Source organism: Gymnodraco acuticeps, unplaced genomic scaffold, assembly GCF_902827175.1.
Source record: "Gymnodraco acuticeps unplaced genomic scaffold, fGymAcu1.1, whole genome shotgun sequence".
NCBI classification, from domain to species: domain Eukaryota; kingdom Metazoa; phylum Chordata; class Actinopteri; order Perciformes; family Bathydraconidae; genus Gymnodraco; species Gymnodraco acuticeps.
In genome coordinates, this window is record NW_022990590.1 from 1,996,021 (window position 1) to 2,554,061 (window position 558,041).

Sequence of the window (558,041 nt, forward strand, 5' to 3'; positions counted from 1 at the left end):
AACTGTGGCGCGCTTACACTCTAGGTGCGCTGCATTTGTGCTTCAGATGAGGCTCCCTCCGGAAAATGAAGCACCCGCCGCAAAATGAAGCACCCTCCTACAGTGGCGTTTTCTCCCGGAGGCCAAGGGAAGCCAGGCTTCCCCTGTTTTTTCGGATTGTAGTTATAATTTAAATAAATAAATAAAAACACTTTGTTTTGTTTAGATAATTCTCCTGTGCTGTGTGTTGCTGCCGGCCCGTCTCTCCCCCATTCTCATTGAGTATTTTACAAAGAGTGAAACAAACAGCGCCCCTCTAGATGTTATGGTGAAACAGTAGATTGCACTCACTATTGCGAGAGGAGGCCAGCCGAATCTGGCTTCCTTTGGTGAAATAAAATGGAGGGATTGACCAATCAGATGAGGCCCACGTGATGCCCCTGCCAACCTGTGATTGGTCAGGGCCATGCCAAGGGAAGCCAGCCGCCTCTTGCTTCCCTTCAGAGGCGGCTGGCGATTTGATTGGACCAAGCGGCAAACTCTGGGGAACAGCCGGGAAGCCAATACGGAAGTGCCACACACTGCAGTTCATACATGGGCCGCTAGGGACTGGCTGCAGAAAGGAGCAATTTCCATAGACCCCCATGTTAAAATGCCCAACTTTACAGCAGAAAAAAACATGTTTCTACCCATGGATGCAATACATATTATTATCGATATAGTTAGATTCCACCTTCATGATTATGAATCTGTGAGTGAATTGTTTTCTAACACGACCCTTTTATTTATATTAGGTCTTAACGTTTTTGCATAAATTAGGGCGTGGTCACGTTGATGGACACGTACATTCCTCACTGTCAGCTAACAGCAACTTGTCCACTCTGCTAGGCTACAACCATAGAGGCTACAACGTTAGTTAGTCATAGTACTGTACTTGACCCTTTAGCTTTAGCCGTGTTCGTGGTGATTGTGCCTTTTAGGGAATATTGTTACAAATACCAGACAATTAAAATGTCGTGCTGTGCGCTTGAATGTACTAACAGAACTTCCAAGAAGTCTAAAATGATAATATTATACATGTTAACCCCGTTCGCAGGTGTTTGTGTGCTTGGTACTTAGCTTGTTACTTATTAGCCAGCTAAGGACGTAACCCTTTATGCATACATATACATTTTAGTTTATGATTCAGCCTTGGGTAAGACTTTTATAGTCTATGGCTATGACGCCCATAATGCTAAACGGGAGCAAATGTTAATAGGTGACCCAATTATCCCAGTGGTGGCCGCCGGAGCTAACGGAGCCGCAGGGGGCTAGCTCCAGCCGGCGTCCCGGAGCTAGCCCACTGCGGCTCCGTTAGATCCGGGCGGTGGAGTCCGTCTTTTCTCAACGTGTGAATGACAAGCATTAAGAATAACAAAATATAGCTAATTCTCTTGCAGATTGTCTCATTTGATTATGAATGTAACGTTTATATAGGGGAACTACACTGTTTGCAGTAACTTGGTATGCATGTATTTCATGTTAGCTTAGCTTCTTAGCCTGAGCTAGCTCTGTTTACTTCCAGTTCGGAGGCTGCAGGTCCCGCCTCGGCTCCGCCTCTTTGCCCTTATTTGGAGCAGGCGGGATTAGACTCTGACGTCACAGTCGAGCCGTTAGTGGCCGACTCCGCCTACTAAGGGCTTCACGGCAACTCTGCAGAATCCTATGGGTGACGTCACGGACACTACGTCCATTTATATATACAGTCTATGGATTGGACACTGCCATCCAATCAAATCACATCAACATCAGTTTTAATACTGTAACTGTCATCACCGCTGTTAGAAATTATCAAGCAAATGAAGCATTATGGAGGGTGGAGATTTGGCATACTTAATCAAACATAACTTTACTAAAGTTCCGCTACAGCAGCAACTAAAAATTAAATCAGATGACAGGCCAATGACCGCACTCCAGCTGTGTGTACACCAGTCTATGGTGTACACAGAGGAAAAAGGGAGAGAATCGGACGTTCAATGAGGACAATTATGTCCGCACGGAGTGGCTAACTGGAAGCGCTAAACTTCAGCGTCTATTTTGCTGGCCATGTCTTCTTTTTGACAAGGATTCGTGCTCCCTGAACAATCCTTGGGCAACTTCAGGATTCATCGACCTTGTCAACCTGTCACGGGCAATTGAGAGGCACGGTAAATCCAAAAATCACAGATTGTGTGATTGTCTGCATACATTAATAAGTAAAATGCTTAAATTAATAAGGAGAGAGTTTCAGCTGGAGAGTGCGTGCGGACCTGTCAGTTAGATAACAGGCGTGTGCAAGTCCTGCATCTGTGTGATACAAATGTGTGTCAAATTATACCGGGCACTGTAATCACTCATCTGGTTACGTTATTGAACACCCCCCCGACCCAAAAAATGGGCTTCCCCTACATTTTTCCCCACGCCACGCTACTGCCCTCCTATGCAGAGCCGGCCAGACCCATTAAGCGACATAAGCGGCCGCTTAGGGCCCCGCAGCCACTAAGAGGCCCCCTAGCAAAATGAAGAAAACAAATAAGAAAATAAAAAATTCTCAGTACACCGTCGCCGTGATAAGTATGTTTAATTAATTGTGTTAATACACACTTTGTCATACAATCTAAATGTAATGTTTTTAGCGTTACCTGGTGATTTCAAAGAAAGCTCTCTGGGAAATGTTGACTTACTGTTCGACATGAAGCTAGAAGCTACAGTACACAGTTGATCCGGAGTCCTGTCAGTTAAAGTGTTTCATAGTTAGCTTAGCTAAGCATCAATCTAGCACTGAAATATATGGATGTTATGTGACAGTATTTCTGAGAAAAAGTCAGCTGAAATGGTTGCATAGTTGCCACTGCCTGTCAACAGCATGTTTGACCGTATTTGCAGCAGTAAATGTGGCTGTTTGACGTTGCCATAACAACACCTGAATTACATTACATTACATTACATTACATTGCATTTAGCTGACGCTTTTGTCCAAAGCGACTTACAATAAGTACATTCGACCAGGAAGACACAACCTTGAAGAAAACAGAATCATATAAGTATATCAGGTTTCATAGAGCCAAACATTTCAAGTGCTACTCAACTGGCTTTAGGTAATCCAGTCCTTTATTAGTATAAAAGTGCTTCGTTAATCGTTCTAACGCTCGAAGTGGAATTGCCATAACAACACCTGAATTTAAATGTACAACCTCTTTTTGTGACAGATTTCTGCAATAAATTATAATTCTTCTGAATGATATTCCTATTGACAGCTAGTTTCTATGTGAACATTATGAGATGGACAGCCAGAGAGAATAAATGAAAAAACAGTTATGAAATACTATATGACAAAACAAGAATACAGTTTAAGTGATTTGTAAAATATCCATAAAGAAAAATCTGTTTACAGTTCTGTTTCATATGGGTGTTGAGAGATGTATCCATAGATCTCTTCCTTTTGCTCTCAAAGTGCACCAGATTGATGCTTTTAACTTCAATATTTAAAAAAAAATCTTCCCGGGGGAGCATGCCCCCGGACCCCCCTAGAGGAGGCTAGGTCCACGGTGTTTACATGGTTATTTATACAATATGTGTGCTTATTCTAACATCATAAGACAAAAGTTGATTCCGTGTTGTGTGTAGTGAGAACGCGCGGGGGGGGGGCCCCAAGCCAAAGCTCGCTTAGGGCCCCCATAAGTCTAGGGCCGGCCCTGCTCCTATGTATCCATAGATCTCTAAATTTTGCTCTCAAAGTGCACCAGATTGATGCTTTTAACTTCAACATTTAAAAACAAATCTTCCCGGGGGAGCATGCCCCCCCCCCCCCCCCCCCCCCACTTAAAATCATGTTCACATGGATAGGAAACTAAATACATTTGCACACATCTTGTGTCCATATCTTTCTGTTTTGGTGGTCATGCCACAACCGTGCACGTGCATGCATACGCAAGTCATGGTAAGATATCTGGATTAAGAGATTGCTTTTTCTTTGCACAGCATGAAAGAAAGGCCAAATGAATGGGCTGTGATCTTAGCATTTTTAAGTAGAGGTCAATAATTTGAACGGCCCTCGGAGGATGTTGAAAAAATTAAAATGGCCCTTGAGAGTAAAAAGGTTCCCCACCCCTGGATTAGACCGACAATTGATTACCTACGCCAGGGCTTCTCAAACTCTGGACCAAGATCTGGATCCGGACCAAACTGCAAATCAATCCGGATCGAACCCTGTGTCCCATTATAAAATAAAAAATACTTTACTGGCATTGATCCGGACCAGTGACCTTGTATAAAATTCACAAGTGGACCTTTAACAAAAAACTTTGAGTACCCCTGACCTACACCAAGGAGGTCATGATTTCTGTTTAGTTTGTTCGTCAGCAGGATTACGGAAAAAACTAATGGCCTGCCTTCAATTTAACTTGAGGCAAGGATATGGGACACGGATTACATTTTGGAGCGAATCCGAATCACAGGGCAAACTCACATTATTTTTCACTCTAATTAACATTGCGAGGTAGGCCATGGTGTTGGTGGAGGTCAGCCCCTATGAGTGCCCTTTAAGTTTAGTCTTGTAGCATCACTAGTGGAAAGTAATTAAGTATGTTTACTAAAATAATGTTATTCAGTACAGTTTTGAGGTACTTAATTTCAAATTGTATGTTCCCCTTCCTGCCTTAAAATGTGACTTGACTGAATACGCTGAAACTAAAGTGAGTTTGATTAATACATTCAAAGTTGTCTCATACGTTTTGAAAGTCTAAGTGATTTAAATTCGCAGAACATCATAAAACAAGAAGTTGATTCAGCAATGTTTCACGGAAACATTAATATCTAAAGTGGCCTGACTGTCAGAACGGTAACAACTAATATCCCTAATTATATATGTGAAATAGTAAAGCACTGCATTATACAGTCAGTATAACAGTATATTAGTTTACTAATCACTCACATTGTCTATTTTCTCCAGATATAGATGTTTTGATTGATTTCCTTATTTGTGTGTGTCCAAGCCTCATGGGTTTACAAGCAGCAAACATTTTCTATCACTTGATCTTAAATATTCTGCTCCTAAGTTTGGAGGAAAAAAGGTTACCTGCCTTAAAGGCCCGGACACACCAAGCTGACACCAAAGAACTGATACCTCATTCACACCAACGGTGTTTCAGGGCCGGTTCGGAGCTGGAGCTTGAAAAGCACCGGGTTTTCCTGTTCACACCGCAGCGGAGCAGCCTCTTAGCTCCGGAATCCGGTTTGTTTCAAGAACCAAAAAATTGTCCGGCCAGAGCAAAATTACCACATACGTCACGCTTACGTCGAGGCGGGGGCAGGGGCGGGATCAACTCCTGAACAACAACAAAAAGCCCGCGTTTTATCCAGTTTGTACACAACGATGGAGAAACTTAACAAGCAGCAGTGGTCCACTGAAGAGACCAGCTACCTACTGGGAATCTGGTCTTCCGAAGAGGTACAGAGGAAGCTGGAGCACAATCGGCCATTGTTGTTGTTGTCGGTGTGAGCTGTGAGGGGTTTCCGCACGGTTTGGCTTTATGAAGCAGACACGCAAAGGGTTACGTCATGATGCAAACGATGACGCAATGACGCAGCACCAGTCGAACTCTGGGCGGTGTGAAAAGAGCCGGAGCTAAACCGAAGAACCGGTTCTGAACCTGAAAAGCTCTAGCACGGAGCTTGAACCGGAGTTGCGTTGGTGTGAATGAGGTAACAGACGGACCCCCGACTGTTGTGTCGCCTCGCATCTCTGCGTCTTGGCCATGTGTCGCACTGGAACACACCGCAAAGACTTCAGCCGACAGCCAAGAAGCACGTACGAACTGCGCATGCGTGAGTGGCAATAACTCTCCTTACCAGCAGGCGGCGGTAGTGTGTATTCGTCATTCAAAAGAGACAACAACCGGAAGACAGACTGTGTGATAACCATGGATGTATAATAAGAACTGGATACAGCGTGGGAGGCGGGGCCTCATTCATTCCTACATATGAGAGTTGCTCATTGGCGCATGATGATAAAATGGGCCAACTTTTGAGAGAGCGAAACGTCACAGATTACCCGTCATGCCTGAGAAGTACCCGTATGTGCGCTCATAGAGCATGCGCAACTTTAACCACACCCCCCCAAAAGGCTTGTTCACATTAAGCACGTCAATTTGCGTACACGTACAGCACCGCGCGTTCATGACAGCATGGTACTGGATTTGTTTTGATGGATTTGATATTAACGAGGCGGCCGCGGCAGTTAGCAGCTAGCTAGTAATTATGCTAAGTTGACATCAATCGTTATGTACTTTTATATTACGCTGATAACAGGATCTAGTGATATCCAAGCAACAGAGCTTAATTTAGCATGATACTTGTGTGGGTTGTACATGAAACCACTTGATAATATATACAAATGTATGTATTTTGAAGCCCGTTATGATCAATTGTGAGTTAAATCTTATCTAAAAAGTAAAGCTGATGATGGATCACTGTGGTGGAGTTAAAATAACAATAGTCTATTTCTCTTTGAAACGTGATAGAGTAAAAGGATAGTAACTGTGACTATTCATGTTAAGTACCCCACAAGTAACAAACACGTATATAATACTTGAAGGAAAGGTGTAAAATGTTTCCATAAATACCAATATCACACACTACAACACCCCTTTTTGTTAAATACCAACCATATGTATATATATGCCGCTAAAACTGTGTAATATACCAGGCTGCTAAATCCTCCAAACTGTTAGTCAGAACACGTAAAAAATGTTATGGATTTTTAATGCACTTAAGATATTCATTGCTATCGGGATGTCTCCACCTTTAATTTCCTGGGGGTTCACATCTCGGAGAGCCTCAGCTGGACAGCACACACCACTGCAGCAGTTAAGAAGGCCCAGCAGCGACTTCACTTCCTGAGGGTGCTTCGGAGGAACCGACTGAACAAGAAGCTGCTGGTGTCCTTCTACCGGGCGACCATCGAGAGCGTGCTGTCATACTCCATCTCGGGGTGGTATGCAGGATGCTCAGCTGCGGACAAGAAAGCCCTGCAGAGAGTGATCAGGATGGCAGAGAAAACCATCAGCTGCCCCCTGCCCTCTCTAGAACACATCTCCACCTTCCGCTGCCTCAGCAGAGCTAACAAAATTATAAAGGACAGCTCTCACCCAGGTCACAGACTGTTCTCTCTCCTGCCTTCTGGGAGGAGATACAGGAGCTTCAAGTCACGGACAAACAGACTCAAAAACAGTTTCTACCCCTGGGCCGTCAAGCTGCTCAACCACCACACATAATGCAATAACTGTAACCATTCTCACACATACACACACACTTTTAAATGCACTTTATATACTATTTTTTATATCAATATTTTTAACTATTTATTCCCCCGTATGATTGTATGTTGTCTGTCCTATTGCCGTCTTTTTTAGTGTTATGTATTTGTTTATATTTTTTGCACACCGGGACAGAGTTGCACTCTGAATCTCGTTATACTCTGTGTATAATGACAATAAAAGGCTCTCTCTAAATTAAGAGCATTCCATGGAATATAACAAAAAGTGTATCTTGAGCCGGTTTCTCAAACTTACCTACCCCACCTTTAACTTACAGATCGCAATACCAGTACTGATCAAATATTTAAATATGGCTGATTCACTATCTCAATATTAAAAGTGCATGATTTGCAAGTATTAACATGCGATGCATAGCTATTATAACCAACAAAGCGAGTTCAAATGAAGGGTAACATTCAAAGCGTAGGATAGGGAATTAAAAAATCATGAGGTTTAAACAGATTCCAGTTAAAATCTAGACAAAAAAGTAAAATGACACCACACAGAAACTCCAGTATATCCTGATTGGATGTCTAATCTAGTGTAACATGATAAAATATTTACACAAAACTGATGTAGCCTACAGACCATGTACAATTGCAATATTCTCCAGGAACAACTTCACTCAAGGAAGCCCTTCCTTATCCACTTTCCCTTCACACACATCTGTCAACAGTGCATGTCCTGAAGATCATCCACTGTCAACCCACGCCTCAGGGGGTTTATCCATGATGTCATAACAGCATCATCCGTTGTGAGCTCATTGCCTTTATGACCTAATTGGCAAACGGTGATGTGGGGTAATTGCTTTGGCATTTATGATGCCTCCTCATTTACCTGAGCAGAGCGGTACAACACTGACTGTTAACCCTCAGTTCGAAGTGGCATATTTGTTTACTCCCACTAAAGTAGCCGGTTTAAGGCCCAATATGAGTGAAATACAACCCCCACGAAATGCCTCATGGCTCATGTGCCCTAAAGTTTGTAACCCCTCGTGAGCGCGCGGACACCAACACAGGGGGGTTGATGTCCAGGTGAGCATTAATCCAACCAATTATAATATTAGTGAGCTCGTGTGCTACTGTGTCCCTATAATTGACCTTGTTCCCGTCCAGTGAGCACACAAAGCACTATTATCGCTTTGACATTACACTGTGGTTGCTGCTGCTGGTGGTGTTGTTGGAGGTGACTGGGGGAGGGAGGGGATATGATAACACAAACACACATTGAACGGCCAGTCCGACTGAGAGTACCACTCCCTGGGAATCTCCTTCATCACCATGGCCATTATCTGCCTCGGCAACGTCCTCCAGACATGACTTTAAAAACATACACAAAAGGAGGAAAGCTGGCCATGCGACCCCTGCTCTGCCTGAATTCAAAAAAGAGAATTAACGAGGAAAGATAACGTAGAGCAGCCGCTACTTACCGTAACGTAGCTCTGCGTGGCGGGCACTATCTCGTCTAATTTTCCAATGGTGCGAGGAGCCAGTCAGGGCACCTTGTTTTCCGAATGGCTGGGTAAGGCAAGTCCGCCTGGTCCGACTGGTTCACCGATGCAGCTCAACTAGAAATACACCCGCCACGAATGTTCGCCACTTCAAAAATATCGACGAGAGAAGAGACGGAGCCAACAACTCTGATCTCGTAAGAAGAGGTAACACTCCTTTCCGAGGCAAGCGGGGTCTGCTCAGGATGTTTGTTTTCATATATCCCATCCACTCCAACTGCCAATACGGCTGAGGAAGCGTGAGTGTTGCTGCTGGAGATAGTAGAGAGTCCGTCGCCCGCACACACGTCGCTTATATCCCGTCAGTTGGCATTACCAGTGCACGCAGCGCTCAGTTTGTACACCAGTCTGTGTGTGTTGCTACTGAACAACAACTAGCAGCAGATCATGACTGACTGCAGCGCTGACACGCGGTGTGGGCTGGGCCCCCTCCTGCCATTTAAAGTGTAGCAAAAATCACCAAAAGTCCAGTCCAGTTCCGTATATGACTACAATAAACAAATGTGTTTTATATAACAACAACATGAACATCCTCATCCTACTTCTGTGCTGAAGCATGTGATGGCAACATGGTGAGTCTTTTAAAGGGGTATCCACGCGTATCTGCAACTCTTGGTCCCACCCGTGGTAACTTTCTTGGAGGGATGTTGCTGTGGCATTAACAGGACAGGGGGATGACTGTCAGACAGCCTGGAAACACCTGTTAACAAACCAGTGTATCCCAAAATGGGATTCAGGCCAGGAAAACCTCAGCTGTGGCACTTGCAAGGGCTCCATGCCAAAAGTTGCAGATATGGGTCAAATTCTAATTAAATTCCCAATAAAACTGTGCCCAATTTAGTATTTCTTCATATAATTTCCATGACACTTAAACCATCAACCAGAGATGTATTCAGACTAAGTTCAGAGCCCCAAAACCCCCACGTTTACTGTATGTCAATTGGTTGTGTGTAGGTGATATGACTTTTAAGAATATGCATTATAAAATGTTATTTTAAAAAAAAATAGATTGACAAAATGATGGTCCTGCATTATTTAATATTATCCGCCTGGCTTTTACAGAAGCTCTGTAATAAAGATACTTTGGTTGAATTCCCAAGTCACCTTGAATTATATAGGAAACCTTTGTTTTCTCAGGCATGAGGAGGATGAATCCAAAAACAAAGTAAAGGCTTGATGAATTTAAGTGAATTGGGGCTGCGTCTGACTAAAGAAAACATCTGTTAAAAAACTGTCACACCAGTTGTGCAATATAATAGTTTTATTTATCTTATGCTCACTACTTCTCAAACACATGAATTTTACTAAAACGTTTATTAATCTCACGGACAAGTGATTGTTCAACAGCTAACAGTTCAGCGCAGGTGTCAAACACATTTTAATTTGGTGAACTGTTAATTAAATGTAATTATTTCACCAAGCAATATAACTCAGCAGCTTAAAACAGTGATTGGCAAGTGATTCATGTTGATTGCCGCAGCACATTAACATTTAGATGAAAATGTATGCTGGCGACGTGCCATGGCTCAAGTCCAAGTTTAGTAGTCCCAGTTTCTCAGGTTTGATTTCAAATCATGAAGATCATGTGCAATGTATGTTTTGAGTCCCTAAAGGCGAAGTCCATGTTAGCACTTTGAATCATTAAAACAAGAAGTTGATAAAAAGTCGATTTCTTGCATATAATTATGGCCTCTTTAACAAGCATTTTAACTTGTCTTAGTAAGAAAAGCACACATTGAATAGATGATGGCTATGTTCTATTTCAGATGCAACAGTAAACAGATATAGATTTCTAATTTAAGTCAAAATGTCTTCACTTAGAATATTTGACAACACGTGTGTCTTGGTAGCAAGAAGTCAAACACACGCTATCCACAGCCATAAAGCATTCCCTGCTTTATCCTCTACATAAGGAACATCATGATGTACTAAAAAATAGTACAGCTAAGATCATAAACTTTAACCCTCCTGTTGTCTTCGGGTCAAATCTGATCGATTTACTACTTTCATCAATCATAACTTTTTTGTTTTACATTCGATTGCATTAAGGCTTTATGATCACCACTTTCATTGAATTTTGGATGATTTAGTCAACTTTGTAACACCCATGGTGTTCCCGGTCAAAAATGACCGCCATAAAGAAAAGGAATTAGTAACCATCCGGATCAGATAAAACACACACACAAACACACACACACACACACACACACACACACACACACACACACACACACACACACACACACACACACACACACACACACTCTAGATGTGTGTGTGTCCCCCTTATGTGCCCAATCCCCCCATGTGAATCACACCTGGCTGGCCTGGCACACACAAACACACAGAACAATTTGACACATTTCCCGCTCTTATGTGCCCATCCCCCCACATGGATCACACCTTGCACACACAATACATGTTCAGTGTCTATTCTTTGTATATTTACTGCAGTTTTTCATGTTTACCAGTAGTGTGATACAATATTTACAGTTTGAAAGGGTGTTAAATGAAATTTGGTGATGATGAATGGTTTTTGTGTTAATGTAATAGCAGTTAAAACAGGACCGGTCCAATTTGAACGCGAACTCCAAAGTAAGGAGGGGGAAATGAAGACAATAGAAGGGTTAAAGAAAAATCAAGTGAGATATAGGGTAATTTTCTCATAGACTTCTTTAAAACTTGACATTTTTTGTACGCCCCCAGCTGGCCTTTCAAAAGTGTGCAGGAACTTCAGCATTGGCTACACTTCTCAGACCTACAGGTGGCCATGGCTAAACATTAGCATGTTACCAGCAAGTTAGCATGCTGGTTAGCATTTGGCTCGAAACACTGCTGTGGCTATGAGTCAAGCGTTAAGTGGGGCTATCAACTTGTTTTTGTGCTTACCACTAAATAAATGTTTTGTGGTAACCTCCCAAAGCAAAACTCTATGTTATTTCCTTCTAACATGAGTGTATTATGTTTGGGATTTTGTGTGTTCAAAATAAGAAAGACAAAAAATATGATTATTGGAAAAACCCAAATTCAACATCACTAACAACAGTGATTTGTGCATTATAGGTTGGAGTTATAGTAAAATAAAGAGAAGAACAACAAATTAAAAAAGTGCTTTAAAGCAATCAATTAACTTTGTTTCACGTAATAGAATGAAACAATTTAACCACTAAATCACATTTGATCAGGTCTCTGATTGATAATTATTGAATGGTGAAAAGTAATACTAATCTGTCCAGGCTCATTACATCACACTTAGTTTCCCAATGTACTGCCAATGTAGGGCTTATCTTGAATTACACACACACACACACACACACACACACACACACACACACACACACACACACACACACACACACACACACACACACACACACACACACACACACACACACACACACACACACACAGGGATCCACAATTAAGCTGAATCAGGATGCAGGGCTTGATTGAAGAGAGCGTCTGCTAACTAGACAGCGCAGTCAACGAGGAAAAGAAACAAGCTGGAACATGAACTGATCCTGTGTGAACAACAGGGGCCAAAAGCCTTTGTCCTATTATGCCTTTCACTCTGTTTGCTCACCACACAATCACGTGAACGGACGGATATTTCAGTTGTTTACAGCAGAAGTCCTAACCCTAATTAAGTGATAGAGATATTCCTCCAAAATGTACTATATTGGTTTTCCAAAGACTTACCCCCTCATTCTTTTCACACACCTCTAATAATGAATAGATAAAACGTACTCAAGTTAACTGCCTGATTGGTAATATTGGACATGTTAAGCAAGATGTCATCAAAAAGATGTTTGTAGTATGTCACAGTAGTGCTGTCAGATAAAATATAGCATGCTAATTAAACCACAAAATGACAAAAACAAGTGTCGGTGGATGTAAATGAGCTCTTGCAGGAATTGAGGGTGATGTCAGCCAGTGGAAAAACCTGTCACTGCTTTAAATCAGACAATGTGCTGGTCTCAAGATGAAGCTTTGAAATGCTCTGAGGTAAAGCTATAATGACTCCCAGCATTCAATGTTTCCAGGGTCCTCCTTTCTCTATAATGAGCGCAGCCAATCACCAATCTAGGTTCTTGTCACCTTTGAGAACTTGATAACAAGGGTTACATGCTACACATTTGCTTTAAAACTCCCACCTCTGCTTTTCTTCTGGGGAAAGAACAACTACTGAAAGATTTTTGAAAGATTTCGCTTCTTTCAACAATGATTTATTTCTCTGTCAACCTCCTGAGTTTAAGAGTGTTCATTTCTTGCATAGGACTTGTGGGTAATGTATTTCTCATCCTTGCCATCATTCAGACTAAGCTTTCCCGGGTCAAATCCTTCGAGTTCTTCCTCTTGGGACTGTCCGCTGCCAACTTGGAGGAAATTGTCACCGTGAACATCTACGATATTATCATCCTCAAGACCTCCACCATCGACAATTGGTTGTGCGACATGCTCCAGTTCCTGACAATGTTCGGAGAAATCACCAGCATCTTCTTCACCGTCCTCATCTGCATCTTTCGTGGACAGAAGCTGAGAGACGTCGACAAGAGGGTCAACCCGATCTACCTGGACAATGCCAGGTCGGCCTGGATGGTGAGCGGGCTTTTTGTGATGGTCGCTATGCTGCTTTGTCTCCCAGTTTTTGCAATCAAGCCTCAAGGCCTTCAGGGAAACACAACAAGGAATAGCAGCAGCTGCTCTCCCAACTTCTTTCAGTGTAGTGGAAACGATTGCCCCATACTCAACCGTGTTTACAAGTACACGTTCATCGTGGTGTGCTACCTGCTGCCTCTGATCATCGTCACAGTCACCAGCTGCCTCATCATCGTGGTGCTGCTGAACCGGAGGAATACGGTCACACCTGGGGCGAGCGAGACTGGGTCGAGCCAGTTCAGTACGAAGAACAAGGACCAGAAGCTCAAGAGGAGCACCATAGCTGTGCTGGCAGCGATGGGGTTGTTCCAGGTCGACTGGAGTCTCTACCTGATCTTCCAGCTGACCGTCAGCCACTCTGACTATGCGTTTTGGGCTGAGACTGAGTTCTTTCTCACAACTTCCTACACATCTATCAGTCCCTATGTGTACGGGATCGGGAATAACCTGTTTTTATGCAAGAACTTTATGAAGAAGTAACTTGAAGATTTTCTTCTGTATTTAAAATTGGGACACACATCTTTTGACATTTTTAGAAACCTCACCTTGCTCAGACCTTTTTCTGTAACTGTCATTGGTAAACAGATTAAAGCATTGTGTTCCAATTAAATATATTTGTTTAGATCTTGAAATTTTTTATTAGATGTTATGCAACTTATCTTTTTGCATTGTTTTGCTATTAAAAATCGTTTTCAGTCCCACCGTTTTATATCTAAAAAAAAAAAAAGGGTTTTAATCAGCAATACCTTTAATTGTTGGCAAAAAGCATTAAAGGATTGCTATTTTCTAAGCTGAAAAATAAAATGTTTTTTGTTCCTAAAGAAGCTCTCTTTCTGCCTGGCAGTTGGAGGAGGGCAAGCACATCTTATGTGATGCAGTGTAACCCAAAATAAATACTAAAGACATTGCAAGTTCCTGTTTCGCTGCAGACTCACTCTTTATCTTCACTTCAATTCTTCACATAACAGTTGTATATAAACTCTATATAAATAAACACAGAGTTGACTTGTGTTCATGGTCAAATAATATATTGTATTATATATATTTTGCAGAAGAGTGAAGTCAAGTGCAGGATAAATCTTGAGTTTAAGCTTTGTAACATAATTGAAGAGATGCACTGGCTCTGTTGAAATTGATTATGTATGGGTCACATATAATTGAGTCTTGTTGTGACCAATTTATTTTGTTGGATTAAGGTGATGTAGGTTTATGCCAAATGTCTGCTTAAATAGTGTCAATTTATAAAAACGTGTGTGGGTGTGTAAAATGATTTAGCCTTAATCATCACAATTTAAACATTAACTCGTAAAATACTTTAGTGTCAATAACATGAGATATGAGTGCCTTTAATTGACAAAGCTACGCCTGACTGCTTTTGGAAAAGTTTCTCATTATGTGTTACCTTCTGCCATGACATCTAAATCTGTTCTTTAAATGTAATCCCTTCTCATTAAAAAAAAAAAATATATGCATTATGTCTACACTTTTAACTCAAAAACAATCCCGTATTTACACGGTGATGATACAATAAATATTGTGCCTGTTCACGGTAATTTTAAATTAGGTTTGACAGAGGCTCACAAAGGCTATACAAAGTCTGTGCACTTTCCTTTGTCTGTGCTGCCACTGCTGATTTTACCTTAGTGCCATCACAATCTGGTAGCTGTCACTCCACACTGTATTGTTGTTAAGGAAGTAAAATCAAAAACACACCCTTATTAAGGAGTTCTTAAAGTGGCTTCTTTTTATTTTCTGCAGATATTTAAAAAAGTCTCACTATGTATGCAGTGTGACATGATGTGAGCAATAACCTTATGTGTCATCATTAAACAGTAATGATATTACTGTTGTATTATTATAAATGATCTGATCCAATATACAATTGTAGCCTACAGTGAATACATACAATAAGTGGTCTGATGTGTGAAAAAACATTTAAACTTCCTGTAGCTTAACTGGATGTATTATGAATATTATTTTAATAGTTTTATGGGAGATTTTGCCCTGAGGAAAATAATTTTGTATTGTCTTAATGTGAAACTTGGGGGTGTATTTAAAAGGGCTTTTTGGGAGTATACCTCTCAGTACCAAAGATAAGCTTTAAATGTTTTTGCAATAATGGATCGGGATAGTAGGCAATAGAATAAAGGTCTACAGCAGGAACATGGCTGCAGCATAACGCCACGAGATCCCCACGTGGAATACAGGAGAGACGGGTAGGTTCATGCTGGCTTCGCTCCGACTTCCTAGTCCTGTTTAGACCCCGCCCTGCTCGCCCGATAGCTTACCACGTTACTCTTGATGTTGCCATAATTCTCCCTTAATATATGTGTGAGTTTACACATAAACCTACCTTGGAACCTTTGACGGGAAGTCCTTTATTATGTAGGGAAACACAAACGATTTTACACTTAATTTGGCGTTAACCCATGTCTACACTCATGCACGTGACAGCTGTGATGCATGCTTGCTTGCCATTTTTTCCTCTGGTTTATTTATTGAATTGGCTCTAGCCCACCCTTCTCTGGCCACCAATTGAGAAACGAACCATTTGTTCTATCCGCTGCGTTTGTGTTTTCAAATGAATAAAAATGACAATGTATTTCTCAGTCATTTTAAGGCACTAATGCATTTCAGCCGACTTTAGTAAACTGCAGTGCTGACTTGTTTTGTTTAGCAATTGTGTCGTCAGCAGGTTTGGTGGCTCAGTAAAATAATTCACGTTAGGACATTATTTTCTGTGGATTATTTTGGGAAATAAATGATAGGCCTATTTTAAAAACTCGTAACCTTCTTATCAGGGTACTTTTGATTTTTCGGAACCTAACAGACGCCATCTTTTTGGAGAACAAGCCAGTTGACGTTGTTTTGCGGTCCGGTTTCAGCAGTTTAAAAAAAGTAAACCATGAGTTATTTATTAAGTTTGTGTAGGTCCATTTTGATACTTTGCTGCAGGGGCGTATTGACAAGGAACCTGCACTGTTTGTCACCTGCTCTAAAATAACTTTTCTCAAAGGGGGTTTGTTAAGCTGAAATTCAGGCATTAAAGAAGTGTCCGATAAAGTCCTGCGGAGGGAGCCTGCGCAGTGGCTATTGAATCTACACCGCCATGGTGAACGTGTTACGTCACAGGACGAGAGCACGGATGTGTGTGTGTGTATGTGTGAGCGAGAGGGGCAGAGGAGAGTGTGTGTGCTCTTTAGACAGGGTGAGAATGGAAATGTGATCGAAAAGGTAGAAGAAGTGAAGGAAATACAAAGGAATGAAGGTAAAGTCTCGGGTATTTGCTCTCAGCTTGGGAATCACACGCACGAAACATTCTCGCGCAAACTTGCTGAGAGTTGTCCTTACAGGCGCGCGGACTGAGCTCGAGGTGGGAACAAGCAAGAAAAAAAATCTCCGGGATGGTGGACTCCCGCTTCCCTCGCGGCCCGGGAATCACGCGCCATTGAAGGGGGGTGATATCGTGCATGCGCTTTGGCTCCTCTGCGTGCACGCTCGGGTCGGTCGATGCGAGCACAGTGGCGTGGCTTTCGGCCTCCATTTGTGTTTATGTTCGAGGGACACACCGAGGCCCTTTCGACAGTCGACGTGCAACAGTTGAAGTTTTACCGGGAACGTTATCGTTATGTTGCCTCGGTAAACATTTAGGCGTCGTTCAAAGGTGAGGCGTCAGAGAAACCTGCAACTTTTCTAACTTGGTGAGTGCTGGAGCAGGCGGCCTTCCTCTCTGTTGTGTGTGAGGAAGACATGGCTGTTGCTAAACAACTTAAATTATCCATGTGACTAATAATTTTAAGAGGAAAAGTTTTTACAGGAGGAAGGATTCGGAGTTTGTGTGGTAAACATGCCGGTAAAAACGCATTTTGCGCACTCGTTTGGCCGGTTAACACCTTTACACTACAGCATCTGTGTTGTTGGTGTGATTAATACATTGACCTAGAGAGGGCAAGGCAGAAATGAAGCCAACATTGATAGCGTGTCCTCTGTCGTCGACGTTGGGAATTTTATTACGGTTGCTACCGAATAAATACTTAAAGAAACGTTAGTTTGTGTTTTGGATACTTAAAACGAGGCCTGTCCGAGCCCTTCAGCCATGTCCTCCGCTGTGTGATACCAGGCTCGCAGGCTATTGGTCAGTCACACCGAGGTGGTCTCGCAGCACACTTGAGGAAATACAAAGTCCAATTTTTCAGACTGTCAATAAATTATATATTAAACTTTAAAAAAAATACTGAAACATTTCTACCTTCGTGCCATTTGATTAAGTTAGTATAATAAGTCACATGTTTGTTATTTTTAACGATTGCAGGTCAAATATATGGGGTGTATTTGTTTTGGTGTTTTAATGCTGTGTTCACCAAAATGGTGTCTCAGTTTTTGTGGTTTTGAACTCTCTGAAGTTCATTTCATTTATGAATTGTATTCTGTTGCCTGATGTTGCAAGACAGGGTCTGAAAAAATATCATCACAACAAATCATGCTTTCATGATGTGTAGCCACACATGCATACACATATTGACAAAGCAGGCTTTTTTTGAAAGCCTTGCATGTAAGATAAGGTTTATAAATATGTCCTTACACAGTAGAACAACTCATCACTAGCTCATAGAAGGATATGGCCAATGGTTGTAAATAAATTATATTTTGTCCATTAGTAGCTAATTTATTTTTCAGGAGCATATCCTAAAATTGCTCTGGTTGGATTCTATTGGGATACAATGTGCTGTTGTATGAATCTTACAAACCATGGACATCTTGATATTAGGTTGGGTGTTTTATGCATTACAAAATATGAATTAAACACCATATATTAATAATACTTACGTGTCATATGAAACCAATACTTTGATGTAGCCTGCAGTCATTTAATTTCTTGATTTTAAAGTAAATGTGTATGCACTATACATTAAGACATGTTTATGAGCAGCCAAAATATCCAACATATTTCCATAACTGTCATTTCTACAGCTAGCACACTGTTGTAACACCACTAATGCTACAACTAGCTTGAAACATGTCAGCACTCGATAGCTCTCTGAAGTATTGTTGCTATCTGAAAAGGGTTGGAGATATAGTTAAAGGATGTTGTAAAGTGAGTTTGTGGCTTATTTTTTCAATTTGATAATAGTAGATCTATCGACACTCTTTTAGGTGTATTGAATGCGAACATTGTTATTTCTTGCTTTTACATTTACCACTTTTGGTTATTTTCTGTTAGTGTTTGCTCTACTTGGATGACCAGTAAAATACTTTTGTAAAATGTTTTTTAAATGTGGTTTTTATTTAGTTGTCACATTTATCTTCTCTCTTTTTTTATGTTTTGTGTGATTTTAGCAATTATGTTTAATAAGGTAGGAAATGTAAATCACCACGCTATACATATAACTCTGTTATTATTTTGTCATTAGGTATCAAATGAATTGTGACCGCCACATCTATTGGTGATGCCTGCCACAGACTCTGAACTCGCATCAATGGAGGACCCCCACCCTATGGAGCATGAGGAGGGGAGCTCCAGTGACATTCCCTCCTCAGTTCCTCCTCCTCCTGTTGTCCCTTCTTCAACTCCTCTTGATCCAACCACTATGAGAGCTAACGTACCTAGTGAGACAACGATTGAGGAAAAAGCTGTCTACATGGCAAGTAATGATTTTAGCTCCGCTCTCTCTTCGCCTGCTGAAGCCAGCCCAGCAAAGCCTACTGCAACATCACCCACTACCTTTGAAGGAACTGTTAAAACAAGCCCAGCTACTTCACATATTGCATCAGCATCAGACTCCCTGACATGTACAGAAACAAGCAATGTCCCCGCATCACAATCCCCACCACTACCGTTTTCTGTGTCGTCATCTAACACATTTGGCAGTACGGACCCTGAACAGGTCTTTCCTACTTTGCTCACCTTCAAAGGCGTCAGCGTCACTCTGGAGAATAACAGCGTGTGGAAGCAGTTCAACAGCTGCGGAACTGAGATGATTCTCACTAAACAGGGCCGCCGCATGTTCCCGTACTGCCGGTATCGCCTGTCTGGCCTGGATCCTGATCAGCGATACAGTCTGGTCCTTTCCATAGCTCCATCGGACCAGTACAGGTACCGCTGGAACTCGTTTAAATGGGAGGCCTCTGGACCAGCAGAGCACCAGTCCCAGACGATGATCCGGGCCTTTGCCCACCATTACTCACCCAGTCTAGGCTCGGAGTGGATGGGTAGCTTGGTGTCTTTCTACAAACTCAAGCTGACCAATTGTTCCCATGACCAGGAAGGCCATATAATCCTACACTCCATGCATCGCTACATTCCGAGGCTCCACGTCATACCGTTACCAGATGGGAACGCACCCTCACCAGACCAGCCTGTGGTTATGGGACCAGAGAGCATGACCTTTACGTTTCCACAAACCGAATTCATGGCTGTCACGACCTATCAGAACTTCCGGATCACCCAGCTGAAAATCAATCACAATCCGTTTGCAAAAGGCTTTAGGGAAGAAGGAAACAACCCCCGCCTAAACCGGATTACTACAGATGCTCAACATGTAATAAAGATGAACACTCACCTGGTAAACACAGAGGCTCAACCCGTGGAAAAGACAGACACTCACCTGGTAAACACAGAGGCTCAACCCGTGGAAAAGACAGACACTCACCTGGTAAACACAGAGGCTCAACTCGTGGAAAAGAAGGACACTCACCTGGTAAACACAGAGGCTCAACCCGTGGAAAAGAAGGACACTCACCTGGTAAACACAGAGACTCAACCCGTGGAAAAGAAGGACACTCCTCTGCTTTCTACTGTCGCTCAACCTTTAGAGGATATGGACACTCACCTGGTTACTACTGAGGCTTCACCTGTGGTTAAGATGGAGCCTCAGCCGATTCTAAAACCTGCTGCTGGACTTAACGAGAACAAGGAGGAGGTCGTCAATCTGAGGTAAGATTTTTTTAAGTTATTACATTTTTGTTCGGTATGAAACACACACACTTATTGGCAGTTTTCTTATGTGCAACTGTAGAATCTAAGGCAATTCTTTACCATTTATTTTAAGATGAAAATGGCCAGGTTTGTTTTATCTTGTCAAGGAGGTATTCAGTTAATTATATGTTTATTATCGGGGTTGTAATTTTCAGCTTCATTTAATTATGTTTTCAAATAATATAAGACAAGTTAACAACAAATGGCACATACCTTTTGATTGTAGACTGTGTTTTTTATACACAGATTCTGGCCAGTCTGTGTTTTGCGCACAGTAAAGGTCAAGATGGGACATAGTTGCTGTACTGGATTGCATTGTGGCCAGGGGATATATCTACATATGGCATTAGATTATGTTCAACTTTTTGAAAAGCTCTTTGTCATTTACAACATTATCATATATAAATAAATGCTTTGGTTGTATTTCATATGTGAATAATGTAATGGTTTGTGTTTTCATGTATTCACATCCTTCCACTGCTGTGTCCAGCTCGTCAAAGGAACCTCAATTCAATCATTCACCTAAAATGTCTTTAAGATAAATTAATTCTGACATGTAATTTTAAGGAACGGCTATATTTACGGTTTATAGATAGAATAATAGGATCACCTTAGACTCAACACAAGATGAACAGGGATCACAGAAAGACCTTGTAACCAAATTGAAGAGAGGAAACTGAAACGGGACATTTGCTTAACAACACACAAAAGAAACCATTCATTTGAATTGACACTAGGGATGCACGATAATTATCGGCACGATAATTATCGGACCGATAATTATGACGTCATCCCGATAAACCCGATACCAGTATTAATAGCCCCGATAATATACAATGTATTTTTTGGGTAAAAAAAAAGAAAGAAATACTGCGGTGTGGGTGGATTGGGATGAGGGGCGCTTGTTTTTCACTCTGCTCCTCCCGTTTTGCCAGTACTGTGGTATTAGTGGTTTAGGAAGAGTTGAGTTCTTCACAAATCCAGCGCTCCCTAACTCGTGAAGCCAGGACAGTAAACAAACATGTCGTCGGTGGTATGGGCGTTGGAGCTATGTGCAACTCAAGGCATATGCTCGAACCGGAGCTGCCTGGACGCTGCAATCATGTTGCGCACTATCCGTGCTGCTGAGTGTGCTGACTTCTCGTACAATGTCCCACTGTCTGGCTTCCTGCATAAAGTCAAGTGCTCGGCGCAGTTGTGGCGAAATGTCGCTCCTCTGTTTTCATTTAAACAGCTCCGTATATCCGTTAGCGCAGCTAGCTAGCACCAGATGCTAACAACAACAATGCACGTAAGGTCTCTCTCTCGCTCGCTCGGGCCACACATACACACACCCTCCCGGTCCTCCAGATGGCCAGTCGGTGCCTGCCGGTGAGCGTGGAAGTGTGGTCTGCCACAAGCGGGCGGCAGGAGCGGGGCTGTCAGCATCAGCTTGTAGATGGTATTTTAAACTCGATGCGCTCTGAAACTACGGGGCGGCCGAGGACAAAAAATACACATGCGTTAATCGCGTTAAAATAATTAGTGGCGTAACATTTTTTTTTATTACCGGTCTTGAGAAGCAGGAAGTTATCGGTATCGGTTTCAAAAAACCAATATCTTGCATCCCTAATTGACACCCATTTTACGTTTTCAACCACAATTAAGGATTATACAGACTTAATACTTGCAATTCATTTATAAATCATTGTTTATTGCCGAGTCTTTGGATAGCAATCCACTGTTTTCTTTTTGGTGTCTTCGTCTCACACTTTCTATTTTGGAGGTTTTGCTGCAAACAGGAGTCTTTCTATCTGCCCTTGTTATCCATGACGGCATCATCAGGTGTAGGAGATTGTTATTGTCACACTGGTTATAATAGTCAAATGTAGTGAAATACCGTTGCTGGTATTAAAGAAAAATAGTATAAAATCATTGTGTTTCTGGTTGTGGAGGTGGTATTTCATCATCACCTTAAACTGCTGGAATTACCCAATGTACCACACACATGTTACTGTGCCATCACAATAGGTTTTATAAATATCATTTTGTATTTCTTAGTTGTTTAGTGTCTTTAAACAGTGCTTCTTTTTACTTTCTTGCAGCTCAAAGGATCCCACTGTCTCAAACGAGCATATGTTCACCAGGCTGGTCCTGAAGCCCATAATGTCCTACCCTTCCAAGAAGGATTTGGCATATGTCCCCTGTATAAGAGGCAAACATGCCCTCGGTGAGCTTGTGCTTTTTCAACAACGACGACTTGTGAAACCCAAGGAAGAAACCCTCGCTGTCGATATATCACCCAAGATGCATCAACTAAAGCCTAGACCAATGGCGATGACACCCACTTCCTTAACACCTAGCCCGAGTTCTTCCACCGGGGACCGCAAGAGGAAGAAAAGGATGAACAAACGTTGGGCAAATTCGCGGGGAAGAGAATGGAAAGCTGTGGCTGCACCCCCCACGGTATTGCTCAGCCCATCATTGACTGTCGCTATGCAACCAGAGCTGGATGATGTGGAGGGCCTGCTGTTTGTGTCATTTACCTCAAAGGTAAAACACTGTATGCTCTGTACTCTACTTATCTCCATGTCTCCTAAGGATTTATGTTTGATTGTGTGTGTAGTCTCTGCAATCTTAAGAGAGGGTTTGTTGTTGAAAGAGTGATTTTTGGTGCACATTTGTAAAAATTCTGCAAAGTATATAAGCGTTAACTTTTGTTCTGTGCGACAGGAAGCTCTTGACGTTCACATCAGGGACATGCCGGGCAATAGCACACCATCAGCATCTCCAGTTTCCCTAACGACACCAATGCAGTGGGAGGAAAAAGGTTAGCATTTCAAAGATTTCTTTCATTTGGCTGACGTCTGTAACAAATGCTTTTATGCACTTCTGCTGTACTGTAAATGTTATACTTATATTGATTGTTGTGAAAATCCTGCATTCACCTCTTGTCACCACTTTCTATTTATTCAAATGTAATGTGCACAATCTTTGACTACATTTCTGTGTTGTTTCAGTCGAGGTGATTCTAGAGACAGATGAGGAGCAGATATCCCGCTCGGAGGCCATCCTGCTGCGGGACCTCGCGATCCTCAAACACAGACAGGTCATCCATCCGGTTCTGCAGGAGGGTGAGTTCATACACATCGGGATAAACATCCTAGTGTTTGAGTAGGTCATAGAAAGTAAGGAAGTGTAGATATTTGTCTGTTGTTTAATTACTTTTTTTTAAATCTGTTTTTAGTGGGTATGAAACTGAGCTCCCTAGACACAATGAGGTCCATCGACCTGCAGTATCTGGGGGTTCGTCTGCCGCTACCTCCCCCAAATCTAAAAGATCAAGGCAACGCCACGGCTCTGTCTCAAGGTGGTGAGTTGGATTCATCTTTGAAAGTTTGTGCAGGTTTTTTGAAGAAAATGCTTTTTTTGGGGGCATTTAATTAGCTCTGTTTGGACAGTTTATCTCCGGACTATATGATCACTTTATTATATTTGTAACAGTCTTAACGTATCTTTTGTTGGCAGAGTGATCTTTTTAATGCAGGAATAATTTGTCAATGTTTTAGATGTGTGTTTCGACCAAGGTCATGTTCAATTAGGAATACGTTTTATAATTGAACATAATTATAAATGAAATAGCACTACTGCTAAATAACTACTGCTTTTTAAATGATACGGTTAATTGTTTTACTCAATGCAAGGATAATGACTCAGTTTATACCCAGTATTAGAGCATTGAAGATTTAAGGTCAAGAATGATTGAACACATTTATATTACAACGTTTTTTTTTTTACGGTACAATTACCTATCTCTCTCTTTCTGCTTCTCTCTCAATTTAGACCGCACATTCATAACATAGCCTAATGTATTTAGAAGGATAAATTACGATAGTCTGAGTGATAATGACCTCTTCCTGCATCATCTGTAGTTTGTCCGTCAGGTCAGATTAAAGCCTTAAAGGATCTTTGAGAACATGGCCTGGTAAAGCTTCTAAAAGTTGTCTGTGTTTCCATTTATTGCCAGATATCAACATAAAACAGGAAAACAGGGGTCTGGCAATATGCAGTTTTTAGAACACCTACTTTTGAAAAGACAAGCCTGTGAATATTATTCTCAGAGAGGTGTCTAAACTAAGGGCAATGACTGAGATTTGCTTCCCACTAATAAAAACTTGATTGAACCCAGGGAGTCGCAGCTTACTGTGAACAGGAAGTGCTTTACTACTATAGGCGCTTTCACACCACAGTACTTTTCCCACAAAGGTTCATCAGAACTCTTTAGTTCTCATGAACTAAGTACAGATCGTACAGCAGCTTCTACTGAAGCCTTCCGAGTAAATCGCCAGAACCCCGACACCTCCTCATCTCCACCGCTCCCATGTTTTCTTTTGTGTTGCCATAAGTTAGTCTCTCTGCTTTTGTGCGCTGGGCTAATGCTAATAATGCTAATGCGAGGATAATAAAATGGCGGCTTCAGAAAACGTTTTTGGAGTTTTACGGGCCGTGGTTTTGCAATCCGCCCAGCCAATCAGACATAGGAACCTTTTTCTCCCACGAAAGTCCCTGCTCTCTAGCAAAGGGGGTAAAAAGGTTCTCATGGACTCATTTAGTTCCGGCTCTTTTTGGTGTGAACGCGACATTTCGGTACTATATCGGAACTAAAGTGGGAAAAGTACTGCGGTGTGAACGCGCCTATTGATATATATTGTTGGCCAGCTGATTTTCTATCAATGAACATACCGTTTACTTAAATACATGTAGTTCTCTATTCCACTTTAGCACTTAAACATTGTGAAACATCCCATATTAACACACTGTGTCTTTAATGGAAGTGTAACGCATTATGTTTCCTTCACAGAGGAGGGATTATCCTTCATCTCACGGACGGGAAAGACAAGCGACGTGACAAAAATAAAGGGATGGAGAAACAAGTTCATAAGAAGCAAAGACACGTCTCCTCCTAAATGTGAAGGTAAGGTTCTCTTGTTTTATTATAGTTCCCTTTTATCATGCAACGGGATTAATAGTAGTCAGTTTGATAACCAAATGATAAACTGCACTATAACCAGCCACATGTAAGGATCTGATTGAACAACCCTCCTTGATAGTATATGACATAATTGTCTCCATTCCTTCTCTCCTGAAGGACCAAAGAAGAACCTGTCTGCGTTCTGCAGCAACATGTTGGATGAGTACTTGGAAAGCGAGGCGCAGTATATCAGCGAACGCTCTGCAGCCTTCACCACAAACTCTGACTCGGTGGCCTATCAGCTGCCCGTCAAAAGCTCCAGCTATGTGAAGACCCTGGACAGCGTACTCAAGCATCAACGACATGCTTCCAAGCTTCCCGTAGGGGCCAACAGACCCTGCCCTCTTTCCCGCAAACCCCTTCTCTACTCCGCCCTGGCAGCACCGCCTCCTCCTCTGGGCAAACCGGCCACCCCCGTTCCATCAGTATCCCCGTCCATACAGCCCTCCGCTTCTTCACCCACACCGCCTGCAGGCCCAAGGTGAGCATTTGCTTACTTTGTTTGGGTTGTAATTTGTCTATTTTATTTGGTGTAGAACAATTCAGTCCATCTGTGTTCTGAGAGGACATTTTCAAGCCTAAGGCTACATTTCACATCTTGTAAAACGAACGGTCCAAATACAAAGAATTTCTGTTTTCATTGAATCCCTCGGGTCCTTTAAAAACTAATTTCTTAAATGAATCAGCTACTGTTGTTAAAATATTACAGTTCCTTAACCGATAACATGCAAAAGCTAGATCCCTACAAAATGTGTGTCCTACAATAAGTCTCAATTTGTTATTTTGCTCTCGTTATTCATATACGAGACCATTACCATTTTACAGCTCTTACTAGCAATATTTATTTACAAAGATGCAGGTTAATTTCTTTAATCCTAGAAACTTGGTTACTCTTGAGTTATGTCTTACTTTATTTTATGTGGACTTTATTCACTGATTGGAGGAAAATGTGAACACGTATAGTCATTAGGGCTGTCAGTCGATTAAAATATTTAATCGCATGATTGTCCATAGTTAATCGCAAATTAATCGCACATTTTTTATCTGTTCTAAATGTACCTTAGAGCGATATTTTTCAAGTTTTTAATACTCTTATCAACATATGAGTGGACAAATATGCTTTATGCAAATGTTTGTTTATTATCATTTGAACAATGACAAATATTGTGTGTGTGTGTGTGTGTGTGTGTGTGTGTGTGTGTGTGTGTGTGTGTGTGTGTGTGTGTGTGTGTGATGGATCGTTGGAGCTATGTGCAACTCAAGGCATATGCTCGAACCGGAGCTGCCTGGACGCTGCAATCATGTTGCGCACTATCCGTGCTGAGTGTGCTGACTTTTTGTACAATGTCCCACTGTCTGGCTTCCTGCATAAAGTCAAGTGCTCGGAGCAGTTGTGGCGAAATGTCGCTCCTCTGTTTTCATTGAAACAGCTCCTTATATCCGTTAGCGCCGCTAGCTAGCACCAGATGCTAACAACAACAATACACGTAAGGTGTGCACGTTCTCGCTCGCTCGGGCCACACATACACACACCCTCCCGGTCCTCCCAACAGCCAGTCGGTGCCTGCCGGTGAGCATGGAAGTGTGGTCTGCCACAAGCGGACGGCATCAGCGGGGCTGTCAGCATCAGCTTGTAGATGGTATTTTAAAAACTCGATGCGCTCTGAAACTACGGGGCGGCCGAGGACAACAAATACACATGCGTTAATCGCGTTAAAATAATTATGGCGTTAATTTTTGTTTGCGTTAACGCGTTATTAACGTTAACTTGACAGCCCTAATAGTCATACATATTTTCCCCTGCGTAAAAAAAAGAGTACATTGTAATCAGCTCATTTCCTCCTGCCTCTTCAGATTCCCTACACATCAGACAGGGGTCAGCCAGAAAGCAGCAGTGAGCTTCCTGCAGAGTCACATGATGCACAAACCCATCTTTACCAAGTTCCAGCTCAAACTGTGGCACATGGAGCTCGATGCGCAGAACCAGGGTTTGAGCAGAACCCAGCTGACTCCAGACAGGCTGTCAGTGGCTCTGTCTGTCATCCTGTCTAAACAGGTATGCAACACACTTTATATTGTTCTTTTACAGTGTCATTCTTGTCATATTTAAAATAGTTTTGATGAGTTTTGTTTACTTTGAATCAGATGCAGTCCAAGCAGATGGTGAAAGTGCACCATTGTCCAAATATCCAAAGTGTCGGACCCGAATGTGGTAAGGAGTTCTGCACTCTGGGCTGCGTGTGCTCCAGCCTGGAGCGCCTCAACAGAGGACCCTTCCACTGCCGGAGGACTGACTGCATGTTGGGCTGCACATGCTTCAAACGCAAGATCACCAAGCACCTGGCAGAGGGGGAGCGCGAAGAACTCATCCAACCGGTTTACTGTAAGATCACGTTGTATTTACACTGAACAAAAATATAAACGCAACACTTTTGTTTTTGCTCCCATTTTTCACGAGATGAACTCAAAGATCTAAAACATTTTCTATATACACAAAATAACCATTTCTCTCAAATATTGTTCACAAATCTGAACAAATCTGTGATAGTGAGCACTTCTCCTTTGCCGAGATAATCCATCCCACCTCACAGGTGTGGCATATCAAGATGCTGATTAGACAGCATGATTATTGCACAGGTGTGCCTTAGGCTGGCCACAATAAAAGGCCACTCTGAAACGTGCATTTTTGCTTTATTGGGGGGGTCTGGGGGGGTCCGAAAACCAGTCAGTATCTGGTGTGAGGGGTAGGATTAGGGTAATGTTGTGAATCGAGTGGCCTGTGTTCGTCGTCCATAACATACGCCTGCCCATACCATAACCCCACCACCACCATGGGCCACTCGATTCACAACATTACCCTAACCCTACCCCTACCCCTCACACCAGATACTGACTGGTTTTCGGACCCCCCCAGACCCCCCCAATAAAGCAAAACTGCACGTTTCAGAGTGGCCTTTTATTGTGGCCAGCCTAAGGCACACCTGTGCAATAATCATGCTGTCTAATCAGCATCTTGATATGCCACACCTGTGAGGTGGGATGGATTATCTCGGCAAAGGAGAAGTGCTCACTATCACAGATTTTTTCAGATTTGTGAACAATATTTGAGAGAAATGGTTATTTTGTGTATATAGAAAATGTTTTAGATCTTTGAGTTCATCTCATGAAAAATGGGAGCAAAAACGAAAGTGTTGCGTTTATATTTTTGTTCAGTGTATATCATTTCTCCATGTTGTTCTTTGTTCTATATCTATAAAATGTTTGTTTTCAAATCGATTGTAAGTGAATAGATTGGATCTTTGACTATTTTTGATATCATTTTAAGCAATTGGATCACTGCATCGTTTCATTCATAACATAATTTAAAAAGAATGCAACGGTTTTACCTTTTTATTACAGAACGCAAACCTTTTTAGCCTTTCTAAGTTTGGTCACAACCTTCAATATCTCCAAAGTTGTAATGATGGTTTTATCCCCCCTTTCCCCAGCTGTGACTAATATTGAACATGTGGTCCAGCCTCGCCCGGGCTCGCACTCTAAGAAACTGTGGAACTACAACATTCACAGTGAGGATCCAGATCCAATCTTCACCCCCAAGTGTGCTCCACCGGGGCTTTCCCCTGTGAAGTTCCTAAAACGTGGCGTCGTATCTCGGACTAACCAACCGGTAAAACTACATTTCTCTCTTATTAGGTTTAATACATGCTTTACCAAAACATTTCAGCTTATTGTAGTGAAATAGCTGTTATTTTCTAAGTGTAAGAATCTTAAGCTTTTATCCCTTTTTTTTGTCATTCAAAATTGAAATATAAATCATGATTGCAGATACGAGAAGAGGATAAGGATCCAGTGTATAAATACTTGGAGAGCATGATGACATGCGCACGTGTAAGAGCGTTCAACTCCAAGCCTCCCCCTGTGCTCTCCCTCGAGCCCATGCTCATTGATACTTCTACAGCAAACCCTGCAGCTAAACCCCAGGAGAACACCACTGATGACCAGCCGACAAACTGCCTCAAAAATCTACCGAGTGTTGAGAAAGAAGGTGAGGAAGCAAAGAAAATATATAATACATAATTTGATGTCTAAAATTAACCAGCAACTGAAATCCTCAAATATTTTACTCCCAAGTATTCTTTTGCACTTGTTATGCTTTCCTTCTATTGCCTGGATGGCATATCTGACAGGCCTGACTGTGTGATATTGAAGATACTCTGCTATTTGTTGCTTAACACAACCATAATGCATTTTTCCCCCAGTGGAAAAGGCTTCTCAGAAGATTGCATCCAATGAAAGCGAGGCAAAAAAGCAAATCGAAGTCTCCTCGGCGTGTAAATGGACCAAAGACCGTAAAATGGTCCTGAAAGCTTTATTTCGGCGCATGAATCAGAATAGGCTCTCCCAGCGCTTCTGGGTAGGACCTTACCACATCCGCCCCGTCGCCAAGATCTTCATACGGAAGCCCAGCGGCTCCATCTTCACTTATAGGGTAGGTCTATGACGAGTGATGCATCTGTGGGCAGTAACAAGTGTTTCAAGTCCAGGATCTATTTAATAAATACATATTAGAATCCAGAGAAATAACTGTTTTGTCAGTACAAGTATTGTCTTTATCTCCTAAATCGATTTTTTTGTTTACAACATCTTAATGTGTTATTGCTTTTGCCTTGACTGAAGATATATTTCAATGATTATGAAAAACGGCTGACCCAAAACCAGCCTCTGAATATTATTTAGTTTTTAGATCAAATATGGCGTTAGGCCTCGTTGCACAATTTGACATTTATCTCATTTGATTTAAATCTCCTTCTGCTCCACCTTTCCCCAGGTACACATTAGTAAACCATCAAAAGTCAGTGATGTTGAGGAAGACGAACATGCGAGCAGCGAGGAGGATGAGCATGAGGGGAGCATTGACGAAGAGGAAAACGATGGGCAAAATGAAGAGTCGGAAGTGCAGTATGGAGTCACACCCTTTTTGAGCGGAGTGTTACCTGCGGGCAGACTGAGAGCCAAGACCAAACCTGTTGGCTGCCAAGCATCTGGACTTATACAGGTCAGAGAAAAAATGCCTATTATACATAACATTTATTGGATGGAACCACATTTGGTAATACATGAACAAAGTGTATAGTGAGTCATATCTGAAGTCATATTTTTCTTCCTTTTACAGGTAAATGGAAAATCCTACAACCAGGCCAGGCTGTTGCTGGGGAACATGGGATCTCTGCATCCAGCCAACCGCCTTGCAGCATTTGTCACAGGCCGACTGCCCCCTCCCGGCGGCACTTCTCTTAAAAACTCCCAGAAGTCCAACCCTACAACCAAAAGCAACACTCCTGGAGCTCTGCACATAAAGGCTGCAGGCACAGTCGTCCCTCCAATTATTACTGCAAGGAAAACCACTGATCTGAAGACAGCAGCACAACCACCAGGTACACATCTCCTCTCTGTTCCAGCACAAGCACTACCTTTTCCACTGATTGCAAGATTCCTCAAGTGCAAGGAGGAAATGCATGTATACACTCAAGCTGCTGTCTATGTGTTAAACATTGCTATTAGACTTGTACATATTTGTGAAGGCTGACATGGAAGTTAGCATCAGATGGCACCCATGAGAAAAAGCAACAGGATCTCAGAATATTGCAGAAAGTAAAATCTGTGGGAAAACATGTTTTATGATATTTATGTTTGTTCTGCAGGATAATCTCCACATAGTAACACCACTTAAGTGATTTTTGAAGAATAAAGTCAATCACCAGAAGTAAAAAGCTAACGTTAGGCTATTAACAAACTACATCACAGTCGACTGACTACCCTTCAACACCACAAAGCTAAAAATTCCTGCATCGCTCTAAAGCCCTAAGGGTTACCCAGGGTTTAGCTTTATAGATTAAATTATTTAAAGGTCTAGAGATATAAGAATGGTATGTTGGAATTGGATAACTGTTTCTTTGTCTCACCATTCTGCCCTCTATTGTTTGTTTATTCAGCTCAGGAATTCCCTCCATGCTTTTGGAAAAAGGGATTTGTCAACATGCCGCAGTATGCACACAGCATCCCCTTTACCACTCCTTTCATCACTGGAGCACGTGGCTCTATAAAACCCTTCAAGAACACCTCCTCATCTTCCCCTGTATCTCTCACCGTCTCACCATCACTGAAGACCCCCAGCTTCTTAGGAGAGAGCGGGACCTATTCATTCAGGATCTGCCCTCCAGATAACCAGAGCACCTCAGGCCCCAACCTGCCAGGAGTCGAGCTGCCCGGGGGCTTCACCCTCATTCAGCTCCCAAAGCCTTCATCAGAATCTGAGAACACCACAAACAGTGGAGTGAATAAAGCCCTTTCGCAAAAAGAGATTTTGTTAAATTTGATCAAAGGTCGGGGTTCACATGCACCATTGTCTTGTTTGGACGCCGTTACTGGATCTAGGGATCTATTAAGGAGCAAATTGGTGGAGCCTGAACCCCCATATGAGGTTCATGCTCCACTAATGGTGGAGAAAGATGGTGCTGAGAAGATTCCAAAAGAGGAGAGAGAGGAAAGCAACATCAGTCAGGTGGATAATGCTTCAGAGGACTCGGACAGCTCCGACACCTCAGACTACTGTGGGGAGGATGTAAGTGTGAGGAATACCAAATGTCTTCATATTCAGGCAAACATTTGTTTCTCCAATTGAAATATTGTTTTTGATTAGGGCTGCACTATTTGGAAAGAAATGACTAATTATGATTATTAAGATAGATATAGATATTAAGATCATCTGTAACAAACAAAGACATTTTACTAAGTCCTAAAATAATTGTTGTAGACGGGGATAATGATGCAGCACCACAACAGTTTGATAGAGATCAAATGTGAATAACAATGAATTTTATATACAAAAAATCTGCAAATAAATCCCTGTGATTGTTTTACTTTGAGTTATTGTTATATCTCTTAAAACGGCATGCTTAATGTTGTATCCTTCAGGACGCGGAAGTGGACATTGAGACGGTAGAAGAAGCAGGACAAGGAAAGGCCATCGCTGAAATGAAAAAAGCTGTCCGCAAAGCCCTTAAGGAATCAGGGTGATTATATGAATAAAGGGCAATGTGATATGTGGACCTGTGCATATGTCCTGCTTTTGTTTGAATGTTGGCTCTCAAAGTGGTTTTAATTTCTTCTCTACCTTCAGAGATTCCATGAATCATTTTGGACTAACGGGGAAACCCCCTGCTCAGGTACGGCTTGTTTATTATCCAGCAGCAATACAGGGTTATGGACCGATGTTAGTATTCAGAAGTACAGTTATCTTATTTAGTACCAAGTAGTGTCAGTATCACTTGTACTAATTTCCAATGTCTGTCTCTATTCCAGGATAAAGCAGACGAGGAAGAAGAAGATGAGAGTAAGGATAAAAAGAGGCGAACTAACCACACAGTGCTAGAAAGACAAAGACGCTGTGAGCAGCGCGTCCTGTTCGACAAACTGTCGGCCATCATGAAGTGCGACCCCAGGGTCCCCAGGCTCCGCCTCCTCTCAATGGTCAGTTCCTTATCCTCGCTTAGCCTCGTATTCCTCCAGCACACGTACAACCAGTAAAAGACGTTTAGACAAAAACATCTCCTTTGTGAAATAACAATTTGAACAGGAAATAGTGTTTTTATGCAGGACCCTATCCCAAGTTTTTAACGGCTTTTAGATAAATAATACAGTGGGGAACATTTACAGAACATTTGTATTTCTACTCCTGTAAGTTCATTAGTTTAATTTGCACATCAAACCAAAACTTGCCAATCTTACTTAAAGAAAACGTGTGGTTATGTAGAGGGGATAAATCAAATACTTCTTACTTCACATAGCTGTGAAAATTCAAATGAATTGTGATTGACAATAGAAACAGCTTAATGAAATGCCTTCTAATGTCCACATCAAGTGTTGTACTAAAATATATTCAATGAAGTGTGCCACTCATTAGCATTAAAGAAGAACAAAGAATGACAAAAAGAGCCTATTTCAAATAAATGTATGGCTGAGAGTATGCGTGTATAGCTGCCCTCATGGTCTTTACTCAATGTGTTTGTTTTGTTGTATCCTGTTTGCAGGCCCAACAAGAGATCAATCATCTGGTTGAGGAGTCTAGAAGTCTGCAGGAGAAGAAGATGATGCTGAGTCGGATGCAGTCTCTTTATATAAAGGAGCTTTCGGTGTTGTCTGGTAGGTTCCATTTTTGTGGCTGCATGTCATTTTTTTTTACTATTTCTCACTTTGTTCTGATTGATGTACTGTTTAATTGAAAATCCATTGTAGAAAATAAGTTGAAGAGTGTTATGTCCACAAAGGTAATCCTGTGAAACGACTGAACTGGTTAGCGTGGTTCATTCCACCAAGTAGCATGTTTCCCCTCGTTTTCTGACCCACACCACTTCACCGTGTTCTGGCTGTGTCTGCTCAGACAGATATCATACCAACATTTTATACATTTCCTCATTGACATCAGTTTCCATAATCCCATTGGGTTTAAATTCAAAGTACTTGGGAAACGATTCCTGTCATCGCCTTATGGCTCGACTCTTCTCACACTTGAGTGAAGTCCAACCCCTGCGACTTTGCGGCACTTTCAGTTAATTGCCTTGCCTACGTGAAAATTAATCAGAAAAAGTCAAATAAAAATGATGTCGGGGTCTCTATCTAAAATGCATAGATAATGAGGAGCGTAGCACAGTTGTTGCTATGGCTAACAGCATTTACAAAATGGGTGATAGCACTGGGTCTCTTTACTGAAACTTGTGTGTGTTCTTCTTTAGGGAAGCCGGACATGCTGATCAAACAAAAGCTGAATGAGATCTGCGAGAGGCAAAAGATTAGAGATAAGATGAAGGAATTGCCTTACTTTTCCAATCTCCTTCAGTCCAAAGCTGTCGATCTGAGAACCTCTGCTCTAAACGCGGAGCTCCAGCCCAGACGCCGGGCACACCCTGACTTCCAGAAGCTTCTGTCTCAGACTAACCTTCCGTCTCAGGCTAACCCTCTTCAGATTGCAGCGCACAGGAAGATTATGTCCCTGCTTAAGCCCGACCTACAAAGCACTCCTGCTCAACCCAGTGAACTGAAAGTCATACCTCAACAGGTACACTCACTACCAGCCGCTCCTCAGAAAAGTGAGGACCCTCTGCAGGTACTTGAGTCCCTGGCCCAGGTCTGTAACACTAATCTCAAGTCCGAGTCCGAGCCCAAGTCCACACACGTGCCTACATTTAGACCAAAAGAAAAACCTGCAGAGCCTCCAAAGCCCATTGCTCTTCCTCTGATTCGCTCCAAGACTGGCAGAATCATACTTCCCTCATCTCTGAAACCACGTAAGTGAAAACATCTGGCTTTAGCCATCATTTAATGCCAGAGTCAAATCATCTTTATTTATATTCACACGTGTATATTTAACCTCTTTTCTCACAGTTGGACATGGCTTCTACACACTCACGGTCATGCAACCCAGGCAGAAAGGAGAGGAAGATGGAGTCAGCCCTTCAGCTGATGTCCACCCTCCTAAAGTGGAGTCATCAGAGAACCAAGACAAGAGCATGTCTGATCATGAGCTCTTTATAGATGTCGAAAACTGTTGTGATTTTGAGGACGACCAAGCTGCACAACCCTCCAACTCTAAACCAAAGTCTTCAGGTCCAACGCCCGCCCCGGTGGAGCTCACCCTGCTTAAATCAGTCTCTGTGCCTTCGGGGACTCCGCAAGCTGTGGAGAAAAGCCAGGAGGGGGGCCCGGCTGAGCGTGTGGACAAAACGCTGCCGACTGCTTGTTTGAGTTTTCAGCCAGTAAACATCATTCCCTCCCCTGTCATTCCTCCCGTAGTACGCCGAGGCAGAGGCAGGCCTCGAAAGAACTCCCTTCCCCCTTGCGGTGCTTTTTTACAAAATGGTTTGCTAGAGGACGCTGGCGTAAATCTGAGTAAAAGTGAAACATCTACTGGAGTTGAAGAGACACTAAGTGAAAAAAGGACTGTGGCATCGAGCGAGATGCAAGCTGATGACTCTCCAGGAGTTGTTAGCGACAACCCCCTACTGGTGAAGCGAGGCAGAGGAAGGCCTCCGAAGAAAAAGACAATACAGCTATGGAGTCCTCCGGGTGTGAAAGCAGGAAGTAGTCCATCTAGTTCCAACCAGCACAGCCCGGTCAGACAAACCTATTGTTTTAAAAGCCCAGAGGAAAGTCCTGCAACCACCACCAGGCACGGAGAAGTCAGCGATTATCGGCCGCTAACCCGAGGCTCTTTAGGAAAGGATTTCCCGAGTGCAAAGAAACGCTCGTGGATAGACGTAGAAAAGGAACTGGAACCTGAGCTTGAATCCGAATAGTCCTGTCTTGCTGTAGCTAAAGAAAGCCAATGGTTTGACCTCAGTTAGTCACATAGCTGGATGCTGCTCTTTTTTTGTATGTTGTCATAAAACTCAGAGGACTTTTTTACATACTATAGAGAGAAGTACACAGGTGCTTCGGTATGAAGAAACACAAGAGAAAGCATTATTTGACCTGCTGAATGTATGAACCAAATGAACTCCCACATTCAGTTTTGACATTATGTTTTCGAAGAAGAATTTCCATCAACTACATTCCTCCTTGTCCGAAACAGGATGTTGAGATTTAATCAAATAATGTGCTTTTGTTGAAGTCATTTATTACTGATCTGTTTTATGCAAATATAAATAAAAAACTCAGCAGATTATGTAATTCCAAAACGTTAAACCATTCAGTGTATGTTTAATATTTTTCCTAAATAGGATCAGACAAGACACTGCTTCATTAACTGTAAAATGTATGTGTTAACTTATGTCTTTACACTTTTAAAAAGAGCTAGTTGGATGAATGTATCCCTTTTTTGAAATTCCTGTTTTCCGTTAGGAACTGAGTGAATAATGTGTAGTTGCACTTTATGTTGTTGGTAGATACCACCATGTCTGATGTCTTTGCTGTAGTGTTCTGTGTGTTTGGTAGTTCACTCACTAATATGCAGATAAAGCTGATGAGTCACAAGCAATCAAGAGAAAAGCTATTAGCCATATATTGTATCTATGAAAAATAACCTCTGTAAATATGGCCACTTTTAAAAAAAAATAACAATACTTTGACTTTGTGGAAGATTTTGAAACACTGGTTGTCCTGTTTAACTTCGATTGGAATTGTGGAAAATAATGTGGCCTTTAAAATCAATAAAAACGACATGCATTTATTACGGCACTCTTCAGTCACTGAAACACAAAGCGTTTAAGAAGACAGCATTTCTCTTCTTTCATAATGCACTTGTTGAACACAGCAGAAATGGGGCCTCTCCTGTGGGTAGATCAATGCAACATATCAGTAGCTGTTTGTCACCAAGTTGTCATTACATCAAATCACAGTAACTGGTACTAACTGACAGCTGTTACATGTGTGATATGAGAGATCACCTTTAGTTTTACAAATGTAAAGTATTTCCTTACATATGGAAATGAGGGTGTGTGAACGTGATGCACAACAGTAATGAACTTTATCATAAGCTTTATTTCAATGTCATTTGAGTGTTCTTACTAATTACTAAAACAACATGGTTGCTCAATTACATCTTATACATTTCATTTATTATAACAAAAGAGTTAGTAATGGTGTGTAATATGTATGCAAAGGTGTCCTTTCTTTTTACATTTCTTTATTGTAGTAGTCATCACTGCATGAGACAAAAAAATAAAACAACAAATTAGGGATAACATCAGGCATCGCTTGACTCTTACGAGTAAAATAGGGTAGATGTATTTTAGTAAAACCCAAGAAAATCAAAAGTGAAGTATTTAAAAAAAAAACTTAAATCCCTATAGCATATCAACGGCTACATTTCTTAATATGTCTTATTACCGCATATTACATGTAATAATCATAGACTGTATGGTCAGCTACATATCTCTACAATGATTTTGATTGGTCAGGCGTCATCGGGGGGCGTCTATTTTTTCCCGGAAGAGCACTCATTCAGAATTTTGATAACGTTTTAAAATTAGGACAGCGCGAGAAAGTATGACTTGTATTGTTTTAGATAAAACATTTCAGGTTAACATAATTATCAGCAACATGCTTTGAGCCTTTACATCTTATTAAATAACTCAATTAATAACTAGCCGAGCGCTACGTTTTGAATATCACTGTGAAGAAAAGTTAAGATTACTTTAACGTAGGTACATTTGCATATTAAACAACAGATTGTGCATTATGCATAAAAGGGTATGTGTTATCGTCCAATCAGCATACAAACTGAGCTACTCAAGAAACATCCGCCATGCGGTTTAAATCTGCAGGTGGCCTCTCTGTAATCCTATTAAATCAATTACAACAGCAACAAAAGCCATCATTGATGTAATCATGAGACTGAGATTAATCCAGTGATGCAATGGATGCAAACAGCTGAGCAACGGATTGTTCCCCCTCCCCTTGTCAGGGCAAACCTTAGCGTTGAGGCAACATCAGTCCAGAAGTGTTGGGAGATGAGAAGCTGTTGACGTGAAGCGACAAACTGCAGAAGACAGCAGAGACCAGTAAACCCACTCAAGAGATTATCGTGTACAAGTCCCGGCAGCAGGAACACTGTCCGACTCTGTGAACATCTACAGTTTGCCTGGTGGGAGGCTTGTTGGTGGGAGGTTTTGACAGGCTTTTCATTCCCTTCTCCAGCCCTGCTGCATTCACTTGTCCAGTGGATTGTTGTCAGAGTTGTCAGAAGTGCCACAAAATGCCAGGCGATGGGTTCACGATTAAAAGTCGCATCAGGAATTTGCTGCGTTCTCCATCAATCAGGCACAAGAAGAACAGGAAAAAAAGTCTCACCAGCAAGGTAATTATTAATTCTTAGAACGTACTTTTTAAAAGTTTCTGAGCAAAAGCAGCAATCAGTAATACTCTATGATAGCCTTCTATTTGCAGCGTAGTACAAATCAATGTTATATCTTGCAGTGATTATTGATTTATAAGTTAAATGCTACCTGAGCAACATTTTTGGCACTTGAAACTGCAACTATAGAGAATAGGGTATTTGGGCATCATTTAGAAAGGGGTTATAGTTGTAAATAATTGTTCTATTAATAATAACACATTGTTGACTAATGCTTCATAGATAAGTTATTAGGGTACAATATTAGCACAGTTTACAAGCCAAATACTGATAAAATATACTTGGCTGGTCGATTTGCCTGACTCACTATTAAAAAAACAATAGTTATCTATTGAGTGGCTAGTTTATTTTTGTAAAATTGTGAAATTCACTGGCCATTTTGGTGGTGGGCAAAAATTGTAATGTTGCAACTTGATAATAATCCAATGATAAAATCGTTTAGGCAATGATAACATCGTTTAGGTTACCAATTTGCACCAAAGTCTCTTATTTTAGTTGTATTACTTCTAGATAGAACATCTAACTATACGCATACATAGGAGTATATACCATTAGTTTTAACCTAAATAAAAGGGGCCTGATTAGACAGTGACACTCAGAAAAATATATAACTTGTATTGACAAGAATAAATAGAAACCTTAAGCTCACAGTAGTTTAGGATAGCAAGCCTGCGATTGCCTGATCATGCTTTTTATTATTCACTCTTAATATTTAGTGTACTGTAGATTCAGGTATACCTTCATCTTACTCCAAAGTAATCAATGACACTTAGGGCTGCTTTATAATTACCCAGACAGATAGACAGACAGACAGACAGACAGACGGACAGAGTGGACATTAGTCAGACATCGACCTCCCATGTTGCATTCAAACCAATCTATTTCTCTCTTTGAATTATTGACAAAGGTGCTTAGTTCAATCACTGCTGCTTTGAGTTCAGTATTTATCCCACTGTCAACTCAAATGTTACTTCTCCCTGTGATTGAATCCTCCCGCTGTGTGTCTCTACAGGTGACCTTAGAGAAGGTGTTAGGAATCACAGCATCAGGAAACAGCGGTCTGGCCTGTGACCCCCGATCTGGTCTGGTTGCCTATCCTGCAGGGTAAGAAGAGAGACCATTTCTGCATCCTTTTCCAGATATCTGACCTTTGACCTAGCAGCACTCCAAGCTTCCTTATCATATCTACCTAACACAGACGTTTAGTGTGCAAATCCCTCTGTCTAAAGTGTCTATGTGTTATCTCAGAGGAACTGAAGAGGAGAGCTCTGTGGAGTACCTGATCAGAGTAACTCCAAAGCTTCTTTATCCTATCCTTGGGGAAGCTTCCTTTGATTCTCTCACTGATGTGAAGAGTGTTGTGTAGTATTATTAATTTGGGCAAACGGTGACACCCTGTGTTAACTTTCAATGCAGAATACAAATAATTGTGAGATGCAGGTTGCAGGATTTTGATATAACTAAACAGTGGCAATGCTTTAGGCCTGAAAGCAGACTGCTAAATAACAAGCACACTAGGGCATCCTAGGCTGTAATAGAAACAGTGCACTGAGCCTCTTTTGTTGTCCTCAAACATTCTGACAAAGCTGTGTTAATAATACTACTAAGAAAGTCAATGGCTGCTGTGCACACTATTGTTGTGGCCAAGAGTGTATGTTTGTGATTGTGTTTCTGAGAGAAACTACTGCTGTGTGTGTGTGTGGTGGCATTTCTGTTTACATGTGTGTTTTTTTCCTGTTCTGGATGTCACTTTAGCGAGCTTTATCGCATACTTCCCAAATTTGAGAGTCTGGCAATGTTCATGCCGCCTCACTTCAAATCTGCGCAAGTAATGCAGCTCAACCCAGTCTCATGGCATTTCGTGTTCACCAACACGATTTTTAATCTATTGATTCGTGTTCACCAACACGATTTTCCCCTTTTTTTTTCGTGTTGCACAGCACGATTTTAAAAGCAATGTATTTCTACTGGTAATGTGTTTCGTGCCTGCAGCACGTCTTTTTCTCCGGTCGGGTCGTGGAAGACTGGAAGCTGTGTGGTTCATAAAAACATGTTCTTACTCAATATCAAGCCACAATTATTGCTTTTATTTTTAAATCGTATAATTTCGGACTTTTGTTGCCGTCTGTGAGGAAAATAAATGGGGCTCAGAGCCTCAGAATACTGAAATCTGTATTTTTAAATCTTTCTGTCCTTCTAATTTGTTATTATTTTCAAAATAACACTGTTATTTACTCACCAATAACACACAATTATCCTTGCTTTTATTTATTGGTTTAATTCCATAATCTCGGGCTTTTTTGGCGTCCGTCAGGAACTGAATTTCAAAATAAAAATAACCGGAAACAGACGTAGGCATTTCGAGCGATTACCCAAGATCCTCAGCTATGGTTTAAGCTCGCTGATTGGATGTTTTAGCCGCAATGCATGCTGGGATTTGGTGTTTATATTATATGAAATCCGGAAAACATTTTAAAAGAATAAAAGAATACTTAATTCCGAGTGCTCTTGCTTTTCTCTTTGAAAGTCATCACATAACGGCATTGTAAGACACGGTTCGGCTGCATTACATATTACAGATCTGCCGTAGTTCTTTATTTATAGAGCCCTGATGAGAAGACCTTTGGAAAAACTGAAGAAATGCCGCCGAAACTGAATACTTGACGTGGATCATAAATATATCAACAATTAAACAACATCTTAAATTTCTCTTCACACAATACGTCTCCTTGCAGTATCAACACTAATTCGGCTGACTTTTATATTTGATCTAATTCATAGATAGGTTATATTTACACCATAACGGTGCACAGCTGATATAAAAGGACTTGTAGTTTTAAAAGATATTTCTGATTTTCTTTGAATATAAGAATGTAAATACTGAGTCTGAAATAGTATAGCAATATGCTGTAAAATTATGTGAAAACATGAATAAAACTACACATCTTCAGATGTTGCATACATAAGTGTCCTACACTAATAATACAAAGTTATTATGGCTGTGTGTACCTTGTGTGCACCGCCTAGTGGTTAAATCACGTTATTGAATTATTGTTTTTATGTGTTATATTTGATTAAAAAAATATTAAGAGTACATACTTTCATAGGGGGAAAGTAGAAGGTTTGTGATAGAAATATAGAATATAAAAAATCAAGAAGATACTGTAAGTGATCTCTACAATAAAACAGTTTAGTGCAGGATGTACAAATATATTAATAAGAGGAGGTGCAAAACAGAAAAACGAATTAATCTTTATTTAAACATTAAATAACAGATTACGGTCTTCTTTTAAATAAGAAAAAAACATTGGGGGTATCTATCTACAGATACATATTAAGCCTGACAAAGTACTTAACGTCTAATATTTGCTTTCCTGCAATGTTAACTATGTTGAAGCACTTATTTTAACTGATATTATACATGTGAATTATACTCTTATGTATGTAGATAGAATAAGAAATGTGCAGAATATGACAGTTTAATGGTGGAGGTACACACATATTGATAGATGTCTTGTAATGCACTGTTGAGGAACCTGTGACCCAAGTTTTTCATTCATTGCATAACTACACCGTAGTTGTGTATATGATATGTCAATAAACCTTTGAAAATCTTGAAATCTTGAAAGAGATGTGCAAAATAGCCATAATATACAGTCTTTAATTAACTATAGAGAATAACGAGTAATGAATATACTTTATTACTCGTTTCCATTCATGTCAATTGCAGATACATGTTTAGTCTTCTCAAGCACCAACTATCAAATATCTCTCCTGATTGTTGGCACTTGACAATCACCTTCCCTGAATTTTACTCAGGTGTAACTAAAGTCTGATTTAAGGGTTGTTTATATTTCACATCATTAATCAGAATCTGCAAAGTAACTCAAATAAGTGTAGTGGAGTAAAACTACCAGGTTAACCTCTGAATTGTAGTGGAGTAGAATTACAAAGTAACAATGAGCTGTCATGTGTGTATTAATGCTGCGCATTATGGACACAAGCGATTTTCACCCATTTATTAATTATATGTTTTACATTTGATAACACCAATGTGTTTAATACTGGCAACTTCTAATTGTGGGAAAAACGAAAACGTTCAGTAGAGACGTCCCATAGAACATTTTGCAAAACACAATATTCAGCATGTGTAGTTCTGGGGGGGCGTTCGATTCTAGTTTTGGATAGTCTGGCGTGGTTTCGTTCCATTTCAAACAGCTGTTTGACGCTCGGCGTAACCTTGGCGCACTGCCACTCCAACATCCAATCCCAAAGTTTGAAGATTAATCACGGGGACTGTAGTCCTAAACGATAGCTGGGGATTATGGGTAGTGTAGTGTCTTCGGCCATCCTAAACTCAGAAATGTTGACAATCGCAATGATGCTCGAAATGTCCCTTATAGGCCTACTTCTGTTTCCGGTTATTTTATTTTGAAATTCAGTTCCTGACGGACGCCAAAAAAGCCCGAGATTATGGAATTAAACCAATAAATAAAAGCAAGGATAATTGTGTGTTATTGGTGAGTAAATAACAGTGTGTTATTTTGAAAAGAATAACAAATTAGAAGGAAAAAAAGATTTAAAAATACAGATTTCAGTATTCTGAGGCTCTGAGCCCCATTTATTTTCCTCACAGACGGCAACAAAGTCCGAAATTATACGATTTAAAATAAAAGCAATAATTGTGGCTTGATATTGAGTAAGAACATGTTTTTATGAACCACACAGCTTTCGGTCTTCCACGACCCGACCGGAGAAAAAGACGTGCTGCAGGCACGAAACACATTACCAGTAGAAATACATTGCTTTTAAAATCGTGCTGTGCAACACGAAAAAAAGGGGAAAATCGTGTTGGTGACCACGAAGCAATAGATTAAAAATCGTGTTGGTGAACACGAAATGCCATGAGACTGGGTTGTGCAGCAGGGGCGGTTCTATGGGGGGGGGCAGGGGGGGACCAGTGCCCCCTAACACTGACCTCTGATCCCCCTGTGGCCCCCCTAACGATGAACTTTTTTTTTTTTTATGTATATTTTCTGCTACTCGGTTTGCCAAAAACCGCAGGATTTTGTTGCTGTAATGAAGTGGTTCTCAAAGTGGGGGGCGCAGAGGCATGACAGGGGGGGCGCGAGAGACCAGGAGGAAAAATGGTTATTAAAAAAAAAAAAAAGATTTAAAAAAAAAAAAAAAAATCATATTTTGAAAAATTATTGATTCGAAAATAATATGATACAGTACTAATACGCCTGGGTCTCTGTGTTTCATTAAAGCTCGGCTCTGTGTGTGTGTGTGTGGAACAAGCCATGTTGTGTACGTGCGCAAGCGAGAGAGAGAGATAGCGCACCGGTACCGGAGATCGTTGATGTTAGCTTCTGGTGCTAGCGAGCTACGCTAACGGATATAAGGAGTTTTTTTAACAACAAAGTGGAGGAGAGTCCTCTCCTGTCAGACTGAGAGACTCAGTGAGCTAAAGGACTCTCTCAGTGTTATCTCAGTGGGTCTCAAACGTTTTGGTCACCATTAATGTAAACAATTATTTCCGAGGCACACGTTTATATGATCATTATAGTTCTAAAAAAATAAGAGAATAAATTAAAAACAGGTATGAAATACTATATGACATTAAAAAATGAATAAAGTTTAAAAGGGGAGTGATTTGTAAAATATCCATAAAGAAATAGTAAATCTGTTTACAGTTCTGTGTTGAGAGATGTATCCATATATCTCTTCATTTTGCTCTCAAAGTGCACCAGATTGATGCTTTTAACTTAAATATTTAAAAATCTTCCCGGGGGAGCTTGCCCCCGGACCCCCCTATGTGAGGTCCACACACCACCTATAAAAATAGCACTTTACCCCTGCTGATTAACGAGCCTTCATTGTAACAGTCGCGGGTACATTGTGTGTGTGGGGAGTGTTGCAGTAGAAAGTTCCACTGTAGCGCCCGGTACATTAATGGGAAACTCTAAATGTTTCAGCACCCACTATGAAATGTCAAGCTACCCCACAGCACCCCCAAAATAAATCTCTGGCGCCGCCACTGAGCCTGACTATTTGTGTTGGGGGGGCCCCGACTTTTTTTTTTCTCCAAAGGGGGGGCCTGACAGAAAAAGTTTGAGAACCACTGCTGTAATGTGAGATTGTGCAGACACCCTTATTATAAAGTAGAAATGTAACTGTTCATTGCCTTTATTTTTATATAAATATGGTGTTAGTGCAAACATTGCACTATAACTTAAGCTGAAGCTAACAGTAATAACTATAAGATCTATCTGAAATAAATAAGTGTACTGAAACAAATACCAATAACTGTATTGCATTGTTTTCTTATGCGCAATTACTTCATACTGTCTAGTTCTCTTTTTCGTCCTGCATTTATTGTGCCCCCCTCAAAAAATAACTGGCCCCCCAGTGGCCCCCCCAGTCAAATTGGTCTAGAACCGCCACTGTTGTGCAGCTACCTGTTATGGCACTATAGAACTGACAGCTTCAAACAGGTGCTTTTGGAAGAGGTTGTGAAGAGGAAGTTATCTTACCAGGAAACATTATATTAACATCTGAACTTGGAAAAATGTTAAAGAGGATGAATCACACTCTAGATAGCAGGAACAAAACACTTGAATCAATCAAGACAGGACCTTTTGATTTAAAGCTTTCAGAAAATCAATGCAAACACTTTACACACATGTACAAAAGTGGGTTTATGTTACGTTTAGTACCATTGTTTATTTACTCCCCTCAAAGGAGTTATATATTTTCATGATTTCATTATTAATAACTTAATTAGAAGATACAGTAGTCTTACCTCATGATAAAGTGGAAGCTAGCACCAGGAGCCGATTAGCTTAGCTAGGTTTACAAGGATAAAACAGCCATTCTGTCTTTGTTGAAAAGTAAAAAACCCTTTTCTACCAACAACTTAAAAAAGCTCAAGTTAAAATGAACATGGTATATCTCTTCGAATTGTGTAACATTGGTGTTACGAGAATTGTGTTACCTTATACGTAAGCTAACCTAACTAAGCTAACCTAACTAAGCTAACCGGCTTCATATTATAACTGACATTAGATTAGGGTGGTGTATGTCAATCTTCCCATCCCACGTTGTGTTAACTGTTGGCAAGAAAGACTTAGCAGTGTATTCCTTTGAAATATTAAATAATATTCACCTAAATACATGAAGTGTGGTCGAACACCTTTCAGCATATTTGAAACTAGCTCAGTAACCTCATACCAATCTGTTTTACAGTTCAGAAATTCTTCATGCATTCAACCTTGTATCGTATGACCCACAAAATAGTAGATTTATGAAAAAGTACAGGGTTTTTGTGTTTCTTGTTGTTTTCTTAAATAGTTCACAAAATAAGGTTTAATTACGGATCGACCGAGATTAGTAGCCTACACTTTGGCTTACTTCTGTAGATTAATACTATTTCGATTCCTGTGTTACTTACATCAGAGTTCAAATGTTTATTATGTCATGGTGTATTATCAGTAAGCCTCTGTATGTTAAAACTGCCACAAGTATGCACTGTGAAAAGAGAATAAAATGATCCGAGCTGAAAATATTTATTTTCCATTGAACTTTCACTAAATATCTTCAATGCCACTTGAAGGTTGGCACCGGAAATTAAACCGTTCCTTCAGTGCAAGGAATAGATACCAAACATCAGTTCCAAGACAAATGCATTATTGGTTAAAACATATCTCATATTGTGAATTATGATTGTATTTTTTCATTCTGTAGGTGTGTGGTAGTTCTGCTCAACGCCAAAAAGAACAGACAGCACCACATTGTCAACACGTCACGGTGAGTTGAACCCAAATACAATCTGCCTAGCAGGTTAATGTTGGGACTATTTTCTATCTATCAACTACATCCAGCAACAAGCACATGTGTAGATGCCCTCTTCTTTCTGCATGGTGGTATGGTGTATTTGGGTAGAAAGAATATTTACTTAAAAATCCCACTGAGCTGTTTTTCTGTCTTTATCTCACAGGAAGACCATTACAGCTCTTTCCTTCTCCCCCAATGGCAAGCACTTGGTCACTGGAGAGGTTAGTATTTTTTACTGTCAATCTGGCCTTGCATTAATGTGCTTTTCCAGAATTTCCACATCTTGAAGGCTTCAGTTTCCCATAGCATAAATAGTTGAGAACATCCCAGCAGGATGTAGGCCTACAGTCATTTATGAATGGTGATCATGCATGTCTTATTGGGGAAGTGCTTAAGAGTGAGTTCCCCACATGTATCACTGTCATTTGTCTGTAAAAAAATTGCAGTTATGTTGTAGTAACAGTTTGTGCCTCAACACAACACACTATCTTAATCCGCCGCAGCCAATCAAAGCCGATTAAAGACTTCTGCATGTAAGTGGATGAGCGTGCAGTAGTTGCCATGACTGCAGAGACCAAAGTCCAACAGACCAAATGCAACAAGGATAGGCCGCTTTTCTGCTGATGTTAAAACACGATTTTTCTTTACACTATATATACTCGAAAGTCATTACAGAACAGGTTTTTTTTATAAAACTGCTCAATGTACAAGTTTAATCTTCCAGGCAAAATGTTTATATAATACTCTGCAACCAACTGAGAGCATCACAGCTCTGAGAGAATTTCCATGAAAAAGGAGAAGATGCTCCTGAGTGATTGATCGGATAAGAAACGTCCCTCATTCATTCACCACACAGGAGCTAATTTACATCAAGGACAGGCAGGCGTGCATATTTTTTTCATACGTCTTTTTCTTTCTGTCTCTTCAGCATGCAGCTCAGACTTTAGCTGAATGTCATTCATTTCAGTGTTCTTCAGGTTGCATTTCCTCTCACCTGTTAACTTTTTGAAAGGTAATTCTATCAAAGCGAGAGGCCACACAAATAGACTGCTAACCTTTAAACCCTTGAGAGAAAATAAAAAGGATCAGGCCCAGGGACAAGTAACTGTATACGATGAGCAGAGGTCAGAGACAGAGTGGATAATCTATCTTAACTGACAGGTGACTGCTCTATGTTGTTCCAGTGGATTTAAAGACTGGGGACAACAAATAAAACATAGTGTTGACCTATTTCCTCTATATCCCTCTGTTATTTCCCCAGAGCGGTCACCTTCCAGCGGTGAGACTTTGGGATGTGGCAGAACGGAGACAGGTGGCGGAGCTCCAGAGGCACCAATATGGCGTCTCCTGTGTGGCTTTCTCCCCCAACAGCAAATATATTGTCAGTGTGGGAAACCAGCATGACATGATGGTCAACGTCTGGGCATGGAAGGTACGTCTGTCATATTGGTGCAAGCTACAAAGCAGTTGGGTTTTACCTACACACTCCTAGTTATGATTTTGGAGTATTTTGACAATTTGGGAAATTATGCTTACTGTATGTATTATCAGCAAGCTCAGCATAAAGACTGGAAGTGTGTTTTGTATCAAATCAAAAAGTGTTTAACCCTTATGCCACATTTTCTTTTAACCAATATCAGTCCTGATCATGACTATCAACTATTCATTCATTTTCACACTTTAAACCCTTTGTGTGTTTACATATTGCCTTTGTTGTTTTGATATGATTTTTTAAAATGATTTTCCGTATAATAAATGTTATTTAGAATTTTATGTTTTTCACAGTTTGGGAAATGTCAATAAGCAATATTGAATAGGAAATTCTAAATTAGAAAGCCAAAAATGTCCTTAGTGAAGTACAATGGTTCCCAGAATGCTCTGTTTTGAACATGTTTTGTTGTATTATTGTCCTGCAGAAGGATGTAGTTGTGGCGGCCAACAAGGTGTCCAGTCAGGTGACGGGTGTGTCTTTCTCTGAGGACAGCTCCTACTTTGTAACTGTGGGGAACAGACATGTCAAGTTCTGGTATCTGGACCACTGCAAGGCCAATAAGGTAATGTATCATGGAGGTTTGTAGTAAGTTTATATACCGTATGACTAACACTCATTGCTTTGACAACTGCCCAAGCTAAAATCAAAGTTGAGTGGGAGTTTGGTTTTGTCCCAGTTCCTTTTTTATTGATACCTCATTGTTCTAAAGCTTTGTTTCTTCACATCATTAAACTTTACAAAGTGGTGTTCACAGCTTTACTGCAGCTTATTGCATAATCAAACATGGAAACACTCAGATAAAGAAATGGCAAAAGATTTGGTAACACCTGTGAAATTCTTTGTCATCTCTTTTGGCATTCCTTTGTTAGTTTTCACACCAAGCAATTTTATTTTTAAAATGAAAAAATCTTACTACACACATTTCATAATGACTGGATGCTGATGTAATGGCAACAAACACAGAAGTAACTTTGTGATTAGTGTAAATGTTGCCAGTATTCTGCTTAAACCCTCATCCCCTGACCCTCACCCCTCTGTGGTGTTCAGGCCAGCGCCCCTGTCCCTCTGCTGGGCCGCTCGGGGCTGCTGGGGGATCTGAGGAACAACTTCTTCTGTGATGTGGCCTGTGGGCGGGGCTCTGCATCCGACTCCACCTTCTGCATCACCTCCTCCGGCCTGCTGTGCGAGTTTAACAGCAAGAGGACGCTGGACAATTGGGTGGACCTGCGGGTGAGTGACAGTTACAGGAAGAATCCAACAGTGACAATGTTGGGCTCTAGTCACCACTACTTGTATTTATGATATTTACACAGAGGTGGGAGTGATGCGGGGGATATTGGTTGGTTGGTTTAATATGTAGGTGCTGATATGCACTGCCCTGTATTTACCAAAAAGGTGATATCTCAGAAGTATTCCTCTGCCTTAATAAAAAAAAGTCTGTCAACCAGCAACTTTAAAGCTCACTTTATATATAAAAATGTATTAAATACTTTCAAAAACTTAATATCAGAGCAAAGCTATAGCTGTTACCCCTGTTTCTAGTTTTTGTGCTAAGCTAAGCTAACAATCTCCTGGCTGTAGTGTTATATTTAAGGCACAGATGTGACAGAATGACATTCAATCACAGTTAATTCTTCATATATCGCCCAATATAACACATTTTACATTTGATCACAGAATTTATTAACCTTCACATCGGCTTTGACAAAAAAAAAAGCATCTTTCTAATACATGTTATGTATTATTGCTTCAGTGGTGTCCGGGATATTAATGGGAAGTTAATGCTCCAGTATATTTATGCATCCATTACTGCGTGCTGTACAACCTATCGTGCTCGGTGTCCAGCTGTGGTGTTTAATAAAGAAGATGAAAGTGTGTGAGTCCTGCGCCTGCTTACTGTCAGAGGATCAGGGAGGGATTAGCAGCAGGGACCGAGTACAGAAGGTGTTTGGAAGCGTTCCAATAAGGACGCATTGATGTCCCTCTGCAACCTTCTGTAACCTTTATCATTACTGACACGCAGGGCTGGGGCTCTCCTCTACACTTAATCATGAAACTGCACTTGATTTCTCTTGATACATGGGATTTTACAAGAGGTCCCCTTTTTATATTGGAGCAAGCAGTGTTTCAGTCTGTAGAGGCTTGGCTTGGAAACCAGATGGTCACCGGTTAATGTCCCCGCACGGACCAACAAAAAAAAAGATTGTGTTGACTGGTGGCGAAGTCGATAGGGACTTGGCTTGGCAACTGGAAGGTCACCAGTTCAAGTCCCGGCAAGACCAAGTGCTACCGAGGTGTCCCTGAGCAAGGCACCATTCCCCACACTGCTCCCCGGGCGCCGTTCAAAATGGCAGCACACTGCTCCTAACACTAGGATGGGTCAAATCCAGAGAAACAATTTCCCCACAAGGGATTAATAAAAGTCCATCTTATCTTATCTTATGGTACCTGGAAATGTGGCGCCAAACAAGGCAGCTCCTTCACTCTAACTCCTCTCCTTTCATGTGTATTTTGGGCCTAATCTCTCCAGGGTTTTTTTGTGTGCATGTGCCTATTTGAATGTATCAGCAACAGAGTCAACTGAATTTTCCATAGGGGATTTTTCAATTATGCCTTTCTTCTTATTATCCATGGACAGAATAATTTTTAAATAATTTTTGTATTTCTTTATATAGTCACAAAATATTGATAATAGTTTGATCATTTTTGAGCCTCGTCCATGCTCAGCTCTCTGAATATATTTTGCACGTTTTTGCACGTCTGCACAGCCCTCCACTTTAAAATATAATAAATTGTAGTTTGCCATATATTTTCATATATAAATTGTCCTAAGTGTTTTAGTTCTTTGGCTTTTAAGGTTATTTGTATATTTAAATGTGGTGTAAATACTTGTCTTTATTCTTTGTTAATGCTAAATAGTTTCTCAAGACACCAAAGCAAATTCCTTGTTTGTGTAAATGTACCTGGCAATAAACTTGATTGTGATTCGAAACAAACAATAAGTGAAACAAATAATAATAACCATAATCATATATAAAATAGAAAGAAAACAGCAACTGAGAAGAAAACCAAAATAATACACAGGGGTTGCTTTCCGTTTTAAGAAAAATATCAGATAAAAACAATTCTGGTCGTGTACCGGAGCACAGGAGCTTCAAAGAAAATTGAAAAGGGCTCAAACCGGACATCCCATCGCTTGACAACTGGTCTGATACACTCCTTTAAATATTTTTTATGGAAATAATCACTTTTTCCATGAGGCTTCAGGAAAATCAATTTGAGGAAACATGGAAAAGGAGGCAACAATGCTGTACATTTTACACGGACAGATTTCCCTGCTACAGTAGGGTCTTCTATGAAATGCTGACGCCTGTTGCCTCTTGTCCTTCCTTCCAGACGGGCGTGGCTCAGTCCCTGTCTCTCTCTGAGGATCTGGTCTTCTGTGGCTGCTCTGATGGAACGGTGCGAGCCTTCAGCCCCGTCGACCTCTGCTTCATCTGCACGCTGCCGCGGCCGCACCGCCTCGGCTCTGACGCCTCAGCCCTCAGGGAGGCCAGGTGAGGAAGAGATCAGGAGGAAACACAGCCTTTTGTTGGCAGGGATCCACTGCAGGAACAAACGCTCTGAATTTATAGCACCTCCTGTCTCAAGTGACTCTGTTTCACAGCTTAAAAAACACCTAAATGTTTCCAGCTAGAGCCAAAATCAATAGTGGGTTTTTACTTGAAATAGCTCACTTTTAGTTATTTAACTGTACCACATATTTTACAAACCCTGACAGAGTTATGATGGGTTTTAAAGAGAAGTGGGGTTACATTTGTCCAATTTCTTACCTCTTTTTCTTTTTATACACGAAACAGTTTTTCAAACATTTCTACAAAAATGTAATATTGTGAAAATTACTATCCTAGAGTAGTATCATCTTATAGCTTTGTAATATAATACAAATAAATACATTTTATGCACTCAATATTGAAGAGAAACTCCCTTGTAGCATCGAAAATTGTATATTATAAACATTTCTCAGGATAGTGTATCGTTGTTTAGAAAATAACCCTCCCATGACAACACTAATCTATAACAATCACTTTCCCATCAGCCACCTGTTTCCTACCATGACGGACGCCCGTTACCCAGACACCATTGCTGTGACCTTTGACCCCGTCAGCCAGTGGCTCAGCTGTGTGTACAGCGACCACAGTGTGTATGTGTGGGATGTGACGGACATCAGCAGGGTGGAGAAGGTGCACTCCGCCCTCTACCATGCTGCCTGTGTCGGGGACCTGGAAGTAAACAAGTGAACAATAAACACCTCTTTCACCACGGCGATACGTGTAGTGTGTTTCAAACCAGCTCCTGATTCAGGGGAAACTGCTGAGGGGAAACTTGGGGGATTAAATGCCACATAGCGCCAACACTTGGCCTCTTTTGGGCACTTATTTAGTTACTAAAGTCCAAATATCTAATTTAGTACACAATTGGATCTTATTTTTATATTTCTCAATTGCTAATTAAATGAATAGGCTATATACTAATATTATTCTCTTACCAATGTAGGAAATGTTTGTACTTTCTGATGATAGCCACTAAAAGGCAATCCATAATGCATTTATTTCTTGTTATGAGAAACTGTACTTTCACAAAAATAATTTTTACCTCATCGCAATATATATTTGATGATTATCATGACATATTTTCCCTTGCCACAGTAAATGATTGAGTTATTACAAGCAAGTTTTCTTGTAACATATCAACACGTCACTATATCTTGTACATTACAAAACATTGTATTGGTCATTTCACAAAACCAAGTTTTATCCGTGGTAGCTGTTTATTGTGGATACAAATACTTGTCTAAACTGGCCTTATTAATTCAAAGCTTACATTTTCACAACCAACAACCACCATTGGATTAAAGTCCCACAGCTTATCATAACACCCTCCATAATGAATGTAAATCTATGACTCTGCATTGAATTTCTGCATAATTAATATTCCCTGCAGTTCCACCTAATTAAAACCCTTCTCTCCTCCTTCCCCAGATGTTCCCAGATGTTCGTGGTGAATTTGCTGCTGGTTTGTCATCAGGTGTATTCCTTAGTTGCTCAGCTGATAACACCATCAGACTGTGGCGCACGTCAGACTGGACACACACTCGTGATCACTCTCAGAATATCCTCAGCAAAGTGAGTTTGGCGTCAATATCTGTATTTCTTCATCTCCTACAAAATAAAAAATGGTGATTATTTCAGAAGCACACATTCTCCCTTTGACGCGTTATTTCTCTTTCCATCATCGCCTTGTAGGATCTCCTGAATATAATCTACATAGACGGAAACACCAGTACCTTGCTGGATCCGGAGTGTTTGACCAACATGAACGCAGACAGACCCGGAGACGGACAGACAGCAGAAAGCAGGACGGGCATCAGGACCATCTGTGTGAGTCCAGACGGAAAACATCTGGCATCTGGAGATCGCAGCGGGGTGCTGAGGTAGGACAGGGAGGATTCAACTGAGACTGATGTCTGGCTGAGGTGACCTCCATCTTAAAAAAAACATGTATTTAAATACCCTCTCCACCTACTGCTGCCAACAGCAATAACTCTGACTAGCAGAAAACTCCCAGCTTCATATTTTATTATTTTCTTGAACCAGATTCCATTATTTTCCCCCTTTTTATATAACGGCCCGTCCACACAGCGGCGTGCGTTGAAGCTTCCAACGCTTCTGCCCATTCACTTTGAATAGGGTGACGTCACTTTTAGCCGAACTGCATTTTGGGAAGCGACGTGGAGCGTTGCTGGCGTTGCTCGCTTCAAAAGTTGAGCAATGTTCAACTTTTGACGCCTCGATGGAGGCGTCAGCCAATCGAATCATATGCCAGTACAAGCTCTAGCCAATCAAACCGCGTGCTTGTGTGTCTGGGGCGGGAGATTCATGTGATTGGTTGTTGGTCAAGTGTCAGACACGCCCGCCGGCAAGCGTCAACGCACGCCGCTGTGTGGACGACCTATGATATATATTAAAAAAATTAAACACAGAATAAAAAAACAGAACAATATATAAAATCGATTGCAGGTAGTTATCGACACTGACAGAATGTTGTTATATGATTTCTGTAAAAAAAACAATTTCCCAATTTAGGATGAATCAGATATATCGAATGTAATCTAATACTCTCCAGGGTTCACGACCTCAGCAGCATGGAGGAGATCCTGAAAGTAGAGGCCCATGACGCTGAGATCCTCTGCCTGGAATACAGCAAACCAGAAACAGGTCAGTGTGTGTTTTTCTTGACGATTATAGTCACAACACTCTTGAAAAATCTTTGTGCATTGGCTGTGTGTACGATTATGTGATTTATTTGCCTTATCACTGTCAGGCCTGAAGCTGCTGGCCTCCTCTAGCAGGGACCGTCTGATCCACGTCTTGGATGCGGAGGACGACTACAGTCTTCTGCAGACTCTCGACGAGCACTCTTCATCCATAACAGCCGTCCGCTTTGCTGGTGAGCCACTCGAGACTGTCAACATCTGACGGCTAATCTTTGCCTAATCCTCGCTCTCATCTCCTTTCAGTCCCATTCTTTTATTTCACTTGCAGCTCTGCCTGTTTAGATAATAGATTACAGCAGGGGTCTGCAACCTTTTTGACCAAAAGAGCCATTTTGCTCCTTTTTCCAAAACATTTTTTTGTCTGGAGCCGCAACATATTTCATAGTTTTTTATTGTTATATCAGACAAAAACTACAGTTTTTTTGCATTTATTAGGCTATTTATTACATGATATAAAACTGTTAACCTCTAATAAGAAACAAAGAACTCTTATAAGGAGAATTAAAAATAATACACAGGCCTACTTTAAAATAAATTAAACACAGCACTTGGGGAGTCCTCTGCACATTTGAAGGAAAAAAAATATATTATTAAAATGGGCCCACTTTGAAATAAATAAAACATATAGCTGCACCATAAAAAAGAGTTAAAGGTAGGGTAGGTAAGAATGGAGAAACCAGCTCGAGTGCGCTAGAATTTGAAAGTACACAACCGGAAAAAATATGCCTCTTCCTTCAGACTTTCTTACAGAGTCCCTCCTCCAACACACACGAACGCGCACATGACCAATGAGGGCACGAGATAAGTTTGTGCACAGATGGAAGGCTGACAGGCAGGTAGGCCATCCAGTTATTTTAGCCGGGCCGGCTCAGATGATTGGTCGTGCTTTTTACAGCGCTACGGCTTCCAGAGATTAATTTTTGTATGTATTTATTGTGAAAGCACTTAAGATATTCATTGCTATCGGGACGTTAAGAGCATTCCATGGAATATAACAAAAAGTGTTTTCTGAAATAAATTACATACCCCATTGAATTATGACTGAAGATCGTCAGCTGTCTTCCTCTGATTGATTGATTGATTGAAAAGTTTATTAACAGCTTGTATATTGGGTACAGTACAGTACAGCTCAAAACATACAATTGTTAAGGGGATGCAGACCAGAGAAAGACTTTCGTCTTGTTTACATCAGGGTCCCCCATTTCCAATTCATCATGTAATTTAAGACATATAAGACATATTTGACATACAGATGGCTTATTTACAATTTACATACAGGTGTTTTTTTACATACAGATGGCTTATTTACAATTTACATACAGGTGTTTTTTTTTTTTACATACAGATTGCTTGTTTACAATTTTCATTTTAGATTTCGTTCTAATACATCCTAACCGGACATTTAAGACATACCAAGTCTACAGATATACAGTTAGTAACAGAATCTAAAATGCGAGTATATACATAGATGGGGGGGGGGAAGCTGTCACGACAGATTGAGATTTGTACCATTACCGGGGCCAGTTTTGCAATGCTCTCCCCCGAAGGTGCTCTTTAAGAGAGGTTTTGAAGGTAAGTATAGTTTTACTTTCCTTTACAGTTGTGGGAAGCGCGTTCCACCTTGATGTGGCATAATTGCGAAACGTGTATTCCCCCTTTTTTGAGCCAAATCTGGGTTTCACATGATTTGTGGAGCTCCCTCTGGTGTTATGATCATGGTATTCCTTGACCTTTGGGAAGAATTTTGACATGTACATGGGTACCATAGAGGTGTAGTGGATCTTGTAGATTAGGCCCATTGCAAGTAGCTGTACTCTGTCGTCTACTCTAAGCCATCCTAGGTTGTCAAAGTGGGCAGAGGTGAGGTGGGTTCTAGATGAAAGGTCAAGCAGTAGTCTGACCAGTTTATTTTGCGATGTTTGAAGTTTTATTTTTAGCGCCTTGGAGGTGCTATGGTACCATGACGTGCAAGCATAGTCATAGTACCCTTGAATGAGTGCTCCTGCCAGAGTTTTCAGGGTGTTTTTGTTTACCAGAGAGGAGATCCGGTATAGGAATCTAGTTCTTTGATTGACTTTTTTTATTACATTGGATGCCATTTTGTCACAGGAGAGGTTTGCCTCAAGAATAGATCCTAGGTATGTAATTTCCTTCTTACTTGTGACAATAATGTCGCCCACTGCAACTGAGAAGTCGTCGGATTTGCTGAGATTATGTTTCGAACCGAAGAGAATGGACTCTGTTTTACCCAGGTGTAATGATAATTTATTATCGGCGAGCCAGGTGCAGATTCTGCCGAGCTCGGAGCTGAAGGTTTTTTCAACCTGCAACCTGTTCCTGTCAGAGACCAGCAGGGCTGAGTCGTCCGCGAACAGGAACATGTTGCAGTCACATGCTGATGACATGTCATTTACATAAATTAGGAACAGTAACGGACCTAATATGCTTCCTTGTGGAACACCACAGCTCACTGGGAGGGGGGGGGACAGAGTACCGTTTACCTCCACCATCTGTTCTCTCCCCTCCAGGTAGGATTGCATCCAGCTCACCGATAGTTTATCAAAACCAATTGCTTTTAGCTTGTCAATCAGAATGGGGTGATTGACAGTGTCGAAAGCCTTTTGTAGGTCCAGCATCACCATGCCGCAGTACTTGCCCTCGTCCACCTCTTGTTTGATGTGGTCGCTCAAATAAAGAAGGCATGTGTCAGTGGAGTGGGATGTTCTAAAGCCAGATTGAAATTCATAGATTAGTTTCTTTTCCGCGAGGTACTTTTCGACCTGTTCATATACTATTTTTTCCATGACTTTCGAGATGGAGGTAAGTATAGAAACAGGGCGGTAGTTGCCTGGGTCCAATTTGCTGCCCTTTTTGTGCAGGGGGGTTACTCTTGCAATTTTGAAGTCTTTGGGTACTTTTCCCTGTTTTATGGAGAGGTTAATTATGTGAGCTATGACTGGTGAGATGGCGGTTGCTGTGTCTCTGAGGAATTTGGAGGGGATATTGTCGTGGCCAGTGGCCTTGTTAGGTTGGAGGGCGCTCAGTTTAATGAGTACCTCTGCTGTTGTTACCCTTGCTAGACTGAAATCATCTTTGCGTACCCCTAGGTTTTTGTAGTAGGTCATGATGTGATCTACTCCAAAAAGCCCTGAGTGGGAGGGTAATTTATTTACAAGAGTTGTGGCTATGTTTGTGAAAAAAATGTTCAAGTACTTGGCCACATCCAGTTTGTCTGTGATGAGCCTGTTATCTGTCTTTATGTTTAAGTTAGAATAAATCTCGTTTTGAGTTTTTTACTGCAGCCAAGCTGGTTATTGAGTAATTTCCAAAGTTCACGGGGTTTATTTTTGTTTTCCTCAGTTTTGACATTGATGAAATTCTTTTTGGCAGTTTTGATCATGGAGCTTACGTCATTTCTTAGTCTGTTTCTTTCAATTTTGAGTTCAGTCACGTGGGCTTGGAGTTCACTGCTCGTGCTTTTGGAAAGCATTGACTGACTTTTATGAAACTCAGAGCATTTTTTGTCTCTGGTTTTCATGGCGGTCAGTATGCCGGAGTGCATCCACGGCTCAGCGCGATTTTTTTCTCTCCCGTGTTGTTCCTCGATACGTAAAGGCTGCACCACCGTTGACAACTTCTCTCTACATATCAGACATACCGTTAAACCAGCATCGTTTGCTGTGAAAGCATATAACTCTGTCCACACAGAATTAAATCCTGTGTTCCTCCGATACTTTTCTTTGATTTATCCATTGTTCGCTCATCGAGCCGGGGTCAGGTTATTCGCCTCCAAGAAAAGGCGCTCGCGCGGGACCGTAGCAGGATGTGACCATAGACTGTGACGCATATTTTAGTTGACCTAATTAAAACCGTTTTGTTTTTTATTTATGTGTCACAGTATCACCTCAAAATACAAGATACGAAACATTTTCAACCATGCAACAAAATATAAATAGTCCTACAAATACTTTTATTTCCTTCTTATTTTTGTCTAAGCTCAAGGGAGCCAGAGCAGAGGGCTTAAAGTGCCGCATGCGGCCCGTGGGCCGCGGGTTGCCGACCCCTGGATTACAGCTATGCATTTGCTAAGTGGAGCTTTGTTTGTTGTAAGCAGAGAGCTCTTTATGTTCTGCGCTTTGTTTAAATGTTCTCTCAATTTGCCTACTAGCACCCTGGTTTTTGAATTTAGATTGACTAAGTCTATGAATGTCAAGATGTTCTTTATCTCTAGATTGAAGAAAATGACTAACTATGAACTGGTACACTTTTTGTACTATGGGCGTTAATAACTTGAAATGTTGTGTCGTTGTTCTTCAGCCGATAAGAATAAGGTGAAGATGATCAGCTGTGGGGCCGACAAGAGCATCTATTTCCGCACTGCACATCAGGTAAAAACGCTTTTCAGCAAGATGCTAACCCACCGTTAAACGTGTCTTTCCTCAGGTGGATTCTGATGTACAATAGCCAATAAACATGCATACAGTATGTCAATAAACCAACTAAACTATGAGTAGTGTAAGAAAAAATATTATTTATTTAATATTCAACCAAATGTCAAGTCTTCCATATATTTGATAATATAAATCGATACTCAGACCAGACTTATAACAAAATATAACTTCCTCCTAACGTTTTCTTTTAATATGACATTGTTTTTGTAATTGTTTTGATCATAATCTCATGAAATCAGAACATTTTACTAAAGGAATACAAATTGATGCTAGCTTATGCTGCAGCTATTTTAACATCACTTAAAACAAATGTTTCTCTCGACTTACTGCTTATTTTTGCAATACAGAGGACACTTCAGCAAAAATGAATTTCCTTAAATTCTCCTAATTATATCCAGCCATTAAAGACACAGTGGTGCTCTGATCTGGGTTCAGCATTGCTTGCTGCTTCATTGATTTTGACTACAATTATTTATTAATGTATTTGCTATGAATTGCTGCACAGCACAACAGAAACACAATACATTTAGCCTCTGTTTGTGAATACAACTCTACAGCATATACTAGAAAAGGAGTATATGGGTGTTCAGGTTGTATAACTAAATGCTAAAAATGACATCCTGCTGGATCCTTTCCTCTACTCTTGATTCTGGGTCACTGTGACCATTTTTCCGACATCATTCTGTGATTCAGGCCTCTGCAGTGACTCATTAGGTTTTGTAGAGCAAGAAAACCCATGGCTTGTTGGTCTCCAGCGAAACCTCTCCTCAGCATCCTGACATTTACAGAGTGTTCTTTCAGGAACGTGTTGTGACAGGCCCAAGCTCAGCAGAATGTAACGAGCATCTTTTGAAGCTGCCTGTTATTGTGCTCACTGTTTTCAAAGACTGATTTTCTATGGCCTTCATTCAAAAAGTACATGTTCTGCCAAACTTCAACCAACGCAAATACTTAATGTTCTGCCTTTCATCCATTCCACACACATCAACTATGTGTATATACTGCCTTGCTATGTGAAATAAGATGCATTTTTGAAGAAGTCTTTGTTGTTGTTTGAGCTAGGTGAAATGAAGATGAGCTTCACCTTTTAATGTCCTGTCTATGAGCTCATAAGGGATGGGCTATTTCAGTAAAAATACCTCCATTCATGATTATTATTTGTGTCTGTATGACTATAAAAAGGTACATGATCCTTAATGTTAAAGAAGTTTGGGAAAGAAAGTAGGGATTAAACCGTTTTAAATTGTTTTGGTGTTTGCACCTGTGGGTTAGAACACAATTGTAGAAATCAATCAACCAAATATTGATTGCATGTAATTAGTATTTCTTGGGATGATTGGGAACGTTTTTCTTTACTCACTGCTTATATCTTCATTTTGGTTTTGAAAGTATCAGCTCTAGGTAAAAGTGATGTCAACTAAATCATTAGTTCAACTAAATCATCATTTTGAATAACTCACACTGTGCCATTATTATGTATATATTGATCATTTGAACTGATCTGTGCACATTTGAGATATCTATAAGCGTAGGTCAAATTCCCACTGTATTTTCAGTGTTATTCATTTAGCTACCCTCCTTAAACAAAATGACACACTGTATACTACAAACTGTATGCCAATTTGAATATGAAGTCTTATGCTGTATTATGTATTAAATGTACCCCTTATGCTAAAACAACAGTAGCCATCCTCTTCAGAACAAACCTCACAGTTTCTATTTGTTTCCCAGACGGACAGAGGAACAGAGTTCAGGCGTTCTCACCACATGGTGATGAAGACCACTCTGTACGACATGGGGGTGGACCCCACCTGCCACGCTGCTGTCGGCTGCCAAGACCGATCCATCAGGTGAGAGGCTGGGGGGGGGGGTTTCTTGAATTTCCATGAGGTTAGCAATAAGGAAACAAGGGCAGCAGCTCAGTCAGTAGGCTGGGGAACCAGAGGGTCACTGGTGCAAGTTTACAAGTGACAAACTTTTGCCTTGGTGTCCTTGAGCAAAGCACTCCACTCTGACTCCCCAGCGTTGTAAACAATAGCTGCCCACTGAGCCTAATAAATAGATAGATAGATATACTTTATAAATTCCAAATTGGGAAATTATTTGTTTACAGGACCAGTGTGCTCAACATTAAAATACAAATACTTAAAAGTGGAAAAGATTTTATAAATAAAATGAATGTGAAAAATAGTATAAACAATAATTAAAAAAATAATAATAATAGCTTAGATTTAAATAGCGCCTTTCATGGGACCCAAGGTCGCTTTACAAAGAAAAACAGGAGTAAAACAAACAAACAAAAACAAAAGGCAGTCAGACAAAACAACAAATAAATTAGGGGCCGAAGGCCTTGGCAAACAGATGGGACTTGAGGGCGTCAAGCGTGGGGATGTTAAACAAAATACAACATTCTGGATAATCAAAATGTTCTAAGGTCAAAAATACTGCAGTAGCAGGAATATAGGCTCATAATATACTGTATATACATATGATAGTATATAATTTACAGATATAGAGAAGAATTGCAAATTTACTAGGATTGGTTAAATTCAGAGTCATTTTGTGTGGCAGTAGCGACTCTGTAGGGATTGATTTGGAACCGGAGGGTCGCTGGTTCAATCCTCAGAATAGACCAATATGGATGGAGAGTGGACTGGTACTTTAGAGGTGCTAGTTTGACTCCTGGGCAAGGTGCTATTGAGCAAGGCACCACATCCCCAAACTGCTCACTGGGCGCTGTATAACAACTGCCCCCAACACTAGAATGGGTTAAATAAATAGTCTTAATTTCAGTGTGTGTGGTGTAAGATGTACGTGTGAGACGATTAAAGAGGATTTTTTTCTTTTCCTCCTGTCTGCAGGATTTTCAACATCAGCAACGGCAAGCAGGAGAAACTCTACAAGGGCTCCCTGAGCGAGGACGGCAGTGTGCTCAGGGTAACGTGCTTCTCAACACTCCTAATGTCTTACCCTTCCTATATATATATATATACACAACATATTGACCCTTTATGTCCTGTTTCCGGGCAGGTCCAGCTCGATCCGTCTGGTCAATACGTGGCCACCAGCAGCTCCGATAAAAACATCAGCATCTTTGACTTTGACAGCGGGGAGTGTGTGGCCACGATGGATGGACACTCTGGTAATAAAACACACACCTGTGCCCCACACACACACATTTTATGTTGTCAACATGAGTTGCGAGTGAATCACACTCTTATAGCATCGGGGTATATATCACCTACACCTGCCAGGAAACACAATATAACTCCCTCCGACATATTGTTGTGTTTTGCAGAGATTGTCACCGGGCTGAAGTTTACCAACGATTGCAGGCATTTGATTTCTGTGTCAGGCGACAGGTGAGAAACAATCCTTTTATACTTGTGTACAAATATAAACATTAGTGACTTAACAGGGACAACAGTGATAGGAACAGGGGGAAAAGGCACAGGGACACATTCTAATGAAAGTAATACATACTCTTTAGAAATTAAGCTTTTAGACTACTATAATTCAGTTGCATTTTTTAATGATAAAACACATTAATTCTATATTTGAATATGGATTGGGCACTAGAATAAAACTACTGTGGAAAACCAAATTGATATCCTCTTCTGCCTCAGAGGTAATGAGCGGAGAAACGTATTTGCAGACAGTTCCCTCAACAGTGGAGCTGAAATGAAATTTTTAATGCGTGAATGCTTTTATCTCCCAGCTGTATCTTTGTGTGGCGACTGGCTCCAGAGCTGACGATCAGCATGAGAGAGCGGCTGCGCCAGCTCCGGCAAAGCCCAAACACACCACCCTGCAACTCCTCCAGTCTCAGGTGAACACACACACACACATACCATGTATACATCACTTCAGGGGACATTACATTGACTTACATGCATTTCCTGGAGACTTATCCTAACCTTAAAGAGCCTGTGACAGCCTCCCAACAACTGTTGTGCAATGAAATATTGGGCTACTAGTAATCTCGAACCGTCAGCTTAAAAAAGAAGATGCGATACCGTTCCGATAAATATCAATAATTTCGAATATCGCGGGGAAATTCCTTCGACTCATTTTGAAGTTTTGGGGGAAGCCGGAAGTGACGTCAATGCGGGAACGCTTCACTCTGCGGCGAGAGAGCCAAACACGGACAAAGTGTGTTGTCATGCGTAGAAATTGTGAACTACTGAGTTTAGGCACGTTAATAACGTTTTAATGAAGTTGACTACAGTATATTCATATTTGTCAGTGCTTTCATGTCAATTCGGCGAACATAAACATACATGATCGTGGTGAAGATGATTAAATTAGGATTCAAAATCGGTAGTGAGAGCTGCTGAATTTCCTCCCGTCGGATGTGATATAAAAACAAATCGATTATTTTTGTAGTTGTAAACTCAAGTGGATGAAACTACATTTATTAGTGCTTTCATGTCAATTCGGCGAACATATGATACATTAAATGATCGTGAGGATGATGATTAAAAATCGTTTGTTTGAGCCGGTCTGCATTTCCTGATGAAAAAACAAACCGATGCTTTTTGTAGTTGTAGTACACCAACATGGATTAAACGTGTGTTTTTTTCACCACAATGTTGGGGAAATTAATGGATAAAATGCACGGATTATGATTATTATTATTAGTCCCACTCCGATCGGGACACTAGGTCCACCGTTTCCCCGCAGCGAGGCTCCCCCCGTTGACAGTTTACGTGGGCTGGGCTGGGTGCAGTGGCGGACTGGCCATCGGGACGAATCCCGATGGGCCGGTACCGAAGTGAGCCGGTCGGATAAATCACTAGCACATCCCCCACTCCCCCCGTTGACAATTTACTAGCGGTACCGAAGTGGGCCGGTCGAGAGTCCCGGGTTGATATTTAGTCCCAGTCCACCACTGGCTACATGACCGTATGATCGCCCATATTGACGCACCTAATTCCTAAACTTCTAAAAGATACAACATAAACCGATCCTTCAGCCTCACGGCCCGTCCACACAGCGGCGTGCGTTGAAGCTTCCAACGCTTCTGCCCATTCACTTTGAATGGGGTGACGTCACTTTTAGCCGAACTGCATTTTGGGAAGCGACGTGGAGCGTTGCTGGCGTTGCTGGCGTTGCTGGCGTTGCTGGCGTTGCTGGCGTTGCTGGCGTTGCTGGCGTTGCTGGCGTTGCTGGCGTTGCTGGCGTTGCTGGCGTTGCTGGCGTTGCTGGCTTCAAAAGTTGAGCAATGTTCAACTTTTGACGCCTCGACGGAGGCGTCAGCCAATGAAATCCCGTTTATGCAAATCTGCCAGTACAAGCGCTAGCCAATCAAACCGCGTGTATGCTGGGAGAGACTACGCAGGTCATTTCCTCATATTCCAAAAAATTGAGGGAAAATTCATTATAGCGGTAGTGAATCACCCGGTGCTGTATGATCAGTCTCTGTTCATCTACCGGGATACAAACCGGAGAAGCGAGGCATGGAGGGAGGTGGGAGAGACAGTGGATGAAACTGGTAGGTTTTCGCCTGTTTGGGGATTTTATATCCAGTTTACTTCGTTTTAACATTGCTATTGCTTTGTATGTCGGGGGCGGGAGATTCATGTGATTGGTTGTTGGTCGCGTTGCTCGCAAAAAATCCCCAAGCTTCAGATACGCCCACCTCCAAGCGTCAACGCACGCCGCTGTGTGGACGGGCCGTCATATGAGCTCTCAGATACGTTCAAAATTAAACTGTCATCGCTGTCTGAGCTTGCTGCTGTGTGCGCCATCGTGCGTTTACATGCAGATGCTGGGATCCGGAACGGTGCAGCTGGAGCTCTTGGCCCGCAATGACGTCACAGATAATTTGGAAGAAGATCCAGAATATGGTCAACATTGAAGGGGAGATGAATGGTTATCAAAGTACAAATATCCCAAATCAGTTCAGTAACGGTTTCAAGGGGACAATATTTACTAAAATTGATGGGTTTGGATGATGGGTGAAACCCATGTCACAGGCTCTTTAAGCATAACCAACACATGCCTAACCCTTACCCTAACCCAGGGCAGTTGGGCCAGATTTTATAACTAAAAAATTCAGCTGGGCCAGACATTCAGCGGCCTGTAAAAAGCGGTTAATGACTGTAAGGGAAACTTCTGCAGCAATGGAGAGTCAGGACTCAGAGAGACACAAGAGTTGGAGCTTTGATGTCAAACAATGATAGTTTATTACAAGTCAACAGCCGGAGAATTCATATCACAAGTCACAGCAGCAAAATGTTCTGACTGCACGGGTGGGTTGTCATGTCAATTCTGATCAGCCTCGCATTTTGGTAGACCTTATAACTAGTTTACAGAGAGTCAAATCCACATATTGGGGATGGGCGTAAACATCTGCAGACACAGTAGATGTCTCTCACATCTGTGGAGCTTAGAAAGCCAGCGTTCTCACACTCGCAAAACCCCCTATGTCCGCTAGGTCAAGCCATAAAACTTATAGTATCAACATACGACTGCATTATCACATTCCTTACGGAAGATAAGGAGCAGGGCTGATCTTAAATGTCAACACACAGAAAATGTTTAAATATTTAGGAGTAAAGTTTAAACCAACACATATTACTGCGATGAAAAACATACAATTTGTATTCATTGTTCATCTAACAAAGGTACGTCAAAAAGTGCATAAAAACACAACAAATTTGCATTAATTTAACAGAATCTGAGGCATCTCAAAGTGCATTAAAAAAAAAAGTGCACAGTTGTAGCATTACATTTGTTTGCTTTAGAAGTCAAATATTCAGGTTATTTTTTTTTAACCAGGCACATCACAAAGTGCATTTAACTGAATACAATAATAGCAGTCTTAATAAATGTCCTCACTTACAAAATAAAATTGGATACATATGACACATGCACATCAAAAAGTGCATTAACAAACAGTTAAAGAGCTCCAATGTAACAAAAAGAGGTAGTACTCTAGCAATAGGCCTACTATTTTTTCACTTCAAGTAAAAACAAAAATCACATTGTTTTGGTCACATTTGACCCAGACACATTACAAAGTGCATTTAAATGAATACAAAAAGAACTGTCAAACCCTTCAGTGCACAAACCCCTAACAAGGGATAAGGGTAACTAACATATAAATGAATACTACACTACAGTGACTACACGTCTAAGTATAGTAAACTAGGTGCTTACTATCACCTCATTTGTGATTTTTCATCGCTGACTTTCTCAATGGGAGAAGTGAAATGTTTTGTTTTGAACAAGAGCAGTGATTTTTGGCTCATAGGATGCCAATGCAATCCTAAGACATTGGTGAAAAGTGCCGTCAGTCAGGGAGCAGCGAGTGCTACTTTTTATTGAGTTCATGTGTGAAAAGCTTGATTCACATGTGTATGTTGATCCAAACATACTGAGCACACAGATCGCTACTTTCTGAACGTTAGGGAACTGCTGTTTTTTGACATCACTCCAAAACTTCGCGCTGCTCTTGTGCCATGGTTACGGATGAATGCATAAGTTCCAGGGTAAATTTCCCCTCGTCGGTGGAGGGGACCACTTCCTTTGCTCTGGTTGATACGTCCCCCTCTATTGCAACAGTGAAGGGGTCTCTGGCAAAGCCCATCACCTGTGGGCAGAGCAAGTCCATCCAATCGACCGGCAAAAGTTCTCTTTCAACCTCGCAATGAAATCTGTCATCACATCCGTGATCTGTGCCGGGGATGTGATGTGTTTGAGGAGCGTCGGAAAATGCAGCATCCGACCCGTACTCAAGTCGGTCGCGAAAAGGTCCAGCTTGACTTGGAATGCGCGCATCTGCTCCACAAGATCAATGACGGTTTTGTCTCTGTTTACGCTTCAGAGTTGAGAGAGACATGTTTTGGAGTTACCATCATAGGACCACCGTTACTAGCACCACTAGATGCACGTTAAAAAAACGTGTTGCGTTGTGGTTTGGTGGATTCTATGCAACGCGGAGTGTTGCGTTCATGGTCTGTACTAGTGTAGGAATTTGGCTACGGGAGGCTGGGCCACTCGGGAGTTGGTTCTGGGCCGCATCTGGCCTGCGGGCCGCCATTTGAATAGGCCTGGGGCCTAACTCTTACCATAACCCTTACCCTAACCAAGTCTTCACCCTAAAATTAATGATTCCCCTCATGGGGACCTCCATTATGTCCCCATAAGGGAGGCGAGTCCCCACACGTGACTGTGTAAACAGATTTAGGTCCCCACAAGGATGGTAATGCTAGGCCACACACACACACACACACACACACACACACACACACACACACACACACACACACACACACACACACACACACACACACACACACACACACACACACACACCACCTTTATCTATTCATTCCATACACTTCATGATAGTGTTAAGAGAGTTTACTCAGGATGTTCATAATCTTCTCTTATTTCGGTTTTAATTCAGGCAGGAGATGTACAGTTCCTCTGACAGTGAGCATGAGGAGGAGAAGGAGGACGAAGCAGGAAACGACGACCCAGAATTCAGTGCAGACATTACTTCCTCTGAAGAGAAGGACTCGGGTACTGTCAGATTTAAAACTGAATGAGAATACTTATGTCTAATCCACATGACTACATGTTGTCCATTTAGGGGTAACCCCTTGTGTTTGAGGGTATCTGCTCTCTGTAGTAATCCTGACCTTTATTCACTCTATGGAGGGCAGCGTTTGATAAAAAAGACAATCCAGACATCAAACGAATAGTATTTTGTTATTGGAAGCTTATGATTATTGTTCTCTTTCATACAACAGGTGGCTCAGATGAAGGTCAGGACTGGGAGCTGATGAAGGTTTGTGATTTATTCATGTGATAAGAGTTTTATTAGATTCAAAACAATAGCAAACATTACAAAATACCTTTTTAGTGCTTTTGAATTATTATCAAGACTATTATTATTTCACTGGCCCACTAATGATTAAATGACACAGTGGGAAAAGTGCAATGATTGTATTTTATCATATATGGGTATATACAGTAATGTAATTGTGTGTGTATTCCAAATTGTTGTTATTGTTATTTCTACATCTTATTCATGTACAGCACCAAACACCTAACAATACACAATATTTCCCTTTTTATTCCTTCTTGATAAATACTTCCTAGTTCACTTGAGTGTAGTGTAACTAGAATTTAGGAGTGCCAATCTGGACAGGAACAATTAATAATCCCTACCAGAAACAAGATTCCTAACTGAAGCAGGTGTTCATACACTGAACAAAAATATAAATGCAACACTTTTTTTTTGCTCCCATTTTTCATGAGATGAACTAAAAGATCTAAAACATTTTCTATATACACAAAATAACCATTTCTCTCAAATATTGTTCACAAATCTGAAAAAATCTGTGATAGTGAGCAATTCTCCTTTGCCGAGATAATCCATCCCACCTCACAGGTGTGGCATATCAAGATGCTGATTAGACAGCATGATTATTGCACAGGTGTGCCTTAGGCTGGCCAAAATAAAAGGCCACTCTGAAACGTGCAGTTTTGCTTTATTGGGGGGGTCTGGGGGGGTCCGAAAACCAGTCAGTATCTGGTGTGACCACCATTTGCCTCACGCAGTGCAACACATCTCCTTCGCATAGAGTTGATCAGGTTGTTGATTGTGGCCTGTGGAATGTTGGTCCACTCCTCTATGGCTGTGCGAGGTTGCTGGATATTGGCAGGAACTGGAACACGCTGTCGTATACGCCGATCCAGAGCATCCCAAACATGCTCAATGGGTGACATGTCCGGTGAGTATGCTGGCCATGCAAGAACTGGGATGTTTTCAGCCTCCAGGAATTGTGTACAGATCCTTGCAACATGGGGCCGTGCATTATCATGCTGCAACATGAGGTGATGGTCGTGGATGAATGGCACAACAATGGGCCTCAGGATCTCGTCACGGTATCTCTGTGCATTCACAATGCCATCAATAAAATGCACCTGTGTTCGTCGTCCATAACATACGCCTGCCCATACCATAACCCCACCACTACCATGGGCCACTCGATTCACAACATTGACATCAGAAAACCGCTCACCCACACGACGCCACACACGCTGTCTGCCATCTGCCCTGAACAGTGAAAACCGGGATTCATCCGTGAAGAGAACACCTCTCCAACGTGCCAGACGCCATCGAATGTGAGCATTTGCCCACTCAAGTCAGTTACGACGACGAACCGGAGTCAGATCGAGATCCCGATGAGGATGAAGAGCATACAGATGAGCTTCCCTGAGACAGTTTCTGACAGTTTGTGCAGAAATTATTTGGTTATGCAAACCGATTGTTGCAGCAGCTGTCCGAGTGGCTGGTCTCAGACGATCTTGGAGGTGAACATGCTGGATGTGGAGGTCCTGGGCTGGTGTGGTTACACGTGGTCTGCGGTTGTGAGGCCGGTTGGATGTACTGCCAAATTCTCTGAAACGCCTTTGGAGACGGCTTATGGTAGAGAAATGAACATTCAATTCACGGGCAACAGCTCTGGTGGACATTCCTGCTGTCAGCATGCCAATTGCACGCTCCCTCAAAACTTGCGACATCTGTGGCATTGTGCTGTGTGATAAAACTGAACATTTCAGAGTGGCCTTTTATTGTGGCCAGCCTAAGGCACACCTGTGCAATAATCATGCTGTCTAATCAGCATCTTGATATGCCACACCTGTGAGGTGGGATGGATTATCTCGGCAAAGGAGAAGTGCTCACTATCACGGATTCTTTCAGATTTGTGAACAATATTTGAGAGAAATGTTATTTTGTGTATAGAAAATGTTTTAGATCTTTGAGTTCATCTCATGAAAAATGGGAGCAAAAACAAAAGTGTTGCATTTATATTTTTGTTCAGTGTAACTTGCTACTCCTACTGGCTGTTTAGGAGGAGTCAGTAAATGATAAAATAAAAACATTGTTTCGTTATTGTAAATAACAGCAACAATGAGAGTTTCTGGAGAATAGTTATAACGTTCTTTTCTCCAACTAGAGAATGGATCTTCTAGTTTTACGTCATTTTGGGCTAATTTTGAACTTAACTTAACCCTCTTTGTGCATTTCAAAACAAACTATTGAAACATGGTTGGTATCAGTAGATTTGTGTTTCTAGTTTAATATGGTATCAGGACCTTTACTGTACTTAAGAACAGAGTTCGTTACATCATTTTGAAAAGAGTAAAGTCGATGGGGCTGCGCGCAATCCCGTGTTTCTCTCAGAAAATGTATTTTAAAGGACTTCTAGACAAGCTAGAGAGACAGAAATAGGCTAATGGGTCAAGTAGTATTCATGATTAGCCTTGGAATGACACACACACAAAACCCAACGATCCTACCAAGGCTTCCTCCTGGCGGAGATGATAATCAGTACAAGCTTTAAGAATTTAGAAGGGACAGTTGATGAACAGTTCAGCTGCTGCGCCGCTCTGCTGTCTCTTTTAGTTTCCTGTCAGTACTTCAGAAGGACTGAATTGGTTTAAGGATCTCAGGGTTCACTCCACCACACATGAGATTAAATCCTCTGTGATGCGCCCGGGGGAGGAAATACCCCGCTGAGCCTGAAAAATGATAAAAAGCAATGTGAAATCCAAAGTGTGCGCACTCAAAACTAGATCACACAACCTCATCTAAGCAGTGTAAATCTGCAGAGAAATTCACACTTTTAGTACTAGTCACGTTTAATTTCCTAGAACTGCTCCATGGCCTTTTACTTCAATGAGAATGTGTGCTTCACTGTATCAACGTGTACTTCCTCTGTGTGCCTCCTCTCTAGCAGGAAGTGGTCAGCCAGGTCACGCCTGAGCCCTCTAAACGTCCCCGGAGGCGCTGGTCTCAGCGTATATGCGCTCTGGAGCTGAAGGTGAAATCCATGCTGGACCTGAGACACCTAGAGAGCTTTTCCCATAAGAAGAACCCCAACTGCTCACCAGACAGAGAGAGAGGGAACACGTTCAGCCTGCAGGAGCCCATGGTATGCATGGATCTGTGTGTGTGTGTGTGTGTGTGTGTGTTTGCAGCAGTGGGGAAAGTACTCAGATCTTGTACTTAAAAGTACCAGAGTGTATGAATACTCTGTCACAAGTAAAAGTCCTGCAATCAAATTGTTACTAAAGTAAAAGTACAAAAGTATGAGCATCAAAATATACTCAAAGTACCAAAAGTAAAAGTACTCATTATGCATTTCCATTTCATAATAATATATATTATATGTTTCGATCATAATTACTTATGCAGCAAAGTGTTATCAAAGCTGGTAAAGGTGCAGCTAGTTTTAATTACTTGTTATACTGCATGGTAGCTTGTGAATTTAGTCCAGGTGTAACTAAAGTCTTATAAGTGTTGATTATATTTCACATCATTCATCCAAATAGCTAAAGGTACTAAATAAATGTAGTGGAGTAGAAGTACAAAGTAGCAAAACATGGAAATACTCAAGTAAAGTCCAAGTATCTAAAAATGTTACTTAAGTACAGTACTTGAGTAAATGTAATTAGTTACTTCCCACCTCTGTGTGTGTTTTTATCTTGCATAGAGCTTGTGTCCACATGTTGCCGCCATGCTTAAAGCAATGCACCTAGCCTCTTTTTTCTGAGTGTTCCCCAGTTTTTTCGCAAGTGGTTTGATTTTAAAATTCTTACTTAAAAATGAACTGGAACGTCACTGTATACATTGGTGGCAAAGCTTGTTTTTGACAGTTTCCGTCTAAAAGAAACAATCATAACAAAGATGGAAAGCCCTTTAGTTTTAGCAAATTGGCACAGAATACACTGGGTGTCGCCGCTGGTAGGTGTGTAATCGCCGTACGTGGATGGTCTTCCTCGCTTTACAGCTGTCTGACTGAGTGATGACAAGCTCGTTTGTACAAAGTGTGAGAGCTGGCATCTTTCCGTTGGTGTTCTAGGTGAAAAAACGGCGTCAAACTAATATAAATGAGCCTTTATAGGTAGGTAAAAGGCAAGGGTTCCAAGCTAGTCCGTCTTATCAAATCGATGATACATTTTTACGATATAGATGTCAAATAATCATTAAAAGAAGTGGGAGGGTTTATGTTTAATGAAATGCTGGAATGAGGCTCTGCCCGGCACCCTGTCTGCCAGAAAAAAGACGCTATGTGGACACAAGGTCTTAATCACCTCATTTTCTGCAGCTGCAGTTGGAGGAGAGAGCCAAGAGGCATCGGCCCTGGCCTCACGCTGCCTGGCTGCCCTCACATCCATCCAAGGGCACCGGGGGGGCTGACGGGGGGGCACCGTACTGTGAGGGGAGCGAGGGTGATGCTCGTCTGCAGGCCAGGTAAATCCCTCAATCCCTATAGATGCTTTCAGACCTCAATGACACTGAAAAAGAACAAAAGTGCCTTTCTCTTCCTGGTTTCAATGTGTCCCCTCTGTTCCTCATTGTTTCCACCTCTCTCTGTTTTCGTACATCAGTGATTACACGGTGAAGGAGCAGTGCTGCAGGACGCAAGGACGAGGGGTCCGCAGTGGGAGCAAGGAGAGCCGCAGCCCGGACAGTGCCTGCTCTCTGGGGTACAACAGCAGGGACTCCAGCCAGAACAGTGTCCTGGACGGTGAGGCCTTAAAACGCATCAAAACAAAACAAGCAATACTAAATAATGAGTGTAATTTATTTTCTTTAATACTTCATGCTATATAGAGGGGAGGCACACAAGGGCACAACAAGTGAACATTAGCAGTTAAAGCTACTTCTGTAGGAGAACATTTTCGACTTTAGCAACCCCCAGTGGTACTACCGGAAAAGACAGTGGGGCACATATACATTTGATTTTATTAGTTGTACTTTATTCGTCCCAACTTGGTAAATTATTTTGTTCAGCAGCATTTTAAAACACATTACACATAACAATGTAAACAAATAATAATATAATAAACAGTAATATTACAGTTGAACAGTTGAAAGATTTATAAGAAATAATTTACTACTAAAAACAAAAGCATGTAAATATAGGATACATCATTAAAGTTAAAAAGTAGTTTAAATGAACATTTTAATGAATGTGTCTCTTATAAAGACAGCTCGAATCTTTACCAGAATTGTACCATTGCTGAATTCAACTCATAGCTGCATGCAGTGGAAGTGTATTTGTTTACTTCAATGGAGAGAGCATGAATAAAGCAGACGAGTGTCTGAGGAATTTTAAATATATTTATCAAAGTCACACTTTGCTATATTTCAGTATTTCTTTTTATCCGTCTACATTTCTCTTTCAAGTTGGAAATGCCTGCTCTTAGTGTGTCAAGTGCTGGATTTAAAATGAAAAGCTTAAATGTAAATTAATGCCATGATCTCTCTTCAACATACAGTAAAGCTGATATCCGCTGAGAGGGATTTGATTTTTCAGTTTCAGACCTGATAGAAATATGTCAGATAGTACAAACGCATAAGCCTCTGTTTGTTGTCTGGCCATTTGTAATGGTTTATCTTGTGCCCACATGCTGTATGTATGGAGAAGATGTACCAAGGTCAAGGAGGGCTTGAAAAGGGATGTTTTCTCTCCTTTTGCTTTTTCAGATTCCGCAGACGTTGAGTCTCTGAGCCAAGACAGCTCTGATGAAGAGAATGAAGAGAGGGAGGAAGAGGATCAGAAGGCAGAAGAGACAAGTATGGAGGAGGCTTTGAGGAAAGTGACCGAGACTTCTGACCACGGCAGAGAAGAACCCCACAAGCAGAACATTGAGATTCTGGAAGAGAGTCGCCGCTTGAGTAAGAGACACCTAAAACTCACATGCCTAAGATACACGAGAAGATTAAAAAGAAATAGTTCAACACTTAACGACCCGTTAATACACAACTTGATGTTTTGACATTTACTTTTTTGCACAGATGTGATATCTTATTAAAGGGAAATGGTAGTTGGATTTTTAGACATCATACAGACTCAAAATAGCTGTTTCATCTTGTTTCCATACTTTATGCTAGGCTAAGCTACGTCTCCTGGCTGTGGCTTCATATAACTGACAAATATAAGACTGATATCTATCTGTTTATCTTATTCTGGGCCAGAAAAACAAACAAACATGCTTATTTCCAAAATGTTGAATTATAAATGACCTTGCATGCTGATTAGCCTTTCGGTTTCTCCATCTTGCTCCCTCTGTATCAATGTCTGTTTTACCTTTCTCTCTGCCACTGTCTCTATTATCTGTTTTGTTTTCTGACGCTTGACGTGTGTCCACAGTGGAGCAGAGCAGAGTCCCCCGGCTCAGTATGTCTTCACGCTTCCTGACCAGAGGACATAATAACAGGTACTGTTGACCACTTCAGCCCAGTGTGGATTCACAGCTATAATTACAAAACCCATGTGGAATCACGCACACTGCTCTGCTAAACCATGTGTTGACCCTCCTGATCCAGCCAGGCTGTCAGTTTAAATCACATTGTTATCTACTGTATCTTCCGGCTATTACATTTGGGTAGGAAAATAGTTTTTTGTTCCTAAATGTGTCTACTTTTTATTTGTATTACAAATGATTGTACAACAAGACATTTAACTGTGAACGACTTTGCAATTTATTATAGTTGAACATATTTGAAATACTTATTTGCTTTCTTGCAGGGAGTTACATCACTAGATATGTCATATGTGGTATGCCATTCTCATGTCTGTATTTTAATTATACAGCTACTATCAGCAGCCAGTTAGCTTAGTTTAGCACAACCAGTGGAAACAAGGAAAGCGCTCAGAATCTAAACATTTTAATTGTATATTTAGTTTGTTAAATCCGTACAAAAACAAAGTGTAAAGATTTCATGTGGGGTCTGTGGCAGAGTATCCTTAACTAGTACCTTAATGGAATTAGTCCGGTTGCCTGGCAACTAGTCCTGCCGATGAAATAATCCAGCACATAACCCTCCCTAAAATTATATATAAATATTATTTTCTTTGCTTTTGTACAGTTAAACAAATGAGATCAAACGTGGTAGAAAGTGAGCTTTAGAGGTGCTGGTAGGCAGATTCTGTTATTCATTGGCAGAGCCAGGCTAGCTGTTTCCTGTCTTTCCGCTAAGCCATTTAGCCTCTGGTTGTTGCTCATATTATATTCCCATTTAACTTTTTGCTAATTTCCTAAAATGTTCAACTGTTACTTAATAATGAAGGATTTATTATCTTTTTTTGTATTTTGTCAATATTTTTTAAATGCCACTCATGACAATAGGTACCGTTACAGTACTACACAAAGTCATGGTTCGGGCACATTTAGTACAGCAGAGAACAAAAACATTTTGCTTTTATTTTTCATTTATTTCACAAAGACAGTTGAGAAAGAATCACAGACGAACAGAATCCTCTAGTTGGGGACGGAGGTAGCATTTTGTCCTATGACTTTCCCCCCTGTAGCAACCTAAGCTAAACTAGGAAGTCTTCACCTCTCTGTGTTTCTGCTGATGTACTGTGGAGTAATACCTTGTGTTTTTACCTCACTCACCTCCCTAACCCTGTAATACTTTCTCTCTATGTAGGAGCATGCCTCTCTTTGCCAATGTGCACGATAAGGAACAATGCAGTCGCTTTGCCAAGCCCCCAGTGTCAAAAGTGCGACCCTTGATGGAAGATAGCCAGAGCAGAAACATGGAATACAAAACCCCTGGCAGGATCGAAGGGCAAAAGTAAGAAGAAAACACGGACCAGGAGCTCCATGGGGTTTATTTTTAGACAAATGCTACTTTGGCAGACTTAGATTAATGAATCATAAATGTGAAAGGAAAAAAAAAAAAGCACAAAATGTTCTCTGCGAATAATAATAATTTTAAACATTAATAAGTGGAGGTCACACTAGGCTTATATGTTACCATCAGTACATTTTCTGAAACTCATGCTATTACTAAGAGATACATCATTGATAAAGATAAACAACAGCAGGGGGAAACTCATAATCGAACACTTATTATTTACTACAGTGCAGTTACAGACACAAAAGGATAACAACATTTTATTTTTCTTTAGTGATCTTACCGCTGCTGTGGCAGATTCTCCTGTCCTCAGACCCATGAAGAGGAGAAAGACTTCATTGTCCAACCTGTGGAGGATGTCCAACCAACCCTCTAAAGCTCCTCTGATGCCAAACTCAGCCACATGTTTACAGAAATCACACTCTGTCCAGAACCTCGCCTCCGACCGTGAGTTTCATCAACAATGTTTAAATGTATTGTTATGCATTTTCTGCCATTTCTGTAATTTTCCAGTTAGATTTACAACCAGCTCCATTGTCTCCATTAGTTGTACATTGTGAGACAGCTAAACATGCCGCGAGAGTCTACAATCTACATTAGTTGAATGGGGATTTTCTGTAAAGAAGTTCCTCTGATTTTGCATTATAACCTGGAATTGCCAATAATACATTTGTGATGTTAAAATATTTTTCATTTGATAACATTTTGTACAATTTAATTAAATGTACCTCTAATTCTCAAAACAAATCTTCACTCTTTTTTTTTCTAGCTCCTCGCTCCCCTGTGCCCCCTAGCGACCCCAGTGAGTTGTGCAAGAGACTTCAGTTTGTCCTGGATCAAGACAATCCCCAGCTTTCCTCTCACCATTCCTCCCCCTCCTCTGGGTCCCCTCGGTCTCTCGACTCCCCCCTGCCCTGGGATAGCCCTAAACTCAAGTCCCCAAACTCCTACATGAAGCCCACCGCCAGCTCCAAGGCCAAAGGTAGCCGCTCCAACTCGCTGGGGGACGTCAGGCAGACGGGCTCTCCGCCTTGCTCTCCGTCCCCGCTCGGGGTCAGGAGGTCGCGTGGGGAGATGGAAACCGGATCCCCTTGGCCATCTCGTCCCCCGTCACCAGTTTCTCCTTTAATATCTCATCAACATCATCCGTTGCAGCCTTTCCTCTATCAAACAGTCCCTCCCCAACTCCCACAGAGGCAGTTTCACCCTCTCCTTTTACTCAGAACTTACCACCAACACGCATCCCGCTTCCCAGACAGCCTCTCAGCCCTCGCCGCAGCCTCTGCTTCGATGGGACTCAAGTGAGGGCTTTTACACCTTCCGTACACCCAGAAGGGGACATCACACCTACTCCAGGAAACAGAGGTTAGTCAGCCAGCCAAATGCTGTACATATGACGCATACATTCCAAAGTAAGGCACTTAAAAATAGATTAAACCGGGTATTTTGTCTTTCTCTTCAGGACTGGGCAAGAGACTCTCTAAGTGTCTAAGTTCGGATCCTTCTTTGCAAAGTTTACTACCAGTGAGGCAGAAGAGAGACTCAGTTTCAGAGAGGTATGTTTGTTCACACCTCTTCTAAACATTTTGCTGCATTTTCATTGAGATTTTTTCTTAAACGGACAACTTTTGACATTTTTCTTCACAGTGCTAAAGAGCCATCGCAGGTGGCCGTAGCCAGAGAGTGCACTCTGGTGCCCGAACAGGTCCACACATCCAGCGCTGATCCCAAGCCAGGTCTTTCTTCACAGAACTCTTTTATCAACCTGTCCGTCGCTACCGTCCCTCCTCTTCATCACTGCGTCTCTTCACACTGCTCGCCCTCTGCCTTCAGGCCTGTCTGTCTGTCTCACGTTCCTCTGCCTGTCTCTGTCTCCTCCTGCTGTCAGCACTGTGAATACTCTGGTGAGTCCGCAGAGGAAAGGTCGTTGAAGTAGTGTTCATTTTGTTTTCCATGAGTAAGACAAGACAAGGCGTTCCAGGTTGTGCGGATTGGCTCTCATATCGATTCAGAAAAGCAAAGCTGCAGTCTTCATTAGGCAACTTGTGTTTTTCTTCAGATGCTGATAATATTGTATGTAAATTAAGTTTAATTAATTAATAAAACAGGATAAGTTGACTAAATATAATAACAAGGACATTTGACAAAGGACTTAAATCAACGCTGGTAGGAAATGTTGAATTCCACTCTTTTGTTTGAATTAAAAACGTCACCTGCTATGTTATGTTATCATGAAACCCGTTAGTTAAGACTTTTTGCAGCAGGCGTGATAATCCCATTGAACACTATCACACTGAATCAACATCAAAACAGCTGACTGCATAAACATATTCATACTTCATCATAGGACAGACCTTTTTTCTTTTACTCCTCATGACCTCCTCTACTTGAAACATTTATTTTGATGACAATACAGTAATTGCCCATTATCTAACTTTCTGCTCTGATATTTAGAGCCTCAGTTATCTGAAGCACTACTGCTGATAGCTTTGCCTCATATTGTTCACCTCACCAGTTAAAAAAGTATCTTGAGACGGATCTTAAAATAACTCCTCCATCCTGTGCCTGCTGTTCTGTGGATGATAACTGCCTCACAAAGGCAACAGATTTCATAACACAGAAACCATAAATGCCATTTAGCGATATCCAGTCCACATTTCATACCTACAACTGTGTTTTGCCGAAGGATATAAACTGTGAAAATCCTTTTTCTCGGTTCCACCGCTCACAAAGCTCCCCTCTCTTCCTTTGTACAGCTGCCTCCTCGAGTGTTTCTTTTTATCTGTAGCTTTTTTTCTGAAACCAACTTTTCCTTGCTTCTTCTACCTTGTTCTCAACACTTACTGTGTGCCTACTTCGCTCGATAACTGTGTGTTTGTGTGCGTACGCTGTACAGCATGTCTCTGTGAACTCTCAGATTTACCTCCTGCTGCTCTCTCCTCAGATCACTCCATCACCTTGGAAACCTGTAGGCAGGCTGTTACAGAGCTTCACAACAGTCTGAAGAAAACCGCCATGCTCTACACTACGGTCAGTCAGTGTGTGTGTGTATGAGAGCGTGTGAAAATTAGAACGAGAGCCTGATATCATTTATATATTTGTAAGAGATAGAGGATAAAAGGGGAATTCATGGAGATAATTTCTTGCATACTTCATGCCTGTTAAAGCTGCCACTTTCAAATTCCTCTTATAGTCATGAATTGCATATTTGAATAGATATTACTGTTGATATGTGTGTTATTTCAAAGAATCCGTTATCTCGTTTTGATGCACCATTTTGTCTCCGTCAATTTGTCTTTATAGATGCTGTTCTTTTTACATTTAATCTGGTGGTTGAATCCATTCATTATTTATTATAGAGGGGAAAAGTCCATTTAAAAAAAAAAAGTCCATTAATGCATCGGATATCAACAGATACTGCAAAACCTATTTTCTTTTAATGCACAAAATTAAATGTTCTGTCTTTTAACGTGTGAGAATGTAGAATGCTAATTAGTCTAATATGATAGGAATCTAAATATTCAAAGATTTGGGTCGAAACAAGCAACTTCGGTTTCGTAATGCACATACAGTATTTAAGGCTTCAGCTTTAAAAAAAAATCACTATATATAATAATAATTATAATTTCCTGTATTTATGGTTTAATAAAAAATTACCCATGTATGAGAAGTCGAAGATGGCGTTTTCAAGTGTCTTTTTTCAGTCCTAAAAGTCCTACCACAAACAAATGAGTCCAACTCGTAGTTATATTTAAATCATGACACTTTTGAGAAGCAGGAACCAGAACATGTCATATTAATTAAAGGAACATTTATTTAAAAAATCAAACAATGTACATGTATAGTCATCCCTCTCAATCATCACTTATGACTCACTAAAAGTGCTTGGTAGTGTGTGTAGCTGCAGAGACCCTGCAGCCTTCTGCCTGTTTATTTTTTTCCTGTGTTCAGGACATTCCTGGCCATCAAACTATAATGAGTGACCAGGTGCCAGATCATAAGCATTCATCCACGATGAAGCTATACAAATGTTGTACGCAGCACCAGAAAAATACAAATATAGCTAGGAAAACCTGTTCCTAGGAGAAAATGCGTTCCAACCGATGGAGAGCATCTTAACCAGCTTTCAGTCCGTGTGTGCTTTTTGAGTTGTGCTTGTTATGTCTTACAAACTGTGACCCACATAGTAATCAACTGATAATCAAATTGTCTGTTTTTCATCACCAGATGCTACAATGCGACCAGCAGCCCGGTGAAGATCAGACAGAGATGAGGGGCATCCTGTCTAAGGCCCTGTTCAAGGTCAAGGCTGAGCTGGACTCTTTATCTCCCCCCTCCTCTCAGAGTGAAGGGCCCCCTGTGGACCAGGGGGTCAAAGGCGAAGGAGACAGAACCCTGGCCCTGCTGGAGCAGTACGCTGAGCTGCTGCTGAAGTCTGTGGAGAGGAGACTGGACACTAAGACGTGAGGACTGGAAATGATGCCAGGTGTATGTACTCAGGTGTATGTACTGTACGCTCATATAGCATACTGTGAACCGCACACTTGTTTTTTGCACAGAGATCTTTTTAAAACTTTATTTATTGGCTGAATGCAGATAGGATGTGATTATATATTTGGAGAAACTGAGTTAATGAATGCTGAATGAGTATTATACACTGAGTAATAAAAAGTTGCCTTATTCATATAAATTCCAAGTTTCAATTACTCTTCTTTTTCATCAAAGTGTAATGAATCATATTTGTTACAAAGGGAGACACAAAAGGACAAATATGATGGAGTAACATGGAAAGCACAGGTAGTTTATGGATGTTAAATGCATTTGGGCCACATAATTCATCGGGGCTTTTTAAATTATTCTTTTTTAAATCGTTATGTATTGGTACAGAATTAAAAAGTCCCATTAGCACCCCCTAGAGGCTGCACGGTTCAATATTTCATGCCAAAACAAACAAACATTAAACAAACAATAACCAACAATTAACTAATTAGGCTCTAATAATGAAATATAACATTTGTTTTAGGGTGGCTTACAGTGAGTAACAATCAAATCAAAAATATTAAAGTGCACCTATCATGCTATTTTTAGGCAATAGCATAGGTCTCAAATATATAAAAAACATGTCTATGAAGTGTTTTGCTCAAAATACCAAACAGATCACCCATTCTAGCCATGCCTCATATCCCTCTATTTCACTTCCTGTTTCAAAAGTGCTGATTTTGGGTATAAAGCTTTAAAAAGAAAAAATAATTGATAAATAAAAAAGGAGGGGGCTGAGCTCATATGGGACCCGGCAGCTACTGTCTAAACTAAATACTGCGGTGATGAAACGCCATATCATGGATTATCAAGGATTATTTCTGAAACAGTATGGAGCTCAAAGGCTTTCTCTCTTGCCGGTTATACCACAAGGTGAGTTCCTTTTTATTTCCTGCTTCTTCACACACATGCTCTATCCAGTACAGGTTAGCTCTGAGTGTTAGCGATGCTAATGTAAACACCGACCATATTACGTCCAAAACAGTCGGGCATTGTTTCTGATAGCAACGTTTCTGATAGTGCCGTGGGTCCACATTTCCGATATTATGTCATATCGGATGCAAATCTGGATCAGCTCCATTGTAGCCCCGTTTTTAGAGATTTGGGTACGGAGGAAAAGAGAGGGTTTTATTTTCTGACGCTGCGCGAGTTCCCTGACACACCGGGGACACATATTTATGTATAAAAGACATCAAAAAGTGCATTTTGCATGATAGGTCCACTTTAAAGTTCCAGGTGGTTCTCAGAAATGTTCATGGAATAATTGGATTAGGAGATACGGTTTCATGCCTGCAACATTCGGCTAACTGAGTACACAAGTTCATAAAGTTTCCAAAATATAAAGGGTTCATCCTCTGGGGAACAGGAACATGGTCCTTTCTTTACTCTTTTACTAAAAGCTTTGCACAATTTGATACCTGGCTGGAGACATTTTGGGAGATAGTTGTGATGGATGATGTTTAAGTAGGAGGTTATAGGAAGATAAGGTGTGAGGAGTGAGATGGTTATATATTAAGGAATAAGGTAAGTGTTAGATAAAACACCTGGGAAGATATTTTGTAAGGTTGTGTAAATCGTTTGCTATTGGTGTCTCCCTAAGATCAGGGTACTTTAGCCATAACTCATTCCTTTATATATACCATGAGTAGTCTATGATAAGTCTGAGAGTTTTGCAAGTTTTATTATGGCTGATTTTAATGTTGGACTAATAAATACATTTCTCTGAAAGAGGTTTTCTCATCAAACCTTTGGACTGTTCTTTATCCTCTCGTCAAAAATGAACAATGAAAACACTGAACTAGACTTCGTAATAATCATTTTATATCTAAATATTAACACAGATCATTTATATTATATTAAAACATATTACTCAGTTAGTAGAAATATCATTTTATAAAAGTATTGTAAACAATAAAACAGTTTCATTTACAAAGAGAAAAAGTAAGCTTTGTGTATCAAATGGTTATCTTTTAAGAAAGTAGCATACTATAGAAAAAATTCATGTCATTATTAATAAAACACAATATAATCAAACACTTATTTCAAGCTTAATGATAAATAATTTAGCTCCAAGATGTAGATAAAGATGAAGCCTACACACCACACATGTTGAGTAATAGTGTGCTGCCTCCTATGGAAGCGTCTCCACGTTGACATAGGTGAGGACCACATCGTGCAGGATGTTGATCCTGTTGATCTGGTTGAGTTCGAGGACTCTGTGTCGAAACTCAAACAGAGGGATGTTGTTCACCGCCACCCTGAACACCTCGGGGGTGCACAGGATCTTCATCTGGAACAGAGCACAACAAGAGATATCTACTCCATAAAGTGGATTACGTGTGGTGCACATTTAGAAAAAAGTGTATTTAAATCATGGAAAACCTTAACTTGAACCCCCTGAAAAAAATATGTTAGGATGAATTAATATGCAAAATGTAAATGTTCTAATTGAAAAATGAAAACTGACTATAGTTGTTATTGCTGTGAGTACACATTGCCCGTATTGCAGAACTGTTATTGATGTTATAGAGCAACATGAGACCCACACTGACCTCCAGGAGTCTTCCGGTCCCTTATCTAGGAACCGCTTGCACACATGTCTTTCCAACCTTTTCCAAACGTTAGCCTGATGTTAACCATGAGAAAGTGACCTAGAGTCAGTTACCATGTGTAGCATTTTGGAACATCAACATGTCATTGTAAAAGTCTTACCACAAACAAATGGTTAAAAGGATTAGTAATCTTTTATGATAAATAGCAGCACACTGACAGTTCAGTTTCCTCAAACCAATGTGGGGATGATCTATTCACGTTAACATGCTACACATAGTAGCTTTAAAGGGACAGTTCACCCCAAAATCTAGTGTTTTTTTATCAATGAAGATTGTTTTGATGTGAGTATTGCAGGTATTGATTGTAAAGATGTCTGCTTTTCCTCGGATATTTGAACCAGTAGGATCTCCGCTTGTGATATAGCACCACAGGTAAGAGACAAATATAAAAAAAATTGGTGAAACTGTCTCTTTAAGCACAACTTTTCAAATCTAATTCCTGGACTCATTCCTCTTTGTAACACTCACCTCGAATGGGCTCCCCAAAGCGAAGGGAAAGGGCCCCTTCAGCTCCCTCTCCTCGGGGCCCCAGCGCTCACCCAGTTTGTGGTTACGGACCAACACCTGTTTGCCCCCCTCACTGAAGCGGGGGTTGATGTGGAAGGCAATGTCGTTGCCCTTCAGAAAGTTCACTGTGAACCTGTAGTAGAGCAGAGTCATTGATAGTGTGTCATTTGTATGTCATTCACTAACTGGTCAGATCTGTAGATTTTGTAAGGATTGTTTTTTTTCGGTCAATTGAGGCTATTTCGATTCCATAAAGCCTCTAAAGCCTCTTACACACCAAACTGACACCAAAGAACACGTCTCCTGCATCTTGGCAGGGCCGTCCCTGGCCAACTTGAGGCCCCACGCAAAGTTAGATGATGAGGCCCTCTGTTTCACGGTGCCGCGCCACACTAATTACGATACGATACGATATACTTTATTGTCCCCGTAAGGAAATTCGTTCTGGGCTCCGTCCAGCAGTTCCGCATACATGTACATAATATACAAACATAGTGGACATTTAAGAGACATACACATATCATCAATCATACACCGTTTGAACAAACACAATACACGCAGACGCACATACTGACAATGGCGACCTATTGCACAACCATCATGGCCAACATTTAAAAAAAGTACATTTCATTACATTTGACTTCGACTACATTTCATTTCCTGTCAATGTTAAGAAGTTTAACGGACATTGGTAGGAATGAGTGCTTATAGCGGTTCAGCCTGCTCTTGGGAACCCTGAATCTTCTACCAGAAGGTAGGAGCTGGAATTCTGGGTGGAGTATGTGGGTGGGATCAGACACTATTTTGTTTGCCTGTCTGATAATGGACTGCTCATATATGTTTTGGAGAGATGGGTGTTTTTTAACCCTCATAATTTTCATAGCCGTCTGTACCAGGCGAGCGATCTGTGACTTTGACTGCACTGTCAAGTTACCGTACCAGGCAGTGATACCATACCTAATGATGCTCTCCAACACTGCATGATAAAACAGTAACATGAACTTCTGGTCGACTCCGAAAGCCCGGAGTCGACGCAGAAAGTACAATCGCTGTTGAAGTCTAGAGCACAGACCTTGAACATGCGCCTTCCAGCTGAGTGTATTATCTAGATGGACACCAAGGTACTTATAGGAGCTGACCTGAGTTATGGGTTCATTGTGGATAACCACCGGGCTAAGGTCACCCACTGCCTTTGGGTCCCACACCATCTCCTCAGTCTTCTTCACATTCAGCACTAGATGGCTAGAATCACACCACTGCACAAATCTCTCTATTTCAGAGTGATAAGCCGATGAACTGCTGCCCTTGTGCATTAAGCCAAGGATAGCTGTATCATCAGAGAATTTGATGATATAATTCTCCGGGTGGGCTCTTGTACAGTCGTTTGTGTACAGTGTGAAGAGGACCGGGGAGCTCACACAACCCTGGGGGGCTCCTGTACTGATGGTCCGGGGCTCTGAGAGGGCATTGTTGACCCTGACTTGCTGAGTGCGATTGGTTAAAAACGAAAAATACCATTTCAAGATGAAAGGATTTATATTGATCTTCATCAGTTTTTGAAGCAAGATGTGAGGCTGCAGTGTGTTAAAAGCCGAGCTGAAATCCACAAACAGTAGGCGTACATATGCCTTAGGGTCTTCCAGGTGTTTAGTGACCAGGTGTGTGATGCTATTTAGAGCATCGTCTGTGCCACGCCCTTGCTTGTAGGCAAACTGAAAAGGGTCTAAATGTACATCAACCTCCATTTTTAGCAGCGGCACCATGATCCTCTCAAAACATTTCATGACAATGGATGTCAATGCAACAGGCCTAAAATCATTGTTTACCTTTGGACAAGGTTTTTTGGGGACAGGTTTTATTATTGATTTTTTCCAGAGGGTGGGGATGGTGTGAAGATCAACAGATTTTTGAAATATGGGACACCATGCTGGTGTCAGTTCTTCTGCAAATGTCTTGAGGAGGAATGCAGAGATGCCATCTGGCCCTGTGGCCTTCTTAGTACAGGTGTGTTTGAAAAGTGATTGGACCTTTAAAGGGTCAATCACCACCCTTTCATCCTGGTCACTAGCAGGGATTGTCTCTACGATGTCTGTACATTCGGAGGAGAAGTCCTGGGTTTCAAATCTCATGTAAAAGTCATTCAGTTCATTTGCTTTTTGCAGGTCATCAGAGGTACAGAGAGTTTTTTTAGCTGGGGTCATATTTGTGATTGCCTTCATAGTGTCCCAAAGTTCCTTGGAGTTCATTGTAGAAAAGTTTTGTTCTATAATGTCCTTATGTCTCCTTCTAGCTTCTCTGAGCATGTGGTTGAGCTCCTTTTGCACACATTTCAGTTGCGTTTTATCCCGGTTTTTAAAAGTTATATTTTTACGATTTATGCAGTCCTTAACCTCTTTAGTTATGTATGGTTTGTTGTTGGGGTACACAGTTATTTCTTTCTGAGGTATCACATTGTCATCACAGAATTGTATATAGTCAGTTACCGTCTCAGTAGCATTATCCACGTCCATCTCATGAAAGATACTCCACTCAGTAGAGAGAAAACATCCTTTAAGAGACTCTATGCTGTCACTAGTCCAAACCTTTACAGTCTTGGTCTGTGGTTTACTTCGCTTGAGAACCGTTTTGTAGGTAGGTATTAGATGAACAGTGTTATGTAATTGCGCCACATAGACGCATAGGTGCGCCGCATTTGCGGCTCAGTTGCGGCTCCCTCCGCAAGATGAGGCCCCCTCCGCGAGGTGAGGCCCCACGCAGTCTACGTGATCTTCCTGTAGGGAGGGACGGCCCTGCGTCTTGGCCATGTGTCGCACTGGAACACACCGCAAAGACTTCAGCCGACGGCCAACAACCGGAAGACAGACTGCGTGATACACCGAGAGAAGAAGAACAGACTGCGTGATGTAAACAAATAAGAAATAGCGTGTGCGCAGTGGCGGTTCTAGAACATTTTACATGGGGTGGCAAAGGGGGGGCAAGAGGTCATGCCAGGGTGGCATGGGAGGGCGGACAGTACGTGATATTTTACACTGTATATAACCTATTTATTGTTAATTCATGCCCTAACACAAGTGTTCTTAATGCACAAGAGAAACAAGGTGTTCAGACAAACAATCGGGTGCCCTTTGAGTCCCCCAAGCTTACCTCAACCATTTTAAATGAAAGGAAACTACAAAATGTATTTTAAAGCAATTAATTAATGGAACAGGTTGTTTTGCATTACAAAAAATGTGTTGTCTTAGTATTAGACAGACATATTTGCATGTGCTCACTAAGCATTATTACATATTAATTTAATATTAAACAAATCACCAATTATTCCAAAATGTTGCTGCTAATATAATCATATGCTTGTCAACTTTAACTGATCAAAAATAAATTCTGAAAAAAGACTTGAATTATCTATGAAATTGCAATATTGTCCCTCAGTTTGTTTCAACTCCGTCACGCCATACCATTTACCCTCCTATTAAAATAATGGATCAGTCCATGTGTGATCTGCATTGAGGGAATTACATCACAAAAGTGTCAGTTTCTTCTCTTACCTATATTTCAGTTTTTGTATTTTCATATTAAGATTGACAAGCTCAAAATGTCAACTCTGTTATATGAATTAATAATAGTAAATAATTGTTTATTACAAAATAAACAATAGTTTTGCAAAATATTACAATTGTGTAATGTCCTTGACTTCCATGTGGTGCCATATCTTAGCTAAACAAGGTCTCATGCCTACTTTTTGTCAAAAACTTCAACCCTGTTAAATGTTTTCAAGTAAATTCCTAGTAATTATTTATGTTTTGTGCCTGGGGTGGGAAAATGTAAGTAGTCCACTACCAGATGTTATGACCAAACATTTTGGTTTCATTTTTCAAAGATATAAAGACCCAAAAGGCACCCGATTCAGAGAATACTCTAATTCTGCATACTGTAAGTACTTGGTTATAATTAAGTACACAAATGACATGACCCATCTCTTCAGAGAGCTAAAGGTGACCTGTGCAGCAACACATTTCAATCAATAATTGTCAATACTAAGAGCTGCTAGATTGTGCTGCTGTAATGGAACATGTAAGGAGAATAAGAACATACCATGTGGTCCAGCTGGAGTTTCATCTGCCTCCTGATCCCTGCCTCTGGCCCTCTTTCTGATACTTCATCTTTATTCCTCACATATATTTCTTCTTCTTCACTAATGTCTTCATCTCCTCCTCTTCCTCCTGCTCTGACCCTCCTGGTCTCTTCATCTCCTCCTCTTCCTCCTGCTCTGACCCTCCTGGTCTCTTCAGTGAACTCTCTTTTCCTTTTCCTCTTTCTGTTCGTCCTGATCTCTTCTCAGATATGTCTTTTTGTTGTTGTTGAATCACTCCTATACTCTGGCCTGCAAGAGTCTACTTGTGAAAAGCACTGGTACAAATGCTTGTATAACTTTACACGTTAGGGCCATGTAGCCTAGCTAATAAGTAGCATATCATCAGAAAGTATTTATCAAACGCACAACGGCAGCTGTGTTTAGATCCAGTTTTTACGGTAAAGGATGTATCCTGGTTTAATTGATCATCCTCATTGCTGTGATGTGTAGTTTACGTGGATTTAATAGTAGGCTACCGCATAGTTTAGCAAAGTGATCGATCTCCCAGCTAAGGCTGTCTGCGTAGTATTTTGTAACGTAGCGCCCATCTGTCTATCGATTCAAACGGAAGCGTTTTATTAATATTTAGTTTCAAGCTCTCGTCCTTAGTAAAAACTAAACTAGTGGAAGGGGAAATGCTCCCAGGGGAAGCTGATCCATAGGTACTGGGACAGCTCGCTCCCTCTCTGCAGCTCTGTGAGCCGTGGTCTGTGTGAACGCCGCTCCGCAGTTTAATGCAGGGCCGTAGCTGCGTTTTTAACGGGCCTAAAATGATATTTAAAATGATTCACTTTTAACTAATGTAATGCTTGTTTCGTTGCTTGAGAAGCTTGTGGAAATAGTGTAGGTTTGTTTTAGTACAGTTTTAGGGAAACAAAAGTTAGGGGGTCAGCTGGGGGGGCAAGGCTCTACAGTGGGGGGGCAAGGGGGGGCAGCGAGAAGCTCATGGGGCTTTCCCGAACCTGTGTCGAGAGCTGGAGTTAAATTAAATCTCAGATTTGCCTTCTTAATAATTTGTTTGGGTCCCTCACTTCCGTTTCGCTTCTCATGCACTGATTCGCTAAGCTGAACAGCCAATCATGTCGAATCGGCGGCGGAAGGTGTCGGCACGGCCGAAAAGACACGACGGTGCAGTCCCACCAATCTGAGTAGGGGGACACGACGCTCATCGACGGCCTGACATCTATCGACGCCAAAAATCGGCTTGGTGTGTAAGGAGCTTAATGTTCTTCAATCAGACTAATATACAGAATACACCCACAATCTGCAATTAGGTGTTTGGTATCTTTTTTTTATAACTTAAAATAGTCATGGTGAAGTTTGTGAGTTGAAAATACCTATTCACTTAAAGTGTCTCTCGAGAGAATCTGGAAATATATTTGTCCACGAAGAACAATGGTTTAAAAGTCAGTAAAGCACTTTTGAGTAAGCTTACATTTTAGCATCAGGTTTTACATGGCCCAAGATGGTCATCATCATCTTGTCATAGACTCCTCTGGCCAGGTTCAAGTTGAATGGCACGCTCTGGAACAGCAAGGAGGGAGAATAACATCAAAACAACCGGAATTATGAAGCAGCCAGGGATCACTGTATCTACAGTATTAATTACTAAGTATTTCCTGTACATTATCAGGGGAAATTGAAAGTCAGATTGTTAGCATTTGGCTCACCAGAGGTCCAGAAGTGGGTGGAAGCCATTGTGGAGGCATGTTGGATGGAGTCTGTCCAGGCCATCCTGACTGTCCCGGGTTATAGGGCCAGCCAGGGTGGGCAGGCCATCTCGGAATAATTGGGCGGAGGCTGGGAGCAGGTGCTGGTGCTAGGACTGGGACCGGGACCGAAGCTGGAACAGGAACTGGAACAGGAACTGGAACTTGAGCAGGTACTTGAGCTTGAATTGGAGCTGGTGGCTGAGGAGGCTGATACTGGGTTGGCTGATACTGGGTTGGCTGGTATTGGGGTGGCTGGTTCTGGGGAGGCTGGTACTGGACAGGCTGGTACTGGGGAGGCTGGTATTGGGGAGGCTGGTTCTGGGGAAGCTGGTATTGGGGTGTCTGGTACTGGCAAGGGTTGCAGGGCTGCCCTTGCCCTGGAGCTGGGATGATGGATGTTGTAGCTGCAGGGGCTGGTGTCATGACTTGACCAGGAAACACATTTTGTGCAGGGACAGAGACCGGAGCTTGTTGTGTCCCATTCCAGCAGGGAGTGTTGGGCTGGCCAGTCCAGCAGGGCGCAGGCTGGGGGGGCTGTCCTGTATACCCAGGGAACCCGGCTCCAGACTGGGGAAGACTCGGCCAGAGACTGTTAGCCTGCGGGGAAGAACCAGAGGAGGGGCAGCTGCTACACAGAGCGTCAAAATGCTGAGAGGGGGGAGGAGAGGGGGGAGGAGAGGGGGCAGAGGGGTCAGGGGCCAGGATGGAGATGCGAGGAAGAGACAGGGTGGAAAGGATGGAGGACAACACCTTGCAGTTGCAAACATGGCCGTTTGACACAAGCAAAGGTTGAATCATTTAAAAATGGAAAAAAAGTTCAATAACTTCTGTAAATCTTACCAGTGTAGAATTTGATGAGGTACTTACATCCATGCTGCCTGCCAAAACAAGATCAAACAAATGCACTTTTATTTTATTTGTTAAGTTTCAGAGGATTTACCAAACACAGAAAATTAAGAGAAAACACAATAGATCTGTAATCACAAATGGAAATAAAATGCTATGTAAACTCACAGCCAACCAAACTAGAATAAAAAGTAAATGATTTATTTTTTACTTTTCAAGTTTAAGATCATGCGCTGCAGTCACAGTGAAAACTATTTAGCTGTAGAGAGAGGACATTATTCTCTAGGTGACCACCAGAGGACTCTAGAGCTTTTCAAGATGTCAAAGCATCAACAAATATTGGACTATGAGAGACAATAGGTATACATTGTTAACTGAAACTCAATGGATGCCATGGGATGTGCTTATTGAATGATGACCATAGGAAACATGCAGACACATAACGGCGTATTGATTCAGGGTTATGTCATCACTTAGAGAGAGGAATGTGCAGTAACAATGATCTGATGGTGTCCAGGCCCTACCACTGATATATAGATGTTCATGTGACTGCAAATTCAATGACTGTTATAAACTAAATACCTGGCCTTTCTACTGCTCAATAATAGTTTTTACCTAAGAAATAAAACTAAATGCAGAAAACATGTTAAATATTAGGCATTTTGACTTCTGATCAAATATTTACTAACAATTTAAAGCAAATCATGTTTTAGTTATACATATATTATCAGAATCAGTATAAAATGTGCAAAAATAATAATGAAAAAAAATAAAGATAATTATTTAAAAGGTAAGAATTTAAAGTTAAATAGATCAAATTAAAAAAAGCATTTATATAAACATGTTAAAGTGAAAATCTTCAAATTGTACAACATTAAATAACGTATATTATTGTTAGAAAAATATCACTCGACACCAGGTTGAGAATCAATGATCAGGTAACTAATTTCTCCAAGAATTATATATGCATATAAATGATATTCTCATGTATAATAATCATATATATATGTAAAACGAAATTATATTCTCATATTTAGCCTGGCACTAGACCAGAACCCAGACTGGCAATGCATTAATTTCCTGAAAAATAAAATCTAGTATCGAACGCAAACTAAATGTTTCTGATCCATAGAAATATGAAGCATTTGATATAAGCTGACACGGATAACATTAAGATGAAGTTACCTTTTCTTTATCTTCAGGTGCAGCAGGAGCAGGCCGTGGTGAGGTCGAGGTGAATCAGTTGGTTTGTACCCCAGCACGTCGAAAAAACATTTTTATAGTCAAACGCCCTGTCACTAGGCCACTCCTCACGTCATCTCCACTGGGAGAAAAATAATACCACACCCTCATACATTACATACATGAAGAAAATTGTAGGCTTTTTTTCCTCTCTATTGTCTTTTTCTTGAATTGCGTTGCATTTCCAGACCTCAGTTGTAATTTAGAGTTAGAATGGTTAAATAAAATAAAAATGACAGAGAGAAAATGCTTAATTGGAAACAATATCAGAACATTTAAATGTATGTGAAACGTTTTATCTCCACCACAACGTGTTTTACTTATGCATCAGCTGCTTGGTTCCTCCTGATATTTAGTCACTGCACGTGAGTAATGAATGGCGTTTATATTTCTGATTGATTACTCCTCTGGACGATTGTTGAATACATTTATAATGGCAGAGCTGAGGGTCTCACCTCATGTAATGTTAAAACATTAATTCTTCTGGCATTTTTGATAACTTTAAACGAGAGATGTCAGGTTCCAACTCAACTGTCTAAATCATCCAATAAATCTCCGAGGCAACAGCTTCAACAATGAAAACATATGACGCTCACATTTTGTGGATACACACAGTCACACTGGTTCGCCTCACACCTTTATTAGATTAGCAATTAACTGAGCTGAAAAATGTCAGAAATCGCAAAACTTCCCAAAATGCTCAGACTTAATCCTCTGAGAATTCAGCGCTTGACATTTAACCAACTGGGTCTTACATTTTAATCTCTATCTGGAGACAGATAATTAATAGAATATTTTATGTAGTGAACTGTGTATAATTCACTGTCATTACGATTCGGGAAAAGGTAGGACCCAAATGCAGTTTAAAAAGGGAAGCGGGTTTCAAAATGTAACAAAAAGAGAGCTTTATTTACAAAAAAGCTGTTTGACAATGAAAAATACTTAAAGAAAACCATGAATCCAAAAAGTAGGTAACACGAGGTAGCATCCAGACAAAACTAACCGTGACAAACATGAAGGGTGACAGGAAAGACAATGAACCCGACAAGGAGCACAGGGGAAGACAAGACTAAATACAAAGAAGGGTAATCACAGGACAAGACACAGCTGGGCGGGGGAGGCAGAAACACAAGGGCAACAGGTGAACACAATCAGACAATCAGACACAGGAGGAAAAACACAGGAAGGAAGACAAGACAGAGGGAGAACAGAATTTCAACATAAAATCATGACAAGACATTGTGAAAGAAAATTAGGATTGTGACAACTGTAGCTCTTGCTGCCAAGCTTAACCCTTTTGTTTTATGTAAGCCACCTAGGGCAAATGGTAAGCATTTCAGTAATTCCAATTTATTTATACCCAAGAAACATTTGAGGGGCAGACCCTCATGGATATCCAAACAACTACAACAATTAAGAAAAGTAAGAAAAAAGTAATCAACAAGAAAAATATTCACCAACAGAAAATAGGCTGTACTATTAATACAAAAATAAAAGCCATTACAATTGCTATCGTGGAAAAATGTTTGATGGATACATAAACTTAATTACAATGTCAAATAAAATCCAGTGGGGTAAAAAGCACTAGCATTTGCAATAAGGATATAATTCAATACATAAACTGAAATGCTTAAAAACCCTTGGATGCACGAGTGACTAGACCCTACACTCTTCCATAAGTGGGTCTAAAATGACCCGTATTAGAATAATATGTTTTTATGCGATTTTTGTCATTTTGGTTAAGAAAAATCACTTGTATAATATTTAGTATTATATTTTGGTTCACATTAGAAATATATTATATTTAATTTTTCACAATTTATAATTTTAGACTTTTTTTTACATTTTGAAAAAAAACGTTTTGAACATATTGTCCCAAAGATATCCGCTATTCTGAGACCCTCACAGTATTCCAGTCCCTTTTCAAAACTCTCTGTGTGGTCTACAGTGAATGTATTCCTGACAGCAACAGATGATAAGAATCAAAGGTTCCCATAGGATTCCATAGAAAATGCAATGCATTTTTTACCCACTTATGGAAGCTTTGGGTAGTAATACAAAAACTACAATTTCTTAAAATGTAAATTTAAAATGTGAATGGCATGATATCCAAAACATGTTTTTTGAGGAATAGCTGGAATATGAAATGATAAAAAAATGTAATTACAAAGAAACTTCAAGAAAACCACCTCACCGGGTCCAAAAAGACCCACTTATGCATCTAAGGGTTACAATGTAAAATAATGTAATTACAAGTAGAGGTACAAGTAGAAGTTGTGGGGTTAAAGATCCAATTGGTCAACTTTGAGGAACTGCTATGCTGTATCAGGATGCCACCAACAAGTACAACTTATTTCAGTAACACAGGCAGCCAGTAGAAGATGTATAGTTAAACAACTTTTACATACTCTTACTCACAGTTGACTTCCATTCAATTGAGTCCACCCATCAATTTGTTGCATTAAGTCGAGCTTGGGCCCATTTCATTCCTCCCAAAGTGCTTTCTTTGTCCACTGCATTTCTCATGGCCAGTAGTTAGACAGCTTTCTATTAGCAGGTATGGACCGTTAGAGTTTATTGATTCCAACAGTACAAGTACACATATAGTATAGTTGTTTGTCACACACACACACACACACACACACACACACACACACACACACACACACACACACACACACACACACACACACACACACACACACACACACACACACACACACACACACACACACACACACACACACACACACACACACACACACACACACACACACATACCATGTATACATCACTTCAGGGGACATTACATTGACTTACATGCATTTCCTGGAGACTTATCCTAACCTTAACCATAACCAACACATGCCTAACCCTAACCCTTACCCTTAACCTTACCCTTACCCTAACCCTAAACATAACCAAGTCTTCACCCTAAAATTAATGATTCCCCTCATGGGGACCTCCAATTTGTCCCTATAAGGGAAGCCAGTCCCCACACGTGACTATGCAAACAGATTTAGGTCCCCACAAGTATAGTAATGCTAGACCACACACACACACACACACACTCATTCTTCATGAGTATATGAGAGCACCCTGCAGTCTGTCCTCAGGAGGCCAGCTGTGTCTCACACATTAGGCAAGTGAAGGGTGCGGCCACATTGGACAATTTAGGACATCGTAGCTTCTGGCTGTGTGTGTGTGTGTGTGTGTGTGTGTGTGTGTGTGTGTGTGTGTGTGTGTGTGTGTGTGTGTGTGTGTGTGTGTGTGTGTGTGTGTGTGTGTGTGTGGCTGTGGCTGCACTCAAAATCTGTTAAACTGAGCATCTGCGCTGATTAGATCCTAATGTCTCATTATCTCTATAAGCCGTTAAGAAGCAAATTGTGCCTTTTTCATTATAAAAAAAAAAGAAGGAATTTCAAGTGTTCCAGAATAATGATAAACAGACAATTGGCTTCTGCACAACAGGGAACGATGTAACAGCAAATAGAGATGTATAGAAAATGTATAGAAAAACAGATTGGAGCTGGGGAATGAAATTCATTGCTACGCATCTTTACCGATTGACAGGTTTATGTGGAGGAAACGTTTCAATCGAAATTGTGCTTCATTGTCTATTCAACACCAGATGGGACAATACATGACAAGATTAACATCATGTATCGAAGAAGACAATAAACTAGCGACTGAGAAAATGTTTTAACTGATGAAATAAATCAAGTGAGAAGTAGGGTTATTTTCTCATAGACTTCTATACATCTGAATTCTGAACCAGTGGAGTTTAAGTCATTTTTGCATTGGCTCCAATTTGATCTTTTATACATTATGGCAGATTCGAAGCAACATGTAGGCAATACTTTAAATATTTTAAAGGTAGCTCACATGAAGCTCAGCGCAAGTTCTTTCAGGAAGACTGGGTATATACATTCTCTCCACAGCTGCATACAATCAGCTCATCACAGGCGTTGTCTATAACCTATTACATTCACCTCATTCTCCAGCAGCCAATCACTGTGCTGCAGCCAAACTTTAAAATGGTTCTCCTCTCTCCTGCAGTCAGCTATGATTTCAGGTTTTCATGCTGCCGCCCGCCTCCTCCCCATCCACCTCCTTTCATCACATCCAGTGCCAGGAGAGCTCATCCAAAGACCTCATCACACCTCCTCTTCATCCCATCTCCTCATCAAATCCAGATCTTCAGCATCATCACCAGTGTCTAGACCCCGGGGGGGTTCCCTATATGCTCACGGCTGCATTTCCCCCTTTAGATATACGATTTCAGGATCGGGGTCTAATCCCCAAAGACTTAACATTTATCATATGGCATGTGTCCAATAAATGTTCTTTAAACAAAATGAAGTCTCTCCTGATTGAAATGCAATATTGCCTTTCATAGATCTGAACGTAACACTCTATTGGCGAAATGTGTCTTGCTGCTTGCAGGCAGAAATTCAGCTATATCCACCCTGGATATGATAATAAAACAGGTTTTCAAGGACTCTTTAGCAGTGTAAACAGTTATTGTTAAAACTGATGCTCAAACGCAGGCCTTGTGGTTTAAGGGTATGCCACTTACATTTCCTCGATTGCTGTTGTTTTAATGCATTACATTCAACATTGGATCTTCCAGCACATTGACATCGCTTTGGACAACCACACATTGTATAGCTTCATTTGAGGACAGTATTGTTTAGCTTGGGCTGCATATTGTCAGAAGAGGTTTGTGCCAAGATATAATCCAGAACATTTGGTCCATGGTTAGTCTCCTGTTTGGCCCGTCAGCCTGTCAAGAGCTGGAACTGGCAACACTTGGTTCCTCAACCCTTCTCAGCACTTAACCCAATCTGTTCCTTTTGGATAATGTCGCAATTAAAACACAATATATAACAAATATAGCAAATCAAGTGTTGATTACATTGGGGGGGAAATTATAAGTGCTTTGTTAGAGTGGATATGTGGCCATGTGGCCATGACATATGCTGATGGGAGAGGGAGTAATTATGTCACTTCTAAGAGATCTCCTTTTGTGGTTCAACCAATTGGGAGCTGAGGAAAAAGGAGGCAACTGCGAGGCATGCTGCTGTTAGGCAGAAGAGAGGATTTCCAAAGTGACGCCGATGGCATTAGCCTCTGATAAGCTCTGGGTCTTGTTCCAACACTCGTAAACTGCCTCCTCCTCCTCCTCCTTTCCCCTCCTCTTTACCACCTCTTCCCCATTAAAAGGTCAATTGGAGTACAAAATAGACGGTACACAAGGTAATCCCCATATATAGTCGGCTACAATTTTTGGAGTTTTCTGGACAAAAATAATGGTTTCCATGATTTTTTATAACCTGAGGCTGTGCGTCTAAAGATGTTTTTGTGCCTTCAAAGAACAAATGAGATCAAATCAAAGAGAGTGTGTTAAAGTGAGTGAAACTATTTAAAAGAAAACTATAGGTTATTTACGTAACCCCAGTTCTCAGAGTAACATGAAGTGAGATGTCTCACTATGGGATGCGCCTCATCGCGGAGCAAACAGAAGCATCAATCTCATTACGCCAATCCTGATTGGCTGGTGATCTTGACGTCAGCGTCAGGGAATTCACCCCCTATAAGTAGCTTGCGCCACGACGCATGCGTCATTCAAAATAAGCACCTCTTCTCGCTTCACCATAGCAAGGAGGGCCGTCTGGTGAGACATCTCACTTCATGTTACTCTGAGAACTGGGGTTACGTAAGTAACCTATAGTTCTCATTCATAACACTCCGTTCGATGTCTCACTATGGGAAATTGTAGCTCCCGTATTGTCAGACGAGCTTATCTCGAAAATCACCAAACCAACCAGAACTTAACAGGTAGAGCTCTGACTCAACCAGGTGCCCAGCACTGCTTGAGTCACACTGGGAGCAGAACGTCCAGCCTGTTAAGAGGCGGACAAAAGTGAGCGGCGAGGACCAGCTCGCCGCTGCACCAATGTCTTGGATGGGAGACATCCTGGACAGAGCCCAGGATGCAGCCAGACCCTTAGTCGAAAGAGCTCGCGGACCCGAGGGTGCCTGCGAACTCTGACTCGTATGAGCCCCAAAGCAATTGCTTCCACAAACCAGTGGGAGAGCCGTTGCTTAGTAACAGGCTTGCCCTTATAAGGGTTAGCCCAGGACACAAGGGGTTGGTCATTATGACGAAGCACTCTTGATCTGTCCCTGTACGTGCGTAAAGCACGGGCTGGACACGGCAAATCCGGCCGCTGTTCCCCGGAGGAATACAGTGGCGGGGAAGATGCCTCAATGTCAAATGTGGTACCTGAACCAACCGCCTTAAGATAAAGGTAGGGTTGGGCTTCAACCACACTCTGTTTGCCCTGGGGCGAACTGAGTGCATGAAGACTGTACAGATAGTGCATGAGTGCCACTGGCTCGCTTGGCAGCTGCCAGGGTCAGCTTCATGTCACACTGTATTCAGATTGTACCACTCACGGGCCAGGCCCATAGAGCCAAGCGCTCTGGGTGTGGGTGAAAGATCGCCCCCCCCGCTTGGGACAGTATGTCCCTGCGTAGTGGGAGCTGCCATGGCTGCCCGCACAGCAGCTGATATATCTCCGCTAGTCAGTACATAGCTGGCCAGTGCGGAGCTATCAGGATAAGTGTGTGGCGTTGCTCTCTCACTCTGGCCAGAGTTGGGGGTATCAGAGCCAGGGGTGGGAACGCGTACAGAAGGCCCGGGGGCCAATCGTGCGCGAGTGCATCCACGCCTAACGGTGCATTTAGATCGCGCATCGAAAAGAACAGCTGACACTGAGCGTTGTCTTTCGATGCGAACAGATCCACCGCGGCTCTGCCGTAACGCACCCACAGCTGGCTCACAATCCTTGGATGTAGAGTCCAGTCTGCATAAAGTGGTATACCTCTGGACAGTAGATCTGCTCACTCTCCGCGCGCCATGTTTAGTTTTAGGGCGGCCACCCAGCGCTGAAACTCCCTCATGTGTAAGCGTCCCAGTCGTACGACCAGGATGGCTGACGCCATGAGCCCCAGCAATCGCAGGCATGATCTGAAGAGAACATGTTTGCGCAGCTGGAAAAGAGCGAGACAAGCTCTGAAAGCTTTCACTCTTTCTGCTGACAAGCGAGCTGAAAAGGGCACCGAGTTCAGGCGTAAACCCAGGAAGAGTATAGTCTGCGCGGGGCACAACATGCTCTTCTCTGTGTTTATTATGAAACCCAGGTTGAACAGGTGCTTTACGAGGACATTTGTCTGCGTAACAGCCTCCTGCTCCGACTGTGCGAGAAGCAGCCAGTCGTCCAGGTAGGTCGCCAGGCGAATACCCTGTTGTCTTAACGGGGCTATCGCGGCTTCCGTACATCGTACAAACACCCTTGGACTGAGAGACAGACCGAAGGGGAGTACTCTGTATTCATAACAGATCCCCTGAGATGCGAATCTCAGATATTTCCTGTGTGGGTAATATACTGGGATGTGAAAATACGCATCTTTCAGGTCGACTGATGTAAACCAGTCGTCTTGACGCACGAGCCGCAGCAGAGATGTGTGAGTGAGCATTCTGAACTTATATCTTTTTAGATATTTGTTCAGAGCCCTCAAATCAAGTATTGGCCGAATTCCGTTCCCTCCCCGTTTGGGAACGAGGAAGTACTTGGAATAGAAGCCGCCCTGACTCTGCTCGGCGGGTACAATAGATATAGCCCTCTTTTCTAGGAGTGAGAGAATCTCTCTCTCCAGAATATGGGCTGACTCTCCTCGGGCCTGCGAATGCAGAATGCCCGAGAAGCGAGGGGGGGTGACGGTGACTTGGAGTCTGTAGCTCCGTGTAACTGTCTTGAGAAACCCAAGCAGATGTCGTGAGCATCTCCCGCTGTATGCTCCTTAGAGCCAGCTGAGATGTCACGTCTCTTCCCCTCTGAGTCTCTATTTGTTGTGTTATGGGGCCCTCCAGTGTCTGAGCACTGTGGTGCCCCATTTCGACAATCTCCACCGGCACTGCGCATGCATGTGACGGTGGTGCCTTCACAACACCAGCCGGCACTGCGCATGCGCGTGACGGTGGTGCCTTCACAGCTCCAGCCGGCACTGCGCATGCGCGTGACGGTGGTGCCTTTACAGCTCCAGCCGGCACTGCGCATGCGCGTGACGGTGGTGCCTTTACAGCTCCAGCCGGCACTGGGCATGTGCGTGACGGTGGTGCCTTCACGACCCCAGCCGGCACTGCGCATGCGCGTGACGGTGGTGCCTTTACAGCTCCAGCCGGCACTGCGCATGTGCGTGACGGTGGTGCCTTCACGACCCCAGCCGGCACTGCGCATGCGCGTGACGGTGGTGCCTTTACAGCTCCAGCCGGCACTGCGCATGTGCGTGACGGTGGTGCCTTTACAGCCCCAGCCGGCACTGCGCATGCGCGTGACGGTGGTGCCTTCACAGACCCGTCAATTGTCCGCCCTTTGAGAGAGGCCGTAGCTGCTCTCAGAAGGGGAACAGTTGACGGACTGTTTATTGTTTTTATTGTTTTTCTTTTCATTTTTTCGAGCTGCGCCCTTGGCTCGAAGCCTGGATGCGTCAGCGGAAAATGTTTTATGACAGAAAAATCAATAAGTGTGTGACATGTGTTTACGCCATAGACTGTATATATAAATGGATGTAGGGTCCGTGACGTCACCCATAGGATTCTGCAGAGTTGCCGTGAAGCCCTTAGTAGGCGGAGTCGGCCACTAACGGCTCGACAGTGACTTCAGAGTTCAACTCCCGCCTTCTCCAGGCTGATCCAAATAAGGGCAAAGAGGCGGAGCCGAGGTGGGACCTGCTGCCACCGAGCTGGAAGTTCCAGAGCTAGCTGAAGCTACCAAGCTAAGCTAACATGCTGATGTTCCCCATCTACACACTGCCGTGGCATTTTACGTTTCTAAGGTAAGCGGACATGAAACTATTCAGCAAAACTATAAATGATAACCTAAGTTATTGAGTTTTTAGCATAATACTTCAGAATCTTAAAATCCCTTAACGTTTGTATGCAATTGTGCTAAATTCAACACTGGAATCAAGCAAATATTAATATGTTTGCATGACATTAGTTATTTATATTTTGATATCACTTAATTATACGTTTAATACATTTAAGTCAAGCTAAGGTACATGTGATGGTAGCTAGTTAGTGCTCTTACCTGTGAGGCCTCCTCCAAACAGCATAATAACCAGACTGTATCATTAAAACTAAGTACCAGTTCGAGATCCTTGACTTTAGACAAACAATTCAAAAGACAAAATGTATTTAAAGACCAATCTTTATTTGAATGTGCCTCTTAACCTGAGATATTAGTTATACAGTAATAGTATTGACAATCTAAAAAAACTGAGCAACTCAACAGTCAACTTTATATTTCTTATTGTCTAAAGCATTTATTATTTTCATTTTTCCCCTCTCATATTCAGTGTGGACGGATTGAGACAGCCTGGTGTCCAGAGAGCTGCAGAGACTTCAGGGAGAAACCTCCGTGTGATGGACGTCCTGTCTGTTGGTTTGGAGAGGACTGAGGGTCTTTCCTCAGCGAGGAGGACCAGGCCTGATGGAGGAGCCCATGCTGGGCAAAGCTGATACCAACAGCACAGGCCTAGTCTGTCATTTTATTTGACTAAATGTGTTTACTTATATATTTAATAGGTTTACACCTTCTGTCCATATGTGCTTTTTATTTAAAACATGTTTGATTAAGTTTTGGTTCACATTTCAATCAATTGTATTTGTATTTGCACTCCTTTTGTCCATTATTCTTACTGAAAATGTTAAGATTACACATTCACATCTGACTGAAGATTGGCCCCATTTATTTGTGACATTGCAAACTCTGCGGTACAAGGTACAAGTAAGCTCATAAAGCGAGGCAAATAGAAATAATCAGCTGATGGAGTGTAGATGTGGAAATAGCTGCATTCGATCAGCTGACTGTGTTTTAACAATAAAAGTAGTTTCTTAGTGAATGTCCTGTACTGGTCTTAAAATCTCATAACATCAGCTTTTAATGTTCCTCTTGGATGTTCTTCTTGACCCTCAGAGTAGGAGAAAATGTCGTGTCTTTCAGGCATGTCCTTTCCTAACAAAAATGACAGGAAACATAAAACATTTTATTACAGAACAAGTGTGTTATTTATGAAAGCGGTGTGTTTGTGTGTTTAGGGGCTGTAGATATAATTATTTTGTAATTGTAATGTTTTTTTTTTATTTCAACAGTGAGCTACAAAGACAATCAGATTATGAATGAACAGTATGAAGTTCATCAACATTGAAATATATGTTATTATCAAAATAATATTTAACTGTTATCAAAACGTAGTGCAACTGTAGAAGCTTGCTCTGTTGTCTCACTGAAAGAATCACTTTTACCACATTTTTACAGACAATATTGAGAGATAAATAGTAGCAGTTCTCACTATGTGTTAAATATCTTTGCCTTCAATACATTAAATTAGAAAGCTGACAAAATCATATTGCTAAACATCTAAATGTAACCTTTTGCATGGAAAAAACCCTCAACTTAACTGATGTGTAGGTGATCTAGTATTTAGTATTGTTTAATGGAATACATATCAGTGTATTAAAGTCAATACTTCATTCATTTAAACCAATATCTTTCTTGATTATTTGTACAGTATGAAAAAAAGAGTCTTTGTACCTGTGCTGAAGTTCACTGCTGTGAGGAGTCCAGTTCTGTCTCTCACTCTCTGGTCCAGCCTGTCTGCATCACCTGGACACCTTAAACAAACAGATATATATGAAAAGTACCATGTGTACAAACAATATAACTGATTACCTTCTGTTGAACATGTTGGATTGTGTATTGTCCGAGTCTGGGTCCTTTTTATTTTACTGTAACTTTGGAAATTGTGTTACCAATGCTTACTGTTTATTTCATACCTATTTGGTAATGCAATTAATAAAAATAACAAGGTTTGGGTTCGTTCTTCAGATGACTGTGACGTTAACGTGTAAGCTCAATAATGAACTCCAGCTCAACCAACCATATTGCAATATCTAAGTAATCATCTTGAAATATGACATTAATAATTGTAATATACACACATCTTATTGTGAGGTTGATTTCACATACACTACTACGACGTTAGCTTGTCTACATACTTGAGCATAGCCAATTTAAATTAACCTTAGCGATGCATACAGTTCCTATACCTACATAATAAAATATCTCTCTAAGTTACAAGGATGACCTTATTTTATAACCTCAAACGGAAGCCGTTTGTTCTACAGTATTATCCCACTTAACGCTTAACACTTGTCTATTTCGTTTTAACCTTTATATATAGGCCTACAGTCTATTATTTTAACTTGTAGGCTACGATTAGCATCGTTAGCACCGATGTAGCTACCACTCGCTTACACACTAAACCAAGCCTTAACATTCATTACGTAGCCGATTAAAATCATTAACACATAAATAAGTACTCGATTTTCACTTACCGCAAAACCACATGCATGCACCATCTGTTTTAACCGCAGAGCGAGTCACAATAATCCGATATATAAGCATGAAGAACAAACAACCACGGCCGGCTTCAAGTTGTGTTCCCTGGATGAGCTGAGCAGGCAGAGTCCCAGTAGCTAGCTTCACGGAGCAAGTAGCAGAGAGACAAGAAGCTAGCAGCAGCAGTCACTTGACAGAGCCGTCACTCAATGTGACCACGCCCTAATTTATGCAAAAACTTTAAGACCTAATATAAATAAACGGGTCGTGTTAGAAAACAATTCACTTCACAGACCCATAATCATGAAGGTGGAACTTAACTATATTCATAATAATATGTATTGCATCCATGGGTAGAAACATGTTTTTTTCTGCTGTAAAGTTGGGCATTTTAACATGGGGGTCTATGGAAATTGCTCCTTTCTGCAGCCAGTCCCTATCGGCGAATATATGAACTGCAGTGTGTGGCACTTCCGTATTGGCGTCCCGGCTCTTCCCCAGAGTTTGCCGCTTGGTTTACGCGGACTTGAGGATGGTGTTGAGGCATCTCTCGAGACGGCGGGAACACATTTAGAGCTGGGGAACCGTAGACTTCCAGCTCTGTCACAGAGGGGAGAAGGAGGGGCTGTCACGCCGCTCGCTTCTTCTTCCTCGACTGCTGGCCGAAATTCTGGGTTGGCTGCGCCTGGGCTGCAGCCGGAACCGGAGATTTTCTAGGCCAGCTCGCCCTCGTCCCCTGCCTGGGCTGGGGACTCGGGGCGGACTGCGACCTCTGCGTTTTCGGTATTTTGAACCGAGCAGGGTTCGGAGCAGCTTGGACGAAGGGCTGCCGCTGCGAAGGCAGCGGCTGGGCCCTTCGAGGGAGGCAGAGGTGGAGGGCCTCGTCCTCCTTCTTTTTCGACTTGCATCTCCTCTGCATGGAGGCAAGAGCGGAGCCGAAAATCCCCTCGGGAACGATGGGCATGTCAAGCACATCCTCCTTTTCCCGGTCTGGGAGGTTGGTGAGGTTGAGCCATCTAGCTCTTTCCTGCACCACCATGATCCCCATTGTTTTGCCCGTGGCCTGGACGGCGCAGCGTTGGACACGGAGACAAATGTCTGTGACCGCGGCCAACTCGTCCAGAACGGCCGGTTCAGGATTACTCAACATATCCTCACAGAGCTCCGCTTGGTATGCGGTTAGCAGTGAGGAAACGTTCAGAGCCCTGGCGGACAACGCTGCGGCTCTGTAGGACCGTTCAGTCATGGTCGACTGGAAACGGTCCACCTTCGCTGGGAGCGTGGAGTTCCTGCTTGGTGACGGGCCCATCCTCGGTAGGAGGTGGGCTGCCACCAGCAGTTCCATGGGCGGTATGCGGAGCAGGCCGAGCCTCTGCGGGCGAGACCATGGTGAGGTCTCGCCGGGAGCTCCCGCCTGGTGAGGCGTGGGGCTCCGTTCCCGCGTCTCTTGCCGCCACCGGGTCCCGGCCTTACACGGCGTGGGATCCCGGTTCCGCAGCTGCCGCTGTTAGTGAGCCCCAGACCGACACAGTGAGGGGCTCAGTCTCTGCGGCGGACGCCCCCGTGTCTTGATTGCCAAACGGCGAATCAGTGGACATGAGGGAGTCCTGTTCCAACAAGCTAGCTTGGTGTGCTAGCCGTCGGTGGAGGCTCTTTCGGGTGAAGCGGGCACAATGCCCGCACGAGCCGGGGTTGTCGATAGCCTCCTGGGCGTGTTCCAGCCCGAGGCAGGACGAGCAGACCTGGTGTGAGTCTGTGCCTGCTATCTTCAACCCGCAGCCGCATGACCGAGCCTCCGAGTCCCTGACTCCTCTGGTGTGAGGGGGAGAGGCGTCCATCTTGTTCGCCTCGTGGCGTGGAGAGGACCCGCTCGTAACAGGTACGTCGTTGAGAGAAAAAGTGTTACCAACCCGTCCTTAATCCGGAGAAAAAGGGACGGTGTGGGTCCTTTGTTCTCAAAGAATATTGACTGGTGTGTCAATATACTTCTAATCTTTTTCTCCTCCGTGAGAGAGAAAAATAAAAGCGTCCTCGCTACCGTGGTGTCGGTAGTAAGGGGAAGCTAGCTAGCAACAGGTGCGTAGCTAGCTTGAGAAAAAATCAAAACCTTACCTTACTTTCCGGGGAAAGAAACGGCGAGGTCGATTTTAATACTAACTGGCGTTAGTATTACCGTCTTCTTGCGAAGCAGAAGGAGTAGCCGGCGAGCGCCCGTCGACCGAAATGGTTATATTTGGGTTCAGTCTGTGGACCGTTAAGCTTGTCCGGCTACTATAGAGATGTGCTCTGAAGCGAGAAGAGGTGTTTGAATGACGCATGCGTCGTGGCGCAAGCTACTTATAGGGGGTGAATTCCCTGATGCTGACGTCAAGATCACCAGCCAATCAGGATTGGCATAATGAGATTGATGCTTCTGTTTGCTCCGCGATGAGGCGCATCCCATAGTGAGACATCGAACGGAGTGTTATGAATGAGAACTACAGTTGCTATGGGGACAGCAACACGTTTTTGCTGGGTTTATATTTACGTGTGTATCTTTGTGATAAGAAAAATCATTATCCTATCTGGACTGCTATCAGATCAATTTAATATCCTAAAGGATTTCATTTTTCACTGTTGGGCTTTATGTTTCAGACACAGCCAGCAGCATCTGCAACTTACATCCAGATGCACTGGAGGAAACTGTGTGCTCCCACAATCCACCACTAGATGGAGGTGTCAAATTCTCACAAGGGGGGTAGCAGTCATGTTGTGAGAGCTGTTTTCTCCATGAAAGGCAACATTACTGTAAATCTGTAATCTTTGGATATATCTGGTCAGCTGACTCCTTAACAGACAGCATAATAAACCATAGTGCATGACATGACCAGGCCAAAATAAGTTAAATCTTTAAGCAAAATCCACTTCAACACTGATTTAAATAAAAAATGATATATTTAATGATTTCCTTAAAGAAAAACATAAAAGCAACAAAATAAATAAATAACGTAAAACATAAAAGCAACAAAATAAATAAATAACGCAACAGACTAGGTCAATGCACTATCCTGAACTTTACATTTTTTTCTCACTATCAGAAATTGCCTAAATTATTTTTTATCCCATGTCTGCTCATGTTTCAGATTGAAATGCCCAAACATTTTCTGGTAATAAAATAACATTCTCAGACAATCTATCTTACCTTGGTCGGCATCCACTCTCTTGCTGAATTATGGTGGTAATAACATTTTATTTCTTATTTATTTAATTCATTTTTTAAATGGAGGCCTTGGCAACTGAGGGGACTTCTTAATGACACCTTTAATGTCACCAAGAGGGTAACTATTTTATTTCTCAAGGATTAATTTTGGGTGAAGTATCCCTTTACAGCTCTTCATAATGGCAATGTATGAAGTATATTGAGCCCACTTACTAAATCGAATCACTATGCCTCTACTTCCCCCCATGTGGCTATATGAGAGAGATAGATGTGGCTGTCCATTACGCCCATAATAAGTGTAGCACTGCCTGGAATAGTCCTGAGCTGAAGGGTTGTTCCCACCGTTCCCACTGAGTACAGTCTTGGCTCACATTTCCCAAGGGGATTTATGGGTGGTAGGGAGGCATCATGGGAGACGGAGCAGGCAAGGGCAGTATCATCACTGAGTACAAACCACTGGAGCAAGGAAAAGCTCTAGTGAGAAAGACTGTGTCAGTTTGCACAGTGCATGCCTTCTTTTGCATGCATTAAACTATTGTGGTTAGTCATGTAGCACATTATGTGCAATGAAATGCATTCCTGAGTCATTCTGAAGGTGAGACACCTGCATGACCAATTGGTCAAACAGAAGGGAAGTGTATCCTTACAAGCAAGTCAGCTGGTGAGATTTACCGAGCTAATGTAGCTAAGGGAAGATGGTGAAAGGGAAGGACATGTGTTGTGGTATACAGCTCCCTCATTGATCTCTATGTTTAACTACATCACAAAGAGCTAGACCTTGGCATAATAATGGATACTCCTCTCCTATTCTCCTAGACAGACAGTGAGACATAAGGACTTTCCTGTCACAGCAGGAGAAATTGACTCGTGCACCCTTACACATTCACTTACAGTAGTCTGGGGAAGAGCCCTGTGCTACAAATGGCCCGTCAGAAACAGACATGGGAGATCAATGAGGGCTGTGACACTGTCAGAGCCGGCAGAGGCTGTCACACTTTGAGTATCCCTGACGCTCAGGGGCTACAGCCGGAGTCTGGCTGCACTTGACAAACACTTACATGTGCACTCATGCCTAACACAGTCTTCACAAGCACAGGAACGATACAACTTGATACAGAAACACACAAATATGTAAATGTAACAGATAAGTCTCAAGCCATAGCAACCAAAATATACCAAAAATATTTACAATATTATTGTGCTTTATCAGATCATCTTGAGACCTTGCCTTAAGAAACTGTCTGTGTGGAAATTTTTTTGTATGATGCCTTTGCTTAAATGTTGATCATTCTATAAATCGATGTATTTAATCAAATTTGCACAAAGGTAAGTTGGTGTTTGATAATATTATTGTCTTAAAAAACTGTAAAGAGACTGGTAAAAAATCAGGGCCGCCCTGCTGATTTACTCCAGGGCCACTGAGAAGAACATTTGGCAAGGTTAAAATAAAAATAAATAATACTTATATGCCCAGCCTTTTCTTTTTATCTATTTTAGATAAATGCAAGTCAACCTCCTACAACACATATACAAATTGATGTTCTTCAATGCTATCTAATGCAAAAGAGGTTTGACTCAATATTTAATTTCAGACAATAACCTTTCAATATTTACCTCAAAGTTTGTCCTATAGGCTACATCTACACCCTGGGGTGGCAGAAACGGGACTAGGCCTACAAACTATTTAAATGATTTATTCATTTTTTAGCTTTGACACAATATATCTTTACGTTTGGCTAACTATTTTATCTAGCTATCTAGGTTAGCTCCTTCAACAACTCCAACAAATTCACGCTATGCTATTTATCCAATAAGCTACTTTTACCTCTTCTATGGAAGACTACATCTATTTTTGTATGCGTATATATTGTAACCATTTATTCAATCCTTTTATCTATCTATATTCAAACCATTTAGCTATGCATTACGTGAAACTTTGCAAAGCTAAATGTTTAGACTTCTCAGCTCGCTTGCTAACTAGCACCGTTACCACAGACTCACATATTGCATTTGCACACTATTTTGTGAACAAGACTGTATTTTCTATTTTTCATTAGTTAAAACCCTAGTCAGTTATACGATGTACAGTGAGTAAAACTCCTTTAGATGGGAGTTTCCCTATGAAAACGTGTTAATAGTAAGCGTAGGAGTGGGTCTCGTTGAGGTAACGTGACAGAGTTGTCCCTGCTGCACAGGTGCTCTACTTTTCCACAGCTCCTCCGCCCTCCGCTTCACAAACTGCGCTCATTCGCTCTCCTCAACAGCCCGGATGTAGCGCACAGGACCGCACAGTCCTCCTCTCAGTGATAATAACATGGCGCTGGCAGACACATAGCAGTGCCCACTATAATAACAATATCCACAATAATAGACCAAAATAAGCGACGGGACATGTGAGCTCTTCGACCCCACGACAAGCAGGTAGGCGCGGAGCATTTTGTTCGACAAACGCGCTTTGACGATGCAATTTGGTTCAAATGTGGCTGCAGCTTCTTCTTGCAGGGGGCAGAAAAGCCGCTCTGGAAAGGCGAAATGATTGTCAAACGGTTTAGTTTTTGTCCCTGTCTCTATGTCTGCGGGTTTATTGCCTCTCGCTGAAACAGCAGTGTCATTCTGGGGCAGGTTTGTGTCGCTGCTTACAATGCATCCGTGTAGAAATAAATCTGTCATTTTGTAGAGCATGTGTTGTCATGGCTGTCAGGCTCGCCGTGCGTCGACCGCTGTCCTTGGTATTGAACTGGGTGGGCATCACACCTTAGCATGTTGCAAATACATTTTTGAATTAAATGCTTTCATTGTTATTCAAACGTGCAGGAATTGTGGTCGATGGGAAAAAAACACGAGTGAAATGCACCTATTGCCTTATAATGTAGCTGGGGCTCAGTATGTATGCTGCTCAATTGTGAGCTTATAGCCTTAATGGACGTTTAGCTCTCATGTAATAATATCTTTATTCTATCCTACTCTTTTATTTAAGCACTACTCATGTATCGATCTACTGTATAACAGTGATGATGACAGTGCAAGACATTCATTTGTACTGGCCATGTATTTGCCAGCCAGAGTTTGAGTGTAGCTCAGGCTAATGTAGGCCAGGTAAGGAACAGATGGCTTGTTTTCAAGTTCAATATGGATTAGAATGTGCAAACAAAAAATAAAAGTTGTAGCAAGGCCCTCTGTGCTAGGGTTCCCCTCCTAAACTCATAATCACCCTAACAACAACAACAACAACACTATTAATAGTGGTAGTAGAAACGTGTAGCACACAAAACCTGTGAGGCCTATATTTTAAAGATCAAACACCAATATTGCTTGATGTTAATATTGTGTGCCCTTGAGATACAGCACATGCACCTTGCACTATTAACCTGTCTGGAAGGATTGTTAGCTTATGAAGGTATAACTGTGACCTCAAGGTCTACAACCATCCTGGAGCACTACTGGGGCTAAACAGTTCGTTTTTTGGTCAATTTCTGGAAAATGAATCAACTATTTAGATTAATGATCAATTGTTGAAGTCATTTTTAAAGCAATTATGCAATATCTCTTAGATCTTGCATTATTAGTGTTGATTGGAGGAATTGCAACTGCTGCTCTTTTTCCTTATGTGATAGTAGCTGAGTGTTTTTAGATTTGGGTTAAAACATGATGCTTGAGGTTGTCGCCTTGTAGTGGAGGAAATTGTGATGGGCATCTGGGAAATAATTAATCCCTTTTTAGGCTTCCTAACCATAGTGGGGTTTTCTGCAATAAGAAAATAGGCAAGGACTTTCACCACATAACGACAAAGTAGGCTGTCCACATCATCCTATCTGTACGTGAAATATTTCCATTTACTGACATCCAAATCTTCTTCTTGGATTTTATCTCCTGTTCTGCTGATTTGCAGGTTCTGATTGGCCACCAGCACCTGTTTTGTAGTTAGTTAAATGGATCAGGAAACTATTGTTACATTGCAATGTCCATGCTGAAACCATATATGACGCAGCCACACTTTACAGTTTACTGATCTCCATGTGTAAAATTGATGTAGAGACCCTTTAAATATCCTTGATGGCGGGGTACAATCTCTCAAACCATCTGCCTCTCCATATCGCACGTCAAGGCAAAGTGAGATAAAATGTTCTCTATGTTCGTCCTTTAGAGGTGATGGGATGTGTGTTATCTTAAATTGGGATGAAACTTAGAAGCTGAGTCAATGTGTCGGTCTGTGTTTGCTTGCACACTCCCTGGTTATCCACTCTAATGTATTCAGTGCCGGCAACGAGCACAACAGCTTTACATAATGATCAAAGCTTGAGGGATGCCAGAGCATGGCTTCAGCCTGCAGTAATAATAATAATAATAACCTTTGAAGTTATCACAATCCCACAACCTCATTGCCTTCCTATTCTGTTTCTCATTCTCTCTCAACCTTGCGCACCCTCACGCATGCACATACCCACTTGAAGGTCCTCTCCTGTTTAATGTTTCTGGATACGGGGTGAGTGCTTAAAAAGAGGAGAGTGATAATGAACACATGACTAACTATTTTAGTCCCTATGGCTCTGCACTAGACTGCTCTTGCTGTCTATGAGGAGGCAGCCTTCCACGCTCTCGCAAATTCACAATTACATAAGAGTTAGAGGGAGTCGTACATTGTGTAATTTGACCAGAAGGAGAAACTCTCACACCTCTTTGCTGTATTACGTCTCTTTTATTGGTGCTACTTCCTCAACCTTCACGACTGACCTCATGGACAACATCTCTCTCGCTCTATCTGTGGGTGAATAGTGTTTGAAATGCAAGGGAATGTGTTATCTGTAATTAAAGCGTCTGATTCAGCCCTCTATTTCTATATATATATATAAGAGCCTCTCACAAGACTTATTGGGCATTTTCTCCAAGTGTCTGGCGGACTTGCGCCGGTCGATCTCGCTAATCAAGGAGCAGTGCAAGGGAGCATGCAAACAAGGTTTTCTGATAGAGAGAAGTGCAGAGGCGGAGGAAGACGGCAGAAAAGTTGGAGACGTGAGGAGAAAGGTTATGAGAGAGGAGGAAGAGCAGGGCAGGTGACCCTATAGGAGAGAGGGGGGATGAGGATAGATGAATAAGCCGCAGCCCAGATGTGCTGGTGGGTAAAGTATTGGGATGAAAAGGAGGGCTAAATGGGGGTGTGGAGAATAGAGATGTGGGAAAAAGAAGGGGGAGAATAAGAGGATCAGAAGGCCAGAGATGAGTACAAAGAGAGGAAGTAGTGGCTGTCTATCTATCTATCCCTGTGTGTGTTGGGGGTCTTGCTTCCGCTCAGTCTGTCGCTTCTGCTCATTTCAGCTGCGAGCGAGCAGCCCGTCTGAATGCCAGACTCGTCTTCACATGTCAGCACTTTTGTCCCAGGTTATTGCATTTTGCAGTTTTTTGTTAGCGGATTAAAAAAGAAAAAGCTTCCCTTGGCATGTCAGTGACAAAATGAAGTGTGTATGTGTGTCAGAGACAGAGATAGGGGGAAGACAGCGAGAGATTGAGCATATGAAGGAGACATTATGACAAAGGATGAGGGCTGAACAAGAAGCAATTTAAAGAAATGGAGGAAGAGGTGCGTCTGCATACGCTTCCTGTTCATGTCTTCAGCTGTAAAATCATGGATACCTTTCGCCTTATGCATTTTGTTTCATATATAAGGAAATGGTACAGGTGTAGTGTTATGTCGTTTAGTGTAACTGGTGGTGAAATTACAATTTAAGCGTGACAAATGAAAGTAAATCCGACATGGAGACAGCAACCCAATTAATATGCGGTTTGTCATGGATCTAAAATATTCTGTCTGTCTTCGAGCTGTGTCATGTCTGTGTCCTTTCTCTGGCAGAGAGCACACACACACACGATCATAGAAAGTGTTTTACCTAGATCCTCCAATAGCATCAGAATTAGAAGAGGAGACACAGTCCACCATAACCTACATCCTACACTGTGTTCCACTTCCCTTCTTGGACTAAAGGCAGGAAAGGCCTGACTGGGTCTGTGCTACTAGTGTGTGTGTGTGTGTGTGTGTGTGTGTGTGTGTGTGTGTGTGTGTGTGTGTGTGTGTGTGTGTGTGTGTGTGTGTGTGTGTGTGTGTGTGTGTGTGTGTGTGTGTGTGTGTGTGTGTGTGTGTGTGTGTGTGTGTGTGTGTGTGTGTGTGTGTGTGTGTGTGTGTGTGTGTGTGTGTGTGTGTGTGTGTGTGTGTGTGTGTGTGTGTGTGTGTGTGTGTGTGTGTGTGTGTGTGTGTGTGTGTGTGTGTGTGTGTGTGTGTGTGTGTGTGTGTGTGTGTGTGTGTGTGTGTGTGTGTGTGTGTGTGTGTGTGTGTGTGTGTGTGTGTGTGTGTGTGTGTGTGTGTGTGTGTGTGTGTGTGTGTGTGTGGTGTGTGTGTGTGTGGTGTGTGTTTGTCGATGTGTGTGTGGTGTGTGTGTGTGTGTGTGTGTGTGTGTGTGTGTGTGTGTGTGTGTGTGTGTGTGTGTGGCTAAGGCATCAGAGGGCCCAGTGAAGCTTGAATACGCAGCGATGCCCTCAGGCTACTGAGTGCTGCATCTGCCCAACTCAGCGCTGGCCCTTACAGCTCTGTCACCCACCCTCCGGGCTGAGGGTGCTATGCTATTTCTGTGTTAGCGTGGTGGTGGTGAACGTTTGTGTTTGTGAGATTTTAACATGCCTCAGCTTCCCTGTATGTTGGGAAAAATCAGGGTTAATCTGCATGTTTACAAATGTGCAATATAGAGGCCTAAATCTGTTGATAATGTGTGTGTTTTCTAGCATTTCCTGTGTGTTTGGGCATGTGTTGTACTAGTAAACTGCTGTAGTAGCCACTTGGAGCTTAATTCCGGTTTAATCACTATTAAAGTGATACCTGTTTGGAATGGGCACATCCTTGGAAAGCCAATTGCTGTGTCTGCACCCTTCCCCCAGAGGGCTTTAGAAGCTGTGCTCTAGGATCATGAATGGGCAAAGTTCAGTTCATCTGACACTCTCAATTGTTTTTATTTTTGACATATTACAGAGGAATGGAGGAGAAGAACAGGAGAGTCCATAAAGAAATGAAGAGACAGACTGAGATCAATTTAGTTCCGAAAAAAAAAAAAAAAACGTTAAAATATATGCTAGCGTTTCAGAATATCTTAATCTTAGAATAAAAGTTATCTTGTTATATCCCTTTTTCACAACTTAATTTGACCTATTTGATTATTCTTTTGGTTGGATTTAATGCCTCGTTTCCACAGCATAGAATAGCTCGACTTGTATACTCCATTCACTTTTGCTACGTTTTTCAGATTTATTTCTCACTGCAGTCTGTCAATTGTCAATAGGTGTGATTTAAAAGCCCATGGTTTTAGTGGCCTCCTGTGAAACTGGCGTGACATGACACGGATCCACGGTGTGGTTTTGTGTGCTGCTATTTTAGAAAATCTTGGTCAAGTGAATAAAATAAAATGGAGGACTCTCTTACCAATCAGTGGTCTGCAGTGTCTTAACTCCACCTTCTAGTGATGGCTCAGTTTGCTTCCAACCTTGACGGCGCAGGTGTTACCAAAAATAAGTACCGCAAACTATATAGAACTTTTGTCACTGGAAAAAGAGAAGATTAGGGAATCGTACCATGTAGGGGAAAAGAGACAGGTGATCCTAACACAGATCTGTTTTTCACTATTGTTTAAAACACTTTTTAGTGCGGTGTTACAACTTTATCTAAACACCACAAGTTGCAAAGTAAACCGACATAAAAACAACTCATAACCTGAAGTAACGGCAGTGGTCTGTGCTATGCACAGCTAAATACTGCTGACAGTGTATTTCTCGCTTTGTCTATGAAATCCCTCTATATAATTACTCACTTCTTTTGTTACTCCTGGCAGTCTTTTCTACCTATCTTGAATACCACAGGCCTCCAGATGGGCCCCAGACTTCCACAAAGCATGTCCACAGTGCAGTCGCACCTCATCTCATATATGTGAAAAAAGCCATTTTGCTCATATCTATGGCCTATTGTATTGAAGCACTTTGACAGTGATTTTCGAATGAATTGTGAGATTGCAGTTGTAATGTGATCATTATGTCATCTTTGTTACCAGTATTATTGTTTTAAAGTGAAGATCAGTTCAGTGTTTTTATGATGACTTCATGTCTTTGAAGTATTTATACAATGAACTGTTGAATGGCCCAGGCTCACACTGTGTAAATCACTCTATAGAGCTCATGAACATTTTTTATTGCTGCACATGTGCATATTTGTAACATCACGTTCCAGTTCATGATTACAACCATAAATGATGTCCCACTTGTTTACATTTTCTCCTGGGTGTATACTCTTCTGATAGATGCAAAGAGCTGTATTATAGATGTATGACAACCATCCAAGAGTGAAAACTTGGATGTAAATGTTGTAAACACTCATCAGATTTCCTCCTTCTCAGTGATCACAGAGGAATTAGGGAGGAAAGGAAGAAACCCAGTAAAGTATCCTGAAGGGATCCTTGAAGTAGCTCAATGCTCTCCATCGTATTACCAGCCAATGTAGCTTTCATAACAGTTGTCAGCAAGCTCTCGCTGTTTTGTTCTGTGATTTGAGATCAGTCAGGTGGAATTTCATCAAAGCAAACCTGAATAAGGACATTCATCATGGCTCAGTGTGATTCATTACCAAGTCCCAGCTCCCACACCCCAATGGGGAGACTTCAAAGGCAACTGGGAGGTTGAAGATGCAGGCTGCTATTGCACTTACATCATAGCATCCTATCCACCATCCGCGCTGTAGCCCCCATCTGAGAGGCAATTATGAGTCAATGTGTAACAGTGGCTGAAACCTGAATGTTATTTGAACCATCATCATCTCTCAGCCTGACCTTTAGACCAGTGGTTCTCAACTGGTGGGTCGCGACCCACTTTACCGTTTTGAGTGGCTCGCAGATGTGTGAGTGAAGAAATGTTTTTCTTTTTTTGTTTTGGGGGAAAAAAGTCAAACTTTTATTTTGAAGGCCCAATTTTTCCAACACTGTGCATGCAGTAGGCGTTAGACTGGAAGTACCGGAGACCATAAACGGTTTTGAAAACTTCTGTCATGTAGTGATCATCTTCTCAATAAAACATCTTTGCTGATGTTTTTTCGAGTCTTCTGGCCAATCAGAATCAAGATTGTTGCCGGAAGTCCCCACGGAGAATAACTTTGCGGTAGAACTACTCTTTATACATCCATGGGTACAACTTCAGATCAAAATGAACACATAATGAAATATGACCCCCGATTTGATGATTGACAGGTCACAGAACAATGAGGGCTATCTACCCACAGTTTAAAGTAATTCACACAGACTATCTCCTCTTTACTCTTCTCTCTGTGTGGAGCAGCAAGTTCAGTTGTCAGAACAAAGTGAAACACAAACAATGGCATAAAATTAGTGCTGTCAAAATTATCGCGTTAACGGCGGTAATTAATTTTTTGAATTAATTGCATTAAAATATTTAACGCATTTAACGCATGTGCAGAATGGCCCGCCCCATACATCCCACCAGTGGCAGCGCCAGGGTATGGCTGGGGTAGGCTACACCCATACCAAGAAATGGCTTAGCCCCACCATGAAAAATGATGTTAAAGTAAGCAAAATAAAGTCCGCCAACTCGCGCCGAGTAAATTGCACAGACAGCAGTTAGTAAGATTGATTGCAGTAGCCACTTATCTGGAAATACCGAAGACCAGAAACGGTTTTGAAAACTTTCGTCACACTGATCGTCTTCTCAATAGAACATCTTTGATAAGGTCTTCTGGCCAATCAGAATCAAGATAACGGCGTGGTGTTGTTGCAGGAAGTCCCGACGGAGAATACTTTTGTTGTAGTACAGGGGTGCACATAACTGGTACGCAGGTTATGTGCGTAATCTGAAATGCGTACCGTCACTTGTGTCACAAAGCGCATTTGCGTACCGACGTACTTGTGAAGCTTTTCCAGAAGGCGGTTAGATCACCGGACGACAGAGTCGGTCTCGGTGTGCACTCGGGTTGCCAGAAACTGACCATGATCAAAATCGATTATTCGGCAGCCCTGGCGAATAATAATCGATTATTCGACCGACACCCCCCCCCTGAAGTACTCCCCCGTTGATAGAAATCAACACGTAATGAATTAAGACCCCACGGTTTGATGATTGATAGGTGCTCTCTTTCATTTTGACACACAGAGTAATAAACATGTTAAATGGATATATCCGCCTTCTTTCATTTATCTTTCCATTCCCACAACAATATACATAAAGAAATGACATATTTTGGACATAGTTCGAATGGTGATTAATCATGATTAATTAATTTTTAAACTGTGATTAATCTGATTAAAAATTGTAATCGTTTGACAGCCCTACATAAAATATTATTAATATGTCTGGTAGCAATAGATTTATTTATTTTCTTCTCAGAGTGTACCAGAATGCATAGTTTATATGTTTGTATTTCTAAAAATCTCCTGGGGAAGACTCCCCCCAGACCCCCCCTTCTGGGGTTGGGTTTTCAGCATGTGTGCCTTTTAATGTTATACAGTTTAGCTTTGATTCCATCATCTCATTAAACCTTTTTTAACCTGTTAGGGCTGCACGATTTTGGGAAAAAATCTAATTGCGATTTTTCTGACAAATATTGCGATTGCGATTCGAATTGCGATATTTATTTTTAAGCGACCCAACGGAAGTTTATTGTAAAATGCGGCCATAACTCCGGCTCGGAAGGTCGTATCAACATACTCCCGTCTCTAGCACCCCCGCAGCCCGAGCTACGAGTGAAAGAACTAACGGTACGTCCACACAGCAGCTTTAAACAAATCTTCCAACGCTTCCAACGCTTCTCTGCCCATTGACTTTGAATGGGGATGACGTCACTTTGCCTCGCTTTTCGCCGAACTGCATTGTGGGGGAGCGAAGCGAAGATTTCCAGGATTTCCAGGATTCAAAAGTTGAGCAATGTTCAACTTTTGAAGCTGAGCTGGAAGCGTCAGCCAATCAAATCCCGTTTATGCAAATCTGACAGTAGAAGCGCTAGCCAATCAAACCGCGTGTAAGCAGGGAGAACCAGACCGCAGTTAATTTCCTCATATTCCAAACGAGAAATTACGGTAGCAAATCACCCGGTTCTTTACGACCAGAACTATTAACGGGATACAAACCGGAGGAACCAGGCATGGAGGGAGGTGGCAGAGACAGTGGGTGAAACTGGTAGGTTTTCGCCTGTTTGGGGAGTTTATATATACACTGAACAAAAATATAAACGCAACACTTTTGTTTTTGCTCCCATTTTTCATGAGATGAACTCAAAGATCTAAAACATTTTCTATATACACAAAATAACCATTTCTCTCAAATATTGTTCACAAATCTGAAAAAATCTGTGATAGTGAGCACTTCTCCTTTGCCGAGATAATCCATCCCACCTCACAGGTGTGGCATATCAAGATGCTGATTAGACAGCATGATTATTGCACAGGTGTGCCTAACCCCCTGATCCCACTGGAAGCGTCTGCGCTGCGGCTGCGCCGCGCTGCGACCTCCTCCTGCGTCCTAACCAACCAGGCGCGTTTCAAAACGTTGTGGAAGCGGAGCGTCGTGTGTGCAGCCTTGCAGTTGTTGGATGAACATTCCACTTCCTGCCTGCGCCGCGCTGCGCCGCGTCAAAAATAGGATTCATCCTATATTTTAGAAATTCCTTGCGGCGAGGAGCTTCTGGGACGCTTCGAGCCGCGGCGCAGCGTGTCTGGTGGAATAGCACCCATTGACTAGAGTGGCCGCGATCGCTAAAAACGCCGCAGCGCAACGCAGCGCAGACGCTCCTGGTGGGATTAGGGGGTTAGGCTGGCCACAATAAAAGGCCACTCTGAAACGTGCAGTTTTGCTTTATTGGGGGGGTCTGGGGGGGTCCGAAAACCAGTCAGTATGAGGGGTAGGGTTAGGGTTAGGGTAATGTTGTGAATCGAGTGGCCCATGGTGGTGGTGGGGTTATAGTATGGGCAGGCGTATGTTATGGACGACGAACACAGGCCACTCGATTCACAACATTACCCTAACCCTACCCCTCACACCAGATACTGACTGGTTTTCGGACCCCCCCAATAAAGCAAAACTGCACGTTTCAGAGTGGCCTTTTATTGTGGCCATTCTAAGGCACACCTGTGCAATAATCATGCTGTCTAATCAGCATCTTGATATGCCACACCTGTGAGGTGGGATGGATTATCTCGGCAAAGGAGAAGTGCTAACTATCACAGATTTTTTCAGATTTGTGAACAATATTTGAGAGAAATGGTTATTTTGTGTATATAGAAAAGGTTTTAGATCTTTGAGTTCATCTCATGAAAAATGGGAGCAAAAACAAAAGTGTTGCGTTTATATTTTTGTTCAGTGTATATATATTGCTCGAATGAAATCTCCGGGGTTTTTTGCTTTGTATGTCGGGGGCGGGAGATTCATGTGATTGGTTGTTGGTCGCGTTGCCCGCAAAAAATCCCCAAGCTTTCAGACACGCCCAGCTCCAAGATTTTCAAGATTTTTGAAAAGCTGCTGTGTGGACGTACCGTAAACTTACATAAAACTTCCGTTGGGTTGCTTTAAAGTCAAGCTTCAGTTAAAGATTCACCCTTTTAGATGTAGAACATGTGATGGAGCATTACTAACCTGACTCAGATGGTTTGTTTCACCAAACTATCTAGGAAAGCTCCATTGGAAGCCATTTGGAAAGGGCAGGCACTTTCAAAAGCACTTGGCAGGTGATTGGATCAATCTGTCTATCACCTTCTATCATGGGCCACTTCTGATTGATTAACAATGGCTGGTACATGTGGAGCACAGCACTTCTGATTGGTGTGGATGAGTGACACACAAGAAGAAAAAAAAAATTGTAAAAAAAAATCGCAGGCTTTGCGATTTGATAATCGCATCATCTCGAATCGCGATTTCGATTTAAAATCGATTAATCGTTCAGCCCTATGTTACATTACATTGCATTTAGCTGACGCTTTTATCCAAAGCGACTTACAATAAGTGCGTTTGACCAACAAAATACAAACTACCAAAAAAATACAAACTTGAACCCCATCGACCCGCCCCCGGGGGGGAAAACGCGTCATCTGCAGGAAACAGCGTTTGAGGGCTTCTCAATATTTAATAAACTATGAATGTTTTATATCCATGTAACGGGAAGAAACTCAGCTAACTGATCTTTTTTTTTTTTAAACCCACAAAGCTAGCGCTGAGCCTATGAATTAGCCACGAGCGAAAAATTCTAACGGCGTTTTGCACAGAAACTCACTCATAACACCCTTATTATTTATCGTAGCTGCACGTCCAACCCATCGATCTGATCGTGAGAAGACACAGAACCGATCGGTACATACATCATCACTCCATGATAAGAACTTGCGAAGATATTAACAAGGACAGACATCAAAACATGTGGCGCTAGGTAGCTAGAAACGGCAAAATGGCTCACCTTTGTCGTTGTCTGGTCAAAAGTGGTCTTCAATGGCATTAAAACGATAAAAATGCTGCTGAAGTTAATCCATAGGTTAATCCAATGTGTCTGTGTCCCTTTGAAATGATTTCTGATAATCCATAAGCAATAAACCTGCTTTTCCGTTTCCAGATGTCAGAGCGAGAGATAGGTTCGCTCTGATGCAAACCTGCATGCGCAAAGCCCCCACCTTTTTTTGTTAACATGTGTGTATATGTGGAAATTCCCCTTCGATTCTATTGGCTCTAACGGTCAAAAAGAGATGTCAATCACCAAAATCGACCAATGGGTTCCAGAGAAACGGTAAAAACGCCCATTTCCACCCAAATCACCTCAGAGTGACATCGACACCTCGTTTGGACGACCACTCCACGCCTTTACTTGAAAAGTTTACCAACTTCCAGTGTCACAGCTCTCTGTCAATCAGTTTTTTTTGCTAAACCTCTCTAAAAAGGTCAAATGTCACTTGTTTTGCATCAATCTTGATACAGGGTACTTATTATATGTTGTACTTTGGATTCCTAAAATCTGAATTTTCTTTAAAATAAAAACATCTATATTGATTCTGACTTTTCTACATTCAACTCACAGGTTTATCATTACTTTGAGAAAAAAGATTATTCATTTTCCCCATTTAGAAGTGTAGTTATGGTTATTTGTTCTGGAAATGTCATTTTCGAGCCTGAGACATGAAAAACAGGGATGGGGTTCAACAGGTTAAAAGCATACTGTAGTTCTGTGTAGGGATATAAGGGATGCACTGTACTTCACTTTAATTATAATGTATGCTGAAAAGCGGACATTACAGCACGATTTTTTGTTAAATAGATTTGAGTGGTTCAAAATGTCAGGTCGCGATTTATTGACAAAGGAAAAAGTGGGTCCCGAGGCCTGACCAGAGAACCACTGCTTTAGACCTTCTCACTCCAACCTACAGTTTCATCCAAGAAGGCTAATCTGCCTGTGTTACTATTTTGTTATCCCAGTCAAATAATCTCAAAACCACTGCAATTTACAGCAGTGATTTTCGAATAAAATGTGGCTTCTTATTTCTAGCCACCAACTGTTGATTTTGTCACCTGCAATGAAAACTGTAGCTGTGAGATTATATCTGCTGCAACTAGATAGCTAGCTAGCAAAATAGGCTAACATTAGCTTCATTAGTAGGTAGAAAATGCTTTCACTGTCCTATTAGGTCCAGTGTACTCTTTTTAAAACAGTGGATTTGAATTTGATGGCTATACTTGAAATTATGATTAAAAAGTGCAACTAAAGCCAGTAATTAGACACAAAATATATAGCATTGTCCACGTATGGCAGTCAAGCAATAGTCAGTGCTAGTGTTGTAAAAAACAAAACATGAAGAAACATAACCCTGTGTAGCTGCTTAGCTTAAATACTTTATGATTGTTTCATTATGTTTGTATGTTAGACGAGAAAAAGCTGCTGAGCTATGAATGGATAGTAACTGTTCAGGGTAGGGATTATCAATAAGTCAATAGGACTAAAGCCCACTAATGTTAACGTCTGATATAATAAATATCTCTCCATTATAAGTCTTACGAACTGAGTTTAAGATTCTCCTATTGACCAGCAAGTGCTTGGATCCTCATTTGTTCTGTCCAAATGAGTGAAATTCATTCAATCAGCATTTCAGAAGACAAATAGCATCTTGTTTATAAGCTAATTACACACAATAGATGACTTTCTGATTGGATGCAGTCAGTTGACAATGATTTATATGAGCTAAGACAATCCAATCTATCCTAACGTTTGGTTTGTGGCTCTATAAAAATGGACTCCATTCAGTTCCCAGTCAATTTTGCAATCAAGATTCCTGCCATGCTTTTGGTCAACACAGGGGATGTGTTCATGTGTCAGCCGACGTGGCGTTGTAAACACAGACGTGTGTTACTGAACAACAGTGTCGAAACGGTATTAGTTCATGGGATAAGGATGTAGTGGCTTGGGGGGATCTTCTGTTGAGCTCTTTCCTCCTTCTCCCTTCCCCTTTTCTATGACTGATTTGGAATCCCTTGTCAGTCAACAGCAGTGATTCAGTCTTAATTTAGCCTGCTTAGAAACTTGACCATCACATAGATTAGCATCTGTGATGTTTCGCTTAACATGGCCATACACCGTGAACCTAACTCAACTTCGGGCATAAAAAAGTCTGTCATTATCCTCTCATGTCATCTTCCGTGTGTGTGTTCTATTGCATTATTACTCTGATTCATGCATGAGAGCACCCACAGACATGCAAGAACACATATGCAGCCAGACTACATACTGTATGTGTGCATGACTGAATGCAGATGAATCCTCACATAACCAGCCACGCACACAAACTCACATATTACGGAAGGCGGCAAATGACGTAGCGCAACACGGAGCTCACAGATGCGCTGGCTGAATAGATTAAAGCATTCATCCAATGAACCAGCTGTGCTTTCTTTCTTTGATGCCCGGGCATGAAACTGCAGGAAATTACAACAAAAGAGGGATGCAGAGACTTAGCTGATATAAAAAAAAGAGATCCACTCTGACGTGTATGGCATGTTAACGCTGTGTAACTTGTCAGAGCGGCAGCTGCAGGCTATGCTCACCGAGTGCACCCCATTAGATTGATTGATATACCTCTCTATTTGTGGAGTACTTGTAAAACTATAAAACCATGAAATCTAACTATTTGTTATAATGTGATTAAAGGCAAACTATTTTGTTTCTACCCTTTACATCATACACCTATTGTTTGCAGTCTAATAAGCGAGATAAACTGAGGTCTATACTGTATGTACAGTAAGCAGCATCTACATACTGTGTTTGGACTGACTTGCTAATTTGTAGCTGGGTTAAATGTAGCGATCCATTAGTGTAAGGAGAGGCTAAACGTACAGCATATACTGTTGGCTTGTTAGCTGTATGTACTCCATGGGGGCTTGTTGTGCGCCTGCTTGCCGGGCTGTTTTTTTTCGGAGGCGCTCCTGTAGCCTTGCAGGGTTCTGGTTGTGCAGCGTTCAGTGCACTGCCTGTGTAGCTCTAATTAAGCCAGGCACAAGTCTCCTTTAAACCCCCTGTGTGTTTATAGAAAAAAAAGACAACCGTGAGATGCAGAAAGAGTAAAAGGAAGAGGAAGCTGCATGCTGCTGAAATATACATTGACTGCAAATCGTTGTTTGTTGTGAATTTTACTGCAACAAAATGGTGGACTCCTGTAATGGCAACAGTAAAGCCAAGATTTCTAATTGGTAAACAAAGGGACTGTGTAATTCTAAAGTGATTATCCCTGAATTTAAATTGGTAGATTAGGTACTTGTCTTGTCATTCACTTCTCATTTAGCAATATAAACTGTGTTCAGTTGCTTCCGTTTACAGTATCTGGTTAAAAATAGCATGACCCCCCTCACCTAAAAATCCCACAGCAGAAACTAGGTCCTTCACCTCTTTCAGCCCTGTAAGCAGCTGCCTCGTCTCTTTTGTAATGCTCCAGGAAAAAGCAGTTATCCTGATTGTGCAGTTATGCAGCATGCTACAATGCATTATGAATTATTTGGCTTTGTTTCCCCTGTCGTTCTATTATCCTTCTAGCTAAGCCTCTTCATTTCCTCTGCCTCAGACGGCTGTGCCACTGTGCATTTCCCTCCCTGTAATTTAGCCATCTGCATAAATGGAGCATGAGTGCATGTGTATTTGTGTGTGTGTGTGCGCTGAGTAATAGGAAACGTTGTGTTTAAAGGGTGATGATTGCTCTGCCCTCGTGGTTTACAAGATAACAAGGTAATGATGACTGCTAATTTCTAAGCTAGCTGCAGTCAATCCCTCCTGAAGTGTGTGAGTGTGTTTGCTAGTACAGTAGTATATGAAATGGATCTAACCACTGTCATAGTTTACACTCAGCTCTGGATAGTGCTGGATATATTTCTGAGTAATACAGTTTCTGAAGGTTTTATTTCTGCTGACTGAAAATCAAGTCTCTAGCTAATTTCATTAGCTGTAGCTTCCTAGCTAATTACTGTGAGCTACTGTTAGCTACATGACTTGATTAGAAACGTCTGCGGCTAACTTATTTATTAGGGATGCTCCGATCGATACTCACTCTCTCTGCCGATCGATCGGTGCTCTCTAAACATGCCGATCGCGAGAGCCGATCGCATAACGTAACATTATAACGTAAAAATACATGACACTTTTCTCTGTGCGCGGCAAAACAAGCTCGCCAAAATGGCTTCACCGGTCTGGCAGTATTTTAAGTGTCCGAAAAATGACAATAAAATAGCGGTATGCAACGTGTGTGAAGCAGAAATCCTGCAGCTCCACCCGCTGTGACGAAACACACACTAAGAGTTAGACCTAACACACTTAACTAGTTTATCTACCTCTGGTCTGGAACAAGCTAAACTAGTTATAAATATATTTATTCTTCACTGTCGGGTCACTCATTACTGGATCAGTGAGCTGCATGAGATACTGACAGGCTGTCAGGAGAGAGAGAGGGGTCACATGCTGACGCTGTGGTATTCTTCATCTTAACCACTACACCACCAAAGATGCAATGCATTTCAGGTGGCATTACTGCAGTTTGTCATAACCACGGTAGCCGTAGAAGGTCCTATCTGTGTTTCGTTTGCATCATAGTAGACTTTGATCCGTCATATTATAATGGATTTTAAGGTATTGTAGAACTACCAGGGGTAGACATTAAGGGTCAAATTCCACTGGCCCTCCGGGCATAGAGTCCAGCGATTTATAAACACTTTTCAGGATGGTTTTATTTTTTATTTGAGCTGATCCAAAAAAAGACTGAATTTGTTTCAAACTGTGAGTTTTATGATCCATTGTAGCTCTAACACACACACACACACACACACACACACACACACACACACACACACACACACACACACACACACACACACACACACACACACACACACACACACACACACACACACACACACACACACACACACACACACACACACACACACACACACACACACACACACACATGCATATCTAGATACAGTGACCCTAATCCCTTCACGTTATCAGTGAGCATCAGTGTGTGAAGTCATGTGGACTGGTATGAGTCGGGGGGCTGAGATCCGCTGATGTCTCCACTAGACGCATATCATCCTTTCACACCCGACCCACCACTGCTTCGCAGCCCGCATTAGCTCAGAAGCTGTTTAGTGGAGAGAGAAGGCCGACTATAATTAGCATTTAATGTAGACAAAGCACTGTTTTGTCAAGATAGATACCAGTCAGAAGTAATATCTAGTCACACTTTTCTGCCTTTACAGTTATGATTGCTGCCAAACTTCTACTAGAGGTTTCATAGAACAACATTTTCAAATGGCATTTGTTTTATCTTTCAGAAGACAGAGAGATGCTGTGTTTCATACTCTGGATATAGAGAACAGATTTTGTTAATCCAAAATGTTTGTTCCAGCTTTTTACTATTGAATGTTATTTCAGTATGTGTTGGCACAAACCAGGAATTGAGCCTGATACACACTGATATTGATACTGATCAAGCTGCATCAGTACAGTCTATAATAAAGGAATTATTTCATGCTCAACAATGGTTATCAATTACAAAGTCACTGTTTTTCTCATGTCTGTCTTTATTTGTTTGACTTTCTGTAACATGACTTCTGATTGTGCGCGCTTAAACCTCAAAAGTATTGATTGGGGACGTCAAATTCAAAACATAATCAAAGGAGTATCTCAAAGACAAAAGTCAAGTGAACAGGAGCATTATGTTTTCAAGATGAAAGGGGGTCGTGGAGTGATTGAATTGGGGGCTGTTTTGGAACTGGTTGCTCCTTAGTTTCAATGAGTAACGGCCCACACTACAGCTTCGACAGCTTCAAAAACGGTTTCCAACACGTCTGCCCATTCACTTTGAATGGGGTGACGTCACTTTTCGCCAAACTGCATTGTGAGAAGCAGAGCGAAGCTTTCCTGGCGTTTCAGGCTGCAAAAGTTGAGCAATGTTCAACTTTTGAAGCTTCTGAAGCTTTCGGTGGAAGCGTCAGCCAATCAAATCATATGCCAGTACAAGCTCTAGCCAATCAAACCGCTGCTTATGTGTCAGGGGCGGGATATTCATGTGATTGGTTGTTGGTCGAGCTTCAGACACGCCCAGCTCCAAGCTTTTTTTGAAGCTGTAGTGTGGACGGGCCGTAACTGTATGATTATCTTGAGTTGGAACTTTAAACCACTGTCTGTCTTTTCTAAATGTCCATATTAATGTTTTTCTTTGTCCCTTTTAGTATTTGCTTGACCTAAATCCACTGAAATATATGACACAGTGTGTTTGACATATGGAATCTATCTAATGTGGATTTCACAGTCTCTGTAGACATTTATTATTTCTTTACACTGTATTTGGACTGTGGCAGGCAGCACTGAAATGCCTTGCAGATCCCGAAGTCATTCTGATCTTTCTCATGAAAGTCATTGAGGTGTAGGTCAGACTTTGTTGGCTGAATATTTGTCTTTTTTCATGTTACCATTAAACCTCCTCCTCACTGTTATCCTGACTGGCTCTCAATAGATTCATTCAACTTCTGCAATTTACAATGCAGCTTTTTCTCTTTTCTTGTTGTGCGGGTATACAACAGTTTATATACACATAGCTAATTGTATAGTCTTAGCACACATGCAACACATATAATTAAAATGGATTTTGAACAAAGTGATTGAATATATCCCACAGTCAGTTTTTGGCAACATTGCACATATAGAAGCATCTTGTTAGCTTGAGTGTGTGCGGTTTCTGTTACTTTGAAAATTGCAACAGAAAGAAGTGTAGACGGAACTTGAGCATCATGGAAATTGGGCTATAGTCTTTAAAGAACATTATTCACCATTGTCTGTGGTTGAACACAATCGACTTGTGTGCCTTTTCTGGAATGTTTTACCTTCACACGGACACAGTGACTAACTGTTGGACGGTGTCAGTGTGTTAATTTAGAAACTCAGAATGTTGAGAGAAATGTTTTCCAACAGCTTTCTTTTTGAGCTTTTAGCTGTGTTAATAAAAGACAAGTTGTTTGTATCTGTTTAGTCACAACGTCTACTCTACACTATTCGTGTTTCCGTAATCCTGCCTACAAACAGACAAACAAACCAACTAACTACTGGAAACATAGCCCCGCGGCATAGTAGGGTTGGGTATCGTTTGAATTTCCACGATTCTGATTCCGATTGATACTAAATGATACATGCTTCTTCCACCCAAAAAATTACATTTATTCGTGAAACTTTTACACAAGTTAGTTTACAGTAATATTCACATTAATCAGTCTGTTTATATTCACTGCTATGTAACTGTAACCTGAGAACCACTGAAGCTACAGCAGTGCAACAGTCCAACTTTTAAAGTAACCCCCCCCCCATTTAATAACAGTTCTTGTTGAGAAAAACAAGCATATCTGCCTTCTCAGGCATACCGGGAAGAAATGTTTGAACATTTTAAAGTAAAATGCTTAAATCTGGTGCACTTTAAGCAGAATTACTAGAGACTAGATCTAGGGGGTACAACTCTAAACACCCATATGAAAAAGATCGGTTTACATTTTAATAATTAAATAAGTATGTGAACATAACCAATAACCTACCATAGCCAATAACAAATACATGTAACGTATTTTATTTTTGTTGTTCATTCATATCTTATTTGACTATTTTATTTATGCATATTTTTTTATCTCTCCAGTTTAAAACGATATGTCTAGTTTACTGTCCTATAGTATACATTGGAATGATTTCAAACCTGTTTTATCCCAATAATTATAAAGGAGTGCCTTGGAAATAATGTGTTTTACATAAGTTGTGATCAAAACGTTTGAGACCCACTGAGATAACTTAGACTAAAGTGAACTATCTAAACACTCAGAGTCCTTTACCTCACTGAGCTGTAGTCATCAGCCTCTCAGTCTGACTGGAGAGGACTCTCCCTTCCACATCATTGTAGAAACATCTTCTTCTAATATCCGTTAGAGCAGCTAGCACCAGATGCTAATAACAACAGCGCTGGTACCGGTGCACCCTCCCTTTCTCCCTCGCTCGCTCCCACGCTCACTCGCACGGAGGCTACGGAGAGCGGAACCGAAATTCACATGTCTAAATGATGCCGTTGGAATCGAAATGTTGGAACCGGTTCCGAACCGGAACCGGTTCTCGGTACCCAACCCTACGGCAGAGGTTACTAGAATGCAGCAAGCGACCATTAGTAAGCTTATCCTAATGTACTCATCGTTCTTTTTGGCATCTTAAATTCATCTGTTCTTTTCTTTAAAGGTGTTTTTTTTTTTTTTTTTTTTTCATGCTTTTCCGGTTATTACCCGTCCCCTTGTGTGTTATGAAGGTCTTTATGCATGTAAACGGTCTGCAGAGTCAAAAACCCTCAAAGTACACCCTGTAGCGAGTAAAACTCTAACACAGAAAATACCTGTCTATGCTGCCCCAGAACGCCTCGTTGGAGATTTCTCATTTTCCATTTGTTCCCGGAACCAAAATGGACCAATCCGCGGAGCTCCTCACACACCAGGATCCCTTGGCGTCACTATCAAACGCAGTGGGGGGACCTTTAACGTACATTTTCAACTAACAGGGAGTCCCATTGACTCGCATAGAGCTCCCTGGTTGGTAATAGACGAGTTGGGATCGCCAGACCCATTATCACAGCGTTTATAAACCTTTTTCTTACTCAATATCAAGCCACACTTATTGTTTTTACTTCGGCTGTGAGTGTTTGTGTGTGCTCAGGATGAGTTTTGCTGTGTCTCGCTGCATCGCGGACCCGGAAACCACACCAGTAAGCCAGCTCACTGAGCAGCGAGCCTCGCAACGTCCCGACCAATCAGAGCACACTGGGCTCACAGGGAGGGGGGGGGGGCAGGAGCTCCAACAAGCCGTTTAGGACAGAGAGTGAATACCTGGTGAATACACACTATACAGAGATGCTGTATGAGAAACCAATGTGAGTTTGGAAAATTGCACAATTTAAGTCTATTTTAGTAGACCTCAACAATGGAATTATGATCAGTAGAAATGGCCAGAACATGGGACCTTTTTAAAGTTGCTTATTGCCTCATAAAACAAAATTCATGACTCTTCACTTGCTGTCTTCCAGTTTGTGCTTAATTGAACCCAGGTGGTCAAAGGATAGCCTGCTTCCAACACATTACTGTGCTCTCAACAGTGTTGTGCTAGTTACTGAAAACCAGTAACTAGTTACCATTACTAGTTACTTCATTTAAAAAGTAACTCAGTTATTTTACTAGTTACTTAAACCAAAAAGTAATGCGTTACTGTGAAAAGTAACGTTTTCGTTACTTTAAAAAAGGTCTCCCATTAATGCCCTTATAGCCTTCATTTCAGTACTGTCATTGCATTGGAGAATAATACAATCTGTTGATCAACTTGACATGCATTATATGCAATCTGGATTGCATCGATATTAGCTGGCTTTCCATTTTTGTATATTCTTTCTCCAGGTAGTTGGAAAAAGTTTTCCGTCCCATATGCCGTGTGCCGCCCGGACATGGTATCATGCTAACTAGCTCCCTGAAAGCGGGTGACTCCACTGTAGCAATAGCCTGCATGTGTTCTACAACATACCGTGCAATGGCTTTATCGACTTTTCCCTGGCTAGCAGTCCCTTGGTTAAAATCCAGCCGCTGTTGCTTAGGTGGAGGTGGAGTGGCGTCGGCTGAGTCTCTGTGGTCTTAGCTACTAGCTTCGTCCCAGCATGTTGTTTTTGCAGATGTTTTAAGAGATTAGAATTACTGGTTTGGGCAGTAGATAGGATCTTTGACCCGCCAAGACACAACTTACATTTAACAGAAACGTTCTTTTCTTTGTGTTCGACAAAAGTGAAATAGTGAGAATATCTCCAGGTGGAGAAACTAGACTTGAGCTCCGCCGCCGCCATGATAGTCTTGTTAGTAAACAACACAAACACGCCCACAGCCCGTCTCCGCATGTGACACAGGAAGTATCTAAGTACATTTACTCAAGTACTGTACTTAAGTACAATTCTCATCTCTGTTCGCCTGGCTGTTGACTATATAAAAAAAACTAACGCAGTAACGGAGTAACGCACCATGTAGTAACGGTAACTGAGTTACTGCATTTAAAAAGTAATGCGTTAGAGTATTAGTTACTGCCAAAAATAACGGCGTTACAGTAACGCGTTACTTGTAACGTGTTAGTCCCAACCCTGGCTCTCAATAATATAGAAATAGCTTCCTGTGTTTAAGCCTGGCAAGACAGCAGTCATGTAGGTCAACAGGTATAAGCTTGCATTTACCATTTGCAGTTAAAGGCAAGTGGGGTGGAAGAAAAGGCAGTGGGATGTAAGCATCATACAGAGAGAAAGGATATTGGAGGGGGAAGTGATAGAGAGGGAAGAAAGGCCAACGATTGGTCCACGCAGACTGTAGTGGTGGTCTGATGAATGTTTTATAAGTATCACTCCTGGGTTTGTAGGTTAGACTTATCTTTCCTCTCACATGTGTGGGATAATGGTGGAGATGTGAGTCACACTGGGCTGTGTTGTCGAGATAACTCCCTGCATTGTGTGCGTGTTATTATTCCAATACAATTAACAAGCATTACGTTTAATTTAGAGAGAATGAAAGCATTTCATTTATGAAATCTGAGGCTGCAATCTTGCCTGATTTGTTTACGTTTCCATGGTTGCAGTTGTGCAGTGGTGTAAGCAGATAAAGATGTGTGTTCAAATGTCTTCCTGCAGAAACACTTTTGAAAGGTATTAGCAAAAGGTTGCAAATGACTTTTATATTAACTTACCATTTCAAGCGGTATAATTATTGCTATGGAGCAGAGATCATTTCGATACTGTTGCAAAATCAAGATCAAGATGTCCCTTGTTTGCACATGTCCTTTATCTTGTCCACAAGTACATGGTCACATTAACTTTTGCTCTTTAAAACGAGGTCATAATAGTGCCTCTCCGTTGCAAGTGTGTGGCTTTCAAAGGATTAATAGTCATACTAGAAGGGGCTGGAAGCCGCGGTGTAAACTGGATAGACCTCTAGTGTAATGTTGAAATTCAGAGGCCGCATCATCTGTCCAAGCTGACATTTTTCTTGGTGTCCTTGGCTGAAAAGTGAGGGATTGATACGCTGTCAGAGCCGTGTTATCCAGCTCATAAACAGCAGGCTTTGCCACAGCTTTTAAGAGGCATGACCCCCAATATAGCAGTACCACACACAGAACCTGTCCCACTTTTTTCGACAAAAAAGCTGTCAAATGGCTGATGAATGAAGAGAGGTCAAAATTGACTATTTAACCCACTCCTAGAGTATTCATTTTTATAGACAAGCAACCATACCTTTGCAAAACAGGCCTGTCGAGCTTTGAATTCTTCCTGAATTCACCGGCCGAGTATGGAGGGTAGTGTCTATGTAATCAAATGGTTTGTTTGGCAGCTCTAATGTAAACTGCAAATTACAATTATGATCTATATGGTTCATGGGGAGGATGCTGACTTTTTGTCTAGAGAATGTAGTTAGCCTCAGTATTTCAGCATGTCATCATGTATGTACTGTAGCCATCATGTGCACATTTAAGATCCCTTTACAGGAAACGTTATCTCATTAAGTTCTTCAGGTCTAGAATGTGGAGAGTTATTAAACACATGTAGCTGGTGTTAGCTTAAATAGCTAGCGTGCTTTAGCTAGTTAAACTCATACGATATCTAGCCGATCAAATATTTATATATTCCTCAGCGCTTATATACACACACATACACATACAGCAGTCATACTGGGTTTTTGACTAATGCACACCTTTTCCTAGCAGTTTTCACCTGGAGAACATTGTTACTCAACAAATAGTCCCATGGATGAACACGGCTCAAGCAGCTCTTCCCAGTAAAAGGCTGCCACGCCGTGCCCTGGCTGCCTCCAGAACTCCTTAACCTACATCCTTCACATCTCAGCCTTAACCATTTCCCCATAACACCAGGAGGGAAGGCTTCTTGCCGAGCTATCAATAATAAACGATTAAGTCGAGGGTTTAACATGGTTGTGTAGATAATGGGGTCGAAAGGGGGATGCTTTCAAAGAACAGAGTGCTTTCAGCCCAGAAACCACGGGCAGGAAGAACAGAGGTTTTAATGGTCGGGCAGGCTCTGGGTCACTTTTACGGCATTGTTCGTCACATAATGGCTAATGACTTGTTTAAAATAATAGTCAGTGCTAATGTGCAGTTTTCTTTAAAAAAATCTAATCAAGTAAAAATGTATGAATAAAAGTGGTTAAAACAAGAGTACATTTGTATAGTGGCTGACCAGTGCAAACAGGCTACAACGGCCCAAAACACTTTCATTCATGCAAAGATGGCCAACTTTATAGTCCCGAACTTCACCAAGCGCTCCGGTTCCGGCTGTGTGCATCATTTTCTTGTGTTCTCTCTTTCTGTTGTGTTTTGAGCTTCTTGCAGCTTTTTTTTTTAATAGCAGTGTTTCTTTTAGGCAGTGCTTTTTAGTTAACGCTGCCTATGTTTCGTGAAGTTGGTGATTGCTGTCTAATGCTGCACATGTGTTGTCAAGTTGGTAAAGACGTTTCTTCATTTGAATGTGTTTTTGCACAATAGCGTTTTCTTTTATTTGCATTCTTTTTGAAACTGCAGTGCATTTCTCCTAATGGAAGTGTTTTTTGCTGTCGGCCACCGTATATTTGCTTTGAACGTAGTTTTTAAGCGTAAAACATTATTTCAACATTATCTGAATCCTTCACTGAGTTATGTTCAATCTTTTTCAATCATATTTATAACCTGTCTTGTCCTTCAAATCGTCAAATCCTTGGTACCTGTTGAATAGAGAATTTGGTTAAATGTGTTAAATGTGTTTCGAACAATGATATAAGAAAGGGACCTAATCCCTGCAGTTCCAATGAAGTATTGTCTTGAGAGACCTGGTGCTCATCCCCATGGTGTGTTTCATAGGTTTGTGACTTTTCTTTCACCCCTCACATAGCCAGACCGTTGAACTCAGGAGTATAGCAAGCTGTAGTGTATTGCTCTTAGCACCGTTTGAACACTTGATAACAGTGTGCACTGGAGCAAATCAGTGAGAGTGATAAACCCAACAGAGGGAGCTGGATACTTTTGCTCCCTGATAAGTATGAACAGTGCAGACACAGGTAATAACAGGGACGGTTCTATCAGCATCAACACGTATTAATAGGTTTTATAGATATTTATACACTTTGGCTATAGCTCACTGGGCATCAATAACTGACCATCTCACAAATACACACAAACACACACACACAGTTTTGTGCCAGTCATTCCCTTTATGTCTGACTGCATCTCATTGACATGGCCCGTCTATGAAAATACTTTGAGACTTTGAGATTTGAAAAAAAAGAAACATGTGTCTATGCAGTCTGGACGTGGATGCTGTCTACATACAGATGTTAGCCCTGGGGCTCTGAAACTAATCACATATGGCACGATCTTCTTTTCACGTGCTTGATAGTGTTGATAGCAGGATTGCAAAATGGTTATTCTCCCTTCATCAGTGTAAAAGTAATGAATGAAGTACAGAATAGAAACATTATTATATCTACTTTTACACAACCACAAGAAACATTAAGTCTCACAACAGGTTGCATTGACTTGTTTGACAATCTTTCTTGCTGTTTCAATTATTTATTTTGTCACATTTTGATCCTCTGTGCAGGGTATCTTTTATGATGTGTTGTTGTGTTCCTATTCCACCTCTCTACCTTGACAATTCAGTCTGATTTGGCCTTAAAAACACGTCAGCTGTTGGAGCTGCACCAGTGGATGTGGCACACAGCTCAAGGAGGTAAATAAGGTACCTTGCCATATCTGCATCTAAAATGATCTTCCTTCTTTGAGTATTCACTTGAAGGGGCCCTATTATGCTCACTTTCAGGTTCAGGTGTGTATTTGGTGCCTCTACTGTGACATGTTTTAATGTTTGAAAAGTGCTTTGTTTTTCTCATACTGTCTGTGCAGCAGCACCTCTTTTCACCCTCTGTCTGAAACCAGAGCCCAGTCTGCTCTGATTGGTTAGCTGGCTGGCTCTGTTGTGATTGGTCAACCGCTTAGAGATGTCCCGGCCCTTAGCATATCACACACAATTTGTTGGAGTGCTAACCAATAGTAACGCATGCGTTACATAGTGATGTCACTATGTAGAGAAGTAAACAAAGGAGTCCAATTGAGGCGTTTCGGGCAGGGGGGGGGGAGTGTGAGGGAGAGAAAAATCCCTCTGGAGGGAACTTTGGTATTCAAGCCTCTGCAGACCATTTACATGCACAAAAAACCTATATGACGTACTACAGGAAAGGGAAAACCCCAAAAAGCATTATAGTGCCCCTTTAATCAAATCTGAACACATACATGAATATCCATTAAGCTGCTAAGAAACAAAACCATTTCATCTAAGTTTTTCATGCATTGCAAACAGAAACCGCTGATAGATAATTCGGTAAATTTAAAAGTTTTGAATTCCCCGAAATGTAAATCAATATAGCTAATGAAATAGAAATGTTGTGTGCAGTTGTCTAAACTGATCCTTGCTTTCCACTGAAGTAATTTGAAGTTCATTCCACTTTACAGTTAAACTCCTAATAAATAATTAAATGGAAATGAATTCTTGATGTTTGACTCGAAGCAGGGAAACCTGATGTTTTTCTACTTGCTCAATGCTCAGTGGTAAGCGGAAGCAGGCTAACATCCAAAGGTGGGGTTATTGACTTGTCAATCTATATTGTGACCTTAACTTATGGTCATGAACTTAATGTAGTAGCCAATTAATAATATTGATCCTCAGGAAGCAGTAATGTGATGGTGTCTGGTCTTACCTATAGTGAAAGGGTTAGAAGCATGTAGATCTTGGAGTGAATTGTTTCTCCTTTGAATTCAGACAGGGAGGCGTGTTGGTATTTCAGGCACTGATAACTCAAAGCAGACGCAGAACAAGCTGAATGGATAACATATTCCATCTAGCCTGGTTACGCCTCAGGAGGAGCTGGAGGATGTAGTCTGGGGAAACGATGTCTGGGGTAATTTAGTAAGTGTCCAGCAGAAGACCAGGAGCAGGATAAGTAGCGGAAAATGGATGGACAACATTGGTCAGCCATTCCCCATTTAACAACATCCTGGTCTCTTAAATCATACGGGAAAGCACTGTCTCTCCTTTGTGTCTTTCATGGTTCATAGTAAGGCCAAAACTCTGAATCCTCCAGTGAGATTTCATCTTAGATTCACGTGAAACCCATTGTACAGAAGAGACACTATCAGAGACTTAGTTTCAGTACGTTTGGTTTGCCTTTAATGTGCTTCTAAAGTCGGGATGCACAGCTGCACACATACCCACGCTCACACATGTGCACACTCTCTTTCTCCGACAGTGACACACGCTTTTCTGTCCTCAGAACGGCAGAGATCTCATTTAGATAACTCTCCTGATCTCTCAGTACCTCCCAGAGTTGCCCTTCACTGCTATATTCATCCATTATGTTACCACATGAAGAGATAACAACAACTTTAGCTGATCCTTTCAAATTGATAGTTAAAGATCAGCGGGGGACTTGAAGACAGCGTCTGAACTGGATATCTTAAATTATTTTTGCTGTGATTCTAATGCTGTTAAACATAACACTGGTGAAGAATATCAGCCTGTACTTTGCACTAAAATACTTTGCAGGAATTACCATTTATCTCACTAACAAGCATTCGTCTCGTGACAGTTATGATGTTGGCACCCATTAGCCATGTGGAGTAGTGTTGCTTTTAAAGAGCGGGGTACTTAGCATAGCCAAATCAGCCTCAACTGCCATAATTCTAGCTGTCTCTTCCTCTATTTAGTGTGCAGCTGCCCACCTCCAGAGCACTTACATTACCCCTCTGCATGTGTGTTTGCGTTCTGCAGGGGGAGACTTACTGCCTGCATAAGACCCTTGAAGGTGGCGTGTGTATTTATATCCAGCAGTGCTTGTAGAGGGGTGTGTCTGCTGCTGGAGACTTTCAACCATCAAACACATTCTCTCTTCCCATAATGCTAGAGCAGTTTTGTGGGCAAGTGATATCAAAACTACTTAAGATACAGTAAGGTCTGCCACAGCCAAACTCCAGATTGGTGTAATACAAATAATTGTTAGTTGCGCACCTAGCCCTGGGACTTCTGTGTAAAAGGATGTCACAATTCCTGGATTGAAAAACACATTGTCAATACATGTAATCCACGCTGGAAAAGACACCATGCTGGTACTTCAGATATATATTTATATGAAGTGAATATATTTATAACATATATTCACTTTACTACAGCACAGTCTCTGTTATGAATAACATAATGTGTTTGGCTGGAAGGTCATTCATGAACGTGATGAAAATACTAAGACTTTCTTATTTGTTCTGAACAGATAATCTCCACTGAAACATTCAGCACTTTCTGTTAAAAGAGACTTCCTTCATTCTGTTCTGTATGCCAGATCCAGAGTTTTAAGGTGGTTTGATATAAGAAATCGTTTTCCACTTCCTAAGAGAAGCTAATTTGTGCTGCATTTGTAGGTGAAACCTAACCGTTTGTTTAAACCTTTTTAAGAGGTTCATTATAAAACGTATGTTACAACCCGGCTCGTGGGCTGCGAATAAAATAGTTTATTGTTTGAACAGAACAAACTAAACAGACACCAGCATCAGGTCCCCGAAACTGCCGCAGAGAAAGTGCCTAGAGGAGTGAGAGAGACGTATCCGGCTGGGCTCCTCCTATACCCTTTTCCCCAGGTGTAGCTCATCAGGCAGGTCTCCTCCCCGACAGGTGCGGCTCATCACCACCGGAACCTGTGAACACCCACAAAGCGTGGAGGGGTCGTCACACGTATAAGAGCCTAATAATTGAAATTCTGTTCATCATATTGTCCTATTTCCTATAAAGATAATCATGCAGATATATCCAAAGACCATTTAGAAACTCTCCTGATTGGCTGAAATGAGGGTCAAAAATGACTTTCTCACAAAATACATGTTTTTATTAAATTGCTATATTGCAACTTGGTCCACATCATTGCAGAGGAGGTGCACCGTGTCATTTCCCATGCGCCCTCTTCTCACCTAGCACCCTCTCCCTCTGTGACAGCCTCCCGCTGCTTGTGTGTACGTTTGTGTTTGCCCTCAGCGCAGGCCCGTCCCTGGCTGCCACAGCTGAAAGTCCCCTCAGCGTCGGCAAATGGCCAGACTCTGTCACAGCCTCTGACTAGACCAGCTGTTTCTTTCTCTTCCTTTCGTCTTATCTCCTCCGTCACACTATCTGTCTTCTTCTCTGTGAAAAAGGCAGTGATAGGGCGCATGGTGGTGCAGCACTTGACACCAAAGTTGATATCCACACATGCTGGCAGATAGTTGTGAGTGTGTAACACAAACACTGTCCTGTGGATTGTGGGAACATAAAAGACACTTACCCTCTATGTTGTTTTTGTGGTGGCACTCTGACCAGGGGGAGGACAGTGGATGTCACAGGGTGCTCAGTTTGGGAGGCGGCCGGTCGAACCCAGTTACACAAACAATGAAAGTGAAATGGGATGGGTCCGGGCTTAAGCTGTCTGGCCCAGCCTTGCCCCAGGCTGCTGGCGTAGGCACTTTTTCGTGCCCTGTGCATCTCACATCGGGAGTTATCAGAGCGTGCAGGCAGGGAGAGTCACACTGTAGCAGCAGCAGCAGCAGTATTAGCACCTCGCTGGGGGCTGCAGAGTCCTGGATGTGACATGATTTGTCAATTCGATAACTTCACTCAAGTGTCGCTACTCCAGGGAATCATTGGCTTTCTAATTCAGCAATCATGGCTTGGATAGGAGACTTTCTGTTTCATATTTCGTTGAAAGAAAATTGAGGTGCATAATGGATTTATCCCAATTTGACATCAAAGTGCAACATCTGAGGAGGCTCTGATTGTCCTGGACTGTCTCGCCATGGCTTACCCAGGGCACTGTGATTGGTTAAAAAACACCGTGAGTTTTTTGCCAGGTAAGAGCAGACATTCAATGGGTTTGACATACAAATATCTAACATGAGATATTAATCATCAGAGACATGATTTAACATGCCGCAGCTTTTCCGATTGTCCCAAGTCTTTAATCATGATTTGATCGAGGGATGTTACAAGCTTCCTGCTGTGTTGTAAACACTGCGAATGATAAAAAGCCTCTTCTTCCACTGAAGTTGTTTACTGCTCTACAGATTCATCTACGGGGAATGGGAGGTGAAATGCATGTCTGTGTAAACAGTTTTTGAGCCAATTAAATCATCTGAAGGAACAAGGTCTGGAACAAGTGAATGCAAATGCGACAGAATAGAAAAGCACACACAACAAAAGGCGCGTTCACACCGCAGTACTTTTCCCACTTTAGTTCCGATATAGTTCCGAAATGTTGCGTTCACACCAAAAAGAGCCGGAACTAAAATTAGTTCATGAGAACTTTTTCACCCCCTTTTCCGTCCCTGCCAGAGCCATATAATAGAAGAGTTATGAGTTCACTCCAATGGACCACTTTTTTACAGCAATGGCGGATCGTGGAGCCTCTCAATCGTTCCCCGGAAGTTAGCGCCAAGGCTAGCAGAGCTGTGGAGTTGCAGCATAATAGACCGTTCGTGACGGACTTTTAAAGGTAAGAAGAAGTTTAAAGATTTATATTGCGGATATTATCAGTACATCTGATTCAATTGAACATGTGTATTAAAGGATGTCAGTGGATTATCCCTAAATTAGTAGATTTAGGGAACGTTTACAGATAACAGATCAAGCTAGGATACCGAAGCAAGTTAGCAACAGACGTTGAACAGCCTTTTAATTGTAAATTCCGTTCTCTTAATGTCATTTGGTCCAACGTTGTTGAATTAGAGAAGAGGGGCTTCTAAACGGGATTGTATGCGGGGGTGGAGGGAGTTAAATATTAGATAAATATAACTTTGGTGCGTGTAAGAGTGAGTGTTTTTAGCAGAGCCATATTGTGTCCTTGTGATTATGTTGATTATTACCTGCCTGTATAATGTTGCAGCTCAGCTGATTTTGGATTGATGGCAAAGGGAGAGGAACTTAAGTGAGAGTGAAAACACAAGGTAAGTTTAATACTACTGTTTTATATAAGTAAGCATACTAAACATGTATTATATCACTGTATTATATAAGTAATCTTGTTAGTAACCTACTGTATGGCAGGTGGAGGGGCAGTGATGTTACAGGTGGAGGAGCAAAACTGCAAGACTGCAAACTCACAAGACAGAGAAATCGAAGTTTGTTCTCCAGAGATGAGGTTGATTTCACTTCAATTTTTTCATATTTTCTAAAGATGTGGAAATGGCACAAAAAAAAACTTGAGAGCTGTAACCAAGACAACTGTAACAACATGAGTAGACAGCCACCAAGGTTTTTCAAGTCCCTCTCTTACTCCATTTTGCCAACCCAAACTTCCAGGTACATGACGGGACACCTTGCTTGTTTTTGTTGTTTGCACTCCTCTGGCAGGTGGAGGGCAGTGATCCCTTCCCTTCTTCCCTCAATCTTTGAGACTAATGTAAGTAGAAGACATGGCACTGTAAATGTTTGAACATTTAAAATATTATACCACTTAAAAATAAGAAATATTACTTTTGTTACTAAGAGTTCATACTTATTATACCTGTGTCACCTTTCACACTATCGCTGTGATCATGAGCTATGGGCTTTGTAGATACAGGTCCCGGGGTGAATCGTGGTACAGGGGCCCTTCTCTTTTTGACCACAGGGCGATGCACGAAGATGGTGGGTATAGCCTCTGCTCTCAGCCTAGTCTTGCCCTTTTTTGTCTTGACAAACTGGTCTGCATCAAAATGTGCCTGCGGAGTGACTTGAGGTTACTTCACACACAGAACAACTCAGTTTTGTCTGCCCACATACATATTCCATAGTGGTTGAATACACAGTATTAGGAAACACTTTATACTTACTGGACATGTTATACTCATTACATACTGTATATACAATATGACCAAGAATGTGAGACAACTTTATAGAAATTCATATCACATCTGTTACTGATGCCATTTGTCATACTTTGTTAAACTCACAAATAATAAAGTTCCATAACTTCAGTTGGGAACAAAGACCACACCTTATCTCCCCAAGGCAATTTCCCATCCAATAGGTGTGCTATATAGGTGTATATAACCCTTTCTCCTGTCTGTTACTCCCTCTTTCAGCACAAGAACCAGAGGGAGATTCAATGGAGCCTGAATACCTGCACTGAGACCCTCACCCTGCACCCTGAGTCTCAACTCTCAGTGTTTTTCAAGCCTTTCCCTGTTTTTTGTATTAAACAAAACATTAAGCTTTCCCAATGGTGTGGTTTTCGTTTTGTGAAAAAGTGCAAATGCAGTGTTTGTATATAAATCACATATTTGTTTGCTGTTGGTTGTGAAATTGCTCCTGCTTCCTCCGCTCTGTGTCAGTGGGGAAGCTGTACATTCGTACTCCTTTCTCTGAGCGATTGGAGCATCCCCAGGCAGCACAGCAAACCATGGTGGCGACTAGGAGGCAGCACAGCAAACCAGGACAACACGGAGGAAAAGGCACAGACAAACTGCATGATATGCTATTCAATGTTTATTGAATTCCATGTATTTGCAATGGATGTTCCTAAAACAACACATTTAACATCATCATCATCATGCTGCAGCTGCTGCTGCTAGTCCTTTGATAGTCACCTGTCGGTCTCCTGTCCTTTCTGAAAGCCATAAAGATGACATTAGTCATTTAGATAACTTGTGTCCTCAATTACCATGGGATTACTGAAACTACCATGAATTTAAGAAAATGGTAGACATTAATCTAATCTGAATTTGAAAGCATTACTTTAGATCCCCTCCCTCTAAATATATCAATAAACATTAGAAAGTGATGCTCCTGACTACCATACAAGTTTAAGAAGATAATATTGGTTTTAAAGAATTTAAAGCTATAAATAAACAGCAACAGGCTCTTTAACCAAGGCACTGTTAGCCTAGCATGTAAACTAGTTGTTCACACTAATCCTAATATTATCACTTAATATTAGCAAATTCTATTTTATTTTTTAAAACATATTGATGTAAATACATACACATATCGATTTGTTGTATAAATATTGCAAATCAAAACCTTTATTCACTAATAATTACCAAAAATCGTAGTTCTATCTCCTGTTATCAATGCATTCACATTGCCCGCCATGAACTTCCGGGGAACGATCCTCTTCTACATGAACCATGTGACGATAACCGTTTTTGGACTTCCGTTGTCGTAACTCTTCTATTATATGGCTCTGGTCCCTGCTAGAGAGCAGGGACTTTCGTGGGAGAAAAAGGTTCCTATGTCTGATTGGCTGGGCGGAATGCAAACCACGCCCCGTAAAACTCCCAAAAAGTTTTGTGAAGCCGCCATTTTATTATCCTCGCATTAGCATTAGCATTAGCCCAGCGCAGAAACGCAGAGAGACTAACTTATGGCAACACAAAATAAAACATGGGAGCGGTGGAGATGAGGAGGTGTCGGCGTTCTGGCGATTTACTCGGAAGGCTTGAGTAGAAGCTGCTGGGAGTCCCAGCAGCTTCTACTGAAGCCAGTCCCCAACTCCGGGGACTTCCGGCCGGGGACTTTGGGCGGCAGTATACGCGGTGAAGTGGTTTGCGGCCTGCCAGTAAACCCAAAGCAGAAGAAGAAGAATAAGTGACGTCAGCGGCTTCATTTGCCTAATCCTCCCCCAGGGATTTATTCCGGTGTGAACGCGATCTGTACTTAGTTCATGAGAACTAAACAGTTCTCATGAACTAAGTTCTCATGAACCTTTGTGGGAAAAGTACTGCGGTGTGAATGCGCCTAAAGTAATTCGGGACAAAAGAGACGAGGGATAACAAACCAGATACACTATTGATGAAGAACACATTTTGCCTCACTTTGTGCATTTTTCTGTCACTCAAACCCAGTAAAGCCAGGGTTGCCAACTCTCACGCATCTGGCGTGTGACACACGCTTTCACTCTCAATCTCACGCTCTCACGCTGCGCAAACTATTGTCACGCCAAAGACAAGATGAACCGGTGTTCGTTTTTGGTTGGTTATTTACAATGTTGAGTTGACAGCTGCTCAAGCTGTCGACCCGCTCCTTCCCCGCCCCCACCACTCTTAACAACGTTAACAGACAGCAGAGCAGTGGGAGCCGGTTGGTCAATCCCCGACCCGTATTGCGAAGATCTAAGATCCAGTAGAAATGATAAAAAGAGTGTGTTAATTAATATATTTGGCAGTTTGGAGTAAGGCTGTAGATTTGTTTGTGTGTGTGTTTCATGTATAGGACTCTCACGGTAATTAATTTTGTTGGATACATTTTCCCGGAAATTATTGCGATAAACGATAATATTGTCGGCACCGTTGTATGACCATTTTAGACCACTGACATAATGATAATATATTCAAGTACATCCTTTCAAACTGCTAGTCACATCCTCATGTACATGGAAATGTATCAAGTTCATTTTTATTTATCATACGATAAGTCAATTATTTGCTTATCGCGACAGGCACACAATAAAACAGTGGGAACAAACATGTGTTTGACTTTCATTAGTGAATGAAACTTTGTGCCGTTTATAGTCTGTGTCCAATATTGTGTATTTGTATATATTGTATATCCTATATATGCTAAGGTCCCGCTACTGACATGATAGCAGTCATTTAGTGTGCATATGTGTAATTAAACGCATGATATCAAAATCTCACTCCAGCCAGGTACCCAAAGTTGGCAACCCTGGTAAAGCTGCTTTTAAGTACTCTAGGAAAAAGGGCAATACCTTGAGCAAAAATGTGCCATCAGGTTTTGATTTCATGAATCTTTTGACCTTTTTAATCACATTAGAAATTCCTCCTCTTCCCTGTCGAGACGAATAAAGCAGAGAACGTTGCCCCTCCCTCAGCTTGTTTATCAGAATACACTTCATGTTGCATTTTTAATTATGTATGAACTGTATTTACATATTTGTGCATGACTGAGCGCTCTGCATCTCACTACCAAATGAAGCTTAAAAATTACAAACTAAAGGATACAAAATGAATGTGGTGTTTGGTAGGGCTGCTAAATGAATCGTATTTTAATCGCAATTACGATTTTGGCTTGCAACGATTATGAAAACAACATAATCGAAATAAAACGATTATTATTATTATTCTTTTTTTTTATTATTGGTTTTTCAGTTGAATTATACTTCAGGGCAATCAACAGTTTTTTTCAATAAATGGATGTTTTCAAAGTAAATGGATAATCGTTTTTAATAATCGTGATATCAATTATTGACCCAAATAATCGAGATTATGATTTTTGCCATAATCGAGCAGCCCTAGTGTTTGGAGAACACATGATTACGTCATGCTTCCGCAGAGCGTTAGCTTGGGAACCAACAATAGATATATACACACACACACACACACACACACACACACATACCATGTATACATCACTTCAGGGGACATTACATTGACTTACATGCATTTTCTGGAGACTTATCCTAACCTTAACCATAACCAACACATGCCTAACCCTTACCCTTAACCTTACCCTTACCCTAACCCTAAACCTAACCAAGTCTTCATCCTAAAATTAATGATTCCCCTTATGGGGACCTCCAATTTGTCCCCATAAGGGAAGCCAGTCCCCACACGTGACTATGTAAACAGATTTAGGTCCCCACAAGTATAGTAATGCTAGACCACACACACACACACACACACACACACACACACACACACACACACACACACACACACACACACACACGTACTGTATGAGTTTAGCTGTAGTGTGATGCAGGTTCCAGTGAAAGTGTGTGTGTGTGTTAAGGTGTTGTTGTACATAAGGGGAAATGCCTGTGGAGGATCAGATGGTGACAGATGGTTTGAAGACAAATCAGCCTGGGAGTCAGGATCTCTGCCCTGGGACTAGTAGCCCATTTAAGTATGTGTGTGTGTGTGTGTGTGTGTGTGTGTGTGTGTGTGTGTGTGTGTGTGTGGAGCATGTGTGGAGCGTGTGTTCTTACGCACGTGTGTGTACGCTTGGCTGAGTATCTCTGTGTTTTGTGTGTAAAGTTTGTTAAAGGCTTGGTTATGTAATGCATCTTGTAAGAGCACTGACAATTTAATCAAAATATATTACTTTTACATATATATTAAGGCCAGAACTATATACAGTACACTTTAAGTTAAGAGCCCTCAGAGTTGGTGTGTACGAGTGAATACTTACAACACACTTATAGATGGACACACACACAGCCACAACTCACTCCAGTCTCACGTACCTAGAATAATGGAGTGTTATAATCTCTGCCGTATATTACCAGGTGCTATTTCTCATCCGAGTGACATTGTTACTCTTTGGCAGGAAGTAACCTTGCAGGCACTAGTTTGAAACTTCACAAAGTGCTTTACATCTGCCTATAAATTGCAGCTCAGGAGGAGGTGCCTATGTGGCAGTCAGGAGGAGTGGTACAGTAAGTCGTTCCTCCATTTCCCAGAGGCCTTTACACTTAAAGATCATCTCAGTCCAACCCCGTTTCCACCGTTGTGAGAGGACGGCTGATAAAAGCGCTGCAGGACTACATTTGTACCTGAACAAGCACCTCCATCTGCCGCCTTACATGTGTTTGGTGTTGTTTTGTCTCTTAGCAGTTGAGCCTCGCCTAGACGACTTAAGCCCTGCTAGCCTTTAATAATCTTATTCCCAAGAAGTACCATCTAGGTCAGGGGCTTCTATCTTCACCCTGCTCACAGACCACAGACAGGGTCCAGCACGGTGAAAATAAAATGAAAGATCAAAGGAACAGCTAACCCTGTGATAACCCATAGAGGTTTTGTCCTCTTACCTGTAGTTTATCATTTTTAAATGAAGACTGTCTTGGTGTTAGTAGCTGGGGTTGGAGGTATTGGCTGTGGAGCTCTTGAATTTAATGGAACTAGACTTGGCTTATGCTCAAAAACATTTGGAAAACTCCTACTTCATTGCCTGGTTACTCAAGATAATCCAAAGACATGTGAAGGAACTATTTTCTTTCTACCAAACGACACCCGGATGAGCTTCTCTTTTACTCTCAGATCCCCTTTTGCGCAGTGATACGGTTGTCAAGTAGTTCCATAGTAAGGAAATCCTTTTTACAAGGAAAAACTCACAAAGAAAGATACATGGCTGTTACGTTTTTTAATATTTCATAAAATCTGAGTGCTATCTAGCTCCATTATATTTTATGAAGGCAGATATCTCTTTGGTAGATATCTATGAATAGGATTACAGGTAAGAGGAAACAAATATATTTGAGTTCTTGAGGTTCACTCTCAATAATAATAACATCTCTCTTGGAGGGCTGGAACTAATTGACAAGAAGCAGGCCTCCCTTAGTTACTGTTGCTATTCCAGCATGGCACTAAAGCAGTGTACTGTGACACCAGTGGCAGATTTACTACCCGAAATGTTTAGACCTCTAATTATCACTTTCACTCCACTTCAAATCCGGTTCCCAGTAGCATGTGGCATTATGGGATGTGTTTTTGTTTGTATATTGCTCTCGGGTAACAAGGGCTTCAGCTACTGAATGTGTCAGCTGATGATTCAGTGCAAGGCTGCGATCAGACCCTGTTTAGTCACCGTGTGTTTCTGACTGCAGACGGAAACTCTGTAGCCGTTATTTACAAAACATTTGAGCGTTGCCTTCTGTCTGAGCTGTTGTTCAGCTTCATCCTTGACGTCGTCTTTAGTGACATTGTTTTGGGAATGTCATATCTAATCAGCATAATGTGTACATGTCAGTGTTTCATCTTGCAGCATCCACTTTTTGTACACGCTCTCAAAATAGTAACAAGGTCGGAAACCTTGGGTCGATTTCTGGAGCTTTAGGTGGACATCAGCCAAAAGGGGAAATAGTTGCTGACATGTTTGCTTTTCAAAAGAGATTCAGCACATTATAGACAAGATGAGAGCTAAGGATTGTTAGGCTTTTGTTTTTGCTGGCCAATTAGAGAGGATACCTGTGTGGAAGTCATTGTTTATCGTGTGAATTAGACAATGTGATATACCAGGAAAAAGAGCCATTATGTGTTTGTCATTATCAAGCTCTCTTCCCAATGTTTGCCAATAGAGCCATTTTTAAAAGCATGCAGCCATATTTAACTTTTCATTTGTCATTTGTACCTTTCAACATTTAGATCACTCAAATAAACAATCCTTTAACATGGGACTGATTTCTATATCGGACATAGATAAGACTTTTTACAGCCTATCAATCTGACAGGTTTTTACAGCTTTACAGCAATTATGTATGATCATTATTTGTACGTTTCCAAACCTCATTGCTTTTGAATGACAGCTGAATGATGAAGCTCCGTTCTCAGAACTTCAACGCACCACCAAGAAGGATTCACAAATTACCTTTCGCATAAATGTCAGTAATTTAAGTTGTAAGATCAAGGCTGTTATGGTCCTTTTTTAAATATGGAATTTCATTTTAATATTATACTCAATAACATGTTTTTGCACACTTACATTTAGATCACATCATGGTGATTTTTAATGGTTTCCTTTGAATAATACATGTTTATCTGTTGTTTCAACAACAGAGAATGATTTGATGACAAAGATATTCTTCCTTACATGGGTGCAATACATCCTCGAGTCTTGAGTCAGTGTAAACCAGGGCTTACAATAAATGCAGCGTAGAAAGCAGAGCTGTGTAAACATGCCCGTGGCACAAGGTTTCTATCTATGACTTAACACCTTTTTGATCCAATATTGAACTTTCTGTGCTGTGTGTGCTTCTGTATGCACCTCGAAGCCTTAAGCCTTCTCAGCCTCCATCCTTTCTCCTCTCTTTACTCTTTAGTATTCATTTGTCTATCCCTCCTTACTTTCCAACTTAACTTCTGTTTTCATCTTCTGCTTCAGCCCATTCCCCCTCCTCTCCCTCTCCCTCTCCCATCAATCTATCTCTCCATCTTTCCCGTTTGAGACCACTCATTTAGTCTGTCTGCTGGCTCTCCTGCAGGACAGCAAGGGAAATGATTGAAAGAGATTACCATGATTACATTTTTGCTTTGTCTGTTTGAAGTTACATTTAGAAATGGACTCTTTGGTGACTTCTGTCTTTGCAAAGACTCAGCACTGCCTGGCGATTTAAAACAGTTAATCATTTACACGACTAAAACTGAGCCCACTGACTTCATTGACACCTTTTACCAACCGACCAACATGTTTGTAATGTCTTTGTAACAATCGGCTAATTGCTAAATCGTCTGCTAATTCTCATGAAGATGCGTTAATGTTTCTGGGATTAATCTGTATGTTAAAATACTTGAGAGAGTTTCCTTTTCAAGCCGTTTCAAATCAAAGCTACAGGAACAAAAAGTGTAAGGAATGGAATAAACTGCGTTTAAATTTGCTCTAGCATAAGATGAAAATGTTCATTCCTGGCTAGATTAATTAGACTATGGCCTACCACATGTACTGTAGTCTAGTAGTAGTAGAAGTACTATTAATAGTAGTAGCAGTAGAGGTAGTAGTGTTACTCTGAAAGACAAGGGGAGTAGGCCTACTTGTGGCTCACTATATTATCATGTCTTTGTTTTTGTTTTTTTCTGCCTTTTTGTATTGTTAGCAACAATGCAAGGGTTGTGGTCAAACATATACATTACATTTCCATTTAAAATAATCTAGCCTTCTGTAATACAAATGTTCACAAGCGTTACACTGAAATACACAAACAATGCTTCCTTAATTCATCCTTAGATAATCAGTTGGTGAGTATATTCTACTCTCTTCTGGAACTGTAAGATAACTGATGTAGTCATATATATGTATGAGTCATTATGTGTGTATTTAATACACCATTAAAGGGTTTTAAAAACATATGGGCATGAAACCAACTTACTGGTCTTAGCGTTAGCATTCGCGCACGCAAACTAGCTAACTTCATCTGTTAGTGTGTTAATGCTACTACCTATATTGGTGTCATTCCAACCAACAACAGACACTATTGTCTGCTTAACTATTATCCTGCTTTAGTTGTCTTGAACTGTATTTTGTTGTACAATAACAGCCAGTCTAAATACAATAAAACATTTCATATTCAAGGCTGCCATGCTTTTGAATCTTGATTGTAATTCTTCAAGTGGCTTAACTGAGACCTTCAAATGTGTTTTCTTCAGTGAATATGTAAATAAATGAATGTTTGAGATGGACTAGCACAGCAAGCATTATCTGTGCAAATGCCAAACAGAAGGGGAGAGAGAGAAAAGGAAGGAGGGGAGGGCGAAGGATGACTGTTTTTCTCTGAGCACAATGCCTCGTAGATAGAAACAACACAATAGTCTCCATTCACATCCACACCAACAACATCATGACATTTTGTTCCTATGACTGGACATGGTGCATCCGCCACAACATCCAATACCACGATGGGACTTAAAAGCAGCCTCTTGGGGGTGGAGTAGAAGAACATGTCATGGCTACACACTATCTAAATCACTATCAAACCTGACATAAAAAAAACAATCCTAATGTGGCACTCTTTTTTTTCTTCACTTCAGTTCATCCGTGTTTCTGATGTTTATGTTCCATAAACAAAGACAAATGTTTGCACCTTGTTTATATCCTGCATTATTAGAAGGCTAAACTGTATATGGCACTGAACAGCAAAGTATATAACAGCACAGCAAAAGATAATCAGTTTAAAACTGGTTATAACAGCCTGTCAGTCGGACTTATGTGGGAGACCTCATCTGTGCACCTCAGAAGGATAGGAAGCTAAATCGATTACTTCCAACTTTTTGATAACCAGGATGATTATCAGTTCAGTTATCCTTATGTTTTCTTGCTTTACAATGTGATGTCTTTCTTTTATGTTAGAAAGTCTGTAAATATGAGCATTAGATTGAAAGGCTGGGGAGACGTTTAAATATCCTGAGCCATATTTAGACAACTATATACTAATATACAAAGTATTCTTTACTTTTAAACAAAATGAACACTTTCATCTAGCTATTTCAGGTTTGTTTGTTGAGGCAGGTTTTAAATATCAAATTATCATTGTGTGTGTGTGTGTGTGACAATATATATAATGCATGCCTTGTAAAAGTGTAAAAAGGCACATTTGATAGTGCTGTGATGCAAACTAAATGAATAACACACTCATCCTGAAGTAGTGTCACACCTTCCATATAGAGTTAGATTTAAATGAATGATTTCAAAGTGCTAAAGGCAAAATCTTGTACAAATGACAACATTGCAGGCAAGGCCATGGGTTTCATCTATGTATTTATTTCATTACGGACAATACTTTAGTCAGAATTGTAATCTACAGCTATCTTCTGTATGTTCCAGGTTTGCCAGGGTTTTCCAGCATGTTTGGGAAGAAGAAGAAACGGCTGGAGATCTCAGCTCCGTCTAACTTTGAGCACCGGGTCCACACGGGCTTCGACCCGCGGGAACAGAAGTTCACCGGTCTGCCGCAGCAATGGCAGAGCCTCCTGGCAGACACTGCAAACCGCCCTAAGCCCATGGTGGACCCCTCCTACATCACCCCCATCCAGCTGGCTCCCATGAAGGTAGAGTGTGAAAGGACAGAGGGCATCAAGCCTGAGCACTGTCCTTAGCGTTTCCTGTCTACTAGCTTACTTCCCTCCTTTTCGTTTTACACCCCTCTCGCCCACACCCCTGTGCTCTCTGTTTTTATGAAATGTACCACTGTTCTTTTCTGTCTTTGCTACTCCCTTTGTATAGCTATGTTTCACATCAATGTCGCTGTTTCTCACCCCTCCATCCTCCACCTGATACACTCAGTTGTGTTTCCTCTGAGGCAGAATAGATTATTCTCCAGTGCCATCTGGCCACTTTATGCAGTATATAAACAGTTATGCTTTAAACCTGCATTAAGCCATTTTGTGATTTTAAATTCACAGTTCACCCCAAAATAATAAAAATGACTATAATATTTTCCCCTCACCTGTATTTATCAGTCTAAATTGTTCAGCGTAGTTTGTGAGTTTTGGAGGTCATTGTTGTACGAAAACGGTGGGGGCTCACGTGACTGATTTGCATTAATTCTGTAAATCTTTTATCCTAAAAAGCACTTTTTGTTTAGGCTTAAAAGTAAAACAAGTAGGAGCAAATGTTAAACTGAATATCCACATTCTATTATCCCACTGAATGGGTTTAGCGGTTTTCTATGTTGTCACTACCTTACTATTCTAACTATCAACACAAAGACAAAAAGATGTGCATGTCATAAATACCTGCATATTTTTTAAATCATTAGAGATGAAACAATAGGCCAGAGAACATGACCTAGATTTTTTTCGAGGGACTTATGACGTTCTCCATTCTCCAGGTAGACAGAAACATGAATTCAATATAATTATCATATCATATTTTCTTTTGTTTGCTGTATACAACATGTTTACAACCACATTAGCCTTACACATTAGATATACCCATACACGTCCTGCCCCCTGCTGGGCATCCGTTGCATAATGCAGCTTTAAAGACAATAACTCATTGGACTTTTCCATTACACAATGTCACAGTCTCAGAAACCCTAATGCAGACTGATGTTTATTTCCACTTGGCTGTGTGATGTCTTCCCCTGACCTCCCCCCCCCCCCCCTACACACTGTGACCGTGCTTGCGTGTCTCCCCTTGTCTCTGAACCTTCTGAGTGTCTCCTCTGATGTGTTGTTGTTCATTGGTTCTTCTTAACATATCACATCGACACATTTGACCCACTGAAAAAAGGGGCTTTTTCTAATGACATTCATTTACACACCAAAGTGTTTGATATAAATGCTCCTAAGGTTCTCTACAACTCTCACTGGGTTGCAGCAGAACATATGAAGCCCTTCTCTTGCATATGAGGTTGTTTTATGCCTCATGGGTCTTCACACTGCTCAAATTGTGGTGTTTTATATCCTCCATTGTGCTGTCTGTGGTCCCATCATACTGCATGTGTGACCCACTGCTTTCAAATCTGCAAACCTTTTCGGGGTGTATTACAACACCTGCTACACCTTTTTTGTTTCACTTAGCTCCCACTTTTACACACAATGTTAAACTAATTTCTATGTTGAAAGTTGACACAAAGCACTGCAGAACTTGCTTGCATTTTACTAAATATAATGACTAAAAGCACCATTGCGAGCATATTAATCATCACTTATTAATAAATCTCTGAGGAACCACTTACAGGTGCTGCTGACAGGAAAACACATGATCAGACATCCATATAAGTCCTGTAAGAGCGAACAGCAATATGCCACAGGAGATATCTCTGAAGAGGGGGAAACAAGAAAATAATTCTCTTGCTCTCTTCACAGATATCTCCCAAGAATGTCCGGTCATCCGAAACGCCGTTGCCCAAAGTATGACTTCCTCTTCCCTTCTGTTTTAAACCCCCCTCCCTGTTTTTAATTTTTTTGGTCGCTCTCACACAGTCTCCACTGTTTTGTTTCCACATCTCTCCTCCGCTGCCTGCTGCCATGCATTCAGGTGGAGGTGGTGTGTCAGCAGGAGCAGGAGAATGACTCCACACATGACATAACTACATCGCTCTGCCAGTCTTTTCTTAGGCCTCATCGCTCCACTCCCTGTGTTCCATGTGCATGAGCCTCCCACAAATGACTAGATCAACTGTAACGGCATGTTCCTTTGTTTCTCCCCTTGACATAGAGCGCCATTAATAATGATGATGATGATAATCATGATGATGATGATTCGTGCTGAGATGTGAAGTGCATGTTGCCATGACAGCTGATTCTGCTACGCTGTAGGCCATCAGTCTTTAGGAAGTAGGTCAAAAAGGGTTTGCATGTGTTAGGAGAACCCTTTCTACAATCCACCCGTTGGAGCCAAACCTCCTCTCCTCTTCCCTCCTTTTCTCTCCTTTTCTCTTCCCTTGTGTCCTCTCCTTTCTTCCTCTCCTCCCTTCCTCTATTTTCCTGTTTCTCTTCTCCTCTCCTTTCCTTTCTATACTCATCAATCAGATAAATGAAACATGATGTAGTCTCTAAAAACATGACTTGGTAAGAATGATTTAAAAGCTTTACATTTGTTCTGATAAAAAAGAGCATTTACCAATTTCAGATATACAGTACGTCTGCATTGGAATCTTTGTAGGTGGAAAACATGATTTCATAATTGCCAAATCATTGACTACGCACAAAACAGGTCACTTAAGTCATGTTTTGAGAGTGCATGGTCTTTCTTGCAATCTTGCAGTTTCTGAGTACTTGAGAAAGTTACAAGGTGCTTGCCAACAGTTTTTAATCAACAGTTTTTAATCAACAGTTCTAAACGGGACATGCCAATATCTGTTTTATGTTTTTATAGCTCAATATAAAAAGAACTAATAGCTGAGGAGGTGGATGATAAAATGGTTTTCATGCTGTTCAACCAAGGTCATCATTACTCCAGAACCACATTTCAGGAGTTAATAGTATTAAACTGGGTATTTTGAAGGGGGGGGGGGAGGGGGAAGAATGAAACCAGGAAACAGAAGTAGGTATACGCTTTAAAACTCAGTGATAATCTTTAAAACACAAGAAAAACCAACAGTTGTGCTAAAAAACCCGACAGACATGAGATCTCCAGACCGGATTGAAATCACTGATCAGCACATTTACATTAGAAATGACCCAGCCTCCCCCATAGGAAAGAAAGAGGTCCCATCTGAATGGAGCTTGAAGTCTGTGAGAATAATGAAAAGGCTGATCACAGACCACTGTAGAAACAAGTTTGATGTTACTTAGACGTCAGGGTCACACCACTCTCACTGGTGTGCATTTGTGTGTGCGTGTGTATGTCACTCTGACTTCCAAGGTGGGCCCGGGTATTTATAGTCTCACCCATGACCTGATATCCTTCTCCTCTGGTTGCCCTGACACTTGATTGACACCTGGTTTCCTCTGTTTGGCAGACTCCCCTAGCTCTGTCTAGTGTGTGTGTGTGTGTGTGTGTGTGTGTGTGTGTGTGTGTGTGTGTGTGTGTGTGTGTGTGTGTGTGTGTGTGTGTGTGTGTGTGTGTGTGTGTGTGTGTGTGTGTGTGTGTGTGTGTGTGTGTGTGTGTGTGTGTGTGTGTGTGTGTGTGTGTGTGTGTGTGTGTGTGTGTGTGTGTGTGTGTGTGCTGTCTCCACAGCGCAGAGGGACAGTGAAAAGTTCAACATGGCGTGCACATGCTTCTTTGTCTTTCTGCGTGCGTGAACATATACATATATTATATAGTGCGTGCACGTAGAGCTGTTAGAGGGGTTGACGCGGTCATGATGCCGAAATAAGTACTACCCCTGCCCTGTGGCTTGCACGCTCATCGTTTATTCACAAGGCTCGTAGCCTTGTTGTCCGACTGCTCATCTCAGCTGAGCATTAGTATTGCTTAAAGCCTTGGCTCTCATCTCTTCTCTCCCCTCCTCCTCCTCCCCCCATCAGCCCTCAGCACACATGCTAATCCAGAAGTATAGGCTAACCCTAACAGAGTTTCCATGTTTTAAACATCGTGCTCTTAAAGCTTCTGCAGTCTGACAATTTGAAGTGTGTAGTGGTGCATGAGTAAGCACGTTTTAAATACATTTTTATGTTGCATTCTTGTTTTGATGTTGACTTGGATGGCTCAAGTGTTCATGGGAAAGGGTGTTGATTGACTCAAGGCTGCATGTGTGCTAATGTGTTGCCATCATTAGCAGCAGGGGCAGTGCTGAGGCTATTATTAATGGCAGTCTCATGTTACACCTTGACTTTGACACCCTCAAATTGCCGGCTCCTAGGGAGGTGAGGAGGTAATCCACCATGATGCTGTGTGTTTGTTGTGCGAGTGCTTGGCCCTGCTAATGCAATCTCCCTGTTCCTATTCTCTCCACCATGGGTTAGAATTAGATGAATGAAGAAACAGAATGACCTGTTTGTTGGGGGCACATTCTTCTGTTAGTGGTTGTTTTTTCTTATGCCTCAGTTACACACTTTGCTACCTCAGTTTACAGAATACAGCTTTCATCTGCTTCAGTCATTTGCATTACTTTGCTTCTGTGGGTGGCTTTTGAAAGTGCAGAGAAACGTACAGTGTGTTAAACAAAAGAATAACATTAGTTCGTACAGAGGGAAAGGCAAGGTTGTTTTTATTTATGAAGCACGTTCCATAAACGGAGATGGGAACCAGGTGCTGCTCGGAGGATTAAATAAAACACAATACAAAGTAAAAACAGAGTGCAAAAATAAAAGAGAAAGATCTTTATAGCAATAAAATAAAAATAAATGTGAAAATTAAAGAGTAAGTAAAAAATAAATGATACAGATATAATAATACTAAAAGTCACAAATAAAATAATAAGGCATTTGTTTCTGAATGCATTTAATTCACCACTAGTTAGTACAATAAGGTTTTCAATTTGGATTTGAAATCTGAAATGTTTTCGGCCATACCTCGTAGGCAGGTTAGTTCCAGCACTGACTAACAAATGCTTCTCCTGTTTAGATGTAGCCCTGGGCTCCACTGAAAGGTCTCGTAGGGTTTTTCTGCTCGAGCATGTCAGTCATATATTTACGGCCAACTCCCTGTCGACATTTATAAATAAGTAATAGAACTATAAAATCAATTCTGTGAGTTACTGGCAACCAGTGTGGAGAACATTTTTGATTTTGTTATCATGATTGTGTAGCTATACAAATCTGACAATCAAATCGTGAAAACTAAAGTAGTAGGAAGATGTGCCTGCAGTAAATGTATAACATCATTGGTTATAACTTGATTCTATTAGGTTTATATCTACACAAGGTCAGGGTTATGTCAGACAGTGGCAGTTTTTGACAATTCACTCAACTGAAACATATTGAGTTAAGACTATGGTTAAGACGTAACAAGTAGCTAATTGAGTAATAGCCGACATGCAGCTTAACACATGTATCATGTTTTTGTCAGTGTCCTGCAGAAAGAGTAAAAAAAGCGAAATGACAAATGCTCATTGACTTTTCCCCCCTACTGTAGCATGTTTTATTCCAAAGCAATTTAAATTCTTTGTCTTGATTCTGGGGTTATGAAACAGTCCTAAGGGCATGGACATCAACACCAGTAAGCCAGTTAGAGGGAAAATGGAAGAAACGTATAACAGAAAAAGCCCATTATGATTCGTGAGACAAACTTAAATCTTACTCCTCTTAATTCTACATAGTTGTAGAAGAGAGATGTTCACGCTCAAAGATACCAAGTGCACCTGGAGGATCACAGGATTAATGTATGCGCATCATTCTTTAAAGGTGGATATTTCTCTTTGATACTTAGCTGTCTACTTTAAATATCATGCTTCCCCACCTTCCTGATATCTGAATTCCTCTTCTTATTCGTCATCTATTTGACATAAAATACAGCAGGAGAACTGACTTCTACTTTGCTAAGTAAAATGAACATTCAAGAGCTCTGTATTGCCACCTTACGTAGTTGAATTGTGTGTCGTCTGCCACTTGCAGTGTAGCTTTGTAATAATATCAATTTCCGTCTCAGGCCATGTGGGTGGGAAGTTAATGTGATAGTATTGTAGTTTAATGGTTTGAGCTGATCCACAGGTTTTTTCATAAATGAATCAGATAAGGGCAGTGAGGAACGGAGACATTCAAAGGCAGCTATGCCTGAGACAAACTCAGACATATAAGATTCATATTATGATACAGGATATAGATGAAAGCTGCATATAGATTACATCTTTAGAGTAACATCTTAGACAGTTCTCTGATATCTATTGAAGATCGGGAGAGAGGCATTCAGTTAAATAAATAAATCCATCTTTGTTAAGTGTTGCTGCTGCACGAGGGGGCCATGTACTTTGGTTAAAGCCAGTGGAAGTGCATATAAATCATAAATGGCACGATGTAATTTACTGTGAAACGGATCAGAATCCTCCCTTGGACTAATTTAGAAACATAAATCGTGATGAGGAGCACGTTTCAGGAGTTATTATGCAATGAAGATGTACTTCCTCCCTCCAGCCTAACTTGTCCTACTCTTCTCTTGTTTGTGATTTCATGCATTTCCCAAAATGACTGCTGACAACCTCCAGAGTACAGTACACACCTACAACTTCTTGCATTCTGCTGTGGGTTATATGTGCTGTACTGTAGGTAATGTAGGTGGAGAGCACGCGCTGATATTTTTATATTATATAATATAATATATATTTATCTCTTTGCTGTCAAACCATTATAGCTGCACTGGAAATATCCCATCCTTACATCACATTGGAAGAAATAATGTAACAAAATGTGCCCTGAAATGTGAGACACACTGCCAGTAGCTGCTATTTAAGAATGCAGATTTAGAGTTGTCTGAAGAACAGTACACAATGGCAGATTTACAATGTTAGTGTTGCGTCTTTGTTGGAACCAAATTCTGACAGTTTTATGTCAGTTAATATGAATCTGTTTCCAATTAGTAATGTAGTAATGCTCTGCAATCCTTTTCCTGAGGGGATAACTAATAGACATGGTCAGTTTCGGTCGGTGAGCCTTTACGGATATGTACAGTTACCTACAGTACAGCTGTGTCGCTGTTTCTGTGCCTTGTTTTGAGTTGTTTTGTATTCCTCACACGCCCTGTGTATATATATTGACTTGCCTCTGTGCACTCCAGCCAAGTTTATTATTCCATATGGAAAATAGATTTTAGTTAGTGTGTTTAAGGTAGATGTCTCCATTCTTTCAGGGTATGTTAACAAATATTTTCTTTTGCTTTTTTTGTTTGTTTTTGTTTTGTTTACTTTGAAGTATGGGGAAGGAGGGAATGAATAAAAAGAGGATCAAATCAAATCAAGTTTTATTTATATAGCACATTTATAAACGATTTTTGGTCGAGCCAAAGTGCTGTACATAAAATAAAAATAGCCTACAGTAGAGACATAACAAAAGTTTTATTTCAGTGACTTAGAGGACACACCTTTCTCACATTTTGTCATTGAACTTTTATTCCAGGTCAGGTACAGCTGTCATAGAGTGTGGGTGTGTGTGTGTGTGTGTGTGTGAGCGCGAGACAAAAGAATGGAGGGCACCGTGAGAGAGTGAAAGGCTTGCGACAATGGGCATGACACGCAGGGTGATAACTTGTAAAGAGCCCATGTGAATGTCAGTGGGTCAGTGATAGCAGCCGCCCGCCTCCCCCACCGGTCCTGTGGCAGGAGGAAACTCGATCATTGGGTCTCTCAGAGGGTCGCCGCAGTGGGAGCAGAGGGTCCACACTTTTCCGGACACGAAGGGGCTGAATGCAGCAGCTGCCGGACAGATCGACTTGTTATGGCGGGAGGGCGAGGAGCAGTGGAGATCGGGTCCGGGGAGAACAGGAGAAAGACGGGGAACCTGAGGCAGCTGAGGCCGGAGCAGAGGCAGCTGCTGGGAGTGGAGCAGACTGAGGAGGCGGTTGTGTTTAAACCCCAGACACAGACGATTCATAAACAGTCACAGGTGGGGTATTTGACTGTTTCTGTTTCTGGTTGACCAAGACTGCATGCTGGAATGCTGGCTATGCAGATTTGTCTGTGCAACAGGTCTCCGCTCTCACTGCCAGCAGTTTCCCAGCACTAAGTGTATACATATTCCAAAAAGTGATGGTGCAGGTAGAACGGTAGCTGCTCCATTCAGCATTTATTCCATATTTTTTGTGCTGACATTACAGAGATCTAGTGTTTAAAGGGTCACATATTTGACTGTTTCTATTTGTGTTACATTCTCAACACTTAAGTGTGACAAGCCATAAATTATAGCATTGCAGAGTGGAGGTTGTTTTCTCATGTTTCTGGAGAGAGGGCAGGTTTGTGCTCTAAGCATGAGCATGGGTTATTTTGGTAGCTTTGCTGGGTTTGCTGTATGTATTTGTATGGAAGCAGAGAGATAGTGTTTCTGATTAAACAGGGTCACCCAGTCCTTGCTTCAGGGGCAGAAATGCAAACCTGTGTCTTTATTGGATAGGGAGAAGCTGGCTATTGCGGTTCTTACATTTGCGAGCAGCTAGCTGCTAATTTGAGGAGGTGTTTTATTGCAGTGTGTATTAACGATACTGGGAGAGCTCCAAGGCAGAAGAGTGTCCGGACTGAGAATGAAGAGGTCTAGACAAGAGATTGGATTTGGAGCAGGTCCAGAATCTCTAACTTTGTGTTACCAGTTAACCCAAGGTATTGCCAGGCTTTTTTTTTTTAGAGAATTAGAGAATTGATTTCCTCCAAAACTGCCCCTTGCGCACTGGCCTGTCTTCCTCAATGACCATTGCATTAATTCATCTTCTTAATGGACAGAGAAGAATGTTGAAAGCTGGTGATCGATACGCCTTTAATTTCAAGTTTGATTTGAGTTTGACTCGATATGTATTACACTCCATCTTACATCGATTTAGGGTTCATTTGGTCAAAGCAGCATGAAGGAAAAATAACTCCTGATGTATGTTTGTCTGCGCAGGCAGTGCACCCTCATGCACACACAAACAGATAGAGAGAGAGCATCTGTCTTTCTTGGCACTGAGCTGAAGTGGATGGCATTGATTTAGACCTCTCATTCCTTCCTCCACTCTGCTCCTCCTCCCTCCTCGCTTTCTTACTTTGTCTTCTGTCGCGGATGCCATTCACAGTCACACTCTGCAAATCACGTCTCACGGAGGCTCCGGAGCCACAGTCAGCGGGGGAATTTTGGCTTTCAGTAACGCGCGTCGTACTTTGCCAGGGCAGCTCAAAATGTCCTGGCTAACAACCATCCTTCAGTGTCTGAATGTGGGTTTTGTGGAAGGACATTTAGGCTGTGAATTTTAAATAGGGAACGATTGTTGCAGGAAAAACTGATTTGAGATGTCTGTGTGTCAGACTTTAAAAGGCTGCGGGTTTGTAATGGATTAGAAGTGTTTTCCAATGTCTTGATGAGAAACTGTAGGGTGACTTTTCAAAATCCTGATCTTCTTGAACACTTTAATACTTTGTGTCCTGTGGAGTTTGTATAAATGTGCTTCTTCTTCTGATGTGGATATTCAAATTGTATTAAAGCAAAAACACATACTTTGAAAATAAGTTTTCACAGCCGACAAGCTAGTCTCCTTTTAAATTACACAACACAGGGACTTTAGAAATTATTTCTGTTCTTTGTTTTTCAATCAGTAGATAATATTTCACTCTTGGTTGGAGGGGTTTTAATGGTTTGACCTGCAGTATCCTCGTGTGGTGACAAAGACAACTACAACTCACAGTCCAATCATTTTCTTCCCTTATCTCTGTGGAAGAATATTGAATGCAAATCACTTTCTGATCCATCAATCAGCATTTCAGGGCAAGATAAAGGTCACCATCATTTTTTATTTCCTCAACCCTAAGCCTCATCTCTCCTGTTATATATCTAATTTGAACTGCTTTACCAGAAATATAAACCTTCTAACAAAAACATACGTATCTGATATGTTTCTCATGCTTAAGCAATTAATAGGATTGATTTGTTTCTTATTATTTTAATAAAAATGACAGTAATGAAAGCTATATTGTAGTCTGTAGCTAAACACATACTTTTGTATTGTCATGATTAAACATGCTGTAGAAATGTAAGCCAACTCTAAACACCTAGGTAATATTTCGATGCTTGTATTGCAGGACCTTTACTCTTCTGTTCGTCTTACATACAGTACAACATTAAGCTGTGATATAGCATTACAGAGTTTACAGCCATGCTAGCAGCTCTGTAAGGCTGTTGTCAGAAGGGTGGTGCTTTGAGCTGAATGCTAACGTTAGCATGCTAACATGCTCACAATGATAATTCTAACATGCTGATGTTTTGCAGCTAAAATGTTTACCATGTTTTAGTTTGGCTTGTTTTCAGCACATACAGTAGTAACCTTCACATTCATAATATACAATGTTTTCAATAGCAATGTTTTCATTGCTATTGCCTTGACTGTTGCAAATCGTGTAACATATCGGGAAAAGGCCTGTATGTGTTTGTGAGAGGGATTAAAGTAGCAGTATAGGAAAATAACTGAGGGGGGGAAATCTATCAGGAGAGTGATCCAATGACTGAAAAAAGGAGTGGAAAGTGAGGGGGGATAAGGATGAAAGGGGTGGAGATGTGATGTAGAGGCCTACAACTGACTGATGGGCTAGTATTAATGAGCGCCGGTGTGTAATTAATCTAAAGCGGGCAGCTGTCTGTTTATCCGTCTCAGAGTTGACAAGAAGATAACTGAGGGACATCTAATTGATCCCTCCTCCTCCTCTTCTTCTTCTTGCTCTCTGTCTCCGCTCCTCCTTTAGATCACAAAGTTTCCTTCACAGTGACAGACTCACTTGGAAACTCCCAGAGAAGGAAATCACTTAATTGATCACACTGGAAAAGACACAGTAGCCTACTGCTTTTATTGATTCATACAGTGCTTCTCAAAGTGTGGTCCGCGGACCACTGGTGGTCCGTGAGCGCCCCCTAGTGGTCCGTGAGTATATTGGTCAAATTTCACATTTGAAATAAATAAATACATTTGAGTTTTCCGCACTCTCGCGGGAATATCTCCGCAATGGAGCGAGCTTAAGTTTCACTTTCATGGGCAACACCTTGTCACACATGTTGCCACCTGTTTGTACCATTTTCAGGCGATTTGTAATCTGTTCTATAAAAACGATGTGTTTTGGGATATTTGTGGAGTTAAGTGGTCCGCGAGTGTTTTTTTATTGGTTATGGTCCTTGCTTAGTATGAAAAAGTTTGAGAAACACTCTAAATATGATTATATTTTCTAGAAATGTGTTGCCAGCTATGTATCTTGACCAGCTTAAATATGCCAGTGCATGGAGGGATGGAAAAATGAATGGTGTCCAGGCTTTGCTGGACTAATATACTTAAGGTCGGGGATTTGGTCCAACTGTATGTTTGTAATTCATTATGCTCCGCCACTAATCCATTTTGCTGGAAATCATCCCTCATTTCATGCGTTGCACCCTCTGTGACTTCTGGAGCTTGTAGCTGAGGCTCTCCCGAGCTGAGGTCAGAGGTCACTGGGTCACTCCGGTCTGAGCTGCCGGCTGGGGAGCTGTGGGGGTTGGAGGCACATCGTCTGAGGAGGAGAACATAACCTCAGATACTCACCAGCTCATGGAAGGGGCTCCCTTGTCTGCCTTTAGCAGCATAATAAACTAAACACTCATCCACACTGTTACATTAATCCCATAAACACCACCAGAGGCTGCCTTTAGCTCTATGTGGGGAAAAGTGTAAACAAATCCACAAAAAGGGAATATTTACCCTGTAGAAATATGCTACTGAGATATAGGATGTTTAGGTACTTTAGTTACAGCATTCATTTGGTTCTGACCACTTTACAATAAGACTACCCTTATAAAGGATTCATAAAGGGTTTATAATTAGGTTGTAAACACTTTATTAATCATTAAGAACCATTTATAACACACATAACAAACAAGGGGACGGGTAATAACCGGAAAAGCATGTCATGGGACCTTTAATAAAGCTTAAACAAATTATAAATGGTAGTAACTCATTAATAAATGGGAATGTGTTTTACACTTTACAATAAGGCTCCCTTTTGCCAGTTATAAATGTTAGTAACTCATTCATAGATGGTCATAAGAGATGCCAAGAAACATCAAGATGGATGGGGGGGAATCAACTCAGTGAACAACAGATACCAAGGATGCTGGCTGATGAAGAAGACGAAGTAAGCTAAGTAGCCAATATAAGACTTAGCAGTACAGATACATGTGGGCTCACTATTTGGCAAGCAACCGGTCACAGTTGCCCTGTTTATCTCATGTCTTATAAAAGCTTATTAATGATTTATAAAGTGTTCACAACCTAATTAATAAATGAATTACAAACTATTCGTAAACCCTTTATAAGGGTAGTCTTATTGTAAAGTGGTACCAAATACTCTAATGTTTGGAGTTAGAGACTCTTCAGACTAATTTCAATAGTTTTCACTAGCCTGAAAAGGTCATTTACCTAGCTGACATGCCAGCTAGGAGGCCTGCTATGCTGGAGGAAGAATTATAAGATAAATTATCCAGCGGCACTTTTCACAAAGAGCAGGTCTAGATTGTACTTTTTCATTTACATTGCAAGGAATAACTGTCCTTTAACAGGATGCTCAGGGTGGACGGCAATAGGCTTCAGTCAGAGGGAGGACGAGACTGCACACTACTTTGTCTATACTGTATCAATGACATTTATGTCCAGATGAAACACTCAAAAAACAGAGTTGTATAAGTGGTGTGTAAGAACATACTAAAAGTTACTCCTATCAATCAGTTATTTTAAGGATAAGTTCATAATTCTACTTGTTTTGTCAGACAAAGGGCCGTATACTTCCCTTTCCCCTTTCCCCTATTATTCTATACAGTCATGTAAGACATTTCCTTGACAATCAGATTGAGCATAATCATTCACAAGTCAACTATCCTTTCATTGTTATGTATCGTATAATGTTTTCAAACTATTTATTGAACCCTTGGATGAGCTCCGCATGTTGAGACGATGGTTATTAACTACTGTAACTAACAGGCAGCAGGATGGCCTGAGGAAACAGGTCAGCTCACAGCCCATTAATCATGGGAATGCTCAAAAATCCTCTCCCTGAATAATCCTGTTCATGTTTGCTGGGACCTCATCCATAGCTCCGCTAATAACATGTCAAGAAAACAGCGTCGCTGTTCCGTGAAATCCTCAGCTAAGTAATACAGGTGGGTCAACCTGTCAGCTTGCGTACTGATCTGAGGTCACATACGATTGGGTTTTGCGGTCGGGATTAGTCCTTCTAATTATTAACGTAGATCCTAGATATGTGCCTCAGGGAATCCTATTACCAGAAGCCTCACTAAACTTTGATCCTTAATGGGTGAAATTAACATCCACATCACTTTAATTCATGGTTATTTAATTCACAATAAATGTGCCGGTTTAGATGTGAAATACTTTGTCTGAACAGCAGAGAGCAGCAGAGCACAGGACACTTCCTGCTTCTCCCTCATGACTGCACAACACACTGCTGTAGAGGGAATACTGGTCTGCCTCATTTTTTGACATTGCTTTAAAGAGTTTAATTATTACTTGATGTGAAGTAAAATTTCACCTGGATTTATGATGATCTTTCTTCCTATCAAAGAATCTGGTTTTAATTGGCTTTCTTGGTATTAAATTGGGAATACTAAATACACCTCAGGAATTGAGTCCTTCTCACTTTCAAAATAGTTTAGACCAAAATGATATATTGATACTTGTTGTGTTATGTGTCGCCAAAGCCTTACATATCCTACTAGCCAATTTGATAATATGCTATATGTTTAAGAGCTAATTCCTCTGTGCCTTAGAACTCTAAATTATTATAAACAAATTATTTCACTATACTTTAACACTGGCCAACATTTTCATTAAATTCCGTCAACAAGGCAACTGTCGTTTATTTAAAGTCAATTTGACATACACCATTCCGTGGCATTAAAACCAGCACACCCAATCTGTTTGATTCCACAGCAAAAGATAGTCCCCGACATATTAACCATTTACTCACGTTTAATTGTTTTGGTTTTATACTCCAGTGCCCAGCTGTTTTAGGAATATAATAACATATATGTATTCCTCAGCTAAATGTTAAGATTTCCTGTAGCAACCAATGGGTGCAGGAATGTCAGAAAACACATTGTTGGTTTTGGTCTTTTTGTGTGATTTGATGACAATGAGAAACTTGACAAATGACATCAGCATTAACCTTATTATTTGAATGTCTTCACTATGTTACTTAGTATGTAGTGAGAATCTCGGCGAGGTATTTCTCTGTGTTCGTGTAGAAACATTCTTGATAACTCAAGAATAACAAGCATTTTTTTTTACCATGCTTCATGCAGTACAAAATCCTCCTAACACCTGATTAGATTGACAATTATAACCCCGCTGATATTAACATACAAACAAAAAAAACAATTTTCTTTTTTTGAAAAAGTTCCTTGCAAAACTTGTTAACATATCAAGGGTTGGCATGAGGTCATTAAGCTTCTTATTTGTAGTATTGTAGACTTACCCTAAAATAAACATAAGACAAAAAGTAAGGACATTTGTTGTGTTTGTGTTGCAACCATGAACCTTTTTTAAAAGTGTGTTAGCGTGCTTTAAAAAAAAAAAGTAATTGTTAAATTGCTAATATGTCTTGTTTCATCAGACTTCAATCATCCAATTTGTCATGGGTGCAACCCACCTACTCAGCTATGCTGCTCATCCCATACATGCATGTTCCTCACAAATGAGGCACCATTTTAAAAGGGAAATAAATAGGCTTTCCAACGGTATCATATTTAAAGGTCTCCTATTATCCTGTTTTTCATCCATATAGGTCTCTGAAGTGTTTCCATCGAAATACCAAACAGATCGTGCTTTGTAGCATCCCATAATCCCCTCTGTTTCAGCCCTGTTTCAAAAGTGCTGATTCTGTGTCTGTTACGTTTAGATGAAAATAAGGAGCCACTCCCCACGCCCCTTGAGAGATATTACAGGGGTTACCTTGGTTGGTTATTGGCTAATGGTTACACAAGCCAAAATCTGATCAGCTCATGTTCAGACAGGTTTTTATATAAATGGATCGGGACAAAAAGTGAGAGAATCTTTGTTCCTGAAACGTTCAGAGTCTCTTTACACAGAGTCCCTTTACACAGAGTCACTTTACACAGAGTCCCACATGTTTATGTAGAAAAGACATGAAAAAGTGGATTTTGCCCAATAGGTGTTACAACAAATAAAATAATCTACCAAACACACATTTCCTTGCTTAGTGTATTTTGTTGAATACAAGCAGTAGTGAAAAGAGCATAATTGAATCTTTAGCCGTTTGATGCTTTTACCACTTCTTTCCACAAGAGCGAGCTAGAGGATAAAACAACGTCATCTTGCCTTGCTGCTTACCTGAATCTGTGAGATCATCTTTTTAAATCCACACACTGTTTTAAGCCATTGTCTAATATAGTATGACCATTAAAGTGGAGCATGATTCAAGTTGCTACACACCTTTTTGACACCATGGATGTTTTTTTATATCGATATCGTCCCTCTTTGCGCATAAGCATGCAGTAGATTAATCAGCACTGCAGGTCATGTTTTGGCCCTCAGTGAGACACTCGAGTCTTCACTCAGTCGCCCCTTTGTCTGATGTCTCAAGGTCTCTTGGATATTATCTTTCTCAGACGGCCTTGAATAAGCTTCTGTGCAGAAACTGGTCAGTGATGCAGGAGGATGCTGCACTCCAGGAGCAGCGGTGGTAGTAGCAGAAGAAGAGTGTGACCATGTTCGGGTGTGCAAAACATCCCACGGCGTGCTTTTATCTGCAGTGTAAGTCGTGACAGAAATATTCACCGGGTAGAGATGGTGCCAGGGATTTTATACACAGAGAGGGAGAGAGAATGATGCGATGTGATTGGAGGAATACACATATTTCTGTTGTGAGACATGCACAATAGTATAGCACAACATGACAGCTTACAAAAAAAACATTGTTTCTATCTGGTCGTGTTCTGGCAGGACTGGGAGTAGAGAGTGGGTGTGTTGAGTAGGCGGTATTCTGGGGTGTGTGTGTGTGTGTGTGTGTGTGTGTGTGTGTGTGTGTGTGTGTGTGTGTGTGTGTGTGTGTGTCGCACAGAGAGAGGGGATGTGGTAGTTGATGACTGTGACTAAAGACTCACGACTGGGAGGAGTTACACATCTGCCTCTGATGTCGTGCATGTGTGTATTTCTTTCAATCTGTCAGGCTACGTACTGTATGTATCTCTCTGTGTCTAACATATACATGCATATTTAAACACCAACAATTACTGGAGTAAACATTAGACCAGGGTTGATTTATTTTTATGATGAAAAAAACCACAAAAGTTGTAGTTTGAAGCACAGTTCTGATTTGTTTTATTTAAGCTAAATAATGGATTGTATAATAGATTAATAAACAAATGAATCAATAATGAAAATATGTGTTAGTTGCAGCCTCAGTTTTGACCCTCATCTTTAGACAAATAGGTATTAGGACAATAGGTGATGTCAACATTATAATGCATTATTACATCATGTTGACATCATGGTCAACAGACTATTATTAATATCTATTTCATACTTTTTAAAACTATAATAGTAATAAACATTTAAGATGCCTTTTAAAAGGTACTTGTTGAACATTTATAAATATGAAAACAACACACCTAAAATATAAAACACAGTAATTACAAATTGAATGAAATGCAAAGTAACTTTTGCGTGCGGCAATCAGGAGGGTGTTTTTTTTACCGCAGTGAAAATGTTGTTTTTAAAAGTAAAAATGCAGAGAAATATGTTTTTAAGTGGAATCTTTTTCTGGACACAATCATGTTTAGAATGTTCATGTTTTAATACATTTTGTGTATTACTGATGACATTAATGTAGCCTGTTAATGTGACTCTTTATCTGCAACTGATGTGCACAAATACTGGCTTCTAAATTAAGTTTTGTATCAAAGCATATGGCTGTCGAAAATCTGAAAACGTTTAAATAGAAAAGTATTTAGCTTCTTTAACAGGGTAGCCAGAGAAAACGTTTAAAACGCTGAATTAAGGGATTTCATTCAAACTGGGGTTAGTTGTTTCGTTTCTGGCAGATTCCTCACCAAAGAGCAGTTTCAGCTTCATGCTCAAATGAAACAGCAGTATAGAAGAGCCATGCAGCAGAGAAGCAGACCTCCCCCTCCCCCCTCCTCCCCCCCAGCCTCTCAGCCGTCCCGGGACCCCGCTGTCCAGTGAAGCGCAGCCTCCATTCCAGGGTTCTAGCTAGGAGTCACTGGAAGGGCAAGCTCATTAATGATCTCTCCCTCTGTTCCTCCCTCCGTCCTCCCATCACACCCTCCCTTCATTACCAGCAAGGTTAATCCCCCCTTATCTCCCAATGAGCCTCATTTTTCATGGCTCCCTTTCGACGACACTTCCTCCCTCCCTTCCCTCGTCAACCCTTCTCCCTCCCTTGCTATCTATGATTCCTCCTTCTCTTCTACTGCAGCTGCTGAGTTTCTTCTTCTGCTGTCCTTTTGCTACTCTTGCATTTATTCTTTGTCTTACCAGAGGATCTTCCCATTTCCGTCTTTCCTTTTCTCCTCTCCTCTCCTTTCCTCTCCTCTCCTCTCCTCTCCTCTCTTCTTCTTACCTTTCCTGTCAAGTCCTCTCTTCTCTCCTCTCCTCTCTTCTTCTTATCTTTCCTGTCCCATCCTCTCTTCTCCTCTCCTCTCCTCTCCTCTCCTCTCTTCTTCTTACCTTTCCTGTCCCGTCCTCTCTTCTCCTCTCCTCTCCTCTCCTCTATTCTCCTCTCTTCTTCTTACCTTTCCTTTCCTGTCCTCTCCTCTTCTTTCCTTTCCTGTCCCATCCTTTCCTTTCATTTCCTTTTTGTTCCTCTCCTCTCCTCCCTTCCCTTCTCATCTCCTCTCCTCCCTTCCCCTCTCCTCCCCTCTCTTTCCCTTTCCCTCTCCTCTCCTCTCCTCCCTTCTCCTCTCTTCTCCTCTCCTCTCTTCTCCTCTCCTCTCCTCCCTTCCCCTCTCCTCCCCTCTCTTCCCTTTCCCTCTCCTCTCCTCTACTCCCTTCTCCTCTCTTCTCCTCTCCTCTCTTCTCCTCTCCTCTCCTCCCTTCCCCTCTCCTCCCCTCTCTTCCCCTCTCCTCTCTTCTCCTCTCCTCTCCTCTCTTCCCCTCTCCTCCCCTCTCTTCCCTTTCCTCCCCTCTCCTCTCCTCTCTTCTCCTCTCTTCTCCTCTCTTCTCCTCTCCTCCCTTCCCCTCTCCTCTCCTCCCTTCCCCTCTCTTCCCTTCCCCTCTCCTCCCTTCCCCTCTCCTCCCTTCTCCTCTCCTCCCTTCCCTTCCCTTCCCCTCTCCTCTCCTCTCCTCTCCTCTCCTCTCCTCTCCTCTCCTCTCCTCTCCTCTCCTCCTGCTCCTCTCCTCTCCTCTCCTCATCCTCCCTTCTCCTCTCTTCTCCTCTCTCCTCTCCTCTCCTCTCCTCCTCTCCTCTCCTCTCCTCTCTCCTCTCCTCTCCTCTCCTCTCCTCTCCTCTCTCCTCCCTTCCCCTCTCCTCTCCCCTCCTCTCTCCTGTGCTTACCTTTAACAGGCCGTAGTGAGTGTAGAGAGTAGATCTATTACAGCTTATCACTAAAGGACAGGCCTACGCGGAACGCCGGTGAAATATAGCTCCTGTCACCGCCGCGCTGAACACGACCCGTGCACAGGGCTCGAAGAGCTGTGAGCACAGGGGAGAGAAGGGAGGGTGGGGGGTACGGGGGCCAGTATCAGCCCCCTAATTCAAATTAATGGAAAGATTTTCAGGCTTGATGCTGAACGTTTGACAGTGATTTGGCACACAATTAACCTTCTCTCCCTCTCGCCTCTGCACTCTCATCCCCTCTTCGGTTTCATTTGCTGCCTTCTCTTTCCCACTCTCCCCCCCTTTTACCTGTCACGCTCCTTGACACAGTCTTATTGATTATGAACTAAATGGAGAAGATGATGTTTTATTAGATACCTGACACTCCCGACTGTTGTGGGCCAATTGAATTAGCTAGGAATCACTGACATCCACGTATCGTAACATGATGTGACTAAGCATCATTTGAGGCAAAGCATTCACAAGTTCATATCACCGTTCAGAGGACGTGTGAGGATCGTTCCCATGACAATATCAGCACCGATGATTGTTTGTAGCAGTTTTGTACCCATTAGTTAAGAACATTATTGTGACATGAGCATTATTTTGTAAGAAAAATGTGCTTTTGTCATGAATGTGTGACTTGCGAGCTTGCTCTATGCACTGCGACATCCGTCCAAGGAATGATAGATTTCCACTCACCGACCTGTTTAAAAGACCATCCGTCCTGCAGCCACCGCCTCTCAGCTAGACTTTACTCACAGCTTTTATAGGCCATTTCACCTTGGGTTCCAGGTCACGGAACCAAACCGCCTATAGCTCTCAAACAGGGGACAGGAACGGGAGTGGTAGAGAGGGAGAAAGGAGAGGTAATATATGAAACAGTGTTATTTGGATAGAGCGGTTAGTCCAATTCATGTTGTGTTGAACCAGAATTTTGGCTAGCCAAGAATGAATGTTTCACTTTGTATCAAACTGCTACCAAACCATAACATAACGAAATTAGCAAATGTAGGTAGTTTATGTAGTTTGACTCCAATGTTAGCAGTGTGGCTCACAAACTTGGAATAATGCAGGAACATTCCCAAGTTGGAATAAGGGGTGTTTTTCTTGTTTTTCCCTGTCTGCTGAAATGGCTGTGAATGCAGCATTAGTGCCGCATCTTTGGTTCAAACGAGTGTCAGTGTCATGACAGCAAGCAGACGACGTGTGAGGCTGTTCTTCCGCTAAGCTATGCTACATGCTACGATTGAAGCACTTTGCTAGCATGCTGATTTGTAGCATGTTATATTTTACACCATGTTCAGCCAGTCAATGTTAGCATGCGAATATTTAAAAATTAGCACCAAAAATAGAGTACAGTAAAGGCTGAGAAGGGCATTAGTCTAGCAGTAATTTGGTCTACAGTATAAAGCAAAGCATTTGGGAAAATGATTGTGCTTTATGGCAAGTCAGTGATCTACCAAAGAGTTGAGACACTTCAATCTTGACTTAAAGAGGCCCTAATATGCTTTATGTTTACCTTTCCTGTATTTTGTTATATAGGTTTCTGTAGATGTAAATCGATTGAACTTATTTGACATTACTATTAACACTCATGGTTATATTGTCTAGTGTTCCAACACATTGTGCGTGATTTGCTACGGGGTGGGACATCTCTGAGCGGTTGACGAATCACAACACCAATCAGAGCAGACTGGGTTTCATACAGAGGGTGACAAGAAGTGCTGCAGTACAGGCAGTATGAGAGGGAAACAAAGAAAATGGTCAACATTAAAGCATGTAAACATGTCACAGTATAGGCACAAAATACAAACATGAAGCTGAAAATGTGCATGATTTGTCCTCTTTAGGAGGTGGGCCATCATTGCCGTCATGACAGCAATCTTAAACATTCGAAACGATATGAAACCATCATGCAGAAAGTGATTAGTCCCCTTTGTCAGAAATGAGTGTCTTGTGTAGAGGAAAAGGAAAACAAGCATTAATACTGCTTTTAATAACTGTAGTAGCCTGGTTGAGTCATAATCTAAAAGATGAGAGGGATGAAAGGAAGGGAGTGTGTAGGCGTCTACATGTGTCCTTGTGTCAGCACAATGTTGCTGAGAGTTGATGATTATCCGACTTTTCTGAGTCCCTGCCTCAGCACATGTGACATGGACAAACTACAGCGGTGACACGTATGACAGTTATGTGACAGAAAGCGAGGCATTGTGGAAGGGCGTCAAAGAACTCGCTGATGTGACATTTATCATGTCTAAGAATAAGGTTCAGCAAACACCTTCAAAGAAAAGACTAAGAAGTACACGTGCCAGGTCAGCCCTCTCAATATTAACACGAAGGGTTTTATCTCTTAGGTGAACATTGAAAAGAATCACACGAGTTGTGGTTAGTTCAAGTCACCACATTCCACATTATCCTATATATCCAAAGTGCTACAAATTGTAATAAGTGTGTCAGGTACATGTCTAGCAATGGATGGGATTATACAGCTGTACCTGTGACAGCTACTTGATTTCAGCTTCTTGTAGTCCGTGGTTGCTCTGTTTAAAAAAAAAAAAAAAACCCAACCCATTCATCCTTATAATATTCTAGAGAATGTCTTATTTTAAATTTCAAAGGATTTCCTTGAGGCTTGGGAAAAGCCTCATGAGTTAGCATTGAAAGGTGGGCGGGTAATTTGTGTGGATAGCGAGCTTAAAACTGACATGAGACCATAAAAACATTTAGGTGCAAAAACAGAAATAGCCTAAAGCTTGACGGGCACTTTCATGAAGCCCACCAAGGATGTAAATCCAGAATGAAAAGTAGTGAGGTAAAGGCATACACAGATTTGTAAAACTGAAATTGCAGATAGTGCAACATAAACCAAACTGGATAGATACACATAATGCTTGAGGCTGTACTACAAGGACATCATCGAAACAGTCATATATTCAAAAATAAAATTGTGTTAGATCATCACAAAAAGCTCTCCAATAGATTATGTAAGAGCTTAAAATGCAAACAATAATCCCTATAGCTCAGCCTCCTCTCAGCACTCAGCTGACAGGCAACGTTTCTATTGTTCTAATGCAGCGTTTCCAGTAATGTCCAAGGTAGAGAGACGAGAAGATAACAAAATAAATAAACCTGTGTCAGGATTTCTATTGTATGGAGGTGGTGATCCTCATTATCCACACCACAAAAACAGCATACTTGCACGCACATCATGCATGCCAGAAGTTGTAGTTCGGAGAGTTCCCCTTTAGCACCAGTCCCCATGACTCACGACACATCCGTGTAAAGGGCTTAGCACAAGGTAGGAGGGGATAAGCAGCACCCCTGATGATCAAGCTGCCTTTGCTTTGAAGCAGACGTGAGCATGTGTGTTCACTCTCTCTTCCATCTCTCTTCCTCACTGGCTAGTGTGCGGGCGCACGCTGGTGTGTTCGTGCACCTCACGAGCGTCAGGACACATTAACAGTCGTGACGACTGTTAATGTGTCCTGATCAGCCCACTGAAAATGAAGCTAATCTGTTGCGAGGGAAATGGGGCAGGAATTAGCTCATTCAATCCACCACTGGTTTCCTTTTAGCATCTGAGGTATCCCGCCATTTATCTCCATGCATTTCCTAGCTGCATCCCAACTCACAACAACTAGTGGTTGTGTAGAGCGATGCCTGCTGTGTTTTCAGGTGACAAAGACCGACATTTATTGCAAGTAATGATTGATTTCATACTTGTCAAAAAGCCCTGATACACATGAATTGAAATTCCAGCCTGAACATTAGTTCTTAGTCTCAAGTTGAATCAACAGGAATTTCAATTCATCTCATTCAGTTTTCAGCTATGAATGATTTCACTGAAATTGAATGAACGGCAAGCCATGTATTAGGGCTACCTGCATCAAAGTCTTAGGCAGCAGACTGTTTAGTATGTTAAGTATAAATGTGTTTGTTCTTCTTGTAGACCATTGTTCGAGGGAACCGGCCCCCCAAAGATGCTTCCATCAACGGCCTGCTGGAGGATTTCGACAACATCTCAGTAACACGATCCAACTCCCTGCGTAAAGAGAGCCCACCGGGCCCCCACCAGGCTGGAGGCACCTCCAAACCCTCCGGCAGTGGTCACCCCAACGCCCCCGAGGAGAACGGATTCAACCATTACTACTCCCGCTACTCCTGTGACCTGGATACTTCCAGCAGGGACTTCTCTCTTGACCCCGGCAAGCCAAGCTTCTCTATAGATGGGGACTGGGCCGCTGGGAGGCACTATCGATTCACCAAGCAGAATGGTCACTCGTACCCCATACGCAGCCCCTTCTACCCGGACGCCATGCCCCAAAAATCAGACTATGGCAAGCTTCCCCCAGACTACCACACCTACTTGGAGAGTAAAGGGCGCTCAGCTGATGAGGTGGCCTCCACGGTGGGGAGTGGTGTGGGCTCCAGTGGGTACTATCGGGCGTCTGTGGGGGGCTCTTCTAGCCAGGACTACCGGGACACTTCAGTGGGCACGCCATCTCGTGCCTCACTACACAGCGAGCAGATCAATTACCCAGACAGTGAGTGGAGCTACGGCGGCCTAAGGGACGAATACGAGAAGCGGCCTAAGAGTTCCTATGTGGCGCAGACTAGCCCCACGCCTGCTATACGGCAGCGGTCTAGGTCAGGATCTGGGCTGCAGGAGCCAAATGTCCCCTATGCTGCCAGTGGGGCTTTCAAGAACCCTGCACAATCACATCCTTACAGCTCCTACACCTACCCCCGCCTTTCAGAGAGTCTCGCTAACTCACAGACCTTAACCAAGGTAACTACACCAACAACAAAGTATGCATTTGAGTAAGGAAATATACATTTCCCCATGAATAAATGTGTCAGGGCTTTGACAGTTTACTTTAAACAGCTGGTATGGTATAAGCTAAAACATGGTTACAGTGTCTGTCCTCCTGCACTCTCTTTCAAGTAGTCAGTCCTTTTCCTCGTTCTCTCTTCCTCTGTTTCTGGTTGTCTCTCATTTTTGCTCAATGATTGATGGTGGTAGCTCTACTCTTCAGGCTCTGCCACATACAGAATTATCGCCCTTCAGTAGTCACTGTCTCTGCACAAAGATCAATTAATGCTCCTGCTAATCATCGACCAGAAAGCTCTGAACTACAGAGAGTTTCAGGGACTCGACAAATAGAGGCACAAAGGAACATAGAGAACAAAGAAAGGACTCACATGGCAGGGGGAAAGTGAAAAGGAGTATGAGAAAGTTAAAAAAACGAAATCAAATAAAAATAATGATTGAAATCAAATAGAAAAAGCCTCAAACATTGAACAAAAAACAAGTTAATTATAAAACGTTATAAAATTATTTATTTTGGTAAAACTTTATAATCGAATAAGGTTTTAGGTAGTCACCATATCGTCTTTTCATGGTGTAATTAGCCCAAAAGAATACCAATGATAATATCATTATATCTAACAATTGGAGTTATGTATAATATTAGCTTGGTGGTCAAAAGAATGATAGTATGCAATTTAATATCTAGCAACTTAAGAAAGGTACATTCAGAACGATGAAATGTACATAGCTGTGTGTCGTCTGCATAGAAGTGATATGTTGTGTTTTCTTTAGTGATACAGAAAGTGTATTAACACTATTCTGTGTGAAGTTAATAAAGATAGACATGTGTTACTGTTCCATACATCGTGTAGGGGTTACTTCTAACCAAAATAAATTACCAAACTGACATGACATTTCTATTATGTCATGTTTCATAGCTTAGAACTTCCCATTGTGTATGATCACCTGCACTGTAAGTATATCTGCAGTGGGGGGGGGGCGTGCTGCAGCCTGTGATGTGCTCCAGTGGAGCCGTGGGACAGACTCAGATACCCAGGAGACCCCACACACACGAGTAAATAAACCTTCCACGCATTAGTGATTGTGTTATGAAACCATATGTGTTCTGTATAATTTACTCGTGATGATCGTTCATACCAATATTGTTTTCTGAACCTTGTTTGAAAAGACGTTAGGTAAGTTAAAAAGTAGTAAGAGGCCAACAGTAGAGGGGAACAGCAGGGGAAATGGTCACTGAGGTTTTATTTATGTAAGTTCTTTATATATTCTTTAAAAAAGCGTTCAGTGTTCCATCAGGCCTATTTTAGAGGTGTGTGTACCGCTATCACAACACCCCACCATTCCTCCTTCCCACATGGTGAGAGCAGTAGCTGAGAGGAAAACTGGGTTTGCTGATGTAGATCCCAGGGTGCCTTGATGAAAAACCATTTAACCTGCATGCTTCAGTAAATAGCCCCTCGTAGAAAAAAACAGCCACGGAGAATGCAAGAGTAGCAGGATTTGAAGTGATGAGGGGAAGGTCATTTTCCTTACATATGGTTTATTATTACCACTTTCGTAGTCGCCGTGCTCGAGGAAACACATTTTCTTTGCTGAATGTACCGTGTGTGAAGGGAATGTAAAGATTTAACAGGCTGCAGTCTCATGCTGTGAATGTTGATGCAAAAGAAGGCAGCACTGCTAAAGGATAAGAACTCCTCCAGACTATATTAGGTGTATTGTTAATATCTGATTGGTTGTTCTATTAAGTGTTTTGTCAAATCAAATTAAATATAAGCCACAGTAGAGAGTGGGCGGAAAAATCAATGCACCTTAATTTGCCTTATGATTTTGCAGCAGTGAGTGAACTAAGAAAAACAAGGAGTCATCTGACAGCTTAAGAATCACTATTCTTCCCAGCTCATGGACCTTGTAACAAACCCACCCCTCTCTCTCTCTCCTCTCTCATTCTCTGCCTTTTCTTCTCTTCCCCTCATTCAGCCCACTCACACCACTGAAGTAAATCCCTCTTTCTCCCTGCTGTTGTTGGGAGCCGGTGGGGATGTTACAGTAGACAGCACGGAGACTTGGCCACACACACACACACACACACACACACACACACACACACACACACACACACACACACACACACACACACACACACACACACACACACACACACACACACAACACACACACACACACACACACACACACACACACACACCCCCCCCCTTTATCTTCCTTCCTCTCTCTTTCCTCTCTCTCTGTGTTATGTGGCGGGCTCAGTGCCGCAGCTCTCGGTGACAAATTGATGTTGCGGCACTTTCCCTTTCTGCAGCCTTAGCATAAAACTGGCCGAACGATGTTCCACCGCGGAATTCAATTTCACAGTTGAGTTAGGTTGTTGATTACCCTGCCAAACTCAGATTAATGCGCGTTTAACCAACATGGATCAGGAGACCCCTGGCTGACAGCCAGCCAGCGGTGCCGGCCAACGACAGGGGGGCGCGGGCCTGGGCCGTCCCAGCAGCACCCCTCCCCCCTCCCTACACCTGCCTCAGAGTGATTGATTAAAAGAGTTCACACCATGTAATTATACACCATCCCAACACATCAGGACTCCTCCTCCTGCCCTGTCTCTGCACATGTGTGTGTCAGTGTGTATGTCTCTGTGTGTAATGGCAAAAGGAGAGAGTTACCGGCACAGAGATCTTTTTAAGAGAAAAAGAGGGAGTTTTTTTATTATCCTCTCAGTCTCCTGAGAATTTATGAGAAACATTATTCTGAGGCGTCCCAGGAAATGTAATTTAATTTAATCTATACAAGGCGGCGGCAGCTTGATCCACTTCTGTCTGTTTATTCTTTATGGTCCACCTTGGACTATTGATGTCTGGCTCATCATACTGTCATCATTTATTGTCTTTGAAAGATAAATGTCAACAAAACAACAAAGTTATAAATATTCTGCCAGTGTTATTGTGACAGACCATTTCTATAGCTGCTGAACATGTAAAATGTAGTTTATCATTTCCTCTAAGCCAGTCAAATATCAATTTTGTATATATTACTTTTCTCCAGTTCTCCATTTACTTATACCTTAGACATGTCAAATAGGATTGAGTTGGAGCATGTTGCCACAATAAATGTGCACACAGCCTTATATATTAACATCGTGTCCCATAATACATATATAAAATGCTGACTTTCGAAATAACCTCTGGTGTGGTCATCATAGTTTGAGATTCTGCTGAATGTTGTGTAAATGTGTGTGCACACAATTATGTGTGTACGTCAGGCCTATTATGAGTCAGAGCAGCTGAGTCAACTGAGCTTTTAATAGTTAATCGCTGCATTCTTACTTTGTGTGTGTTTGTGTATATGTGTGTACTTAGTCTTCAGCACTGCTTTAAAGAACACTCAGGTGCTTCTTTGATCATAAGGAAGAGGTGTGTCCCAGATCTGAATCTTCCCTGGGCTCCTGGTTGATGAATGGTGTAGTTGTGAAAAAATAGATGGGGGGTGATAAAGTATGGGGCCTGTCCTGTGGACTAAATGTCCTCTGTTAGGTCTGTCAAGGGCTAATGTACCCGCACACATACCTAGAATTAGAGCTGGCATTTGTAGGCAGTCACGCATTTACATCACAGAGCGTGTGTAGCTGTACAGTGTTGTTTTATTTAAATGTTGATCCACAGTCCAAATAACTTGTTCCTGCTTCTCCTCCAGGGTGAATACGAGCGTCCTGCACGTGCCGGCAGTCCCCAGGTTACGGGTGGTGACACGTACCCCAGAGGGCCCCTAAAACAACCTCAGAGCCACATGAAGCCGCCTGGCTACCCTCCAGCACACCTGCCATATCCTCCTGTCTTTCACCATTACAAACCTTCACCCTACCATCACCCCCCCTCCCAGCCCAGCCCACCATACACCCCTCAGGTACAGTATGTTCACGATGCTCACTCATACAGACAATTACACACATTTATAGAGATTTAGGCCAGATGTCATTTTAATTATTGTGATATATTATTTCATTTGAATGGGAGAAGTACATAATAATATAAAAAGTATAAAAAAAGAGTATTGACACTATCCAGTGAAAACCATGTGTCTTCAGATGTGGGCTCTTTGAAAGATGAACCTTAATATTACAGAAGGTTTTGAAAATGACTCTGCTTCTTAAACCATATAAAGAGTTAAATGTTAAATGTTCATTGTAGGAAAAGCTGAACACAAACCGGAAAACTCAGAATAACACATGTTATGTTGTTTTGGAATTCACTGACTGCACCAATACAAGTCAAGATTTGTTGTAGTGTTTGTACTATAGTCAGCCCAAAAATACAGTACGAACATTTCACAAATCTGGCTTTATACATTTTCTGTATAAAAATATAAATACTATTTTATAGCCACTCTCTGTTTCTCTTTGACTCTAGTTTCCTGTGTGTGTCTTAACACAGGGTGCGTACTCACAGCCTTCATCACCCTACATCCCCCCGGGGGCCTACCCGCCTCCTTCCTGGGGGTCCAGCTCCGACACACAGCCCTCCAGAGTCTCCCATGAGCAGTTCAGGGCTGCTCTTCAGCTGGTGGTCAACCCAGGTCAGAAACGGACAGTAAATAAGTGACACTGAAATGCCATTCAGAAACATTCCTTCTTTATTCCTGCTGTTGCATTGCATTCATGTTGAGTATGCCTTTGCCCACAGGTGACCCTCGGGAATACCTGGACAGCTTTATCAAAATCGGAGAGGGCTCCACGGGTATTGTGTGCATAGCCAGCGAGAAACACAGCGGCAAGCAGGTGGCTGTGAAGAAGATGGACCTCAGGAAACAGCAGAGGAGAGAGCTGCTCTTTAATGAGGTGTGAAACACTGACCGAGATGGGGCGTAACTGCAGAACACTTATCTCGTGCATGCTCAAACCTAAAAATAGTACATTTAACATTAGCACTTACTACTGGGTGTTATTACTGTACCACATTGAATGTAGGTTTGCTTTTTAATGTGTATTCATTTTGCAGCTTGATGTTGGATGTTATTCTGCAACTGTAGGTCACAACTAAACTGTGACATCCACATACCGTGTGAAATCAAAGCGAACATTTTTTATTGCTGATAGCTCAAACAAACAGAAACACATATACAACTGCTTAATTATATTCATTAAACATAAATGTGTTCCTTATTGACAAAACATACACATATCACTATTCTACAGCAAAAAATAGCTTTTAACATTTATTTCTTACAACATAAGATCCATAGTAATCTAGCCACCTGCACATTACAACATCTGTAATTGAAATAATTTGCTCAGAAAAAAAAGAAAGAGAAAACCTTGACTAGGAAATTATTCATAGCTGTTCATGCTATGTAAACTGTAGGACAATTAGCTCCAAAAAATCCTTAGCTCACTTGCGCTCGCACCGAAAATATTTGACATTCATTTAATTATTGCTTTTTTTGCGGATAAATGCACACTCGGACCTTGGACTTCCTTTATAACGCATTATTGCACCAATCCTGTGTGTGTGTGTGTGTGTGTGTGTGTGTGTGTGTGTGTGTTAGCATGTACAGTGAACACACACGTGAGCAGTGGGTGTTCAGTTGGGGACTAATTTGCTTTTTGTAATCCTATTTATATTCTGAATGTAATCCTTTTATAGTTAAGCTCCCTGAACATGTTCACATTGGATTAATACGAGTAAAATTAATAAATAATTAAATTTACATGACTACATTTTATAAATGTTTTGAAATAGTATGTGGTGTCTTTGTCACATATTGGATTTAGATACAAATAATATTAATTGTGTAACATGAATATAGTATATTTAAACATTTATTTATATAATTTACAGGCCAAGGATGGTGATAGCTCTGCATATTGTGAAATTCTAATAACAACACTTCATGTCAATAGAAATTGAGCAAGAACATTTTTATTTTCCTTCTCTTTCAATGTTTTATATTTCTGTTTCTGCATTTTAGGTTGTGATCATGAGGGACTACCATCACGAGAACGTGGTGGACATGTACAACAGCTACCTGGTGGGGGACGAGCTGTGGGTCGTCATGGAGTTCCTCGAGGGAGGGGCACTCACTGACATTGTGACTCACACCAGGTAACCCTTTCTCTGATAACAATAACAGAAGTTAAAGAGTTTCAGACAAGGAGACAGCGGGCAGTTCAACACAACTCCAACCAGAACCAATCAAAATACATTTTACAAAGGATAAGGATTTTGTTTACTAAAACTTAAAACATCCAAATGAACACTATGATATCTGAGGGTTTCATGGTGCATTGTCACATATTGTATGGCATTAAAAGTTGTTTAATTTAATTTAATTAATCATTTTTTGTGCAGATTAAATAAACGGGATATATCATGTTAATAAAGGAGCTTCAGAGGTGCTCATCGTGTTAGCTTCTGTTAGCTTGGCACAAAGCTAGGCTAACTTGCTGCTCGCTTTTCAACCAAGAGCAGTATCGATCTTCTCATCTAACTCGGCAAGAAACTATTCCTTTAAATACCTAAGAGCTATGCTTTGGGCAGACGGTTTTCAGTGGGAAAGAGTGATAAAAGCTTTAGAATGAAAATAAACTGCTATGATATATTTATGTTGCCAAGAAACAAGGCCACAGCCTTATATGTTTTGTGTGTGTAAGTGTCATCTGTGTTGAATGACGTGGCCTTGAGTGTGTATTTAAATGCTGAGATGGACAGAGCAATCTTATACGGCATGTCACTTATCACTCTATTTTTAGTCACACTGTATACAGTAGATAGATATTTAATTGTTGACACTATCCAATGTTAACTTGTGTTTATGAAGTGTTTTTCATTGTTAGTTGTATATCTGCCAAGAGACAGTAATGAGATGCAGAGATGCTAATGAGCTAATAGCTAAATCTGGCATAAATCATCCCCTCTCTTTTTGAGATTAATGTTTTTTATGTATTGGTCCTTGTTAAACAAAGACAAATACATAAAAACATTTAAAATGTATGAACAATGTAATGTTCTGGGGCCTCATTTATAACACCGTGCGTAGGATTCACGTGGGAAGGTTGCTTACGTAGAAGAAATCCAAAAAAATAGGTACAGACATTTTCAAATTCACCAAACATTGCGTAAGGTTTCCCTTTATAAATCACAATCGACTCGAAATGCGGTGCAGCTTTTCACGTAACGCCCATATTTGCCTATAAATAGTCAAAGAAACGCCCATTAATTCATTTTGACTGACTTTATGAAGAAGATCGCAGGAAATGACGACAGAACAGCTAAAAAAGACATCTCACACCGTGTCAGATTTTTGATATTTTGGGGAGGTCGAGATAAATCATATTGTTTGGTGGATGCCGTTTGAACCAGAGTAGCAGCATGGAGGTCGGATCGTCACCAAAATAAATAAATAAGTGGTCCGAAAAAGGTTCATGACAAAATAAATACACATAGCCTTCCTCAGGCAGTGTGTTTGTACCGGGGACAGGAGACCCCCCCTTGATGAGAGACTGTAAGAAATGATCGGGGAATCCCTCCGGAGTGGAGTCATGACGACTGGATCTGAATTATGTTTTTGTATTTGGTGGTTTGTGTCCCAGCTGTCGATCAGCTGTGCGCAGCGTCTCCACTGCAGCCTGTGCGTCTCACCCCCCCCCCGCAGCAACTCTATATCCACCAGTTAAAGGAAATACAACTAATGTGTTGTGTTATATCAGCTGTACAATTTACCACATATAGTGTTCTTAGCTTCCATACCTCCTGTGTTTTAAGAGCGACTTATCAAGTCTTGGCAAACGGCATAAAACACGATTAAACATGATAGTATATAAAACCATGCTCGGATCTACAACCTATAGAAATGCAACACGGCGTCAGTTTAAAGTAATGCTGTCCTCCTGCTTACCGCATCATTTATGAGAAAACATTTCATAACATTAACACAACATATTCGAGGTGGTTTTCAATAACATATCCGTATTTATTTATTTCTCCAAGTTATGTTTTTGTGTGCACTGAGGAGTCGCAAACAAGCGTTTGTTTAATCATTTTAAGATTGGCTTTAATCAATGTTTGAAAATGAATTCTTCATATATGATAAATGAGAGGTAACATTTTGTTTATGGTATTATTTCCACATATTTCTCTCCATTCTTCCTTCCGCCAACGGTGTCGCAGTTTCTCGTCTCTCCCGTTTTTGTGCTTAGTGCGTACGCATGGGTTAGAGTTTGCATGAGGACCGCACGTTTTCCCGTCAAGTTAGTATTTTATAAATCGCAAACATTGCGTAGAAACTGGCGTACGCCATCTTTTGAGCGTATACCTTTATAACTGAGGCCCCTGGTGTTGTTGGCAATATTAGATTGGCTTTAAAGCAAGCTAGCAAGCAAAAACAGTTTTGTTAAAAATCTTGTTCCTACATTTTTTTCTAAACATAAGAAACTTCATAAAGATGAATTGTACACAGGGAACAAGCAGCTGGGCTGTAATCCAGTCGTGCGTCTGATAGTTTTAGCATTATTGTTCTCCAACTTTTCCGTAATTGCCTCTCTGTGTTTGAGTCGTGTTTCTGAGCCGCCGCCGCCGCCTCATTGTTTTAAGCTTACTTTGTGTTTAATTACAGTCATTTGTGTGGGGTGTCAGCATTAGCGCTTTGCAGTGTCGGATGCTAATAACACGCTTTGGTGAGGCTGAGCACCGCTGCTACCGTGAAGTATTTTGTACAGTCTCCCACACAGATGTTAGCCTTCTTTTGTGTTCAGTATGTGTGTAACAGAGAGTTTTAGTATACACATGAGCGCTCTTAGAAGTACTAATGCTAATCTCAGTAAAGAGGATATTATTGGGCACACATGTTCTATCTTTAACTCTGCCATTTTTATTTCAATTAACTAATTAATTAAAGGGGCCTATTATGCTAATTTTCAGGTTCTTATTTGTATTTTATGCCTATACAGGGACATGTTTTCATGTCTTAATGTTCAAAAAGCTCTTTATTTTTCTCATACTGCCTGTGCTGCAGAGCCTCTTTTCACCCTCTGTCTGAAACCAGAGCCCAGTCTGCACGCACAATGTGTTGGAGCACTAGCCAATAGAAGGGCGAGTGCGAGGGGAGTGTGTGGGAAAGAAACTTATAACACACACACTACAGGAATGTAAAACCCGAAACAGCATAATAGGGTCCCTTTAAATATTCCAATTGATATTCTTGCAGGTATTATCAATCAGAACAAATACAAAAAAAGGAAGAAAAAACTCTAGTTGCTACATGTCCTATCTAAAAACCTACATATGTATCTGAAATCTATAATTGAAACAAACCACTCCATTGAATTATCATGCATTATACTGTATATCCAAGATGGTAATAGAAGGAAGATTATTATACAGTGTATTTTTCCTCTGTAATTACAGCCATAGTTGTCCAGGTGAAAGCTTTGTGCTATTTCTGTTAAGCCTTTTGTTGTGGAAATAACTGCTGCCTGCTTCGCATCGTGCAAGCCTCATCAGCTCTCTGGGTTATTGGCAGCGGACACACACCGAGACACATGAACACACACACCGAGATACATGAACACACACACACCGAGATACATGAACACACACACCGAGATACATGAACACACACACCGAGATACATGAACACACACACACCGAGATACATGAACACACACACCGAGATACATGAACACACACACACCGAGATACATGAACACACACACCGAGATACATGAACACACACACCGAGATACATGAACACACACACCTTGATACATGAACACACACACCGAGATACATGAACACACACACCGAGATACATGAACACACACACCGAGACACATGAACACACACACAGCGAGATACATGAACACACACACCGAGATACATGAACACACACACACCGAGATACATGAACACACACACCGAGATACATGAACACACACACACCGAGATACATGAACACACACATGCAGGCACGTCAGCAGTGGCAGAATGGACGTCTGTCTTACTGAACAATTTCAATCACGTTCATATTTCAATTATTATTTTAGAGTTTGTTAATGAGCTGCACTTCACTGGGATTTCACCCGATATAAGTGCAAAAGCAAACGTGTGTATGGCACGATGCCTGTGCGTTTGTGTGTGCATAGGTGCGTGTGTAATTCTCCTCCCCTCAACAACCTTTTCAGGCTCATTAAAACTGTTTCTCACTTTGTGTTTTAAACAATTTTCTGTTTCAGCGATCCTGTTTGCATCTGTGTGCGTGTGTATGCGTGCAGGGGGTGGTTGAAAGAGGTGAATTAGTTTTTGCGTATACGTCTCCATCCCATTCACTTTGAGTTAGCCAGTTGTTTTTCCATTAGCAGCAGGCTCATTTATCTCTTGTGATTGTAAATGCATACATGTGTGACAGTAAAATCTGCTGCAATCTGCACGGTGATGTGTGTGTGTGTGTGTGTGTGTGTGTGTGTGTGTGTGTGTGTGTGTGTGTGTGTGTGTGTGTGTGTGTGTGTGTGTGTGTGTGTGTGTGTGTGTGTGTGTGTGTGGCCTAGCATTACTATACTTGTGGGGACCTAAATCTGTTTACACAGTCACGTGTGGGGACTGGTTTCCCTGGCTCATTTTCGGGTGAAGACTTGGTTAGGTTTAGGATTAGGGTAAGGTTAAGGCTTAGGGTAAGGCATGTGTTGGTTATGGTTAAGGTTAGGATAAGTCTCCAGGAAATGCATGTAAGTCAATGTAATGTCCCCTGAAGTGATGTATACATGGTGTGTGTGTGTGGCCTGGGGGTTGTTTCCAATAATGCAAGTTTATAAGTGACTACTCAAAATGTGGCATCTTTTAGACTGAGCATTGACAGGAAAAGAGAAATGTGTGTGAGTGTTAAGAAAGTTCAAGGTGTGTGTGTGGGGTCTACATACGTATGAAAATGCACTACGAATATGTTATATGTTATGCCTGCAAATGAGCGTGCCTCTATTTCTGTACATGTATGTGACGGCAGCTCGGTGCAAACACACTCATAAACACGCGGCATGGCCTGGCCAGCTGGGTCTGGATGTTAATGTGCAGTTGAGCTGTGAGTGTGTGTGTGTGAGTGTGTGTGTGAGCTCAGTCAGACGCACTGCATCGCCCTGGCTCTCCATATGGGACCCTCTTGCTGCGCTGCACACCCCGGCCGCTGCAGGCTACAGGGTTTTTTTTTCAAACTGGATTTCTGCTCCATCTTAGTTGTTTCACTGTAATCTCTTTCAAATGACAGCAAAGTCTGAAACAGTAGTCATTGCTACCACTCAAAGTGTAGTATGTTATTACTTGAAATATTACATTTGAGGTATTGGCTATATGTTGTGTGTTGTAGTTTATTTCTACACATTCAGAAACAATTACTTAATTGAAGCGATTTAAGACATTCACTTTTGTCTTTGCTTTTTTTTATTATCTTGTCATCCTCCCTCAAACCCACTATCTTATTTTCCACCTTCCCACAATGCACAGCAAAGAAAGAGGTGGATTAAAGAGATCAACTAATAAATAAAAGAAAATGATATAATAGAATTGATTCTATCTGAAGTAGGGGTGTAACGGTTCACAGAAGTCACGGTTCGGTTCATACCTCGGTTTGGGGGTCACGGTTCGGTACGGGTTCAGTACAACAAGGAAAAGCAAAAAAAAGTCCCAAATGCATAATTTTTTTGCTGTTATTTATTTTTAACAGTAGTGCAAGTTTTGGTATGAAAATAAGGAACTCTAACATTTGGAATCATTAACTGTATTACACAGTTAAAAACAAACCACAAACAGTAACACACACTCAGATGGCCATATTATTTATATTGGCTGATGTCAAACAAAAAGGTTAAATAAGCTGTACAACTAAAAAGAATGTCTTGAAAATATTAAAATAAATAATAAGAAAGTGTTTCAATCACAATTAATAAAAGGCAATACAGAACTGTATAACATCTCCTGATGTCAACATATAAAATAAATACAATGATAAATATAAAACAAAATAAAATCTGTACCTTTAGGAGCAATGTCTAACATGTGTAATTAACGTGTGAGTGTGTGAGGCCATTATGCCTAAATAAAGGTACTCAAGCTATTTTCATTTCATTTCAAACCTTTATTTATACAGATAAATCCCATTGAGATCATTGATCTCTTTTTCAAGGGAGACCTGCTCAAGTAGTTCCACATGAAACATAACAACATAAATAGAACAACAAAAGGACATCATACAGCATGATTTACATAATTATCCACATAAACAGGTACCAATAGCTTCCGATTGACTAGCATCCAACCGAGCTTTAAAAACATTTAGTGGCACCAGATTGTTCAGTTTCCATTTCATTTGCAGACTATTCCAAGACAGAGGAGCTGCACATCTAAAAGCTGTCTTCCCTAAGACAGTCCTAGCAGTTGGCACATTTAATAAAACCACAGCATTCGATCTCAGGCAGTAGCCACTTACAATTCGCCGTGAGATCAGGGAGCAGATATAGGATGGAAGTTTCCCTAACATGGCTTTGTAAATAAAAATGTACCAGTGACTGAGCCTCCGTACAGTTAGTGAAAGCAAACCAGCCCTTGCATACAGGGTACAGTGATGGGTTAATGCTTTACAGTTTGTCACAAATCTCAGTGCGCTGTGATACGCAGCATCTAACTTGACCAGGCAATTGGCAGATGCATTCATATCAGTGACGTGCGGTGAGGTTCATGGCTGGTGAGGCACTGACTCTTTCAGAGTCAGATTTACAAATATTATATTTTGACCTTAATCGAAATGTTCGGTTATTTTCAAAAGCTTTTTTAGTCTGATGCTTCGATTCATTTTAAACAGACTGTTCAACAAAAGGATACCCAAAATCTAAATATTGGATTGTTCTTTCTTAGTAAGATCCCATGTTCATTACAATTGTGGTCTTACCTTGACTTGAAGATGAAGTCCATGCTATCCTTCTGGACAACAATCTCCATTACATTTTTGTAAAAGTCCTCCTTATCTTCCTCTAGTTTCAAAAGTCTAGCTTGTTGTTTGCGTCTGCGTAGAATAACAGTAGCAACAAGAACCTGTGGGCTCACGTGCGCCCCCTTCAGTGCGGCAGAGGTTATGGCTGCCTCTCCTGGTGCTTTTTTCATTGATGAGACCAGCGGGCCTAAATATCATATATACGTGAAATAAGTTATTTAGAGACTATGGATGGCGAGGATAAATGTAATAAAGGGATCTACAAACATTACATTGGTGACATACAGTAAGATGGTGCAGGCATACGCGTACCCCCTGATCCCACCGGAAGCGTCTGCGCTGCGGCTGCGCCGCGCTGCGACCTCCTCCTGCGTCATAACCCACCAGGCGCGTTTCAAAACGTTGCGGAAGCGGAGCGTCGTGTGTGCAGTTGTTGGATGAACGTTCCACTTCCTGCCTGCGCCGCGCTGCGCCGCGTCAAAAATAGGATTCATCCTATATTTTAGAAATTCCTTGCGGCAAGGAGCTTCTGGGACGCTTCGAGCCGCGGCGCAGCGCGGCGCAGCGGGTCTGGTGGAATACCCGTTGACTAGAGTGGCCGCGATCGCTAAAAACGCCGCAGCGCAACGCAGCGCAGACGCTCCTGGTGGGATTAGGGGGTTACCCCCAAAACACACCAGGAGCGTCTGCGAGTTTACCTTACGGCCGCGCCGCGGCGGTCGTAAGGATCGCGGCCACTCTAGTCAATGGGTGCTATTACACCACAAGCGCCGCGTTACGGCTCAGACGCGTCCCAGAAGCGGCTCGGCGCAGCGCTTCTCTAAAATTAGGATTAATTCTATTTTTGCCGCGGCGCAGCCGTAAGGTAAACTCCTCCCCCCGTCCCCCGTAGTCTTTCAAGTAGGAGAATACATGCCAGCGTTCTCCTCCGGTTTACAGGCACTGTAAATTATATATATATAGAATAATTATGATGATGAATGCATATTTTTTTACCACTAAAATACAGCAACACATCTTTGATTCATGTCGTTTATAACTGGAATATTACAATTATTATTAACTGTGTCTGTAGTCTACAACACAACAAAATAGGAAATAACAACAATAAACACAATTTAAACAGACACAAACATAAACCATTTAACTACGTATAGCCTACTTACTTGTAGAAGTACAAATGTCCAGGAAATATTCCAAAATCAACAACAACTGCGAGGCTGCACACACGACGCTCCGCTTCCGCAACGTTTTGAAACGCGTCTGGTGTGTGTTGTCGCAGGAGGAGGTCGCAGCGTGGCGCAGCCGCAACGTAACGTGGCGCAGACGCTCCTGGTGTGTTTTAGGGGTTAGGGTCCGCTTTCCAGCCAGTTTCTGTGGGGTGACGCATCTGAGGTGAGGCAGAGCTCATCTGTGCCTCACCTCACCACACAGTAACTGGCTTGAGTGCGCTCACAAAATAAGTGCCCGCGCTACATTAGTGCCCGCGTTCCAGCCAGTTACTGTGGGTTTACGTGAGGCAGAGCTCGTCCCTGCCTCACTCCTCATCGCTCCCATGTAGTTGTAGCGGAGCTCGGCCAATTTGCTGATTTTGACTATACAAAGCGATTGGAATCATACAGAAATCACACTTACAACACAGATCAGTGGAGACATTTTATTATTATTACTATTTAGTTTTTCTTTAGTTGTTTTTCTGTTAGTTCCCATCGGCGAAAAGACGTGGGTTTGCTATCCTGGCTCCAAGATGGTGGAATGAGCTCCCCATTGACATCAGGACGGCAGATAGCTTGCACATCTTCCGGCGCAAACTGAAAACTCATCTCTTTCGACTCCACTTCGAGCGTTAGAACGATTAACGAAGCACTTTTATACCAATAAAGGACTGGATTACCTAAAGCCAGTTGAGTAGCACTTGAAATGTTTGGCTCTATGAAACCTGATATACTTATATGATTCTGTTTTCTTCAAGGTTGTGTCTTCCTGGTCGAATGTACTTATTGTAAGTCGCTTTGGACAAAAGCGTCAGCTAAATGCAATGTAATGTAATGTTACATTGGAGTATGACAGGTGAGGCTCTGCCTCCACGTCGCTGATTCATATACATCAAATCACCATAGTCTAGCACAGGTAAAAAGGTCACAGTGACTAGCCTTTTCCTGGCCTCAAGCGAGAAACAGGACTTGTTCCTGTAGAATAAACCTAGCCTAACCCTCAGCTTTTTAAGCAGGTTATTGATATGAAGTTTAAAAGTGAGACTATACTCTATTTTCAAGACTTTATCTACGTTGTCAGTAGTGAGGGCAGATCTGTTGGCGGTAACTATGTCACCTGCCGTCGAGAAAACCCTCTCGCTGGGGACTGAGACTGACTCGGATGTGATTGAGCATGTTTGACGTGTTACCACTAGCATACCGCACCGCTGTCGAACAACGCCGACACACCGTCCTCGTCCGATCCACAACTCGCACCCCATCATTGTTGTAGTCCACAGGGAACCCAAAATGTTCCCACACACCTGATTTAAAAGAAGCAGGTGGGTCTTCTAGCTCCTGTGTGTTGTGTGTGAACTCGCCATAGCTACTAACTGTTCTTCTTCATGTATTGTGTTCGTTTTGTTGTGTTTTGGTCTTGTTCTTCATTTGTTATTTACGGGCGGCTGGCTTTTAGGCGCAATACCGCCCCCTGGATTATATATAGTGTAATACTGCCCTGAGTGACAGACTTTTTTCCCACTCGTAAAAAAAGGCGTATTCGCCGTGTGACTGCATGTGCCGAACCGTGACGTCCGAACCGTGACGGTACGGGACGAATACGGATACCGTTACACCCCTAATCTGAAGCTATGAAAATAAATATAATTCAAAATGATATATGATAATAATTGAACGTTTGCAATGTCTTTAATCAGGAGGACATGATATATTACATTTAACCATTAACACATAAATAAATAAGAATATCTTCAACTCAGCCAAACGAACAATTATAAATCCCTGCTTCTTTGTGACGTTCCACTGTCCCTAAATGTCTTTGCATTCAATGTGTAGGTTTTGAAACACATGAAATAAATTGAAAGTAATAAAGGAAATCAAGCTTAATTTGCTGACAGGTATGTGTGTGTGTGTGTCTGTCTTCTTACAGGATGAACGAGGAGCAGATTGCTACAGTGTGTCTGTCGGTGCTGAGGGCTCTGTCCTACCTACACACACAGGGCGTCATCCACCGAGACATCAAGAGCGACTCCATTCTCCTGACCAGCGATGGCAGAGTAAGTGCACATGATGAGTTTATTCATTTGTGGTCATTAACATGACTCCCTTTGGGGGGCTAATAAACCCTGGAGATGCCCCTTTTAAACTGGGATCTTACCCAGGTATTGAAAACTGTTACCCTCGTTCTTCTCACCGGTGATTTCACACACACTCCCTGACCTTCTCCATGGGTTCCACTACTGCCACTTGTCAACAGTCAGTGCCAGCAACTCATCATCATAAATTACAACACGTGGCCCTGTAATTAAATCCTGCCTAATGCGTCCTAACGAGCTGATAAGACATGATTAATTGAAGGCTAATTAAGCACTAATACAGGAGATTAGTGTCTTATATGAACGCGCTTCATCACAATGGGTCAGTGCTCTTCCTGACATCAAACACAGAGGTTCTGAACTCATGTAATCTACACAACTACAAGCTGAAGAGGGGAACCTGAAGGCAGCACTGTTTGTGTGTTTTTTGCAGATCAAGCTATCAGACTTCGGCTTTTGTGCCCAAGTTTCCAAAGAGGTGCCCAAGAGGAAGTCCCTGGTGGGCACGCCCTACTGGATGGCCCCCGAGGTCATCTCTAGACTGCCTTACGGGACTGAGGTGAGGATTACACACACAAAGATTTACATTGAGATGTATGATGCTGTATGTGCTAGCTCCAGTCCAGAGAATGAAGGATTTTGTGTGTGTATCCAGGTGGACATCTGGTCTTTAGGCATCATGGTTATCGAGATGGTGGACGGAGAGCCCCCCTACTTTAACGAACCCCCTCTGCAGGCCATGAGGAGGATACGAGACAACCTGCCCCCCCGGCTAAAAGAGTCCCACAAGGTAAGAAAGACTTCACAGCAAATTTGTTGGACAGTAAGCACAGGGAAAGGACATTCTAAAGGAAAACATGCAAGACATAATTAATGGATCCTTCCAGAAAGAAGTATATGATTGCTCTCAATGACCAACAATCAGAATACATTTATTCGTCCCACAGAGGGGACATTTACATTTGTTACAGCAGAAAAGACAGCTTAATGTTAACTAAGAAGCATGCATAAAAAAAATATTAAAGATAAAGAAAAGAAAAACATTACACAATTTACAAAATACACATCCTGTAACAGTTCTGAAGATCTAGCAGCCAGATATATTTTACACAGTTATTAACGGCATATATATATTGCACATATTGCCCATTGTATTTATCAACAAGGGGTGTTATAGTCTGTGTTGTTGTGTGTGGGGGGGTCTACTAGGGGCCATAGTGGTTATATATATTCATGTTGATCACCATGTTGGACAGAGACACAAACTTATAAATAAAAACCTTCACCATATTTTATAATACATTTATCTTGGATCTTCCTTCCTGGCTGCATTTCTGGTCATTTCGGATGCGGGATACACTACACTGAAATATTTAGTGATTTGTGTCCTGACTTTTTGTAGAAGGTCATGCTACAAAGGACCTACTTTATTATTGGATACTTACTAGTTTTCTTCTGTGTTTAGGTTTTCTCTTATGTAGAAGGCCTGGTACCGTTTCACTCTTTGTGTGTGAACCAGAAATAACAGCCAGTGTCAGTAAATCTTTGCCCCTCTGATTAGTATGCTGTTTGGCAGGGTGTCTTTAAACCAGACAAAGAGTTTACAGCCATGCTTTCAGCTCTCTGAGGCTGCCATTCAAACAAGCAGTGCTTTGAATTAAGGCTATGTCAGCATGCTTACAATGACAATTATAACACCCTGATGACATTTTAGCAAACATTGCAATATAGAAAGGTGCAATATACAAATCGTAGGAGGTGTAATAGGCAGAACATTATGGAATCTGGTGCTGACGAGAAGTCATGATCATTCCAATATTGTAAATAATATAGTAATTGTAATACCAGCCAAAATAATAGCAATTACATATTTGTCTAAACCATTCAGCCTTATCATATAAACCAGGGATTTCAAACTCACTTTCATCACGGGCCACATCAGCATTATGGCTGCACTCAAAGGGCCGGTTGTAACTTTAAGACTATATAAATATACATATATAAATATTTAATATATATACAATTATATATTATATTACATTATTGCCTCTGCTTTGGATTATTATTATTGGATAGGGTAATAACTTCATAATTAACTACGTCTGAAAGCAGAAATCCAGGGCGAAGAATTGCAAATAACTGCAAGTCTCTTTTGTGGCATGTCACAAAATGAGATGCATTGTGGGAAATGTAGTTTATGGGCAACATGCTTCTGTAAAGCGGGCCACACAAAATGAAGTTACGGGCAGGATTTGTCCCGCGGGCCTTGAGTTTGACACCCCTGATGTAAACCATGATTCAAATAGCCGGTTCTTAATCTAATTAGTTTCTTGTGTAATAAACCTCCCTTTACAATCAAAGCCAAATTCAGGACTAGATTACACCCTCTATTGTGTCCTCAGGTGTCCTCGGTGCTGCGCTCCTTCCTGGACCTGATGCTGGTGCGGGAGCCTTCGCAGAGAGCCACGGCCCAGGAGCTCCTCCAGCACCCCTTCCTCAAGATGTCCGGACCCCCTTCCTGCATCGTGCCCCTCATGAGACACTATCGCCACCGCTGAACTGCTGCTGGCCCCAAAACCTGCCCTATTCTACACTAAAAAACACACACATACACACACTAGCAGGGTGGCACTCACCCAGCTATCCACCCCCAGCGCTCGGTGGCGCGTCACTAACACTCACACCTGTTACCGTGAAGTAGATTAGCTAGAGGAATATTTGAGAAATTACATTTAAAAACAGACAATGGAGAAAAGAAGTCTTGTTGAAACTGAACTGGAGTAGAAGAGTAACTCGCTGGACGTCCAGTAGACACGTGTGGGCTCACTCGCCCTGCTGCAGTCTTCTCTCTTCCTTCACTTTGAAGTCTGCAGCTCCATGTAGAGTTGTAGAAGCCATCAGCAAGAGCTTCAGAGGGCTGTGCTGATCTGCTGACGTAGTGGAGGTCTCCGCTCCAGACCAGAGCAGTGGAGGGCAGAACAATCATCTGTGCCAGAGTGGGCTCTGACTGGTAATGACTGTTGTACGGCTGCTGCTCAAACAGAGACCACCTCTCTCGTATCGCTCCTCATACACTAACAGTGAAAATGTATTTTAGAGAAACTTGTAAGTTTTTCTGTACAGTTTTGATAATTTGCAGTATTTTATCGTGTCGTAACCATTGTGATATGAGCAGTATTAAATAGAGTTTCTGCAGAGATCTTTCCTACTGTTTATAATCCAGTTTTTGCTTAAAGATATAAGAGAAACCCAAATAAACCCACCTTAACTGTTACTAAAAATACTAAATATATTTATTATCTTACATTTGTAGACAGAACTTCCATTAAATGTTGGAAAAAAGGGTAATGACAGAATTTTGTATGACGTTTTGAAGTATTTATTTATTATTGGAATTGAAGGTTTATTTTTTTGGTAGTGTGGCCTTTTTGTTTGTTTTGTTATGTTTCCTTGTTGGCTTTTTGATTTACATTTCTAAAAGTGCATCGCAGACAGTGCTGTCAGTTGTTATATCATCCAAGCAATACCCCAAATTTATTTATGAACCATGATGCCCTGTATTTATGATACTGTAATTACGCCATGCATTTAAATGTAGCACAGATGGAGTGGATTTGACAAAAAAAAGAAGATTTACTCCACGCAGACCTGTTTTCTTTTATATTAGGAGTCTCATCCTGTTTCTGTAAATGCTAAGAGGCGCCCATCCAAGACGCCCGCCTCCCGCGCAGATTTTCGGATGCTGATAAAAGGTCTCGTTTTCTACTCACATCCTCACTGTCATCATCTCACTCCTTATCCCACCTCAGTCAGACACACTACTCGCTATCACTGGAACTGTGCTGCCATTCTCATCTCTGGTCAGGAGAACAGTGTAATCCTCCTCCCGCATCGTTTTTACCCATCATTCACTGTGATATGTAAATATGACTGTGTATACGTGTGTGTGTGTGTGTGTATCTCTGTATGTATGTCAAAGAGCAAAAGAGGTAGAGCGTGTTTATCTCTGTACAACATCTGAAAGTGTGTGCGTGTGTGTGCTGCTGGCTAATCCTTGACAAAGTGTCAGGACTTGAATGAGTAACACTTATCTGTGGTGTTGGCTTGTACAGTGATATTGCATGTTTGTTATCAGTGAAGCTGGTTTCAATTAAAAAAAACGCCCATAAAAACATTGAGATGTGTTGCATGGATTTTTCCTTCATTACCCTCTACAGTCTCCTCTTCTTCTCTGTATCTCATACCAAGCAGAGATTTTTTTTTTTACAGTCAGATTATTCAAGGGAGTTCCTCTCAGTCATCAACAGTTTATTTTCTCTTTGTTGTTTGGGTCTTCCATATTCTCTTAACTCAACAGTTCTCATTTCCAACGATTTCACCCTAACTTCACCTCCTAACAGAAGGCAGGAAGACACATCCATGGATCGCCGTTGCCATAATATATGAGGTTATTTCTCTTTCTTTCCTCTAAGCCATTTCCCCCTGAAACACTGTAATGGGATATTGATTTAACTTGGACAGAGAATGGAGCTTCTTTCTCAGAGAAAGATACCTCTGCTGACAGGCCCAGTAAATAAAGCACAAGTACCTGAGGCCAGTGGGACTGCAGGGCATCAAACTCATGACTGTAGAGCCACTGAGTTACTATTAAGGTCAATAGTATACATCCACATATCAAAAGACCACACTCAACTGCTCAACACAGAACCAGCATCACTTTATTGGTATAGGAGACTCGAGATTATCAATTGTTACCTAAAAAGGTTTGTTGGCAATCTTGCACAAGCTTAAAATTGCCAGCATTGTTGTTTTTAAATTATTTTCACAGCAGACATGTTGACACCTTACTAAAGTAAAAGCACACTTGATCAATGAATAGCTTAATTCAAGGCCAAAGCTACCATTTATAACAGTAAGGTCATTTATTTTAACAACCTGAGGTGTTTTGTGAGAGGCAGTGTAACTTTTATAGGCAAAACTAACACTAATAGCCTACATCTGAATACAATTAAGAGATTTAGTATATTGTTGAAAGTTATATTGTTGGCAAGTCTTTTGGATGTTGACATTATATAGGCTAGGCAATGTCAAATAAATAAAACTGAACAAATAAATAAAAAGTATAACATTTGTATACTGTAGGTAAAGACGTAAGTTACCGTAACACTTGAATGCAGCAGAGCCGTCATTAATGATGTGTGTTCCCTTTCATGTCAAGTATGACATATTTTAAACACTTTTCACGACGAGTATCATGATAGACAGTTAAAGGTCTAAATATGGATTGGTTTTTTTGAACACTTTGACATTGTTTGTCTATTTTAGCCCATTAAGCTAGTTAGCATATGGAAAACATCAATTTACCGACTATTCACCGGGTCAAGGACTAAGGTCATGTTCATGTTGCTGAGTTTTTAGAAGAAAGGATAAAGAAAAATTAAAAATGTTGTCCAGGCGGGAAGATATAAATGAAGCTCAACAACAGGTAAGTCTTCAGAATGAGACAGTAGGTTCATCTCAATGTCCCTCCTCGACTCCTCTCTCCCCCTCCTCCGGGACTTGACCCGGAAATCGATCAAGACACGCCATGTTGAAGGACGTCCCAATCGCTGAAATGCACACGGAGGAGTCAACGAGGAGGGGTGAGGGAGGAGGCTTCCAGAGGAGACGAAAGGGAGGATACACGAGAGCAGACTCGCGCATCAGAGCTCCGCCCCCAGCTGCACAGCCTCTGCTCACTGCAGCTGATCTTACCGAGGATCAGAGTCAGTAAATGTTTAAAGTGCTTCATTAAGAGTAAAATATATTACATCTCCTGTTAAGCCCCAATGACCCCACCGGCGGGGCTTTTTTTCTTTGCTTTTTTTCACGACACTGTGTCTCAGGGCTTCTTAATATTTAAAAAACTATGAATGTGTCATACCAATACATCCTAACGGGAAGAAACTCAGCTAACTGACAATACGAACCATTTTTACCGAAACAAAACACAAGTCTCACAAGAAGGGTCTAAATGAGCCCTGAGCGAAAACATGCTAACGGACTTAGCACAGAACTCTAGGTATAAATCGATCGATATACTATATATATATATCAGATCTGCACAAACAAGCTTAGCTAACAAGCTGAGATTCCACGGATTCTAGAAATATAAGTATCATCACGGAGCGAGTAGAACTCGCAACAGGGGAAGCAAATACAGACAACACACGACGTAGCTTTAGGTAGCAAAACACGGAGATATGCTCGCCTTTTGCTGTTATTCTGATCAAAAGTTGTGTTCAATGGCATTAAAACGAGAAAAACACGGCTGAAGGTTAATCCATAGGTTAATTGAATGTGTCTGTCACTTTGAAAAAATTATGATAATCCATCATTTTATTTTTATGTCAAAAACGGAGTTTTCATATTAGCTGCTAATGATAGCTTCCAGAGTGTATGACAGCTTCCTGTTTTGGCTACGTGGCACTCTCACTCCTTATTTGGTAACGTGTGTGTATGTGGAACTTCCCCTCGATTCTATTGGCTCTAGGTTAAAAATAGATGTCAATCATCAAAATCGACCAAGGGGGGCCAGAGATGCACCCAAATGACCCCAGAAGTGGGTTTTTTGCTAAATCTCTCTAAAAAGGTCAACTTGCACTTGTTTTGCATCAATCTTGATACAGGGTACTTATTATATGTTATAGTTTGGATTCCTAAAGCTTTTATTCTCCGATCCCATCATTCAAGGGTGGTTTTCACTATAAGTAATGTTGTTTTTTTGGACGGACACTATCATTTACATTTTTTTACTATGTTCAATCTGAATTTACTTTAAAAATAAAAAAAGATCTATATTGACTCTGACTCTTCTACATCCAACTCACAGGTTTATCATTGCTTTGAGAAAAAAGAATATTAATTGTCCCCTTTTAGAAGTGAAGTCATGGTCATTTGTTCTGGGACTGTCATTTTCGAGCCTGAAACCTGGAAAACAGGCTCGGGGCTTAACAGGTACGAATGAGGAAATCATACTCTATAAAAACATTAAAGTGTGTGAAATATACTTACAAATTCAATAATAATGTTTTGATTATAAAATAATAACTTACAGTTCTTACTTGTGGTTTGTGATGCATGTTTGGTAGACCCACAACACGTCAGACATTTAGGATATATACAAATACGGGTAATAACTAATACATATTTTAGCGATTTGTGTCTCTCTTCTGTAGGACAAATTAAATAACAACATCCAATTATTATTATTGTTATGATTATAATTATAACTTAAAGGTGGGGTAGGTACGTTTCAGAAACCGGCTCGAGATACACTTTGTGTTATATTCCATGGAATGCTCTTAACATCCCAATAGCAATGAATATCTTAAGTGCTTTGACAAAAAATCCATTAAAAAAATGTCATCTGTGGAAGCCGTAATACTGTAAAAAGTACAACCAATTGGATTGGATTGCCGCCCTGTCTGTCAGCCTTCCATCTCGTGCACGCACAAATGTATCTCGTGCCCTCATTGGGCATACATTTGCATTACTCGCCAGCAACAGGCGGCCACTTTCACCAGTCTGCTGACGTCACGTGCGCGTTCATGTGTGTTGGAGGAGGTGCTCTGTAAGGAAGTCTGAAGGAAGGGGCGGATTCTTTTCGGCTGTGTACTTTCAAATGTTAGTGCACTCGAGCCGGTTTCTGAAACTTACCTACCCCACCTTTAAATGAAATGTTATACCTGGAAAAACAAATACAGGACCAAAAATAATACATAGAAAACTATAATAAAAGAGATGAATGGAAGAGATGGACGAAATCATTTCAATGTGAAACTAAATCCCAGGTTTGAAGGGATTTATGTGGAGGGAAGTCCAGTGACAGGTGATAAAACTGTGCGCAAGCCAGAAGTAAAGGGTGTTGTTTATGGTGACGCTGGAGTGAACGAGGACATCCCAATTAATACCTGAGGACTCCTCTGTCCTCACGTCTCTCGCTCGCGTCTTACGGAGGCGGAGCTAAGACGCAAGGAAGGGACGCGAGTGAGGGAAAGGAGGAGGTGAAATATTCAATGGAGATGAGCCTACTGTATTTCCTGTTTGTACTTTTGGCTAACGTACTTGGTACTTGGCATACCCTATATAGCTTCCCTCTGTGCTGCCTTTGCCCATCAGAACTAGCCTGCTGACAACTGTGTTTCTGACTGTTTTAGGCCCAGTTATAATGTGTTGGGTTTATGAGCTGTTTCATTACACATTTTGGTCCAGGTTGTTGACAGCTGGCCTAAACTTATTTCCCCTGTTGCCTTAACCATGGCCACCATTGTTCGTAATTGCCATATCCACCTCAGCCGTGAATAATTAATTCTGTTCAGGTCAGCTGCATTTGTAATTTCTCTGGTCTTTCTGGATGTATTAACATTTAATTATTTGGTGGTTTTATGATACGGTCAAAACGATAGTTGATGTGCTTTTCTATACACCTGTAGATACAGTATCATGAGAAGTTCTCCTTTGTTTGGTTGTAATGTGGCCTTTGGGGCCTTCCATCAGAAATCAATCACTTTGAACTCACCCACCTATGATTTGATTTGATTATGTTGTTCCCCGTACATGTTTATCTATACAAAAGAGTGTTATAACATAGTTTGAATTCTCAAGAAATCAAGAAATAAGAGAAAAACATAGTTTGATTAACCAGAAGTACCAACCATCCAGGAGCAGCCCTCAAAGTTAACCCTTATCCGATGATCACCCTCCTTTAACATTTCACTATGAACCAAGAGTAAAATGCTTTTGTTTGTGTAAACTAGAGTGTAATAACAGTGATTTTGGTGAGACCACCCAGGCCAAAGTTACAGAGGGTGAAATCCAGTAGGCATAACACTAGCATACTATAATATGTGTTTTTTATCTGATCATTTGGACATATGTTTTTTTTAATGATATTTTTTCATCATACGGTACTATTTTATATTTTTGGACACTGTCCTATGTTGGTTTTTCTGTTATTTGCCACATACTGTAATTTCTCATGATATTTTTGATATACTATACTATGTCGTTTCTTGAAACATACTAGCCTACTCTATGTCGTTTTATTAAAAATATTTTGGGCATACTATACCATGTAATTTGTATGATATTTTCGACATACTATACTAAGTATTTTTGATATACTATCCTATGCAGTTTTTTAAAATTATATTTTCAAAATACTATAATATGATACTTACTCCCTTAATGTATATTAAAATATATATTATATAATACTATACTATTCTGACTTTGTCTTTCTGGCATAGCTTTTTTGTAAACAAACATGTAGTATAGAATGACTTCCTAAAATATTCTATGATTTACTATCGTTTGACTTTCTTACATTTATACGACGTATACCTTCCCATGATGTTTTCATGATACTTTTATGACATACTAGCCTGTGACTTTTTTAAGACACACTATACATTGATTCTTGTTATTGATTGATTTCCTAACGAAAAGACAATTTCTGCTATATCATTTCTGTGTGAGTGAAAAACTGGAAGAAGGTCTTTGACTTTACTGACTTGACTGAGGGTGATGTGTGACGACGGCTATACTTCTGAAACAAACAGGTGTAGCTGACAGAAATGCTCTGATCAATTACACTTAATCATATCACATTACCTACAAAAGTCCAGTATCAGATGACAAAATCGATGCCTCATTTCTACTGCATCTTCTTTGACGGGAGTATCCACCAGCTTTTTCAAGCAGCTGTGTTCTATTAAAACTCTGTAGTCTTGATAGATTGTTTTCCAACAACAAATAAAATGGTGTTACACTTGAAAGATGGAAGAGATTGTGCTAATGTGATAGATAACAGTAATACATTCACATGTTTGTAGAGATGATTCCATTTATTTCAATGAACAGAAGAATACTGCACAAGATTGCATCAGCAGAGGTTTATGCATAGACTTTGATTCTGAAAAATATTATACACATATTACTTTTTTCTTTTTTTTTACAATAACCTCTCTTTTCATAAACACTTTCGTATAGCATTCTTTAAAATTCTCCACTATTTAGGACAGAATCTTTTCAGATGTTTTTTATATGTCTTCCCTTTTTTTGATATGTTCCATACATTAGTGTTGAGAAGTCAAACACATTGCAACTCTGAATGCCACTGTACTGCACACACACTACAAGGATTTCAAAACACTATGGCTGCATTCAAAAAGAACTAAAAGGAAATCTTGAAGAAAGACTAGCAAATACAGAACCACCAATAGGTCATGAATTATTTAGCAGCAGTTCCAGAGAGAGAACGAGAGGAAAAGACAACAGAGAGTTGGAAAATGACAGCTGAAGCTCTGGCCATTTCTGACATTTCTTTTAAAGAGAAATCAGATCAAAATATAATAACTGTCTCAGACAAACAACCACAGACCTGAACAGAAGTCAATTATATTTTCCGCATACATTCAGAAAATAATGTATGGTATACTTTCATTGAAATCTAATTACACAAGTACAGACTATGATTTGATGGCCTTAAGATTCAATTCTGCCAGGTAAATTAGGTTTTGGTGAGTTTACCCTGCAACTATATCCATGCTAGGCCCCAAGCTGTCCCATTAACTTGTGTCTTAGCTGTTCAAAAGTTCCAGTAGGCCTTCAGTACAGGCGACACACACTTCTCCGTCAGGGTTTCAGTCCATCGTGTTAGGCCGGGGACTTCAAAGAGACAAGTCTTTCATCATTAGCTTCGGAGAGAGCTGGCTACATGTTCTTGTACATGGAGCGATCTCTGGGCAGCACGGGCTGGACCGCTGTCAGCTTCAGGTGGAAGTGGTAGACCACGACTGTGATGACGATTATAAGGGCCAAAATGAAACTCAGAATGAGGGGGAGGGTCTCCTCCAGGCGCTCCCGCTGGTCAGTGATGCACTTGTAGGCTGCAGAAAGGGGAAACACAATTAGTATGCTGAGGGGACAGAACATTCGTGACAAGGGTCCCAGAGGGAGTGGGTACATTTATTCAGATTTCATATGTACCCCTTTTCAGGCTGGGTGATATTAAATATTGTTTTCTTTTTAATTGAATAATATTGGGATGATCATGTCATACTCACATTTTGTCTGAACAAGTCAAATAATAAAGAAAATATGATGTTATAATATTAATATTTAATAGATTTTATTATTTAATATAAATTGAAGCTGAAACTAGAGGATTTGGACTTAGATAATTAATTTATTGACAAAATGGCTGACGAGTCAATTAATCAAGAATGCCTTTCACTTATATATTTAATATAATGATTTTTAAATTAAATGACTAAGTAACCAAAGGAGTTGGAACGTTTTTGTTGCGCATGTAAAGAGTTTTGTCAGATGCATGGCATACCATCAGACGCACTTTATTGCATTAAACATCCGATGCGACGTGGCAGTGCATTATGAAAACACATTTCATGCAAACTCGTTAAAAAACAACCAGGCGTGCGCAAGTCAATGGCCAAACCCTGGCAGATTGTAGTGTGAACCACACACCCATCATGTTGCCCTTTCATAGGGTAAGTCAGGCAGCATCAGTATTGGTTGAAAGAGGTTTGACAACACAACGTGCAGTTGTGTTGTGCACTGACGCAATATTCACACAGATGCTTCTTCTCTCATTTCTCCTATTTAGATGTTGTGCTTAGTTTAAGGGCATGTTGGCATGCACGCATCTGTGTATGTCTGTAAAGGGGACAGCTAAACACAGCTGCGTGGTTTGAAGTTGAATGTGTTCCTCCCTGCGGACAGCAGTAATGCACACAAGGAGGGAGGCAGTGAAGCAAAGCACAGCCTAGTTTACAGCAGCTCAGAGCAAATGATTCTTCCAAGGTGATTGGTTTCAGAGGACAGCAAGGTCTATAAAAGCTGCACTGAGGTAAAGGATATGACTGCACTCATAAAGTCCTGAGGTCTCCCCACCCTTTATCTCTTTGTCTCTTTGCGTCTCCTTTGTCTCCCTTGCATTACCACCTTCTTTTTTTCTCTTGTCCCCCTGAAGCCATGCGCTCCTCAAACTGCAGCAATACCCACCAGAGAGAGAGATATGTGTTTCTCGTCTTCATCACAGTGTGTGCAGCGTTTCTCATAGAGATGCTGTGGTGTATATTCTTACCTTCGCTGAACATGAAGTCAGAGGCGATGTCGAAGGGCTGGATTTGGACGTCATACATAGAGACGGTGATGCCCTTCTGGTGGTCGCTTGAGATGAGGGTGAGGGTCTGCTGAGCTGCACACACATATGACTGCCCTGCGGGGGTCACCAGGGCCGACAGGTGGTGGGTGCTGGCTGTGTGCTTTCCCGCTGGAGAGAAAAGATGGGTCAAGAACTCAAGTGAATTAAGAACGAAGGCACTGTAATGTAAATGCACCTGTGGACGGTTTTAAAGTCTGTCATTTGCTTCCAGGTAGGGGCCTATGTGAAAATGATATCCCATAATTGTCCATGAATTAAAAAGAAGATAAAAACCAAACAGTTGGCAATGACATTTTTTAAATAAAATAATCAATTTTAATTGATTTAGAAAGTTGTGTAATAATACATGTACATGCGCTCGGCGGGGGACTCACGGTTGTACGCGTTGATGAAATGCGATGTCTCAGAGGAGTCATAGACGAACTGGACCTTGCTTATCTTCCAGACCTCAATGTCTTTCTCACGGAGCTCCTGTAACACACACACACACACACACACACACACACACACACACACACACACACACACACACACACACACACACACACACACACACACACACACACACACACACACACACACACACACACACACACACACACACACACACACACACACACACACACACACACACACACACACACACACACACACACACACACACACACACACACACACACACACACACACACACACACACACATGCGCGTGTCAAACTCGGCTTCCCCCCTGCATGAAGAGGCCGCGTTGGCTTTCAATCAGAAGAACAATCCATCATGACGAGGCTTTTCATTTATTTTATTTGACTTAATTCAGGAAACAGGCGATTCTTGCATCATGATTAATTTCCCAACCAAAATAGGACATCACATGTCTGAAAGCGTATATTATTTAGTGTGGGTTGGCGTTTTGCTATGTTTCCAGGAGATGCTTTCATTTGTTTTAAATTGCACAGCATCATTGTCGTTGACTCGCCCACCTTAGAGAAGTAGATGCGGAGGGTGTAGGCGTTGTTCTTCCAGGATATTTGGATCTCTGACTCCGTGCTCCCACATGTCCCCTCGATTTCTGCACCTCGGGGCAGAGTGAACGCCGCCTGCTCCGTGATCAGCTGCAACACACACAGAAAGCACGTGCAAAGAGTTGGGGACACATTACGGATTCATGTCGCTGGTTTTAAGCATTCCATTTTTACGCACGACTGAATAGTGTAACCCAATATGCAAAAAGCAGCAAATAATTAGTAGTTTTTATAAGCAGAAACAATAACAAGTCCAAATATATATAATGATAAGTTTGATATTTAAAACAATATTTTATTTTCTTGATGATGGGTTTGACGTGGTCAGCACAACTACACACTATACGAAAGCAGTTTCCCATTATAATTCTAACGTGCATTTTTCTTATAAGCGCAAAAAAACCCGCAATTGAAATAAACGGCAAAAATATTTTGCATGTAAAAAAATATGTTTACCTTTACGCACGACAAGCAAACCTTGTCATGTATTCAGCATACAGCAATATTTTACGCAAGATTGCTTGAAACAACCATTGCGTTTATTATTTTGACTAAATCATGCACATCCACATGTATTAATATTCTCGGGGGATTCCTTACGTCTATCCCATTGAGCGCGAGCACGTCATATGGCACGAGGAATCTCACGGCGAACTCCACCATCAGGCATGTCGTGCCGTTCTCCCGGACGGCGAAGATGGCTTTGTCCGGGTTGTTGGAGAGACCGGAAAGGTTCTCCCCTTCCTGCTCCGCCAGCACCACGGACAGCGCCAGCACACCTGGCAACAGAGCCGCACAGAATATTAAGAAGTCGCAGGTGGGGCTAATGTATGTCTGCGGGGTATCAGAAGGGGCACACACATCCCAACACATGCACAACCAGCAGATACAGCGGCATAATGGTCATATTTTAGATTCAGCTCACATCTTTAGATCACCACTGTTTCCTTATACGGCAAAGTCAGGTAAAAACCCCGGAGAGGGAAATCTGCAGTATCAGGGGAGCAACAGCACGCCACTGGCTGCAGTCTCAACAACGTCAGAAAGTGCTGAACACGTTGAACGACTTTTATATTCATTTAAGGAGGAAATAACATGTGAAATATTCCACACACATCGACTCTGTCATGCCTAAACACGCGCATAATGTGAATACGCATACACGTACACACACTCACTGCAGTGAAGAGTCACGACAGCTGCACACACACTAAACACACTCCCTTACCGAATACAGCGAGCAGCAGAAGCCGGGCGCTCTCCGTGGTGCTGAAATCGAGTCGTCCCATCGCTACCAGCTTTCCCAGCGCTGAAAAAAAGGGGCTAAACTACTGGGCAGCCCGTGCTGAACCCACGACAAGAAGAGAAAGAAAGACAGAGAGGGGAGGCGGGAGAGGAAGGAAGGAAAAGAGAGAGAGAGGGGGGGATGCCTCCACTCAGCACCCAGCAGTCACGCTCAGATCATCCTGAATGCAGCAAAAATTGTCTCCAGGTTGGACGTGAGATCCGGTTTGCTCTGCAGGAGCAGCCGGCTCTGAGGAGTTTTGGCCGGCCAAACAGAGTGCCTTCTCCAAGGTTGAAGGGGTTTAACCCAGTGACAGCTGCAGGACTGAGCCCCTTCTGCACATCATTAGCATCAGGATTAATGATCGTTCTTGAAGAAAAAGTTGGAAACCTGAATTACTCTCTTGTAAAGAAGGACTCGGCATGCAGTCTCGCTTATCCCCGCAATGCTGTAGTGTCCATCTCTGTGCAGCAGCTGTAGGTTGGGCTGAAATGATGTATGTCTAGAGGGTAATGCCGACAACACCCCCTCCCTCCTGCAAACTCCACTTCTGCAAGGTTGCAGCTGAGTTATGCTGCACAAATCTAATATGGAGACTTTAAATATTATAATGAATATATGTTATAAGTATTATTCAACAGAGTGAGATTTTATACAATTTTACAAATACACTTACACATTTTAAAATTCTCAGAAGTTATACAAGTTAAAAACTGGCACTGGAACCACATTTGTTGTCTTGCTGCACCAATGTTGATTTGATAATGCATTTGTGTTCTCTCTGTCACACTCAGGACACAGTTCATTTCAGAAAGTGACATTTTATTTACTGTTAGCCACCAATACAATCATGAAAGATGATATAACATCTTACATAATTCAAGAATAATATGATAACAGAAACATATGAAATATTGTAGCACAACATGAGTAAATGCTGAATTGACTAATTGTGTATTTATTATCACCCTTCCACCTTCGATGGAAGCCCCGCCCATTCTGTAAGGGCTGAACCATACACACTGAAACTGCAAGTTTTACATCGCGTTTCACTCTGTGGCTGCAATATCCTCCTGGCAGGAGCTGGCATCTACGCACGTTTGGGCAAAGTGTTTAAAGTTGTATGTAACTAGGTCTAAAAGTAACGTTAGAATCTTGACATAAGTGGCAAAACACTTTCTACGCACAGTGGCATTTTTATTTAAAAATGCCAAACTCGCACTTGACCGAGCTGATGCTGTCAATGCTGGGTTTACTGTCCACTTGGGGGTGTTTTCTGCACTGAGGAGAAGTTTCTGATCGCGGAATCCGCCCTGAAGCCAACATGGGACTCTCCTCCAACTCTTTTGGGTTCTTTTTAATCTCCGGGGAGGTGAACCGGCGCAAGAGTTTGTTGCTCAGCACCGAGAAGGTCGTGTTTGAAGTAGTGGAAGTTAGTGCGGTGAACGGAGGAGGTTCAGCCCTACAGGGAGACGCCTCGCGCCTCCTCACGGTTCTGGATTTACGCACAGGCACTAGTGTTCGGTCCGGAGGTGTGGGTCTGAGGATACTAGTTGGCAGACTACACCTTTTCTCATAGTAGCTGTCACAAAATCTGCGCACACCAAACTCTAATGTTTTAGATGTGTCTGTCACTGAGTCAGCCTCGCTTTTGTTGGAAGGAATGGGAGACAGTAGGATGCCCAGGGCGGAGGGCGCGCTGGGTCTGTGGATGTTTCCGCTGGGAAAATATGATGTTTGAGCCTCACAGCTCAGTTTAGGTAGGGGGAGGTGGTCATCGCCAGTTTTAGGGTGCGTAAAGTTGTTGTGGTGGTCTGAAGTGCGCGGAGGAGGTTTAGGGGTTAGGACTCCGGAGAAGACCAGCTGTGGAGGCGAGGAGGAAGCGTCCTGCTCTCTTTCAAACTCCTCTATAGAGTCCATCGACGGCAGCCGACTCTGCTTTACCCTCGGTCTTGTTGGCCAACTCCAATTTGGAACCAATAAACAATCAGCATGATCACACGTTTGGAAATCCTCAAGTTTATTCACTACACTTCCAACTCTCCTTCCAAACGTGTCATTAACATCAACACTTCCCAAACTAAGTCGCGGCTGCGCATTTCCCTGAGCTTCCCGGTTCTTCTTGAAACTGTTTGTGAGCGCAAAGACGCACTCTGTGTGACCGAGAAACTTCGCTACTTCAATTGCAGAGTTTCCAACTTTATTCTGCCTGTCTATCCGAAGACCCAGCCTCTTGAACGATCTCACCAGAAACTCTACCACATGGGAGTGCCCTGAAACTGTGGCATACATTAGCGCAGTGTTCCCCCACACGTCCACAACCTCAGGGTCTGCATTGTGTCGGACCAGGATCTTCACAGCGTCTAGGGAGCCTTGCTCACATGCGTAACTGAGCGCGGTGCGCCCGGTTCCGTCTGGACAGTTCACACTGGCGCCTTTCTGCAGCAGAAGCTCTACAAACTTACACCGAGTGTGGCCATCAGGCAGCAGGATGGAGGAGATAAGGGGGGTCTGTGCGTCCTCTGTTTTGCAGTCCACAATCTCCCCATCCAGCGCGTCCAGAACGAACCTGGCCAGGTGGACTTTATCCTTGGACATCGCCTCCAGGAGGATCTTAGTGCCTGTTTGCTCATTGGACTTTCCCTGAGCCTTGAGCATGATTCTGAAATGGGCTTCTCATCAGATCAAGTTCAGCTATAAAGGATATGGAGCAGGTTTGGAACCCTCTCCTAAAAACGGGACGAGTGCTGAGAAAAACAACACATCACCTCTGTTATATAGTGAAGAGGGCAGCCACGGAGTTGCCAGGCAACGCAAACATAAACCCCACGCTTTGTTCGTCTTTCAAATGGAAATACTTTGCTTATAATGACAATCAACAGCCTCACGAGTGGATCTGCGATGTTGAATGATCCTGCACTTGTTGAATGTGATTAGACCGCAGTATTCATTGTCTGGAAAATAAGTGCGCGGGCGTTGCACGCTAATACAGTATGACACCACTTAAAACATGTTCCATTCAAAATGATTCTGAAGGGAGTAAGAGCTTAAACAATCTTGGATCTGAATAATGTTTTAATGATGGGTCAAAGACAAATATGAAATATCAAGTGTTAAGCACTACTGTGTTCAACACACCAGTAGGACTATATACAACCTATATAAACAGGAGGATCATATTCTGACACAACAACAAAATATACTTGGATGAAACAAAAATGAGCCTCTTCATCATGTCCCGTTTTACACCTGGATTTATTGGTACACATACTATAAAACAGTATTAAAGGAGCTGGATAACAACAGTATTTTCATTGCTTTAAGTTCAACAATACAATATAAATACAAAAACACGCACAGAATGGTTTATTGACAAGCTACAGTTCAAATAGAAAACAAAGAGGAGATACAGTAGAAACTGAGGAAATGAAATCGGTGACTTGCTCTGCAAAAATAATCGGCTTTTTGACAAACTAGAGAGCCAAAGGTTACATGTAATCACACAACAAAAACATTCCACTATAGTGCAACAAAGCCTCTAACAAACATAATATTCTTAAACTACACATTATATCTAATATATATAATATATATATATATTCATTTATTTATATATATCTTCATATAAATAACCCCTTAATTTGGCATTTTATCATTCACAAAATAATTGTACCATCCTAGCAGACACCGAGTGGCACAATTGAAAGCGATGGAATACAATTTAAAAGCACTTTTTGACTTGTTTATCTCTGCAGTAGATATGTGGTGTGAGCTTTACACTGTGTTGTGCGGTGCAGTCAGGGCAGACTGGGAGACGGAGACAACAAAGAAAACCCAGTGGTTGATACATGTCTTTCCCAACATCCCACAGACCCACTCTGTCCCAAGCCCTTGTATGACAGAACACAATTGGTCAAACAGTAAATGAAACTACATACATTCCAGTATATACAAGAACATCCCATCTACCCTATATGTGTGTTACAGCAGGAAATATATTTGAAACAGGGCTTAACACCTCGAGGTGCTTTTATCCTCATGTTTTTTGTGTCATCATTATAACGACTTTTGGTCATCTTTGTTAGTGGTATGCCCTGCAATGTGACTGCCAGGCATCGTCATATGTGCACAAATACTACAGTACTACCCACAGTATTACTGTATAATCGTACCTCACATTCCATTCCCTGTAGGGGCTTTTTGTCCAGCAGTGTCACCAAGACTGCAGACAATAGTGCTTCCTCAAGTGCTCTGTAGTGCCATAAACAGTAAGGGAACGTGTGGGGGACACAGGCCTGCTCTGAAGTCCCTGGTGTGGAAAGTGTGTGGCAGCCATGTCACAGGCTTTGTTACAAATCTCTTTTAATGACTCAGTCTGACATCTGACTGAAGGCGAGCAGGGAAACGTTGAGGATTACAAGCTGAGGTTGCTAACGTGCAGTCAAGAAGCTATTAAGGGAGCACTTCACTTAAACAGCGCTTTAATGAGGACTAGGCCAGATGGCTTTGACTTCGCTCTGCAAAAGTTCTTGTCCGATGGTGATGGGCTGCTCAATTAACACAATGCATCACAGCAGAATGAATGTGCTGCCACGCATTGACACATGTTGCTACATGTGTGTTAAGAGTTTGGCACAATTTCACAAGAGTTTCGAGTGCAAAACTCTCCACAACTTTGCCCACATGTGCACGTTTTTAATCTGCTTGTTCATATTGTAAGCAACATGGCCAGGTGTTGTTAGTTACTCATCTGGCTTAGAAGAAATAACAGTTTTAAACCTTCCTTCTTTTATTTGCCTACTTTGTCAACGGGCCTCTTTTTCTGGGTAGTTTCCACAGTTAACAGTTCTCCGGTTGTTCCAGATGTATATGCTACTGTAGATACTCTCTGGTATACAGTGGTGCAGTGTTTATGTCTAGGGCTCTTAGGCCTTGACAAAGTGGGTGCTATAGAGCTGGATGTCTTGTTTTAGACTATGGAGCCTCTGCTTTCAATGTATTACCTTCATGTTGTTTAGTCATCCATCATTAAAGGCAAAACAAATAAAACATTTGGGTAACTATTACTGTATAATTTTCCTCTATTTCTTTTGGTCACGGTCATAATTGATTTTCTGTATTTTTGACACCTTAAGCTTGAAGGGAATCATGTTTTGTATAGTTTGCATAGTATAGAGGTGATTTTGAGCCCAACATTAGGAGCATAACACTTTGAGATTTGCAGGTATAAACTTGGGATGATTGAGGGCAATTGTAAAAATAAATAAAAATGACTTTAGCATGTTATTTTCAAGTAAAACACAAAAGGTACACAATCTCTAGGGTATAGCATTTAAACACAGAACTTGACTGGGGAAATGGGCCATAATCAAAGTGAACATCTCTCCATTGTGATCCCTTTATAGTCTTTTGACGCAGCGAAGATAATAAGCCTTTTTATAGTCGGCTGTAACATTGTCGGACAACAAAAACGTCAGTAACACATCTTTGTGAAGCCACACAACTTGCATTGTAGGTATAGGTGACACGTGGTGTTTGCTACTCCTTCATAAAGTGATTTTCTTTTTTAAAAATACATTCTTACTGAAATACAGAAAACCTACAGTAGTGCACTGCTACATTTTCCACATTGTTATAATGGCCTACACATACAAAGTGCTCAGGACAGGACTGGTGTGTAGCGTACAGTGTATTTCACAACCTTTTTTCATTTGTGCTGAAATGACATTAAATCTTAAACATATTCTTTTCACCTCTTCGCGCCCTTTCCGGAGCAGTTCATCGGGTACCATTTTCAAAGAAAGAAAGAAGGAACAAAGTATAAAAGGGAATGGTTATCCACCTCCCGTGAGTGAGTGTTTGTGCATGTGTGTGTGTGTGAGTGAGTGTGTGTCCACCCATAGCTGCAGCTTGTGTTGCCCGTAGGATTCAGAGAGCATTGAAGGTGAACATTTCAAACTACAAACAGTGGAGGAGGGGATACGTCTGATTCTGTGTTTTGCTTCCGAGGTAACATTGGAGCACCAATGGCTCAGTGTTGTAGAGTTGGTGGGTGAGGTAAGGGTGCAGAAACTGAGTGGTGGGAGGGCTACTGTGTTTGTTTGTGTGTGAAAGATGACAGAAAGTAGAGACAGTGATGTAACCAGGGTTAATGTCTCTGGGTTGTAGAGGGCTATCAGCGGTGCAGTGTTTCTGCACCTGCATGCATGTGTGTGTGTGTGTGTGTGCGTGCATGCATGTGCCTCTGTCTCATTCGCTCACACCACCGTGGCAGGTCTGCGGTCCATCTCCTCCTCCAACTTCACCATCTGTTGCATGTCCTTGGCCTTCGAGGAGAGAAAACACCGTTAGACACATAGCTACAGAAAATGACAAATCATTTCCTCACATACTTTTGCACGCAATATAAACCACACACTTCGTAGGAGTGAAGTTAAATGGATGCCACAACATGTCTGCAGTGGGACAATGTGCGTTCACTTCCACTCATCATTTGCTTTCGTAGTATGTGACAGAAGGGCAGGCTGGGAGCTGGCTGTTTTTGCTTAGTAATAGCTGGTGAGTCACAGTGATAAATGACTCAAGCTGCTCGTTGGCACTGCCAACACCCTGAGAGCTGCAGAATACAAATGGGGGGGAAAAGGAGGATCTCAAAATACTAAGTCATTCTTTCTCTCTTAATCTTGCAATCTCTTCCAAGGCAGACCTGCCGTGCAACCTGCTTTAGTCAGAAGGGATTTCATTCGTAACATAACATAGGTAGAAGGAAAGCTGATCTCTTAAGGATGGAATGACAGTAAGGTGGTGTCAGAGGGAGAGTTGAGTGAGATGGAGATGCCTACCTTGAACCTGTTTGTTTGCATGGTGTGATTTCAAAAGCTGTGCCGGAAGAAGCAAATCATATTAAAAACAAATGAATTTGTGCAGACATGTAAGACATGTACAGGTGAAGACAGTGCGGCAGATGGACACATACAATGGAAAGATGCATTTATGATACCTTCATGAGCAAAGTGACCTTTACTTTTTTAGAGGTTATACTCTTTTAAGTGTAACCTTTAAGCAACATTATCCAACAAATACATCAAATAACAGCTTGAAGAAATTGGTTGGTGAGCAGGTTGTATAATCCCTCGGTAGAAATGTGTAACGCTTTACTACCACCTAGTTGATGTTGGTGAGACTGGATCCTAGTTGATTGACTGGTCCTGATGTCCTCTGTCTGCCCTGCCTTGCTTTATTTTTAGAACAAATGATAGCATAACTTGTTGCTTAAGTAATGCTAACCGCTAACTCCTGTTAAGCTAGCCGTTAGCTCAGTTAGTCGTGTTGCCAGGACTGGGAGCTCTGACCATTGGTTAGTTTAGCACAGGAGCTTTGGATCGCTAGGTTTGATCATTACTAATGTTATCATAACAACTTTTTGATCATAACAAATGCATGCGTATACACGAGTATACACGAGTATACATGACTTGCACTCCAATTAATCAAAAATACCAATTATTCCTACATAATGTTGCTTTAAAGCATGTATGGCAGATAGATACAGTGCAGTCAAGTGTTATGCAGAATAAACTCTCAATGTAGGAATAATATTGTGCGTTGAGACTTTGATTCTTGAAAGTTGACGATGTATTCTTTGACAGCAACATTGTTCTTTCTCGGTAGAGTCTGGGGAATTTCTGAGGCCAGTCATATGGAAAACGTCCTACAAAACCTATTAAGGTTACATCACAGGAGACAGAAACTGCCTCCATCATATAGTGAAGAAATCAGCCAGGTACTGCGCTAGTCCCCAGCCTCGAATGTTATTTACACTCTGCCTGTGGGGTCTGTACCTGCTCATTGAACTTCTCCAGTTTCTCCAACTGTTCTCTCTGGTTTTTCTGTAGCTGCTCCATCTCTTTCTGTAGCTTCATGGCCAGCTGCAGACATACAGGGACACAACACAATCACATCCCAGTTACTGATGAGAACTTTCAATAATAACACAGTCTCAAGCCATGACTTGTAGACAAAAATCGCTGTACACAAAATGAAGATTACAAAATAAATCTACCCAACAAAGTTGATTTAAATGAATCTTCTATTTGTTGTAGTGATCAACACACAGGTTGTCACATAGTGTTAGTTAATTATGCAACATCAAATCAAGAGGTTTAACACTTAGTAAGCAAAACAAAAGTCATGAAATATTTTCAGTAGCAGTCTTTCATTTAAGACCAGCCCATCTTTCTTTTTTTTTTTAAGTGGGAATGTTTCCTTAGAAATGTAACAATACTGAAGTAGTAACAGACACCCAAACAGTTCAATGGAATTCATATATTCATTATGACTTAAAATGTGAGATTTACTGGTATATTTCTTAGCTTAGTGTTCAAAGAAGGAAAGGGTAAAAACAACCTACCCTCTTCCTCTCATCCAGGAACTTCTTGGTGTTGCTGCTGTTTAACTCTCGCACTCTCCTGAATAGCAATAAGAACAGGATCATGGCATAACAATTGGCTAAAAACAATCACAACAAACCACTTCTCCAAATGAATTACTAATCATTATAGATGGATACAGTATATATGTGTGTGTGTGTGTGACCCACCTCTCTCTCTCTGCCTTGTTTTTGATGGACTTGTCCTGGCTGATGGCTTTACTGTTTTCCATGGACATCTTGGCCTGGTTGGCACGCATCTCTTTGCTCTGCCTGAAATTGTAGAACAAGCAGCCACATGTAGTTGAAGACCCTGCATTTACAGCGACAGTAAGGTGACTGGGACTTTGAGTTAGCCTCTTGGAATCAGGTCACCTGCAGTAAATGGGTGTGTACACATGGTGTGTGTGTGTGTGAGCCTCTCACCGTTCGTGGATGAGTTTGAGCTGCACGGTCTGCTGCTCCTGCACGGTGGTCAGGAGTTTCTTGAGGTGTTCGCACTGCTGTGTGACGTGGCCGTCCTTCATCACCTGCTCCTCGCTGCTGTGGCTGCTGATCAGCTCGGACCACTCTTTAGTGTGCTGTGCTGTGATGTCTTTTACCTGCATATACACACAGTTCCAGATACACACCTCAGTCAATGTAACTCCAGGCTCTTTACATCACAGCGAGGGTTGGGTCCTATCCCGGTTTCGTCACTCACAGCTCAAAACAATACGAACCCTGTTAACTCTGAGAGTAAATCACATTATGGTGCAGGCTACTGCTCCCAAAGCAACAATGGACACATTCGTTTCTTGTTCATCTTTTTTAAGATGAATAATAAATTGCCAATAGAGTGCAAAAAGGTAAAAACATGTTTAGAGAGTATCCTTATTCATTTTGTAAAATCATGATATAATTGACTTTCCAATACTGGAAAAAAGGAGGCTTGTCTCGGGGTCAAAAGTTACCTTGACTTTGTGATCAGCGGTCAGTGTTTGGATCTTATCCTCCGTCTCCTTCTTCAGCTCTTGGCAGTTGTTTTCCCTGTGAGGAAACCACCATAAGATCATGCAGGGAAAATGTGATTGTAGAACTTTTAAAGAGACCTTTACTTTTTGTCACAAACAAAATCTGCTTTAGATTTCCAAAAGGTTGTCTAAAAGTTGTGTCCTCCTTAATATTTAGGTTTTCAAGACATTGTGGTCAAGAATACAGGATTTATTATGAATAAAATAAGGTAGCAGACACATGTATACATGATTGATTATTTTCACGTCTGTTGCTTTTCTTGCGTTTACCCTCGTTTTTTAATGGCTTTCTCTAGTAGTTTCTCCAGGGAGGTCTTCTCCTTCTCATTCTGTGACACCATCTTGTCCACCTGGGTGCAGTGGGCTTTCTGCATTGTACTTTGATCCTATTGAAACAACAACATGTTAATCACCAAGTATTTATTTCTACTTTTGAATTGCAGTTGTACCCAACAACTTCCTCCATGAGCATATTTGAGAATAATTTAGAAGCAGATATCATAGAAAAGCAGGCAGCTACAATGCAAATCTTTGATGAAAATAATAATAATAATATGTTGTTGTTGTTGTCTACATCTAGTTATGAGCCAACAGTTGTCTTCAAACAGTCAACAGATGGGTCTGGATGGCACTTGTATACATGGGTTATGCAATAGTACCTAATACTATGATAATTAATGAGCCACTATGAATGAGCGAACACTCACCACGGTCGCTATGGTACGCTCTGGTCAAAGGAAAAGCACCTTAGCAAGTATAATTTCTTACTGAACATTGATGATGTGTCCTCATGTGTGTGTGTGTGTGTTTGTTGTGGACAGACTGTGTGTGTGTGTGTGTGTGCAGGCGAACACAGGGATGAAGCAGTGAGAGATGAAAGGCGGAGCATCAATGACGGTCCGGAATAAGCAGCGGCCTCTTTGCACTACCAACAGGTCGGCTCTCACACAATCACCCACCTTTGCCTGCTTCTTCTTTAAAGTGTTGAGCTCCTTCTGTTGCTTTTTAATCAATTTAAGGTACGTCTGCAGAGGGGGAGAGGTGCTGTTATTAATCTGGTTGCAGGGAGTAGCCAGATGTTGAGAGTAGCCTTTGAGTACACATTATACATCAGACTTAAACATATTACTCTTTATCATTCTCCTTTTATGAAACCTGTACGATTACCTACGTCAGGAATGTGACCGTAACTTTTCACTTTTACTTTACAACATGATTGTTTAGCAATAACTTTAATAAAGCACACCTCTGTTGGTTGTTATTTTGAAAATAATAACATTTGAACCAACATGATTACACATTCTGTAACTCTTCTACCTTTTCTGTCCTACAGACTGAGCCCTGTGTTTAGAGTAAGTTGTTCAGTTACCCACCTTCATTAGTTTTAAGTCCTCAATGCTGACATTAGGCACGAGTGCAGTATCTGAAACAGCAGAGAAAAGTCATGTTTTAACAACAAACATTCATATGCATGCCTTTAATGTGTTTAAGAGTCAGTGGATACCCTTTTTGTTTTCTGCGTTGTTATTGTGAGCCAAGTTGGAGCTCTGGGCCATGTCCGAGCTGGCCTGCGGTGTGACGTTGGCCTTCACCGTGTCTCCTTTCCCTTTCCCCTTCTTGTCATTCTTTGAGCTTCCACTGGGAACGTCTGCTATGTCATTCTACAAAAAGAAATAATTCAATTAGATGGTAAGGCACACTGTTATTTGGATGCAGGTATACAGAGTTTAAAACTTAGCTATAACAACATATAACATGTAACATAAGTGTTGCCCAGTCAATCAGGTACAGTTCTGCAAATGGAGCTGAGCATTTTCTATTAACTCAAACCGAAGGATCAGGTGTGTGTGTGTGTACCGTGTCAATCCCCAGCGCCTTCATCTGGTCAGCTCTTTTCTCTGCTATGGTCAAGAATTTCTTTGGGTCCGATAGGGCATCCACAATTGCTAAAACACACAAAACAATGTATGAGTATAGTACAGGAGAAAGAAAAGATGAATTAATAAAAAGGTGGGTTAAAGGATTGTTGGATGTCATGTTGAACCACATTTCCACATAACACCTAAAGTATGACAAAACTCTAAACTATTGTTTATTTAAAGCCTATCAAAATGAGGGTCAATATATCAATCTGCTTTCTTAGATTCTGTTGTATAGGTTTATGTGCATGTAAATGGTCCGCAGAGGCTAAACTCCAAAAGTTCCCTCTAGACGGAGTTTCTCTCCCCCACTCGCCTTATGATTATGAATGGCAGTAGGATGTATTGCCTTGCTCACACAGATGTTGGGAAACTATCACAAAAGCGATCCTCCTCTTGCATGATCACCTTGACTACTACAGCAATGTACTGAGAAATGATACCAGTGAAGACTGCAGTAGGCTCTAGCTTTATTTTGAGCCCGAGTAGAGCGCAGTGTGTCTGGCAGGGAAGTGGTTCTGGCAGCAGATCTTCTAATGGTTACAGTAATGGTTCCTCAGTGCAAGCCCCTTGGCTTTATTTAATGACGATGCCAATATCCTGCTCATTTGTATGCTTCTGCCTGTTTTAAACTGTCTATTACTGCAGATTCACTGTCATCATCATTTGCGCCATGCCATTACTCTGAATGCTCAAACCAAGCCAAGGCAGAGAGTAAGTGAGCGTGAGAGCAGAAGAGAGTTGCCTTGCTTTCCTTTTTTTCTCTTCTCACCACAGGCTACAGAAACAACTTTATTATCAGTAATGAATCAACGGAGCAGTAATACAAAGTATGTCGGTGGAAAACTTTAAATACCTTTTTTTGTTTGATCCAAACACTCCCATGCCCAAAACATAGTACGTACCTAGAGCTCCTGGCCTACACAAGCAGGGTCACAGTTAAGTCTTAGAAAGGTGGAGGCCATGGACCATTTGAAATAGTATGTGGATGATTTGTTCAAATGTTTGAGTCATATCTCCTGTATCCTCAGTGAAAGGGTTGCATTAAGTTACATTGTCAAATGGTTGCTTGTTCAAATGATTGATTAAAGAGTATATCAGAGCAGAAGGACATAAGCTCATCTACAGTAGATGGTGGTTTATTGGGGACAGAGGTGGAGCACTTTTATCACAAAGTACCTGATCAGCAAATAGGGAGAAAGTAAGGAGGGGGCAGTAAGCGCAAATGCATGATCATTAAATGAGGCAAACACTCCTCAGTAAAACTAATTTCAATTGAATGCCAAAATAGGAAAGCCAGTTTGAGTCTAGCTAGAGTAAAGGCATGTATTCATCTTGTGCAGGTAACGCCAAATGTATTCAGAATCTGTGACCTTGTTTTGAAAGTATAGATATGAGAACCTCTGAATATTACCTGCCCAGTATTGTAAGTATAATTGAAGACCAATCCCTTGCATTGTTTGGGACTTCGCGTGAAAGTTTTACGAGTAAGAGATAGCTTACCATTCCAAATAAACCTAGAAAGACTTACATCTGCATTTACTGAACACCTCTGAGAATAAAGCAATATACATTAAGATTTTGTATGCGTGTTTTCCTCACCTCCAAAGCCGTCGGGCACGTATGTCTTGAGGATGATTTGGCAGAAGATGGTGGGCAACGACAGGGGCTTGTTGCCCTCGTTCCTCAGCGAGATGTGACGGTAGCCAGCCTGCAGGCCGTCCAGAGGCAGGATGCGCTGACCAATCAGCTTGTTGTTGTCGTCGTAAACGGCGATGCGCAGGACCGCCAGATCGGGTAAGATCACCTAGGAGGGAGGGATTTAGGGAAATGGAGGTTGGGAGGAAGAAGATGGGGAGGTGAAGAGATGTGAGGACAAAAAGTGTTACAGAAAATAAAAGTCACAGTTAGGGTTGTACATTATCCATGTGGAACCGTAGGAAGTCTCCTAAATACATTCTGGTGTAAAAATAAGTTAACAAAAAACTATTCTGAGCCATTGGAGTTAAACAGTCTCTGTTTTAAGCTAAAGCAGAAATGGCATCATTAAGGGGGGGGGTCAAGGAGGACACTGCAGGGGACGGTCACAGTGTGAAATGGGGAAAAAGGCATGAATGCAGCGACACAGCATATCTGACTACTGACAAGACCATCTCCACAGCTAGTACACACGCAGGGAGTACATCTTGTGTGCATGTGTTTGTATGTGTGTGTACATTGTGTCTGGGATGAGCCTGACTGGCCTTGTTTGTGGAGATAAGTGAAAGGAGGATGATTAATACCCAGACGGAGAGGGAGCTAAGAGATAAGATGGAAGAATACTCACTATCGATGAATGGGTAGAAGCACCTGCTTGTGTTTACGTGTGTATTACGCAAATGTGGCCTTGCTGATGTACAGTATGCGAGTGCTGCTGGTGTGTGTTGTTGAGTCATCCCGACAGTGATGTGTTTAGGTGCATGAGGAAGGTATGGCAGTATTTGAGGGCATTTGTAGATGTGAGAAACGAGTCCTGCCAGCACCTCTGCTTGTGATGCCCCTCTGATAGCACTGTGTAAGTGTGTGTGTGTGAGCAGAGCAGCACTGCGGCAGGCTGTGATTGATGGTGTGTGTTAGGAAGCTGGAGTCACAGTCATGGCTGAGAGACTCCTCATTCTGCTGAGAGCAGCACTATTACCAACACTCTTTCGCTCACTATCCCTGGTCCTTCTCCTTTGTCCTCCCCTTTTTTCTTCTTTCCACCTAAATTGTTTTATTTCCGTTAGTTTTTCCTTTATTCTTGAATCACTCCCTCCGTCTTGCCTTCCTCCTCTCATCTTTACTCTTGCTAGAACTGACATCTTACTGTATATTTGTCTTCATCCCCTATTTCCTTGTGACGACACGGTGTTGGAAATAGTGCAGCACATTTGTTTTACCTCACTGTGTCTGTTATCTCTCCCTCTCTGCTCCCTCATTGGCCAGCAAGCCCTTTCCCCTTCTCACTACCTTTCTGAAGACGAAGGGCTCCTCGTTGTAGAGAGGGTTCAGTCCGTTGTTCATCACCATGCGGGTGCGGAACTCCTTCCGGATGGTGTCCGTCGGCAGTCCGTACATGTCCACCTCAACGTACGTGCCAATTTTCTTGTCTGACAGGAACTGTCCAGAGAACACCTTAAGTAAACATTTTAAAAGAGGACATCATTAGGAATATTTATTTGGCAGACATGGATTTCACAAGATCACTAGAAGTAGTAACTATTGACTTATTTAACATTATGTGGTACATTCTAGTACCATCTACTAATGTTTAAAATGTGTAAGTTGTGTTTTAAACAAACTACTCCGCCCCCCTAGATTTTAATCCTACAACAAAACCAAGCCTCAAATGGACCCTTGTATAAATACGAGTATTTTATATGGATACGTTTTATAAAAAAGTACTGTAGTTTTCCTTATTATTTATAGGGTTGAACAGTTCTCCTAGACGAGTACAGGGTCCCATGGACTGACCTGAACACTGCAGGTTGCTGCGATGACTCCGTCCACAGGCGTCTCTGAGAAAGGGTCAAACATCCTGTCTGACCGCCGCATGAAGTCAGGCTTCAGCAGGTACCTGATGACACAACATCAATCCACCTTTTAGATCACATGTTGAAACACATGTTAAAACACTGGAATGAAACAACATCCTAATAACAATATACTCTTGATGACACAACATCAATCCACCTTTTAGATCACATGTTGAAACACTGGAATGAAACACAACATCCTAATAACAATATACTCTTGATGACACAACATCAATCCACCTTTTAGATCACATGTTGAAACACTGGAATGAAACACAACATCCTAATAACAATATACTCTTAATAGTTTCTACAATTATTTAAATGTTAATTTACGCCCTAAAACAATGTATTGGGAATAAGGAGGTACTTAAGGTGTGTGCGCGCGTGTGTGTGTGTGTTATCCCGGGGCCAGCTGAGTAGCATTAGTAATGATGGGTGTCTGCAGAAGCCCTGATCTTCCCACATATGAGATTCCAGCATTAGCAGTGAGCGCTGCGCCTCAGGGACAGTATTAGAGCCGAGGGACGAGACAGGAAGAGATAGATGACTGCAGAGAGCCTCAGAAGCGGGTTTACGTGGAGCCCGCTTCCCCGAAGCACTCATTGGCTCTCAGGGCAGACAGTAACTATGGTAGCCGCTGGCAACCACTAATGAGATGTGACAAGCTTTAATTGATGAGCTTCGGATAGGGGCGGAGGAGGGAGGGATGCGACGGATAAGAACGAGCTAAGGACAGGAGTGAGGAGCTGTTCTCACCCGCAGGAGCCGTTGTACTCGTACTTTCCTTGGTTGAGCTGCATGGCCAGATCTGAGAGCGGATGAGAGAAGTGTTGATGACAGATATTACTCACAAACAACAACATTTGAAAGCAATTCATATAATTTGCATTGTTTTCTGTTGAACTTGTTTTTTCCACTTAAAGACTTTGTGTCCTTTATATTTTCTCTGACATTTCTCTTCTTTTTCTTCCCTCTAACCATGTATTACTCCATCACAGAAACCCCCCCCCCCCCCCCCTCCAGGCTAGCACATGCTCAGCTCCCAGCAGGCCATATGGTCCGACCCCTTTTGCCTCTGGCCATGGGGCAGCAGCTGTTTTCCAACAGGCATCACTGGTACATAGGTATGCATGTGTGTGTGTTTTTATCAGTTGTTCAGAGGGAAAACAGATGAAGTGTGTGTTTGTGTGTACTGTAGGTTCACGCATGCATAACCTAATGCTGTAAAATGACGTGCAAACCATTTGCAGAGCCTGTAAACTAAAATCTGTTGTTCCCACAAGTGTGTATGGTTCACAAGTGTGTATGGTTAGGGAAGACAGTTAATTGCAAAGGGGGTGCATGATTTAGATTTATGTCACAGTATGCTGACATACTTTATTTGCCTGATCTTGTATTTAGTCGGTTGTTTTTATAAAGCAACAAATACAGCAAGAAATAGCACTATGGTTTTCCTAAACAAAAAGCTTATGAAGGTATTTGTGACTAAGCACAGACTCGAGGAGGTTGGTCAGTGTCTGGAATAACATGGTGCCGCGTAAATGTGGTATGCATTGTATTGGAAGTAGAAAGTTCCAGGACAGATCTCTAAAAGACCTTGGCCTATACTTAAAAGTCATCAGAAAATAAATGCTTATTTTGTAATGTAGGACTGAACATTTTAAACAATGTAATCCAAACGGATTCAGCTTTGTAAAGTCCAAATGTTCTAATTGTTCTTGGCATGTACATTTGGATGTATGCTATGACTGGGGCAGTGAGGCTTGTTTATCAGTGACTCCATGTTTATCCTGACAACACAAAGAAGATGCTTTCTGTGTGCTGTAAGAATATGAAAGGTCAGAAGTTCACTGCATGCTGCGCTTTCTCTTGGATCAGAAGGTCAAATGAGTGCTTGCATTTGGTTACACATGTGTGCTTGGAGGATGTTTGTGCTGTATGTGGATTACTTGATATGGGGGTGTGTGTGAGGTCAGAGGTCACATGTTGTGTGCTGTGGTACCTGGGGTCTGGAAGTTGAGTGAGACCATCTGGCAGCCTGCGTTCCAGAAGATCTGTGGCATGTAATTACTGGAGTCCACCCGGCCCCCTTTGGGGTAGATACGGCTCATCTGACGCTTGTTGTAGCTGCATGGACGCTCAGGAATTTATTTTTTATATTTTTAAAGAGAGAGCATGTGTGTTCCTGCACATGTGTGGGTATGCATCGGAGTGTGTGTGTGTGCGTCAAACAGACTGCAGGACTATTTTTAGTGTGAACAGCTTGGGTCAAGCCGTCCCATTGGAGCGAGAGAGAGAGAGAGAGAGAGAGAGAGAAAGAGAGAGAGAGAGAGAGAGAGAGAGAGAGAGAGAGAGAGAGAGAGAGAGAGAGAGAGAGAGAGAGAGAGAGAGAGAGGAGAGAGAGAGAGAGAGAGCGATTATGTGTGTACGTTTGTGTCAAGCCAAGTCACACTGGCCTCTGGAGGCCTGCGGTTCTTTTCCAAGAGCAGAGTGGAAACTCATTTGGCTAAAAAACATCCATTCTGACCTGCCTTTCAGCTCTCATTTAGGTGACCTCAATCTATCATTTAAAAACTGTAGATTTATCAGAAAGCTACATACTGCTTAGCACACATAGCAGATAGACACAGGTAGCAGCTAAAGAACCACATTTTCCCCATAGGATTTGCTAGAGACCTCAAAACGATGATTTATTCACAAGGCGTGCAGACAAATGAATAATCATGTTGCTTAAAAATTGGAAGATGTTTAAATAAGCTAATGTTAGCAAGCAGTTTGATATCATTACATTTTAAGCTGATAAGATAATGTCACATGTTGTTTCTGCTGCCCCTAAGTGACCAAAAACATCAGCCATGTTTAAAGCATTTTGTTCAGATTTTGGTGAAGTAGCCATAGTAGGGATGCCTTCACTTTCAGTCACCTTGGATATTCACTATGGTAAACAAAGATTTCCTTAATTGAATAAGATGAGTGCTGTAACAATTTGACAATACCACTTCTTATGTCTTAAGGCAATTATAATGCTCAGATAAATGCAGCACAGCTAAGGCCAAAGGATACTTGACAAACTCGATGGCGTTGGTCTTCAGATAGCCCAAACCCACAGACTCGTTGAATGACGACATGTTATGGTGAATGTTCCTTTCTGAAAGACACAACAAAGGGGATAGAAAGTGCTTTTGACATTTTGCTTTTACCAGAGCAGCACATAGAAATAAACCACACAAATATACTGAAATTAATCCATATTTGAATGTACAAGAAGCAGGACTGCAGTAGAAACACCAATAGAGGAAGTCGAAGCTCACCCTCCGCCACGTCAAAACTCTGGAACTTGACGGGCTGTGCGTAGTTGACCATGGCTGAGAGCCACGGGTGGATGTTAGTGGTGGCTCCTACATAGGTGTACTGAGCTATCAGAGCCTCCTCAGAGTCTTCCGCTTCTTCTGCAACCTGCGCAGGACAGAGACACACAAACACCCGTTACACACACAATCACATACACACACTTAAAAATGGATTGGTTTGATATATGAGAGTGTGACAAAGTGTAGCAGCAGTCATGCTCACCTTTTTGTTATTGTCTTGGTCAGATGCTTCCGAGATATCTGTGGCGTCTGTTGCTTCTGTGGCTTCAGACATCTCCGTCACTTCATCGTCCGGCACCTGGAAACACAGACAGCGCTCCATAATATGTTTCTTTATAATATCAATGTCCATTCTTAATTAAGACTTATTTAATGGATATTACCCAATTATATAAAACACAATAAGTTGTAGTTGCTTCTGTCAAGTTTCTGATAGAAGCAACCCTTTAGATTTCTGGCAGTGTAAATAGTTAATGTGAGCAATTCAGTTGTTAACAAAGTTAAGAGTGACATCCCACCTTCTTGGTACTGTTGCTGAGGTTGTTCTCCTTCTTGGAGCTGACAGCGTTGCTCTGGGAAACACTGTTGGCCTCTGACAGACTGCTGGGGGCCTCAGAATTTAACTCAACCTCCTTTTCTCCTACACACAAACAAACAATGAGACTCAGACATTTATCCTATGATAAGGTTTCCTGTTGTGTACTGTACATGTAAGCTTAAACCCTTTTTTAACACACACACACACACACACACACACACACACACACACACACACACACACACACACACACACACACACACACACACACACACACACACACACACACACACACACCACACACACACACACACACACACACACACACACACACACACACACACACACACACACACACACACACACACACACCATTCTCTGTTTCCTCTTCAATCTCCTCTCCCATAATGATGGCAGGTGTGTTGGTCTCTCCTGCCTCCATGTGTTTCTTAAAGGCCTCTAGCTGTTCTGTATGACAAACAAACACACATGCGTTTATTAAACAAAGCACTGATAAACAGACGTTAGAAAAGTCAGCAGGCTAAGTTGTGTACGTACTCTGTTCCACTTCAGGTTTCAAGCGTTTGTTTTTGATGAGGATTTTACGTTTGAGTTCACCTGGAGAGGGTAAGGGGCGCCCAGATTCAATCTGCCCAAGATAACATAACAAACATAAACATTAAAACATAGATAACCATCATCCCAATGGATTTGACTGATTTGGTGAGACTTTTTGAATCAAAGAGAGTATCTACCGGATAGTTTTCCAGAGGCTGTTTGAGGAGGAACTCGCCAAAGGTGTCATCGCAATACTTGGCCATCTTGTACTGCTGTGGTTTACTGCAGAGACACACAGAAGAGCATCGGGTCAACCTACTGTATCTATAAAAAATGACATAATTGTTGTGTAATAACACCTTTGCTTACGGTAGACATACCTGCAATGGTTTTCAAAGGACAAAATAACAGGGTAGTCTGAGGTCACAAATGCTGTTTCCTTGATGGCTTGGATAACATCCTGTTGGAAGAGGAAGAAGGATAAAAACAATAAAGGGGAGAAGGAGAAGAGAACAACGCTGTGATATATGTAATATCATAGGCTCAGCACAAGAGGGCAGGCAAGCCCAATGCAATAACATAGAAGCAGCCAGAAAAAGACTGGGGAAGGGAACGATGGTGTGCGTATGTGTGTACCTTGAAAAGGATGTCTGTGCACATGGCCTTCCCATGAGTGATGATGGGCTCCTGGTCCTCTCCTTTACCGTCCCAGCAGTCCAGCTCCACACATCTGAAAGAGGGAGAGCAACAGGAACTGCATGAACCCACTGATGATGTACATTTCATGTAATATACATATATAAGAAGTTTAAACTGTGTGTGTTTGCATTAATTGAATAAGACTGCACACCTGCATCCAGACAGCAGGACTTGGCGGTACATCTCCACAGAGGACTTCCCTCCAAACTGTCGCCCCGTCAGGTAGGTGTTGTGGGACGAGCTGATGAAGTAGTGGGCCAGCGGCTGATCCATTTCCTGATACAGCTGCAGCCGGTCCAAGAAAACAGGAGCGTTTTCGTCTGACATCAGGTACCGGCAGAATCCATCACTGGACATTTGACCTACGGGATAGGGAACCAGGAAGTTGACCAAAAATCGTTTTAAAAATGTGCTATATAAATAAAACTTGATTTGATTTGAAGTGTAAGGTAGTACGAATGAAATGTAACCGTCATTTTTTCTTAATACAATTTGAACAATTAGTGGTCGTTACAATGAACTTTAAATTTGTTTTACTTAGACTTAAAGTAACATTATTACTATGATAGACAGGATTAAAATCAAAAGTATTTGAGAATTATAGATTAAAGAAATTCTGGATATGCATACATTTTCCTTTTAATTTTGTGTTTGCCAAGGAGGAGCACTATCAGTTCATTTTATGTTTGTAGACATTTTGACAGAACTATGCCAATAGTCTCATATAATATGCTGTAGTTTCAAAGGTACACAGGCAGATGGCAGCATAGCCTAAAAGATGTCCCCCTCCTGCTTCCCTTTGTCGCTCTCTACCTTTCTTCTTCAACTCGTCATCTCTCTCGTATTTCTCGACGATCTGCATGGCTCTCTTGGGGTCGTAGAACGGGAACAGGATCTCATTTAATCTAGGGTCACGCTGGTTCTGAGGAGCAACACGCACACACAGGGATTAAATCACTGGCATATTATCTGTAGGATCTTTCCACACAAAGTGGATATAGCGCAAGAAACATCTTCCATTGACAAACAGGACAGGGGCCAACCAAATGCAACATGGGAAACGTACCATCGGTGCTCATTTCCTTATTTTGATTTAATAATATAAGTAAATCAAAATAGTTTATTTTAGTCACTTTTCTGGTCTTAAATGGAGAGCACTTAGGTATAAATAGGAGGAAACAAACACAATGTCATTTCTAAGATGTCCTAAAACAAACTGTGAGCAGTTAAGTGTTTGCTTAAAAGGAAGGAAGTGGTATGTGATGCGGAGGTTGAAGGCAGCTTTACTTTAAAAAAACAACAGCATCAAAACATTGTTATAATGTCAGTGCCCACACACACAGCCAGATGGGAATGAATCCAAACAAAGCACTGGCTCTGTTGCTCATCGATGCGCAGGACTGGGCATGAAGCAGCAACACACAGCGGGGGGCCGGGCAGGTAGGCATCCAAACACAAGAGCACAGCCACAGAAAACAGACACAGACAGCAGGAAACGAGACGAGCCGAGCAGGAAGCAACAGGACGGGAACCTCTACCCTCCCGTTGCCGTGGCAACACCAATCAGACACAAGGAGGAGAGCCGCGGTAGCCAGCACATGGGGGATTGGGATGAGGGCGGGAATGCAGAAAAGGGGAGCTGGTGGAAGTTGCCCTTGCAGGTTGACTGGAGGTTAAATACTTTGTGCACCTCATTAAAAAGGACTTTTCATTTAAGGGCTTTTAATGAGGGTCAGGGTCCGTGCAGCCGGGCAACTTCTACCCAGAGTGGGACGGGGCAGAGCAGGATGGGGTTGCAGCAAGCAAAACACAGAGAAGTTAATGAATGATAAAGAGCTTACTTCATTCAGAAAGCTGACTAACTGGTCTACAGTTAAATAATCAGTTTCTTTCCCATTGCTGCAAAGGAATTCATTAGAGAAACAAAATGTTATGCTTCTTAAAAATAGACACCCTCACAGTCATTCACACATTCAGTCAGTTACAATTAGAAAGCAGTCTTTATAAAAAGGGGGTCATACTTAAATGTTACACGTTTAGTAATAACATGTTAATAATCACTCGTATTTAACTGTGGAAGCAGTTAGTGCAGCAGGCGGAGAAACATTTGTCCTGATTATTTCAAAAAAGATGCAGTAGCTCACACTTGGGGAATATATCATTGTTCTGTTTCTGCACAGGGTAACATGAGTATAAACAATGCTGGGGGGCTACAGTTAAGTTGCTTATTTGGACGATTGGTCGTCTTCTAGTATTAATTGTGAGGTAAAAAAATCAGTAAACATGATTACCAAGAAAACAGTGGGCAGGTTTAAAAAATAATAAAAAGCAGACTCACATTTTCTTGAAGAGTTCCTCTATGTCTGTGCGAGGGCAGATCTTCTGTGTGAGCGCGTAGAAAATGTCAAAGGTGAAATCTGAAGGTTCAATCTCATCGTTCTGTGGGAGATAAACAAACCGTGAGAGATCTACACCTCCAGATTAAAGTGTCACATATCATCCGTCTGACCACTGCGGCCTTCAGTCAGTGTCTGACCTTTCCACTCGGAAGGCCGAGGTCCTTCAGAGCCTGAAAGATCCCCTTCTCGGTCTTTCCTGATGCAAATGTTCGAGTAATGCTGTGAAAGAATCAGAGAGAAACACAGTGTGAGACAGATGAGAGTCACTGGGATGGCCAAATAATTGTACCAAATATCTAATTTATTCTTACCCTCTCACAGGAATTTTACCATTCACATTGGTCAGGAAGCACATTCTCATCCAACTAAATGAGACATGAAAAAAAAACAATTAGGATATTTCTCATACCAGAGTTGTACTTCGTAAAGTTTAGTGAAATCAAAAAACTAAAGTGCTAGAAGTGTTCTAATGTAAAATGCACTCACTGTTTCTTGAGGCAGGTCATTGGACAGACGTTGTTTGCCTTAAAGTTGTGAATCACTGACCTGAGACCCTCGATCCATTTCTGCAAAATAAACAAGCACCAGTGTTCAGGACACACACTGTCAACACACTGACCAACCAGCGCCTGCACACACTCCCAGAGTGTGCATTGTGTTTAGAAGTGAGTGGCATGGGGGAAATAAACACAAGCAAATCAATTGCCTTCACACGCACACACGGTTGATCACACACACACACACACACGGTTGATCACACACACACACACACACACACACACACACACACACACACACACACACACACACACACACACACACACACACACACACACACACACACACACACACACACACACACACCACACACACCACACACACACACACACACACACACACACACACACACACACACCACAACACACACACACACACACACACACACACACACACACACACCAACACACACACACCACACACACACACACACACACACACACACACACACACACACACACACACACACACACACACACACACACACACACACACACAGATAGAACAAGGGATTCATTGTTTTCTGCCATTTCCTTGATTTTATGAAATGTAGTTTGTTTCTTTTCTCTTAATATGCTTATTATTACTTGGCATTCTTGAAAGATTGTCCGTTTTATATCCGTGCAAATAAAGCATAATAAATGAATCAGACAATCTCATCTGTTCCAAACTAAAATGAATTAATGAGTGAGAACAAGATGGATGGAGTGGCAGTCAGATTTCTCAAAGAGCTTTTTTTGTAGATGAGTGGGAAGAAAATCAGAGGTAGAGTGAGATAGTAGACAAAGAGCGAGACAAAAAGGATGAGAAAATAACAGCATAAGCAGGAGCGCGGAGGTCTCAAAGGGAGATCGAGATGAGGTGAGACAGGGAGAAATGACTCATTCCAAATGTGTCTGTTTATCAGAGAGAACCAAGGCCGCGTAGGAGTTAGCATGTGAACCATTCACCTAGCAATTTGCTTTCTGAAGTAATCATTTGCTGTGTAAGGGTTCCATATGATGTGGAAGTGTTAAAGGAAAGTGTGGGTGAACTCAATGTGGTAGGCAGAGTTGATACCAGCTTTATTCCCAGAACATGTTTTTCTAAACAACAAAACAACCTGAAAAAAAGACGGATTTGTCAAAGCAGCACTGACTTTTGATATGAGGAACATCAAACTAATCCTCCAGTTCTGCAGGTCATACATATTGTATCATTTCACTTCTCCATTCATAAGAAGTATTTACCCGGGCTGTGTCCGGGCTCTCGGCCACCATGAACACGAAGTTGAGGTTGACCAGGTCTGTGCCGCTGCAGATGCAGATGATGCAGCCCTCTAAGTCCGACTCTGTCTTTCCAAGGGCCTCGAATGATGCCAAGATCTTGGGTTCCTGAGAAAAAGCAAAATCAAGAAGGGCGTCAAACAGATGGACAAATACATGCCTCAAAAGATGACAGCAAGAAACAGAAGCATCCCGAGAAAGAAACGGGGATGGAAACAGAAGTGGTCTACAGTGATGTGTCTTCATTTGGACTAAGTGAGGTCCCTTAGTAGTGCACTGCCATATTGTGCACTGAAAACATTAGTGCAGTGTGTGAATGTCTCAAAAACAGATGGTGTGCACTCACAGGAAGTGACGATCGCCGCTGTTAGCTAGCTAGCTACGATCCTTTGCAGAACTAAATCAATACAGACGGCTCAATTAACCCTATAAATGTATCAATGGCCCCTTTTTAACCCCATGATAGTGGTAGGTTCCTTAAATTGTGAAAAAAAACCATCACTTTTATTTGTACAGTGCTATGTTTACTGGAGCAACCGCAACAGCTACAGTATATTTTACTTCCTGTATGTAGCCAATATGGCAGCTGTTGGGTGGGAGAAGTATCCACTATCCACACTCAACTTTTAGACCGTTATGATTACTCATACAGTAGTGCACTGCCTTTTGCCATACTTTGCACACTTATGAACAAAAAATATCAAACATAAGTACTTGAGTTTTTTAATTGAGAAACAGTTCAGGTGTCACATAACCTCAGAAATGTAGAGAGGTATTACATACAAATTAAAGAAATCTAAGGGGATCTCTTATTCCGGTATCTTTGCAGTAAATAGTCACAAATGACAGAACACAATGGGGAAGAAGCTTAGAGAGAAGGCAGTTGAAATGTTTACTGCTGTTGTAGAAAAGCCTCAGGAATATGAGGATCATGTCTGAGAGACATAAAGCTCTGTGTCAGCCAAAAATGGATACAATGGACATTCATCATGGAGGACCAGATTACAATAATACATTCAAAAAACAACTCAGCGGCTCGATGATTTGGATGTGTTTCACAGTGGTGGAAAGCAACACTTCAGACGCCACTTTACTTGAGTAGGTAGGAGAAGGTGAGCAGACGAGTGGTGAGCAACATGATGGAACTTACAGGAAGTAGCCAAGTATATTTGAGTGTAGTTTGGTTTAATTTCAGCCAAAGCCAAATACCAATCAACAATCAAGACAGATTGATAATTATCTTGTTTTTTTTAGCAATACAGTTGACAAATGTAGGGTAATGCAATGGTGGCTTCTGAGTAGGTTTCTATTTGTTGGAAAAACAAATACAATCCTATGACACCTAAACATGACTTTCTGTCTTCTATGTCAGTGAGTCTTAATTTCTCTAAAGCAGTCAAATGTGTTTGTTTATGGCCGAAATCCAGATAATAACAAAAACCAGGGGAAATAAAGTGATTTGTAATGTGATTGAGCACACTTCATAAAAGTGGGGAAGCTCATTTGAATGCACAACAAAAGAACAATAACGATAGGGAACAGCACTATTATTGGTCCTAACTACACAAGTGTTGGCCTTTGTTTCTTATTTTCCTCACTCCACCAATAATCTCTCACAACAAAAAATATAGAAAACAACCACTGTACATAAAGGCTGAAGATATCAACCATCTATATTTAATGCTGAAAAGTAAATGGACATATTACACTAGATACCATAATATATAGCTATGTATACATTCTGACATTTAAAGACCGGAAGAAGAAGTTATTTCTCCAATAAAAAATCTCAACCAGGAAACCCACGAAAATATGATCTCACTATCAATGAAACAGCACGACTCCTTCCTCTCATCTTTTCTGATTTCCACCATCATCGTCACCATGGCAGAGCGTAATGTATTTTTGTTAAATAATTGAATTAGCTGCAACAGGCAACAGGCTCTGCTGTTTGAAAACCCCAGCCAGCCATTACCCTGTGCCATTCATCTTCTGGCTCTCATTGGATTATCTGAAACAGCTCTCGGGGGCTCGTGTCCCCGCGTCAGCCTCCGAGGAGAAGCCCTGCTCTCGCTTGTGTGCGACTGACAGAACGGTATACGATGTTTTGAGCAAACAGGAGGAGCAGCCTGCAGGCTGTACAGTCTGTATACGTGCCCTTACACATGTACACACGCACACATGTACACACATCCACACGGGAGGGCCGGGCAAACAGACCCCCTCCTGCTGTCAACAATGCGTACACAACCCGGTAATGCTTGTGTACACACCAGTGTCTCCTGTCAGCTGTTTGACTTTCAGTGGCTTGACAGGTTTGCATCCTAATTATCGGCAGGCACATGGGGATTCTCCTAACAGCTTTCATAATTCATCTATTCCGTATGATGCCAAACGCTACGACATAATGATTCACTGTCGAGGATTAACGGCATGAATCAATATTGAACATACAGGGAAACCATACAGGATTCTGTTTGTGGATCTATATTGGCTAAATAAATAACTGAATGGTGCCAGCTGCTCTGAAAATACAGAACAAAGCAGCGTGTCGGTTCATAATGGCTATTTCGAGATCAGTTTCTGATTACAAGGTAAGGGAAGGTAAGGGATCCCACAGTTTATATTGTGTTCGCAATCAAAAAGCACCATTTCTAATAATTCCTCTAAAGTAAACACAAACATTCTGATACTGTACATACATCCTGGAGCTAAACCCAGCAAGGGTTGTATAAATATTGAGTTGAATATTTCATGTTTCTGCCTCTGGAGAATCTGGTAGAGAGAAGAGGTTTAACACACAGTCCCAGATCAGTCAGTGGATCGATAGACTTCTCTAATTAAAGCAGGGATAACATGACAGACATGGGACTCCCCCTGGATTTGACCAGGAATGCCACTGCGAGCGAGCAGGAGACCGGACGCTGGGTGTGGTGGGCGGAGAGCGTGAATGTTGTACAAAACGGAAGCGAGGAAATTGTCTCTTCTCGAGGTCTCACCTTTGGGACGCCGCCGACGCGAATGCTGTTGATGAGCGAACACTCGAGAACCTGGCCTTCCTGCAGGAGAGAGACACGGGAAGATGAAAAGGAAATAGGTAGAGGGAGACAGAGAGGGGTGAGAGGGGGGAAATATTTAGAAAACAAGATGGATGGGTCACAGTGCTTTTTATTTGTTTGGCAATCATTTCTAATACACAGCGACAACACCACAAGATGTGGGTTATTATGAGAAACATCTCCACATCTCCCCCTTAATCAAGTTTCCAATACTGATAAAATGTTCTCCTTTGTTTACTGCTTTCAAGATGATTACACATGGTTCAATTTTGGAAATAATTTGCGGTGAGACAGACTCCTGCATCACAACACAGGATAAGCAGGGGTAAAGAATGCATGAAAAGAGAAGCGGACGTTGACTATGATTGATATCCTATAATCTCCATTGGGTGATTGTAAAAGCGAACGGGCATGCAGTGAAAGCAACCGGCCAGATAGAGGAAAGGCAATCAATGTAACAGAATGCATTGGAAAATAGTTATGACAAAAAAGAAACTTATAAGTATGGCCCAAATCTCTGATAGATGCAAATACAATTACATTAGAGTTTTGGGGCCTTGATAGGAACACATTATATTTGCCAAGGCGACAGTTTTAAATAACGTTTTCTTATTCAAATGGGCTTGTTAAACAAAGAATAAAGTGAAATTCCTCGTGACAAACGTGTCTCTAGACGTCCGTAAAATCACATGTTGTACTACAATACCAGAATATACCAGTATGCACTGTCCCTGTTAAATAAACTAATACAATAAATGCAGCTTACTCTGTTTATGAGTGGCAGAATTATGATTATGCTGATGTATGTGTTATGATTTTTTTTGTACATGGTCTGGAGTTTTCCAAGGACCAAGAAAGGTTTGTGTCAGGAGAAAAACGATTTCAATACGATAATAAACAAGACTAAATCGAAATACTTTGAAGAGAATACACTTTCATGAGTCGTTGAGTTTACCTTCCCCTCACTCTTCCAGCAGATGAAAAAGCCAAACTCGTCCACCGTCATCTGACAGTTGGGCTCAAAGACGTACGGGTCCTGCAGAGGAAAAAAACAACATGTTTTATAAGAGACGAGGGCTTCATCAGTCACAGGGTTTTATTTGACATGGGGAGACATTAAACAGCCGACCTTTTAAAAACACACAGGGGTTACGCAACCAGACAAACAGATGAAGCTAATCCTTCTTTTAAAAGAGGTACCTGACTGACCACACACACACACACACACACACACACACACACACACACACACACACACACACACACACACACACACACACACACACACACACACACACACACACACACACACACACACACACACACACACACACACACCACACACACACACACACACACACACACACACACACACACACACACACACACACACACACACACACACACACACACACACACACACACACACACACACACACACACACACACACACACACACACACACACACACACACACACACACACACACACACACACACACACACACACACACACACACACACACACACACACACACACACACACACACAAAATCAAACCAAGTATGTGCAAATACATTCAGTATGTATACACACACACACACACATGTTGCGTGAGGAGAGGAAACCTATTGCCAGGGCAAACACAAATGTGTCGGCTATGAACTGTTCAATGCAAACATCATCTGTCTGGAACACAGAGTGGTGCTTTAGAGGAGACAGTGAGGTGCATGTGTGTTTCTGCATGTGTGTGAGGGAGATTTAAAGTGTGTGCGCCCATCTATCAGCTCCTGTGCAACATGCAGCAGTCCTATTCTTTTCAACAGGAGTGTGAATGAATGGCCGTGTCAAAAAGCACTCAAACCACAGTTATAAAATATAAGAAAAGAATAGGAGATGGCTGCTGGGTCACTCCGACTGATATTAGTGGTAAGGAACAATGTGTCGTACTTGTAAATAATGTCTTATTTATTATGTTGCTTCAATGAGATACAATGCTGCAAAATGGATTAAGTTTGCTTTATTTGGCTACATCTTGTTATCGAAAACCACCATCGAACCATCTTCTTTCCATTAAGGAAATGGTGAGCCTGCTGTGAGTGCAGCTAAAAGCTCGCCTCTCTTAATTCTGAAATGGGACTGAAAGAGGTTTGTGAAAGATACTGTCACAGACTGTTTAGAACATACGGCTGCTGTTACACTATCAGACAACTGGTTCTTGTAAAACTATACGGTTTATGGGAACACTCAGTGCTTCCTCACAAATAGGAGCAATGGGTGGACGTGGATGGATACGAGTTAGGGTAGTCCAGCTCCCTTTTAATAAAACTACATTCTTTTCTAAGTGCCTTGGTGAGTGCAGCAAAACCAGGTTATTTGGTTTTAGAAGAAAGAAAGCAACTAGATGTGATACACACAATCTTGGAATGTGAAACACTCACTCAACACGCACATCCTATCTGTGTCACACATTATTGTACATATAAACATTACCATTAGCATTTCATAAACTGTATTAATATGAGCCATTGGATGGGTGATGAAACAGGAAGTGCTGCATATATACTCTGACCAAATGGAGCAGCAGTAAATGACTTACAGAATGGATTATTAATTATAATGTAAAAACACAAGGTAATTACTCTCATTATATCTGGTCTTTCCTTATTTTGTTATATATCCTCATTTTGGTTTAAAAGCTTTATTTCGTTTTAAGTGAATTATATTTTATTTCTGATACATTTCGAGCAATCATCATGAAGCAAAGAGAGAAAAAGTACCCTGATGCTGTCGGTATATTATATTTTCAGTGCCTCACGATTCTGACCTGTTTTTCTCTGCCTTCATTAACGACCTGTCTGGCCGTTCTGTCTCCATGGAGGCAAAACAACAGCCAGATCTTAAATAATGATTTCCAATCATGGAGACAATGACATACACATGCACACCCTACACACACACACGAGAAATCCTCTCGGCTATCAGCATGACTGATCACTAAAGATCTCTTTGACCTCTGACCTTGCTGCCTCTGGTCATGTTAATGAGGGAAACCCCTCATCACTAATTAACTGTTGGAAATCTATAGCTTATCCATAAGCCTCCTCCAATGCTTTCTCCAGGTTAGCTTGACGCAACACAACAAGAACATGTAAGGAAAATATGAAAAAGGACACAGGCTCAGTTCAAAGAGGGACACAATATCACTACATGATCTTATAATGAGTCCTTGTAAGATATGTTTTTATTAACAGGACAGAAATAACTATGTGTAGCACTGAGAGAGCTTTTGCAATGATAGGGATCCCCAATAAAGCTTTACAATGGATTGAAAAATATGTAGGAACACATACACAGACACACATTGCCTGTCTCTACAATCTGTCACTCAGTAGAAAAAGGTTTTGTGGAAAATATCTATGCTGTTCAGCATATTTGTGCCCGTGTGTGTGTGTGTATGTATGTATGTATGTATGTATGTATGTATGTATGTGTGTGTGTGTGTCCTTATGAGAGTGACTGATAAAGAGCACGTCTATGTCAGTGGGAGGACTTGGCGTACGTAATTTCAATCGAAGCAGATGTCCCCTGCAGGCTTTGTATTTGCCTGGCAACAGAGCAACAGCTATTCACTCACACACTCACACAGAAAGAAAGACAGTTCATAACATGGGCTAACATTAGTTACTGGTTTACAAATAAAACACCTATTTTGTGACTAAATAAAGGACTGTACAATTTTCTGCTTCCACACACTAAACTGGGGGGACAGGCAAGAGTTGACGTCAATGTGATTTTAACCTTTAAAGGTCTCCTATCATGCAAAATGCACCTTTGATGTCTTGTATGCATACATATGTGTCCCCGGTGTGTCAGAAAACAAAGCCCTCTCCCTTTTCCTCCGTACCCAAATCTATAAAACAACGGGAGTAGAACGGAGCTGATCCAGATTTGCGTCCGATATGACGTAATATCGGAAATGTGTGCTGGCTTTACACCCACGGCCCTATCAAGAAACGTCGCTATCAGAAACAATGCGCAACGTGTTTTGGAAGTAATATGATCTTTGTTTACATTAGCGAGCATCGCGAACACTCAGAGCTATCCTGTACTGCAGAGAGTATGTGTAAAAAATCAGGATATAAAAAGAAACTCTCCTTGTAGTAAACCCGCAAGAGAAAAAGCATTTGAGCTCCATACGGTTTCAGAAATAATCCTTGATGTGGTTTTGAACATGATATGGCTTTTAATCACGGCAGCATTTAGCTGTATCTGGGTAGAATTCTCCTGATCAGATACTCAGCATAAGCACCCCCACTTATGTATATATATTTAAACACATTTTTTTTTTTTTTAAAGCTTTAGACCCAGAATCAGCACTTCTCTAACAGGGCTGAAACAGAGGGATATGAGGGATGTGGCTGAGTGCTGGACTTGGAATCAGGGGGTACCAAGTTCGAGTCCCACTGCAGTCAGCATGTCGTTGTGTCCCTGGGCAAGACACTTCACCCCAAATTGCTCCTGTGGGGATTGTCCACAATATTGAATGTATGTAATGGCGCGTTTCCACTGCAGGCCTCGCTCGGTTTGGTTAGGCCTTATTAGGCCCGGCTCACTTTATGCTGCGCTGTGCAGTCAGCATGTCGTTGTGTCCCTGGGCAAGACACTTCACCCCAAATTGCTCCTGTGGGGATTGTCCACAGTTTTGAATGTATGTAATGGCGCGTTTCCACTGCAGGCCTCGCTCGGCCTCGCTCGGCCTCGCTCGGTTTGGTTAGGCCTTATTAGGCCCGGCTCACTTTATGCTGCGCTTCCATTACAGTTTAGGAACTGGGGTAGTTACTATAGTAACGCAGTGTAGGCGGAGCCGTGACGTCATCTTCAATGAGAGCCCCAGAAAAACAACACAGCCGTTAGCTCTTAGCACTCAGAGCTCACAGCTCTTCATATCTGTTCAGAAACTAGACAAAAGTTAAACAAGTACAAACCACAGACTGCCTGTGTCATGGCGAATACAGTCGCTGGTTTATTTATGTCTGTATAGGCCGTTGTTGTGAGTGTGGACGGTCGGAGCATATATAATGTTAGCTTAGCCAAGCTCCATTTAGAAAACACGCATTTTAAAAGGGTTTTTCGCCTGCCGTCTGTCTGCAGACTTGTCAAAGCATTAATTCATGGTTTTTACTAACCGGTATCAGTATGTTGTTACTTCGGCATCATTTAGAAATGTGTATTACAATTAAATCACGGTCAAATATGTTCATCTTGTTGTAGTTGTAGCCCCCTTGCCAGCGATTCTCTCTCTAGTTTAGCATACTCAGCCCGACTCAGCCTGGTTGTTCCTGGCCCTAGAACCACGATTTAGTCGGGCCAGAAAAAAGGTGAAAAAGTAGCCCCGGGCCAAAACTAGGCCAAGTGGAAACGCAACCAAAAACGGGCACTGCACGGCACGGCACGCTTAAAGCGAGCTACCCGCTGAAGTGGAAACGCGCCATAAGTCGCTTTGGATAAAAGCGTCTAACAAGTAATGTAATGTAATGGATGTCTAAAATGCATGATCTCTGATCTCTCTGGTATTTTGAGCAAAACACATGATCATAGACATGTTTTTTATATATTTTTAAATATCTGAGACCCATAATATATGCCTAAAAATAGCATGATAGGAGATCTTTAATGTGAATGGCAGGAGTCAACCCTATTACCATTTAGGCCAGTCCTAACCCTGTCCTTCCTAAGCCTGGCTCGTATTCACGGCAGAAACACACCGAGGACTCTTCAGAAGCGCCCCAGCCTAGTTATATCTCTCACAGGCTCCGCCCTCTACTGGACTCTAGGGGTACTACCTTACCCTGCGAGCATTCTCCCACTGAGACTTCTACAGACGTAGCCGGCCTTGGGCGGGCCTACCTGAATGCGCGCGCATTACACCGTATAAAACGGAGGCCTCGCCTCCTGACTATCATCCTTTTCTCTTCATCAGCGGAAGTGATTCCACGAGAGACTGAGACGTTTGAAAGAAGAAGAAAGAGTTATCATACCTCCAGGGAGTCGCCACTGCTAGAGACCCGGGCCTGTCCTTCGTGCCCTGGCTGAAATAGCGGGCGCCGATCCCCACCACCTTTGCTTCGAGTGTTTGGGGGACCAGGATATGGCCGAGGCGGTGCCATTCACGTTCGCCATTCCTTCCGGGTCTGGCGTCCATGGAAGTTCACCGCCCAGGGCTGTATTCTCCCTGGATGATGATCATGGCGGCGGGTGTGTGGGCTACTCACTCATTGCTAGACCTAACCAGGTCAGAGCGATTATTGGGCCGTAAGGCCGAATAAGTAGCTTGGTCCACGGGCCTTGCCCCAGGCCCAGTTCCCCCGGGGACCGGTGCTCCACATGATATAGGGTTGACCCTACTTCCTCACAGGCCGCCGCCGCTGCCCGCCGTGTGATGTCCCTGGGATATCACGCCGCGTGGCACTTTTCAAAGAGGATCGTGTTGATCTCCTGGGAGCCCCCGTGTTTACGGAAGGGCTCTTTGGATCGATCTCCTTGCTCACGGGATGAGGAGCAGAGTCCTGCATCGGGTCGGGTACCCGCGAAAAAAAGGTGATTCGCGGGTGGTATTTTTTCAAACGCTTTTTTCCGGGTTCGGTTCTGGGTAAAACAAAGATGATGCGGGTCGGGTCGCGGGTATTGCATAATAAATATATTAAAATAATAATAATTTAATTTAATGTTTAAATCCTCAGACCTCTCCCCCGCATAATCATAACCTCTGCAGCGCATCAATCTGCTGCTGTGCGCGCCACATTCGAAATGGAGGTGAAGCTCTCTAGCGGAGAATACAGCATTTTCAATAACACTTCCTCAAGAGCGAAATCCAACGTCTGGGAGGCTTTTGGTGTCATCCTAGATCAGTGTTTCTCAAACTTTTTCATACCAAGGACCACTTAACCAATAAAAAAACACTCGCGGACCACCTAACTCCACAAATATCCAAAAACACATCGTTTTTTACAAATCGCCTGAAAATGGTACAAACAAATGGCCACATGTGTGATGAAGGTGTTTATCTGGGCTATATCATGCAATCAAAAGTGAAACTTAAGCTCGGTCCATTGCGGAGATATTCCCGAGAGAGTGCGGAAAACTTAAATGTATTTATTTATTTCAAATGTGAAATTTTACCAATATATTCACGGACCACTAGGGGGCGCTCACGGACCAACCGTGGTCCGCGGACCACACTTTGAGAAGCACTGTACCTAGATGGAGAAAATAACCAACATCCCACGCCTTTTGAGACAAATATGCAACTGCGTGTGTTAATAATTGCACGTTTTCACTGCTCATATAGGCTATACGGGTTCGGGTCGGGTTCGGGTCGGGTTGCGGATCTTGTGCCGACAGGTCGGGTCGGGTTGCGGAACTAATTGGCAATATGTGCGGGTAGCGGGGCGGGTTCGGTATTGCACGTCGCGGGTGCGGGTCTTGAAAATCAGACCCGTGCAGGACTCTGATGAGGAGTAGTCGCAGTGTGGCTGCTTCTTGCCCATTCCCAGAGGAAGAAACACTGTCCTACACTCCCCGCCCCTGCTGTAAACCCCAGTATAGGGAGCCAGTAGGTGGGCGTGTGCACGTGAGTGGAATAAACCGAGTGCTGTCAAAGCACTGTGCGGGTTCAAGAGACGCTATTGCCGGCGTGCTGTCAGAAAACACACCTTGCCTGGTATAATAGCTCCGATTAATGCATTTCACCGTTGCAATGGGAAATACAGCGTTAATACGTGGGCGCGCGGCCCTCGTGAGAGTGGCCGCGGTGCGTTCAGGGACCCCCGCAGGAGAACGGTGGTTTACGTTTGTAAACTCTAGTTCTGGAGTGAGGTGTGTGTGGGAAAAATGCATTCAGTAAAGACTATTGCATTTATCCCAGAGTAAGAGTCATTTCTCTCCACAATTCCACTTTTCCCCATAATGTCCGTTTCAAAGAGACGGCATTGTGACGGCGCACACGGCCCCCCTCCCCCGAGGGCGGGCCACGATGCGTTCACAGACCTCAGTAGAGAGGTGAGACGAAGGGAGAGGTGCCGGCACGGAGATCCTGTGCCCGCGGCGCCCTCCACCTCTTCGGCTCACCCCGTGGAACCGGCGTTCCGGCACTCACGGGGACGGGCTTTCCGTCTTTACGGATCTGGCTGGCGGGGGGAGAAAATCTCTCCGCCCGGGACGAGGGGGCGAATCCCTCCTCCTCCCTTTATAATGCACAGATCACTACGTTTTCTAATAAGAATTAGGTTGATCTGTATCCAAATCTAATGCGGCTTTCACACCAGCGCTTTTCCCTTTCTAGCTCCGAGCGGGAGCTTTTCTGGTTCAGCTCCGGTTTACCTTTTCTGCTCCCGCTCTGTTCACACCGCCCAAGCTGCCGCTGCTGCGTCATGACGTCACCGTTTACGTGCCTGCTTCATAAAATCCAAACCGCGCGGAAATCCCTCACATCGACAACAACAACAATGGCCGATTGTATTGAAGCGCTGTTCGCTTTGGATATCCTCTTACGAAGCGAAATGGAAGGCATCGGACGACTTTACTTGGAACTTTACAAACATCACATGCGAAATGCAAGACTTCTTTGTGGTCTTCAGCATCTACTTCAACCCGCCTCGACGTAAGAGAGACGTAAGCGACGCCGCCTCTTAGCTCCGAAGCTCTTGCCTCTAGACCAGGGGTGCCCAACCAGTCGATCGCGATCGACCGGTCGATCGCGGGGAGATTCCCAGTCGATCGCGAGATGTGTCTAAAAATAGAACAACAACATTCTGTTTTATCGTTAATGTCCTATAACATAATCTTCCCGTGCCAGAATAATGCACTTGAACGCATCAAAGCTTTGTGATTGGCCGGCGTGACTCCATGTGTCGGGGCGTGGCTGGTGAGCAGTGGGCACTATTTCGCTGACGTTGTCCGTGTCAACAGGAGTGACAGTCCGCACACACACAAGACCGCAATTATGGCAGAAGCAAAAAAGCCCAACATATATAATTTTCACTCCGAGTGGGAGGATGATTATTTGTGTATCTATTCCAATTCAAAGTCCATCTGTCTCATCTGCAATGCGAACGTGGCTTTATCGAAGAAGGGTAATTTAGGAGCGGCATTTCAAAACAGTGCACAAACGCTACGAGACGGAATTCCCTCCTAATTCTGCCCAACGCTCCCAAAAGGGGAGGGGCCTGAAAGGACAGCTAAATGCACAGCAGTCAATTTCCACCAGGCCCAACAACAAGAGCAAGGCTGCTACCATAGCATCTTATCGTGTCAGGCACGTTCTTGCGAAACACATGGAAGTCTTTCAAAGACGGCGAAGTTGTGAAAGAAGCATTCCTGGAGGCTGCTGACGCGCTTTTGGGGGACAGTAAAAATAACAGTAGCATTTCAACAGGTTTTTGATATAATAAAAACTCAAGTTAGATACCGTTATTAATCAGCTGTAAGTTTTTGTTTGTTTGAACTTATTCATTACAATTATTGTACACAATGGTATAAGAATGCAAACATTAAGATCTGTTCTGTTTAAATTGATTATAGTCTATTATCAATTCAGGTTAAGAAACTAGTGTTGCTTGCATCCTATTTTAAAAGGCATTTATTTTTATACTCTACTAAAATGCAACAAAAAAAGGATTTGATTCTATTAATTTTGTCTTTTTTATTGCACTTTGGCAGCAGATTCCTGTGTAGCTTCAGATCTGAGTTGTCTTATTAGTAAGCCTCATTTATACTTTTGAAGCAACACTATTTTTATATAATGGCAAAGAAAGGGTTCAGAGTATTTTCTTTTTTCCCTGTGTCATATGTGGCAGCACTGTTCAATGTTTCTTGAAAACATTACCCACTGTAGTATGTGACGTGTGAATAAACTCCAACTCCGTATCAACAACACTGTTGTGTAACTTCAGTTGAATACTTGTATGTGTGTAGATTAGAAAGAGGTAAGATAAAGGATCTGCAGTATTTTATGAAGTATTCATCATACAAAGGTCAGTTTTATACAAGTAGAAGTGTGTATTTACCTGGTTGTCAGTAACTACGCCTCTTTATTTGGACTGGTAGATCTCGGCAGACCGGCAACTTTAAAAGTAGCTCTCGGTTAAAAAAAGGTTGGGCACCCCTGCTCTAGACCGACAATTTTTTGGAGCTGGAAGTGAACCGGATTCCGGAGCTAAGAGGCGGCGCCTCTGCGGTGTGAACAGGAAAAACCGGTACTTTTCAGGCTTGAGCTCCGAGCCGGAGTTGAAAACTCGTTGGTGTGAAAGGGGCATAAGTGTTTTTTGTTTTCCACAAAGGCTACACTTAGGCCTACACACAATTATTCCCCATTCGCTGCCCCAGCTGTAGCTCCTGTAAAGGAGGTGGCTAGTGGGCATGCGCAGATGAGAGGGATGAACCGCAGGGAGTGCTATCTAAAGGAGAGCGCTATGCGGGTACAGGGACATTATGGCCGGCGTATTGCTGTCAGAGAACACACTACGCCTAGAGCAAAGACTCCAATGCAGTTTACCCGTAGTGGTAGGTAAAGGCTGCATTATGGCGGAGCCCGTACTCACACAAGAGCGCGTGGCGGTGCGTTCAGGGACCTTAGTAAAACACACTACGCCTATAAAGACTCCGATTAATGCTGTTTACCGTAGTGGTGAGAACAGCATTCGGGTGGAGCGCGCGCTCAGACGAGCGTGCGGCGGTGCGTTCAGGGTCCTCAGTAAATAATCGGCCCTTTCTGTGTCAACCCTCCAGGGGCAAATCTTCCCTTCGCGGGGAGTTTTTGCGGCAGAACGGGTCACCAGAGAGTATCACAGCTTTATAGCTGCGGCCCCACGGCTGAGGGCTTGTCCATTAACACAATGTTCTGGGGAATGGAAACTCAGCTGTGTGCTAACAAGGTGGAGGGACAGGAAGACGCTGAAACGGGGCTATTCACTCCAGTTTTGCAGCGTCCCACTGTACCACATGTCTATACACTGTATCACATGGACCACTGTCTTGTGGGTGGTACATCTGTTTCCTCTCAGCAGAGATTCAGGCTCTGGTGCAGAAACAGGCTGTATCTGTTGTGCACCCTCAGCACAGAGAAAAGGGTCTTTATTCCATGTACTTCCTGGTTCTCAGGAGGACAGGGGAATTCAGACCTATTCTAGATCTCCGCGGCCTGAATCGCCACATTTCCTGCAGGAAATTCCGCATGTTAACTATGAAACAGTTACTGGGGCTTGTGCAGCCAGGCGATTGGTTCACCACCATCGACCTGAAAGACGCGTACTTTCATGTAGAAATTGCTCCAGAGCACAGAAAGTGTCTGCGTTTTGCCTTCCAGGGGATAGCCTACGAGTACAACAGGCTGCCGTTCGGCTATTCCCTATCCCCATGCACATTCAGCAAATGTGTGGCCACAGCGCTTCAACCGCTGCGCGCCCACGGCATGAGTTTTATTTTACTAGACAACCTCATGGCTGGGTCCCGGGAACAGGCAATGTTTTGCACAGCACAATTGATCACACACCTAACCAAATTAGGCTTTGCAATCAATTGAGAAAAGAGCACCCCCATACCTCACCAACAGGCGTTGTATAGTTGGGAGTGGTGCTCCATGCAGGCGCGCTACGTGCCACCCTGTCAGAAAGCAGAAGTGCGTCCCTTCTCCGGGCGGTTCACAGGCTGCGACAGGGGCGACAGTGACAGCTTTAACTGTCATGCAGACTTTGAGTCTCATGGCGGCTGCTCACATTGTGGTCCCGCTGGGGTTACTGCATATGCGCCGCCTGCAGAGGTGGTTCTCCAGCCTGCGTTTGGATCCCAAGAGGCACAAACGGCGGCTGATGACCATCCCCCCCCTCAGTGGAGGGCAACCTCCGGTTTTGGGGGTCCCCGGATCACCTCCGGAGGGGGTCTCCACTGGGACGGATGACCTCCTACATCACAGTGTTCACGGATGCATCCAGAACAGGATGGGGAGGGACCTGCCTGAAGAGGGCTATAGGTGGGCGCTGGGCTCTAACAGAGTCTCGACACAGCAACCTCCTAGAGCTACGGGCGGTAGTGTTAGTTCTCCAGCATTTCATGCCCCTAATTCAAGGGAGACATGTAATGGTCAGGAGCACCACAGTGGCTTATATCAACAGGCAGGGCGGAGTCCGCTCCGCCGCCTTGTTGGCCACAGCGGAGAGGCTGTGGTTATGGGCTTCAGAGGTGGTGGTATCTCTGAGAGCCCTCCATATCCCGGGACTGGAGAACAGGGGGGTCGACCTCATGTCGAGGGGCGGCCCCCTGCCAGGCGAATGGACGCTTCACCCGGAGGTGGTGAAGCAGATCTGGGCCCAGTTCGGGAGGGCGGAAGTGGATCTGTTCGCCAGCCGGCGCAACAACCACTGTGCCCTGTGGTTCTCCATGGCCCTGAGCGACGACCCGCCCTTGGGGGTGGACACGTTTGCACACGAGCCATGGCCAAGGAAGCTGCTATACGCCTTTCCACCGCTGCGTCTCATTCTCCCTCTCCTGGGGAGAGTGAGGCGAGAACGTCTGTCAGTCATCCTAGTGGCTCCGAACCGCGTCGGGGCGCCGTGGTACTCAGAGATGACACAGATGAAGGTGGGCCAGCCCTGGGCGGTTCCCCAGTTCTGGGGGGCGATGTCTCAAGAGGCAGGTGCAATCGGGGCGTTACCCACTCTCGGCAAACCTCTCCAGTGGCTCCTGAGAGGGACAGGCTGAGACAGGGTGGATTGTCTGACAGTGTTATTCAGTCTATCCAGGCAGCTAGAGCTGGATCCACCACAGCCTGTTACAGGCCAAAGTGGCTAGGATTCCAGCGATGGTGTGAGGAGCGGAGAATAGAGCCCCTATCTTGTGAGTTAGGCTCTATTTTTCCCTCTTACAGTTACTGGTGGACAGAGGGCTTGCGCATTACACAGTGAAAGTGTATGCAGCAGCCATCTCGTCCTGCCATGAGGGATTTGGCGGCAGGTCAGCCTTTAGTCAACCACTGATGTCGCGGTTTTTACAGGGGGTCAGGAGGCTGCGCCCAGTAGTGCACGCCTCCACCCCGCAGTGGGACCTGCCCCTAGTGCTCGAAGCTCTGGTCTTAGAACCATGTGAGCCTCTGGAGCTCTCCTCCCTAAAAGCACTGTCGTGGAAGACAGCTTTGCTTCTTGCCTTAACGTCAGCCCAAAAAAAAAAAAAAAAAAGTGTCCGAGTTAACCGCTCTGGCGGTGCACCCGAGCTGTTTACTGATTCGGGGTGACCGGAGCAGCGCGACACTCAGACCGAACCCCTCCTTTGTGCCCAAGAGCCTAAGGAGTGCGTTCAGGTCGAGGGGTATTCAGTTAGGGGGTTTTAGTCTTCCCCCCCAGGGTGGGAACAGGGAAGCTATTCTGCACCTCCTCTGCCCGGTGCGTGCGCTAGCATGTTATGCAGCGGCGCCGGATTCATTTCAGAAGTGGGGGGGCCAAAAAGTGCGTGTGTATGTGACATAGCCTACTTGCCAACCCTCACGATTTTCGCGGGAGACTCCCGTTTTCCTCCTGGGGACATATTTATCCCGCATTTCTCCCGATTTCTGACTAAATCTGATTTGTTTCATTCTAACATAACGCACCAAATGTTACTGTTTCCACTCGGACTTCAATACAGCTACACCATTGTTTGGTTTTCATGGTAACGTGTCATTTTAGTAGCGCGAGCAAATGAAAGTCTGAGAGGGTCTTCAGGAGGAAGATAGTCAGAGAAAACAGAACAAGAATGGACAACTCAACCCTCTGCTCACTCCTTTCCTGTAAATTAAACTATACAGACCAGCCCACACATATGACAGCGCAGTTGCTCATTCCATCTCTTCTTTTTTCCTGCTACGCTCTTGTTTGACAAGCTGAATGTTGACTGGTGTTTGACTGAAGTAAGCTCTGTGAAAAGTTCCAGTTATTAACTCGGTATTTACAAAGCTGTCATCTCCACATTTGGAGAAAGTTACAAGCCGTTTGACAGCATCACATCTGCATATTTCACAGAAGGCTCGTTTAGTGGTTTTGCAAATAATTAACCACTCTCTGTTTTTGTACCATTCTGCATTGAAGTACCTTCTCTTTGCCCAAATAAGCTTTTATTGTCCCGTCACAATGTCCCGACAACAAACCTCCATGCAGTCGGAACCAGCCTGTTTCGGTTCAACGATGCCGGCGGCGGCAGAGCTGCTGCTGGGGTTCATCTGGCTGCGCTGGTTCTATGGTTGAAGGACCAGGCTCCGGAGTTGCGGATGTCAGGGATGTGACATTCAAGTTGTTGAATTTCAGCTTAGTTTGACTGTATTTTGTTTTCTTATGCGCCGGTTCTTCTGACATGTTTGCAAGTTTATCTATCTAGGTTAACGGCTGACACACACTGAACAACGTAACACATAACGTAAACAACGTAACAAATAAACACATCTAAGCTTTGTTATTGGTTGTAATGTACATGGATACATTTTAATGGTGTGACAATGTCCTATTTGATTGGATTAAAATGTACATATTCTTCCTGTTATGTCTGCCTGCTGTATTTTACCTAATGCAAAGTGACCTGCTCCATCGAAATCAGTCATATTGATCCGAAGACACATTTTGAGTTGTATACACTGTTGGAAAGAGGAGATTCCTAGCTTTCTAATGATATCAGGATTGTTTTTGTACTATATTAAGCAAAATATGTCACATTATATAATGACTGTCACCGAGTCATCATTTTGAGAAAAAGGCCTTAAAGTTTCCTCTTCTCTGGATCGATCTGATTGATTATTAGCGGAGCAAATGATCAAAGTAGTACGGAGGGAAGATATTTTCGTTTGGATTACTGGTCTGGGGGGAGCTCGTGTGCGTGTATTCCACGTGTGTGTGTTTGTGTATTTTTGCGTTTGTTTCCCGGGGAAAACTTTCAGGAGAAACACCGGCTGTTGTTATGCTTGCTGTGACGTCAAATTACTCCGTTCTCCGCTTGTAATTATGCCGTTAAAAGCTTCAAAACTGTATTTATCATCTGAATTTGCCGAAACAAGTTTAATATTCTGAAAGCCAAGACTTTGTTTATTTGAAATCAGATGAAAACAAACTGTAACGGACCCTGCGGTGTTATCTATGATTACTATGCCTTACATTCATAATGTCAGCGGAGGGAGGGGAAGCGGCGCTGTAGAAGAGCAGAGTGGCGAGTGAGAGGCGAGCTGTGTTCTTCCCTTTACAAGCTTCAAAAATGCCTGTAGCTAATGAGATTGAATATAACAATCAACAATAACAAAAATATACACAGCTAGATCAGATGGCGTTCTTTTTAGATGCGACTTTAGAGTAGAGGGGAATTATTGAAACGGGATGTGTACAGGGTTCCGCGGCATCCGCTGCTGCGAAAATGTGGGGCAGGGCCGTAAAGTGGGGGGGCCAATGCCCCCCCCGCTTCCGGCGCCCTTGATGTTATGTGGAGCGCACTGCTGCCCTTAGACGCACCGAACAGCTGTTCGTATGCTTCGGGGGCGGGGTGATCGGGAAAGTTCTGTCCAAGAAACGCCTGGCAGGCTGGCTTTGCGAGCGCATTGCACATGCCTATGGACAGGCAGGGAGAGCCTGCCTGTGGCTGTGTCGACAGCCTTTTTCAAGGCGTGGAGTAGGGCTGAACGATATACCGTGTCATGGCGATAACCGCGGTATGCGCATGCGCGGTATTCACACCGCAGGGACGTGCGGTTTTATTCTTCTTTTTTTTTTAAAATGCTAACGCACTTTAGCACAGAATTCAAAATAAAGATACCCTTATTACTTATCGAAACTGCACATACAATATATCCGATTAAAGCTGAGACTCCACAGATTATTTAAGTATAGTATCTAAGCGATCCGATCTCGCAACAGGGGAAGCAAACACAGACATCACAACATGTACCTTTTACGGAGCTTTTACGGGAGATCGTCTCACCGTAGCTGTCAATCTGATCAAAAGACGTGTTCAATGGCATTAAAACGAGAAAGAAAAAACGCGGCTGAATCGGTTGATCCATAGGTTGATAATGTATCTGTGGATTTGAAGCAATTGTTTATAATCCATAATTCCATTTTTATGTAAAAATCGTGTATGCAGCTTTCGGTTTTGGCTACGCGTCACTCTCACTCCTTATTTGTTCACGTGTTGGTGTGTGTAGAATGTCCCCTGCATGCACAGCAAACCACCAATCACAATCATTCTTGATCAGATCACAGCAGGCCCCGCCCCGCTAGTTTGCAGACCATCAAAACACTGGTAAAAAATGAGCGAGGCACAGGAGGACAATACCGGAGAAAATGGAATTATGGATTATAAATTAAATCATTTTTTTATACAGAGACGTTAAAAACCTATGGATTAACCGATTCAGCCGCGTTTTTTCTTTCTCGGTTTAATGCCATTGAACACGTCTTTTGATCAGATTGACAGCTACGGTGAGACATCTCCCCTAGAAGCTACGTAAAGGTACGTGTTGTGATGTCTGTGTTTGTTTCCCCTGTCCGAGTTCAGATCACTCAGTGATGATACTATATACCTAAATAATCTGTGGAACCTCAGCTTTAATCGGATATCTTGTAAATACAGCTACGATAAGTAATAATAAGGGTACTTTTATCTTGAGTTCTGTGCCAAAGTGCGTTAGCATTTTTGGCTCAGGGGTCATTTAGATGCTTCTTATGAGACTTGTGTTTTGTTTTGGTAAAAATGGTTTGTATCGTCAATTAGCTGAGATTATTTCCGTTAATCTGGTATAACACATTAATAGGTTCTTAAATATTACGATCCCCTGAGACACTGTCGTGAAAAAAAAGTAAAGTACCCGCCGGGACTTTGGGGTTTAACAGGTTAAAAAAAACGCAATATATACCGCAGGGGGGTTGGGGAAATCGCGATGTCAGTTTTTTTCAATACCGTGCAGCCCTAGCGTGGAGGATATATGCACAGCGGTGTCTTGGTCGACGCCAGGCCCCTTCATAAGGTTTTATCTCTTGGACATGTTTGGCTCTTTCTCCTCATCTGTGCTTGCTGTGGCAACACAGGATTTGTGGGGGAGGGGGGTTGTGGGTCAGTTGGCATCTGAACCCCTCCCCGGACGTGATGCGCCGTTGCCTTTCCCGGGCCCTCTGGGAGTCCCGGGATGGGCGAGGGGTGCGCTGGGCCCTTACAGGGCTGGAGGGCTCCTCTCCTCCTGGGGGGGGTAGCCCTCCACACTTTAGTCCACACACACTCTGCACAGGGTCGGTGTCTGAGTGTGGGGCATGGGCACTGGCGCTCTCCCTGCAATCCTTAGGGATTCAGGGAGGCAGGTGTGTAGTAAGCCCATTCAGGGACGAGGGGGCTCTCCCCATCCGTCTATGGGTGGGGGGGGGGTCCCCCGGCACTGTTTTTTGAGCACACTTTCTGCGAGGTAAGCGCAGCAGGGTGTGCTCTGTCAGCCACAGCCCAGATTTCTCCTCGGTCACAACCGGGTTAAAGGAGAATGTGGGGCAGCAGCTGCTGACCAGAAAAGCCGGTCAGGGGCAGTAGGGTGGAATGTTGTTGTTGGACGACAGTGCGCGTATACATCGGGGCTCCACCCACTGTACCCATAGAGTCCAGTAGAAGGCGGAGCCTGTGAGAGATATAACTTTGGGTTACGTATTGTAACCCTTGTTATATTAGCACAGGCGGAGCCCTCTACTCAGGGCACTGTCTGTCCTATTCCGCTCGCTGAAGAGAGGTGTAGGATGATAGTCAGGAGGCGAGGCCTCCTTTTATACTGTGTGATGCGCGCGCATTCAGGTAGGCCCGCCCAAGGCCGGCTACGTCTATAGAAGTCTCAGTGGGAGAATGCTCGCAGGGTAAGGTAGTACCCCTATAGTCCAGTAGAGGGCTCCGCCTGTGCTAATATAACAAGGGTTACAATACGTAACCCAACGTTTCATGACTCACTTTGACACGGCTGTGGATATTATTCTCTTTACCCTACGTTCGTTACAGTTTTTTCCTCAGCATAAGAGGGATCCTCTTCCCCTGACTGACGGCCAGATACACGGAGAGGACTGGGGGGATTTCCTGCTGTGTGCAGAGGCTGCGCGCGCGTGTGTGTGTGTGACACAATTTGCCTTTGCTCGGCAAATGTCCTAGCTTAGTGTCCTGATTAAGTTAGTCAGAGGAAACGTGGGTAATAAGACAGGAAGATATACACAGTGTCGTATACACACAGACACAAAGAGCATGATGGGTAATTGCTGAGACTAATGTTATTGGTAAAGATTTGTCTAAACCTTTTTATAATTCAATTAAATTCAATAGCCTTTATTGGCATGACATTTGATATGCGTTGACGAGGCACATTCCGATTATGAAAGACAATGATTGACAATAACAGGGAAATAAAAGATTACATGTATTACTTAATCAAATTAAATTCATAATGAAAGAATAAATGATTATTATCATTATTAATAATTATATAAGTAATCAATATCTGACAGGGATGGATGGATGGATGGATGGTATTGGCTAAAGAAGCAAGTTTGAGAAATAATTCTATATTATTAGGTTTGAAAAATCAGCTTGGATTGATTGATTTATATTTGATGAGCTCAGTTTTCATTCTGTTGATGTTCATTATGTCTTTTAGATTTGTAATCTTTGGTAAAGCACTTTGTCATTGTATCATAGTTTATATGTATACAGCTCACATTTTACACAACAGTAACATAGCTAGCACTTCAGATCCCTGCAGAAATCCCAGAAGCAAGCAATATTTCTTCCTGTACTCAAAAGCTGTTGTTACATTTTCTCATGAGTCAAAATTATATTTCTAAATTCCAATTAGACTTCAATTAAGTTAAAATAAACATATAGAACATATTCAGTCACTGTGATCCAACAAATATAATATTTCCAGAGAGATGGTTGGGACTCGGGGGACATGTTGCAGACCAGCAGTCTCCACACAGAAGCTTCTTAATGAGGCTGATCAATGTGTCCTGCCTGCAGCCAGAGCCTGGACCACCACAATGATGTCTCAGGTAATAAAGAGATGCCTTTGCCACAATGCGTGTGTGTGTGCGTGTGTGTGTATGTGTGTGTATTTGTGTTTGCACACTAATGACTGACCGGGGGACGGTCATCAAGGATGAAGGATAATAATAAGACAAAGCAAACAACCCCCAACAACAAGGTTATTGACAAACTCGTATACCTCCCATTGCAGGCCTCATACGAGACGTACAGGACATTTAACTTCTTCACTACATCAGACCGGGTGATAATATGCTTCAGTTCAGGAAGCTGTTTATTTTACATTCTTTTCACCAATGTAGCGACCGCAAACTGCATCATGCTTACCTCATCAAACCTGTCGAAGGAGGCACCTTCCTGCATGAACTCAGGCAGGTGCTTCTGCCAGTTGAAAATGTAAGACTTCGTCATGGCTGCTCAGATTCCTGAGACACAAAGAGAGGAGGAATATTTAATAAAACACATTTAACAATCAGATTCAAAGCCCATAGGTGCTTTCAAGACCAGAACACATGCAGGATAAACCCACACAACACTCTTCTTTTCAATTCTTCTAGGCACAAAAAGAGGCTGCAAAAGTCACTACAGTACTCAGCCCTACACCCACAAATATCTTCTCCTGTGGAGGAGAGAAACTCCCTCTGGAGGGAACTTTGGGATTTTAACCTTTGCCGACATTGAAATGCACAAAAACCTATACAACACAACTGATCTCTAAATCCACAGCAATGTTATAAGCTAATATTTGAGGTAAAAATGACAAACTTTACTTGCAACAAAGTGTTATCAACTGAAATGCAGTTTTGCTTTGACAAAACACTATAGTAGGCCACACAAAAAAAAGAGCTTAGCCGTTAAATGATGAACAGAAAAAGAGCAATGTTGTTTCATAATTATACATAATGTAATTATAAGACGTAATGTCATTTTAAAGGTCATGATCAATTAAGTGATACGATTAGTCTAGCTAAAGAACAGTGAACACACACATAATTAGACATTTGTAGAAACAAATCCATCAGTGCAATCATAAAATCTGATTTATCTTGGCTCATAATTGCCATCACTTGTTGATGTTGTAACAGCACCACTCTCATCTAACCTCATCACATTCCTTATATAGCCTCACAGTATTGCAGTGCAATGTTCTAAACAACAGGGCAGAAATGGCTGAGTTGCAATCGAGAATTGAAGTAATACAAACCCTAAAAATGGTCAACAAGCAGAGCCGTACATTATGAACATGTTTATGAAATGTTTATCTTGGCTTTTCTCCTGACAGGCAAACACAATGTTGTTAATGTGACATTTAGTAATATATTCTTCATATTTACTAAAGGAGCATCAATTTAAGTTTACTTATAGCAAGTCGGGCATGATTCATGTGACACACCTGCACGTGTCGCATCACGAAAGACATCCAGCTCAGAGAGGGGAGGTGCTCCTGACAGGAAGCTGTAATATTGTAGATGACACCAGCCAAATATAGGCTCTCCTTACGTCAGCCTCAAATGTGTCAGGCAAAAGTGAGAAGGAGAGAACGTGACACACTATGTATAGTCTTAAAGCTCCGCCGGTATTTAGTCATTATGGGAATACTCTGAGGTGAGATTTCATTTTGATAGGGAGGTGTTCCGAGGCTAAAACCTTTGTTATAATAACTAATATAGTCAGTACATTGTCTAATATACAGGAAATCACTTTACTATTGCCATGGTTATAATTTAGTCTCTAAAATTACCTCAAAGTTCTACCGAAGGGGACATTTATTTTAATGTTTTCTCACCGCAAGTGTTATTCTAATGTGTATCCAGAGATTGAAGTCCTTGCTGTAAAATCCCATGCTAGTCATAAAGAGAAAAACTGGATGTTGAGGGGTACAGAGGAGGGGTGACTCAGAAAGAGAAAAACATATTGACAAACAGAGTAAGTGCTAGAGAGAGGAGGAGAAGAAAAAGAGATAGAGTCACAGATGAGAGAGGCAAGAGAGAATAAAAGCAGTGAACTGGAAGTAAGATTTAAAGCCGCTGAGAGGTAATAAGAGGTGAGAGACAGAAAGGCGGTGAGGAGAAGGTGAGAGATGCATCAGAGAGAGATGCATGAGGGAAACAGCTGTGTGTGACAGAGTCTGGGTGGAGAGGATGGGGGACAGGGGGGGTGAGTTCAGCGGGGGATGTCTGCTTTTGATGTGGGGAACACAGATCAGAGACAGCATCAACAGAAAGCTACCAGCTGGGTGGGATACGGCCCCCCCTCGGCATGACAAATGCAGATGATGTCATTATGAGGAGTGCTGCACAATTATACAGCAGATAATAGGAGCTAATCCCCATGTGAACGTTTAATAAAAGACACAATTCCTCTTGACACAGACGTTGGACCCACTCGAATATGAAACAGATAATGTTTTGTATTTTGTCGTCCTGATCTAAAAGCAGAGTCTGCTTAATGTCACGGCGCTGCAGGAGCCGGGTCAATACACCTAGTGATGAACAAATGAGGAACCAACTTTGTCAGAGCCAGCCCTTCGCCATCTGTGGTGTCCTACCAGGGGACCATAACACAGACACGCACATCCTGTCAGGGGAATGAGAACACAGATGCAAACTTCCTGTGGAGATTAAGAACTGAGGCCAGGCAGGGCGCCAACAACACGGACCACAGAGAGAAGGCTGGTGTAAATAGGCTGCAATGTGCCTAGATATTTAACAATCATAAACCAAATCAGGAGGGATGTGTTATACAGTTCTAATCGGGGACTCAAATAACTTAAGATAGGACAAATCACACATCTAATGTTGTCTGATGTAGATCCTGCTACTCTCAAAAGTATGCATTAGATCAGGGGTTCCCAACCCCCGGTCCGTGGACCGGTACCGGGCCGCGGAGGTGTTACTGCCGGGCCGCGAAATAGCTGTGAGTTTATCGTAATATTTGCAGAATTATAAATATATAAACATATTTTATCATAATATTTTTTTTAAAAAGTGTTTAATGTTCGCACCTATACCAGTGATATTATTTCATCCAGTAGCCTAGTTAATCTTTCACCAGATAACCGTTGAAAATGGCTTTTATGATGTTCAGAGGGATTCAGCGGCTCAGCCTAAGGTCTCAGCCTCTTGTGCGCACGAGAAAGTTACCGGTGCGCCAAGTAGGAAGAGGAGCGTACAGGGACAACCATTTGATTGCAGACTGTTATGTTTATGTGGGGAAATGGCAGTGCATACATTATTTGAGATATATTTCAAACTCGGACTTCATTTTAAGGACATGTCGGCCAGGGGTGTAGAGCTATATGTTTATTTTATTAGCTTTTCTTTTTAATGAATGATTTTAAATGCCATTTTCTTAATGTCTTTCATTTTTTTGTAAAGCACTTTGAATTGCCTTGTGTTGAAAAGTGCTATATAAATAAACTTGCCTTGCCTTGCCTTGCCTTTGTTTAAGCACCGGATTGGCAAAACAGGAGAGTAAACCAGTCTGACTTGATCTATGAATTCATGTCCGGGACTCTTACGGTATCTGCTGCCTGCCCGCAGCTGTTTTATAGAAGGAAAACCTCCTTCACTTCATGAAATGGCTGCAGGCAGCACCAGGAGGCAGCGGGACGTGTAACTCCGCTTCTGAGAAGTGCAGCACCAGCGCGCTGTGCCTTTTTACGCACCGCCTTCGCTGTGTTTACCTTCATCAGAACAGCGAGTGACTGCAGGCTGCTACGTGTTAACCACACACACCTCTACACACATCGAACTGCCCGATTACTCCCTCTTTTATTAGTTTTATGAAGGAGATGTCCAGTCTGCTCTGCTCAGCTCAGTGTTTGTGTCTGTCCGACACCGGCATTTGTTTTCAAATGACCATGAACAGTAATTTACACACATCTGGCTAACTCCATAGGTAGCCTATATGTGGGTGTTCCCAAAATAAATTAGTTTAATCTTAATCTCGATGTAGTGCTAAATGCTGTCGGACATGCACCGGAACGAACGTCACTATCATAATATCTCCTGAAAACAAATGCCACACACACACGCGATGCATATTGTTCTAGTATTTGTTCAGGCTGTTACATACAATTAGCCTCTGTTGCTACCTGCTGGTGAGTAAATATTAAAATCAGTTAAAATTGACAACCGGTCCGCGATCTTTTTAATGTATCTGCCGGTCCTTGGCACAATAAAGGTTGGGAACCCCTGCATTAGATAACATATTCCTCAGTGGCATAGAAATCTGTCCAATAGCAGCGCGGCACGCTGAGGTTCTGTAAGGCCATGCCGGCACCCGCTTCAGGCCCCTGAGCTCCTGGACGTGTGCACGTGAGGAGCCGAGGGAAGCTCAAGGAGACGAGCGAGGTCCGAGCCCCCTGTCCAACCCCTGGCGTTGAGATAATTACGATAGATAGGAGCCCCCGCGAGGCACTTCGTTCCCAGCATCCTCGTCTAAAATGGCAGCTAGGGTAACACCCAGCGGTCCCTCACCTCATAAACTAAAATTAGGCTACAGCTACATCAGTCAAGGGTTGTGTGGGGACACACTCAAACAAACACAACACAACACACACATACGGAGGCACATTGACGCGGGTGGCACAATAACCAAAGCTCTAGTTTGACATAACCACGACAGGCATTAAGGAAAGGGCTGACACATTTCAGGGCTCTGTCCGACAAAGTGACAAACAGGAGACTGAGGGATAAACAGGCTTTGTTATTCGCACCGGCTTTCATGCCTCACTAAATCTCACAGCACAAATCATCACCTGATGCCTTTTGGGGTCATCATGCATTCATTCAAAATGTGATGTTATCTAACCATCTCAGTCAACGTTTTTCATTAATTTTTTTGTAATATTCAGTTATAGAAAAAGGGTCTCAGACTGCTTATAAAAGCACTGCTCCTCTGCAAAAGCACAAAAGAATCACAGGAGATTCATTTTCAAAATCTGAGAAACACGAGCTGAGATTTATGGGCTTCTAGACACAGTACCAACATTACAATAAAACTTCAGATAATGCCATATAATAATAAATCAGGACCATATCTTGGTTATTGTTGATTTGTCTCTTACCCTGACTAGGATAATAGCCAGTACAACACAGCATGTATTTGCAATATAACAATTAAATACATTAAAAATGAAATGCGCTCATTTTGTTCAAAGGGCACCACTGAACACTGTTTCTATAAGAGTTGGAACAGGATTGGCGTAAAATAAAATCTGAACATTAAAGAAAAAGTCCTATAAGTATTTGTATTCCAGCTAAGCATAATTTCCCAGCATTCTCCACCTTTTGTAGCCTCAGACATGTTTTCTTTGCTCAGTGCTTATCTGGAACAGCAGGTCAGAGTTAGAGCACAAGATAAATGTTACATTATGATGGTTTTCATCATGCAACTTTACAATCAATGCCTGGATGCTACTTTTGACGTTTGACCATGTATGGCCTGACACAAATCCTAAAGTTACAGTCTCAGAATTAGATATAGATCGGAGCAGGAATTACTTGCATAGCACATACACAGCATATTGTGTATTAGCTATCTTTCAAGACCAAAAACTGCATAGCTTGGCTATTCGACAACACACAAAAACTACTTTAGATGGTGTAATTATTTTCCACTTTTGATGGAATTTTCTCTAGCAGAGAAATTACATTAAAAACACATTTCCTGTTCTGATTATGTGTATGAAACATTTTTTTTCCCCAAAACATCAAATATTTGATAAACAAATGCATCATTCTGTTTCGCATCCCATGATTCCAGACCACAAGCTAGCATGTTTTTCGGTTTGCAAATCCCAGGAGTCCATTATTTGTCAAACATAGCCTTTTTTTTCTGTCCGTGGCTGTAAAGAATTGAGGTATGAAATATATTATTAGGTAGTCAGCTTGCTTGTGTGTACCTAATCATTGTTTTCCAGAAATCTGTGTTTCCATTACTTCCTAATTTTTGTTATGTTGCACAACAACAGTTTCTGGTTTACCAAACTCTGGCCCACCTGCTGTTCCGTGATGTTAACGAGCAGGTGAAGTCAGGTGAAAATCATCTCTAATTGCTTCCAGATTGTCCTCTGATTGTAATCTACTTCAGTAATAAAGGGGGATTAGACGAAAGGAGATGCATTTAAATGCCCTTTGGATGAATACAAATACATTTTAAGTCTCTCTGGCTGGTTGAAAACAGGTGGACCCGTGCAACTGAAAAGAACATAAGTAAGTTCTTCAGCTTAGCTGTCAATCAAGATCAACATATAGATAGACACAAAGTTCTGAATAAATAACCAATCATCTTGAAGTTTAAAACTGTCAGGCCTACCTGTAGGAAACTTCAACATCATGCAGAGTACATGGAATGGGAGCGTCTAATGGCTTCCCAGCATGCAATGGGGCCATAGAATTATCATTAACATAATGTTTATGTGTTGCTGCACTATACTTGTGATAATAAATTCTTCACATTTCTACATTGGTGTACAACTATTAAAGTATAATTGACTGCAATTACACAGTATGTATGCACGATTACTTAGATGTCACCATCAGCTGTGATCTGACAACTTGATATATATTGTTTCGTACATTTCAATCAAATATTCTTTATTCAGAGGTAATTTGCTTTGTTTCTTTTCAGTCTGCTGCAAAATAATTAATCTGTCAAATACTAATACCCACACTAACAGTGGGGGGGGGGAATTGGTCTGAAAACACATCCATGATATTTTGTTTCTGCACTACATTACTAGAAAACGTACTACATGTCCTCTTGATAATTGTATTCTTGTTCCTTGCATCAAAGCTGAATCGATGAAAGCAAGCATGAGACCATTAATTGTAATTTCTCAATTAGTTTGATTATAATTTTAGCTACATGGTATTTGTTAACTTCATAAAATGTCCCGTCCACCCTCTCTACAGAAGGTTAAAGTTAATCTGCACAGAGTTGCCTACATGAGTTTATATTTTAGTTTATGGGCGACACAGATTTAATCCCGTCCTAATTCAGATATATATATATATATATATATGTATGCTTATGGCGGGGTGAATGTGATGAATATTCATGAAACAAAGGCAACAAACAAAGCCTAGGAGGTTTAACAACAACATCTTAAAATGAAGGAGAACGTGCTGCTTGACAGTAAGCTGACACCTACTCTCTCCTGCTGGCATTTTACCTTCACAGACGCCTCAAATTACAACCTACAGTACCACCTGCTCCGGTAAGTAGTATGGCACCAGCTAGATACATACCAGGTTTTCAAAGAACACTACCAAAAATAACTGTAACCAGGGTGTCAGGTGTGTGTAAACTGGACCAGTATTCCAGGTTCTTAAAGGATGGGTAATAAATGAAGTCGAACAACAGAGTGAATGAAGTGAATACTGAGATTTTATAAAGATAAAATTATATATATTGGCACAGGAATAAACAACATTCTTCCAAATAATTCCAACTGTTTTAAAGCGCTTGACACTTGGGTGCACCCCAAATAAAAATAAAAATAAAAATAAAACCCAAAAGAAAATTGTCCTTTGTTCAGTTCCTGTAAGTTCTTCTCAAAATCCTACCACTGGTAGCGGAAAGATGAGGTGTTCAGGTTATCAATGGTAGCTCGCCATCCCCCTCGTCAGGGAGAAAATCCAGAGTCCACAATCCAGAATCCAGAAAATCCGGAATCTCTTTATCCAAGGGTATCATAAAAACCCAGCCGAGGAAAACAAAATAGCAATCAAAACTCCCGCTTTTCAAAGCAGCTCCAACCTCCAACAACAGCCCCAGAGATTGGTCCACCGCCGTCCCGGTAAAACTATTAATTTGCCTGTTTTGTGCATATAATGCTCACAAGTGTCTCTGTTCTTCCAGCTTGACGCTGCTCCCTCACACACACGTCTTCAACGTGCTCTCACTAACCTGAGTGAGGAGGCGGGACTTGGCGGATTTTTGTCCAACAGCAATCAATGAGCTTAGTTCTTAAAAGTTGACCATTGAACTAAAATATACTATAAAATAACTAGATAAATAATAAATAATTATTAACAATAAAATACAAGAACCTTGTAACCTTGGTTTATCCAGTGGGTTACACCCTCCCCCCTTAAATATATGCACGCCCCTGTGCATGCTTAAAGGGCTGCTGGGTAACTGGTTCTGTAACCGTATTAGGAATGTCTGTAAACCAATCTGTACTGTTACGATCATTAAGAGAGTTAACAATGGCAGTACTCAATCCTTGAAACAAGGAAGTAACAACAGAAACTAGTGGATTTCCAAGCTCAGGATAATGGAACCGACGTGACGGCTCACGTTGTCTGAGTGATCTCCTGACAGTATTTGCTTCTGTCTGTTCCTCTGTCTTTCCTTGACTTGACTCCATTTCCTCATGAACAGTTGCCTCGTCTGGGTTTGTTACATCTTCCACTGAAGGAAAATCCGCAGCTTCCAGTTCAGCAGGAATGACTTCTACAGGTTCTGAACTGGCTCCAACTGAAGGAACATCAAGTAGGTCTTCAGGAAAGTTTTGAATTTCCATTTCAGGAATGATTTGTGGATCCAAGTTTTCTGTTTCATTGAGTGTTGGTGTCTTTGGGTGCTAATCTGTTCGTATGACAGATGTTTCATCACAGATGTTACCCTCTTCATCCTCCCTTTCTGGTGAGTCATACACACTCAAACAACTTTCTCTTTCAAAGTGATGACCCTCATTTTGTATCAATGCTTCTGGAACTGAACTCGCATCGACACAGAATGGGTGAGAGTTCGCAGGTCTATTCATGTGTTCGCCTGTGACAGGTACTCGGTTGCGTTTTGGTACTTGATACACTTTGACAAACCTCCTGTCAAGGACATCTGGTATAGTGTACCAGCTGTCATCATTGTCGGTGTCTGAAGAAAATGGTTCCTCATCCTGTTGGATGGCATTTTGCTGTCATGTTCTGGGTTTCTTGGAACTACTTTTGGTCTTTTCTTCCTCTTTTTCAGTTTCAGGAAGAAATCCACAAGGTAGTAGAAGGTCTCGGTGTAATGTCCGGTTTGCTCCTTCCCCCCTTTCAGGTTTCACAGAGTAAACCGGTAAGTCTCCCATCCGTCTGTTAACTACATAAACTGTAGGCTCCCAACGATCTGCCAATTTATGTTTGTTCCGAAGCCGGAGATTACGAACCAGAACTCTATCTCCAACATCCAGTGTAGATTCTCTGACAGTTTTATCAAATCGCTTCTTGTTTTTCTCTGCAACCTTGTGAGAGTTTTCTTTCGCAACTTGATAGCTTTCTTCAAGGTTAGATTTAAGGTTACTCACATATTGAGAGTGTGAGCGGGACTCTTTGTCTTTTACTGGCAATCCAAAAGCTATGTCTATGGGTAGTCTTGGCTGTCTCCCAAACATTAGCTCATATGGGGAAAAACCAGTGACGTCATTTCTGGTACAGTTGTAAGCATGAGTGAGAGGTTTGACATGTTCTCTCCACTGTGCTTTCTCTTTGTCCTTCAGAGTACCCAACATGCTGAGTAGTGTTCGATTGTAGCGTTCAACAGGGTTTCCCCTGGGATGGTAAGGACTTGTTCTCACCTTCCGTATGCCTGCTAATGCACATAGCTCTTTAATGGTATGAGACTCAAAGTCTCGACCCTGATCGCTATGTAGGCGTTCAGGAAAACTATAATGGACCAGGAAGTGTTCCCACAAGGTTTTGGCAACGGTGCTGGCTTTCTGGTCTCTGGTAGGAATAGCGACAGCATATTTGGTAAAGTGATCTGTAATGACAAGTATATCTTTTGTATTTCGACTGTCTGGTTCTAATGATAGAAAATCCATACAGACCAACTCCATTGGTCTGGTGGTCTGGATGTTCACTAATGGAGCAGCCTTTTCCGGCTGGGTCTTCCTTCGAAAACATCGCTCACATGTTTTCACTTTTCTCTCAACATCAGCAGCCATCTTCGGCCAGTAGAATCGTGATCGGGTAAGTTCCAGGGTACGTTCGATCCCTAAATGTCCCATGTTGTCATGGAGATTTTTGAAAACTGTAGTTCTTAGAACTTCGGGAAGTACAAGCTGAAATCGTGTTTCTCTCTCAGATTCACGTGTCCGATACAAAAGGCCTGATTTCATTTGAAACCTTTTCCACTCCCTGAGAATCAGACGCATTTCAGGGAATTCTGCTGTGTAATTTGCAGGTAAGATGTTGCTGCATTCCATCAAGCTTAGGACCTTACTGATGACAGGGTCTTCTCTTTGAAGTTTTGTAAGATCAGACTCACTGTATTTTGGCACTGTAAAGATTCCCTCATTTGACTCATTCTCATCAAAGATAGCAATAATTTCTTCAGCATTAATGGCAAGTGATTCTACATAGCCAAAGGAGGTGGAGTGCTCCTGACTGAGTCCAACAGTGTGCCTTTGGCAAGTAGCTTTAACAATGTCTGGGGTCAAGGGCTCAAATTCTTTCTTAGATGCCAACATCTGGGAGGTGAACCTGTCAATCCTTTGGCTTTCCTCTTCTGAAATGGCATCATTTTCCAGCGCACCATGGGGTCGTCTAGACAGACCATCCGCATCCATATTCTGCTTACCAGCCCGATATTTGATATCAAAGGTGAATGTGGATAGTGCAGCTAGCCAACGGTAGCTTGCAGCATCAAGCTTGGCTGTGGTAAGTAGGTAAGTCAACGGATTGTTGTCTGTAACAACAGTAAAAGAGTTGCCATACAGATAGTCGTGAAACTTTACTGTGACTGCCCACTTAAGGGCTAAGAACTCGAGCTTGTGCGCTGGATACCTCGCCTCACTGCGAGAGAGTCCTCTACTAGCATAAGCAATCGCACGCATTTCTCCGTTCTGCTCTTGATACAAGGCAGCTCCCAATCCTGTTGTGCTGGCATCGGTGTGGAGCACATAAGGACGTTTTGGGTCTGCATAGCCAAGGACAGGAGACGATGTTAGTTTGTGTACTATGTCCTCAAAGGCCTGCTGACACTCTTCATTCCAGCGATCACCAAAGGATTCTTTCGGGTTGAGGTATTTACCATCACCAAAGCTGACTTTGACCCCTTTTCGTCGAGGTGGGTAACCTGTAGTGAGGTCGGTTAAGGGTTTGACTATCTTTGAATAATTTTCAACGAACCTTCGGTAATAACCGGTAAATCCAAGGAAGATTGGAGTTCTTTCAAGTTCTGCGTTCTCGGCCAGGTTTTTAAGGCTTCAGCCTTTTCAGGATCAGTTTTAACTCCATCGCTGGAAACAATATGCCCCAGATAACAGACGGAATTCTGGAAGAACTTACATTTATCAGGGGAAAGCTTCAAACCATACTCCCTGAGACGGTTGAGTACATGAGTGAGCCTTCTCTCATGCTCTTCCAATGTGTCTGAAAAGACGATTATGTCATCCAGGAAAACCAGAACTTCCTTAAGGTTGATGTCACTCATGCACTTCTCCATTAGCCGTTGGAACGTGCTTGGAGCATTGGTGATCCCTTGGGGCATCCGGTTAAACTCCCAGAAACCAAACGGACACACAAAGGCAGTGTTTTGCTTGTCACTTTCGCTCATCTCGATCTGATAATATCCAGCCTTCAAGTCCATTACTGAGAACCACTTGGAACCTGTGAGAGCAGAAAATGACTCCTCAAGGTTTGGCAATGCGTATGCGTCTTTGATCATCTGCAGGTTCAGTTTCCTATAGTCAATACATAAACGTATATCACCATTTTTCTTTCTTACCACAACTATTGGTGATGAAAATGGGGATTCAGATTCTCGGATTACACCTGCATCAAGGAGAGTTTTGAGATGTTTTTTTACTGCCTCATAATCATGTGGATGAATTGGGCGGGCTCTCTGTTTGAATGTTGTCTCATCGTTCAGTTTGATGTGGTGTTGAACTTTGTTTGTATGGCCAAAATCAAGATCGTGCTGAGCGAAGACATCAGAGAATGTGCTCAGCTTCTGAGTGACTGTTTCTTTCCACTCCTCAGGAAGAGAAGGGCCAAAGGAAAATGCCTCTTTTGAGATGTTCTCTTGTGTCTGATGACTAGAGCTGTCAACATGAGTCTTCTGATCATCTTTCTCAACTGATTGCTGACCCTCCAGGACAGAATCTACAACTGTTAATTCTGCAATAACACAGTTGGTGAGTAGAATTATGTCATGTTTAGTGTCATTTCTCAAGAGAACAGGTAACTTCTTTGCTCCATGCTTTGGTAAAGACATTAAAGCACATTCCACAAAAATGCCACCTGGCAAGGTTGATTTGGAGGGTTTTTCTACCAGTGCGTACTTTTCTGTGCTGATTGAATTGACACACATGTGACCTTCAAGAAGAACTTTTTGCTTTGCAGGAAGGACTACTTGCTTTCCTCCCTTGAGTTTCACAAAACCAAGTTCTCCACTTGTTGTATGGATTCTCCTGAGTCGCAGTGTGTGAAGAACCTGTTGGTAGCCATAGCAAGGTGAGGTAAGTGAATGATCTGTGCAATACCTTTCATACAGTGGGTCCAAAATGTTGGTGCCAATTAGCAATGGAACACCTTGGTTTGACCGCCTATCAAGGACAACTAAAGCCAAGGTTGACATTTCAGGCTCTGATTCAAGAAAGGCTTTAGGGAACTTCAAGTTGATTTCTACATAGCCCAAGTAAGGAACTTGTTGTCCATTAGCTCCCTCTACCTCAAGTACGTCACTTATTGGTTTGACGGGATGCTCAGATAAATGAGCTTGATAAAAGGACTTGGTTATGGTGGTGACCTGTGATCCTGTGTCTAGTAAACAACTATAGTCCACCCCACCCACATTAACTTCGCCTGTACATTTGCTTCCTACTAGACGTTTTGGCAATTTACTGTTCTTTGTGACTCCGTGGTTGTGAATCACTATTTTTCCTGTAGATGGGGAACATGTTGTTTTCTTGGCTTCCATTTGCCCCTCAACAGAAGCCTGTTCTAGTTTAAAGGAGTTGTGGCAGGACGGTTTTGGCTGTCCCAGGCACGCTGCTTCTCTCGAAGTACTGTTTTCTTGGTTTCTACAAGTGTGGGATTTGGCGAGTTACTGCACACGGATAGTATGTGGCCATCCTCACCACATTTGAAGCAATACCATGGCCTCGGCCTCAACCTTGTAGTAACTTGCTGCATTTGATTTTCTGCTTGTTTGTCTTTATCATTGCATTTCTCTTTTGCACTCACCATTTTTTTCTTCACAGGCTTCTCTGAACTGCATGCCCTGAGTGTCGCCATCTGAACCTGAAGTTCTGCAATTTGCTTCTTTAAGTCTTTGGTTATGTCTAAGAATACGTCATCAGTTTCATTCGACACGCTTTCAACATCATCCATCCAGGGCAAGTTTACAGCTTGCATGTTCGAGATGGCTTTAGACTTTGTGAAGCCAAAATGTTGTTTCATTCTACTGGCTTTGTTAGCCTGTCTTCCTCAGTACGCAGTATGAGAAGAATCTCTGCAAATGGGGGTGGATTACTCTTGCGCTGTTCAAGCTGAAGACTAGTGATCAGTGTGCTGTCCCAACACCCACGGCAGAACTGCTTGAGAAGCTGCTTGTCAGAATCGTTTGCAGTGATACCTCCTCTGCTGACCACGTGACTCAATGCTGTATGCAGGCGCTGCAAATAATCCGATGCTTTCTCTCCAGAATTCTGATTGTTGTTCAAGAATTTAGCGAAAAGCTCGTCTCCATCCTCTACAGTTGCATAGGCAGAATCAAGTAAATTCAAGTACTCTTTTGGTGAGGCATGTGGGCCTAAACATTTTACTATGTTTGCAGCTGGAGCTGAAAGGCTTTCCATGATTTTCCACACCATCTGGGAGTTAGAGATTGATGGATAGTTCAAGTAAAATTGCACATTGCTGCGCCATGTGTCATAGTCGACCTCGAAGTTGGGATGTGGAATTCTCCCAGAGAATGGTTTCAGTCTGTAAGGAGAATGGACTTGTGATGCAGCTTCACTCTTGACAATGTGCTCAACTACAACACGCTGCACTTCAGGCGTGCTGAGTTGATCTGAAGGTAAGTGAAAAGAGCTGATTCTACTTCCTCTCAGAGGGGAAAAACCTCTGCCCTTTGCTCCATTAAGGGGCTCAGAAGGGGCTTGATTTGCCTCAATGTGAATAGCGTCAGAGCTATGCTCCGAGAGGTTGATATCAGTTTTTGCAATGTGTGGCTCATGATCTCCATGTTCATTGTTCTCAAGTGGAGTTTCGTGTGCAACAGATTCACTGATCCTGGCCAACTCATCACGTAGGATATCTTCAAACTGTCTGCCGCTCAGCTTAGCTAAGTTTTTCAAACCAGAGAGATAGGTATCTGTTGCAGTGGCACCTGCATCACTTGTGTAAACACTGGAAAGACTCTGAATGAAGTGAGAGACTTGAGAATTGGCAGAACATGATCTTCTGTAAGGTAAGAAGTTTTCTTCTAGTGCTTTCACAGCAGCACCAGACATATATTCTACAATTACCTGGGTTACAGGATCTGTGGTTGGTACTTCAATTACTCTAGAGAAAGACCCATACTGCTTGAGAAAAATAAAAACCTCCTCATCTACGTCAGTGTTGGTAAAGCCACTGACTAACACAGAATTTAAGATTTTCACATTTTCTTTCACAATAATATCCATTTTTGTGGTGCAAACACTGTAAATCCTCTTCTCACTGAAGGAATGCAATACAAATTATCACTGAAATCTCACATACAAATTATGTCACACTTCAGTCACTCAAGGTGTCCCTTTAACTATGTCTAAAACCCATCCTGGCTAACTCGCCACTTTGTGTAACCAGGGTGTCAGGTGTGTGTAAACTGGACCAGTATTCCAGGTTCTTAAAGGATGGGTAATAAATGAAGTCGAACACCAGAGTGAATGAAGTGAATACTGAGATTTTATAAAGATAAAATTATATATATTGGCACAGGAATAAACAACATTCTTCCAAATAATTCCAACTGTTTTAAAGCGCTTGACACTTGGGTGCACCCCAAATAAAAATAAAAATAAAACCCAAAAGAAAATTGTCCTTTGTTCAGTTCCTGTAAGTTCTTCTCAAAATCCTACCACTGGTAGCGGAAAGATGAGGTGTTCAGGTTATCAATGGTAGCTCGCCATCCCCCTCGTCAGGGAGAAAATCCAGAGTCCACAATCCAGAATCCAGAAAATCCGGAATCTCTTTATCCAAGGGTATCATAAAAACCCAGCCGAGGAAAACAAAATAGCAATCAAAACTCCCACTTTCCAAAGCAGCTCCAACCTCCAACAACAGCCCCAGAGCTTGGTCCACCGCCGTCCCGGGAAAACTATTAATTTGCCTGTTTTGTGCATATAATGCTCACACGTGTCTCTGTTCTTCCAGCTTGACGCTGCTCCCTCACACACACGTCTTCAACGTGCTCTCACTAACCTGAGTGAGGAGGCGGGACTTGGTGGATTTTTGTCCAACAGCAATCAATGAGCTTAGTTCTTAAAAGTTGACCATTGAACTAAAATATACTATAAAATAACTAGATAAATAATAAATAATTATTAACAAACAAAATACAAGAACCTTGTAACCTTGGTTTATCCAGTGGGTTACATAACCATTAATTACATTTTTCTCAGTAAACTGCTGAGATAATTCATTCAATGCTCAGAAATCAAATGCACAACCGCCTTAAGTATTAGAGATTGAGCAGATGATCTACACAACATAAAACTTAAATCAAAAATAAATCTTGTTTTCTCTGTTTTGGCATGCACTGAAAAGAATGATTTGACACAAAATAATTTTTAAGATGGCCTAAGGAAGAATTTATTTTCAAAGTAAGAATAAAACAGCATTCTGATAATCCACAATGATTTATATTTGTTTTCCTGACAAATGGTTAAAATCATACTTTTTCCATCCAATATGTTGGAGCAAACTGGAGCAACAAAGTGTAAGTGTGCAAATCAAACAGGCTGCTTCACCAATATCTAGCCTGCTTGGGATTACCCTTGCTTGGTCTGTTTTATTGCATATGTATGTACTGTAAGATACAATGGCATTACTGTCTCAGAGCAGCATCCGGGTCTCTAATCTAAACTGTCCATATGACATATGATAGGTGTCACATGTCCTCTTGACTGTTTGTCTCTGATATTTGTCTTGTCTAGTTGCTGAAAGATGAAACACACCCCTGTTAGCTTTCCACTGTACACACAGAGTACTACTGACAATGAAGACATCACATGAGTCTAGATAGAAGTATCCCAATACAGAGATGTGACTGCAGATTACCCACTTCATTCCTGATTGAGAGAGACAGAGTGTTTTCTGTTTGTTCACCCCTACACTGCTTCTTAATGTGCACAGACTATCAATCTCTCACTATTACACTCAGATCAGCTGTTGAGGCAGAAGACATCTTAGGACGAACACATCTACAATCTCCCCTACACTCACTCTGCTACAAATTCACTAACACTGGAGCAGGCATGAGACCATTTTCCATCACAAATGTTAATCAAACACATAATAACACACACTACATAGTGCATGAAAAGTCATAACATGAATTCTAACGTATTCTGTCAGATGCTCTCCAATGCATCTGGAGATCACATTGAGCTCCTGACAGATAACACAAATCATTACTCCATTCTACCAGCCGTGATAGTCGACACAAACAGCGTGTTTACTACAAAGCACCTATACTACAACGGTTATGGGTAAAATCCCACTGGGGCCACTCTGCCTAACGACGTTTCCATGGCACTTGATAGGTCCAACAAATTGCATTTGTATGGATTATGAATCTACTCAGAAAGCTTTTTAAAACAAATATTTAAAGTAAAAGGCATGTCACTCATGTTGTTAGGCTATCTTTTTATTACAAAAATACCATTATAAGTTTCATATCCTCCTCAAGCAAAGTTATTTTCCAGCTGTTTTTGACCCATCTGCATCTAAGATTGGAACAAGATATAAACAAATTATACTGCATCCACCACAAACTAACTCAAAATGTACTGTTTTGCAAAATTAACACAATTCTGACATGATTAAGAAACATTACATTTCAACTTTAGAAATGGTACGGTAGGGCTTTTGGATTGAATTATATTGAACAGGGTTTAGTTATTAGTTTTCAAACAGAAAAGCAAAAGAAAGAATAATACCGCTCCCTTCACTGGCTTCCAGTAACTGCTAGAATCCACTTTAAGACACTGGTACTAGCATACCATGCTGCGAATGGATCGGACCCTTCTTACATCCAGGACATGGTTAAACCGTACACCCCAGCATGTGCACTCCGCTCTGCATCAGCCAAACGGCTCGCTGCACCCGCACTGCGAGGGGGACCCAAGTTCCCATCAGCAAAAACATGTGGGTTTGCTATCCTGGCTCCAAAATGGTGGAATGAGCTCCCCATTGACATCAGGACAGCAGATAGCTTGCACATCTTCCGGCGCAGACTGAAAACTCATCTCTTTCAACTCCACTTCGAGCAATACAATTACTAACAAAGCACTTATATACTAACAAAGGACTGGCTTATCTAAAGCTAGTTGAAATGTTTTGGCTCTATGAAACCTGATGTACTTATATGATTTTGTTTTCTTCAAGGTTGTGTCTTCTTGGTCGAATGTACTTATTGTAAGTCGCTTTGGATAAAAGTGTCAGCTAAATGCAATGTAATAAATCACCACTGGTATAGTTGAACACTTTTTGGCCCAATTCCAAATCACACCCAACCCACTCCCACACCGTGATGGAGTGAACTCCGTGGCTGAGTGACACTCGCAGCTCAACGAGGCTCCCTCCTGTCAGATGGAGGGAGTAAATACAGCGGCAAGCTTTGGGACAAACTCTCCTCTCTCCGCCAGAAACAGGAAATGCCGTAACTGTATGTAACAACGGTTATCATGAGGTTGTTAACATCGCAATTTATCAGTGAATGTTTGCAGGAACTACTTGTAAACAGCGTGTTTCCTGACGGACACACACAGCGTTGAGTCCCGTCATGTAGGGGAGCAGGTGAAGTCAGCACCGATGCAAACTCGCTGTTTGAGGGCTTGATAGCCCACTCCCCCTCCACACTTGTTGGTTTGGAACAGCACTTAATGTGGCGGACCCTCCGTGCGAACGCGCAAACGGAGGGGTAGTGTGTAGGGCTAGGGTGTAGGGGGTGGATTGGAATTGGGTCTTTGTCTTGACCTTCGGCAAGGCAACAAGCAACCAGGATACACAGAAAAAGTTGCCCTTCTGAGGCAACATCGATTCAAGATCATAGACAGATTGACAGAGTAAAACATTCTGCTGGTAGCAGGTTTGGTCAATCGGATTACCGTGAATTTGATTACACTCTGCCCTATCAGACAGAATCCAGTTAGCTCAAGGGTTCATGTATGAGCATACTGTGCTGCACTCGTCAGTCATACACAGAGACATACCATAAACCTGCTACTGTTGACAATGCATAAAAGCAGTCTTTAAATCGATGAAAGCCCTTAGCAATGAAACTGTGTTTTTATCACACCAAGAAGACTTCTGTTGTCCGAGCAAACAGCACATATGGCAGTGAAATCAATGTTACTACTGCCTGCATCTGTTTTTACATTTGCATTAAATAGCAGGGTGGGACAGAGAGAGCAGTGTAAGCAGCTAAGTCAACATGTACTTACCTTGACAAGGATGGAGATCCTGTGTAATATCTCTGAATTCACAAAACGCCTCAATCGCAGCCAAATGTAGCGAGCCAACTTGTGGGCTACGTGTTACTACACAAAACCTGGCAAGCTATTTCAGTAAAAAGAGCCGAGTAGAGGCGAGAGTGGAAAAGCTGAATGGTGAGAGCAACCGCCAATCACAACAGAAATTCCCTATTTGCTTGTATAAATTGATCACAATTTGAGCTCCACGCTGCTAACTGATGGTGGAGAGTTTTTTTTTTTTTAAACCAGACGCAGAATGTAATAAGTGCAGAGTATTTGTATATTAGTATACCAGCTCGGCAGTGGCCTTGGAGGTGAACTGGCACCTCTCCAGCTACCAGCTCACTCCATCTTTTTTGTTTTGGTCCGATCGGGACGTGAACCGGCGACCCTTTGGTTTGAAGTCCAAGTCCCTACAGACTGAGCCACTGCCACAGTCTAGAATAGAATAGTGTCAGACTGCAGGTCAGAGGAATAGGGTTGTTAGAAGATTGCACATTTTAATATTCCACGTTGTGTAGTGGGGCATTCAAAAGCAAAAGCAATTGCTTTGTCTTGCTTCTACGACTCCTGTAAGACACGGTGGCCTTCCTTTAACTTCATACAGAAATCTTTTAATGAGAGGACTTTACGTTTTTATTGTAAACTATCCAAGGAGAGACTTGTTCACAATGAAGAGGTCTCTGCATGACAGTTTTCTTTCCAAATGGCTCATGGTGAAGATAAGAACTGTTAGGACCCATTACATTTCTGTAGAAAATAAACTTTTGAGATGCTTTTGGGAGCAGGAAACAACTTGAGTTATAAAGATGCTTCAGTGGAGCTCGAAGTTGGCTAATGGTAGATTATATCAGTGTACGTGGCAGGTCTCAGGCTGGAGCCACACGAGGACGATAACGCAAACGGACCGCAATCGTTATCAAAAAGGTCTTCCGTCGACACGCAACAGGCACCAGAAACGTGTCCGTTCACACGAGACCGCTGGAGACACTGTAGTACATATGCCAGGCCTGTAAGTGGCGCTGTAGTCCTGCCACAAAAGCAGCGAAGAAGACTTCCATGTTTGCCATGGTTGCCCTTCTGTTTATTCTCCGCTGTGGACGCTCTGGCTCTTTTTCTCCCTCCCCGAGGCAAGCGTTTGCTCCTGCTGTAATTCTCTCCGGTTAGTCCACCAGCAGATGAAAAACACCCACCTCTCCGCCTCTTCCAAGGGACGAGGGGACCGTGCAGCAGAGTTTCAGTTAGATTTTTTTTCGCCGGTCAACATGCCGTTAAAGTTTAAATCTTCCGGACAAAATTAGAAAAGTGCCGGTCAGAGGTCTTCTTTGTTATTTATTGAGCTTTAAAACAAATGAATAACGACTCTATATAATCATAAAAAACGGAGCCTCTCTTTTCCTCCCCCTCTTCTGACAGCCCAGCAGCTGATCTCTGAGCAGGAGAGGTGGGGAGAGGCGGGGCTATTGCTTCAACGTTATCAGGAAATGATCGTACTGTAGAGGCGTAAACACGGAGCCGTTTGCCCCCCCAGAGCGTTTCGTTTGACGATCTACCCACCTATGGACCCGTTATCGTTATCGTTTTCTGCATTTCCATGTCGGCCTCGTGTGGCCGAACAGTCTATCTCAGGGGTCACCAACCTTTTTTAGGATGAGGGCTACTTTCTAAAAATAAAACAAGTCGGGGGCTACTTTTACTCCTCTTTTTTTTTTTTTTTTGCAGTGTATATATTTAGCACATTTTAACATTATTATATGCTGTAGGAGCAAACACAATAGTGGTGGCTTAAAGCCCACCTCTGCTCCGCGCCGTCCTTTAGATGAGCCTGGTCAGATTGATAAAAGAGGGAGTTCAACACACCGGCATAAAAGTTATAACAATAATCTGATTTTAATGGTAAAAAACACCAATACAAGTTTACAGAGTACTCCGGACTCCCAGTTCTACTGCTGTGCGATACAGGTATCGGGACCAGCCAGTCAGAAACAGGGGGCATTTTGCATGACTACACAACAGTATATATGGATATATTTTTGAGGTGGACAGCCACTTCTTATCTTCCACCGGACCCAACTCCTTTAATTTCCCAGGGAAGGTTTCACACAAACTATTCTTTTAAAACAATCAAACATTGTACACAGATATATTGGTGCTTGGGATTATTCCCAGCAAGGACCTTGAAAAAAGAACATGTGTGTGTATTAGTGAGGGAAAGTGTATGTGTGTGTGTGCATGCTGATAAGCAGAGGCGTATGTGTGTGTGTGTGTTGCTGATATCTGGGTTAAGGAGTTTATGTGTGTGTGCTGCATGGAGACAGGAGGTGTATGTGTGTGTCAGGGTCTCTGGGTCATGGAGTGTAAGTAAGAAGGTTTAGATATATAGGATTACTTTAAACAGTCCCAAATAATACATGTTCACTTCAATACAGTTCAAGATAATACCTGTTTACTTTAATACAGTTTAAAACAATATCTGGGTGCTTTAATGCTTACCTTTAACCTTTGTGTGCTGTTTGGGTCTGTGGGACCCGTTTTCAGTGTTTACTAAAAGAAAATGTATGCAATTTAATTATTTTAACCTGCTTTATTTGGGGGTGGGCCTCACATCCACTAGGGGGGTCCTCACCTCCTCTAGGCGGGTCCGGGGGCATGCAGCCCCGGGAAGATTTTTTAAATGTTGAAGTGAAATGCATCAATCTGGAGCATTTTGAGCACAACATGAATTTATGGATACAGCTCTCAACACTCAGATGAAAGGGAGCTGTATACTTTTCAATAATCCAAACATCTTTATCACAACCAAAAACAAATAATTTAAACTTGTTTATTCTTATCTTGTGTTACCTAGTTAGCATTCTTTCTTTTTATTTATGCATATTTTACTAATCACTCCCCTTTTAAACTGTTTTTTGTACCGTCCTATAGTACACATTGGAATGATTTCTTACTTTATCTATATTAAATAGATAAAGGGACACACACACACACACGCACGCACGCACGCACGCACGCACGCACACGCTGCTCCTCCGTGGCGATGACGGCTTGCGTTAAAAAATAATAATAAACATATTTGTAAAGTGGGGGGACACAAACGGGATTTCGAAAAGTGTTGGGGACATGTCCCCCTTGGAGATTACGCCATGCGTGTGTGTGTGTGTGCGTCAAGTGGAATAAATATATATGCAAGTTACAACACACACAGTAATCTCTGGCCCTCGTGTGTTGTATAGGCTGGCATGATAGGCTGTTCAATGGGGCTGATGTGTAGAAGCTTTTCTTCCCGACTACAACGCTGGTCCCGCAAATCAAGCAAGAACGTGATTGGTCGATATTCATTGTGGGGGTGGGGGGAGGAGGGGTTTTAGATAGATAGAGTTGTAGTAAGTATATAGAGTTCGCTATGATTTAGGTTTTGTTTATGCATGGCGTCGATTCTTTAAATTACATTTCCTTTTTTGTTTTGTGTATTTTATACATTTTGGATTTTCTTGGCGAGCTATTTTTAGAACGTGCCCAGCGGGCGCCTCACGTTGCCCCTGCGGGCGACTGATTGCCCGGGCACCGTGTTGGCTACCCCTGGTCTATCTGATAGTGAACTGTAGCAGATACAACCGTTATCGTCCTCGTGTGGCTGGGGCTTCAGATGCAAGGTGTCAAACTAGAGCAAACAACAAGTGAGCACCGGGGGATATCACACACAATCCACAAACTCACACAATGGATTATGAGAAAATTGCAGGTACATAAGTAGTGATCAGTGACCAATGACCATACTATTAAATGGATTCCAGCTCAGTACCACCCTCCATAATCCTCTTCTTAAAATCAAAGTGGAAAATCATTGGTCATAACAACTGATTTGTAATGTTGATATACCAATTATTTCAATTAAAATAGTCTTAAATGACCCTATTGGGTGTTATATATCTTCAAAGGTCACATCTGATTCTCCAGAAAATGCAAATAAAAATATCTACTTTTACTCTTCTGTCAATTATGTCTAACATTTGATGAATACTTTTTGAAACTTTAGCACTGCACTCTTTTCTTTTTTGATTACACACTGATATAAAATATTTGACAGCTACGAAAAAACATTTTTGGTGGCCAGATGGCTGATGGAAGGTTTGTTTTGTATTGTATTTTGTACTGTTGAAGGGAAGAATGTATTTCTCCAAGCCAAATGACTCTCTCCTACCCTCTACTTTGCCTTTTATAGTGGAGATCACCCTGCTCACTCATGGGTTACATAATTGACTCGAGCCTGGGATATTGGAACCTGGCTGTCTTTCAGTCACACACACTGACTTCAGTGCCCAGCTGGGCTCGATCAGAACCCATGTCCACATGTGAGCACTTGCCACAAAATATCAAACATACAGCATGGACGTCAATAAGACTCTCCCTGTGTTAGAATGCAGCAGTAGGATCTCCCTCACTTTCAAACACTGGACCTTTGTTGGGTCAGTTTGCAGAGTCACTCCTACAGATCCACAGATGAAGATATAAATGAGATCATAAAAACACACCCATACTGGGACACACATGCTCAAAGAGTTCTATATATAGTCATCCAAGTACACCCTCTGCCAAATTGAGTTACACAAAGAATTTAACACATGGCCTAATGGACCGAGTAGCCACCTAATAAATGATGCCCTGAAGCCTCTGCCAAATGTGGACGTGTGTGTGTATTTCTCTTGTGACCCGGGGGCCAATGACTACCATCGCTGGGGGAATACTGAGGCCCCTTGGAGGGAACACGAGAGAAGGAGGTGAGAGAGGGGTAAGGGCTGTCCCCGGGTTATCAGCATCTTAATCAGAAGTATTTAGAGCACTGCGTGTTTAACTGTGTGTGCACGCATGTGTGATTGTGTGTCTGTTTAAAAAGGCACTTAGTGAGGGAGTTCCCTGAATGTAATGAGGTAGAGGCACTTAACCCGGGAACTTATATTTGCAAGTATAATGGATGCAAAAAGAAATCAAGTTATTTGGAAAGATGGGAACAGAACAAACTTACCTTTCTAGGAAGATAATTAACTGTATAATTTCTGCAAAACTATGGGGACTTTAGAGTGGACTATTAGAGTGAGCGTTTAAGCTGCTTTGTAAGTGGAATAGGAGACTTAAATATAACTAGAAATCCTCAGTCTATGCTCAGTGATGAATATGTGAAACTGAAGCCAGCAAATGGAACATGGAAAAGACTATTTTTCATGAGGAGCTTGTGAGGAGACGGTATCCGTGTCTGGTTAATAATAGAAACATCCCACCGGAACAGTGGTATTAGAAAGACTCAAAAGTCTAGCAAGTGTTGGACATACCATGGGTACAATATTTTGAGTGATGTGGATGTGACACATTTCCTTTCTTTAACTTATTATGTCAAAAGCCCTTGCTCAGGAAGTAACATTCTTTTCCGAACACAAAATTAGGTTCTTTGCAGAAATTATTTCTTGATAGAGTAGTTTACATATTCATTCACTGTATCTTTGACGGTCATGTTATATTCATGGAGGTATGAGAGGACACAGCAAGTATCTAACCCAAGGCTTAGTCTAAATCTCGGCATACATAGATTGATGTTCCACTTGGAGGTGAGGAATGTAGGAGCAGGGCAACCTGTGAAAGCCTGTTAATTTAGGCATGAACGTTAGGTAACTGGCCTTTGCAGTGCGAAGCCTGGTTAAATAAAGGCTACAAACAGAGTGAAAATACAAAATTATCCCCAAATGACTGTTACATCACAGACCCTGTGCTGCACTGTCCTGTGTGTGACCGTCTACTTCAGACCAGATTAGGAGGTTGAAGGTTTGGTTTGCCCAGCTACATATACCCTGCTGAGGGCTCTATGGGGCCAGGTCTTTACCCAAACATGGTCAGAAATACTGCAGATACACATAAAACATATTCCGGTTGACCTATGCGAGGTGAGAAGCCTCTACGTTTCATTTGCAAAAGATTAAATTCTCCTCAGATGAACTTCAATGCACTTAGAGTTCACGGTCTGCTCTGGCTACTGCACAATTGCACCACAGGGTAAGACACTGTACCTAAAGGGGATTAACATGTTCCAAATGAATGAATACTCAATAATACAAACAAACTCCATTATGGAAGTCTGAAATTCTAGCCAAAGATGCAGCCGTTTCGCACATTCTCCTTAAAGTTGCAATCCCAGAGGGGGACACGGGGGAACCCAGAAAAGACAGAACAACTCAAAATGAGTAATACCAATATGATGGAGTGTTTGAGAGAAGGGGAAGTGGGCAGGGTGAGGACAGTGGAGGGAGGAGGGGTTGCTGAATTTGCAAATTATTGCCCAAATAAGTACCTATTCAATAAGAATGTATGCCCTGCTGAGCTACTGATAAGGCAGCCAGAAGAAAGGAGCTGTGGAAATAGAACATGTCCATATAGAGAGGGGAGCTTTGGAGAGAGGGAGCAGGAAGGAGCAGGAAGGGGGCAGGAGGTTAAATGCTTCCCCAGAATGTGTGCTTTCCACTGGTGAAGAGTCTCCGAGTGGATCCCCGCTGACTGACACAGCCTGAGGGCCCACTGTGAGCCTGATTAAGCGTAGGCAGCTGAACTATTAGCCAAGAAATTACCGCTCTTAAAAATCAGTTCCACTCTTAAGGGCCATGTTTACCAATGTTTGAAAACACTAATGATGCGACACTGGAACATTTTCATAATTCTGCTCAGCGTTCCCAGGCAGAGAGTTTTTAGACTACAGGACTGATGGGTGAAAAAGGAGGGAAGACAGTAAGAGGAAAACCTGTCTGACTAACAACCCCACAGATGTTGCTCTTCTCTGACACCACTGGTCTCCATAGCAACCCGGCTGGCCAGTAATAGCCTCAGGCTCGCCTGGCTGCAGCGGTGTCATAAACACACACAGACCATACACACAAACTGGAGAGTTTCAGCCACTGAACGGGATCCCAGTGTGTATTTATAGACACAAACACAGGGACCACCCCTTAGGCCTAACCAGAGAACATACATATCTAAACAGAGACTTTCTACTCCCATCATTAAAAACCCGACCCACAAACACACAGCCACACAAAACAGACCCACCAAGTCCCTGCATTCGAGTAAACAAGCCCTGTAATTGGTGATAACAGATAGCTGGGCCTTCAACATTAGAGCTGGCTTGTGTTTAGGCTTCCTGGGTACGTGCAAAAAGCACTTGCTGAATTGTCCGCTTAATATTAGGAGGTATAATCCTTTGACCATGGTCACAAATTATGGAGGTCAAAGCTTGGCAATAAACTGGATTCTGAGTGGCACGTGAATACAGAAGATGACTTCATGTAATCAATGCTAGTCTGTTCCCGCATTCAGATTCTGCACAACACAGTTGTCATTCAGAAATAGCAAAAGGAGACATCCTGTTTGAGTAAGCATACATAAATATAAAGGTGATTATTACCCCAAAGATCGGACATATCACCGTTAAAACTTGAATTATGCTTGGGAAACCTACCACAGTTGGTTGCAGTCGACTCCAACCCATTCATAATCAGTATACTCATCAGCTGTATGTATGCCTATCATGTGCTATAAACCCTGCCGACTTGGCACAATGCCTCTCCGTGTACATTACCAGTGAATGATGCTCTGTTTTGTAAAGGCGACCGCTATTGTGCAGCTCAAGGCAGGCCAGAGGTGCTGATTATGTAAAGGATGAAAAAACACTGAAAGCCTCTAAACTGTATATATATGTGGGAGGTAAGTGTGAACAGTGAACTTACCAGGTGACAGACACAGCGACAGAAAATTGAAGGGGAGGGGAAACACCGGAGGACAGCACTGGACCACTCTAAAGAAACAAGAGATAAATAGAAGGAAAAGAGGAGACGTTGTTATTTAAGCATCATCTTGTACTTGCACTTACAGTTATATTACAGATGCTTGTGATGCCTTCAGGGGAGACACCACCGACACAAAACAACCCTGTTAAAACATACGCATGCACAACACACACTGTGGTGTAATCATTCGCCCTCCCTGGTGGGCTTCATTCTACTTCGCTTGTTCAGATTTGTAATCAGTCCTCTGGCTTCTGCTTAATAAACCTGTAATGGGAAACTGCTTCCCTCAAGAAAAGGCTGCTTTCGTCAGATATGAGCTGGGAAATTAGAATGAACTGACACCACCTCCACATCTGCTCTGCTGTGGCTGGTGAGTGGTAGGTATGTCACTGAGCAGGAGGATGGTTTACTAAAAGCTTTAAATGTAAAGTACAGATGGGTAATAGGGATGAAAGAAAGACAGAGAGAAGGAGTGAAAAATGAACACAGCTATAGATGGAAAAGAGGATAATCCTCCACTTGGAAAGCCATCTTTTATCCGTACAGTATGTCCGCACTAGGGACAAGACAAATTCCTGAACATTTCCTGTACTTAGACTCTGCCGGTGTCCTTCGTCACCTCTTCATCACAGCTCCATCTTGCTCTGCCCAGAGGAGGACAGGAACTGTGGCGCATGGTAATGGTTTCTTTACACAGTCACTTTGCAAGATACACTTAGCCAGATAAGCGAAGACACGGCAGGATAGCTTTCAAGTGCGGTAAAGTTGCTGTTCTGCAGATTGTACTAACATCCGGGATTATTAATGTTGATTTTTGTAAACTTAGTAAAACTAAATGTGTCCTGTGAGTGACCCCTTTGCTCCGTTTTGCAGAGGGCTTATCATCCAGTATGTCTTTTCTATAACATTTTGGTAAAGGAGGAAACCTTTATCATTCAAGATGGCATTTAATGTTGTCATAATTACCAAATGACTGTATGTTGTTATCCTGGAAACAATCACATAATCACTTCATTCTTTTGTTATGATTTACACAAGCCCTCTGCTTATTACTTTCTGAGTAGCCATTTCCTGGAGGATGGGACTTTCCTATTAGAACCATCTCTGTTACTATCTGGATCACATGTAAACCCATAATAAAGAAGATCTCAAGGCTGTCCTTTACATAATGTGCACCAAGGACATACCATGCTAAACAAACATGTATTATTGAGGCTAGGTACTGAAAGGACATACTGACAAAACAAAGATGTTCTTTTTTAGATTGCCCATAATAGCAAAGTTCGTAATAGTATACTGTATACTGCTTTAGTTACCTTATGGCATTATATCTTTTAACGGTCAACACAAAGCAACCATTTTCATCTCTGAGAGACAGCTTTGGTCCAATGGGCACATATTATTTTTGAAGGGTTCAATAGATTTGTGTTATCAACTAACAATGGTGTAAATTGAACAAAACATGCCGCTCAGCCCCTTTGAATAGAAGACACCTGACTAGGGCTGCTCAATTAATCGTATTTTAATCGCAATTACGATTTTGGCTTGCAACGATTATGAAAACAACATAATCGAAATAAAACGATTATTTATTTATGTATTTCAAAAAATAAAAAAAATGTATTGGTTTTTCAGTTGAATTATACTTAAAGTTCAGGGTAATCAACTGTTAAAAACATACTGTTCACATTTTTATTTTCTTCAATAAATGGATGTTTTCAAAGTAAATGGATAATCGTTTTTAATAATCGTGATATCAATTATTTACCCAAATAATCGAGATTATGATTTTTGCCATAATCGAGCAGCCCTACACCTGACCTCATCCAAGACTATTATGGCATGATTGAGCTAGCTGCATACAACCATATATAAAGCATAATCAAATATTGTATGTATGACAGATTTTCACCTAAAAGTATTTATTTCACGAGGGAATTAAATTCAAAAAAATCAATGGAGTAATCAGGAGCTGATTCAAGGTGTTAATATGTTTGCAACATGTAATCTCCCATTGATCTGCTCATTATTAACCCATCCATCCTGTCCTTTGAGTCATCTGCTTCCATATGTTTCCCCTCCATCTTTCTCTCCTCTCCTCTTCATGTGGATGGGCCTCTCTCCCAGTGGCAGCTTATGTGGATCAAATATTCCAGAGGTCAAGTGGCCTCACGGGCCGAGAGCTGTTCACAGGCCTCTTCAGGCAGGGAGAGGATCAGTGGGTATACACTTTGCTCCAAAAAAGGGAAGCGGTGTCACACGAGACCAGGATTTATGTTCCGCTGAATATTTTGGTGAGAACACAGAAGTAGGGTTCAGAAAGAGAAGTACACAGACAGCTATAATAAAAAACAGATAACAGATAGATAGCCAATCCATCAACTGTCGACTAATCCAGCTACCAAGCAAACTGACTAAACATTCAAATACAGAGTACTGACATGAGTCTGATAAAAACAGCTTCCCAATAAAATATAATAAATAAAACCAAGCAAACAAGAGCGCTGAGCAACCATGGAAACTCCCAGAAAACACCACTTCCTGGATAGTCCAATTACAGATACACAAAATCAAACAAAGAATGATGTACTTTGCTACCTGATAGGCTCTCTCGCTCTCTCTACCCTTTCACTTTGTGTGTTTAGAGAATGTGTGTATTTTTAGAGGTTGTGCTATTCTTAGTAACATCCAGCGGGGCAGTAATAATTCCTTTGATTAGGGCAACAGGTGAGGGCTGGTATAATCTCACCCCTGCCTGGCAGATTTAAATGTTATGAACAGTGGCAGCTCCACCATCATCACTCAACCAATGACAGCTCTACAGGGGGAACACACAGGGGGGCTGATTAAAAGGACAGCACTGTTACACAGCCAACCACACACACACACACACACTCCCTCAGGTATCACACGCTGGGCTTATGGCAGGGGAAGTGACATTATCCACGTTACCTAGAATAGCCATGTTTAAAAATAACACGCATTTTTACTTTTACACACGCATTCAGGCAAAAAGTGGTAACAAAACAAGAACGAGCCTGCTTGTAACACCTAGAATAGTGTCATTTAGAAATAAAGTTGCATACGGTTTATCTTCATGTGATATATTTAAAGGTCACCTATTGTGCAAAATCCACTTTTTCATCTCTTTTATACATAAATATGTTTCCCCTCTGCGTTAAGAGATTCTGAAATGTTCAGGAAAAAATATTTTCTCTCTTTGTGCTTTTGTGAAAAACCTGTCTGAAAATGTACGGTTTTTGGCTTGTGTAACCATTAGCCAATAACCAACCAAGGTAACACCCGCCCACCTTATCACCTGAATCTCCTCCTAGAGCACCATTGTGTTATTTTTAACCAAATCTCTCTCAGAGGGCCGTGGGGAGTGGCTCCTTATTTTCATCTAAAGTAACAGACAGAGAATCAGCACTTTTGAAACAGGGCTGAAACAGAGAGGTTTATGGGATGCTACAATGCATGACCTGTTGGGTATTTCGAGCCAAACACTTCAGAGACATGTTTTGTATATGTCAGAGACCTATACTATATTGATCAAAAAGAGTATAATAGGGGACCTTTAAGTAAATAACTGATAAATGGAAGGGTTACAGCTACCCCTTTTATAAGCCAGTCCAGAAGTGACTGGGTGGATCAAGAGCTAAAAGCATATGTCCGCGCCTCAGGGAATCGACCCAGCTCTCTACAGGACTCACTGTGGGCTGCTTTGCCGCCATGAACAGCACCTGTCAGGGTATTAAGAGGATAACTCTCATGTCAACCCTGATGTCATCTTAATCTTCTATATTGCTCTTTTCAGAGTCACTGTGGAGGGGACATCAAACACCAATCCTCCCACCACAGGAGCACTCTGAAAGACCAGGCTTTCTTTTATACCATGCAGGTATCCCGTAGGGCAGTGGGTTTCTGAGAGGGTCAGGTAGATACACCAGATTGGATAGTGCTGATTCTGTGGCCAGAGATATGAAGGGTGAGTTCCAAACATTGGGAGGTTGATTCTTACACCATATCTTCTTTAAAAGCATGATTATGTGATGGAAAACCAACATTATCACTGAATTTGACTAAAGATGAGAACATTTAGACCCCTCTGGTGTCATTATGTTTCATAAGAAGCAGCCACAATCAGCCAGTTATCATGACATAGCATAAAGACTGAAACAGCTAGATAGCTCACTCTCTGCAAAATGAAAAAATGTAACCTCCTGACCTATACCCTCAAAAACACACTAATTACCACAATATGTGTTGTTTAATCCTCAAACAAACACATATGTAAAAACAACATGCTCTGGTAGACGATGGGTTATATCATGTCTTGTCAATAATGTAAAATTGCCAAAAGCCTTCAGGAAGGTGTTCTCTCATGCAACTTTTAGCAAGAAATTAAGTTGCAAAATGTCAACTTACTTAAAATAAAAGATGTTTTACTGCGTGATATTCTGTGTCTGTCGCTATCTTGTGGTAATCAGCTTGGTTTTTTCAAACCTTTTCTTTACTTGGCATGACATTGGTTGAATACATAGACTATGCGCCCTATTTTGTAGAAATATTGCATAATGTAATTCTGCAGCTGGTCCCATTTTCTGCAGTGAACTGCTGACTTATTGAAAGCTCTTCAAATATAAAAAACGTTTAGTTATTTTTAATATTCAATTAATATGAACATTCATCAACATCGAAAGACTGAATCGTAAAGATACAAAAAGAAAACGAGAAACCAACCAAAAGACTAGCACCAGCTTGAAAGGATTGAATGAAACGATGCAACAAGCCTCAGTAAAATACTGAGAGAAAGGTATGTAAAAACAAAAGGAAAACTGTCCTGAAAGAAGCAGAGAATGATGGAGGAGAGCAATGCAGTAACACAGAGAGAGAGAGAGAGAACTGCACATACACCAAGACATATCAAATACACTTTGACTTTTCATTTATTTCTATTCTCTGTGATGCTGTCAGGAGGAGAACCCCTGAGGGCCAAAGAGAGGCAGCCAGAGAGAATTAAATCCAGGCAGAGAGAAAAAGTGAGAGGCAGTATTTCTACTCAGTGAGTCAGTGAAAACAGAGAAAATGTCACTCTTTTCGGTGGCAGAAAGATTGACAAAGGACAACATTAAGACCACGTACACTGGGAGAGCACTTCCTCCCGTCAAACAATGTGCTGGCTAATTGGCTTATTATATTACATTAGCATTGGTGGAGTCCGGGATCTAGCACTTTCCATGTTCTTTATTACCAACGGGAAGAAAACCACTTGACCTCAGCCACTGACAGCCATTATAGAGCTAAATGTGCGCTGGATGTCCTGGAACATGGTATGATGAACACTTCAGAGTTACTATAGCCCTTTTCAGACATGTAATGTGTAATATATATATATATTAATATTAATATTGCATTATGACTCTACTGAAATATGACAGTATCAAGAGAGTGGTGCAGGAACAAGTTCTAAACCTGGAGATGAGTTAGCATTTTAGCACTTATGGGCTCCCTTGTCTTAATCAATGTTTTTGGATTCCCTAGACAAGGTCAGGGGTTAAAACAAGCTCATGAGATTTTCACATTTTGTTCGACGACATAGAAGTCTTTAAAACAAAACAGTTGCTAAGAAGTAGCTAAATGAAACTAAACATCATCACGCCAAACAGGAGTCACTTTCAGCGTTGTTGTAGTGAGTCATGGGAGTGTCGTGAAGTTCCTTTACAGCATTACGTTTCACTTCTGCTAATTGCATTGCACATCAACTATCATACAAGTGGTGTTTATATGTAGGCATTATCTTGCCAAACAAAACGAGTCAGTATCAAAAACATGTGTTTACCACAGATCTTGTTTTCTGTATTATTCAAAATCCAATGGAAAAATCCCATTGCTTTCAATCAAGTAAAACATTGCAATGCTAACATCCCGGTTGGCCTACCCAAAAAACATCATCACTGTACCATGTTATTCATATGATGCTGTCATTTCACACTATGGAATCTGGTACATGACAGGGAGGGTGGGACTGACAGAGTCTAGTGGGGGTTTGCAAAATGGCGACAGAGACAGTCATATACTTTATATTTGAGCCAGAAAGATTTTCATTAAGAGCAAGCAATTGTTTGATACCATTTATGGTTGGCATTGTTTTTAGGAAATAGCCATTCAAATAGATTCTTTAAAAGCTTCTTTCTAGTGTGATTTTGTGTTGTTAGCGAGTCTGCCATTTTGGAGGCGGTTCTATAAATCCTACACACAAATGCTTCAAAGAAAATGAGGCATGTAAGCTTTTTATCTGTTGAATTTCTGACCAACAGCTGCTCAAAGAGACTTTGCTGCCCCCAGAATTCTGGGACAAAATCTACCAGGACGAGTGAAGTGTTGAATATTCATTGAAAAGATTCAATAAAGACTGATTTAAGACTTGACCTTTTGCCGTCTTGACTCTACAGAAACCTGGTCATATAAGATAACAGTGCTTTTACTTAATGAAGTGCATGTCTGAGAGGGGCTTTATTTCAAGGCATTATGAACAAATTATAATTGATTTTACTGCCAAAAAAACCAACAGTCATATAATTGTACTTCTCCTCAATGATTCCATCTTTGCCAACTTGTATAAATGATCCCCATCAGCAGGGGTTGCATACACAACATAATGAGTTGAGACCCAAGACTAGTACACTCAACCTCCTCTTTGTTGCCTGGCCACTTTACACCTTTCCTTCATATTTATTTTAGGCATTATTACCTGTTCTTTATCTCAGCTGCTTTGTACAAGACATGACTCACTTGCTAATGGTGTACGGAGACAATGAAGGCAGCTAGAGAGGATTTCACTGAGTAATTGCCTTCAGGATTAAGAAAGTGCAGCTCGGAAAAACTGTATATATAATATGTGATATATACAGTAAATATAATGTCCTGTTCTATCTCTTGTGGTATAACTGTCAAATGTGTCATTTTCCATAAGAAATGTCTTCCAGCACTCGCCAAATAAGATTTACAACAATCCTCTTATGATGTGCTTTGATTGGGACACTTTTATAAACTTTACATTACTTCCACAGTTTGTTATGATAGCCCTCTAATGGATTCATGTGCTAAGCCCTGACGTTTGTTTAAATGACATGCGAGAAGTGTCTCATGAAAAATGTCTGCAGGCGCTTGACAAATATCTGGCGCTGGTCGGAAATCCCTGAGAGGGAACTGTTTTTCTTTTATACTCTGTGTTTATACTCTGCTTCAAAATTGTTTGTTTTGTCTCCGAAAAATTATCAACAATAAATGCTATTAAAAGCCACTTAAAGGTGGGGTATGTAATTTATTTCAGAAACACTTTTTGTTATATTCCATGGAATGCTCTCAACATCCCGATGGCAATGAATATATTAAATGCTTTTGACATCTGTGGAAGCCGTGGCGCTGTAAAAAGCACGACCAATCATCTGAGCCGGCCCGGCTAAAATAACTGGATGGCCTACCTGCCTGTCAGCCTTCCATCTGGGCACAAACTTACCTCGTGCCCTCATTGGTCATGTGCGCGTTCCTGTGTGTTGGAGGAGGGGCTCTGGAAGGAAGTCTGAAGGAAGGGGCAGATTTTTTTCGGCTGTGTACTTTCAAATTCTAGCGCACTCGAGCTGGTTTCTCCATTCTTACCTACCCTACCTTTAAGTCTTTCAAAACACAAGACAAATAAAGACGTAAATTAGGCCCATATTAAAAACGTTATAGTGTTCCACTCTGGCATAGTAGCATAAGCATTCTCTCATAGATTATGCAAGTCAATAACAAAATATATTCAATTGGCCCGTGCTCTGTACTCTGAATTTCAACTAAACTGAGCAGGATAAGGGATAAGATCAGCTGCTAAATGTTACATCATCGTGTTGGCATGTTATCTGGTTAAATATGGTCTTATTGCACATACAACACACACGCATCATCTTTCTCTGGAATAGATAAGCGCAGCGCTGTAAGAAAACAAGATAAGTCAAATTCCTGTTGTTTATCTAGTCATCTGATCTGGTCAGTGAGTCATGTGTTAGAGGCACAGCAGCATGCTTTAGGCTAACACTAGCCTAATGTATTATGCTATGATTTGTTCTCATGCTGCTCTATCTTAATGTGAATAAGCTGAACCCATTTTAACAAATACAAGTGGCAGTTGCTATATTTTCGATTTTGACACATTTGTAGCTTATTGGTTTTATAAGTATGGCTTAAAACAGCATTGATTTTCCGATTATTTTAACTCTTTTTGTAGCCAAACCTACCACCTGCTATATATATTTATAATAGGTTTAAAATGTGTTCTCTTTAGGTCATACAGTCAAATAACTCAATAATTAGAAGACACAAAAAGTAATGAATAGTTAAGTGTCTCTGAAGGTTTCTTAGTTTCTCTAAATAAATACTTCCAGTGTAATAAATATACTAAATATTTTTGCTGACTTCAATGATCTTCAGTGTATCGCGTAGCCCTTATTCCATCCATTACTGGGCTGACTGGGTAATAATAGCTATCCAGGAGAGGATGTTACAAAATCAAGTTTTGCATTCTGGAGCAGAGGTCGACAGTTTAATTGGAAGTGCAAATTGCGTTCACTTGTATCCCCACAGTGGATTGAGCCATGGGTAAAGCGAGTGTGCACACTGCGAGCGTGTGTGCATTTAAAAAAGGAGAAGGAGAAGAATCCAAGAGTGTAGGGGTGGCTGAAAGCTCTCTGCGATGTACTTTGAGAGCCACACGTGCAACAGAGCAACAATTAGTACCACTGAAGTGTTGCTTTTACTCTTCCAAGAGTCTTTCACACAAACCAGGAATCTCTCCTGCTGCCTGCTACTGAATCACCCCAACTAATGCTGCCAATTCTTTGTTAGAAAACTGTAAATATTGACTTGGTGATGGCGGATACCATCTGTTGGTGTGAAAGTAAGCGGCTCCCTCTCGTTCTGTCTGCTTTGCTTTTTGCTCTCCATCTCTCTGCTGGCTCAGAGTCTGCAGAGAATATCCCGTCATTATAGTTCCCCTACAGCCACACTTACCCTTGCTGTGAAGACACTCTCATCTCTGATCTCTCTCTTTCTTTAAGCAGCAAACAGTCAAATTAATATTACATCATCTGGAGCGGTTAGGGTTGAGGTCAGGTTAGGATCAGCTGTGTTTGATTTGAAGCCGATAATGAGAGGGTTTAAGATGATTAAGGGTTTCAAGTAGAATGCATAACAATTAATGTATTTTTTGACTACAAAACATTAAGTTACTCCTAGATCAGACCCACTGGAGTTATCTAGGCGTAGGGAGACATTTTGAAGTTTGGAATATTCTTCTTTGGATTGTTCCAAAACCCAAATCAAAAATGGTACAATGTTTCAAAACGTTCCCTTCTTCCTCTGACTTTTTATATTTTAAAACAAGCTGTTCCGCACATTTAAATGAACATGAAAGTGCTCTGGTTTTTCCATTTTCGAAGGTTCAATATTCTCTAACATTGTAATACATGTAAAGACGCAGTTCCTTTGAAAGGGACACCTCCTCTGCCTGGATGCTGCCTCGAGTGACTGTCACTTCTATATTTTCAATGAATGTCAAGGTCTGAAACTGCCGCTGAGGTTAGGACAGTGTTTCAGGGCGCTGGATCCATGCAAACAGTCGCAACAGGGAATAATGTCGGTATGTTGACTCTGTTGCTGTTACTGGCAGGGTTCATGCATGACTGCTGCTGCCACTAATAGCACATGTTTTCATCGATTGAAAATCTGATTAAGGTGATTCATTTGTGGTACCATTGAATCTATAACTGGATGAGCCTGCTGTTCTTAAGTATTTATGCATGTCGGGATAAACGGAACCGTGACCAAAAGGCTCAGAAACATGAACCGTGTCTGTTGCGAGCCATGTTATCCCTCATTGACTACGAAGAGGGGAACTCTGTTTCCGTTGGTCATATATTTGCTAACATGCAGCCACCTTAGGACCACATGGAAAACAACACTGCCTCTTGTACTTGGTCCTGGGCCTAGAACCACTACAAAACTGTGCCAAGTTATATAATGTTTTACAAATCCCAAAGGGAGAAGAGCTGATGATCAAAGGCTCGTCATGACCAATGACCTATTAATGTGGAAAGGCATATACAAATATCTGATATTTACAAACAGATGTGAGCTACGTGTCCTGTGGCATGTGGGAATTAAGAGAAGGCAGTGAAAGACAAAAATAAGCACAAATAAATAAAATTACGGAGAGAAGAGAAAGACGTTGTACTAAAAATATATTAGGGGAATAACTTGTGATATTGACTACAATGAATTGAACTGATGATAGGCATAAATACTACTGGATTTTTCTTAAAGAGCTGTTGAGTTATCTATGTGGCCATGTATCTATGGAAGTAGCAAGGAAATAACCGTGCTCTTCAGCAGGATAATCTCAGTTGAATACTGTATTTACGACAATGTGTGAAATCTGTCTCTACACAGTGCTTTGTTTTATATATAGGTTTATTTATATATATATATATATATATATATTAGGGATGCACGATATTGGTTTTTTGAAACCGATACCGATACCGATAACTTCCTGCTTCTCAAGACCGATACCGATAATAAAAAAATGTTTACGCCACTAATTATTTTAACGCATTTAACGCATGTGTATTTTTTTTCCTCGGCCGCCCCGTAGTTTCAGAGCGCATCGAGTTTAAAATACCATCTACAAGCTGATGCTGACAGCCCCGCTCCTGCCGCCCGCTTGTGGCAGACCACACTTCCACGCTCACCGGCAGGCACCGACTGGCCATCTGGAGGACTGGGAGGGTGTGTGTATGTGTGGCCCGAGCGAGCGAGAGAGAGACCTTACGTGCATTGTTGTTGTTAGCATCTGGTGCTAGCTAGCTGCGCTAACGGATATACGGAGCTGTTTAAATGAAAACAGAGGAGCGACATTTCGCCACAACTGCGCCGAGCACTTGACTTTATGCAGGAAGCCAGACAGTGGGACATTGTACGAAAAGTCAGCACACTCAGCAGCACGGATAGTGCGCAACATGATTGCAGCGTCCAGGCAGCTCCGGTTCGAGCATATGCCTTGAGTTGCACATAGCTCCAACGCCCATACCACCGACGACATGTTTGTTTACTGTCCTGGCTTCACGAGTTAGGGAGCGCTGGATTTGTGAAGAACTCCCCTCTTCCTAAACCACTAATACCACAGTACTGGCAAAACGGGAGGAGCAGAGTGAAAAACAAGCGCCGCTCATCCCAATCCACCCACACCGCAGTATTTTTTTCTTTTTTTTTACCCAAAAAATATATTGTATATTATCGGGGCTATTAATACTGGTATCGAGTTTATCGGGATGACGTCATAATTCCTAATATCGGACCGATAATTATCGTGCATCCCTAATATATATATATATTTGCAAAGGCTTAAATCCCAATGTTCCTTCCAGAGGGAGTTTCTCTCCAACATACACACACAACCTGAAACGTTTCAATTCGACTCCTTTGTTTGCTTCTGTAACACAGTGACGACGCTATGTATTACCCACTCTTCTATTGGCTAGTTCTCCAACACATTGTATGTGATAGGCTAAGGGGCGGGTCATCTCCAAGTGGTTGACCAAGCACAGCAGAGCCAGCCAGCTAACCAATCAGAGCAGACTGGGCTCTGGTTTCAGACAGAGGGGGAAAAGAGGTGCTGCACCACAGGCAGTATGAGAAAAATAAAGAGCTGTTTGAACATTAAGGCATCTAAAGATGACACAGTAAAGGCACAATACTAGATACTACATAATAGGGCCCTTATAAAGCTTCTTAAGTGCTTTATTTTTGCCATCGATGTTCTCCCTGATATAGAAATAGTGTCATGTTACTGTTTAAAAATGGAAAGTTGGTCACTTGTTGGATTCAAGCCATCTTCTGTTTTTTAGAACAATATCTTCCCTACAACAGTATTTTTAAAGAATGTTCTATTCATCGTTGTATGTCATATATTAAAGTACTTACGGCATACTTGCAATGAAGCAAATAGAATTTGGGATAATGAGAGAGTAAACTTCTCTCTTCCTATAAAAGTGAAGCTTAAAGCATTTGAAAATGAATTGGACCCAGCCAACAGACAGCTACACATGTGCTACACATTACATTATTAATACACATCATTTTATCGAGAGCAATCACCTCTCAGTCCCATTACAGTTTGTAGCTTGGCATTAGGCAGCAGCAGCCGCCATGCTTATGCAGGCCTGCTTATCAATGAGTGATGTCTGGCTGTGGATCGGAGAACGCTGCACATCAGTCTTGTGTGAAAGATACGGTGAACAATTGCTCCTCTTGCTTTCATCATTCAGTACGAATCCAATAAAGTGTCAGTCGTTTCCAGCTCTCGATGCAACTTGTTTGCAGTGTTGAACACTTTGAAGGAAAAGGCAACCTATATTCACTGATGAGACCTCAGCGACGAGAGGCAAAATAAGAGCTGGAGAGCTAAAAATATAAGATGGAAGGGAAATCCTAGATATGTGTTGTTTTTTGGTTTCCCCTTGTTATTTTGTGTATCCAGAAACACATCAGATTACACCCTGAGATATCATTACATAATGTATCAGGTAGAGCTACAGGCAGACGGAAGCCATATGTTTTGTACAGCATACAATATATTACCTTAAAGTAATTAATATGCAATCATGAACCGGATGCAGCGGAATAAAAAACTCATATCGAAGAGGTATCCTGTTCTATACTTAATTCTGGGAACATATTTTTTTATCAAATCGCTACCAGATGGTAGCCAGCGGTGCTATGAGACAGTAACTGGGATTGAATAAAAGTAACCCATAACAAATGTAAAAGTGTTGTTATTTGCTGGAGTGACAGGCAGTTAACCCCAACAACTCACCAGTTCAGCATCAATAACGCTCAGTGGGAGAAGCTCATGTCTTGGCCTACAGAGACAAAAAAGGACATACAGTAAGAAGGGGAGAACATTTCATGAATCACAGAGGCTTGAATCTGGACTTATTTGGCTGGAGGTCTGAACCTCTGCTGTACAGTAGGAACCACACAGAGAGGCGAGCACATACCACATCCCGCTGCTCCCCTGCCAAGGAAAACATCAAGTAAATCACAATATCGACTAACAGCTTAACAACAGCCCTAGATTTCAGACTTTAACAATAGGACAGACATGGGCAGGGCTGTGGTTCAACATGTTTTTGACATACTTCGCAACACTAGGCCTGTCAATCCGTGTCTGTCTGGACGTCTACATTAATATATCTCTCTGTGAGGCCTTCAGACATCCACAAGTGACTGTCGAGCTTTGTACATGTAAAGAATAATCTGCTCTGTGATCCCTGATAACCTCCTCTAAACAAAGGGATAGATTTATTATGCCATTAAAACCATTTTTTTAAAAAAGTATTTTAATTTTTTTTTTTTTTTTTTAAATTCCATAACGGAGCAAACGCCACGAAACCCAATCCCCCGAGAAAAATAAAAGTATGCTTACTAGAACTGCATGATATATTTTTTTCCGATTATGGCTGCACAATTTGGGGAACTAATCTAATTGCGATTCTTTTTGACGGATATTGCGATTCGATTTGCGATATTTGTTTTTAAGCGACCCAACGGAAGTTTATTGTAGAATGCGGCCATATCTCCGGCTAGGAAGGTCGTATCAACGTGCTCCCGTCTCTAGCACCCCCGCAGCCCGAGCTACGAGTGAAAGAACTAAACTTACATGAAACTTCCGTTGGGTTGCTTTAAAGTCAAGCTTCAGTTTAAGATTCACCCTGTAATAGATGTAAAACATGTGTTGGAGCATCACTAACCTGACTCAGATGGTTTGATTCACCAAACCATCTAAGAAAGCTCCATTGGAAGACATTTGGAAAAGTATTTCAAAAATACTTGGCAGGTGATTGGATCAATCTGTCTATCACCTACTATCATGGGCCACGTCTGATTGGTTAACAATGACTGGCACATGTGGAGCACAGCACTTCTGATTGGTGTGGATGACTGACACACACGGGGAAAAAAAGCAGGTTTTGCGATTTAATAATTGCATAATTTAAAATCGCGATTTTGATTTAAAATTGATTAATCGTTCAGCCCTACTTACGATATTGGAGGAATTGTTAATGTTCCTATTATTATTCTCAATACCAATAAAATATATATATTTATATATGATCATGGTCTATTTTTTTTTAAGAGGATCCAAACAAACAAATATCTTCAGTGAAGTCTGTAGAATACTTTTTGTAGGCTTGGATATTTCTACAGCTCTACAATACTGCATCAATATGGTAATTTATCACATAGTTAGCCAAACAATGATTGTGCTTCCTTTGAATATTGCACCAGTTCATTTTGCAATTCTGAAAAAAAAAAATGTCTATTCATGGTGGAGGCCTACCATGCTACCAAACTGGAGACACTCGAGCTAATCAAGAACAAATCCTCCTAATTATAAGAATTAAAAAGTGCTAAATGTTTTTTAAATAAGGAAACGAGCAAGAGAGCAAACTAGCCCTCAGAACAAAATCAAGCAGTTGAGGTGTACAGTAAAATTGCAGGTAAGGGGATGGATTGCAGACATACCCTCTCTAGAATAAACCTACAACTTTTTATAGTTTAATCCGAAGCTGGCTAATGCTCAACTGTGTAATAAACACAAATAAAAACCTTAAACTCTAAGAGACACAAAGATCGAAAAGATAAGATTCGTCAATGCTATATCTATAGTCACATTTTTAAACCCTAAATCTGTAATAAATGCTAGGCTTGCATGTGTGTGCCAAACAGGATGTTGTTGTACCTTCCTCCTTCTCCATAACAGTGTCATTTAATCCAAACGTGACTCAAAGAAAAAAAAAAGATATGTCTTGCCAAATACACAGAGACGTTGGACAAGATACAGCAATTTTCTTTCAATTTATCCAATTCTGAACAGTAAATTCAATCTCATCCTCACTGCCCGCATTACACAGAGTACACGTACATGCTATTCACTTGAGGCCTGACAAGAACAGGTTATTTCATTAGGCTAAGAGCAAAATGGCAAACAAGCCCACAGAGTATGCAACTGACATATTGGGACCGGCAAGATTGAGGGTAATATTTAGCTTCCTCACACAGGTATATATATATATATATATATATATATATATAAAAAAAGCCATGACAACTCTCAAAAGCGTGCCAGTCATACTGTAGCTTGCAAAATCTAGCAGTTATTTATTTCCCTTAAAATCATCTAAACTAATAGCTTGATAATCATGATTATAGTATGCCATTTTTGACGAGTAGCAGGGATTATAATTAAGGCCCTTATAATTGTAGCCCTCTTATTACCAAATAAACATACAGAAGGATAGCACTGACTGTTCTGCAGCCCGTTATTATTCCATCAAAGGCACTGAACACTGAGAGCACCGAAGATACAGCATTTACAATGTCATCTGCCCTGAAAAAAGAAAACAATAAAAACACCTGTGTACACCTCAGTTAGCCTTTAAGCTTCTTAAGCCAGCGCTATTCATCAAAATGCTTCAGGGTCCGGGTTTAAACCACAGGTGAGGTAAGGGATTGTTACTGTATGTGGGAGGGCACTGTTTGCCTCGGTAATCACCAGTGAAGCATTTAAACAGCAATGTCAATAAGTCAGAGCAGAATTGGTTTTTCCTTTGCATAATAGTTGTGATCTTTCACGGGCAGCAGAGGACACACTTTGGAGGCAGGGGTGTGGGACAAGATTCTGTATTTTTACATGTATAAACAATAACACACTGCCGGTCCCTGACAAAAAGCCTGTTGAGATTAGATATGGTGGCCAAACAACATTAAGATAAACTGGAAAACACCTGTGCTGCTTTTACAGGAAGGAAATAGGGTTCCTTTGCAAATACGTCTCTCAATGTATTTGGGAACAGGTGGAACAAGCGTGTTAAGGCAACACAAGTTGATCAATTCCTTTTGAAAGCTGCCAAGACAAACAAAACCTGTAACATAATCATACACCATGGGCTATTTGCTCTGCAAATAAGCTAACCGAGTTACTCATAGTTTATTCCTGAACAAATAATACCTTCTGGGTGTGTGTGATAAAACAGGTTTTGAAAATAGAAACCTGTCATCTACGTTCCAAAGAATTCTTCACCAATGAAAAGAAAATGGATGTGAAGTTTCAAAGAAATAACATTGGTGTAATCAGCAAAATCTAACATATTTTTCACTCATTTACTTTAGGCAAATAGACTGCATTCACTGAAAACTGTTTTTTTTGGTAGACTTAACACCAACAAAAAAAATATTGTTATAACTTCTTGGCTGAAGATTGATGATTGAAGAAAGGCTCAAATAGACACAAAATAGAGGTTTCTGTAAGAACTAGGACTTTCTGGTTCTGACAGTGAAGCATTGACACCTTGCTGTCTGGGATGTACAGTATGGCAGCTGCAGCTCACAGATTCACTTGGCTGCCTACACGACTGGGAATAGCAGTCTTTGAATGTACCACTTAAACAGATTTAATTAACATTTTATCGAGATTATTTGACAGGTAATAATATGCTAATACTACAGTGCAGCACGCCAAAGTGTACAAACACTTATAAAGACATAAAAGCCAGGCTGTGTCAGTTAGACCGTTGACTTTTATGGCCCCTGTGCAGTGTGCCTGTTATCGGCCGGTTGTTTCTGATGTGTCCCGCTAGAGCTAGCTGCACTGGCTAGCCTCCCAGCCGTCGGAAACATCAATAACCCTGCCGTCACAAAGTTACCAAGCCGCGCCGGCTCTCTGCTGTATCGTATTTATCTGCAAGAGAAACCACAGTGCCGGGCAAAGCAACAGTAAATTCGATATCAAATTGCTAAAAGGTCCATTTAATGCGTCTGGCTAGCTAGCTAACGAAAAAAGCTACTGTCTCCAGCTGTGTGTGTGACAGAGACAGCGAGCATGGAGAGGATGTCTGAATGATGAGAGCAGGACTTGCAGCGAGCCTATGAAAGCTAGCGTGATGGAGTTCAAATGAAAAAAAGGTCCTGCATCCGTCAAGCACCTAAACAGTATGGCCAGTGTATAACAGTACGGTTACTCTATATATTTCGTTATGAGAGACAACTGACTGTTTGTTTCTTACGTGATTCGGTGTTGGGGACGGGTTTAATCCGACGGTGGAAAGAAAAGATGATTTGCAGTCCGGGTCGGGATGTTCTGTGTGTGTGGCTGCCTGTCTGTGTCTTCCAGCTGCTGCTCTATCCCGTCTCCCTTCGCCTGTCAGCTCTGTCCGTGCCGCCGGAGTGTCCCGGTGTTCTTGTACCACTCGCCCTCCAGTGGAGAATGAACGGCCCTGGTGCGGTTTGATTAGGAACCCCTTTTCAACTGCTGCAGCACGCCCCCCGCCAAACGTGTCAGCGCGTTAATGTGTGTGCGAATGTGCGCAAACGAGTGAGCTCTGGTTGACAGAGTGAGTCATCCAGCAGAACAAGTCCCTGCCAGCTCCTCCCTGCTTTTGCTATTCTAACAGCTGACAACTGTAGCCGCCATGCGCTGATAAAAAGACAAACACTGCTTCCCCCTCCTCCCTTTGTAGAGTCATAATGCTCCTCTGTTTCTCACACAGAGGCTAGCCGCTACTCTGTGTCTGACTCTGAGGCACAGTACTGAGTTCATTGCACATTATTCTATTTCTATCCATGGCATCACGTCGTGTAATATCATACAGTCTATGTGTAATATCAGACTTATTGTAGTGATGTTCCAGAAGGGCTTTCAATGACATATAGCTATTCAGCCTCGAGTTAGGCTCTAAGGTTGAAGTTGTTTTTTTTAAACAAATATTCTGTGACCTATTTGCCCCATTCTTATTTAAATATAACTTTTGCTTTGCTGTCAGGATGGACAGAGTAAATATTAAAAACTGCAGATTGGATGTGAATAAAGTGGCATATTTGAAACTCAACACTCCTAATTAGTTAATAAGCAGTTGTTATGCCAACCCAAAATAACCCTGATGACCTCGGTTAATTTTTCTGACAAATAAACTACCTCTGGAGCCATAAAAGAAATTATACAACCGTTTTCTTAGGCTAAATGGAAACCCCAATGACTAATAGATGTTAATTATACTCCTGCTTGATTAATGCATTGTTTCCCAATCCCTGCGCCACAGAATACACAAGTAGACTTAACCTGCTGAAACATTCGAAAGAAAATCCCTCAAATAATGTGCAAGCTCTTTCCTCTTTTGTCCTCATTAAGACTAAATTGTCTAGTAACAATTGGGACAATAGTCATAGAAAGAAAGAACACTGCTTTTCCTCATCCATCTACAATATAGGGTTTTCTGACATGGTTTAATGATAATGCTGTAATAACAATCAACATTTGACCCAGAATAGATTAGGTAAGGTTTAATGTTAGCATTACTTCTGGGTTATGTCTCGGGTTTAGGATTAGGACAGGATTAGGTTTACATTCGAATATTTAGGGCAAAGTGGAGAAGGAATGAAATTAATGAAAGTAGTCAGTGAAGATCCTTTCAGGAAGTACTACATCAAATCTGATAATATGTCTTTGTGCATGTACATGTCTGTCTGTGTGTGTATGTGTTTGCTTAATGTACCTTTCAGGCAGCACCCTGTGGTCCTCTCCTCTTCTGCTGTCCTGGTGTACCTCATTAAAGCACAGCTCCTCCTCCTCCTCTTCCCTGCAGCAGATGGACAGACGCGGGGTGATAATATTCCTTGGAGTTTGTTTATATAACCAGGAGAATCTTATTAAAAAGTCGCTCTCCTTCCGCCTTGAACTCCGGGTTAATTAGCTCACTTCCTAGTTGCGGTTATGCACGGAGGTCTCTGAGTGGTCACAGTGGTTGTTATGGGCGACATGGCTTGTCTTATCTCCTGTTGCCTGTTGGGATTCAGCTGGGGAGCAGAGACTGAGAAAGTGTTTATGTTGTCTGGAAAATACAAACACACACCAGCAGCAGATGCATATACGTATTTTACACAATCTAAGGCACATAGAGGCAAGCTATGAGGACAGATGATGCTTTTACAAAGAAAATACAATGTGATAAAAGAACACAACAAGAACATGTTGACTATTCACATTAAAAACCATTGATCGAAGCAAACTAATGGCAGCAGACGTGTGTGTGTGTGTGTGTGTGTGTGTGTGTGTGTGTGTGTGTGTGTGTGTGTATGTGTGTGTGTGTGTGTGTGTGTGCGCACGCACAACAGAGCTGGCCAGCTAACCAATCAGAGCAGACTGGGCTCTGGTTTCAGACAGAGGGTGGAAAGAGCACAGGCAGTATGAGAAAAATAAAGACATTTTGAACATTAAAACATGAAAACATGTGAACCTGAAAATGGCCAATATAGCTCAAGCTCTTGTGGATTTTTTCTAAATGACTTTGACTTTTTACGGACAGGATGCATAACACATTCATGTCCCCCCCACCCCCCCTGTGATGTCACTGTAGCATAGTGACATCACTGTGTAACACGTGTGCTTCTATTGGCTAGTTCTCCAACACATTGCACCTGATAGGCTGGAGGGGGTGGGGAAATCTACTGACAATGTCAAAGTAGAGGCACACAATACAAATATGATCCTGAAAGTGAGCTTAATAGGGCCCCTTTAAGGACTGAATGGATGAGATAATTGCCCTTCTGAGGTACTGTTTGATAATTGAATACAACAAGGTAATGGAAAAGCTAAGAAAATAAAGACAATACAATGATGTATGAATGACAGTGACAACATATATCACATTAGGGAAAAATATTTAGGGGTCAAGGACAAATCAAAAGACACAACTCCAGTAGAGTACAATAATAGCCACATTTATTTTAATGACAGGCAAATTCCCTTTACACTATATATTTTTTTATCAACTTCATGATTGATCCTTAATGTCATACATACATTTACATTTCCAGAGTGCATACACTGATGGGGGGGGGGCTGTTAAATAAAGTGGTTCAAGACTAGAAGGAAGTACGTCTCGCGTTTCTTATGAGACACATGTCAAATACTGCTCATCACAAGCATTACTCAGTAGTGGTACTGTACACATAAGTGCACACGGTCTATTCAATATTAGACAGCTCCATATAATATCATATCATATAATACAATGGCAATTTAAACAATGTAGCATTTCACACATTCAACATCAAACAAGGCAAACCTATTCAAAGGCACAGGACTCTCACATCAATATCGTCTTTTTAGAAAGTAGTTTGTACTTACATGTCAAGTTATCCTTCACATTCAACTTTTTTTTTTTCCAGCTGAAATATGATCTGATATTAAATGACCCGTGAGTTAAATGGTACTTGACAGTAAGGAAGTCAGTACAAAACACTTCCTCATGGTTACTGAATGGGCACAGTTTGTTACATAAAGAGGAAATAGTCCAGTAACTCGTTGGATTAGTAAACACTGGTGTTTCACAGATATTAACTGAGCGTTTTGAAGTTTGTTCACATGTAACTGGACTATTTCCCCACTTCTAACTAGAGCTACCAATTGTGGGTTAACATTAAGCATAATGCCTGTGGGCAGCGTACTTCCTGTGGTCACGGGCATCTGCTCTTTGTGCGGGAGAACTGCACACACATTCCTCTGTAGGTACACAGAGAACCAGTACCAGGAACCAGGAGGGCCACTTCTATAAAACTACAGCAGCTACCTGTTCTCCGGGTTTAATATCCTGGTTTGACTGTTTTAGGACAAAGCTAAAGAATACAATGCACAACCTGTTGACTTCAGCCATCTAACAAAAGGGTGTGTTGTTACTTATTTTAGTCCAGCTCATGCCACAGTGACGCATCAAGCCACAGTGCACCATTTTGCAGGTTTTAGTTTAAATGTTTTCCGAGAAAATAGATTTACATTTATTAAACATCTCTGCTACGAAGCTACTGTAACATTTACAGTTGTTCAATGACATGCAGATACTGTACAACACACTTTCTCTTCACTTCCTTTCTCTTCACAAACTTGTTAAAAAACTAGCCAAAGAAAAACAAGAATGACACTGCATTATATCGCCATGCCAAATATCAGACAAGCTATATAAGTGAACATTTTAACAAGTGATGGGTTTTAAAACGAAATAGCAGCAACACATAGGCTAAGTTCTGTGAGAACAAAATGGAGAACCAGCAAGCCACCAGTGCCTCTGGGTTAAAGTAAAAGGAGTTACAAAGTTACGTAGGGAGCCTTCAGTGCAAATAAGTAAGAGTGAATCTAAATCGTATAAAGATGGAAGCTTCAAAGGCTGACTATGCAGTGGTTTTATGTACAGTACAAGGTGACTCTATTTAAATGACATTTCCACTGTACTGTAAGTCAATTCAGAACCATGGCACAACACCTCACTAACTACCACTACTGTCAATATCATGATAATACAAAATAATAAAAAGAAACTACTCTCTCTGTGCAATAGTTCAAGTAAGTTATTTCCTGCAAATAGTTAGTGCTTTGTTACACATCCTGTGGCCGTACCGAAAGAGACGACAACATAAAGGGGACATATAAATACACAAAAAGGGACTATTTACACAAACCATCTTCTTTCCGGACAAGACTGCATTACAGCAGAGAAGACCTCTACTCACCAATTCAGGCTCAGATTTGATCTAATCCTCCCATTGGTTAAAATTAGGACAAGTCTCATCCTAGATCTGTGGTCACAAACACATCCACCAATCAGTGTCCCAGTGTGAAGCAAAGCGCCGAGGTTGAATCTCTAAAGGGGCGTGTCGTAAACTCGTTCCGACGAGCATTCCTCCGTGTCGTCCTCTGACTGCGACGCCTTGTGGTTCAGCTTCTCTGTCGTTGAGGACGCAACAAGGTTTCCATGGACACTGTCGCCGTCGCTAAGCTTGGCCTTGCTGCTGTCCTGAACAAACTCTTGGATCTCCACAGGTAGCCTGCGGAACTTGTCCTGGTACTCCTGGTCCAGATCGCTCTGCAGCTGTGGAGGAAGAACAAACAAGATATAAGATACAACTAGAAGATCAGAGCTGTCATTTGGAATGTGTTGTTATGGATATATGTATTTGAAGATGTTCACAAAGACAGAAAACAGAACACATTCTGCCAATATTTTCACACAATTAACGTTTTAGAACATCAAATCCCTGCGGAGGTTTTGAAAAATGTACAAGTTATTCTTTCACCCGTTTAAAAAGCTACAGTACTGCCAAAGTTCCCCAGCTCTGATTGTTCACGAAGCATGGTCACTTCTTCAGAGTACATCATGTTTATAGATTTGTACTGCTTAATTTATTTATTTGAATCAACAAGCAGTTCTCAGAAGAGAATAACGTGAACAATCCGTCATCGAAAACACTCAGTAACAACCACATGAAATGGACCTGTTGAGTCCAGGAACATCGTGAACAAAGTACATTTTAAATAACACATCATATTTTCTATCTATTAGAAGTATTGTAATACCCCGCTTTTCTTGACACTTTTTAACAATTTGTGCATTATCCTAATGTATCCTTGGAAATAGCTTTAAGCATTGCTTCATCCTGCTATCAGTTATGTTTCACACAGTGTTTACTTTCATTTAAGTTATTTTTGGTTTCTACCCCCACCTGAGGGAAATATCTGATTCTTTACCTGCTTAAAATGGAGATTCATTGTTTCTCTGTCAGTGGGATAATGGAAAATGTACTGGACGGACTTTAATGAGAACTGGTGGAAGGATCTAGTATGGACCAAGGAAGAACCAATACATTTTGGAGTGATTCCATATAACCAGGTGGATAGGTGAATCATGATTTTAAAATATTGCATTCGTGCTACTTTTGTGCTTTCAGAAAAGTCTGAAAAATGTATTCCGAACTTGGAAATTCCTTGAAAATGTCGGAGAAACTACTCGGGACATTGGACTATCCCAGGAGCATGTGAATGCACCATTGGCGTTTTTCTGGTACCATTCTAGTTTTGCTAGGGCAGAGTAAAGCCTGTCATATTTTCCTATGACTGTTTTACAATGATTAGGAATATTTATTTTTGGATAACTAACATCTGAGACTACAAATAAACTGTAGATAAAACCGACAGGTACCACGACCCCCCTCCCATCACGTATAACTAGAAAAGAGAAGCTATTTTTCTCCCAGGCATAGAGGCCCCAAATGATTACAGATGACAAGATTGTATTCATTTCATTGTGAGCCAATAATTGCTGTAATGCTGATTTCTCAGTTTAACTACCCGGCTGGCTCCCATGGGAGAGCAGTAATTAAAAGAAAAGCCGGTAAGATGAATGGTGTCAGAGTCTCGGAGCTCAATACAGTCAGCGTTATGAGAGATCGAAAATACCTGCGAGTTCTGATAGGATTTATTTTGGATCCATTTTATGTCTGAGGGGTCTTTGTTCAACGAATAGATTTCAGACTCACACCAAACTTCAAACAAAAGTAAACACGTAACAATCTTAATAGAAAATGCATCGCTGACTTACAGAGGAAAAAGCCAAGGCTGCATCTATTGATACGCACTTCTGCAACAACTTCAGATAGAGAAAGCTGAATTATTTTTGATGAACTCATCTAAATCTATCCTCCAATCAATACAGCGGCCATGAAATTCAAAGCTTGCATAGAGAAGCCCTGAAGGGCTCAAGACCTATTCACAAAAGAATATCAAATTCGATGAGCCGAGAAGAGGAAGAATGAAGGTCAACGAGCGCCATCCTGCTCTCTATACTTTCTAATGTTCTGCCCTCCCCACTCCAGATTTTGAGATGGTACATCCTTTTCATTTACGAGTACTGCAGAGCAAGATGAGAGAACCTGATTGGTACAAAGGTCTTGCCTTCACAACACTTTGATGCATTGCTAGGATGGGATTAATATTAAATTCTGAGTGTTTTTATTGTATGACTATGACCTCTACCACAAATTAACACCGAACAAAAGACAAAGCTATGTTTTTGATGATGTTGAAATGAGCAGTTGGGCACATCTCGTTAAATAAATAATAAATGTAATGAAAAAAAAACACGACAAAGATATTGGGAAGGAGTTGTTATCGTATCATACTTAGCCTCTAGTAATATGCTTGAAAAATAACCGGTATACAGTCCTTTAATACCTCAGCTTTACAGAGTGTTTCCAAGTGTTCTTCTTTTAATACATTTTCCCCTTGCAGAAAGCGTATCTCAATCCAATTTGACACATATAACATTGGATTGAAACCTTGAAAGTGAAATGTAAAGCTGGCAGAGTAGGACAAATAGTGTTGAGGCTTAATATTTAAAAGAAAAGTTTAAAAGGGATAAACAAAAAAGCCCTCAATGTCCTGAAAAAGCTGAATAATTGAATAGTTGGATGGTTTCTATAGCTGACAGTAGCCTGAGGAGTTAGATGTACACCGTGTGCAGCGTACATGTGTGTGTGCAGCGTACGTGTGTGTGTGTGCAGCGTACATGTGCAGCTTGCCTTTACCCTGCCTGCTGAGGCCCTAACACCCTCTGATTAAAGCTGTCATCTTTCTCCCATCTGACGACACCCGGGAACATGTGAAGGAGGTGGGAGCAGAGATGCAGTTCTCTGACAGACGTGTGCGTGTGTCAATCTGCGGGCATGTCTGTGCGTGTTGTGCGTGTGATCAACAGGTCAGAGGCGAACACCAACGGCCGTCTGTTAGAGTCGGGGGGCTGGATGATGAAGGGACAGCTTGAAAAATCCCAAGGAGTGATACAAACATGGAGGATTATAGAACAGATAGATAGAGCCACAATCTTTCAAGAGCTTCCCCCAATCTATGGCTTTTTGATCGGTAAATACCATCTGAACTCTTATGAGTTTGGCAGCAAGAAGATGATTAATTATGAAAGGTGTCCACAGGGGAATTTTTAGATGTGAGGGGTTGAGCCGCTTTCCATTATTAGACACTTGATTGGCGTGCAATGAGGCACTTCCTGCTGGAGGATTTCAAAACTTTTGAGATTATATAATGAAAATCAGTTTTTGGTGATTGTTTTTGGGGAGATTGGAGACGTGGCGGGTTACACTGGACATCCCTACTTGGCATCAAGTAGCCTAGACTTATTGAGGAGTGGCCAAAGTGACACCGCGTCTCTTTAAACGCAGCGTGGTGCTACCAGAAGTTGCCTACATACAGTATGCAAAGACTGGGAGGGTGGAAATGAATGATCCTGTGGACACATACCATTACTTCTGATGTTTGATTGCTTGTGTGGGAGATCAAAAACGTCTGTACAAGTTGTAAAGAGGTCAACTGTGAGGCTTTAAAACTCAACTGGTTGAAAAGAAATTGTCATTTTGAAACTGGAAGACACCTAAGGCAAACAAAGTGTGTGTGTGTGTGTGTGTGTGTGTGTGTGTGTGTGTGTGTGTGTGTGTGTGTGTGTGTGTGTGTGTGTGTGTGTGTGTGTGTGGTCCAGTTTCAGTTTGGACACCAACCAGCAGCAGTTATCCAGCCATCTTTTCAATATGTCCCTTATATCTGAAGACCTGTCATCTGCACACACATACACACATGCACATATACATGCCAACCCACACCCACACACACTTCTGCCTTTCTTAAAATACAGCACTCTGTGACCTTCTTCACCAGCTGTCCTCGTTTTGAGAAGCTATCAAGGGAAGCAGAGGAGGCCTCCAAAGAGCCAAATTAATTCTTTGCTTTGAGCCGTGACATAACTCCGGCTGCAGCGCCATAAAAAAAGCCTTGGACCGGCAACAAACCGCACAGTCTTTACCGCATTCAGTATGCAGCTATGTAAACTCTGCCTTTTCGTACAGCCACAATAAGGAGGTCTGAGGTCAATATTTCTGCTTCCCTATCTTGCCTTTGAAAGAGAGGTTTAGCTATATGCTGCTCCTATTCCTGACCTTGAGATACGCTGCATATCCAAACACAGCCCAATTAGGATGTACCCAAGATCCCATGTCCAACCATGAGACAGGGTCAACACCCTGTCAGCACCAAAGGCTTTTGAAGAAGAAGGAGTACGTTGTGTGTGTGTGTGTGTGTGTGTGTGTGTGTGTGTGTGTGTGTGTGTGTGTGTGTGTGTGTGTGTGTGTGTGTGTGTGTGTGTGTGTGTATGTGTAAGAGTGAGGGAGAGCAGGAAAGAAAAAAACACCATTCCTTTCAGTTCGTCTGCACTGGTCATAACTATGACAGAGAAAAAAGGACACAGGTAATGAAAGAAAGAGACAGGAGCACTGGAGGCTGCGTTTTATCCACTATCTGCGTGTCAGTGCCCTTTCACGACTCAAATAAATAATGTTGTTTGCTTTGCAGGAGTACTTCTTAGATTCCACCTTCAGCTCCAGAAATTGTAAAAACATTCCTGCATAGCTCCCTTTGGTGTGTACAGTAATGAGTGTTTCCCCTAAAAGGATTGGTTCAGAAGGAAAGGCCAGCTGTGAAATGAGTTGATATCTTTGAATCAGATGTGGATGCTTACTAAAAGATGCTGCATGTGTACAGTAAATCCTTGTAAAATGAAATGACATTTATGTAATTATTAGAGTTGAGTATATATCCATTGTTTCTTAGGTCACGACAAGTCTCTAGGGGAACGCCAATGAAGAACTGACAAGCTTCTTCAACAGTGAAACAGTCCTTGAACCTCACTGATCATCGTTAACACACTTCCTTCCACCGAAATACAATTCAAACCATCAAACCAGTCTTGGTTAGTATTTCCACTGTTCCAAAAGACATTGAATCCTTAAATAACAGAATTAAATGTGAAAAAATGCAACACACGGTTTCACGCTTGCAAGATGTGATGTGTTTGCAACCAACGTTACCTACAGTAGCTAACTAGCATTCATTGTTGCTTTGACAAACAGCATTATTGATCCATCCAGATCTATGGAGTTCCTAGTAGTGTTCATTGTTTTGCCCTCAAGGTCTTCGTGCCGATCGAGAGCTTTGGAGAACGGCTTAACAACAACAACGTTAGACTTCTGTTTCAAAATCACAAGTTATGAGAAGGTAATGATTGTGTGTCGAAATCAGTTTGATAGTGATATCCTCGGCTCTGTTTCAGTACTACGGACAGCGCCGCTCCTACACGAGACAAACAGCCCTGACCATTACTCTGAAACAGCTAGCGATAATAACGTGTATCTCCGGCCATCATTTTCAGGTTTTTGATATGAATACTCATGAGGAGGATGAATCAGCAAAAAAAATGTTGATTTCTACTAACTTAAAATGCCTATCATCTTAAAGCTAGAATATGATCACCAGCCTTGTCTGCCATTTGGTGTCTGGAAAGAAGCCTTTTTACTTAAAATAACTACATTTCCGGGACAATGAAAGACACTACGTAGAACTGAGGAGAACTGTGGTTGGATTATAATTATCGCTGGGTTCATGAAAACGAGCAACCCTTTCCGATTGATTTGATCCATTGTCAATTGATTAATATTGATTAGTGCAGCTTTAAACCCCCATGCGTACTCATAATGAGGATGTCAACGTTTCTTTTCTCTTTCATTTCCGTGAAAATCACATCCCTTAAGCTGTAAGCAGTGCAGTTTTTCTCTTCTATAATGAATTAGTGGCACACAATCTAACATCTCATTTAGAGAGCAGGCTGTAAGACTACTTTAACAGTCTTATTTACTAATGCCAATAGGCTTATCTTACAAACACAATAGGCTTTTTTGTCATTTCCTCACACAAAATCGCCAGCCATCATACTTCACTTTCCACCTCAAAACATCTTCCAATTCCTCCATCCTCTCTCTCACAGGACCAACAGTCTTCCTGCGGTTCTCACCTCGCTCCTGCAGGAACCACACTTTCCATGAGCATGAGTTCAGGAGTGAATTTTCCTTAGACAGAGCACAACCCTGGAGAGCTTCATTAGCACAAGTGGGCATACATAATGAACCCTCGTGCACTGATCTAAAATAGCAGCTAGCATAATGGAGCAGAAGAGTAACCAAGCATGGAGCACATACGCGCACTCATTCACAATGGATTTTACTTCTACCTCTAGTTTGCACTCAGTGTTCCCTGTGGGGATCTTGTGTGTGTGTGTGTGTGGTCACAAATGCATTATTGATGTAAACCCCGTAGGCAGGGATGATACAGATCAAAGCTTGTGATGAGGGAACATAGTGGCCACCCCTACAGTACATCACCCATAGAGAGGCAGAGAGAGTGTGGCCACATATTTTTCTCCCTTCCTCCTCAAATCCAGCCTTCCCTGTCTCCTCCAACCTGTTTGCCTGCACCCCCCCCCGCTTCATCCCTCCCCCCACCTCCGTTAACCATCCCTGGGATATTGCGTCATGAGCACTCAGTTCCAAATTAACAGATTGCAGAGAGTCATGAAGGATAGCAGAGGATATGAGCGGCGAGGAAGGGGGGGGGAGAGGGAGAGAGAGCGGGGGACCGGAGTTTCCATGACGACCGCACAGGATTCCTGCGTGTCGAAACGGATGTGTGCGTCTGCGTGTTGGTTCAAGGCTTGCACGGTGGGGAGACACCGTCCGAGACTCTTTTTTTTTGTTCTCCCTTTCCTCTAAACAAGAAAGAATGAGCATGCCTCCCACGTAATACAGTGCATTCACACACCATTCACACTGTGGGGAAACATATGGCGTTATCACCATGTCATACTCTCTTTCACAGCCAGATAAGGTGTTTGTGAGGGGATGGCAAGTACAGAGGAATTACAACATGGCCTGGTGAGCCTTCAGTGTGGAGGCTGAGAGGGAATGCTTGTTGCTAGACATCTGTACTATCTGTCCTTTTTTGGTGCAAAGAGAGGGGAATCGGAGCACATTTTAGATGGTGGAAGAAAGAGCCTTAAAGGGGCCATATTATGCTCCTTTTCAGGTTCATATTTGTATTCTGTGCCTCTACATTAACATGTTTCCATGCTTTAATGTTCAAACAGCTCTTTATTTTTCTCATACTGCCTGTGCTGCAGCACCTCTTTTCACCCTCTGTCTGAGACCAGAGCCCAGTCTGCTCTGATTGGTTAGCTGGCCGGCTCTGTTTTGATTGGTCAACCGCTTAGAGATAACTCGACCCTTAGCCTATTACGTCCAATGTTTTGGAGTGCTAGCCAATAGAAGTGATGTCATTATGGTACAGAAGTAGACAAAGGATTCCAATTGAGGCTAAGAAGAGAAAAAGGTGACCAATCAAGAGGCTGTCAGACAAGAGTGCATTTCTGACTTGTTTGGCTGTGTAGGCAAAGTTGTTGAATCACTAGTTTTAGATCATTAGTAATGTAAACATAACAAATGCATGTTTAAAGCTGTATCGATGACAGCAGTGTATAACTGAGCAGAACTCATTATAGTGTTCTTTCAGAAAAGGTTTCAATCAACTGCAGAGATTTCCACTTGGCTCAATTACCCTGAGTAGTTTACATTTGATTTGAAAATTGATAAAAAAAGATAATAACAATAAACATTGTAGTGAGCAACTTAAGGTGGACATATGCTAACTTGAAAAGGTGGCCCCGAGTAACGAGAGAAGTTGCTAAGAAGTGAAATGGAGGATATGGGGGCTCTAGGGTGCTGGAACAGCAGCAGTCATCCTGCTGGGCCGGCTGACTCCAGCTGAGCGTTCTGATTGGATTATTAGCAGGACAGTGACACCTCCGTGATCATGGCGAGTGACGACGGACCTCGCCACGTCTCTTTTTCTCTATCTACTTTCTTATTCAATATGTGATCCTCAAATTTTCTAAAAATTTGAAATCTTACGAACTAAAGTGGAACATTTGTAAGAATGCTCGGGTCTTTTAAGTAACAGCTACAATTGTATGGAGATAATATAACAAGGATTGTCAAAACTATGGAAGATGATAAGGGTCAGGCGAATCAGAGTAGGAGCAGAACTTTTTGATTTTAATCTACATTTATTCGAGAATAAATAAAACATGTAGAGAATAAGGTCAAATGTTCTGGTAATGCTCAAGGTTTAAACTTGACTTTATTCTTAATTCATATTATTTCTAACTCTTTTTCATCAATAAAAACATGATTTATATTTTCTTTTTACTTGCCATGAATACTAAATGTTAAATGTAAAATGTTGTTCTCATCATTTGTAATTTATTCTTGACATTTCAAAATAATTCAACAATATAACGTAATTCTAGAAATACAGAACAAAAAAATGTTCTGCCTCTGATTTATATTTTCTTGTCATGTGTGGCACAAAGAAAGTTCACCTTTATTCTCGAGAAGACCAACACATCTTTCTCAAATGTTTTCTCCTTATGATTGTCTCTAATTTTCTAAACAGCAGTTAGTATCCAACTTTAGTAACGGAGATATTGTACAACAGCTAGTTTAAAGTTTGGTATATCACATTCATTTGTCCACACACACACACACACACACACACACTAGCGTTACAGCGAGCCGCTGGGCTCTCAGGGTCTCCACCAAGGATCGTTATAGCTGTCCATTAGTGGCTGCTGAGCCCAATGGAGAAAGTGGGTCAGAACTGTGTGAGAGAGAAAGTATGTTGTATCTTCCTCCCTCTGAACACACACGCGCGCCATGACACACAACATAAGTATTTCTATATTAGCCCTGTCCTGATTTTGAATACCCATCAGCAACCAGAGGAACTTTCTACATCCTGTTTTCCAGTCCATCACGATTTCAATGTTTTGTATCCGTCTGCTGTTGTTTACACCCATCCATGGACAAAATGACTAATATGGGGTATTCATGTGAGATTATTCAACAACACTTTGCCTCAAATATAATTTTGGGTGAATGCTGAATGGACTCCATTCAGCATAGAGAATGAATTACGAAAGACGAGAGCTTTTACAATGGTTTATATTCATTACACAGAAAAAGATGGTATCAGAGCTGCCACGCAAGGCCAATGACCCGGGTTCAATGTTTTGCTCAAGGACATTTCCAAAGGCTATTAGACCTTTATTGGATACAATAAGATGTCACAAGAGCGTCTGATTATCAAATGATAATGTTGTTTTGTCATATTAGTTAAAAAAGCACATCCTCCCACACAATGTATCCTTAACTTTGGTTAGTGTTGCAGCACTGTGTTACAAACATAACCCTGGGCTCTTTCTGCTAACTTCCTCCAGAGATGTGTCCTCTGACAGCCCTTTGCATATTTTGCATATTAATGAGTGTCGCTGCAGGAGACGGTTGATTACTATGTAATAGCCTTTCCTCGGGAGGGAATTCAATCTGCCAATGCCCGGATGTCGATTAAGGGGAGTGATTGCGACAGCGGGAGAGGTGATGGATAATCAGTTCCATTTTTGTGGGAAGCTACGGTTGCTAACATCCATTTTTTTCCATGCTGCACTTTAAGAGTGGGCGTTTATGGGTTTGTTTCCAACAGAACATTTCTGATTTATGCAAGTCTTTCTAAAAAACATGACCTCATTTATGGTAAATGTGCACTATACTCTTCATTTGACAACAAGATGAAAAACATGACAGGAGGATAACACCGGAGTCTCATTGGCAAGCAGAGAGCAATTTATATTAAAGGGTTTTGTAAATATTATTATGATAAATGTCTATTGCCTTTTTTCTCTTCTTAAATACTTTTCCTTGTTGATTTTGCAAATGGAGCTGTTGGGATGCGAGAAACATTTCATACTTTTAATAAAGTATCCCATTGTTCTGCACCGTATCATATCGTAGTAGTAACAGACATTTATGCTTTTAATAGAACATGCTATCAAGTTGATTTGATGTACCTTATTGGTAACCCAAAATGGTGATGTTCTTTCCCTCCGGTTGGTTTCTAGGATCTTCCTCAAGGACACATCGGGATCAAATAGGGGAACTCCGACTGGGTGAGATCTCACTACACACCGGTCAATCTGCTCTCCCTGTTATATTATTCTGCTGCCATGCTATGCAGATAACACCTCCATTGACAGCAATACAGCCACGCTGTATTTGTCATTCTTGCAGAAGAGTACATTACATATTTGCAATTATTCATACTGTATTCTGCATTGAAGTAATGCTTGCCAGGTCTCAGCCATTACAGAGATGCAATGCGCAGAAGCCCATTTCTGCTGGTAAAATACATGTGATTAATAATTAATTAAAGAAAGTTTATCATTATTTTGAGATATTTTGTCATTATTTCCATCACATTGGCGGACATGGGCTTCCATAGACAGCAGTCAGTGGCTCAGGTGTGTAAAGCTTGCGTATTAATACTGCCACACTAGTGCTATATTAATGATGAACACTGGGATGCAAAGATATTCTTACCATGCTCTCCAGCTGCACAAGCGTCCTACAATGACAGTCACAATGACAATGTTGGGAACTGTGCTGCTAAAATAGGAAAAGCCCTCATGCTCCTGAATGCATCCACTTCACAGTAAACCCACTTATGTATATGCAGTATAGCAGAGTTGCATTAGTGTAATTACATCCTGACTGTTCTACAAGGCCACTATTTAATTATATACAGCCAAATAACTAGCATACTGTATGCAACCACAAAGAGTAGGGCATGTATTGGTATTCAAACACAGTCTGATAACAGCATTAATATTGAATAACACAACTATTTGTTTTGCATTTGAAGGTCATCCAAAAAGTGCTAGAGCCATATCTCAGTAAACCTGGGCCACATCGCCGCCTAGTGGTGTTTACATGAACAACTACAGGACAATTCAGTCACATTAAACCAAAATGATGTTTCCTGTAACTGCTTATGAAACAAATCTATATAAAGGTCAACACTCTAATGAAGTTAAATACTGACCTAAGTGTAAAATCCATAAATTCATTCTAAGTAGCCGGACCAACAAACCAAATAAAGGTCTTATGATATGCATTTAAATTCTTTAAAAAAGCAAGACGTTTGTTGCTGGTCACCATGTGTCGCCACAGCAGTTCATACTAAGGGGAACAGTCTTATTTAGAATTGTTTTTGCACATGCAATGCATGAAAGACATGCTGAGCCGAGCACCCTGACAGTGAACCTGCCATGCAACAGCCCAGGAACTTAAAAAGAGCGCTATGGTGAGAATGTGATGGAGTTCATGAAAAACATCAGAGTGTACAGTGATCAACAAACACTTCACACGACAAGAGATATTTCACATTGAAGTTTTCCTAAATAAGCGCCTTACCTTCGGCCTTTCATCCAAGATTTGCTGGCGGTTATCCTTTTGCTTCTCCAGTAGTCTCTCGTGTCTCTTACTCTGCGCGTCTTCCAGCTACACACACACACATACCATCAGGGCTTTGCATGTCATCATTAAAACATATAACTGTAGACACACATGTTTACTTTTGTAGGTAGTGGTGAATCATAGAAACACATATTAATGTTTTTTTTGAGTAAATCACATGACTTTTAACTGTAATTTCTTTCAGAATAATTGCAGGGGATGATTATCAAATACAAATTCTCTATCATATTAGAGCCGCTCTTACCCGTTTAATATACTGCACCACCTCATTGACAAATGATCTGTTGATCTCCAGCTTCTCTCTGTGGGGAACATTATAATGACAGTCAAACCAAGCACAGTCCCAACAGAGCTAAATCTCAAGTATGTAGTGACATCTAGTGGTCATACACATATAACAATGTATGAGGAATAGTTATTCATGTTTAACAACAGATCACTTACTCTTCTGTCACGTTCTTGTCTTTAGATTTGGCTTCGTTGATCTTCTCTTGTCTTTTCTTGTCCATTTTCTTCTTGAGATCCTTCTTTTCTCTGCAGATGGTGAGAAGGACAAAGAGAAAGATGTAATGAAACATGTGAGGTGCCTCTGTGTTACTGTGAATGTGTGAGCATGCTTTATGTTGAATGCAGTCTTACTTCTCACAGATGTCTCTGAGCTTTCTGAGCTGCGCACTCTGGCACTCCTCTGCTATGGTGGTCAGCTTCTCCACCAGCTAGAGTGAGACACACAAAGAGAGATTTATAATTCCACACCCAGAAAAGCCAAATGTGACACAAAACAGTAAGACACACTTGCTTTTCTGGAATTAAGCATACTTTGTTAATTAAAAACAATTATAGTTTTAATAATGTTAATTAATGTTAATGTTAATAATGTTTATAATATACAAGTTATATCCCCTTAATATTTATTATCAGTTCATAATGAAACCACATTTAGATCAGGGAAACGAAACAGATCTCTTGTGCTTGCTGTCTCTTGCTTGAATGAATCTACCTGGCGCCTCAGCTGTACTGTGCAGGTGTACTGGAGCAGAAGACATTTATTTTTCCACACCGTACACCAGCACATGTGCACAGGCAGCAGAATGATGACTGTAATCATCTAAAGGGGGGTGACTGGGAGTTTACTGCAGCATCCACTCATTTATTTGTTTATTCATTAGTTTGTGTTAGCCTCGCTGAGATTTATTGAGAGACATTCAGCACTTTATCAAGTCCAACACGAGCCTGGACAAGCTCCTACATGAGTGTGGTACATGTGTGTTTGTTTATCCAACTGATACATACAGTACATGCTTGTTTATATGATGTATGGAAACACTAAATAGATGTACTGTTATAATAAACTTTAGCATAGTGTGTAAGGAATGAAATAGCATCAATGTAACTATATTCAATCTATCATTTCAAAAGAATGAATGTAGCTCGTGTGGTGGCCATACATGGGCAGTTAAACGGAGGTACAGCGATGGCAGGAAATATGACATGTGGGATTTTAACTCTCTCATCCTAAACAAGTAGGATTTTACAACAGGCCATTGTAGGAAAGAAACACAAAAATGAAAGATATGGAAAGTTGGGTCATTTTTGGAGAGAAAGCTACATTTCAGAGATGAAAGTTATACATTCCTTAGAATTTATTTTCAACATTTCTCAGAATAAAGTGGTACATTTATGAGAAAGCATAATGTAAAACAGTATGAGAGAAAACATCTCTGAAAATATGAAGTCTTTTTATTTGAATTAGCGCATACAGCATGTTGTCAGTAGTGCCAGTAAAGCGGTAAATCAGGTGTTGCCAATAAAGCTGTACGTCTTAAAAGTGAGTAACAGACAGTATGAGAAAGATTTGTTGCAACCCTGCTACGTACTTTACCCTGAACCACTAGCCAACCCAGCTGCCGTCACATCTACTGTGTGCCTGTGTGTGTATTTGTTGTTTGTTGAGTACCTGCTTGATGTGCTCTTTTTTCTGGTACTTCTCGCTGTAGTACTGCTCCTGGCGCAGTGTGAGGAGCTGCTGCTGCTGCTGCTCCTTCAGCTCTGAGAGCCTCTGGCTGCACTCCTGATCCAGGTCGCACAGCTCCTGGTCCAGGGTGGACAGGGAGTGTTCCGACCGACTGAACACACATACGCAAACAGAACATCTGGAAATTAAGATGACTTAGTAAAGAAGTCAGTAACGAAGTCCTAAAACATTCTATAATGTTGCTATGAATTTTAACTAAAAAGGGAAAATGCACTCTAAAATAAACATGTTTTTTGTTAGTTGTAGTGCTATTCATTCATCTAGTAAGAGTTTGATGTTGTTTGTGCTGTGGTTAGTCTGCTTTCTTTTCAATATAATATATAATTCAAAATAATGTAGTACAATGTCAATACTTAAACTCATATTTCATCTATTATATTTTTTATTGGACATTTTAATTTAGCCTCTTATGTTTATATACGTATACTTATTTAATTTCTTTATTGCACAGTCTTACTTCAACTTGCTATGTTTATATAACTATTGATATTCTATTTTATTTTATCTTGTACTTTTTTATCTTATTTCATTATAAAATGGGTGAACCGTCACAAAACACCCAATTTCCCCTGGGATGCACAAAGTATTTAGATTCTGATTGTGATACGTTCTGAAAATGGAACTAGATTGCACTCAACTTGCTGAAAGTCGAAATACATTTTAAAAACTCAACAGCAGTGTTTCATTCTGGAAATCATGACCTCAGATAATCCACAGTCCTTGTTTTGAAAGTTTCATGTAGGAACTATTTTCTTTTTGTGCTAAGAAAAGGTAGACGTTTCTATGGCCAAAACTAGGGAACTTACATCTTGTAGTAAACGAATGATGAATACTTTTTGAATTCAGGATAAACAATGCTTTTAATTTATTACATTATTTCAAACATTCGGAGGAGCACTTATCTTCTACCACAAAGTAAAGTGTTGAAATGTGTCTGCCTCAGCGGCCCTCTGCTCTCCACACTGTCTGAGAGGACTGTAATCTTCGCTGCGTGCTGAGTACTGACTCTTCAGCGGGTGATGAACTCTTGAGGGCCCTGAACGACTCCCTGAGGCTCGGAGGAAGCCTTATCTCCTCATTTTTATTCTACACGTAGCTCAAAGTTTCTTTGATCTGACATACACTGTTTGCTTTGGAGCAATACAATCAACAATGTGATTTAAAGTGCATAATGTATTGTGTATTTATGTAGAAGGAGGACAGAACGAAGGAAAGGGGAAAGAACAATTCATACACAATTATATTAAGTGTTAACAAAAATAAGTACGAGTTATTTTGTGATGTCGTTTTTCCCACTTTCCTGGAACTTAACTAATTTATCATTGCTTCAGATAGTAATTTACTAAACTTCCCAGAATTATCCCAAGAGAAAAAGGGGGGTAGCTTGAAGAATTGTAAGCTACACAATAATATTGTAAGTTTATACATGTAAACATAGCAACAACAGAGTGAAAATGAAGGTTCCTTAACACAAGTGAGAGCCATGAATGTATTCAAAGTGTAACGTGTTGTGGTCGCATTCAATTCTGGCTTAAAGGAAAGATAGAATGTATTTCGGTTGTAAGTGCTTGTAAAGAAAACCTTGCTTTTAAGTGGGAGAAACTGATGACGTTATCTTTTAGTTTTTATCACGTACTTAAAATGTGATTTGCTAGCTTTTACTTTGTTGACATTTGGCCGGTAAGTCATGGGAATAAAAAAAGCCAATAGACAATTTTTTTGTGGTTGTAATGATGTTTTTCTTTGTGATTTCTTAGTGATTTCTTAGGAGATTGACAGAGTAAAAGGGAGACAAAAAATCCAACAGTTTGAAGAGGCGAAGAGGAGGGCCACCTACCTTTTCTTACCATCTCGTTTGTGGCTCTTCTGCAGGGCCAAGCGCCGCCGCTGGTACTGACCCTGCAGCTCGGACACGCGGGCCGTGTGCTCCTTGATCATCTCGCTGGTCTTGCGGTGGTGTTTCCGCACCAGCTCCTTCATCTCCTTGTACTGCTTCCTCTGCTCTCGAACGAAACCCTTCTGCTGCTTCAACTCCTCCACTGTCTGAGCCTCTAATTCTAAAGGCAGGGATGGAGGACCCGCAGGAAAAGGTGACAAAAGGGAGCGAGAGAAAGGGTGATGACTGGATATACTGTCAATGCCAGTGGGAAAGAGTTTATACTGCTTTTAGCAACTGTTTGGAGGCGGAAATGATCGGCAGTTATAGAATTTGCATCAGAGTAATAATTATAACAGCAATTATACCAGAATCATGAGCATTGACTCATATGAGAGCATTTTCTTATTTTGAATACATATATAGAATAGATTTACTAATGTCTGTCGGAAAAAAGCATTGTCAATTTTGGTTAAAAAAATCCATACATTTACAATTTTTTCACACAGTATCAATTTATTAAATGATAACGATAGCCCTTTATTATAGGTCTTTCTTTTGTGGGCTTAAAATCAATTAAATGACCAAATCATTAACACATAAACAAAGTAAATCAAACTCATTTGAATAATAGCCACAAAGTAAGTACTCAAGGATGAAGAATGAAGCATAGGCTTACCAGTGAGGACACTCTGAATGATGTCTTCAGTCTTAACTGATGGTTTCGATGAGCCTGTGTACAACATGTTAGTTTAGTTGCACAGTTACAATATGCATGGTAAAATATTGACAACAAAATGGACCAATCACACAGCTTAGTGAAATACTTGACTCTGAGTGATAAGTAGTTGTAACTTTAAACCTTACAGTGAATATCAACATATTATAAAAACACATTTCAGTCCATTTACAGACAACTTCATGTAACATTTTAGCTTTTTTATTGGAAGTATGTGATGAGTGGATCAAAGGCTTGTTATCTACACGGTACCCTGCTGACTGCGGCTGGTGTCCGACCAGCGACGGGGGTTTGGGGGCGATGATGGGCGTGTGGCTCAGTCCGTTCTCTGCTGGCATCGCCACCCTCTGATCCACCTTAGATTCTGAGGGGGCATCACTTCCTGCCTCCACCTGTCCACCACATCAAAGATCCACAATCCAGTCAACACATCTGTGAACACTCACCACTGACTCTTCTTCATAAATAGTTGTCGTTCATATAAGTCCCTAAAATGTGACCCACAATATATTTCTCTGCTGTCATCAGGTAAAAAAGTGTCAAAACATACATTTACTTTCTCTATGTTTTAGCTCTAACACAAAGTTAACTTTCCGCACAGAGCCTCCAAAAACGTTCACAAAATACTTTTTTAGAGGAAGAAAACCGCCCTTGAGTGCTGCTATCTGTTTTCAGGAGTCTCTAGTTGTACCTGAGTCCTGTAGTAGAGTTTGTAGACATAGCTTTGGTAACCCACTCTCCACATTGCTTCCTGTTTTGCCGCTCAGCCGATCTTAATTTCCCCTTAGGCCTCGCTGAATCTCACACTATTCGCTCTTATCTCAGAAAAGTGAACGCAATTTTCAGTTATCCTTGTTCGAGTCGAAGCAGATCTTCTCCTTTCTTTCTCTACATCTGCTCACCGTGCTCTGCCTTCCTCGGTGACTGTTTCCATGGTCACAGTATGAAACAGCACTCTGTCAGCCGGCCTCGTGGGTAATCATATCAGCGGGCAAATCAGATAAAAGACACCCCCTTAGGAACTGCCTTCTCTCCAGGCCCCTCTGGCTATAAACTGAGATAACCCTGTGTTATCTCAGGTTATAGCCTCTCGTACCACGCCTGTGTCTGCTCCCTGCGCCCACATGAAACCTCGTGGATTCAAAGGGACACCATTACCACATATTACTGCTTACCCTTGATGCATCACTTACAAGGTTACCAATTCTCCTGCTTGTGTGGTTATAATGATGGCTCATTAGTAGGAGATGTTCGCATTGTAATCTCTCCGTAGATTTGTTACTTGGACTGAAACAAAAGGTCACATTTTCTCAGCAGCCATGACTCAAAACTTTTCTGAGGAGCTTGGCCTTTAAGTTTCTTGACGACTGTTCTAAAGATAAAGGTCACTGCTAAGTCTAGTTGGAGTTCATACATCTGACAAATGGACTGTGTAGAGAGAATCACACCTCAAAGTTCAGTTGGTAATAAGTTCAACTTACTTCTTGAAAACAGTTAGTTATACAATCACGTTTGCTCATCAGATCGTTTCCTTGAGGACTGATAAATGTGTAAAATACATGTCTTACATTTCAGAAGCGATTTTTAGAATCGTTTGAATACTGCATTGATCATGCCAGGAGACTTCTTCTTGTCTTATGTTACTTTTAATGCTTGTCTGCACTGTCCATTTGCTGTAACATTGTTAATGTCCCCACTGTGGGAGAAATAAAGGGCGTAGGATTCTGATTCTTTCTTGCCTATTGTATATTGGCGTTTTGCTACAGTATATTTTCCGGCACATTAACATCATTGTTACATTTTTGGGTTTTTTATTGTATTCACTTAGCAACATCAAAGACACAGTAGTGACAATATGAAGGTATAGAAGGGGATAACAACAACACCATGCTGAGTATTGACATGGTGAGATATCCTTTATATTTGGATGGGAACAAAATTCAAACAGCAGTACCTCTTTTAAAATCTGCACAGCCCTCCACTTTTAAATGTAATATACGTCATTTTTTCACTGTACTTAGTTTTTACTTTTTAGTATTTTTCCAACCTGTATGCTATTTCTCTTTATTTTTGTATGTCAAATAGTTTCTAAAAATATTTTCTTTTTACAATCGTTTTTTTTTTTTATCCTTCTCTACGACTTATTTCCTTATACTGTGTTTATATTTGCACCACTATGCACCACAACAAATTCCTTGTATGTGTAAACCTACTTTTAAAAATCTGATTCTGATTTCAGCCTGACAAAATTAAGTAATCAGATTTGTAAAAAAGTGTAATGGATTCTTGAAATCCAGCATCATAACTGCTCACTCCTGACAAGCAAAGACCCTAAAGCACAGCCTGTAGGTACACACATCCTCAGTGACAGACCCCCCCCTCAGAGCAGACCTAGAACCAGAGGCTGCGGAGGGTTGATGAAATGCAGCAACAACACTGCTACAGCTTTTATCAACCAGCAAGAGGGAATGAAAAATGGCCCAAAACAAGACTATGCTGATACCATCTATCTGTGGATCTGTGCTGAGGGAAAATGACTGTTTCAAAGTGTGGTGATGATAAAAATCTCCTCTTGAATCGTCTTTCTTAAATTGCATTTTTAATAAGGTTTCGCTGAAGAAAAGGACCTTCACTTGTCTGTGTGTTCTCATTTCCCTCCATCTGGTTTAATCTCCAAACCAGTTAGATCCTGATGGTGGGGCGAGCAGCCAGCTGGCTGAGGGAGCGCTCCTCACAATCAGCGACTGATTAGTGGCTCAAAGCTCCACACACACAAACACTAACATTTATCAGCTCACACATGGTGGAGAGAAGAGCACACACACACCTCTTTGTCTCCCTCCTCCTCTCCCCCTTCCTCCAGAGTGAGTGCTGCCAGCTGATTGGCTCTCTGCTCCATCAGGTTGACGTAGCGGATGGGATTGGACAAGGCTTCAATGACATCTGATGAACAAGAAGGAAACAGAGCAGCCTTTTTGTAAAAACAGAGCATGGTTGCGGTGGAATAGTAAAATAGAAAAATTAGGTAGTATATATTTTTCAATCACTTTTCCTTAACTTAAGTGAAAAAAAGTGACGGGGTTAAGGAAATATGTGAAGGAAAATTCCTTAGGACATACATTTTCCATTTGGGTTTACAATATTGTGACTTACTTTTACCAAAAGTATGAGCTTTATCAATATGTATCATCAGATTAACTAATAATAAAATAATAACTTGAATTTATATAGCGCCTTTCATAACCTCAAGGTCGCTTTACAAAGCTTATTAAACTAAGCTTATTAAGCACTGGCTACTTGCATGATCAGCATTTTTAAGTCATGATGATCGGCATCTTTTGTGAGTGTCTCAAATGTGTGTGACTCCAAATGTTGTCGCAGCAAGAAATTGTGAAACAGCATTATCTCCTTTCCTTTTGAAAAGGATGGTCAGTGATTCCTTTGCTTAAGGACATAATAAAGGAAGCGAGGAGCTCCTTTCCTTATCATGTAAAGAATTCAAAAAAGCTCTTTTATCATGGCTGCCTTGAAGGTACTGTACTGTACTTTCGGCTTATTTCACTCAGTTAAGAATCTTCCTAAACTCGACAACATTTTGTATTTTGGTTTTAAAATGTTTTTGTACGACTTACCTGCAAATGTGTCTGGGACATAGTCCTTTACTTCTACGTAAACGAACAGAGCCGGTAAAGTCAGGGACTGGTTCTTCTCGTTCCTTAGACTGATGTAGTGATAGCCTGCAGAGACAGATTGAGGATTGGTCAGTTCAGAAATAACAGAGAGAGATCAACCTGCTTCTTTGGTGACACTTCAGGAAACACCCACAGCTTTTCAAACTACATGCATCTCATATGTAATTATCTTTGCCCTTTGTTTTATTATCTGATGTTTTCTGATGGTATATTTAAAAGATGTGTTGCTTGTTAACCTTTTCTCTTTCTCTATTCTTTCCCAGTCTAGAAAAATAATATTCTCTGGAACAACAAGAGATGAGATGAACAAAACGTAATCACCTGGACGGATGGCTGACACAGGGATGATACGGTGGCCGATGAACTTCCCACCTTCCTCAAACACGGCTATCCTTAATGAGGCGAGTGTGGGCAGAACAACCTGAAAATGTAGAGAAATATCTCATTATCAAATCGAAATGACAACACACAGCTGCTGTTATGCTACAATGTCTTTAGGAAATATTTCATCAATATGGTTATTTTATGTTATAGTAATTGGGGTTGAAATGAAATTGATACTCATCCTTCAAAACAGCCATTTTTGTGAAGGTATATTGAATGCTATTAAGAACATAGTCTGACCTTCTTGAAGACAATGGCCTCCTCTTCCCAGACAGGGTTGATGGCGTTGCCTTGAGACGTCTTGGTCTTGAACGCTTTCCTCTTGGTGTCCACCGGCAACCCAAACATGTCAATCTCTACGTACGTGCCCACTTTCTTATCAGACAAGAACTGGCCTGAGATGATCTAGAAGAAAGGAGTAGGAAATAAAGCAAGAAATAACTAAAGATTAAAAACACACACACAGACGTAAAAGAGACATTTCCCCCGACACAAAAAGACAAACACACACCTTCACAGACAGTGTGTTGGCTACTATCCCGTCCACTGTGCTCTCAGTGAAAGGGTCAAAGTGTTTGTCCGGCCGCCTCATAAACTCCGGTTTGAGCCGGTAGCCACATTTCCCATTGTACTCATACATGCCCAGGTTTAACTGCATGGACAAATCTGTGGAGTGAGGACAAAATAACAACATTTGGATGAGTCAACAACAATAACACTTTAAAATGGCATCGTGCATTGAAAAAGATTTGTTATGGAGATGTTTTCATGATCTATGCTCACCGATGGTTTGGAAGTTGAGAGCCACCAGCTGACAGCCGGCGTTCCAGAACAGCTGAGGGTTGTAGTTGGATGAATCCACGCGGGTGCCTTTAGGGTAGATCCTGCTCAGCTGCAGCTTGTTGTATCTGGAAACAGCTGGTTGAGGACAATACTGCATGGACTGCACTACTAAGCACAACTGGTATGACTACTCCTTCTTCTTCCTATACTTACTTTACTTTGATTACAATTAGAAAAACTAAAATAACTGATTTGAAATGAGATACAGTTCTATGTATATCATCAACAAAATTAGCTGCATGAGCTGTACACAATAAGACACTCACTGTGATTGGACCTTGGACGGCTACAGCACACAGGGAAATGCTCCACAAGAAACCCCAAGATTAACGTGGAAAAAAAGGAAAAAACCTCTGTGAGAACAACAGAGGAGGGATCTCTGTCCCAGGACTGGAAGACATGCAATTCATGTCATGTCTTTAGGAAAAGAAAAGATAATAAGATTACAACATCCAAAATCAAAATGACAAAGATTATATTGTGATTGTAAAAACAAAAGAATATGGACATAGGAGAATGTCAAAAACCTTCCAGTTGGTGCCAACAAAGACCATTGATCATAGTAAATATGTGTGCACTGCAGACGGAGCTAAAAAAACTGAATAGAACAGAAGTTGCAATTACATGATTAAGTATGACTGAGAAGGATACTCCACAAACTCGACAGGACACTTCGTCAGTTGTTCCAAAGCTTTAGTCTCAACAAAGGAGGACATCTGGAAGCTGCGATTGATCTCTGTGGGCAGGAAGTTTCCATATTATTTACAGTGTTTTATTCCCATATTGCTAATAAAGATATTAAAGTTGTTCTTTTAGCAAGAACATGTCTCCATCTATGTCCTAATGTACATACTTTTGGAAGCCTCAAAACTGTTAAACTTGACTGGCTGGATGTAGATGACCAGGTTGGACATTTCCTCCGTGGCAAGTGCCTCGCTGCCTGCTGTACCCTGTATATGAAAACACACACAAACAAACAAATCATGTAATTGATATTTTAAAAAGAAAGGTCTACTGACATTTATTTTTTAAGAACTAAAATGCAATATCCAATGTGTACAGCAGAGGGCAGCGTCATCACATGGCATGCAAACAGTACCATGAGCTGTAAATCATTATTATTACAAGCCTTTGAATAAAATGCTGAGTATTTACAAACCTCATCCATTGAGCCCTTTTTACAGTCGTCATCATCATCATCTTCATCCTCACTTTCTGCTTCAACCTCGCCTGAAACATGAGGGACAAATATGTTTACAGTTAAACAAATCTTAAAGGTTTGAAAGGCTTTTAAATATCTTGGATAAATTCCCTTCATTAATTCATCTACAGCTGTGACACAAATACAGCTTACACTGAGCTATGGCTGAGGAAATGAATTTGAATATTGTTTTGGTCGTCTTATGCGTGCATAATGAGAGATCTACTAAAGATTTCCCAGTGAATTGGAGGTCACTCTGACGGAGGAAATTAACTTTAGCAGCTTAATGGTCGGACTGACCTACAGAGTCTGCAGCCGTCTAATGAGAGCTAAAGCTTTTTCCCGCAGAATCTGAGGTCATGTACTAAGTATGACTCACCGATAGACTTTCTGCCCTGCGGCCTCAGGCTGAGCTCGGCTCCCTCCGGAGGCTGCGAGGAGTCCGCCGTCTCCTCTTTGGTCGAACCTGGTGGGGAAAAAACAAACTTATCAGCAAAAAAACCTGCATCCGAATAAACTGCAAGGTGAAACTACTGTATGAGTGTATACAAGGAAACATTCTGCAGATGTGTTTTGATGAATTCGAATATTAAGCCTTTTACAAACATATATACATCATCAAGTAACATCACACGGTAAATAAAAAGCCATGTGCTGCTTCAAATAATAACAGCCAGCTGATCTAAGGGTATGTCTTCCTTCCTTTTCAAAATGCTATTTGTTTTTTACTCAATGAAAGCTGCCTATGATGCTCATTTTCAGGTTCACATTAGTATTTGGCCTCTATTGTGATATGTTCACTCGCTCTTTGTTTTTCTCATACTGCCTGTGCTGCAGCACCTCTTTTCACCCTCTGTCTGAAACCAGAGCCCAGTCTGCTCTGATTGGTTAGCTGGCCGGCTCTGTTGTGATTGGTCAACCGCTAAGAGATGTCCCGCCGCTTAGCCTATCACGTACAATATGTTGGAGCTAATAGAAACGTAGTGTTGTCACTATGTTGTGGAAGTAACTAGTGTGTGGGAGAGAAACTCCCTTCTTCTCTTGAAACATTGTTCTTTTACCTTTAAGTATAGCTTACTGTCTTTTGTGGTTTGTCCTTAAAACCTCATTATCTCACATCATCCATTTTAAGACCATGGTTTTATATCTTCAAAGCATCTTTACATTGATGGAACATTTGCATCTTGCAGAACCTACTTGTTCTAGATCCTTAGAAATTGGTGACTTTATTCTAAACCACTTTCTTGGTTTCCCTGCTTTTCCTCCTTCTCTGGCTTGACACCGTTTTTAATATCAATCCTTACCTCTAGGGTACCTTTTCAAAGCTATTCAACACTCCCATCGCATGCCAACCTACGGTCACTAATAATCTACGCACTACTTGGTCCAAGAATCTCAAAAGAGAGATGGAGACTTCGAAAGAGAGATTTGGCAGTCTTGGCTATAGTTCACATTTATCCTGGCACCGATCTACATTTTGATAATGTCACCTTGAACCACATCATCTCCCACACGTGTTTTGGACCAGCTCCACCCTATTTCTATTTTAGACGTTTCTCTTTGACTCCCTCTCAGCCGTCACATCTGCTTACTCCCAGGCCTCACCCACAGATGGCCTGTTTGGTGTCCAACCCACTGACACTTCAATGTCGTCCTTTTGCGTATTTGTTTTTTTTTAACATTGCTTGCGAGGCATATAATTTGGATGTAGTGGAATCCCACTACTGTCATACAAATTGGATAAAGGATGCCCTATACTTTGTGAAGTTAGTGAACAAAATTCATTATTATGAGGCTCTAACAAACATGTTCCAAAATACAGTATGGTCCCTTTAACTGGATGCTGCCCAACTGTACTCTACCAACAGTATATCTAGTATAGTATGGTCTTGAAGAGTTTTGGTAAATTGGATGTATATTTATATTCTGATTTACTTATTTGTTGTTCTTTTTAATTTAGAAGTTTATTAATTATTTGTTATTGAAGTTGTCTTTGATCCTAGCATCTTGTCTTAATTTATCATTACCTACTCTGAAAATGTTAACCTCTACAGAATATGTTTCTTCTTTTTTTTATTGATTAGATTACATTTATTTATCCTAATTCAGGATTATGTTATTGGACAGTAGCATGTAATTTAGGTATTGCACATGTAGAAAATGAAGATAAAAAGTAAATATATACATATCAACAGTAGAAGATTAACGATAACACAGTCATACATAGAAGGTTGATGTTTTTACATGTTGACATTTCTACAAATAAATCAAGAATGTATATATATCTCATGTTTTTGAAGAGCCGCAAAGTGCGCCTTCAGTCTAAAACCAAACCAAGCCTCTGATTTGCAGATTTCTTAATGCACAGCAATTCAAAAGATTTGTGCATGTCAGTGCTTTAGCTTCTTATTCTCAAACACCAGGGGGCAGTGTAAGAATGAAGCCTAATTATAATGAAGTTTTGAACCAACTGAATCATATATTTTATGTGCGGACAACACACACACACACACACACACACACACACACACACACACACACACACACACACACACACACACACACACACACACACACACACACACACACACACACACACACACACCACACACACACACACACACACACACACACACACACACACAACACACACACACACACACACACACACCCACACACACACACACACACACACACACACACTAAGTGTAGCCAACTCCAATGCACATATGAACGATTTGAGAGAACTAAAACCAGAGAACAGCTGTGAAAACATAAAAGTCCATAAATTCAGTTATATAAAATTTGACCCGACAGTTATGGTGTAATGTAGACACACACCCGCGTACACACACACCATACAGTAAAGGCCACAACTGGCCGGTGTTAACGATGCCCCAGTGACAAGCCCTAGTGCATGCAACAGCCAATACCACCTTCAGCTGATGGAGAGCGCCATGAAAATGATGAATGATAAACAATGGCTCTGTTTCGCTCCAGTGACTTTGACAGCAGAGGAGTGTTGGTCCATATTACAGATGGTCAGGCTACATTTTACATCTGGAACATCGCAATTAAACGGCCCCTGTGTGATTCGACGGCTCTGTTTCTAGGGTGCAAGCGTGTGTTTGTACCTGCGCTCGGGGAGGAGGGCTCACACACACTGGAGGAGTCGCTGTAGGTGTTGGAAACCTGCTCCGACAGTTTCTTCTTGGTGCTCCCGTTCGTCTTGTGGTGTTTCTTCTTGTTCTTCACCAAGATCTTCCCCATCAGCTCCATTGGGCTCGGGAGCGGCACACCAGACTCCAGCTGAAGAAAGCAATAAGCACAGAGAGGCTATAACATGTGTAATAAGGTCACACAGGATCAGAGGTAGCTCATGAGGAAAAAGGGAAACTGTATGTTTGTATGATCTGGATGGAAGGATAGAGACATCTTTTTATGACAAGGACACAAGAAATGATATTCAATAAATGTTATTAAGTTAAAGAGTTTAGCTGGATGGCTAGAAATGGCTCCATTGGGGCCATAATTAACAACAGCTTGGAGACATATTAGCAAATTAGAGGAAGAAAATACTAAACTTGTTGTGAGTCATTCAAAATGTAAATTCATAGCGGTTTACATTGTTGTTTGTATTCTGCTCAGTCGCTAGGGAACATTTAAGTGAGCGGGGCTTGTTAGCAGTCTGACTAACAGGATATAGAATGTGGGAATGAGCCTGTGTTATCATTTTCAAAATCCAAGCTGCTTTGATGAAGATTGCTATCATGCAATAAGGCAGGCTTGCTTTGTTCTTTTGGGGAATGGATGTACAGATATTTAAAAAATGTGTTTAAACACAGGGATGTTCCTGCATGTTTGCCAAACTTAAATGAAAAAGGTTCACGTCTCATTGTCAGCTAGTGAGGGTAAACACAGATTCCTTGGTCGCCATAATGGAGGAATAACTTTATTTTAACGACAAATAGTTCACAATAACAAGTTCCTAACCGATAATAATTTACATCTATGCTGCATCCTGGGATTAGGGCAACTGTGATTGGTAAAAAAACAACTGGATTTGTTCCTTTCCTTAGAATGGAATTATTATTATACAGAGTTTCTCCAAAATGTGGACATAGGTCTGCCCATGCTACCCTATGACTTTGAGGATCAGCAAAGTGCTTCACAAACTGTTGATGTAACAGCTCAAAAGTTGACACTTTCAACACTAAAATCAGCTTCCTGGGGGGAATCTGAGCTTTAAACACAAACATTCGCCCTCTCAAGGGAGCTGGCTAGAAGTACGAAGATCCTCTGAGTTATTCATAGGGTACACTGCTTTTGGATCACAGTGTTTAGGGATATCAATAATTCATTGGAGAAAGTCAGCAGTGATGTTGAATACACACATGCATTCACAACTCTTGGAATTTCAAACTTATCAGCCACAAACATGACCTAACTTTAAAAATGTCTTACTTTTACTGACTTTAAGGACATTTTAAAGGGCCGGTTCACCTCAAAATATGAAAATAAAATATATGTGTTCTACTAAACAGTAATGCTATTGGATGGATATATGGGGCGTAGAGATGCAGGCATCTGTAGAGTATAACGGAACTAGAAAATCAGAAAATGTAATGGAAAAAATCAACAACGTCTCTTTCCAGAACTCATGACCTGATTACTCAAGATCATCCAGAGGTGGATTGTTAGAAGTTTGATGTAGGAACTTTTTAATTTGGTATGTATATTGTATAAAAGTAGATAAAGGCATTCATCCAATCATGGACGCTTGGTTGGTGCTTGAAACAGCGTAAGATGTAAACATGACTTTAATTACCGGGTCCCTTTAAGTCAAGGTCCTTCAGCCAATAACCTACTTTCCCAGCTGTCACACACGTCCATTTCCCGTCCTACAGTTGTAGAAGGGAAGTGATCAAATAAAGACGTTTGCCTTGACCTCATTCTATCAACAGATCCATTGAAATGGAATCAGTACAATATTGAAAGTGGCACATAATCTTGACTGCACTCAAATGCACAGCACTAAACCGGTTTTCTACATTTTACCTGGATAGACTCAATAAAGATGTTGTCCCCTAATTGCCCTCACATGTTAGTTTTGCTCAGTTGCATAGAGGAAGTTCAAAGAGAGCATCTACTGTAAATAGGTGTACAGGGTGGAATGGGCAGCGTCGGGTGGAAGGACTGTGAAAGAGTAACGCTGCCTTTGATTAAAGGTGTCACATCCTACATTTGAGGAAAGTCATTATTTTCCTGCTTGCTACGCTACTTCCAAGATGTCCAAGTATTGTGAATGCTGCCTGCTGTTCCAATTATGGTTGGTCTGCAGCCTAAATCTAAGCTTCTACGGAACTGAACAAACTGCAAAAAGAATATCAATTTCTTCCAAATTCAATATGTATTCAGCACATTATGAAACAGTTTTGGCAATACAGCCTTCATCAGCATAATGAATGCAGCGATAAGACCCATACAACAGATATGAAAAGATGGCTAATTCTTCTGGAAAGCAGACTGTTGTTTTTTGCACAAAAAAAACCAACAACTTTGTCAGCAGCCGCTCCTTCTCGCCACTGTTTGGTGGAGTGCAGATGCAGCTGTAATCCTCTTTATTCTCACCTTAGGCTCAGCTGAAACCAATCCAGCCATATGACCTTATCTGCCCCTATGGAGTAACGTAGGCAATATCCCATTTGATATGCTGTATACACGCTGTCTCAAAGCCAGAGGGGAGTGGTTGTCATTGCACTCACCTTTCCCAGTTATTACACGCTCAGTATTCGAAATCTGATTCCTCAACGACACTTTCTCTTTCTGTCTCGCTGCTTAAATTCTCCCTTGGTGTCTGTCTCCTGATATCTTCCCTCAGCTACTCTATTCCAAAAGGCTTTCCCCAGATAATACTTCAATGTCAATTACAGTCAGGGGGGCTTCAGCTGCTCTACAGTGTTATATCACCAGGGACAAGACATCCCGGATGAATAACATGCAAGGAGGTATGTTAAATTACACATGTGTGCACCAGACACTATGAGAGTCAGAGAGTTTGTGCGACAAGTGTACAGTATTTGCCTCACGTAAATGCCTGCGTCATTAAACACAAAGATGCCTGTGGGAAGAAAGAAAAAAAGAGTTTGGCCACAAAGAGACGAAGCAAGCTTTTGACTGGTAGCCATGGCAACAGAGGAGAGACAGATAAAGGACTGCCAAGGAAAGCTACGTTAAGATTATAGTATAAACATTTCCATTTAATCTTACGTCACACCATAGTTTGCAGTCTCTCCCATGCAGGGGAATGTGGGATGATTTATAAAAAGTTGGCTTTAATGGAGCATAAATAGCCACAGGTGTGTGTGCGTGTGTGTGTGTGTGTGTGTGTGTGTGTGTGTGTGTGTGTGTGTGTGTGTGTGTGTGTGTGTGTGTGTGTGTGTGTGTGTGTGTGTGTGTGTGTGTGTGTGTGTGTGTGTGTGTGTGTGTGTGTGTGTGTGTTCAGAATAAGAAGTTGAGAGAGAATGAGACTGGGAGGTGTTCAGGAGCGTGCCAGGAGTGACAGAAAGAGGAAAGACAGCAACAGATTTTGCCAGATGCTGGAGGACATGTCAATGTGTTGCTGTTTTTGAGACAGATGGAGAAACACAGACAAAACCGTGTACTGGATGTGGACATTTAATGAATATGTATAAGAGTGGATTCTGGAAAATATGTAGAAGATAATATTTTTGTTATTTTTTAAATAAGCTACTTATCTTACCACTTGGAAAAACACTTTAATAAATCAAAAAGAATGATTCATACTTTATATTAAGACAAATTACCTAGGAATTGGTTAAAAGATGACAACTGTATGAAATCAAAATGAAAGGATATTGTTAAAGAAAATGTATGAAAGGGAAAAATAACCATGAGCATAAGAAATAAGATAAATATCTTTGAAAAAGAATAATGTATCTGTTATCTGTTAACTGCATACTATAACATGTTGTGGGTATTTTACTATTTAATTATATAAGGTATCTTAGTTTTAACTAATTTCCTTGTGTTATGCATGCCCTGAAACCATAACATTCCTTAAAAGGAAAACATAAAAGAATATATAAATATGTGTGTAAATAATTGTTTTATAAAGTGGTGTCCTGAATGTATACATGTCTGGATCACTGGCTGGCCAAGGACACGTCTTTGGTGCACTCGTGTGTGATGATCTGCTAAATCCCTCGTGCTTGCCTTGTCGTATGCATCCATGTTAAAAAGAGACAGACCGCGTGTGTGTGTGTGTGTGTGTGTGTGTGTGTGTGTGTGTGTGTGTGTGTGTGTGTGTGTGTGTGTGTGTGTGTGTGTGTGTGTGTGTGTGTGTGTGTGTGTGTGTGTGTGGGATCCTCTTATGTACTCACAAGATATTTCTCCAGAGGATCTGTCAGTAATGCGTCCCCAAATATTGACCGGCAGTACTCTGCCATCTTAGCCTGCTGCTTCGGCCTGTAAGTCACCACACACACAACATCATGATTTCTCTACCAAATATCAACACACTGAAAATATATGTTACTCCTAGCAAACCCCTATAGGAGCCGAGAACTTCTCCTTAACGCTGCGTAGACGTTAACACTGCTGATACACACTGCAGAGAATGGCTGATTGGGCCTATTGATGCCAAACAAACCAATGACAGACAGCTCTGATCAATAATGTTGACTCTCGTTGTGTAGACTATGCATCTCTGGTTTTTAAATGAGCTGCTGACTTACGAGTCCACGTGATTCTCAAAAGACAGGATGATGGGGAAGGGCGAGGTCTTGAAGGCACACTCTGCTATAGCCTCGATCACCTCCTGAAAGCACAAACAGAAAAGAAAAACGATGCTGATTGCACATACTTGGGAACAAATGTTGTTATTGCTATTAAAGTAACAAAGTGCACAATAAAAATAATGGATGTCAGTGTTGGTAAAGGAGCCAACAGTGACATCTGTCTTGGCTCCAATGTTTTCCGATTGACCGTCAGAAAATGATTGCGTGTAGTATTTTCCTTAATAACATCGGGAAACAACAACAATTTAAGCAAAGCCTCTTTTAAAACATGTCAAAGTTATGACCGTAATTTAGCCTCTTAGCAACACTTTTATTGCAAGATGAGTCAATACATTTGGTTTATCCGATAATGTGCTGTAGAGTCAAGACAGAACAAAGCATTAAAAAAAACACTTAAAAGCCAGTATCATAAATGTTTTTTTCGTTTCCTTGGAGAATATGCCCAAACCTCTTAAGATCAATACATGTAGAAGAGAGAGTGAAAGATACAAGTAGAAATCTACTATGTTTACTAGATACATGGCTGTATTGAGGCTACTGAAAACTATATGTGTATACAAAGCTTGTATGTATGTGCAGGATTTCAACATGATGAACACTTTCTGATTAATAAAGTGAAATAAAATCATGGTAAAGTATATCACAAATTGCAGAATGCTCATTCATTCATGCCCTAACTACCACACTAAAGAGTGGATATGTTTCTGGAAATGGGAGCTCTTAGGTGGTGTCACTTCTCAACTCCAGCAAAGACAGCTCAACATCTGATTGTCTAAGTCAATTACACCATCGTTAACAATGGTGTCAGTTATTGCCTCATTTCCATTTGCTCCATCTATCCATCCATCCATCCATCTTCTCCCGCTTATCCATGGTCGGGTCGCGGGGGTAGCAGTTCCAGCAGAGAGCCCCAAACTTTCTTTTCCCTGGCCACATCAACCAGCTCTGACTGGGGGATCCCAAGGCGCTCCCAGGCCAGCGAAGAGATATAATCCCTCCACCTGGTCCTAGGTCTACCCCTTGGTCTCTTCCCAGCTGGACGTGCCTGGAACACCTCCCTAGGGAGGCGCCCAGGTGGCATCCTAACTAGGTGCCCGAACCACCTCAACTGGCTCCTTTCGACGCGAAGGAGGAGCGGCTCAACTCCGAGTCCCTCCCTGATGACCGAACTTCTCACCTTATCCCTAAGGGAGACACCAGCCACCCTGCGGAGAAAACCCATCTCGGCCGCTTGTATCCGCGATCTCGTTCTTTCGGTCATGACCCATCCTTCATGACCATAGGTGAGGGTAGGAACGAAAATGGCCCGGTAGACAGAGAGCTTTGCCTTCTGGCTCAGCTCCCTTTTCGTCACAACGGTGCGGTAAAGCGACTGCAGTACCGCTCCCGCTGCTCCGATTCTCCGGCCCATCTCACGCTCCATTGTTCCCTCACTCGAGAACAAGACCCCGAGATACTTGAACTCCTTCACTTGGGGTAAGGACTCATTCCCTACTCCAATATATTTCTTTGTCTGTAACTCAACCCTCTCCATCTGTAAGCTCCATCCTCTGCCTCTCAAAACTCTTCTCTTTGTGCATTTCACTCTCCGGGTAATTCCATTAGGCGTGTTCTACTTCTTTTGTTACTCTCATTAGAACAAATGTTCTTCTATCAATCAATCAATCCACCCACTTTCCATTTCCTTATTCTCCTCACACCTACTCTGCCCTTAGATGTTCACACCCCCACCCCATCTCTTCCTCCTCCTAGTTATGTGTTTTTTCTTTTTGTCTTCTCATCTTCAATTAAGCGCCCCTCTGCACCTCGGTTTAGGGCTATTTGGTGTTTCCCTGTTATTTACAATTTTCTGCTGAACACATTCCCCTATTTGTTTATCCCACTTCTTATCCAGCTCTGCTTCCTCTGTATTTATTTTTATTTTCTGTCTCCGAAAATGTATCTATCTGCATTTCTGTGTTTACATATTTCCATGTTATTATCGCTAACATTTGCATGAAATCTCAAGTTTATGATTCTATTATCATTTACTGTATTTAGATTGACAGGAACACGATACAAATATGTTATCCATTTCTATGTCATTTCTTTGCTCTTTCTCAATACAGTGCACACTTGTATAGCCTGAAGCAAGCTACAACTAGTACTACTTATATATTACTACTATTATGGCTGGCCATTTCCTTATTTTATTTATATCCTTGATATCAGATGGCAGATCCCTGCACTAGTTGGTTCTTTGTCAGCACTACAGTAGCTGGACATCTGGTCACACTAGTTTGGCTTTCTCTTTTACCAGTTGAACAAAGACTAGTAACTCTTTTACAGCAACTAGTGGCACTTTTGTCTTACTAGTTCCATCTTAAACACACCACAGAGGCAGACTGCCTTTGTACACTCTGCTATTTCCTTTACGGCCATTGGAAGCATCCAGATTCAATTCAATCTTTTGGTGTAACACATTTATATTTAGCAACCAAACATGCCAACATTGATTTGCATTTGAGACTTTAGTTTAAATGAATTGTAATATGGAATATGTTTTAGCTATAATCTGGCATATAGCATATTTTCTCTCTTTGAGATTAATGTATTTATGCATGGTCCTTGTTCAATAAAGACATAATAATAAACCCTACTAGTGACACCAGGCAAAAGCTCAACATATTAACTAGTCAAACATGGATTGGGCTCCCTAATGAACAAAGAATATCCAATTTGCTCACTAGTTAACTAGTAAAGGTAAAAATATAAATAGACCTATTTTGACCTTCCAAGTTAACTAGTGAGGCTCAAAAGGTTTACTTGTTAACTAGTAATGTGGGAAATGTCACTATCAACAGAAGTGAGAGACATTCCGACAGGTCGGATAGTGAGGTTTAAAATATTTAGTAGTCAACTAGTTAAGCCGCATTCTGTTATGGAAGACTTTGCTAGTGGAGCCTCGCAGATGCGGGTGCTGCAGCCCCCTCAGCATCCCCCCTTCCCACGTCCATGTTGTTCAGGCTGAGTTCAGGCTGAGTTTCACGGTGTCTCGCAGACCCCACGCAGCAACCAGGAAACGACACCAGTAACCCGGCTCACACTGTCCGCTCCTCACAGCAGCGAGCCGCGCAACGTCCCACCAACACGGCACCCATACCCCACGCAGCATTCTCATCTGTTTGTCATTACTGGTGTCATTTTCTGGTTGCTAACGCCATTGTAACACATAAACACTGATGTTCCGCTGCAACGGTGATGGACTCATCAGAACAGAGTGGGCGAGCTGACCAATCAGAGCACACTGGGCTCACAGGGAGGGGGGGGGGGGGGCAGGAGCTCCAACAAGCCGTTTAGGACAGAGAGTGAATACACATACTATACAGAGATGCTGTATGAGAAACCAATGTGAGTTTGGAACATTGAACAATGTAAATCTATTCTAGTAGACCTCAACCATGGAATTATGATCAGTAGAAATGGCCATGTCATGGGACCTTTAAGTGAGTATTTAAAATCATGTTCTTGTAAATGATGCCTAGAAGCCTGTTTGAACTCTAGACTATCTAAAATAACTAAAACATAAAAGGCTGTGGGTGCAAACAAAACACCAATCAGTATTTGATGAAGTAAGTGGATCATATGTGGATTATATCATCTGTCTGTGAGGTCTGTTTACCCAGAATCCCCCTCTGTGTGTGTGTAGACAGAGACATTAAAATGCATCTTCAAAATAAAAAATAACAGGTTCCTGCCCGTCCCGTCCCGTCCCCCCTCCCTCTGCACTCCAACCCTTCGCCCTAATCGCTGTCACTCCGCTCTCCTTGTGTTACCTTGAAGGAGATTTCAGTTGTCATGGTGAAGCCGTGAGTGATGACGGGCTCTTCTTCTGTGGTGCGACCCTTCCAGCAGTCCAGTTCGATGCAGCGGCATCCGGACAGGAGGACCTGCTTATACATCTCCACAGAAGAGTTCCCCGCGAGCTGGCCGGCTGCACACACACACACACAAAAACAAACCACTTTAGGTAACTGTCATTTGATCCTGAAAGAACCGAAAAGCCTACAAAATCATGTCCTCCCACCTTTCAAGAGCTCATTATCCGCTTTATTTGCTAGCATGCAGTAAAAACAATACAACTGTCGTTATCTGGAGCAGGTAAATCTCATCAGCCTTTCACCATTAGCGAAGCAATTACCTCTTCACATTAGCAACACACTTTCCTACAACACGGTGGGGACTGTGTCAAGGTGAGAGGCAGTTCTGTTCTCACCTCGGCTGACATCAAGTATACTTTTTTATCTGTTTGTGTTCCCTTTTTTCTCTTCGTTTGACAGTCATGCTTTTCCAAACTCATTAGAGCAACACCTTCTTTTCTAAATGAGCTCTTGTGTTGTGCGCTGCATAAAACATTGCTTTAATCTACCACGGATCAATAGAATGGAAATACATCAGCGTGAATGAATAACTGTCAGTCGGATTATCGTGTGTGGATCTTTATTATAAAGTTGTAAATACCTCTCTGTTACCTATAATAACGCGTCACTGTTAAAATACATAACAGTATTGTGAGGAGAGAATTAAACACACTTGTTTGTTTTTCCTAATTTCTTCATTTTCGCAGGCCACGAGTCTGGCCTATTACAGATATTCCATTATTTCCATCGCTGGAGAAATTTGATCCACTTGAAAGATTCAATGCTCTCCAGTTCCCCCCAGAATAGATTTGAATAGATGAATTCTAATATCTATTGGAGAGAACATGGCCCCTGTATTGAGCCCCGCCATGCTCGTGCACCGCTGAGAGCCAGTTACTGTGACTACCAGTCAAAAGAAATATTTAACTCATGAATATCAATGAATTGAGTCTCAGTGTATGACTTGATTGGATAACCTCTGGCACAACGGCCTGTTTGAGTGACTGACCTGCGAGGCATCGAGTCTGCTGGATTCACGTGCGCAAAAAGATTGTGTTTCTAAATGAAAGAGTGATCTGTTCAAGTGTGGGAAAATAAATGAGCAATCAGTAAGTTCAATCAAGTTGAGAGTTTGTATGTGAGAGAGACAGAGCTTACACACACAACTCATTTAGATTTGTTGAGATGTCTGTGCATACCTGCTAAGCGTCTAATATCAGAGGTGGGAAGTAACTAAGTACATTTATTCAAGTACTGTACTTTTTTGAGATACATGTACTTTACTTGAGTATTTCCATTTTATTTTAGCCTGTACTTTAATCCACTAATTCAGAGGTAAATTGTGTACTTTTATTTAATGCCTTTAGTTACTTTACAGATTTGGATTAATGAAATGAAATATAACTAACCCTTAAATAAGACTTTAGTTACACCTGGGGTAAATTCAGAAGCTACCATGCAGTACAAAGTCATTAAAACTAGCTGCACCTTTACCAGCTTTGAGAACACTTTGCTGAATAGTTATCAAAACACATATTATATATAATTCTGAAATGGACCAATCTGCAGAATGACTACTTTTACTTGTGGTACTTTAAGTATATTTTGATGCTTATACTTTTACATGAGTAACATTTTGAATGCAGAACCTTTACCAAAGTATTCCTACACTCTGGTACTTCTACTCAAGTATAGAATCTGAGTACGTCTCCCACCCCTGTCTAATATGAATAACTTTATATATCACTACAGGATATCTTAACCTACAATTAAATGTAAATGTTTATTTATTAGTTGACTTAACATTTGCATTAGCTATCATCTTAATATGTTAAGTAACTAAAGCTGTCAGATAAATGTCATGGAGTAACAAGTACAACATTGGCTTTCCAAATGTAGTGGAGTAGAAGTATAAAGAAGCATAACATAAGTACCTAAACATTTGTACTTAAGTGCAGTACTTGAGTAAATGTACTTTATCAAATTCCAGCGCGGCGTACCTGTGAGGTATGTGTTGTGCGAGGAGTTGATGAAGTAGTGGGGGAGGGGCAGGGTCATGTCTTCGCTCTGATCCAGCTTCTCGGGGGGGATGATGCTGTTCTCCTCTCCGCTCAGATACCGGGCAAAGCCTTCCACCGAGATCTGACCTGCACAAACACAACACAGCGCACAGACATGTCGGTCAAGATGAAAAGACTAAAGGTTGAGTCTGATACTATTCTTTGGGTTTTTTACCATCAACAAATCCAATGAAAAATCCACAAATAAATACATACTGCTGTCTCTGTAGTAAAGCCTATTAAAGCATAAATGTTAAAGCCATAGATCTCCACTGTTGTTCAAACTCATTGTTGTAGTTTTTATTTTGACATACCTACTGCTGACACAAATACCCACTCGAATACTAAGAGGTTGTCAATCTACGCCAAGAAGTAGTCCCAAATAAATGTGTTATTTAATCTTGTCTGAGTTACTTCAGCTACGTGTGCGATTGTTTCAGATAAGTATCTAGCCTTCTTTAAAAAATAAAAAAGGGTAGATATGGGCTACCTTTTTTTCTTTATGTCTTCAGTGCGCCATATACAAGGTAGGAACACATTATTCACACTAACACTTTTTAATCTATTTTTAAAGTAGGATTTCATGACAACAACAAACATAACATACTGCCAGCCTTATCCTTTACACTACATGCATCAATACATGCTGCATGACATATGGTATGGCATGATTGTGTGCCATTTAGCAAAGATAGAAAGAAGATGTTCCCCTCGCATGTCTTGAATAAGAATAACAATCCTGAACAAATATCATTTGTAATGTTTGTGTTCACACTATACTGTGTACCCCTACTGCTTGTATATCCAAATTAGCAATTGGATGACTGCGTTAAAATATTTGTAATGGTTATATGTGAACATGTTCAGTATCACTAATTTCAATTAAGATAACGTTGTATTGAAACAGAACCCTAATTTACTGTTTGGTGAGCCTTCGTGGTTAGTTTCTAACATTTGCAGTGGGTGTATATTGCCAGTCATAAGCATTCATTAGAAATATTAAAGCTGTCTAGGTGGAGAAATGCAAAAACATGATGAAGAAACCTGATGTACTACATTTCATGCTCCACTACCTTCTACGCCACTGCCCATAATAAGTCATACAGTGATGTGCAGAAGCTAAACTACCCTTGACGTTGTTATTTTTTGTTTTGATTGTTTGTCAAGGTCGCTCATGTTAAGCTGTACCTTTTCTCTGTCATCACTGAGCTCATGTCCTCAGCAGACATGCTTGAGAAAGTGAATCACGCTGAATCGCTGAATAAATAAGTAATAAGCAGCAGATGAAAAGCTCAAGACACAAGATTAACATTTCCATACACATTACCATACGCATCATGCACCGCACCTGCATGGATTACATTTTGTACAACATATAGCAAGCGCCCGAGGCAAAACCAAAACACTCCTCCACCCACACACCCACACACACGCTTGACGTCATGCTAAATATGATAAGTGATACAAGCTCTACGGGTGCAGCAGGTCCCTCCGGCCACTTTATGCTAATTAATGCGGAGCAGCCCTCTGCAGAGTTGCTGGACTAATTATGGCTGGCTGTTGTATGTGACATGTGAGCTCAATGAACGTCTCACTCCCCGCTGACTGCCAGGACGTCCCCAGGTATAACCTCCTGCCACTGCGCTCAAACAGACAGAGTGTCCCCAGTCCCCGGGACATTTGTAAGTCAAACAGGGAAAAATAGTGTTAACATTGCTTGGATTAGAGGTGTACTTAACTGAGAACCTACTGTACAGGTGTTATGCCAAAGGTGATGCTTGAAAGGTGGAGTTTGTTCTGAAAGGAGTATAAAAGGCTACGTTTGTGGCCTTGGCAAAACGGAAAGAAAGAACCCAGAGGAATCTGCAGTGTGAATATATTTTAAATAATAACCTGTAGGCAAGAGTGGAAGAAAAACTGTTAAGATAAATAGCTTCCTCTCTGCAATCAACGAAGATGAATGTGTGATAAGGCATTCAACCCATTAGCTCCGATTAAAACGTATATGATGATGCATGGTACTTTTTAATGCAATCAACAAGCAAATGTTTAGAATGCATTAAATTACCCTGGTACTGTACATCTCTATACGCATGCGATTGCGTGAGTGTCCTTGAGAGAGCAAAACGTGTGTGCCTGTGTGTGTGTGAAGGGAGCATGTGGAGCCCTGGACCCCTCTGTAGAGCAGATGGCAGCACTTCTTCCGGCTAGATAAATACTTCACGTTGGGAAATCTGTCACTGGGACAGAGAAGGGCACGCTGCCAGAGAGCAGGGACAGGCCAAACACACCACAGCACAGCACGAGCACACGACTGCGATCACAGCCAAACACAGGGCGGTCAAATGTGTTTATCAATGTGATTCAGAAACAATTATTTGATCTCATTGAAGTACCAGTGATTAATTGTGTCGCACATTTAAAAAAAGTAAAGTAGGTACTTCAGGAGGAGAGATGATTGAAGAGTCACTACTGGAGTCAGTTCAGGTCAATTGTCTTTCAGTATAATGAGTATTAAAACGTGCAAATGTGATGGTAATGATATACTAAACAGGTTTTTAGATAACCAGCCTCTCCTGGCACCAAAGATTAGTATTTTTTTATTTGAAAAACAGAAACTCTGTTTAATAATTGCCTCTAGCGTGTTTGTTTGTTCTTGAAGTATTTCTTAAGTTTATTCAATTAGACGTTGGATCTGCAGGGCAGTTATAAAGGTTTTTCGTGAGCAGCGTTATGCAGGTTTATAATCTAATGATCTGTGAAGATTGTGCAGTGCTCACTGTCGCTGCTTGGAAAACACACCCGAGGTAGGGATATTTTACAAATCATTGGGAATGCTGTAGTACAACTCACATGTAGGGCAATGTCTAGAAGTGTTTGCCTGTTCCTCTTCTACAGAACCAGCTTACAAAGTGTTTCCCGGAGGCAGACACCTTCTCCACATCTAAGAGGAGGCTTAAGACTTTCTTTTTGATAAAGCTAGGGCTGGCTCAGGCTTGCCTTGAACCAGCCCCTAGTTACGCTGCTTTAGGCTTAGACTTTCTTCTCTCTTATCTTTCTCTTTATCTGTTTGAACTCATGTCCTCTCTATCTTCATCCACCCATGTCCCATAAATGCACGTTACTACCTCAGCATCTGCAGCATCATCCAGAGTTTGTGTGTCTCCCACCTGGCAGGTTGCCAGTATTAAAAGTAACTTCTGGATCATGAGTTGTTGCTGCGCCTGTTTCCGTGATCCTGCCTGCTCACATAATAATTATATATGTTTTGTATGTGGTTTGTCTACGTTGCAAATGTGTTATCATTCTTATTTATTCACATTCATTGTTGAAGGTGTTATCTTTAATCGTTAGATAGGAACAATATTTATAGGGGTGACCAGTGGCGGTTCTACGGGGTGGCACAGGGTGGCAGCTGCCACCTCAGAAAAATGCCTTGCCACCCTAGTTGCCACACTAAATGTAGGCAATTAATGTATTAATAATGTTTTTTTAAATGTTGATTATAAATGTTGGTGACATTTCTCCATAGTTCGTGTAAAATGTTTTACTCAACCGTTTAGAATTAACTCCCCCCCTTTGTTTTGAAAGAAAAGTTGTGGCTCATCCAACATTTATGAGAGAAAATATATAATGTCCGAGTGCAAGTGAACACAAGAGGCGAGTCTTATAACCCCTCCCCGGCCCTGGCGCGAGCGTGGAAATATGATAGGCGGCAATTTCATTTGAACGGGACGGCGGAAAACGAGAAGCATTCGGACCCAAGTAGATGGAAGGAATGAGGTATTTGCAGTCTACAATGACAGAGAAGAGACTGTCAAGTTTGGCTGTACTCAGCATTGAATCAAAACGCACTAAAGCTTTAGATCCTAATAAGTTCGTGAGGCCTTTTGCTGAACAAGATGGTAATCGCCGCATTCAGCTGTTATAGGCATGCCAACTTGATGCTCTGCTCACGGATGAGCATAACATTTAACGAAGCACTTTTATACTAATAAAGGACTGGCTTTTCTAAAGCCAGTTGAGTAGCACTTGAAATGTTTTTGCTCTATGAAACCTGATGTACTTTGATGATTCTGTTTTCTTCAAGTTGTATTTTGTTGGACGAACGCACTTATTGTAAGTCGCTTTGGATAAAAGCGTCAGCTAAATGCAATGTAATGTAATGTAATGTAATAAACAACTGTTAAGATGATGACCTTGTATGTGTGTATATATACAGTATATATATTTTTTTTTTTTGTGGGGGTCTGCCCCAAAAAACTGTTTTAAGTCCTGAGAAAGTCAAATAAGACGGTGTAAAACTACACTGCCCAGCCAACAGAAAGTAAACACTTTGATTTAACTAGGCCAGTAGATAAGGACTTTCCACTGGATAATAACTGCAGCGATGTATATGTTTTAGCTGAATACACGTTTTTTTAACACTAATTGATGCAGTTAGTCACTTCTTTAATGTTTGTTCTTTCTGATGTAAAGTCAAGGTTTTAACTGTTTGCAATAAAGTCGTGGGGCGCTGAACTGTTCCTTTGAATCTTTAGAATATGATAGTAATTACTTCAAATTTGAAGGAGGGTGAGCAAGCATCTTGAGTAACATCATTAAATCCTCCAAAAAATATAGTTTATTCAATAATAAATGAATATATGAATCATAACAGTGATTGACAGCTGATAGGAATAATATGATTGTTAATATTATCATATTCATACAGACAAACATCGATGAGACGGTTAATTAATGTACTTATTGCAGCAGTCTGCATAGATTTGGTACCCCTGCTGGTCTAAGAGTGAAACAAACTCATTCAGTTCAAATTAAAATCCACCTTATATATTTCTATTTAAGGCTTTACTGATGTGCCACAATAATGTCACCTATGTTATTGGCTTAAAATATTAATATTGTGGCTTTCCAAGTTAACATTGATTGATATGACTGCGATTAAATCAGCATATACTTCTGCCAGGGGATGCCACCCCTCAAAATCTCCTGCCACCCTCTTGCCACCCCATGAATATTTGTCTAGATCCACCCCTGGGGGTGATCCTGACTTTAACTCTTTCAAGTGGACCTATTATGCTATATTGGAAAAATATATTGTGGGGCCATAACTATAAAAAACATGTCTGCGAAGTTTTTTGCTTAAAATACCAAACAGTTCACCCATTGTAGCCATGCCTCATACTGCTCATACCCCTCTTTTGCAGCCCTGTTAGAGAAACGTGGATTTTGGGTCCTTAGCTTGAAAAAAAAAAAAAAAGAAGAGGAGTAGGCAGAGCTGCCTGATCAGAATTCTACCGGAGATAAAGTTAAATTCTGCTGTGATAAAACGCCATCCTGTTCTAAACCACATCAAGGATTATTTCTGAAACTGTATGGAGCTCAAATGCTTTTTCTCTTGCGGGTTTATCACAAGGTGAGTTCTTTTTTTATTTCCTGCTTTTTAAAAACACATGTGCTCTACAGTACAGGTTAGCTCTGAGTGTTAGCGAGGCTCTCTAATGTAAACAAAGACGAGATTACGTCCAAAACAGTCAGGCATTGTTTCTGATAGAAACTTTAGTGGGTCCGCTGCCGAGTTGATGTCATATCGGCAGCAAATCTGTATCCGCGCGTTGTAGCCCCGTTTTTAAAAGATTTGGGTATGGAGGAAAAGAGAGAGGGTTTTATTTTCTGACGCTGCGTGAGTTCCCCGATGCACAGGGGACACATACAAACACCGTGACGACCTCCTAACCTATCAGGCTCTCCTCTCCTCTTTCTCTGCTTCGATCTCTCAGGCAAAAAGCACTTTCTTTCAAGATAAGATCCAATCTTCCTATTCCAATCCCAAACAACTATTTTCCATCTTCTCCTCCCTCCTGGACCCCCCCCAAAGCCCCTTCCCCCTCCTCCCTTCTGTCAAGCGACTTTGTTAACCACTTTGAAAAAAAGGTTGATGATATTCGCTCTTCTCTTTCTGACTCACCTCTACTCACCGCTGGGTCACCAGACCCTCCTTTCACCCACACACTGACCTCCTTTTCCCCTCTCTCTCCAAGTGAGGTTCTTACCCTCATTACCTCTGCCCGCCCTACCACCTGTCCTCTGGACTCTATCCCTTCAAACCTCCTTCAGACTATCGCTCCTGATATTCTACCGTTTCTCACCCATTTCATCAACACTTCTCTAACTTCTGGTCACTTTCCAAACAGTCTCAAGGAGGCAAGAGTAAACCCTCTCCTAAAGAAACCCACTCTCAACCCGTCAGATGTTATAAACTACAGGCCTGTCTCTCTCCTCCCGTTCCTGTCTAAAACACTTGAACGCGCTGTCTTTAGACAACTCTCCTGCTATCTCCATCAGAACAACCTTCTGGATCCGCACCAGTCTGGTTTCAAGGCAGGTCACTCCACAGAAACTGCCCTCCTTGCTGTCACTGAGGAACTGCACACTGCTAAAGCAGCCTCCCTCTCCTCTGTCATCATCCTTTTGGACCTGTCTGCTGCATTCAACACGGTGAATCATCAGATCCTCCTTCGCACTCTCCAAGCACTTGGAGTTTCAGGCTCTGCACTTTCCCTCCTCACCTCATACCTCAAAGACCGCACCTACAGGGTTACTTGGAGAGGGTCCGAGTCCGACCCTTGTCAATTAACTACAGGGGTCCCTCAGGGCTCTGTTCTTGGTCCCCTCCTTTTCTACTTGTACACAAACTCGCTCGGATCAGTCATTAGCCCGCATGGTTTTTCATACCACTGCTACGCTGACGACACCCAATTAATTCTGTCCTTTCCCCGCTCAGAGACCCAGGTCGTCGCACGCATCTCTGCTTGTCTAGCTGACATCTCTCAGTGGATGTCTGATCATCACCTCAAGCTCAACCTTGACAAGACTGAACTGCTTTTCCTTCCGGGAAAAGATTGTCCCACTCTTGACCTAACAATCAACATTGGCACCTCTGTTGTTTCCCCGACTCAGACTGCAAGGAATCTGGGTGTGACCCTAGATAACAACCTGTCCTTCACTGCAAACATAGCTGCTACAACCCGCTGCTGCAGATACACGCTTTACAACATCAGGAGGATGCGTCCCCAGCTGACTCAGAAAGCGACGCAGGTTCTGGTCCAGGCTCTCGTCATCTCACGCCTAGACTACTGTAACTCCCTCCTGGCTGGTCTACCTGCATGTGCCATCCGACCTCTGCAGCTCATCCAGAATGTAGCTGGTCGTCTGGTCTTCAACCTTCCTAAATTCTCCCACACCACGCCGCTCCTCCGCTGCCTTCACTGGCTTCCGATAACTGCTAGAATCCACTTCAAGACAATGGTACTTGCGTACCATGCTGCGAATGGATCTGGCCCTTCCTACATCCAGGACATGGTTAAACCGTACACCCCAGCACGTGCACTCCGCTCTGCATCAACCAAACGGCTCGCTGCACCCTCGCTGCGAAGGGGACCCAAGTTCCCATCAGCAAAAACACGTGGGTTTGCTATCCTGGCTCCTAAATGGTGGAATGAGCTCCCCATTGACATCAGGACAGCAGATAGCTTACACACCTTCCGGCGCAGACTGAAAACTCATCTCTTTCGACTCCACTTCGAGCGATAGAACTATTAACAAAGCACTTATATACTAATAAAGGGCTGGCTTATCTAAAGCCAGTTGAGTAGCACTTGAAATGTTTTTGCTCTATGAGGCCTGATGTAGCCTACTTATATGATTCTGTTTTCTTCAAGTTTGTATTTTGTTGGTCGAACGCACTTATTGTAAGTCGCTTTGGATAAAAGCGTCAGCTAAATGCAATGTAATGTAATGTAATTTATGTATAAAAGACATCAAAAAGTGCATTTTGCATGATAGTTCCCCTTTAATACAGTTGTTGGTGCTTTCTAGGCCATAAAGAGGAAATAAAGTGATTCTTAGTAACTACAAAGAAAAACGAATGTGTACACATATTCATCAATTTAACGCATACTAATATAGAAACATAGTGCAAAGACAGACAATTTAGAAACAAAATAAATTGCCTAACTAATACTAGTTGCCTGGCAACTGTTCCAACGCCCCATGAAACAGCAGATTCAATTACAGATTAAACAAATGTGTTAGAGATATTAGGAGATGCTGCTGGGCAGGTTTTGTTTGCTTTTGAGAGAGTCAGGCAAGCTGTTTCCCAAAGTCTTCAGACTTTTTTCTAAGCTGAGCAAACAGGCTGTAGCCTTATTTTGGACACACGGATTTACAATTTAAATAACTGACCTCCTTATGGCCCCTCCAGTAAAATTGGTCAAAACAGCCGTACTGGCCACACAGATGTGTTGAAGATGTACTACGAATTAATTATTTAGTCATCGATTTTATCTTTTTTACAAACAATGACAATCTGCAAAGTCACTGCTTACTTAAGTTGTCAAATACATTTAGTCGATTTAACAATAAATGCCTCTAAAATCTACTGGAGTAGAGGTTAAAAGTATTATAAAATGGAAATACGTCAAGTAAAGAACAACTACAGAGAAATTCAAGTGCAGTACCTGAGTAAATGTGGATTAATATTCCATCACTGCTTCCTTACATCCAGGTGTGTCCTTGTTAACATACCTAAATGTGCATTTGTGTTCAACAGAGCAATACAAGTTTTCTGCTGCACTACGTTGGCTACTTGGTTTTTGTTCAAGCTCTCGTAAAGCACCAACACACACCAGCTGAAACCCCCCTTTCTCTATGTTTTCACTCTCTCTCTTTTACACACTTTCTTTCTACTGAAGGATTCTACTCGTAATCCCATTCTTGTAAATAAAATGGCAGGGAATATCCTCAGATAAACCTGAGAAGTGTTTGGAGAGGGTGAACATTTTGGTGTGTGTGTGTGTGTGTTTTTTTTACAGACTTCTAGCATTCCATTCCCTGGCACCCCGTTGCGTCCAGTCACTTTCAGAGTTTTTGGACACCACTCAGCAGTGTTGCTATGGCAACACCCCTTCTAAATGTATTGGTGGTGGGGGCTGGAGTACAGAATTAGGGGTAGGGTTGGACAAGTTTGGGGATATCTAGGTCAAATATGGTAACTTGCTTGTGCTCGTGCTATCTAAAATGTTTAACTACGAAACACAATTGCACTTTGGTTACCTAAACATGAAACGTCCTAATTGAGAAAGATCCTTTACTAGAACCTGATAATTAAATAATTTCCCTAAATGTAATAACACCTGAAAATGTAGTATAATCTGCACTTAACCTGATCAAAAAGGGGAGAAAGCCCAATAGTGTATACTGTATGTTCTAACTTTGTTCTATATGGTAATTGCTTATAACATTATACAATCGTTTTTTTTTTTTGCTAATTAAATTTGAAACCCTTTTTTAATGCAGAAATGTTACCAGATCAAACAAGGAAAAAGAGACACTATGCTAGCTTGTGCAAAATGAGTCATCTCCTGCAGAACTCATCCTCTTTTAATGATGTCTTATTAAAGATCCACTCTTGTCTAATGGAGCCAATTAATAGAGCGTTAAATGTGTTGCATTTTCTAGATAACCCTGTACCTCCTGCCATCTGTAGCACAATTTCACATTCCATTTCCAATTTCTAAACATAAAATCAGTCAAATATTGCACCCTTTGCAAATATAAAAATAAAACTTTTCATTTTACATTTTACTTCAAAATAATAACATCATATTTTTAAAGGAAAGAAAGACTCACCTGAAGTATGAACATATAACATCATTGGTAAAACTGTCATAGAAATATCCTTAAAATGATTTACATTGTATTTGTATTTGTACATATATTGTATGGTTTTATGATGTTTCCGTCTCGTTACAGTAGGTACAAGTTTTATAACAATCTCAGCAGTTATTAATTTCTTAAGAAAAAGCACTTAATTGATTGGGTGTTACACACCTTATTACAAGTAGGTATACAAGTAGTTGTTGACAGTTCCCTTTGTGTGTCTGTGTGTACATGTAAGCATTACAGTGTGCTTTTGTTTGTACTGACAGACATTTGATCCACTGACCTTTCTGTGCCAGAGATGCGTTAGGTTCATATTTGTCCACCAGCACCTGGACCTGCTCTTGTTTGAGAGGAGGGTAGAGGATCTCGTTCAGACGAGGGTCTCGCTGTTTATTGTTGATAAACTCTGTCATCTGCTCCACATTGAGGTACGGACGACTTTTAGCCCCCCTGTGAGAAGGGAAAAGGAATACATGAGTTGTGGGTCCACACAAATTGAGACGGCAAATAAAAATGGCGATACGAGAAACTTTAAAAGGGTAAGATGATGGAGGGAGGAGCGGTAATTAAAGCAGAAAGGAGATCTGGAAATGTAGAGCAACACAAGTGCAAAGGAGAAGAGAGGATTCAATCTTGTGTTGAGTAAATTATGAGATTTGATTAAAACGCCTTTCATATCTAAGCCTGTTCCATTAAATTATCATCTCCATATCCTCCCGGCTCTTATGCCATCTCCCTTAACTATGATTAAAACCTAGATTTATGTTTTGGAGTGGCCCCGGTCGTGCTGCCATGCTGCCTCGGCTGATGGTCTGAGTCCCTGGGAACAGGGCAACTCAGCACGAGTGGGCCCCCCCACCAGGGCCATCCTGGGCCATTACAACATACATTTCTGTGCTAATTAACATCTTATGAAGACTCTAATGGGTAAAAGCAGGTGTCCTAAATATGCAAAGCCATATTGCTTTTCAAGGATGGCAGCCATTGCTGTCAGTCTGAAACGAGAAACAGTTGACTTGGGAAAAATAAATGAAATGAATGAATCACTCACATTGTTTTAAGTTTACTTTTCTTTCTAACCTGGGATTAGTGTATTCTTTGGGGGTTGAAGAGATGATTGCTTCCTAAGAGACTTTTAAAAGGCAAATACACCAGAGGGAAACAATGTTCTTACACGTCAGAGAAGATGTGGTCCAGCTCGGTCCGTGGGCAGATGTTGCTCAGGAACATGTTGTAGACCTCTGGAGTGAAATCCTCCTGGGGGATGGAGTCATTTTGCTGCAGACAAGCAAAATTGGTTATTTTTTATATAAATATGTAGCATCTCTTGGTTCTATAATGATCTACTAGTACGGCTGCAATTCTATTTTCACTGGCTTCTAAGTAAAGGCAACAAAAATATGCACCCAATGGGGACCCGTAGAGTACGTAACAAATCATACTCTGAAACCAGGCACAGTAAAATGATCAGTGCCACAATAAGAAACCAAGAACTGATAGGCTATCAAATTGCCTTGAGCTAGCTACAAATGTTAGCTTGCAGAAGGTTGTCTACGAGCGGCGCATTTGATAACTAAATGGTGATGGGACAAGCTAATGTTAGCTACGGTAAGTGTTAGCAAGCTAATGTAGTTAACTTAGGCACTTGTAAACATAATACTGCACAGCTTTCTGATTTATCCACATTCCATTATGAAATATAGAGTTAGCATAAAACTGACATTTAGACAAAACTCCCTGCACCCTGAGTTTCTGAATCCCACAGTTGTCTCCTTCTACAGCTGATACCTCAACTCCTATAAGTTATAACCCCCATATGTATGGTCTTTCGTCTTCTTAAAGGCTTAGTTGTTCGCTTCAGCAGCTTGTAATGCCTTATTTCTGGGTTCTTTACCCCGTTGATAGTGCACCAGACCAAGCAGCAGCTAAAAGGCATTTTTTCTATTGCTAGCATACAAAAGTGACAAGAATGAATCTTCATGCAATAAAATGTCAAGGGCTGAATTGTTTCCCTCTTCAGTGTGGGCGGGACCTAATTGCACTTCTTCTCTATGCAATTTAATGATTCATTTTCAAAATCTCAGTTGATTTAGGGAGCTATTGTTAAAATGTTGCAAGTCAGTTTCACAACATTCGTCCCTGAACAAGATTAATCGTTCAAGTCAAATCCTGTGTTTAATCCTATGGGTTGCTTTATCGCTGACCTCTGTTCTCCCTGTGGAAGCCATTACACGCATATTAATTACAAATGCAAATCATTAACCGAAAAGGTCTGCCTGCAATTTGAACCGAGACTTTAACAAAAAAAGCTGTGGCCACAGGGTTAATTATAGAACTATCAGAGCCAAACGGGTCTGCTAAAGACACAGGGCAGGCACTAGCATTGTGCCGGTGAGAAACAGAGCAGAACTGAATACTGGGAGAAAAGAAGATGAGGGAGGATGCCGGGGAGGGGAGGGTGGGGGATGCAGGTCAAGCCTTCCCGAAACTCAATGAGTCATTCTAAAGACCTTGGTGTGCATGCGCTTGTGTATGTTAGTGTGTGTTCTAGGGATTAACAGCACCACCGTTTAGCTGTAATTACTCACGCGTTGGAACAACAGCAAATCCCAAAAGACCTTCATACGGCAACACGTTGGTCCCTCCTGCTCTGCTAATTATGTATAGCTTGTTCTGAGTGTGTGTGTCTGTGTTTGTATTTCTTGTGTGTGTATGCTTTCTGTTTGTATTCTGAAGCCATTCATTGCAGGTTGATATATGCACGTGCCCAAACATGTAAACAGAGGGTTTAAAGGGTTCCATGCTGCCGGTCCCCACAGTAATAGTGTACAATAACCAGTACAATTGCACTGTACTTAATTTTACATTCTGTCAAATTTGTGTCATATTGTGGCACAAATATTATTATTTTCCTCTTCTTGCACGGTTTTCCCTTGTTTTTACATCTTAATTATATTGTGTGTTATTCTGAGAATCCTGAGACTTCAGACTTTCATTGACAAACTACTCTGTACCTATTGCGCATACAATAAACACCTTACATATTGAATCTATTGCTTGAATACCGTGTTTGTGTGCCGTTTTGGGGACTGTTTTACACCCCTTTCTCTCCATTGATATCTGAGAGCGGTAAAGCTAAAACAGCTTTTGTCATCTCGATTGCTCCCAATGGGTTGTTTAATTACAACCAAGGCTAAATGAGTTGGGAAGTCATGCAGACATCCAGAAAATAACACTCCAAACAAATGAGCAAAGCAGCAATCAGCCGCTGTTTCAGGAGAATAGAGATGGAGCTGAGGAGAGAGGACACACTAATGGATGGATGGAGAAGATGAGAGAGCTTGGAGACTAAGATAAAACGGAGCGACACACAGCTTTGAGGGGATTCAGTATTTTGGTGCCTTACTCTGCCAGAAGGGAGGTTACAGTTTTCCAGGGCTGTCTCCACTCGCTTCCTGTCTGCTGAGAACATCCTGAAGATACTGTGGGACACACAAATACACCAGTATGAGTAATCGCAGAAAAGGCCACACAGAAAGGAGTTTTCGCTCTGATCCTCAGTGTCAAACGGATGAATTCATCACAGCTTTTATTGGATGCTTATTAAGGACATCCTGTAAAAAAGCTCTAGTGTGGCAGGAACATACAAAAGAAAAATAGGAGGATAAAAAACAGGAAATAAAAAGGCGAGAATATAACCACATAATTGCAAGGAGAGCTGACAAAAGTGAGACAAAGAGAATGCCAAGAGGGAAAATGGAACTGTAAATTATGCAGAAAGAGAACATCTGAATAGAGACAATGAGGGAAAAAATACAACGTATTCAGTCTAATGAAACAACCCTGAAAGAAAAGGCTATGTTAGTTTATGTTTTTAGATAGCTTCCTTTGCATTTAAGAGGCAGTAGTCTCTGGTTCTGCTGGGTTAGACCGTATTAGGGTGGCTGTGGCTGCGAGGAAGTGCGGTCGTCTTTCAACCAGAAGGTTGCGGGTTCGATCCCAGCCCGTGCAGCCAACATGTCGATGTATCCTTGGGCAAGATACTTAACCCTGAGTTGCTCCCGATGGCATGGCCAACGATGTGTGAATGTGTGTGAATGTAAGGTACACTGCTCTGTATGAATGGGTGAATGAGTATGTAAAGTGCTTTGAGGGGTCTTAAAGACTGGATAAAGCGCTATATAAATAAGTACAGTCCATTTACCATTTATTACACCAAGAGGTGATTTTAATATTTACAAAAGGTTAAACATGTTTACACATAAACTTTGAAAAGTACAGTAGTATTCCCTAAATTAACTCTTCCTATTCAAATGTAGACAGCACAATACAGAACACACGGATGTGGATGTTCCACTGTTTCAGCACCATATGTACATAAAGCGTGATATTGGTTGTGATCCTTTGTAAAACCATGAAACCACAGACATGTTTACAGAGATGAGCAGTTAAAATGATTGTGATTGTTGTTATAAAGTGACATTGCCATTTATTAAATAACATTACCATTTTCATCATCATTATCGTTATCATGCTACAGTTTCTTAGACAGTACTTGTGACTCCACACACAGATATGTTAACAGCTGGAAACAAGGCTTGCAGGTTCCACAGATTTTCCTTGACCAGTCTCATCAGTCATTTTGAGTGCAAAGAGACTTCTGTGCTTCTGAATGATTGGGCTAATCTGCTGTTTATTCTGTCATCCTTGTGAATACAGACAACAAATTAGATTTACTGCGAGGCTCTCCAGTGTCGTTAGAGCTACCGCTAGCTGTTGGGTCCTGTTTCCTTTGTCTGCCTGTTTTAATTACATGCAGAGTAGGGATGTGCTGTATATCTCCATCACTGAGGCGATGCGATGTGCATCTCGATATGTTGCCAACGATACATTAACGATACATTTGAAACACCAGGCGATACGCTTCACCCCTGTTGCGATACAGTTCGATACGATTCAGCATTATGCGATTCGGGGCGATACGATGTGATGCAAAATAATGATACTTCAATATGGTACGACAGAGGATTTTTGTTTTATTCCTTATATGCAGCAAATCATACATTAACAAAAAAGTGCTTTACATATTTGGTTCTCTCTACTAGTACTGCACATCCCATCATGCCGTTTCTTTTTTACCTTAAAAAACTCTCCAGAGGCTACAGTACAATTGTATAACACCTCACAGTTAAACAATTTAAGGATGCATTGCTCATGATTAACAATGTGCAAATAACAACTACCATAGTGCAATGCCCATACAGCCAGGGCCGCCTTAATGCACGGGCTGACCTGGGCTGAAGCCCAGGGGCCTACGGAGATCGGGGGCCTATCATGAGCCAATAAAAAAATAAAAAGATTTAAATTTAAAAAATATTTTTTTTATTTCGGATGTTTTTTTTACATTTTAAATAAACAAAGTTTTGGCTTTCAGAATATGACACTTTTATTTACAAAATCCCACGATAAATACATTTTTGAAGCTTGTAAAGGGAAGAAGACAGCTCTCCCTCGCCACTTTGCTGTTCCAAAGCGCCGCTTCCCCTCCCTCCGCTGAAATTATTAATGTAAGGTGTATAGTAATCATAGATAACACGGCAGGGTCAGTTACAGTTTGTTTTCATCTGATTTCAAATAAACAAAGTCTTGGCTTTCAGAATGTTAAACTTGTTTCGGCAAATTCAGATGATAAATACAACTTTGTAGCTTGTAACGGCATAATTACAAGCGGAGAACGGAGTAACTTGACATCATAGCAGGCATAACAACAGCCGGTGTTTCTCGTGAGGGTTTTCCCTGGGAAACAAACACAATACACACAAATGCAAAAATAGTATACACAAACACACACACTCGTGAGCTTCCAGTAATCCAAACGAAAATATCTTCCCTCCGTAGTATTTTGATCATTTGCTCCGCTAATCAATCAGATCGATGGATTCCAGAGATGTTTCTCAAAGATGATGACTCCGAAACAGTCAGCACCACTTAACAGCCAATCAGAATGAGAATATGTTTCACATGTGACTTATTCAAATTGCGAGTGATTGAGTGACAGATGAAGGTTGTTTAGGAGAAAAAGTTTGAGAAGAAAAAGTTTGAGAGTGGCGCTCGGAAAAGGAAATTGTTGAGGGAAAAGGAGTTTCGAGACAAGCAGCTATTACAAAACATGCCGAAGCTTACAGGTTATTTTAAACCTGTAGGCCAGGATGAGGAGGAAGGACAGATGAGTTCTGTACCGAGCGGCAGCGGTGCCGGCCGCGGGGCCTCGGAGCCAAGTAGGCCGTCTGGTTCTGATAGCGATGGGGTAGCGGGAGAGGAAAAACAGACAGGAGGGACATTATCTGTTGGAGGAGATGGAGAGGACGACCAGGACTTGCTACGTGAAGGGGAGCCAACGGCAACCGGACAAATACATGAGGGAGGCCCGATACGTCACTCATCTGGAGGAGAGGACCAGGCGCGCGTAGAGCAGAGTGGAGAAGTGCGATCACAGAGCCTGCCGAGGCTATAAATGACTTTGATTTGTTGTTTAAATAGGGGGCCTACAGGGCCTGATGGCAGGTTAAGGCGGGCTTGCATACAGCTGCTGCCTGATGTGCTTAACACTCATTCATAGGCTAACTCACCATTGAGCAGAAAGCAGTGGTTTCTATATGAACAATAACAAATACAAATAACCTTTCACAAACAGGTATTTCATAACTGCTTACAGTAAGGAAGACATGTAAACTATTATTGGCAGTCACAGGCTGCTGTAAACTAAACACCACTCTCTGACATAACACCTCACTGTACCTCATTCACACCAACGCAACTCCGGTTCAAGCTCCGTGCTAGAGCTTTTCAGGTTCAGAACCGGTTCTTCGGTTTAGCGGAGGCTCTTTTCACACCGCCCAGAGTCCGACTGGTGCTGCGTCATTGCGTCATCGTTTGCGTCATGACGTAACCGTTTGCGTGCCTGTTTCATAAAGCCAAACCGCGGGAAACCCCTCACAGCTGACACCGACAACAACAACAATGGCCGATTGTGCTCCAGCTTCCTCTGTACCTCTTCGGAGGACCAGATTCCCAGTAGGTAGCTGGTCTCTTCAGTGGACCACTGCTGCTTGTTAAGTTTCTCCATCGTTGTGTACAAGCTGGATAAAACGCGGGCTTCTTGTTGTTGTTCAGGAGTTGATCCCGCCCCTGCCTCGACGTAAGCGTGACGTATGTGGTGCTTTTGCTCTGGCCGGACAATTTTTTGGTGCTTGAAACGAACCGGATTCCGGAGCTAAGAGGCTGCTCCGCGGTGTGAACAGGAAAACCCGGTGCTTTTCAAGCTGCAGCTCCGAACTGGCCCCGAAACACCGTTGGTGTGAATGAGGTATGATGAGTGAGTTAACTCATATGTCTAACTTTCAGGTTTCTCTTTTCAGCCGCAGACCCCATGTCGCCTCTTTATGTGCGTCGATAAGTTCCGCGTACTACTTGTGTACTTTAAAGCGGCTCGGCATCGTTTACAATTTGCGAGCGATTTTTCAAGTTGTCCATATTTCTTGAAAAATCCGAAGTGTTGCTAAACGTTTGATTTGTAGATATTTTTCGGTGCGCTGTGCTTCTCTTTCCCCTCGAAGCATGTGTGTTGATAACTGAGGCTCTCGGCCTCCGTAGTGCGAAGCAAAGATCAAAGATGGTCTCTGCTGAGAGCTGACAGGATGAGGGGATATTATATGAATGAATCGGTTTTTGTACCGATGCAAAGACGCTACAATCGATGCATCGCGAGTTCAACCCAAACTGTAGCCGATGTGCACTCTTTCAACCGGTGCACTTGCATCTTGAACGTTTATGCCGGTGCACCGATGCGAATCGGTGAATCTTAACATCCCTAATGCAGAAGCAGTGGCGGCGCCAGAGATTTTCTCTAGGGGGTGCTGTGGGGTAGCTTGACGTTTCATAGAGGGTGCTCAAACATTAAGGGTTTTCCATTAATGCACCAGCGCTACAGTTGAATTTTCTACTACAACACTCCCCACACGCACACACAGTGTACCCGCGACTGTTACAATGAAGGCTCGATAATCAGCCTAGGTGTAAGCAGGGGTAAAGTGCTATTTTTACAAGTGGGGAGTGGGCCTCACCTCCTCTAGGAGGGTCCTCACCCCCTCTAGTGGGGTCCCCCGGGAAGATTTTTTTTAAATATTGAAGTTAAAAGCATCAATCTGGTGCACTTTGAAAGCAACATTAAGAGATCTATGGATACATCTCTCAACACCCATATGAAACAGAACTGTAAACAGATTTTCTATTTCTTTATAGATATTTTACAAATCACTCCCCTTTTAAAACAAACCGTTTTAGACCCACTGAGATAACTAGACTAAAGTTAACTATCTAAACACTGAGAGTCCTTTACTTCACCTGAGCTGAGGTTATCTGAGACTCTCAGTCTGACAGGAGAGAGTTCTCCCTCCACCTTGTTGTTGAAAAAGCTCCTTATATCCGTTAGCTTGGCTAGCTGGCACCAGATGCTAACCACAACGATCTCCGGTAGATACCCACCGGTGCGCGAGCTCTCTCTCGCTCGCTTGCGCACGCACACAAAATGGCTCGTGCCACACACACATAGAGCAGAGCTTGAATGAAACAGACCCAGAAGTAAGCTACTTGTACTCACGAGGCCTATTATGTGCAGAATCCCTCTCGCTTTCAGGTGGTTTTGATTGAGTGTCCACATGTGGACGTTTAAGGACTAAAAAACGATCCATTTGTCACTTTGCTGTTAGCAAATAATTTGGGGCTCCAGCTAACAGGAAGTCACTCAAGTGTCACAAAGTAATTTAGCCTATGGGTAGGTCAAAAATCTAATGGGTGCTGGCCATTGGCCTAATCATATCACCTGTGTTGGCTTTATGTTTTTGGTCAAATATTTGTTTGTTTCACATTTGCATTAAAAAAGAAAGTTTGGGGCTCTCTGCTGGAACTGCAACCCCCGCGACCCGACCACGGATAAGTGGGAGAAGATGGATGGATGGACATTTGCATTGATGTAATCAATAATCTTTCTGATTTAATTTAATAAAAATAATAATAATTTTCGAAAAAGAAAAAAAAAAAAAAACACATATTTCTTGGGGGTGCTTTGGCTCCCCCTGGGGCCGCCCCTGTGCAGAGGTATTCCAGCGCAGATCCACGGGTACGTATTTGTACGCCCAGTGGGAGAGCAGAGTCAAGCTGACATTAGTCAAGCTGACATGTCCTCCCAGCTAGGAGGTTAATTCCCAAAACGGCAGGCAGTGTCTCTGTGTTGACACCCACTGCTCTCCTCCGCGGCTCTGAGGGAGGTTATCGCAGTGGTACCCTGGTGCCTGCCTGCACGCTGAACTCGGCTAATGGAGATGCAGCAAGTCCTCACTTCCAATGAGGTGATGACAAACTCCCAGATAATTCATGAAAGGGAAATTCTCACACACATCACACATTTGTCAGATTTTGAGCTGGAGATAGTGAAAAGTATAAATGGCGCTTTCCCGAGGCATGCTACCTCATACTCACGAACATGAAAAAAAAGAAAATCTCACAATTGCAGCAAATGCAGTGGCACTTACAATGGTTTGACTAATTGCTAGCTAATGTAATCTAGTAATTACATTGTAATCCCTGTAATGATGCTGTATGATGTCCTTTTTGTTGTTCTGTTGTTTTATGTTTGTAAGTTTCATGTGGAACCTACTTGAGCAGGTCTCTCTTGAAAAAGAGATCAATGATCTCAAGGGATACACCTAGGTAAATAAAGGCTTGAAATGAATGTGCTTGCAGGATTATTTAGTTTAGTTTGTATCCTCAAGGTTGAATGCATATCAGATAAAACTGCTAAATGAAATGTCACATAAACAAATGAATGAAACATAATGCACATCCTAATAAGGTTGGCTCTTTACAGATAGAGAGAGAAACAGTGATAGTAATAGACTGATAACTTTTGAAAGAACATCCATAACATTCATCGGTTTGCAATTTACACTGAACAAAAATATAAACGCAACACTTTTGTTTTTGCTCCCATTTTTCATGAGATGAACTCAAAGATCTAAAACATTTTCTATATACACAAAATAACCATTTCTCTCAAATATTGTTCACAAATCTGAAAAAATCTGTGATAGTGAGCACTTCTCCTTTGCCGAGATAATCCATCCCACCTCACAGGTGTGGCATATCAAGATGCTGATTAGACATTAGATACTAAACCAGTGTGAATCTGGTGTGAGGGGTAGGATTAGTGTTAGGGGTAGGGTTAGGGTAATGTTGTGAATTGAGTGGCCTGTGTTCGTCGTCCATAACATACGCCTGCCCATACCATAACCCCACCACCACCATGGGCCACTCAATTCACAACATTACCCTAACCCTAACCCTACCACTCACACCAGATACTGACTGGTTTTCGGACCCCCCCAGACCCCCCCAATAAAGCAAAACTGCACGTTTCAGAGTGGCCTTTTATTGTGGCCAGCCTAAGGCACACCTGTGCAATAATCATGCTGTCTAATCAGCATCTTGATATGCCACACCTGTGAGGTGGGATGGATTATCTCGGCAAAGGAGAAGTGCTCACTATCACAGATTTTTTCAGATTTGTGAACAATATTTGAGAGAAATGGTTATTTTGTGTATATAGAAAATGTTTTAGATCTTTGAGTTCATCTCATGAAAAATGGGAGCAAAAACAAAAGTGTTGCGTTTATATTTTTGTTCAGTGTATATATATCAATATTCCAATTACTTGTATATAGACTATTCTTGCACTATTTCTATTATATTCTTTTTTATTTGTATTTTTTTACTTGCACTATTTTATTGTTTTGCACCATTTTATTGTGTTGCACTGTTGGAGGAGCCTGTGACCTAAGATTGTCATTGTCATAACTACACTGTAGCTACTGTATATGTACAAATGACGATAAAAGCCTTGAATCTTGATTAGAAATATTGTACACAATTTTACCGCAGAGCTAAAGTCATGGGGAGAACAATGGAGTATTGTGATGACAAATGGTATTGTATTGTAATAAATGCACACCGGGAATGTGTGTATACTAAGGCGTATACATGCTGCTAGTAACAAGAGAAGGCAGAGGAAGCTACACATTGATCAAAAGAGTGGAGAGGTGGCAGGGGAGAGGAGGATGAGTCAGAGAGACTTACTTCTTGACGGGGATGCGCCCCTCAGGGTTCAGCTGCAGCTTCATCCGAGTGTATCTGCATTGGACAGAACACAAACCTTACACAACATGAAATCAGCAGTCTGTCTGTATGAGTAATGTACATTTTTTCTGAGTGTGTGCTTTCTTGGGATGCATTTTTGTATATAATTGCCTGCCTATAAGGGATTATGCAAATGTACAGTACATGCAGAATTGTGTCTCTATAATGCTGAGCAAGCGGTTGATTGATGTGAAGAGTTCTTAGTGCACACCATGAATATTTTGCCATGTGTACACAACTTGTGGATAATCCCTGGAAGTCTTGCAAAGAGCCATGCAGCAGCAACACAGGCAGCGCAGCCCGGGCTATAAATAGCTGCGCTCCAACAGGAGCCATCATTCCAGGCTGGGCATTAAGTGGCTGCTGGCTAATAATTAATATCCATTACAGTGTCCAATTCACAGGGTGCCAAAGGCAAAGTCACAGATGACTGTAATGGTTAACGTGGCTAACATGGAATTTCTTCTCTAAAGTAAAGGGGGAAAAAAGGAAAATGTTTGCTTGTTGACAGGGGATGGCACTAAAGGTTCAGGATTAAGGAAAGAAGGAGGGAGCAGCTAGGTGCTTCTCTTACAACTGCCTCTATTATTTATCAAGACGGAACAACAGATAACTGTCTCAGTTTTTGGTTTTACACACCACTTTCTCTTCTCTCTCTGTCTGCTTTCAGACTCCATACTATCCCATTCCAGGTAATGCTGACAAATGAGATAATGAGCACCAGGGAACAGACGTGGAAAATGCCCAACCAATCGGCATACACAAGAGCAAGACACAGACTTTTTAGATGTTTAGCCCCTCAATTTGATTTGTGTCTCTTTGTAGTTGCTCTCTATTTCTGTATGTATTCAATTTGTGTTTTCTCCTTTTTAATAATCATACGTGTCTCTTTGTTTGTCTATGCAGATGTTTCATATCAGATTGTATCTGTTTCTGTCTCATTGTATTCTTTTGCTGTCACTTTGTCTTTGTAGTCCTTTTGTGACTTTTTGTAGTCTTTTTGTGTTTTCTTTGTAGTTGTTTCTGTGTCTTTGTAGTCTTTTGTGTCTCTTTGGTATTGTTACTGTCATATTGTTGTCTTTTTGGGTCTCTTGTACTTTGTCTATATTTCTTTGTTACCATTTTAAGTCTTTACCTGGTTGGTAAGTGTCCTTTGATTGACATGTTGTAAAGGAAAGGCATGGGGGACCTGACACATGCCAAGTAGGCCTGTTTAGTAAACTAAAACTAACCAAGCATATACTGGTTATACATGTTATCCCATTGCAAAACATGCAATTCTAACACTAACCATGGTCCAAACTGAAATAATCCAGGTTTATTGTAGATCTCAATAGACCATCTTGAAGAAGTCAATCAAAAACACTTGCTGGGAACATTACCCGTATATGCTGGCCTCTCAAAAAATGTATCGCAGCTTAAAGAGCTATAAAATAGAATTGACCACATGCAAAGGAACATCAACGTGGCCTCATGCAGTAGTAATACGAAAGAGAATTGTCTTATTTGTAGAGAAGCAGAGCACGACAAATGCTGCTGCAAGCAAACCAGCGTGACTGTGAAACCCGCTCTATTCAATTCTATTCAGCAATCTCTGTATACTATGTGGTCGATGACCACTTTTATTGTCTCATAAGTCAATTACACTCCTCGGGGGTGAGAGTTAATGGGTTCTGTTTACTGATAAACATCAGACAGCTGGGAGTTGTCACCTAGCAGAGCCAGGCATACTCTCTCAATACAACGCAGCAGATTCATAGTTTAGCTTCACTACGTCACTCACTGCACACATTAATCAGCTGTGAACCATAGATCAGTGTGTGTGTGTGTGTGTGTGTGTGTGTGTGTGTGTGTGTGTGTGTGTGTGTGTGTGTGTGTGTGTGTGTGTGTGTGTGTGTGTGTGTGTGTGTTCCAATCTGATCAATAGTGTGGTGCTATTAGCCGTAAGACACCATTATTACACAGGATCTGAGGATATTCGAGGGCGATTGACGATAACTGTCTCCCCAGACTAAGAGCCAACGATGAGGTCTTGGGCTGATTTATGCAACCAGCTTTACCCAAAACAATGGTGACTCCTTCTTAGCATTTTGACCCCACCTTAATTTCAGGTCAACAATTCTCTTGTTGAAGGATCTACTGAGACGTCATTGTCAAAAATGCAACAGGAATATAGGCTACAGCACCATATAAAGTCACGCACTTACATGCTGTCACACATTGACACACTGAGAGGCACATAAGCCGCCGGAGATGCACAGAGTCGGGTTCATGAACCGAAACATATTTCCAGCTGTTTTATTTATCCTCCTTCTTCCTTCCTGTCTGTTTTCTCTCTGCAACGATGTGAGGTGAAATGACCTTTACAAACTCAAACCCTCGAGCTGCCTTGTGGAGCTGTGAAAAGCTACCTCCTGTGTGTGTATGTGTGTGTGTGTGTATGTATGTATGTGTGTGTGTGTGTGTGTGTGTGTGTGTGTGTAGTACAGCCCCATATGTACCTCAGTGTATGCATAAAGCTTCCTGTGTGTGTGCTTCTGGATTTTATGAGGCGGTTATGTGAACGCAAGAAACATCTTTTTGCATGCATTTCAAAGTAAACACTTATTGTGTATAGTGTGGGAGCATGTGTCTTGAATAACAGTCAATCATATGTTTTATTTTACATAAGAGGCCTCATTTGCTTCCTCCTGTTCTTTCTGTTTATGTAAAACACAGTACATACCTGGTGTGGCGCTTGGGATAACTGGCATTTTTCTGTTTCCAGCAGACCTGATTTTCATATTTATCTTGGGGATTTACATTTTTTGTATGACTGCTTGGTGTGTTTGTGTGTGTGTCGTTTGCATGTTTGTGTGGATGACATACACTTTCTCAAGGCAGTCCTCCCTGGACATATTCTGTACAAAGAGGTTGGATGCCAGGTTGAACAGCTCTTCCGCCCATTCCTGAAGTGAATAACAAATACGGATACAGAGTCAGGCACAAACCATAGTGCTGAGGGTTGAAATCATAGACTGTAGAAAAAAGTGGACCCCTGGAAGTCTGATTGTATAGAAGGCTATAAGAACATGTCCTTACTTCTCACTTGATATTTCACCTCAGTTAAGATTTGCCTAATGAGTTTATGGTCTCAATCATTTGTTTAAAGTGTTCTCCAATACAGGATGATGGTTCATTTTGTAAATCATGATCCTTTTTACAACCAAATAGACAATAAAGCAGATCTCAGCGTAGCTGCATTGTGATTGACAAGCGGGCTTGTAGCAATGTGTTTCACCAACCAATGGGTGAAGTGTCACGCTGACTGCTTTAACTTATTTTATATGATATGGTCAAAATTAATACAAACATGAGTTTGAACAGGGGAATATGCTGTTAATGTTTGTTTAAATTCCAAAAATAAACTTAATATATATTTGTTGTTTAATTTACTGAGAGATCTCAACCCTGAAGATACACTCCATGTAGTTAACCCAACAGAGAAATGGTTCCATTATTAAAACACCTCAGAACTGAAAGTGAAATAATGTTGTTTAATGCAATATATCCTAAACATTGATCCCACATACAGTAATGGGACAGTTATCATTATAATTGTATCGTTGTTCTTTATTTACCTTGGCCGTATCCTCCGTGAAGGCCATGAAGTTCAGGTAGGTGATGTTGACCATGTCAGGGCCGCTCACCACCGTCAGCATCCTGTTCTCCATCTTCCCCGCCAGTGTGCTGACATCCAGTAGCTCACGCAGCTTGGTTTCCTGAACAATGACACACAAATGATACAAAAAATGAGTCATGGCTTTTACAGAATGGAGTAAACTAATCAAAGGCATCAAGTGAAAGGTGCATTTACTTTTCTAAATCTTTCCCAGTCATGTCATGCCAGCTTCTAACCACAGCTTCATACACACTGAAAACCACCTCAAATGGACTACAGTTGAACCAAATCTATATCTAAAGCCTAGCAGCACAAACAAAACCTCCATCGATTGAAAGGAAATCAAATTAAACAGGCCACAGGTGGAACAAAATACAAGGTATACCTTTTCCAAAGAAGTGAGAGACAGAACTACTCTGTGTCACGATTTAATAAAACTAAAATTGCCCCTCCAAAAGCACTGAACTGAAACAAGACCTTTCAGTATTTGGGAGTTTGCACCATGTCTTGGCAGCTGATTTATGTGACTAATGAGAGGTCAGTTGTGAGAGGCGTGTGGGGAGCGAGGTGAGACACCGCAGCCCCAGTAGATCTCAAAGTGACTCTCATATCACAGGCAAACAAGGTGGGTTAAGCAGAGCTATGATGTGGCACATTTCAAGTGTAAACTAATTAAAAGGAGCTGAAAGTATTGAACTGATATTGAAAGAATGACACTGGTGAACTTGCCGGTACCATGTGTAGAGGTATAATGTTTTAAAGCAGAATTTATTAGACGCTTTTCATGTTTTTGCAAGGGCTAATAACGCTTTTACATAGGGACTAACATTCAACCACAATCATACCGAGGCAGATGCTCAAGAGAACTAACATTCACAAACATTCATAAACAATTGGCCATGGCATTGGGATGAATTTAGGTTAAAGTATCTTGCCCAAGAACACATGGGCCCAATTCCAATCCACCCCCTACACACTACCCCTCCGTTTGCACATTAGCGCGGAGGGTCCGCCACATTAAGTGCTGTTTCAAACCAACAAGTGTGGAGGGGGAGTGGGTTATCAAGCCCTCAAACAGCGAGTCTGCATTGGTGCTGACTTCACCTGCTGCCCTACCTGACCGGACTCAAGAGCTTAACAAAAAGCTTAATGTGACGGGGTTCAATTCGTCCATTCGATACATGGCTTAGTCGGTTGTTTAAGCTCCAAACAAACTTTATTTATATCAGCAACAACAATAAAATAGCGAACCAGCACAAGTTAGACAACAAAATAAAATCCACAAACAGGCCGTCCATCACTCATTAGAGTAAACATGCTCTGGTTTGCCTTCTCTGCAACCAACTCCCAAACATGTCCCAACTGTTACCTTCATTGCAACATTCTTCCGAGTGACACAGTCCGAAAAAAAACCGTCCCTTATGAGCCCATAGCCCCTCCCACAGGCTTACCGTCAACAGGTGACACAATTAGCTCAAAACCACATTTCAACATAAAAATCCGACCCAAACATAAAACAGGTTAACCACCTCTTAATACAATCATTCCCCATAATTAACAAAAGTAAAAATAAATAAGAAATTGCATGGTTCATTTGACGGAAGAGAGCAGGAAATGTTTGGTGTGTCGGCTGTCAGTGGCGGAGTCAGTCACTCTGTGACCCGCTCCGTCACACTTAACAATTAAAGATGTTTGGAGTTTTATTTTAGTTATTAATTTAAATTTTTTGTCCAAGGGATGCTGATTTGAAAGCATTGTTACATACAGTTACGGGAGAGAGGGGGAGTTTGTCCCAAAGCTTGCCGCTGTATTTACACCCTCCATCTGACAGGAGGGAGCCTCGTTTAGCTGCGAGTGTCACTCCGTCACGGAGGGGTAGGTTGTAGGGCGTGGTTTGGAATTGGGCCATGGACATGTTGACTGCCTGCGCTGGATATTGAACTACAAACCTTCCTATTGGTGGACCATCAATCTGCCGCCCGTATGATGTTATTTTCTATCAACGACCCCATGATAACTCTCCAAATTCAGAGTGCTTAATGGTATTCAAACTTTGATAACCCTAACCCTTGTTTCAGGGCTTAACAAAACCTCCTCTTGTTTATCTTACTTTCAATCAGACAGTGGAAGATGGTAAGAACAGCAGCCAATGCTCAGCACAGCCTCGTGACCAAGAATAATCTGTATTCACTTAGCTGAAGAGATCCCATGAGGACGCTGTATTTGTTCAGATAAGTTTTAGTGCTAATTCATGGAGGAAATCATCTCAACCTCGAGCGCTGCAATTTTCAGATTTAATACAACTTTAATTCCCTGCGACCTTCATCATCCAGCAAACAGCAGCAGGTTAAATGAGCCTGTTGAAAAACGTCTGTTGTCTGTTGTAACACAACATTGGGTGCTGGCAACAGTTCAGTACTCAGAGAAAAACTCTGAAGGATTTGTATTCCGCAGAGGCAACTGTCTGAGAAAAACTAAACTAATTTCAGCAAATATACATTTAAGCAGCTCATCTTTAGTGTGAATCATATAAAAACAAAACAACAATGCCTCTGAGGTACAAGAGAGGAATAGCAATGATCTTTTTCTCTCTTTCGCAGCACAGTGCACAAGATACAAAATGGAGGCTCTGGCTTAATTAACACAACAAAAAAGCTCTGTAAAGGATTTTGCAGTGAAAGCAAATGAGCTCCCACACATTTAACAAATCAAACAAAGAGTATTGTGTCACGCTGATAAATGTCCTCTACACGTCCCCCAATCAAATTGTGCGGCTTAGTGGCACCCATTATTATCATGCTGAACTTTTCTGACGTAATACATTTTCTTTATTTAAGAAAGTCTCCCCTCAAACTTTGTCTGACTGCATCTCATAGAATAATTGTTGGTTGTATATGGCTGCATGGAGAGCTACATTACTGCACACTCTAAACAAGTCTACTACTCTGACAGACGTTTAATAAATGTTCTTCACTTTTAATGTGTCTGTGTTTATCATGTCTTACCTAATTTAAACCAATGTTTAGACTTATGAAGTTATTGTTTTTGGGACCTTTTAGAAGTTAGGGTTGGATACATTTGGTAAGTGTTAAGCTTGGGATGAATCTCTATAATACATGAAGTCTCTCCAATTTTATACATTTGTCAAATCAATATTGGATTACTTCAATTGAATTAGCTCAAAAAACTGTTTCCGAGTGTTTTCTGATTAGCAGACATTTAGAGTTACATGACTCCATCCATGACCACTAATCAATGGAAGACAAAGTGCCGATTTAAACTTGCATCCATCACTGTCCACTTATGAAATCTGAAAGCCACCAGCCCATCAATCAAAGCATAAAAAGCCACTTTCAATTTCCTAAAACACACAATGCAATGCAACCCTTTGAGGGATGCTTTGGCAGACTGCCACAGATCAAAGGCTTCTGAGAACAGTCAAGACGACAGTAAGATGCATATTTCATATTTTACAGCGCTTGAATGTCAATACAATTTGATATTGTTTTGACGCTACTTGTAGCCATTAGCTCAACATGCAGCTCATCTCCTTGTACGTCGCAGTCAGCAGAAGACTGATCTGGGAGCTGCAGGCACTCACAACACATCAACTGGAGATTCATCAGCAGTTATGTTGGGGAAGGACTCAGTGGGAGAAAAACGAGCTGATGTCGGGGGAAGGAGGGGGGGCGTAGGAGGAGGAAGAAAAATGAAGAGAAAGAGGGACAAAGCCAAGAGGAGAGAAGAACGGATGAGGGGGCCCAGCCATGTGAGTGAAATGTAATTTGTGCTGGTGCATTGTGGGAGCCATTGGGGGCATGCCTGAGGACCCTGTCACCACAAAGGTGGAAGATTTACAGCCAAACAGGCTATGGGTGGGAGTTGGATGGGTTTTTGGATGAAGCAAGAGGACACTTCACAGTCTTTGACCACTGATGTGAATGCCTTCTCCATTTAGAGTGTATGCGTGTGAATATGTGTGTGTTTATTCAGGCATACATGGTGCATGTTAGCAGATGCGGTGCCAGCACTGGAGCTCTTCTCAGTCACTTACGTAACGTCCACACGGTTCCGTTGCATGCTTCAACGGAGACACTTCCCATTCCCTTTGAATGGGGTGAACTGCATTGTGGTTCCATCGCGTCGCTTTGCCTCTGTTGCTCGCTTCGAAAGTTGAGAAAAGTTCAACTTTTCAAGCGTCGACGGAAGCGCCAGCCAATCAAATCATATGCCAGTACAAGCGCTAACCAATCAAACGCGACAGAACCGTGTGGATGTACCATTAGTATTCAGGTGGAGTGGCAGCCTGAGGAAATAACAACACTTCTTCTTCCTACCTTAGTTTGTCACAAGGCCCTAACTGTCACCAGCCATGCATTAAACCGTGTCACACTCGCGCCGGGGGAATAGATCCACATCGGCAGAGGGAAGCCAACCTCACCTCAAGCCATTAAACCTGCAGCATGGCACCTGTCCAAACACACACACTAACATAAAGTAGAGCTCACATGCATTCAACTCGAGTTGTAATAAATCCAGACACACAAATGCACACACTTTCAACTCATGATATTAGAGAATTGATCATCTCTGCATCATATTTATCGTTATCATTGAAAAATATATTAAATGATTATGGTTTTATCTTTTCAAGAGGATCTGTACCAAAGATATTTGTTGCTTAGTCTGTAGAATTTGATTTGTAGGCCGAGATATCCCTGCAACATCATATCAAAGGAAATGTCGATATGAATGATTGATGATGGCCTATCCACCTACACACATGCCACTCAATACTTGCCTTCAATGTGTGAAGTGCGCCACAGATGTGATGCCAAATGTTAAAAACTTAAGTCAGCCCCACAGAGATTCACTTCAAAATTATGCTTGAGGAACAGATGCGCTTGTAGGGCAACTTTTTTTTTTCTTTTTTGAAGTGTTTGCCGTAAAGAAAAAATGCCGGGGCTGTTTGAAATAATTGATTAGACGTCGAGGACAGCTGCTTTAAACAGTGCCTTGTTCAAAGAAGGTGCTGCTGGTGTACAAATTGATCTTACAGTATCTTCAGAGCTACTTCATGTACCAACTCTCACTATACATAAACTTCACAAAGCAAATAAATTGCCATTTTACTTGGCATCTTAAGGATGAGTGCACTTTATCTGACCCCGCCAGGCTGCAGAGTTTGCATCACTTCAGACTACATTTTTGAAGCATCTGCACTTGTGAAATGAAAGGACGTTTAAGAAGCAGGGAGCTTAAGACTTGATGTCAGGGGTTTACGATTTTGGTGGACAGAAATACTAAATATTACATTATTTATAGAAGCTGCATGTTGCATTGGGAACCTGGTGTAAACAGATCATTATCTTCTGTGTTTCACCTCATGTGACCTCGCACCTTTTACACACCTCATGAATTGCTAATCCCTTCATCAAACAAAATACCCAATTATGGCTTCATCGACCCCAGAGTTGAGATAAACATGACCTCTCCTGAGCCTAAGGGCTTTAAAGTAATAAAGACTGTATATTTGTATTCAGAGGATTCTAAACGTATGAAGCTGTGATAGTGCAGAGCAGAGCTGCAGGTTACAAGCAGGCGCTCTCCTGCTGCTGGCTAGCCTTACTAACCAACAGAGCGGCAAGACGCAGCTGGTGGAGGCAGTGAAGAGCCTCGGCATTTGGAAAGAAATGATGGGATATCAAGCCGGGGGTTATGTGCTGATTCTGCCACACAAATACTGTGCAGACGCTCATTTTTACGTACCAATATGTGGGAATGGATGTGAAGTGGTGGCTGGATGATGATCTCCCTTAAGTCAATTACCTTAAAGACATTTTGATGTCATCTGAAGTGCCTGTTCAAGTGCTTTGTGTGTGTCCAAACCGAGTGTGCATGCATTTGTATTGGTTATTTAACATTTCGGTTGATCTGCCAGTATGAGTCACAGAGTCTACAGAGGTTTTCATCCACAGCAAAGCTAATCCTAAAACATCTCCCTCTCCTGAAGTCATTTATTTAAGAGGGTCACGCTGCATCTGCAGAGCATGTTTAAAACATTAGCTACATCATAACTTACAGACAGAAAGCATCAAGACATTGATCCCATTAGAAGAAAGAGCCCCGTCTTGCTCGCTAAGCTAAAGCTGCTTCCTGCAAATGACCTTCCTTGTCACGTACACACTGACACGCAGTCGCACACATGAAGACATCACATTCTTTAAGCATACAGATATCTTACATTTCACTCTAAGTAAACATATACTGTAAAAGTTAATGTATTGCAAATGTAAATGTTGTGATGGATGTGCTGCATGTACCCTTACAGCTAAATGTTCAAAATGTCAGCACAGAGTGACCTTATGCATTGCATTAGATTTTCTTTCAAAAAACAAAGGTCAATAAGCACACTTCAAGGACGGGTGGCGCAGTGGTCTGTGCATCCGATCATCAGATCAAGGGGGAGTGCTGGGGAACTCCAGTTCAGGCCGTTGTGTCCTTGGGCAAGACACTTCACCCAGATTTGCTCCTGTGGGTAATGTCCACAGTACATGTATAATACCAATGTGTACTTGTAAAAGCGCCTCGATGACCTCGACGCGTGAAGATGGACGGTGTGGCGCAGTGCGCTGTGCAATGATCATCAGATCAAGGGGTGAAACCCGCCGCTGCTGCGTCTGTAAAGCCGGTGTGTCCTTGGGCAAGACACTTCACCTGAACTTGCTCTTGTGGGTACAGTATCTGACCATTGCATGTATGATATATGTGTAATGTGTGTATATGTAAAAGCGCTTTGAGTCATTGAAAAAGCGCTATAATAAATGTAAGGAATTATTATTATTAATAAGCTGGTAAATAATGGAAGCCATAAAAAAAAAAATGCCACATACAACACCTCCTTAAAAGCAACAAAAAACACCTTCAAAGTGAGGAACTACTGTATGGAGCATTTGTGTTACAAGGGAAATCATGTATTTCAGCTTTAAAGCTTTTCTGCTGATCAAACGGCGCGTTTGATTCAGCTTCAATAGAGCAGCCTTTCATATGAAGATGGGAGAGTGTGCTCCATCACAGCTCTGCAGTTTCATATTCTTAAACTGCCTCAGCTTGGGGTGAAACTCGGCCACCATAGGGTGCAGCGCGTACACACTGAGAATAAGCTGAAGATAAACCTCCGACAAACAGCCGCATTGTAAACATGATCAGAGAGCGGGAACAGAAGATGGAAGGGGCGAGGTAATCAGAGAGGGATCAGGAAGGAGTCTTTGATCCCTCACCCCTCCTTCCTACAGTACTCCCATCCCCTCATCTCTGAGGCTCTCAGTCACTGCTTCTTTTTATTATTCTCCCACATGATCATAATTCATTTGAGCACTCAAGTGTCAGAGGATGCAGCCTGCCACAGTTTCATGAGGCGGAGAATTGCCCACAAGGCCAGGAGTAAAAGGTCAGTGCTTCATCAGTCAGCTGTCAGGTTGTGCATCACTGGCTATGGAACCAAACCCAGTGTGCACGCATTCGTGTGTGTGTGAAGTCCCGAAGTCGGAAGCCAACGAAGAACCTTCTCAAGAGTGGGAAAAGGGTTCGCCACGGGTTGAATGTGCCAAAATGATGATAAGTTGACTTTAAGCCATCTGGCTCTGTTGCCTGTAATGCAGCTGGGTTGGCTACTGTCCATCAATAAGGCGTCAGCAAACACAGGTCAAGGATGCATATCATAGGCAGGAAAACGGATAATAATATAAACTCCAAACTAGGGCTGCACGAACTAGAAAACATAAATAGGTGTGATAAACGACATTATCTTTTTTGCATCATTATCATTGAAAAACATATATACAATTGTGTGATTTTTTTTAAATAGGAGACATCTATTTGTATGGCTCTTCAAAGCTTCATTTACATTTTAATTTGTACACACCTTCTCAGCACAACGATTTGAATGTTGTTCTAGTCCATTTTGTGATGGCGAAAAAAAACACAATTAATTCTGCAGCCCTACTCTAAACCCTCCTCGTTTAATGTGTTGGATCCAGGGGTTTAATGGTCAAGAAGTGATAGAACTGATTAGAGCAAAGCTTCAGATCATCATTAGCTCTCCACTGGAAACAGGTTGACGATGCGTCGTTGGCACTCATGCGTCACATTGAGGTTGAGAAAAAGCGTGGGAGGAGGTTGGAAAGTTCATAGGACTTAACAACCCCTTTATGGAGCCTTTCCACAGGGGCATCTCATTAACCCCGAAAGCAGTGAGACTTGAAGCGAGAGATGGAGGGGTTTGACAGAGGGGAGACGGAGAGCACATATCAGACTGTTTCCAAAAGGCCAGCCCATCAGCCATAACTTGTGCTGACAGGTACCCAATTTCATGTCTTGGGGAACATTCACACCCAATGCTAATCATGTAAGGAAGCACAGTGGAACTTAGCACTACAAATCTTCGTTGAAAGTTAAAAAAATAGATTTTATTAGCTTTATTTCTCATTTTACCATAACGGACCGCATACACTTATTACAGCAATTCATTCTACCGATCAGACTTAAATTGTACTGCACAGCTAGACTTCTGTCAGAATGTCATGACGCCTGCTGGGCAGCTGGACTCCAGGCAACAATTTAGAAAAAGAAATGTAGGAAGTTGAGGTATCTTCATTAAGCTTTTATAAATTCATAATTCTACTCCTAAATCCACTCAGTGAAACTCAAATAATATATTGGAGTAGAAAATCTGCAGATATTCTAAGCAGTGTATTTATTTAAAAATTGTAACGATTCTTGGGTTGAAAATACTAAAAACATCCAGCTACAGAAGATTACATTTAGATGAAGTTTGAAAAGCACCTGCATATTTTTTTACAGTGTTTAGAGTTAAATAAAACTGCAGATGTCAGACAGAAGTTGACAGCTATAACTTCAAATGGTTCAAACTCCCACCTGAGTCTGCCAAACCCACATATGAAAACTCTTGATGTTTTATTTGGGCTGCAGTGGCATCGTGGAGAAACGCATTCTTCTTTAGAGAACAAATAAATTATCGAATTTAACTGTCATCCGACAAACACTTGGAATCAGCCCCAGAGGAACTTTCCCCGCCTCAATAACATATCTCCTTTGCTGGATGTGTGTGTATTGTGTCTGCTTTTGTGTGCACATCCTAAAGAAAATATCTCATCTATTACCACAACATAATTGCGCTTCATAATTGCTGTAATACCATTTCATACCACTTCCTTCTTCAAAGAACATCTGATAATTCAGGGTGCTAAACTCTACATCCGATCCTTTTCAAACCAAAATATGAAATGATTTGCTATCGACTGCACATGATGACCGCAGAGCTTTTAAGAGAACAATGGTTCAGAAATGGGGAGGAAATTGGAACATTTCTGAGAAATCTGCTCTGCTGTGGCACCAATGTAACATGAGAAGAATAGAGTAGTGACCACTTCAGTTATATTATTGGGCTTCAAACATTACAGCTGAAATAATGGTTTACAGTAAAGGACACATTTAGTACATTTTCACTTTCACTACAGAAGTGCAAAATGCAGATGCAGACGGACAATACATCTTATATTTAGTTTACAAATATGATTTCAAACTAAACCAAATGGTGGTGGAAAACATCCATCCACAAACTTTGAATAAAGCTCTTACTGTACAGAATGTAAATGTTATTACTGCGCCTTTGAGCATCTATGTGCCACCAAATCCCATTTTGACTTTATCTGTCTAAAGATACAAGGAATGTTCAAGGACTTCTCATATTTTCAATTGGATAAATAAAGGAACGCTGTCTTTTTGTATATAGGTCTTTACATAAAGTATATGAAGATTTTTAAATATGCAGAAAATAAGTAGAACTGCCTATTTTAAATGTTTTATTTATTTTACACAAACAAAGAAAGGCTGATATTAATGGGGTCTTCCTTGGCACATGCTACACCCTTTCCCCATGTTTCATTCATTCGGGCCAGTTTTTCTATGATCCTGATAAACAAACAAACAAACACCTTATTGTTGAAAGAATGGTAACACACTACGTCAACAGACAATCATTTCCCAACTATATTAATAAGATATATAATAAATAAATATTCAAAATGGTGTATCTTAATTGATCGTATATATAACTCATGCATAAAACACTACTTGTTGATTATGGGGAAAAATGGTGTGCTTACATTTGTGTCGTTGGCCCACACTTAAAACGTAAAATATGGTCTTGGAGATAAATGTGTTGTTTAGTTTTCAAGCCGTCTGTTCTGTACAGATAAAAAGTGGGAAGCCATAAAGCAAGTAGATGTTTTTCACTCAATTTCAAGAATAATGTCTGTCACTATAAACACTAAAGAAAGACTTCATTGTGAAAAGGTTCTTCAACAGCTGTTTGAGTCTTTACATGCACATTCTAAGCAACCCACTCCCAACAACACCTTGACGAGACTCCGGAGAATACAAGATTATACTGCCATTAATGGCCCAAAGCAGGCTTTTGTAGCAGATGCCGGGGTAACACGGGGAACAAGAGACCTGCAGGGAAGCACACAGCCAGCATGGATTAAGAGGGAACATAAAAGCTCGGAGGGTAGGACATAAGGATAATTATAGAGGAGACTAGCCATATCACTGAGTCCCTTTGCACTTCAAATCCTGGGAACATAACCTGCATTACAATCTGTTTCAAGTGCACATATTCTGTAAATGCAATGGAAAATGAGGTCCTGAATTTGACATGTGTTCATACATTTGCGTGTGAGCCTCTAAGAGCAGGCTGGTGTCTGAGGGAGAGATGTTAGAAGGAGATTGAAGAAAAGAGTCAACGGGACGATTCACGCTGAGTGTGACTCATTGTGAAGGAAAGACGGAGAGACAGAGGGGTCAAGGGGCAGGTTTGATGAGGTGGAAGCAGTCTATTTGGCATGCTCTCTTCCTCTCCCTGGCTGAGCTCACATTGGGCAGACAGGAAGGCAGAGGCACAGACAGGAGGGAGCTCACCTCGGTAACACCGCATGAACCGCTGCGAATCACCAGCTCAACACTTCTCATTAGAGCGGGGCACCGGACAACACTGGGAAAGTTAGTGGGACACAAGTCCAACAACTGAGCATGGCGACTCAAACACACAGCTCACTTGGACAACTTCTATAGAAAAGCATGAGAAGTGTGTGGTATGACAAGTCTGACAGAGAGGAGCATTTTAATTATAGGGAAATGTCAAAAAGAGAAGAGAGGCTGATAGATTTTGGAGAGCATTTGAGTTCTGGCATCTCAGAAAAATGTCAATTTGCTAAATTACTAAAATAGAATTGGAAGTAAAATATTGGTCAAATTATTTGCTTATAGGTTCAACATTTAATGAATGGTGACGACGTTAAGATAGTGATTGTGTTTGTATACCGATATTTATAAAGTGCCTATCTAGTGTTTCAAACCACTCAAGCATTACATGGCAACAATAACCCATCATAACAAAACCATATAAGGTGAATTATCACCTACTTAAAATGCTAATTTACACAGCATTAGCAGGAGCCATTTGGGGTTCAGTATATTGAGTTATGACTAAACGTTAAGACGTTAAGTAGACAACCCCCTCTACCACAGCCAACCAAAACATTATTCAATAAATTACTTTAAATGTAAAAATAAGGCGGGATGAACTACCAATAAAATGCTCCTTTGGTATCATTTCATTCAAAGTAAGTGGTCAAAGTTTTAAAAATTGGCAGGAGTTTATAAAGTTGCTTGCTTTTGTTCTCCTTGTTACTTGTACTTCTTCCATCTCAGCATGCACCAGGTATTCTGGTCATTACTCCCACCCACACACTCATCCACATCAATTTGTGAGGTGGATGAACCACATTAAAGCTGTCCATCAAATGGCAGTCTTTCAGGGGGGGCACTAAAAACAGCTCCTGGGCAATGGAAACTGGCAGGTTCATAAGTACAGTAATTATCCTGCAGCTCTAATTCAGTGCGGGCAGACTTCTGAAGATGCAGAGAAAATACTGACTGTATTCAGAACATACACATGTACATGCGTATGTACATGCACACCTTGAAGCGGCACAGGCATGTGCAGTGGCATTTAGGAAGGCACAGATACTTGAACACCCACACAAAGACTAATAGACACAGCGAGTGCAAAAATAGAAAAAGAACAGCAACATTCAAGAGATTCGAAGTGTCCATGTCTTTGAAGCTGTATTTCCACCTGCTGTTTTCTCAAAGTGAGCCTGAACTGTTCATTCCCTTTGGATGGGGATACTAAGAGTGGATCGATAATAAAGAATGATTACATCCGCCAGGGAGGTTAAGTTTTCACCTCGGTTTGGCTGTTAGCAAGATGACAGGAAATCTACAGGCCTGATCTTTATGAAACATAGTAGAAGCATGTCCGAAATATCATACACAACTTCTCACAGCAATGTCACAAACATGACAAAGCTCCAAAATACAAAACACAAGTTTGGACACATAAGCCCATTCATTAAGTGCTCTATTATATTAATATATGTTTTTATTCATATTTCACCTTCCGGTCTTCTTTCAAAATCAACCTTGTTTCCTCAAATCAGGCTGTTTGTTTGAAAGAGAGGGCCGTTTCCAGCCTTCAGTCCTCACTCTGGCACCCTCCAAGAGCCAGGGAGAGAGACCCATGGAGAGAGGCCCCGCAGGGGGAATGTCCACAAAGGGGTCCAGGAGTAAATAATTTATACGAGTCCCTGTTGGCACAGTGCAGGCTTCAGGCTGTGGATGCTCTGCCACTGCTGTAAGGCGGCAGCATATGTCCTCTCCCTCTAGCGGTTTCCTCTTTTGCCATCTTTTACTTAGACCCCCTTCCTTCTGCCTTTCCAGAAAAAAACAATTGTTTTCTACCCTCTTTGTTGCATAGAGGACACTAAACACTAAACAGACTGCAGCCCCAATGACATCTTTAATAATTCTGACCAGAACTAATTTGGTTTATTGGGGACATTCCAGCAGGACAGAAAGGGTAGGGGGGGGGGGGGGGGGGGGGGGGGGGGTTAGGCTGTGTAGCATCAGAAGTAGTCGACATGCTGTGTGAAGTAATAGCGAAGCTGAAGAGAAGGGCCTGTGCTTCGTCTTTCCGCTGATGGAGACGTACACAGAGACCTGGCTTTATTCATCCCAGAGAGGTGACTATGTTGATTTGTAGGCTCATATGAATGACGCACAGGAGTGCTGCTTGCCATGGCCTACAATTCATGGGAAGTGCTCAGAAATAATGCTGAATAGTAGAGAGACATTGAATATAGTGCAGTGTTTCCCCTACCATTGTCTTGGAGGGGAGCTGCGCCCCGCCAACGGAGCCCCGCCAACGGAGCCCCGCCAACGGAGCCCCGCCAACGGAGCCCCGCGGCCCCCCCCCCCCTGAAATTGAAGGTGTTTAAAAAAAAATATATATATTTGTTTTAAATATATATATAGCACCAAATTGCAACTAATCTATATCTACTGTCACATTGAACAAGTGCTCTTTTATTAAATAAACTAAACGCTTTCATTTTAATTTGTGAGTTTAGTGTTTTTGACCCTAAGAAACAGATGCATTAATCAATAACAATAATCCACAGCTCCTCTCTCTGCTCCAGAGGATTTAAAAAAGATATATCCCAATACATATATATAATTTGAATTTGTAAAAGGTTTTTTCTATTTCACTGTGTCTTTAGAGCAAGGGGTTTCAAAGTGTGGGAAGGTGAGCCTCCCCTCCGAGAACATAAGAACAGCCGCGTCCCCCCTCCCAATTATTATTGCTATTATTATTGTTGTTGTTGTTGCTATAATGCAGGGGCATTCAATTGCATTTCAAAGAGGTCCAGTAAGAGTAAATGTCATTAAATGCTCTGTTTTCGCTGTCTACCTTTCTCTTTTTTAAGCATGCCATTTGAATTTACTCCGACTGTTTCTCTCTTCTTGTCTCGTCTCTGTGTGTGTGTGTGTGTGTTTGAATCTATCGTACTGACTGATATCACCTCCTTAAAACATTAAACAACAACTTTTTAAAACCTTTTTATCTTTATGTTTTTACATTTTCAACATCTTGGATAAATCCTTATATGCTCCCAGCAACACACTGAATGTCAACTTTGCCTCCTTATTACTCACCCCTACTTTAGTGGGAACAATGAGTCTGCATCTTTGATGCACACAGATGATGCCGGGATGCAATGTAGACAGGAATAAACGCAGATCATCCTCTGGCTGCAGCCTTGACCGGTACTTGCTTTTGATCAAAGTAAGTATTATTACAATTAAAATAAAGGGCGGTGCCGGCCGTCAACGGCCCGCTGACGACCGGCCGTTCTGTGATTCTCCAGAACACACAGTTGGCCAGTCCACCCCTGTCAGGACCGGTCCATGAAAATCCTAGCTTCAAATAATCGTTTTCTGCCAGACGCTGTCTCCTCTCTCACTTTAGGTAACTTCACAAAAAATCGATCCATGTTCCCGCTCGCATAAAGTTAGCTGAAGTTAACTAGCTAGATTTCACTGTGTCTCGTTATTTTTTTCTCACGCTGCGCCTCCCCGGGTAAATCTACAAGGGAAGAGAGAGTGAAACAGAATGAACCTAACTTCAAAGCTCATTATTTCCTGGCCAATGACGGAGGAACTTTTTCATGAGACCATCTTATGCCAGCAAGGAGGTCAGAAGGGGCTTCAAACAGCAAGGCCTTCACAAAGAAACAAATCTGAGAAAACAGTTGTTTAGCACCACGCTGTGGAGCCAGTTCAAACACTGTTCCTCCATGGAGAGCAACATTTACTATGTGACATAAATCCATGCATAATCAGCCCTAATTTGTCTGCCAAATCCCTCTGAAAACATTTGAGGCTCCTTAGTAAGCATGGTGCAGTGATTATTGTGATTTATCCTCTTTGTGTAGTCATCATTTAGCCTTTTGCCTTCATTAGCTTGGTTGTGACACAGAGAGCCTGCTGTCCCGACATCCCATGACCATCTGCCGGGCCACGCCATGCCAGCCACCAACAAACCCGCCACCATCCACCCTCGCTGTGTGTTCCACTGATCTGCCAACACAGGATTACTGACTGTTTAAACAAGCAGTTGGATATTTAACAATATTTGAATGGACATTTAAAGCTATATATGCAGGAGCTAATGCACTGAGCTGAGTGAGATCAGGGGGACATCCCATTTCAAGATGCCACGGTGATAATGGCAATCATGATGGGAGAAATCAAAACCCCAGGCAGGGCTCGCCTCCATATCTGTTTGGCTTTGATTCTGTGTGACCGATCTCTGATAAAAGATGATTATTAGTCACACAGTTGTTCAGCAGACACCTATGGCACCTCAAAGCTTAATTAGCCTGTCTCGGTTTCTAATGGCGGTCCAGGAGATGTGTCTAGACCAAAGGCCTGCCGTCTGTTAACAAGACACACAATCCAAATCAAAAGAGACTTTTGAAATCCGCTGCTAACAGTCCTTCAAAATGTTGGTATTTTTCTGTATTATACAGAAAGAGATAGAAACATCAAATCAGCTCAGACCACAGTCTGCTTCTTTTGTTCCTTGGATGTCATTTAAGGGTGGAAAGAAAGATCGTAAAAAGTGTAGCCCTCCACCAAGGTAATAATTATGTGTTAGAACCCTTGATTCACCTGGGTATTTCTTTGGCCCATGCCTTCCCTTTCAACAAAGTTTCATGAATATATGGCCAGTTTTTTTCTGCAAGCTGCTGACCAAGAAATCGAAAAAAACAACCTCCTAGTGGATGTCATTCTTGAAGCAGGCTAAAATGGTTTTGTATAAACAGTATGGTTGTCAATCCTCTTATTCACTCCATCAAATTCATATTAACAGCCACCTCAAACTATAGGGCACAGTTTCTTAACCATATAATGTAAAAGACACATGAAACAAACCACATGGTCCAATGGGCAAGTGTTTACTGCCATAACCGATGTTCGTACAACAGGCAGGCCATATATAATCTCATTGCCTTTTTTCTAACATGCTGAGCCAAAACATTTTTGGACAAATCTAGACAGACATGTTATTCTCTTCTACACTCCTTTCCACTCTGAAGTAGAGCATAAGAAAACACAAGGGTGTCACACAAGCTGGACATAATAACACCCGTCTCAAATTACATTACATGTCATGTCATGATAATACTGTTTAAATAGTGTCAATACACAAAAGGACCAGAGACTGTACTCGTGACTTCGCTGGCAGATAACCTTATAGCCTATTCAGGTTCAATGCCTTCCAGTTGCTTTATAAAGCAGTGTTTTTTTCAGTGTACTATGTTACAAAATACCTTTGGGCAGAAACGCATGGTTTGGAAGAATTTAATTTCAATACAGGAATACATTATTTCAGTAAATATCATTATTCCGAATGTTTTAAAAAATGTGGTTTTCCCAAAGGAATGGCCTGCTCTAATACAGAAATGTAACAAGAATATAAGACTGGTATGACGTGTGAATTAAAAAGTTGGCTTATTATACTGATATAATTTCCCCTTGCTGTTACTTCAAAACTGCACATGAGGCTGCAATCCTACTTGTTAAGTGGACATGTTTTTTTCCAGAGAGTATTTTCAGCTTCTCTGTTAAGTGTTACACTTGCGAAACAGAACCTGCAGTCTGTCAGCTACCAAACCATGCGTTGTCCAGAATTGAAGTTGCCAAACAAATGGCTGCAACAAATGTCATACAACTTCCTGTGGAAACAAAAGTACAAAAAGTGAAATCAATCAAGAAGTAGAAAGACCAAGTATCCAAGATCTCGGTCTCATCATTCAATGGAGAAGTCCGGGGGAAGAAAAAGGTGAATGTGCCTTCCATCTCCATTTTCTCTGGTTCTGAGGAAAGGAAATAGTTTGAGAGAGCTCAGCGGTCTCTGGAGCAGCAGCATTAAGAGTCAGACATTTTCTCTACCAACCCTCCTGAGATTTACTATCGAAAACCAATTAAGTCCTTGGCTTGCTACTGTGCTTGCAATGGATCGTTGTAGGGAGTGAGAAAGGTCAGCTGTCTCTTTATGTCTCAGCAGATGAAAGGTTCCTTAAATACAGATACACACATATAACACACAAAAAAATCACACAAGCATACCAATATGTGCCCCGTCCCCCAACCTCTCCTATGTGATTAATGGTATTAAGGCTGAGAAGGTGTGACCAAGGCATCAATCAACAGAATTCCCAAGTGCTGTTTTCTAATTTCATCCATCCTACACAATTCTTTCACCTCATATATCTGATATGATGATCTGGATGATAACAGTATGGTGGGAGACTTGCCGTAAATATTGATCACGCCGATTCAATCTGAAGAAATTAGAGAGGAAAGGGGAGAAACTCTCTTCGGCCTGGAGGCGTGTCTGGATGTTTATTTAACTATGTAATTTCTGAATGTGCCTCAAAAAGAAGATATATACAGTTCAATGAACAATAAATGATCATTACCATTGCCCCATTAGCTCTGCTTCATGTGCATTTGAGACTATGAGCTAAGGAAGAGTGAGTTTAGTTTTCAATTAAGATTAAAGGTCCCATGACATGGCCATTTCTACTGATCATAATTCCATTGTTGAGGTCTACTAGAATATATTTACATTGTTCAATGTTCCAAAATCACATTGGTTTCTCATACAGCATCTCTGTATAGTATGTGTATTCACTCTGCACACTACATTCCTAACTTTGAAAGTTAATGTAACAAAATCAAGTGTTCAGTCAAGCAGAAGAACGTGTACCTTTTAAACTCTCAATCACTTTGAGAATCACAAGTCTGGAACAGATGACAGATCTCAGCAAATTTTTCTCCAATTACTGCATTAAACAGACTCCATAGATTGACAGAGACATATGCTTTTCAGCCAAATCACACTGGATGGAAGAGAAGAGGTGTGATGTTTCTCGGTGAGAGCAGACTTAATTAGTGGTTCATGCGTTCGGTCCCATGCGCTCCTGTCAAACGTAAAGTTATCATGTGTCAGAGAGCCTTTCCTGCTCTTGTTAGCTCTACCTTCGTCCTCTCCTTCGTATGGTTTCCATGGCAACAGACCAATCAGACCGGTCACAACCTCCTCATATAGCTTATACTCATCTGCAGGTGGGCAGTGGATATTGGTGTTCATATCATGTGTGTGATCAGACCTAAGGAAACGTGTCCACTGAGATGATCTACTATTGATTGTTTGGTCAGTTTCATTGCACTGGGTATTAATACACAGGAATGGTTTTCTGTAATAATTGCATTGATTTACAGAGACTATTTGAGATAGCAATATCACTATCTACATTTTGATTTGTTCTTTACAAATAAAGGGGAAATTGCAGTAAAACATTTGCATGCAGTGATTAGGATCCCAACCTGATGGCTGAAAAGGGAGAAATAGTTCAATACATTGACACTGAGTGATTGTCCCAATGGAAGAACAGTTACATTGGACAGAAATGCATCGATAGTGCTGCTTAGAACCACAGACTGTAGACTTTAGTCACCTGGCTGTTGCAGGTTAAATGAGCTACTGTTAAGGTTCATGGCTGCTGCACATCTGATAGATCTTTACTAAAAGTATAGTCTGACTGTACGGATTTACAATAAATAGCCTAAAGTAAAAGCTAAACTGATGCAAAAATATCATTATAGTATTATGTAGGTGCAATTAGCTGGAGAAATATTACTAAAAGTAAAGGATAAACATTTAAATAATTAGCTGAAAGTAATGGATAAATAGTCCAGCTTGTTTCCAGTCCAAGTGGTAGCAGTAGGAGTGCTAACTTCACCAAACCAACCAACAACTTTTTGTCACAAAACAAGTTACATTTTTGTGTTACTTGGGTCGCCAGATAGCTCAATGATTAGAGCTGGCCGCCCACTCCGGAGCTGGCTCAACATTTCAGGAAATGTCATCCCCTCTATCTCCCCCTTTCAACTCTGCATCTCCAATAAGGCACTCTATGGCCCAAAAAATATTAAAAAAAATAAAGAAGAGAATGTTGACCTCCGCCAAGTGAAAAATTAAGTGCATCCGCCCCACATTGGGATTTGCCCCAAATTTAAATGGTTATTTACTTGGCCTATGCTACACGCTTGCACCAGGTTTCATAAAAAAAACAGCCGTTTGAAAGCAATTTGACCAAAATACATGTTCCTGGCTGAGGTTATTATGATGTGTGGTGTGGATAAAGGGGTGCTGGAGCTCAGCTTACCGGGAGGTAGGTTTTCATCTATCTGACTGTAAGTGTGGCCTTCCCCAACCTTAAGGAACTAAAATGAAAGACGAATGGGTTCCTGTGTTAACACCGATTTGTCTTCACCAAGCGAAAGCCGACTTTCTGCTGGCAGCATCTATGCTCTGTAGTCTAAGAGCTCTCGCCTCGATCTTATTTGATCTGGTCCAGTTTCACGGAGACGACCTTTGCCGGGTTACCAAAATGTCACATCTGATTTCACTGGCAGCATCAAGTGACTTGAAGGCGTGTGCCAAGTTCTACTGAAATAGACTGACACTAGCTCAGTGACTTAAAAGAAGCCATGGGCCCACAATCCAGCATTAATTTGTTTCCACGGTGATGTTTTTCAGTACTTTTGTTCATTTAGGACCTTCTAACTGCCAGTCAAGCTGCTAGCTGCTCAATCGTGATATAACTTAGAATTGTTCCTCACAGTGATACAGATCAAACAACGATCAATGCAACCTTTATGTTAGTAATCTGTAAACGTAGAATATTGTTGCTTTTTATGTTTTGCCATACTTCCTCTCTATACTGATGCTTTTGTTTTTCTGTTCCTCTCCTGTTGCCATGTGTCTGAACTGCTTTGTAATTTAATGAGACTTTGTGATTGTATCTAACCAATGTTCTATTTGAATTTATTTGATACAATGTGCAGCACACAGAGTTGACTTAACTGAATTTAAAAGCAGGGACAACTGAGAAACAGATACAACACGGTGAATGTCTTGTATCATTGGAGGTAGCAGCGTGTTTGTCAAGCTTAGGGTGACGAATGATTCTTATTTGTTTTGGCAAATCCAAATCACACATCCAAACTCCAATGTACTCCTTTTCGTCCTTCACACACCAACATAACACAAAGAAGATGAAGAATTCCCTTTCCCTGAGAAAATAGTTTGAGACGTTCCAGCTGGGGTTCTGCTAAAGCTGGGATTTCCCCCCCACAGGTGCACCATTGTGCTTCTTCTTGCCTTTTCACCAAGATAGTCATCTCTGAACCTTCTTGGGTAACTCTCCTTCTGCGCCCAACACAGGCTGCTCTGTTTATGATCCCAGTCTCTGTTTCATCTGTTCTTTCATTCAGTCAGTCGTTTTCTCATTCATCTTGGTCCAGGAGCTCAGGTCTCATGTGTACTGGGAACAGGAGCAGCTTCTGCGGTAGTCATAAGAGAGTGAGCATCATTTTCGATTTCTCCATACACGATAATGAGATGGCCAGCTTCACACCGGGGGAATTTATCTGTGTGCAGGGATCAGCTAAGTAATTGACTGAAGAATCAAACCTAGGGTCCATCATGCTAACCTTTTGTTTTTCTCTCTGAACCTTTCCCATTCCCTGCTCAAGGTTACATTGACGCGTGACACTGATCAATTTCTTATCTTTGACTTATGACAAATAGTTTTCTTTAATGAAAGAAAGAGCAACACATGGGAGGGGGTGATACATGCTTGGTTAGCATGATTGGCTGGCATGTTTATTTCAGTGACTATACAAAAAGTGTCATGGTAATGATTCCGTGCGTGCTTGCATGTTGTGTGTATGTGTGCGTGTCTGAAATGTCTGAAGTGAGAGTGTGTGGGAGTTCTCCCTCCAGGCCCAGCCAACTGGCAGACATGCCTTTTTCATGCTTCATGTTTCATGCCTCTGTGAACTAAAATGTCTCAGAGCCTGCTAAGGGAGGGAGGACGAGCCACACTTCATTCACATTCATTCACATTTAACACATACAAATATTTTCCTTATGAAAAGCAAAGCGTCACATTTTTTAAAACTCGTGTTTTAGTGGAAAGAATGGCAACCACCTGATTTTTGACAATGGTTCATAAAAACTGTCAAATAGTGCTGAAATAAATCAGGGACAGATAACTTAAAGGGGCCCTATTATGCTCACTTTCAGGTTTCATATTTGTACAGTATGTTGTGCCTCTACTGTGACATGTTTCCATGCTTAAACTTACAAAAAGCTCTTAATTTTTCTCATACTGCCTGTACTGCATCACCTCTTTCACCCTCTGCCTGAAACCAGAGCCCAGTCTGCTCTGATTGGTTAGCTGGCCGGCTCTGTTGTGACTGGTCAACCGCTTGGAGATGTCCCACCCCTAAGCCTATGACGTGCCATGTGTTAGCCAATAGAAGCTCAAATGTTACGTAGTGACGTCACTTTTTTACAAAGGTAAACAAAGGAGTCCAATCAAATAAAAATAAAATCAAGTTTATTTATATAGCACATTTAAAAGTGATGTAAATCAGACTTTAGTTACACCCGAGTCAAATTCAGGGAAGGTGATTGTCAAGTGCCAAAATAAACTATGCAATATATTGGACGTTAAGTACTTTGTCAGACTTCATATTTATCTGTGGATAACCCCAACGTTTTTTTCTTATTCAAAAGAAGACCTTAACTTAAAGTATTCTTTAATGTTTAAATAAAGCCTTATTAGTTTGTCCGTTTTGCACATCATCCTGTTAATATCTTTGGACGTCCTGCACTAAACTGTTTTATTGTAGAGATCACTACAGTATCTTGTGATTTGTGATGTGATTACACATCTTCTTTCGGAATAAAGTATTATTTTATTTAAAAAAAATGTTTTTCCGATTTCAGATCATATAAACACCATATCCCGACATGCATTGCGGCTAAAACAATCGAAAAAAAATCGATCAAAACCTCTGAAAAAAGAAAGGTGTCTCTCAGAATCGAAAGAGAAAAACCTATGGGAAAAACACAAAAGCATTGTACACAATTTAAACCAATAAATGTCGTATAATTAACAAGGATAAACTGATGTTTTTTAGTTGATGAGTACTGCAGATATCACTGTTAAATCATTTGATCATTGGTTTTATTATGAAAACGTTGAGACCGGAAATATTGTTTTCAACCCGTAACTTTACATGGAGGCTTTCGCATACCTCAAATCATCTTCGTAATATCTATCAAACTATAGATCCTACATATCGACTGGACGTGGATTCTAAAAGTACAATATACACCTCTCGCTAGAAATCTAATCAAAAAGCATTTTAATGGCCAAACTATACTACAATTTAGGATTTTACAGAGAGGGTTATTTGTGAATAAACGACCCTCTGTAACGTTTACATTCAACGGGAGCACTAGAGGGCGAAAACTTTAAAACGTAATTATAGGACGCATTAAGCGCTTGAATAAACGACAGATTTGGTCCTAATAAGGGCCTGAACAATCGGCCCATTTGGTCGTATGAGTTGGAGGACTTGTTGGAATTCACAGAGGGCCCGCTATAGTAACTGAACGAGAGAGTAATGTCAAATGACAGTACAATTGACCAATCATATCTTCCCTCTAAATGGGTGGGTTTTATTATCGCAGACTTTATGACAAGTTCCGCCCGCTGTGAAGCTTTTCTTGTTTCCACAGCAACAACAACTTCCTGTCAACAGCGTAAACTCGCCTTCAAAATAAAAGCATGCCAAATTACACTAGGTATACAAGTCACGGCTCGCCACTGCTCCTTAATAAAATAAAGAATTCCAGAAGATATTTGTCCTTTTTTATGATATCATATAAGAATAATTGTATGTTATAAAAAGGAAATATTTACTCGACTGACGACTCAAACATTTTTTAACTACCAATTGTTTCAGCTCTAGCTTTATCTGTAAATCAGATAGGGAACTTCAGCTTTGTAGTAAGTGCAAAAGCCAGAGATACATAGTTCCTTCAGTCTCTTTATTTCTCTCCTGAACAAACACACACTCTCTCGCTCTCTCTATCTATTTTGGTCTTTCAGTCTTTCAGACAAAAGCCTTCGCACAGACTCAATATCATTGATTGTCCCTCTAAAGTTTCCTCGTACATTAAGCTCCTCACCTCTCAAAGCATCAGTGCTCATTTGCACAATTGCCATTCTTAAGGACTTGATCATTCATACGCTGCAAAACACTGATGGTCTCAAGTCCTCGATTGCAACACACTCACTACGCTAATCTACAGACTATCAGTTAAAGCAACATGTGCTTCCAACATCCATCTAGACTTAATCTCATAGGTTAGCACTGATCCCTGCATGTCAGCCTGTAAGCAGGGATCAACTATTATTTCTCTCCGACTGCAGGGGACTGTGTAGTTGTGCAGCAGGTGAGACCAGGTTTGAATTACAATTTGCCTCTGGGAGACAATGTTGTTTGCATATATATTAGTGTGTTACGTGGGCAACACAGGCCCTTGCTCACATCATTGAAACCTACTGAAAATAACACCTTTAAAAAACGTGAATAATATCATACAAACAAATACATCATTGACTCAGTACGACAATGCACCATCACAAGCCTTAATATTCATCAATTCTGTTTTCTGATTGTATTGCTTCTAAAAAATGTCCCCTGCTGTGGACTGTTGAAAAACGTGTTCATATATTAGCCTACGTAGGTACATCTTGTCCGCATGTCACTCATTTTGTAACTGCTCTCGACACTTCCCTTATCAATCAATCAATGTTTATTTATATAGCCCAATATCACAAATGTTACATTTGTCTCAGTGGACTTCACAGTTTGTACAAAATATCAGTATGACAATACGACACACTCTGTCCTTAGACCCTCACATCGTATAAGGAAAAACTTCCACAGTTTAAAGGTCACATGTCATGGCCATTTCCACTGATCAAAATTCCATTGTTGAGGTCTACTAGATTAGATTTATACTGTGCAATTTTCCAAACTCACATTGGTTTCGCATACAGCATCTCTGTAAACTACGTGTATTCACTCTCTCCACTAAACGGCTCGTTGCAGCTCGTTGCAGCTCTTGCCCCCCCCCCCCCCCTCCCTGTGAGCCCAGTGTGCTCCGATTGGTCGGGACCAGTCGGGACGTTGTGAATCGCGCTAAGCTCCGTGGAGGTGTGATTTCCTTGTTTAGCGATACACAGCGAAACACAGCCAAACTCACCCTGAGCACACACAAAGTCACAGCCGAAGTAAAAACAAAAAGTGTGGCTTGATATTGAGTAAGAAAAGGGTTGATAAACGCTGTGAGAATGGGTCTGCAGAAAGAATTTCGCCGCGATCCCAACTGTCTTTTATCAGCCTGCAGCCAGAGAGGAGAGATCAGCAGAGTGTGTGAGGAAGTCCGTGGATTGGTCAATTTGGACCAATCAGCGGGGGCTTAACGTAACGGCTCCGCGGACGTAACGTAACGGCTCCACGGATTGGTCCATTTCGTTCCGGGGACGACATGACATCATGATATCCCCGGAAGAATCAAATGGACAGTGACGTATCTCCAACGAGGCGTTTTGGGGAGGTATTTTCTGTTTTAGAGTTTTACTCCCTACATGGTGTACTTTGAGGGTTTTGACTCTGCACACCGTTTACATGCATAAAAACCTTCATAACACACAAGGGGACGGGTACTAACCGGAAAAGCATGACATGTCACCTTTAAAGGGGAAAATGGGAGAAACCTCAGGGAGAGCAACAGAGGAGGGATCCCTCTCCCAGGACGGACAGACGTGCAATAGATGCCGTGTGTAAATCAAAAAGATAATACATTTACAACATAGGTAGACCAAATGTTTGAGAATGCATATGTCTATAATAAGAAGATGAATCAGGGAAGTACTATGATGAGAGTCAGGCAGGACCACAGTGATAGGTTCAGCCACGACTCGAAGTCCAGGACTCAAATACAGGACTCAGGATTGAGGATCCAGGACACAGGACCGCAGCAACAGGATCAGCCACGACTCAGGATCCGTAGATAGACAACAGGATTCCTTACAGTCTCACTGGAGGCCAAATTAATGCCATCCATAGTTAATATATCTTTAGATAGTTTGTTTCGTAGAGTTTTTGGGCAGAGTACAATAACTTCAGATTTGGCCGTGTTTCACATACAAATGTTTAAGGTCATCCACGTTTGTAAGTCCTTGAGGCAGTCTTGAATTGTATTTAGATGATTGGTTTCATCAGGCTTGATGGATAAATATAGTTGAGTATCATCTGCCTAACAATGTAAATGTACAGAGTGATTCCTTATAAAATTGCCTAACGGAGGCATATATAATGTGAACAAAATAGGTCCAAGCACTGAGCCCTGTGGCACTCCATGGATAACTTTGGTTTGCATGGAAGATTCATCGTTGACACACACAAACTGAGAGCGTTCAGATAGATAAGACCTAAACCAGCCTAAAGCAGTTCCCTTTATGCCAACTAAGTGCTCTAGTCTTTGCAATAGGATATCATGGTCGATAGTATCAAATGCAGCACTGAGATCGAGCAAAACAAGAATAGAGACAAGTCCCTTGTCTGAGGCTATTAGAAGGTCATTCGTGACTTTAACCAGAGCTGTCTCTGTGCTATGATGTGTTCGAAAGCCAGACTGGAAATCTTCAAATAAATCGTTGTTCTTTAAGTAATCACACAACTGTTTTGCGACTGCTTTCTCAAGAATCTTTTAGAGGAACGGAAGATTAGAAATAGGTCTAGAGTTGGCTAGAACCTCTGGATCGAGGTTGTGCTTTTTAAGAATAGGTTTTGTCACTGATACTTTGAATGATTGTGGAACATAGCCTGATAATAAAGACATATTGTTAGGATCTGTCTGTGTTGTAGTTTTGTATGTCTGGTTATGGGTATTTTCATCCTTGTATATTGTCTGGTCCTTCTTCCTGTGTTTTTCCTCCCGTCGTTAGTTTCCCTGGTGTGTCTAGTTGTCTGATTGTTTTCACCGGTGGCCCTTGTGTTTCTCCTCCCCTGCCCGGCTGTGTCTCGTCTTGTGATTACCCCTTCCTGTATTTAGTCTCTTCCTGTGTTCAGTGTCGGTTCGTCTTGTGTGTTGACGTGGTCTTCGGTGAGTGTCCTGTTCTGTCTTTGTGTAGATCTAGCCTTGAAATAAAGGAATTATTTTTACTCTAATCTGCATTTGGGTCCTGCTTCCTGCACACCGTAACACATATTCATAATATTTAATAAAGAAGTGTTAATTAATGGAAAAACTTCCTTTAACAGCTTAGTTGGAATCGGGTCTAAGATACACGTTGATGGTTTAACTTTAGAGGAAAGAATCATTGAATTAGATTGTTCACGGTTTATAGCTGAAAAGCATTCTAATTTACTATCTAGTGTAATATTATAACTTATGTTTCCGGGAGCTGTTGATAACACTATACTGGTCAAAGGCAAGAGGTCATTCATTTTGTTTCTAAGAGTAACAATTTATCATTAAAAAAGCACATAAAATCATTACTACTGAGTGCTATGGGAATTGAAGGGTCAATCGAGCTGTGGCTCTCTGTCAGCCTGGCTACAGTGCTGAAAAGAAATCTTGAATTATTCTTATTCTCATATAATGAAGAGTATAGCTGCTCTCGCTTTACGCAGTGCTTTCTTATATTCAATGAGAGTAATCTGCCAAATTACACGCGATTCTTCAAGTTTAGTGGAACGCCATATTCTTATCAGTATACTCTATTCATTGCACTGTCACTGAACTAATATTTCCCTGCTTCCTCAGTCATTCATCTTGTCATGCAGAGGTGATGCTGAGTCCAGGGTCAGACAAAGGCCTTGGCCACTGCAACATCGATGGATTTGACTGGCTGTGATTGTTGCAGCTGGAGCTCATACTGTGACCCTGTCCTTCATCGATACACAGCAGAGAGCACGGATGATGGAAATAAACACTCTCACAGCAAGAGCCTTCGAGAACATAAAAAAAGAGAATGCTCTCCTTGAGGAGATTTTTAAAAAAAAAACACTATGCCACTTAAATAGCCTATACCTTTCTGAGGTATCTAGAGTGCCTTACAACTCTTGAATTGTGAAATACCCAGTTAGTTTTTAAGGGGATTCCTCCATCTGAAAATATAGGATTCAATGTCACATACAGCCTCATTAAATAGACATACCACCACCAATCATGCCTACAGTACGTACAAGACCTGCTTTTTTAAAATACGACTATTGGCTAAGACCAAGTCGTTTTTATCTTTTAAAGACCTAGAAAGGGTTATTGACGCCTTTGTTACCTCGAGACTGGATTACTGCAATGCTCTGTATGTGGGTATGGATCAGGCCTCAATTAGACGCTTGCAGCTAGTGCAGAACGCAGCTACACGTCTTCTAACTGGCCATAAAAAGTGTGACCACATCACCCCAATTCTGGCCTCATTGCACTGGCTTCCAGTTCGGTTCAGAATAGATTTTAAAATCCTTTTATTTGTTTTCAAAGCCCTAAATGGGCTGGCTCCGGCCTATGTAGCCAAACTCCTCCATCGCTACACCCCAGGCAGAGCCTTAAGGTCGGCTGATCAGCTGCTGCTGATAGTGCCTAAAACCAGGCTCAAAACCAGAGGGTACCGAGCATTCGCAGCAACGGGCCCCAGGCTCTGGAACATTTTGCCCCTCCATGTGAGGTCGGCCCAGACCCTGGGGGTTTTTAAATCAATACTTAAAACTCACTTTTTCTCTCTGGCCTTCTAGGCTTCTCTTATCAAGAATAACTTTTATCCAAGACCTTTTCCCTCTCTAACCTCTCGAGGTTTTATTAGAGGGAAACGGTTTGTAGAGTGGCTCAGGCCGGGGAGTGTTACGATTTGTAGACACAGCGTACCTCCCTATCTCTCATCAATTTCCAACTAAGGCTCCAGTGGGGACCTTGTTCCCTGAGTGTGCCTCTCCACCTATGTTTCTTACTCTCTTACTTGCTACCCTTTAGCCTCAACCTATTCTAAGGGAGTGCTTGTTCTTCCGTCTGTCTGTCTGTGTCTGTGTATTCTCTTGTTCCGATTAACCCAGCCACATTTTTTCTTGTTTTGTGTCTATATCTACGCTGGGATCCGGAGTCGAGGCTGATCTTCTTGCTGTGGTCCTGTGTCCTGGATCCTCTATCCTGAGTTCTGGATTAAGTCGTGGACTTCGAGTCGTGGCTAAACCTGTCTCTGCGGTCCTGCCTGGGTCTCGTCATGCTACTTCCCTGAAGGCTCCTACAGGATTGTAGTTGACATCTTCGTAGATTCATCTTCTTATTACAGACACATGTATTTCCTAACATTTGGACTACCTATGCTGTAATTTGTAATTTGTATTATCTCTTCGATTTACACACGGCATCTATTGCACGTCTGTCCGTCCTGGGAGAGGGATCCCTCCTCTGTTGCTCTCCCTGAGGTTTCCCCCATTTTTTCCCTTTTTTTCTCCGGAAGTTTTTCCTTGTACGATGTGAGGGTCTAAGGATAGAGGGCGTCGTTTTTTCTCATACTGATATTCTGAACAATCTGTGCTATTGTATTAGCTGTAAAGTGTCTCTACTGTAGGCTATTTTTATTATATGTACAGCACTTTGGCTCGACCAAAAATCGTTTATAAATGTGCTATATAAATAAAACTTGATTTGATTTGATTACGTTTAAGGTGTGCCACATTTTCCTGAAAGCAAATCAGAGCTGACTGGGCTTTTTTAAGTTTAGGGCTTAAACATTTGTTTTAACATTAAAGCATATAAACAAGTTCTTTGAAAAATGCCAAAATACAAGTATGAACCTGAAAAAGGGTATAATATTTTCCCTTTAAAGGATAGGGCATCAAACATTATTTTCAAAGTGCGGTCCATTGAAGAGCTGGGAACTGGTTCTCCACACGTCCAAAAATAAATGCCAGGACACTAATGATGTATGAACAGCTACATGTTTACTGTCTAAACAATGTAATCACTGCCTTGAACACTGTCATAACACAGCAGTGTTGGATGTGCATTGGATAAGGGCACATCCACACTCGACAGTAGCTTGCTGTGTACTTCGATGAGCTGTTTAGCACTTACTGCTGTGGGAGACGGAGCTTTAGCCGACTTTATTGGCCAGACAGAGCGGTGGTGATAATGGCCTGCTGGCCTCTCCCAGATCCTGTTACACTGCTGGGGACACACAACCTGCTCTGTATTTAGCAGCAGTCCTCTCCGCTCCGAGCCTAGACTGTAACAGAGCCTGCCGTCACTTCCTCTGGCATCACAATATATATAGAATTTTTTATTGATTGGGATAAACCCCTTGAGATGCACCATCTCGTTTTCAAGGGGGTCCCGACAATAGCAACAACTTACAGACATACATAAACAAAAAGACAAAATGCAAAACATGACACACAAGACAAACCACATACAGTCTGTTAAGTAAAATTCAAGCAATGCATACAATCATTACAATTTGAGACAGTCGAGCAAATCAGTTTCATCAATATCAGTTTCATTAATAACAAGTACAGACCAGTTGAAAGTGAGATGATAATGCATGTTTAAACATACCCAATGATGCAAAAGATCTAATAGCAGCAGGTAAAGTATTCCAGTCAGTTGGGGCTTTGAACATGAACGCTCTTCTGCCAATCAGTTTTTTTGCAGAGGGGACAGAGAAATAAATCTGAACAGAATGTCTAACTTCATGATTTGGTGAGTAGGGTACAAAATACTGCTTTAAATAAGGGGGATAGTTAAGATAAATGCATTTAAATATCAGCTGAAGCCAATGCGTGTGTCTTCTTACATTTAAAGAAGGCCATTTAAGTTGGTTATACATTGTGCAGTGATGTGTACGAAAAGGACAACCAAGAACAAATCTGCATAGTCTATTGTAGGCTATGTTGAGTGGAGCAAGATCTGATTTATGTGCATTTTGGTAGACAACATCACAATAGTCCATAATCGGAAGAATAAGTTGAGAAGCAATTCTCTTTCGGACACTGAGCATAAAACAATTGCGAGAGCGGTGTAAAACACTGATTCCGTAATTGACTTTTTGTATTACATGCTTTATATGTAGTTTAAATGAAAGTTCAGAGTCTAGCCATACACCAAGATATTTAAAGCTATCAACTTTATGCAGAGAAGTGCCATCCTTACATGTTATTACTACATTAGGTTTGGATTTGAGCTTCTGCCTGGTACCAAAGACCATGGTATAAGATTTTGTTTTGTTAAGCAGTAGTTTATTGTGTGCCAGTCCTGTAAGATATTAAAATCCGATTGGAGAGAGATCTGAATTTGTGAAAAATCTGATTTGGATGTATATATGACAGTGTCATCAGCATAAAGGTGAGTACAACAATTAATGAGACAAGAAGATAAATAATTTATGTAAATAAAGAACAGAAGTGGGCCCAGAGTTGATCCTTGGGGTACACCCTTTTGTTGGATCAACAGGTCAGACTGTTTTCCATTAACAACCACACATTGCTTTCTACTGTGAAGGTACGAGTTAAACCATAACACTGTATTATTAGAAAAGCCAATGCCGTGAAGTTTATCCAAGAGCAGATATCGATCAACGAAATGAAAGGCTTTTGTCAAGTCAATAAAAATGGCACCTGTGAGTTCACCATCATCTGCAGCAGAGTACAAGTCATTCGTAAATTTAAGTAGGGCAGTTGTTGTGGAGTGATTAGGCCTGAAACCAGATTGAACCGGAGATAAAATATTATAAGTATTGAGATAATGTGACAGTTGATTATAAATTAAAACAATAAAAGCTGCAGCTGCTCTCTCCAACTACCCTCTGTTTGTTTAATTACTGGCTACTTAATTAAAGTAACCAATTTGACCCTTTTCAGAGACTCCATTGTCTTTTATTCTTTAAACTTCTTCCTGGATGCGAGAGAAACGAATACTTCTAATAGGGTACAGACAGCCATCTGCTACACTCAGTCAGTCAGCAGTACCTCAGCCTGATGATGTGTATCATGGGCTTGTTTAACAGGCACAATAATTCCCAATAATTCAGGCAGCACAATAATTCACCTAACACATAGAGGACTCAGGCTTGGGCAAAAAAATAATATCCACATTTTTTGACCACATTCTTTTGTTTCTTACCTCAAAAATGGAAAGTTCTGTGAATGAAGTCTGTGGTACAGATCATAAAACCATTGAAGTTTTCAATTCCCAAGATGAATGCTACAACCTTGAACAACACAAGCCCTGTGAATAAGCTAGGCATTTCTCAGACATATATATATTTTTGGTTGTCAAAGAGACAGCATGTAATTTTGTCTGTCAGACACCTACTGTAAGCAGCATGGTGAGATGCTTATTACATTTTCCTCTCGCCAGTTCTGCTGAGAAAGAACAATTGAGAGAGAAGAACACTTCCAGAGAACAGAGTGACAAAGGCCTGACAATATGCCTCTCTCAGCATGAGAGGAGGCTGGGTGGAACTTATCTGAACACAGTAATGTAGAAGTTAGTTGCACGGTAAAGTGTACAAGAGATTAGATTGGCTTTCGTTGTTTGGTTGGTGCTGAGGAGAGGGAACAAGCTGTGCAGGAACAAGCTAATCTGCTGATTTAATAAAGAGGGAATATGAAGGGATACTTTGGAACAGTGGATTACACTAGCTAGGGGCTTTAACACATCATGTATTTCCCCAAATGTATATGAATAAATAAATGTCATACGCAATCAATAAATCAAGAATCTGGAAGGTAAATAATGATTCTATTTCCTACTGTTGGTTTTGTCTTTTTGTGTAGTTCGTCCAGTGGAGGGATTTTCGATATGGAATTGCTGCATGTTATTTCCAATAGTCAAGGTTTCTAGTAATAGACTCTTATATATATATATATATATATATATATATATTTATATATATATATATTTAAAGTCCTTTAGAAATAAAATAATGCATTGTAGTCTTATACATATAAAGGTGATTAACAAATACCAATGCAAGGTCGAATTCAATGAAATGTCAGGTGGTTTTATAATGTATAACTTCGGCCACTTGTTTCTCTACAAATCAGCTGTTTACTTCTTGAGACCATGTCAATTAATTATACATTTTTCATATTTAATACTGTAAAATATATAAGGATGTTGGTGCTCCATTCTTTACCCAACACATTACAATCCAAAAGCCAATATTAGATCTTTAAAACTAACAATTTGCAGGGTTCTTTCGGTCATTACAAACCAGGAAAAGTCATGGAAATTCAAAATGCTAATTCCAGGCCCTGAAAAAGTTATGGAAAACAATATTTTTCCCAAAGTTTTGGGAAAGTCATGGAAATGTAACTAAAGTTGCATCAAATATAATTTATATTTTATCTAATCGCCGAAATAGTAATACTATAATGATAATAAATACTGTATCGTATAGTAATGAAACGTAAAATGGCATTTAACTGTCGAGGTATTTTGCTGGTGAGAGATTTTAGTTGCTTTATCCTGTAAAAGCTAGTAAGCCTATTTGATTTATTTTAGATAGGCACATCATATTTCAGACCTTATTTTCCTGTTCCATGCTCAAATAAACCATTTTAATTGTAATTGTTTTGGTCATGGAAAATTAGGTAAAGGTCATGGAGAAGTCATGGAAAAGTCATTGAAAATTATTGTTGAAAAAGTTTATGAACCCTGAATTTGAGAACAAAGAAATACTAAATAATACTAAATGCTTGATGCGTTCAAAGTTAACGAACACTTGCATGTGTCTCTTCCAAAACTTAACAGATACTTACTTCCTTGCCACCATGGTAATAATCATAAATGTAAAAATAAATATACAGATTCTAAGGCAACAGAAAGTGCTCCTGCTAGCCTTCAATTCTCTGCGTTGGATATGGAAATCTGCCAGCTATTTGTGGGTATAATGAAGTGGATGATTATAAGCGCTGTGCTTTGCTCACCAGCAGACCTCAGGGTGTGTGATTTATTTCTAGAGCTACCCGCCAAACAAAGGTTGCCTCTCATCATTCTGACAAGCGGCCAAACTAATCAGCCTGAATTATGACGGGGTGGACACATGCTAATTAGCATCATCATTGTTAGCGTGGTGGAACAAAGGACACTGTTTTTATCATGCTCCGTTGTTCTCCTCAGCTGTACGCAAGATACAAGGGATTGGGAGCGTTGCTGTCTCACAAATGTGTTTTTGTGTGTGTGTGTGTGTTCAAAGTGAAAACGTATGAATAGTAAGTGAGTAGCTGGAGCCCGTGGGCAGGGTGGCATAAGTTCATCAGAGGGCAGACATGCCGCCCACACACTGCGACGAGCCGATGAACACAGTAGCGGTGCTCCAAATCTTAATGCTGTCCAGACAGACATTTCCGATGGTGCTTCAAGACAATATGAAGTCACTTACTGGTAGAAACAAGGGTTTACAGGAGGCAAGCCGAAACAGACTTTCCATCTGGCCATTTCCAGCCAGCCTGTAGAGCATGATTGCATCGGGGTTGGACAATATTGTACTCCGACGCAGGACTCTTGAGTGGCACAATAAAAGCACATCTGAAGCTTTTTACCGACATGTCATCACGAGTTCAACATCTCATCTCGTCTTGGCAAGTGTGTTGGTTTCCAGCAATCTGCATGAATTGATCAAATGAATGCAGCGAAGGGAGCTCTTGAGCGCGAGCAGAAGAGGCTTACGAGAGTAGATAGTATATAATATGAAACCAACAGACACAACAACAAGACAGTAAAAAAATACGTTTCATGTATTACGTTTGACTTGAAATGTTGATGCTAAAAATGAATTATTCTTTCAAGCATTTTACGTAATGTACTTAGATTTAACAATAGACAAAAAGTATTAATCAGTTTAAATGGTTTTCATTGGAAGGGATCCATTTAACCAGGGATGATTCAGCTTTGTTTCACATGTTTTAAAGTCATAATAGTTTATATTTGAGCACATATACAGTTTGGACTCTGTGTCACATGTGTCTTCTAATGCCAACTTATACAGATATCTGAAATGGTGTAAATCATATTATTGTGTTCTCCACACCCAACACTATCACTTTCAAAAAGGTTTTTGTTTGAATGGGAAAAAATCCTTACAGTTTTTGCATTCTTCTGGAGTTAACAATGCAGTGATCCTTGAAAAAAACCTTCACCGCTCTGTCAAGATCCTTAAAACGTGTCAAAGAGAAATGCTTTAGAAGCAAGCCATGAAAAGTGCAGTCCACTTACAGCAACTGCTGCCTGGTATTATCCGTACTTCTCGACTGACATCTTCCTCTGACCTCACATTATCTGTGTCCTTCCCCTCATCCTTTGCCTCGCTTCCTCCTGCAGACCTCACATACAAATCTCCACTTGCTTCTCTCTCTGCTTTCCTTCCTCGCATCCCTACAGTCTCTTCATAACTCCCCCTTCCTTTCCTCTTCCCTTTCCTCCTCATCCCATCAAGTCTTCAGACACTGTGTCTCACTGGTGCTCCCATTACAATGCCCTGGGTGCAGCCCCGCTCCATCACCCAGTAATGGATTTCCAATGCTTCGACCATCTTACCTGTCACGTGGTTATGTCTCCTCTCTGGGAAGCATCACTCTGTAAGCTGTTTAGAAATGCATGAATCCTCTCTGTGTTATTGTACTCATTCCATCATTACTCACTCTCCAGACAGAGCAGCGGTGAGCGACCCCCACTCGCTTCTCCTGCTGCACTATGTCAAAACCATGAAGAGTGCCGCTGTTATGTAACAGCAGCACATCACAAGACTAAACAGATCTGACAGATATATGAAATTGAGTCATTAAGCAGGGATATATAATAAGAAAGTGGAAAAGAATGGAGGTGATTGTTCTCATCATGGCTCTAGCCCTCTTGGTAAGTTGGAAATGAACAGTGAGGAATACTTTGGCTTTGTAAAAATGTGCCAAATTCACAGACAGCTGCAGGTTGCTAGATTAGAAAAATATGTGTTTAAATTCTTCCATAGTCGCTCACAATTAAAAAAAACGTATAATTAGCTGAGATGAAGCAATGTGGGTAATCCTGGAAATTAGAAAGCTGCAGCTAATTCAGAACGCTGCTGCTCGAGTCCTCACTAACACTAAGAAAGTGGATCACATCACTCCAGTTCTGAAGTCTTTACACTGGCTTCCTGTGTGTCAAATAATTGATTTCAAAATACTGCTGCTGGTTTATAAAGCTTTGAATGGTTTAGGCCCAAAATACATTTCTGACCTCCTGCTAAATTATGAACCATCCAGATCTCTCAGGTCTTCAGGGACTGGTCAGCTTTCTGTCCCCAGAGTCAGAACTAAACATGGTAAAGCAGCGTTCAGTTATTATGCTCCAAATATCTGGAACAAACTCCCAGAAACCTGCAGGTCCGCTGCAACTCTTACTATTTTTAAATCCAGGCTGAAGACTTTTCTTTTTGCCGCTGCTTTTAATTGAACTATTCATATCTTAGACAGCACTGTAACTTGTATCCATGTATTTTTTCTTTTAATATCTATTTTATTAGCTTTTCTTTTTAATGACTGTTTTTAAATGCCATTTTCTTAATGTCTTTCATTTTTGTAAAGCACTTTGAATTGCCTTGTGTTGAAAGGTGCTATATAAATAAACTTGCCTTGCCTCGGAAACCATCCACGTGCATTGTGGTGTGTGGGATGTGTGTCAATCTTCAGTCATTTGATCTTCACTTCCACGCTTTTATCTTCACATCACTTTCTAAAGACTGTACTAAATATGTGAACACCATCCATAAAGCTGCACACAAAACACATCAATCACAAGTCACAGCAAGGCAAAAGTGTTTGATGTAAAGGTCACAGGAAATACAATCACGTCAACCACACCTCCCACACAAATAATAACAACACATTTTTGTACGTAGTGTCTTGGGTAAATGTCAATCATTAAAACCAGCTTAACTAATTGCAATCCTATCAGTAACACAATTCACAGCTGAAAGGATGGGGACAGTGTCTGATTCATGATTGGGCTCACACCCACTCATGGCTTTCATTTATGTGCAAAAATAAACACTTACAAAGCATATCATCACCCAAAAAAAGCCCTCCTGTCCTTTCAGTACACAGCACATTGTGTTCCCACAGACTAGACAGACAATAACAAGGACAACATTACAATTATGATTCAACATGTAATATTGAAGAGACAAGGAACCCATAGGAATCTAAATGAATATATTTTCATATCTATATTATACTAGAATAAGGGGTGGGAAAGCAACTTAACTAATGAGTATTCTGCGGGCTTACCTTTGGCGTTTTGGTGCACTTTCCATTTCTGGCATCTTTTATGTACGCTATATCCAGTAGGTCAGTATCCTGTAAACAAGAAGAAGAATAGCCAAGTGTTAATTCAAAGGTTTCAGAGACAATTTGGATAGTCTATGCCCATGGGGTAGGGAAACATTTTCAGCAATCCTTTCCAGTTCCAAACCTGCCACCTGGAGCTGGAGGCCTTGTGTGTTTAGACTTTTTAACACTCATGAGGGATGCATATTAGCCTGCATACCGGATAACATGTGGGAGTTGTTCAGTGTTTTAGATGCTGAACTCATAACAAATTGCCCTACAGAAGTTTCTTTGTTCACAAAATGAGGACAAACGTGTTGAGTTCCCATGTTGGCTGTTTACCTGTCCTAATGACCATGTGCCCTTTAAAAGAACATATTAAAATAGGTTTTTGGATTTGAAAACCTGAAAGATGTGACATGCCAGAAACCACAGAAAAAGGCACAGATTGTGTTTCATGTCAGACAATATCCTCAACTGTAACAAAACACAGGAATCACTGCTGGCAAGGAAACATACAGGGTTGGACGCAAAATGCATACACAATGTTCTGCTGCTCAAAATACCTTCTCTCCATGGCTGGAGTCAGATATGTAAGTGGTGGTCAACTCGCAATTGCATATATCAGGACCCTCTAATGAATACACCATGAATTTCAACATTAGGATTGAACAAACATATTTAAGGAAGGATTTCTGTAAGAGCATTTTCAATGGAAACCTCGGCTCAACTGTAAATTCAATATTAACAGTGTGGGAGGCCATATACTAGCTTATTGTTCTGTCTTACAGCAACATTTCACATCATGCAAAAACAGAAATATTGACACCATGAAGAAAGGTGCTTTTGGAAAGCTTCCTGCAGCTTAGAGCAAAGCATTGAACTTTCCTTCATTCCTTTTGAACGCATGTACCTCAAAGAGACACGCACCAACAAGGAAGAGACTCCAAATTGATTACAAAGAGACCAGAGGTGGAGAAAGTACTAAGATCATTTTCATTTTTTTTTCATATTAATGATCTAAATCTGCAATATACCTAATAACTAAAGCTACACATTGTAAGTAGTGGAGTAAAATATGTAGTGGAGTGAGGGTAACACATTATGAAACTACTCAAGTAAAAGTATCTCAAAATTGTACTTAAGTGAGGCAGTCGAGTAAATGTACTTAGTTACATTGCATCATTGAAACAGATACAAATCAACTACTGTACAAAGGGATTCAAAATGACTACAAAAGGGGCAAAACAACTGTGGACAAAATGTACTTTAAAAAGACCAATAAAACTACAAAGGGACACAAAGCAACTACAAAGGGACCGACATTGACTACAAAGGGACACAAATCAACTACAAAGGGACCTACATTGACTACAAAGGGACACAAAGCAACTACAAAGGGACCTACATTGACTACAAAGGGACACAAAGCAACTACAAAGGGGATCAAAGTGAATACAAATTGGCCAACAGAAAAACGGACAAAAAACGACTTCAAAAAGGCTATGACAAATACCAATTGACACAAAACAACAACAAAGAGAGCAACCACAAAAAGAGGCTAAATAGCAATAAAAGTAGGTGTCTTGCTCCCATAATCACATGCTTAAATGACAGATTTTATTTAAATGCCAACATGTGTCTATCTATAAGTAAACACACATCACAGCAAAGCATCCATCAACTCATCTATGTGTCCATTCGTTGATCCATCCATACATTGACGAACTGTTTAATTCGTATTTTCCAGCCTCTTGTCCCTTTAAGAGCCTGTAATGTGGTTGGCAGTAAAGACTCACAAAATGCAATCCCACAGTTGGCCCCTGCTACCTTCCTTCAGTCGCCACATCCCCTTATCAGTGTGGATTATCGTTCCTTCCATCTCTCTGAGCGGGAGCCAGGACATGAGGTGGAAAATTAACTGTGGAGTGAACTGTGGTTCCACTCTGCATTATCTTGGAACACAAGAAGGAGCGACGGGGGCTTGACTCAATCTTCAGCCGCCACGCCGCTATCAGCCCATCTCCAGGCCAGGAGGATTGTGGAAATTGCACCCTGCCATTCTTCCTTATCTACAAATCCATACCTACCCCAGTGGTCTTATATGTTGGTTGTGCGTTTGTTTAAGCCACCTGGAACAGTTGGAATGATGATACATGAACTTGGACCAGAAAAAGTTGAATAAATGCAAACTGTTTGTTACTGGAGGTCATGAAAATAAATTTGCTATCGGAGACACACAGCCTCCTTACTGTGCAGAGGGGGAAATTAAAGCACTCTATTCTATGGCTGAAATCCACAAGGACAAGTTATTCCTTTTCTACAGCGCATAGCATCAATTAGACTGTCCCTGTTTTTACAGAGAGAGCCTCTGAGTCAAAGGTTAACGCCTACATCGGCTCAGAAAATGCCTGCCTTTGAAGTCTCTTTAGAGAGACGGAGCTCGGCATGGGAGCCTGGTGGAACAGCGGGGCTTCAGGAAGCCGCTCACTGATGAGGTCCCTTTTTGTGCCCTCCGGCGCTGCACTTTTTAAGCAGCTCCGAGCTGGTTTAGCATCACCGTTTGAGTGTTAACCTATAGAGCCGAGACAAGCCATTAAAGGTAAAGAAACTACACGTATGGGTGACAAGCTGCTCACACAGTGTGTGACTAAGATCATACACGTGTAGTTATTACCGCTAAACATGGGTCAGCATTTGTGTGCAGAGGCTGGCTCATTATGTTGATTCCAATGACGTCTATTAATTAATACTGACTTGGATTTATAATTGCAGACAGTGCACAGTTAGTTAATTAAAGCTTGCTCTTTCGGTCTGGCAGTCCGGTCATTATTTCTCCAGTTCAACTCCCATCATTTATTTCCTGTGACATGTGTTCTTTATCGTTCATTTTTGTCATCTGTCTTTATTTATCACCCTGCATCTCGCTCTGCCTCTCTCTTGTTTCCCTTCCTCTCTCAGGGCCTTTTCTGTGTACCTCAAAACAGTGAAGCAGGGATCCAAAGCCTATTAAGATCCAAGGCACGTCCAGGAAGCAAGCAGGGCTAACGGGAGAGAAACTACAGAAATGAATGAACATACTTAACATACGCTGGCTCTAGGCTCTGTTTTCTGTGCCTGATTGTCTATCTCTGCTGTTCACGCAACATCTGCAACATGCCGTTTTCTTCTTTTAAATTAAACCCATTTCTTGTATGGCTAGTAAACAAGGAGGGTGGTGTTTATTTGCAGAAAAAGCATTGATCTATGAGTTATTGTGTTGTCAAATGTGTCTCCGCTTCAGGCAGTTTGTACATCCAATATACCAAGTTGCTTTGTTAGACTACTTTTGCTTTCATTTCATTTAAAGACAGTGAGCTCACTATGAAATGTGAAATACATAACTTGACTTGAGGCTAACCGGGAAGACATTATTTACAATGTGCTTTGAATATAACTGAGTACAAACCATGCATGGGGCTTGCAAATGATAGAGGGTGTGGGGAAAAAGGGCCAGGGTTAAAGAAACATGTGATGGGAGGTAGAGATGAGGAAAATGATAAGTAGAATGGAGAGACCGACAGCCACAGTTTAGCTTGCTCATTTACTGTACCAGCAGCATGCTTGACAGCCTCCGGGTTTAAAATGGATGTGCGCTCCACAGGGCTCGAGGCCTCTGCTGGGCAACAAAGACAAGAAGCACACAAAGTGAAGGAAGGAGAGGTGAATAAGCACAGAACAAATGAGGAGATAGACGTCTGAGAAAGGACTTTTTTTGTCTGTTGCAGCAGCTGGTTAAAATGTACAGAGGAGTCACACTTGCTGCTGTTTGGAAGGGAACACAAGTGTATTTGAATAATGTGAAAGCAGAGGGAAGGATATAAAACAGATCATCAATCCACTAACAGGCATTTAATGCTTCATCCCATTGTGTCATGTTTTATCTACAGCAATGCATGTCATTGTGTTGAATCACTGCTGGCCAGTCACATGTGCTTTGCTTACAGGATTACTGACAGGCTGCTGGTTTGTGTCATGAGGTCATACAGAGTATACTGGTATAACATGTCAGTCGCCCCTCACCCCTTCCAGCCATCGCATGGACCAAAATAAGCTCTCATAAATACAGTGTGTATGCTTGGACTCTCTGGAAGCCTGGGGAGGGTCTTGGCTCCGGCGACGGCTGCACGATATCAGATTCAACCATGCAGGTCGTGCACGCACAATAGTGACATCACAGGACGTGGAATGTCAAGAAAGGCTGATTGAATTTAAACACGTAATGATAAAACTTTTTTGGCTGCTTGATACAAAAGGAAAACGTACACGGTTCATTTCCCATGACTAAGCTTTACGTTTATCTGTCTGATGCAACGTCATTTAATACGATTTTAAGGATTTTTGGATACACAGAGTTTGTTGAGAGTGAGTGACATGCAAGGCTCTATGCTGAGCGAATCAGCAATCATAAGCATTCTGAATGACATTTTTACACAACCAGTTCAGGACACTAGTTGCTGATCAAACCTAAACATTTATGAGGAACGGGAGAAAAACCATGAAAAGAATATTTGGTTGCAAAAAAATGTGTTGTTTTATAAGAAAGAGGGTTCACATTCAGCTTTTAAAATAATTACTTTTATTTGTAATGCAGAAGTACCCATCAAAATCACTCAAATGATTTTCAAATGATCCATTATTTTTTTAGATATGGCTATTCAACTGATCTGGGAAAAAATCCTCAGTTTTATCGCAATAAATAAACATATATTCCAAAAATATATATCCAAATGTTGTACACTCTCTCTATACAAACACAGAATACATGACTTAAAAAGCAAGAGAAATGATAGACAAAATCTGGTTTTATGTGAAGCCGAGCTACATGAGACTATTGCATAACAACTCACACTGCTGCATTCTCTATGTATAAGAGTTCTCAAAGGCCCACTGACTCAGGGTCAGAGGACTCTGGATGTGTTTCCCTAATTATAAACAGAGCTAATGCTTATGTGGAACAAAACAGAGCGAAGCCGGGCAGCCAGTCCCAGAGCTGTGCCCGGCCCTGTAAGTGGCCCTCCAGTGACACTCAGCTGCCAGGAAACATGTACCGTCACAAGGGGAAATAGTTTGTGGAGAGCTGTGCTTGAACTTGGTTGAGAGTCACATCCACTCTGCTGCTCCACTCCTGAGCTGCCATAGAGCAACTCTAACAGCCCCACTGGGATTAAGTCACAAACACCCTTACCTGAAGAGAATGACAAAGCTGCAAACAGTCGGATAAGGAGCGTGTGGGAGGGAAATGACTTTGTGGATATTATGCATACAGATTTCTTCACAAGTCTACAGTAAATACCTTGCACAGAGGTTCTTAGGGCTGGCTTATGTCAAAGAAGTAGTAGAGATGGTTTAGTATCTGACAGGAGGCCTTATTTCATTTTAAACCATCTCCATCTTCCACAGTTTTAATGTTTTATTAGGCGGTATGATGTGGAGAGTGATAGAAAAGGAGGGGGAGAAATGAGGTACGGCATACGACAAGAGGCCTTGAGCCAAATTGGAGAGTCTGGCATCGCCATGAGGCTGCCCGAGGCTCGGCCTATTAAAAGTGAGCAACATGTTCACTCTGTTTTTCATCCATCCATTTAGTTGCATCTCTCCAGTGTCTCAACATGTTTTATAAAAGCTTCCAAATCAAAGGACCAAAAAGGACGGTTTCCTCTTTCCAGTGTGAAAAGAAAACCTTAAAACAGCATTTACCTCATCACAATTGTGTGTTTTCCCTCAAACTCTCAATGGGTGAGGGTTGTACAAATGTAAAGGTCTCTTAAGAGAAAATCAATCCTGCACTGTAGATCTTTAAAAGGATTTTGAACTTGCATAAGCTCAAGCTAAGCCTTTCGAATCATTGGGAATTTATCCCTAACCTTCTCTGCTGCCAAATGAGGTTTTTTTGGGGGCTGAAGAGAGAGCCATTATCCTTTTTAGCATCTGAAAGCTTCAATGTGCGCCCTCCGGTTTTATTTGTCCCCAATTTCACTCTGACATTTAAAAGAAGTGAAGGCAGTTGGAGATTTGTCCTAAGGTGTAAGAAATGGGTTGGAGCTGCAACTGCCAATTATTTTTCGTCATTGATTCTTATGCCTAAAATATTTTGTGATTTTTCCTAAATTCTGTGAGTTTGTGAAATGACTATGAATATTGCAAAACAAAGATATTCAGTTAAAAATGATATACTGTATGAAAAAAAGCTGAAATTCCTCATAATAGAGGTCTTAACCAGATCCTTTTTGGCATTATTTAGTGATTCGTAACTGAAATTCGTGACTGAAACGACGATTCGATAATGGTTACCCTTGGAATACTCTTTTTCTTGGTCAACTAATCGATTACTTTACCACTCCTTTCAGATCGAGAGTATTTCAACCTTTTGTGAGTAACTTGCAGTGACCCCTGGTCCACAAACAGGCTCAGATTCTTTCTTTATTTGCAATTATTCTTTGCATGTTTGAAGACAAACTATTGGTTATTTCCCCATTCAAATTATGGAATTCCTAAAGTGAAGATTGATGCTACCTCTTTTGGACATCTAGAGTAATTTCTACTCAAATCAAGTAGAGTAATATTTTTGTAAATCAAACTAATCCTGCCATGCAGTCCCATAGCTTTACTATAACATCAAATGTCTACCCTCCAATACGCCAAGTCAGACTGCTGAGCAACCAACTTTATACAGGTTTTTAAAATGCAGGTACATACTCTCCTAAATACAAGCAGGTAATTTAGTGAGGATTATATGTAAGCAAGCCTGAGGGATTGTTGATGGATCTGCTTTCAGAATGTAGGATTTAATCGCATCTTAAGGGATATCTAAATGATCTGGCTAGACACAGAATCAGGGAAACATTCAAAACACGTTATTTCACCAGGCACACAATAAGAATGTATCCATATTCATTTAAAAGTTCTCAGATTCCATCTTGTTGTCTAGTAACATAAACATGCATCTCAATGTGCTTTTTCAGGGGGTTGAATGAGGACAGCTAGAAATTCGCATTAAGAGTTGAGTCATAAAAACGAGCTTATTTGTACGTAATCACTTTAAGTCAGGTTCATAGTCAGACAGATGGAGAGAGAGGACACATAGATTACAGGTCAGAAAGTAGAAAAAGGCTGTGTGAGGGAAGAATGGCTTTGTGGGGAAAGACAGAGGCCGAGCAATGGAGGAGCGTGGCGTTGGCTGATAGTGGCTATCAGCAGCCGCCACGCTCCACAACACAACCAATGCTGAGATAAAGGCCGCAGGAGTCTTTGTTCTATACTTCAGCTCAACGCATTCATGCTTGCACACACTAGGTAATACAAACGGTCGCAAACACAACTCTATAGGCGACTGCAAACACACGCACAAAAATTATCCTCTCTCATCGATCTGCAGTGGCTGCCATAAAAAAAACTCTTAGATCGTTGGTGTGAGCGGCTAACACTGGTCACCTTTTCCAATCAGATCTTGGACGCGTGTGCACATGGACAGTGAGGGATGGAGAGTAGTGAGGGAGACTGGGGGAGGGTGCTGATAGATAGCAGAACCGAGTGGGATGACAGAGAAAGCAAAGCTGCTTCCCTCATCTGTCCATCATCCCTGATGTTATGCTTTTGGCAGGATTCTTCCCCCCCCCCCCCCTTTCCTCACTTACTCTGTACTTTCTTGTCCATCTCTGCCTCCACTGTCTTGGACACTTGCCTTGCTATCTCCTCTCTGCCTCTTCTGTTCCACCACATCCTGCCTCCCCCAATGCCTCCCTGCCGTCTTCTTAAATCTTGACATGCAGCTCTCATGTGGCCGGATGACACTTCACATCTTGTCTTGTCTGATCTTCCCGCCGACACACGCCCGCCGCGCATGCTAACGCACCACCCCCCTCCCTATCCAACATTTTCTTCTGTCCTCACAACATTTCTAAGTCTGCGTTTCTATCTGAGCCGCTTCCTTCAGGCACACATTGGACAGCCTTTATCTGCTGCACAAGAACATCTGAGCTCAAAGTCCTGGTGCAAGCGACACACACTTGCACACATGCAAGACTGCATAAACACATCCATAGAAACCCAGAAAAGATTCATTCAAGTCATTGAAGGCCAGAAAAAATCCAATCACACACACTACAGTACCTCGACATATCAACACATCCCTATATTCTACTTTGTGAATATTAAACTCACCATGTCTTTGTATGTAAAACAAATTGAATTCTTGGCTTTCAAGCAATAGCTGAAAAGTACCTTCAGGCGCAGCGCGTCTGTATTGCGGGTTGAAAGTGATCAGTGTGTCTGTGTGTGCTCCTCACTGAAGTCCTTTGAGAATCACTGCCAGTGACAGAGACAGCGCAGCTCTGGCTCTCATCTTTCACATCACCTCATTTAGACACCTCCTAAGTGCAATTCTTGGCCGCTTTGAAGTCAGGACAAAGCGGACGGCTGAGAGAAATGCATTTTTCTCTTTCTGCAGGCAAGGCTCTCTGTGTCGCTTCTTCTTGAGCCGAGTTCCTACCTCAGACTCTCTGTGGTTATCCTTTCCTACTTTCCTTCAATACACACTTATTTTCTTTCTCTAACTAGAGCCGTTTGATCAGTAAACAGTGAATACATTGGGAGGAGGAGAAGGGGGAGTAGAGGATAGGCCACAGATGGAAGGGCAAAAGTAATAACTTTACAGATATGATTTGCACAAATGCAAGTAAAAAAAGAGTAAACTGCACTTGTGACTAGATTTGACTAGACAGCTAGATAATGTTTTTTTTTTAAATGTTATATTACAACATTTATCAACATTTTACAGTTAAAGAATAGATGTACAAGTCCAGTTTGATTTGCAACATTTCTATACTGCAACCTTTTGATACTGTTCAACATATATACTGATATCAATACATCTCTGAGGAACTTGTATTAGCCTAAATACTTCCAGGATAGAGATCTGGGTTTAAGGCAGAAATAAAAAATACATTTTGGGCAGCTTTGGCTCAGGGGGTAAATCAACAAGTGGAATTGTCCATGGGCAATATATTCAACTCTAAATTGCTCCATTGGCTTGTTTAACTATTGAAGTCGTTTGCATTAAAGCTCCAGCTATCTGACATGAAATGTTGAAAATATAGTAATTGCAATTAAGACAAAAATAATATCCTAATATCTTTCCATTTTCCTTTTAATCTTTTTTGAAGGCTTTGTTTCTCCTCCAAACTCATGCCCGTGCTGCATACCAACCTATAGGGCAGATAATGAGCTCTCTTGCATGCTTGATACTTTCCCTTTGACACTTGTTTTCATGTTTCAGATTTATTTTTAATGATGCATTTCATATGCTTAAAATGCACAAAAATATGGATAGCTTGTGGCATGGTCGCAGGTGTTCATTTGTTATTTCTGATTGGTCACCAACCTCAATAGGAAGGGTTAGTGTAGTGCGAGGGGGTAGAGGAGCAGATAGATCCGGACACCTGAGAGTTGCGCTGGGATGGACAGTGACTGATAACTCTCTTCCCCTAGTAGTTTGTTTCTGTCTATTTGTCAACCTAATGAATAGAAACAAACACCAAGCTCAGTGCACGGTTGTCCAGATATGGCCTGCATCTATTTTTGTGTAGGCAAAGGCACAGTGCTAATTAAATCCTGTCCACAAAGAAACATTTCACAAATACTACCTGTGCCGTGTCATGTCCTCCACATGAACACAAGCTAGGTTGATCTGTCAGAGGAGATCATTTTCAACTGGTTAACTCAAGCCTCTCTGCTTTGACTGTCAGTCAAACTGCGTTCATTAATGGCAGCATCACAGCAGAACCAAACACACATATCAGTCAGCACCATTAGCCATGCCGATGCGTCGCGCAGGCTCTGCTCACGAGCCACCGCTACTCAGAAGCCAAGTGCTTTTTTATCCCCTTTCGCGTCAAAGAAACCACAGGCAGTTAGGTATGTTTGTCAACAGGTCCTAAAAGCTTTTGATTCAAATCAAGGAGCCAAAGCCACAGACATTGTGAGCGTCAGCAGAGCACAATGGGGAAAATCTGTGTAAAAGGTTTCACTGCCACCGTGGTTACAGCTTTTCTGCTAATGTACTGATGGGGCTCATTCTCCATGTCCCTTTCCTTCTCTCCTCTAATGGGCGAGGTGTTGTTCCTCTCCCTCACGTAACTTAACCCTCTCAAGGAAGGATCTCAGAGAGGAGCTGGTGTTTGATGTCTTGCCATAGTGCACCTGTTTAAATTTGATATCTTCCACCAAAATTGAATTTACTCTAGCAGGAAAGAAAGACCACTGACCCACATTTGTGATAAACTTATTTGCTCAAGCGGAAATGGAAACGCGAGAGTAAAGACGGAAATTCGTGACGGACAATGGAATGATTGCTTAGCAGAAAACTTTCTAAAATAACCACGGCTCTCTATCTGCCAGTCTAAGTGAATTGAGTTGACAGGTCATGTCTGCAATGTAAGATACACATAATACTGTGATGAAGGACCAGTAAAGCATTTAAAAGGTCTGCCATAGGGTTGTGGTTCCAAATGTAATGCCTGTCATTGTGCCCTTTCTTTGTTTTTGACAGGATTTCTTTAAAAATGTATTCAGTTTTTACGTGTGTCTATATAGAGATGTTGATAATCTATAATAAGAAAAATGAGTGTGTTGAAAATAATCTTTCTAAAGTGAATATTGAGATGGAGAGAGAGCAGCTACAAAATAATTAAGCTTAAAATGAAAAGTAGCATGATAGCATTAGAACCGTAAACCGCCTAGCTGTGAAAGAAATGACGGCCATTAAGAATACACGAGCTGATCCAATGTAATTGAGACGATTATATTGTATCAGAGCAATCAATACAACTGAGAGTGAAAACAAGAGATGCAGCTCGTCTAACATGCCTTTCGTCTTTGCTCTCTCTGATTATCTACATTTCCTATTGACCTCTCTACGTCTGTCTCTTTGAAAATGGAGTTAAAAACCTCTTCATACCAAACGTCCATTTCAGCGTTTGGTCATCTACTTATGCGCAGGAAGCCCTGGGAATTGCTTAAAAGCTGTAATTGCTTTATTAGCAAATGGGACTCGAGTGAAAGCCATCCACTGCGCTGAGTCCTCGAGCAAAATGAATTAAATACAAGTTATTATTGTATATGGAAAAAAACTGCTTGAGAGATGGGGGAATAGAGAGAAAGAAGACAGAGAGGAAAGAAAGACAAATGACAGGTCTTTCTATATTAATAGGGTTAATACATTCATGCAGAGTGCCTCAGTAAAGTGTTATGAGAATGAATGAGCGTACACATTTATTAAATGGGATGTGGGAAAGAAACGCTAGGCTTAAAGAGGCTCATCAAGTTGATCTGCACTCTAACCCTGAGACATTAAAAGCTTTTTGTGGTTTTTCTATTAAAATGCTGAAAACTCCCAGGCTCCTTGAAGTCTCTTTCAGCCTTTTTCAACAGGAAACTGATAATCTTGTTGAGAGTTCAACAATCTAAACACTGATAAAGTGTACTATATTTCCTGTGTTTGGCAAGAAAGCACCATGACGAAAGAAAAGGCTCCTGATAACATCTATTGCCTGTAAGACTGTAAATATGGTGCATTTGTGTCCATGTGTACTATACAAGCCTTTTATTGAATTTGGCTTTTAATATCTTATATTAGTAGATTTTGCATAAATAGCTAAAAATGTTTCTCTTTTTTTTTAACTGCACGCATCACATTGTATTTAGAACTAATTTAAGAGACCAAACAAAGTATGCTACATTTTAAACAATATATACATTTTTCATGGTTGTTGGTAACACATTTAACAAAATTGCATCCATCTTTGTCAGGACTATCGGTTGGTTACAAATGACATGTTATATGTGGTGTAAGATTAGTTTAGTGTAATGCAAAGACTTTGCGACTGTACGTCACTTACTTTAGGTGCTCTATACAGATTTTAAAGTCAACATATTATGCTCTTTTTCCGGTTCATATTTCTATTTTGTGACAAGTTTGCATGCATTCATGTTCAAAAAGTGTTTTATTTTCCTCATACGTGTCAGCAACACATCTGTCTGACACTAGAGCCCAGTCTGCTCTGATTGGTTAGTTAGCTGGCTCTGTTGTGATTAGTAAAACGCTTAAATAAGCAAATGGTCCGCCCCTTAGCCTATATCACGTACAATGTGTTGGTGCACTAGTGTTACATAGAGATGTTGTTATGTCACCAAAGTATGTAAAGGAGTCCAATCGAGGCGTTCAGGTGGGGGGGGGGGGGGGGGTGTGGGAGAGAAACTCCCTCTGGAGGGACCTTTGGGATTTTAGCCTTTGCAGACCATTTACATGCACACAAATGGATATAACACATTACAGGAAAGGAAAAACACCAAAAAGCATAGTAGGGCTCTTCAATGTGAAATTCTACCTCTTTGTGTTTTATGTTAATTACGTTAATTTAAACATATTGCTTTGTGTGACTTTTAACTGGATGTTTAATTCAACTTTTAACATCAACGTTCACACTGTGAGCAGATGGAAATGTTAATGTTGAAAAGCATGAAAGAGCACTTAGTATTCTCTCTCTGCATCATGAATTTGCCATCAAAGCTAACTTTACCTTTAGTCAACGTTACATCATCCCCTCAGAGGAGGAAGAAATTATTGAAGACGCGCAATTGTGTCTTCCATATTCTTTTCATTTTTGGTTTCATCGCTCTGTTTCTCAGCGAGATGAAAGAGAGGAGAAAGAGAATGTCATCGCTGGGTGAACTTCTGACACTGAACAGTTCAAACTAAAACGCTTAGCAAAAGAGAAGTGCATTCTCTCTGAATCAAGGTCTTTGTCATAGGTAATATATGTTGATATGAGTGTTTGTCTCTTTCTGTCTTTAAACCTGTGAGCTAACAGGATTTCAGTAACACAATTTGGTTGGTTGAACATTTAATTCTAGTCCCTCCATTTGACAACAAAGACTCTTTGGCATCTTGTATTTGGAGAGCAAATGAGAAGGAGGATTATACAGTAAGTCAAATGTTGTTCTTTTTTTTTAGCTACGTATGAGGTTGTGCTCTTTCTAAGCCTCCCCGTCAAAGCGGGGGATGAAACAGGAAGGAAGTGTGTTCTTTTATTGAGAGCTTGTCTACAGTGGGACTTCAAAGTCTTTTGGCTGAATGCCTTTATTTGAAAGGGCTCCCCGAGGAAAGCAGCCACCTGGCTTGGTACAGCGATGCCAGGCAAATCACAGCAGCAGGGGGGTTTTGAGTACTTTGCAGCATCAAAAAATAAGCGGCATGGATTGGAATTGTCATGGCAACAGGGCTGGGTTAGCATTTGAAGTGGAAAGAAGGGAGCGGAAGAAGAAAGACGAGAGAGAGAGAGTCAGTCTCTTTGTGTGACTCATAACACAGTCCTCACAAATCTGAAATGTCAGCTCACTACAAGTGTAGGTGTTTAAATGTCTAACCCATATATTCTCTACTGTAATCGATTTAGCGTAATTAAAACTTACAGCGCAAATCAATACCTGAGCGATCTAACTCATCCCTTCTGACCTGTGATGGTAGCACTTTGTCTTGCTCAGAGAAACCGTTATCAGAGATCTATAAATTACCGTCACCAACTGTAATTTCTCATTTCTGCCCCCCCCCTCCCCCCATCCAAATGTCAGGTCATCCCATTGCAACATAGAAACTGTGGTTCTCCACTGATCTACTTTATTGACTGACCATAGCAGCCAATGTCCAGCCAACATCTCATTAGGAAACACTCACGAAAAAGTCAAACTCAACGTAAAATAGAAGAAATAAAAGATTGATCTACAAATATTCATATTCTGTACATACTGTAAAGTCCACTGAGAATTGTTTTCAAATTTGTGATAATGGGCTTTATAAATAAAATGTGATTGATTGAAATAACAGTTATCACGCAGTAAATCTGAAACCTTATATATCGCTATATTATATTCACCTCGATAAATGAGATAAAAGGCCTTCAACGTTTCAAATTGTTCCGTCTGATTATTGCTGTAACTCAATTCAACAGTGCGACTCACTTTACATATTATAACTCCTAAATTGTTTGCAGTTGGTGCAATCGTGTCATGGGGAAGTCAAAATATCCTCCATGTTGAGAAATGTAAATCAAGGACGGAGGTATTTAATGGTCGTAGTGGTTTGTATTAAGGCCTTTCGACCCAAGCACTTTTTGCTGTTCGATTAATTTGCATGTTGATTTTGTTTTTCATACTTTAGTTTTTGTCATGAATACTTTTACACAAAATGTTACGTTACACGGCAAAAAGTGACATTATTGGTTGATTTTTTTTATGGCCGTTTGAAACGCAATAAAGTCATACAAAAATAAAGTTTTGCAGAACGGCCGTCATGTCAAAGCGCACGCCACAGTAGTGTAGCTAAGGTTTTGTTGTGCCTATACTAACGAAGACTATAAAACAACAACACGTTTTTGGACAAGTCTGCAATCTTTATTGCTCCTTTGCAGCGCACCTGTTTGTACCATTCACATTAAGCGCTTTTTGATAAATAATGTTTTTATTCATCTCAAAACAGTAGCTATGTGTTGTTATTTAGCACGACTAAAGGCTTTTGCATGGTAAAATCAGTAAAACAAAAATGTAATTGTCCCCTTTTAAACCCAAGACATATACACCGTATTACTACTGTTAGGGATTAATTTTGTCTTACTCCTAGGAGTCTAACCTTTTCTGTGTGTTGACGTTTACGACTGAGTCTGTTATCTGTCTTAAGGAATGGGAAGTCTCAGCTATTGTTGACATTACCAGTTTTATGGCCTGACCTATCGGTCACAGAGGGTTTTAGGACTGTGAGAACGCTGGCTTCTAAGCACCACAGACAAGTGATTCAGTATTTACAGATGTTGGCGATATCTCCAGTGTTCCAGGTGTTTACGCACCATCCCCCAATATGTGGATTAACTCTCTGTAAACTAGTTAAAAGCTCTATCTAGAGAGAGGCTGGGGAGATTTGACATGGCAACCCACCAGTGCAGTCAGAATCTCTGGCTGCTGTGACTTGTGACGTGAATTCTCCGGCCGATACTTGTAATAAACACCAGTGTTTGACATCAAAGCTCCAACTCTCCTCGTGTCTCTCTGAGTCCTGACTCTCCATTGCTGCAGAAGTTTCCCTTACAACTACCACAGAAATTAACTTCAATCGCTAAGAGGGATCTCAATTAAGCTCAATTAAAGCTGGGGGAAAGTTATCCACACCTGTTTTGAAAAAGTGTTGCACATTTACGTCGTTTGCAGGTGAGCATTTTCTGGTCTGTGCGTATTAAGGACTTAACGCCGACACTGGGTTTTTTTTACACTCGTGTGCACTTCATAGATAGCCTTTACTGGTCATGCTTGATGGCACTGCCAACCCGGTGCAGAGGATACAAAAAAAACAAGCTTCAACAAGCTGACACTGACTGATTCAGCTGTGTTGTGATGCAGAACTCGACCAACAGCTCAGCTCTGTTGCAGACATGCAAATATCTAACTGACAGCTACAACAGCAGCCTGGCCTCCGCTGCACATTTAAATCTATTCAAATCATGGCGATGACAGAATGACAAGTCCAAAGTCCAGAAGTCACTGCCTGGGGGCCTATGAGCTACAGAGGGTTGCATCTGACATATTATGGTAAAGCCTTAAAGAGCCTGTGACACGAGTTTCCCCCATCATCCAAACCCATACATTTGAGTAAATATTGTCCCCTTGAAAACCGTTACTGAACTGATTTTGGATATTTGTACTTTGATAACCATTAATCTGCCCTTCAATGTTGACCATTTTCTGGATCTTCTCGGGGATTCTTCAAGTCCCGCCAAATTATGTGTGACGTCATTGCGGGCACAGCGCTCCAGCTGCACCGTTCAGGATCCCAGCATCTGCATGTAAACGCACGATGGTGCACACAGCAGCAAGCTCAGACAGCGATGACAGTTTAATTTTGAACGTGTCTGAGAGCTCATATGAGGCTGAAGGATCGGTTTATGTTGTATCTGTTAGAAGTTTATTAGGTGCGTCAATATGGGCGATCATACGGTCATGTAGCCAGTGGTGGAATGGGACTAAAAATCATCCCGGGACTCTCGACCGGCCCACTTCGGTACCGCTAGTAAATTGTCAACGGGGGGAGTGGGGGATGTCAGGGGCGGCGGGTGCTGTAGATAGTAAATGTAAATATTTGTGTCACTGCATCCTGGTAAAATACAAATATAATGCAATGTCTGTGTCTTTGACATTAGCGCTGCTATCCTGTGCCCTGTACTACGAAGCCTTTTCAACATACCCTGGATATGTTTGAGTAACAAACTAACTAACAACAACAAACTAACAAACGAGATCTCGCGAAGCGGTCCTACGACGCTGGTTATCAACTCGGTAAATCAAGCCAGGGTTTCTCTCACCAGCTGAGAGCGCGTTCACGTCTAACACACGAGTGGATCTGACTTTAATTACATTTGACTCGAGTGTTTCGTCAACATAATGTGTTGCTTAAAATAATACTTCTGCATACAGTATGTGACACAGTAAGTGTTGCACGGCCAGATACGGCTGGAGAAGCTGACTCAGATAAGGAAATATATGATATATTATGATATTATATGATCGATGATCTGATTGATGATGTAATATGAATGATAAGTGCGACACGTCGGCGTCTTCTCTGCATACGGCAGTTTAAACTGTATTTCCTTTATCCTGTAATATGACTTGAGAGATTTAAACTCCGCACACTGAGTTGATCTCTTTTCTATAGACGCCGGAGGCGGGCAGCGTCAGGTAAAAAAAGTTATTTAGCCTTCCCAAACCTGAGCCTCACGCGCCGCCTATGGGGGATGTGACTTATCCGACCGGCCCACTTCGGTACCGGCCCATCGGAATTGGTCCCGATGGCCAGTCCGCCACTGCACCCAGCCCACGTAAACTGTCAACCCCCAGTTGACAGTTGACAGCCTCGCTGCGAGGAAACGGTGGACCTAGTGTCCCGATCGGAGTGGGAATAATAATAATAATAATCCGTGCATTTTATCCATTAATTTCCCCAACATTGTGGTGAAAAAACCACACGTTTAAATCCATGTTGGTGTACTACAACTACAAAAAGCATCGGTTTGTTTTCTCATCAGGAAATGCAGACCGGCACAAACAAACGATTTTTCTCACTATCATTTAATGTATCATATTGTAGCGATTCTGATAGGCTACTCAGGGTGTCACTTAGGCATCCCCCGTCTCTCTGCCAATCATAGAGCTGCATCGTGATGGTGGCTGAGGTGCGGGCCTGTGGTTGGTGGAGCGGACGGGGGAGGGTGGGGAGTTGTGACGTAGACAGTGCTATATATATGGGTATGTGTAGAAGTTAGTGTGAGTGTGAGTGGAGTGTGCGGTAGAACCCACGAAGTGTACTTGACCTGTTATCATCTGTCTTCAAATACTAGTTATTAAAGCCTAATAACTACAAGCCTGTCTCCGACTCATCTTGGGAACGTTACATTGGTGTCAGAAGTGAACTTTTCGAACAAGGGACGTCTATCCGGACGAGAGTCGTAACTGCGTCACGGAGCTAGCCGATAAGCTAGCGGGGATGGATAAGTTCAGCAAGATGGGAGTGAAGCAGGAACACAGTAGTGATGAAGAGGAAGATGGAGCATGCGGGTGGTCGAAGGACATGAGAGAGGAGTTCATGAGTGCACGGGAGGTGAGAGAGCGCCTGAGAGAGTCGGCGGTGAGGATGGCTAGAGACGCGGGAATGTCTCCGTCTTCTGCGGCAGTTCGCGCCATTGCCAAGCTGGAGGTAAGCAACAATGGCGGCGCCCATCAACCCGCAGCAGCCGCCGCCGGGTCAGTGAAAACACCCAAATTCTCGGGTAAGGCAGACTGGGAGGCTTTCCATGCCCAATTTGAACTGCTTGCTCATGCCGGGGGGTGGTCAGTAGAGACTAAAGCACTTCAGCTAGCTTTGTGCCTCACAGAAGAGGCTCTTTCATGTCTGCTACTACTTAGCCTTGAGGACCGACACAGCTATGAAGCGTTAGCGGGGGCTTTGAAGAGGCGGTTTGGACAGTGTTTCCTGCCAGAGCTGCTCCGGAACGAATTGAGTAACCGCTGTAGGAAGTCTGGAGAGACGCTGCGTGCGTTGGCTAACGACTTGGAGAGCCTGACGCGGCGGGCATATGCACACATGCCACCCGGAGTGCAGAGTGAGCTGGCACGTGATCAATTCATCAGGGCTCTCCTCCCTGCGGACTTGAGGGTTGGGGTTCAGCTGCAGCATCCACAGTCCTTGCAGGCGGCCTTGGAGATGGCTGTGGAGAGAGAGATTGTGTGGAGTGTAGCGGCGAGGAGCAACGGAAGGCCGGTACCACCGGCTGTGAGGAGCTGCAGAGTGGAGGAGAAGCCTGTATGGGTTACCGAAATGACTGAAAGTGTTAAAGTTTTATTAGAGGAGAAAATGAGGGAGATGGAAGCAGCTGTCAATGCAGAGAGGGAACTGCGGCAGCAACAGGAGGCTAGACTCAAAGCGGAGCTGGCCTCTCTTGAGCGAGATCTCCAGGAGAGTAAAGAGAAGGAGAGCCTTGTGGCCTCTCTGGAGAAGTGCCTCCAAGAGGGCAAAGAGAGAGAAAGGAGCCTGGTGGAGGAGGGTGCCAAGAGGGAGGCGCAGTTCAAAGAGCTGCTCAGGAGCCTGGAAGCCGAGAAGGACAACCTGGAGGAGCGTCTGACGAACCAGCTGTCCCAGCTCAATGGCAGCATCGCAGACTACCAGCAGGAGGCGGCGGACAACCGGGAGCACTTGGCCGAGCTGCAGCGGGAGGTGGAGCGGTTGGCGAGGGAGCGGGCCGAGTTGGAGGCTGAGGCGCAGAGCGAGAGCGACCGGGCCGCCAGGCTGGAGGAGGACATGAGGCAAGCACAGAGAGAGAGAGCAGAAGCAGAGTCTGGTAAGCAGGAGGAGCTGCTGAGGGAGAAGCAGCTGCAGAGGGACTGCATCAAGTACCAGGAGAGGATCAGCGAGATGGGTAGAGACGCTAAGGCGCTGCAGCAAGGTTACAACGAGCTCCAGAATAAGCTAGGACAATCCCAGCTGGAGACTTTGAAAACTCTAGAAGACCTGAAAAGGACAGAAGCAGAGTTGGATACCTGTAAACCTCAGCTGGATGAGTCCCAGAAGCAGGCAAGCGTAGCTATAGCGGAGAGGAGTATCATGGAGCAGAACGCCCAACACAGAGAGGCCTCGATGAAGGCAGAGGTGGAGCAGACCCTGGACTCTGTGAGGTTCAGACTCGGAGGCGAACTGAAGGAGATGGAGCTGAGACTGGACGAGGTGGACAGAAGCGGAACTATGACACCGGGACAAGAGGGCAGCATTTCCGGGCCGGGGAGCTGTTCTGGGTCTACAGCCCACAACGGAAGAAAGGCCGGTGCCCAAAACTGGACAGTCAGTGGGTTCGTCCCTGCAGAGTACTGGAGAGGGTGGGGGTAGTGTTTGTGCTGAGTTTGATTTGTTCCTCGTGGGCGAGGAACTTTGTAGTGGGGGGGTAGTGTAGCGATCCTGATAGGCTACTCAGGGTGTCACTTAGGCATCCCCCGTCTCTCTGCCAATCATAGAGCTGCACCGTGATGGTGGCTGAGGTGCGGGCCTGTGGTTGGTGGGGAGGGCGGGGAGTTGTGACGTAGACAGTGCTATATATATGGGTATGTGTAGAAGTTAGTGTGAGTGGAGTGTGCGGTAGAACCCACGAAGTGTACTTGACCTGTTATCATCTGTCTTCAAATACTAGTTATTAAAGCCTAATAACTACAAGCCTGTCTCCGACTCATCTTGGGAACGTTACAATATGTTCGCCGAATTGACATGAAAGCACTAATAAATGTAGTTTCATCCACTTGAGTTTACAACTACAAAAATAATCGATTTGTTTTTATATCACATCCTACGGGAGGAAATTCAGTAGCTCTCACTACCGATTTTTAATCCTAATGTAATCATCATCTTCACCACGATCATTTATGTTTATGTTCGCCGAATTGACATGAAAGCACTGACAAATATGAATATACTGTAGTCAACTTCATTAAAACGTTATTAACGTGCCTAAACTCAGTAATTCACCATTTCTACGCATGACAACACACTTTGTCCGTGTTTGGCTCTCTCGCCGCACAGTGAAGCGTTCCCGCATTGACGTCACTTCCGGCTTCCCCCAAAACTTCAAAATGAGTCGAAGGAATTTCCCTGCGATGTTCGAAATTATTGATATTTAACGGAACGGTATCGCTTTTTCTTTTTTAAACTGACGGTTCGAGATTACTAGTAGCCCAATATTTCATTGCACAACAGTTATTGGGATGCTGTCACAGGCTCTTTAACGTTTGACTCAGCCTATTCACTGCTTTGATTGATTGATTGATTGAAAAGTTTATTAACAGCTTGTATATTGGGTACAGTACAGTACAGCTCAAAACATACAATTGTTAAGGGGATGCAGACCAGGGTCCCCCATTTCCAATTCATCATATCATTTAAGACATATAAGACATATTTGACATACAGATGGCTTATTTACAATTTACATACAGGTGGTTTTTTTACATACAGATTGCTTGTTTACAATTTTCATTTTAGATTTCGTTCTAATACATCCTAACCGGACATTTAAGACATACCAAGTCTACAGATATACAGTTAGTAACAGAGTCTAAAATGCGAGTATATACATAGATGGGGGGGGGGGAGAAGCTGTCCATTGAACGACAGGTTGAGATTTGTACCATTATCGGGGCCAGTTTTGCAATGCTCTCCCCCGAAGGTGCTCTTTAAGAGAGGTTTTGAAGATAAGTATAGTTTTACTTTCCTTTACAGTTGTGGGAAGAGCGTTCCACCTTGATGTGGCATAATTGCAAAACGTGTATTCCCCCTTTTTTGTGCCAAATCTGGGTTTCACATAATTTGTGGAGCTCCCTCTGGTGTTATGATCATGGTATTCCTTGACCTTTGGGAAGAATTTTGACATGTACATGGGTACCATAGAGGTGTAGTGGATCTTGTAGACCAGTCCCATTGCAAGTAGCTGTACTCTGTCGTCTACTCTAAGCCATCCTAGGTTGTCAAAGTGGGCAGAGGTGAGGTGGGTTCTAGATGAAAGGTCAAGCAGTAGTCTGACCAGTTTATTTTGCGATGTTTGAAGTTTTATTTTTAGCGCCTTGGAGGTGCTATGGTACCATGACGTGCAAGCATAGTCATAGTACCCTTGAATGAGTGCTCCTGCCAGAGTTTTCAGGGTGTTTTTGTTTACCAGAGAGGAGATCCGGTATAGGAATCTAGTTCTTTCTTTGACTTGTTTTATTACATTGGATGCCATTTTGTCACAGGAGAGGTTTGAATAGATCCTAGGTATGTAATTTCCTTCTTTCTTGTGACAATAATGTCGCCCACTGCAACTGAGAAGTTGTCGGATTTGCTGAGATTATGTTTCGAACCGAAGAGAATGGACTCTGTTTTACCCAGGTGTAATGATAATTCATTATCGGCGAGCCAGGTGCAGATTCTGCCGAGCTCGGAGCTGAGGGTTTTTTGAACCTGCAATCTGCTCCTGTCAGAGACCAGCAGGGCTGAGTCGTCCGCGAACAGGAACAAGTTGCAGTCACATGCTGATGACATGTCATTTACATAAATTAGGAACAGTAACGGACCTAATATGCTTCCTTGTGGAACACCACAGCTCACTGGGAGGGGGGGGACAGAGTACCGTTTACCTCCACCATCTGTTCTCTCCCCTCCAGGTAGGATTGCATCCAGCTCACCGATAGTTTATCAAAACCAATTGCTTTTAGCTTGTCAATCAGAATGGGGTGATTGACAGTGTCGAAAGCCTTTTGTAGGTCCAGCATCACCATGCCGCAGTACTTGCCCTCGTCCACCTCTTGTTTGATGTGGTCGCTCAAACAAAGAAGGCATGTGTCAGTGGAGTGGGATGTTCTAAAGCCAGATTGAAATTCATAGATTAGTTTCTTTTCCGCGAGGTACTTTTCGACCTGTTCATATACTATTTTTTCCATGACTTTCGAGATGGAGGTAAGTATAGAAACAGGGCGGTAGTTGCCTGGGTCCAATTTGCTGCCCTTTTTGTGCAGGGGGGTTACTCTTGCAATTTGGAAGTCTTTGGGTACTTTTCCCTGTTTTATGGAGAGGTTAATTATGTGAGCTATGACTGGTGAGATGGCGGTTGCTGTGTCTCTGAGGAATTTGGAGGGGATATTGTCGTGGCCAGTGGCCTTGTTAGGTTGGAGAGCGCTCAGTTTAATGAGTACCTCTGCTGTTGTTACCCTTGCTAGACTGAAATCATCTTTGCGTACCCCTAGGTTTTTGTAGTAGGTCATGATGTGATCTACTCCAAAAAGCCCTGAGTGGGAGGGTAATTTATTTACAAGAGTTGTGGCTATGTTTGTGAAAAAAATGTTCAAGTACTTGGCCACATCCAGTTTGTCTGTGATGAGCCTGTTATCTGTCTTTATGTTTAAGTTAGAAAATCTCGTTTTGAGTTTTTTACTGCAGCCAAGCTGGTTATTGAGTAATTTCCAAAGTTCACGGGGTTTATTTTTGTTTTCCTCAGTTTTGACATTGATGAAATTCTTTTTGGCAGTTTTGATCATGGAGCTTACGTCATTTCTTAGTCTGTTTCTTTCAATTTTGAGTTCAGTCACGTGGGCCTGGAGTTCACTGCTCGTGCTTTTGGAAAGCATTGACTGACTTTTATGCCTGGGAGGAAAGGACTCCCAGTTGTCGAGGAGAGTTCTGCATCTTAGTGTATGGAATATATGAATATAATTTGATTTCTTGTTATCTGAAAGAGCAATCTTGAGGGCACTGGCAAAGAAAACCTTTTAATCAGCATTCAACAACCGTTTTTAATACAAAACACTGTCATAGAGAAAATAAAATTACTGGCGTGAAATGGGGTGGCTATACCCTTAGAGGACGGTTTCTTATTATTGCACCAAAACCAATAAATGAACCGGCAGGTAATAATTACGAGATAATCGGCACGTCCATGAGAGTAATGACAGAGTGCACTAAGAGAGGGAGAGACGCACAGAGGTAGACGGAGACAGAATAAAACAAAAACATAGAGTGAGAGTGAAGCAGACCTGACAGCTGACTGCAGTCTATTGAGCAGAGATAAAGTCAATTTACTGGCATCACTGTTAACCATACGTCTCAGTGCTCCACATCAAAATGTCATTAAGCTCTTTCTTTGGCTCCGGCAAGAAACCATCAAAAATGTTACGCTTGAAATACAAGTTTTTATGAAAGGCGAGTGGAACAAGGCAGCGTAATTATCCAAGGTTTCTCTTCCTTTATTCACACTTTCCTATGTGACTGTGTGCAACACCTCTGTCACACAAATCCTGAGCATCCAATGTCAAACTGCATTCTGTGTCAGATAAAATGAATCAGCATAATAGATATCACTTTGGAATAAGTGGCCCAGAAATAAGCCTGCATAAATGTTGTTATACCTGGACCCAGGCTATGTTGAGAAGCTTAAAGGGGCCTTTGGGATAGTTCCCTTTGCTGTAGTGTGATGTATAGATTTTAGTGCAAAAGTCTAAAATCCCCTCAAGACGGAGTTTCTCTCCAACGCACTCCCCCCTGCCTGAAATGCATCCATTGGACTCCTTTGTTAACTTTCGTAACATAGTGAGATCACTATGCAACCAACACTCATGCTTTAATGGCTAGTGCTCCAACAAAGTGGATACAAAAAAAACTCTTCTTTTCTCATATATTATAGACAAAAACTAAGAATTGATTAATGAGGAATAGGAATTGGCTGATTAATCTGTAACGAAAATAATTGTTGGTCCTTCATGTGTATTCCAATAAAAAAAAATGTTTCCCTTCCCCAATTTTTTAAAGAGTCCCTCTACAAATACACAAAGTGAGGGGCAAATGCACAATGATCTCTTCATTTTGTACCCAAGAATGGCAACATTAGCATAACATTGGAGGAAAATCTCCTAATTGCTATGTTATTAGAGTCATATTTTAAATAATGTTGTATAATTATGAAGCATAATGACTGTGCAAGCTGTTCATAATGGGTATACAAAAAATAAATTACAGTGTATGACAGTAGGTAATACCAACAGACAGCAGTAGCTTCTGGCTATTACAAGAACACAACAGGCTTATTCTTCATGGGCAATAATAACAGTGCTAGAAGAATACTACAATTACACCGGTGTCATCCTTTAAATATCAAACATTTGTAGGCGTTGGTTGCTATAGTGATAAGTACAGAGGGTGAACACATTGAGAGAAATGTCTTAGCATAGAATGAACCACATTAAAGCTAAATGTACCTTCTCCTAACTCAAAATACCTATTTATTGCAGGATATCATTACATTTAAAGGTATTATTGTTTTGTCCACCTCCCTCGGTTGAAGCTGTTATCCTTTGGTCGCTGCTCAACATCCCTTTCGAGCCATGTGGTTGGGTAATCTTATCACTTGAATCCAGGGTGGCTAAGCTGCCCAGTCAGAGCTGCTGCCAGCGCTAAGTCACCTCCGTTACTCTGGCCGACTCAGCAGAGGCGCTGGGATTCACACACTTAAAGTGTTGGCACTAACAGAGCCGTTAATCAGCCAAAAGAGCTCGAAACGGACAAAAAGCCCTCTTTCCGGATCTATGGCTCCAAGTTTTGTGAAAGCACTCAAGTCGTTCAGGAGAGGAAATGAACAGAACCATGTCTCTCTTCCTTCTCAGAGTGTCTGTGTGCTTGAGCATGTCCTTTTCTACCAGTAAACCAGCGCAGTGGAAAATAAGTCCTAATCGGAATTCTAAGAGAAAAACAAGACCAACTCAAGCGCAAATAAAGCCTTCCGAAGTCACCAAGGAATTGCCAATCCAAAAGAGTTGGCAACGCTTTTCTTCTTTTTTTAACACTTTTTGTTTTCTTCTTTTGACTCCCGGCTCTGACAAAGAGTTATTCACGCGTCAGCTTCAAGTACACATCAATACAATTCTACATTTGAGTTCTGCCCTGTTAAGCAGATCAACAGTTTACATTCCCTCGTTTCAGGGTGGTTGCTCTGAGCCAAAAGGCTGTTCTTGCCACCTAATAAAAAGTAGAAAATGGAAAAAGATTTGCCTTGTTTTACATTTCGTTATGAGGAGTATTTGCTGTTCCCAAATAACATGGCATGGAGTGGCTGTCATAATATTTAAGTACTGCAGTGGCAACAGTGACCATACCAATGAAGACACTATAAATAACATCTATAAAAGACTCAGTGCAGAGACATACAAGGCCGATTTCAATAACCCTGCCTTGGCCTTTTACTGATAGCCATTCAGGGCTGATTGTAAAGACTTACCCTCCCTGGGTGGCTGATATCTAGCGAGGTAATGGTACTGCCTGCACCTATCCGAGCAATCTGACCCTGTGTGGAAGAATGTTCCTCATTGACAGAGAACCTAGATGTCAAATTGAAGGGAGCCACACTGTGTGAGTGTGACCATCAGTATGAATTGGTACAGCAATTATTATTTTATAATTCACTTTTTTTATTGAAAGCTGGTTTGGAGACAAACAATTTAAATTGATTTTGGTACAGATGATGAATCTGCCAAAAATGGCAATCAGTAGTGATGTGTGTGTGATTGTTACAAGTCCAATTCTTCAATTTAGCAACATTAAAATGGTGTACCCTGGCCTTGCTGTTGTTGTGACAAGCATTTCACAACAACAGAGGGTGTCATATTGTCATACTGATATTTTGTACAAACTGTAAAGTCCACTGAGACAAATGTAACATTTGTGATATTGGGCTATATAAATAAACATTGATTGATTGATTGATTGATTTAGGAACAACGCTTTTTGGCAAAAACACTAGAGAAATCATTAATGGTTACTACATGGGGGGGAAGCAACAGGACATCAATGAACTGCATACAAAATGAAACATAGTCGCAGTGACTTCCACTGTAATTAGATCAGTTAAATAACAAGAAGAAAGTCTCAAATTATGTTTGAATAGATTATTCTTTTAAATATATCTGCAAGGTTTATCCTTGACAACGCCAATTTCTTTTTCCAAACTAAGTTTTATAGCTAAATCCTACATATTGAGTAGGTTAAGCCGGCTATATTTAATGATGGTATAGCAATTATATAGGTCAAATCTCGTAATGGCCAATGAAATAAAAATGCTAATCTGTGTCGCTGAAATGCTAATGCGGCATGAAAGTGACTTGTTAAGTTAATTAACTTATACCATACCACACATGACATAAAAGGCGTCACATAAGTCATTTTGTTCTTATCGTCTTCTTGTCCTTTTTCCTCTCTGTTTTTCCCGTCTCTGTCTCGGTTTCTCTCTATTGGTTGAGATGAAATAGAGCCACTGTGTGCCAGGCTATAACTTGGCAGAGATCACAATTCACTCTTGGTAGATTGGCTGCAGATTTATGCCTCGTCTCTCGCTGCCATAGTGCTGACGGAGGTGGAGGAGCAGCAGCCCCTGTAATCACAGAAAATTGCTGTGTTGGGGGAAACAGATGTGTGTATGACAGAGCGGCGATAAGAGGCGTGTGTGTGCGTATCAAGTGTGTGATGGTTTTAATATGAAACCAAAGCAGCCTTACTCATGCTCCAGATGAGGTCAATTCAGAAATGCCCCACACACACCAGCTGCCAAGTGTGTGTCTGGTGTTGGCTCAGGGTGGACTGTCTTTCAACTCTGAACATCATTCAATGCCACAGACGGAGTGAATGTCCAGTGAATGTCCTGAATATTGGCACACGGCGAAAACATAAATCTCCAGAGAGAGAGCGTTTAACCTTTTGTTAAAACCAGTCTGCTTAGGAGGACACACAATCGAACACACACACAAGGAAACGAAGATATCAGTTTCAAAGCGGCAACAGTCTTCAGAAATTGAGCGGAGGCCGAAAAGAGAATGTGACATTTCCAAGGTGTGCGCTGTCGCATGGCAACTAAACCAAAAGGCTGTTAATTTGAATGAGTCAGTCCGCCTCTCAGTGTTCATGGCTCCTCCCCTTGAAGCAGGCTCAACCAATGGGAGTACATTTTATTTGTAACCTTCCTAAGAAGCACCTGTTCCTTGTTGGACCCTACAGGAATGTTGTGAGTGTAGGTGCATGCACATGGGATTGTGTGTGGGTGAATGGGTGTATTAATGAGGCATGTTACTTCAAATACTTGAAACAATCAAATTAGATGGGTCGAAATACCTTTGACTGATCTCTGGTTACCATGGCGCTGTAACTGGTGTATGCAAAGTATTTATACATTGTGGATGAAAAAAGGGTGACTTAGGGCGCTGTCACAAGCTACAGTCTATTATTCTAGTTCAAATCAGACTGAAATGTATGCATTTGCTTTGTCTTTTTTTAATCTGGTTCAGTCTGTGGTATTCTGCAGACAACTAGTCAACTAGAAGTGATCTTCTGAGTCTTTAATCATCTTTTGCAGAAGAGGCACACAGCTTTCAGAGCAGGAGGTCTCTACAGCAGAGCGCAACTACTCAAACTGATTGGTCGCCTTTATAGAGTTTGGATGATCTATGCTCAGTCATGAGATAGTTGACCCATGTCAAAGGTCACTCCCTGAGTGGTCACGTGGCATCTTGTGACTTTTCATCTACAAAGAGGATGATATATCAATCTCATTGAGCCACTCTCTTTTGGCTTGGAGGGCTTTCAGAATATTATCATTATTATCATATTATAGCATTATGTAATTATGTTCTCTTTATAATCATCATTTGCAATACACGTTTCAGAGTGCACAAATGAAATTACCCCATATTAAATTTATTTGTTGATGCGCGTGTGCAACAGGACCGGAAACAGACTGGCATAAGCCTTTTGTATTGGTCTAAAATTGAGGATGGAAACTGTAAACATGGAATCAACAAGCTAAGAAAAACATTAACTTACATTGAACGGAACATTCAGACAGGATTCGTAAGGCAAACATTGGACTTCTTAAGAGGTTCAAGTCAGTTTTCTTGAAAATATTCCACGAAACACCTTCTCAAGTGGTCTTGTGCCGGTTCTTTTGTTCAGCACCAGAATACAATTGACCATCAGGGCTTGAAATGCACCAGAGTTCAATTAAAACTGATCAAGCGCTGGATTGTGTCAAGTAACTCAGAGGAATGCTGCTGACGATTTTCTGGCCTATTTCTGTCTAAATTCTGAGAAAATTCTTTGCGAGTAGAACAAACAATGATTCTTTCAAAATAGAGGCCGTAAAAATCTCTCACAGACAGTTTAACAAAAGCATACTCGCACATTTCAAAGTTACTGATGCAAATCTCTTGCGTAACACCGTGAGGTATTGTTATTGAAAGACTCTTCAAAGTATGTTAGTGTAGTTCCTTGTTCTAATGTGCCTGTGTTTTTATTGAATACGGGAAAGTACCTTTCCTCAGGGTTGTTGTTTATTGCTAAAGGAAATGTTTAAACTATTTAATTGTACCGAACTTTTGCTGAGTCACAGTTCTAATGCATAAAATGAAGTAACTTTCCTCCAATATTTATGCCACTGTGGTTAATGTATTTCTAATGATGGATGGGAATGTTTTGACAAGCGATCGCAGCATGGTATTCATTTACTCTGAGTTTACACATGTTTCTGCTGTTACTGATGTTGTCATGGTCACTGTCATTATTATTGAAGATATTCTGACTGTCAGCGCTCTCCTCGCGATGCTGCTGTTGTCAAATTATTTGTATTATTTCTCTGTGTGTGTGTGTGTGTGTGTGTGTGTGTGTGTGTGTGTGTGTGTGTGTGTGTGTGTGTGAGACAGAAAGCAAAAGCATGGAGAAACATAAAAAGACGGCCAAATGGACTCTGAACCAAACACATACAAACAAGGCAGAGTAATGACTGCAGGAGTTTACATAGCAAAGCCCTGTTTAAAAAAACACTGGTGTGCAGAAATGAAGCGCACCTCACATGGGATATCACACAGTTTGCACCTGTTACAGCGGAGGGAAGGAAGAGATTCTGCAATACCCTTTGTACTGTATCAGACGATATTAACTATTCAACAAGAGCATTATTGTTCAAGTTCCTGTTCTGGCAAGCGTCCACAAGTGGAGGGAGGGAAGTGCAAAATCAAATTAATATCAGAATCCAGGGTGTCTCATACCGTCTCGCAGGCTGCACTGACAGTATCAATAATGAATCAATAAAAGTATCTTATCTCAGTTCTGAGAAGTCTTCCGCATAGAAATACTAGTTTGAAGTTGAAGCCGTACTGTCAGTCTGACTTACTGTGACTGCAACAAAGGCATCGAGATGAAACTCAAGAAATTCTCGAGTCTTGAGTCATCAAGTAAAAGTCTGGCCAGGAGGAAAAGGCAAAGAACATCAGGTCTAAACAGATTTGATGTTGAGTCTTCACTGCCGTCAACACTACATTTTGTCTATATGACCTTAAAACATGGCTGAAATCCACCGCTGGATCAGGAGTTGACAGCAGAACACATGACTGGACGAAAGAGACAAACTCGGGGATTAGCATGTCCTTCTCTGACCCTTCCCCTTTTTCTGTCTCAGGCAAATACGCCAACATACTGTATACATAGCCACTGATTTGTAAGTCACCAGTAATTCTCTATTATAAATCTAATGTCCTTGAGAAAATTGCAACGTCAAACTTGTTTTACTGTTTACCACCCGACAACGACAGGCGGCTAACTTTAGAGACATTGCCAATTCTTATTCATACTAGCAGCGTAGCTCTTAACTAATGTTAGCTTGAGTCACAGTTAGCATCAGCCTACTGTTATGTGGAGCCTTAAATTACAAACACAGTTGTCTGTCTGTTTTGAATGTCGCTGTTAGCCACAGCATGGTCTCTATATTTGAATGTGATAGTCTGATATAACATTTCTGTCTGTCTGCAGCTCTCCGTCCTGCTCCCATTAATGTGACTCTACCTTTATTCAGAAAATGAAAAGTTGGTTTAATGTCCTCTTTTTACCATCATTTTTAATCTTTGGGCTTGGGGAGGATATTAAGGGGAGGGTATTAAGTTAAAACGTCATTGGTATTAAAGTCAAGGATGAGCCGCAATTCCATTTCCATTTTGTCAAGTCAAATATATTCATACTCATGACTGACTGGAGTGCAAATCATAAGACTCAAGCCCCCCAGGCTCACACAAACAATTCATAGGCTCAGTATTTTTGAAAGCATGATCATATGTTTGTTAAATAACATAAACTTCCTAACGATGAGTCCAGACCTTGAGCAAATAGTAACACTGAAAATACAGTAAATAGAGAAAATTGTTCCCATCATTGACAATGTGTGTTTGAAAGTGAGCGCAGTAGGCACACTGAGCACAGTTCTGCTGTGCTTCTGAAGAATCTGAGGAATGCTTTTACTCTGCAGGCCATCAGGATGAGTCTCCAACAAACACACACATAACAACTGGACACAGCGTCGCAGCCTGTTTAAATTGGTCTGCTGAGCAGATGTGCAGTACCATTTGGAATAAAGGTGAGCCAAAAGACATCTTCGTAAACACATCGAGACAGTTTTGTGTCGACTATGGCACTGAGGAATATCGTGGGTGCCTGTTTCTATGCCCTAATACAGTTTTGTCTTTGCGGTGCTTGGTATCAATTTGAGTTATTACACAGCTGGGAGCCAGAACAGACACCAACACATGTAAACACACACAGGAAAGCCTCATCGGTCAAAACTCTGTCCGTATGTCTCTTTCTTCCCAGACAGGGAAGGCTTTCATCATTGATTGTTTAGTATATAGACATCCCCTCTTTTTCCACATACAGTGAGTTCATTTACAGTAGGTTACCAAAATGATTGGATCCTCTCTCTGCGAGCAGTATAATCATATATGAGGTGTGTGTGTGTGTGTGTGTGTGTGTGTGTGTGTGTGTGTGTGTGTGTGTGTGTGTGTGTGTGTGTGTGTGTGTGTGTGTGTGTGTGTGTGTGTGTGTGTGTGTGTGTGTGTGTGTGTGTGTGTGTGTGTGTGTGTGTGTGTGTGTGTGTGTGTGTGTGTGTGTGTGTGTGTGTGTGTGTGTGTGTGTGTGTGTGTGTGTGTGTGTGTGTGTGTGTGCAGGGGTAAAGTCTTGGTCAGCACTCCTGTCTGTGCTCTGCCATGGCTGCAGTGATATACTCCTTATCTTGCTAAACATAAAATCAATGGCAGCTATTAATTAGTCTACCTCTAACTGCCTTTGCTGATACAGTAATACACACAAATAGAACAGGGACACATTTATGTCAAGCTGTTTAGAGGGGGGGTGGATTTTAAAGAATTGAGGTTCTAGACAGGCAGACTTTTGAAGCACAAGCTAAAATATGACCAAACTAGATTAGAGTTATGTACACACTGTCAAGGTTAAACTATAGTTGTATGTTTGGCAAGGTTACCACGGCTGATAGTGTGTGGTATCACAACCCAGTCCCTTGATATTATAAAAGTATTTACCATAAATGGGGAGGAGGAAACAAACAATGCACTATGGAATATTCTCACAGGTGTCAAGTTTAGCACCGCAGGTGCAGCAGTTCAGATTTCTGTCCTTTTTTCCACCTCTGCTCTTTAACTGGCTTAACCTCCCTCCCTGGTGGGCTTACAACAATATGAATAAAAGATGGGTCAGTGTCAGCAAGCACGTATTCAAATATGACTACCAATGACAGGTAGAGTTGCATTTGTCTCTGAACTTAAATACATCAAACTTCTCAGAGCTTTTCCAATCCTAGGTGTATTATGACAATGTTTGCATTGGCTATACATGATAGAGTTGGACAGTTAAAAGTAACTGCCTGTGAAGAAATGAAGAAAGTTCTTCCCCAGCTCGTCAAGCATGAAGCACTGTGACATTCCATAGCAACACTTAAACACTACATGAATCAACTCAGCTGATCCACATTGAGAGGCAAGACAATGTTGTGTTACTTTGATAAACTAAATGTTTTCTTTTTTTGTATTATTCTGGTTATGCCTGCAGATGCACCCTCAATTGACTCTATCTCCTGCTGACACCTGCTTAGATTCATGCCAAACAAATGAGAAGAGTAGGCCGGGTTTTTTTTCCTTCTACTTTCACTTCTGTCAACTAAAAAACTGGTATTTTGGGGATTTCCCCTTGCCAATCATTACGTAGATAGACACCATGCTTTTTATAGCTGAATTAATTCTGGGCTTTACTTCCTTTCCAGACGAACAATGGCACTATGAAAAATCAAAAGGTTCCTCATTCATTTCAATGAGATCACTGAAATGGCACAAGGGGATGAATACCTTATATCAGGTGCTTCAAAGAATTGGGCTTATTTGGCATACAACATAAACAAATGAGAAGGAAGAAAACAGTTATTGCCTTGATTATAACTCTAAATTAGTCTGGATTTAGAGACATACTGTGGTGTGGTGTTTTTTTTGGCTTAAGCTTTACATTTGTGTACCCAGTTTTGACTTGTTATCTTTCATCTGAATGCTTTCTAAGACTTAAAAGGCCAGGAGAGCAAAAAGAGTTTCAGGTGAGCTTTACAGGGAAAGTTTTAAAGCTATGTGGGGCAAAAAGAAAAGTTTTGTATGCAATGCATGACTCACGTTGTTCTGGTCGGTCCAATACAAGAAGTAACCTTTGGGGTCGACTGTGAGAGTCACGGGGGTCACGGTGGTGGAATCCTGGAAGAAAACAAAGAAAAAGACATCTGGAGTCAATGTGTGTGTCTGCTTATGCCTGTCAGAGTCTGTGTTTTTGCATGTGTGTGTGTGTGTGTGTGTGTGTGTGTGTGTGTGTGTGTGTGTGTGTGTGTGTGTTTTTTGATATGCCCATATTTGTGAACTGCAGGTTCATTTGACAGCAGATTTTTCAATGTCTCCCTTCTCGTAACAGACAAATGCTTTCCCACAGTTGCCACATGCAGACAGCTTCAAGTCTCACACACACACATAAACACACAATTTGACCCTGAGGCATACATGGCAACACCAGATATTATTGGATGCTTCTATAAAAAGAAAGAGCCTTAGCTTTTTTTTTAACTGTGTTCACACTGGCTGTTGTTCAGCACAACAGAAGCATATTGTCCTCCTCAATCAGCCATGGCAGCTAGATCACAGAGATGGAAACGGCATTTGCTGCACAGAGCAAGAAAATCTTCAAAGTGTCTTCATGAGGCTTCTAATGATGTCCCTAACACAGCGTTGGGAGACATGGCTAATGATCTGCATCTGTTACATGCTTGTCATATTTCAGTGCGACCCTATGTGACTCGCAGTGTTGAATATCATGAAAGGGTTGAGCTAGCAGACAGCAGAGGAGTCTGTGTTGAGGTGTTGCCAACTAGTAGTTCTCTAAAATCATTTCATACAGTCTGAATGAGACAATCACAGTTAATGGAACCCGGCACACCTGCTCCATGATGGGCCCAAACTGAAAGCCAGCCCTTTATGAACCCTTGGAAGAAATTGAAAAAGAGAGAAAAAAAGGGAATAGTAAACAGGGGACTTGTTCAAGGCTGAAAATAGTGAGCTGCCGCATCAGAGACTTTTGTGACAGTGACGTTTGCTATGGCAACCCATCATTCCTGTGAAATCTATTAGCGACTCAAGAGGAATCGTTTAGGCTCCGTTCACATGATTGCACAATCTTTGCAGGCTTGATTGAACGACAAAAGATGCAGCTCATACCGCCGAGCGCATGCAGCATACTCGCACACAGGACTTACGGCCGGAGGGCAGGAAAAAAGCTGCATGTTCGCACTTCTTTGATATAGCATCTCATTCTAACTGCAGCCCCATATCTCTGATCTCCACTCGAGATACAATCCGTAATCCAATTCCTTCAACAAAGATTTTTCCCATCCACCATGTAGACATCTCTTTCCAAGAGAACACTTTACAAAACAATGAGTTGGATTACTAATGTTACAGTCAGTTGGCAAATGATTTCCATTAAGTGAAGAATTCTCTCAGTGGGGTGGATGTGGCGACTGATGGATTGTCCGTGCTGTCGAAGAGAAGGAACAGAAGTAACGAGAGAACCGGGAATCTGCCTAATGATGTGAGACAAGTCATTTTCACCAGCTTCTTTCTTAATTGTCCTGGCTCTCCATGGCCACCACCACAAACACATTAAGCCATTAAGGACTCTTAGCAAAGATCTTCTCATGGGTCTGCGCAGTTACGAAAAACACATGTACTTATAGCATTGTGGATTACAGCCGGGAAGTGATTTGCTTAGATCACTACCTCCAGAGTGGTGCTGCTCGCGCTTTTTATTGTCATTCGACTATTCAGAGGATTTGTCATTAATGGGAAGACATTCGGCGGCAAAGGCTCTGCTTTTTGCTGAATTAAGATGAGATTAGTGGCTGAGTTGCGAAAGTGCAAACACCCTGAGGGAACCGATCCTAGGCAGGAGACGCTGAATATGTATTAAGTGAAGGCTTTGTACCATTAGCTATCACCTGAGGGGGTGTGTTAGAGAGGAGCACATTTCTGTTTTGAATGCTAATGTTATATTCTATACTTTAAAAGGGAATCATTCTCCCATGTGGAGCCCAATAACATCTTATTCAATACGCACCAGACCAAAAATTGCCTGAAACTGATCTTACTTACAATCTCTGTTTACATGAAGCCAGCATCATATGCGCAGTCTCTCTCAGTTGTCTTTAAGATGCAGGGACTGTAAAATCAATCTCAATTTTATCAAAATGTGAACTAGTGAAACAAATGTTAACTAAACGTAATTCACAATTAAAGGTGGGGTAGGTCATTTTGGAGAAACCAGCTAGAATTTGAAAAAATCTGCCACTTCCTCACAGAGCCCCTCCTCCAACACACACAAATGCGCACATGACCAATGAGGGCACGAGATAAGTGTGTGCACAGATGGAAGGCTGACAGGCAGGTAGGCCATCCAGTTATTTTAGCCGGGGCCGGCAAAAATGATTGGTCGTGTTTTTTACAGTACTACGGCTTTCACAGATGAAATTTCTGTATGGATTTTTTGTCAAAGCATTTAAGATATTCATTGCTATCGGGATGTTAAGAGCATTCCATGGAATATAACAACAAGTGTATCTCGAGCCAGTTTCTCAAACTTACCTACCCCACCTTTAAGCCAATATTTGGGTAATGCAAAAATACTGTAGGCTAAGTATGAAGCATTATTCAAATGTAAGTACTGGGGAGCTGCATTTCAAAATATTTTTTAAATAAGTTTTGAATGACGATTCAAAAATCATTCCCTCTAATATCTCAAATCATAATCGCAATATCAGTCAAATTATCTCAATTAGTTTTTTTCTCCAGGTTGTTGAACCCTATTGGGTGCCTGTCTATTTTATACTTTATATAAAAACAGCCCCTTGACAACTATTGCTGCTGGATGTGCCATTTGAATGACAACCCTGGCAGTGTTTTTAAACCACCAGAAGGCATTTCCCCAGCAGCAACCAGCTGTCTGCAAGTGGCAGCAACAGAAATACGAGGTGTGTATGTGCACACATACACATGCACATCCCTGTGTGAGGGAGGCTTGGAGAGGTCTGGGACTTTGAGTATCGCACAAACTTTGTGGTTGTCTGATTGCTCTACTATTCTTTTTCAACAGTCATCGACCAGGCAGTTGGTGTGCTTAAGTGTGCAGCTTCTGTTGTTTGATACTGTACAGTATGCCATCCCTACACTGTAAACAAAACTTAACACACTATCTGCCTCCACAGAATGTTCAGCAGCGAGACTGTAAACAAATCCCTTCTGCTTATCTACATTAAAATGTTGGAATAGCTTGTACAATTTTCTGTAGAGAGTGGGAGCCCGACATTCAACGCCAGGATAAGAAAATTATTTTATTCAATCCTTTTTCCCTGACAATGTATTATAACTTTATCTCTCTTGGGCTACCTCCGTACTCTTCTGTGATTCTTTCCATGGAATGATACGTAGAGGAAAGAGGAAGGAAGGAGAGCATGGGAAATGGACCAGGGAGACTATCTGTGCATACGTCTGTGTTCCAGGGTGTGTGTTTTCACAGGAAAGGCCTGGTGGGCATTTGGTTCTGGAGATAGGCCCACATACAAGCGACAACACAAACACGGCTGTTAGGAGAAACCGACTCGCACCTCACACACACTGCTCTCTCACAAGAACTGAACGGGTGAGTGCTCATTAGTAATTTACACGTTAAGGAAAAAGTCCAGTTATCTTATCTGTGTGCAAGATTGATGATTGACAGAGCATTACGTTCGAAACAGTGCATAATGTCCTTTCTGTACTGGACACATTCACACTCTTATAACACTAACTAAGGCCATCTGTGCTGTGCTCGAATCACCTGAGATCAGTGAATATGATTATGTCACTGTTAGGATTATCTCATAAAGTCATATTTCAAAATGTCCCACAAGTGCACAGTTTATCACCAACCAACTGAATGCCAATGCTTATCTACATTTGATTTTTAATGCGGCTCAATTATTATTTTATTACTACTTTTACACAAGACAATACCTGTATAGTTAACTGACTGAGATGGAAAAAAGCAACCTGTTTCATAGAATGAAAGTAATCATGACTGTAATCATATTCAAATGCTCACACAGTAAAGATGCAGTTCGGTTTGGAGAAACCAGAGGAATGCGTGCAGCTATTCAAATTAGATGGGCTGCGCGAAACACATAACAGAAAGTGTCTTTCACAATACAGAAAGCTATTATAGTGACAGCATACAAGGTGGGAAATAACATACATAACATGTAATTGCAGTGGCTATAGGGTAGTTCTCTACAGGGGATTATTATTGTTGTTTGTGGAAGGTGCATTGCGCTAAAACAGGCAGTTAGAAGGCTACTCTTGTTTTTTCTCCAGCCACTCAACAGAAGCGTGCAATCAATTTTAATCAAGGTCATTTCACTACAGCTAAACAGACAGCAGTCCGGACAAATGACAGCAACAAACAAAACACGACCGTAATTCAACTCTTGGGTACGCTGCGATCCGCGCACTAATGAATTGTAGTTAATTGATAAAAACGTTTCCTACGAAGGGGGAGAGGCGAGCAATATTTCATTTAATGAGCAGGGCACACATTCTCACACAGCATCACTGTCATACGCGCGCCCACTCACACGCACGTACACACACAAATTGGGAAATGTAAACAAAGCGCGTGTCACTCAGCATATCTGCTAAATGTCTTTATAACCTGCAAGCCACATACGTTGCGTTGTTAGACATGCAAAGCTGTTGCATGAGTATCCTATAGATTGTGTAATACATCCCAGTGGCACATGCATGCAAATAAAGCGTGCAGTAAACATCTAGTGGAGAAAAAAAATGAACTGCCGGTGTGTCGACATTACTTACATCATCCCATTTCATAAATTTGGTGCCCCTTCTTAGGCTCTCGGGCACGGACACTGGCTTGAGCTGCAGCGCGTGGACTCCAGGCTGTGCCCCTGCCATTGACTCATCTACTCTTCTCGACGCACGGCAAGGGTTAGAAATGTGTCACTTCACTCTCTTCTACTTCTTATCTCTCTTCCTCTCCTTGTGTAATCTGCTTAAAAGCAGGCTGACGGAAGCCCACTATTCTGCCAGTATGTCATGCCCGCATTAACGGCGGCGGTGGCGCGTCTCGGCTTTGGAGAGCTGTGGAGGCGGACGCAGGCGCAGCGGACCGGGAGCCACTAACTGACTGACTGAGTGACATGCAGCTAAAGCATAGAGGAGAAGAGAGAGAGGGAGAAGGAGGGAGAAGGAGGGGGGATCTGAATGAGTTACGAGTATGGGTCTGAATCGTGCAAGTTGATGCAGGGGACAGGATCGATACGCGAAGTGATCTAGCGCCGCCGTGCGTCCAAGGCAACATGATGGGACGAAGTTAGCTTACTAAAACAGATGAGAAGCTACGAGTCTGGAATACGAGTGAAAATATACTCAAAGCAGGTGCACGTGTAGTGGCGTTTGGATATTGTTAGTTTTGGAATATTATTTCTTCATTATGTCAAATTGCACGGTACTTTTTTCCTTGGAAGATAGAACATTTTGCTTTTGGATGCTGTAAGTGAACAAAACAATGATACCCTTATGTCAATTATGATAAACACTGATGATTAGAATGAGAATTAATGAATACTTATCTTATTGGTGAAGAAGACCATTAGCCACAAGCTCCCAGTGGTAAGATTGTAAGGTACATTCTCGGACAGTTTCAGTCAAAACTGAATTGATTTAACATATAAAGATATTAAGCCAGCTCATGAGAAATTCCACATACAGTATATTAAGAGATCAAAGGTGGATGCCCACTAGAGATGGGTTGGAGCTCTGAAGAAGGCTTTGAACTTTTCAGGCTATCATGCAGGAAGTTGAAATGCGAATAAAGTATAATGTAATAAGTGAACGGTGAAAAGATACATGCAAGCTATTCAAACATGTCTTTGGTTGTGTGGACCCTTTAAGGGGCACTAAGTCAGAAACCAAACACTTTCCGACCTCCCTCAAAAATGTGATATTAACCCCTGCTGAATGGTTATTCTCAAATGATACTCTAATATTATGTACTTAAGCATAAATGTTTTCTAAGAGGTCAGAAAGTGACTTTCTCTTGGTTTAACTTTCTTATTAAATAAAACACAGAGCTCCTTTAGCTTTTATTCTGCCCACATTGTTTATTTTCTGCCATTTCCAAAAAGGAACTAGAGTGGAGTTCTCCGATTCTTTTTCCCCCCCGGTGTCTCTCTGTGGTCAATCACTGGCCAGCCCTGACTGTCAGACATGTCAAACTAGTCAAACCTGTCAAAGTCTGACTGGCACTTTTCATGTCAGTCGTAATAGTAGTTTGTTTGAGTTTGCCTCCCGTCATTAAGGATTGATTAACAGTGACAGTTTGGGGACCATGCCCTCAATGGAGTCATCGTCTGCTGACAGCTTCAAAAAGTGAAAGAGGGACACAAGAGAGTGTGTGAAAAAATATACAATGGCACAGGAAAAAAAACGTTCATATTTAAAAACAACATTTTCTGATGACAGAATTCCTAAGTAGAGTTTCAGTAAAAACAACGAAAGCACAAATGACTGTTATACTAATGCAGGAGACTCATGTTTTTATGCAGCAAATGAGTCATTGTTATTCTCCGTGCCTCAGACTTTGGTATCAGTCATCCGTCTTCTTATCAGCCCTTAACTTCAAACTAACTCTAAAATCAGTCACAGCACTCACGCATGAGACAAAAGCCTACAATGGGGACAAATAATTGGATTTTGGGTATATAAAAGTACCACAAATGTCCTTCTTTCAGAGAAACACTGAGCCTTCAAAATGAAGTTGTCCATGTTTTATTTCATGTTCCTTTTGTTGAAATAAATACAATCTAGATGTTTCCCCAGAAATTGAATCAGTGGTGAGTGTTATGAACTTGGTTACACAAGGATAAGGACTCAAATGCACGACCCGGGAGCCAAAGGTAAAGTACAATTAAGATACTTTATTTGCACAAAAAAGGTAACAAAAGAAGATCACTCTTAAGAGATGACAAAAAAGGTTTGAGCAAGGCAAAACAGAAAATCACTCACAACGTGAGGAACCAAACTTATAATAAGTTTCAGAAGCCAACATAGGCTTTGAATCAAAACGAGCTGAAGAGCATAGCTCTGTCATGGGGATAGGACAAGACGAACTGACACTGAACGCTGGGAGACTGGGGAATTTAAACACTCAACAAGACACAGGTGAACACAATCAGGGGCGGGGCTGATACTGATGAGGGCGGGAGAACACATGAAGAAAGGGAGTCAAGGGACCTGAAATGAGACTTGACAAAAACAAAACAGGAAGTGAAAAACAATACAAAATAAACATAAAACATGATTGACTAGCACTTTTGACGGTGCACAACAGTAACCCCCCCTCTAGGGCCGACTCCTGAAGGCCCAGGCCGATCATAAAAATCCTGAATCAGGGTTTTATCCACAATAAACCTCGCAGGGACCCAGCATCTTGCCTCGAGATCATAACCCACCCAATACACCAAGAATTGTTTTCCTCGACCCCTATTGCGGACCTCCAGCAACTTGCGGACCTTGTACGTTAGGCCACCTTCGAAGAACTGGGGTGGTGGAGGGGGCTTGGAGGCGGGAATAAGCGTACTCTCATGAACTGGCTTTATCTTGCTGACGTGGAATGTAGGATGTACCCAGACCATGGGTCTGGGAAGTCTTAGGCTCACAGACACCGGATTGAAGCCACCTGAAGTGGTAGGTCCTTGGTAGAAAGCCACACCTTTTGACCCGGTTTGTAGATGGGAGCAGCCCTGCGGTGGACGTCTGCTACAGCCTTCATCCGAGTCGAACTTCGAAGCAGAGATTGGCGAGCTCCAGCCCAAACTCGGCAACAGCGTCTAATCAAGGCGTGAGCTGATGGTACCGTAACTTCCCCTTCCCCTAACTTCCCCTTCGTCGGTTGAGAACAGCGGCGGTTGATAACCATTGGCACAATGGAAAGGCGAGAGACCTGTGGCCGCCGTGGGAAGAGTATTGTGGGCAAACTCCACCCAAGTGAGGTGGTCGCTCCAGTTGGTCTGGTTCTGGAAAACGAGACAGCGTAGTGTAGTCTCCAGTTCCTGATTCAGGCGCTCCGACTGTCCATTTGATTGAGGGTGGTAACCTGAAGACAAGCTGACAGTAGCGCCTATGAGTCTGCAAAACTCCTTCCAGAAGGCTGAAATGAATTGTGGACCCCTGTCGGAAACAATGTAATTTGGGAATCCGTGGATCCTGAATATCTGGTTCATCATGACCTCTGCGGTACTCTTGGCAGAGGGGATCTTGGTTAGCGGAATGAAATGAACCATCTTGGATAACCAGTCCACTACTGTCAGAACCGTAGTTTTGCCTCTGGACAAGGGGAGACCTGTCACAAAGTCCATAGATATATGTGACCAGGGACGTTGAGGAATCGGCAGTGGTTGGAGCAAACCCATCTTGACCTGGGACGAGGTTTTATTGCAGGCACACACCGGACAAGCCGCTACGTACTCCTGCACATGCTTCTTCATGGCTGGCCACCAGAAACGCTGCTTAATCCTGTACATAGTCCTTTTAACTCCAGGGTGGCACGAGATCACCGACGTGTGGGCCCAGTGGATGACCTTGGAGTGGAGAGACACAGGAACAAAGGGTGGTTTGGACACTTGCTAGGTACTGGGTTTAATGTGTTAGCCTGTTCAACGTCCAACTCTAGTTGCCAGGAAAAAGCTCCGACCATACGGTTTAATGGAAGGATGGTCTTGGGCTCTACAGAAAAGGGTTCTGGTTCGAAAAGGCGAGACAAGGCATCAGGCTTCTGATTCTGAGATCCGGGGCGGAAAGAGAGAGTGAAGTTGAACCTACTGAAAAATTGAGTCCACCTGGCCTGCCGAGAGTTGAGGCGTTTAGCCTTTCTGATATACTCCAGGTTCTTAAGGTCTGTCCAAACTAAGAACGGCTGTTCTGCCCCCTCCAACCAGTGTCTCCATTCCTCAAGAGCAGCTTTTACAGCGAACAGTTCCTTATTTCCCACATCGTCGTCAGCTTCCGCGACAGGAAGGCACATGGGTGTATCCTGTTGTCCTTCAAGGATTTTTGGGACAAAATGCCTCCAATTCCCTCATTGGAAGCATCGACCTCGACCACAAACTGGCGCTGGGGATCCGGAATGGTGAGAATCGGAGCTGTGGTGAACCTCTCCCTGAGGAGCTGGAAAGCGCAGTCAGCCTGGGGAGTCCACTTGAAGGGAACTTTGGAGGAAGTCAGAACATGCAGAGGAGCAGCTACAGAACTGAAGTTTCTTATAAACTTTCTGTAGAAGTTCGCAAACCCTAAGAACTGCTGAACCTTCTTCCTGGAGTCTGGTGTTGGCCACTTGGAAACTGCACTGACTTTAGCAGGTTCCATCTGCATCTGGTTTGGTGAGATTATATATCCTAGAAAGGCCACCTTTTCTACGTGAAACTCACACTTCTCTGCCTTGACATATAATTGATTTTCGAGTTTCTGCAGAACCTGACGGACATGGTGAACATGGGACTTAGAGTCTGGTGAGAAAATCAAAATGTCATCAAGGTACACAAACACAGAAACATTCAAAAATTCCCGCAAAACCCTGAAACACAGCCGGTGCATTACACAGTCCAAAAGGCATCACAAGGTATTCATAGTGACCGCTCTGAGTGTTAAACCCTGTTTTCCACTCATCCCCTTCCCTTATTCTAACCAAGTGATATGCATTTCTTAAGTCCAGCTTGGTAAAAATCTTGGCAGTCTGAAGTAGCTCGAAAGCAGAGGACATGAGTGGCAGAGGATAGCGGTTTTTTACCGTAATGTCATTAAGAGGGCTGTAGTCTATGCAAGGTCTCAGAGAACCATCCTTTTTTCCTACGAAGAAAAACCCCGCTCCAGCTGGGGAAGATGAAGGACGGATAATCCCTGATTTAAGAGAAGAGGAAATGTAGTCGTCCATTGCCGCTCTCTCTGGCCTTGAGATCGAATACAGTTTTCCCTTGGGAATGGGAGCCCCGGTAAGAGATTAATGGGGCAATCAAAAGGTCGGTGAGGAGGTAACGACATGGCTTTTGATTTGTTAAAGGCTTCCTTTAGATCATGATAACATGACGGTACTTTCTGTAGGTCAGGATAGTCTGGGTGATCTATGACGATCCTACTAGGGTCTGTTGGTGCTTTAACAGAGCGTGAATGTTTACACCTGTTAATGCAATCCTCTCCCCACTCCTTAACCTTTCCTGAGCGCCAGTCAATGTGTGGGTTGTGGATTTTTAACCACGGAAAGCCCAAAATAATCGGATGCTGAGCCGATTCAAAAATGTGAAACTGCATAACTTCAGTGTGGTCATTATTTACAGTGATCTGGATAGGTTCTGTGCAGTGGATGACTGTAAACAACAAACGTCCGTCTAAAGCATTGGCGTTAATGGGGGAAGATATATGAACAGTCTTTATACCAAGCTGTTTGACTATGCCCCAATCCATAAGACTTTCGTCCGCTCCTGAGTCTATTAGCACTCCTTGGGTAATGACCTGATCATTAATAAAAATGTTTACCTTGGTAACTGGACGAGGAGGAAAGTCTGTGGGAAACTTGCTCACCAGCGCCCTCCTCTTGGCTGGTAAACTTGCTCTTTTCCCGGACATGACGCGAGTTGGTGACCCGGCTGGCCACAGTAGAAACAACACCCTTCTCGTAGCCGGCGCTGTCTCTCCTCCATGGAAGGCCTGGTCCTTCCCAACTGCATGGGTTTATCTGCATCAGGCGGAGGTGCTGTCCTCCAACGGACCGAATCCGCTGGCTGGAAAACCTCCTCTGGTGGAAAGGCTCGTGGAGAAAAGCCCTGGAAACTGGGATGTCCGTCACGGCTGCGTCGACGTTCTCTCTCTCTTTCCCGAAGACGGTTGTCGATCCGGATGGAAACGGCGATGAGAGATTCCAGGTCCCGGGGTACCGCCAGGGGAGCCAGCTGGTCCTTGATTGGATCTGATAATCCAGTCAGAAAAGCGTCGCGAATATTCCACCCGCTGTCCGCTGCTGCCGTGCGAAACTCGATAGCATAATCCACCACCTGGCGCTTATGCTGCCGCATCAGGAGTAGTCTTCGGCTGGCTTCTGTTGCAGGTGATGAATGGTCAAAAATACGACTCATAGTGTCTGTGAAGTCGGGTAATGAGTAACATAGTTCCGTGTCTCTGGACCATTCTGCAGTAGCCCATGGCTGCAGCTCTTCCCGTTACATGGGACACAATGAACGCCACCATGGTCTGATGAAAAAGCGCCTGGGTTGTGTTGGAAATGCAGGTCGCACTGCACCAGGAAAGCTCTGCAATTGATGGAATCACCGGAAAACCTCTCCGGGAGAGCCAGCCGTAGTGAGGAAGACACAGCCTGGCTTGGATTGACAGCGTCAACAGGATCCGCGACATGCAGGCGGTCAGCTGTGACTGACGTCATCGGCGGAGCAGTCTGAAGGTGAGTGATGAACTGTTGCATCTGATTCGTCAGCTGTTGTATCTGTGCAGAGACGGAAACTTGAAGTTCGGCCTGGCTTCCTACCAGTGTCTGCACTCCTTGGCTGATTAATCCCAGCTGTTCCTCGTGATAAAAAATCCTCGCGCCTTGGGCTGACAGGGCGGCGTGAAGAGTTTTTGGGTCGGCTGAGTCCATTGTGGTCAGTTCGTTCTGTTAACTACTTGGTTACACAAGGATAAGGACTCAAATGCACGACCCGGGAGCCAAAGGTAAAGTACAATTAAGATACTTTATTTGCACAAAAAAGGTAACAAAAGAAGATCACTCTTAAGAGATGACAAAAAAGGTTTGAGCAAGGCAAAACAGAAAATCACTCACAACGTGAGGAACCAAACTTATAATAAGTTTCAGGAGCCAACATAGGCTTTGAATCTAAACGAGCTGAAGAGCATAGCTCTGTCATGGGGACAGGACAAGACGAACTGACACTGAACGCTGGGAGACTGGGGAATTTAAACACTCAACAACAAGACACAGGTGAACACAATCAGGGGCGGTGCTGATACTGATGAGGGCGGGAGAACACATGAGGAAAGGGAGTCAAGGGACCTGAAATGAGACGTGACAAAAACAAAACAGGAAGTGAAAAACAATACAAAATAAACATGAAACATGATTGACTAGCACTTTTGACGGTGCACAACAGTGAGTCAGGGAGGCAGAGATTAGAATTAAGCACAAATGCATAAATAAAGTGACAGTTAAACTAGTGAAAGATATCAATCTAAATGTTTTTCCTCTGGATTTTCCCTCTGGAAACTGTGCTGAAGATTGTTTTAATTTCCTAAAGAAGAGCTCCTTCTCAGACTGACTTCCTCTAGTGCACGGTCAGAAGAAATGTTTACGGGGACAAAGGGCAACAATGAGCCTCCAAATAGATTTGTGCCTCCAATGTATAATCCCAGAAATCAAACAATATTCCTTTGGCTTTTTTGTAGTTAGTGATTTACCCCACACTAATGTATATATTTATTCTAAATTAAGGTCCGTTGTCTGTTATGGAATGGGTTGGTGCTTCGCCTTTCTGGACAAATAAGTAAAGATTGGTGTTTATGTGCAATGTATTTGACTTTCTCATACAAATATTTTATTCAGGCAGATGCTGCATTGGACTGTGGCAGATCTCAAGATGATTTCTATATTCAGAAGAGAATATAGTGTGGTCCTCTTGTTCAAGGTTGAAAACGTCCACTTTGATAGAAAGAAGATGATTAGTAGGCATGTACCATATGATTATATGCTCTCATGGTTATCCTGGTCAAAATAATTGTGTTTCACAACATCATTTTGATAATTGTCGTATATAATATGCTTAAAACCCTAAAAATGGCACTAACTGGAACCACGTTACCTTAAATATTGTTAAGAAATACATAATGTTTTAAAGAATCACAGATAAGACACACCATTTTTTTTTTACAATAGCCTATTTCTGTGATTCTGATCTTTCTAAGGGTTTGTATATCTGCTTCATGTCTACAGGCAGTTTTTTTCAGCTTGGGAGCTTTTTCAAGTCACTGGTAAGAACATTCACGATCATCCTAATAATGTAAATTCAACTTGATCAACTCATTGTGAGTGTTTTATTTCAACCAAAGTCTAATAGTGTCCTACTCCTATCCCTAATCACTGGTTGGCTGGCTAGTTGCTGATGAAGCACTGTCAACTTTTTTGTATTCAGGGCTCTGTGGCATTCAAGAGCCGTTCAACATGCTGCACTGACCTTGCTGTTGACCCTCAGCCATTAAGGATTGCAGAGCCTGCCATATAAACAGTAAATACACATACGCACTAGCCCTCAACAGGCCCTTACCCTGGTATTGGTGCAGAGGTGAGATGGGTGATTTTCTTCATACGCAAGACAAGAGAGAATGAACAGCAGTGCAGCAGTGTGTCAGTGTTCCCAGGCATATGATGAGGAACAGGTGTTCTCAAATGACTGCCTGCTGGAGCTTTCATTATCGATATCAACTCAAGATCTCTCATAAGCTGCACATTCAGCATATCATTAACCGGGATCAATTATGGGCCGAAGCCCAATGCGTCGAGCCTGCCAAGCGTCACCGTTTGTTTTGCTTGTGCTATTCTGCTTTAGATGCCAAGAGCGGCCTGATGTTTACAGAATACATCAATGAAAAACCCTTTTGATTAAACGTTTGTTTATGAAATAACTAGCCCTCTATTATTTTCAATCAAAGCTCAAAATTAAAATGCACGGCATAGCTCTATGTGAGAACAATGCACTGTTGTTTTGCCAGGAATCCTGCTGGGTCTGACAGGATGCAGAAAAAATATTCTCAACCGACTACACAGTCAGACCAGTTTGAGATGATTACCACATTTTAATCATGAGTTGGAATTAGTTATCTTGCCCTTCGGATGTAACCAATAGCACAGAGGAAAAAGGCCTGGTGGCAACGGGTCTTTTAAAATTGATAATGGCATTGTTCTCTCTCACAGTACAGAGGAAGAGCATCAGCAGCATCCTGTGGAGGTCTACTGCCACTGCACTTGGGCACTTCATAGGATGAGTCAAACCACTGAATTTGGAGTTGTGAAAGAATTCCAAAGAATTCCTGCATATAGGCTTTATAGAGTATATAGGTCGTACTGTCTTTGGGCAACATATTCAACCCCAAATGGCTCCGGCAGGCATGTCTATGGTATTGAAGTGTATGTAAACCGCTTCGGATAAAAGCATCAACTAAATACCATGTAATGTCATGATTTTATAATGTGTGTATTTATTTCAAGTACTATAATAATTGTCTATCACACAGTAAACAGCCTTAAAGCATGGCATATAAACATTGGGCTTTGTTTGAAAAGAAAAATCTAAATAATTCAAATTATCTACTGGGAGCTTGTTTATTGTCATGATGGGTATTTGAAATGTAGTAGTAGGAAATACTTCCATCATGGAAAAAACTGTGAAAAAGCTTGCTTACTGATATAACTACTCACTAATAAGGGCCTGATAAAACCCCTGGTATTACTGTAAAAGTATTCCATTGCATACTGTAAATGCTATTGCCATTCACTTTTCCACTAGCAGAATTTGAAACATTATTTTATCATAGAATCAAAATGTTGTCCAACCCTATTTGAAACCTTTGTCATAATCGATAATACCCTATTTATAATTATCACTAAAGACACAATACCGAATCACATTCAAAAGATTATTTCACAGCACAGCGATAAAATATATACCTTTCCAAATTAATTCATATATTTAAGGATGAATCAAGCTTTATGTGACAGTTTTACTGTGTCAGAAAGCTTTATATACAATTTGTTTGATAAACATTGGACTTACTTTAAACGTTGTTAAATCTTTAACGTGTCAGTAGAGAATCTATAATCCCAGATGCTGCAAAATTCACATTTAAGTGGTTATAATGTCACTATAATTAAAAGGTTTTATTGGTCCAAATATAATTGTTTCCTGTGTGCCTTCTGGTGTGGTTGGAAAGACCCAACACGGAAACGGCCCACTGCAAACTCTCGTCTAACAATTACTTGGACAGGAAGTGTGTACAGCCGCTGGTTGACGTCCTGAGCTGGGAGTGTGTGGCACAATCAAAATCATGCTATGTGTTAATGTGTGAAAAATCAACAAACTAAGTCCAATAAAGACGAGCGGTTTCAACCATTTCTCTTATCCACCTGTGCAAGGGACAACACTCAGTAATTCATGGGCAACCCTGCTAATTATGTGACTATAGTCTACTTACTTCTGTATTATGAAACCATCAGCCTTGGGATTCTAAATGGGTTCAGTTCAAAGAGTTCCTCTACCACTCATACTTATAAAATAGTGAGTAAGTACTGGCAGGCCCAACTACTACTTAGTGAATACGAGCTCTTCAAAGACCCGAGGGATGTGGTTTCTGGCCTATAAAAAGACCAAAGCCATTCGGGGACTTTCAAGGTTTGCTATGGGACAATGCCTCTAGTTCACCAACAGAGAGTGCTGTGGCATAACTTTACGTTTCCCTAGTGGCTCTCCTCTGCTTACGATTAAGAATAATCCTTCTCTCAAGGTTCAGGAACTTCATTGTCCATTCAATCCAAATTCCTGGTAACTAACATAACACGGAACATGTGCAGTGAAAAACGATATGTTAAAAACTTAACAGCTTGCAGAGGGGGCCCAGGGCCTGTGGTTCAGGTCAAATTATGAGTTTAAAGCAAAATGCTGAAGCTCTTTTGCTCCCCAGGCTGACTCTACTGACACAAAAATGTGTTTTTTTGACATTATTCACACCTGGAGAGTTGCACCGACCTTGTGGGCGAGACAGCGGAGGCTTTAATATGTCTCATTCCTCGCTCTGTTTCTGTGTGTAACCAAACACTTCTACTACTTCTATTGTCTTATCTGAGATTGAGGGGAAGGAAAAAAACTGGCAGGTGTTCTTCCCCTCGGGTTACAGACTTCAGAAATGAGTAAAATAGAGGGTGGGAGTTGGAATGAAAGGGAACACACATGCATGCATGTATACAGCAACACACACACACACACACACACACACACACACACACATGCACAAGCATATACTTTGACACACATGTCTGAGTGTGTTGCAAGATCACACGGCCAGTGCTGTTACATGCAGTGTAAACATGTCTGAGGGTGTGTATTAAATACTCATTACAGAGGACTGGGTAAGCTCTGGGAGAGACTGGGAGAGAAAACAAACAAACCCCACAGGGTGGCTAAGAGGGGTGGTGAGGGGCCGAGGGAGGCCTCTCCCAGTGTAATTCAAGTTCAATAACTGACCCTTAACCTCACTCTAACTCAGGTTACACAGTTCTGGTGAGACAGATTATAGGCGTAGTTACCTCACAGCTGTAGATACTATACACCTCTACAGAAGCTTCACACACACACACTTTACATGCGGTACCAAAAACAAAAAAAGGTCAGTTGGTAATGTCAACAATCAACTAAGTATTCTTGAATATCAAATGGCAACATGGATGACAGGTTCCCGATGCGTGCACCTTTTGGTATGATGTAAAGAAACTGAGGACCACACAGAGCCCTTTCACAGCCAGGAAGTAGAAGACATCATTCACCTGCAGAGCTGCAGCTGGGCCAGTTTCACTCTGTCAGAAAGATCTCATTACCTGCATGTCAAAATGATCAGAGAAGCAAAACACAGCCACTTCGAACCAATGACAGATACTAGTGATTGTTCAGTTAACACCTATGTAGATACAGAGTATCCAGATGACACATCAGCGTTTCACTCAAATGCAAAGATTTGAGTAAACGATCCCTTGGTGACCAGAATAAAGAGTTTGGCTCAAAACATTAAAAGTTAAAAGCAATGGAGTGGTGCAGGAATGAGTCCTAAACCCGGAAAAAGTTAGCACCTCCAGGATCCCTTGTTGAAGTAAAACATTTTTGAATTCTTTTTTGGTTAGATGCCTGAAATAAGTCTGATTTTCATGTTTTCGTTCTACATCATTAAACACATCAGTAAATACCCCATTTGTGAATGTCTGAAACTTTTTCATGTCTTAAAAAAGGCAGTTGCTAACACGTGACTAAATAAGGCAACTAAACGTCTTCGCGCCGAATATGAGTCTGCCTTTTCCTTAGCAGTGCGACTGTGATTTAGTTTTTTTTACAGCATTTTGTGAGCTTTTTATTTCTGGCGATAGCAATTACACTTCAACTATTATAAAAGTGTGAATCGTATCCTGCTGAACAAAACTTTTAAGTATCATTAATGTGTGTTTGTCACATCTTATTTTCTGCAATATCCCCCAAAAATATTATATAATAATCAAATGTTTTAGACTTTTTGTCGATGGAGCACTTGCGTTGCTTACTTCCGGTTCGGCCTACAAAATGACGTCATAAGTGCACCACTCTATGGAGAGGAAATAGGAATTGCAAGTTGTCACACAATTTTGAGACGTTATTAAATTCCAGGTTTTCAAACAAAAACCCTTTTTTTCTATGTTTAAATTCATATTTACTTAGATATATCCATCCGCACACATGAATCCAGATTTTTTTTGCAACTTCCAGATGAGGCCAGTGGAAGGGTTGCAGATGCCACGGTTGTAGCCGCAACCTAAAAATGGTTCACATCCCATGCTGTGTAAGCATAACCACGGTCACATGTTTGAGAGAGAGACTGAAGTAGTGGGGGGAAAAGAAAGAGAGCTGTATCTACTGGAATCTACTTTTTCCATTGCAGTTCTGAACAATAACAACACATGAGAAACAAGTTAAAAATGTCTGGACGAAATCAATTGCCATTGAACAATTCCCTCCTGGTTGGGAATAGCTTTAAGTAGGAGAACACAAGAGACATCTGTGCCTCAAGGCATCTTTTGCTCCTATTGTGTGTGCAACAGTAGATGGGGCTACAGGTCTGTAACACTACAACAGGGGGGAAAAGCTATAAAACCCAATCTTTCTTGTCTTTTTTCAGTCTTTTTTTCTCCTTTCACTAATCCCTGTGGACTCAATATTTATGGATTGGTAAAACCAACATGGAACAGGGAGTTGACCAACATATCAAGTGTCAAGGTCCTGTCAGAAAGGCCCTACATTTGCATCATTACAGCTCATCCTCTGGGGAGATGGCTGGGATCATTCAAACCATCCAAACACAGCTGGGAGAGAGAAGTGGACTCTCTTGAGGAGAGAAATAAATGAAGAGAAACATGTCTCTTCAGCCACTTATTGTTTTCAGAGTCATAGCATGGCATTCCCCCTGATCATCTTTAAGATACACAAAGTCCAATTATCATTTCAAAACTGACATCTCTGACAAAGCAAAAGGCATCATTGTGTCAAAATGACAACCAGGATTTATCAGAGCCCTCCCACTGTGACTTTACCATTAAGTGCGTTTGTTATGAGTAGATCTGCCAATCATCAATGCACAAAGGTTCTATTGTCCGTGGCCCGCTATGGCACAGTTCCAGGGAGGGCGTAAAACTCTTGTCTGCTCTGATAGCGATCTGTAGCTAAAGCCCTTCTCCCAATCCCTACACAGACCAACTACCTGGTGCTGACTAAGCCTAGACCGCACTAAGATGCTGATCTAAGGTCAGTTGTGTGCCCCACAAATGGTTTTAAATGGAGGATTAAGAGGAGGTAAGCTGGTCATAGGTCTGTGCCTAAGGCCAGGTGTGGAGTTAGGGATCAGGCTTTGTGCTGTAGTAGAGCTTTTTGCCTTCAAGTGGGTCTAAATCCTTTCAAGAAAGAAAATGTTGATGTTTACATCCTAGCTGTGACCCCTTCTTGGCCTCTCCGCTCGAGCATTCCTGCCATAGCTGTGACATCTAGCTAAGCTTTAGGACACCAGGGGGATAGTGAAAACAACGCTTAATCACAGCCACAGGGCACCTCCATGATAACAAAGCAACCCCTTAACCCCTCTGTGTTTGTGTGTGTTCCTTAATGCATGTATGCGTATGTGTTTGGTCGTCACAGTGCTCGGATTTCTTGGTCCAAAGGTGCCCTTCCTTCTTAACACTGGGATTCAGGGGCCACAGCACATTTATTCTCAATGAGTCACTTATTTCATTTTCTCAGAATCAGTGTTGGGCTTGGGCAGGAGTCCCGTTAATCACAGGTAATTCCACACAGATCTGGCATATTTACTGTACACCTGGAGGGAGATTCCCAACACATGTTTATCCCATAGGCCCTAAATACAGCTGTCAAAAAACAGAATGCCACAAAGGTCATGCAATGGCCAGGACCACCAACCCCAACAGGTCATGACACTTTTAACATGGTATACAAAGTTAAACTGATGTACTTCCTCATTCGGATGTGCTTTTGCTATATCATTTTGCTATTTTTTTGACAGAAAAAAGTAATTCTACACTGGGAATATGTTAAACACAAGACTTACTTTAATTATAGCATTTTAATGAATAAGTATATTGCTTTCCTTTGTGTGTTATAAAGCAGTATAGTAAATGTTGTTTTGCTGGTGGATGGCTGTGGGTGCAAGGCAGGGCTCTGGCTGTGGACTGCTGAGCTTGAAGGCGATAGGTCAACACAGGTCAACCCAGTCCAGCTAAACAAACACGCGCTATCAAAGAGGACATTTCCTGTCCAATCTGAACGTTTTCTCTTCACAGTTAGTGTACATTCGCCAGATTATCCCAAGGGGACGAGACAACGGGCGTGACTGTTAGTAAAAAAAGGAACTGTGTTGATTGGTCACCCTGATGCATATGCCGTCAAAAAATGTAACCATTCAATCCAAATGTTGTCATTTTGTATGAGAATAATTTCACATAAGATTTTATTGCCCTCAAGAACATTTTGGATTTGCTTTGTCATACTGTACATAAAACTAGACTTTTTTATTTCACGCTAACTTAGACCTAGATAAAGGACTGCATGCAGGCTGTATCACACAGCAATTAACCACCAGTGAGGGTTTGGCTCTACAGCCTTGCAACGTTTCAAATTGCTTCCCAGCCATAATTCTTCCATGCTCTTTGACTCAATTACTTGTCACCTCTTCAGACAAAGGACACACTATGGAGGGCTATTTCGTATGCAGACATACAAATACTTATACGCATGCACTAACACCCCACACACAAAAACGCAAAGACTTACACACCCGAGGAACGATACAATAGTTGTTATGGTTGCTAGGCGCTGTTGTAATTTATGGTGGGATAGGGTTGCTTTAGCGCCGCATCAGTGTCTTCCAGCCAGGTGATGAGCGTTCGCTAACAGTAGTTTAGTTATTTTCCTTTTAATAGAAGGGTTATTTGACAATACACTGAGAAAACAGACTTCAGCACTTGCAGAACGTTTGGAATATATATATATATATATATATATATAAAAATGGTATTAGTAACTTAGTAGGTGGTGTTATTGTATTGAGGCTAGCACAAAATGTCTGGAACTATTGAGATTGTCAATGGAATTTAATATACATTTTAAGGAGAAACCTGCCAAACAACTAGTATTGTACTTGCCAACAATATCACATATTTTGTGAGACTGTCAAAACGTTCATCTTAGTGTGCAGATTTTTCTTTTAAATTACATAAACATTTGTACAGTCTAGAAAACTTATTTTTATAATAAAATGTGTCTTTTGTGTGCTTTCATTCGCTCCACAGACCATGTGTCTGTCAGAAATTTGGAATGAGTACAGTGCTGTTTCATCAAAATTATTTTCGGGATTACGCTGCAATTTTATGATGAACAATCCCCTTTTCTCTCTAGATAAAAATCCAACATGTCTTCCTGAGTTCATGTGTGTGTGTTTGTGTTGCTATGTCTCTGGGGTTGCTTACAAACCTTATTTAAAGTATAGGAGCATGTGCGTGTGACAGTGTGTGTCCATGTTGTATTAATGTGTGCATGTGTGTATCACTGAATGTACCTCCCCCGCCATACTGCAGAGATTTTTCATCACATGAAAGCCAACAGGGGGTGGTATGCATGCAGGGCGAGTCGCTTCCATCTGCCCTGTCCACTTAAATTAGTGGGGCCTCGCATCCAGCAGCATCTGGTTCCAATATGGAGCCAGGCGGAAGGGTGGGTGCCTCACTGTGCGGCGGAAAATACAGCCTACTGTACCTTTAAATAGCCCTCAGGAGGCTCGGGACGGATGCTGGCCCTATCGCCCTATCCCAAGATTCTTTGTATCTGGCCTAACACTTCTTCCCTTTGAAAGAGGACAAATGTACAATTAGGCAGGAATGCCTGCAATGCTGTTTTCCAAGCGTGTGTTCGCAGAGCTGGCCTGAGCAAATGGCGGATCGACTGGTGAGAGGTTATGCGTCGTCAACCTCCCTCACTGTTCCGTGGTGAGATGCACCGTCTGACCCGGGCCAGGCTGGGTTTCTCCGGTTCTCCTCGTCCGTGTTTGGGTTAGCCTCTTGTTGTTCTGGTTCTGCTGCAGTTCGCCAAGCCAGGTCTCTGTCAGCACTCCTCTATGCTGGCACAAGTCTCTTAAGATCCCTCCTCCTCCTCCTCCTCCTCTTCTTTCCCTGGACGAGAGGCACTTCAGAGCTTACCCATAATTCAAAGGTTTCCATCTCAACCATAATTCACACTGCGCTCTACCCTAACTAAAGGGGCTGTCTGTAACTACGGTGATTGCATGTTTGTCAAACTAATTGTCAGTGGAGCAGACTCAGGAGGTGGAAGAAGTAAGGCCAGAAATATGATGATGGTACGCTTACACACAGGACTGTGCACAATAGTTTCATCCTATACTCATATATCTGAAAGATGAACTTAAAAGAATGACATAGACACAACTGTCCTGTAAATATATGCAAACACTACAAAGTGTTCAGTGTAACAAAGTTAACGTCCACAGTGTTTTAGAGGTAACACACTGAGTTCATTATGTTGAGGGTGTATCTATGGCTTGACATGGCTTTTATGCTCACATGCCACCGTGTTTCACAACTGTACTGTTGGAAAATTACATTTATGTGATTAAGGCTGGATATTATGGGATACAATTAACTTGACAAACTAGTTTTACAACCCTTTTAAATGTAAAGTACCACTGTAAACAACCAAATAAAGACTAACATGAAACAGAACACACTAAGCAAATATTCAGCTCTGATGAGGTTGTGTGTGGAAAGCTCCTTTTGCTTGAAAACATGCAACGGATTAAGAAAAAGTCATAAAAAAGTAAGTGGTGCATGGGTGCAGAAGATTCATTTAAAAAACGAAACTGAAAAAAGCTTAAGAAAAAATATTGGAGAAAATATATATTATAGTACACTGAACAAAAATATAAATGCAACACTTTTGTTTTTGCTCCCATTTTTCATGAGATGAACTCAAAGATCTAAAACATTTTCTATATACACAAAATAACCATTTCTCTCAAATATTGTTCACAAATCTGAAAAAATCCGTGATAGTGAGCACTTCTCCTTTGCCGAGATAATCCATCCCACCTCACAGGTGTGGCATATCAAGATGCTGATTAGACAGCATGATTATTGCACAGGTGTGCCTTAGGCTGGCCACAATAAAAGGCCACTCTGAAATGTTCAGTTTTATCACACAGCACAATGCCACAGATGTCGCAAGTTTTGAGGGAGCGTGCAATTGGCATGCTGACAGCAGGAATGTCCACCAGAGCTGTTGCCCGTGAATTGAATGTTCATTTCTCTACCATAAGCCGTCTCCAAAGGCGTTTCAGAGAATTTGGCAGTACATCCAACCGGCCTCACAACCGCAGACCACGTGTAACCACACCAGCCCAGGACCTCCACATCCAGCATGTTCACCTCCAAGATCGTCTGAGACCAGCCACTCGGACAGCTGCTGCAACAATCGGTTTGCATAACCAAAGAATTTCTGCACAAACTGTCAGAAACCGTCTCAGGGAAGCTCATCTGCATGCTCGTCGTCCTCATCGGGGTCTCGACCTGTCTCCGGTTCGTCGTCGTAACCGACTTGAGTGGGCAAATGCTCACATTCGATGGCGTCTGGCACGTTGGAGAGGTGTTCTCTTCACGGATGAATCCCGGTTTTCACTGTTCAGGGCAGATGGCAGACAGCGTGTGTGGCGTCGTGTGGGTGAGCGGTTTTCTGATGTCAATGTTGTGAATCGAGTGGCCCATGGTGGTGGGGGGGTTATGGTATGGGCAGGCGTATGTTATGGACGACGAACACAGGTGCATTTTATTGATGGCATTGTGAATGCACAGAGATACCGTGACGAGATCCTGAGGCCCATTGTTGTGCCATTCATCCACGACCATCACCTCATGTTGCAGCATGATAATGCACGGCCCCATGTTGCAAGGATCTGTACACAATTCCTGGAGGCTGAAAACATCCCAGTTCTTGCATGGCCAGCATACTCACCGGACATGTCACCCATTGAGCATGTTTGGGATGCTCTGGATCGGCGTATACGACAGCGTGTTCCAGTTCCTGCCAATATCCAGCAACTTCGCACAGCCATTGAAGAGGAGTGGACCAACATTCCACAGGCCACAATCAACAACCTGATCAACTCTATGCGAAGGAGATGTGTTGCACTGCGTGAGGTAAATGGTGGTCACACCAGATACTGACTGGTTTTCGGACCCCCCAAGACCCCCCCAATAAAGCAAAACTGCACGTTTCAGAGTGGCCTTTTATTGTGGCCAGCCTAAGGCACACCTGTGCAATAATCATGCTGTCTAATCAGCATCTTGATATGCCACACCTGTGATGTGGGATGGATTATCTCGGCAAAGGAGAAGTGCTCACTCTCACCGATTTTTTCAGATTTGTGAACAATGTTTGAGAGAAATGGTTATTTTGTGTATATAGAAAATGTTTTAGATCTTTGAGTTCATCTCATGAAAAATGGGAGCAAAAACAAAAGTGTTTATATTTTTGTTCAGTGTAGTTATAGTTAAATAAATATATACTTTACTAAATATATACTACATATTCCTCCTTCAAAGTGACTCTGAAAGTACCGTATGATCAACAAAATGATAATATTATGTCATCCCATGTATCTATCCTACAATGTACTTCGACGGAAAATATATTAACAGCACAAATCTCATATCCTGTTCAAAGTGCATTTTAAAATGATCAAGCTTGCAAAGCAAATATGACATAACAACTAGCATACTATCTAGCATAATATCAGAGTATCACGATCATAGTGAAAGACTAAAAGAGCACATGGTTAATAAAATAGAAGCACATCTTCTATAGAGAAAGCCACAAATTGTTTAAGAGGCCCTCTGGATTTCCTGAGCACAGGGACTGTGTGTTTGCATTAGCCATGAGGGAGGAGAACATGGAGTGAGAAACACAGTGCGATCAGATAAGGCTGATGACAAGGCAGAGAGAATCGATGACAAACTTTTGACAGCTTTGGCCCATGTCTTCAGACCTAGCCCGCCTGCTGAAATATGGATTGCAGCGGGCCTCCAACACACTCACACACCATGTCAGACACTGGTGCAATGTGTGAGTGATTAGCCACGGAAACCACAGAAAAGCACTACGGTGCCCAAGAAAATTCGGAGTTGTCTGGATTTTAGTTTTATAATGTGCTAAAAAATGTCAAATATCTTCATGTATCTCAATGAAGTATTCAATCGCACTACTTTTGTTTTTACAATATCTTTGCCCTTTGACCTTACGTGTTAGGAGTGCACACATACGCAGACCAACAATCAAAGGGCATGTCCAAAAAAGCAGAAAGTTCAACTCTATCTTGTAGCTTTTCAAATGGAATATTATTGAGAGATTGTAGCTATGTAAACAGTCAAACAGCCAAAGACAACCGCCACAAGTGCTAACCACCAGGTAATTTTATTAAGTTGTGACTTCCTTTTTTCCCCTTCCTTCCATCAGGAGTTCAGAGGTCAAGAGGATCTGTCAGCGGTGACAGAGAGGATTATGGGTGTAGGCATTCCATTGGCAGTCATTACTGCCCTCCGTCAGCACCCGGTACGCTCTCTCTCCCCCTTTTTTCTCATCCTCTGTCTCTCTGTCTCTTCTCTCTCTCTTGTCCTCTGACAGGCTAAGAGGCAATTAGTGTCACATTAGCGATATCCAGGGTATAATTCTTATTCATGCCAAAGCTGCTGCTGCTCTTTTTCTTTCTTTCTTCTATAAACAGATGCTTTGTTCGATTTTTCTGTTCTTAAAAAATCGGTATCTTTGTTCGATAATCAGGATGGATAAGGGCGCACTTTGTGACTACCATCTTTGTCAACGAATATCCCCAGAACTATTGCTCTATGGTAACAGTTCCTTCTGCATTACAATATCCTATCCAAAAACAATACAGAAAGTGGAGGGAAAATGAGTTTGAGCAGCAATGTGAGGTTTGGACCCCTGCACGAGAACCCCAGCCCAGTAGGATTCCTCACATTCCAGCCCGGGCTGGAGCTGGTAATGGATCGGAGCAGGCCTGCTGGGCTCAGCGTATTGTGGCCTCAGTTTTGTTCTCTCAAACAAGACGGCGTTTTCCCTTGTAGGACACCTTCCTGAGAACAGCCTCAGGTACTGACTTTCCCTCCCTAGGTCTTCAAAAAAAGGTACCCATAAACACATTTCTTCCCTTCCCTTTCTGCCAGTTTCTCCTCATGCAGCTGTAACAAGATAGTGGGAGTCTACATCACGGCAGAGCGAGGGGCTGGGTCTCTTTGACAGTAATGCAAGGGACACTTGTTTACCTAACCTTGTGGGTCACGGTGCAGTTTAGCAGGGAATGAATGACTTCATTTTTAGGGTTTAAATTAAAGGGTTCCTCCTCTCTTGAACTTAAAACAGATTTGTGCATGCTTTGGAATGAACAAAGCACTCAGTCAGCGTGCAGAGCTTTCTACTCCGGCAGTAACTATAAAAGAAAAAGAGGTTTAAGAATTACAGTGATGGCAAGAATGTAGAAGAGAGTTCAACTCCTAGGTTTGCATTCAATTATAGCATTTTCTAAATATCCAAGATCAAGTTAATGCTTCATACATAATTAAAGAAATGCTTTCATTCGCCCTGACATGGTGTCAGTTACTTCAACAGTTATTGGGCTACGCCATATTTGAGGGAAATTGCTACCTTATGGGCCTTTTAAAAAAAACACTGGGTTTTGAATGGGACCTTTTAAAAAGGGGGTAGTGTTTCATTTAGAGTTGGTGGTCATTTTGGCAATGTGATTTTACCACCACGGAGCCTTGGAGCTATTAACACTAACACATGGCATCAAGGCCTGCTGTGGTGGTGATCAAGTGCTTTGGAGATGCCTGGACACCATGAGAACACAAATTAGAGCCCATCTCTCCCGTACTTCCCCCACAACGAAATGTTCGGGCTATAGGAGCACGCTCTTGCTCTCGCTCTTGCTTTAGCCTTTCAGGCTGTTTGCTCGTCAAAGGGGAATTGATTAAAGGCCCTTTTTAAATGACTTCCAGAGCTATTATTTCCCAATAACCAAAGGAGAGCAGATTGAGATCAGTAGTCTAATCTGTTGTTTCCCTCTCCTTCTTATTGGTGTTTTTGTTAGGGCCCTGCAAAAGAGCTCACCCCATTTTTCCTGTCAGTCATCGGGTTGTAATACTGGGTCTCATGGCTGTAACTTAAGACTGCTCAAGCACTCACGCACAGGCCTATTTCAGAGAACAGAGTGAAACAAGTCACTCTCCAAAACCCTCTGACAAATAACCCATGCCACAAAGAACCTGTAACTCTGCCGCCCAGGGAAAAATGCTTTGAAGATGCTATAGAAAGGATGGCTTCTTCTCTGCGGCCGATGCAGCGCTGGGTGCAGTGGCTGAACCTCACGAAAAGAGGAGGTAACAGCGATCTCCGTAACAATAGAAATCCTTGAACTCTTTATCCTATGAAACGGAAACACAGCTAAAAACCTTAGGACAGCTTTTCACCAGAAGGCAAACCTTCTGTTGTCACCGTAAGTTTGAAACCCAAAGCAAGAATATGTTTGGAATGATAATATGTCATATTTCTCCGTTGTGAAATTGAGTTGAAAGTCAAGCTTAACCATAAAAACACAAAGCAGATAGAAAGAAGAAATGAAAAGATACGGAGGGATGAGGACTCTTTCTTCTGTGTGTGAGCAGAAACAAAGCACTGTCCGTCTTACTCAGGGCTCTAATCCAAGGATCTCACTTCAACTTCAAACATTCCTGTAAACACCTGCTTTTATCTCACCTCCGCATCAGTGTGGGTTAAAAATACCGCCCATTCTTGTTTGCCTATGCACAGACAAGACCTCCGCTAGCTACCTCTGGACAGTTATTTCTTCTGTAGCCATGCATCACATCTCCTCTCAAGAGGAAGAGTTGGGGTAGATGAAAAGCAGACTCTCTGACTCTGTGTGGGGGAAACCCGTTGTAAAAGAAGAGACCTTCAGGTGAGAAATGTGCGGTTTTGGCAAACAAAAGTTCGATTCATCCAGGTGGTCCCAGACACCCTATCCAAACAAAGCACTCAGAATGAGCGGCATCAAGATTGTCCTAAAAACAATGCCGCAGCAGAATGCTCATATCTCTCACTTTAATGATTAATCTGATCGAGCCAACTTTTCATCTGGCGACACCAATGTTGTCTGAGCTCCTTTGAATTGTCATCTGGGACAAGTAATAACAAGAAGTGTTGTGTCTTACAGCAGTTTCAAAATCACCTTCACAAGCTGAGACGCCTGTCTCTCAGACAGTTGTGATATACAGTACGACGTGACATTAGTGGTTTATCTACTTGGAGATCTTCAGCAAGATACGCCGTCATACTTGGCACTTAAAGCTGATGCATATCAGGAAGATCAATTGAAAAGTGAGGCATACATTTTAACGGGGATTCCTCTCGGCTGCTTTGACATAATTGTTACTTTAAAGTGCTGTAAGTCAAGGCAGAGTACAGAACTGCCTCTAATACACTGCATTTGTAAACGCACACTCCTTCATTATGGCCTGGATTGGTGGCTTAGCACTCACTTTTCACTCATTCCTGTTCAGGCTCTGCGCTCACTCACCTTACATGTCTGTTTCATGCAACTCTGCCTGACATGCTCCGCTTGCTCCACAAGTCACCAATTGACCAAGTATAAACGTAAACCCTTAGCCCCCTGTGCCACTGAGGCACGAGATGTGAATTTGTTTTACCCAAAATGTTGCGTTCAGCATTGATTTCAAGCCTCAAGGCACCAGCGCTTTTCAACCAGGAACCACAGATGACTTTTCTAATAGTGAAACAAAGCTGGCTTTTGTGCCTTGGTTCTGGGAGGCCGCTCACTCATGTCATGTACATGTGAAATTAATTAGGGGGAAATACTAAAACACTTGGGTGGAAATTGCTTTTCACCAGATGGTCTATATATGAGGATCAATTTAGTATTCTTAGCATGGCAAAATGACTATATCACTTTGTTGCTTGCCTCTTTGATGAAAGCCAATCCGTCACTCAATGCACATACAAAGAAGTCCGGGTAATATGCTACTGTTTGTTCCACTTTATGGAGTCTTAGGTAATGTGATTACTTAACCAGGTTAGGAAAATAGCATGTTTCATTCTGGGGTAACATTTGACACACTGACAAGAGGCCCAGTGTTCCTCAATGACCCATGCATAAACCGAACGAGTGGTCTTTTCCTTGTCCCCTGCCCCGAACGCGGAGAGGCCAAATAATCACAGATAAATCACTGTCGGATGCGAGATAGCCAACAGAGGTGTTTAGGTAAGTCCGCAGCTGACATCTCATATGTCATGCATATGTTTTTAGTGTGTTTTGGAAAAGAACCAGACTTCACACACGTCTGTTTGTTGCACTGTGGACATGGATATAAAAAGCACAGCGTGCAATGACAAGGCAAGAGCCAAGATGAATCGGGAGATCAGAAACTCTCATTTCTTGCCTTCTGTTTACATTGCCTGCTCTGCTGCACAATGTCAAAGATGTGTGAGGAACAAGGAAACTACTTTTGATTTAGCTCACTACACTGCCAGCCTGTGAAATTTAAACATCAAGATGGAACAGCACAGGGGGAAAAAACCTCTCAATATGGTTGCAGTTGTTCAAGCTTAGTCATCTCCTTTTATTGTACCTGACAAAACACACACTGAGCCTTAATGCTTCAACCTTTCTTAATAGTTTTCCTCATTTCCTTGTTTTCAGGATATAATATAGCAGCCATTGAAAGAGAGCTGGCCTTGGCTGTCTGAGGCAAAGTGACTACATATTAAAACACAGCAGCTCTCCCCATAGCTTCTGTTGCTCTGTGTATATTTAAGAGAATCCAAGCCATCTGGAGTCTGTTTATTGTATTACAAATGACACATAATAGTAATCTGGCATGTGATGAGAGAATGTGAATTACAGACGGGGGCATGAAACGGGTATTAACCTTCATTTGATTTCCTTTAAGAGGACATTTAAATTAAGGCCACATTTGATCTACCTGATTATTCATTACAGTAGGCTCACCCATCACTGTATGAAACAGGATAAACAGAGGAAACCGCCAATTAAATCACATTCCAGGGAAGATTGGGGAGCTTACTGTATACAGAACAGTTGGTTTAGTGACATAAATATTTACACGGACTGCCACAAATTAAGACAAATGTTACCAGGAAATAGGCTACATTTTGAGGGGCCAGAGTGAGGGTTTGTCTACATTTATTTGCTTCAGTTTTAAAAAAGTGAGTACAACAAGACAACAGTCGCAGCTCTATGAGAGTCCACACACTGAATCATCCTGCTAAGCTTGTGCTCTTAACGTTATGTGCTTTTCCTTTAAATGTTGAAAGCTTAATGTGATGTGACGATTCATTTTCCATTGACATTTACAGCAAATACTAACATGGATCATGTATCACAAGCAGACAGAGAGAGAGAGATGGGCGGAGATATGAATAGTTGCATCAGACTGGCCCTAGTAGAAGTTAAAGATACATACTGCATGCCCAGGGAGTGGATGTCAGTTAAATGTTTATACAGCTGCTCTGAAGATTATTATTATCATGAAACCACACAGCTATAATGTCATTCTGTGGATGCCAGAGTACAATCAGGTCCTCCCTATAGCCTACTAGCCTTCTTTCTCTCTCTCTCCCCCTTTTCAGACAAGTCTGCTGTTCTGCTCCCTCCGGGCTGTACGGCTGGGATCAGACTCAGCACGACACCATTATAATGAAATGTGACAATGAAATGGGTTTGTTCCGGACTAACTTCTTCCATGTGAAAGACAGTGTTTGCATTTTGTTCCAGCTGTATACATTTGTAAAATATGTGGTTGTTTTTTGGCATAGTGATGGTAGTGAGCAATGCTACTTGTTAATGTGTAGGTGTTCAAATCAAGGATAAGCAAATGATTATACACAACAAAGCTTGTCAACAAATATGGATATACAATTATTCATTTATTTCTAAGGTGAATGTTTTGAGCTTTAAATAAACACCAATTGCACACTACACAAACTTGTGCTTAAACATTTGCAGCAGAACAGCGAGCATGTAATAACATGAATTGTTCTGCACTTAATGTGTAGCTTTAGCTTAGCTGTAAACAACAGCCTGCACTCACTGATTTTGTTGGCCACTTGGGGGCAGCAGACACAAACTATAAACATAAATATGACATATTATCACCATTTAAGTTCATATTGCAAGTCCACATTTCATTAGGTTTTAGCTCTTTTTTGGTCTCCACCAGCACCTTAGAGATATATCCTGCTAATTAGTCACAACATACTCAAATATGGTCACTAGCTCATTGCTAACTTTGTCTGTTGGTTGGATAGGAATGGTCAGGAAGGGGACACCAGGTTTATAACATAAACATACTATTTAAAAGAGGACATGGCCACCAATATGTCCCGCATTAGTTGTAAACTACAGTTTTGAAACCTTGAGTTTCACTTTTTTGCTGTTGACATGGTATTTTTTAACCACAACTGACATATAGGGTAGAGCTAAGTACAACCGAATGTGAAGGAGATATTTAAGATGACCCGCCTTTTTTTACAATTAATTGTAATGATCTGAAAACGTACTTTTCAATTCTTAGACAAGGACATGACAACAACCAAACTGGACAATATCATTAATTATCCATTTACTCCAAACGGGACTATATTCAAATTAATTCAATGGTACTGTTGAGGAAGACTTAAAACTATTGATTGAGACCATAAACACAATAGGAAAATGATCTGAAAGCAACTGAGATGAAGATTTATTTCCTCAGAGACTTTTATATAATAAATCCTCTATTTCAAACGGAGGTGCCCCCTGTTGGCCATTAGAAAGAGTGCATGTTCATAGGAACCTAATCATTGGCTTCACTTTACAGACCCAGAGGTTTGGTTTATAGAAGCATTTCTGCTGAAAACAGAGCGCCGTGAATATGAATAGAATTGTTTAGCCAGGATTTATTTCAGAATTATGTGTAATTGTTCTTTTATTTGTTTGGTATAAATGTTGCAGCATGTTATCAAAGTTGACAGTAGCTTTGTAACATTCACATTTCTTATTGGATGTTAAAGAAATTAAAGAAAATGTAATATTTACAATATTAGATGTGTTTTTTGCGTCTTTGCTTCATTACAGTGATGATGTGGTAATCTTTACCTAACATTATCTAGATGCAAAAAACCTCAACACATTCATCCATAAAATAGTTGCTACCTTGGCCTTGCCCTGATTGAAATGAGTTGCTCAGCTTTGTGTAACCTTCTCAGTATCTCTCAAGCGATAAAACTGGAAGATTCTAACAATGTCCTACGTCATGCAATGGTCTAATCTCATTGTGTGTATTTGAAATGTTTTTTCTGTGTAAGGAACATTTGAAGCTACAGTGCATGTTATTGCTTATGGCTTGACACCGCAGATGAAATATGTGTTGCTCTTTCATTTAATCCAGCGAGTGATTGAAAATGCTGTCAGTCTGTGTTTGCCTGTGAAGGTCACAACACTTCTATCAGGATGTTTCTATTTGTCATTTTAGTTTCCTGAACCTTTAAAAGACCTTTAAAGGAACTACATTTCACACAGCAGTTTAACTCAGCTGCCTACACACATACTAACATGTTTAAAATCCACAAGCAGTTGCAAAGAGAGCACAAAAAGCCACCCGTTATTCCAGGAAGTGTTGCATTAGATTTACATAAACAACGATTAATTGAAACCGTATTTGCTGGAGATGTGTCAGCTCCCGATCCCCTCTCATGTATAGATACTTGCAAAGTGTTTTCCTTCCTTGGCCCGTACACAGCTGCTTGTGCTTAAGCGGTAAAATGTAAATCTTGACGCTGGCTGTTTATGTAGCCCAAGCTTCTAATCATGCAGACGTATAATTGAGTGACGCATGGTGTCTTTATGAGTGGAGCTGCATTCAAAGGGCAGATCCCTGTATTTATGTGTCTCTCTCTCTCTAAAATGGAAGTAACTGCCTCTCATCCAAACTAGCTCGCTAAATGAAGCATGTGTTTATGTGAATTCCTATTGGAAGTTGTTTAAGTGTGAGGTCCGTAACAGAGCTAAATGTTTCTTACGGGTATACTGATTGTATAGCCCTGTGGTGTTATTACTGTTAGAGCATCATGCATTAAACTTCTCTTTATTTAATATGAAAGAATGAATGGGTTCAAAAGACATGTCTTAAGTGACATGACACACTTCAAATCTTAAAAGAAATTGATCCTTTTTTGGTTTTAAAAACAATATGATAATTACAATGATGTGTTAACCAAAGATACTGATAATTACAAACTGTACATCTGCATAAAGGAGCACCCCTCACTGCCTGATCAAAGCTCTGTGATCCCCTATGTAGACAGGAAATTAAAACACAAACAAATAAACAGTGTGCCAATTTGCCAAATTATGCGCATGCAGCTTCTACTCAGCGACCAACCTCAACGTGCTTCTCAATATTTGAAACATGCGAGCAAGGTTTGGACCCTGTTTTGTGATCTCTTGAGAGGCCATATAATCTGGGGGTGGACTTGTTGCTCAAATTAGTGGGTAGAGAAGTGTGCCACATGTTCAGTATCCATAAATATTGACTCTGGCTTTCTAGCTGGCCGTCTCTGACCTTGGTGGGTTTCCATTTTGGGAGCAACCTATATCAAATGTGTGCCATTTTCCCACAATCCCTTTCATGCACCATGTGCTCAGGCTCTGCATAGCCCAAAGTCGTGCTTCTGCTGTCAAACACATGTGGATTGATGAAGTTTTTATCGGTTTCCAAATTAAAAAGGCCGCCCGAGCGTAGAATTAGAGGTGAGTCGCAGTGACAAATCGTTCCCTGGTTTTTGGAGCAACATCTCTGAAGATGATCTTCTTGTAGGTATGTTACTGTGTGTTAAGACTACATCTGGCTCAAGGTGGGAGGAATGCAGGCCCTGTGTCTAGCCAAGTTTCTGTTAACAGCAGGTGAAAGGCTAATAGTTGGATCTGCAGTGTCATCTCAGTGCTTCGTCTGCCCCCTGACTCCTGGAATGTACGTGATGACAAGAGAAGGCCGCACCATCTACATCCAGAGGAACATGCGTACACACTGCACACTTACTTTGGCATGCAACGGAATGAGCATGGACAATAAACCAAGTCTTCTCGTCTTTCCCAGGATTTACGTATTAAAACAACAAAACACGTACTATCCTAATCTGCCTTAAATAACCTCAAACATTCCCCCTTGAATGGATTCATTCAACTTTTGTTATAAGTGTTATGTGTTACACATTGTTCTCCCTTAAGGGGGTTTCCATACAAGAAAAAAGATACATCTATTAGCTGAAGCAACAGTACATGATGGTGGTTTACTGTATATTATTCTTTTGGTTACTGAAGATGTTTTACCCAAAGGTGAAGGATGAATGGACATACCAGTGAAGAAATCTGTCTTTCAAATGATTAGAAAAATATATAATATGCAGGTGAGGGTCTGTTTTTCATTATACGAAAACCTAATCTGGTGTAAGAATATGAAATAACCTCATTATATATCCTAATAAATAAATGACTTGCGATTAATACAATTAGCGGCTGCCTTCAATGATTTACTGTGCAGCATTACTATGCTAACCTGAATTTTAGCCTAAAAGTGTCTTCCAATTGTCAGAGCGGGTTATTGATTGATAATGACAAGGGTCAGAATATTGAGAAATATGGAGTCAAACAGCAACCAGAGATGGAACACAAAAAGAATCCATCATGGAAGAGAGTGTCCAAATGTCTGAGAACTTTAGATGTGTTGTTCCTGAGCACAGAGGGAAGGCCTCAGGGGTCACATTAGTCCTTACCGCTCGGACAAAAGGATTTCAGATTTTTTTTTGTTTAAGCTGATAGCACCTGTCCGAAGCTAAACCCCCGTTATGAGGATGTATGATGCTTTAATGCATTGTTTTTCAACACACCTGTGGGATTATAACATATTTACTTGTCTCTATGGAAGGTTTCCTGAAGCCCAAAAAGTCAAATGTTACCGATTTATTAATTTTTTTGTTAGTTTGTACAGAAAATAACCATGTTTTTTCATCTTTGAAAATTATGCTTTTTATTTCCTCAACTAGTCAAACGGTATCTTGTATGTCCTGTGTTTGGTATAAGATGATTAATTGCAACAGGATCCATAAAACAGATTTACTGCTACTCCACCATAAATATGTACAGTATATATTTGTTAGAGAAATACTCTTGAGCTTCAAGTGTGGGAATCCCAGAATAGCATATGTGCTTGTTTTGACAAAACTGCATTTACTCTTGAATAATGTTTCCCCTTCTTATAATCTGTTGATGGAAACAGAAGAACATCTAGAAATATTGCCAGAAAATATGTTTATAAATGACTGTCTTAATGACGGATGGCTCTACAGAACAGTGGAGATCCATGTGATATCTTTCAGGGACAGTTTAATACTGCAATCACGATTAAACATAAACAAGGTAATTATGTCGCTACTGATGGTGGTGGTCGTTCCTAGTTAACGCTGTCTGGCCGAGTCACAGTTTAACCTCACAGTGCCCTCCTCAGCAGGTTGTTCATTTGTGTTTCAGATAGCATATCTCTACCTGGCTGCCAGAGTTTAGCTCTGCCATGTTGTCCTTTCAATCAGCTTGTAATTGGATCAGCCGAAGCGATTAGATAAGCCCGATGTATCTGCCTCAAAACAATGATATATACATTATCAAAGCTGCATGATCTTCTCAAAGTGCTCTGATGAAGTCTCTCGATGGCCTCGGCTGGACACATTCCTCAGAGCTGGCCAGACACAAGCTATGCCAAGACACACACATTCAATATATGAATGTATGTGCACTCAAAATACATACATACACCCTTTCATGCCTATACTCATTCAAACCACACTCTTACATAATACAGAGAGAAAAAGAGGGACAAAACATCAAATAAAGCCCTCTCTTTCTAATCCTCTCATTCGGGTAATTAAAGATACTCACAGTTTACTCTGTGAGGCCTTATCCCCCAATCTAAATGCCGAGCAGCTTTTACCTGGGTTTGGGTTTAGAGCACTAGGTCCACCAAGTGGTGTTTTGGCAACATCAGAGACCCACCTCTCGCTGTCAACAGATTAACGCCACAATAGAGAAAATCTAAGCAGTATGAATGATTTTTATGAATGAATAGAAAAATACAAGAATGATTGAACTGGATGGGAAAGATTTGACAGAAAGTATGTGTCACTGTGAGTCAACGTTAACTGATACTGGTAATTAAATAAAAGGCAAAAGGAACAAGGAAAGCAAAAGGAGCATTCAACCACCAAAAATGTGTAAAATCACAAGTGCTTGGATCAAGCGAGGGGAAGGCCGAACCGCTGTTCTCAGGTAACGGAATGCACCACGGGCCTCTCTGTATTTTAATTGCTAAATGGATGATCTGGGATTATCCCTCATAAAATGTTATTGTCCTGGAAGGAAACAAAGATATCTTGTGATCTCTGTTGGATATAATCTATTACCATCTCTTCGAAGCAAACAGGCCGGGTGCTTTGGCCAAAACACAGCCGCCTGCCCAACCATCATCCCCTAATAGAGTCACTAGAGGGAATCAATGGGGGGTTTTCTTATGGAGATGACCCAAACATTAATGCTGATGACTACCCCCCGTGGGCTAGAAACAATGCAGCAAAGTTTCTCCGGCCACTGAAAGCTGAACTGTACAAATACAGAGGGTACTTTTCTAAATGTAGAAACATTTTTCAACATTAATTAATCATGTTTGACATATGTTGAGCAAAAATAAGACATACACATTTTATATCAGGCCAAAACCACCTATTTAAGATACAATTTTGTCCAAGCAGAGGTTTAAAATGTGGAGCCTTATCTAAGCTAAATGACGTCTTCTTGGGAGGGCAATATTGTGGATATGAACATCAACATGCAGCCAAAATCTGACACTGATATATTGATAAAGTTCTGTGAAGTGGAATGACAAGATAGATCCCGAGGAAGTATGTATAAATCTGCTCTGGTGTCAGACACACATGTACAAGCCCCCCCCCCCTCCTACACCCACACAGTGAAGTTCAGTGGGAGGACGTGATAGTCCCTCTGCAGGAACTAATCCCTTAAACCACAAAAGCATCACATTGTGAAGCCATTATCTATTTGCCTTAATCCAGAAGCTAAACATGTTTGATCCAGCTATTCACACCTTTGATTAATTATCTTTGTATGAAGCAGCATGAGTTGACGTGCTTTTTTGCTCTGTGTGGTCGGATTCACAGGAATATTTCACCTAGTAGGAAGTGCAACAAGACATGTTGATGCTATTTAAAAACATGAAGCAAATAGATGTTCGCTATGTATGTATGGAAAATCACCCCAAAAAGCAAACAACTAAAAGCAACAGTACGGTTTTAACTGTTGACTCTATAACTATTTTTATGGTGTGAATTTCCAGGGTATGTTAAGATGCAAGAGATAAAGAGTTGTTTGTAATAAGGGTATTTTTTTACATGCTAATTACTCCCAAAGTATCTCGGAACATAAGGATTTATTTTTAACAAGCATTACTGAATTATGAGACTGTATACAATGTACTATTCCAACTGTTTTTTACTCTACTGACCCAATCCATTAATACACAAAAGCCCATGGGGGTTCCCGTGGCCAAATCTTATCAAAAAAGTGAAGCATGGATTTGTGTTTATTTGATAGAGGTCCACAGGAGGTGCTTTTTAGTGGACACATGATTGACAGCCCCTTGGTGACATCACTGTACGACAAAAGGAGTCGCAGGGGGAAGAGAAGGCACCAATCAATTCAACCACTACGCTGTGGCGCACAGAGCAGAGGCGACGCGCTCGAAGCAACAAGGTCCAAGGAGCGACACTCCGGTGCGCTCATCTCTCCTGAAGCCAGCTCAACTTTTGTCTCAGAGAGCTGTTCTCTTTTGAAGATGTTCAACCAAGACGCGTTATACTTAGATCGGTCCTGCCTACGCGAAGCCGCTTCCTCATAGACTTAACATAGTTTTTTGTTTCTTCTTTCCGCGCTGACCAAGACCTAACCCGAATTGCAGCTGGTGAAAATATGTGCGAGAGATCGGCGAACGGCATGGGCTGTCTTTGGTCCCTCAAGGAGAAGCAGCGTGGATTAAACACGAATTAATGTGGAATTTATCGGAGCCCCAAGGTGGAAAGACGACCGGACACAGCGCTTCCTCGTCAGGTAAAAACAAGACAAATACTCTCAGTTTAACTTTTTTTAACAAGAAACGAAATCTTATTAATGTCACCAAGTGTAACATAACTTGCTTTATGATAAAACGTTTACCAACTAGAAATCTACAGTTATCCCACTGTATAAGCTCATATGGTGTGTGTGCGTAAAAGTTAAAGCGTTTTGAAGGGGAACAGAAATACGTTTAAAAGGTGGTTTGTTTGGAGGTTTTGTTACTCAGATGATATTTTGTTTTTGATGTCTTGTCCCGGGCTACATCTGGCTCTGGTACGCACGTCAGATCTAACACCTGCGAGCCTCTTGAAGTAACTCTATCCCTTATGATTATACATGACCGTCAAAGCCTCTGCAAATAGACGCTTGTAGCACCGTCTGCCTGCCTCTCCTGCTGCTTTGTAACTCTTTCTCCAACATTCTTTCACACCTCTTGTGATCTTTGGGGCCACGCACACTTGCATTTCTTTTCATATCACTTCACTAACGAAACGTGATTTCTTATCTCTTATAATTGGAGACTTTATGTTTATGTCTCCCCCCCCACTTTCTTTGATTTGTCCTCCCCGTGTCATTCCCCCCTTTTTTCTGTTCTTCTCTTTCAAAACTTCCTCACCTTGATATTTTCATGTTTCTGTTCATGTTAAGATCAATCTTCTGGTTCAGTTAGACGCGCTATATTGCCTGCGGGCTTGTAATTTGCAGCTCCCTTTTTAGTTTCTACTTCAAAGTGAAGAGGTGTCTTCCTTTTTTAACCTGCTCTCCTTCAATCATTCTTACTGTATGGGGGGATCGCACACAGTTTGAAGAATGCCGCAGTGAAGCCCCTGCTGCGTGTACCTCATGTCAATACCTCAGCACCAGTGTATTGACATAATCCAACTTTCTCCACAGGGACTGACTGATCATGGTCGGCTTGGTCCGCTCTCTCATGGTACTGCTGCTCGCTGAAGTGTTGCTGGAAGGAGCTACGGGACTTATCCCCGAGGTCGGCCGGAGAAAATACAGCGAATCCGGGAAGCAGACCCCAGAGCGGTCGGAGAGCTTCCTCAACGAGTTTGAGCTTCGGCTTCTCAATATGTTTGGACTGAGGCGCAAGCCGACCCCGAGCAAGCAAGCAGTGGTGCCGCAGTACATGGTGGACCTTTACCGCATGCACTCAGCAAACGGAGACCACAGCACCAAACGGCCCAAGAGCATGGGGAAACACGCAGAGAGAGCCGCCAGCAAGGCCAACACGATTAGAAGCTTTCACCATGAAGGTATGTATTAGTGACATACCTTTACCTGCTGTCAGCCTGAGAGATCCTCAGACAGCCCGAACCTATATTTAAACATGACTCAATGCGCCAAGACTCAACTTCAGAGTCTTCACTGTTTTATGGAGCGTTAGTCATTTACAGGTGACACGCGTGCACGTTATTTCTAACACATTAATACGTTTAGGGTTGCTTTAACCTCAGTGACACGATTTACAAACAAGCATCTCATGCGCAATTAAATTAACTCCCATACATGTAGTGATGCAACCTTTGACCAAACATGCCCCTGGCGCAGCTGTCACGGGCTCAAAACATCAAGGGGCGGTGGTATCCCTGGGGTAATTTGTTTCTTAATAATTGATGGTGTTTGCGTGGGCTCTGAAAACAGTTTTTCCAGACACGCACCACAGGAGCAGGATAAAGGGCGGTGTGCCTTTTGCGCAGGTGATAGTCATCACCCTGTTACTTCAATAACACAAGACATGACATTATACTAACACGCGTTATGACAAAGTCATCGCGTCAGACTGAATTCTGAGTCATTTCTAACGAGACTGAAATTAGTCCTTGGTTTTAAAAAAATAAAAGTGGGAGAGGAGGGATTGCGCCTTATTCTTTCCAAATCACCCCTCTTGTGCGCCATTACGCACGGTCCAAAAACACCATAATTGCCCACTTAGTTTATAGGCTGGATACTTGCGGATTGTTGAATTCAGCGTTTCACTTCAATTCCATTTTTTGCTTCCAAGTTAACATATGCTCCATTGAATAAGGCTCACACAATGAAGGTGTATAGATTCAGGAAAAGTGCATTATTTCACCAGTCATGTCTTTACATCTTGCTGATGAAATGGTTTAATAACAACAGGTGAAATTTAAACACGACTGATGCTTTATTTATATGTTTACCACTGAGCAATAGAGTGGAATATATCGAAATGATTTATGTATGATACAAAATAACTTATACTGTCACATACATAGAAACTACCGTTGAATTTCCTATGGCCAAGCTTCCAGTTTTTATAACATACAAGTTAGTGCGTCCATAGGGGCTCTACACAAGGTCCTACAGAGTCCTAAGTGTTTGAATGGGGAAGTTTCCATCAGGGTGAGTCAGAGGGGTGGTTGAGTGGTTGCTTGGGTGCTCTCCAGAGGCCTAGTGCAATGACACCCAGTGGCTACACTGACACACTACAAACAAGCCTGGCCTGGGCAGTGAGGCTGAGTGACTGCTGGAAACCTCTGCACCTAGCCAGCACACACCTTGACACCACCGGCTATTACAAATGTTCTGACAGTGTTTACATATGTTCCTCTGGCGCTTTCATCCCATGTTAACAGAGCTGCAGGGTTGTTCGTCTTCCCATGTCAAGATACATTCGATTGACGGCCACTCTATAATATAGCATGTATACCTACAGATGTAAGCACATCAAAGCAAACACCTCGAATCCTTCATCACATCTGCCTGCTGATATTAATTTCACCGGGATAATTGCTTTCACTCCTATCAGTTTTCAAAAATAACCATTTTCTATGCCAAATAGAACATTTCCACTATTACACAGGAAGTGGCTGCCTGAGACAGGTCCGTGATGAATGACCCGGCATTAGCCTTTATCTTTTGTTTTGGCATGCAGCGCAAAAAGAAATTAGGAATGTTGATACACTCATATCTGCGGTTCACACGTTTTTGACAAGCTTCGACTTGTTCACACAGCCGTTTCTACAGAAGAGAGACAGGAGCGTAAGAGTGAGCATGCTGCTGCGGAAAAGACAGAACGAGTGATAGAGAAGGAGATGGGAAGACAAGAGGATTTGGGGCTAAGAGAACAGAGGGAGAAGGGGATTTGGGAGCTGAGGGAGGAAAGAAAGAGAGGGATTGGGGACAGAGGAGAGGGAACGAGACGCAGGGGGCTTTCCCACATCAAATAAGGAGTGATAGGCCTAATTGAGGTCTTTGTGCCTCTGGAGGGAGGTTTAGGATGAGATGGTGGAATTTCCTAAATGCCTCCTTTGAAACAGCATTGAGTTCAAAGTTTGTGTTTATTTTACCACACCAAACAGATTAAAACGTATACATCATCTATGAACTTCATAAAGTGCGAGTTCAAAGTGGAGCAGCCTCAAAGAAAATTGCAGCTTTTACTAAGATTTCTGTCATTTACGGTGGAATATAGCGGGGGTATACCAATGATCTTAAGTGTATAAATATGACTTTCATATCCTTCAGGACATTGAAATTGATGTCTTAAACACACTTCAAGGGAGTGCTCAGAACTGAAAATAATATATCAAACATGGTTCACTTAGATTTCCCTTTGTGAACTATATATTCTTTTCAGATATCAGATAATATAGTTTCCTATATTTCCTTTCACAATGCAACAATATTTCAGAGCAAAGTTCTGTAAATGCATTATTTGCCAATAATGTTACTTTTTATGCAAATCAATTCCCACATTGCTCTTTTGTTCATAACCTTTTATGACATTTCCAAAGACACTACAACTTTTTTTCATAGCGGGAATTGTGTGCAGCAACCAAAGGGTAATGTGCTATTAAAAAGCAGTCTGACAAGCATGTTAGATCTTATCAATAGATGGAAGAGCACAGCTTTCTTCTCATGACATTTAGTCAGGTACATTTATGACCATGACACTGATGATGATATTACATCACCATGAGAATATTACACTGAGTCATGCATGCAAAGTTTTGATGTGTGTGTTTTGTGACAATGGCCCACACCCAATCAATACAACCACGTGGCAGAAAGAGGGCTGCCAGGAGCCAGTCGTGTGTGAGAGTATGACAGAGAGAGAGCAAGAGAAACCATTTATCAATGTTTCCCTGCTCTCAGCCGAACCCTAACGCCAGGCTTTAATCAAGTGTTGTTTCTTGTTCTTGTACCATGCATAAACTCTTTGTTTCATCCTAAGCATGTATTTCCCAAGTATTTCCTCTTACACTGTGTTTTCTTTTTTCAATCTCTTTTAGAATCTATGGAGGCCCTGGCCAGGCTGAAAGGCAAAACGACCCAGCAGTTCTTCTTCAATCTCACTACAATCCCTGATGAGGAGCTCATCACCTCTGCAGAGCTCCGCGTCTACAGGGATCAGGTCATGGGAGCTGCATCGCCCAACAGCAACAGCTCCAGAAACAGCAGCGCGACTGCAGGTGGCCTCCATCGTATCAACATTTTTGAGCTATTCGGAGTTCCTGCCACTGAAGGTAGGGAACCTCTGGCTCGTCTGCTGGACACTCGGCTTGTGCAGGACTCTTTGAGCCGCTGGGAGAGCTTTGACGTCAGCCCCGCCGTGTCCCAGTGGACCTCTGGGAAAGGTCACAACCATGGATTCATGGTAGAGGTGCTTCACCCAGAGGAGGGGGACATGGAAGGGAAGCATAGCAGGAAGCCTAGTAGGCATGTCAGGGTGAGCCGGTCCCTGCAGCAGGACCAGGACTCGTGGCCTCAAGCCCGGCCTCTGCTGGTGACGTATGGTCATGACGGCCGCGGTGACTCTGTACTTCACACACGGGAAAAACGTCAAGCGGCAGTCCGAAAACAACGCAGGAAGCACCAGCACAAGGCCAGCTGCAAGAGGCATGCCCTGTATGTGGACTTCAGTGATGTGGGTTGGAACGAGTGGATAGTGGCGCCCCCTGGCTACGCCGCCTTTTATTGCCAAGGGGAATGTCCGTTCCCACTGGCAGACCACCTCAATTCTACCAATCACGCCATTGTTCAGACGCTGGTCAACTCAGTCAACTCGAACATCCCCAGAGCCTGTTGCGTACCCACTGACCTCAGCCCCATCTCCCTGCTCTACCTGGATGAATACGAGAAAGTCATCCTGAAAAACTACCAGGATATGGTGGTGGAGGGCTGTGGTTGCCGGTGAGAGACTGACAGTGGTATGAATAGAAAGTGGACAAAGAGACTGAAAGAGACATCAGAGGTTATTATGGACACCCGGTTTCCCAATGAAGACGTTTATTTATATGAAAGACAAACAGAGCTATTGTGGAAGAAGAAAACTATATATGAATATATTTATGTCTACGTAAAGTTGGGAAAAAAATAAATATTTTAATCAGAGGAATATTCCTTTACTGGTTTTGAAAATGTATTTCTGATGTACATTTCGAAATGGGTGCAATACCACATGAAGTATAATGCTCAGATTTTTATTTTGTATTTATTTCTATTATAACCACTTTATTTGTAAATAAATAATGTGTATTTATCGTGAAAAAACGTGGTCGCTCCAATTTTCCAAGATCATCAACAGTGAACCAGCCAGTGTTGATGTCTATATCGGGGGGGGGGGGGGGGGGGGGGCGTCTTGTGTGGCTGACATGAATAACAGAGTTTCAAATTCTGACAGAAATTAGCTGCACAAATACAACACATGACAGGTAGCTCACACTGCACTGATTGCAAACCAAGCATTGAACTCTTTTGGTAACAGTAATTGGAAACCAACAACAATAGATAGAAGTGTGGAGAGGAAAGTGACAGAGCGGGGTCAAGGTGCTGCTGGAGTAATGAACTGCAGTGGGGTGTAGGGTCACTGGATGGGAGTGACAAGTAACATGCCCTCAAATGTGATAGACTCCCATGGGAGGATTAGAAAAACACGATAGCATGTTTTCATGCATTACATGTCGCTGCAAAGATCCCTGGGAAGGTTGGACTAGAAGCTAGCTCCTATGTTGTTCCTGCTCCTTACCAATATTAACAGAGGGAAAGAATCTGCGGGGCTTCTGAGGAAGGTCTGAGAGGGCGCAGGGTTTATTTATAGTGAGATTTGACGCTGAAAGAATGCAAACTGCGGCAGACACATCAATAGGCTTGCAGCAAGAAAAGAGCCTACTGAGACAAACAAAAACACACCTGCACCTGTCCACATACTGCACATGCTCTGACAGATTTGGCTGCCTTTATTTGCCATCTCTGAATCATAGAGCGCTGATGTGTTTCGGCATTTCAGTATATTATATATATATATAGCTGGCCTTGTATATACATATCAGAAGAAATGCAGGAATGTGGCTGGCAAAAACAAAACATATCATATGTTGCAGTATGACAGTTTAAAGCATGAACACCTGAGTCAATACCTTCCTACTGCAATGTTTTTATGGAGACACCATAGTATCTAAAGCAAACTGGACGGACTAAAACTTCTCCAGAAAGACGCAGATGAAAGTTTATACTGAGCCACAATAGCAGATCAGATAATGAGAGGGAGCAGCAGAAACAGAGAGGGAGAGTTTTGCGAAGTTTGACTGACTGCCTTTTCTGCAGTGTTTGCATTAGAAAGGGTTTGGAGGGATCACAAGGCCGCTCAAAATGCTCTAAATAGAATGTTTTTTATGTGAGCGCACATTGGGACCGAGGAATGTTGGTTCTCAATCTCAGACACATGCATACGCTTGCATGGAAAACCAACGCGGTTGTTTTTTCAATCATCTATTCAAGGGTTTCCTGGTGGGCTTTTTCTCTTCAAAAAACAAATGTGCATTGAACAAAGATACGCTTGTTACTCATATAGGAAATGTAAATCAAAACATTAAGAGCTCGTGAGACTTTATTCACGGGCAGTGAAAATATTGAAATGTCAAAAAAAATTCAAGAGCCTCAGATCATATCTGTTTACCCATTCTTATCCTCTGAGGGTGTATAGCACCAGTCTACTCTAGATGATGCAACTATCCAATTATTTGATTCCCTCCCAACTCACACACACGCACCTCCTCTGCCTCCTCCTACCACATTTCAGTTTCAATCTTCTGCATGTGTTATTTTATTCTACCTTGCATCTCCACCCCCCTCGGTCCCATCTGGTGTCCATTTCTCCTCTGTGGACCCCACCATACCACAACCCCGCACATGGGCTGCACATACCTCTGCCAGTAGCAGCAGCGTTTTAATGGACTTCAGGAGGAAGTCACTTCACTGGCACACTTAATGAACATTTGATAAAAATGAACACTAAAAACCGTAACCCCAAAAGGTTTCTGGAAATCGTTGCGTTAAAAAAAAGTGTTAAGATTTAGTGGTTTGCCTTTATAGTTCAAGTCTATAAACCTTTCATTGGGTTGGGTGGAAATACTGCTCCCAGGGTGGGTGACACATGGGTAGCACTCCAGAAACTCCCCTCCAGCACCCCGTCCCTGCTGAATTGGGTTCCGGTTGTACTGTGAGTTGGCCACTGTTCCAAAGACTTCTGGGGTTTCTCCTTTTAGAGCCACGCTAGAATCAGACAGCTCCTCGGGGAGCACTCCTAAACTTCTCACTAAGAACAAGGGTCATGGGTCAAAGTAATAAGGACCTATTATCTCCACCATTACTGACTGACTCCCAGGCTCATCACGTCATCACGGACTGGCGACTTTAAGTTATCTGACTTATACACAACAATTCAAAAACCATCTATTTTAAGGCATAAAATAATTCATGATGAGCTTAAATTGTATAATTCCATGATTTAGTTACAAAAGCACAACTGTGAGATATTTGTTCTTGGCAAGATTCTCCTCACCTGCTCCACAGACCTCAGCGGAGTCACTCTCCGAAAAACAGATTTTTTTTCCCCTTCCTTCTCCAAAAACATCTGGTAAATCTGTTAAAGGTGTCCACTCTGTCTTTGTTTACGCACAAACACACAACAGAGCAGCCGCACAACTGATGAGCATAACACTGGAAGCCGGGAACGAGTAGCGTGGCAGGGCTCATTCGTTTTGTTTGGTGGGCAGCAAACCACACCAGAACTATCTGCAGCTCCAAACAACCCAAATCATAAGGGTTATAAAATCAGATTTCCAGATTTCTGGCTAGCCCAGAATTGGAAAGTATGTGGCGTGCCGTGTATCTTTGATGAGACAGAGGGCTCAGTCACTATAGGGGATCTTGCCTGGCTCTGTGCCAAAGTGAGACACGAAAATGTAGAGGAGTGAAGAGAGACAGCGGGACTTTTAGAGTATTTTCTAACTTCGGATCTCTTCTCCTTCATGTGCAACACACGCTAATTTTAGAGGTGGTGCACATGTTGTTTTTTTCGGTTTTCTGAGAACAGCCAGTGAGATGACGTCCAGCATAGCTGAGACTGTGGCATCTGTGCTGCAGCTCTGAACACATCAAACAGACGGGTGTCCACAGATTCAGGAGCAGAGCAAATCTGGAAATTACTTTTCCAGAATGACTGCACGGTGATTGTACTTTTACATATATACACTCTTAGCCTTTCATTATTCCAAATGCATGTGCAAGGACACACGAGTATCTGTGAGCACATATTTGGCTAATATGACTATTGAATGTACTTGCGCATTCCCATTACAAAACAAAGGTATGAAATGAGAGCAACCCTACAAAAGATTATCCCCAACTTGCTCCTGAAATATCTTTCTGCCACTACTATTACTGTAAGAGCTAATCATCCATGCAATCACAGTGCAGTTGGCCTGGAGTGACATGCTGAAATCATTACCTCTGGACTCAATGGAAGAGGCCATTATATAGCCTTATGCTCACAGTAGAAAAGTCTTGTAGTTAAGCCATAGTACAGTAAAAAGCCTGTCTGCCATTATGATACTCGCGAGAACAAGGCAATGAAACTTTAGAGGATGGCCAGTACCTCAAGCCAGACAATCTTTTAATGATGGACCATATAAAGCAGTGGTAACGACCCCGAAACATCAAAGTTATTGATTTCTCAGACAAGTATTTATAATATCGGGACACAGTGTTCAAATAAAAACGTTCCTTATCCTGCTATCTCTCACTATTTTGAATCAAGTCAATTATATAAAATAGGGAAACATCAAATAATGACAGATTTATTCATGAATATCAACAAGATAATATGTTTTCCTTTTTTATGTATTTATAACTGATGTTCTGTGATCAAAAAGGAATGGGCTTCAGGATGTATACCTTGCATTTTCCTCAGAGGATACAGGAAGGAGTTCCATATGGACTGCATATGGGCTTCTCGAACAGGCAGGAGGATGGATTTGCCTCTAGACACTGATCTAAGGTCAGTGTCGTGTTTACTCCTCTGATGGTTACAGTTAGGTTTGGGGGGGGAGGGTGAACCCGACTGATCCTGGAACCTTGCCGAAGGGCGTCTCCTACAACCCGAGCTTGAAAGGGGTTGTGTGGTTACGGGAGCGGCCTCCATCTTTGTAGCAGGAAGTGAAGAGATCAATCAAGGGAGCTACATGACATCCCCCAGCATGCCTGTTAAATAAATGTCAATCTCGAGCACAGTAAATCTCATGCATTACCACGCATACGGCTTCAAATCAGCCATGTTGCTGATTCGGAACTGGCAATAACAAGAAAGCTAAAAACGGATCTGTTATGTTAGATGACATATAGATGGAAGCCAATAATACTTAGTGAAAAATGCTATTAGGTATTTAACTTGAGTGAAAGTACTATGGTGTAGAAAAACACTGTTACAAGAGTCAAAAGTCAAAAGATAGTAGCTTAGAAGTAAACAGTAGCATTATCATGAATTGATTGCCACTATCTACATTATTTACTTCGCTTTTAAATATATTATTGTATATATATAAATATTTCATTATTTTAACCTTATAAAAGTATACAATGTTGATCTGTTGTTTTGTGTGTATTTTTGTAGTCTAGATAAAGTTAGATTTCAATGAGCTGATGTGATCTTTTATTTTTCGTTTACCATTAGCAACAACCCTGTGTGATACCACAAATCCTCCTATTAACCCTTGTATGCCAGTTGCAATGGAGATAAGAAAGGTTTGACTTATTTATGACCACAGTACAGGTCTCCGCAGTTTATTATTACAGAATACTAACACTAATATCAATGTCACGAGGTGCAAAGTGTGGATGTGGCACCTCGAGGAGCTCCAGACCTGGAAACAGGTCCACCAAGCATCAGTTGATCCCCAGCTATGAAAGGAGACCTGTTATGGAGATCGGGGCCTCACTTGGTGGTCTATCAGAACAAGCTGGTGCTGAACCTTTTGTACTTAGAGCAGATTACCAGGAGGCTGCTTCCAGATGCAGTGCACCAGGGAAAACAGACTCTCCTTCCCTGGGTGGTATGGGACAAATCCATTCCCCACACTTTTCTCATTAGCGTAATAAGCTTTGTATAAACCACTGGACTGACATTGTCAAGGACACACGCACCATCTCATCTGTCCACCCATCCATTCGTCTGTCTGGCCGTCCATACGGAACATCTTTGGGGGGCAATGCAGGTTGGAAAAGGTTCCGATGAAATGCTTGCAAACACCTTTTTTGAAAACTGTATACAAATAAACATCTTGCACTTCATCATGTGTTGAATTCATATAACTGTTTGAAATAATAAACCTTTTAGGAATTGTATACAACAATTCTCTATGCTCAATTAGACCCTGGGGATCAAATGATTAATGTAATGCACAAAATCATGCAAACGTTAAAAGGAAGCTGATGTATTGTTTCTGTAACACTTATTGTACAGTGGTATGTGGGAAGAAATTTCTTGCCTACCCGTCTGCTATTTTGAAAGAAGGCTTCATCAACCTGATTGCAGGGGGAGATGAGAGAAGCCTGTTTACGTAAAGATCAGTCCACAACCTAAGGGCCCCGGCCAACTCAGCTTCGCGGTGTAACTCACACTCCCTCACCCTTCAATCCTACAGCCTGTCAGTGGCATGGCAAAATCTGCCTCACCAAGCTTCCTGTGAATCACTTCCTGTCCCGGCCCTGCACCTGCACTCCCCTGGGTGATGTCATGGCAGGTTTTCCTCTTGGCGTCGCACTACTGAGCACACTCCCCGTCTGGCATGATGCGCGTATGCTTGCGTGTGTGTTTATGTGTGTACATCCATCAGCGTGCCTGGCTCCAACATCAGTCAGCGGACTTGCGGTGAATGTGGCCCTTCATGGGTTCAGTGATGACCTCTTCCTTCAGGGAAAGGCTTTGCAGAGCAGCAAGGCACATCAAACACACGGAAGGAATATTGAACATGGATTCCGTCCCAAAGCTGAATTATTGTGATTTTTTCCATCTTTGCTTCCTTCTTCTACCATACAAAACATGTCCATTTGTTGCCTCCTTGTTTCTGTGCATTCAATTACTCGTCACAATCCTTCATGTAATGAAAACTTGACCTTAGGAGTAGTTCTGTTTCTAGTTCTGTTTCTCAGTTAGGAGAAACAACCTCTAGATGTCCTCAATATCTGTAGGAATAATTACAGTAGGCCTTTCTACCATCAGTGACCGCAGTGAAAATGATAGATTGAGGGGAACACACTACTTGGACAGGCCCATGAGTAAATGGAAATATTGTACGAGAATGAGTGCATACTTTTTTCCCTTATCCTGGGCCGTCAGAGGTGATGTTTTTTAACCAAACCAACCCTTTTTTTTGCTCCGATTGAACGTGCATGTACGTGAACGTACAGGAAATGCCTTACAGCTCCCGTCAGCAGAGGAGAAACCCGTTAGAGGTCAAGGGTTGCAAGAGGAAGGCATATGTCAATATTCATTTCCTTTTCTGGTACATTCACAGACCTCTTTTTGGTTTCAGTACTTTATAGTGTGTGCTATGGATCATTAGTTCCTGCTAGCTGCCTGTTGACAACATTAGCTGCTCTAATGGTTGAATGTGGGAAACTCAGCACTGTGTTCACCCTTTTGGTGTGTACTTGTGTGTCACTTTCATCTGGCTCTGGTGATGATAGATAGTAAAGACCAGAAAGAGGCCAGTGTGAGAAAAAAAGGAAGGTTTTGGACCACTCAATTTTCATCCACATAATTTCCTCATGACTGGACATGTATAAAATATAACGTTGCATGTTTAGGACAAAGCCCCTTTGGTGACAATGCAGCTGCGATGCACTATTATTAGGTATCCACAGTTGCGAGTGCGGTAATTGATAAAGTATACTTAGAAACTTCTTCTTTTCATTAGAATGGGCAGCATTTAGACAACCACTGTTTACCAACATTCAGGGGTTGACATTGGACTAAATCTCAGTGCTGTCACTGTGAAAACAGCGGGCGCTCTGTTGACTAGGACATAAAATAGTGCTGTTGGCTTTTGGGTTTCCAGAGCGGGATCAGGACTGCAGTATATTGAGTCCATGTGGGGAGTGCGTTTTTTAATCTGAGCCTTACCCACAGTCCTTCCTGTTTCTAATTTGGCGCTGCAGCGGTTTTGTCCTGAGGCCAAGAGCCTCTCTTCCACAGAGTGTCTATTTCCTCTGAAGTGAATAGTAGCAGGTGTGCTGGCCCGAGATCCCTTGGAGAAGTCTGCTTATGAATGGCCCACATCTCACTCGTTTTTCGTCCGGCTTTGTTTTATTTTTTCTTCCTTTCTTTCTTATTTTTCATTCTGCCTAACATTCTTTCTCTCCTTTCCACATTCTTTTTGTCTTTCTTTGCTGTTATGTCTTCACCACTGTGTGGTCAATCCTTTGTTGCCCTCATCTCTTCTAATTTCTTTCATGCTTCCCCTTTGCTCTCTTTGCTTCTCTTAAGATCAAGGTGTAGCACTTTGATAAGTCATAAAGCTGCAGCTTGAGCTAATGAAAACAATAAAAGACAACAGCAAGAACAAGGGCATCACAATCTCATATCAACCGGGACAGACAGCGGACATAATAAATCACATGAAACACTGAAACTGTCAAAACATTCAAATTAGATTTAGAATTCCCTTTATTGGGATTGCATCTGCTGTGGCCGGCATATTACAACAAAAAGCATCTGGCAGTTATCATTAACTATTAAAAAATACTACCCCGAATGAACTTAACCTAAACAATCAGTAAAAATCCCATAAATTATGAAATAATTGCATTCATATATGCGGGGCGAGGAGGAGGAAAATGTGGCTGTTAGAGTGTGTGTGTGTGTGTGTGTGTGTGTGTGTGTGTGTGTGTGTGTGTGTGTGTGTGTGTGTGTGTGTGTGTGTGTGTGTGTGTGTGTGTGTGTGTGTGTGTGTGTGTGTGTGTGTGTGTGTGTGTGTGTGTGTGAGACTCAATCTTCCACACCTTCACTAAGAACTCATCCAATCTGTGAGCAGAGGAGACATGCTGTCACGCGGCTTCAAGGAGGCACTGTGATTGGAGTTAACCTCTAGTGACCTTTACTTCTCCTCCCCCCCTCCCCAAAACACACTCCCTAATGAGTTGGGCTTGAAAGGGTGCAGCTTTTAGCTGTAAGGCAAATAAATCCCATCAAGACAAAGTCATATTCTCACTTATCTCCGAGGAAAACAAGGGAAAATAAACCATGTAGGTTGCCAATGATTTGTGACTTAACAAGGGGGTGAAAAACAGCTGCAAAGCCATTAAGGAAATGAGAGTTTAAGCAAAGGGTTGTTTAACTGGAACACATGAACTCCTAATGATGTTAGTGTTTATTTAATGTTGCTTCCACATCATTTGCCAAAGTAGAATTTAGTATAAAGGTTATAAGAGGGGTTGCAGAATCTGTTCTCAGAGATTTTAAGTCAAACAAGACTTCCTATTACTTTAAATTAAAAACAATTTGTGGGGTGTTGCTTATATGTAAACAACAACAATTATAGAAATTATTTTAACACTTGTCACTATGTCACCCGTAGTCAATCTCTCCAATTTCAATGTACTCATTTGTATATTGAAGAAGTAGCCTTTGACCCTCTGATAACAAAGGAAGTTCTTCAGCCTCTGTTCAGGCCCAACTCCCCATTACGCTATTCTGATTCTCTGCCAAAGCCAACCACGGACATTTACGCTTCCAGCCGTGGTGTTTCCGGCATCTGCACACGCTTGTGTTTACACAGGATGTTCAAACTTGATGCAGATTAAACAAATCCAATTTGGAGGCTGAGTTCAATCACCTCCTTTATTTCAACATTAAGTAGATGAAGCTGGGGGCCAGATCACCCCGACCATTTCCAAGAGGATTGGGTTGGGGGAATGATCTGTACACCAGTAAGTCCAGAAAGTATTTTGAGAGTATTTATATGCGAATAGATGTCATCCGCTAGTTCCCACAGGCTTGCATGTGGTTGGATTTGCTCAGTGTGGTGTAGAGTTTTTTTTTTCAAAAATGCTACAGCTCTCCCTGGCAGAGAGTTGTGGGCCTTCGAAGCCCATTGGTATATTAGCATTGTTTCTTTTCCCACACTTATGGTGTAAACGGAGGCCTGGCTTTGTGTTCACATGCCCAGACCAGGCACACGTAGCACAATTCAATGTTATGAACATTTCTTTTTGCCAGGACTTTCTCATTTTACATCAGATAATCACTGATTATTTAAACTCAGGAAACACAGTATAGGGCAGACGTCAATCGTGCCAAGTTCATTTTCTCATAAGGGAGTGTAGACAGTTTTCAAATTTGTCTGAGGGCGGTCTACAGGCTTACTGGCCCAAGTCCTCTGTTGAAACCAAGTTTCAGCTCCATGGGTTCAGAGTTGGGATGGGAAATTCTACACAAGACTGGATGTCCCTGACCTTTTCACAAGTACAAAGGGACCTTCTTTGTGTCCAGAAGAGTCATTTGTTCAACAGGACTTTTAATTGCTGCTCACTCCAAAGAAAGCCCTGTGTTTGGCTGGTGTTTGTGTCCTCACCTGCGTCCTCTTTCAAAATTGGGAGGGTTTTTGACCTTCTGTAGCACCTGTTTGGCCAGCGTCCGGCTGCCCATCTGCTCTTAGCTAATGCACCCATCCCACTTCAATGTCGGATTTAGGATGGCTAGCTGTCCGCCTAATTGTATCACATTCTACAGGCTTTGTCCTGGTATTCCCTCGCCAGCTAAAGGTTGCCGAAATCTCATCCGCCACATCAGAGGGGCCTTATTAACCCATGACCCCTGGTTGGTGTGTGTGGACAAGGTCGCTCCTCACACCCAACTCCAGGCCCATTAACACGTCGCCCCACAGCAGAAAAACTATTTTGACGGGCTGTAATTGGCGCTAAGTGATGGTGGACAAAGGCCCCCTCTGTGCTGCCTGCTGGACTGAGCGGTACTGACCACTCTCTGAGCTTCACGCTTGACATTTCCTTTCTGAGTCCAATGTGAGAAGAGAGGAACTGGGGAAGCCCCTTCCTGCACCACCACCTCCTCCATTTCTACATCCCTTCAGCCCCTTCTGCTATTTGCCATGGCGCTCCTTTGAAAACGTGAGATAATGAGGTTCTAGTGGGGAGGGCTAGCCGGAGCAGAATTGCATGGTTCAGATCTGTGGAGGCTGATTAATCCAATGGCGGGCCATTCCATTCAGAGCCAGCCTAATTAGTTTATGTTAGCTCGGGAAGGTCAGGGGACGTGTTTGACTGAGGCCTTTTCTTTAAATGCTACAATGGTGTGATGATCTGTGGATGCAGGTGCAGCGATCGGCTGCTTTAATGTTGCCGAGCTGCTGAGGGTATTGGATGTGCGGTTGAGTTGCAAACAGCTAAAGACAATGAGGTCTTTTACTTAAGAGTATATGACATTTATAAACCAGCCTTCAGCCATCTTGTTGGCCTTCCATGTTCATTAGTCATGTTTACTTCTCAAATGTTATAACGCTCTACAAATAACCAGGGAAAAACCCTTGGTATTGTGGTAAAAAGTCTGAAAAGATGGCAAGCCAGGACTTCGAATGAACTAAAGACTACAAAGAAAAATTGTGCTGGTAGTCTTGGCCTGCATTATTGTATTTCTAACCCAGAGTCCACCCAGTGAATTACAAACCACTGAGAATGAGTCACTATGTTAGTATATGGAAGTCCCTCATCCTTCAATCTTATCACCATTTACCTTGACTAAATTCATATTGATGGCAGTCAGATGCAAATCCCTTTAATGATTGACTGTGATCCCAAATTCCCCCCATGCTGTGTACAGCTTGTGTCCTTAGCAACACTCCAAGGGAACCCAGCCAGGCTTCTCTCACACAAAGCTGTATACTTAACACAGGTCTAACTCCCTTCCCCATAGGCCATGCCATGCTCTCATCCCCGTATTTAACAGCCTTACGTCAGACAGGAGCAGAGGAGGCTGCAGAGGAGGCTGCAGAGGAGACTTTAATACTAAATCTCTCCCCCTGTCATTACCAGCCTATGTGACCGCCTATCAGAGGCCCTTGAGTGATGTGGGAAACCCTGGGCCCTGTCCTCCCAACCCCTGTAGGCCAGGCCGCCTGTTCTGTCCAAACCAAACTGAAAACTACAGGACAGGCACAGCTAGGGTTGACATCAATGAGGCGCCGGGCTCTTTATGCCCACTCTGTGGTCAGGAGGAGAGAAGCCTGGATATTAATCTCTCCCTCTCGTTTTGACTTGCATGCTTTCTTCCTCTTTCCCCTTCTCACCACACAAGCCGTATTTCTGGGCTCTCCATCCCATTAGGGCTAAATCAAACGAAGGCAGGGACTGTTCATTTTGATAGCTGTTGCAATTGCAGTTGCAGCTGGAGGAAGTATCCTCTCAAACACTGACACTGTGGATGGGAGGTAGAAAGTAATTAATGATCTGGTTTAGGCCCCTTCCGAGTGATGGATGTTACCAGCATCTTAAGCTGAGTTCTGGGTTATGTTTTATGTTAAACTCCCCATTAATAATTGCCTGGACTATTTTGCTTTAACCTGAAGAACTCAACCACACCTTCCTTGACATTTAAGACCACTGAAGCCAACCATATTCTTATTAAATCCACACGCAGTTCATTGACATGTTATGGTACCATACACAGTATTAAACAGTTTCTCTGAATGAAGACTGTCTGCTTATTTAAAGTGAAAAAAAGAAATATAAAAGAATTATAACAACTAATAATTCAACTAGACTTATACTGAAATCATGGCACTTATATAATATATTGTCTTGATTTCTCCAACACCTGTGTGGAGGAGAAAAAAAACAAACAAAGCATACAAACTCAGTCAGTCAGTCCACCAGCCCATGTGATGTGGGTCTTTATGAGAGGACACCTGCAGAACCCAGCGTCCTCAGTCAGCTTTGTTAAAGCTTCTGAACGGGGCGGGGGACAGAGGGGAGAGCCAGAGGGCCAGACCCAGGTTTGGCCCCGAAGGCCTTAACTATGACTCCAGTCCACGGGTTGCCTTTGGCCTTGCTAACTGTTCCATGAAATGGGTCCCAGGAACAGTGCAAACCTCCCAGAAACAGGCCGCTCACTGTTAGCCAACAGTGCTCCCTTTGTGTGAAAATTGTCAAAGCTGGCCCTTTTTCTGCACTGGTCCTGCCTTTCTTTTGAGCCTCAGCTGTGAGCAAACAAAGCCGGCTTAAAAGGTTTGCATGATGGTTAGCTAGCTAGCTGGCTAGCCGCGTTAGTGTTTGTGTCAATGAGAGCAATGGAGTTTGTGTTTCCTGCAGGTGGGGCTTCAATGGCTAATGAGAGAAAACAGTCAATGTTCCACTTATTAGGCCATTATAAAAACCAATAACCCTATTTTATGATGGTTAGTAGAGCATGGAGCTTAAGTATTCCTAATGGTATCCAAATAAACACTCAATGCCTTAGCAGTCTTTAGAATAATTCTTAGTTGCAATGTTCAATGCCAGCAAGTAAGGGGGATACTAGCCATCCAAAAATATTGAACTTGTCCTCTGGTTTCTAGGACAGCATCAGGCTAAAGCGTTGTTTACACACAGCATTAATGGTAAATACAGCAGTAGCGGTCTGAAGTAGCACTGAATAATATGCCTAAAATCTTTCTAAAAAGACTTGACTAACAACTCAAAATATTCCTCATATGTAAATCAATATGTATATTATACCTACTCAACAGTGCATTTACAGTTTTCTTTTCATAATGTACAGGATAATATTATAGTTGCTGTTTGATTTGCATTGCTGTGTATACTTGTGGCTTTAATTACAGTTTATTTAGCCACCTCAGACTTTGCATCCTGTCCAGAGGTTCTCTCCAAATAAAGAGGAAGAGATTTGTTTGCCTGTTGGCTGTCATTGGTGGTGACACTTTAATCTTACTTGAACACTGTCAGCAAAACACTGTCAATCTAAACATTACACAGCTACGTCAGAGTTGCCAAACCCAAAATTGTGGTAAAAACAAGCAATACTATTCTGTAAGTTGTTAAAAGCTCTTGAATAGGTGTATTGTACCAATTCCATATCAACCATAACACTGCTGGCCTTTTATTTTGTATTACTCTACTATAAATCGGATTATAGAAAAATAAATGATTACTTAAACAGATGAATAAATCACCCTTTATCTTATTTCAGAAGCAGACATAAGTACTGTTTATCTCAAATGACATTTATGTTGTCAGAGCCAAACTTGCTCTGAGGAAACAGATAGACCATTTATTAAATGCTGTTTGTTATGAGGGTTTATCCGTGGTTGAAATGGTCCATCAAGTCACCACAGCTTTGGCTTCACATGTGACTCCCTAAAAGATGTGCTCACTTTTAAGGCTGTGTGTAACACCAAAAAGCTATACAAAACTACACAAATGAGAAATAGCTCAATCTTTCACCACAAGGATAAATGCTTTCAAACATATTTAGAAAAGGAAGATAAACTTAAAGCAGATGTTTTTCCTTTTTTTCCTTTTGGATGGAAAGGAAAAACAGTAGCACTTGGTTTGACCGTGTTTGACTTTGCATAATTGTTCCCAAGGTTGCTGTTATTTATTTCTAGGCTTTCTGTGCCAATATAATTCAATTTCTGTGGCCAAGCCAAATATTTGTAGCGTGGCTTACGCTTCTAAACTGAGCTGTAGTTTTGGGCAAAAGAGGTCTGCCCCGCCAGCAGCACCGCACGGCCAAGGCAATAAACAGACTCGCTGCTCATCAACAACAACTTTGCTTCTTATCATACTCATTACATGCTCTGTTGTGCAATGAATTATTCCACCAGTGACAAGGTAAACACACAATCTTCCAGGCATTGACGCTTTATTACACTCCAATCCACACTTTGCATCGCACTGAGCTATGTGTTGAACGGTGTGATAGTAAACCGACTGTTTACTACTTCTTAGGAACAGATGACACAAACTTGGAGGCGCAGTCATTTACAGTTAGTTAAATTCCCTGCTGAGAGGCCCTTCTAAATGCTTCTTCCACAGACCTTGCTGGGAAATATTTGCAATGGTTTCCGTCCAGATCTGGGTCACTCGGTTCCACATTCACAGCACAGGTGAGCTGGAGCAGGTTTGTTTGGCATTGGTCATTGGCTGTCCTTTCCTTTCCACAGGGCTGGGAAAGCAGCACCACGTACAGCTTGCGACAACAAGAGATGCTTTTGTCCATGGCTTACCGCGGCGAAATGACACCGCTAAACCGCTTGCTGCCAATGTTGTCCAGGTCTCCCAGGACAGTCCCCGGGGACTACGAGACCTGCCGCAGGCCAGTCCAAAAAAGGCAGAAGGAGAGTGAGAGCCCTCAGGAGAATAGGTAACTGTCAGCCAGCAGCATGCAGATGAAAACAACCTCTTTCACATGGAGTGTGTTTTGGCTTCCAAGGCTGTAATCACGGATGATTAGCCTAAGAACTCAATTCCAAGCGAGGACTATTCCTTATTCCTGTCACACTGTCAGGAATTATATTTACCAAACATCATTACCACCTGTCCCAGGGCATAAAGAGAGACTTGACTGACCAATGGAAATGAGGCAGGTGTTAGATATTGATTTAAATATTCAAATGTAAAGTACACTTCATTTCCCATCCAGGCTCACGCAGGTGCCGGGTTCAGGTACAAACAGGTGCTCTCATTACAGGTTGCCATTTTCTTTTCTTTTTTTGAAAAGTCTCTGCATTAATGTATTTTTATGAACTTCATATTTCAATAAAAAAAACGACACAGAAGTTAAGATATGCTTTTATATTAAGGCATTAGTGTTTTTCTTTAAACGGAGATTGTCACCATTTGGAAATGTTTAGAAGGTGTTATAATATATATAGAAAAATATTCTTCTAGCATTTTATTACATAATATACAGCCCCTCAAACTGTCAAAACCAAACAAACAATGTTGTTTTACAGACCGACAATTCTCTCTCAACACTTAAATCACTCTGCATTAGAAATAAACTGTACAATTATTTATTTTATTGAAATGTTCAAACTACATCAAAGTGCGTACAAGGAGCCTTCCCTGGCTTGTAGTTGGTTAATGACTCAGGCAGCGGGACACGTTACGAGGACTGATGTCACCCGTGGCCAGATCATCACCCGTGGCCAGATCATCACCCCACAACAGGTGCAGGGTGCTCTCTTCCCTTTCCTCATTCTCATCTTGCTGCAGCTTGTTTTCCTTCTACATGTGGAAAACATCTGCATAGGTGGTCCCTCTATTTCCTCCTACCCCCCTCTTTTTCTCTCTCCACCCCCCTCATTTACTCCCACTCCTCTATTCTGTCTCCTTGTGTCTTTCTCTTTTGATGCCGGAAAAGGGAAGTGCTTATTGTAAATATGGAGAGGTGTCAGTGCCAGAAGAAACGGGGCCGTGTATTTCTGGCTCCAAGCTGCGAGGTTTACCGAAGCATATTTTTATCATGAAAAGCCAACATGGAATGGGACGGCCATGCGCAGCTGCTGGTCTAATTTGCTCTAAGCATGTACAAATAGGACGGCCCACATAGACCATAAAAGTGGAGTGGAGGTTTTGCTCAACGCGGCACTTTTGTCTGACCATGAGGCTCGTGGATGCCTTCCAAAGAACAAACACATCACAAAAGAAAAAGAGAAAACACAGGCACACTCTCTTGATGGTTTGCAATACAGTAGAATAACTCTGAAGAGGGCGGACTACTGCTGCTTCAGTTTTGTTCCAACACTGTTTTAAGTATGTTTACTAACACCTATTACATTTGATGAATAGCTAAATGTATGCTAATATAATGCCATTGTTCATTTTTCACGAAGTGCGTCCTAAAAACGTCCAACTTCCTATGCTTGCGAGTCAAGGTCAAAGGCTGTCAGAACATATATATCTCAAACCCTTATGTATATATTTTTTCAACAAAATGTCAAGGTTGTTTCCCACCTTCAGAGCTGCACCAATGTCCCTCCTGTTCCTTCTCCATACATTTTATTGCACCATGGAAAGTTTTATTTGCTCTTGAGCAATTTGCTCTGGAAACCCCCCTGTAGATCCTATAAGTATGTTTGTAGAAGTACACATAACATGCCTGCGCATGATACACGCACAAGCACACACACACATACACACACACTTGAATATGTCTGAACGGGGTTCCCCTTTAGACACCGGATAAATAACTAACTTCAAACAGTAAACTAGGTGCTAATGAACTGGATCCTGACAGGGTTTGCTTTCCGCGAGCATAGACCCACCCCACAATGGATCCATTCACAGGATCTCAGCCATGGAAAGTGTTGGTAAAGTAATCCCGCTAGAGTTTATGCGACCTTTTCTAACTCTCAGTACGTCTTTCTCCCCTCAAGCCTTTAAGGCCCGGCCAACAACAACACTGACCTCCATCAGCTGATACAGGCAGAGGCTACTCACATTTGCATGTTTTAAAATGGCACCCATTCACAACCGGTTGGTAAATTGATGTGAGGAGGAAAGGAACACAACGCCCCGTTTCCTCTTACGCCGTACCTGTGAGATCAGTCACGGTGACTTCAAGGCCGGGGCTAAGGGGTGTTTCTGCCGAGCCACTCTGTAGCACAGGACGTGGCTGGACGGCATCTTCCACGCACATGTGGCCACAACACCCAACATCCTGTGCGTAGAGGACTTGCAAGAAAAGGTAGTGTTTTATCTTTCAGAGAATATAGCAGTGTTGCCACTGTGTCTGTGAGTGCTCTGACAAACCCTATACAATTCTTAGCATTGCATATGGCTACATTCAACACTTTTGATACTCAAACAGGAACAAAAATCATGCACAACTGCTTAAATTGACAAAAAAGGATGAAGACAGTTAGATTTGAGGGACAGCATTTCATCAGACTAAAATGAAGGACATTGAAATCCTAATAATATCTGAAAAAACCCATCTATCTGTCTTCAATTTTGGACTTGAAGAGAATCTGCCTGAGGTGAATGATCACCCTCCATATGGCTGTGCTCATTCGAGATCTTTTATGTTTCTGGGTAGCAAAGGGATGAAATACTGCCGGTGACAGGTAAAGCGATACTCTGTAATGGAAGTTGTTTTACAGTAGCCTCTCTTCAGAAAGAAGTGCAATATTTAAACATGTGATATCCTGTTCCAAACCCACAGTTCAGAACAGCCTCTCCTCTAGATGTGAGGGTCACACTGCACTGACAACCTGTATTTATGGCTATCTGACCTGACACCATGAGAAGTTTTATTTCTATCAGATGTTTCCACTCAAGGAGAGCTGAACAGGGAGAAAAAGGAATATCAGTCTTGGCTGTGTCCAATGGAAAATGTAAATCTATTTAAAAATGCATGATCTTTATGCATGTTTACATTTCTTTTTCATTTAAAAAAACCTTTTTCTGTGTTTAGAATTTGTATAGCATTGCTCCCGGATTGGTCAAATCTTTATAGGCTTCAATGGAAACATCCACAAGCATAAGACGCCATTTACTGAAGCACCTATTGCTCCACCCTTATAAACAAACAATTAATTTTAGAAATAAAGGAGCCTTTATACCGAGCCTTCACAGCAGTGCAAGGATTACACAGGAGAGGTTTTTAATATTTAGGCAAATACAAGCACCTTTGTCAACACATACACCACGTATTTAGTCAATCACTCTGCTCTAAGTCATAGATCCTCTTTTGACCATCACACCTGTGTTGCTAGACTCTCATCACGACTGAATGTCACATTTCACTGACATTTGTAAAACAAATAACCTGCCAGGTGCAGGTTGTCCTTTCTTCAGTTTTATTTTTCTATTTAAACGGGAACCGGTATGGAATTTCATGGTAGCTATGGAGGTCAGTGGTTTAAGGATAAATCAAATCCCACTCAAAGAAGAAAATAAGAAACAAAAGAAAGGAGGGTTTGAAGGGTGAAAATGAATCAGAGCTGCAACACTTTGCAGTGTAGCATTTGCTCCCCAGAGCCCCGTGCTGTCAAGAGCCTCTCTCGCGGTGCTGTTTCTCAGGCCTCCTGACCCCTTCAGTCCTTTTCCCACAGGATAAGACCCGAGGTTTTGTTGGGTTGTGGAGGTAGGAGCGTCCAAGGGGATGAAGGGTCTGAGGTGAAGGGGATGTGGAACGTGGAGATGAGCAGTGGTGGGTTACCTTGTGAAAACACCTTTGAACAGTGTTTATCTCCGTACCCAAATTAAGTCATGGATAAGGCCTCCATTGACACGTCAAAGAAGGTGGTGAGGTAGGTTCATTACTCCCTTTCGCCTATCCTACCTCCCCACTAGATCTCTAGAAGAACAACCCCCCACCCAATCTCACCCCAAAAGCATGGGGCTCAGCAGCATGAATGGGGCATTGTGATGCGTCTCCGTCACAGCAGTGAATGTTTTCACTTCCATTTGATCCGTCGGCGAGGCTGCTAATTGGGTAAGCGTGTTCCCAGGTCACCAGGAGGTTTCTCTTTCCATAAATACAGAAAGCCGGCAAAGGCTTCTACAGATGTTGTTTCCCACCCGCTTCCAAGTAGGTTCAGACCAGCTTCAGGCAGTAGATGTAATTTATTGTGTCTAAAACCACAGTCCAAAATGTTCCCCCCTCTCTTTCTCTCTCTCTCCTCATCACTCTAAAGAAGCACTTTATCATTATCCCAGGCACTCTAGTAAAGCTTATATGATATTTGTGCTTTCCTTTAGCTTGGACAGTTTGTGCTTTTTTTGCCATTAGGGCCACAGGTGTCATGATGACATGGACATGGTGTTACTTTTGTCTGTACTCCATCCAGGCCTGACAGCTCCGAATGATGTTATTTTCCATGTGTCTCTCCACCAATGACAGAGTTTATGAGGCTCAGGGTTTATTTGTTTGTTTTTGTCATGGAATTTATATTTCCTGTCTTACACAAGGACTCAAGACAACCTTGTGTGCCAGCACTGAAGACTGAGTTGGAACAGAGAGCCGAGACAGACTTACAGGGATGTTTGCTACACTAAATCTGCAGGGTGTGGTCGAAATGATCAAGTGGTCAGAGAAACTGTCCTCCAACTGGAGAGCAGAGGCTTAAACCAAACATGCAGACCAGAAATGTCCTTACCAATTCTTAGGGTGTTCTTCTGCAGCTGACACTGGCATTGGTCCTCCCTGGATGGGACAAATAGAGAAACAAGGTTTTCACTTAATCAATAAAGTATAAAAGCGTCCAATTAAAAAGATGTCCACAAGTTGTCATGTGGCATGGTTTCATAATCGCAATCTAGAACAGCCATGAGAGCTAATGACATTATACTAATTGAGTGAATATAAAATAATGCCTATTATTATGTTATATTTGGCAATTGGTATCTCGTTTTCTGCCAGTTAGAAACAAATAATTATAGAAAATAATTTTAAAACATTTTATTAAATTCAAGACAGACCTGAATTTGTTCAATACAGCACCTGTATGGTTCTGTTCATGCCAAAGACACATGTCAAATAATAAAAAGTATAAGCAACACTGGAATGTTTCCAAGCTAAAGACAAGAAGAGCGTCTTTCTTTTAAACCTGGTTCACCAACTATATATTTCCTTCCTACAACTCTGTTGTGGTCTAATGGCGCCACTGTGTGGCAGCAATGGAACATTTTAAGGTATATTGTCTACTAATAGTTCTAAGATTTACTTCATTTATCTTTCGGTTGATTTAACAAAAAAATGTGTTCAAATGTCTTAATAATTGTCTCTCATGCAGAAAGATCTCTTGAATACAAATAGGCAGAAGCTTTTATAGCCTCCATGAATAGGACTGTGATGTGACTATTATTTTCCAATTACAGTATGACTAATAGCTTATTGCCCATTAAATGACCATAAAATGAGTAATAAACTAAAAATGTAGTTTCCACCGGGACAAAAATAACAGACCTTTTAACTGCTTGGTAAAGTAGAGGTAATAATATCATGGACATTTAAAGTACGCAGTTATTTTATATCTCTGTCACTCTCAATGTTTTCACTTCCAACAATGTTGCGCTTACGTTAGGAGTTATTGCACATCTTGTGGAGTGGTGCACAGGAAAAAAATACATTACACCTGAATAAAGTCAATGATTGAAACATTGAATTTGCGTATAAAGTTTACTAAAGTGTTGGCAGTTTTGGAATTGATGACTTTCTTTCAGAATTGGGAGTGAGTTTTCATTTAAAATACAGAGTGAGCTATCTTAAAAGCCAAAGTAACATCTGTAATCTCATGTATGTGTACCATCTGAATACATGTATGAAATCCACATCTAGTCAAAGTTTGCATTTCGCAACAGCTTAGTATCAAAGATACTGTATGATTTTACCAATGGAAACCAGAGGGTGGCAGGCTTCATACATGGGCTCCACTCATGAGTGTTTGTAACAGAAAAAAGGTCCACACTGCTGAGGAAACACACCTATGTATTAAATATACAAAATGACGCTGGCAATATAATTATGTGGAAACAGACTCAAGTGATTCAATCTGATTAACTCATTAGACAGGGTGTGGGCATTAAGGAAGTGGGCTGACTCATCTTAGGTAAACTATTACTCATCATGTTGTGGGCCTGTCTCTTTAAATCCACCTTTTGCAAAAACACAACTATTCAACTTTTAAAGTATCCAATTCCAATCCCTTTCAGGTTTGGATTTGGATACTGGAGTTGTTTTTCTTTGCTGTGTCATCAGGAGATTTGATTTTAACAGTTTTGAAAAACTTACTTGTCCATTGTATAATTTGTTATTTGTTTGTTAGTTTCTTAAAGGGGTATCCCAAAATTGCCACAGGCAGAAAAGTCACTCCCAAATATTCTGTTAAAAGTTGGTGGACTTCTACATTCATTTATAACTTTATGCATATGTATATAGCTAACATAACTCCAGTCGCTATCAATCCATCAATCAGTGGTTAGTCAGTCACATCTAGCCAGTGAAACACACAGATACAACTACATTTGTAGTTTACCATATATCATATTATTTCAGGGTTTCCCACACAGACTTTACTTGGGTGGGCCGCCCAGGTATATTAACGGCTGCCCAAAAATATTTCGCGACCCATTTTTTAAATGTTTTTTAATGTTTTTTGTATGTATTGTGAACGCAACGCTGTGCAAATGTGGGTCTGCCTCACACAGGGTGACTGGCTGTCTACATGATGTGGCCTGCCGACATGGCCACTGTCATAAAGATCATAAATCAAAGCCCTTGATTGGTCTCTGTGTATCATTCAAGCTCGGGATAACTACAGCTCAGGTGAGGTAAAGGACTCTCTGAGTGTTTAGATGTGGGTCTCAAACGGTTTGGTCACCATTTATGTAAACACATATTTCCATTTGAGGGGGTAGTGATTAGTCAAATATGCATGAATGAAAAAATAAAAAAAGGTAAGATATACTTTTAAAATGTGTTGAGGGCCAGGGTCGGCGTCATGGGGGGTCATTCGCGGGCCATGCCCCCCCCAAATGAAACACTGTGCCCCCCCAACGCAGGGTGGGCAAGCCTTATTGCCGGTTTTTTTTTTAATCATATAAGTTAAAACGTTTCCACCAAAAGTTTTTTGTGTGAAATACATCAGAAATAAAGAATACACATTTGTATTCTTTATTTATTCTTTATATGAAACACAGCCTGAGGTGTGCTCACTGCTGCTCTCTGATTGGTGTGTTGCTTGACCAATGACCCCGACTTTTGTTTTGTTATCATTACGTGGCTGTGTGTTTAGATGAAAGCCCAGTGGCGATCTGTCCATCTGTTACACTGATTATACAGTAAAGCCATCGAAAAGAATATGATATACAGTACAGTACAAGTACATGGGTCTCTGTGTTTCATTCAAGCTCGGCTCTCTGTGTGTGGCACGAGCGCATTTTGTCAGTGCGCGAGCGGTAACGTGGAATATTGTTGTTAGCATCTGGTTAGCTAGCTATGCTAACGGATATAAAGAGCTGTTTCTACACCAAGGTGGAGGAGAGTCCTCTCCTGTCAGACTGAGAGGATCTTATAACGTCAGCTCAGTGGGGTAAAGACTCTCAGTGTTTAGATAGTTCACTTTAGTGTAAGTTATCTCAGTGGGTCTCAAACGGTTTGGTGACCATTTATGTAAACAAGTATTTGCGAGGAATAGGCTACCTTTATATGATCATTATAGTTAGCCTATTAAAGAATAAGAGAATAAATGAAAAACGGGTATGAAATACTATAGGACAATAACACAAGAATACCATTTAAAAGGGGAGTGATTAGTAAAATATCCATAAAGAAAAAGTAAATCTGTTTACAGTTCTGTTTCATATGGATGTTGAGAGATGTATCCATAGATCTCTTCATTTTGCTCTCAAAGTGCACCAGATTGATGCTTTTAACTTCAATATTTTAAAAATAATCTTCCCGGGGGATCATGCCTCCAGACCCTCCTAGAGGAGGTTAGGTCCACCCCCCACCTAAAACATGTTCACATGGATAGGATACTAAATACATTTGCACACTTTTTATATGGTGGCCTATGTCCATATGTTTCTGTTTTGGTGATCGTGCCACAACCGTGCATGCACAGGTCATAGGTGCGCTATAAAATAGCACTACACCCCTGCAATGTGTGTGAGAGACAATAGCTTTACAGCATGTTTTTTTAAATTGAAGTTGCGTTGGTGTTTGTGTGTTGGTTGTTGACGGCAGTGTGTGCCCCCCCTTGGTAAATGATTGCCCCCCCCATTTGATTTGTTCTAGAGCCGACCCGGTTGAGGGCTAAGTCTTTGCTGCTGCCTCAAAGAGGAGCAGGGGGGAGAGGAGGGAGACAGGTGAGGCTGATTCAGGAGCCCAGACACACTCACAACTATAAATGAACCAAAAATAAATAAATAAACAAGTTTCAGTGTTTTTTCATATCGGATATGGTATGTTATTGGTTATGGCTATGATTTTATGATTATTGAAATGTATACAGTTCTGTTTCATATGGGTGTTCTGTTCCCATAGATCGAGTCAACGCATTTAACTCCAAAATAAAAATAAAAATCTTACCGGGGAGCATGTCCCCGGACCCCACTAGAGGATTTGAGGTCCACCCCCACTTAAAATCACATGGACAGGTTCCTAAATACATTTATAGTAACCCATTTGCCTGTTTATTTGTGGGTAGTAGATTTTAACTATAGGGCTATCACTATGGGCAGCAACGCTGTAAATATTGACAAATAAATCCAGCAAAATGGTAGTTGCCTGGCTGGGTCTATAATTTCCGGCCTGACTTATTGTCTCGGTCCGGCCCTGGCTGTACCTGTTCGCGCTGCCATCGCGTGAAGGGTCTGCTCACAAGCGACCAACAGAAAGGTTAATGTTGTTGTTGCACGTCATCTCACCTTATCGCTCCCCCCAAAATATATTTCAGATCTGTGGGAAACACTGTAGGCTATTAGATATTAGAACGAAGAAGTATGACATTGTTTTTTGACCAAACAACGTATAGGTGTTGTACACATAGGCCTACAGTACTTTTAAAAATAAAACTGCTCATTTTATTTTAGTGACGTTAAAGACATAGGTGTGCAGAAAAAAATTACTTGTGCTAACTTCCATCTGTTTGTGCATTTGTTTTACATGTTTTATTATTTAAAATATGATGGCCCTACACTGAAAGAAACTCCAAACATAATATCTAGTTCTCGTTATGCTAAATAGGCCAAGTCATTATTTATCACCATTTTACATTAGCTTGCTGCTTACTGCTAAGTTGTCATGAAGTTAAACGGCACACAATATTATCATTAGCTATGTGGAACATGTTTAGCTAGTTTCTGGGTAGTTAGCCTACTCATGGCAGAGCGCACCATAGTGAGCTCAGTCTGTCACGATTGAAGTTAATTAGCTAGGATTTTGATAAAAGTACTATATTGAAGTAGCTACGATACAACTAACACGAACTGCAGAAGTCCGTTTCATTTGTTAAACAGGCTTCAGACATTATAAATGTTGTGAACACCGGCTTGTGAACAAACCCACTTTGCTGACTTCACTTCCTCTGACCGTACCGCCTCCTCTACCTGTCTGAACGGGGCGTGTTTTACTCCTGGAGGAGCCTCATTTGGTTCATTCCACTTCACAAGGAATTTCTAGGAATAGCTCACCAGCAGAAAACGTTGAATCAAGGTAAGATTTGTTTTCAGAGACTTGACTTTGTTAATTTTTTAATGGCCAATATCATGCTGGGATTGATAAGGCAGACTTCACATGGGGAAATAATCAAACCATTTGATTGTGTATGGTAGCTTACAGTGGAGACTTGTTATCTATCGGTCTTATATAGAAGAAAGTTAATGCTTAATTTTTTTAGGACTTAATTGTACTATTATTGCTATACTAGGGCTGGGCTGACACAGTTGTTTACTCTATTCTGTACATTCTAAAACTGAACACTAGTGCTGTTTTTATATCTTTAGTTCAACAGTAAGGCCTGATACTTGATAGTTGTGGCCACAGGGTTCACTGTCATCATTTATTTTATTAATTTCAAACTCTATGACTGATTTTTACAATAACAAGAGATACCCAGTACTTTTGTCATTTAAAAGTATAGCCTATGTGTGTAGTTGTATTGTAAAGAAGGGGTTGTTCATTTTCCAGTGCTGCATTCCTGTAGTTGCTACATTATTAAAATGTGGTACACTGAATTAATGCACTTTTGGTTGGAGAGTAAACACCTGTAAATCAGAGATTGTAGATTTTCACTATTCACAATGGTTAGCTTTTTAAGGTAATGAGTACGGTAGCTCTTTAACTGTATGTCTATTTTATAGGAAAAAACAGATATTATTTTATGTTGTTTGAATATTGCTTTGGCCCGGATTTCATCACCTCTCCTTCCCTAACTTTTTGGTATTTTTTGCAGATAGTGTATTATTGTTGGGGCCAATTCATCACGCTCTAACACATCTCAACAAGCCTTCCCACACACTTGCAAGTTTAAACATTTTGAACTGTACCCTACAGCTGCATAGAGAGGGAGCAGCACAAAGAGAGCAGAATGTGTTCATTAAACCTAGCCTTGCGGCAACACATTTTCGCACAGTAGGCTATACATTACCACTGGGTTAGGACAAATGTAACAGGTATTTCTGTTGATAGCCCCAGTCGTGTATGAGTTGGGATCTTTTTATTCACAACACTTTCATAGTTCAGATGTGAATTAAAGAAAGATTGGTGCAGTGTGTGGTGATTGTTGTTTTGCCATGGTCCCTGCAGGAGATTCGTGTCCCTGCTCGTCACACATTCCACAGCTTTACCCTCCCTGCTCCTCCTCCACTCTTTTCCTCTTTCTTATAGTGTATCTGCCTGATGTCTTCCATCCATTCCCTCTTTATCAAATATATGAATCCTCCAGTATACTTCTACTTTTCTGGGCAGAGCCGTACAGCTGTGTTACAACTCTTCTGTTTACTGTGTGTTCTGCGGTCTCGTCTATATCCTGCTGGCAGCGGCTTGTACATCTGCCAGTCTGTGTGTTCCCTGATATCTTATTTATAAATGTATCGGCTGAGATGCGAGTACTTCAGGGGCCGCAGTATCATTGCAGAGATACTGCGGGGAAAGCATTAAGGAGATTTGGAAAATAAAAAGTTCATTTGGATGTTCCCACAGGATGTTGAGAAACACTTAATCCGCTGATTCATGTTTTGTTTTTACCAGATGTTTCCTATCTTCCAAACAAAAGAAAGCAAGAAAAGAGTCAACATATGTTATCGGAATTCCCCTTCTATGGGATTAATCAGAGATAGTGGGAGGTTTCTCCTTCCCATATTCCTTTTGTTGTGCTTCTTTGACGGCAATATTACACCGAGGAGCTTCCAGTCTATAATGCACTTCTTTCCTTTTAGAACAAGGCCATGATCAAAGCCGCAGAGTATGGAGAAACATCATGGGAGCTGTCCGTGCAAGTGGATCAAAAAGCTGGAGATGAGTCCATGAAATTTAAGCTGAGGGTGAAGGGAGACTTGCACATTGGAGGCCTGATGCTTAAACTGGTGGAGAAGATCAGTAAGTGCCTCAGTATAACTGTCATAATGTAATCTGTCGGATTACATTTTGGTTTGTTTACCTGGTAAAAGCATACTACATTTGACTTTGTTTTAGGCACAGTCCCTGCCCCTGCTGCCATATTAAGTCTGTTAGTCAAGCCACACCCTTGTTTGCCCTGCATTTTTCTACACTGCAGTGCCATTGTTTTTGCCACAATGCATTGGCTTGTATAGCCCGAGGGGCCAAAGTTCAGCCAGGATCTGATCTGATATCTCTTTACATAAATCCAGACGAGCTAATGTAGTGAGGGCACCAGTAAGGTGGTGTGAGGCAAAATAGATGACTAAATAGGCTGTCATCAACAGACGGATTAAAGCACAGCACCATAACATGACGTCAGGTAGACTCATAAAACCAGACTTTATTCATGCTCAACCACCCACACAACAGGTACAGGAAGTGCAATACCCTTTAAACATGTGATATGACAGTAACATGTGTTTAACTTAATGTGTCTGTCTGCAGAGGCTCCTCAGGACTGGTCAGATCATGCACTGTGGTGGGAACAGAGGAAATGTTGGCTGCTCAAAACACACTGGACCTTGGACAAGTATGGAATTCAGGTAATTAAGACTTAAGTGATTGAATCTGTTTTTAGAATTGTGCTGATCATTGATATGTTTTAATTTCATTATTTTATTTCCAAGAACAATTAAAAATGTCAAGGATATGTCTGTCTAAACATTTAGTTAAATGTCAATGGCACACTGCAGTACTCGAGTCTAAGTCATAAGTCAATTATGTGTGTGTATGTGTTAGGCCAACAGTGATTTCAATTCAAGCATATGTTGTGACAAGCATTGTTAAGGCTTAAATCTCTAAATAAATATGGTGAATAGCTCACGTTCAAAGAGTAATGACCAAATTAATATTAGGGAGAAAATGAGTGTAATAATTTCTGCTCAAAAACAGACTTACTATCTATATTTGGTGTCTATCTTTTATACTCTATACATTTCAATAACATTAGAAGATCCTTAACACCAGATAAGGTTGCAATCTAATCAGCAAAATAAAAAAGGAAAGGGAATAAATATGGATTTTGCAGGTGTGGTTGAAGAAACGTTCTTGTATTACACAGGCAGATGCTAACCTGCGCTATACACCCCAGCACAAACCCCTGTTGCTGCAGCTCCCCAATATGAAAACCATCAAATTGACCGTCAGCTTCTCCAGTGTCGTCTTTAAGGCAGTGTCAGAGATCTGTCGAATACTCAGTGAGTTTCTCTCTCCTTACTTGTCTCAGTCTCAGTGACTTTAGATGATTTATCTATAACTCTGACTCACCTTCTTTCCATATTCTCCCTGATCTCTTCACACTGTTCCCCTGTTCCTGCTCCCTCTCAGACATCAGAAGGTCAGAGGAACTGTCTCTGCTGAAGCCTCCAGAGAAGAAGAAGAAGAAAAGCAAGAACTCGGCACAGGAGGACATCTGGGACATCGATTTAGCGGGCGGGGGACCAGGAGGCACAGGTACTGATTCTTAACAAGGCTTTAAACAAAGAAGTTTCACAGTATATAAGCACAGAATCTGATTATAAAATAAATGTGCAGCATGTCAGAAAACATTTTTTGCGTAAAACTTTTATACAAAAGGGAGTAGATGCATTGGCTAGAAACAAATTGAAATGTTTCCTGAAGATTCCCTTTGTTATTAAACGTGCCTTATTCTTAGATATGTTGTCATAGTTTGGGGCTGCATTCTAATTTTCTAATTGCTAATATATCAATGAAGACAATAAATTACAGAGAAAAGTGCAGTTTAATTTGTTGCAGAAGATTTAAAGGTTTAAATCATTTGATTACATGTATTTAACACATTTGTATCTAAAGGTGAATTGATCTTTTTCACTGCAGACAAAAATAGATGTATCAACAAAGCGTAGTTGCTGCATCACAGTAATTGCTGGAAAGTAGACTAAAATTAGGTGAGAAGAAGATTCATAATGTATGTTATGCCCAGCACTTAAATGGATAGCATCTTAATTTCAATGAGTTACTTCTACTGTAGGAGGAGAAGAAATTAGAAACTTATATACAGTATAGTGCTGCGGGGATCTGTCAGGCTGCAGTTTCATCAGCGAGATCTGAGAGAATTGTTTAGTGTGTTCGTCAGGGTTTCCCCAACGCTGAGTATCCAGTTCATATTTCACATCATCCTAAAGATCCCTCTAATAAGGACCTTTGATCTCTGCCAACTTTAATGTCGACCCAGTTGGTACTTTTCGAGAATCGTGATGCCTTATTTTGTCTTTACAAGTCTCACATCTGTCCAACTTGTATCCTAACTGTTGCTACTTCTTGTAAATATTGTGCTTTTGCACCTTTGTTACGCCCTCTAGAATCTGACGATAAGTTGACCTCAACTTCAGAGAGTATGCCCACTCCTTTTGGCGAATCTGATTTGAATAGTATTTTAAAAATGTAAAAGTATCTACATTTCTCTTTGAACTAGGCCCCATGTACAGCAAGACAATGACAGCCACCTACGACCCGGAGAACGGGATGCCGGTGTCTGCCACGAGCCTCTGGTTTGGAGATAACCCTCTGGCTGAATCGCAGCCTAACCTGCCCCCTGCTGAGCTGGCCAAGATGTACCATCCGCTGGAGCTGGTGGACAAAGCAGTCAACAGTGCAGGGTAGATACAAATACAGTTCATTATTTGCTTATTTATTTAAAACTAGCAGCGTAATGTAATGTAGACGATAGGCCTTCTAATTGGTTGTTGCTAATATGATTGACAGGTGGTTGGACTCGTCTCGTTCTCTTATGGAGCAAGACATTCAAGATGAGGAAAAGCTATTGCTTCGCTTCAAGTATAACGTCTTTTTTGACCTCAATCCTAAAGTAAGACACCCCCAAATGTATCCCTTGAAAAATAAATTAACACCATTTTGAAATGAATTTGAGTGTAGGTTTTTGTGTTTTAGTACGATGCTGTCAGAATAACACAGCTGTACGAACAAGCTCGCTGGTCCATTCTGCTGGAGGAGATAGACTGCACTGAGGAGGAAATGCTGATGTTTGCTTCATTACAGGTAAACAACATGCAGTTGGAGAAGTGAAATAACGTCCGGTTTGTATAACAGAATACAGTCAAATTCTTAGTACTTACAATTATGGCTCGTCTAACTCAAAGCTACCAAACATTCAGATGCATACATGTTTTAATCTGAGAACTAAACTATCTTATAGCAATCCTGATTTAAAATGGCTTGTGATTGTCAAACCAGAGTTCTCAGAATGGTAATGTGGTCTAAGAGGCACGCTAATGTTGCCTAAATTAGCTTTAAGTACAGTATAGGGGTGTCTTGGACCTCTGAATAGTATCCCTCTAGGTCTGTGTCTAAATCCACATAAGGACGTGTCAGGGCTTGAGGCGAATCCCACTGGAGAGGGATGGTGGGAGGAGAGAAAGAGAACTATGAGTTACAGGAAAAGTAGGACTATAGTTCCCCATCAGAGAAATAATTGCTGTAAATATATATAGACTGTGGTAAAGTTTTAGCTGTGTCTAAGTATCTGGCCATCTCTGATCCGCTCAGCTGTTATTTTGCAACTGTTGGGCGAGGGATTCAGAAATCACAGTGATTCAATTAGATCATTTTTGCACTCACCTACACATGGGTGCAACGGCTGGCCCGCTCTGAGTCACGACTGCCTTGCATAACCCCTCAAGTCATAATGATCTGTACTTGATAATATATTAGTCAGTTAGTAGTTTTCATCTTATGGAGTAAAAAGCTTTCTTTTTATTTCATTTTCAGTATCATATTTGCAAACTGACCATCTCAAGTGAACCAATGGACAACTCCAACGAACCAGAAATAGATGAAGTAGAAGCTGCTCTGTCCAACTTGGAGACGACACTTGAAGGCGGACTCCCTGACAGAATTCTGGTAAACATATATTTTATAAGTCACTGGAGTGAATGTTAACTGTAATTTGAACGTTTTTTAGGTCTGTTACAGTAGAACACCTGTTTTTGAGCAGGAGTGATAGGTAGGCCTCCGATGATTGCATGTCTTAACACGGTGATGTCAGGAGAAGACTCAGGATAATTCACAGTTGTTTGTCCCGCCCCCAGGAAGACATTACAGATATTCCAGAGTTGGCAGATTCCCTCCGGCTGTTTAGGTAAACCCACCTTTGTTCCTATCACATGAAGATGTTATGTCAATTAACCGAATTAAATGTTAAATACCCCGCTGAAATTGATATTTTACTGTCTCATAAACTTCTAATTTCTTTTACTCAGAAGTATAAAGGTGACCTGTATTGCAGCCAAAAAATAGAAGTTTGTTTTTCTTTCTTTCTGTCCTAAATCAGGCCAAAAAGACTAACGCTGCGGCAGTACAAAGAGTACTGGTTTGTTTTCAAGGACACCACAATCTCCTACTACAAGAACAAGGAGACGTCCAATGGAGAACCCATAGAGCAGTTTCACCTGAGAGGTCAGTCCCTTATGTGTTTTACCGCAGTCCAAATATAAAGTTCAACATATTCTATGCTAATATTTGCAGATCTGTATCATGCTGCTCTTCTTCTGTTGTTAAATTAACTACTATCTCTTCTGTGATAGGTTGTGAGGTAGTCCCCGATGTCAACGTGACTGACAAGAAGTTCGGCATCAAGCTCCTGCTCCCAGTTGCTGACGGGATGAATGAGGTGTACATCCGATGTGACAATGTAAGACCCCCCTCTTCTTCCCAATGAGCATTTCTTCCTATTCTCCCTTCTTTTTTTTTAAATCCCTGTAAAGTGTGTGAATATAAACCCGGCCTCGTATTGTAACTGTCCAGGAAACGCAGTATGCCAAGTGGAAAGCTGCATGTATCTTGGCCTCTAAGGGCAAGACAATGGCTTACAGCTCCTACAAATCAGAAGTGAGAAACATCCAGTCATTTCTGCAAATGAAGAGCCTGGCACCCCCTCCTGGTCAGGCAGCTCCTGATATCGAATCCATGGACATGAATGCTGAATGTTTTTTCTCCCCGCGCTACACCAAGAAGCACAAGACCAAACAGGTAACGTATTCTTGACTTTGCCAAAAGCCATCAGCATTGCACAACTGTTATATCTAATATATTTCTCAATCTGCCTTTGAAAGCTAACTTCACGTATCCTGGAGGCCCATCAGAATATCGCACGGCTGTCCCTAATGGAGGCTAAGATGCGCTTCATCCAGGCCTGGCAGTCACTTCCAGAGTTTGGTATCAACTACTACATTGTCAGGTACAGTGCCTATATTTATGTTGACATATCTATTTTTATTTTATTATAATCGTTTATTTGGCAGGGACAATAAGTGATGAACACAAGCGTAACAGTGCCAGATTTAGTTTGAGCTAATTTCCATCCGCAGTCCTTCATAATAAAACATTTAAGAATATTACATTTTACAAACATAGCAAAAACAAAATACATGATATGCAAAAAGTGCAAAAGAGCAAGAGCAGCACACACGAGTATTTATGACATGGTAATACAATATAACAGCAACGACATATAAAGTGCAAGAGAAGATAAAAGAGCTAACTAAAGTGCAAGAGGAGATACCCCTGTGTTAAAGTGCATTTAGCGGTGATCGCACGTCTGTTTGTTTCTCAACCATTCTTTTAGTTGACCTTTAAAACTATGGAGAGTGGGACAATCCCATACAGTATCTCAGTTGGGAGGCTATTCCAGAAAGAGCTGCCTTTAATGGAGAGTTTCTGACCTAGTGCAGCGTCCAGTGTGTTTTTTGTGGATGAATTCCCCTAAGGGAGGGGGGGGGGCAGTCCAGGTAAACATTTATAAATAAAACACATACTTTTAAAAGACTTAATATTGTCAAAACTCAAGAAATTATGTTTATCAAGGATGGTACAGTGGTGGTATGAATAAGGCTGTCTGTCAAACACCTTAATAGCTCTCTTGTACAGCTGTTCTATTGGTTTCAGGTTTGTGGCACAAGCAAACGATCAGTTTGTCAAACAGTATTCAATGTGGGATAGAATCATGCAGTGGAGGTATGACTTTGCAGCATTGACAGTTAAGAAAGGTCTAATTTGTTTAAAATGTTGCAAGTTATGTTTCTTAAAAGTCAAGTTTGAGTCCAATATGACTACAAGACACTTGAAGTGGGAGACTAGTTCTATTTCTGCTCTGTTTAAAAACACATTGGATCCTTCGATTTTGACTGGTCGTTTACTGAACATCATGCATACTGTTTTTTTTACGTTTAACTGTAAGCAAATGTTGTTCAGCCAGTGTTGAACCTTGTCCAAAGCTTTTGAGAGACAACATGAGATCATTTCAGTGTTTTTCCCGTGTACAAAAATGACCGCATCATCAGCATACATTTGCACATTCAACTCAGGACATACATTAGGCAAGTCATTAATGTACAGTGAAAACAGTAATGGTCCAAGAATGGAACCTTGTGGAACCCCAACAGGGTTGACAAGGTAGGGGGATTTGGCACCGTTGACCAAAACAGACTGTTTTCTGTTCGATAAGTAAGACTTAAACCAATGTATTGAAACTGCCGAAAAGTTTAAATGAGTCAGCTTTGTAAGGAGAACTTGGTGGTCAACAGGGTTAAATGCCTTCCTGAGATCAAGGAAGACAGCACCTACAGGCTCATGTCCAACATACATTTAACCTTTTCCACAAAGACACAGTTAGCTGTCTCAGTGGAGAGGTGAGCACGAAAACCAAACTGCATTGGGTGGAGTGGAGCGAAACCTTTATCCAAATGTTTGGTGATTAGTTTTGACACCCATTTCTCACCTATCTTAGAGACACAGGGGAGGATGCTGATTTGTCTATAATTGAACATCATTGCCTTATCCCCAGATTTAAAGATCAGTGTCACCGAGGCCACCTTCCAGGATGATGGAACTTCACTCGTGCTGATAGATTGATTCAATAGCATAGTAATTGGTTTTATTAGACCATCGATATGTGTCTTTATGAAGTTGGTGTCGAAATCATATGCATCCCTAGCCTTAGAACCTCTTAACCCTGAGATTATATTTTTTACCTCAACCTCTGTGATTTCCTCCAGCTCAAAAACGGGGTGTGTATCCACAGTCAGGCTAGGTGAGACCTCAGATGGCGGGAAGAGCTTTGTAATGTCCAGAGCACTAGTTAAGAAATACTCATTTAGAGAGTTGGCCAATACAGCAGGGTCTTTTATCAGGGCATCATTGATTTTTTTTTGTACATTATTTTCCTGTTTGGTTTACCTAATAGTTTATTTAGGATTTGCCAAACGTTTTTACTGTTACCTTTCGCACCTTCAATTATGTTGATGAAGAAGTTCGCTTTGGCCTGTCTTATTGTTTGTGTTACCTTGTTACGAGCATGAGTGAATTTCTGTCTGTCAGTGGATAGTCCGGATTTCAAGCTCTGCTTCAATAGTTGGTCTCTAGATTTCATGAGATTCCTGCATTGTAGATTCAGCCAGGGAAGATGATGTACCTTCCTGTCCCGAAGGCACCCTCTCCTTGAGAAGGAAGACATTGTATCATTAATTTTAGATATAAACAGATTACTGTTTTCACCAATATCTTCAGAGGACAGAGTGTCCCCCCCAATCAATCATTTTCAATGCCTCCATAAAACGTTGTTGCAGGTTTTTGGGGATGAAGCGAGAACCCAAGGCAGGGGTTTTAGGTGTGGCCATGAACCTTTTTTGTGTGAGTTTCCTGGTAAAAATAATAAGGTTATGGTCAGAAAGACCATAACGAAAGTTGTAGTTCTATTTTGTCTCTACTGACCGCCAGAGGCGGTGCTTTAAGCACTGGATATGTCCATCGCGCGCATGCGCAGCTCGAGTACCAATAACAACAAAGTCACCTGTGACCCACGTGACACCGGCTATATCAGCCGGTGTCGTCAGAGGATCTGTTCCTTTCATCTTCTCGCTGCGCGAGGGTACCGTGGCTACATTTTTGTAGCCTACAACGTTCAGGTTTGAACGTTTGATCTGAGGGATTTCTCTGCAAGCAGCTGGCCGCGTGCAGCTTCGTGACTGACAGTCGGAGCTACGGGTCGTTAACGCGTCCTCCAGGAGCTGTGGCCGGCTGTGCGCTGTGCAGAGCTTCGACAGACAGGTTGGTGTCAGCTTGTTGCTGGTGATGGCTGTGTCCCCGCACCATCTCCCAGCCAAGTTGTCCTGATTGCTGTCTTATTTTTTGTTTGGCTTAGACTTTCTGGTGACGACAGTGTTCCCGCTTCCTCTCCCATAAAGTTGCCCTTATGCTCTTTTGAAAGTTCTGCTTGTGGCGTTGTGCCCGAGCTATCATTAGCATTTGAGTCCCAGCTTTGGCTGTGTCCCTCATTCAATTTAGTATGGAAAGCCCAGAGTGTCATATTTTAAACCCGTTTTTTGTTTAGATGCAGAGAGTAAGGTAAGTACTTTCTATTTCTTAGAAGCTATTATCTGGTCTTAACATTTGTGTTCTGACTTGGTCGCTTGATTGTTAGCAGCAGCCGCTTGGCTAACACCTTGCTGTTAAACTTAAGCTTGCCGTTGAGCTTAAGCTCAGCCGGTGAGGGCAGTGCTCCCGCTCCCGGTAACATAGGGTTTGATTGCAGTAGCGCTAGATCGTTGTATTACTGCTCCTAGTACTAGACTCCTAGCACTAGGATGATATGCAGAGAACATCTTCACTGCGGGTGCTGTGTGCTCCGCATGTGCGGTTACTACTGTAACCATGGCCTACGGTTCTATGCGGGCTGTTCTCTTTCTTAGAAGCTAATTATCTGGTCTTAACATTGTGTTCTGACTTGGTTGCTTGATTGTTAGCAGCAGCCGCTTGGCTAACACCTTGCATGTACTGTTAAGCTTCATTATTTAACTCAGCCGGTGAGGGCAGTGCTCTCGCTCCCGCTCCCGGTAAACGCATGGTATGGTTGCAGTAGCGCTATATCGTTGTATTTACTGCTCCTAGTACTAGACTCCTAGCACTAGGACGATATGCAGAGAACAATCTTCACTGTGTGTGCTGTGTGCTCTGCATGTGTGGCCATTAAGGAGGATTTCATCCTCCCAATATTATATTATCTAGTGGGCAGCCGTTTGGCTGACACTTTTAGGCACCGACCACAGTTACTACTGTAACTAAGGTTCTAAGCCGTAAGTACTGGCCATAATTACTACTGTAACTACGGTTCCAAGCCGTGTAAGTACTGGCCATAGTCAATACCGTAACTACGGCTCTATGCTGTCTAAGTACTGGCCATAGTTACTACTGTAACTACGGTTTTAAGCCGTAAGTACTGGCCATAGTTACTACTGTAACTACGGTTCCAAGCCGTGCAAGTACTGGCCATAGTCAATACCGTAAACGGCTCTATGCTGTGTAAGTACTGGTCATAGTTACTACTGTAACTACGGTTCCAAGCCATGTAAGTACTGGCCATAGTTACTACTGTAACTACGGCTCTATGCTGTGTAAGTTCTGACCATAGTTACGACTGTAACTACGGTTCTAAGCCGTGTAAGTACTGGCCATAGTTACTACTGTAACTACGGTTATATGCCGTGTGAGCACTGGCCATGGTTACTGCTGTAACTACGGGTCTGTGCTGTTCTCTTCTTTAGAAGCTAGTTATCTGGTCTTAAACATGTGTGTTATTTGACTTGATCTCGCTTGATCGTTAGCAGCAGCTGCTCGGCTAACGTCTTGCGTGTACTGTTAAGCTTAAGCTAGGTGAAGGCAGTGCTCTCGCTCCCGCTCCCTCTACCGGTAATGCGGATGTAGCTACATCCCTTTTTCTGTTCAGTGAGTAGTAGCACCGCTCTACTCTTCCCGTTCAGCAGGTAGCTGGTGAAGGCTGTGTTCCCGCACCCGCTCCCGGTTACGCTGCATCTGGCATTCGTCTCTAACTCAACCAGTGAAGGCAGTGTTCTCGCCCCCGCTCCTGGTAGACGCTGAACTGCCTTGTTTTTCCCTTTAGCAGGTAGCTGGTGAAGGCTTTGTTCCCGCACCCGCTCCCGGTTACGCTGAACTGCCTCGCTTTTCCGTTAAGCAGGTAGCCGGTGAAGGCTGTGTTCCCGCACCCGCTCCCGGTTACGCTGCATCTGGCATTCGTCTCTAACTAAACCAGTGAAGGCAGTGTTCTCGCTCCTGGTAGACGCTGAACTGCCTCGTTTTTCCCTTAAGCAGGTAGCTGGTGAAGGCTGTGTTCCCGCACCCGCTCCCGGTTAGGCTGCATCTGGCATTCGTGTCTAACTCAACCAGTGAAGGCAGTTCTCGCCCCCGGTCCTGGTAGACGCCAAACTGCCTCGTTTTTCCGTTAAGCAGGTAGTCGGTGAAGGCTGTGTTCCCGCACCCGCTCCCGGTTACGCTGCATCTGGCATTCGTCTCTAACTCAACCAGTGAAGGCAGTGTTCTCGCCCCCGCTCCTGGTAGATGCGGAACTGCCTTTTTCTCCGTTAAGCAGGTAGCTGGTGAAGGCTGTGTTCCCGCACCCGCTCCCGGTTACGCTGCATCTGGCATTCGTCTCTAACTCAACCAGTGAAGGCAGTGTTCTCGCCCCCGCTCCTGGTAGGCGCTGAACTGCCTTGTCTTTCCGTTAAGCAGGTAGCTGGTGAAGGCTGTGTTCCCGCACCCGCTCCCGGTTACACTGCATCTGGCATTCGTCTCTAACTCAACCAGTGAAGGTAGTGTTCTCGCCCCCGCTCCTGGTAGACGCGGAACTGCCCTGTTTTTCAGTTAAGCAGGTAGCTGGTGAAGGCTGTGTTCCCGCACCCGCTCCCGGTTATGCTGCATCTGGCATTCGTCTCTAACTCAGCCGGCAGTGTTTATTAATCCAGCCAGGTGAAGGCAGTGCTCTCGCTCCCGCTCCCTCTGCCGGTAACGTGGGTGTAATTACATCCCTCTTTCTGTTCGGCGAGTAGCAGCAACGCTCTACTCTTTCCATTAAGCAGGTAGCTGGTGAAGGCTGTGTTCCCGCACCCGCTCCCGGCTACGCTGCATCTGGCTACCTACAGAATGGCTCATTCATGTCGCGCCTGTATGGCTTCTTTTGAGCCCGAGGACGGCCACGATGGCCGAAATGGCGGTCAGTGGGGACGAAATGTGAGCATCTGAGGGAGGTTCTCACGGTAAACGCCTGCATGAGCTGTAGCTGCATGCCTCGGGCACTCAGAGTGGCTAGAATCACTGAGGTGGAACGTCTGGCAGCAGCCAACAGACACCTCTCCTTGTCACATCCTCCTCCAGATTAATTCGGCTGTTCCCGGCGACTTGAGGGAGCGATGGCTATGTGTGCTCCCCCCAATAGAAGGACTAGAAACAGGCTGTCCTCTAAAGTGGATCGGCTAGCTGCCGATAGGGGCATGATGAAGTCGCCTCTTGGCCCTTCAGCCTGGGCCCGGTGTAGGGGCTGCTAGCGGGCCGCCTGTCCCTCCCCCCCCCTTCGGTTGACGCCCCTCCTTCGGTTGGCGCCCCTCCTTCGGCTGACGCACCTCCTTCGGTTGACGCACCTCTGTATGAGGACGCCTTGTCGCTGGTACAGACTCGTCGCCAGGTTTCACTGGCCCAGTCACCACTAACGGAGGCATGTAGGAGAGTCCTCCGTAGCGTACCAGTCGAGCCAGGGGAGCTGTTTAGGTCAGCTGCCCTGGAGGCACTGGAGCGTGCCGCCCAAGCTAGGCAGACCAGGCAGCAGCTCTCGGGTCTTCGCAGACCTGTGCCCACTCCCAGCAGGCCCAGGGGCCGCTCTAGCAGCCGCACTCAGCCGCCGGATTACAGTGGTGGTCTGCAGAGGTCTTAGCGGCGCGACCCAATGACTTTCGTGCCCCAGGTCGCCCGCCTTCCAGGCGGCCTCGTGCCCCAGAGCCTTACCGGCGCCCCACAAGAGGCTCCAGGGGCCGGGGGGCTGGGCCCTGAAATCCTGGGGGCGGTCGTCGGCTGCTTTCCCAGTAGAAGCTCAGTTACTGGGCGGTCTGTACTTCCGTCCCTTGGGTGGTTTTCACCTTAACCCAGGGGTACGGACCGCAGCTCCGGCCCCTAGCCTTTGGCTGGGTCTAATTGACAGTCGTCAGCGATCCGGCAGGGGCCCTAGCTCTGGCCCAAGAGTTGTCCGTCCTTCTGTCCAAGGACGCAATCAAGCCAGTAAGACCCTCTGCTTAGCCCAGGGGGTTCTACTCTGCGTACTTTCTCGTGAGCAAGAAAGTCGGCGGATTTCGCCCGATCTTGGACCTCAGAGGAATCAACAGATTCCCGAAGGTGCTGCCATTCTATATGCTGACCACTGCATATGCACAGGTGGAGTGGTTCTCAACCGTGGACTTGAGAGATGCCTACTTCCACGTGGGCCGGGCAAGATGGTGCCTTATATTCAGTTCCTCCGGCCCTTGGGCAGACTGGCAGCTGCCTCGGCCGCTGAGCCCTTAGGCCCGCTGTCGTTGCGCCCCATGCAGATGTGGCTGAACAGCCTTCACTTGGACGCCAAGTGGCACAGGCACAGGGAAGTCAGGGTGTCGCAGCATTGCCTCCACTCTCTGTCACGCTGTAGGGGCAGGGCCTATCTCCTAGTGGGCGTGCCCATGGGCGCCATCCCATCCCGCCAGGAGACCATCACCATAGGTGCATGTCTCTCAGGGTGGGGTGCAGTGCGGCAGGGCAGGACCGTTCAGGGTCAGCGGTCTGCCCAGGAGAGTGCGCGCCAGGTCAACGTGCTAGGGCTTCGGGCTGTGCAGCTTGCACTCACGCACTTTCTACCCCAACTGGGGGGCAAGAATGTGCGTGTTCCTTGGGGACAGCAACAGCATACGTTGTTGCTTAGACAACAGTCCCTTCTAGATAGTGGACATTCTCACTCCACTCTGAATTTATGTGGCTGCGATTTCTGCCCATGTTCGGGTCGACGGCGCCACGGCGGGGTGCCACAGGTCGGTGTCCCTCTTTATGAGAGGGGCTTTACGGCAGCGTCCCCCTAGCACCCCGAGGGCTCCGGCTTGGGACCTGCCCCTGCTGCCCTATCATCTCCTCCCTTCGAGCCCCTGGCCCAGGGGGGGCTTAGGTGGCTGCCCACGAAGGCAGCATTTCTGCTTGCCATAGCCTCAGGGAAGCGAGTCGGGGAGTTGCATGTCCTCTCCATAAACAATACATGCCCGAGGTGGGACTCTCAGGCGTTGCCCTTTGGGCAAATGTGGCATTCCTGCCCGGGGTCCTTCCACAAACTCACTTCAATCAGCCTGCCCAGCTGGCACGCTTTGACATTCAGGAGTACGGCACGTCGAAGTTGCTGTGCCCTGGGGGTGCCCAAAGGGCGTATATCAAGGCTACTGCCTGTATACGGCAGTAGAAGCAACTCTTGATTTTGCCCTGGCGGCACTAAAGGAGGTTATGCCCTCTAACCAGTGGCTGCCCCACTGGGTTGTCGATACCATCTCACAGGCTTATGGGGCCAGTGGCCGCCCCCTGCCATCAGGCTGAGATGCCACTCTACAAGGAGCATCTCAACATCTTGGGCTGCCCTGAGGGTGGTGCCCCTGGAGACCATCTGCGCCGCGGCGTCGTGGGCGTCTTCTGGCACATTCTCCAGTTGTCATCAGGTCAATGTCGCCACTCCCCATTCTTTGGGCGTGGTCCTTTTGCCGAGCTCCGCTGTTTCCAGTGGTGAGCAAGGGCTTGGATTCTTCATGACATTGTTGGTATAAGTCATCCAGTGCTTAAAGCACCGCCTCTGGCGGTCAGTAGGGACGAAATAGAACGATAGTTACGGCTGTAACTACGGTTCTATGAGTCCCGGATGACCGCCAGAGTTCCCTGTCACTCAGAATTCTTGTGTGCTCGCGAGAAGATTCTGGGAACAGATCCTCTGACGACACCGGCTGATATAGCCGGTGTCACGTGGGTCACAGGTGACTTTGTTGTTATTGGTACTCGAGCTGCGCATGCGCGCGATGGACATATCCAGTGCTTAAAGCACCGCCTCTGGTGGTCATCCGGGACTCATAGAACCGTAGTTACAGCCGTAACTATCGGTTTGAACTATTCTGTCAGCTTTGTTAGTAAATAATAGATCTATCATAGTCTTAGAGGTTTTGGTTATTCTAGTCGGTTGATCCATTAGCTGTATTAAGTTGTGATTATCCGTGATCTGTTTTAAGTTATTTCTATTTTGTTTGTCAGTCCAGTTTATGTTAAAGTCTCCTAAAATGATTAGCTCTTTGTTGGAGTCACAGGAATTCAGCATGAGTTTTACCTGGTCATAGAAATGAATGAGAACATGTTGAGTATGATTGATATTTGGTTGTTCCTTTATTGGTGTTTCAGATTCAGAGGCAGTAAGAAAGAGGAGATTCTGGGGATCTCATACAACCGTATGATTCGTATCGACATGTCTTCTTGTCTGCCTGTCACCACATGGAGGTTCGCCAACATGAAGCAGTGGAATGTGAACTGGGAGATAAGACAGGTGAGCCATATGATATTACTTCACTTCTCTCTTGTTGTTTATTGGGGTATTGCAGCTTCACAGTATTACTTCGGAGACATGAATCCTTTGTTTATAATTCCAGGTTACCATAGAGTTCGACCAGAATGTGTCGATAGCCTTCTGCTGTTTGAGCTGTGACTGCAAGGTTGTCCACGAGTTCATCGGCGGCTACATCTTCCTCTCCACAAGATCTAAAGACCAGAACGAGACGCTAGACGAAGAACTGTTCCATAAACTCACCGGAGGCCAAGAATGAGGAGAGATACAAGCCTGTTTCTCTTATCTGTTGTTTATTTACGTGTGGTATAATGTGAAAGTGAAGCATTCATCTCCTGACGCAATGGTTACCCTAATTACTAAACAAACCATTGCAATAGAAAATGTAATACTGTACACTGTACATTTAACATTTTCACTTACAGAACAACAGTAGCATCATCATTTGTATCATCATACAGTCATAGAAATGTACCCTGCACTAGAAAAATAATGACGTTGATGTAAATATGTAGTCAAGATTCTCTCAAACCTGTATGCGTTGATATTTGTAAGAATTAAGCTTTTTTTTCCAGGTGAAGAGATTTCCATTTCTCAGACAGAAAAAAAACATTTTGTAAACAATCATTAAAGGGTGTGTTTTTGTATTTCACAACTTGTTTCCGATTTGTTAATTTGCTGCTACACATACAACAATTATTTTAAGGTCATTAAGTCATCTTATTTCATTGTATTGAGTTGTGTTAGTTGAAATTATTATTATGGAATGCATTTACAGTTATACCCACACAGCATTAAAAGAGAATTATGAAAATGTCTTCATCAGAAGGATTTAATTAACTATGAGTTGTATAATGTACTTCCAGAAACACTGCTGGCTTTAGATTCAACATCAAGGAAACTAAATACTGCAAATACTACAGTAATGGCCAGTTTAATACAACGTTAATTCAACTTACAGGTTTGCACTGAGCTCACAATATCACTGTGTAGATGGGACATTTGAAAATGACTTGGGAGTCAAAAAAAGTGACTCAGATTTATTTTAGTTTGACCAAATGTTGTTATTTCTTGCGCAGCGTAGGCTGCTCTCTTGCTCTTGCAGGTGGAGTTGGCACATTGTGTAAACGCAGTTGTAAAACACCAGATTGAGGCCCTGGTGGGAAATTAAACGCACCCACCCAAGCAGCGAGACGACATGGTCACACTTCTGCCTTGTTTGCACCCCAACAACCTTTTTTTAATGCAGACCAGCAGAATCACCTCCTATGTTGAGGTAGGCTATCAAGTGAATGCTTTTATTTCACTTTTCATAGTATAAAATGTAGTGTTCAGGATCTCAAAAACAATCTAACAGTAAATATTTGTTAAATGATTCAACACTGTATGGCCAGAATGATGGCATACAATACGTTTTTCAAATATTCAGATATATAAGGCAAATTGTATGTGGAGAATATATTAAAAATGTGGCAATAGTTTGTTACACTTTAGTGGTGTACAATAATTTGCATATTTTCAACAATTGCAACTCTTTGATATATTTCCACATCTTTACAGAAGCCTTTATAAAGAACATATGGGTCATTCTACAGAAAAGGTGGAAGTGCTGTCACTTGCTTTTGCAGACACCAAAATACATGACGTTGACCTAATACTCACATTCATTATTAAATAAATAGAGATTGTCTTTGCAATGGTACTAAATAAAAAATGGTTTTATATGTAAATTGCAATTGATTTAAAATGCCAAGTTCAAGGAACTGCATTGTCACTTTGATCATACATGGAAGTGGAGCCTATAGTTTTAATTTTTTTTCAATAAATAAATCTAATTTATATTTACATAACATTACATACATTAAATATAACACTGCAATGGTAAAAAAAAAACGCAAATTATTATTATTAATAATATCAAATACATGTCAGTCACCCAAAATTACGTAATTGGTGTTACTGCTACACAAAACGCTTTTATTTTTGAAATAATGTACTGTCTCTGAAGTGCCTCCTGTAACAAGAGATCATTTGAGGCAGTGCAGTGGACAAAGACATAAGGAAAGCAAATACTTCTTACTTTGTTTGTTAAAGGTGTCATTTTATCTTCAAATTGTACATGCGTCTTTCAAGTCTGTCATTAGTGTTACTCATTGCATAGCCCTAGGGGTGAACATTTGAATGGGAAAATGTATTGTATTGAAGAGTTAAACGATTTTGATATTGACTGAAGCCACATTTGGTCTGACACATTGCAGCCATTTTGTTAAAATGGTAGTGTTTTCTCCAAATTGTCACTGGTGTTACTCTTCTTCCTGGTAACGCGTAACACCAGTGACATTCCTATACAAATAAGCTTTGTATAATGTATAAAAAAACTAAAAAAACTTTAAGCTCTACTTGTTGTGGATTCATCAAGTTAAGAGTTAGTTATTGCTATTTAACAGGTTTTAGATGTTTTTAGAAGGAATATATTTCAGCAGATTTGTATCACCCAGATTCCACCTTTTCTGTAGAATGACCCATATGAGATATCCCTTGATATTACTATATTATATTATATTACAAAATTAATATGTGAGAACAGAGTTCCATTTTCACAAATAATGAAAACCTAGACTGGGAGTAATCCATGGATGTATAATAAGTATTTTACCACATCTACTCACTGTTACTGGACAACCTACTGTACCTGTCCACTTATTAATGATACATTATTGTAATAATTATCATAATTTAAAATATATACCTCAATAAATCTTAAACCACAAGTTCAATTTGTATAAAAGATTGGGAAGTTGGCAAAGGCTCAACTGTCCCCCTTCCCAGAGCCATATAATAGAAGCTCTGCCCCTTCCTATTGTATCTAATGATACATGTACATTGATCGATGATTCTGAAATCTATGTCTCAGGCTAGCAAGCTCATCGACGTCTGTCCAGCCAATCACAGTGTGCTTTGATGAAGCATGGCACGCTCAACAATCTGCAATTGTTTAGTCGTCCTGGAATGCTAGGGAAATGGTAGCTTACACGTGGAAATAGTGATTTGCCGTATTTTGCTTCTACTTCAGGGTGGTTTAGTGCCTTATTGAACCGTGCCTTGTCAGGGCTATTCCGTATTATTCTCTGAAGGTGACGGTTACTTCTTAGCTGAGTGACGAGCTGGTTTAACCGGCTTTATAATGGGGGACAACGTAGACGATGACTCTCTGTACAAAATTAAAGAGGGGGACTACGTTGTGTTGAAACGAGGAGATGTCTTCAAAGCTGTGCAAATTCAAACGAAGAAGTAAGTACAAAACTGTTATTACTGGAAAGATAAGCCCCAAATATATGGCTCTTGTCATTTTATCGTAATGAAAAGAACAAACTGGGGCTAGCTAAAGGACAGATCTGAAGTGATATATAGCAACATCTGTGTGATGGATGCTGCAAAGATGTCCTTCTGTTGATTTGTGTTGTTTTTGTCTGTTTGATCTACTCACAGGAAGGTGATTTTTGAGAAGCAGTGGTTCTTCTTGGATAATGCTGTGGGACAGTTGTACAGCACTACATTTGAACTGGCATCTGGAGGGATCCTGCAGCCAAGGAAGCCCAAGGACCCAGAGAGCTCCACCGGTGTGTAACCTGCTGGGAAACACAACAACACTCACTGCCATGATTGAGCCATACAACTGCCACTTTTAATATCTTCAGGGCATCATTATTTGTGATTAATATATTGTATTCCTAGTCTGTATGCATGAACTTGTAAAATACTATTTGAGTGATCTCCTTTTATGTGTCCATCCTCAGATACAAAGGGGGCAGGCACAGACAACAGGAACATTCAAGATGATGGAAAATCCCAGAAGCTGACCAGGGATGACATCGAGACACTCAAAGAGCAAGGTCTGAAGGGACAGGTACATAAAGAGTCTCGCAATTACAGACATACATGGAAAAGTGTGACTATACTGACAGGTGTTTGTTTAGTTGTTTAAATTGTATGTCCTCAACGTTTAATTTACTTATTATTGTCATCAAATTTCATAAAAAAACCATAAATGGAGCATGCGTATAAGTAATGTAAATCAATTGATTGAACAAAAACGATTAGGTAAACATAAGTGAGTGTTAAGGGTATGTTTTTTTATTATGATGAAAATGAACACCGTAATTAAATTGAAGGGAATAGCCATACACTGTTCATTGTAGAGACAATGTGTTTTAATACGCAGCAGAGAATAGTCCCAACAATTGCACCATTAAGTTTGATTTATGTTCAGTGCTCAGCTATTTCAAGAAATAACTCAATAACTCAACCTTTTTAATTAAAGAGAAAGTTAATTATTTGTGACCCACTGTTGATGATTTAAGACTTTGTGCTACAGGCGGAACAGGGAAGAGGAAAATGATTTAGAGATGGGTCGATGAATTCGTGTTTTTGCCTTGTCATGGGAAAATTATCGTTTAAATTATGAGATAAAATGTTGAAGTTTAACAGACGAGAGAATAGAGACAATATGTGTATGTGCTCCACAGGAAATCATTCAGCAGCTCATAGACAACAGCTCGACATTCAAAGATAAGACTGAATATGCCCAGGATAAGTACATCAAGAAGAAAAAGAAGAAGTGAGTCACTACTGATGATGCATCGACAATTGTCCTTAGACTTTCAAATGAATTAGGTTGCAGTAATTAGTTGTATCAGTTGTTCCCACTCCTGTGCTTTTCCAGGTATGAAAATATTGTGACGATTCTTAAACCTTCCTGTCGCATCCTGGCCATGATGTACCACGGCCGGGAACCAGGGAAGATCTGGTGAGTCAGCATGTGGAATAACAGCATGTGTGAATGTTTTTCACAGCAGAGACAGATGAATATATCATGTGTGTGTTTTCCTGTGATGCAGCCACCTGCGCTATGACACCCTGGCCCAGATGTTGACTCTGGCAAACATCCACGCCAACAGTAAAGTCCTGGTGTTTGAAACTTGTGCTGGCCTCGTGCTGGGATCCGTCATGGAGAGAATGGGAGGTACGTCAGTCCTGAGACATTTTCTGTGGCATTGAAATGATGAGCTTTTTCCATTCCGTCCCCTTTTTGTATAATTACCCACTCTTTCCTCCTCATCCAGGCTTCGGCTCAGTGATCCAAATGTACCCAGGAGGTGGGCCCGTTCGTGCGGGTGTGGAGAGCTTTGGCTTCCCTGCACATTTCCACGATACGCTGCATGAGTTTCCCATCTGCCATCTCAATGCTCTGATAGCAGGAACTCTGGACACCACTGCCAAAGATCCTAGCGCCGGTAGAGCCTGCCTTGTTATTTATTGAAAAATATATTCTCTAGTACTGCTAGTCCATGCAAAAGAGAACTAAATATTTCCCTGGTACAAGTTCACAAATGCTGCGTTTTGCATCATAGTTTTATCCTCATGTTTTACTGATAAACTCCACACGGACTAAGATTGTGTGACTTTTCTCTGATGCAGATTTAAAGGAGTCCGACATGGCTGCAGAGGTGAAGACTGAGGCAGAGGTCAAGACTGAGGCAGAGGTGAAGACTGAGGCAGAGGTCAAGACTGAGGCAGAGGTCAAGACTGAGGCAGAGGTGAAGACTGAGGCAGAACAGAAGGGCAGTCCAGAGGAACAGAGCATGGAGACAAACAGTGGTGCCAATGGAAGCCTTGTCCCCAAAAAAGAAGAGGAGGAGGAGAAACGCAGAGAAGCCAAAGTATGCCCACTATTTTCTAACCCCACTCACGCCTATCCAAAAAGAATAATATATGTTGGATCTGAAGGAGAGAGCCCTGACGTCATGGTGTGTGTTTTTTGTTTTAGGCTCAGGAAAAGAAGGTGAAGCAGGAGGAGAAGCGGAAGAAGCTGGCAGCCGCTGCTTCCCTGCTGGAAGGCAGGAATGCCGACGGGTCAGTCTCAGATTTATCGTGCTTTCACATTTCTGATCCACTCTTCTACTTCACTTTCACTCCCACCTCTGCTTAATTACTTCTAGATGGCGCTGTGTAGTTCACAACAGTAATTAATATAGATCTACAGAGATTCAAAAGTGATGGATGCTGATAAGTATCTCCATAAAAGTCTTCCTCCGAGCTCACGGTGCCCTCATAAGGAGCACAAAGTGATTGCTTAGCAGTTCCCTGTCATATATTAATGAAGGACTTGCTTTATTGCTGTTTATGGTTGATGGATGAAGGGTTGTGAGGGACATATGAGCCAGAGATAGTATTGATCTGGTTAGCCTATTGACTTTCCTTTTTCTATATCATAGCAGCTATACCATAAACAGTACCACAGCTTTTCTTGCATTCTATAAATCTGCCTCTTTCACCGACTCATATCCAGCCTCATAATATCTGAAATGAATGTCTACAATAGGCATTACATCGACATCCTTCACATGCAGCACAGCAGATCCAAATTCCAATTGCCTACATCCACATTTCCAACAACACAGTGTACGGTTTACAGTGTATTTCATGTTGGACAGGTTTGCCTGATCATCTGTTTTGTTCCCCACGTGCAGGTTGGTTATAGCGAGCCGATTTAACCCGTGTCCAGTCCTCATGGCCCTGCTCAAGTTCCTCTCCCCCTCCAGGCCTTTTGTGGTCTACTCCCAATACAAAGAGGTAAGATCATCACGGCTCGGGGTATTTACCTGAGCCACAAAAACAAGTTTGATGTCCCCCCTGAAGAAGGATAATTAGTTATCTTAGAAAGAGCTCTCATTAGCTGCACACATGATTTGTATTGCTTGGAGCTCCAGCGGGAAACGTCGTTATTACATTACTGCCTCCTGTCACTGCCAACAAGTTACTATCAAGTCCTTGCCATTATTACCTGTGATCCCTCTGTGTATGTTTGTTGAATGCTCTTAATTCTCCTTCTTCTCTTCTCGATCATATCTCTGCAGTGTCTTATTGAGTGCTACACAAAACTCAAGGAACAAGGCGGTACGGTCAACCTGAAGCTCACAGACTACTGGCTGAGACATTATCAGGTACATTTTAAACTCTAAGTCTACACCGAGTTAGGTTTGAGCTATATTGTTAAAGCTGGTCTACTCAAGATTTTAATATAGACAATGGATGAGACGACGGTTCAATCAACTGTGCAGTTCACCTTAGCTCAGCTAATAGTTGTAGATAAAATAGGCGGCTGTTTTCAAATAAAAAAGCTTGAGATAAAAGAAAGGGTGAATGTTGGACCTACATTTGGCTTATGGACACAAACACTTCTTCTTATGAATGTTAATGCGGTCCTATGCTTGGTTTTGTATCAGGCAGCCCTTTGCTATTTTTTTGCATACAAACTTCACAAGGGGTTTTATATAACTATCAATCTGTGTAGGTTTAATACTAAAATCTCTTTTGCATGTTTGCATGACTTTTAGTCAATAAAAAGATGATCAGAATTGTCAATCCACTACTTGATTCAGCCATAAATAAGTACCTAAATGAATGCTAAAGAAAGAATGAAATTCCTCTCCTCTCTGTTCAACTGTGTTGCTGCTGTTCCATCCTTGCTGCATCAATAATCTGCTATAAGCACCTCCTGATCCATTATTGCAGAGACTCCATTCGCTCTCACTGCCCACTTCTTTATGTCTGTGTACGATGCAGCAACTGGATGTAAACACTGTTTGCATACTCTATGTCCTCCCTCAGGACTGAAGTTATTTCCCACCAGCCCTTCCTGTAGAATCAATGTCTCCTGACTGTATACACGTGTTGTGCCCCTAGGTGTTGCCTAACAGGACACATCCTGTGCTGCTGATGAGCGGGGGTGGGGGCTACCTCCTCTCAGGAACAACGGTCGCCGCGGAGCGCTCCAAACCTGCAGCCTTGCGGCGAGATGAGGAACCAGCGCCAAAGAGACAGAAAGTGACAGAGACCGAAGGATAAACAAACAAAGGGCAAATGACCAACAGCCTGTAGGGAATTCTCCCCCAGCATTGACTTCTCTTTCTGCTGAACTGATTTGACACATGTGGAATAAGGAAGACAGAGTGTCTGGTCTGCGTTCATCAGAGCACTTTCTCCTTGTGAATTCAGATCAGTGCAGAGGAAGGCGTAATGCTGAGCAGTAAACTATGAGCCCGCTACGGGCAGTACGAGGTCAGAGTATGTGTTATGTAAGGAACTGCTGAAATCATCTTTTATTATGTCTGATACCTCTAGACCAAGTTTATAACGTTTTTGATTTTTAAAGTTTTGCAGCTCCAGGTTTTTTTAATTTAGTTATCTTTGCAGAAAGTGCCATTTGTTATATGATGCAGCTTCACTGTGGGATACATCTGTATCTGCACAGAATTAAAAAAAAAAGCACTACTAATGAGCCCGATGTGTGAACACTTTTTTTTAAATGATTCGAGAGATATTTGTTTGGTCCCAGAATAACTCCTTTTATTGAGTGCAGACTGAACAAACTCATTAGAACACAATTTAAGTAATTTGTCTCAGATATATTAGAATCTCATATTTTCTTATTACATGTATATAAACATCAAAACCATTCCCATGCGGATCATTTTCAGTACATTTCAATACATCAAAATATCACAAATACTATGATAAACAAGTTGATCAAATGCTTTTGACAAGGCTCCAGATTTGATGGATGTTTTTGTCTTTTAAACACTAAATTAGCTAACATACAGTAAGCTAGCAGCTCTTCCATCTTGGTTTATGCGCTGTTGTCATGCAACTTGGCAGCGATTTCCTGCAGCTCCGTGTCCGTTGCTGCTAGGTTGTCCAGCTCCTTCTCCTGAAAAACATCAACATGGACATATTATAGAACAGTTTCCCCACCATTTACAGAATATAAATCAGGGTTAAGTTATCATATGTTGGCTTTGTTTACCCAAGTCTGCTCAAGTATCTGCATAATGAGTCAATTTAGGCAGAGCATTCCCTCCCTATCCCGAGTCGTGATGCTGATATTACTACACCTCCTTTCCTGCTTCAAAGTGACAAAAATGGCAGGAGGTCTCTACAGGCTGTAGCTCTTTTTAATGGACATATTATCACTTTGATTTCTCTCTGAGGCTATCATTATGAGGTTCTTAGTGGGATTACTGTAGCAGTCATAAAAAGCTAGATGTGGAAAGTGCAAAATTGTTGAAGAGAAGTGCCGTGAAGAAGTGATTTTAGAGTTAAGTATTGCATAGTGGAGAAACGACTCACCGCCCATGAATATTCTGGATGCATTGCTCTTCTTTATGTGACATGCTCATGAGGGGCAGTTCTTGATGTGCACTTGCACAGATGCATAATCACTGACGCTCTGTAGTTCTGAAGGCTAAACCCTGACATCTCCATGAAGAGTAGAGATTTCCATAATGAGCATTGCTGCTTTTTCCTCCCAGTGAAACATTGGTGGAGGCAATTGATGTGCTTCACTGGGTCAGCTCAAAATATATAGGGGGTTGAGTGTTATGGAAAACCCACAGTGTTTTTTAAATGATGGATCACAGTTTGTTTTTCATGTACAAATAGTTATATTCTCAAAGATCTATCGGGGTGGATTATTGGAATTTAAGTGTTTATGATTTGCTTGCATTTTAATACCTGAATCCTGGCTTCTACGTAGTTTCATAAATAACAATATTATAAGATTGTATTTTCACTTGAGTTAAGTGGTATAGTTAGCAGTTTAGCAAAGTAAACATGACAGCAAATAAATCCTCAAAGATAATTTGTTCTCGCGGTAATTTGAAACACTTCCTACCTCCCGCGGGGTGAGTGCTCTCAGGTGCATGCTCTTCTTTGGCTCCTCTTGGTTTGATTGGTTGGCCAGCTGGTCTATCTTATAGCCCAGCAACTTGGCCAGTTCGTCCATCTGAACACAAAAAAGTAGAATCATAATAACTGCAAAATGTAGGCCAAAATAAGGATTTTCTAATCAAAACCTAATTGACAATGTACTTCATAATGGAAGAGAAAACAGAGTTGATTTAAAGATCAAATGTCCTCAATCTGCATGTTCACGCTGTTTCTAAACTACAGCAATTTGCTACTTCTGTTTCAGACTGTTTACCTACCTTGTTTGAGTTTGCTGCAGGATGGTAGAAACCTCTGTAAATCCAGGGATTGCGCTTCTCTGCCAGATACCTGAAAAATAGCCCAAATTAGATGCTGTTCCACCGACCGTTGTACCGCCAGCGCGTGTACACTGATAAATGAGCTTATCCAATTCAAATGAGACAAAGCACCCAAGGTAAAAACCTTGATTTTCAATGCAATGGTCAATTATGAAAGAAATGTTAGGCTATTCTGCGTCCATGACATGTCTTCTATCTGAATAATAGAAAGAAAACATTGTTTGTACTCTTCACATCTGTAGATATCTCATACGCTCACAGTTCACATTATAAAGCCTCATTTACATATTCTAACAAAACATATCAGAAAATGTGTAATCCAAATAAATGATTGTCCTAATATTAGTAGGGAACTAGGGAAGTTTCATGGTGATATGAATGAGTAAAATGTCTTAGCATATTCATCCTAAATCTGCAGAATTTAGGACGGTTTCTCAATATTTTTGTTCCTGCTTTTTGAGCCAGAAATCTCAACAAGCTTTCCAATCTCATTCCTTTATTCATGATTAGGGTTTTTACCTATGGGGAAAATAAAAAAAGAGTTGTCTTAGGGGAAACAAATCAACTGGGGAAGTTTCATGGTGGTTTTAGTTTAAAATCCTACCGTATTAACCTTGGGGGATTCACTGGTAGAAACACTCCAGGGTTCAGAATACATACTAGCATAAATAAAGAGTAGAAGTTTTTCAATGTGACAAAAGATAGAAGTACCTTGTTGCGTCGTCCCCGTCCTTTCCCGCCTCCTCATAATCCTCAGAGGCAGCCATCTGCTCTCCCTCTTCTTCTTCTGATCCTCCGCCACGTTTATGGTACTTCTTCTTATGGTGGTATCTATGTGTCGGTTTCCATATACGCTTTTCTATTTCTTCCTCTTCTGTTCCCTGTCTTTTGTCTAAGCCCCAGGACTCCTGGCTGCGTTCCCCATCCGAGAGCTCCTCTTCACGTTTGGGTCTCTTCTGATGGAACCTGCCGGCCTGCCACTCTCTCTTGTCTCTTCCAGTGTCAAATTCCCAGTACTCCTGGCTGCGCTCTTCCTCAGGCTCTTCTCGCGCTTCTTCTGGTTGTACCTTCCTGGTTGTACCTTGCTGGTTGTACCTTCCTAGCCTCCACTGGTTGTACCTTCCTGGCCTCCAGCCCCTCTTATCAAGACCCCATGATTCCTGGCTGCGCTCCTCATCGGGCTCTTCCCTGGCTTCTTCTGCAAGCTCTTCATCACGTTTGTGCCTCCTCTGGCTGTACCTTCCTGGCCTCCAGCCCCTCTTATCAAGACCCCATGATTCCTGGCTGCGCTCCTCATCGGGCTCTTCCCTGGCTTCTTCTGCGAGTTCTTCATCACGTCTGTGCCTCCTCTGGCTGTACCTTCCTGGCCTCCAGCCCCTCTTATCGAGACCCCAGGATTCCTGGCTGCGTTCCTCATCGGGCTCTTCCCTGGCTTCTTCTGCAAGCTCTTCATCACGTCTGTGCCTCCTCTGGCTGTACCTTCCTGGCCTCCAGCCCCTCTTATCAAGACCCCAGGATTCCTGGCTGCGCTCTTCATCGGGCTCTTCCCTGGCTTCCTCTGCGAGTTCTTCATCACGTTTGTGCCTCCTCTGGCTGTACCTTCCTGGCCTCCAGCCCCTCTTATCAAGACCCCAGGATTCCTGGCTGCGTTCCTCATCGGGCTCTTCCCTGGCTTCTTCTGCAAGCTCTTCATCACGTCTGTGCCTCCTCTGGCTGTACCTTCCTGGCCTCCAGCCCCTCTTATCAAGACCCCAGGATTCCTGGCTGCGCTCTTCATCGGGCTCTTCCCTGGCTTCCTCTGCGAGTTCTTCATCACGTTTGTGCCTCCTCTGGCTGTACCTTCCTGGCCTCCAGCCCCTCTTATCAAGACCCCAGGATTCCTGGCTGCGTTCCTCATCGGGCTCTTCCCTGGCTTCTTCTGCGAGTTCTTCATCACGTCTGTGCCTCCTCTGGTTGTACCTTCCTGGCCTCCAGCCCCTCTTATCAAGACCCCAGGATTCCTGGCTGCGTTCCTCATCGGGCTCTTCCCTGGCTTCCTCTGCGAGTTCTTCATCACGTCTGTGCCTCCTCTGGCTGTACCTTCCTGGCCTCCAGCCCCTCTTATCAAGACCCCAGGATTCCTGGCTGCGCTCGCCACCTTCTTCCTCCTCTTCACCACGTTTCAAGAAAGCTTCGATGTCTTTCACATCGGTTCCCTTCGCCTGAGGCTCCTCGGGTTGACCTATGGCCAGCTCTCCATGAGTTACTATCCCCTCTCCACTTTTCTTGTCCAGTGGGGAATGTTTAACCCCTAAGACAGAAAAGAAGATACATTTAAAGGTGTGTAAAGATTCTTTAAGTATAAGCTTTAGGTTGAATCTCGTCTTGTGATTGAAGATTTCATCAATTACTTTGTAGTTATTTTGGTTTGCATTTAAATCATTTGAAGATCTCCCGAATGTTTTATGATGTCTCTTTTCTTTTCTTTGCCTTAAAGCTTTAAGCAATGCTTTTAACTCTATTTCTGTTACAAGTTGGTTAAAAATACATACTTTTTTCAAATCTACCAGCTATTCAAAGTCTCAATCAACTGACAGTTAAAAGAGCGCTGCATCAACAAAGGTATTTAATGATTAAATATGCTCCTGCTACAAACCTGCTTGGAGAATGCCTTTGCATTCCTGGTCCAGCCTGGAGTCCGGTTTGGTGAGAGCTTTGGAGAGGACTTCAACCAAACAGCGTGTGACCTGCAATAAAACAACAACTAGTAAATAGGAAGCTCTTCAATGCCTTCTTGTCTGATTAGCTGCTGTTTTGAACTTAGTCAAATTGCCTTTGAAAAAGAACATACCACATCTTCTCTCTGCCCTTCTTTTCCCACTGGAAGCGCTAGATTTTCTGCATTAGAAAAATGTTAGAATTAGTCAACCTGTAAAAGGATTGCATGCACTGAAGTAAAGGAAAAATATGTGTGTCTGTCCATGGTCCTGAACTGCGCACACTTACTCAAAGCACTGAAGAAGAAAATAATAACCTACCTGTCAACAAAGCCGCAACCAAGACAGCAACATAAATAAGTTTCATTTTGGCGAGATGATGGTATATCCAAGAAAATGTGTGAAAAAGCAGCAACTCCCGTCGCTCTGAAGCTTCAGGAGAGAGCTGCGCTGACTGTGCGCCGGCTGCTCTGAAGACTGGAGCTGAGGAGAGCCTCTAATAAAGAGAAGAGTGGGCTGCAGGAGCGTCGGAGGAGGGCTTTGGGCTCTGTTAATGTCAGGACTCATTAGACCTGCATGGAGACTGATTGGAGTGAAATTTGATGCAAGCACAATGTCGACATTTTGCACTAAGTGAATTAGTGTCACAGTTCATTCAGGAGGTGATCATTTAACCACATTTAAAGAGCATTGGAAGACATTTCATTTGAGCGTGTTTGTTTTGAATGTCGTGAGGTGCCTGAGGACAGGTACAGGGGGGTGAACACGGCATCACCAGGATTTGTGTACTCTGCTTCTGTAAAGCCCTGGAACAATACTTTGTAAATAAGAGTGTTGTTTTTTAAGTTGGAGAGAAGTTCAGCTCAGCCTACACTGTGTTGATGCTGCTGGTGTTCTTATTCTGCCACTGAATGTTAAATACAGTTATGTTTATGGCAGTTATACAATATTGGATTCCAGATATATTCAATATATTGTGCCGTGAGGTCTATCACAAATCTTCTCTTTTTTATGAGGCTTTCCAAAGTCTCTAGCTGAAGTGATGTAGTACCTCTGTATTATCAACTGCTAACACCCTACATTTCATGCAAGTTTAAATGTTTGATAGGAGGCTAATGTACTCTACATTTAAAGAAAAAAGTTAAGTAGACATGTACAGACAAGCACAGTCTGTCAAACCTTGAGTCCGATTTTAGCCAAACTGACTGATGAATTATTCAATTATTTGTATTCATTCAGCCTTCTGCACATCCGGTCCAGTTTTCCATGGGAACATGTAACTAATTTTTGTTCCAAAATGTTACAGTGTCTCAATCTGTGACTGCTGTCGTCTTCCTACCGTTCTCTGGATTAGGATGAGCTGACATGTGCAGCGGCACAGCTCAAATTTAGTATGCTCAGCGTGGCTCGGAACATTACAACTGAAAACTGTTGGCATCCTCTTTTGGCACTTTGCATGTTTTTTTCTTGCTTGCTTGTAGTGCAATGTGTTCTTCTTCAGTGCATGTATTCCTTCACTCAGACACAAAAAGGGATTTTGGGGAATAGGGTACGAAATCCAAATGACTCAGTCTCACCCATGTACAGGGGCGGCGCCAGGGTGCTGAAGCACCCCCCAGGATTGCCAAAGCACACCCAAGAAATGTGTTGTTTGTTTGTTTTTTTCCGAAAATTATTATTATTATTTTTATTAAATTAGAACAATTATTGATTACATCAATGCAAATGTGAAACAAACAAATGTTTGACCAACAACATAAAGCCAACACAGGTGACATGATTAGGCCAATGGCCAGCACCCATTAGATTTTTGACCTACCCATAGGCTAAATTACTTTGTGACACTTGAGTGACTTCCTGTTAGCTATAGAGCGCCAAATTATTTGCTAACAGCAAAGTGAACAATTGATCGTTTTGTAGTCCTTAAACGTCCACTTGTGGACACTCAATCAAAACCACCTGAAAGCGAGAGGGATTCTGCACATAGGCCTCGTGAGTACAAGTAGCTTACTTCTGGATCTCTGTGTTTCATTTAAGCTCTGCTCTGTGTGTGGCACGACTCCCATTTTGTGTGCGTGCGTGCAAGAGAGAGAGAGAGAGAGAGAGAGAGAGAGAGAGAGAGAGAGAGGAGAGAGAGAGAGTAGAGAGAGAGAGAGAGAGAGAGAGAGAGAGAGAGAGGAGAGAGAGAGAGGAGAGAAGAGAGAGAGAGAGAGAGAAGAGAGAGAGAGAGAGAGAGGAAGGAGAGAGAGAGAGTAGATAGATGAGAGTAGAGAGATAGATAGAGAGAGAACCGGTGGGTATCTATCTACCTTATTATACATCCATGGTATCTACCGGAGATCGTTGTGGTTAGCATCTGGTGCTAGCTAGTGAAGCTAACGGATATAAGGAGCTTTTTCAACAACAAGGTGGAGGGAGAACTCTCTCCTGTCAGACTGAGAGTCTCAGACAGTGGTGTAGTGGGCGTTGGACGCGGGGGTACGCCGTACCCCCACTTATTTGGAGCATGATCTTTTTTTTAATAGTCTAATAAATATAAAATCATTGCCAGTCTTATCAGTTGCAAACTGTATTTGTTGTAATAATGACAAAAACATAATACATTTCACAGTAATGGCCTATAATAAAAAATAAAAACGATTTCCTTCAAAAATGATGATTCGTGGTGACCCCGCAGCGAGCTGGGGGTGTGTCAGTGACACACCCCCAGCTCACCGCCCGCCGATTTTGCGGCAGCTCTTTCCCTCAAGAACGCTAACGAAAAAGCTCTATAATGGAAGGTAAACGTTTTTTTACTTGACTTTTCTAAAAAGAATATAATTCACAAGAAGAAATAAGCTAGCAGCACCGAAGCTACAAGTGAAACTGCTACTAGTACTACATCATCAGAAGAGCAGCCTAAAGACGTGGATTGATTGATTGATTGATTGAAAAAGTTTATTAACAGCTTGTATATTGGGTACAGTACAGTACAGCTCAAAACATACAATTGTTAAGGGGATGCAGACCAGAGAAAGACTTTCGTCTTGTTTACATCAGGGTCCCCCATTTCCAATTCATCATATCATTTAAGACATATAAGACATATTTGACATACAGATGGCTTATTTACAATTTACATACAGGTGGTTTTTTACATACAGATTGCTTATTTACAATTTTCATTTTAGATTTCGTTCTAATACATCCTAACCGGACATTTAAGACATACCAAGTCTACAGATATACAGTTAGTAACAGAGTCTAACATGCGAGTATATACATAGATGGGGGGGGAAGCTGTCACGACAGGTTGAGATTTGTACCATTACCGGGGCCAGTTTTGCAATGCTCTCCCCCGAAGGTGCTCTTTAAGAGAGGTTTTGAAGGTAAGTATAGTTTTACTTTCCTTTACAGTTGTGGGAAGAGCGTTCCACCTTGATGTGGCATAATTGCGAAACGTGTATTCCCCCTTTTTTGTGCCAAATCTGGGTTTCACATGATTTGTGGAGCTCCCTCTGGTGTTATGATCATGGTATTCCTTGACCTTTGGGAAGAATTTTGACATGTACATGGGTACCATAGAGGTGTAGTGGATCTTGTAGACCAGGCCCATTGCAAGTAGCTGTACTCTGTCATCTACTCTAAGCCATCCTAGGTTGTCAAAGTGGGCAGAGGTGAGGTGGGTTCTAGATGAAAGGTCAAGCAGTAGTCTGACCAGTTTATTTTGCGATGTTTGAAGTTTTATTTTTAGCGCCTTGGAGGTGCTATGGTACCATGACGTGCAAGCATAGTCATAGTACCCTTGAATGAGTGCTCCTGCCAGAGTTTTCAGGGTGTTTTTGTTTACCAGAGAGGAGATCCGGTATAGGAATCTAGTTCTTTGATTGACTTTTTTATTACATTGGATGCCATTTTGTCACAGGAGAGGTTTGCCTCAAGAATAGATCCTAGGTATGTAATTTCCTTCTTACGTGTGACAATAATGTCGCCCACTGCAACTGAGAAGTCGTCGGATTTGCTGAGATTATGTTTCGAACCGAAGAGAATGGACTCTGTTTTACCCAGGTGTAATGATAATTTATTATCGGCGAGCCAGGTGCAGATTCTGCCGAGCTCGGAGCTGAGGGTTTTTTCAACCTGCAATCTGCTCCTGTCAGAGACCAGCAGGGCTGAGTCGTCCGCGAACAGGAACAAGTTGCAGTCACATGCTGATGACATGTCATTTACATAAATTAGGAACAGTAACGGACCTAATATGCTTCCTTGTGGAACACCACAGCTCACTGGGAGGGGGGGGGGGGCAGAGTACCGTTTACCTCCACCATCTGTTCTCTCCCCTCCAGGTAGGATTGCATCCAGCTCACCGATAGTTTATCAAAACCAATTGCTTTTAGCTTGTCAATCAGAATGGGGTGATTGACAGTGTCGAAAGCTTTTTGTAGGTCCAGCATCACCATGCCGCAGTACTTGCCCTCGTCCACCTCTTGTTTGATGTGGTCGCTCAAATAAAGAAGGCATGTGTCAGTGGAGTGGGATGTTCTAAAGCCAGATTGAAATTCATAGATTAGTTTCTTTTCCGCGAGGTACTTTTCGACCTGTTCATATACTATTTTTTCCATGACTTTCGAGATGGAGGTAAGTATAGAAACAGGGCGGTAGTTGCCTGGGTCCAATTTGCTGCCCTTTTTGTGCAGGGGGGTTACTCTTGCAATTTTGAAGTCTTTGGGTACTTTTCCCTGTTTTATGGAGAGGTTAATTATGTGGGCTATGACTGGTGAGATGGCGGTTGCTGTGTCTCTGAGGAATTTGGAGGGGATATTGTCGTGGCCAGTGGCCTTGTTAGGTTGGAGGGCGCTCAGTTTAATGAGTACCTCTGCTGTTGTTACCCTTGCTAGACTGAAATCATCTTTGCGTACCCCTAGGTTTTTGTAGTAGGTCATGATGTGATCTACTCCAAAAAGCCCTGAGTGGGAGGGTAATTTATTTACAAGAGTTGTGGCTATGTTTGTGAAAAACATGTTCAAGTACTTGGCCACATCCAGTTTGTCTGTGATGAGCCTGTTATCTGTCTTTATGTTTAAGTTAGAAAATCTCGTTTTGAGTTTTTTACTGCAGCCAAGCTGGTTATTGAGTAATTTCCAAAGTTCACGGGGTTTATTTTTGTTTTCCTCAGTTTTATATATATATATATATATATATTTATATATTTATCAGGATAATGCTAGCTAACGTGCACGTTAGCTGCGCTAGCAACGTTCCCCTGGCTAGCTCAAGCTCACCTTTCCCAGAGGTATGGACGGAGGACATGTGGCAGAGGAAACAAGAGGCTACCCGTGGATAGACTGCAAAGCTGGGAAACTGGGCTGCTGTTCATCCATTTCGGATTGACCAGTCTCCAAAACGCAAGGTGTGTGTGTGTGTGTGTGTGTGTGTGTGTGGTGTGTGTGTGTGTGTGTGTGTGTGTGTGTGTGTGTGTGTGTGTGTGTGGTTGTGTGTGTGTGTGTGTGTGTGTGTGTGTGTGTGTGTGTGTGTGTGTGTGTGTGTGTGGTGTGTGTGTGTGTGTGTGTGTGTGTGTGTGTGTGTGTGTGTGTGTGTGTGTGTGTGTGTGTGTGTGGCTAGGCCTAATCAGAATAATTTCAAGTCCAGATTCAATGTTGTTGGCATAAGTAGGCTATATTTTCGTTTCGTTTATTTAATAAGTTAATTTCAGGACAACTTTGGGAATTTAGTTTGTTTGTTATGAGTTTTAAATAGATTTTGAAAGTGGAGATAGAGAGAAGCAGCGCTGTCTGCTTAGTTGTAGTGTATGCAATTTAGGCCTATAAATTGTTGTAATTTATGTGCGATCCATGGTTTTGAGTCTAGGTGTGTTGAGCGCAGCGCCGTCTGCTTTTTGAAGTACAGTAACTAAAGTAGGACTAGCATACCGGTAGTTTCTGTGGACCTGTCTGCCCGTTTTGTGAGTGCACTGCGCGCGTGCGCACTTGTGTGGCATTGTTTGGGATGACCTAATTAAAATAGCGTCCCCCCAGTAAAAAAATCCCCACTACACCACTGGTCTCAGATAACATCAGCTCAGGTGAAGTAAAGGACTCTCTCAGTGTTTAGATCAGGGGTGCCCAACCTTTTTTGAACCGAGAGCTACTTTTAAAGTTGCCAGTCTGCCGAGATCTACCAGTCCAAATAGAGAGGCGTAGCCATTACTGACAGCCTACTACAAGATAAATACACACTTCTACTTGTATAAAACTGACCTTTGTACGATTAATACCTCATAAAAATACTGCAGATCCTTTATCTTACCTCGGCTCTTTCTAATCTACACACATACAAGTATTTAACTGAAGTTACACAACAGTGTTGTTGATACAGAGTTGGAGTTTATTCACACGTCAGATACTACAGTGGGTAATGTTTTCAAGAAACATTGAACAGTGCTGCCACATATGACACAGGAAAACAAGAAAAGACTGAACCCTTTCTTTGCCATTATATAAAAATAGTGTTGCTACAAAAGTATAAATTAGGCTTACTAATAAGACAACTCAGATCTGAAGCTACACAGGAATCTGCTGCCAAAGTGCAATAAAAAAGACAACATTAATAGAATCAAACACTTTTTTGTTGCATTTTAGTAGAGTATAAAAATAAATGCCTTTTAATAGGATGCAAGCAACAGTTTCTTAACCTGAATTGATAATAGACTATAATCAATTTAAGTTTGCATTCTTATACCATTTTGTACAATAATTATAATGACTAAGTTCAAACAAACTAAAACTCACAGCTGATTAATAACGGTATCCAACTTGAGTTTTTATTATATCAAAAACCTGTTGAAATGCTACTGTTATTGTTGTTGTTTACTGTCCCCAAAAGCGCGTCGGCAGCCTCCAGGAATGCTTCTTTCACAACTTCGCCATCTTTGAAAGACTTCATGTGTTTCGCAAGAACGTGACGGACACGATAAGATGCTATGGTAGCAGCCTTGCTCTTGTTGTTGGGCCTGGTGAAAATGGACTGCTGTGCATTTAGCTGTCCTTTCAGGCCCCTCCCCTTTTGGGAGCGTAGGTCAGAATTAGGAGGGAGTTCCGTCTCGTAGCATTTGTGCACTGTTTTGAAATGCCGTTCCTAAATTACCCTTCTTCGATAAAGCCACGCTCGCATTGCAGATGAGACAGATGGAGTTTGAATTGGAATAGATACAAATAATCATCCTCCCACTCGGAGTGAAAATTATATATTTGGGCTCTTTTGCTTCTGCCATAATTGCGGTCTTGTGTGTGTGCGGACTGTCACTCCTGTTGACACGGACAACGTCAGCGAAATACTGCCCACTGCCCACCAGCCACGCCCCGACGCATGGGGTCACGCCGGCCAATCACAAAGCTTTGATGCGTTCAAGTGCATTATTCTGGCACAGGAAGATTATGTTATAGGACATTAACGATAAAACAGAATATTGTTATTCTATTTTTAGACACATCTCGCGATCTCCCCGCGATCGACCGGTCGATCGCGATCGACTGGTTGGGCACCCCTGGTTTAGATAGTTAACTTTAGTCTAGTTATCTCAGTGGGTCTCAAACGGTTTGTTTTAAAAGGGGAGTGATTTGTAAAATATCTATAAAGAAATAGAAAATCTGTTTACAGTTCTGTTTCATATGGGTGTTGAGAGTTGAATCCATAGATCTCTTAATTTTGCTCTCAAAGTGCACCAGATTGATGCTTTTAACTTCAATATTTAAAAAATAATCTTCCCCGGGGAGCATGCCCCCGGACCCCCCTAGAGGAGTTGAGGACCCTCCTAGAGGAGATGAGGTCCACTCCCCACTTGTAAAAATAGCACTTTACCCCTGCTTACACCTATATGCCGTGAGCTGATTATCGAGCCTTCATTGTAACAGTCGCGGGTACACTGTGTGTGCGTGTGGGGCGTGTTGCAGTAGAAAATTCCACTGTAGCGCTGGTGCATTAATGGGAAACCCTTAATGTTTGAGCACCCTCTATGAAACGTCAAGCAAGGTTTGAAGCTACCCCACAGCACCCCCTAGAGAAAATCTCTGGTGCCGCCACTGCCTATATAGAGGGTTAAAGATGCATTATACAACTGTTTATGTGCCATGTTTATACAACAAGCACTGACCTTTATGTATGGCCAAGTACATTCAAGTTCAATCATGTCTTGGAAACCATGAGCCCAGAAAGTGTACAACAGCTGCGAGCAAAATGAGAATATCGTGCTCCATAAATCTGCTCTCTCGCCACTCGTGCCTTCATGGCCGCTCACTGACATCCATCTGTGTGAATGCAGACAGGCTCTATTATGGAAACTGAAATAATTACTGGTCAGAGCAGCAGGGTAGATACATCCAAGGAAAACGCTGCTAATCCAAAGCAGCCAAGGAACTCAATGTTCATTGGCAAGGGGATACAGTTTACTGTCCTGTCCCCAGGGAGGAAGTTGTGTATGTGACGGGGGCTTATCGTTGCAAAGTGAGCAATACAGCCAGTAGATATCAAAAGCACTCAATCACTAAATTATACAAGCGCAATCCTCTGAACAGTGTGCGTGTCCGAGAATGCGCTCACATTTTAGTGAGGCATGAAGATATAGGACCTTACAGGCAGCGAGGTGGGGGGGGGTGCTTTGAGAGGGAACGCTCGATGCGTTCAGACAAAAACACCTACCCTTTCATAACAACAATTTACAGGCAAGAACTAAATGCGAGTGGCTCATGATGAGCAAAATGCCATGCGTCGACTGAAAGCCTCGACCGGGCTCTGATCTTTGGTGGGGACAAGCTTTATGTTTGGCTCAAAACTACTGAGGGACCTTGATGGTTGATATTCCAAGAGAAATAGGAGAGTGTGCGGTTATTTGTGATCAAATGCTCTTACTTCTGGTTAAATTATAATGTCTGGCATTATGTTGAACATAGGGGCAATTTTCACTTTCTTGTGATTAGTCTTTCAGCACAATCTAATGTAAGAATTTAGCAAACATTCATCCATCCCCAACTTGAATTATCATGCTTGAATAGTTAGCTGAAATAAAAGTCAGGACAATTATAAAAAATGTGCGTTTGAACACAAACTTTAATGGACCAAAAGCATCTGTTGGATGATTGATACACACTGCAGTGTCAGTACCATTCACTGTAGGGGGAAGTAGTGTTGGACATTTGAGGAGGATAGGCAGCAAAGAATGGAACTGTGGTTCCAAACTACCCTTACAGGTGTTATTACAAAAGTGCTTGCTGGTTTATACATTCAGCAAACAGGATGATGGAGCGCTCGTTCTCCAAACTGTTACATTATTAGCATCACTATTGTAGCAGAAGGACTCTCTTTCGAAAGGCTTGAGGACTCAATTGGACCCAGAAGGCCTGCATAGAATAGAAATGGCCCAAAAAGACGATTATGCCCTGATTGTCTATGCCAGTGGTTCTCAAATGGGGGTACGCGGACCCCTAGGGGTATGTTGCAGTACTGCAGGGGGTACGTGAGATTTATTTTATGTTAATGAAAACAACAACATAAGTAATGCATTTAAACAAACTACTAATAGTAGATGAACTACTTTATTCAAAGGTTTACAGTAATTCTGGATAATAAAATGATGGAAATAAACGGGGTGCTCTCTTTTCCTCTCCCTCTCCTGACAGCCCGTCAGTCTCGTGCAGCTCGCTGAACCTGTAATAACCCGACAGTAAATAATAAATATATTTATAACTAGTTTAGCTAGTTCCAGAGTAGATAAATAAGCTAAGTTTGTTAGGTCTAACTCTTAGTGTATTTTGGTCCGCTCACCGGTCCGTCACAGCGGCGGAGCTGTGATCATGCAGAGCTGCATGTTCTCCGTCAGCAGCTGATCTGATCTCTGATCTCTCTCGCGTCCGGTTATATTATACTATATACTATATCGCGTTTATGTCCAAATCTATCAGATCTATGTAGTTCTAGTTAATCATATGACTGCCTGCTTATCAAAGGACACCTAAACAATACGCGTTGATTGGCAACGGCGTGTGGCCGCAAAGTATAGCGCAGTATTATGCATATGTTTATATGAGGGGTCAAAATCCCATGCTCATAAAATGCTCATATCTTTTTTTCCTCTTCATTCCCCACGCCCCAAAATAAATAAATATACCAATTTTAGGAAAAGTAAGGAAGTTTGAGCAGTGTGGGTTTTATATTAACAGAGTTACAAATATTTCAAAACGCGAAGTGTAATAACTGCAGCCTTCCTGTCACTGAGAATAACAAAGATCCTCAGTGAAGCACAAGCCCATGTTTCACTACATTGTAAGTAGAACTTATTAAAAAGATCAGTTCAATGCAACTAATGTCGTCTTAGTGTTATTACATCATGTTAAAATTGGTTTGCTATGAATTTAGTGATGGATTATAAACATTTAAAATGTAGCATTTAAGTGTTGCTCAGTTACAATGTTGTTATTTTAATAAATCAGACACTGATGGTGCAGTGCTGTACTGTACCTCTTTATATAGGCATTTATTCCCTAACAAATTGTTTTTGCGCTGATCAGGGGGTACTTGGTTGAATTTTCTTTTCAAAGGGGGTACATTATTGAAAAAAGTTTGAGAACCACTGGTCTATGCAATACAGGATTTAAATTATCCTCATTACCAGACGAATAGAGGATGGCTAAGTAAAATGTGTAATTCTTAATTATAAAATCTCCTATTCAATCGTTAAGCTCGTTCTGTTTCTGTTGAAAATGAGAATAGGATCCAAATCCATAATTTAATTTGATGGGGAAACTGAAAATGAACTGTGGAAAATAAAAGTGAAATTAAAGTCCACAAATCGACCCTCTCTACATTTCTGCCATTACCCATTGGAGTTTTGTTGTTGTTGTATTTCATAATGCAGACAGTGTTCTAGTAAAACTATTTTCTTTCAGTAATATTAGTAAAGTTAAAGATCTTAACCTCTTAAGCCCTGAGCCTGTTTTTTAGGTTTCAGGCTCGAAAATGCTATGCCCAAAACAAATGACTATAACTTAACTTCTAAAATGGTTATATGAATAATTTCTTTTATCAAAGCAAGGTTACATCTGTGAATTGGATGTAGAAGTGTCAGAATCAATATAGATGTTTCTGTGTCAGAGTAAATTCAGATGGAACATAGTAAAAAAAGGTAAATTCTTACCTCCGCCTAAAAAAAAAACCATTACTTATAGTGAAAACCACCCTTGAATGGTAGACTAAAAGCTTTAGGAATCCAGGCGGACTGACCTTTGGGCACATTTGGATACCATCAGTGCCATTTGACCTTTTTCAGATACCATACTGTACAAATAATGTTATTATCACTATAGGTAATCATTCCATCCAAATACAAGTGCTTTTCTAAAAACTTTTTTTTTTTTTAAACATTTTCAATTACATTTCTTTTTTTTATGTAAATGGTGTGTGTGTGTCTGTGTGTGGACTTTGCCACAGTCCTTACATGTTTATCACCCAACTAACACTTCTAGGAAGGTTTACTTACACAATAAAAATTAGGAAATATAGGATACATTTGTCTCTAACAGGAGCAGATTTATTTAAAAAATAACACACTAAAAAACTACACTAAAACCGAAATAACACCACAAGCATTTTTGTTGTAAACACTGGCAAAAAAGAAAAAATGTACACAACCTGAATGTGTTTAGTGTTTTTGAATTAAGGCACCATGCATTTAGTGCAGTAGATAGGTCTTCACCGTTGTGTTGCCAGCTGTTGAAGCTGTTCAACACTGCAATCTCCAGAAAATGGTAAAAAAAAGGTCTTGTACCATTTCATGGTTTTGTGGTGAAGGCTGTATTACCCAATCAAAGCATCGGACACATCCACGCCGCCCACGCTTCTGTTGTAGTCCACCACAGTGTCAGGAACGGTAACAATATTAGCCTGCCACACACCAGCCCGTTTCACTTTCCTCCTGACAGTCTGTCCACTGAATCAGAAGATGCAGAGGGAGGCTGAGTTAGTACTGGTGCAGACGTCCGGCGGCGTAGCTTGGATGTTGATGGCTCTGGGGCAACTGTATGCTGATCTGATGCACGTCGTAGCTCGGATGATGCAGATGTTGATGGCTGTGATCCAGAAGCCATTTGATACTCGTCTTCATCACTGTGAAAACAAATGTGGAAAAAACTAAATTGATTACTTCACTGGCTTATTCTTTCAAAAATCTCAAATCAAAAACAATTCCTCCATTTAGCGTGTGTGAAATAACAGTATACACATATATATATATATATATATATATAGACTGATATACAATACAGCTTTATTTATAAACTGCTAATAGTCAATGTCTGTAGAACTACAAAACAGCATCCATTTGACGTGTGTGAAATAACAGTATATATAGACTGGATTGATATACAATACAGCTTTATTTATATACTGCCGTGTTATAGTCATGAAATACAATTAATCTATTTGTACGTTCACCAACATGATGTTCCCATTGTTTTAGTTTCTCACGGAACGATAACGCTACAACAACAAACATTTTGTATTTTGCGAGTGTGGAATTACTATAGATTACACCAAATACACAACTAATAGATACAAACAGAGAGAGTACATACCTTTCCTGAAGTTCGTAATCAGGGTCTGATTGTGGCCGAAGTAGATCCTCATCTTCTGACGGAGAGTCAGCGAACACCATTTCCACGGCGTCTTCAAGCTTATACAGCCTCTTTCTGGGTGCCATTATTTGCTCGAATAAGTCCATAAAAGCAAATAAATCCTTGTCCTTGTCCTTGTAATATTATGTTCTGCAGGGCTGCCAACAATTGAGTTCAGCTTGGAGTGAGATTTTTTTTGGTGAACCGAAAAAAGAAACGTTCATGTGTACTGTGTTACAAATGTATTGAACATGTACAAACTAGGGTTTCCCATTAATGTACCGGGCGCTACAGTGGAATACGCACATACACAGTGTACCCGCGACTCTTACAATGAAGGCTCGATAATCAGCTCACACCATATAAAATGGCATATATAGGTGTAAGCAGAGGAAAAGTGCTTTACAAGTGGGTGGGGGTTTCCTCACCTCCTCTAGGGGGATCCGGGGGCATGCTCCCCCGGGAAGTTTTTTTCTTTTTTTTAATATTGAAGTTAAATGCATTAATCTGGTGCATTTTGAGAGCAAAAGGAATTTATGGATATATCTCTCAACACCCATATGAAACAGAACTGTACACAGATTTTCTTTTTCTTTATGGATATTTTACAAATCACTCACCTTTTAAACTGTATTCTTGTTTTACTATCATATAGTATTTCATAACTGTTTTTCATTTATTCTCATAAATGGTGACCAAAACGTTTGAGACCCACTGAGATAACTAGACTAAAGTTAACTATCTAACAGAGCTGAGCTGTAGTTATTACATTACATTACATTACATTGCATTTAGCTGACGCTTTTATCCAAAGCGACTTACAATAAGTACATTCGACCAGGAAGACACAACCTTGAAGAAAACAGAATCGTTATCCCTCAGTCTGACAGGACAGAGCTCTCCCTTTCCTTGTTTTAGAAACAGCTTCTAACATCCGTTAGCGCAGCTAGCTAACTAGATGCTAACAACAACAATGCAAATAGTGAGTTTGGTAGAAATATACTGTATAATAGTAAAGTTATTTAAGATGATGCCATATTTATTGAAGATTTTACATTATAAATATTCCCCACAATTATTCAAAAGCATATTCTTCCAAACTCCTTGCTGTAGTATGACACACAGGAGACTATTGAGGTGTGTAGTGAGTTTGGTAGTAATAAGCTGTATAATAGTGATTGAATATTATTGTATTCTCTTTTTTCGGAGTTGCACTTTGCAGACGGTCCCTGAGCACTCGTTTCTTCTCCGGCTGCGGATAGAGACCAATGTAATGTGTCCAGCTCGGAGGACGGCGCGTATTGGCTTTTTTTTATCAAAATGTGATTGTAGTTCGTTGTCAACCTTACCACGGTACTTAGGAGACGTCATTTGTGTCTGAATAACATTTTGTTCATGAGTTATTGATCCCTGAAATCAGAATCTCCCAATATCGTTCCAACTTTACTGAACTAAGCCAGAAGACCGTCTCATTTCGTAGACCGCTCGGTTTGCTGTTCCTTCACTTTATTTTTATATTTATATACATTTATTTTGGACGAAAACTTATCGTGAGGAAAGGCAAGTGTGGCGTGAGTGCGTGAGATATGGATTAATTGCGTGACTCTCACGCTCAATGCGTGACGGCCCGTCCACACAGCGGTTGCTGCTTCAACGCTTCTGCCCATTTACTTTGAATGGGGTGACGTCACGATTCGCCGAACTGCATTGTGGGAGCAAAGCGTAGCTTCTCTCGCGGTGCTCGCTGCAAAAGTAGAGCAAAGCTCTACTTTTGACGCCTCAACGGCCAATCGAATCATATGCGAATCACAAGCTCTAGCCAATCAAATCGCGTGCTTGTGTGTCTGGGGCGGGAGATTCATGTGATGGTTGTTGGTCGAGTTTCAGCCCCCCCCGCCGGCAAGCGACAACGCACGCCGCCGTGTGTCGGGGCCGTGATTGTTGGCTGTGCTGTGCTTAAAGATGCTGGCATTATTTATACTACGCAGGATCCTATCTCTGGAACCCATTGGTCGATTTTTATGGGATTAGTTTTGTTTCATAAAGATAAAGCAACCCTTTCTCAGAATCAAGCAAAACTAAGAGTTTAAGAGAAAACAAAACTGAGTCAAGCAAAAATAAATTTAATTAAAAAAATAAAACTATAAGTTGCAAACAAATCACTTGTGTAATCCTGTAAACTATAAGTATTTTTTCTTTGTTTTAACATTTATTTTTGTTTGCAGTTCTTGTTTCTTCTTCCTCAATGATCAGACTTTTGCTCTCGCTGCAGCTCTTCTCGTTTACGCTCCCTCATTTTTTGTTTTCGATGCTGACACAAACGTCCCAGGTGGGCGGGACTTTCAGGGGTGCGTCCCCATTGGCGTTTTGAGTGACAGCCCACTACACCACAGATCATACAGTGCAACTCATGCAGCAAACTCGGGAGTCCACTCGGCCACGTTAGTGTTGGTGTCTCCTGGGGAGTTTTCATGAACATATCGGACTTATTACATTACATTACATTGCATTTAGCTGACGCTACTTATCTTATGGATTGCTGTGTATTATACTTGTGTTGTGTAGTTTATACTTTATTCCAACTTTAAATATTTTAATACCTGAACACACTGCTGCTGTTAAATAATTTCCCAATTTGGGATTGATAAAGTGTCTGTCTATGTATTTATTTTATAGATTAAAAAAACACATATATTTTCAAGCTAAAGGTGATACACAATACAAACTGTATACTATTATTTTTTCTAAGACATGTTACATTTCAAAAGCATATATTGCTATGTTTAGGACAAACAATTAAAGACTGCTTTAATTTAACAAATTAAAAGTGGCAGATTTGCTTTTACCAGACCTAGGTTTCATACCAACACAATTAGGAACATGCTCACATCTTACTATGTTGGTCTGAAGAGCTGAAGCATTCATACACAATGGATAAAAACTGTGTTGTCTCATTCTATATCATGTGAGAAAATGATATACATTTAGCATAACAAATTCGACATACTATTCCTAGCCTGAGGAAGATATGAATAATCAACAGATTTGAATGGAATCTCTAACATTTTCATGTAGAATAAAGACAAAAGAGTGATTATACAAATTACATTTATTTAAATTTGAACCAGAAGATGAAGACTCAAAGAATGTTTTAAATAAAAGGACATAAAACAAAAAGGTGGATAATAATACAATCTATTAAAGGTATATGTAAAGACATTTGGTCAAATGAAATTACACTGAACCAGTGATAACAGCAACGCCCAGCGTGGATGAAGCTGGTGCAGGTCTTTCTTCATGCTCCGTGCTGTAAGAAATGACTTAAGCTCCATGATCAAAACTGCCAAAAAGAATTTCATCAATGTCAAAACTGAGGGAAACAAAAATAAACCCCGTGAACTTTGGAAATTACTCAATAACCAGCTTGGCTGCAGTAAAAAACTCAAAACGAGATTTTCTAACTTAAACATAAAGACAGATAACAGACAAACTGGATGTGGCCAAGTACTTGAACATTTTTTTCACAAACATAGCCACAACTCTTGTAAATAAATTACCCTCCCACTCAGGGCTTTTTGGAGTAGATCACATCATGACCTACTACAAAAACCTAGGGGTACGCAAAGATGATTTCAGTCTAGCAAGGGTAACAACAGCAGAGGTACTCATTAAACTGAGCGCCCTCCAACCTAACAAGGCCACTGGCCACGACAATATCCCCTCCAAATTCCTCAGAGACACAGCAACCGCCATCTCACCAGTCATAGCTCACATAATTAACCTCTCCATAAAACAGGGGAAAAGTACCCAAAGACTTCAAAATTGCAAGAGTAACCCCCCTGCACAAAAAGGGCAGCAAATTGGACCCAGGCAACTACCGCCCTGTTTCTATACTTACCTCCATCTCGAAAGTCATGGAAAAAATAGTATATGAACAGATCGAAAAGTACCTCGCGGAAAAGAAACTAATCTATGAATTTCAATCTGGCTTTAGAACATCCCAGTCCACTGACACATGCCTTCTTTATTTGAGCGACCACATCAAACAAGAGGTGGACAAGGGCAAGTACTGCGGCATGGTGATGCTGGACCTACAAAAGGCTTTCGACACTGTCAATCACCCCATTCTGATTGACAAGCTAAAAGCAATTGGTTTTGATAAACTATCGGTGAGCTGGATGCAATCCTACCTGGAGGGGAGAGAACAGATGGTGGAGGTAAACGGTACTCTGTCCCCCCCCCTCCCAGTGAGCTGTGGTGTTGCACAAGGAAGCATATTAGGTCCGTTACTGTTCCTAATTTATGTAAATGACATGTCATCAGCATGTGACTGCAACTTGTTCCTGTTCGCGGACGACTCAGCCCTGCTGGTCTCTGACAGGAACAGGTTGCAGGTTGAAAAAACCCTCAGCTCCGAGCTCGGCAGAATCTGCACCTGGCTCGCCGATAATAAATTATCATTACACCTGGGTAAAACAGAGTCCATTCTCTTCGGTTCGAAACATAATCTCAGCAAATCCGACGACTTCTCAGTTGCAGTGGGTGACATTATTGTCACAAGTAAGAAGGAAATTACATACCTAGGATCTATTCTTGAGGCAAACCTCTCCTGTGACAAAATGGCATCCAATGTAATAAAAAAAGTCAATCAAAGAACTAGATTCCTATACCGGATCTCCTCTCTGGTAAACAAAAACACCCTGAAAACTCTGGCAGGAGCACTCATTCAAGGGTACTATGACTATGCTTGCACGTCATGGTACCATAGCACCTCCAAGGCGCTAAAAATAAAACTTCAAACATCGCAAAATAAACTGGTCAGACTACTGCTTGACCTTTCATCTAGAACCCACCTCACCTCTGCCCACTTTGACAACCTAGGATGGCTTAGAGTAGACGACAGAGTACAGCTACTTGCAATGGGACTGGTCTACAAGATCCACTACACCTCTATGGTACCCATGTACATGTCAAAATTCTTCCCAAAGGTCAAGGAATACCATGATGATAACACCAGAGGGAGCTCCACAAATCATGTGAAACCCAGATTTGGCACAAAAAAGGGGGAATACACGTTTCGCAATTATGCCACATCAAGGTGGAACGCTCTTCCCACAACTGTAAAGGAAAGTAAAACTATACTTACCTTCAAAACCTCTCTTAAAGAGCACCTTCGGGGGAGAGCTTTGCAAAACTGGCCCCGGTAATGGTACAAATCTCAACCTGTCGTTCAATGGACAGCTTCCCCCCCCCCCCATCTATGTATATACTCGCATTTTAGACTCTGTTACTAACTGTATATCTGTAGACTTATATGTCTTAAATGTCCGGTTAGGATGTATTAGAACGAAATCTAAAATGAAAATTGTAAATAAGCAATCTGTATGTAAAAAACCACCTGTATGTAAATTGTAAATAAGCCATCTGTATGTCAAATATGTCTTGTATGTCTTAAATGACATGATGAATTGGAAATGGGGGACCCTGATGTAAACAAGACGAAAGTCTTTCTCTGGTCTGCATCCCCTTAACAATTGTATGTTTTGAGCTGTACTGTACTGTACCCAATATACAAGCTGTTAATAAACTTTTCAATCAATCAATCAAAAGTCCCCTCAGAGGAAGTGGGAAAACGGGATAAGACTCTGGACGCCACGCTGTCTCAATGATCCACACTGTTAATATGAGAGTTCCCTGGGCGGATCGCCGTTTACCTGGGGTACAGGGGTAACAGTTTTAACACAGATGAAGACTTCTCCAAGCTGCTTTCAAACTGTGAGTAAACACTGTGTGCTTCACTGGGAGGCTGTCTGAAGGTGTACACAGGTCTCAGATGGACTTAGTATCACATTAGGAACGATATTCAGTGATAAATCGGGCAACAATAGCTGGTTTTAATGATTTATTCGAGCGGATCACAGCTTACCACAGCTGAAGAGTTCTCCACGCTGCTTTCAAACTGTGAGTAAACAACGTGTGCTTCACTTGGAGGCTATCTGAAGGTGTACACAGGTCTCAGATGGACTTGGTATCAGAACGATATTCAGTAATAAGTCTGGCAACAATAGCTGGTTTAAATGATTTATTGGAGCTCGCAATGTTTTGAACAGACATCCCCTGTCAACTCGTTTTTCTTTTTGTAGTCCTCGCTGTTCGCGTCCGGATATCGCCATCGTAACCACAACCTCACACACTGGTACTGAATCAAAGTCTTCCTACCGAGCCAAATATACCAAAAGATTTATGTAAACGACAAAAGAAGCGATCGAAATGTGTATTTCAGTCGAAGGCCACGCCCCCCACCTCTGTAAACCAGTTGATCGGGGAACCAGTTAATCCGGAACACCGGGCTTAAGAGGTCTTTTGGGACAAAATGATCAAGGAATGATCAATTATGAATGAGGCAAAGCATGCCAGTCTTTATGAATATTTTGATAATACTAAAATATTATTGTTGTTGAAATAATAATCACTATTAAGCCAGTTAGTTGCTTGTGGGACTGTGTGTGGTCGGCTGCTTATCATTGTTGTTAACTGTTGCCTAAAAGGGTATGGCTAAAGTGCAATAAAGGAGGATATGGAGGGGAGTTTTTCGGTGCAGTATAATGTTTTTTCTTTTAGTTGTAACGGTGATGTTTTTCATATGATAACATGCTCATATTTTGCCACATACCCATTAGCCCCACCCCTGTAATACCAGCTTTACTCACTGTACTGCAGGACCAGCTCATTTCATTAATGCAGATAGCTGTTCACTGAAATATGCTAATGATTTAACAGTGTCATGGATGATGAGTCAACACTGCTCAGCACAGTGAACACAGTTGGCTCATAGTCATATCTCAGCCTTAAGAATAAACATCCCCTGAACACACCAAAAGATTGACCACTACAAAACTGAAGGTGTTCACAAACCTTTAGCTCAGAACCTCTTCAATTCAGTGAATACAAATTGCAACATATGCTTTCCTGTCCTCAGTTTTCATCACAAGTATTGATTTTGATATGTGCAGGCAAACTAGCCCTATCACACAACTCAGTCCGCTGGGCACAATGCGCAATTGTGAAGAGGAGATCAATACAAACTTTCCAGAGGGGACATCAAACGGTTTATTAGAATGTGAGTTGGGCTGAGGTTGGATTCATTTTATATTGAACTCTAGTTGGATTGTATGTCTTTGCACAAAGATCCACAAACCACAAAACCAAGCATGTAACACTTTTAGTGTCTGATCCGGTTTACAACGCCTTTTTTAAAGGTCCCCTATTATACTGTTTTTCATTTCTTTATTATAGGTCTCAGATATATACAAAACATGTCTCTGAAGTGATCATTGTAGCATCCCATAATCCCCTCTGTTTCAGCCCTGTTTCAAAAGTGCTGATTCTGTGTCTGTTACTTTAGATGAAAATAAGGAGCCACTCCCCACGGCCCTCTGAGAGAGATTTGGTTAAAAAGAACACAATGGTGCTCTAGGAGGAGATTCAGGTGATAAGGTGGGGGGGGTTACCTTGGTTGGTTATTGGCTAATACACAAGCCAAAAAATCATTATGACATCATAAAGTGGCCAAAATCTGATCAGCACATTTTCAGACAGGTTTTTATATAAATGGATCAGGACAAAAAGTGAGAAAATATTTGTTCCTGAAACTTTCAGAATCTCGTTACACAGAGAGGACACATGTTTATGTATAAAAGACATGAAAAAGTGGATTTTGCATAATATGTCCCCTTTTAAGGAGCTCCCTTAAATCTCATATTAGCACAGGCTTTACATGTCATCGATTTTCCCCCCACTTATTGCCGCAGAGGAAAGGCATCCAAAACACGCTTACTGGAGGACACAATTGTACTAATTTACTCTGTTTAAACACTGGGGTATATCTTGAGTTTAATGATTAGGACTGCAATTATGATTTAAGTACTTACAAAACCACTCAGAAAACACCTGCAGGAACAACTTTCTCTAAGAAGCATAGTCGTAACATGCATAACAACTTTTATGCATTTGTTGCAAATGATGTATACCTTTATCTCTGCTCCCTAGCATACAGAGTTGTATTATGTCAAAGTTACTCATATTGACATGATAATGAAAATGATTGATGTTGCCTTCAAGCATCTTCCCTACTTTGACCTTCAGCTCTTGGGTTAAATTGACACTGATGTTAAACATTGTTCACAGGGGCGTTCACATTGAGTGGTATGTCAGCATGGAGAGAGAGAAACTGGATTACTTTGTTTAAACCCTTTGTTAGGTTCAAAGGTTGAGCTGTTGTCACTTAGACTGATCAACAGATCGACCACACTTCAAGGGAATCTTCTCCGTGACATTCAATGAGGCCTTCTTGAAAGGTAACCTTTGACCAGGAATTAAATAGCAAATCGTATTATGCCAACAGGAGATAGCATTCAAACATGTTTTTCCAGCCTTTCTGTTCAAATCACATACATCCCATTGTGAAGCATTATTTGCACACTGGCTGACCACAGAAACTGGATCAACTCCAAGTGGACGTCTGTCACACTTATTCTGATCATTCAATGAGGAAGTGAACATGCTCGTTGTGTTTGTTGTGCAAATGTTTCGCTAAATATTCAATGACTGACGCTGCAATCTGTGATGCTGCTTAGCTTCGCTTGAATTTGTATTTGTGGTCCCGTACAAAAACACTGAAATGTGAACACAATACATCAATTCAGAGTGTTTGTGTGCTTATTTTCACGCAAAACACTTGCATATAAAGGAACTGATATAAAAGCATATGACAAAGTAAAGACTAAAATCCGGACAAGTGTTAGAATAAAAGCAGGCTGTACATTTTGAGTTTCTTGTTTGCATCAGTAAATCAATAGCACAGAGGCTGCCTCTCTGCAAGGAAACTCACACTGGTGTCGAAATCAATGGCAGTTTGGTAACAAAGTTGTTTTTTACTTCTTACCTTGACTTCACATTGGAATGGATTGGTGCTGGCACTTGTTTGCTTTGAATATATCACCATACAGCCATTAATGTGATTTCACTCTGGAGGAGTTGAGGCCAGAAACATGTGGATGTTTGATGTAAATCTTACAGATCGACCTCCGGCTGAGTCTGTCTCTACTGGTTTGTCTGAGGGGAGACATGAATGCCTCACTTCTCGCTATTACTCCTGCAGAAAGAAATGAGAGAAGCAAAAGTAGGCATTGAAATAGCATGAAGCCTTTGGTGTAACCTCCCTGCTGAGTACCACAAACCGAAAAATGAATTGTTAATTTTGCACAAACAGGACACAATTAAAATGAATTGTAGCATAATTAGCTAGTTGCTAATTAACATATTTTGTCTCTGTGCAGGTAGACAAAACAACATCAGACAACAACAAATATGCTAGATAAAAGAACACAATACATTAAAGTCATGATCTTTTTAAACCTACTTTTGAGAGCCAATTCAACTGAGCAATATCAGAGGCATTAGAAGTTATGAAACATGCTGCACTAAATATGCACAAAGAGGCTTTGAGTCTTTCTTAACTCCGTGTACCCTCAGGCTCCACTGAGACACAGTGGCTTGTTGCTGGATTAACTGATACTCTATGCACAGTGACGTCTGCTCACTGAATGTTCTTTGTTGCTTTCAAACCCCCCTGTTCACAGCTCTGCTACCTATCGCTGTCACACTGTCTATTTGGGAAAAGTTATGTACAGATTTGCAACGACGTGACTCAGTATTTCATATATGGACTCTGTCACTTGTGGAAGTCATTTATTTGTATCCCTGTACAGTTTGCCTTTGCAGGAGCAGTTACCGTAGAGAACAAAGACAAATAACTCATTAGGGAGTACATTTCTTTGTTTTAATGAGCAGAGAGCTGAGTAAGAACTCAAAGCAGAGAATATTATTTCCCCATAAATTGCCCGGATTGCTTTTCTTAACACTGAACATGAAAATGTACTTTGCTGCTCACAGAAATGTCACAAAGTGATAAAGCAATGTTATCTATGAAAATGTCGCTAGTTAATGATGTGTTTAATCGCAGCCAATGACATTCAAGTTTGGTGCTTGCAAAGTGCGTCCTTAACAATATAAATGTCTCCCTAATTGCAGAGCCCAACTTCACACATAAACCAGTATGCTTAGCATTGTTATAAAAGTAAAGAACATCTCGAAGGGCTTGCAATTTGTTGTTGTTGATTAGCCCCCCATGCCTTGGTTTTTAATTGGTTAGAATCTTGTATTATATCAGGATAAATCCCTCAAGATTTATCATCTCATTTTTAAAGGCGGGAGGAAACAAACACTCCCAAAACAAATGGAAGACAATATAATACCAGACATGATGTTATATAACAGAAGATTCAAAAAAGGAAGAACAAATAAACAAACAAGTAAGAAACTAACCAAGAAAGAGGGAGAAAAACTGTCCAGAAAAATTTATTTAGTTACAAAGCTGGTAAAGATCTAAATAAGATCTGATCAGAGCATCTTAGTAAATTATTGAATGTTTAACAAAAAAAAATAGTTTTAGACAATGAGGATAGTTAAAGCTCATATATTTAAAAATATTGGTTCCATGATATGTTTGACTTATAGCAAAATGTTTTTAAAACTTTGAAATAAAATGAATAACTTCACATAAAACTGCATAATCTGTTATATATTACAATGAGTCCTTTTGCTTTAATCCTGTGAAACAGTTTCTCCTAGTCTCATGATCCATCTCAGTAAGAACAGACGACATGAGGCTTAGGGGAGCAAAGGATTCTGGGTGACTATGACCTGACATCAAACACCACTACGGTACCCTAGGTCACAAGGGGAAGGCACTATACTTGAACTTGTCACTCTTTTATAATTGTAACAATCCTCTCGGTTGTTAGAGTGTATGTTGTTTTACATTATCATTTCCCAAGATGCTTTGCTGCACCTGCCTTTTCACATTAATCAGCATCAAGCAGAGAGATCATATCAATTCTCCACATTCTCCTCCGTCTCGGAGTGAGTGGCACATCTTTTGAAGTCCTAAATCTTTTTATCTAACCATCTTCCCAATTCTGTCCTGTCAACTGATAGTGACAGTTTGAGGTAAGAGCTCAAAATAAAAATAAAAATGTAATTAAAACTGCGCTCAAACAAAATCGTGGAGAAGAAACTGTCAGAGTTCTGGCAATTTATCTACGGTTTATTCTTCGACATAAATGTATTTAATTAAAAAAAGTAAGCAAACTGTTTTCGCATATGGAGAAAACATAACTTTACCAATATTGGAGCTATGGCAGAGTTCCCGTTAGAATAATTATTGGCTGGTCAAAATGTCCGTTAAAGTTTAAATCTTCCGGACAACATTAGAAAAGTGCCAGTCAAAGATCTTCTTTGTTATTTATTGAGCTTTAAAACAAATTGATATGATTCGATATTAAACAAACAAATTATAGTAGATTAACTATTAAAAAGTGTACAGTAATTTGCAATAACGCGGGAATAATAAACGGAGCGCTCTCCCCCTCCTGACAGCCCGTCAGTATCATGCAGCTCACGGATCCAGTAATGAGTGACCCGACAGTAAAACTAAACATATCTATAACTAGTTTAGGTAGTTTGAGAGGTAACTAAAATAGCTACGTGTGATATTCTAACCTGAAGTGTGTTTTGTTCCGCTCACCGCTGCAGGTGATCATGCAGAGCTGCGTGTCGATTTATCAGCAGCATCTGATCTCTCTCTCCCGTCAGATTAGATTTCACTCGCGTTTATGTCCATATCGATCAGATCTAGCTAGTTCTAGCTAATGATATGACTACCTGCTTATTAAAAGACACCTAAACAATAAGTGTCACTATGCAACTGGGTGAGGCCACAAAGTATGGCGCAGCATTATGCATTTGTTTACATGCCCACCGGAACCCCGAGGTATTACCAACAGATCAACGCACAATCAACCCATACAGGACATCTCTTTCTCCAGACATTATAATTGACTATTCTAGAACAGGTTAATCAATTTATTAATTTAGCACCTGAAACATTTCACAAAGGCAACCCATAATGTACAGACAGGAACACATTATCCCAGGCTTGCTTAATTGTCCCTTTATTTGTTGTTTATTCTATAGCTACTGCGTTTAAAGGAAGCAATTTGAGCTTTGGCCCATTCAGTGAGTTATTGGGTTTTTGTGTCTTGCTGCAAATATGGAACATGTCAGTATTAATCCAAACTATGCTTTGGTGACACCCTGTGGTAAAATGGTTTTATTATCAAATAGTATGAATTATTCTCCATCGTTTTATGTCCATCCACTGGAAGTGCTTTGCCAAGAGGTTTATTTCTCGATATAGTCCTTAACATTTACACATCAATCAATGTTTATTTATATAGCCCAATATCACAAATGTTACATTTGTCTCAGTGGACTTCACAGTTTGTACAGAATATCAGTATGACAATACGACACCCTCTGTTCTTAGACCCTTTTCCAGAGAAAAACCCCACAGTTTAAAGGGGAAAATGGGAGAAAACTCAGGGAGAGCAACAGAGGAGGGATCCCTCTCCCAGGACGGACAGACGTGCAATAGATGCCATGTGTAAATCGAAGAGTTAATACATTTTATAGGTAGACCAAATGTTTGGAAAGACCAAATGTTTGGAAATGCATGTGCATAATAAGAAGATGAATCCACGAGGATGTCAACAATCCTGTGGGAGCCATCAGGGAAGTAGTATGGTGAGAGTCAGGCAGGACCGCAGAGACTGGTTCAGCCACGACTCGAAGTCCAGGACTCAGATCCAGTACTCAGGATAGAGGATCCAGGACACACGACCACAGAAACAGGATTAGCCTCGACTCAGGATCCCGGCATATATGTAGACACAAAAAAGAGATTTGGGGGAAGCTGGGTTAATCGGAACATCAGAGTACACAGGTACAAACAGACAGAAAGACGAAGTAAGGTCCCCCCCCCCGACAGTCCAAGCCTATAGCAGCTAAACTAACGTGTCTACGTACATGCACTCCAGTGGCGGATTTAGGATTGTAGGAGATCCGGGGCTTAGCCCAGGAGTTGTTGGGGGGGGGGGGGTAAAGTACTATTTTTTTACAAGTGGGGGGTGGACCGAACATCCTTTAGGGGGTTTGTCGCCTCCTCTAGGGGGGTCCGAAGATTTTTTTTAAATATTGAAGTTAAAAGCATCAATCTGGTGCACTTTGAGAGCAACATTAACCCTACCTTAATAATACCTTAAAGGGGACATATCATGCTATATTTGAACAATATATTGTAAGGCCATACCTATATAAAGTATATAAATAGTTATTTTTTTCAAAATACCAAACAGATCCTGCATTTTAGCCATGCCTCATTTCGCTCTATTTGCTCTTTCCAGCCCTGTTTTTGCAGGGGGCTGATTCTGTGAGCTGCACCACGCCCCCCTGCAGGAGAGGGGAGCGTGCTTTGAGATCAGCTGCTGGGCTGCAGCGGGGAGAAGAGGGGGAGAAAAAGAGATCTCCGTCCTCCGTGTTTTATTCTTATATGATTATATAGAGTCATTATTCATTTGTTTTAAAGCTCAATAAATAACAAAGAAGACCTTTGACCGGCACTTTTCTAATTTTGTCCGGAAGATTTCAACTTTAACGGACATGTTGAGCGCGAAAAAAAATCTAACTGAAACTATGCCGCACGGTCCCCTCGTTCCTTGGAAGAGGCGGAGAGGTGGGTGTTTGTCATCTGCTGGTGGACTACCGGAGAGAATTACAGCGAGGGAGGGATTGCATTGAATTACAGCAGCGGGAGCAAAACGCTTGCCTCGGGGAGGGAGAAAAAGAGCAGAAGGGCAACCATGCGTGGGAAGTCTTCTTCGCTGCTTTTGTGGCAGACTACAGCGCCACTAACAGGCCTGGCATATGTACTACAGCGTCTCCAGCGCTTTCGAGCGGCAATGGCCGGCCGTGGCCCAACCCCATATTCCCCTGATAGGTGGAGAATTGACCACTAAGCGGAGCACCACTTCTGTGACGTAGAAAATAATTCAAATCTGGATCAGTCTGTATCAGATCCGTTGCAGCCCCGTTTTTAGAGATTTGGGTATGGAGGAAAAGAGAGAGGGTTGTGTTTTCTGACACTTGGTGAGTTCCCTGGAACACCGGGGACACATATTCATGTATAAAAGATGTACAAAAGTGCATTTTGCATGATAGGTCCCCTTTAAAGCGGATAAAAGGCACTGGAGAACACTTATTCATTAACACCCTTTAATGAAGCAAACTAATGCCTTAACTCACTCAAATACAGTCGTTTACTTATTTCAGTGAAACGAATGTGCGTAGAGTTTTAAAGGATGCAGATAGTCTCACCTTGATTCTGGCGCATTGCTTATCGTTTTATAGATCTATTCTCATCCACCATCTTTGTTTGTGACGTAAAGAGTGTAAGAGTCACGTTTCTGACTGTTGCCTGTCAGTTCCGTTGCTATGGTTCCGTTGTTATGTGTACTGAAACGAGAGCCGGTATAATTCCACCAGCGAAAACAAAATAAAAATTGGAATACGTTATTTTAGTGTCTTAAAAGCAGACTGAGGTATGAAGGGTTAACGTTACATCTTAGAATAATTTTTAGTCATGTTCTGTATACATACTAACATATAAGGGTATTGACTTAGTGTAGTTTATCTTTTTGTCGCTGCTTTTAATTGAAACTAAGCTGTTGTGTTCATCAGTAAAGTAGAACTTCTGTGTGAACTATTCATATCTTAAACTGCACTGTAACTTTTTCTTCATGTACTTTTTCTTCATGTGTTTTTTCTTTTAATGTTTCTTTTATTATCTTTTACTGTTTTTAAATGCCTTTGTCTGAATGTCTTTCATTTTTGTAAAGCACCTTGAATTGCCTTGTGTTGAAAGGTGCTATATAAATAAACTTGCCTTGCCTTATGGAGGACGGAACATGACTTAAGTATAAATAAATAAATACGTAAATAGATAAATAAATACAGGAATAAATAAATACAGGAATAAATAAATGACGAAATAAATACATAAATAAATAAATGTTGAAATGAATACACAAATAAATAAATAAAAGAATAAATAAATATGGAAATAAATACATCAATGTATAAATAAATAAATAAAAGTCGAAAATAAAACAGAACACACGTTATTATATATCTTTCATTTATTTCTACATTTACGCGACATACATTTATTTATTTATGTATTTATGTGTCCGTATGCTAATGAGGTGGGCAGTCCTAACCTCAGTCTGAAGCAGGATTGGTTACAGGAGTGTGTGATCATTTCTGGCAGAGGGCTCTACTACTAACGCCTGGCTAACCGCGCTGATTCGAATGCTGGAGCTTTACTGTTTAGCCCTTATCTTTATACATCCATGGTTTATCCACAGTTGTAAGGTTTATTTATGGATATTGGTTTAAGAGCCATTGGAGATCATTTACGATCATTAGCGGACCATTTAGAGAACAGAGAACCAAAAGACTATGTCCAGTTTCGTGTGGAACGATGTATAGAGGACTTGGCTCAGCTCGACATGGATGTGGATGTTAACCCAGCTGTGTTTGAGAGTCTTCAAGAGGTTGCCCGCCAACTTGAAATCCTCTCGGAAACAGAGGAGGCGACCATCTTACATGTTGCCTCTAAACGTTATTGAAGCACATCTTCGTTGGGGCCACACCGCTGGGGACATCGCTCAGGTGTTCAGGGTGTGCGAAAGAACAATTCGTCGGAGGATGACACAGAACGGGATACGGTAGGTTTAATCCGCATTCTTTCACGTTTTTTGTCTGGATTTCCTTACTTTTATTGTTTTGGCGTAGGCAGTGGCGTTTTTTATATGTACAAAAGTGGTGGGGCACAAAAAACGTAGATGTCTATAAGCTTCTGCAGTGACGTGCAGTGAGGTTCATGGCTGGTGAGGCACTGGCACTGACTCTTCAGGTTTACAAATATTATATTTTGACCTAAATCAAAATATAATATTATTTTCAAAAGCTTTTTTTGTCTGATGCTTCAATTCATTTTAAACAGACAGTTCAACAGAAGGATACCCAAACAAAAATTATTTTATTATTTAAATATTGAATTGTTCTCTCTTAGTAAGATCCCATTTTCAATAAAATTGCAGTCTTACCTTGACTTGAAGATTAAGTCCATTTGCCTATCCTTCTGGACAAAAATCTCTATTACTTTTTTGTAAAAGTCCTCCTTATGTTCTTGTAGTTTCAAAAGTCTATCATAAATCTAATCTAATCAATAGATTTATGATTCGAACATTATAAAAGTAGGGTAGACATGTGGATATTATCCGGCTGAACAAAACGTTACGTTTCCCACAGATCTTATTTGGAGCTATTTTCTAAAATCCTATGGAGAAATCTCATTGCTTTTTTGTCGAGGGAAGCCATGCGCAGCTTACTTCCGGGTTTTAGGACGCCTCACTGCAGCTCTCTCGTCTCCTCTTCACACACCACACTTTTCGCGGCACACGTACTTACAGCCAATCAGCTCTGAATGATGTGAGATAACGTATGGTGGGGATGGCAGCACTATGCCCCTATGGTCATTATTGTTTTGCCACACGCATTAAATAGGAAAATATTCTGAGCATGCGCAGTGTAGTTTTTACAGTCACCGTTCACTTAGACATAGAGAGGGAGGGGCAGGATCGGGTTTTGTCCCACATGGCTCAAACAGCTCAATAGGCACACACTGTAGACACTAATTAGAAGAACACAGACTAAAACAGTAATGTACAGACGAATCAGATGATTAAACATGATCTTAAAATATATTTTATATATTTTTTAATTTATTTTTTTGCATTTTGTTGTAATCATTATTTTTAATACTTTCTACTGACACTAGGTGGGGCTGTGCCCCACCTGCCCCTAATGACCAGTCGCCACTGGGCATAGGCTATATCAGTGTACACATTTGTTAGACGCATTAACTTGTGTTTAGTAATGATAACGTTTCATTAGCCTACATTTTCTCCATCCAAATTAGCCTACTTGTTTATAGATTGTTTACATATTTATTAAAATGGTAATATGTTGAAACCAATACATCAGATAGACATGTGTCGGGGCAAAGATACAAACATGCTTTGTATACAAAGAAAAGGTACCATTACCTCAGACATGATGTAGGCCTAATAATAGTAATGAGGTTTAAGAGACCAGCTAATTTGTTTCAGATGACACCTACATCTTTCAATGCAGGTTAGTACAGAGCAACACACTCATTCTGATGTGTTTTGATTGTACAGTGCAAAAGGTGACTATTGTTTATTGTGACTTACTATTGTTTAGTTATTTTTGATGATCAGGGTCCAAGATCTATTAACTCTGTTAGATGGCAACAGATTGGATGAAACTGTTACCCACATTCTGCAGCATCATCCCAACTCTGGATACAAAATGATGGTGGGGCACCTGAATGCACGAGGGATACGCATACAAAGTATGGGATTGTTATTATTATAATAATCCTCCATGCAGTGTTTTTTTTTTACTACTTGATAATGAATCACATTATTCTGGCATATTTAGGAATGCTTTACTTTTCATTATGTTACTTGCAGTACACCATATCTCTGCATTTTCCCGAATATAACAGGACAGCGTGTCCAGGAATCCATGCGGCGCGTTGATCCAGGTGGAGGCGAGTAGAAGAAGGCGTAGGAAGTACTTTGTACCAGCACCGAACAGTTTATGGCACATCGACGGAAATCACAAACTGATTAGGTATAGTATAATCATTAACACTCAAGCATTGCTCAAACATCCACTTCACTACAGTTACAAAAGATGGGCCCATCTAAAGTGTTATAATCAATCAGCTTCAATGCAAACCAGACTTCAAGATTCAAAGGCTTTATTGTCATATGCATGATAGCTTTTTTTATTGGTTGGTTATGAAAATCTGAAGTCTCAGTCTCCTCTAACAATGCAACATACAATATTCTGTAGACATAAAAACAAGTTAAAACACTGCAAGAAGAAATATAAATGAAATGTATCAAATGATTAATTGCACCAAATTCCTCTGCATGCAAATTACTTTTACTATCAAAATTAAGATGATTTATGTTTTGTAATTATAACTTTTAGTAGGATAAGGCCTTTTAAATGTGTAAATGTCTGTACATACATTAGTGGATTGACCTTAATGTGTGCCTATACATATCCCTTTAGGTGGCGTTTTGTTGTGCATGGTGGTATTGACGGCTTTAGTCGTCTCATCGTGTACTTGAGTGCTGCCACCAACAATCGGGCAGCAACAGTTTTAAGAAGCTTTTTGGAAGCCGCCAATGTCTACGGTGTGCCATCACGTGTGAGGTCAGATAAAGGTGGAGAAAATGTTGACGTTGCACGCTACATGGTGGCAAACCGAGGAGAGAACAGGAATTCACACATTGCTGGCAGGAGTGTCCATAATCAAAGGTACCTTAAACTTCAAGTCAAACTTTTCTCAAATTAAGTCTTTGGTAAAGATTGCAATGTCAACTATATGTCTTTAGCTATTATTAATTTTATTTTTGTTAGTCTTCCTCTGTGAGATAAAACCATAGAAATAAAAAAGTTATATTTCTATAATACAAACACTATAATTATGACACCAACTGTATAATTTGACAAGAAGGATAACAATATTTTTCAAACATCTATTTAGTGGAAGTCCCAGCACATTGCATGACTGGGCAAATTACTGTTGGAACTTGGATTTTGAATGTATTTTCCAGTCAAGAGAACCTTACATTAATATTGAACCACAACAGTTAATGTGGCATAAATATGGCATTAGTCCATCTTTTTTTATACATCCATATGTTCAGCTGATATATTTCCTGATCCAGTTTCAACAAAGCTTACAGTAGAAAAACCTCACCCAAGTTTGATGAACTTTGCTCAAGCAAAATGTGGTTTGCTAAATCCAACTTCCAGCTTTTTTCCAGAGGCATTATTGTGCACTTGCCACTTAACTAGGAAAATGTTCCTATTGAAATCGGCAAAAATGTTAATACTTAGCTTCTAATTAATGTAATTAAATTCTAAATTTACTTACCATTTATGGTATAGGTGAAAGGTGATATTTTGCATGTATGTTATTTTTTTTTGTTCACTTAGACTAAATATTTTCCTTCCTTTTTCCTCAAAAGGATAGAAAGGCTCTGGAGAGACGTTTATGTGGGAGTGCTGGATCTCTTCTACACAATGTTTTTCAACCTAGAGAGAGAAGGCCTTCTCAATCCCGACTGTGAAGTGCATCTCTATGCTCTGCACTGGTGCTTTGTGCCCCACATACAGAAGCACCTGCAGTTTTTCCAGCAAGGCTGGAACTGCCACCGACTAAGCACTGAGGGAAACCGGTCCCCACTGCAACTGTGGACTCGCCATGAGCGTGAGGCCCAGCAGGAACCTATACATGTTTGATTGTATTCAATAGTTTTATTTTGACTTTGACTTTACTTTCCTACATGGGACCATGTTAACACTAATACCCACTGTTTCTGTCATTACACAAACTGTTTAAAACAAATAATACAAGGTAGGTCCATTCCAAAGTGCATATAGTTGCACAATGTAACAAATAGTGGCCTGTTGTCGAGGAAACTGAATGTGATGGAATTATTTTATTCTGCATATCATCGGCACTTTAAACACTTCTATGAGGTATTCCTAAAATGCTGTGATCAACCAGAACAAGCGGTTAAGGAAGATAATGATACATCAGGGCTTTCTGCTCTCTCTAATTATTTGATTGATGTCATAGCTGTTCATGAGACATTAATCAGGAATTCCAGGAGATGATACAAAACTTTAGGTTATATAAAATGAATTAACTGACAAATATATTAAAACTTTGATTTTGGTTGACTCTAACTTTAGCTCTTGCAATTGCAGGTTGACATTGAGTTTGGAGTTGACTGGACTGGACCATGTGCTCATCGCCAGCCTCATGTTGTGGTTCCTGAAGTTCAGCTGCAATGTTCACTGACTGACCAGGAAGTGGAAAGACTTCCAGACCCTGATGGCCCTCTGTCCAATGTGTGGAATGTCTATGTACAAACTGTGGGCTTATTGACTGAAATGCTACAGTAAATGTGTGTGTATCAAAAGGCTGTTGCTGTGGGAAATGTAGTCTTTTAAAGTTTCGACTAGGACGATTAGGTGACAATATTTGACTGAGTTACATGAAGACGCTGGTACAGTACTCTTTGTAATGTCCTGGAAGTTTCAGCTGGTGAAAGCATGTGGAAGAGCTGGGGAAGTTGCTCTCCACCACGGTCACATCCAGGCCATGTCTAGGAAGCACATTCCATCCTATCCAGAACTGCACAAGTTTCCCAAGGATAAGGGGAGATGCTTTATAAAACAGAGATTAAATTCATTTTATTATAATTGCTTTCAGTTAATAGTTAAATAACAATAATGTTACTTAAATTACGCCTTGGATTGTTACTGTATAGCTGAAAATCCACGGTTAAACATAAAAACAGAGGAAGCGCAGCTTTCGTTATAATAATTACAAACTTTCAGTAAACAAAGCTTGAAGACGTTGTTTTACCCATCTCAATAAATGTGCGCCGGAATCCTGTGATCCTACAGGAATCCTCCAAAGAGACTTCACTGTCTTCATCCTCATCCTGTGTGGGCCAGTTTATCTTCTCCAAGACCATCTGACAGATTTAGTTTTGAAAGGAGCCCAGTGAAAGCACAATAATAAACAGAACATACAAGAAACTGCAGGTTTTGCTGTGTAGCAGCAGAGTAGTCTAAAGATACAGTTGTTCTATTGGTTTAGCTCCTTTTAAGCAGCAAGTAGCATCATTTCATTTCAAAATATGTTTGCATATCTGAATGTTTGTTATAATAAACTTAAAGCAATGGAGGTCTGAGAGTAGTAAATAAACCCAATTTCTAACTCCTGTGAGTTAGGAGGAAGGATTTGACTGAGCAGCATGAGATCACTTACCCGTGGGGTGCACTGCAAATCAGATGCTCTTGGAAAGAAGGGGAATCGTGTCTTTCCTCTCCGTTAGCAGAGGCCAGATCAGTGTCTCTTTTAAACCCCTTCGTAACTGCTTGACTTGTCTGGAGGTTCTTCCAAGGACCTGCACAATATTTGCATCACAGTAGAAAAGCAAAGCAGCCTGATTTATCTAATAGCCCAATAAGCATGTTTTAATACACGTATTAACATCCAAATATGTATTTAACAAAAAAGCTAAAATGTGATATGCCAAAACTTCCACTCTGATTAGTCAGTCTGATTCATATGACCTGTTAAGTACAGAATACTCACAGCATGGAGGATCAGTTTATCAAATAGCCATCTCCTGTTGTCACATGTGACTAGAGGCAAATCCCAGGACGGTGCCAACTCATTGATGAAGTTTTTTTCTTCTAATGATAATTATGCTGTTCCCTCCAGCTAATAATGGCAAGTAGAATGAATTTGATAAGAATTGTTAATTTCTCAATACTTGTATAAACATTCAACTTTGATACAACATAAGAAGTTTAACTTATAATCAGCATGTTAGTAGTTGGTAACCTGTAAAAGCTATGTTTTGTCAAAAAACATCTTATAGGACGACATCTGTAAGTGTTCTAATGATATTTAATATATCTGCATGGTGTTTTATAATACTTCAGTAACCCCTGCTGGTGCAAAGTGTAGCCACTTGATGTTAACAGTATCTGAAAGTAGATCAGCTAAATAAATAATATCCAAAGGTTGAATAATAAAACAAGTTAGAAAAAAATTGAACATACCAACTTGATTGTCTCACGGATATCAAGGTCAACAGTCCACCCTTAAAGACCTAGACGGAATTTTCGCCTGCCTGACTCTCCTGTATTTATTTGTTTCTCCTAACCTGTTCTAACCTTTTCTTGCAGTCAGCATCAAGTGCCTTACCTCATTTGATTCAGGAGAACCTCTAGTTCAA

General features: G+C 41.6%; 15 protein-coding genes and 1 long non-coding RNA gene across 33 annotated transcripts in view; 8 read left to right on the top strand and 8 right to left on the bottom strand.

Moving 5' to 3' along the window:
• LOC117554250 (bromo adjacent homology domain-containing 1 protein-like) overlaps positions 1-9,365 on the bottom strand; it is a 31,106-nt gene extending 21,741 nt beyond the window's left edge. The window contains exons 1-2 of one of the 3 annotated variants that reach the window (XM_034228581.1): positions 8,743-9,365; positions 6,800-7,008 (exon numbers count right to left, since the gene is read on the bottom strand). The gene's annotated coding sequence lies outside the window, so the exon portion shown is untranslated. Of the gene's footprint in view, positions 1-6,799; positions 7,026-8,742 lie in introns of all 3 variants that reach the window. The other 2 variants (XM_034228580.1, XM_034228578.1) reach the window with 2 other exon arrangements.
• Positions 9,366-13,044: 3,679 nt separating this feature from the next.
• Positions 13,045-13,962, top strand: LOC117554225 (C3a anaphylatoxin chemotactic receptor). Its single transcript, XM_034228547.1, has one exon. The coding sequence runs from the start codon at positions 13,045-13,047 to the stop codon at positions 13,960-13,962; it is 918 nt and encodes a 305-aa protein (XP_034084438.1).
• Positions 13,963-16,599: 2,637 nt separating this feature from the next.
• Positions 16,600-36,694, top strand: magl (MAX dimerization protein MGA-like). Of its 5 annotated transcripts, none has more exons than XM_034228643.1 (22): positions 16,600-16,750; positions 18,894-20,416; positions 22,543-22,990; positions 23,171-23,267; positions 23,458-23,571; positions 23,685-23,810; positions 25,299-25,412; positions 25,587-25,950; positions 27,324-27,525; positions 27,615-27,852; positions 28,958-29,136; positions 29,295-29,514; positions 29,729-29,958; positions 30,298-30,525; positions 30,643-30,904; positions 31,463-32,091; positions 32,445-32,542; positions 32,623-32,695; positions 32,832-32,999; positions 33,560-33,671; positions 34,262-34,813; positions 34,911-36,694. In XM_034228643.1, exons 2-22 carry the CDS (start codon positions 18,930-18,932, stop codon positions 35,819-35,821), a joined length of 6,852 nt encoding a protein of 2,283 aa, XP_034084534.1. In that variant the 5' UTR covers positions 16,600-16,750; positions 18,894-18,929; the 3' UTR covers positions 35,822-36,694. The 5 variants fall into 5 exon arrangements, with proteins under 5 accessions (XP_034084534.1, XP_034084536.1, XP_034084533.1 ...); XM_034228645.1 differs by lacking the exon at positions 16,600-16,750 and adding an exon at positions 16,831-17,183 and having other exon boundaries at positions 23,685-23,807; XM_034228642.1 differs by lacking the exon at positions 16,600-16,750 and adding an exon at positions 16,832-17,183.
• Positions 36,695-37,900: 1,206 nt separating this feature from the next.
• Positions 37,901-79,864, top strand: LOC117554275 (mitogen-activated protein kinase-binding protein 1-like). Its single transcript, XM_034228625.1, is given in 34 exon segments — positions 37,901-38,322; positions 39,392-39,483; positions 46,126-46,188; positions 46,379-46,436; positions 47,477-47,647; positions 48,132-48,269; positions 48,755-48,937; positions 51,104-51,264; positions 51,807-51,996; positions 52,750-52,893; positions 53,014-53,201; positions 53,894-53,985; positions 54,092-54,217; positions 58,362-58,432; positions 60,227-60,345; positions 61,357-61,432; positions 61,526-61,637; positions 61,794-61,857; positions 62,214-62,324; positions 66,912-67,027; positions 67,258-67,295; positions 70,255-70,452; positions 71,629-71,774; positions 71,912-72,051; positions 73,014-73,205; positions 73,681-73,747; positions 74,964-75,110; positions 75,448-75,620; positions 75,943-76,251; positions 76,254-76,538; positions 76,636-76,729; positions 76,821-76,909; positions 78,118-78,203; positions 79,401-79,864. Coding segments are annotated over 34 exon segments (4,581 nt in total). The 5' UTR covers positions 37,901-38,220; the 3' UTR covers positions 79,641-79,864.
• A 1,979-nt stretch (positions 79,865-81,843) lies between these two features.
• On the bottom strand, positions 81,844-89,473 carry LOC117554286 (galectin-3-like). The gene is made up of 4 exons (XM_034228653.1): positions 88,634-89,473; positions 88,399-88,487; positions 82,793-82,964; positions 81,844-82,002 (listed from the first exon to the last, which is right to left on the bottom strand). Exons 1-4 carry the CDS (start codon positions 89,471-89,473, stop codon positions 81,844-81,846), a joined length of 1,260 nt encoding a protein of 419 aa, XP_034084544.1.
• Positions 89,474-107,700: 18,227 nt separating this feature from the next.
• Positions 107,701-192,453, top strand: pak7 (p21 protein (Cdc42/Rac)-activated kinase 7). 3 transcript variants are annotated; one of them, XM_034228654.1, is made up of 12 exons: positions 107,701-107,854; positions 148,366-148,589; positions 150,354-150,398; positions 171,102-171,941; positions 175,695-175,904; positions 176,408-176,573; positions 176,681-176,835; positions 177,966-178,099; positions 188,112-188,238; positions 188,711-188,836; positions 188,933-189,067; positions 190,680-192,453. In XM_034228654.1, the coding sequence occupies exons 2-12, from the start codon at positions 148,386-148,388 to the stop codon at positions 190,833-190,835; spliced, it is 2,298 nt and encodes a 765-aa protein (XP_034084545.1). In that variant the 5' UTR covers positions 107,701-107,854; positions 148,366-148,385; the 3' UTR covers positions 190,836-192,453. The 3 variants fall into 3 exon arrangements, with proteins under 3 accessions (XP_034084545.1, XP_034084546.1, XP_034084547.1); XM_034228655.1 differs by having other exon boundaries at positions 176,432-176,573; XM_034228656.1 differs by lacking the exon at positions 150,354-150,398.
• Positions 192,454-198,140: 5,687 nt separating this feature from the next.
• Positions 198,141-203,302, bottom strand: lamp5 (lysosomal associated membrane protein family member 5). The gene is made up of 6 exons (XM_034228701.1): positions 202,756-203,302; positions 202,128-202,306; positions 201,486-201,617; positions 200,881-200,977; positions 200,426-200,614; positions 198,141-199,208 (listed from the first exon to the last, which is right to left on the bottom strand). The coding sequence occupies exons 1-6, from the start codon at positions 202,814-202,816 to the stop codon at positions 199,033-199,035; spliced, it is 834 nt and encodes a 277-aa protein (XP_034084592.1). The 5' UTR covers positions 202,817-203,302; the 3' UTR covers positions 198,141-199,032.
• Positions 203,303-204,009: 707 nt separating this feature from the next.
• On the bottom strand, positions 204,010-205,543 carry LOC117554226. Its single transcript, XM_034228548.1, has one exon. The coding sequence runs from the start codon at positions 205,468-205,470 to the stop codon at positions 204,010-204,012; it is 1,461 nt and encodes a 486-aa protein (XP_034084439.1). The 5' UTR covers positions 205,471-205,543.
• Positions 205,544-206,047: 504 nt separating this feature from the next.
• On the bottom strand, positions 206,048-293,211 carry LOC117554205 (1-phosphatidylinositol 4,5-bisphosphate phosphodiesterase beta-4-like). Of its 3 annotated transcripts, XM_034228506.1 has the most exons (40): positions 292,908-293,210; positions 288,656-288,701; positions 275,683-275,750; positions 249,562-249,659; positions 231,132-231,212; positions 230,117-230,176; positions 227,082-227,225; positions 225,781-225,860; positions 225,606-225,659; positions 225,432-225,513; positions 225,234-225,334; positions 224,737-224,794; positions 223,709-223,817; positions 223,047-223,257; positions 222,833-222,926; positions 222,577-222,656; positions 222,394-222,478; positions 222,197-222,287; positions 222,011-222,106; positions 221,619-221,740; positions 221,303-221,398; positions 221,041-221,185; positions 220,793-220,877; positions 219,732-219,856; positions 218,486-218,537; positions 217,665-217,767; positions 217,161-217,325; positions 215,775-215,979; positions 214,111-214,199; positions 213,758-213,914; positions 213,627-213,676; positions 213,213-213,278; positions 212,524-212,639; positions 212,194-212,269; positions 211,667-211,842; positions 211,412-211,513; positions 211,223-211,280; positions 210,654-210,740; positions 209,655-209,691; positions 206,048-209,138 (listed from the first exon to the last, which is right to left on the bottom strand). In XM_034228506.1, the coding sequence occupies exons 4-40, from the start codon at positions 249,643-249,645 to the stop codon at positions 209,062-209,064; spliced, it is 3,699 nt and encodes a 1,232-aa protein (XP_034084397.1). In that variant the 5' UTR covers positions 249,646-249,659; positions 275,683-275,750; positions 288,656-288,701; positions 292,908-293,210; the 3' UTR covers positions 206,048-209,061. The 3 variants fall into 3 exon arrangements, with proteins under 3 accessions (XP_034084397.1, XP_034084399.1, XP_034084398.1); XM_034228508.1 differs by lacking the exon at positions 209,655-209,691 and having other exon boundaries at positions 292,908-293,211; XM_034228507.1 differs by lacking the exon at positions 288,656-288,701.
• Positions 293,212-295,596: 2,385 nt separating this feature from the next.
• On the bottom strand, positions 295,597-432,258 carry LOC117554181 (1-phosphatidylinositol 4,5-bisphosphate phosphodiesterase beta-1). Of its 5 annotated transcripts, XM_034228474.1 has the most exons (34): positions 431,906-432,004; positions 427,136-427,213; positions 394,424-394,492; positions 358,128-358,268; positions 357,376-357,455; positions 354,448-354,501; positions 346,664-346,739; positions 344,432-344,535; positions 343,541-343,707; positions 333,472-333,618; positions 331,388-331,545; positions 327,510-327,592; positions 327,156-327,240; positions 322,887-323,061; positions 320,132-320,218; positions 319,711-319,781; positions 319,405-319,501; positions 319,203-319,287; positions 318,492-318,616; positions 318,220-318,374; positions 317,949-318,113; positions 317,646-317,745; positions 317,265-317,369; positions 316,460-316,575; positions 313,885-314,024; positions 313,573-313,625; positions 312,855-313,074; positions 310,940-311,135; positions 309,622-309,698; positions 309,427-309,516; positions 309,227-309,284; positions 308,920-309,006; positions 308,047-308,071; positions 295,597-297,761 (listed from the first exon to the last, which is right to left on the bottom strand). In XM_034228474.1, the coding sequence occupies exons 1-34, from the start codon at positions 432,002-432,004 to the stop codon at positions 297,664-297,666; spliced, it is 3,666 nt and encodes a 1,221-aa protein (XP_034084365.1). In that variant the 3' UTR covers positions 295,597-297,663. The 5 variants fall into 5 exon arrangements, 3 of the variants coding, with proteins under 3 accessions (XP_034084365.1, XP_034084362.1, XP_034084363.1); XM_034228471.1 differs by lacking the exon at positions 308,047-308,071 and having other exon boundaries at positions 431,906-432,258; XM_034228472.1 differs by lacking the exon at positions 308,047-308,071 and having other exon boundaries at positions 310,940-311,108.
• Positions 432,259-464,381: 32,123 nt separating this feature from the next.
• On the top strand, positions 464,382-470,314 carry bmp2b (bone morphogenetic protein 2b). The gene is made up of 3 exons (XM_034228443.1): positions 464,382-464,782; positions 465,683-466,050; positions 469,054-470,314. The coding sequence occupies exons 2-3, from the start codon at positions 465,696-465,698 to the stop codon at positions 469,956-469,958; spliced, it is 1,260 nt and encodes a 419-aa protein (XP_034084334.1). The 5' UTR covers positions 464,382-464,782; positions 465,683-465,695; the 3' UTR covers positions 469,959-470,314.
• Positions 470,315-494,181: 23,867 nt separating this feature from the next.
• fermt1 (fermitin family member 1) lies at positions 494,182-511,303 on the top strand. The gene is made up of 16 exons (XM_034228441.1): positions 494,182-494,279; positions 496,004-496,163; positions 496,671-496,768; positions 497,287-497,422; positions 497,553-497,678; positions 498,661-498,844; positions 498,951-499,053; positions 499,137-499,244; positions 499,974-500,105; positions 500,294-500,343; positions 500,536-500,660; positions 500,789-500,895; positions 501,009-501,233; positions 501,317-501,441; positions 510,489-510,630; positions 510,734-511,303. Exons 2-16 carry the CDS (start codon positions 496,013-496,015, stop codon positions 510,905-510,907), a joined length of 1,986 nt encoding a protein of 661 aa, XP_034084332.1. The 5' UTR covers positions 494,182-494,279; positions 496,004-496,012; the 3' UTR covers positions 510,908-511,303.
• A 2,310-nt stretch (positions 511,304-513,613) lies between these two features.
• trmt6 (tRNA methyltransferase 6) lies at positions 513,614-518,990 on the top strand. Its single transcript, XM_034228759.1, has 12 exons — positions 513,614-513,939; positions 514,138-514,268; positions 514,446-514,555; positions 515,175-515,266; positions 515,372-515,455; positions 515,547-515,671; positions 515,772-515,942; positions 516,127-516,368; positions 516,476-516,561; positions 517,179-517,281; positions 517,566-517,652; positions 518,395-518,990. Exons 1-12 carry the CDS (start codon positions 513,833-513,835, stop codon positions 518,554-518,556), a joined length of 1,500 nt encoding a protein of 499 aa, XP_034084650.1. The 5' UTR covers positions 513,614-513,832; the 3' UTR covers positions 518,557-518,990.
• A 45-nt stretch (positions 518,991-519,035) lies between these two features.
• Positions 519,036-523,938, bottom strand: chgb (chromogranin B). 3 transcript variants are annotated; one of them, XM_034228758.1, is made up of 8 exons: positions 523,772-523,938; positions 523,585-523,631; positions 523,390-523,480; positions 522,114-523,044; positions 521,466-521,873; positions 520,695-520,764; positions 520,382-520,492; positions 519,036-519,418 (listed from the first exon to the last, which is right to left on the bottom strand). In XM_034228758.1, exons 1-8 carry the CDS (start codon positions 523,815-523,817, stop codon positions 519,338-519,340), a joined length of 1,785 nt encoding a protein of 594 aa, XP_034084649.1. In that variant the 5' UTR covers positions 523,818-523,938; the 3' UTR covers positions 519,036-519,337. The 3 variants fall into 3 exon arrangements, with proteins under 3 accessions (XP_034084649.1, XP_034084648.1, XP_034084647.1); XM_034228757.1 differs by having other exon boundaries at positions 521,994-523,044; XM_034228756.1 differs by having other exon boundaries at positions 521,466-523,044.
• Positions 523,939-553,507: 29,569 nt separating this feature from the next.
• Positions 553,508-556,323, top strand: LOC117554328. Of its 2 annotated transcripts, none has more exons than XM_034228721.1 (5): positions 553,508-553,546; positions 553,703-553,830; positions 554,281-554,529; positions 555,246-555,513; positions 555,991-556,323. In XM_034228721.1, exons 1-5 carry the CDS (start codon positions 553,523-553,525, stop codon positions 556,186-556,188), a joined length of 867 nt encoding a protein of 288 aa, XP_034084612.1. In that variant the 5' UTR covers positions 553,508-553,522; the 3' UTR covers positions 556,189-556,323. The 2 variants fall into 2 exon arrangements, with proteins under 2 accessions (XP_034084612.1, XP_034084613.1); XM_034228722.1 differs by having other exon boundaries at positions 555,246-555,487; positions 555,991-556,123.
• LOC117554330 lies at positions 555,701-556,797 on the bottom strand. The gene is made up of 2 exons (XR_004570258.1): positions 556,655-556,797; positions 555,701-556,452 (listed from the first exon to the last, which is right to left on the bottom strand). It is a non-coding gene; the product is annotated as an uncharacterized LOC117554330 (long non-coding RNA).
• Between the last annotated feature and the right edge of the window lie 1,244 nt (positions 556,798-558,041).

What these genes read in the sequence shown, in the direction of transcription:
- LOC117554225 (XM_034228547.1), top strand. Translation starts at nt 13,045, where the DNA reads ATGATTTATTTCTCTGTCAACCTCCTGAGTTTAAGAGTGTTCATTTCT.
- magl (XM_034228643.1), top strand. Translation starts at nt 18,930, where the DNA reads ATGCCTGCCACAGACTCTGAACTCGCATCAATGGAGGACCCCCACCCT. An exon ending in ACCGAGTGTTGAGAAAGAAG is followed by an intron (nt 29,515 to 29,728) that starts GTGAGGAAGCAA and finishes TTTTTCCCCCAG; the next exon opens with TGGAAAAGGCTTCTCAGAAG. An exon ending in CGGGGAAACCCCCTGCTCAG is followed by an intron (nt 32,696 to 32,831) that starts GTACGGCTTGTT and finishes TCTCTATTCCAG; the next exon opens with GATAAAGCAGACGAGGAAGA.
- LOC117554286 (XM_034228653.1), bottom strand. Translation starts at nt 89,473, where the DNA reads ATGATTCAACCTTTGCTTGTGTCAAACGGCCATGTTTGCAACTGCAAG. An exon ending in CACCCACTTCTGGACCTCTG is followed by an intron (nt 88,488 to 88,633) that starts GTGAGCCAAATG and finishes TTGCTGTTCCAG; the next exon opens with AGCGTGCCATTCAACTTGAA. An exon ending in GTAAAACCTGATGCTAAAAT is followed by an intron (nt 82,965 to 88,398) that starts GTAAGCTTACTC and finishes GCTCTACTACAG; the next exon opens with GTTCACAGTGAACTTTCTGA.
- pak7 (XM_034228654.1), top strand. Translation starts at nt 148,386, where the DNA reads ATGTTTGGGAAGAAGAAGAAACGGCTGGAGATCTCAGCTCCGTCTAAC. An exon ending in GAGAGCTGCTCTTTAATGAG is followed by an intron (nt 176,836 to 177,965) that starts GTGTGAAACACT and finishes TCTGCATTTTAG; the next exon opens with GTTGTGATCATGAGGGACTA. An exon ending in GACATTGTGACTCACACCAG is followed by an intron (nt 178,100 to 188,111) that starts GTAACCCTTTCT and finishes GTCTTCTTACAG; the next exon opens with GATGAACGAGGAGCAGATTG.
- lamp5 (XM_034228701.1), bottom strand. Translation starts at nt 202,816, where the DNA reads ATGGGACGACTCGATTTCAGCACCACGGAGAGCGCCCGGCTTCTGCTG. An exon ending in TCTGCTGCTCGCTGTATTCG is followed by an intron (nt 202,307 to 202,755) that starts GTAAGGGAGTGT and finishes CTCTGTTGCCAG; the next exon opens with GTGTGCTGGCGCTGTCCGTG. An exon ending in TCCGCATCTACTTCTCTAAG is followed by an intron (nt 200,978 to 201,485) that starts GTGGGCGAGTCA and finishes TGTGTGTTACAG; the next exon opens with GAGCTCCGTGAGAAAGACAT.
- LOC117554226 (XM_034228548.1), bottom strand. Translation starts at nt 205,470, where the DNA reads ATGCTCAAGGCTCAGGGAAAGTCCAATGAGCAAACAGGCACTAAGATC.
- LOC117554205 (XM_034228507.1), bottom strand. Translation starts at nt 249,645, where the DNA reads ATGACGAAGTCTTACATTTTCAACTGGCAGAAGCACCTGCCTGAGTTC. An exon ending in GAGTTTTGACGTGGCGGAGG is followed by an intron (nt 220,878 to 221,040) that starts GTGAGCTTCGAC and finishes TGTGTCTTTCAG; the next exon opens with AAAGGAACATTCACCATAAC. An exon ending in CAACGCAGAAAACAAAAAGG is followed by an intron (nt 213,677 to 213,757) that starts GTATCCACTGAC and finishes CTGCTGTTTCAG; the next exon opens with ATACTGCACTCGTGCCTAAT.
- LOC117554181 (XM_034228471.1), bottom strand. Translation starts at nt 432,004, where the DNA reads ATGGCAGGGGCACAGCCTGGAGTCCACGCGCTGCAGCTCAAGCCAGTG. An exon ending in TTTGAGAATCACGTGGACTC is followed by an intron (nt 327,241 to 327,509) that starts GTAAGTCAGCAG and finishes GGTGACTTACAG; the next exon opens with GCCGAAGCAGCAGGCTAAGA. An exon ending in TGTGTCAGCCATCCGTCCAG is followed by an intron (nt 317,370 to 317,645) that starts GTGATTACGTTT and finishes CTGTCTCTGCAG; the next exon opens with GCTATCACTACATCAGTCTA.
- bmp2b (XM_034228443.1), top strand. Translation starts at nt 465,696, where the DNA reads ATGGTCGGCTTGGTCCGCTCTCTCATGGTACTGCTGCTCGCTGAAGTG. An exon ending in TAGAAGCTTTCACCATGAAG is followed by an intron (nt 466,051 to 469,053) that starts GTATGTATTAGT and finishes AATCTCTTTTAG; the next exon opens with AATCTATGGAGGCCCTGGCC.
- fermt1 (XM_034228441.1), top strand. Translation starts at nt 496,013, where the DNA reads ATGATCAAAGCCGCAGAGTATGGAGAAACATCATGGGAGCTGTCCGTG. An exon ending in TGGACAAGTATGGAATTCAG is followed by an intron (nt 496,769 to 497,286) that starts GTAATTAAGACT and finishes TGTATTACACAG; the next exon opens with GCAGATGCTAACCTGCGCTA. An exon ending in AAAGCAGTCAACAGTGCAGG is followed by an intron (nt 498,845 to 498,950) that starts GTAGATACAAAT and finishes TATGATTGACAG; the next exon opens with GTGGTTGGACTCGTCTCGTT.
- trmt6 (XM_034228759.1), top strand. Translation starts at nt 513,833, where the DNA reads ATGGGGGACAACGTAGACGATGACTCTCTGTACAAAATTAAAGAGGGG. An exon ending in GGACCCAGAGAGCTCCACCG is followed by an intron (nt 514,269 to 514,445) that starts GTGTGTAACCTG and finishes GTCCATCCTCAG; the next exon opens with ATACAAAGGGGGCAGGCACA. An exon ending in TCTACTCCCAATACAAAGAG is followed by an intron (nt 517,282 to 517,565) that starts GTAAGATCATCA and finishes ATATCTCTGCAG; the next exon opens with TGTCTTATTGAGTGCTACAC.
- chgb (XM_034228756.1), bottom strand. Translation starts at nt 523,817, where the DNA reads ATGAAACTTATTTATGTTGCTGTCTTGGTTGCGGCTTTGTTGACAG. An exon ending in CAAAGGCATTCTCCAAGCAG is followed by an intron (nt 523,045 to 523,389) that starts GTTTGTAGCAGG and finishes TTTCTGTCTTAG; the next exon opens with GGGTTAAACATTCCCCACTG. An exon ending in GACGGGGACGACGCAACAAG is followed by an intron (nt 520,765 to 521,465) that starts GTACTTCTATCT and finishes GCTATTTTTCAG; the next exon opens with GTATCTGGCAGAGAAGCGCA.
- LOC117554328 (XM_034228721.1), top strand. Translation starts at nt 553,523, where the DNA reads ATGCACGAGGGATACGCATACAAA. An exon ending in ACGAGGGATACGCATACAAA is followed by an intron (nt 553,547 to 553,702) that starts GTATGGGATTGT and finishes CGAATATAACAG; the next exon opens with GACAGCGTGTCCAGGAATCC. An exon ending in GGAAATCACAAACTGATTAG is followed by an intron (nt 553,831 to 554,280) that starts GTATAGTATAAT and finishes ATATCCCTTTAG; the next exon opens with GTGGCGTTTTGTTGTGCATG.